The sequence below is a fragment of the Bubalus bubalis genome, chromosome 22, assembly GCF_019923935.1.
Source record: "Bubalus bubalis isolate 160015118507 breed Murrah chromosome 22, NDDB_SH_1, whole genome shotgun sequence".
Taxonomy (NCBI): Eukaryota; Metazoa; Chordata; class Mammalia; order Artiodactyla; family Bovidae; genus Bubalus; species Bubalus bubalis.
This window is the reverse complement of record NC_059178.1, coordinates 2,024,325-2,601,040: the sequence shown is the minus strand read 5'-3', so window position 1 is coordinate 2,601,040 and position 576,716 is coordinate 2,024,325. Positions and strand designations below refer to the sequence as shown.

At 42.9% G+C, this 576,716-nt stretch overlaps 1 protein-coding gene, 3 long non-coding RNA genes and 2 pseudogenes across 6 annotated transcripts; 3 read left to right on the top strand and 3 right to left on the bottom strand.

Annotated features, from left to right (window-relative positions):
- Positions 1–239,361: 239,361 nt before the first annotated feature.
- On the top strand, positions 239,362–242,907 carry LOC112581416 (annotated as a pseudogene).
- A 20,225-nt stretch (positions 242,908–263,132) lies between these two features.
- Positions 263,133–479,983, top strand: CDH20 (cadherin 20). The gene is made up of 12 exons (XM_025273737.3): positions 263,133–263,357; positions 423,384–423,777; positions 433,194–433,488; positions 434,233–434,352; positions 437,157–437,324; positions 440,650–440,837; positions 452,284–452,537; positions 460,096–460,232; positions 462,498–462,619; positions 467,951–468,068; positions 472,924–473,175; positions 478,379–479,983. The coding sequence occupies exons 2-12, from the start codon at positions 423,532–423,534 to the stop codon at positions 478,882–478,884; spliced, it is 2,406 nt and encodes an 801-aa protein (XP_025129522.1). The 5' UTR covers positions 263,133–263,357; positions 423,384–423,531; the 3' UTR covers positions 478,885–479,983.
- Positions 371,034–374,907, bottom strand: LOC123331270. The gene is made up of 2 exons (XR_006547827.2): positions 374,707–374,907; positions 371,034–372,118 (listed from the first exon to the last, which is right to left on the bottom strand). It is a non-coding gene; the product is annotated as an uncharacterized LOC123331270 (long non-coding RNA).
- On the top strand, positions 379,654–383,357 carry LOC112581459 (annotated as a pseudogene).
- LOC112581460 lies at positions 466,610–478,856 on the bottom strand. 3 transcript variants are annotated; one of them, XR_003106045.2, is made up of 4 exons: positions 478,723–478,856; positions 477,277–477,363; positions 476,520–476,667; positions 466,610–466,706 (listed from the first exon to the last, which is right to left on the bottom strand). It is a non-coding gene; the product is annotated as an uncharacterized LOC112581460 (long non-coding RNA). The 3 variants fall into 3 exon arrangements; XR_003106047.2 differs by lacking the exon at positions 466,610–466,706 and adding an exon at positions 476,048–476,167; XR_003106044.2 differs by lacking the exon at positions 466,610–466,706 and having other exon boundaries at positions 476,433–476,667.
- A 2,314-nt stretch (positions 479,984–482,297) lies between the features above and the next one.
- LOC123331269 lies at positions 482,298–527,833 on the bottom strand. The gene is made up of 3 exons (XR_006547826.2): positions 527,737–527,833; positions 483,248–483,337; positions 482,298–483,029 (listed from the first exon to the last, which is right to left on the bottom strand). It is a non-coding gene; the product is annotated as an uncharacterized LOC123331269 (long non-coding RNA).
- Positions 527,834–576,716: the final 48,883 nt, after the last annotated feature.

The following is a 576,716-nucleotide window of genomic DNA, read 5'->3' as shown; positions in this document are numbered from 1 at the left end:
ACTCATCTTATTTTTTCCAGTTGTAACACATACCAAAGTCAGCACGCTTACCCCATAAGTAAGCACCATAAAACAACTCTCCAAATTATTTGGAACTTTTTTTTTAAAGTTGGATGACAGTTAACGTAACTCCCAAGCCAAGCAGAAGACTTTCACAGATAGATAAATGTTCTCACACAAATCTTGGAATTAGGTTGGGCAAGCCACAAGCAATAGATTTCTCTTCCATTTACAAAGGCTTCTCCAATGTATTTAATGGTACAAAATACACTGTAGCCTGGTCAACCCTTGTGTGTGTGTGTGTGTGTGTGTGAGAGAGAGAGAGAGAGAGAGAGAGAGAGAGAGAGAGAGAGAGAATCAACATAGGCGTCTAAGGCCCTGGCAAAAATTCAGGGACACGATGAGTTATAAGAGAAAGGAGGTTTAGACAAAGAAAATTAGAGAGAAGACGGGAATAAGTGGTCAGTCAGGAAAATGCATTTAATCTTATGCACTATTGTTTTTCTTCTGTGTGCTAGAATCCTATGAGGCATAGGAAAAAGTAAATGAATAATTGGGAAATTTTAAAATATATATTCTACATACCTCAAAGTATATGTGTATATTTATTTATATATATACTTATACATATACATACATATATGTATATATATTGAAATAGCCACAGAAATTAATCATGTTAGGTGACTCTAAACCCCAGCAACTGTTGATAGATATTCTAGATAGATAGGTATGGTATCACATAAAATTTTCATGTCCATCTACAGGGAGAAGCTTTGCTGCTAATCTGGGGGTATTCACAAAACACCCCAAGTTGGATCCTTGGCAACTGCCTTTTTAGTTCCAGCTTTCAATAGCTCTGAGATGATTTATCTGTAGGGCCTTTTGTTGATAAATGCAGTTCATTCAGTGCATCCTCTAATTAATTAGTTTGCTTTCTGGGCTATTAATGGAAGCACATGTATGTCCATTCTCCCTCTGGGGGTTCGCTTGCATGCAGCCTTTAAAAAGGCATGTTTCATAGTCCTGTAAGGTGGTGACTCTTGGAAGTGCCGTTTGGACTTCAGTAGGGAGTGGGGGATCTTCCCAGGCAATCAGGTATTCCTCTTGCCACCAAAAAGAAGAATAAATATCTGCAGGACTGTGTGTCTCCTGAACTGATTATGGTTTCACTGCAGTTTCCATCTGAAGCCACATGCATTTTGTCAGGCTGAGGTTCAGCCATTAGGTTGCTAATTAAGTTAACAAGTGCTGTGTGCAGCTTAATTTGGCAACAAGCTAGCCTACAGATTGTTCAATAATGAAAGTAACATTTTGGGGATGATTCTGTTTTTAAGCTTGGAATTAAACACAACACTATAATGATCCCTATAAAGGGACATCTGATGTATGTGTTCAAAATGCAGAATAGGAGAATACAGTGTTCTGCATGTTGGAGACTCACTTCTTTTATTTACAGGTTTACTGCACAGTGTAGCTGAAACAAGGGTAATTACCTGTGTGCATTTTTAATTCATCATAATTCAAATAAAATGTATTTCTTTGCTCAGTGCATTTCTTCTTGCAGCTGTCATTCTGCCCAACTCCAAACTGACTTATAGTAATGAGTTTCCATTGCAGTGGGCTAATTGTGGGAGTGATTTATCCTTTTGTTCCCTCTGTTGATCAGCCTCTCCTCCAGTGTCTGAGGGCTAAAAAAAAAAAGAAATCTGATGGTTCATTTATTCAATAAATATTTACTGAGCATCTATTGTGTGATAGCGGAGAAATAATTGCACCCCACTCCAGTACTCTTGCCTGGTAGGCTGCGGTCCATGGGGTCGCTAGCAGTCGGACATGACTGAGCGACTTCACTTTCCCTTTTCACTTTCATGCATTGGAGAAGGAAATGGCAACCCACTCCAGTGTTCTTGCCTGGAGAATCCCAGGGACGGGGGAGCCTGGTGGGCTGCCGTCTCTGGGGTCACACAGGGTCGGACACGACTGAAGCGACTTAGCAGCAGCAGCATTGTGTGATAGACATTGCACTAGGCTCAAGGGCTCAGAGGAAACGGCGTGTCTAGTGGGATCTGATAGAGGTTCCAGAAGAATAATCACGCATTTGTTCAATCAAAGAAAAAATAGTTTGGAAAGGAATATACATGGAATAAGATCGTGGAGACCAACATTTAGGTATATGGTCTTTAAATATGCCTAAACTCAGTTGAGAAACAAGGAAAGAAAATGAAATAAGCAACTTGTCTAATATCCCCAGGCCTCATTTGTTCATTTATAAACTGGAGGGTTGTCTATCTGCTAAAATCCATTTCAGCCGTTCTTTTGGATAATCCAAATTCTTTCCTGATCTAACTTCAACCAAATATTATTGGGTGAATCAAAAAGTTCTTTTGGTTTTTCCATAATTGTTGGGGGCCAGAGTGAGGGACTCGGCCCGTGGCAAAGGTCATGAGGAAGGAGTCTCGATATACGCAAAGGTGGGATCGAGCCTCAGGAGTCCCCCTGGAAATCCTCGAGTATCTACCCCCATAACCAGAGCCTGCCTACTTTACTACTTTGTGCTCTCACCTACACCTCTGACTTTACGGGGGGCTGTCCCCCACCACCTCTTTTGGAGAAGGAGTTAACCTAGAGCTCCAGTTAATAAAAACTCCTGGGCGTGACAAGAGTGTTTCAACCTACAAACTCCTCTGAAGGTTCTCTAGCCTGCCTGACAGGCTTGTCATGTGATTGCTCACAGCCTCCCAACCGTGAGAGGCACGAGATGCTTTAAACCTTCTAAAAACAGGTTCCTTAGAAAAGTTAGAAAACCATTAGTATAAGTATAGTGGGCTGATTAGAAACTGTATTGGTGAAGGGTTTTTCATTTGTTGAGCCAATGTTTACTGCTAAGTCTCCACATCCCCTGCCCTTATACACATTAATGAATATATAGAAGAAATAAGTATCAACCTTTGATATAAATCACGTTAGACCTTAGGCTAAGTAAATTTTTTCCTTAACTAAAACCCACTACACCCTCACCCTATAGGAATGTAACTTTATCTGGTACCTTTGGAAGGTGGAGATTTTTTAAAGAATAATCACCCCTGGAGAAATAAGTGTCCTGGTTGACTGACCGCTGTCACAAGGAGAGGGTCATAAATTGTCAGCAGGCCCCCTGGCCAGAAGATGATGTAACACCCCTAAGACCTCTGTATACATTTGTATGAAGCACCTGACTTTGATAAAAGTCAGGACTGCTGACCCCGCGTGACTTTTGCATAACATCTCAGTGTATAAAAGTAGACCATGGAAAATAAAGAATTGGGATCAGTTCCTCGAAAGACTGGTTTCCACATGTCTCTCTCTCTCTCTCAAATTCTGGCTGAGTCTCCATCTGGAGCACGGAACCCGCCATGCTTACTAATTATGCCTGGGCTTCTAAGATCTGACCGGGGAGGCCTCAGTGTCTCCTCTCCTTCGGGAGAACAGAAGGACGCCTGCGGCCTACGTAAGTGGTGCAAACTTCTTGTCTTGAAGTTTTATTGGTCTCCCGCGTAAACCTAGCTACTCAGCCTCTTTTCTCCACTGAATTTTCCTACTGAGCTATCCTCCTTCTATTACTTTTTATATCTCTAATTAGTATCTAATTGAAGCTATGGTATCCTGATCCTCACTGACGCCGTCCCTGCTTCGAATACCCTGGATCAGCCAGGGCTGGACCCCGGCACATAATATCTTAAAGAAAAACCTGAATGAACTTTTTGGCCAATTCAATCCTCAACTAGAAGGCCTTTCGTCTTCCCTCCATTTCTGTAAATTAAAGACTACTCAGTAAAGAATATAGTCTACTTATGAAGTTGGATCAATTTCCTACTTTTCATTACTGTATTAGCTATATAAGATGGTACCATTGGATGAAGTTAGGCAATGAGTACATGGGATCTTTTCATGGTATTTTTTGCAGCTTCTTATGAGTAATTATTTCTTACAATGAGTAGTTTACTTCTTATAATGTAATTATTTTAAGACAAAATGTTTGTTTAAAAGACAATGACATTTACAACCTACCTCAAAAATGAAATCAAAAGTGATATTAATGCCTTTTCCCCTTCCCTCTGTTGTAATGTTCTGACTACATCACAATTAGTTACAAACCTCCCTGCTTCTTGATTTTAGACTCAGAGACATAACTGCACCATATTTATCTTTGTATCCTCCACAGACCTTAGAATATTTGCTTTTCTAACCCAGGTTCATTCAATTAAATTTAACAAACTGAGTTCAAAACACTGGTTAAAATATTTCCTTCATCTCTTATCTCATCAGGGAAGCTCTGCCTTGCTAGCTGCTTCCCCTCCTGTGGCATTCAGCAGAATCTGTATGCAGAACTTGTAGGGGCATATGGTTCACATACTCATTTTCTCAAGGTGCCTACCAGTAAAATGTGACCAGTAATAACACTCACCTGGACACCAAGGACAAAGAGAGTTGATTAACCGGTGATGGTAGAATATAGTACATTAATAATGGAGCATGAGAAAAATGAGGGTTATGCTATATAAACATTCAGGTCTGGCAATATTCTCTTTTGGATTTGGTTTTCAAATGGAAGAGAACTGAAATCAAGTACACTCCTATTTGGCTCTGAAGATGCTTTTGCTAGTTTTTTGAGATCTTGCAGCTCCACCTTTTGTTTTTATATATTCGTATATCATATGTATTCCTAGAAATCAATACAAGAAGGGGTGCTGAAAGTTTACTGCTACCCACCTAAAACTTGTATTTGTGAAAACTAATCATGAACTCCTTATTGCCAAATTCAGACTGAAATTGAAGAAAGTAGGGAAAACCACTAGACCATGCAGGTATGACCTAAATCAAATCCCTTATGATTATACAGTGGAAGTGAGAAATAGATTTAAGGGCCTAGATCTGATAGATAGAGTGCCTGATGAACTATAGAATGAGGTTCGTGACATTGTACAGGAGACAGAGATCAAGACCATCCCCATGGAAAAGAAATGCAAAAAATCAAAATGGCTGTCTGGAGATGCCTTACAAATAGCTGTGAAAAGAAGAGAAGCAAAAAGCAAGGGAGAGAAGGAAAGATATAGGTATCTGAATGCAGAGTTCCAAAGAATAGCAAGAAGAGATAAGAAAGCCTTCTTCAGTGATCATTGCAAAGAAATAGAGGAAAACAACAGAGTGGGAAAGACTAGAGATCTCTTCAAGAAAATTAGAGATACCAAGGCGACATTTCATGCAAAGATGGGCTCGATAAAGGACAGAAATGGTATGGACCTAACAGAAGCAGAAGATATTAAGAAGAGGTGGCAAGAATACACAGAAAAACTGTACAAAAAAGATCTTCACGACCCAGATAATCACGATGGTGTGATCACTGACCTAGAGCCAGACATCCTGGAATGTGAAGTCAAGTGGGCCTTAGAAAGCATCACTACGAACAAAGCTAGTGGAGGTGATGGAATTCCAGTTGAGCTATTCCAAATCCTGAAAGATGATGCTGTGAAAGTGCTGCACTCAATATGCCAGCAAATTTGGAACACTCAGCAGTGGCCACAGGACTGGAAAAGGTCAGTTTTCATTCCAATCCCTAAGAAAGGCAATGCCAAAGAATGCTCAAACTACTTCACAATTGCACTCATCTCCCATGCTAGTAAAGTAATGTTCAAAATTCTTCAAGCCAGGCTTCAGCAACATGTGAGCCATGAACTTCCTGATGCTCAAGCTGGTTTTAGAAAAGGCAGAGGAACCAGAGATCAAATTGCCAACATCTGCTGGATCATGGAAAAAGCAAGAGTTCCAGAAAAACATCTATTTCTGCTTTATTGACTATGCCAAAGCCTTTGACTGTGTGGATCACAATAAACTGTGGAAAATTCTTCAAGAGATGGGAATACCAGACCACCTGACCTGCCTCTTGAGAAATCTGTATGCAGGTCAGGAAGCAACAGTTAGAACTGGCCATGGAACAACAGACTGGTTCCAAATAGGAAAAGGAGTACGTCAAGGCTATATATTGTCACTCTGCTTATTTAACTTCTATGCAGAGTACATCATGAGAAAGCCTGGACTGGAAGAAACACAAGCTGGAATCAAGATTGCCGGGAGAAATATCAGTAACCTCAGATATGCAGATGACACCACCCTTATGGCAGAAAGTGAAGAGGAACTAAAAAGCCTCTTGATGAAAGTGAAAGTTGAGAGTGAAAAAATTGGCTTAAAGCTCAACATTCAGAAAACGAAGATCATGGCATCTGGTCCCATCACTTCATGGGAAATAGATGGGGAAACAGTGGAAACAGTGTCAGACTTTCTTTTTTGGGCTCCAAAATCACTGCAAATGGTGACTGCAGCCATGAAATTAAAAGACGCTTACTCCTTGGAAGGAAAGTTATGACCAACCTAGATAGCATACTGAAAAGCAGAGACATTACTTTGCCAACAAAGGTCCATCTAGTCGAGACTATGGTTTTTCCTGTGGTCATGTATGGATGTGAGAGTTGGACTGTGAAGAAGGCTGGGAGCCGAAGAATTGATGCTTTTGAACTGTGGTGTTGGAGAAGACTCCTGAGAGTCCCTTGGACTGCAAGGAGATCCAACCAGTCCATTCTGAAAGAGATCAGCCCTGGGATTTCTTTGGAAGGAATGATGCTGAAGCTGAAACTCCAGTACTTTGGCCACCTCATGCGAAGAGTTGACTCATTGGAAAAGACTCTGATGCTGGGAGGGATTGGGGGCAGGAGGAGAAGGGGACGACAGAGGATGAGATGGCTGGATGGCATAACGGACTCAATGGACGTGAGTCTGTGTGAACTCTGGGAGTTGGTGATGGACAAGGAGGCCTGGCGTGCTGCGATTCATGGGGTTGTGAAGAGTCGGACATGAGTGAGCGACTGAACTGAACTGAACTGAATGACAGTTGGGATCAGTCATCTTTAGCTGCTAAGATAAAAATTTCTATGTCTATATATTTACTTATTTCTTAAATATTGTTCATTGCAAATGATTAAAATGTAATTTCAGTAAAATTAAACTGAGACTAAATTAAAAAAATTGTCAGTGGCAACAACTATTTGAAAGCATAGGTAAGCTATTGAAAGAAAAATAAATAATAATGTCTGGGATAGAAAACTGCAAAAGCTAATAACCTTTGAGTGTTGTTTATACTGTATTGCTACTTGATTTTCCCTCCAGGAATAACTGGTGAATGTTTAGAAATATCCTTTGAGTGCGTGCTAGGTCACTTCAGTCATGTCCAACTCTTTGTGACCCCATGGACTGTAACCCACCAGGCTCCTCTGTCCATGGGATTCTCCAGGCAAGAATACTGGGGTGGGTTGCCATGCTCTCCTCCAGGAGATCTTCCCAACCCAGGGATCAAACCCATGCCTCCTGTGGTTTTTGCATTGCAGGTTGATTCTTTACCACTGAGCTACTGAGATATCCCAATCACGTATAAATAAAAAGAATGTAAATTTTAATTGTTATTTTCCCCAAATTAAGTATAACTATAATCAAATTTAATCAAAATTAATAAAAAATGTAAATAAAAACTATAAAAATATTCTGCTATTTATTTAATATACAAAAGGCAATTGCTTTCTAAATATAATAATGAACAATTGGGATTTGAAATTAAAACACAATGCCATTTAAATGAGTAGCATCCCTAATGTAAATCTTATAAAAGTGTTCATATATTACATTAACATTAAGGAAAATGTTAAAGGATAGAAGTCTTCTGTTCACCTCAAATAGAAGGTGAATTCATTTCACCGACCTCCTTATAATAAAATCGAAGGTAGAGTCCTGGTCCACACACAAATCCCAAGTTAAATGCCTGGTAAATAACCCTGGTTCCGTATAAGGGGACCCACAACCCTCTACTGTCAGTGCTCACAGCCATGTAGGGGCCACTCCAGTTTGGCAGACAGTTCACATTGCCCCATTCCAAGCAACCCACAAACCACGTTCAACTCTCTGATAACCTTTGCCTCTCCAATCACAGTGAGTCTCAGACATTGCTGGAGATGAAGGGCCAACAAGACACTAACATCTTCTGGGTATAAAGACTCGAAGGCCTCAGATCAGATCAGTCGCTCAGTCGTGTCCAACTCTTTGCGACCCCATGAATCACAGCATGCCAGGCCTCCCTGTCTATCACCAACTCCCGGAGTTCACTCAGACTCATGGCCATCGAGTCAGTGATGCCATCCAGCCATCTCATCCTCTGTCGTCCCCTTCTCCTCCTGCCCCCAATCCCTCCCAGCATCAGAGTCTTTTCCAATGAGTCAACTCTTCGCATGAGGTGGCCAAAGGACTGGAGTTTCAGCTTTAGCATCATTCCCTCCAAAGAAATCCCAGGGCTGATCTCCTTCAGAATGGACTGGTTGGATCTCCTTGCAGTCCAAGGGACTTTCAAGAGTCTTCTCCAACACCACAGTTCAAAAGCATCAATTCTTTGGCGCTCAGCCTTCTTCACAGTCCAACTCTCACATCCATACATGACCACAGGAAAAACCATAGCCTTGACTAGACAAACCTTTGTTGGCAAAGTAATGTCTCTGCTTTTGAATATGCTATCTAGGTTGGTCACAACTTTCCTTCCAAGGAGTAAGCGTCTTTTAACTTCATGGCTGCAGTCACCATCTGTAGTGATTTTGGAGCCCAGAAAAATAAAGTCTGACACTGTTTCCCCTGTTTCCCCATCTATTGCCCATGAAGTGGTAGGACCTACTCTATTTTGCTACCGTAATCGTAGCACACTTTCAGGCGCAAAAAGGAAGAGAGCTGGGTGATGTACAGAAAGGAGGAGCCAGGGCTCAGGTGACATGACTGAAGTCTCTGGATCAATCCGCGCCTGAAGCTCCTGACCTACCCAGGGACTATTCCGTAACCTGACCGAAGAAGTCCATTTTGTGTTTGTCAGTGTAAATTTGTTCTTATCTTACTTGCTGTACAAAATTCCTTAACTGGCAGCACCCTTCTATATAGTAAAAGAAATTTGTCAAGAAATTTCCATTCCAAGGGGAAAAAATAGGTACAAGCAAAAAAGCACTTGCTTGCACAACTAGTAAAAAAAAAAAAAAAAATTAAGACAAATGAACAGTCTGTATCCCAGTAAAGATGCCTTTTAATATTGGTTGTATGGCTTTAATGACCACATCTAGATCTTAGGCTCCTAAGACACACAGTCTCCTAAGTGGCATAGTCTCCTTGGTGGGTTGAAGCTTCATGAGAAGTGAGGGAATCTTGATGCTTCTAGTGGGTGACCCTGATGATTAATATAACGCTTTGAAACTCAGCTCTCTCAACTCTACCATGAGAATAACATCATTTCCGGGCAGGGTTTTTTAAAGAATTAAATGAGATAAGAAGTGCTTGACATAGAACAGGTGTTCAGTGTGTCACTGAACACACAGTATTCTTTTCATTATTAGAAGCAGTTGTGTGTTTTACCTCAAAAAGAACCACTGTGTGAGCTGAAATGGCCCATGGCTCTACTAGCCTGGGATATCTATGCTACAAGTTGGACTTAAGATATATATATTTTTATTTGTTTGGTACTCTTCTCTTTAAGCATTTCCTTCCTCTTTCAGAAGAGGCGGAGATCTAAAGAGTGTGCCTCAAGCCTGTCTTCCCCCTTTGCAGCGGTTGGCCGGGCTCTCTGCCTCCCACTGCCGAGACTGTGGCTCCAGCCCAAGTGCTCCTTCCCGGGCCCCCGCTTCTGCAGCCGCCGCCCGGCCACTGGCGCTGCCCCGAGGACCCCGCGGGAGCGGTGCTGGCAGTGGGCTGTCTGCTTCCTCTGGGTCGGCAGCGTCACCTCGGGATTTGTTCCGCTCACCTGTTGGGCCTCACGGCTCTTTGTGACCTTTGAGTCATTGTCCTTCCCGCTGCACCATCTCTGCCACTTCTCCTGTCTGTTTCCAGCTGCTGGCGCTGATTCCAGAGCCAGAGGCCCTGGTCTGCCCCCTTTCCCTACCTCCATGCTGATTAATTCTGCTCCATGCTGCTGCTGCTGCTGCTGCTGCTAAGTCGCTTCAGTCGTGTCTGACTCTGTGCGACCCCAGAGACGGCAGCCCACCAGGCTCCACCGTCCCTGGGATTTTCCAGGCAACAACACTGGAGTGGGTTGCCATTTCCTCCTCCAATGCATGAAAGTGAAAAGTGAAAGTGAAGTCGCTCAGTCGTGTCCGACTCTTTGCGACCCCATAGACTGCAGCCTGCCAGGCTCCTCCGTCCACGGGATTTTCCAGGCAAGAGTACTGGAGTGGGGTGCCATTGCCATAGGACTGGATAAAACCTGCGGCGCCGTTTTCTCTAAACCTACAGTCCGGGTTTCAATTCATGAAACAGCAGTATGCAATTTTGACAGAAGCAGCTTACCACAGTCTCAGTCACTAAAATAGCTCTAGGAAAGATTTCTCTATTTGTATATTTCCATTCTGTATTACAGCTTTCTCCTCTAGTATAATACGTGTCTATAAAGTAGTGTGTACAAATGTGGTCCAGTTTATTTTTTCATGCAATAAATATAAATTTAATGTTTTATTATAAGTTGCTGCTGGTGTAAAATTTTACCTCTTATAATAGCATACTTTATTATTTTTGAAGTTGCCAAGGTGATCTTTCTTTTTTTATTTTATATAGTCAATAACTTTATTTTGCAATTGACAGAAATAATTTCAAACTAGGATATAGTTTCTCCACAAAGTGAATAAATAATATTTTCATGTGAGTAAAGAGAAAGAATAGACCTCAGATAGAAGTGGAATAATAGAAATGAACATGTTTCAATTTTATATCTTTCTGTCCACGATACAACGTTTGACTTGTCACTTTTCTTTTATGTTCACCATCTGCATACTGCTACAGCTCAGGAAACGTGCGATGAGTCCAGCTCGTTTGGCTCTATAATATTAAGTACGAACATAACATCTCAATAGAATGAGTCTGGTCTGGGACAGTAGACTGGAAGTCATATAATTTCCATCTCCTAGTCACCATTCATTTGTTATGACCTTGAGCAAATCATTTAACCTTTCTATGCCTCAGACTTTTCTATGAAATAGGATAATACCTATTCCCATCACAAATGCCTGCAGAAAAAGAATCAAAATTAAAGCGGCCTGGCATTTTACATAAAAGGGCTTTAGAAAAAAAATAATTCCTGGGCAGTGATTTGCAAACAAGCCCTATCTACCTTGGCCACCATCGTTTTATATGCATATTCCTTGTTAATCTCAAGAGAGGGAGACAGATACAGAACTCTAGCTAAGAGCTCAGAATAATACATTAATAACAACATCTATCAAGCACTTCACTATGTGTCAGGCACTGCTTTAAGTGCTTTACCAATATTACCTTTGTTAATTCTCACACTAACTATATGAGGCTTGCACTCTTGTTAGTTCACTTGAGATAAGTTAGTCCGTTGAGAAAACCCAGGCATTAAGAGGTTAAATAAATTGCCCAAGGTTATACAGCTGTCTTAGAATGGAATTACCCCACATTTAATTCTGTGGTTAATCCAGAGCCTCAAAGCCCCAGGTCACCCCTTGGGGGCACAGCCATCCCCACTCTGTTTAACACTTTTCAGGACCACAATAGATCCTAGTCTTGCCTGGGGCTAGTACCTAAAAGGGCTCTGTTTGCCTAAAAAGCTAAAAACCGTCCAGAGGGAAGACACATCTCAAAGGAAGTGATGGCCAAAGAACACAGATTTGGATAAACTCTCAATTTGGGGAGAGACAGATGATTTTTTTCAGCATCATGATGCCTGTTATTTGGACTGTTCTTTACAGGCCAGCCACTCAGTTGCTCAAAGAATAATTACTAAGAACTGAGCACCTGCTGAGTTCCAGGTACTGTTGTTTTTGCCAATGAAGACATCAATGAACAAGAGGTACAGAGTCCCTGTCTTCAAAACAATTCTTCCTACTGGGGCTAGTGAGGAGAGAGTAACAAAGGATAAACAGGCAAACAAATCAATAGCGAGCATCATTTCAGATATTAAATATTGTTATGACAAAGACATGGAAAGGGCTTTTTTCTACAAAGGGCTTTTGTCCTACAAAGACAAGACAGTAAAATTAAAGGAACTGGTTTTTGGAAAGCCATCAAACACTTCTGGAAGCAGATTTTGTAATTTTTATAATAGTGGTAGAAATGGGAGGGTAACTTTTTTTACCTTAACTGCTATGGATATAGGGCAGCAGAAACAGTGGCTTAAGCCACAAGCTAGATCAACCTTCACATTTTCATCTCGACTGTAGAACTGACATTGTTCGTTATTCTAACAGGAAGATAGGTCAGCAACAGGAATAAGGAATTCACCAAAGAAATTAAACATAAAAAGTCACACTAACCCCTCTCCCCCAAAGAGGTGCTGGCGCTGAGCTCCACCTGAGTTGAAGAGCATACACACAGGGCATGGCTCTGAGGTAAATCAACCCTGGGGTCAAAGCAAGACGCCTGGACAGAGGGGGGAAAAGACCCAGAAGACTCAGTTCAGTTCAGTCACTCAGTCCTGTCCAACTCTTTGCAAATCCATTGTCCAACTCTTTCCACGCCAGGCCTCCCTGTCCATCACCAACTCCTGGAATGTACCCAAACTCATGTTCATTGAGTCGGTGACACCATCCAACCATCTCATCCTCTGTCGTCCCCTTCTTCTCTCGCCTTCAATCTTTCCCAGCATCAGGGTCTTTTCAAATGAGTCAGTTCTTTGGATCAGGTGGCCAAAGTATTGGAGTTTCAGCTTCAGCATCAGTCCTTCCAATGAACACCCAGGACTGATTTCCTTTAGGATGGACTGGTTGGATCTCCTTGCAGTCCAAGGGACTCTCAAGAGTCTTCTCCAAAACCACAGTTCAAAAGCATCAATTCTTCAGTGCTCAGCTTTCTTTATAGTCCAACTCTCACATGCATACATGACTATTGAAAAAACCATACCTTTGACTAGACAGACCTTTGTTGGCAAAGTAATGTCTCTGCTTTTTAATATGCTGTCTAGATTGGTCATGGCTTTTCCTTCAATCTTTAAATTTCATGTCTGCAGTCACCATCTGGAGCCTATAAAAATAAAGTCTATCACTGTTTCCATTGTTTCCACATATATTTGCAATGAAGTGATGGAACCAGATGCCATGATCTTTGTTTTCTGAATGTTGAGTTTTAAGCCAACTTTCTCACTCTCCTATTTCACTTTCATCAAGAGGCTCTTTAGTTCTTCTTCATTTTCTGGCATAAGGGTGGTGTTATCTGCATGTCTGAGGTTATTGATATTTCTCCCAGCAATCTTGATTCCAGCTTGTGCTTCATCCAGCCCAGCACTTTGCATGATGTACTCTGCATATAAGTTAAATAAGCAGGGTGACAATATACAGCCTTGACGTACTCCTTTCCTGATTTGGAACCTGTCTGTTGTTCTATGTCCAGTTGTAACTGTTGCTTCCTGACCTGCATACAGATTTCTCAAGAGGCAGAAATGGTCTGGTATTCCCATCTCTTTAAGAATTTTCCACAGTTTGCTGTGATCCACACAGTCAAAGGCTTTGGTATAGTCAATAAAACAGAAGTAGATGTTTTTCTGGAACGCTCTTGCTTTTCCAAGGATCCAACGGATGTTGGCAATTTGATATCTGGTTCCTCTGCCTTTTCTAAAACCAGCTTGAACATCTGGAAGTTCAAGGTTCACGTACTGTTGAAGCCTGGCTTGGAGAATTTTGAGCATTACTTATCCTGTGAGATGAGTGCAATGTTTGGTAGTTTGTGCATTCTTTGGCATTGCTTTTCTTTAGGATTGGAATGAAAACTGACCTTTTCCAGTCCTGTGCCCAAGACTGAGTTTTTAAAATTTGCTGGCATATTGAGTGCAGCACTTTCACAGCATCATCTTTTAGGATTTGAAATAGCTCAACTGGAACTCCATCACCTCCACTAGCTTTGTTCATAGTGATACTTTCTAAGGCCCACTTGACTTCACCTTCCAAGATGTCTGGCTCTAGGTCAGTGAACACACCATTGTGATTATCTGGGTTGTGAAGATCTTTTTTGTATAGGACTTCTGTGTATTCTTGCTATCTCTTCTTAATATCTTCTTCTTCTCTTAGGTCCATACCATTTCTTTTCTTTATCAAGCCCATCTTTGCATGAAATGTTCCTTTAGTATCTCTAAATTTCTTGAAGAGATCTCCAGTCTTTCCCATTCTGTTGTTTTCCTCTATTTCTTTGTTTTCTATTTCTTTAATTGCTGAGGAAGGCTTTCTTATCTCTCCTTGCTATTCTTTGGAACTCTGCATTCTTTCCTTTTCTCCTTTGTCTTTCACTTCTCTTCTTTTCATAGCTATTTGTAAGGTCTCCTCAAACAGCCATTTTGCTTTTTTGCATTTCTTTCTTGGGGATGGTCTTGATCACTGCCTCCTGTACAGTGTCATGAACCTCTGTCCATAGTTCTTCAGGCACTCTGTCTATCAGATCTAATCCATTGAATCTATTTGTCACTTCCACTGTATAGTCATAAGGGATTTGATTTAGGTCATACCTTAATGGTCTACTGGTTTTCCCTACTTTCTTCAATTTAAGTCTGAATTTGGCAATAAGGAGTTCATGATCTGAGCCACAGTCAGCTCCCAGTCTTGTTTTTGCTGACTGTATAGAGCTTTTCCATCTTTGGCTGCAAGGAATATAATCAATCTGATTTTGGTATGAACCATCTGATGATGTCCACATGTAGAGCCTTGTCTTGTATTGTTGGAAGAGTGTGTTTACTATGACCAGTGCATTCTCTTGGTAAAACTCTGTTAGGTTTTGCCCTGCTTCATTCTGTACTCCAAATATACCTTCTACTCCAGGTATCTCTTGACTTCCTACTTTTGCATTCCAGTCCCCTATAATGAAAAGGACATCTTTGAGGGGCATTAGTTCTAGACGGTCTTGTAGGTCTTCATAGAAACATTCAACTTCAGCTTCTTCAGCATTACTGGTTGGGGCATAGACTTGGATTACTGTGATATTGAATGGTTTGCCTTGGAAACAGAGATCATTCTGTCATTTTTGATATTGTACCCAAGTACTGCATTTTGGACTCTTTTGTTGACTATGAGGGCTACTCCATTTCTTCTAAGGAATTCCTGCACACAGTAGTAGATATAATGGTCATCTGAGTTAAATTCATCCATTCCAGTCCATTTTAGTTCACTAAATCTTAAAATGTCAATGTTCACTCTTGCCATCTCCTGCTTACCACTTCCAATTTGCCTTGATTCATGGACCTAACATTCCAGGTTCCTATGTAATATTGCTCTTTACAGCATTGGACTTTACATCCATCACCAGTCACATCCACAGCTGGGTGTTGTTCTTGCTTTGGCTCCATCTCTTCAGTCTTTCTGGAGTTACTTCTCCACTGATCTCCAGTAGCATATTGGGCACCTACCGAACTGGGGAGTTCATCTTTCAGCGTCATATCTTTTTGCCTTTTCATACTGTTCACGGGATTCTCAAGGCAAGACTACGGAAGTGGTTTGCCATTCCCTTCTCCAGTGGACCACATTTTGTCAGAACTCTCCACCATGATCCATCCATCTTGGGTGGCCCTACACGGCATGGCTCATAGTTTCACTGGGTTAGACAAGTCTGTGGTCCATGTGATCAGTTTGATTAGTTTTCTGTGACTGTAGTTTTCAGTCTGTCTGCCCTCTGATGAAGAAGGATAAGAGGCTTATGGAAACTTCCTGACTGAGGGGGAAACTGGGTCTTGTTCTGAGAGGCGGGGCCATGCTTTGTAAATCTTTAGTCCTATTTTCTGTTGATGGATGGGGCTGTGTTCCCTCCCTGTTGTTTGACCTGAGGCCAAACTAAGGTGGAGGTAAAAAAGATAATGGGGACCTCCTTCAAAAGGTCCCATGCAGGCACCGCTACACTCATGCCCCTGACCCTGCAGCAGGCCACCGCTGACCCACGCCTCCGCCAGAGACTCCTGGACACTCACAGGCAAGTAGTCTGGGTCAGTCTCTTGTGGGACCACTGCTCCTTTCTCCTGGGTCCCCATGAGAAAGTCCCAGAAGATTTCCCCCTTATAAATGACTTAAACAGTTATCTTAAAGTGTTCACAGGAGACAAAGTCTAGCTATTTACCCTGGTCATGTTGTTATTTCCATCTCTGAAGTATAAGGTATAAATACACTTGGAGGCTACTTGTAAATATCTAACCTGGAGCCACCTACCTCTGTCTCAGTGAGAAGCCACCATGGGGATTTAAGTAGACAAGTGATATGACCAGAAATAATGGTGAAAAATGCAACTAAGGCTCTGCCTTCAAAAAGCCAACATTCTAATAGGGGAAACAGATATTTTCAAATGTAATTGGGGGAAGTATAAAATATTTTTGGAATAGTTTGGTAATATCTCTAAATCTGAAATACATTTGCATCCAGCAACACTTCATAGAAATTCTTGCATATGTATAATGATGTTAATGTTATTGAAAATTTGAATAAGCCTAAATATCTATCAAAAGGATATCAAATTATACAACATAATAAAACCATAAAATGAAATATAATGCAATTATTATAAAAGAATAAGCTGAATCTAGATATAAGGATGTTTTTAAAATGGCAAAGTTTGGGGTTGTAGATATAATTAAATCTCTATTTTCTTAAACATATGTCAATAAATAAATGGTTGACCCTTGAACAACATGGGTTTGAACTATGCAGGTCCACGGATTTCTTTCAGTAGTAAATACTACGGTACTACATAATCTATGGTTGGTTGAATCTGCAGGCAGAACTGGGAATACTGAGGAACCCAGTTACTCACGGAGGAACTGAGGATAGGGAGGGCTAAGCTACATGTGGATTTTCAACTACATGGATCATCTGTGTCCCTAGCCAACCCTTCAGCCCTGACACTATGGGACAATGGTCTATGGTATGTATACCTGAGTACTTGGTAATTTAAACACTCCTATTTGTGCTAGATTTCATTTTAACGATTATTCACGCAAACGTAATATTTATCAGTGAGGATATCAAATGCATGCTAGATATATAGGAGATATTTTAAGGGGGTATGCATTTTTTACAATAAAATAATAGAAAAATATATTTTTCAAAACATAAGGGATGAGACAAAAAGTTACATGCTTACTATTTTTGGTCAGCACGTTTTTCCTCCATTAAAAATTAATGACACCCAGTGGACAAAGAGTAACCAATTCAAGTTTACATGGGTGAAGAACGCATTTTAACTTTTTATACAATTTGTTATTATTTATCTTATCAGTATTTATTCCAATATAGTATGAAATATTTGCAAGTTATATGTTTCTATTTGTTTTAGACCCTGTGGACCTGAGGGCAATGATTGGTTCATTGCCAGCATACAGTACATGATTGGTGAATCATAAGAGTCTCATAAAAGCTGACTTCTGATACTTTAAACTCAAGAAATCAGCCTAGAAAACTGAAAAATGCCTGAGGACATATGAGAAAGAGGCAATCCTGTGTCTGAGAATCCCAATTTGCCATCTAAAGAGGACATTCAAACTGACTGCTAACAAAACTGATCATGGCTGCAACCCAATCTGATCTCTGAAATAGCATTTCTCCAGACATCACAGAAGACTTTCTTTAAGAATAAAATCACAGCCAACTAAGATCTCATCAAGGAACTCTAATGCCCATTAGAATCATTTTAAATGCTCTCAACTGAAGCCAGCAAAGCATCATTTAATTATGCAGGGTTTCTGATTGCTTATCATCAGCTCTGTCCTCATTCCGCTCTTCACCCCATGTGCATCTCTTTGATGGAGAGTCCCCATCAGTCTGAAGAGCAGCTTTCGTAAAGGAAGACGTGAGCAGGCAAAAGAGGGGGAAGATCGGTTAGAATCTGACAAGAAAAACTGGACAGAGAGCAGGCCTTTTCTCTGAAATTCTTATAACGTTGCCTTAGTCACCAACCCGTTTATGTAACAGTCAACAATTTACAAAGTTTTAATCTCACGTCTTACCTTAACTGATACCAAACGTTACATTTCAGGTGAGTAATACATAAAATCGTTACATGTTTTGGGATTAAAAGGAAGTGTACCAAAAATTATTGATTAAACAGGAATTTAGAGACACTCTGAAAAACAGTTTTGTAGTCTTCTTTGCATAGACTAACATAGAAGTTATTTTGTCCAGTTTTCCTAGGAAATATGCCTTATATTTTGACATTGAAAGGTAATAACTCCACTGTAGAACAAAAGCATAACTTATTCTTTGGGGATAACCTTGAATTATGTGACTTAAGAGTTCTCTGTGCTTCCCAGGTGGAGCTAGTGGTAAAGAACCCACCTGCTAATGCAAGAAACATAATGAATCATGGGTTCGATCCCTGGGTTGGGATTTCTCTAATATTGACAAATGAAAGTTATTAAATTAATATTCACCCACTCTGACTTTAGTATTTCAGTATCTACAAGGATTCCAAATTTCAATATCCTCAGCATACTGAGATTAAATAACTTGGAAAGACATATATATATATATATATATATGTTCTTTAACTATATATATATGTTGTTCTTTAGATATATATTAGACTGAGAAAGGAGCAAAAGATGCATAGAAATCCTCATTTTTATTTTTTTTTAAATTTTTGTGACATGGTGTATATTTCTTCCCCACAAAACAACTTAGGATAACTAGGGACAAGTCAATTCAGGTAACTTTTGAAGGAAACACGGTAAGTCTGTTGTCAGTACAGCTCCGTTGGAGGTCACTGACGGCTGATGTTTGACAACCTGAAAGCACTTCCTGGTTTTGAGCAGGTGCGGGCTTCGATGGGCGTACTCCACGCACGAAACAGCAGAGCGCTCCTTGATGTGATTACACTTATTATTCTGTGATTGCTACTTCCTGATCAGAGACACATTCAGGCATACAAACGTGCGGTAGAATTACCACAGATTAGGTATGAAGCTGTTGGGGGGAGGGCAGGAGCACAGGAGAAGGCGCTTCAATATTTTCAGCTGACCTGGGGTGAATGACAGCTGCAGGCTGAACTGCGAGCGGAGGGTGATTAGTACATTGCGTTCACTTAAAAGGAAAGCGGGGCATGGGGTATAGAAGTGTATTTTTGAAGACATTGTTTGAGGGAAGGATAAATTGCTAAAAAATATACGGCCCTCGTTATTTGAATATGCATCGTTTGAAAGATAGAGGCTGAACGAAAGAAGTGCAGTGGGGGTGATACTCAGTTTTTCTGTGAACTCACAACTCTTCTAAAAAGTAAAGTCTGTTTTTAAAAAAACATAAAGGTGATACAAAAAGTCACATTATAAAACAAGCTGCATCTGATCCCACTGTAAATAAACACACATATACACATGATAAAGAAAACTGAGTTATAGACATCAAAATATAGAAGTGATAGGATTAGGAATAAATATTATTTTCTTCTTTTCCTAATTTTCTAGAACACTTTCATTAATTTTACAATAGGAAATTTATCAAATAAAAGTGCATTACCCCTGAAACTCTATAACAAATGCCCTCATCGGCGCTGACTCCTTAGAGCTGTGAACTATGCAATATATGGCTCTCTTTCCCTCTTTTCCCTGATTTCTGCTCCCCACTGCTTCTTTCATTTTATGAACAACCAATATTGTAAGCAATTAAACATTTATAGAGCCACCTAATATGTTCTTGTCTCCAGAACACAAAAGAAAAAACAGAAATTTCTAGCATTCTGGTGAGGAAGTTAAAAGTAGCAACTGAGTAAGTAAGGGGCAGTTCAGTCCATCCTCTTCACTGCAGTTGAGCAGCATTACCTGAAACAGCAATTTACTCTTGCATGAGCCCATTAGATCAATGTCATTGGTTTACAAGGGATGTCACCCAGTGGTTCGGAGAACGATACGGTTAGCCACAGGCCTGGAACAATGGTGGTCTGCATGATTCTCCTCTTCAAGCAGGGGCGTATTTATAACACCTTATAACAGCAAATGGCTGTTCTCCTTCTCATTTCTGAGCAGAGCACAAGCCAATATGTGTTATGGTCCTTCGAGGGCAACATACTAGGTATGTGTCCCTGAAGTTCCTCTATCTCTTTGGCAAATACTGAGAGATTTGAATACAGCTACTGTGCTGTCTAATGCATTGAGGGTCTTTGTTTCTGTTTCATTTTTATTTCATTTTTGATGTTGTACTAAGTAGTGCCGAGTTACCTGACTCGACAGCTGAATTTTTTCATATAGATTACTTTTTCCTCACATTTGCTGTTGTTCAGTTGCTCAGTCTCGTCGACTCTGTGAGCCCATGGATGCAGCACGCCAGGCCTCCCTGTCTGTCACCATCTCGCTCAAACTCATGTTCGTTGGGTCGGTGATGCCATCCAACCACTCGTCCTGCCTTCAATTTCCCCAGCAGCAGCGTCTTTTCTAGTGAGACAGCTCTTCACATCAGGTGGCCAAAGTATTGGAGCCTCAGCTTCAGCATCCAATGAATATTCAAGATTCATTTCCTCATATTTAGAGGTTCTCAATTGCCCATCACGGGAATGCTCGATTGGTAAATCCAGATCAAACTACTAATTATTTCCTCAAATTCTTGAGATTTCTACTATAGTCTTTAATCCCATGACCACCAATGAAAGTCCACATTCATCTTCTTGGTATTCAAATTGTTTTCTCCCTCCAGAGTTCTTTTCCACCCCAAATATCCCACAGCTCCACAATGAGGAATTTCTGTTTTTGAAAAGCCAGACTATCTACTCTGTTGTCAACATGACATCCACATCCCATCCTTTGCCTTTACTCACAGACAGGTCTCCTCTCTTGGCCATCTTTATACAGTGGAAGCTAAGCCTTGATCCTGACTCTCCATTAATAGATCTCACTTTGCATCCCTGAACAGAACACATTGCTGAGGTCAAAGACAAAGATTAGACTAGAGGCATTTTGGTCACTGAATTTTCACACTTTGAGAAATGCATGAAAATGAACAACACTAATATGAGCTCTTCAGGAATGAAGAGAACAAGGAATTCTAGATCATAAACCACTCTTCTTTCTCTGACATGCATAAATTTGGATATTTAACCCCCTAAATTGACCTTACAGTTTAAATGCATGCCATATTTTTTTTTCCAGAAAAAATTGTAGACCAAGAGATATTTTGTGGTATGTTTCAAGAGATATTTAATAGGACTATACAGTTATCTATTACTAGTAATTAATTCATAGCCAGGGGATAATATTCACACCTCTATTCAGAAGAAGGAATCCACTAAAAAAGGACAGTGGGTCTGTATCCTTCTCCATCAATCGAAAGAGAAATTAACTTATCTCCAATTAAGCCTTTTCTGGGCTTTCTACTGGGGTATCAATTGAATTAGACTTTGGGAATCTATATGAAATTAATGGTTGTAATATCAGAAGAGTAGACCCATTGCAGGTACTTATATTTAAATATAATTAAGTAGATTATACAACTAAGAGATTTGTCTAAAAAGTATTGGCGAAAAGCTACTTTTGATCTTTGAAGTGAACTGAAAGTGTACTTGCACATACACCCACAGCACAAAAATATATGGAGATATTTAGAATTAACATGCAGGTTTGGTGTTCAGTTCAGTTCAGTTTAGTCACTCAGTGGTGTCCGACTCTTTGCGACCCCATGAATCACAGCATGCCAGGCCTCCCTGTCCATCACCAACTCCCGGAGTTCACTGAGACTCACGTCCATCGAGTCAGTGATGCCATCCAGCCATCTCATCCTCTGTCGTCCCCTTCTCCTCCTGCCCCCAATCCCTCCCAGCATCAGAGTCTTTTCCAATGAGTCAACTCTTCGCATGAGGTGGCCAAAGGACTGGAGTTTCAGCTTTAGCATCATTCCTTCCAAAGAAATCCCAGGGCTGATCTCCTTCAAAATAGACTGGTTGGATCTCCTTGCAGTCCAAGGGACTCTCAAGATTCTTCTCCAACACCACAGTTCAAAAGCATCAATTCTTCGGCCCTCAGCCTTCTTCACAGTCCAATTCTCACATCCATACATGACCACAGGACAAACCATAGCCTTGACTAGACTGACCTTTGTTGGCAAAGTGATGTCTCTGCTTTTGAATATGCTATCTAGTTTGGTCATAACTTTCCTTCCAAGGAGTAAGCGTCTTTTAATTTCATGGCTGCAGTCACCATCTGCAGTGATTTTAGAGCCCCCCAAAATAAAGTCTGACACTGTTTCCACTGTTTCCCCATCTATTTCCCATGAAGTGATGGGACCAGATGCCATGATCTTCATTTTCTGAACGTTGAGCTTTAAGCCAACTTTTTCACTCTCCACTTTCACTTTCATCAAGAGGCTTTTGAGTTCCTCTTCACTTTCTGCCATAAGGGTGGTGTCATCTGCATGTCTGAGGTTGTTGAGATTTCTCCCGGCAATCTTGATTCCAGCTTGTGTTTCTTCCAGTCCAGTGTTTCTCATGATGTACTCTGCATATACGTTAAATAAGCAGGGTGATAATATACAGCCTTGATATACTCCTTTTCTTTTTTTGAACCAGTCTGTTGTTCCATGTCCAGTTCTAACTGTTGCTTCCTGACCTGCATACAAATTTCTCAAGAGGCAGATCAGGTGGTCTGCCTCCCATGTCTTTCAGAATTTTCCACAGTTTATTGTGACCCACACAGTCAAAGGCTTTGGTATAGTCAATAAAGCAGAAAGAGATGTTTTTGTGGAACTCTCTTGCTTTTTCCATGATCCATCGGATATTGGCAATTTGATCTCTGGTTCCTCTGCCTTTTCTAAAACCAGCTTGAACATCTGGAAGTTCATGGTTCACGTATTGCTGAAGCCTGGCTTGGAGACTTTTGAGCATTACTTTACTAGCATGTGAGATGAGTGCAATTGTGCGGTAGTTTGAGCATTCTTTGGCATTGCCTTTCTTTGGGATTGGAATGAAAACTGACCTTTTCCAGTCCTGTGGTCACTGCTGAGTTTTCCAAATTTGCTGGCATATTGCGTGCAGCACTTTCACAGCATCATCTTTCAGGATTTGAAATAGCTCCACTGGAATTCCAACACCTCCACTAGCTTTTTTCGTAGTGATGCTTTTTAAGGCCCACTTGACTTCACATTCCAGGATGTCTGGCTCTAGATGAGTGATCAAACCATCATGATTGTCTGGGTCATGAAGATCTTTTTTGTACGATTCTTCTGTGTATTCTTGCCATCTCTTCTTAATATCTTCTGCTTCTGTTAGCTGTAATCTAATTGATGCTTTTGAACTGTGGTGTTGGAGAAGACTCTTGAGAGTCCCTTGGACTGCAAGGAGATCCAACCAGTCCATTCTGAAGGAGATCAGCCCTGGGGTTTCTTTGGAGGGAATGATGCTAAAGCTGAAACTCCAGTACTTTGGCCACCTCATGTGAAGAGTTGACTCATTGGAAAAGACTCTGATGCTGGGAGGGATTGGGGGCAGGAGGAGAAGGGGACGACAGAGGATGAGATGGCTGGATGGCATCACTGACTCGATGGACATGAGTCTGAGTGAACTCTGGGAGTTGGTGATGGACAGGGAGGCCTGGCATGTTGCGATTCATGGGGTCACAAAGAGTCGGACACAACTGAGCGACTGAACTGAACTGAACTGATAATCTATCCTATCCTGCAATGCTTATAGCAAGGTGGAGTTGGGGTAGATTTCAGTCCAATGTTTCCCTATTCTAAACTATTACTATATACATATCAATCTCTTGCTATATGCCAAGCACTATTCTAAGCTTGGAATATTCTATATTTGTCTACTCGTTGAATTCTCATATCAATTCTCCATTTTATAATAAGGAAACTCATCATTCTTAGTAGCCCAGAAGCTCTTCAATGTGCTTTCATGCCCACAGAAAGTACATGGGGTCTCTCTTCGGCCTATAAGACAAGACACTGAAGTTTTTCCTTCCAGCTGTGTCACCTTGCTTGAGGGCAAAAATCCTGACCAGAATTTACTGCAACCTCTAACTTCACCCAGGAAAAGTCCATACAAGTCTATCTAGCCCATTCCACTCCATCCACATGACATATTAACTACTCAATAAATGTACTGAACAGATAAATTAACCGAATACATGTTAATACAGGGTAGGATTAACTTTTCTGAATCCAAACTCAGTTTTCTGTGGGTTCCAGCTCACAGAAAACTGAAAAGGGTAATACTAAGGTCATCACTGAGAAAGCAAATGCTTTAGAAGCAAATTTACCTATCCCTCACTTTTTTCCAGCATCACCTCACTTTTCTTTCCGGGGGCAGACTTTGGTAGAAACACTGGCAGGGGGTTGGCAGGAAGGAGTGTTTGTCAAGCAATTTCTATCGTGGACAGTTCAATCTCAAATGATTTATGAAGTTTTAGTTGTTTATTGTACACAATTGCTTTATTTGAAGGAAGTTTCAGTCCAGGTGGATTTATTAGAGCCCTCCTTAGATTAGTTTGCTGGCAAGAAGAGGTTTAATTTCCCTGAGAAATGTTTTGACTGTACTCCACCCCAGAAGTCCTATACAGTGTATAAAAATTGAGGGGCAGACCACTTAGGACTAGCATATAAATGTTAATTTTTGCTATCAACAAACAAGCAAAATAAAGACAACTAGTGATTACATAGGTAATTATGAAATCTATCCAAAGATTAGAGAGTAGTCTTCTGAGAAAACAGGTCAAATTACACCTGAACATATCCTCAAAATTATTCCACAAAGAAAGCTGTTTTGTAATATTTTTTGTGTGTCCCTCAAGAAAATGGTGAGCCTTCACCCATTTCTAAATTTTTCCATGACCATAATTTCACACTAACACTAACTCCTCATCATATGATTATAGAATTTTAGAATTGGCAAATTTACACACAAAGAAATGGTTCAGTGACAACCTCGACAGTACCCAGCTGAGAGCAGAAATCCACCCTCTCCTCACGTACTATTTTCTCTGAGAATAAGGTCATCCCAATTAAGACAGAAATGCTGAGACAGAAGGTCAGTTAAAAGCAAGCAAGCACACCTTGAGAGTGTATCCGTGAGTATATTATTCTAATTAAAATAGATCCTTTAGTTTATCTGCTCTTGTCATACTTTTTCTAAATCATTGCATTGTTCACAGCTCATTAATCAGTATCAATGTATTATTATCTAATAATAATGGAAGCAAATCTAAGCATTTTAATTTTCAAGGATCAGGCTAATCCAGCACTCACAGTTTCTGTAATTGCTTCACTGATACTAAGAAGAGTGGTTGTGAATGTTTTATGATTATAATCTACTTTAATTGAATTGATTCCTTAAACTAATTATGTGACAATGTTTATTGTTACTTAGTATGTCACTACACAGCTTTGCATAAGCAAATAAAAACCACTACGTTAGCAGAAAAGCCTTCTGATGTCACTTTTTAAATAAAACACAAAGTATGAACAAGCTGAAAAGAGTACTGCAAACATTGGAACTAGACTTGATTTCCCTTAGGGAAAAAAAGAGAAGTTATATAAGTCTGTATACAGTTAAGTAGCAAAATTTACTATTATCAAATACTGATATTAAATGTGCAACCCAGCAACTGTTCGATTCTTAAAATCTGGAAAGGCAAAATGAAAAGGTTGCTCCTTTTGTTTATCGGGCAGATATATAGGCAGATATATTTTACTTTTCAAAGAAAAATCAAATAAGCACACCAATGTCTATAGCAAAAATATAAATAAACATACCCATATTCTCTGCCCAAATGGTGTTCTGGGGGACTGGAATGAAAACATGAGCCCAGCAAACACACGGAATGTTTCTCATAGGCTGAATGTCTGTGCAGGCAAGTGGCGCAGCAAAACGGCATACCGCACCTCAGAAAATAACAGAAATGCATGTCAAGAACTAGGGTGACTTAAAAAGCAGTTATAACCCGAGTTGAGGAATTTAGCGCTTTTGCATGTGTGGAAAGATGCTGGAGTCTGGGCTCACAGCAATCATGCCTTCCATGTGCACCTCCGCTGTGGAGGCCCGTTTCCTGTGTTTTTCACATCCTGAGCTCCCCTGGGGCTCTCTGGAGGGAGAGGCTGCGGTCTGAGGACCGCTAGGTAACAGGCGTCCTCCTCCCTGAGCGCCCACAGCTCACAGTGCAGGGCCGCAGCGGCTGATGGCCGGGACCCCCCTGTTTACCGACATGGCAGGAAATATTCCATTTCTCAACTATAATGTAGCTACTGTCTGAAGATAACCATCTCACTTCTGGGAAATTTATATTAAGAAAGTAATTATACAAATCATACAAAATAAAGCTACATAAGAATGCCGATTGCAATGCTAACTACAATTTTGAAAGAAATTGAAACATTCTCCAGTAAATGAGCAGTTCAATCAATTTACCCTTTCTAATTATAATTATAAAGTCGATGTGAAAACAGAAAACTTTAATAATTAATATGAATTGAAAAATGCAGGATATATAAAAGGATTATAGTGATATTAATTTTTTTTACCTGGAAAAATTGTGAGAAGGATTCTACATAAACAGTACATTTGATTATGGCAGTAAGAGTAATGAGGACTTCGTTTATCCACAAAACACTCCTATATTATCAAAGAGTAAAGGAAAATAGTTGGAGTATAAATTCCAGAGTAAGGATACATTAATTCAAAACAAGAATTTCATAATTTAGAAAAGAAAAAGGTGTAACAAATACAAGTGATTTGCTTTTAGATTCAGTTCAATTATTTGGGGAACTATTTGTACAAATAGGAAAATGGGAAGATAGCCTTCTGCATAGGATCACCTGTTGAAGAGACTGCTCAGGGCATCACTATGTACTCCGAAAATAATACGTAGTACTATTGAACTTGGAACAGCATTTTTGCTATCAGTTCAGTTCAGTTCAGTCTCTCAGTCGTGTCCGGCTCTTTGCGACCCCATGAATTGCAGCACGCCAGGCCTCCCTGTCCATCACCAACTCCCGGAGTTCACTCAGACTCATGTCCATCAAGTCAGTGATGCCATCCGGCATCACTGTCGTCCTCTGTCGTTCCCTTCTCCTCCTGCCCCCAATCCCTCCCAGCATCAGAGTCTTTTCCAATGAGTCAACTCTTCGCATGAGGACTGGAGTTTCAGCTTTAGCATCATTCCTTCCAAAGAAGTCCCAGGGCTGATCTCCTTCAGAATGGACTGGTTGGCTCTCCTTGCAGTCCAAAGGACTCTCAAGAGTCTTCTCCAACACCACAGTTCAAAAGCATCAATTCATGCTAAATTGCCCATTCTTTATTGAAGTGTGGCATTGACTGTTTGATGTATCATTATCATTCACTCATCTGTTAATCTCCTTATACTTGCTTTATCAAATGTAACTATAAAATACCCTTCCATTTCTTGGCAAATGCCAAGCATGAATCATTACTTACACTAGTAAAAACCTAAAGGCCACTGTGAACTTACAGTTATAATAAAATGATGTATCTAATGCAAAATGTTAGTACTTTCTGGTGTCCCTCTAATACTGAAGTGCTAATTACACCCTTGGGCTGTTTTATGAGGTATTTGTTTACCTACACAGTAGATAAACTGAAAGAATGAAGGTTAGAAATTTCATCCTGTTGGTAGAATTGGGTTATAACTTAGGAAAAGTGCCACAAAGGACATGACATAATGCTTTGTATAAACACACTTTTCTGCACGTGCTCTCATTGTCCACTAAGTTAAAAATTACTGGAAAACTAATATTGCTTAAAAATACATGATAAAAAAATACAGGAAGAAAGTTCCAGTTGAAAAATGAACCCCAAGTGAATCGTAAAGAATGAACATATAATTCATTTGTAATTGAGGCACTATGCTGTGCTGAGTTGCTCAGTCGTGTCTGACTCTTTGCGATTGCATGGACTATAACCATCCAGGCTCCTTTGTCCATGGAATTTTCCAGGCAAGAATACTGGAGTGGGTTGACATGCCCTCCTCCAAGGGATCCTCCCAACCTAGTTCTCCTGCATTGCAGACAGATTCTTTACCATCTGAGCCACCAGGGAAGCCCAAGAATACTGAAGAGGGTAACCTATCCTTTCTCCAGGGGATCTTCCCGACCCAGGAATCGAACTGGGGTCTCCTGCATTGCATGCAGATTCTTTACCAGCTGAGCTACCAGGGAAGTCCTTGTAATTGATAGTGCCTGTCAAATTTAACACTGTTAACTGATGGATTTCCTTTCCTCTGTAGGTTTAATCCTGCCATTTTATAGTCCCTACTTAATCAATTACAAGAAATATGAAATCATCCTGAATGCTCCTTAGAATAAGCAGCAACTAGATTAACACTTGTATAAACCATATGCCAACGGTTTGATTCTGTAGTGTGGTTAGAATTTCACACAAATTGGCTCTTCACTAAACTTTCACTAAAATAAACTTCACTAAAATTCTCATCTGGAAGTTTCAGAAAGGAACAGCATGCCAAGGATAACACCAGTCATAATTAGTTTTTGAATTAACTTTGTATTTAAATTTATAGAAAAGTTGCACAGATAGTACTGAGAGCTCCCATACAGCCTTCCCCGGCTTCCTCTGTCATTAACATCTTAGCATCACACGTTTGTCAATACTGAGAAACCAACATCAGTGCCTCACTGTTAACTAGACTCCAGACTTTGGATTTCACCAGTTCTTCCACTAATGCTGTTCTTCTGTTTCAGAAACTGATCCATCTTACCACACTGCATTTAGTATAATTACTTTTAGTAAGAAAAAAGAAGAGGTGCATATAAATTATTTAATTACAAAGCAAAATTCTCACATCACTGATTTTCCTGCTTCATTTTGCCTCTTTCCAACTGAACATGTAGTAAACTCACACTATAAATTTCCAATGGCAAAATGAAAAATGTAACACTCAAATTGTACACAGATCATATTTTCAGAGCCCATTTGCACTGTCTAGAATACCAGGAAAAATTTTATTACTTTTTTTTCCCCCCAAATCAAAACTGCTAAGTTCCTACCTGCAGGACTAGCTGGTATATCATGCTATCAGGTATAAGCAGGTATAACCTGGTAATACCAGGCATTACCAGATATATAGCAGGAATAAGCAACTCTACCCTTTGAATGTTCCCCCAAAACACACTCCCAGCTGATGTCCAGTCCAATGAAGAAAAGAATTGGTTGGATTTTCATGGTCAAGAGACAGCTGGTAGATTAGACCTCAGTGCAAAAAAAAAGGAAGTCACTCTATGTCAGGAGCATCCAATGATGACTATTATTTTATGTGATTAGATAGGTTTCTAATTAATATGTGTGTGTGCATGCTAAGTCACTTTAGGAGTATCTGACTCTTTACGACTCTATGGACTGTAGCCCACCAGGCTCCCCTGCCCATGGGATTATCCAGGCAAGAATACTGGAATGGGTTGCCCTGCCCTCATCCAGGGAATCTTCCTGACCCAGGGATCTAGCCCCCGTCTCTTACATCTCCTGCACTGGCAGGCGGTTTCTCTACCACTAGCAGCACCCGGGAAGCCCCTAGTTAATATATTCAATGACAAATAAGAACCACAATCTGTTTACTGTATTTGTAGTTGGCATTTTAATAGTTTATTAAAATATAATTTACATACCATATAATTCACCCATTTTATTTTATTTATTATTATTAATATTATATTAATATTTTTCTTGGCCATGCTGCATGGCATGCAGAATCTTACCTCCCCAACCAGGGACGGAACCCATGCATTTGCATTTGAAAGCACAAAGTCTTAACCACTGGACCACCATGAAAGTTCCATAGTTCACTCATTTTATGCACAATTCAATAGTTTTCAGTATATTTACATAGTTTTATAACTCTCCCTGTAATAAAATATTAGAGCATTCTGTGCATCTCGGAAGAAGCCCCATACAAACGAGCCGTGGTCTTCTCTTCCTCCGCCGACATGCTGGCCCCAGAGGGCTTTCTCTCTACCAGTGAGAGCTTGCTGGCTGGCAGGAGGAAGCCCAGTGCTCTTGGTTATGCCCGGTTACAGTAGATTTCTACAACCCAGAGGCGAGGCGGTGGTAGGAGATGATGGATATCCATGGTCTGCCCTTCCTGGGGTTAAACACGGACCCAGATGGGAGCTGTGGGGCGAGACCATCTCCAGGATCGGAGCTGAGCGGCCAGAAGCTGAAGTGGAGGGCGGGGCGGAAAGGAAGAGGGCCTCTCAAATGCTGCAGACTCTCACTGTTCTAACGGGGGTTCACTCGTTTTCTTGAATACATATACTTCCATTTGCTGTATATCCTGTGACATTTTCCAGAAACTTTAAATGGTTTTTGTGCTTGTGGCCTTTGTTGCTGTTGTTTAGTTGTTTTCATGTTTGAATGTGTCCACTGAGATCCTTACACTGTCATTCTGGCATCCCTCGAATGCATTATCTCTATAGTCCATAATTGCAATATTCTTTTCCTCTTTGAGAAAATAGTTATATGAGAAAGAACTGTATGCTTTGTTTTGCTTTTTAACTTTCAAATGATTGGGGTTTTGCTGTTTTATCTTTGGATTTCTCATATTTCAATTTATACTGTTTTATTTTACTTTGATTTAAAATAACGTGGCCTTTAAAAAATTAACTTTAGGTCTCTTGCCATCTAGTAAATGATTATTTTTGGAGAGAGTCAGGGGCAGGGAGAAGAATGAAGTGAGAAACAAGCTGTCCAAGAAAGAAGAAGAAAAGAACACCCAAGTTGGAAGATATTCACTGAAAAATTGGTCTTCATGCTAAGAGCAGGTTTCATCATCACAAACTAAATTTAAGACACTTTTAACAAAGGCTTGCTTTGCTAACAAATCCTTACCAAGAAGCATGTCATCTAGGAATGACAGCATCAATTTCATAGAAAATTCATGACGTATTAAATAGTGAAAGATAATTTTCTTTCTAGCCTTTATTATTATCACGAAGAAGCACAAAACCATGAAAGAGGACGAGAAGGTAAAAGCTCTGCATTGACATGTAGCTTTTTCTACCGTTTGAATTATTCCAGCTGATAACATAAATGTATTTGCACAGTTACATATTATTATTGCTTTGTAATCTACAAAAGGATATTACTGTGCAATGTAAACTGGTATTAAACTACTCACTATATCAAGGAAGGCATTTATATACTATACTATGAAATGATAGATACGGCTAGTTATAATGGTGTTAATAAGCATATTATTATGTAAGTATAGCTTTTTGTTCAAAGAAAAAAAAAGGAAAAAGAAGGAATCATCGCACAAAGCACTCAAAAATTGTTTATCTCTTTTTAATGTTATGGGTTATGAAACAATATGGTCTTTCTTAGGCTTAGAATTATTTTACCTGTTAGAAGAACATGGCAGTAGAGACTAGCAGTATTTAGCCCTGTGTACCCAAAGTCCAGTGCTCCATGTTACTATCATTCAAAGCAAGAAGCTTCTTGGCCAAGTGGCCAAGGGAATAACTTCCTTTGAGAGTAGGAAGGAGGGTCACCTGCTAATTGACAGAGTCTCCCTGGGTGTAAAAGGGGAAATTATAATATGATCTTTTGTTGCTTTTCAAAGATACAGCACAAGAAAAATGACTGTCATATTTGTTTCACAGATCTCAAGATAAGAACGATGTAAGTTGAAGGAATTTCTAAATATTTATAGTAAATACCTTAAAATAAAAAATGGAAATAGGATTAGTATGTTCTAAACAGGCAGAATAACAGAGAAGCTCAGAAGATAGGCTCAGGGAATCCAAATCTCAGTTGGTATCCTGCCCTTATCCCATCACAGTGTGCTGAGGACAAAAAGTCACCCGTTTATACATTAGTTTTGTCACCTATAAAATGAGGCTATTAATAGGCTTGTTCTAACGGTTAAATAAGCCTACCCATGTAAATTTATTTGGACAGTTCTATGAAAATGTTAAGTATCAATGAATCATAATTGTCAGATCATCGTCATCACTACAATTCTTCATCAACAACCACTAAAATTCTTCCTTAATTAAATTTTTAAAACAAAAAGTTTAAAATATGAAGCAAATATCCCCTCATAGAGCTACACCTAGGAAGGCATTTCAGGCTCATATTAGAACAAAACAAATATTATATCTGTCCAGTATTCCCACAGAGTAATCATCTTGGAATCTATAACTCTAAATTTAAATACCTAGGCTCACAAAATGCCAATTATAAATGGCAATTAAATGTCTCTTAAAATTAAACACTCTGTGGTCTGTTTGACCTCTCTCAGGGGGCACCAATAGCAAAGAAAGAAACAAGGAGAGAGGAAGAGTCCTCATTCCTTGGTTGAGGTTTTTCTCTTTGAGAATAAAATACAGTAAGAACTAAGGTCTTAAACTATATTTTAAAATATTTTTATGCAATATTCTAGAGTCGCCTGCAGAAATATAAGCAAATACGTATATAAAAAGTCACATAGAAACACGTGTCTGTTTCTTTATTTTTAGTCTCTCAATCGTGTCGGACTCTTTGTGACCCCAAGGACTGCAGCCTGCCAGGCTCCTGTCCATTGAATTCTCCAGGCAAGAAGACTGGAATGAGTAGCCAGTTCCTTGTCCAGGGGATCTTCTCCACCCAAGGATTGAACCTGAGTCTTCTGTAATGCAGGCAGATTCTTTGCTATCTGAGCCACCAGGGAAGCCCCTTTCCTTAGAAATGAAGAGTGTATGTTCTATAAGATTTCCTTCTTTCCATCAATGCTTGTTCTGTCACCCTCCAATCCATTTAGACAAAACATGGTGATATATTATAAGTAAGTCACAAGTCATATGAGTATTACATGTTCCAGGATTCCTACAGAACTCCATCACTTGGTTTTTCTGTCCTGTGTGTTGCACACCCATACTCTTTATCATGTTTCCCTGAATTCCTAAATGCCTTTGCTGAGTCTAGCCTTTAAGACTCAAAGGTCATTTTCTTCCTGAAGAGGTTACTAATCCCTTCTCAATCTTCCCTAGATGAATCTACCCTCAGAATATGCTGTGCATTTTTCATTATGGCACTTAGCTCTTGAGCTATATTATTCATTTACATACTAGATTCCAACTAGACTCTGAACTGTTTGGAGACAGTAACTCTATTCATCTAAATGTCTATAGGACCAAGCAGAGTAAATGATACATACATTAAAAACTGTTTATTCAATGAACAAATTAGCAAATGACCTTTTTCTTCTTAAGGTATTTGAAAGATTCTGGAAAAGGAAATTTACATTCAGTACTGTTTCTCCTAACTGAATATTCTCTTTTAGCATTTTCCCATTTTCTAATTCTCTTGGTCATTGTGTTAGAATCAAGTATGAAGGTGAGAGCACTTGTGTGTCAGGAGACCATGGCAAACTATTGAGATATGAGGAGCCTTTAATAAAATCAATCACACAGGAAAGAAAGAGAATATTAAACTGAAGATGAATTTTTAACATCTAACTCACTCACACAGAAATAAACTCTAATAAGGTAACAGGCATGAAGTATGCTTTATTTCTTTGTTCATTGTGTGTACATCTGGAATACAATATCTATTTTTAACCATATCTGTATTCATCTTCAGAATTTTATATGAACTAGAGGATGAGTTGAGAGTTCCTGAAATAAGAATTATAGAGTAAATCTAAGCATCAATTATATACAAGAACAACTACTGTTAAAATTAAACACTCTGTGGTCTGTTTGACCTCTCTCAGGGGGCACCAATAGCAAAGAAAGAAACAAGGAGATATACAAGGAAATATACAACTGTATATTTCCGATGCTGTGCTTTGTCACTCAGTCGTGTTCGACTCTTCATGACCCCATAGACTGTAGCCCACTAGGCTCCTCTGTCCATGGAATTCTCCAGGCAAGAATACTGGAATGGGTTGCTATGCTTTCCTTCAGGGAATCTTCCCAATCCAGGAATTGAACCCAGGTCTCCCGCATTGCAGGCAGATTCTTTACCATCTGAGCCAAGAATATGGGAGTGGGTAGCCTATCCTTTCTCCAGGGGGTCATCCCAACCCAGAAATTGATCCGGGGTCTCCTGCACTGCATGCAGATTCTTTACCAGATGAGCTATCAGGGAAGCCCATATAGTTTCAATATCTATCTACAATTCTAGCTGAAGAGCAGGTTAATGACAGGAGGTAGGCATAGTCAAGAAATTATCAGTTCTGTTTGCTATGATCTGAATTGCTCTTATTTTAATCTTGTTGGTCCTTCATATCCTTTCTTATTTCACGTGGTTCTGTATAGGGATAATTGCTTCCTTATGTCAAGCTCTTTATTACAGAAAATCCTTGTTCTCTTTGCAATTGCCTGAAGTTAAGATTTTTTTAGTGCATGTTTTTCATTAATTTTATTTTAAAGAGTTTGTTTACAACACTGGCTAAGTACCTGCCATCATGTACTTTTAGCTCAGTGACGATGTCTTTTTCCATTTGCTTTGCCCTGGAACTTAACTTCTCATCTATTTGTTTCTTGTCATAAACTTTTTCATTCTTATGCAATAGAGACAAGAATTCACTTTCTTTTTGTCAGAAAAATTAAATTTCAGATTTTATCAGAAACGTGGATGCCACAATCGTTCTTGTAAAAAGTTGAGTAAATGAAAATATCATGCCCATTAGATATGCCAACTGCATCAGACCAAGAAGGTTTACTAATTTGATGTTTGCCTTTTGAGATTAACTGGTTGACTTCACTGGTCTGACACCATAATTTGAAAGTTTTAACCAGTAAAAAAGTATATATATATATATATATAATCCACTATAAAACAGGACACCAGCAACAGAATCTGGGGGGACATCACAGGACAAGAGCTACCTGTCTTAGGAGTCACATCGGGCGGGGATGTACAGACAAGAGCAAAACTGGGAAAGCCCTAAAGGTTAGCAGACCAGCGTTTGAAGGTCTGTAGCCAGAAAGGATGGTCACGCCATGGTGTCTGTGTTGATGGAATTTGCCTGGCTTCTGAACCTCTGTCTTTTAACACTCCTTGGAGACCACAGTTTACAGTGGCGTGTTGAGTTCCCATACTAGTCACACAGGATTCAAAAAGCCTAACCAAGCACAGTCCTCATTTTCTCTCTTGCCATGCTTCCATGATCTCGTTTTAGGCTTTTCTTTAGAAGACCGCACTCACAATAATTCCAAATCAGCAGGTAACCTACATGTAAAATAAAACTTCTAAATCTGAGATCTGAGATGATTTATTTTTTAAAAGGCAAAATGGAAAACTCCACAGTCCCGTCATTCCTCTATTAATGAGCGCTGGATTCACAGCTCCAGGTTCTGTAAACCTCATTTAGATGTGGCAGCGAGAGCCAGCGCCGTATTAAAGGTCTGAACAGGAACAATAATTAAGAAGGCTCAATGCCAATTCCTTTTCATCTTTAACTACTGCTATGGTTCATATACAACAAATACTAAAAGGTTATCAGAACTCATTTTATAATGACTGCATATTTATATTTTCATTTTTTTTCCTCTTTATAACAATGGTAGTGACAATAGGCTGAAAAAAATTGGATTTGGCCATGGGGAATACAGAACTTGGAGAAGGAAATGGCAACCCACTCCAGTATTCTTGCCTGGAAAAGTCCCATGGACAGAGGAACTGGACGGGTTACAGTCCTTGAGGTTGCAAGAGTCAGACACAACTTGCCAACTAAACCACCACCGCCGGCACAGAACTAACCCAGGACAGAAAAGTGAAAGCCCCAGAGCAGGCCACTCAGGGCCGCCTACTCTTTGAAAATCCCTTTACAGCCCTACAACAGGCAATTTATACATCATTTAGATGAAAAGCTCTTAACATCAGGAAATACTGCTTATATCTCCCTTGATGTGTTTCTAGCTTGGAAACTTGACAGAGGACTTATTGTCCTGGTGGCTCAGTGGTGAAGAATCCGTCTGCCCATGACGGAGATGCAGGAGACATGGTTGGATCCCTGGGTCGGGAAGATCCCCTGGAGAAGGAAATGCAACCCACTCCAGTATTCTTGCCTGGGAAACCCCAAGGATGGAGGAGCCTGGTGGGCTACGGTCCATGGCGATCCCAGAAGAGTCTGCCATGATTGAGCATGCACACACACATGCGTGATCTGAGAGTTCTGGTTTTCTCCTCTATAAAATGGGAAAACAACATCCAGTGATCTTTGCCATAGGATTTATCTCCTAGGATTGCTATGATGATCACATGAATTAACTCATGTTGAAGTGTTTTAAAGAGTTAGGCATGCACTAAAGGATAACATGTTATTATTTAACCCTTTTCAAATTTTCATTTTTTTTCTCTTAAAAAGATATCTATCCCATAGTAAGGGATATATTTGACATTTGTTATTTGGTGGAGAAGAGGACTTAGGCTGATTCATCCATGCCCCTCTTGTGATGAATGAAAAATGACTGAAATCATTAATACGAACAGAGTTATTAGTAACTAGTTACTAATACTGAGTTATTAGTACAGTTAGTACTAGCCACAAAAACAGAAAAGGTGCATTGCCATAACCACGTCACTGAAATTAATAAATAGGTGTATAGCTTTTGTGTATTTGGCAGTCAGAATAGTCTTCTCTGAACTGAGTCCATCCTCTTCCAACAGTTTCTCAGCTGGACTAGTTTCATCCTTGAGTTCGACATGGCATTCCCACTCAGCATCCAGAGGGCTGTTTCCAAGCCCCGCATCCCTGTGTCTCCCACTCCCAACCCTCCAGGAATGGCCAGATCCTCGTCCCCTGCAGTGTGCCTCCTCTTTCACTTGGCTTCATGCCCAGCGGCCTTGCTTTTCCTTTGATGCTCAGCCAGTGTCGACATAAGGGCCTTTGCACGTACTGTTCCTTCTTCCCGAAAGCCTCTTTCCTGAGCTCAGGGCAAGAGCCAGCTCCTCAGAATGATGTCCATCACTGCATCACTGTGTCTAAAGGAATGCTTTTCATGTACTGCTCCCTATCAATTCCCTGTGTATTCCCTTCCCAGAAACCATCAGATCAGCCAGAGCTGTATATATTTACATATTTTCTTTCTCGTACACTGGAAAGGCATCTTGCCCACATTATTCTCTACGGCCTAGAATATGAGCAGCATGTAACAGGAGTGTCGTGACTATTTGTCCAAAGAGTTCTAACATAAGAAGTGAGAAAATTTGCTTAATGTTTTAACGTCTATATCATTGTCAATGAGAAAATATATACTCCCCTCTACAAACTCTATCTGAGGAAAGATTAAAAGAGCTAAGTATTTTGAAGTCCTTAACGTATTTCTGTGTTTTATATATAGCTGTTGTTGTTCAGTTGTTAAGTCGTGTCTGACTCTCTGTGACCCCATGAACTACAGCATGCCAGGCTTACAGATGTCTGTATAAAGACACATAACTGAAGGCAAGTGGTTCCCAAGTTGAAGTGGGAGGAAGAGTCTAAGCCACACGAGCACATCCAGCACTATTGCTGCTATTACTAGAAAGAGCGCTCGAGCCCTGCAAGCACAAAGGGGGCTTCAGACCGGCATCACCGTCACCGTTAGCAGGACTTCTGCAAGTATTGCTGTTGCTGTTGTCGAAGCCATTGATTACAAGTTTCACAGAAAAACCCTCGGAAAACGGTGTTTTATGAAAAGAATGCCACAGACGTCCTTTGGTCAGTAAGTGACCGCGCCTAGACCCAGGCCTGCTTGGTATTCAAGAGCCCGCTTAACCAAGCTGAGAAATTCCCCGAGTGTGAAACAGCGCCCGCACTGTGCTGGGGAGCTGTCCTCGACCCTCTCACCAGGTGAAACAGAGACCTGGTTTAACTCTCTGCACCTATGTACAGTGTAGTGAATTATACACAGAAGTTCTCTCAGTATCTGTGAATAATGATTGCTGCACAGTGGTCCCTTTAGGTAAAGAAATGGTAGGCCACAAACAATATCATGCCCCATGCCTCCCAAGGACAATTTCAGTTGCCCAGATATAATGCTTCTAGGTTAAAAATAAGTTTCCATTTCATTTTGACAGCAAAAACAGTATTGAATGAAAAAATGCCTCCTAATAATGCTATTACTATAATTATTTTATTTTACGATGGAATTGTATATTTCCCCTGATACAGATGGGTATTTACTTACTTTGTAGTGAAAATCTTAACAAAACATAAAATTCTGGCTTCAAAGAAAGGTGGTAAGATTTCCCAAATGGCCCCTAAACTTGCCTTGTGGCTGTTTTATTTGGTCCTGGATACTTTCAGATTTTCTACTTTTTCTTCATTAACATGTACATGGGCTCCCTCCTGGTAAGAAGACCCTGAGCCTTTGAAAGGCAAGCATCTCCAGCATAATGAGGACTTGTGGTGCATTTTTAGTTAGAACCACGTCACCACTGAGATATTCTCACAGTCATTGGATTCACCACTGAAGTAGATCTTGATGGAGTTATTAAGTGATTTACAGAACCTAGATTTTTCAAAACTGTTTCATTGAAGTATAACAAACACATGGAAGAGGCATGCATGATAAATGTACTGCTTGATGGATATTTCATGAGGTGAACATACCTAAGTAAAATTAGCATTCAGATCAAGATGCAGAACTTTATCTGTACCCCCAGAAGCCACTCTTTTGTACCCTACCAACCTAGATAGCATATTCAAAAGCAGAGACATTACTTTGCCAACAAAGGTCCGTCTAGTCAAGGCTATGGTTTTTCCAGTAGTCATGTATGGATGTGAGAATTGGACTGTGAAGAAGGCTGAGCACCAAAGAATTGATGCTTTTGAACTGTGGTGTTGGAGAAGACCCTTGAGAGTCCCTTGGACTGCAAGGAGATCCAACCAGTCCATTCTAAAGGAGATCAGTCCTGGGTGTTCTTTGGAAGGAAGGATGCTAAAGCTGAAACTCTGGTACTTTGGCCACCTCCTGTGAAGAGTTGACTCGTTGGAAAAGACTCTGATGCTGGGAGGGACTGGGGGCAGGAGGAGAAGGGGATGACAGAGGATGAGATGGCTGCATGGCATCACCAACTCGATGGACATGAGTCTGAGTGAACTCCGGGAGTTGGTGATGGACAGGGAGGCCTGGTGTGCTGCAATTCATGGGGTCGCAAAGAGTCGGACACGGCTGAGCAACTGAACTGAACTGAACTGAGGGCTTCCTGGTGGCTCAGCTGGTAAAGAATCCACCTGCAATGCAGGAGACCTGGGTTGGGAAGGGAAAGGCTACCCACTCCAGTATCTGGCCTGGAGAATTCCATGGACTGGAGTAGTCCATTGCAGGTTGCAAAGGGTCAGACACGACTGAGCAACTTGCACTTTCACTTTCAGTCTTCCCTGACTTTTAAGAGTAACCACTTTTTCTAATGTCTAACATCTTGGGTTAGTTTTCTGCTGCTTTTGAACTTCATGTGTAATATACATTCTTTTGTATTGAGACCTCAGAATTGTGTCTGGGTGTGACATCCACACACTGTTGCATAGAGTTGCCATTCAAAGTCAGAGATTTGTAAGTGCTTTATATCGGACAACGAAAAATGAGGATTCTACAGATGACTCATTTCATTGTCGTAAACTCAGCTGATTATCTTTAGTCAAGAAAAATCTATACCACTTCGCCCATCTATTATAGATTAATGACATCTCCTGCCCTTGTTAACCTAAACATGTGTATTTTTTTTCAATGTATATTAACATTTTGACATTATGTCCCTTCAAATTTATGTTTTGCAATCCTAACCCCCAATGTGTTGGAATTAGGAGGTGGCCTTTGGTAGTGATTAGATCATGAGGGTGGAGCCCTTATGAATGAGATTAGTGATCTTACAAAAAAAAAAAAAAAAAACAAAACAACCCTTTTCGCTTCCCAGGTGGCTCAGTGGTAAAGAATCCACCTGCCAATGCAGGAGGAGACATGGCTTCTTTTATCCCTGGATTGAGAAGATACCCTGGAAAAGGAAACGGCAACCCATTCCAGTATTCTTGCCTGGGAGATCCCACAGATGGAGGAGCCTGGCAGGCTACAGTTCATGGGGTTGCAAAAAATCAGACACAACTGGGCAACTAAACTACAGCAAGAACAAAAGAAACTCTAGATCCCCTTGCCCTTTCTACCATGCTGGGATGCCTCATGAAGGTGGCCCTCTGCAAACCAGAGAGCCCGCTCTCATCAGAAGCTGACCATGCTGGCACCCTGATCTCAAATTTCCAGCCTCCAGAACAGTAAGAAGTAAATTTCTGTTGTTTATAAGCCAGCCAGTCTCTAGTATTGTTCGAGCAGCCCAAACTGACTAACACAATGGTAAAAGATGTATTGAGATCTATATTCTTATCTTTTGCTCTCCTAGCCGACAAGTGACAAGAAAAAACATAGGGAATTCCTTGGCAGTCCAGTGGTTAAGACTCCACACTTCCAATGCAGAGGACAAGACTTTGACCCCTCATCAGGAAACTAAGCGCCCACGTGCCTCATGGCGTGGCCATAAGAGAAAATAATAATAATAATTAATAGTTAAAATTTTTTTTAAAAATAGCCCAAATGTTGGCATTTACTAGAGATGTCACTTATGCTTCTCTATTTTCAAGGATTGCTAAAAATAAAAATGTGTGCAATTTTCCCTCAAATGTCAATAATCTTAATATTATTGAACTATTGTATTTTTCTGCCTAAGTCATTTGCTAATGCATAAATCTAGAGTCCTTTGAGGAGATCAGAAATGCACGCTCTGCCCCTCAGTGACCCATTTCTATACATGGATCTCTGAACTGAAATGAACCAGGGATCAGGGCAAGAGAAACACACTCAACAAGAGCATGCTGTGGTGATTTCACAGCTGCAGATGCTCAAGAGCACAAATTATTCCAGCTAAGGCTGGCATTAATCTAATCTCAAAATCCTTGCTTCGGTTCCACCTATTTGCAAAAGCACCACAATTCCAAGATTTGCTTTTAGCCAATTTGCCCCACTTGGTGAAAAACCATGTCCCCATTTGGGGGATCTGTTCCACCTGAAATTCAGAAGTCATGCTCATCTAAAGACCCTCATTTTGGAACATACTAAGTTTATCTGCAGCTTTGCAAATATATGCGGAGGATTTGGGCAGCTCTTTCAACTAGGTATAAGCTGTGTTTTGGAAATAAATATAGCAGCCTTCACAAATGTTCACTGTCCTTTGATACAAACAAGTGAAAAAAATGATTATTCTTTGAAGTCAAGTGATATTTTGATGTAGATTTTCACTCTGATTTGTGAGAAGCAGACAGACTTGGTAATACAAAAGAGGTTGCATTTACATACTACTTCCAGCAAATTCTTGAGAATGAAAAATCACCACTAGAATATAAAACATGCAGGCCATAGACTTACCATAAGCACTGCAATCAAATGGACTGTTCAGCAATCCATATAGAAGGACAATACGCATAATGCCTTTCAGAGAAAGATCTTTGGTCATGCTTCCAAACAGCCAAAGGAACCAAACTGCTTGACATTTTCCATACAAATTCCACTTTGACATCTTTTCTAAAGTTTCTTTCTTTAGGTAGATTTCCCTTCTGTAGGAGTCTATATCCTACCATAATCTAAGAATGACCTCATTCCACACAGTTTCTCTGAGTCTTACTAAATGATCACATTATTTAATAATCTTTTCAACAATTATAACAATAACTGCTAGGGTCTGAATGTTTTTGATCCCATAAAATCAACAAAGTCCCTCGGACAGCAAGGAGATCAAACCAGTCAGTCCTAAAGGAAATCAACCCTGAATAGTCATTGGAAGGACTGATGCTACAGATAAAGCTCTGATATTCTGGTGACCTGATGTAATGAGCCTACTCATTGGATAAGACTCTGACCTGGGAAAGATTAAAGGCCAAAGGAGAAGCGGGCAGGAGAGGATGAGATGGTTAGAGAGCATCACTGACTCAATGAACATGAATTTGAGCAAACTCTAGGAGATAGTGAGGGACAGGGGATTCTGACATGTTACAGTCCACAGGGTTGCAAAGAGATGGACACGACTTAGCGACTGAATGGCAACAATATTAATAGGTTGAAATCCTAATGCCCAGTGTGATGGTATTAGGAGGTGAGGGCCTCTGGGAATAGCTTGGGTCATGAGAGTAGAATCCTCATGAATGGGATCAGTGCTTTTATAAAAAAGACCTCACAGAGTACCCTAGAACCTACCGCCAGGTGAGGAGACAAGTAGTCTGAAACTCAGAGGTGAGTCCTCCCTTGACCACGCTGGCATCCTGATCTCAGACCCTCAGACTGTAGAACTAGAAATAGATTTTGGTTGCTTATAAGCTACCCCGCCTGTAGAATTTTGTTATAGCAACCCAGAGAAAGACAATAACTAAAAGAACAGCACTCACAATAGATGCCTCCACTTTTTTGAGCTTCTTGTATGTCTCAGAATTTTACGTGTTGTATATAGTAGTAGTTATATCCCCTGGGCTTCCCTGGTGGCTCAAACAGGAAAGAATCTGCCTGCAATGTGGGAGTCCTGGGTTTGATCCCTACTTCAGGAAGATCCCCTATAGAAGGGAATGGCTACCCGTTCCAGTATTCTTACCTGTAGAAGCCCATGGACAGAGGAGCCTGGTGGGCTACAGTTCATGACTATACATAGCTAATTTCTGAATAAAGATGTAAAGTTCCAAGCTGTTCCTGGAGAAGGCCCTTCTTAAGTTGGAAACATTGAGTAGACTTGCTCCCTTTAACCTCATTAAAGCTGTGCATTCTTTTTAAAAGGAAATATTGCAAACTATGCACACTATTACTGTGTTAACAAATAGTTTAACATTATAAGAATATCATATCAGTGGATGTCTCACATTGTCCACCAGTCCCTAATCTTGCAGGATACCATCTGATCAGCGTCTCGGTACTTCTGTATCTGTGGTCTCCTTCGGCTCCCCTCCTGCCGCTTTGTGTCACATGCTCGTGTGTGGATGTATGTGTGTGATTCTTTTCTTCAGTGGCCTAACAGCCAGTAATTTCTATTTTTATCTGACCTCTGATTTGCACCATGACATTTCTTTCAGGGCTCTGTTATTCCTGCTATCAGCCTCTCTTTACTGTGTTTTTATTTTTTCTCCTACGTATTTTCTTCTATTCTCATGTACATTTTCCTTTTTTTTCCCTTTCTCTAGGAGGAAGAAAGAGGCCCTTCTGCTGCTGCTTCCACCGCTCTTGATGCCTCCAGTGTGGCTTCACGCACTCCTTGCATCGTAAATTATTCGAGCTTGGCACTGGCTCAGCAGCAGCTGCTCATCACCAGGCTTCCTCCAGTGCCCTCCTTTCCCAGCCCTTTCTCAATCCATTAGTTGACTTGAAGGAGCCACAGTAAAAGCACTCCCTTGGAGTACGCAGTGGTTCTGAGTTCACTTTTTAACCAACTCTCAAAGCAATACAATTTTTCTACTCATTTTCTGACCAGAAATCAAGTTATTTTAGAGAGAAACAACTGGTTTTCTGGCAGAGGACTCCTTTGACAGTTCTTTCCAAAAATTAAACAAACCCAGATTCCAATTTGTGCCCTAATCTCCTTACCCTCAGGATCATTAGGCCCCCAGTGGTCCCCACACTCTCCTTGAAATGTGTTGGTGAGTCATTTCTGAGGATGTAGCAACTGGTCTTTAACTCGGCTATAGAATCATGTATTACAGAACATCATAAAAAAGACTGACTTGGTCAAGTTAGCCAAACTTTAGGTCAGACAAAGGTTTGTGTTTTTTTTTCCTGAATTGTTAGGACATTACAAAGATGCTGATCTAAATAACAACGGACTGAATATGCCCATTTTAAATACATGAACCATTAGCCATCAAGAAGCATAACCTAACTCAGTATGATATAAATAGTATTCTGAATGAAAAATTGCCTTGTATCTTCAGGAACTTAAAAAACAAAATTGTGATATGGTAATAAACAGAATTGAAGAGCAAACTCAATGAAAACAAAGAACAAGTTTGACTTCTAATTCAGGCAGTAGATTCCTCAAGTAGGTGCTGTTAGAATAAACCACACACAACAAGGTTAAAGGAGATAAGCGTAGATCTTATCATTTGGAACTTAGTTAAGTGCAGAGATTCAATTATTACAGACAGACTTCCACGTTTCAGACGACGAAAAACAATTTTGAGGCTCAATGAACAACGTGAATAACTTTACAAAAGAGAATATAATTTTGAATATAATAAAGGATTCAATGAATTCAATGATTTTGGACAAAACATCATTTTTGATAAATTACTGGAGCATGAACTATTCATGAAAGAAAAAAAATTTATCTAATTCATCCAAAATATCATGTTTCTTAGACATTTATTGCTTCTATCACTTTTAAGCAAAGAAAGTATTATTTGGAAAATCCTTGTGGTTAAAAATGGCCATTCAGCTTGTTAGAATGACCATTGTTATTATTGAGAAAACAACTTTCCTGAAAATAGATTCACACTGAGAACAAAATGATGCAGAATTTTGAAATGGGTTGCTTCTACTCCCGATACGTTAGCTGAGCAACTGTCTACAGTAACAGGATTTATTTTCCCCCATTTGAAAATTGTTAATTTTCTTGACAACGCTGCAGTTATCCACACTTTATTCTGTGCATAGCCACTTTTTAAGGTAGGGCTTTGTGTGGCTTGACTTTTCTCAACTGCATTGCTTTACACCTGAATCAATTGAACTGTGGCTGGGACAAAAGAAATCCATTTGTTTCCTCAATTAATTTTGCATGTGCATGGCTTCCTAAGGAAAACAAATGGTCCCCCAGCTTATCTAAATAAAGACCAGTCAACACTACATTGTACTCAGCACTGCATAGGAGGAAAATAGAGTTTGTGTGTCTTAACACATAAGAAAACCCTATCAAACAGATGTCTGATAGTTTCAATGGAATGTTTTTAAGATATTCACAAGCTTCATGATATATTCTAAGAAACCTGATGGACCTATTCATTGTGTCAACAGGACTGTGGGTCCCACCTCTGTTGCTGCAATGACGTGATCTACAAAGTTTTCATTTAAAACGATGGTTTTATATTTTATCAGTAAAACCCCAAAGGTGTAGGATAAATTTAAAATGAAAAAAAAAAAACAACAACAACTATATATTCACAAAACTGAGAGCGTCTCCATTTTCTAAACAAACATCAGCAGGATTTGCTAGAATAAGGCAACATTTTAAATACCTGAGAGGATGTAATTAATAACTTTAAATGTGATTAACCAAAATCTCTTGCATTTATAAACATCAGATGTCACTATGGAAATTAACTGCTCTCTAAAAGGAAAATTATTGCTATATGCATATCAAAGAGAAAAACTTTAAATAAATTTTCTCAGTGAAATGATTTGAATTTCAACCTCATTGTCATTGTACATTAAAAAAACAAAACTAGAATGTTATCAATGCTTAGATTCTCTTTACCAAAAGGTATTTGGCAATAAAAGAAAAATATTTTACAGTAATATAATTTACTGAAATAAATTATTCTCCTCCTTTAAAAAAAGCAATTCTATGCCATCTACATGTCTCATTAATTTTACAAAGTAAACAAGTAAGCCTAGAAATTGTTGGGGAAAAAAAGAGAAAGCTTAAGCTTATCAAAAATATCTCTTTTCCAAGAACAGATAACCATTAAGTTGACATATTCTCTTTGTAATATATTATGTATGTAACACCCTGTTCAGTTGGGTTTTATTTCAGTGTCCTTATCTTTATAATTACATAGTATCACTGAATGATTCTAGTGGTCTTTTCTAATATTCTCTTATCTTTGTAAAACTCTGAAAGATTTTCAAATACAGCAACTATATCTTATTGAAACTATAACAGTAAAATGTAGTTTGGTATAAACTAATATAGATTTTATCACCTTCCCTCTTGAAATCACAAATGAGAGAAATAGAAAACAATTATTCTTTTTCAGTGTCAAAGTTCACAAAACTGTTGTCTGAATTAAATGAAATGTTTTCAAGCACTTAGTAAAGCCGTAGAAAAACAGTAAATAGTCCAGATACCATAGTTTCTCTCGTTCTTCTTCTCTTTATAGGCAGAAATCAAGTCCCTTTTTATGACCCTACATTCATACTTCATACAGAGCATAATGCACAAAATGTCCTGAACAAATATCTGTCATTACCAAACTTCAACCACTATCCAAAATTCCAGGGATAGAGACAGGAAACAAAAGCCATGTCTGGTTTTAGTAAGCCTTGCTTCTTGCCTTAATTTGGGTGTGGATTCCATTCAGTGATGCCACAAATCTAAGAGGCAAAGTACTATCGGATCACATCAGAGTTAGAATGCAACCTCCATCACTTCCCTGGTGCCTTAGAGGGTAAAGCATCTGCCTGCAATGTAATAGACCCGGGTTCGATCCCTGGGTGGGGAAGATCCCCTGGAGAAGGAAATGGCAACCCACTCCAGTATTCTTGCCTGGAAAATCCCATGGACAGAGGAGACTAGGAGGCTACAGTCTATAGGGCTGCAAAGAGTCAGACACGACTGAGCGACTTCACTTTGGTATTCAGGTTTGTTTTTTTTTTAATGAACTAGAATAATACATACATAAGTTAATTTCAGTTTTATTAATCAATAAGACTGATTATGAGGAAACTGGGGAAAATATAACTACCTAAGGAAATAGTACAATTGTAGGTGGCCTTGACAAACTGCTTACAACCTTATTACAATTATTTAAAGTTATTGGTCAATATTGCATTGAAAATTATTGGTCAGTATTGCATTGAAACATCTTTGGAATTTTTCATACCACTCTAAAAAGACTTTATTCAAGTCAGAAATGCATCTTTAAGGTGTTCGATACTTGAATTCAAAATCTTGAAGTTCAAAAGGCACTGTTTTAGGTTTCCATGGAGGAAAAGAATGTGAGTGTGTGTGTGCAGAAGGAGATTGAGAGAAAGAGAGAGGGATTTATTGTAAGGAATTGGCTCATATGATTATGGAAGTTAAGACAATATCTATAGTCAGCAGTTGGATACCTAGTAGGGTCGAAGGTGTAGTTTCAGTACAAACACTGGCAAGATCAAGAATAAGATCAAGAATCAAGAAGAGCCGGCATTTCAATTCCAAGTTTGATGACAAGGAAAAAACACTGTCCCAGCTTGCTGGCAATGTGGCAGGAGGTACTCATGGAAGGGTCAACTTTTTGTTCTATTTAGGCCTTCAGTTAAGTGGATGAGGCCACCCATGTTAAGGAGGAGAATTTGCTTTACTCAGCTAGTTAAACAGATTTGTCTTATCTACTCAAGTTGGTACATAATATTAGTCATTGCAAGCAATCTCTTATTCTATTTCTCAAGTGCCATTCTTCAGCTTTTCCCTTACTCTCTCACTCTTAAGAAGAAATCAGCCTTTTAAATTTTTGAGGATGGAGGCTCCATAATTTCTATTTGTCTCTATCTGGGGTCTGAAGCTAGAAAAGATTTCAATGTGTCTAGTTGAATGCCTGGGGCATATTTGGGATGGACTTTTATGTCATTTCTAGTCTTTGAAATAATTTCATATGAAATGTATTAAAATAATTGTCATTAAATACCAAATACTGAACTAAAATATGATGATAACCTATTCATGAAGGCTTCCAGGTTTCAACACAAGAGTTTAATCAATGGGTGAGAAAAAGGTCAGACAAGTTCTCAAAGAAGTTCTGGGAGTTGAACATAATGGGGCCACCCAGCTCTAATTCAGTTCTATAGGACCTGGCCTACACACACATCAATGTTGAAGAGGTAAACTTCATAGCTGTTTATATTTCACATTGAATCAATGAAATTTAATCTACTCACTTGTCAGTAGCCAATCATATTCTTTCTTGAGAATTTTAACTAAGAAGGCTTCCCTGATAGCTCAGCTGGTAAAGAATACACCTTCAGTGTGGGAGACCTGGGTTCGATCCCTGGGTTGGGAAGAGCCACTGGAGAAGGGAAAAGCTACTCACTCCAGTATTCTGGCCTGGAGAATTCCGCGGACTGGATAGTCCATGGGGTTGCAAAGAGTCAGACACGACTGAACAACTTTCACTTTCACGTTTTCAAGAGTAGAAAGCTATGGGTCTTAAAAGATCTTGAAGACTAGGAACTAAGTGGTTTTTCATAATCAATAGCAAAGAAATGGCCATTTTCTTGCAGGGCTCTTTAAGTTCCAGTCTCCTGGATTATTCCTGGTAAGTCCAGACTAGTACTAGGACCTTGCTGTGTGCTTATGTAGCACATGTCCCCTATAAACATGTATAACCTCTTTAGTGAATTATTTAATGTTCTTATTTTTTCTTGTTTATGACAATCTTCATCTAGCACTAAACTGAAGGCAATAGTAATGGCATACAAATATGTGACAAATGGATGAGTGGCGGATAAATAACACATAACAGGCTGACTGATAGGCATGAAAAAAATCAGAAACAAGATACAGTGAGAACCCATAAGCATTGACCTTTAATTTATCATTGAATTTACTGGTTTCCTGGGCACTGGTTTCTAACAAGCCTGGTGCATTTCATCTGACTGACATGTTGTTCTATAGTCACATAGGGCTTCCCTGGTAGCTCAGATGGTAAAGAATCTACCTGCAGTGTAGGAGACCCAGGTTTGATCCCTGAGTTGGGACAATCTCGTGGAGGAGGGGATGGCTACCCACTGCAGTATTCTTGCTGGGAAATCCTGTGGACAGACGAGCCTGGCAGGCTAAGAGTCAGCCACGATTGAGCAACTAACGCTTTCACTTTCTATAGTCACTAAATTAAAAATAAGATTTGTCCACAATTTGGGTTTGTGTCTCTGCCTTAAACCAATATTCCATGGCCAAGATGGAAAGGTATCAGGGGACTGCTGCTGCTACTGCTGCTAAGTCGCTTCAGTTGTGTCCGACTCTGTGCAGCCCCAGAGACGGCAGCCCACCAGGCTCCCCCGTCCCTGGGATTCTCCAGGCAAGAACACTGGAGAGGGTTGCCATTTACTTCTCCAATGAAGGAAAGTGAAAAGCGAAAGTGAAGTCGCTCAGTCGTGTCCGACTCTCAGCGATCCCATGGACTGAAGCCCACCAGGCGCCTCTGTCCATGGGATTTTCCAGGCAAGAGCACTGGAGTGGGGTGCCATTGCCTTCTCCGATCAGGGGGCAGAATGGCCAATTATTACAGAATCCTCTTTTTCCCCTACAAGAAAAAATAAGCAGTTGGAAAGGACCAAAATTCAGCCTTTCCTTTAGGATAATCTGCCATGTGCTAAAGATAATTGATTTTTGTTCACTATCAAAGCAGGATACTATTTGGATAGTACATTTTATGCATATAAACAAAACAGAATTGAACCTCTGAACACTCACTGTCTTCTAGTTACATGGTTGCAAGGCAGCTGTGAAAGTCTTTCTCCATGAGAAGTCACAAGAATCAAGACACGGTGAAGAGTTATTTTAGAAAAGTTTATCCTAGAAATATTCTTTCTAGATGTAGATGTACCAAAAGTGGTCCTTTACACAGTTAAGCAGGGGTTTCCTAATGGCTCAAGGTCAGGAAGATCCCCTGGAGAAGGGCATGGCTACACACTCCAGTGTTCTTGCCTGGAGAATTCCACGGACAGAGGAGGCTGGCGGGCCACAGTCCATAGGGTCACAAAGGGTACACGGCTGAGCGACGAACACCAACACATACAGGTAGACTTTCCTTCTTCTATTATGCAGTACATGCTTGTGGAGTCAGAGTTCAGGAATATGAAAAAAGGCACACTGGCACAGGACCGGGACAACTGTGGATCTTCACAAATGTAAGAAAATGGGGCCAACATCAGAACAACGGGAAGAGGCAGCAAGGAAAAAACAACTCCGTACTCTGCTTCTACACATAGACCTCTAAAATGTGATGTAATAGAAGTGGAAATAGCTGACAATACAGCTTCCTGGAGGTGAATAAAAAATTTCCCAACACTACTTAGATTCAACAGAACCTAAGAAAAATCAGTATCCCATTGAGAAAATCAGCTTTAGTTCAATTTTTCAAGTAATTTTAATTAGTAGGATATTTTTTTTTACTATCAAAGAATGGCAAGTATATTTTCTGTTAACATATGTATATCCTTTTTTAAGCAATAAATTAATTTATTCTTAGAGATGTCTAGAGGACATAAACAATAAAAAGCTTATTCATAGAATATCTACTCTCACATTTAAGCAAGGATAACAATATTTTCAAAGATGAACTATATTTTTCCAGAGAATGACCCTGAGTATGCTACACAAATGTATCAATTATGCATGGTTTTGTGCCCTATTAGCCTGCATTATGTTGTCTTAAATACCTACACATCTGAAAAGCCCATTTTAGAAGTGTCTTAATGCAATACTAAATGCATGAAGCCCATTATTAACTATTTTCAAATTTAACTTATAACAACAAGCATATATGCATTGTAGATTATTTAGTTCGGCACCTCACATAGTTCCATTAAACTCAGTTACCAATAAAACATAGTATATTGAGTTTCAAAAGCTATTAGGAAAGCATTCATAGACCCTAGAGGCATTCGGGTATTTCTCTTCTTTAGCATTATCCTACGCACAGTTAAGATGAAGAGCTCTTAGAATTGTGACCCCACCACCACAGGGTATTAGGTTTAAGCATTACAGTGAAAGAGCTGAGGTCTAACATGTTCTGGGGAATTCATAAATCCTGCTCTAGCAGTAAGGTGGTACACGAGGGAACTACAAATGCATCATACGTGGAATATTCAAATGAGAAATATATCAAGCTTATCTAGGTCCATCCTTAAAAGAGGCTCAGCAGATATCAGAAGCATTTGGAGCCATATTCTCCCACTAGGCAAGATATTCACTGGGATGGCATTTAGTACACTACAGCATTAACATTGCAGGAGGGTACTCTAAAGTGGGCTTCTCAGGTAGCTCAGTGCGTAAAGAATCCACCTGCAATGGAGGAGACACGGGAGACCCGGGTTCTATCCCTGGGTCAGGAAAATCCCCTGGAAAAGGGCATGGCTACCCACTCCAGTATCCTTGCCTGGAGAATCACATGGACAGAGGAGCCTGGTGGGCTACAGTCTGTGGGGTCACAAAGAGTCAGCCACGACTGACTGATTAACTCTCTAAAGTACTGAAACAGTTAACGTACCTTTCAAGTGTATTTTTGTTGTTTCAGTTTATTTTTTTTTAAATAAAAAGATACTTTATAAACCAGGAGAATCTGATCAATATCTTTAAATAAATTTTATATTATCCAAAGCCTCTTCTAGAGTGGCAATAATAACTAAAATATTGATTTTCTTGTCTCATATTCTCCATGCAATTTAATTTAAATTCATTAATTTTTTTTTAAATTTTACTTTAACTTTATAATCATTTTCAGCCTATCATGGTGGATGTTCAGCTATTTAAATATGTAATCTCTATTTTTCTTTGTCTCTAAAGTTGATACTAAGACTAACAACACATTTTTAAAGCTGTATCATTACATATTATGCTCCTTGTACATGAATGTACACATTTCTTATTGCAAAATCATACTTAACAGAGTCAGTTCTGTAGAATGAGCACTTTCTTTAACATATGCGTAATTAACTTGCCTACAGTGATATGTGTGTGTGCTCAGTCACTTGAGTCGTGTCTGACTCTGTGCAACTCTATGGACGATAGCCCACCAGGCTCCTCTGTCTATGGGACTCTGCAGGCAAGGATACTGAAGTGGGTTGCCCTTTCTTCCTCCAGGGGATCTTCCCGACCCAGGGACTGAACCCATGTCTTTTACATCTCCTGCATTGGCAGGTGGGTTCTTTACCACTAGTACCACCCAATGGTACACACTAAAGTAAAATAAAAAAGCTAGGCTTAACCCACAAAATGACTGTAGATGAACCAGTCAAAGTTGATAAACTAATTTAACTAATGAAAATTATTAAATTACATAAAAGTTAATTTTTAGAAACATTATTCTTGATATTAATGTATTTATTTTACCCTTAAGAATTTGACCAAGAATTGTTTTTTACTTAAATTCAAAAATTTTTGAACATGGCTTTAGCCACATTTCAAAAGAGAACACAGTGCAAAACTATAGCCTTTCTACTATAATAATTTAATATGAATATGTAATCTCAGTAGTCCTAAACTTATTAATTGCCATATTGGATAATAGGTCAACTGAATTTTGCAATGGCTCTCTGTTACCATGTTCAAGCTTTTTCATTGAAACAACTGAAATTTTAAAAAAAGAAACTTTTTGTATAATTCATAACTAGATGAAAATTTCTAGAAAGAATATAGAAACAGACATAGGCAAAGAAAAAACCTATAAACCTAAATTTGATATTTGTAATAAATTTATCTCAGTTAATTATTGTTTCAATAGAAGATAGTGGAAAATTTGCTCTCTAATACCTAAAATGTATTTTAAATTATTTCAAAATTGCATGTTATGAAGTATGCTTTTTTCTGCAAAATAGCCCAAAACCTTTATTCAAAGCTTATTTTTCAGGAGTTAAAGAAGCAGATTTCATTTTTCCATTATACACCAAAAATAATATAGTTCACTTTTTTCAGTTCACTAAGGTATAGATGTCTATGCCAAATATAACATTCAGAAATGTATTATTTCTCTAATTTTCATAATTCCAGGAAACAGAAAATTTTACAAAGCTTGGTCTTAAGAAAGAGGAATGATAAAATAGATTTTATTTTCTTGGGCTCCAAAATCACTGTGGATGGTGACTGCAGCCATGAAATCAAAGGATGCTTGCTCCTTGGAAGAATAGCTATGACAAACCTAGACAGCATATTAAAAAGCAGAGACATCACTTGGCCAACAAAGGTCTGAATAGTCAAGCTGTGGTTTTTCCAGTAGTCATGTACAGAAATGAGAGTTGGACCATAAAAAAGGCTGAGCACTGAAGAACTGATGCTTTCAAACTGTGATGCTGGAAAAGACTCTTGAGAGTCCCTTGGACAGCAAGGAGATAAAAACAGTCAATCCTAAAGAAAATCAATCCTAAATATTCATTGGAAACACTGATTCTGAAGCTGAAGCTTCAATACTTTGGCCACCTGATGTGAAGAGACAACTCACTGGAAAAGACCCTGATGCTGGGAAAGATTGAAGGTGGAAGGAGAAGGGGACGGCAGAGGATGAGATGGTTGGATGGCCTCATCGACTCAATGGACATGAGTTTGAGCAAACTCTGGGAGATAGTGAAGGACAGGGAAGCATGGCGTGCTGCAGTCCATGGGGTCACAAAGAGTTGGACATGACTTAGTGACTGAACAACAAATAGTCTCAGCTCACATATTTTATATTAATTTTTTAAAGATGCTCAAGCACAGAAGGAATCTATATTTAATGAATGTCACATAAGTTGTGGCAGACCTAAGAATAAATAGATGTCAGGCGATTCACGCGTTTACTTGTCAAATATGACCATTAATGAATTAGACACAACTATAGATGTGTGAGATGAACCAGTGGACAAAATGGGCAAGGATACTGGCCTCTTGGAATGTACATTCTAACAAGGAGAGACAGAATACCAAGAAGAGACACAATAAATATACAAACTATATTATATATTAAATAGTCATCAGTACTGTGGAAGATAAAATATAATGTGAAACAAGTTGAAAGAGTAATGGAAAAAGAGGATGATGGCAATCGTAAATATGCTGTTCACATAAATATCATTGAAAAGTCAAGAGTAAGAATAGGAAGTGAGGGAGTTAACCTTGAGGATACACTGCTAAGTCACTTCAGTCATGTACGACTCTGTGCGACCCCATAGACGGCAGCCCACCAGGCTCCCCCATCCCCGGGATTCTCCAGGCAAGAACACTGGAGTGGGTTGCTATTTCCTTCTCTGATGCATGAAAGTGAAAAGTGAAAGGGAAGTCACGTCCGACTGTTAGCGACCCCATGGACTGCAGCCTACCAGACTCCTCCATCCACGGGATTTGCCAGGCAAGAGTACTGTAGTGGGGAGCCATTGCCTTCTCCGTGAGGATACACGGGAAGATATAATTCTGCAAAAGAAGCATCAGTTCAAATGATTCCAGGCTGGAGTATAAGCCTGGGTACTTGTGGGCTTGCCAGGAAGCCAGGGTAGGGGAGCAGAAGGACAGCGTGAAGAGCAGAAGCTGGTTGGTTCCAGACGATAAGATGCCCTGTGGCTCATGCCTGTCATATTATATCACAGCCTATGGCCGTTTACATTTCAATCCCAAAGAAAGGCAATGCCAAAGAATGCTCAAACTACCGCACAATTGTACTCATCTCACACACTAGTAAAGTAATGCTCAAAATTCTCCAAGCCAGGCTTCAGCAATATGTGAACCATGAACTTCCTGATGTTCAAGCTGGTTTTAGAAAAGGCACAGGAACCAGAGATCAAATTGCCAACATCTGCTGGATCATAGAAAAAGCAAGAGAGTTCCAGAAAAACATCTATTTCTGCTTTATATGCCAAAGCCTTTGACTGTGTGGATCACAATAAACTGTGGAAAATTCTTCAAGAGATGGGAATACCAGACCACCTGACCTGCCTCTTGAGAAATTTGTAATGCAGGTCAGGAAGCAACAGTTAGAACTGGACATGGAACAACAGACTGGTTCCAAATAGGAAAAGGAGTTCGTCAAGGCTGTATATTGTCAGCCTGCTTATTTAACTTATATGCAGAGTACATTATGAGAAACGCTGGACTGGAAGAAACACAAGCTGGAATCAAGATTGCCGGGAGAAATATCAGTAACCTCAGATATGCAGATGACATCACCCTTATGGCAGAAAGTGAAGAGAAACTAAAAAGCCTCTTGATGAAGGTGAAACTGGAGAGTGAAAAAGTTGGCTTAAAGCTCAACATTCAGAAAATGAAGATCATGGCATCTGGTCCCATCACTTCATGGGAAATAGATGGGGAAACAGTGGAAACAGTGTCAGACTTTATTTTTCTGGGCTCCAAAATCACTGCAGATGGTGACTGCAGCCATGAAATTAAAAGACGCTTACTCCTTGGAAGGAAAGTTATGACCAACCTAGATAGCATATTTAAAAGCAGAGACATTACTTTGCCAACAAAGGTTCGTCTAGTCAAGGCTATGGTTTTTCCTGTGGTCATGTATGGATGTGAGAGTTGGACTGTGAAGAAGGCTGATCGCTGAAGAATTGATGCTTTTGAACTGTGGTGTTGGAGAAGACCCTTGAGAGTCCCTTGGACTGCAAGGAGATCCAACCAGTCCATTCTGAAGGAGATCAGCCCTGGGATTTCTTTGGAAGGACTGATGCTAAAGCTGAAACTCCAGTCCTTTGGCCACCTCATGCGAAGAGTTGACTCATTGGAAAAGACTCTGATGCTGGGAGGGATTGGGGGCAGGAGGAGAAGGGGACGACAGAGGATGAGATGGCTGGATGGCATCACTGACTCGATGGACATGAGTCTGAGTGAACTCTGGGAGTTGGTGATGGACAGGAGGCATGACGTGCTGCGATTCATGGGGTCAAAGAGAGTCGGACACGACTGAGTGACTGATCTGATCTGATCTGATGGCGTGCTGCAGTCCAAGGGATCGCAAAGAGTCAGGCATGACTGAGCGACTGAGCTGGCGGCTCATGCATGATCTTACTCTGCGTGAGGCGAGAAACCTTTAGAAGGAACTGAGCAGGGAGCAACATGATAGGAGTTTCATTTGAACAGGATCCCTCTGGCTGGTCTGTTGAGAAAAGCTTAAAGAGAGGCAAGAAAAGAGGCAATAAAGCCAGCCAGGGGACCACGCCTACGGTCCAGGTCAAAGATGACCATGACTTGAACCAAGATGGTAGCCATGAGATAGTGAGAAGCGCTTGAATTATTTCTGAAATGAACGGAGCCAGTATAAAGGCAGAAGCTTAGAAACATGACTGGGGCATGTTCAGATGCCCCAGACCAGTTGAATATGCTGGTGTGCCTTAGGCTGTTGGCTATATTGAAATGTTGGTTAGAGATATAAACTTCAGAGTTGTTAGTGTAGGGATGGTATTTAAAACCAGGATGCTGGATAAGTTTCACCAAGCAGATGAACATATACAGAAATGAGAGCAAACCCAAGCTTCAATTCATTGGTTGATGGCATAGGCTGCCAGAACCATTCATCAAATATGAGAAATCTCTTAGAGAATACTTCTCAAAATTGCACATCTGATCCCTCTGAATAAAAAAAAAAAAAAAAAAAAAAAAAAAACACAGTTTCAAGGCAATGGACACAAAACAACTGTGTCAACAATAATAACTGTCTCATAACTAGTTCAACAAAGAATTCACCAAAGGATACAGTAAAATGTTTTCCTGAGTTTTTCTTAGGCCTCACCTGGATCAGGTTCAGTGGAGCGTTTAACGCTTCATGGGTATCAAGTGCACTGAGAAGCCTCCACAGACATGTGGCCATGGAAGAGTGTAACAGGTAAGAGAGCACCAAACGTGGGCAACGACGGAAAACACCCAGAATTACTTGGGGGCATGTGACTTCCTTGGTCCTTGTCCAGGTTTGTTTATACAGGAAGTTGGAAAGATATGGGGAAGAATAAGAAAAATTAAATGTATATATTAAAATACTGAAGATATTTCAAAACTATTCATCTGCAGAAGTTTGGTTAATTACATTATAGTTCATTTAAAAATAAAACAAAAGTTGCCAGAGAAAAAAACAATGCTTGTACAATGCTGTATAAAAAGAAAGAAAGAAAGACACTAACTCTAAAGTTTACACGAAGAGGCAAGACAGCCAGAGTAGACAACACAATACTGAAGAAAATCAAAGTTGGAGAATCGACACGACCCAATGTCAAGAATTACCGTAAAGCTAATAACCAAGACAGTGTGGCATTGGCGAAATGCTGGACAAATGGATCATGGGACAGAGCAGAGAACCAGAAACAGACCCATGTAATTAGAGCCGACTGATCTTTGATAAAGGAGCAAAGTCAGTAAACTGTAGAAAAGACAGTCTTTACAACAAATGATATTGGAACAACTGGACATCTGCATGCAAAAAGACTAACTTACACTCCTTACAAAATAACTCAAAATGAATAATAGACCTTGATGTAAAACACAAAACTATGAAGTCCCTAGAAGATAACATTGTTGTTCAGTAGCTCAGTCTGACTGTTTGTGACCCCATGGACTGCAGCATGCCAGGCTTTCCTGTACTTTACCATCTCCTTTCCTTTGCCATCTCCTTGCTCAGACTCATGTTCATTGAGTCGTGGTTCCATCCAAACATCTCATCCTGAGAATTGATAAACTGGACTTCATTAAAATTAAAAACATCTGCTCTGCAAAAAATGTGAAGAAAACTAAAAGATAAGCCACTAGGGGAAAATATTTGCAAAAGACACATCTTAGAAAAGACTATTTCCAAAATATATGAAGAATTCTGAAAAACAACACTAAGAAAATGAACCACCCAGTGAACAAACAGAACCAAGAACTTAATAGACATGTCACCAAAGAAGATATACAGATGGCAAATAAGCCTATGAAAAGATGCTCCAAATCATATGCCATCAGGGAAGTGAAATAAAAACATCAGAAATACCACTACACACCTATTAGAATGGCATTCCCTACCCACCCCCCAAAAGAAACAAAAACAACTGACAATAATAAATGCTAGCAAGGATGTAGAACAACAGGGATTCTCATATACTGTTGGTGGGAATGCAAAATGGTACAGCAACTTTGGAAATCAATTTAGTGGTCTCTCATGAAGTTAAACATATCTGGCCATACAATCCAGAAATCATATTCCACAGAATTGAAAATGCTTGTCACACAAAAACCTGCATGGATATTTATGGCAGTTTTATTCATAACTTCCAAAATGTTAAGATACATAAATGTCCTTTAGTAGGTAAATGGAAAAATAAACTATGGTATTTCCAGAAAATAGAATATCACTTAGCACCAAAAATGTGAGATATCAAGCCATGAAAATACACAGAAGAACTTTAAATGCATATTTCTATTTGCATTTGAAATTTGAAAAGACTACGTACTGTATGATTTCAACTACATCATGTAGTTGAAAAGGCAGAACTATGGAAACAGCAAGATCGGTGGTTGCAGGGAATATGGAGGAGGAATAAACAGGTAGAGCATCAAGAATTTTTTTAGGCAGTGAAAATACTCTGCATGATATTATAAACGTGAATATTATACATTCGTCCAAACCTACAGAAGGTACAACACTTAGAATGAATCCTAATGTAAACCATGGACTTTGGGCAATAATGATGTATCAACGTAGATTCATCACGTAAAACACATGTACCACTCTGGTGAGGATGCATGTAAGGACAGGGGGCTATGGGAAATCTCTGTACCTTTCTCTAAATTTTGCTGAAAAAACCTAAAACTGCTCTAAAAATTGTTCTTTACAAAAAAAAAAAGAAAAAATCAAATATATATGTTAATAAATTACTTATAAATGTATATATAAGTTATACATTGATATAAAATATCAGAAGGGAAGTATTACATTAAAATGAAAACACAATTAAATCTAAAGGATGTTAAATTCAAGTTTAATTCTTACTCACTGCTACTTTTTCATCACAGGTCAGCAGAGGTACTCTACTCTTCACAGAGACTAGAAATTACCAAACCAGAAAAATATTAAATTAGTCAATATTGTGGAGGGTGCAATTAGGCCAATATTCTCTTATGCTGTTGATGTAAATGTGGCTTGGGAAAAAGCAATTTGTCTCAGAGAAGCAAGGAAGAGACACCATCTGTTCCAGAAAGAAAGAGAGAGCCCTGGAGGATCACACATCAGCAATCAAATGCCCCAGCCCGGAAGCGACACCTAAGTTCCACTCAGCACTCTTTATTCTGGACCAGCCACATGGCCCCACCTAACCCACGGGGCCAGGAAGTATAATCCTACCTCGTTCTCAGCAAACTGAGAACAGATGACTGTCTCATATCTTTCACACTGATATATAAGAGCTTCCAAATTACTACTTTGATAAATAGAAAATATAAAGTTTTTTTTTTTAATCTAAGTAAACTCTCAGAGACCGAAGCATGAGACTCATCTGACAAAAACTTATCTTCCCCTGTCGTGCCCTCTCTGCTTTTCTCTCCTCCTCTCCTCACTTTCTTTCTCCCACCCTTCTCTTTCTACTATTTCTTCTTACAGGTAACCTATAGCCAGAAGATATTATGATCATATACAGAACAGAAGCTGTTGCCTTCTTCATTAATCGAAGTCCATGTTGACTGTATTTAGTGATTCTTCTCATTGTCGGCTGAAGCTGGCTCCAGTCATTCATCAGAAGAGAAAATGAGAAGTGAATGTCACTGCTGACAGCGGAATCACAGTCTCAAAGTGTAGTTCTCAGAGTTGCTGTGTGACATTTAAAGGAAAAAGGAATTTCAAAGATATATTACCAGATGTGACAAAGATGTCTCTACCTCCTGTATTTTGTCTCTATCTTTCATTCTACAAAGTACTGCAAAATTAATCTTCTAAAAGCACAGTCCTGATCATGTCATCACTGTACTGAAAATATTTCAACGTATCCACACCCCCTGCAGACTAAATTTGATTTCTCGGTTTGACATTTAGTGTTCACAGTGACTTGGCCGTAACTCAGTTGTTCAGTTCATCTTTCTACCGTTTTCCTGTTAACATTCCAAGTTCTTAATAACTGGCTGCCCCCACATATGGCTGGCATTTTCCTATCTCCGTGGCTTTATTTATGCAATTCTCCCGGATCATATCCCCCTGTCTCCAAACTCATACCAATTCTTGAAGACACAGCTAGAAGTTTGCCAATCCCATCAAATCTCCCAATGTCTCTAGGAAGAAAACATCCCCATCTCCCATAACTTTCACAAACCTTTATATTTACAACTATAATATAGGGGAAAACCAAATTTTAGAAATGTTTGTGAAAAATTTCTCATTCATATTAATCACAATTAGCTTCAGAAATTCTTGGTAATGGAGTTTTAGCAAAGCGATGAATAATGATTAGAGTTTTAGGAATACTCTTCAAGCTCAGTTTACAAGAGCACAAACATTTCATTTATTTGGGAAAACTTGGTAGGAAGATACTAAAGGGGGAAAAGACCAAAGTCACCCGAAATTCCTACTTGTGGCATCACTGCCTCTACAAGAACAAGGGAAAAAGGTTTTGCTTGACTTTCTTTTCAGTCCCTCAATGAAGTATTCTTTGAATACACACACATGATCATATCAAGAATTGCAGAAAAAACATTTGACAAAATGGAACTCATTCATGATAACCACTCTCATTAAACTAGAAATAGGAACTTTTTGAACTTGATAAAACCTATCTGAAAAGAATCTACAACTAACATCATATTTAATATTGGAGAACTCGAAGCGTTCCACTAAGATTAGTTACAAGGAAAGAAAATTCCCTGTCATGACTCCTTTCAACATCATACTTGCTAATGTAATAAGGCAAGGGGAGAAAAGAATGTAAACTGATTCACAAACTGTCCCCACCCCCCAACCCTGCCAAAGATGACATGATCATCCAAGTAGGAAATCTGAAAGAATTGACAAAAGCACTCCTGAAGCTAAGTGAGGGCAGCAAGGTTGCAGTATACAAGGTTAGTTTACATTTGCTCACCTATGTGCCAACAATGAACAAGAGAATTTGAAATGAAAAACACAATGCAATTTATGTTAAAAATCTCCCAAAATAAAACACTTAGATACAGATTTACAAAATGTGTAAAATAGCTATACGAATAAAACAACAAAACTCTGATGAGCAAAATCAAAGAATAAAATAAATGGAGAGATATTCCATGTTCATGGATAGGAGCACTCAGTATTATTCAGTGGTTAATTCTTCCCAACTTGGCTGACTGATTCAGTACAATCCAAATACAAACTCAGCAAATTATTTTATGTATATCATCAAACTGATTCTAAATTTTATATGGAGAAGCAAAAGATGCAAAGCAACCAACACAATATTGAAAGAAAAGAACTAAGTTGGTAGATAGATGCTACCCAAGTTCAAGACTTACTGTAAAGCTTGTTGTATATATATATAAAGTGTCCAGTAAGAGTCTGTGATAGAAAAGAAAAGCTCAACCTACCCTGGCAAAAAACAGAAACGTATAGGCTCACATTTTAGGAAACAAAATGAGTACAAGAACCAAGAAATCAAATCATGTCACTGTATCTGTCCTTATTTCTCAACATTTCTTGCCTCTCTGAGGACTTCATTCTTAAAAGAACCACCAGTTTACACTGTAACAGGGATGCCTACATGGCTATCAGCAATTCTGGATACATAATATCCTATTCTCTACATACTGCATTTGCAGTTCGCTTTCTATTCTGGCCTTGGGAAGTCCTAAACTGGCACGTCCTTTGGGTCAGAGCCCATACTCACACACTTGGCTAGGCCCCTGGGACCACATTCTGACTTTGGGCTGAGGGGGTGAGGCAAGGTGCCCATACGATCGGGGTGTGCTTGATAGGTGGCAGGAGTCAGACTCCTTGCTGACACATCTGGGATGAGGGGCCTCTGCCCCTGGGGCTTGCAGGTCTTTCTCATCCCGTCCTCCCCTGCTAGGCCTGCTAGAATTCCCGAGAGCTCACAAAACTGGTCATAGCAACAGAGCTTTGAGCCTGATTCTTCCATTCTCTAGGCACCTCTAACCCTGCTACTGCTGCTAAGTCGCTTCAGTCGTGTCCAACTCTGTGCGACCCCATAGACGGCAGCCCACCAGGCTCCCCCGTCCCTGGGATTCTCCAGGCAAGAACACTGGAGTGGGTTGCCATTTCCTTCTCCAATGCATGAAAGTGAAAAGTGAAAGTGAATTTCTTCAGTGGTGTCCGACTCTTCATGACCCCATGGACTGCAGCCTGCCAGGCTCCTCCATCCATGGGATTTTCCAGGCAAGAGTACTGGAGTGGGGTGCCATTGCCTTCTCTGACCTCTAACCCTAATGCTCAGCAAATCCCATCCTATCCTTCCCCTGCCTTTTATCAGGACCAACACTTATTCTTCCCACACACCCCCATAGCCCACTCTGCAGGCTCCACCTGCACCCTGACTCCCTTCCTGGGAAACCTCACATCCCACCTACCAGGAGCAGCCCCACAGGTGTCCCCCAGTGTGTGTGTTCAAGACAGGAGAACATTCCCTGGAGAATGTTCCCTGATGGAGGGGCTTGGGTGAGAGAGCGAGCTCCCCATCACAGGGTTGTGGAATTGGGCTGGGTCAGAAACAGAATGGGGGAAAAAAAAAACACCTCTAGATAAAATAAGATTTGTCCCCCCTGTTAATAGCTATACCAGACAAATTTCAGAGAAGAATTTGATTTGTCTAGCTTGTTCATGCAAAACAATAATTTTATTATGGAAGGGAGGACCCCAAGGAAGGTTTAGATTAACCAAGACTGGGTCAAGGGAATGGGAGATAGATAGGGACAGAAGGGATAACCATTAGGGAAAGGCATTTTGTTATCAGAAAAATGGGGAAATGATTTCAGGCAAACAAAAAATGACATTTGTACAAAATATCTGTATGTTAACGTGCACTACACATTAGTACACACATTTTATTATTTTTATCTGATGTGTATATGTGTGTGTGAAAGTGTGTTATGTATTTAACTTTCTTATTTTTCTAGTTGTTTGAGTGTTACATATTTGGCTTTAGGGAGTTAGTTATCCAGAGTTAACCCAAACCAGAAAGTCAAAGGAAACACGCCCACAAGCCTGCCTTTAGTCTGACACTAATTGCAAGCTTGCGGTGCTGGGCTTAGTCCCTAAGTCGTGTCTGACTCTTTGTGACCCCAGGGACTGTCTTCAATGTCCAGAGGTCTTGAGTACATACATTGAGTGGCTGACTGTTAGCCTCCAGTCTTCCCAGAGTTCAGCCTAACACCTTTAATCTTCTGTTGCTGCTGTTTAGTAGCTAAGTTGTGCCCCACTTTTTATGACGCCATGGACTATAGCCCGCCAGGCTCCTCTGTCCATGGGATTTTCCAGGCAAGAATACTGGAACAGGTTAGTTACCATTTTCTTCTCCAGGGGACCTTCCTGACCCAAGGATCAAATCCATAACTCCTGCATTGGCAAGTGGATTCTTTACCATTGAGCTACATGGGAAACCCCTAGAAAGTGAAAGTGAACCTTGCTGAGTCATGTCCGACTCTTTGCAACCCCATAGATAGTCCATGGAATTCTCCAGGCCAGAATACTGGAGTGGGTAGCCTTTTCATTTCTTCAGGGGATCTTCCCAACCCAGGGAGCGAACCCAGGTCTCCCGCATTGCAGGTGGATACTTTACCAGCTGAGCCACAAGGGAAGCCCAAGAATACTGAGGTGGGTAGCCTATCCCTTCTCCAGGGGATCTTCCAGACCCAGAAATGGAACTGGGGTCTCCTGCTTTGCAGGCGGATTCTTTATCAACTGAGCTATCAGGAAGCCCTTCGTCTCCTGACTAAATACCTAATTTCCAAAGAGAAGGATATGATGTGGCCCAAACCCCTCATTATGAACCATTGTCTGTCCTGTGACCAAAGCCTTAGGCCAAAAAAGATGCTCCTACATGCAGGCAATTCCTGGAAACCAGAGGTCACCTGAGTGAGCAGCCTAGGGCAAAGGCCAGAACTCTCTTTGGGTAAGGCGAATCCTATATAACACGGCAACATTTTAAGTGCCAAGTCCAGACAATGCCAATGGACTTTACTGAAGTAGCAATTTCATTTATTCTCTTAAATTATTAATGAAAAATTGTACTTTAAAAAGCTTCTCTACTCACATCTCTGGTTATTATACAATGAATATTTCTTGCTTTACTTCAATTTTTCTGGTGTGTAAAGAATTAATGAGGCACAGCTCACAGATTGATGTTCATATTTATTAGTTTTTGTTCTTTTGCTAAACACGTCCTGCGTAATCTTTGATAATCGCTCAAGTTATTGAAAAAGAGTTTGCACAGCCTTAATATTATTTTCTTATTAATCTGTGACAAACCATAAAATTTGATCTTCTCACCATGACTACCTCACGAAATTCGCTCACTTTGTCTCTGATTAAAGCAGCAGCACGCTACCAGTGCCAACAACTTTCAGAAGCGTTTCAGGGCGAGTTATGTGAATATCGCTTTTGTTTTCATTTGAGATATCCGAAAGACCTGAAAATGCTCTTCCACATCATAATCACACCCTTTGATCTGAGGATCTGTGTCTGTGCATATTCAATCCCATCCTGCTGAGATGAAACACAGTTGACACCTACCAGTAAGAATCTTTTTGAGATTAACATCTATGCTGGAGATCTAAACTGTCTCCAACAGATGCTGAAACTTCCCTTAAAATGAATACTTTAGCAAGCTTGAGTGTATAAACCCTCAATTTGATCAAGTCTGGCAGTACTTTGGCTACTCTGAATTTGATCAAATGAGACTGCAGTATACCCTGGATCCACAGAATGAATCATTCAAGTCTCAGTCAAATTCTCTTCTCCAGTCTACCTTGAATTATCTTCTATTTCCACAGTGCTCTCCTAGAAAACAACAGAAACTTTGTGTCTTAGAGTTCTTCTGGTTTTTAACCACTTTCGGGTCACAGACTCTTTAGACTATAGAACTAATTCTAGAACAATGAGGAAATAACAACTCAAGAGCAAAAACAACAAAATGTAATATAGTTCCAGGGGATTCACGGGGCATAGTTTAAACATCCTGCTATAGAATTTTTTGGCCATCAGCCATTGCTACATTAGTCTGAGATGACATACTTCTATCTAAGTACATTAGGGAGACAAATATGAACTTTCTAGTTATTGGGAAACCTTCTCCCCTCTTATGTTGTAGTTATTCCATTGCTATCCCCTTCTTTTGTCCTCCCATGTCCTCTATGCACCTTTTTAAGTTGAAACCCATTGCATTTCCCTTAACAAAAATCTGTGGTCACATTTGCAAAAGTTACTGTTATCTGTAGAAATATCACATTGCTCAGGAAGTAAAACCCAAAGGGAAAAGGAAAGAAAGTAAGGAGAAAAAATTCCAGCACACGCTATCTGAAGAAACCTGCTCCAACACCAGAACATTCAAGAACTGGTCAGAAGTAAGAACCACTATCACCTGTTCAGTTCAGTTCAGTCACTCAGGCATGTCCGACTCTTTGCGACCCCATGAACCGCAGCACACCAGGCCTCCCTGTCCATCACCAACTCCCGGAGTCCACCCAAACTCATGTCCATCGAGTCGGTGATGCCATCCAATCATCTCATCCTCTGTTGTCCCCTTCTCCTCCAGCCCTCAATCTTTCCCAGCATCAGAGTCTTTTCAAATGAGTTAGCTCTTCGCATCAGGTGGCCAAAGTATTGGAGTTTCAGCTTCAGCATCTGTCCTTCCACTATCACCTGAGTCTCCCTTATTTTGACCCACTTTAGTTTTTGCTCGTAATAGTAGCAGGTTTTCTTGTTTAAAATAATAAGAATCAAACAGATTAATATTTTGATCTGAATAACATACTTCAGTGAAAGTCTAATGCCCTCTGGATCTCTGTGTTTCAGTTTTGTTTTTAAAATCTTAGCCTGCATCCAGTCCATATTGAGAAAAATACATTGCAACTTTGTTACTTCCTTCATAGTGGAAAGTAACTGAGGTCTGGCAATAGTTATCACTGGGATCATTATTTAGAGCCCCAAACACTGAAGTTTGGTTCCCTTTATTCAGTCATTGTATCTAATATACAGTCAGGTCTTAAAACTTCACTTTAAGAATAACTTTTGCAACTTTGAAAGGAACTTCTAAGGGGAATGATATATCTATGTAAAAAATTCCCCAGTCCAGTTGCTCCACATACTCTAAAACTGAGAGATTATATTACTAGATCTTTATTGAATAGGAAAATGCATTTTTCCTTCTTTGTCTTCTTTTACTGAAAACAGGATTTCTCTAAGCAATGGTTATCATAATATGGGTGAACACATCTGTGCTTCACGGCATATGACACCCCAGGGTGTGTTTATCCCCACTCTGCTTTTATGGCTCACAGCACTCCAGGGTGCAGCAAGCGCCTAATGGCTCTAGAAAGCATTGCCAGTAATTTTTTACCACTTAAGACAGCTACTATCTTAGAAGATGATTACAAGTTGGATGGTATTCTGTTCTTCCCCTCCATGGCTTATCCTAGCTTGTTTAATCATTGTATGTAGTATCACAGTCCTGAGACATGTACTTTCTGACCAAAGATGGCAATTTTTATACACGTGAATATACCATATGTTCATGTTTCATATTCAAATTTCATAGTTCACTCAAGGTGAGTCAGATCCTGAGATCTAAAAACAAAAGGTAATGAAAAGAAATACTTCTCTCAAGATCTCAGCGGAAGTAACAATAATGCTTAAAGTGTAACAACAATAAAAAAAAAGCTTTCTTAGGCTAGAAAGGAAGCATCAGCTCAAATCAGTGTTCAGAAATGACAGCATGACAATGATTTCTTTTGTGTTTTAATATTATTGCATTATTCTATAGGGCAACTTTTATGGACCCCATGAGATTTATTAGATAAAATTATATATATATGCTATGTATATGGATATATATAGAGCTATTGGTATATTGTATGTTTATATGCTATATATGTAAGCAAGTGTAATTGCTATTTTTTAGGTGATATTTCTAACTTAATAGTAACAAAGCAATAGTAAATTATAATGGCATCTCATACAATTGAAAGAATTATTTAGGAATTGAATTAGGTTGTTTCAACCAAAATCTCCTCAGTCAAAATGGTGTGTCCTATGCCCTGAGGATAACGAACTACTTTCAGCCTTAAATTTCAGTGATTCAGGCTTTAAGGTATATTTTTTTTTTCAATTTATAATTTAAAAGAAAAGACGATGTCCAACTTTTCCAAAATCTCTATCTTCTCTTCTGCAGTAATTGAATTAACAGGTTCTTAAATTTAACATTATTTAAGCTAAATGTCCATTTTAGTAAATGCCCAGTCTGCATCTTCGCTGCCATGTATAAGTATACACTTAAAGTGAAAGTGTTAGTTGTTCAGTCGTGTCCAGCTGCTTGCAACCACATGGACTATATCCCACCAGGCTCCTCTGTCCACTGGATTCTTCAGGCAAGAACACTGGAGTGGGTTGCCATTCCCTTCTCCAAACGATCTTCCTGACGAGAGGGTAGAACCTGGTCTCCTGCACTGAAGCGGATTCTTTACCACTGAGCCACCATTGATGACCAATGAATGTAAATTAAATACTGAAGGGCATATTTCAGCCACTGAGCCCAAATGTTTAGTTTTTCAGTCATTTCTTAATCCTCATAGTGTACACTTTAGGGATGTGCATAGGGTCTGATTGTTTTGAATTTCTAGTATAACACTCAGGATTTACAGAGAACCAACTCTGTGGCTGGGTTAGAGTTAACTCTGGTACTATGCACATTAAAAACTAGAGCAGTGTTAGATTTTTCTGAATTTCATTACAACTCCTAGTATTGGACATGTATTAGTAGTAAAGATATATTTTTAATCTGATTGATTGAGGGATTAGTTGAATAATGGAAATTGACTGTGGTTGAGAAAAGCTGGCAAATAAATGAATACTAACAAATGAAGAGTGAATTTGACTGTTTCAAACATTATATTAGGATGGCTGAAAGGAAAAATGTCCTTGGAATCTATGATATCTCTAGTGGTTTGTAGACCGAAGAAGCAAAAAGAGAATAGCTAATGGCTAAAGAGAGACCATAGTTCATCAGGCACTCTATCTATCAGATGACATTGTACAGGAGACAGGGAGCAAGACCATCCCCATGGAAAAGAAATGCAAGAAAACAAAATGGCTGTCTGGGGAGGCTTTACAAATAGCTGTGAAAAGAAGAGAAGCGAAAAGCAAAGGAGAAAAGGAAAGATATAAATATCTGAATGCAGAGTTCCAAAGAATAGCAAGAAGAGATAAGAAAGCCTTCTTCAGCGATCAATGCAAAGAAATAGAGGAAAACAACAGAATGGGAAAGACTAGAGATCTCTTCAAGAAAATCAGAGAAACCAAAGGAACATTTCATGCAAAGATGGGCTCCATAAAGGACAGAAATGGTATGGACCTAACAGAAGCAGAAGATATTAAGAAGAGATGGCAAGAATACACAGAAGAACTGTACAAAAAAGATGTTCATGACCCAGATAATCACGATGGTGTGATCACTGACCTAGAGCCAGACATCCTGGAATGTGAAGTCAAGTGGGCCTTAGAAAGCATCACTACGAACAAAGCTAGTGGAGGTGATGGAATTCCAGTGGAGCTATTCCAAATCCTGAAAGATGATGCCGTGAAAGTGCTGCACTCAATATGCCAGCAAATTTGGAAAACTCAGCAGTGGCCACAGGACTGGAAAAGGTCAGTTTTCATTCCAATCCCAAAGAAAGGCAATGCCAAAGAATGCTCAAACTACCTCACAATTGCACTCATCTCACATGCTAGTAAAGTAATGCTCAAAATTCTCCAAGCCAGGCTTCAGCAATATGTGAACCGTGAACTTCCAGATGTTCAAGCTGGTTTTAGAAAAGGCAGAGGAACCAGAGATAAATTGCCAACATCCGCTGGATCATGGAAAAAGCAAGAGAGTTCCAGAAAAACATCTATTTCTGCTTTATTGACTATGCCAAAGCCTTTGACTGTGTGGATCACAATAAACTGTGGAAAATTCTTCAAGAGATGGGAACACCAGACCACCTGATCTGCCTCTTGAGAAATCTGTATGCAGGTCAGGAAGCAACAGTTAGAACTGGACATGGAACAACAGACTGGTTCCAAATAGGAAAAGGAGTTCGTCAAGGCTGTATATTGTCACTCTGTTTATTTAACTTATATGCAGAGTACATCATGAGAAACGCTGGGCTGGAAGAAACACAAGCTGGAATCAAGATTGCCAGGAGAAATATCAATAACCTCAGATATGCAGATGACATCACCCTTATGGCAGAAAGTGAAGAGGAACTCAAAAGCCTCTTGATGAAAGTGAAAGTGGAGAGTGAAAAAGTTGGCTTAAAGCTCAACATTCAGAAAACGAAGATCATGGCATCCAGTCCCACCACTTCATGGGAAATAGATGGGGAAACAGTGGAAACAGTGTCAGACTTTATTTTTCTGGGCTCCAAAATCACTGCAGATGGTGACTGCAGCCATGAAATTAAAAGACTCTTACTCCTTGGAAGAAAAGTTATGACCAACCTAGATAGCATATTCAAAAGCAGAGACATTACTTTGCCAACAAAGGTCCGGCTAGTCAAGGCTATGGTTTTTCCTGTGGTCATGTATGGATGCGAGAGTTGAACTGTGAAGAAGGCTGATCGCCGAAGATTTGATGCTTTTGAACTGTGGTGTTGGAGAAGACTCTTGAGAGTCCCTTGGACTGCAAGGAGATCCAACCAGTCCATTCTGAAGGAGATCAGCCCTGGGATTTCTTTGGAAGGACTGATGCTAAAGCTGAAACTCCAGTACTTTGGCCACCTCATGCGAAGACTTGACTCATTGGAAAAGACTCTGATACTGGGAGGGATTGGGGGCAAGAGGAGAAGGGGACGACAGAGGATGAGATGGCTGGATGGCATCACTGACTTGATGGACGTGAGTCTGAGTGAACTCTGGGAATTGGTGATGGACAGGGAGGCCTGGGGTGCTGGGATTCATGGGGTCGCAAAGAGTCGGACATGACTGAGTGACTGATCTGATCTGAAAGAGAGACCAAAGGACATTATTGCTCATGTTTGGAAACAATTTTGTGGAAGGATCCCAGAATAATAATATCCAACATCTTATTCACCAAAGTACATTCTTTATCTAATACAGGGATTAAATAAGATTTAAGAAAGTGGACATCTTCCCCAAAAGAAAAATGAGAAAAGTTTGCCTGCCTATCTCATGGTTGGCAGCCAACTAAAGGAGAACATTCTAGGCAACTTTCAGATATTTTAGAATTGGAAGCCATGCTGAGATGATCCAGTTAAATCCAGTATGTAGGTGCCCACTTGTCAGATTTAATTTATATATTGTTCTCGTTATCTATTTCCACGAGCTTTGACTCTCTTCCTCTTCTACCCTTTTTAATCTTCTTTCCTGACCATCAGTCTCAGTGGTGCTTTATTTGATAAGTATTAAGTTTCAAAAAACAGGAAGTCAGCAAGAAAAGCAGGAACAGGTGACCCCAGCCACTTACAACGCTGGAACTCACAGGCTGTTCCTACAATGAAAAGGTGAATAGTTGGTGCTAAAAAGAAAGCATTGAAAACTGTGTCAGACCATTGATAGGACTGTATCTCTTCCAGTTTGCTGACATACAACTTAGTGGTCATCGAGCTGACCTGCAGCTGCGGCCTGGTGAGGTCAAGCGTGTGCAGGTCCCACCCCCGGCATCACGTGGGCCCATGCACTACCACAGCGCCAGCCGACTGAGGCCGGAGCAGAGCGTCTCCTTTACTGGGGCTGTACCATCCCTGTGCAAACAGCCAGTGGCTCTCTGAAAGTGATATATAAGAATGGGTAAAGTGCTCATTTGGAGAAGGCAATGGCACCCCACTCCAGTACTCTTGCCTGGAACATCCCATGGATGGAGGAGCCTGGTAGGCTACAGTCCATGGGGTCGCTAAGAGTTGGACACGACTGAACGACTTCACTTTCACTTTTCAAATTCATGCATTGGAGAAGGAAATGGCAACCCACTCCAGTGTTCTTGCCTGGAGAATCCCAGGGACCAGGGAGCCTGGTGGGCTGCCGTCTCTGGGGTCGCACAGAGACGGACACGCCTGAAGTGACTTAGCAGCAGCAAAGTGCTCATTAAAGATTCTCCTGAACTGGTTCATCCCAAAAGAGCTCACAAGAGAGCTTGTCAATAGTTCTGAGCCCCGTGTGTGGTATGTATCAATTCACCCAAGTCGCTTAGTGGCTCTTTTGCTAGAGCACTTCCCCTTTATGATCAATACATTTCATAGAACTGGGTATTTTTACTTAGGGGACTTTTCCCAGTGAGGGAGATTCTATTCTTATCACCTCCTTTTATGTATGTACATAAAGAGAGATGTTTGTGAGTCTATAAAAAGTACCCTTGATCTTGTTTGATAGACTGTGTCCTCCTTGGAGTGTATAGGCTGTCAAGCGGTGACTTTGCATTTGCAAATGAATGGCAATATGTGTGCCAAATTCCCTCCCCAGCCACAAAAGTAACAGGAGGAGAATTTTATTTCTGGAAGAGAATTTCAAAACAGGTCAGTTCTCATTCACTCCTCAGTGGGTGCTGCTAAAAACTCAAAAAAGTAAGACACGGCCATTAAACACAGCAGACAAAACAATATGTACATCAATCAGTGCCTGGAAATAGACTTTGAAATGTTATTTATTACCCGTTTTCATCAAATATGCATTACTCTAATGATCAGCATATTATGAAGACAGGCATTTTAGAGACAAATTATAAGATGGACTAAAAAAGATTGCTATCATCTTGGCAAAGAAGGGCAGTTTAATTTTTAAAAATCATATAATTGTTATGGAAAAGAATCTGTATAAATCAAACATTTCAGAGAGAAAAGATTTTGATCAGTCATGGCCACTCTCTAGAAATTTCCACGCAAAACCATATAAAGATGCAAAATAAAGTTAAATTTTAGACTGTTACCATCAAGAGCATGCTTTATCACTGAAGTTCTGCTCTATTTATTTCGATGATATTGGTGTGAATAGATTAAAAGAACCAATATGAAAGAGACTCTCACCTCTTTGTTTTCAAAAATATATATAGGTTGGCACCTGGAGGCTTGCAGTAGTTCCTGAAAAGTCAATACCAAAGTCTAGCACAGGTTCTTCTGTTCTTTATTAGAGAAATTGACAGCTGAGAGAAGCCCTCTGGTTGTCTGACACCAGGACAAGCCATGTTAACAAACAGTTCTCGCTGAGGCAGCCACCAACCACCTAGCAGCAGCACAGCCTGAAATTCTCATCGCCACTTGCTGCACGGGGGCTGTGCCTCTGTCCGTTTCTGCCACCCATTAAACCTCACACCCTGTCCTCTGTCCTACATCCACTTTTGGGCTCAGCATCGTCTACACCAAATCTCATTCTTTTGCGCGGGCTAAGTATGTGATCCTGTTCAGAATCCTGCTGTTGATGTTCATTTTGTCCCATCTGCTGAGATTGAGAACTAACTGTTGAGAACAAACAGATATTGTGCCTTCAGTGTGGATCTTCACACTCCTGCTTAGTCATGGAGTTTCTGACCCCTGCATGGGCAGACAGTCTCAGCTGTAGGACAGGAAGATGCCTAAGACAGGGAGACAGTGGAACAGCTATCAAGAGTTCACGTGGGATAATTTTGCTGGAGGAGAGAAGCATCTGTTGGGGGAAATTTCAGGTCTGGACTAAAATAAAGAAAGGTGATAAAAAGAATTAGCACTGGAACATCCAGTGACCAAAGGACTGTGACAAAAGAAGCAGAGAAAGACAGGAGGAGAAAAAGAACAGCTAACGGGGTCATTCGGATGTTCCGCTTCAAAAATGCCATGATGTGCACACAGGAAGTAAAGAGGAGCGGAACTAGCAAAAATAAGGTCAGCACTTTTCCTTTCTTGCTATTATTATTTAGTAAACAGGTTTTAATTTCTAATTCAAGATATTTTGAGTGTCTGTATCTTCAAGGATCACTTGTTGGTGAATGATCTGTAGACTAGTCAAAACCCCATTTGCTTGTTCCTTCTGATGTCCTCTGTGTTATATTTTCATCATAATTTTCTTTTAATTAAACCTTCCATGAAGCCCAAAGTAAATTGGAAGGATTGCTGAAATTGAGTCATTAACGTAACTTCTAAGCAGAGGCAGTCTGCCAGATTTTTTTTTTTAATCTAAGATAAAAATAAAAAGGAGAAGAAAATTGATGCTAGGCTTTTGGGGGAAAAGAGAGTACACTTCCCCTAAGAGGTAAAAAAAAAAAAAAGACAACTAAGTGAGGAAAAGTAAAAGGTATCTAACTACTTAGAAGGCTGAGGGAGGATTAATATAAAATGAACCAAAGTAAATGAGTAAATAAATAATAAAGTGAACAGAACCTAGTCATAAATTAACCATGGAGCTCAGAGAATTCAAAGCAATTATAGTAAAATACATAGCCAGATTCTAAGCGCCCCTATGACACAGGATAATTGAGCATGAACACAGTTATATTTACAGTGAAGTAATTAATGAAAGACATATAAGGCAATTAGAGTAGTCAGGATGCTTTTGTACTCCCATTCCATAAAGTCAAAAGCAGAGGACAAACAGCAAGGATTAGTCCCCAAGGAAATGCCCCTGAAATCGAGGAAGTGTGCCTGAGGTTTGGACGGTAGACTAGTTGCATCTGGCAGACGTTTGGGTTGTACTAGCTGTGAAAAGAAGAGAAGCGAAAAGCAAAGGAGAAAAGGAAGGATACAAACATTTGAATGCAGAGTTCCAAAGAATAGCAAGGAGAGATAAGAAAGCCTTCCTCAGCGATCAATGCAAAGAAATAGAGGAAAACAACAGAATGGGAAAGACTAGAGATCTCTTCAAGAAAATCAGAGATACCAAGGGAACATTTCATGCAAAGATGGGCTCGATAAAGGGCAGAAATGGTATGGACCTAACAGAAGCAGAAGATATTAAGAAGAGGTGGCAAGAATACACAGAAGAACTGTACAAAAAAGATGTTCATGACCCAGATAATCACGATGGTGTGATCACTGACCTAGAGCCAGACATCCTGGAATGTGAAGTCAAGAGGGCCTTAGAAAGCATCACTACGAACAAAGCTAGTGGAGGTGATGGAATTCCAGTTGAGCTATTTCAAATCCTGAAACATGATGCTGTGAAAGGGCTGCACTCAATATGCCAGCAAGTTTGGAAAACTCAGCAGTGGCCACAGGACTGGAAAAGGTCAGTTTTCATTCCAATCTCAAAGAAAGGCAATGCCAAAGAATGCTCAAACTACCGCACAATTGCATTTGTCTCACACACTAGTAAAGTAATGCTCAAAATTCTCCAAGCCAGGCTTCAGCAATACGTGAACCATGAACTTCCAGATGTTCAAGCTGGTTTTAGAAAAGGCAGAGGAACCAGAGATCAAATTGCCAACATCCGCTGGATCATGAAAAAAGCAAGAGAGTTCCAGAAAAACATCTATTTCTGCTTTATTGACTATGCCAAAGCCTTTGACTGTGTGGATCACAGTAAACTGTGGAAAATTCTTCAAGAGATGGGAATACCAGACCACCTGACCTGCCTCTTGAGAAACCTGTATGCAGGTCAGGAAGCAACAGTTAGAACTGGACATGGAACAACAGACTGGTTCCAAATAGGAAAAGGAGTATGTCAAGGCTGTATATTGTCAGCCTGCTTATTTAACTTCTATGCAGAGTACATCATGAGAAATGCTGGGCTGGAAGAAGCACAAGCTGGAATCAAGATTGCTGGAAGAAACATCAATAACCTCAGATATGCAGATGACACCACCCTTATGGCAGAAAATGAAGAGGAACTAAAATGCCTCTTGATGAAAGTGAAAGAGGACAGTGAAAAAGTTGGCTTAAAGCTCAACATTCAGAAAACGAAGATCATGGCATCTGGTCCCATCACTTCACGGGAAATAGATGGGGAAACAGTGGAAACTGTGTCAGACTTTATTTTTCTGGGCTCCAAAATCACTGCAGATGGTGACTGCAGCCATGAAATTAAAAGAGGCTTACTCCTTGGAAGGAAAGTTATGACCAACCTAGATAGCATATTCGAAAGCAGAGACATTACTTTGCCAACAAAGGTCCGTCTAGTCAAGGCTATGGTTTTTCCTGTGGTCATGTATGGATGCGAGAGTTGGACTGTGAAGAACGCTGAGCGCCAAAGAATTGATGCTTTTGAACTGTGGTGTTGGAGAAGACTCTTGAGAGTCCCTTGGACTGCAAGGAGATCCAACCAGTCCATTTTGAAGGAGATCAGCCCTGGGATTTCTTTGGAAGGACTGATGCTAAAGCTGAAACTCCAGTACTTTGGCCACCTCATGCGAAGAGTTGACTCATTGGAAAAGACTCTGATACTGGGAGGGATTGGGGGCAGGGGGAGAAGGGGACGACAGACGATGAGATGGCTGGGTGGCATCAGTGACTCGATGGACGTGAGTCTGAGTGAGTCACCAACTCCGGGAGTTGGTGATGGACAGGGAGGCCTGGCGTGCTGCGATTCATGGGGTCGCAAAGAGTCGGACATGACTGAGCGACTGAACTGAACCGAACTGAACCACATGCCTTGGAAAGATTTAAGTAGTCAAAAGATGGGCTTTTTTAAAACCTACTGATAAGTTGCTCTAGAACCAAAAGAAGTGAAGGGTAAAGCATCTGCCTCACCACCCAGATATTGATTTGATCAGATGTTTCAGTGCCTCCTGATACAACGTGCATTCTCAGTCATGTCCAACTCTGCCCAACACAGGGGACTGTAACCCTCCAGGCTCCTCTGTCCATGGGATTCTCCAGGCAAGAATTCTGGTGTGGGTTGCTATCTCCTTCCCCAGGGGATTTTCCTCACCCAGGGATGGAACCTCTGTATCCATCATCTCCTACATTGGCAGGCAGATTCTTTACCACTGTACCACCTGGTAAGCCCCATGATACAATAAAACCACAAAATTTTTGTTAACAACAACAACAAAAAGAAATAAAAACAACAAATATTATCTCATTAAAAGGTAATAGAATTTTACTTCTGGAGATGACAGAGTAGCTAGTATTGCGTGAAAACTCGTGCAGATAAGATGATAAACACTGGATAAAATGAGAGAAAAGAAATGGTCAGAAGCAAGAAGAAACTGAAAGAGAGTCAACCTTTAGAACAGACGCGTTTGCGCGGCAGCTTCAGCTTTTATCAAACGTTTTGTGTGCGGAAGTCCTCACTGCACAGTGTGCGATGCTTGGACCTTGGGCAGAAAGCACGGGTCTTCCTGGCTGGGGTCCAGACTGTCACAGCGCCTAGACTCTATTAAAGGGAGCCCTGGAAAAGAGTCACCGTATGAGGAAGTCCAGGATTCTGCATGTAAAATCACCCAAACCCTTGGTTGACCTCTGCTCTATAAACAGCTCAGACACCTAAGTGTCTTACAAAACCGGACAAATTGTTAGAGATTTTAGCGGCTGCCAGCTGTAAGGGAACGAGCTCTTAGCATTGAGTCCAGACAAATTCACTCCTGATACAACAATTACAAACGTTCTCCAGGAGAAGATAACATAATTACTCTCTAGAATGTTTTATACACAATTTTATGTTTATAAAACAAAAATTCCTAGACAAGAAAAACAGAAAAATATGATTCACAATAGACATTGGCTATCAGATGCCAACTGAAATATACAGGGAGGTCAGAATATAAAGCAGATATTATAAATTTGTTTGAGGACTCCAGAAAATATAGAGCAAAAAACAGAATTTCACCAGAGAAGTAAAAACTGCAAACAATGGAGACCCAATAGTACAATATGAGAAATTTTAAAAATCAGAGGATGAAGACAGCCACATTCAGAAGAACAAAACTAGACCACTGTCTTACACCACACACAAACATTAACTCAAAATGCATTAAACACTTGAATGTAAGACCTGAAACCAAAAATCTCCTAAAAGAAAATATTGATAGTTAGCTCATTGACTTAAGGTCTTGGCAATCATTTTTTTTTTATTTGATACCAAAAGCAAAGGCAATGAAAGCAAAAATGAACACGTTAGACTACCAAAAACTAAAAAGCTTCTACACAGCAGAAGAAACCATCGACAAAGTGTAAAGGCAACTCACTGAATGGGAGAAAATTATTTGCAAACCATATTTATGATGAGATTAATATCTAAAATATAAAAAGAATTCATGCAACTCAATAGCAAAAACAAATAAACAATCCAATTAAAGCATGGGCAGTGTATCTAAATAGACATCTTTCCAAAGAAAATGTACAGATGGCCAACAGGAACATGAAAAGATGTTCAGTGTCACTAATTATCAGGGACATGCAAATCCAAATCACCATGAACTATCATCTCACACTTGTTAGGATGGCAGTAAATAACAGTTGTTGGCGAGGATGCAGCGGAAAGGGAACAGTTATGCACTACTGGGGAATGTAAATCGGTGCAGGCACTATGAAAACCAGAATGCAAGTAGCTCTAAACATTAGAAAATAGAACTGCCATGCTGCTGCTGCCGCTGCTAAGTCGCTTCAGTCGTGTCCGACTCTATGCGACCCCATGAACAGCAGCACCTGTCCATCACCCCGTCCATCACCAACTCCCAGAGTTTACTCAAGCTCGTGTCCATTGAGTCAGTGATGCCATCCAGTCCTCTCATCCTCTGCTGTTCCCTTCTCCTCCTGCCCAATCTTTCCCAGCATCAGTGTTTTATCGAATGAGTCAGCTCTTTGCATCACATGGCCAAAGTATTGGAGTTCCAGCTTCAGCATCAGTACTTCCATTGAACATTCAGGACCGATTTCCTCTAGGATGGACTCTAAGTTCAAAATCATCATTCTTTGGCACTCAACTATCTTTATAATCCAACTCTCACATCCATACATGACCACTGGAAAAACCATAGCCTTGACTAGCTGGACCTTTGTTGGCAAAGTAATGTTTTTGCTTTTTAATATACTGTCTGGGTTGGTCATAACTTTGCTTCCAAGGAGTAAGCATATTTTTATTTCATGGCTGCAGTTACCATCTGCAGTGACTTTGGAGCCCCCCAAAATAAAGTCTGACACTGTTTCCACTGTTTCCGTATCTATTTCCCATGAAGTGATTGGACCAGATGCCACTATCTTTGTTTTCTGAATGTTGAGCTTTAAGCCAACTTTTTCACTCTATTCTTTCACTTTCATCAATAGGCTCTTTAGTGCTTCTTCACTTTCTGCCATAAGGGTAGTGTCATCTGCATATCTGAGGTTATTGATGTTTCTCCCAGCAATCTTGATTCCAGCTTGTGGTTCTTCCAGCCCAGCGTTTCTCATGATGTACTCTGTATATAAGTTAAATAGGCAGGGTGACAATAGACAGCCTTGACGAACTCCTTTTCCTATTTGGAACCAGTCTGTTGTTCCATGTCCAGTCCTGACTGTTGCTTCCTGACCTGTATACAGATTTCTCAAGAGGCAGGTCAGGTGGTCTGGGATTCCCATGTCTTTCAGAATTGTCCACAGTTTATTGTGATCCATACAGTCAAAGGCTTTGGCATAGTCAATAAAGCAGAAATAGATGTTTTTCTGGAACTCTCTTGCTTTTTTGATGATCCAGCGGATGCTGGCAATTTGATCTCTGGTTCCTCTATACATACAATCTAAAAACCAAATGAACAAACAAAACAAATTTCCAAGGTACAGAACACAGACCAGTGATTTCCAGAAAGGAAGAGGGTAAGGGGTATAAGAAATGGGCAAAGGAGGTCAAGAGATACAACGTTCTAGTTATAAAATAAATAAGCCACGAGGATGTATGTAAGCATGGAAATTACAGTCAATGCTATAGTACTATTGCATATTTAAAAGTTGCTAAGAGAGTAAACCTTAAAAGTTCTCATCACAAGCCAAAAGAAAAAAAAGTAGCTTTGGTACAGTGACAGATGGTAACCAGACAGACCTACTGTGGTGGTTTCTTCGCAGTGTATTCAAATATTGAACGCTCACGCTGCACACCGGAAACTGATACTATGTTACGTGTCAATTTCACCTCACTCATTATGCAGTCAGTGGATGAGATTAGCAGAATGTTTGATACGGAAGACACAGGATCAGCGAACCTGGAGACAGATCAGTAGAAACCACCTAATCTGAAGAGGAGAAAAAAAGGATTTCTCCTCACTGGCAAGAGGAACAATATCAAGCAGCCTAACATATGAGTCATTAGAGTCGCAGAAGGAGAGAAAAGGGGACAGAAAAATACTTGAGGAAATAGTGGCAGAAAATTGCTCAAATTTGTTGAAAGGTAAACTTACAGTCTGATGAAGATCAGCAAAGCATAAACATGATGAATACAAAGAAAACCACACTCAAGCTTACAAACTGCAAGCAGTCAGGAAAAAAGGTTGGGGACCATGATATGAATGACAGTTTTATGTGCAAAAAGAGCAAGGGGTGTTGGTACATCGTCACAGCTCACTGAATTATACATGGAGATGTATGCAATTCATTCTGTGTGCATTAAACTCAAACACTAAGCAGACACTGAATTACAGTTTGTGGGCTTGCCTGTTTTTTCACAGTGGTATGAGTTAGAAATTTAAAACCTGTATTCCATATACTCTAGCTTGAACAAAAGTGTAACTATATTGAGCATAGTGAAAGCTAGGTTTCTCCTTGTTGGAGAAGGAGTTACAAACATGGAAAGATGGGTGAGCAGAATGCACCCTGTAGTGCTGGATTGGAACTAGAGATATCAGGATAAACCAATAAATGTATATATACACACACACACAGAAATACAAATCTTTATATGTGTAATATGTTTGCACACATGTACATGCGTGTGTATACAGATATGGATATCTATGTGTCTGATATGTCTGACATATGTGAGTGTGTGTGCAAACATACTCTTGTACATACCTATTTCCTAGGCTCTCTGATGAAGGGCCTAGAAGCAGTGGTCCATCAGCAGCACTGAATATACCCAGCCCCAAAATCTTGGTCTCTAAGGACCATTCTCTGCTGAAATAAAGCAGAGATACTTTTTTCAGAAAAGCCTGAAACCTCTTACTGCACCATAAAGTAAGGAAGAGCTGAAGGAATGCTGGAGGCGTACTGAAAGAGTACAGGCCAGTTTGAAAAAGATTCCACTGGACAAATTTCAGACATTTGAATGTTAAATATTGATTGAAATGGCGTATATCCCATTGAATAAAATAAAGATCCATACATTCATTTAGATATAAATAGAGTACATAAATAGATCTAGAAGTTCTTCCTTACAGTAGAACATATATATATATATATACACACACACACACAGGATGCTTAAACTAGTGTGTAAAAGTTTAATGAGAACCAGGATGTTTATACAGCTTCAAAGTATCTTCCTCTCCATCAATTGCTTATTCATTTCAAAGGGAAAATGGTAGAAAAACTTGGCAGACAGCACCTTAACCCAGAGCTAAACCACGGTGGCACACACCTCTGATACGGCACCCTGAGAAGGGTAGGGTATACTTCCGCGATAGCCCTACTAAAACGCATCATGCCAATTTCATTATGCAGACACCAAACAAGCCCTATGGAGGAACATTCTACAAAACAACTGTTTAAAAATATCAATGTCAAAAGGCACAAATACAAAGAAACTGTTCTACAGGAGGACAGAGCCATGGAAACGCAAGGAGACACATCATGCTGCCTGTGCTGAATTCCAGACCGGGCGAAACAGAAAATAGCTGCAAAGGACATAATGGAGGCAGCTGATGGAATTTGAATATGGAAAATAGACTGTATTTTATCACTATTAAATTTTCTGACTTTGATCCCTGTACTGGTTTTGTAAGAGAATTCCTCATTTATGCGTAGATAACTACGTCTCCAACTTACTCTCATATGGTTAAGAAAAAGACATAAACATATAAATATAAGGGTCAAACATAAATGCAGCTAATCCCCATTACTCACAGAATCCAATTCCGTGAATGTGCCTCTCACTATGTTTATTTGTAACAAAAAATCAGTGACCGTCGTACTTCAGCCACCAATCTGAGTCTCCTGCTTCGCCCGTTCCCAGAGGCGGCAGAACAAGCATACGGGTCGCCTTGCTTCAGCCCTCATGCTGTAAACACATGTCCTTTGCCGGGTCTATCGACTGCCACTTTTTGGGGGCATTTTTTTACTTTTCGTTGGTGATTTTGATGTTTAAAATGACCTCCAATCACAGTGCAGAGGTGGTGTTTAGTGTTCCCAAATTCAAGAAGGTTGCAATGTGCCTTGTAGAGAAAGTACGTGCCTAAGTGAGCTTCTTTCCGGCGTGAGTTATAGCGCCCTTGGTCAGAGGTTCAGTGTTAATGAATCGACATTGTTGATTATATTGATTATACGGTTAATAAATCAATAAATGTTTTAAATAAAAATATTTATATATCAAATAAGCTGTCTTTAAACAGTACACACATAATACAAAGTTATGTGTTGCTCACTTGATTAAAAATAGTTGTGACCAGAGACTCAGAGGAATATAATCCTGTATTTTTCTAAGATCAAATATTCCATAGTCACTAATTCAGTGCTCCTCCCAGAGTTATAAAATATAACTACTGCAAATAACAAGAATCCACTATGGACTGATATATGATACACACACACACAGATATAGATGCATGACTGACGATATAGATGTGTAAACACAGACCCAGCAAACAGAACAAAAAGGAAAAACTGCTGCTGAATCTGGGGAAAAGGTATACAGGAATTCCTCTTCCTAATCTTGCAACTTTTGTGCAAGTGAAAAATAGGACCAAAATAAAAAGCTGCCAAAATATATAATGGGTAATAAATTATCACAAGATGCTCTTGCTTACAAGAGACACAAACTGGTTTCTTTTCCTCAGAAATCAGAAATCCGATAGGAATGCAGCCATCCGTGTGGCGTCCTGTGGACAATTAGAGGGAGACATACTGCTTTAGTCAAGTCTAGACGCCAGGAGACACAGGCCTGTTCATGGAGTAACGATGAAGTAACGAAAAGACACAGAAGTAACGAAAATCACAGAAACCATGATTTTTCAAAGTAGCTACTGGAGCTCAGGAAATATGCAGCTGGGCCAAGACACAGTAAGCCGCATGGTAAAAGATGATATTAACCCTCAAGAAACTGTATTTTTGTTGGGGACCTACTAGAGAAAGGGAGATTCACTCACAGGAAGAAGGTCCACATTCTGGGAAGTGGGATTTCTTTCCAGTAAAGTTGCTTGGCCTGTTAAAGTCCACTGGCTTAGACTGGAGGAGTTCAGCTATGCTGAAAGGGCTCTCTTCACCTGTTCCTCCTCCTGTTCCTGGGTGGCAACCCTTAAAGGACTGATCTCAAATAGGCTGTGGATTTTACTTTTAATTAAAATATGTTCCTTATATTATGGAGACATTAGTTCCCGATATTAAATTCTACCACTCGTTTCTAATATTAATGGATCTGGGCTCTTAGCCCTTTCAGCTATAATTTTAACATTAAGGCCCATATTTTTAAATATGAAATACCTGTCCTTAAGAAAATGTAGTTTTATAGTTACACACACACACACATATATTAATATATACATATATATAGCTTCTATGATGTCAAATACCTGACTTAAAAAAAGAAACCTAATACTGATATTGTTTTCAATGTTTTTATTCATTGTTTTCATTTTTATTATTTTAATGGCTATAACTCAGATAATCACGTATTGATTTACCCATCAAATTTTTGGAGAAAAAATAACAAGGTAAAATACAAAAATTAATAAAGTCATTCAACTTATCTATTTAAATAAAAATTAATTTTATTGACCACAGTGTTAATAATATAACTGAAGGAAAGACGTAGACTTGGGACTGAATTCAATGTAACGAATGTTTACTGAGGTATATGTGTGCTGAAACGTTTCTATCTTCAAGGAGCTCACACAAATACACACATATACACACAGTCACACACAGTCGTGACCAGCTATATGGCACTTGACGGAGGTTGCAGTAAATATTGGAGAAGGAAATGGCAACCCATGCCAGTGTTCTTGCCTGAAGAATCCCAGGGACGGGGGAGCCTGGTGGGCTGCCGTCTATGGGGTCGCCCAGAGTCAGACACGACTGAAGCGACTTAGCAGCAGCAGCAGTAGTAAATATTGGGAAGACAACGAATATTTATTGATCACTGATAATATGCTTACCACTATGCTGGCTCATTCCATCTTTACAAAAACCTCCTGGGTCCATATTTTACAGAAATCTTTTGAGGCTAAGAGAAGTTATATCACCTGCTTATGGTTAGGTGGCAGAGCTAAGATTCAAACTCCTGTTTCCAATGACTGTTCAGATCTTTGTTTTAATATTTTAATATGCTATTATAAGAAAATAAAAGTACAAATGAAGGAGTAAATAATTCTACTTTAATGGCTTAAAGAAGGTTTTTGAAAAGTGAGACAGTCTTTAAAAATTATGGTTGAGACTTCCCTGGTGGTGCAGTGGTTATGACTTCACTCTTTCAATGCAGGGGGTGTGGTTTTGATCCCTAGTTGCGGAACTAAGATCCCACATGATGTGTGGCACGGCCAAAAAATAAAGAAATAAAATTTTAAAATAAAAAGAAAACAACAGGTATTGGTATCTGTTGCAAGACATTGGTAAGTTCAGTGGCTGTGGTGGTATTAGATATATATCCCCAAGGTAGGATCAACTTGCCAGTGTGGGTTTGGGCGACTATGGGTAATTCTGGGTGGATTCTAAGGTTTCTAGCTTCAGTGATATTATTTATTAAAGTAGGAACCACAAAAGTAAAACAGGTTTGTGGAGCAAGCTATCTCACTGAAATGACTACTTCACAACCAATTATTATATCAAGATATGATTTTTACCCGGCTTTAATGGTAAAGGAGAAGATAATTGGGCAAAGAGGAAAAGAAGAAAATTGAGCTTTTGTAGCCTGAAATATGTGTAAACCCTTGGGAATATTTGAAAACGCTATAATGAAACGCTTTCTACCTAAGGGTGAAAAAAAGTGTTTTTCAACAGCACAATTATTTAGCCAAAATTGTTTCATCTTTTGTTTGTTCATTTTCTCCCACTGCATGCTGGTAAAACTGTCAGCAATTAATTAATGTCTTTTGAAGTTTCAGTCTTTATAGTCTGCAAGAAAACGTAGTGGGAAACATTTTGAGCCAAATAGCATAATGATGTGCCCCTAGATTTCAGATTCATGATTGTGTAAAATGCTTGTAGTTGTCCCACTGGGGTGTTCAAATTTCTGTAGGTGCTCTCAAAACAATCCCTTCAGACCCTGAGTTAATTGTCAATCTTCTGAGGCTGGCTCTTGATCAAAAGCACTGGGGACATGGGAGCAGAGGCTCCCGCCTAGGGTCAATTCAACAGAGGCTGCTGAGCTGGGATCCAGCGCATCTGCAGGTGTCTGCCCACCTCCTGATGCCCTTGGAGCCACCCATTTGATTAGACTGTAAGCAAGGCTTCCCAGGCGTTGCTAGTTGTAAAGAACCTATCTGTCAATGCAGGAGACATAAGCGACGTGGCTTCAATCCCTGAGTTGGGAAGATCCCCTGGAGAAGGCATGGCAGGTACTCCAATATTCTTGCCTAGAGAACCCCATGGACAGAGGAGCCTGCGGCTACAGTCTATGGCGTCACAAAGAGTTGGACATGACTGAACCGACTTAACACACGCACAGACACACATGCACGGGGGAGAAAGTTTTAAAAAATGGAAAATAAAACTTACTAAGGCAAGAATGGTATAAGATTACTATGCTAAACCCATCTAATATTTTGTTTAAGCCATCATTCTTTAACCTATCAAGTAATATGTGCAGCAGGGGAGATATATTCTTTCCCTCCTCCCCAAAGAACAATCTTACCTGGTTAGGTCAGGTTTCTAGACACCTCTGGAGCTTCCTAAGGTGATAACTTCCCTGGATTTCCTGCCCACTGTGTAAAGCAGGGCTTTCTTGTCATTTTTTATAACTCACTCTTCTAGGTTTCAAGAGTCATCTCTTATATTTAATATTCCAGGAACTGTCAAAGCCTGAAATCACCTGACACTTGGACTTCAGTTATAGGATCATATGAACTTTCAACCTACATCTGTTCAGCATTGACTCTCAATTATTTTGCTTTTAAGAATGACTCTACCATTTACCAGGTATGTGACCTTGGGCTAGCTATAGTAATTTCTCTGTGTCTTAATTCCTTCATCTTTAAATACATTTTAATAGTATCTATCTCAGAGGGTTATCATAAAAAATTAAATTATTCAGTGTGTAGAAAGACTTTAGAGTACTGCCTGATTTCTCTGGTAAGCATTCAATAATTCTCTACTAATATTTTCATCATATACATGGACAATGTCTAGATTTTCACACACTGAACAGTGCTATATTTATAACACTTCACATTTACCAGGCACTGTTTGAAGAATTTCACATATATTAAAACTTTTGGTTCTAAAACTTTATAAGGAACATACTGCTGTTGTCGTTACCATTTTATATATGATGAAACAAGTCAAGGCAACTTACGTAAGTTGCCCAACATCACACAGATCACAGTGGCAGAGCTGGGATTCTCCTAGGGTTGAAGATAGATTGTACACCCTTAACTATCGTTATTTTGTATCTCATAATGATTGCTGGAAAAAGTTATTATTTAATTAGTCTTTTAAATGTTGCTGCTTCTGATGTTATTGACCTTCTTCAGTTTAGAAGAATCTAGCTCAGGAGAACGGCTGAGAGGAGGAAGCAAAGTGCGTCTTTCAACAGCCCCACTTGGCCTGAGAGGGCGGGAGCCAGGTCTCCTCACGCAGCATCACGGAAATCGGGAGGCCTGGATACGGACAGGATGTCAGTTTGGCTTTGATTTTGATTGAGTAGGCATTCACATGTTCAGTGGGAAAATAGTCACGAGCATCCTAATATTTCAGTAAACTCTCAACTCGCAGGTGAGACTGTAAGATGTGGGCGGAGGAGGGAATGCAAAGGATGACCAGATCAGGGCCACAGAGCAGTTGGATGGAAGTCATCAGTGAGAAATAACGGTGCTTTACGAACCCGAAAAATGTCTAAACTGTTTTAAGGTAGTGCCTGAGAAGTACCAAAGTTGGATAAGGAGATGGTATAGTGCAGGGGATGGCAAATTATGGCCTGTTAGCCAAATATAGCATGGCATCTATTTTGGTATAGCCCCAGGAGTCAAAAATGATCTTTACTTCTTTGATTTTTTTTTTAAACTATAAGAATACATTTGGGAACATATGAAAATTATATAAAATGCAAATTTGTTTCCATAAATAGCATTTTATTGGAGCACAACCAACCCATTTGGTGATGTATTGTCATGTCTGCTTTCTCACTACAACAGCAGAGATGAAGAATCCCCACAGACCAGATGCCCCACAAATTTGTCTCCTATCTGGCCCTTTGCAGAAGAAGTTGGGCAACCTCTGGCAAAGGACAATGAAAGTAACTTAGTTCCTGCCAAAAAAATATTGATTAGTGTCACAGGAATAAAAACCCCTGCTTTTCTGTTGCTTTAGATTGTCTCACCTGTAAGATGAGAGAGTTGGCATCGGTCACAGGGGTTGTTAAACTAACCCTCGGGAATGCTGGGGTTGGCTAGGAGGGGTCATCAAAGGGTGAACGACAGAATCGCACGGGGAGGACCTCTGTCCTTCCTGCAGCTCCCTTTTTCAATCAGCAACATGGCTCCTGCATCTGCTCTGTCTAAAGAACATTTCTGAAGAATGGACTACAGTTCCCAAAACAAAAACCAGATCTGAGCACCACTGAAAGGGCCTCTCAGACTGTGAGTGGGCCTTGCTCTGCCTTCCAGCTTTCCTAAAGTGAAAGTGTTAGCCACTCAGTCCTGTCTTACTTTTTGCAACCCTGAGGACTGTAGCCCGCCAGGCTCCTCTGTCCATGGGATCCTCCAGGCAAGGATAGTGTAGTGGGCTGCCATGCCCTTCTCCAGGGGATCTTCCCCACCCAGGGATCGAACCTGGGCCACTCACATTGCAGGCAGGCTCTTTACTGTCTGAACCACCAGGGAAGCCTGCTTTCCTATCTTGTCCCCAATTCCCACAGTAAGTGAAGCTCTCTGGATTTTCCTTTGTCAAGGCCTGTCCTAGATCAGAGCAGACAGGTTCACTTTCTCCATTGTAAAACCTGCATGTTCATCAGTGAAAAAATGCAAGCCCTATCATTCAAAACTGTGGGTCTCTACACTAACGGTAGAACCTTGTTCCTCGAAAATAAGCCCTTGTCTGGGTTACCCTTGGCTTGAAAATTTTTAAATGCATCAGTAAGAAACCATGGCCAGTTTCTTGAATAAAAGACTAAAAAACTGAATTAGCTGCTGAATTTCCATGTAAAATACACGCTGGTGGTTGGTGGTTTTGTAGCTAAGACGTGTCAGACTCTTGCAACCCCATGGACTGTAGCCCACCAAGATCCTCTGTCCTCTGTCCATGGGATTTCCTGGGCAAGAATAGTGGAGTAGTTTGTCATTTCCTCCTCCAATAAAATATATATGCTATCTCAAAAGTGAAAGATTTCATCAATAAAGTTGGTTGGGGAAGAGAAATATATGCATGATAATGGTTAGCAATTTCACCCTCCATTTTTTTTTTTTAACTTGACATTGATCTGATCGAACCATCAGGTGAATGGTTGTTTGCTTCAGTTCTATAATGATTATTAAAGAATGGAGTGTCCTTTGGTTCTTTGTGGGCTTCCCTTGTAGCTCAGTCAATAAAGAATCTGCCTGCAGTTCAGGAGACCTGGGTTTGATCCCTGGGTTAGGAAGATCCCATGGAGAAGGAAATGGCAACCCACTCCAGTACCCTTGCCTGGAAAAGCTCATGGATAGAGGAGCCTGGTGGGCTACAGTCCATGGAGTCACAAATTGTCAGGCATGACTGAGCTACTAAGACTTACTTACTTGGTTCTTTGTAGATGGGGATCATCTTCCAGGATAACAAAAGATTTTGCAAAACGCTTTTTCCCCCCTTTAGTGATTTTTGCACTTAGGAAATCTATGTTATTTGTACAGACTGGTTTCCACTTAGAGATGGCAAAAATACAACTTTATGGTTCAAAGAGAAGCGCTTAACATGGCTTATAAAAAATGTATAGAACTTCTCCAACATCAAATAACTCTTGGAATACTACAGCCTGGTAGGCTAATTGAAGATGAAATGGAAACACACTCAAAACATACCTGAATTTAAAAATTAAAAGAGAAAAAGACTCTAGGCAAAATGTACCTTGATCTTGATAAGCCCAACTTATTTAAAAAGTTATTAGAGACATTTTTCTAAACACACCATAAGTAGGATTTATCCCTTTGGAATTGTTCAGTGGGGGAAAAAAAGTCCGAATGTGGAGCTAATACACAATATTCTTGATGCCATGGTTTCAAATTGAAATAGCCTGCTCTGCTTTCTTTGTGATGCTCCCATGCGATCCTGCTCTAAGCGGTTAAACACTGGCCATGGCAGAAGCAGCTGCACTGCACTGGGCTGTGAAATCATCCTCAAGCGCATCTGGTGGAAGCGTTAAGTTTAGTCATCGTTGGCACAAAAGTAACTGCAAGACAGAGGAGCGACCGAATGGACCTGCTGTCACTCGGACAGAATAAGAATTCCTGGCTTCCCTGTTTTGTAAATATATATTCTGAAATGGTATTTAAAATAAAGCTTTCTATTAACATTTTTTATCAGAGATGTAGAGGGTGAAAAGAATTCAGGATACACATTCAGCTTCACCTCCTCTCTTACCCCATTTTGCATCTCTCATCTCTGAGAATAGATCATGATGCCCCCATCTCACAGGGCTATCTGGAGATGTCTTGTTTAAGCATCCTTAGGAGAATGACATCACGATCATTAGGACTGTGGCGTAATCTAAAAACAATTGAGGTCAATAGCACAGATATTAGTGGTTGTGAAACTACCACCACCATACTTCTACCAAGAGGCAGAGGCCGGCGGTCCACTGATGATCCACTGCGGGGTTGACCTGGAGGTCAACATGGAAACTGGAGCAATGGATTAGCCCCTTGAATGAAAAGTATCCCTGTCTACAAAGCGATACTATAGAGAAATAAGCTGATTTCTTTCCGAGAGCTGGGAGCCCTCTTTGTTCCTCTCACCGCTGATTTCCTCCTAATAGCATGCTTGAGAAGTACCAGTGGGAGGAAGCCAACACTGAGAGAAAGGCGCCTTGGTCCTGACCCCGTCTCAATTTCCTGAGTCTCTTTTCTCCCCTATGATAATTAGAACTGCCCTGGTCCTCTCGATTCCGAAGTCTTTAACCTGCTTTTATTTTGTGTTGCATTTTTCTCTTGACATCTTTATTTAAATGTATGTAAATATATGTAAAGTGACTATCCCAAAGCTCAGGGCAATGACTTTATGGACCTGACCCCCACCCCACCCCCCTGCACACACACACAAACAGAGTCAGAAACATTATTAGCACCGCTTTGAGGAAAAGAGGTCCTGCAAGGTTAAACAACGGCTTGAGAGGCTAGACCGGTATTGAAACCAGGTCTGCCTTCAAAGCCTACACAGGTTCTCCTAAAACAGAATCTGCTACACAAACTTGAGGCCATATCGAGAGGCTTCTCTATGATACTTCAAAATATTTTATTATAAAGGCACTGTAGAAAATTTGCGTTCTCCATACACATCTGATAAATGTATGCATGCTGTAATTTTGATGACTGTCTTTAAAGTTAATATGAGCACATTGGCACGTTGCATATCACGTGGATGAAAAAGCTAAAATGACGTGTTGTCATAGTTTTAAGGTCTACGTGTGTATTCCAGTCTTCCCCCTGTACAGCTCGCTCTCCATGGAGTGGACAGATTCTCTGCCAAGTAATGTCAGTTCCCTGAACAACACCTTCCGGTGGTTTCCTGTGCATTCCAAGTTGTGTCGGTCGTGTTTGACTCTTCGCGACCCCATGGACAGTAGCCCACCAGGCCCCTCTGTCCATGGGATTTCCAGACAAGAATACTGGAGTGGGTTGCCTTGCCCTTCTCCAGGGGATTTTCCTGAGCCAGGGATCAAACGTGGATCTCCTGCTTTGCAGGCAGATTAATTTTTAATGTCTGAGCCACTGTCATTCAGAGAAAATCCAAACTCTTTACCTCACTTTATGAGAACATGTGGTCTACTTCTTCAGTCCAGCCTTTTACCTCTCCCACCTCCCTGCCTGGGCCCCTATTCCTGGAGGTCTGGTTCCTCATCTGGAATTTTTTCTCTCATGTTTTTAACAGTGCTTTAAAAACAGAAAAAGAAAGAACAGGCACTCACAAAGTAAATACAAATACTTTTGAATAAGTGGATGCTTACTTTGGCACTGGATAATACTATTCTGGTTGAGAGATTGTGGAAAGAAAAAAAAAAAAAAACAGGCAGACCTAACACGTAAGAGAAATAATAATGAAGAAAAGGTCAAATCATAGCATGTTCCATTGGCTGAATGAATGTGTTTCCGGAGTTAAAATTAAAAAGGTGGAAAATGTGGGTGTTCACACAGATGCGCAGTGGTATTAGACATGCTGAAGAAGGATCCTGCCAGAGTCACAATGTAAAGATTGCTTTAATTTCCTCAAAATAGCATTATCAGCCATATTAAGGATGCTAATTTGAACTTTCTTGTATACTTTTGTTTGAGTTCAAGTTGAACTCAGATTATATCAAAATATGTTTTCATATTATTAGGTACATTTATGCTTATTTATAGAATTAAGTATGCAATTGCATATTTATTTTTAATATTATACATAAATATAAATTATACACTTATGAGCATAATGAACTTCCACTCAGCTTCTTTCAACATAAACTAGCATCATTCTGTGCCATGCTCAGTCACTCAGACGTGTCCGACTCTTTGCGACCCCATGGACTGTAGCCCACCAGCTCCTCTGTCCATGAAATTTTCCAAGCAAGAATACTGGAGTGGGTTGCCATTTCCTCCTCCAGATCTTCCCAAACAACTTAAATCAACTTAAATGGATCCATACCTTTCTTAAGTCTGGGAAATGCTGCCTTTTTCCATGCTGTCTCCTACTTCACACCTCTAAAATATCCTTTGAAGTTGATCAGTTTTTTAATTAAATATCAGGTGTGAGTTGTGCTTAAAATAAATCATATAAATCATTGAGAAGCACTACTGTGCGTCACAAGGACATAAGCATATTACCCTACGAGTCATTTGTGATAAACATCCCAGGAAGGAGAACGTTTATTACACAATGGATTAAATCAGTGGTTCTCAAAGTGGGGTCACAAGATTAGCATCAGTAACTCCTGGAACTTGCTAGAAATGCACTTTTTTCAGCTCCATCCCAGCTCTACTGCCCCCAGAAATGTAAGAGGGTCCTAACAAGCCTTCCGTCCCCAGTTGATCCCAGTGACCCTTAACTTTGAAGCCACCAGAGGAGATAATGGCTCAGGTAATACTAAGAATTTAGCTATATACTATAGTAATAACTTTCCTCCACAGGGCTTCCTTTACAGTGAGCTTTTTACTCTAATTTTAAAAAAAATGTGTTTCCCTTTAATGTGCATCATATCTTTCTAGATGTCTCTTTTTCTTGTCCTTTTCTTTAGGCACAAAGGCCAATGCCAGTCAAGCAGTTAAAATACATTTTGGGTAAACAGGCTGTGTTTACAGGATCCCAAATCAAGCAGTTAAGTCGATCATCTAATTCAATTAAACATGAACGTGAAAAGTGAAGTTATACGCCACCCCTGATTGCCTCTGCCTGCAGGGTAACGCCAGAATCAGCCTGACACAGAATTCAGCGTTGGGTAGTCCCACTCTGCAGAGCCATCTCTGCAATCAGGTCTAAGACGTGTCCCAGAAGCCACCGTGGGGATTCAGAATCTGCATGTGCATCTCACACCCTGGCCACCACACTGCCGTCATTGCTACTGGTCAGGCCCCCTAGAGCTCCAAAGTCTGTGAAAGCTCTCATGGAATAGGCATCATCAAAGCCAGGAAGCCTCCAGAGGGCATGAGCTGCATTCAACTTGCAGTCACTTATCTTGAATTAGTCTGTGGGAGAAATGGAAATGCAGCATCCTCAAGAAAGATCAGGAAAAGGCCAATTACATCCCTCTTAAAAATACCATTTAAAATAATAAATTGTTTCCCCACAAGCACACTTCCTCATTGGCCTCTGATTGAGCTCCCGTATTGTTTAAAACAACAACGGAGAGCCTCTTCTCCAAAGAAAGACACAATGTGACCCCACAAGCCCTCCAGGAGAACAAAATAACTCGGGCGTTCATCTCGGAGGCGGGGTCCCTCAGCAGCGGGGAGCTTGGCACTGGAGAAGGCACGTCACACCAGGTCCCCCGACAAAATTATCAGCTGGGAGAGAAAGTGGCTCCCGCGGAGCCCTGAGTCACAACACAGCTGGGAATCCGAAGCCATCTCTCCGAGGAGGCAGCTTGTGTTGGGAAGCCATTGCAGAAGTGGGAGGAAACCAAAGAGAAGAAAAGAAAATTAGATCTGAAGGAAAAAAATGTTCCCTCTCTCGGAGTAACACACTCATCTGTGTGACACGGGTCCCTTTGCTTGGAGGTAACCCGCTTCGCTATAAAAAGGCCCTGGGTCTTCTCATTCCAGGGAGAATTTATGAATACAAACACTGAAAAGCAGTCCCCTGGCTAATCTTTTCTAAGCTGGCAGCGGTTGGAAGAGTCAGTGCTTATTCCTTGGAGTGGTGGTTAATGGGTTTATCTGGGCTAGGATCACTCTTTTTCACTCTTCCCTTCTCTAGCTCTAGGACAAGTGATTCAAGAATCATAAATTCATTTCAGGATTCATGAATTCAAAACCTATTAGAAGTTCAAAAGGTTTTTCTTTAAACCAACATCTGTAAGAAGTTCAATAATGGTTAGGAAACCTATATTCTTTTCTAAGGAAGAAAGTGGTGGTAAACAGGGTAATTGTGGGCTGTGATTACAGGGGATAAGATACAGTCAAGGCTGCCATGTGACGAGTACAAACAACAAAGCCAATCGTGTCTTAAAGAGTAAAAATATTTGACAAAAATTTTCCAAGAAAGAAAAGTCTGGTGATTCTGCCTTTTTATGGTTTAACTCTAAACTCAGGAAAGAGTATTTTCTAAGAATCCTAAAAACTAAAAACCTGTTTGGGGCAGTTATTTTCAGGTGACCAACTCCAAGTCCTCCTCCAAAAGAGCAGCAGCAGCCACAGTACGATTCATAGGAAAGAGCGTGAGTCTGGGGGCAGTGAGTTCCAAACTCCAGTAATTGCTTCACTGTACATGTTTGGATAAGCCAATGATATGTCTCAAGCTCTATCTGACTGATTCAACTGATATTTATTTATTTGGTGCTTACTACGTGCCACTTTTAAGTTTCTTGGCTAACAGAAAAACGCAAGGATGCCCCCATGCTGGAGGTGGATGGGAGAGGGGAGACACAATCAGAGAGCGATGGCAGGGCCAGGGCACGCAGCAGCCTGAAGCCATGGTCTTCAGGTCTTAGCTTCCCTAAGAAAAGAGCCCTTGGAGGAATTCCATCAAAGGAGAGAGATGCTGTGCTGTACGTATCTGCAAGCCTGCTGTGCAGAGGGTCAGGGAAACCACTTAGAAGGCTGTTGCCATTGCTAACATGAGTGAGAATGTTGTCACGAACAAGGACAAGTGGTCACTGGATATACTTTGAAGATAGAGCCAGTATAATTCACTGATGATTCAATAGTGAGTATGAGAGGAAAAAAAGAAGGCAAAGATAATCCCAAGGTTTGGGGCCTACGTGAAAAAATAAGGTAGTCATTAACTGAGACTGTGGAAGGAGCAGGTTAAGGTCAGAAAACAAGTGAAATATGAAAAGCCCAGCGTTGACAGATTCAGATGTCTGTTAGATGTCCAAATGGATATGATACCTAAAAATAGATGAAACAGATGCCTAAGGACTGAATCTGGAGGCACTCCATCATTAGAGAGCAGGATAGCAAGAAAATAGAAAAAAAAAATAGACAGGGAAAGAACAGCTGAAGAAAATGGGAAAAATTAGGACAGTGTAATTTTTGAGAAGTCAAGTGAAAGGAAAAAGCACGGTGTTACCTGCTTCTGTGGTCAGGTCATGGAGAGTGAGAGTCTATCACTGGATCTAGCAACGTGAAGACCATCCACCAATGATCGGCAAGGGTCCACTTCTGATGAGGGATTTCAGGGAGGTGGTAGAATGATGGCCTGGTTGGAATATTTTCAAGAAAGAAGGGGTAGAGAGAAACTGGAATCAGCCAGTGCAGAAATCCCATTCAAGGAGTTTGGCCACAAAAGGAAAGAGTGACATGGCCATTGTGAAAGGGGTTCAGATGGTAAAGAAAGTTGGAGTGAGCAGCCCAGGGAGCTGGAGCTCAGAACCAAGGGGAGCCTAGAGAGCAGGGTGAGAAATGACCCCAGGCGCCTGGGCTTCCACAAAGGTGAACCGGCCATGATGAGATCAGTCCCTCTGACCCCAGCTCTTCCCTCTGCCTGTGGAGGATAGAAGTCCCAGGAAACACGGGAGAGCAGAGGGATACTGTGGAGAGCAGGACAGGTTATGGAGCCTGCCTGACTCCTAACGGGCATTTGATGTGCTACTCACAGACCGAGTTCCGTCACTGTCAGCACTTGAAAGTCATAAAACACCATAAAACTGTCCTAAAAATCAAACTTCCCTGTACTATGTGAATTATCATGAGTTGAGACTAACTAGATATGGAGAAGGAAATGGCAACCCACTCCAGTGCTCTTGCCTGGAGAATCCCAGGGACGGCAGAGCCCGGTGGGCTGCTGTCTATGGGGTCGCACAGAGTCGGACACGACTGAAGCGACGCAGCAGCAGCAGTTTAGATATACCACTTTCTCAAAAAGAATATTCCATGTATTACATAATCCTTTACCCCTATCTCTTACATTTGATAAATTTATGGCGTGGTTACAATCATCCACTCGATTGAGTGTGAGCGGTTTACTAAAGTGAGGTACAAGTGTATTCAGGAAAAGGAAGTGCTTCGTTGGCCAAAAGGATGCGGTTTCCTTTGGCTTCCTCACATCTCATCATTTCTGCTGCTCCCTCTCACTCACTCCCTGGCCCCCTAGCGTCCTGTGTACATATCCCGCTCACCCCTTGCTGTCTGTCCCTGCAGGTCCCTTCCTTCTGCCTGTCCAGTCCCCCAAACTCTCTTGCTCCCCCATAGAATCATCTCAGTTAGGTGTTAGGGGAAATTATTCACATTAAAGCCATGTAACTACACCTAAGCAATGACTGATTTTAAAAAATGGATACTTTTATGAAAAGAGACAAAGATTGCTTGTTAGCTCAAATGCATTTTTACTGGATAAAAATATGTGCCTTTAATTGAGGAGGCCCCAAGGAAGGGTTACCTACTAATGGCCTTCATCTCTTAACAGAACCATTCCCATTGTCATGACCCACCACAACACATCCATCACAGCCCACACCGTGCCGTACCAACACGAGTCACGACGTGCCAACACACACCCCGAATCAGTATGCCATATTTCCTTCTAAAATACTGTTTCCTGTACCAAAACAACCATCCACTGTTCATTTTTCTTTTTAACAGCTGCTTTTTATTAGTGAGAAAAACATTTTTATTTTTAAAAAAGAAAGTGCCATCAAACATTTGGCCGTATTAATCTCCCATCTGTAAAGCACACTTTACTTGGATTATCAGCACGGTATGTGCCTTCTCTGAATTTGTTTTCTGGGGAATGGGAATTTATTCAAGTAAATTAATTTGCAAACAGATACAGCTATTGCTGGATGAATGGATTTTTCTCTTGGCACTCTGAGGTGGAGCTCTGTGGGTATCTGGGCTCTTGGCACTGGTTGAAGTCCTCAGCTTGTCTGCCAGACCCATTCCTATAATGCTGCAAGAAAAATATACGTGACAGTTTTGCAGCTCGGAACACAACTTGGCCATCTAGCTTCCAACTCTAGAGTATTTAAATGGATTCTGTAAACTTGTCTTCTTAGACGCGACCATGCAGTTGCTTTTTTTTTTTTTTTTTTAACCTGTTAATATAATATTTTCACTATTTCCATTCTTCGCTTTAAATTTTCTGAGGGTTCTACCATATGAAAACAAAACCTTAGAGGTTCAGCAATATATAACAATCCGCTTAGAGGTGGCCAATTCTGCAGATTCTTGAAGCTGGAGGGATTCGGAAAATACTTGGCTATCAGAGCCTATTGTTTTGAACACAAATAAGCGAATGGCCAGCTGGGACCTTGATCTATCAGGGGAAAACATGAATATAAGGCTTAATGGCAGTAATTTGCTTGGTTTTTTAGTTTACTTTGAATTGTATCCTTAGTGCTTAATGTAGAAACAAAAATCAACCAGATAGACCTGAGGTATTATTAACAAATGCATATTCATCAATCTGGAGGGAGAAATTTGGTAGAATATGAGATGTCCCACAAGCCTCCCACAAGAATGTGTAAAATTCTCTTTCTGTAAAATTCTGTAAAAATCTTCTATGCGGTCCATAGTGTTATGATTCCTTGAGCATAGACCATCCCAAAACACTGATATGGCATCATCCATGATGAGTCTTTGTGGAGATGTGACCTTAAAGATCCAGCAAGACGAGTCCTCAGTTTACACAAGAAAGACTGAAAATAAGAAATATGGTACCTGTTTCCTGACGCTGCATCCCTTTTCTGTACTGAGGTTTAGGTCCTTACCTGCTCTCTATCTCAGTTTCACCTGTCTATAGAAGCAGAGGCTAGAAATAAATGAACCCAATGTTCTAATTTTATGGTTCAGAGCTCCTCTCTAATTTTTCGTTTTATTTTAACCCCTTGTGAGATATTCTCTTAAAAACCCTAAATTAAAATTTAAACATGAGGGCCAATCCACCAGTTGTTTCATTTTTCCCAAGTAAAGGCACATGTGTCTCAGCCGAATATCAAAGGGCTACAGAAAGTATATTTTAGCAGAAGGATGCTATTTCAGTGGGTCTTCCATAGTTCAGGAAGAGGTCACCTTTATGCAGAGCTCTGGAGGGGAAGAAAAGAGGCAGACACTCCTGAATAATCAGAATAAGTGGAAAGAACATGAGAGCCAAGTTGAATACAGAAAGGCCCATTCGCAGCAGAAGGCAAATTTGCTTTCCCCATTAGCTGAAAAATCTGTTAGAGATTTTTCAGGCAGGAGGGAAAAGAATTGGAGGGAAAGGAAATTGTTTTCCTTGGTTTTCCATCTGCCGGACTCGTGTTCATGGGGAAGAAAAAAATCATTATTGGGAGGAGAATGCCAGGCTCTAAATAGAAGTAGCATTGACTCTGCTCTTGACCTTTCCCTCCATGTAATTTTCCTGTACTCTTTAAGAATATATGTATTCTTGCCTCTTTTTATAGCTTAAAGAAAAAACTCCAGGGAACTTAGAACTGGGCTGCCAGTCTGCCCCTCACGAGGCCAAGCCTCAGGTGCCTATAAGACAGCTGAGTGGCAGCGATGACGATTCACTGTTCTCTTCTCGCTGGTTGGGTCCAAGATAATATATTTCAAATGGTCCCTCAAGGGGGAAAAGAAGGGAGGAGGGTGTAAATCCACATGAACAGCGACTTACAGTCAGAGTTCTACAATACTTAATGGCTCCATCCTCATGGAGATTGGCTATTCAGAGTTTTGTTAAATAAAAAGCTGTAATACTCTCCACAAAAATGGATGGATTAGTCAATAATTGGATGATTTGTCTGTGTTCATCCTGGTTATGTTATATCCCTTCCCCAATTACAAGTTATTCTTAGGATTCCACATGATTATTCTTTATTCATTTTAAAAAAAAAATAAAGATAAGATTTGTTAACCTGTAAAACCACATGTGGGATGTGTGCATGGGTTAATCTACTCACTTTTACTTTATTTAAAAAAAAATCCTCATCTGTGTTTTCTTGCCTTACTTCTTAACACACTTTGTCAAATGGCTGTTCCAGTTGACCCTGTATAATGTACACATACCCAGAAAGAAATGAACCTCAATTAAGATGTTTTATATATATATATATATATATATATATATATATATGTTTTGCCTTTTTTTCCCCATTTTGAGTAGCAAAATATTGACTCGAAGGGTCAGGTAAGCTCTATACGTATGCTATTCAATTCAGTAGCCACTAGTCAAATGAGACTGAAAGAGAAATGAAAGCGTTAGTCTCTCAGTCGTGTCTGACTCTTTTCAACCCCATGAACTGTGTAGCCTGCCAAGCTCCTCTCTCCATGGAGTTCTTCAGGCAAGAATACTGGAATGGGTAGCCATTCCTTCTCCAGGGCATCTTCCTGACCTAGGGTCAAACCTGAGTCTCCTGAATTGCAGGCAGATTCTTTACCGTCTGAGCTACCAGGGAAGGCTTATTTTGATTTAAACTAATAAAAATAAAATCAAATAAAAAATTGAGTTCTGCAGTTGCCCTAGGTGGCCACATGTGGGTAGTGGCTAGCATACTGCACAGCACAGATATAGAAAGTTTCCATCACTGCAGAAAGTTCTATTGGACAGTGCTGGTCTGCACAATTTGAGTTTCTATGTATAGCAATGCCTAGAGAGGTTTTTAACCAAGACTTCCAGAAAGTTATAAAACACTTTGAAGAAAGTTACTGTTTCTGCTCTCTGCAATATGATTAATATATGACTTATCTTAGAGGTAGTTTTCATTTTTGAGAAAAACCACAGTTGATACCTTATACAATGATAACTTTTAATTGCCTTTCATGGATTGAATTGTTTTATATGACTGCTTTCTAACGAGTATTCATTTAGCCTTCCTATTTGTCAACAATTTAGGTTACTGTCTCTCTCTTGACAGTGGTTTGAACAATAATTTAAATATTCTACCAACTTTTATTTCAATCGTTTGTTTAAAATAATGGGAAAATGAAAATGGTGATAATCATCTAAAGATGTGCATGTGTCATGGTTGCAACACGACTAGAACAACAAGGAAGTTACATGTACCTGACGTGATAAACCCTTAGATTAAATTGCGTGTTTTATTCAGGACAGAATGATGGAGTTACGTATGCACAAAGAGCGACTGTTCGGCTTCATGGGACGGTATACGAGCCCAGGAGGACAAGCTCGGGGCATAACACGGTAAAGGCTACCCTCGTGTCCTGGCTCTGTCTGACTCAGCTCCTTCCAGCTGGAGGGTGTCTTGGTTCACCTCCTTTTGAAACTCATTCCATTATCAAGGACTCAGTCCCCCGACCCCAAACTATGTGCAAGAACATTTGGGAATCTAGTTCTTGTCACTGCCGACAAAGAGGAATGTGCGTGAGGACGTCTCACACGGTTTCTCCCACAGCCTGCCCATACAGAAAATCCCCGGACGTTTTCATTTGATTTGCGGCTTAGAGAATTCACTCACCCCTTCCCCTAGGGGGGACGCCTCTAGTCACTGAATCCAGATTAGGAATCCAAGATCTTAGAACGTGTATATGAACTTCCGTAAGGTCTAGATGAGGCTCTTTCTGGACCTGGTAACAGTTCCGTTAAAAATGGGAGACTTAACCTCCCTACATATTCTATGCATAAAACATTGGGGAAAAGGACAGGATTCATCCAAAGCGGGAAAATGAGGAGACGAGAAGTCCTTGCAATTTTCAGATTGCGTTGGCAGAATTTGTGAAGCCTGTGCTCCCTAACCAGGGAACAGAGTAGGTTTCTAATACAGGCCCTGATTCTGCTTTCTCAGAAGAACGTCCTGGGCCACTGTTCTTTGTGACTTTCAGCTCAGACTCTGGGAGGCTCATCCTTACTCATTACCCTCCTTGGCAACAGCTGAAGAAGGGGAGATGGGGTGGGAGGGGACAGGCTCTACTCGAGGGCTGTTCTCAGGCTTTGAAGCCTGTCTCCTGTTCACAGAAGGCTGGAGGTCTAGCTTGTTTTACCTGCTGAACAGAGGTCTTATCGGTAAAAGTTCATGGATTCCACGTCAACATAAGTCTCTCAGTAACTTAGGAGGCATCTAACCCTTTTGCCTTCAGCTGACTGTGGGTGCTTGCGGCCTCAACCAAAACGCCTTCTGAACACACGTCTTCATGGGGTGTGACCGACCCTACGCTGTAGGAAACACGAGTGAGAAGGATGTACTTCTTTAATCAGATCGTCTTCCTCGATCACTTGATTCAGGTGAGAAGTTTTGCCACTCTAAATCTTTTTTTTTTTTTTTTAATATCTAGAAGTAGTACGTTTTTTCCAGAATTTAGCACTCTGGATCTTTGGACTCTTTTTGTGTCAGCTTGCAGACGATAGAATTATTTCCTGAATATACTCCCAGTTCAGCTAAGGCACAGCTGTACAATTTGTACATTGTTGTGAATACACACGACTACAGTTCTACAGTAGAGCCATAAGCTCTAGAAGGTGCAAAGTCTACTTTTCAATATACAGTAGATGACAAAGTGTCATTTAAATATTTTGCATAACATGTGCCACTATCTTTTCAGTCTCTGGTATCAGTTCTTTTACTGCTTATTGTCCAACTGCTAAGCGATTACTAAGTATTTCAGGTCATTGTTACAATAATACCTCATTTCCAGTATCAAATACTTTGTATCAGTCAGGATTTGGCCAAGTTCACAGAAACCATTGTAGGAATTTCAGGTGGAGAGAGTTTTGTTACCGGACTGGAAAGCGGGGGAAGTGAAGATCAGGGGCTCACCTTTAGAAAATCTTTAAGGAGCCTGAGAAGATGCTAACAATGATGAATATCATCTTGAGAGGCTTCAACTAGAGCCTAACCCCAGGACCCATGCTGCCCTGATTGTATGCTGCCTGCTCTACGGCAAGAGAGCCACCCCTGACACTGATGTCCACATAGATGGCTACAGATGGATTTTCGCCATCTCTCGTTAGTTTGGAAAGGACTACTTACTGCTACAGCTCTGCTAACCAGCTCTCTTGACTGCATTAACTGCAAGGTCAGTAGCGCCTCTGAACTGGGGGCTTCCCCTGGTCCCGAGAAGGGACACCCATGGGAGCAGATCAATGGAATGCCTTTCCGGCAGCAGCAGTCGGGGATATCACTGATGGTCAATATTCCACAGGTTATCATTTCAGAAGTGGGTAGAGAAGAGATGTGCCTTTACTGATGATACTAAAACAAAAAGTTGTCACTAAAACAAAACATTGTCACTTCAGCAAAATGAACTGTTTTCTTCAGATTCAAAATTCCTGCGACAGTAGCCACAGAATCTCTAGAAAGGCCAACACTGTGGCTGCGGCGGGATGGAGGGCTTGTTAATAGAGCAGAGAGGGAGCTAGTGATCCAGGCTCAGCCTCAGCCCTCTGTGCCTTTTACAGAGAATTGAGCCAGAGTAATACATAACCTGGGCTCGATCCCTGGGTCGGGAAGATCCCCTGGAGAAGGGAAAGGCTGCCCACTCCAGTACTGCAGCCTGGAGAATTCCATGGACTGGAAAGTCCATGGGTCGCAAAGAGTCGGACACGACTGAACGACTTTCACTTCACTTCACTTAATACTAAGAGTCTTATAAAAAATTATTTTTAATGCCACGATAGTGTGCCACCAAGCGACCTCATACAATCTTCTCTTCCCCTTGTCCTGGGGAAGTAACAAAATCTGCAGTCCTCTGTTCTACTGTCCTGGAGGCCCCATATGCTGTGGTTGAGATTCAGTTGTGTTTCAGTAAGTCTTCTTTTGCCCTTTTATTCTCTGTACAAAGCAAAAGACCTTTCTACTTGTTTATAAACAAACGAACAGAAAAAGAGCATCGTATTCAGTTTACAGGCTGCCAGAATTTTGCCATGGAAATAAAAGACATGGAACAAACAATGAAACATCACCGAAGACCCCTAATGGTGCTTGACAACTTGCCAGAAGACAGACGAGACATCGTCCGAGGCAGAATTAAAACCCCAAACAGGCATGCTGACCCACCACAATAACTGCTCAAGCCTCCCAGAAATAAATCGGAACTAACACACAATTGTTGGGTTTGGGATTAGCTTTTTACAGCAGTAAATATGGAAATGGCTTTTGTTACTACATCTCTACTTTTTTAAAACCACACTAATAATCAGCCCCCTCGAAATGCAAACCAACAAATTTTTAAGCATGAACATAAGGAAAGGAAAGAAACTCCATAAAGGATTCCAATGAAGGGCACAGTGAAAATGAATGAGTTGCCCCCTTTTACACTCTTCTCTAATATAAGAGCAGAGAGATACTCAATAAAATTAGCAGGCAGTAAATTTAGATCTAATAATAGGGAATACATCATTAGTTCCGTATATGGAATTCTCTGCAGCAAGAGGTCAGCAAGATGTCAGGAGGCGAACACAGTGGCTGGATTTTTAAAAGGACTGGAGGATCATTTTACGTCCATTAATAACTTCCTAAGCTTGGCAAGCAAAGATAATGAGAATGGTAATCTGGTCACGTGTATCAGGATACAAACCAGTTGCTTCAGTTTTGGATTTAGAAGGAACTGCTTCCCTCCTGGGGCTTCCCAGGTGGCATTAGTGGTAAAGAGTCTGCCTGCCAATGCAGGAGACACAAGAGATGCAGGTCCAGTCCCTGGGTCAGGAAGACCTCCTGGAGAAACACATGGCACCCCACTCCAGTGCTCTTGCCTGGAGAGTCCAATGGACAGAGGAGCCTGGTGGGCTACCGTCCACAGGGTCGCAAAGAGTCAGATATGACCGAAGCAACTTAGCATACACGTACACTTCTTTTGCTAGAGTACTGGAGTGGGTAGCCATTTCCTTTTCCAAGGGATCTTCCCGACCCGAGAATGTACCCAGGTCTCCTGCATTGCAGGCAGATTCTTTACTGACTGAGCTACGAGGGAAGCCCTTTTCGTATATTAGACACCATGCAGTTAAATGAGTGGGTCATGTTACATAACCCTATGTATCATCCTCTGAGTCACAAGATTTCAAGTCATTCTTGGAGAGAAGATTTTAGGCCCACTGAATCAATCTTCAAATGTTTAGCGTATGTTATAGTAGTCCACAAACCTAGGACTGATTCTTAAGTGATGCAAAACAGACGTTTATTAAATTGTCTACAGTCAGTGAGAGTCTTCTTCTCATTGTGAACAGAGAAATGGGGTCATAGCTGGAGGTTTCGTCCAAGGCACTAAGGCGAAACCTCAAAGAACAATTTCCTTTATGTGCATCAGCGTTACTATGAAGACGTGGGAGACAATAGCTGCCGCTGTTGAGAAGTTTGTATAAAGGGTCAGATGGGGCCTACGTGCTGGGCACTGTCTATGGACAGAAGAGCTGCAGTGAATGAGGCGGGATAAGCCCTGTCCTCGGGGAGCAAACAGCAGAAGACAGAAGGATGCTGATTCTCAGATGCCCCAAACACAGCGTTTCTTTGAATCTCAGAGAAAAGATGGACAATCCAGGCTGAGTGAGAGCCGCGTCCCCTTTGTGACGATGGCGTCCCTGTTCTATCAGCCTGCCTGGCTTGGAACCTGAGTTCATCGCGCTGAACATCAATGAATTATGACTTGAGAATAGTATGATCTTCTGGCTGAACAGGAAAGCATTTCACCTAGCAAGCTAGGTGCTTCCAAAATGCTTCCAAACGCAGAAAACACTTGTTACTTGTGTTGACAATTTCACACTATCTTGTCACACCACATCTGCAGAAGATAGAATAATCTGTGGGGCTATATCTCAAACCCATTCTTTTGTTTACTCATTAAACAAATACTTATAATGAAGTAGAGTAAGGACCAAGGCAGAAGATAAAGCCAGAAATGGAACCAGGGTTGCCAAAAGGTAGTAGGAAGGAACACATTGTTGAAGGTTTTATATGCCGGGCCACAGGGTTTAGAATTTATCCTACAGGTAACAGGTACCACTGAAAGTTTTGAGCTGGGTAATGCCATCATTAAATTTGAGTTCTCAAAATATCACTCTGGTGGGAGTATAGATCTATTCAAGAAGGGAGGCATAAAGTTTTCTTACAAAGCTATTTCAGTATCTAGGGGAAATGTGAAGGGTCTGAAAAATAGCGGTGTCAAAACAGGAATAAACAGAGGTGATGTCTTTAAGAGTCACTTGAGAAATGGACTCTTCAGAATGTTGAGACTAATTGAATATGGGGATGGGGCTGAAAAGAAATTATTAGAGTAACTCCAAAGGATCAGATGATCCCATGATGTGAGTCATAAATTCTAACCTATATACATCAGAATTATCCACGGCTTTTTATAAAAACACAGCCTGAGATATTACGAAAGAGCAGGATTGGAATGAAGCCAGGCGTCTGCATTTTTCACAGCTCTCACAGGTGGGGCTGACTTGGAGCCAGGATGGGAAAAGCATTGAGACAGGGACACAGGAAACCTGAGCTGGGCATGGAGAAGAAAGACAGCTTTCCTTTTGAACAGAATGCAGTATGGGCGCTTCTGGAAATGAACGATGCAGAGGGGAGCTGAGTCTCCTCTGTGTGTCCAGTCCCGTGCCTGGCATACAAGGGCATCCCATCGGTGTTTATTTAACAGAAGGCATGGATACCAGCGGGCAATCAACAACACGGGAGCAGGAGTTTATGTAGAGCATACACCGAGATGCATCGTGTCACAAGCAAAAGAGACGAGGCTTGGCCAGCAGGAGGTGCTCCCAAACTGCAGCTCTGCCGCTCACTGGCCGTGTGACTTGGAACAAGGTACTCAGCCTCTCTGAGACTCAGTGTCCTCAGCTATGAAGTGGAGAGTATAATGCTGCATGTCCAATGATTTGGAAAGAAGCAACTTAATATACATGAATATATGTATCACTACATATTGTAATTAGTATGTAAATCACCTAGGATTGATCCTGAACTCAACCCATGGTAATTATTGATATACTCCCTAAGCGTTACGCTTCCAAGGACTCAGAAGGGAGTGAGATCGTCCAGGAAAGATTCATTAGTTAACGAAGGACAGTGACGTAACCTTGAAGTATTGTACATGAACAATAAGAGGGCAAACAATAAAAATAAGAAGACGCAGCGGGAAGAGAGGATGCAGAAGAGAGAAGCAATTTCAGGCAGAGAGAATGCGGACAAGCAATTTCAGGAAGGAAAGAGTACCCAACAGTGCCAAGTGCAGTGGGGAAGCCAAGCGGGCATCAGCCTGACCAGTGGATCTGGCATCTCGGTGGTCCTGTGTGGCTTTAGTAATGACAGTTACACTGGGATTGATAAAGTGGGTTGAGAAGCCCACAGCAGTGGAACAAGTACAAACACCGGGCATGCCCTTCTCCTTCAACAAATTTAATGTTCAAGACAAATATGGGGAGTAGTAGGGACAGAGGGATCAGAGTTGAAGACGTATCGCTAGGTCTTGAGGACAAAAAAATGTGTCACTGGACATCTTTAAGGCTAGTCATCTACTCCGCCTCCAATACCAAGAACGGTACCTGCCACACCCTAGATCTGGTAACTCTAGTTCTTCTGTAGGTGAAGGAGTAAAGTATTTGGGTGAGAGAGAGGAGGACAGAGAGGAATTCTAGAGCAAGAAGCAGCTTAGCAGTGGAGGAGAGCCTGAGGCTTGGGAGAAGGCGGAGGGTTGGAGGCAGTTCTCATTCCATCTCTAACCACCGCACTGGGTTCCAGCAAGTTTACACGGAACCTTGGCCCCAGAATACACCCATAACCCCATGATATGGGTCCCTCTTTATGGATCAAGGGGAAAAAGGAGCACCATTTTCTTGCCTCATTTCAGTCCCTCTTTGCTAGTCTTCCCACCCTCCCCCTCCTGCCTGGTCCTTGCTAGATTCGTTCCCAGGTTTGGACCTACAGCCCCAGAGGGAAGGTCTTGACCTTGCAGTCTTCCTTGGGTTCACAGTTCTTAACACAACAGTTAGCGAGTAATCAAGACTAAAAGGAGAAACGCCATATCCCCGGTGCAGTCACCTCAGAAAAACGCCGTCAGGACTGTGGGTGACGCCAGCCAAGCATCGAGTCTCAGTAGCCTCCAGTCAGTTTCTAACCTGCAGACTTATCCATCCCCTGGTGACATGCAGACACTTTAAGCCTGTGTGCAGATGGATGGGCGATGCCTCCGACAGCACCTTTCTAATGTGAACTCGCACACATGCGCACACATACGCACTCACCCAACACTTCACCCCGTCAGTTCCTTGGCTGCAACGGAAGGCTCCTCCCACTGGCTTGTCCTGCACCCGCCTTCTCTAACGCTCACCTTGTCTGGAAACATCGGCTCCACTACAATTTGCCTTTTCTATTTCCCACTCATGTTCAGGGTCTCAACATACCTCATGCCATTGATAAATGAATCGATTTAGATTTGATCATGACTGCTACCAAGCGAAGTAACGGGTTCTTCCAGAGGACACATTTGATGTAAGTGAGGTTGCCAGTCACGGTGAGTCTTGGGAGAGTCCCATCGCTGGAACTGGAATCAGTGCTAGAGGTAAGAAGATGCTCAGAGCAGGAAGCCTTGGCATGTGACGAAGGCTCAGGCTGATGCAATCTGTCACTCTCGAGATATAAGTAAGCAAGAAGGAAACGGCAACCCACTCTAGTATTCTTGCCTGGGAATCCCATGAGGAGCCTGGTGGGCTACAGTCCATGGAGTTCCAAAAAGTCAGATACAACTGAATGACTAAGCAACAAGTAAATATGGAAAACACGTAGTTAGAGCAACACATGCCTTTTGCCATGAATTTAAGAAATCTAAGATAAAACTTTACCAGTTCCTACTAATCTGCAAAACGTTTTTCCTGAGAGGAAATAAAGACAGGATCGCTGTAGTGGGGCTTTATCAACTCCCTCACGCTTCCTGTTTGTATCAGTCTCCAGTGAGAGAGAAAAGAAAAGGCAAGGATTTGAAACGAGTAAACACTGAATATAAATCTGCAAAATATTGAGACATTTCTTCAGCATCTTTAATTTTCTCAGGCTCCTTTGGAAACCATTTGCCTTTTATTGAAAGATGTTTAAGGGAAAATGTATACAGAATTAAGACAGGCATCAGCGATGAACAGGTATCATCGAAACAAAGTCTTTAAATAAAAGAGAAAAGTGAAACCATGGGAGGCTTTGGAAGTTCACGCAAGCTGGGCCAAGCATGCCCACATATATCCTGGCCATTGTCAAACTAATTACGAAACGGTGTTTTGCATGGTGTCTAATGAAGTGCCCCTATAGTGTTAAAACATAAAAATGGACATTTTAAGAAGTTCATTTTAATACAATCAATGATCCATTTTCATGGGGCCTTCCCTGCCACTGGAGAGCTTTAAAAGTTTAGATGGCACATCGTGGAGCCAGCTAGCTAGAAAGGTCATCCTCTTGCCTTTCCAGCTCTTTTTAGTATTCACTGCTCTGGCTTTTATTTTATTTAGAAACATATATTTGACCAAAATTTTTATTCTTCAGAAATTTTACCCCAATGACTCTCAGAAATTAATTTCCCTGAACCCTCAGGGTTTCTACAAATAGACATATAGCACTTTCATAGCAACCGGTTAAAAAGTGAAAACGTTTCCACCTTTTTCTAAATGACGCAAAACAAGCAGTTTTACTCTAAGTAAACTAGGAGCAGCGCCTGCATTCAGGCGTAGGTCCCAAGGTCTCGGAAGCATACAGCTTGCTCTCTGCTGTATTCCTCATTGCTAGAACAAAGTTGGTCATGTTATTTTATTTCAATTGAAACTTAAATTTATCTTTTTGTATCATCTTAATAATCAGTAGTTCATTAAATCATTAAGCCATTCTAAAATCAAAAAGATTTTGGAGGTAAAAATATCTACTATTTTGAAAAATGAATGGCTTATAATTATTTTTAAAAGGCAGGTCTATATATTCAAGAAAAGCAGAATATTTACCAAAAAGCAAATGACTGCTCTCTTTCTCTCTGTATCTCTTTCTCTCATACACACACACACACACACACACCTGTGTGTTGCTTTTTCCAAATACAGAGAATAATTCTTTAGCTTTCCTTAGTTCTTACCAGTCTAACAAATGCTTAAGGGGGTCAGCGCAGACTTGAGCATGAGAAGTCTACTCAGGCCCTTCTCCTCCAAAAGAGTAGTTAAGATAATCAGAAAAGAAGAGATGGAGTCACCTCAGGGAACGCTACTGTAGATGGTCAGGGTCACTCACCTTCACAATTAAGTATGAAATGAGTTACGGACTTCCACAGGAAAGAAATGTCTGCATCCCAATTTGAGCTCCCTAAGCCACATAAACTTGAAACCCATCCTAGGTCAACCTTCAATGTGAGGTCATCAAAATAATTGCCCCCTGCCAGCTCATGGCACTTGCTGGGTCTTTTTTCAGCATTCAAGACCATGACTTCCTTGTTTTCTTCTCCCAGGTTGGTTTAAAGCTGGCTCTAATGAAGCCACCCTGCATGCTTCCACAGCAGGACTGCAGGGAGGAGGTCCAGGCACGGCAGAGCCTTGTCTTGTATCCAGGTCTGCCCAACAGAGGCTCTGTGGCCTTAGGCAAGTTGCTTGACTTCTGACTCATTTTTAAAATGGAAATAATAATAATGGGAACCCACTCCAGTATTCTTGCCTGGAGAATCCCATGGACAGAGGAGCCTGGCGGGCTATAGCCCATGGGGTCGCAACAGTGCTGGGTAAGATTTAGCAACTAAACAATAAATAATAATTGCACGGTTGTTTCAAGGATTGATTTTTCAATCTATGCATATGGTCTTTCCTGGTGACACTCAAATGGTAGCTATTATTATATAAATAGGCCACCCGTTTATTACCTGATGGGAGTTTATGCAGAGGTAGACTAATTTTAAAAACCAGGCTAAGTCAATGTTCCCATAAGTTCCAATAAGTAAAAAAAAACCTATATCTTCAGCCATTAAAAAGAATACATTTGAATCAGTTCTAATGAGGTGGTTGAAACTGGAGCCGATTATACGGAGTGAAGTAAGCCAGAAAGAAAAACACCAATACAGTATACTAACGCATATATATGGAATTTAGAAAGATGGTAACGATAACCCTGTATGCGAGACAGCAAAAGAGACAGATGTACAGAACAGTCTTTTAGACTCTGTGGGCGGGGGTGGGGTGGGGGGAAGATTTGGGAGAATGGCATTGAAACATGTATAATATCATATAAGAAATGAATCACCAGTTCAGGTTTGATGCAGGATACAGGATGCTTGGGGCTGGTGCACTGGGATGACCCAGAGGGATAGTATGCGGAGGGAGGTGGTAGGGGGGGTTCAGGACTGGGAACACGTGTACACCCGTGGGGGATTCATGTTGATGTATGGCAAAACCAATACAATATTGTAGAGTAATTTAGCCTCTAATTAAAATAAATAAATTATAAAAACAAACAAACAAAAACTATATCTTAATGTATAAAGATGTCTAATGGGCTTCCCAGGTGCCGCTAGTGATAAAGAACCTGCCTGCCAATGCAGGAGTTTCAAGAGAGATGGATTCATCCCTGGATCAGGAAGATCCCTGGAGAAGGGAATTGCAACCCGCTCCAGTATTCTTGCTGGGAAAATCCCATGGGCAGAGGAGCCTGGTGGGCTACAGTCCATGAGGTCGCAAAGAGTTGGACACGACTGAAGCACCCAAGTACACACATAAAGATCTCAAGAAGCAATTATCCTAAATATTCTTATTCCTTTCTAAATTGCCTTAAAAGGCAAAACACACAGTGACATGACTAAGCAGCACAGCTCAGAAGAGGGGTTTGCAGATTATGACGTACGGGCCAGGTCTCCCCTGTACTTGTTTTTCTGAACGACGGTTTATTGAAATGGTCACACCAGTCCATTCTTGTAGTGTCTGTGCTGCTTGGACGCTATGATGGCAAAGCTGAGTAGTTGCTGCAGAAATGTGTGGCCTATAAAAGCGTAAGATATTCCCTCTCTGGCCTCTTAATAGACAAGGTTTGCCAACCTCTGGTTTGGAACTTTAGATTAAAACACTTCTATTATTAGAGAAGAAGTTTCTATTCCCTGTTAGCCACATTTATAGCAACATTACAGCAAGCAGCAATACCCAATCACTTACTGGGTCTGATGCCCAGAGAGGCGTGTGGATGGACTGGAAACTGAAGGTGTCCAGAGGAGTCTGGGAAAGACAAAATATCTGGCAACAAAATGATAACGTGAAAGGAAGGGAGAGGAAAGATGCTTACTACAAATAGTAGAAACCAAGTTTTCTTCCTTTGGAAAATTCAACTGCTCCAAACAGGGCCAAGACCAGGCAGAGACTGAAATATTCAGGCACAGAATGCAAAGGGAGACCAAAATCCTGAGTCAAGATCAATAATATTTCATGTATTTTAAAAAGTCAATATTGATACAAATAAACCCAGGATTGACAACATACTGGAATTTTAACAAAAACAAGATCAGTACTACTGATTTTTTTTTTTTCGCCTCAACCTCCAACAGGTACCACGTGGCACTGGCCTAGCTTGGTCCGCGTGTGACTAAGCCACTCAACGTCTTCTGAAGCAGAGTTCTCACAGGATAAGGAGTAAGACAACCAGCGTGATTTTGACACAAGTCTTTAGGTATTGTAGGCAACACAATTCCTGATGCGACCAAGATAAAACTTTGTTTATCTCCTGCTGTCCTTACAAATTTTATTCAATGTGGGTAATATTCAGCTGCTGGAGGATATAAGTCTCATTCCCTGGTAGCTCAGACAGTAAAGAATCTGCCTGTAATGAAGGAGACCCGGGTTCAACCCTTGGGTCAGGAAGATACCTTGGAAAATGGAAATGGCAACCCACTCCAGGGTTCTTGCCTGGAGAATTCCATGGACAGAGGAACCTCATGGGCTATATGCAGTCCACGCGGTCGCAAAGAGTCAGACATGACTGAGCGACCGAACACACACACGCACAGATCCTGACCTTTCTGCTCAGTTCAGGCATTCGACAGCCCTAAAATCCACTGCAAACCCAACCTTATTCAAAAATTAGAATGACAAGCCTCCTGAAAACAAACTAATTTATAAATAAGCAAATAAACACACAAATATGAGGGCAACAAGCCCCCCTTGGGAATTTACCCCTCCTTCAGGTTAGAAGTCTGAGCAGTAAAGGAGTCCCTTCTGGGTGATCCCTCTGCCTCGTAGCTCTGTAATCACCTCTTCCCTCACCTCTCCCCGGTTTGCTAGTCTGTGTCTTATAACTAAGAGCAGGTGGAGGAAGGAGTAGGGAAAAGCTGGAAAGACCTATCGATAGCACTGAACACAAGCTCTGGGCAACCTCACCGAGTAGGTTGCATGGAGACACTGCGACCACAGCGCAGACTGTGGCCCCAGTGCCTGGCCTCACTTCCCTTCACCCGGCCAACGCTGAGAGCCGAGCTGTGACTCCTTCCTCCGCATCGCAGGTCCAGCATGGAGCCCCATATGCTGGTTGTTGGTGGGTCTCTGTTCCTTTAGCTGGTACTATTTTACAGAACCCAAGGCAAAGCCACCCATTTTCTCTTCACTCACATCTAGTCCATAACCAACACCTCTCCACTCTTGCCTTGACACCAGGAGAGCAGGGGAACCCAGGCAGCACCCTCTTTCCTGCAGCATAGACGAACGGTCCAACCCCGAACGTCTCCAAACCACAGGGAGCACACAGGTCCCGCGGGCATATATCCTCAGATAAGGAATGAGTCAGAGCCCTGACTCTGGGCAAAGAAATCCTTCCTTCTTTCCACTCTGGCCACTTTTTATATTCTGAACCTGGTTGAGGGATCCAAGAACCGTGGAAAGCACCCTCTATAATTTCATTTGTAAATCCTCCATATTGAAGGTGTCTCTGATGCCACTTCAGTATTGTATTTAAAATGTTCTTTAGTCACTAAGTCATGTCCCACCCTTTAGAGACTCCATGGACTGTAGACCTCCAGGCTCCTCTGTCCCTGGGATTTCCCAGGCAAGAATACTGAAGTGGGTAGCCATTTCCTCCTGCGGGGGATCTTCCTCTCCCATGGGGGATCTTCCTCTCCCATGGATTGAACCTGCATCTCCTGCATCAGCAGGCAGATTCTTTACCACTGAGCCACCAGGAAAGCCCATCAGTATTGCATTGGTACCATAGTAAAAAATCTGAGGCAGAAATAATTTCACTGTAACATCTTCCCATATCACAAGAAGTGCCAATCAATTTAGCTCATTGGCTAGGTTTGAGCACCTCAAGATCAAAAGTTTGAATTCACAAAGGAAGGAGATGATGTTTTCCTAAGACCCAAATAAATGTATTTGTCCATTAATCACATTTATTAATGTGAATCTACAAAAAAAAAAAAAAGAAATCTGTCCTGAAGCATTTAAGATATCTCTAGGGGTGTAGGGAGAGGAAAATATGCTTTAGTTGGCCAAAAAATTTCTTCGGATTTTTCCGTAAGATTTTGCAGAAAAACCTGAACAAACTTTTTGGCCAGCCCAATGGTTTGGTGATGGTCCACGAGACTAACTGCCTGGAGTACTGATGTAATAACACAGCGACAGCCGGCTGTGCTCAACACACTGCACATTCTGTCCTGCTGGGGAATCTGAAGCAGCAGCTTGTGCTCCTCTTTCAGCTTAAGGAATTAAATTTGTCCTCCATTGATAACATTAGCAATCAGAGGATTCTGCTGCAAAACTTTGGAATTTAATCTGCCCATATGGATCTTCTGGAGGTGCTTTTTTTGAGCACTTTAAATCTGAATTCCTAAATGCATCTTCAAATAACAGATGCTAAAATATGTCCAGTACAAATAAGTTCTCCCCTCCCTGAGCATTTCTAACAGTGCTACTCACGTGTGCTAATTCCACTCTCATGCCTTCCAGACCTACATTCTCCTTATATTGCCACTTGCTTTCCTCAACATTAGGCCTGCAGTCAAGCCCGTTAAGAAATGCTCCTCAAACTATAAGAAGGAATATAGGGAACTCTCACACTTCCTTCTAACTTGTTTTCCTAATGAAGCACTCTGGTTTGATGTGAGTTCCTTTCTTGGTCACAGGGAAGCTTTTGAGAAGTTTTTTTCTGTGGTGTTTTCAGGGTCCATATCATTCATTGCTTACCTTTTAATATAATCATTATATTAAAGAAAAAACATTCAGTCCTTTGGGGCAACGAAGCATTCAAGGAGAAAAAAATAATACCAGAAGAGCAAGAAATGCAGCTGGAGTTTTACTGGAGTTCCCTAGACTCAATCCCTTTACTCTGCCGTGTGTGTGTGTGTGTGTGTGTGTGTGCGTGCGCACGTGCATGTGCGCACTGAGTTGTATCCGACTCTTTGTGACCCCATGAACTGTAGACCACCAGGCTCCTTTGTCCCTGGAAGTTTCCAGGCGAGAATCCTGGAATGGGTTGCCATTTCCTCCTCCAGGGCACCTTCCCGTCGTAGGGACCAACCTTGTGTCCCTTCCGTCTCCTGCCCTGGCAGGTGGACTCTACCTCCTGCACCACTGGGAAGCCTCTCACTCTGTCCTATGTGCCAAACAAACCTTCGCCACCACTTTCTCTTCAGAAATGATGGCACAAGGCATAACGCCCGGTGCCCTCCGCCCGGCCTCGCGGCGCCTCCAACATCAAGTGCACACGGCAGGCTCCTCTAGGCAGCTGCTGTTCCGGCTCCGTCAGCCTGGCTGGTGCTCTGGAGATTCTGGGTGGAGTCTACACGGTCGAGTGCAGAGCCTGGCACAAAGCGCTTAGCAAGGCATCCAGGAACAATCCGGAAGTCCTGCTCATTTTGCAAAGATTCTCAAATGCAAAAGCTTTGCTGCTGTTACCTCTTGATCTTCATTTCCTTAGTCAGGCATGTCTTTGATGGGTCATTTTTGTCACTTGTCCCATCATTTTATTCCTATCATAAAGGAACCCAAGCTGAAAGGCAAGGACAGTGAAGAGTTTTGACCAAGAAAAATATTCCATTTCAATGCCTATGTGGCTTTGTTAAATCAGGAGCTCTTTTAGACAGCTGTGTGACTATTTTCAGTCCTTTCATGTCTAATTAGTCCACGAAACAAACATGACCTTTTAGTTAGTAAAAGAGAGTTCCATGAGCTAGCTCCTAAGGATCCCAGTAGCTAAGGAAAAATAGTATGCGATGTCTTCATAGTATGTCTACCTCATACCCTAAATTTAGTATCATTAATCTCTTTCCCTTAAGTTTGAAAGTACCGGAGGCTTTATCAGTATTTACCTCTTTCATCCTATACTGTCTATGAATTTGACTGTATGACTATATTCAGTCACCAAAAATATCTGGGGAAAGAAAAGAACTAAAACAATAACCAACATGCCCGAATATCCAGATATTTGATGCTATGCAGACAGAGCAACCAGAGGATTGCTGAATTCCTACCAGATGCTTTCAAACTCGGCATGCCCACCCCAAATCCCTGTTTTCAGGAGCTCAGGGACATAACTCTTTGAGAAAAGGAAATTCAAAGTCGTAGTTCTGACGTACTTTCTTCCTGTTAATCATTATTTCTTGGTTAACTAAAGCACACATGCAATGTTCTGAAAGTAATTTTCCCCTAAATTATTCTATCATTTCCAAAATATTTACAGTATAAAAATAGTAGTTTGATGGAGAGCGATAAAAGAGGAATAAATAAAGCTTTATTCTTTGGACTCCCCGTCTAGATTTCCAGCCTCACTTTTTCTGTGTTTGTCCTCTTGTATACCCCCAGACAAAGCAGGTCTGTGAGGATAAAGATGCTTGAGAGGATCTAGTCGTGGGCCACAGATTCCTTGGGCTTACTTGGCAGCCTCGTAGTTTGGGATGGCCTGTGTGATACAGGTGGAAAATTGCTGCATTATATCAAGCTGTTAACTCAGAGGCTTAGTGTTAATCCAGGACTCACTGAAATTTCTCATATAATCTCTAGGCACTAATCTTCTCGATATGGAATTGCTCCTTCTCCTCCGACTTTTAGGACCTGGATATATGCACAGAAGTTTCACCCACAACTCATGGACTCCTGCTGATGATTGCTTGTGTGTGTTAAGCCTGCTAAATTCTAATGCTATAATTCCATAGCCGTGCCCCCTACATTATTAGGTGATCAACCCAAATGCCAGCTGGCCAGGCTTTACCAAAGCAGTCATCTGAAATGATGCTTTGAGCAAAAAAAAAAAAAAAATGGCAGAGAGCATTGATCTCTCAAATGACTAAAGCCAACTGCCTAGCGTTGTTTCGGGTTCGTCTTCTCTTCATGGCTTCCATCATGTTTCGGCTGAAGATGAGAGCCGTGGAAAGCAGGACATTCTTCATTCCATGCCTTATGGTTTCACACAGATAGACTGTTCAGTTGCAGGAATGTAAACACAGTGATAAAGGCAACAATACCAAAAACAGGGACTGGGTTCTCTAGTAGGGGTGGGGGGAAGAAAAGGAAAAGAAAAGCTACTTTGATGATGTCAACCTAAGACTTTGAGCAGTAACAGATCTTCAAGGACCAGTGGGTGGCAGAGGAGCGAAAGCACTCTTGTGTGCTGGTCTTTATTTTCTGTTTGTTTCTGTTTGTTTCTAATGCAACAGAAATGCTCTGTTTACTTCTTACTTTTATGAATTCATATCAGTGACCTTTGGGCAGAAATATCGAAATTCATTGCTGAAGGGCAGCTTGAGACAGCAAGACTGATCGACACTCCTCAACCCACACTCTCCTTTCAGGTCACATCAGTGTGTGTCTTCCCTTTCTCAATGCCTTTAAATTTTGCTCAGTTTCATCACTGGTCTTATGGCTGAATGCCTTCATTTATTCACTTGACAATTTCTTCTTCTTCTTTTTAAAACATTTCAAACAGAGAAGCTTTGGGGCGTAACATGCCTAGAATACTCATTGGTAAATAATGTCCTGATTAACTCCAATTTACCATCTCTAATAAGTCCTGGAGGAGAGATTCGAATACAGCAATGTCTGTCTACAAACCACAAGCTTTTCAAACTCCCCTGACCAATGATCTCAAGATGTAATTTGTTCACTGATTGGAAGTTGTCAATATTAAAAAAAAAAAAAGAAGTGTGACTGTGGGTTTATTTTGCCATCAACAAAAATTAAAACAAAAAGAACACATCCACAATCCTGGCAACAGAATAAATCAAACTGTTTTCATTTTCCTGTATTACCTTGCAGGCTTGTTTGTGTTCAGATTTTTGACCCAACAGCTTAAAAACCACAAGGCTTTGGGTAAATTATTTAATTCCTTGATTCCTCAGTTTCCACATCTGTGAAAGTAATAAGAGTACCTTTCTCTTAGTATTTGTTTTGACCATTCAATTAGATAATGCATGTAAAGTGATCGGGAGGGTCCCTGGAATGCCAAGTAAATTCAGTCAGTGTTACAGAATTATTCCTTGTGATCATGGCAGAAATTCGCGGCAGTATACCTACCTCCTCTTACTCAGTTCAGTTCTACGACTGGTCTATTTTCCTGGGAGCCTACTGCAAATGAGGAGCAGGAAGAAAAATATAAACTCAAAACTTATGAGAAGTTCACGCCTAGTAAGTCAGCATCTTTTAGGTAAATACTCTGACTTTTAGATTCCTCTCACACACACCTCTGCTACGACTGCTGTTCCCCAATATGGCAGTTGGGTTACAGAGGCACCAATGGGCTCGTGAGTCTATGGAAGACTGCAGACTTGACATCCACGTGGTGCCTTATGGATCACTGTTGGTCTCTGCTGAAGGAAAGCTGACCTGGTTTATTCCTTGGGCCCCATATTAATTTCCTATTGCTACTGCAACAAATTGCCACAAACTTATGGGCTTCCCAGGTGGAGCTAGTGGTAAAGAACACACCTGCCAGTGCAGGAGACACGAGAGATGCAGGTTTGATCCCTCGGTTGGGAAGATCCCCTGGAGGAGGGCATGGTAACCCACTCCAGCATTCTTGCCTGGAGCATCCCATGGACAGAGGAGCCCGGAAGGCCACAGTCCACGGGGTCGCAAGAGTCGGGACACGACTTAGGGACTAAACCACCACCACCACCACCCAAGATTTCCACCTGAGCAGAGGTGGGGCAATGAGAGGACGATCTCGTCACTTTCTTCCCTTAACTGCGTCTCTGCCTGCAGCTCTCTGCTCTCACACGGCCAGAGGGGCAGGGCTGGGCTTCCTTCCCCTGTCCTCTGGGTCACTCCCTGTTCCTTACTGAGAAGGTGTTTGTCCTGCCCTGTATCCTAGAAATGGTGTGGGGAAAAACTACTGATAATGAGAAAACAGAAAACATTGTCTTTGTTACAGGGAGCATTTTAAATTCCATTTGTAATAATTGCTTTAATGCTTTATGTTGGCTAAATAATATTTATATTTATTGTCTGTAGTGACTACATAATATTCCTTCTCACAAAGAGACATTTTTAAGAACCAAAGTCATGTGAGGGATAGATAAACTGTGCATAGTTACCATTTTCTGTTTGAATTTTTTTCTTTAGGATAAATAACTTGGAATTAGTGAATCAAGAGGATAAAAATGTACAATTCTTGAACTATATTGTCAAATTGATTTCAAAAAAAAGGTTATTCGCATTCACACTGATGGCTGTCACGGAGGCATATGCACATTTCACGTCATGGCTTTCAGCTCAGAGTATTAGCATTTTAAAAGTGCTGGGAGAAGAATAACGAGTAAGCATACTAAGTCTTATTTGGAGCCACATGGTGTTTCAACAGTTGTCATGTCTAGCAAAGGCGGGCATAAAACTACATTATACGCTCACAGTACCCCCGTGTCATATTTTTACTTTATTTAACAGGCGAAAACCTGAGGCAGGGAGAGTAAGCAATTTTTCCAGGTTCACACAGCTAAAACATTAGGTAATTTCATAAATGCTTTAAATTTATTTGTAGCTTAGTTGGATATTTTTCTACATGCATTCTAACTCTTAAGCAAGTCTTGCCAGGGGTTTCACTGTTTTTTTGTTTGTTTGTTTTTCAACACAAAGATGTGAGCTTTTTATATAATATATGCTAAACTTTTGGCTGTTATTTTGTGATAGATATTTTCACAGTCTATTATTAATAACTTTTTATATGTTTAGTCTACCTGCTATGCTAAAAATATGACTCATATAACCTTTCCCTGGCGCTTTGTTTAAAAAAAGAAATATAAGGGGAAATCTCATAGACGAGTTTCTAAAAAAAAAAGAAAAATCCTACAGAGACTTCTTAATACCCAAAATTACATATAATATCTAAAAGGACATTTCATCACATATAACATTAACTTTAATTTATATCACCTAGCATGCAATGAGCCATATTTCTAGCAGTGGATAAGCTGTTGCCAGGTTCTAAATTAGTCCCCTTATGGAAGCTGCATTAACTCCTTCAAGACCCGAGCACTGCAGCAGTGAGTACAGACCCTGCCTTAGCAATGGCAGGGAGGCTGAGTTTGCTGGAGAGAGCAAGGCCTCAGGCATGGTCACTGGACGCCTGCCATCGGCTAGGTTGCGTGCCTCCTGGGCTAAACGCAGGGGTTGCTCTCGGTTCAGCCGTGACTGGCAGCGTGGCTGGCTGGCCAGGAGACTCATCAACACAATACATGTCTAAGAGCTAAATGGATGTAGGAAGCTTGACAAGGTCCTGATCTGTTCTTGGCAGAATGATAAAATGTGTAAACTTTGCTTATCCGACTACACAGCCTCTCTCACGGTTTCCTTTGCCCCCTCCTACACCATCAATTTTCCCACCTCTGCTGCCAAACTTCTGCTGCATCCACGCTCCTACCTCGCTCATCAAATCTCAGCTCCGGAACTGAGTTGAGCATCATTTATCCAATCAGAATATTTATTTTATACCTATTATGTGCTAGCAGTCGAAACTACAGTGATCAACAGTCATCGAGACACAGTCCCTGCCCTGACGCTTACACTTGACTTCTTAGTGTGAATTTGGTCTATGAGTATTCTCAAAAGTATTTGGATTTAAGCCTTATTTCTTGTAAATTTAATTTCATGTATCAGCAATTAGAAGTTGGTAATAGTTTAAGTGATAAAAGAGCCTTCCTGTTGCCTCTGAAATCCTCCCCCTCTCTCCCTCCTTCCCTCTCCCTACTGTCTCCCATCTTATACCCCTAGGCACGTTCTCAATACTTATATTGAGACTTCACAACTCCAGTGTTTTCTAATTTGCTCTGGAAGGAAGATTGAATTGAGTGTCAACTTCACCATACTACTTATCCAATGAAGAAATCAATAATAGAATGCTTTTCCAGTGTAAAATTTGTGTTGCATAAAAATGAGGAATATCTAAATGAAAGTAGAGACAGAACAGCATGATAGGAAATATATTCTGAAGCTACACACACACAGTGGATAACTGATGAGGGCGACAGACCGCTCTAACCTTTATCTTCAGAAGCGAGCGATCGCTCAGAGCCACGTGGTGCAGATGAATCATCATTACTCACTTGGGAAAGCGAACATGTAAATGTCACTGTGGGCACTAATACTCATGTAATATCACCCCTCTTTTAATAGAATATTTGTGCTGATACAGTTAGTAAATTTAAAAAGATGTTATTTCCATGCACTGAAGAACCTGTTCTATTACAAAGGAAAAGAAAAAGAAAGGAGAAATAAAAATATGAAAAACATGAACAAGGACAGTAGGGAAACAGACAGAAAGTAGGAAAGAAACAGATCATAAAATTCCACTGAATGGGTGGTAATTCTAGGTGTTTTTACATGAATTACCTCACTTCCTATGTATTTTTATACCATTGAAATACGTATTTTCATTCTCTGTGTTAGTCGGTCTTCTCCAGAGAAGCTAAAATAATATATATATATATATATATGTATGTATGTAGGTATGCATGTATGTATGTATATATAGGCAGAAAGAGGCAGAGAGGGAGGGAGACAGAGACAGAAAAAGAGAGACTTATTTTAAGGAATTGGCTTATGTGGGGATTGTCAAGTCTAAAATCTAAAGGGTACGCCAGCAAGCTGGAAAATCCGACAAGTTGATATTGTCTGAAGTCTTGAGTCTGAAGCCTGGAAACTCAGGTAAAATTCCTATGTTGCAGTTGGGAGGGAAAAGTTGTTCTTTTTCTGAGATGTCACTCTTTTCTCTTAAGGCTTTCAACACATTGAATGAGGCCCACCCATATTATGGAGAGTAATCTGCTTTACTCAGAGTGTACTGATTGAAATGTCAATTACAGCAACATCTAAACAGCTGGACATCGTGGGCTACACAAATTGACACATAAAATGAGCCCTCACACTACCGTAACTAGAAATGGGAAAATAAAATCAGAGATGTTAGCAAGTTAACCAGAGGAACACAGAAATTGTGGCTGCCTGGAAAGGAGCACAGTACAAACTCTGGAAAAATATCTACATATGCATCTCGGCTGCAACAATTACCAGCTGGGAAAACCTGGGGAATGAACACCTCTGTGCCTTAGACCTTCCACCTATAAAGGAGATTATTGGCATACTTTTTATGGTTGTTTTAACGGCTCAATGAGATAACGTGTTTGGAAAATATGCATGGAATATAAACAGGCCCCCAGTAAACATTCACTTCAGTTCAGTCGCTCAGTCGTGTCCCACTCTTTGCGACACCATGAATCACAGCATGCCAGGCCTTCCTGTCCATCACCAACTCCCTGAGCTCACTCAAACTCATGTCCATTGAGTTGGTGATACCATCCAGCCATCTCATCCTCTGTTGTCCCCTTCTCCTCCTGCCCCCAATCCCTCCCAGCATCAGGGTCTTTTCCAATGAGTCAGCTCTTTGCATCAGGTGGCCAAAGTTTCTTTAGCATCAGTCCTTCCAGTGAACACCCAGGACTGATCTCCTTTAGGATGGACTGGTTGGACCTCCTTACAGTCCAAGGGACTTTCAAGAGTCTTTTCCAACACCACAGTTCAAAAGCATCAGTTCTTCGGTTCTCAGCTTTCTTCATAGTCCAACTCTCACATCCATACATGACCACTGGAAAAAACAATAGCCTTGACTAGATGGATCTTTGTTGGCAAAGTAGTGTCTCTGCTTCTCAATATGCTGTCTAGGTTGGTTATGACTTTCCTTCCAAGGAGTAAGCATCTTTTAATTTCATGGCTGCAGTCACCATCTGCAGTGATTTTGGAGCCCCCAAAAATAAAGTCAGCCACTGTTTCCACTGTTTCCCCATCTATTTCCCATGAAGTGATGGGACCAGATGCCATGATCTTCATTTTCTCAATGTTGAGCTTTAAGCCAACTTTTTCACTCTTCTCTTTCACTTTTATCAAGAGGCTTTTTAGTTCCTCTTCACTTTCTGCCATAAGGGTGGTGTCATCTGCATATCTGAGGTTATCGATACTTCTCCCTGCAATCTTGATTCCAGCTTGTGCTTCCTCCAGCCCAGCGTTTCTCATGATGTACTCTGCATACAAGTTAATAAGCAGGGTGACAATATACAGGCTTGATGTACTTCTTTTCCTATTTGGAACCAGCCTGTTGTTCCCTGTCCAGTTCTAACTGTTGCTTCCTGACCTGCATATAGGTTTCTCAAGAGGCAGGTCAGGTGGTCTGGTATTCCCATTACCTTCTACTTTACTATCCCTCCCAGGTTAGAACCAGATTCAAATTCAAAGTTGGCTAGCTTCAAGCTAATCTACTAATTAATAAAACTCAGGTCCCAGTGTCAAGTATGCAAAACACTAATTTGTTTCACACAGATGTACCCCATGCTGTGTATTAATGCTGTTGCTTTGGTGAACACAAGAGTAAATCATTTTGGGGGTGTCTGAAGCCTTCCATCAGGTTCTGAGAAGAGAAGGGTAAAGGCCACAGCACATAGTGAAGCACAAAATCCGAATGCCAGTGCCGTTACCCTCAGAGGAGCCTGCAGCCTAATCTGGAAGACAGATGTGTGTGCGTCACGTCGAGTCCAGAACTCAGCAGCTTGAGGGGCGCACGGGGGCCCTGCTATTATGACACAGGCCACACGGAAATATCCGCTCATCAGAATGACACCAATAAAAAGAATAATGGGCTCATCCACATGTCTAATGCTTTTGTGAAAGCACAGTCTCTGAAGGGCCAAGAGAAAGATCTTGAGTAAGCTAAGGTGGACACGTTGTATTTGGCATATAAAACTGGTAGCCATTATATATGTGCATGATGCAACACCAATAAGCTGAAGAAATTGCAGTGGTTAATGACCAGGTCGCTGTAGCACGAGTGCCCATTTTTTACTTTGGGCTCTTAAACAACAAACAGTAAGATTGTCATAGTCTGTTCTGTTGGGATTATTATTTGGCAAAGCATGCTTTTTTGCTGTTTATGTAGTTAGGTACAAAGGTACACTTCTGCAATAAGCAATCTATCTTCTTCGTTTTTAGTTTAATATAATACATGAAGCAGAAATGCCTTTCTATTTATGTTTTGATCCATTGCATGCTCAGGGAAGAGTAAAAAGAAAATAAAATCAGCTAACTTTAAATTTACAAAGCTCCCTTTTAACAGTTCCCTCAAAAGGATCAACAGACTACTCTTCTGCACTGCGAGCAACTTCCTACATCTCAGAGTTGATCTGCACAAAATTAATAATCCATGGTGTTGGTATACGAAGCAGAAATTCATTCACTGAATGCTCATGTTCCCTCTGGGCCGGAAGCTGTAATGTATTGTAGGTAAATAACTGTCTCAACACAGTCTCCAGTGCCCCACTCTCACCCACTCCGTACCACCCACTGCTCCTCTAGTGAACCGGTATTTCAGGACATCATTCAATGATTTCCTCTCCTACAAAGACGCTTCTGTCAGCTCCCTCTGCACTGAACCAAGCGGTAGCAGCAGTTTCTCCCTCATGTGTACCCCTTGTGCAGTATGTGGTTTGTACAGACTTTTTAAGAGTAAGAATGCTGCTAAGTCACTTCAGTCGTGTCCGACTCTGTGCAACCCCATAGACGGTAGCCCACCAGGCTCCTCCGTCCATGGGATTTTCCAGGCAAGAACACTGGAGTGGGGTGCCATTGCCTTCTACGAAGAGTAAGAGTAGGGCTTTTTTCATCACAGGCTGACTGTTAGTAGAGGACATGTTTCTTGGGACTGGGCGTTGTATTTTATTCATCTTCTATTGCTTAGAGTATCCCTGGAATGAACTAAATATTGATAATTAATCGTTTTGATGAATAAATGAATGAGAGGGAACATCACAATTCCTCTCCCAAGTGCTTTGGCTGCTTCCAGCTAGTTGTTTTGTCTGGAGAATTTGTCATGTGAGTCTTGGAATCAGAACGTTAGAGACAGAAGAGACTTCAGGATCCATCAAAAGCCTCATTTCACACATAGGAAAGCCGTGGGCCACGAAGATGACCTTTGTAAGGCGATACAGACTGCATCAGTGCAGGGACCAGAATTTACATCACCCAGTGCTCTCCCAGGTATTCTTGACTGTCTAGTAGGCTGTCTCTCTTGAAAGCCATGTATACCTGTGGCGGATTCATTTTGATATTTGGCAAAACTAATACAATTATGTAAAATTTAAAAATAAAATAAAATTTAAAAGAAAAAAAAAAGAAAGCCAAGTATGTTTCCTTTCAGAGATCGTGTATACTGACATATCTACTCATGCGCAATGGCCTCCTCTCACTTACTTATAATCAATGAGCTTGTTATTACAGAATTAATTCTGCTTTTCTGAAAGATTGTTTGCTAGTTTCGTAAAAAGACCCCTGTGCCATAGCTTCTTAAAGAGACATAATCAGATTTTAGGCTGCCTGTTACTATCCACAAGTATTGAGTGGATACATGAAATACTTTTTCCTGGGTACATTTTCCAGGATACATTTTCCTGGGTAATGTGTAAACTCTGCATAAAATATATACATTTTGCCAATGTAGGGCTTTTGAAAAACAATAGCATGTAGCCTGCTGTGTTCACATAACACTGTACACTTAGGGGCACTCTTCGTTAACTCTCTGTGGGATTAGCCTGAATCATAACAATTCCAATGAAGTAAACTTATCTGCACAAGTAGAGACTTTCCCAAGTCTTGAAAATTGAGTCTTTTATGATTTAATGGCTAAGATAATCATCTATAGGTTTGGTAATTCCACTCAGGACTTTGATATCTGTTAGTGAAAGTAGCACCTCAGAAAGAAGAGTTAGAGATTACAAGATTGTAAATACTGGCATGTCAATGGGAAGATTTTTAATTTTAAAGTGTTTAATAAGCCACATTTTAAAGTCTGAATTATCAGTTTCAAAGGAGAAGACTTTAATGTTTATTTCATATTTACATTTTTACATTTGTTGAGGTTTAAAAGGTTGTATCAAGTCAGCTTTAAAATGACAGGGGATGGCAGGCCTGATAATGACAAATGAAGATGTGTGCTTGGAGTCGTTAGGATGTCAGTCATTTTGACTGACAGATTTCACCGCTGAAATAAGCTTTAAATTTTCTATGTGTTTGACTGCCTGTTGAAGTAGTTTACGCAGCCTCCAGTTCTCTGTAAGGATGCTGTTTTCAATAACGAGTCAAAAAAGATTGCGTAGTTGGTCAGGGCAGCACTTGCTTCTCTCCCATTTCCCTCTGGACCACTGTCCCCCACATGTCTTTTCATGAAGATGATTGACCATCCTTTCACTGACCCCGATGGTGTGTTTTAATTCTGAATACTGGCGCGCTAAGAAAAAACGAGCATAACATTGTGCAGCACAAAAGGTAGAGCACAAGGGAAACCACACAGCTTATCAGACAAGACCCAGGCAAATCACACGCGGACGTGGAACCAAAACCCGACAGCTTATCAGACAGAGAACCCAGCAATCACACGTGGACGCCGAACCGAAACCCGACAGCTTATCAGACAAGACCCCAGCAAATCACATGCGGACGCAGAACCAAAACCCGACAGCTTATCAGACAAGACCCCAGCAATCACACTCGGACACCAAACCAAAACCCGACAGCTTATCAGACAAGATCCCAGCAAATCACACGCGGATGCGGAAACGAAACCTGAGTGTCCTGACTTTTTCCTCCATGATCTCTACTTACATGTTCCCTTTTCACATTCATGCCCTCATATGCCAATTCTTTTCTTAAAAAAGTCTTAGGTGTAACCCTTCTTTAATAATTTAGAAGCATCTTTCTTACAGCATATGTGTATCCAAATAAGAATCCAGAGAAGTGATTCCATGCCATGTTTTATAAAAGATTTTTCTTGAAGCACACACCTAATATCAGTCTTGGACAGCAAAATAAGGATAGATTTCACTTTTTCAATACACTTGATGAAAAATATTTGTTTGTCCCTGAGTAGTGAGTGAGACTGCTGAAACGGCATGACCTTTGGAAGAACTAGAATGCAAGGTAGTGACCATGAAATGAATTGCTGTCAAAAATATATCTTGATGGTCTAAAAATTAATGTGATTATAGAGCAACTGGGAGATAGCCTGTAAGCATAAACAAGAGGAGGAAAGGTAAGAGTCGCCATCGAAGTCATTTACACTGTATTTTGAGTTTATGAAAATAAAAATTCTCAGTACAAATATGGAACTATATCTACATATATATAAAGTTATACTGTGCTAAGTCGCTCAGTTGTCTGACTCTTTGTGACCCCATGGACTACAGCCCACCAGGCTCCTCTGTCCATGGGATTCTCCAGGAAAGAATACTGGAGTGGGTTGCCATGCCATCCTCCAGGATATGTAAAGTTAACCTAAAGTTATTTCACTGGGGAAAGGGGAAATTCAAATAAAAGCTTTGCATAGATGATAAAAAAAAAAAAAGGAAAAAGTGCTCAAACTCACTAGCAATCAGGCAAAAAGAAAAATGAAAGACAATTTTTCACTCATCCTACTACAAAATTATACATGTTGACAATAATTATGTTGAATATTTTATAAGAAATTAGGTATGAACATTTGGACAGGGTGAACATATACATGGATAGAGCTTTTTGGAGAACAATTTAGCATCATCAATCTAAAGCTAAAACAGAAGCAAGTCAGAGAAGGAGATATCATATGACATCCCTTATATATAGAATCTGAAAAGAAATGATACAAATGAACTTAAAAAACAGAAAGAGACTCACAGACTTAGAAAATGAACTTATGGTTGCTGATGGGGGAGGGATAGTTAGGGACTTTGGGAAGGCCATGTACACACTGGTATATTTAAAATGGATTAACCAACAAAGACCTATTGTGTAGCATATGGAACTCAGCTTAATATTATGTGCCAGCCTGGTTGGGAGGAGAGTGTGGGGGCGAATGAACACATGCATGTGTACGTCTAGTCCCTTCACCGTCCACCTGAAACTGCTGCAACACGGTTAATCTGCTCTACCCCAGTACACAGTTAAAAGCTTAAAATTACAAAAAAAAGAAAAGAAAATGCACATACCTTCTGACTAAGCAATTACTTTCTAGGAGTCTTTTTCTTAGAAATAGTCATATATGTAGATATGGAAGAAGCACAAGCTAGAATCAAGATTGCCGGGAGAAATATCAATAACCTCAGATATGCAGATGACACCACCCTTATGGCAGAAAGTGAAGAGGAACTAAAAAGCCTCTTGATGAAAGTGAAAGAGGAGAGTGGAAAAGTTGGCTTAAAGCTCAACATTCAGAAAACGAAGATCATGACATCTGGTCCCATCACTTCATGGGAAATAGATGGGGAAAGAGTGGAAACAGTGTCAGACTTTATTTTTTTGGGCTCCAAAATCACTGCAGATGGTGACTGCAGCCATGAAATTAAAAAATGCTTACTCCTTGGTAGGAAAGTTATGACCAACCTAGATAGCATATTCAAAAGCAGAGACATTACTTTGCCAACGAAGGTCCGTCTAGCCAAGGCTATGATTTTTCCTGTGGTCATGTATGGGTGTGAGAGTTGGATTGTGAAGAAAGCTGAGCGCCAAAGAATTGATGCTTTTGAACTGTGGTGTTGGAGAAGACTCTTGAGAGTCCCTTGGACTGCAAGGAGATCCAACCAGTCCATTCTGAAGGAGATCAGCCCTGGGATTTCTTTGGAAGGAATGATGCTAAAGCTGAAACTCCTGTACTTTGGCCACCTCATGCGAAGAGTCAACTCATTGGAAAAGACTCTGATGCTGGGAGAGATTGGGGGCAGAAGGAGAAGGGGATGACAGAGGATGAGATGGCTGGATGGCATCACTGACTCGATGGACGTGAGTCTGAGTGAACTCCGGGAACTGGTGATGGACAGGGAGGCCTGGCGTGCTGCGATTCATGGTTCACAAAGAGTCGGACACGACTGAGCAACTGAACTGAACTGAACTGAACATGTGTGCATATTCTCACATATGCTGCTAAGTCACTTCAGTCGTGTCCAACTCCATGCGACCCTCTGGATGGCAGCCCACCAGGCTCCTCTGTCCATGATTCTCTAGGCAAGAATACTGGAGTGGGTTGCCATTTCCTTCTCCAGTGCATGCAAGTGAACAGTAAAAGTGAAGTCACTCAGTTGTGTCTGACTCTTAGCGACCCCATGGACTACAGCCCACCAGGCTCCTCTGTCCATGGGATTTTCCATGCAAGAGTACTGGAGTGGGGTGCCATTGCCTTCTCCTATTCTCACATATACAAAGCTATAATTTTAAGAATGGTAATTACAGCATTGTTAAAATAAAACTTTAAAAGCACTCCAAACGTTTACTGATAAATATATTATTATGCTTATGCATTGAATACTATGAAGCCGTTAAAAAGAATGAGGAGAACATACATTTGCAAAAGTGGAATGATCCAAAAGACATGTTAAACAAAAACAGCAAATCAAATAATGAAAGCCTACTCACATAGTTTTGAAAACTGCATCTAAATTATAGACGTGGCCAGCAGGGAACCGGCCCCGGCGCCATCAGCTTCAGGCTGAGGCCCCTTACAGCTGGCCCCCAGCTCCTAGTCCCGATGGTCCTCCAGCTCTACTGTCTCCCACCCGCTCCTTCCCCTAGGGAAGAGCTCTTCTAGCCTGCTCACTCAGGGACAACCCCGCTACGCCAGCTGTGGTATTATAGTACTATACTTTTCAAGGTTCTGTACTTTAAGACTAAAAATGTTTTCTTAAATAAATAAATTATAAATATGGCCATGTCTATCAACTACACAGTAGTTTTTCTATGAGTGTAAGTGTATAGAAAAGATCCTAGAAGTAGACACAACCATGTACTAACAGAAATTGGTTTCTGAGGAAGAAAATAGGAACAGAAAAAGGAAAAAAACATTTATTTTACTATCATGTAAAGGTAAATTGCTTCAATTTTTTACAGTACTGATTTGTAACTTTTGTAAATGTGTATATGTGTACACACACATTAAAACCATATGAAACAAGTGTTGATTTTATCAATTCATACTAGTTAAACTGGACATGGAACAACAGAATGGTTCCAAATAGGAAAAGGAGTACGTCAAGGCTGTATATTGTCACCCTGCTTATTTAACTTATATGCAGAGTACATCATGAGAAATGCTGGGCTGGAAGAAACACAAGCTGGAATCAAGATTGCCTGGAGAAATATCAATAACCTCAGACATGCAGATGACACCACCCTTATGGCAGAAAGTGAAGAGGAACTAAAAAGCCTCTTGATGAAAGTGAAAGAGGAGAGTGAAAAAGTTGGCTTAAAGCTCAACATTCAGAAAACAAAGATCATGGCATCTGGTCCCATCACTTCATGGGAAATAGATGGGGAAACAGTGGAAACAGTGTCAGCCTTTATTTTTTTTCATCTCCAAAGTCACTGCAGATGGTGACTGCAGCCATGAAATTAAAAGATGCTTACTCCTTGGAAGAAAAGTTATGACCAACCTAGATAGCATATTCAAAAGCAGAGACATTACTTTGCCAACAAAGGTCCATCTAGTCAAGGCTATGGTTTTTCCAGTGGTTATGTATGGATGTGAAAGTTGGACTGTGAAGAAGGCTGAGTGCCAAAGAATTGATGCTTTTGAACTGTGGTGTTGGAGAAGACTCTTGCAAGTCCCTTGGACTGCCAGGAGATCCAACCAGTCCATCCTAAAGGAGATCAGTCCTGGGTGTTCATTGGAAGGAATGATGCCAAAGCTGAAACTCCAATACTTTGGCCACCTCATGCAAAGAGTTGACTCTTTGGAAAAGACCCTGATGCTGGGAGGGATTGGGGGCAGGAGGAGAAGGGGACGACAGAGGATAAGATGGCTGGATGGCATCACTGACTCGATAGACGTGAGTCTGAGTGAACTCTGGGAGTTGGTGATGGACAGGGAGGCCTGGCGTGCTGCAGTTCATGGGGTCACAAAGAGTTGGACACGACTGAGCGACTGAACTGAACTGACTGATGGGTAATCAGCACACAAATCATTTAGGTGTAACAGGGAGTGTCAAATTGTCCAACGACGTTTAAAACAAGTTTTCTAATAAGTTTTTTAATGTATATACTCTCAATAAACTTGTTTATAAAATTTAAAGTCACAGTTTACAAAGAATTTGGGAAGTATAGTAGCTTCTGTTTAAATTCTATCATCATCACTAAATGTTTCAAATTACTAGAGCCAAGATTAATGGGACTTTACTAAAATGATGTCATTTGTATTTGTGGATATTGGTGAGACATAAGACTTCATCCTAGACAGTTTAAAATACTTAAGGCTATAAAGTTTCCTCTAATATGGCTTAAGTCACATTCTGTTTTTTTAAATTACTTGATTCTTTAAAAACAATTTTTAAAAATTTTCTAGATGAAGAAGTGGTCAAAATCTTCATAACTGACCTTTAATTATTAACCAAAATGACCAAAAACATTTAACCTAACAGTATATAAAAAGAACAATAATAATAAATCTAACTAAAATAACAGAGAAGACTTATAGTTCTGAAATCAAAATTAAGGATAGGGGATTAAAAGGCACAAACTATTATATATAAAATAAGTAAGCTATGAGCATATATTGTATAGCACAGAGAATATAGCCAATATTTTATAATAACTATAAGTGGAGTATAATCCCCCAAAGTGTGAATTACTATGTTGTACACCTGAAACTTTTTTATTAATAATATAAATCAAGTATACTTCAACTAAAACAAAAGCAAAAAAATAAAAGAATTAATGTAACTCTGTAATTCTAACCTATATTTCTATTTTGCAAGAAAAAAATTTAAAATTTGCTTTACTCATAACAAAATTGACTCTTATGAAGAAGTAAAAACAGGCATATAGTGAAGAAGTGATAAAGTATCAGATAAAATGAAAACACTGGCAATGAATGAAACAAAAGATAAGGAGCAATTTTGTGTGAAAATGAGGAAAAATAAATAACCTAATAGCTTCTAGTTGGGATTTTACCATGCTTTTGAGTCATGCAGGCCATCTTCATGCAGCTCAACACAATTATCCCTTCTCTCCCTGTTGTTTTACAAGTGCCCAGTTCTTTTATCTGCTTCCTCTTCTTGGGTCCTGAAACAAGTGGAGTATGCAACCCTGGGCAATGAATATCAACAGGCAATTTATAGAAGAAAATTGAAAGACACAAATTTAAGAGAACAAATATTATTTCTCACTCAACAACTTGGCAAAAATAAAGTCACTGACATCACCCAATATTGACTTAGTTGTGAGGAGCAGAAAACACTTTGTTATGTTCGTGTTATCTTTTTGGAGGACCTCTGGTGAGCAGTTATTTAAAAAAAAATTTAAATGTACATCACCTTTGACCCAGAGATCACACTTTTAGGTACATACCCACAGGAAACACCCAAATTCACACTGATGTTAATTGAAACATTTTTGATGCTAGTAGAAAGAAAAACAGAAGAAATAACTTTAATATCCTTCAAGAAGGATCTGGTTGGATAAGTTCTATTAAGTAAAATACTGAGTGCAATTCACTCATTAGGTAGACTCAAACAGATCTGTATTACTGTATGAAGAAAAGATAGTATAAAATAAACCTGGTATAATCTTACTCAAAAGAAACATAGCTAGACACCTCTACCACAAAATGGCAAGCGCCATGTGATCGGAGCACTGCAGAGCAGTCGGCTGGCCAACCACAGGACTTAATCCCGCAGGTCAAGTCAAGTTGCCGAATATGAACAAACACTAGACCAGACTAAGAAAAGACAGTTTCGTTTTGTTGTTTTTTTTTCAGTTGGGTCTATCAGGAAAAACAACTACTCCTCCAAGTATATTCCCATCATGCAAAAAAAGTGCTCTTTAAAAACTCCAACCCAGGGTGGACAAATAGCCAATAAACATATGAAAAGATGATTATTCCACTGGCCACGCAGGAAAAGAAAATAAAAACTGCCACGCAAGACCATTATGCACACAGAAGAAAGACTAAAATGAGAAAGCAAACATTTGAAAATGTGGGTGAGTTTGTTAAATAACCAGAATGCTCATAAACAATGGTAGAAAAAAAGTTGATTCGACCTTGGAAAACTGTTTCTACCAAAGCTGATCACTTCTATGTCCTCTGATTCAGCACATATCCAATCAAAATATATATTAGTTTCTCAATTGTGTCCGACTCTTCACGACCCCCATGGACTGTCGCCCACCAGGCTCCTCTGTCCATGGAATTTTCCTGGCAAGAATACTGGAGTGGGTTGCCATTTCCTTTTCCAGCGTATCTTCCTGACCCAGGGATCGAACGCAGGTTTCCTGCGTTGTGGGCAGATTCTCGGCCATCTGAGACACCAGGGAAGCCCTCTTCCAAAGACATTCTCCAGGATGTTGCTAGTAGCACGGCCACAGTGACCCCAAACGGGGAACTCGCCAAACGTCCACTTGTCGAAGGAGCAGCACAGAGTATCCAAAATGAAATCTGAAAAGAAACTGTAGATTTTACATGATGGATGATGATCGTCTCGTTGCAAAATTAAAAGGTTATGTGTTTAAGATGGATAACTAGCTAGGACCTATTGTATAGCACACGGAACTCGGCTCAGTGTGACCTGCCGGCCTGGATGGAGCGGGCTTGAGGGGAATAGAGACGTGTATACATACGGCTGAAACTATGCAGGTGAAACTTCGCTGTTCAGCTGACACTGCCACAACATTGTTAATCGGCTATACCCCAACTCAAAATAAAAAGTGTAACGTTTGGGGAAAAGAGAAAGGTCAAATATTTATTTAATCCTATGATCTGATTATAGAAAGATAGCAATTTGCAGATAGATACACTTTAAGGAATTTCAGAATCATATTAATAAATGATTGCTGCTGCTCCTAAGTTGCTTCAGTTGTGTCTGACTCTGTGCGACCCCATAGATGGCAGCCCACCAGGCTCCTCCATCCCTGGGATTCTCCAGGCAAGAACACTGGAGTGGGTTGCCATTTCCTCCTCCAATGCATGAAAGTGAAAAGTGAAAGGGAAGTCGCTCAGTCGTGTCTGACTCTTTGCGACCCCATGGACTGCAGCCCACCAGGCTCCTCCGTCCCTGGGATTCTCCAGGCAAGAACACTGGAATGGGGTGCTGTTTCCCTCTCCAATGCAGGCATGCATGCTAAGTCGCTTCAGTCGTGTCCGACTCTGTGTGACCCTCTGGACGGCAGCCCACCAGGCTCCTCTGTCCATGATTCTCTAAGAATACTGGAGTGGGGTGCCATTTCCTTCTCCACTGGGGAACTTTAGGAGGAAAGTAATATAAAAATCAGTTCCTTCACCCTTTTCCTTTCCATTCTTTCCACCTTTTAGCTATCTGTTCTACATACAAGATAGCAAAGAAATTCCAAGAACCATCTTGTCACTTAGCAGTGTCAGACACAGTTTTCCAACGTCTAAAGGAAATAATATATTGACGTAATCAGAGCAGCACTTAGCACATAGCAAATACTCGGGTTAAACATTAGCTTACTGTTAAACTTTCCTATGCTAAGATATGGCTGACACAGTGATTCCTGAATAGTTAGATTAGATTACATATTGTTATCTTGTCATCTAACTTAGTTTCATCAGCCACTGAAGGTGCACTCAGCAAGTTGCCTGATTTAGCCTCTGGAGATTCTGTCTCACTTTGTTTTTTCACAAAATGTAGTCTCCTCTGTCGACTTTCAGTAACGTGTAGGAAGTATCTTGGGTTTGTGTGATGTTTGCACTACTAGAGAACACTGGAGTACGGAGGGGGCCAGGAAACAGATTAGGGAAGTGGCTTCGCACGATCTATATGTTCTGCTTTGTAACTTGACTCTGAACAAAGCAACACATTTTCTCTTATGCTTCATAATGATAATAACCATCTTTATTTTATAATAAGAAACAGTATTGCATTAATTATTATTAATCATTTTAGAGTACTAGAAATGTTTCAATAAAAATTGCTAGGCTAATAAAAACATTTCCAGTTTCATTAAAACTATGAACTACCCCTCATGACTACAAAATGAGCAGCGGAGTTTGACAGCACAGCACAGTCAAGACTGCCTCTTGGATAAGGATGATTTTTCTCAAAATGTGTTATATGAATGCATTAAATATTTGATGCTTAATAAAAGTAAAATAACATCCCTTTCCACTAAGCTGCTTCAAATACCAATTACATGAGAAAGATTTGCTAAGCTAATGATTTTCTAAGTAGCCACAAATGCTTCTTTAATTCTCGATGAGTTCTTCTTGTTCCTCAGAGTGAATGTGAGATGTTATTTTCAATATTTGGTGGCATCACTTTTTCACAGCAAGGATTTACTTTACAAACCCTTTTATTCTGTCTTGAATTTCATAGTTATGCGTCTAACGATGAGTTACCAGGAAAACCTGCTGCAGACATGAAAACATAGACACAAAATCAGGACTTAGTTTGTCTCTCCTTCTAATCACGCGATCTCTGGGAAGGTGTATTGCAATCATATCCAAGGACGTAACAGTATTTGGAAAAGATACAGCTCCAAGTCTTTTGTTGACTGCAAATATGATCTAGCTTGTTCCTTTAATGGCTCACTTCTCCCTGTGCAATTCCGTTCCTCAATGATTCTAGAATTCACTCCATGACTTTATTTGGCCACGAGTACATCAGCAAGTGCAGTGCGAACAGAAACGGAGTACCGGCTCGTGCGTTAGGAGGAGGACTAAGGCACCTTGACGGACAGCCCCAGGCAACTGTCAGACACACGCCTCAAGCCAGGAAGAACAAGCCGGCCGCAGCCTGTCTGTAGGATGCACGTGAGTTCAGCCAACACAACGTCGGGCAGAAATGAAGCCGTCCCAGCTGGGCCTTGCCCGAAGCCCTGACCTGCAGAATTGGGAGCAAATAAATGGTTATCGTTTCAAGCCAGTAAAAATTCCTTGACTTCCTCTGTCTTTCCGTATTCCTGTGAACCATGATAAGGACATGGGCTGATGAGCAAGGCTCAGTTCAGTGAAAGAAGACAAGGCTTGAAGGAAACTTTCAGGACAGAAATAAGAAGTGTTTATCCGACCAGGACAGATCAAACTGGGTGACAGCCGTCTCACTTGGGACCGCTGTGGCTCAGTACTGACCAGTGGACTCAGGCAATCACCGAGCACTGTGTCGGTATATCACCCACCTGAAATTAAATCTAACTCGCTGGAGGTGACACCACATTGCTTTCATTATTTCTATCAGCTGGATCAGTTCTCAAAATATAAATCAGGAACAGAACGATAAAATCCTTTTTCTCTTACCTCCTCAGTTTATAGAATGATACTTGTACAACTACATGTGCTTATCAACGCCTGATTCCATAACTAAAAAAGTTATTGAAGGATATGCAATTCCTCCATCACACCAGTTGATTGCTTACTGACGTCATTGACTGACCTTAACAGAGCTCTATATTCTTTCTTCATTGATCCATGTATTTGGTGATTATTTATTGAGGGTGTTTAACATGCCCAGCACTAAACTAGGTATTGACAGAGAGATGAGCAAGGCTCTCGTGCAGCTTCCATCCCGGAGGAGAGAAAACATCACCCCCAAAGAACATTTTAAAAAAATGAGACAATTAAAAAATTGTGATAAGTGTTCTGAAGGAGTGAAACAAAGAGATTTTAAGAGAGAAAGTGCTTAGACAGAAAGAGGGCTTCTTTAGATAGAGTGGTCTCAACAAAGAACTGCCTGAGGATGGAATATTTGAGACCTAAAGAATGAGAAGGAGTCATGTAGCTATTCCAGAACACTGTAGGTCTAAAGTTTCTGCAATAATGACTACATATCAACTGTGGCCTCACTTTTACACACTGTCAGCCAACAAAGAACACGGCAGGGAACACAATATTCTCGTGCTATGATCATGCAACTGGGCATTTACTGAAGAATATTTGGTGTTAGTAGATGAAATGAACCCGTTGGGTTCCTTTTCTTTCACTTTTAAACTAGTAATGAAGTTTTATGAAAATACACTCTATCTTTATGTCACTATGTTACTTCCATTCAACTGTCTGTTTAAAAATTTAACAGGATAAAACCACTCAATCTCTCAACCACTTGCCTGCATGGATCCTTTAAATGAGTTTGAGTGGATAATATACATATATATATATATATATATATATATACACATAGATGTCTATTATACTATACCACTTAGCACGCTGAAAGTGATTTATGAGACGCCCATTCTGGAATGAGAACTGTTTTGAAGATAAAAGGAAGACTCTGGACCTCTTGGCTTCTAACATTTGGCTCCTTAACCTGAACCTTTCCCTCATGTTCTTCTTTAAAGTGTTTTAGCTTCACCCTAGAAAAAAATGTTATATTTATATTTTGGTCAAGAGAGGATTCTTATATAAATTTTTGGCTGAACTAGGTCCATAGAAAAGAAATATCCCAAGTGTTAAAAATAGAAGTTGGTGGTAGAAGCGAGCCGTTTGCAGTAATAGCTATTTCACACTTTCGGAAAGTTGATTCCAGCATGGTTTGCAATTACAGGAACAGAGAGACATAAGCTAATTAGTTATTGAGTCCCTATGTTCTTCTTTAAGGAAAGCCATTGATTTTTGCCCTCAGAAAGTTATTTTTATACAGTCATATGTGCAAGCTAGTGGGGACAGACCACCCATGGGGTCTTCTTTCAGCTTTGGTCCTTGAAATGAAAATAATCCTACTTTTATTTACAGGGAGCTTTGCTTCTTCCATATAGTCTGAAATATGGCTGTAGTCACCAAGTGAACCATATTTAATTGCCTGTGGCTAATTACTTGTGTAGCCCTCAAACATATTTAATATTGCTGTTTCGAAGCCATGTGGGAGATCTTTTAACTGTGCTCTTTTAAGTCTTTACAGCAATAGTCATGTGGCTAGAGTTACGTGTATTAAAAATGCTGAAGAGAGAAAAATCAGATTGGAAGGTTTAAGAAGAAACATATTTGGCCAATATCAGTTTGATAAGGTATTGTATTTGCTTTAAAATTAAAGATACTTTGTTCTAATACAGTTAATTGGGGGACCTTGGGTGTTTCTAGCCCAAGGGTATTTTCGTTATCTTGAAAATATGATAGACTGTAAAATTAGATAGCCAATGGGAATTTGCTGCATGATGCAGGGAGCTCAAGCCTAGTGCTCTGTTGCAACCTAGAGGGGTGGGATAGGGCGGGAGGTGGGAGGGAGGTTCAACAGGAAGGGGACGCATGTGGACCTCCGGCTGACTCATTGACGTGTGGCAGAAATCAGCACTGTAAAGTAATCATCCTCCACTTAAAAATAAATACTCTAAAAAAAGACAGATTAATATATTTATGCTTTCTGCAATCTGCAATTAAATGCAATTAAATGTCTTACACAGAATATGTTAATGCATTAGGTTTTTACTCCTTCATTCTATTACTGTACTAGAACATCTGACTAATAGTAAAGCTGTAATCACTGTTCATTGGGGTGTCCTTGGGAGCAGAGTTAGGCTGGGGATCTGACTGCTTACACCTAGTGATCTGATCCCCACACCTAGGATTGAACATGGGTCTGATTCCTTACCTTTGTATCTGGTAGTTAGAGAAGCATAGAGAGAAATTACCCCTAAGCTACAAGGAGCCAGGGCCCCTTTCCCTGGTGTTTTACTTTTGCTATATTAATATAATTCTATTATTTTAAAGTCTAGATGAAGAGATTTCATGTTTATGGTTGGTAATATGCCCATGAGAGATGATGATCATACATACGGAACATCTCCATTTGTATGCATGGAATTACGCACAATTCCTTGCCTGAAGGTGGCACCCTGTTAGGCTTTCCTGGAATCCAACATAGAACTGAAAGAAGACTCTGTTCTGGACCCTCCTCTCTCCTATGAACAGGATAAGCCACATTATAATACGATCCCTGTAAGTTCTAATCTTGGGCTCTTCTTTCAATACTGCTCCACCAGAACACAAAATCAGACCAATCCTGTCATCCCTATGTCCGTAACTCTTGCTCAAAGATGTTTTAATTAATTTCTTTTTTTATTGAAGGATAACTGCCGTACAGAATTTTGTTGTTTCTGTCAAGCCTCAGCATGAATCAGCCATAGGTATGCACATATCCCCTCCCTCTTGAACCTCCCTCCCTGCTCCCTCCCCATCCCACCCCTCTGGTTGATCCAGAGCCCCTGTTTGAGTTTCCTGAGCCACACAGCACATTCCCGCTGGCCGGCTGGCTTACACATGGTTGTGTAAGTGTCCATGTGACTCTCTCCACGCATCTCCCCTCTCCTCCGCTCTCCCATGGCCGCACATCTGTGCTCTACGTCTGTTTCTCCACTGCTGCCCTAGAAGTAAACTCTTCAGCACCATTTTTCTAGATTCCATACACATGCATTAGAGTACCATAGTTATCTTTCTGACTTACTTCACTCTGTATAATAGAATTCTAGGTTCATCCATCTCATTAGAACTGACTCAAAGGCATTCCTTTTTATGGCCGAGTAATCCTCCATTGTGTATAAGTACCACAGCTTCTTTATCCATTCATCTGTCCATGGACATCTAGGTTGCTTCCATGTTCTGCTATTGTAAACAGTGCTACATGAACAATGGGATACATGTGCCTTTTATACTTTTATATACTTATATACTTATACTTTCCTTTGCTGTGCAAATGCATTTAAGCTTAATCAGGTACAACGTGTTTACTTTTTTTTTTATTTCCATTACTCTAGGAGGTGGGTCATAGAGGATGTTGCTTTGATTTATGTCCTTGAGTGTTCTGCCTATGTCTTCCTCTATAGGGAAAACTATAAAGAGTTTTATAGTTTCTGGTCTTACATTTAGGTCTTTAATCCATTTTGAGTTTATCTTTGTTTATGGTGTTAGGCAGTGTTCCAATTTTATTCTTTTGCATGTAGCTGTCCAGTTTTCCCAGCACCATTTATTAAAGAGGCTGTCTTTGCTCCATTGTATATTCTTGCCTCCTTTGGCAAAAATAAGGTACCTATAGGTTCATGGGTTTATTTCTGGGCTTTATATCTTGTTCCATTGGTGTATATTTCTGTTTTTGTGCCAGTACCATACTGTCTTGATGACTGTAGCTTTGTAGCATGGTCTGAAGTCAGGAAGGTTGATTCCTCCAGCTCCATTCTTTTTTCTCAAGACTGCTTTGGCTTATTCAGGGTCTTTTGTGTTTTCATATAAATTGTGAAATTTTTTGTTCTAGTTCTGTGGGAAATGTCATTGGTAGTTTGATAGGGATCACATTGAATCTATAGATTGCATTTGGTAGTAAAGCAATTTTTTCACAATATTGATTCCTCCTACCCAGGAACTTGGAATATCTCTCCATCTGTTTATGTCATCTTTGATTTCTTTCATTAATATCTTATAATTTGCTGTGTACAGTTCTTTTGTCTCCTTAGTTAAGTTTATTCCTAGATATTTAATTCTTTTTGTTGCAATAGTGAATGAGATTAATTCCTTAATTTCTCTTTCTGATTTTTCATTGTTAGTATATAGAAATGCAAGTGATTTCTGTGTATTGATTTTGTATCCTGCCACTTTGCAAAATTCACTGATTAGCTCTAGTAATTTTCTGATACCATCTTTAGGGTTTTCTATGTACAGTATCATGTCATCTGCAACCAAAAGCTCAGAAATGTTTTTAACTTGCAATTTCTAATTACCAACATAAAGCCTCCCCTTTATGTCCACATGTGAGTGGAATCCCCTTCTACAGGTTTCAGAATTTAATGTTCCACTCTTGTTTCTGAGTCTGGCCCCAAAGGAACCATGAGAAATTGCATTATAATCCAACTGCTTTCCTCCCAAACTTCACTTTCCTCAGCTTCAGAACTCACTTGGATGTGAATGACTTCTTTGATATGGATGGTAACATAAACATTTCTAGTTTCTCTTTTCCAGATACGTCAGATCTGATCCTACTTCCTCTGTGGTCCCAGGTCGCTCAGATGTTACCCAGCCCCTACCACTGGGCCAACTTGAAACCATTCACCTTAGAGGGGATGAGCTCCACTTTCCCAGTCTTGAATATCTCCTGACTCTGCTTTCACTTTCCCAGTTTCTGTATTGATTTCAATAATCGTTGTTTTTTTTTTTTTAACACCACTTTTTAAAAACTGTATTTTTACTTATTTTGTTTTTGGCTGGGCTGGGTCTTCACTGCTTTGCAAGGGCTTCCTCCAGTTGTGGAGAGCAAGGGCTCCTCTTTGTTGGTGGTGTGCTGTGCTGGCATCTCTTGCTGCAGAGTATGGGCTCTAGGTGACTGCACGTCAGGAGCTGCAGCACGTGGGCCTTAGTGAGTGCAGCTCCATGGCCTGTGGGATCTTCCCGGATCAGGGATTAAACCTGTGTCTTCTGTATTGGCAAGCAGATTCTCATCCACTGTGCCACTTGGGACGTCCCAACAATCATTTTCTTCATTGATCCTGCTTATCCCTGAATTCCCAGAGATCTCATCTCAAAATCGAAGCAAAAATTTTTTTCTCCACATGCAAATGGACACACTCGTTGGTCAAAAAAACGTGTGCAGTTTCATGGCTCTAGGAACTGGGTTTGCTCAGCAGCATGGAATTACAAGCTTTGGTTCTGCTGAAGTCTACTTTGGACTGTGAATTGCAATAAATATTTTGGTGATAAATAAATCAAGAAAATCCCTTTTATAGTGAAAACCCCTTGTAGTTGACATTCTGGATTCCCAAACTTGGATTGCCATAATAAAAGCTGACAAACAGGCCCACCTCTTATCCCTGGCTAAAAGTCAGGAAAGCAAAAGACATAATCCTGGGTAGTGAAGTCATGCCAGTCAGCAAATCCAAATATATGCACCATGGAAGGCTGCTGGTTTTGGTGTGAACTCTCACTGGCCTTTAGCACAAATCTCCATCTCTTCCAAAATTAACATTTTTCCTCACTCCATGAGAGATGTTCCCCAACAAACATGCAGCTGCTCTTGCAGAGTCTGTCCTGGCAAGGAAAACGAATTCCCACCCTGCCAACATGTTTCTGCCTATGCCTTTTCCAGCACAGGAGCCATGTTCCTTTCATGTGGATCACTGTATATGAAATTTATAGCTGTTTCCACAGCTATAAATTGGGGTTCCCTGGAGACTCTGTTTCCCAAATTGCAGTCTTCTGTGCATGTATTTGCTTACGCTCCCAACGTACGGTGGTCACTAGAATTCCTGACTCTCCTACCAGCCAACCTTCCTACAAACTCTTATGGGGGCTGAGCAGAGGGAAAACAAGCATTTTTAACTTGTTTAGTGCCACTCATGATTTTGACAACCAGAAACAATATGTTTAGCAAGTTGAATTAGACAGTGAGTGAACCACAGGAACTTCTTAATCAAGTTTAAAGCATAAATAAGAAATAAGCCCAGTGGTCACTTTGATCCCTTCCCCCTCAGATTTCACTGGTGTTCCTAGCCTTCTGGATCACACTGTTCTGACCATGAGAAAGACACATGAATCAGTCAGTCAGTTCAGTCACTCAGTCGTGTCCAACTCCTTGAGACCCCATGAATCGCAGCACACCAGGCCTCCCTGTCCATCACCAACTCCCGGAGTTCACTCAAACTCATGTCCATCGAGTCAGTGATGCCATCCAGCCATCTCATCCTCTGTCGTCCCCTTCTCCTCCTGCCCCCAATCCCTCCCAGCATCAGAGTCTTTTCCAATGAGTCAACTCTTTGCATGAGGTGGCCAAAGTACTGGAGTTTCAGCTTTAGCATCATTCCTTCCAAAGAACACCCAGGACTGATCTCCTTCAGAATGGACTGGTTGGATCTCCTTGCTGTCCAAGGGACTCTCAAGAGTTTTCTGCAACACCACAGTTCAAAAGTATCAATTCTTTGGCACTCAGCTTTCTTCACAGTCCAACTCTCACATCCATACATGACTACTGAAAAAAACATAGCCTTGACTAGACGCACACTTGTTGGCAAAGTAATGTCTCTGCTTTTCAATATGCTATCTAGGTTGGTCATAACTTTCCTTCCAAGGAATAAGCATCTTTTAATTTCATGGCTGCAATCACCATCTGCAGTGACTTTGGAGCCCAAAAAAATAAAGTCTGACACTGTTTCCACTCTTTCCCCATCTATTTCCCATGAAGTGATGGGACCAGATGCCATGATCTTCGTTTTCTGAATGTTGAGCTTTAAGCCAACTTTTCCACTCTCCTCTTGCACCTTCATCAAGAGGCTTTTTAGTTCCTCTTCACTTTCTGCCATAAGGGTGGTGTCATCTGCATATCTGAGGTTATTGATATTTCTCCCGGCAATCTTGATTCCAGCTTGTGTTTCTTCCAGTCCAGCATTTCTCATGATGTACTCTGCATATAAGTTAAATAAGCAGGGTGACAATATACAGCCTTGACGTACTCCTTTTCCTATTTGGAACCAGTCTGTTGTTCCATGTCCAGTTCTAACTGTTGCTTCCTGACCTGCATATAGGTTTCTCAAGAGGCAGGTCAGGTGGTCTGGTATTCCCATCTCTTGAAGAATTTTCCACAGTTTATTGTGATCCACACAGTCAAAGGCTTTGGCATAGTCAATAAAGCAGAAATAGATGTTTTTCTGGAACTCTCTTGCTTTTTCGATGATCCAGCAGATGTTGGCAATTTATCTCTGGTTCCTCTGCTTTTTCTAAAACCAGCTTGAACATCTGGGAGTTCACAGTTCACGTATTGCTGAAGCCCGGCTTGGAGAATTTTGAGCATTACCTTACTAGCGTGTGAGATGAGTGCAATTGTGCAGTAGTTTGAGCATTCTTTGGCATTGCCTTTCTTTGGGATCGGAATGAAAACTGACCTTTTCCAGTCCTGTGGCCACTGCTGAGTTTTCCAAATTTGCTGGCATATTGAGTGTAGCACTTTCACAGCATCATCTTCCAGGATTTGAAAGAGCTCCACTGGATACAGTACTGTAAACAGTCATAGTATTTTTGTGACTTTCTCAAGCATCGTATATATGCCCTTCAACTACAAACCTGGAATGTTTTCCCTTTCCCTACATGGGTCTTGGTGATTCAAATCCCTAACATGTTGTGTAGTCATATTTATCATTTCTCTCCCTACTCCCAAGACTTGTGTGTTTATTAACATGTTTAATGGCATCTCTGTGTATATACTCCATTGCCCACACGAGAAACATCAAAATCTCAGTTTCATTCAAATGTTTACACATTGATCAGTCACTTTCTGAGCACTATGTTAGATGTGGAGATGTATAGATGAAAAGTAACCAAATATCCGCCTCCCAAAGCTACATGGTCAATTATTATAACAAACCAAGACAAGGCACAGTAGAAGCACAAAGGAAAAGTTGCTCAACTCTGCCAAGAAGGTCCAGAAACACTTCCCAGATGAGGCAAGACCTGAGGTGATTCCTGAATGGGGATTTCAGCCTACAGATAAAGGAATATCTGCCATTGTTGACAGAGGCAAGCATACAGCAAGTACTGCTACTGCTAAGTTGCTTCAGTCGTGTCCGACTCTGTGTGACCCCATGGACAACAGCCCACCAGGCTCCCTGTCCCTGGGATTCTCCAGGCAAGAACACTGGAGTGGGTTGCCATTTCCTTCTCCAATGCATGAAAGTGAAAAGTGAAAGTGAAGTCGCTCAGTTGTGTCCGACTCCTAGCGACCCCATGGACTGCAGCCTACCAGGCTTCTCCATCCATGGGATTTTCCAGGCAAGAGTACTGGAGTGGGGTGCCATTGCCTTCTCCAAGTACAGGGAAGCATAAAATAGCATGGGATGTTGGGGAACTTTAAGTACATCGGCTTGATTTTCCAATGAGTTACAGCAGTGAAAACATGAGAGATGAGGAAAAGGTCGGTGTCAGTGAGCAGCCCTGGGCCCCACGGTAGGGAATTGGAATTTGATCTGATGGGGATTTAACATTTTAAATGAAATATTTTAATGGTAAAATGATTGAAAAGATGTGCTTTATAAAAATTATTCTGGTGATTTTCGTATGGAAGGTAGAGTAAGCTGGTCAAGACTTGAGGCAGGGCCTGAATTAAAGCAGGGGGAGTGGGAAGCCATTGTGAACTGAGGGAAGTACCTTCCTAGGAGGACTGTCATAGTCCATGTGTGGTTAATTCTCCTCCTCGGTACTTCACCATCGAGTACTTCAAGGAAGAACCGGCACCCTGCCAGTGAGCAAAGCCTGGGAAGATCTGATGACCCGTGTTGCTGTAGAATTCCATCATAGGACTTCCCATCACACGTCTACGCAACCTTCCTTACTCTGTGGCTTCACTGTGATCTCCCTCCCACATTAGTGGAAGAACTGCCCCCCAGCCTCTCAGAAGAGAAACGTCCTGCAACTCGCACTGTCGGTCCTCCCACCTCTCACTACTCATGGGCGTCTCTTCCACAGGCATGTCTGCCCAGGTGCGCCCGCCATCTTTCCCCATCTACTACATCATGGTTTGCAGCCTCCAAACACGCCATAAAATAGCCTTTCTTAGAAATAGAGATAATTTTCCTTAAATCCCCTTCAGAGATGTCAATGCTCTACTTTTCTTCCCCCAAAGTCTTCTTTGCTATTGCTAATTCATCCCACGCATACTTCTTAGAACTATGAAATTGATCAATATGTAAGAAAATATTTGTCACCCATAGCTCTTCAACCCTTGAATCTCATCCTCCTACTTGCTTAAATGCATCAAATGTTCTAAAGCTTCCATGTTGTTATTTGTGTTGTTATGCCAGCATAAAATGTCTTTTCCAACTTTCTCTTCCTATGAAAACGTCATTAATCACTCAAAGTGTACTTTAGAAACCAACTAGTCCATAAAGTCTTTCTCGGTCTCATCAGTCAGAGTAATAATTTTCCTTTTCACTTATTGCCTTTAATTCTGTTATTATGCCCTGATCTATTCAGCCTGAAATTATAGTTTATAATTTCGAGGCTCAAGGTCATAGTCCATGTTTTATAATTAAAGGTCATTTGTCTGACACCCAAAATAAATTAAAAGCTTTGCAAAAAGAGGACACTTAATTTTCCCCACAGTAGAATTTAGCACTATGCCCAGCTTCTGACAAATGCTTGTTTACTTGAATGGTTGGTTAATTAATTAAGAGTGAATCAATAGACGGTTAAAAATAAATTATTTAAAATTCTATTTTTGCTCAGACTCTTAGATTTAACATTAGATATTTTATACTAAAATTGTTTTCTTCAAAATGGCCCTAGATATTCAATACTGTTAAAACACTAGGTCAAAATTTATCAAGCCCTTATTACCTAGGGTCCCATTGGCCAATACTAAGCATAAAAATAGAGGCTGGCTATGAAATTTTCTTCTATAGGGAAAAAGAGAGAAAGATTGATTGACTTCCAAAGAATCAACGGATTTCCCATCTCCATGTTGTTATGTTCATAGTTTTAAATCCAGTAAGACACTAATGTAGTAATTAATTTAGTCAATTTAAGAGTGGTACATTTAAACATAATAGTTATTTATCAAGATTGATTTTGCTTTATAAGTTTAAATGGTACTTAAATTAGTTCTGAATGCCTAACAAACCACCCCAAATCCTACTGGCTTTAAAAAGTCAATAATTTATTTAGCTTATAATTGGCAATTTGAGCTGGGCTCACCTGAGTGGTTCTGGTTTAGCCTGGGCTTAGTTTTTGCCTACAACTAGCAACCAGGTCAACTGAAGGCTTATTAGATTAGCATCATCTTACCTGGGAAGATTCCTTTTTGATCCTGTGAAGACTCCAGCAAACTAGCCTAGGTTTATTCAGAGGGAAACTGGATAAGGACTGAAGAAAGAAACTGAATTTTGCAAAGTCTCCTAAGACCTAGGGGCACAGCTGACATATCAGCTCTGCTATATTCTACTGATCAAAGTCACAGACCCAGCTCAGGTCAAGAAGAAAAGGAGTAGACTCTACCTGGAATAGGACTGGATGAAGCACAAGCTGGAATCAAGATTGCTGGGAGAAGTATCAGTAACCTCAGATATGCAGATAACACCACACTTATAGCAGAAAGTGAAGAAGAACTAAAGAGCCTCTTCACGAAAGTGAAAGAGAAGAGTGAAAAAGTTGGCCTAAAACTTAACATTCAGAGAGCTAAGATCATGGCATCCGGTCCCATCACTTCATGGCAAATAGATGGGGAAACAATGGAAACAGTGACAGACTTTATGTTTTTGGGCTCCAAAATCACTGCAGATGGTGACTGCAGCCATGACATTAAAAGACGCTTACTCCTTGGAAGGAAAGCTATGACCAACCTAGACAGCATATTAAAAAGCAGAGACATTACTTTGCCAACAAAGGTCCGTCTAGTCAAGGCTATGGTTTTTCCAGTAGTCACGTATGGATGTGAAAGTTGGACCATAAAGAAAGCTGAGCACTGAAGAATTGAAGCTTTTGAACTGTGGTGTTGAAGAAGACTCTTGAGAGTCCCTTGGACAGCAAGGAGATCCAACCAGTCCATCCTAAAGGAAATCAGTCCTGAATATTCATTGGAAGGAGTGATGCTTAAGCTGAAAGTCCAATACTTTGGCCACCTGATGCGAAGATCTGACTCATTGGAAAAGACCCTGATGCCAGGAAAGATTGAAGGTGGGAGGAGAAGGAGACAACAGAGGATGAGATGGTGGTTGGATAGCATCACCGACTCCTTGGACATGAGTTTGAGTAAACTCCAGGAGTTGGTGATGGACAGGGAAATCTGGCATGCTGCAGTCCATGGAGTTGCAAAGAGTTGGACACGACTATGTGACTGAACTGAACTGAAAGGCTTATGGTCATTGTAAATCAATCTACCACAAACAGTTAAAACTCCATGAATACCTACTGAACATTTAATACGAGACTGTCACTAACTTCAGGGAACTACAGTGTGAGAGGTAGCCAATTACCACGTAATAATGAGATAAGTGGTACCTGCTGCTTCTCTGCTTAGAACACTTTTTCTCCTTCCATTTTTGTAAGACTCCTTTAAGTTCTCAAATAAACATCATTTCCTCTGAAAATTCTATGACAGGGGACAATCTTCCCCTGCTGCTGCTGCTGCTGCTGAGTCGCTTCAGTCGTGTCCGACTCTGTGTGACCCCATAGACGGCAGCCCACCAGGGTCTCCCGTCCCTGGGATTCTCCAGGCAAGAACACTGGAGTGGGTTGCCATTTCCTTCTCCAATGCATGAAAGTGGAAAGTGAAAGTGAAGTTGCTCAGTTGTGTCCGACTCTTCGCGACCCCATGGACTGCAGCCCACCAGGCTCCTCCACCCATGGGATTTTCCAGGCAAGAGGACTGGAGTGGGGTGCCACTGCCTTCTCCCAATCTTGCCCTAGTAGTCCACATTGGCGATGTGACTATTTCCCATGTGACAAACTTTTTTCATCAGTGTCCATATTGAATTATCACTTAGAGGGCATGGAGTGTTGCAAGATAGGTCATTGTACCATCAGATATTAATTTTTAAGTGATAGAAAGAAAATGAAAGCATAAAATCATCTTCATTCTTTATGTCATATATTACATCATGAGAATTTTTGCATCTGTGCCACTTGTTAACATTTCTGTAAGGGAACAGGTGGAAGGCATGGAGGTTTTAAACAGCAGGGGCTGTTATTTAATCAGATTTGTACATTAGAAAGATCACCTGTCCTGGATTGTATGCAGGGATCTACTTAGAAGCAAATAATATAAGTTCAGTGGCAAAGTATGGGAATGTTCAAAGACAGAAAGAAAATGCACATTTTGAGTGCTATGTTCATACAGTGAACATGCTAAGCCCACACTGTGATTGCCTGACTGGAGGTTGGAACTGACTAGGTAAAAACCAGCAACAATGACTTCTGGTTTCTAGCTCAGGACACTGGGACCAGCTGGGCCTCTCAATGAGTGGGGATTTTAAAACATTTATAACTTGAGATAATAAAAAGAACTCTTTCAGGAAAAGTTAGCGTTTGGATCTGGGCACTGAAAATGGGCTACTGAACTTATGAGACATGCGGCTTACACTGCCACCTCAGTCCTTTACTGGTGATGAACGGGAGTCCCAAACCGTCTTTAGAGAATGTGATAAAAACTATGGACTTTGTCGCCAAAAATAAGTATCATGAAGTACATAACTTAAAAGCTTCACCAGCCCCTATACTCTGGTGAATTTTGAATCCTATGTCAGACTTCCCTGTTCAGGAAACAGATATGTTAACATTAATCCAAGCTAGATTCCCTCCCAAGGAAAGGGCACAAGTGACTGAAGTGTGAATGAATTAATCTATTCAGCCTAGCGGTTTTATCATCTAATAATATAATTTTAAAATATTAAAATTGCATTTTTGGAAGTCGAATGTCCATGTGTTGATGAGTGACACAGGAGAGAAGAAGGTACTACAAATCAGCTAATTATTCTCTTAACTGGAATAAGAATGTTAAGGTTAAAGTCTCTAGAATATAACTGTACAAAAATTCAATAACTTATTTAAGGTATTAAATCCCTTCAATTAATTATTTTGTAAATAAAATAATTACTTTTCACATTCAGGATTTGGATCCCCACCAAAGCACAGCATTTTAATAATTCCAAGTTTGTATACCAAGACCAAAACAGCCTTGGAAGCACTATAGCAAATAATTTTCTTTTTCATGCAAAATCAGCAAATACCTGGGTATGTTCAAGCAGAATTCACATGAAGCAGATACCGATAATCAGGTCATTACACAGGTAAGCTAGAGAATAAGAAGGCAGTTTCTATGGTGCCAAAGACACTGAAGGACAGTTCACCTCAGTATCTTCTAAACCAGCTCACAGATAAGAGCTTTAATGACTCAATCAATATGCTGGAAGGAGAACTTCCAGTTTTAAAATTATTGCTTTGTTCAACATATTTACAACGCTTTTCCTTTTCAGTATATAAACTAGCATGATGGCATATCACGATGATTAGTCAGGAACAAAGAACGTTCACATCCTTCCCTTGTGAACGTCTGTCTAAGAAATAATGAAAATACAGTCATTTCTGTTTGCATAGAGATTTCATATTCCGTTGAATGATCTATAAGGGAGTTACTATATTTATGCCTTTTTTCTTTTACCAAAGAAATCGCTCATCTGTAATCACAGTTATATAGTAAAGGATTTTTTCTTATTGAATTTTCTTTTTCGACAAAATTGATTTCTTTATTGACTCTAGAAGTGAAAACTAGTAAGTAGATCTGGCATAAAAGGAATAGCTGGCCGTATGCTTATATAATTCGCTATAATCTGAACTCGACTGGAATACTGATTGCTTTTGGCGTCTCATGCAGCTGTGAGGGCACAGTTCCCAATGGAAAAGTCAATGGCGATTCCAAACAAGTATATAAATCTATGGCAAGAGTCACTTGAATCTTTAACCGAAGAAATTATGCAAAGGAAAACCAAACGAGAGAGATGTGCTTGGCATGGTTAGCAACATTCTGACTTGAAGCGAGTTGGCATATAGTCCAAGGAAATGGATAACAGCAGCATCCCGGTCTGCGTTTGTCTTACGGCTCAGGGGTGAAGGCGATGAATGACTAGGGCTGGGACACCGGGAGAAAACAACCCAGGGATTCCAAGTACCTCTGTTCATTTCTGGACACAGAGCGACTGCCAAGAGTTCTAACAAATGTGTATACTTGGTCATAAGAAAGGCTGATGTGGGGACTGGGCCACCTCATTTATCTCTATGATCATGATGAGAAGAATAAAGGCTATTACCTGTGCACTATGGAATCTGGAGGGTCATTGTCATGTGCAAAGGATATATTCAACCAGCTGAAGCCGATTCCTCTCCTAGTTTGAAGCGAGTTTGGGATGCCTGTCTATCTGGCACTCTCTGCTGTTTCCTGAGATTGGTGATGATAAGCCTATTTGTAATCACGGGAATTCTTTCCTGCATCTTGACAGGCAAGCTTTGAGTTATTTGAGGTGATGAGGGTCATGATTTACCAGCGACATTTTACTGTCTGTTAAAGGAAGAAAATGGCGCCATTCGTACATGATGCAGGCATGGCAAAGGTGCAGCCGGCTGAAGACTGTGGCAGAAGAGGCCTCGCGCTCAAGTAGAAAGGAGGCCCCGATGCGGCGCATTCCGACTGCGTGGTACAAGCGTTAGTACTGTCATAACTATGAGACTTCTTTGTCTTTGAGCTGTAATAGGCTCTTGTGTAATTCTGAGGCACTTCAACCTGTAGCATCATATCTTTTTCTCATAATGATAGTTATTAGCAAATATTAAAAAGTTCATTCAGTGTTTTAACATGAAACTATAACATATGGATTTTGGTTCAAAAACTTTCCTCCTAGAAAAAAATAAAGTGGTTTTGGAGAAGGTATGCCACTGCTTCAATACAAAAGATTGTTCTTTAAAAAAAAAGAAAAGAAAGAAAAACTATAGAAAATTTCAGGGGAAGGGCAAGTTAAGTGAAAGAAAAATGGGAGGAAATATGTTTTACAGAACCAAATACCAAAACGTCTTTTGTGTTTGTTGGGTTATATCGAGGGACATTCTATATCCACTAGTAACTGTTCTTGTTCATTTAAATGGTGACTCTGAAAATGGGCAAGAATAAAACTCTGATTCTTTTTCGACTGAAAGCATGACGAAATATCAATAAATAGCAGTCTCAGGTAGGATCAGTAATCAGAGAATTCATGCACTCTAAAGCCTACTCAAACTCATGTCCATCAAGTTGGTGATGCCATCCAACCATCTCATCCTCTGTCATCCCCTTCAAGGCAGGAGGAGAAGGGGGTATCAACTATAAAGAAAGTTGAGCTCTGAAGAATTGATGCTTTACTGTGGTGTTGGAGATCAAACCAGTCCATCCTAAAGGAAATCAGTCCTAAATATTCATTGGAAGGACTGATGCTGAAGCTAAAACTCCAATATTTTGGCCACCTGATGCGAAGGACTGACTCACTGGAAAAGACCCTGATGCTGGGAAAAATTGAAGGCAGGAGAAGGGGATAACAGACGATGAGATGGTTGGATGGCATCACTGACTCGATGGACATGAGTTTGAGCAAGCTCTGGGAGTTGGTGATGGACAGGGAGGCCTGGCGTGCTGCAGTCCATGGGGTCACAAAGAGTCAGACACAACTGAGCAACCGAACTGAACTGAACAAAAAGCTAGGACAAATAACATTTGTCTCTCAGAACCTTAGAAACCATTGTGTCTACTTAAACTCCACTATATAGTTGAAGCAATGTCTGGGTACCACCCAGAGCAAGAAAATTAAACCCTACATTTTTTACCTTTATTTTTTTTTCAGTTAGTTCTTTCCATGATCTAGAATCTCAGAATACAAAAGGATCACAGAATGGAGCTTCCCATGTCTCCATGTCCATGTATGCTTTGATAGTTCAAGCCTTCCAATATTGTCAAAATATTAATGTTATCTTTTAAAGGGCCCACATTTTTCCAGGCTTATATATTAATGAATTTACAGTCACATGGAAAAGAAGTAGAAAAAATAGAAGTTAGTTTTTTAAAAATAAATTGTTGAGGCCATGAATGAAAGAACCAGCTAGAAGAATGTTTTGCAGTAGCAGGAGCACTTGCGGCTATTTTACCTTAAACAGGAAATATCAAATGACTAGCAAAGTAATTACAGATGCATAAGGTTCTTAGGTTTTTGCCCTTTCTATGTCTATACCAATTCATTTCAAATACTAAGTCTCCTTTGGCCTCTGTATTTTAGACTTATACCACTTTATTAATATTCCTTCATATTTGCTGTTAATCTAGGCCAAAAAAGGAAGTGAAAAGGAGGAAATAAAGAGGGAAAAAAATAGAAAAGGTTGTATCAATGGCATATATCCAGTTCTAAATGCTATCATTCCTTTCAGAGGGCTTTGGTCCAAACAAAGGAGACTATAAGAGACACCTGGTCTACCCAGACACCCAGCTGTTCTACTGATAACCCCCCAAACTGGCTCTAGACTCTGAAAAAAAATGGTTTAAAAAAAGCCTCGCTTGGATCCCTGTGTATTCCAGTCATGACTCTCATTTAATGATTTCCCAGGATGAAAAAGGCATAGATTTGGAGCCATGCAACTCTGTCCTAGAGATCAACCAAATGTTTTAGAAAAGAAAAATCACCACATTTGAAAAGTAACTACATTATCATAACTTAAGAATTTGGAAAACAGTTATTGGACAAAATCAGTTAGGTCTAAGTATTTTAGTATAGGTGTCTCCATTCTTGAACCAAATGTGGCAAACAGTATAATTTTATTTGAATGTTGAGCTTGCCAATTAAAAACTGTCCATTTATATCCCCAGATGTTGCACTTCTCAATTCGCAGTGAGCCCGCATTCTGCTTTTGCTTTGAGGTTTGCCAGGATGAACCTGTAAGGGTTCTTTTGGGAATCCTGCTGGCTCCATATGCCCTGAGGCTTAAACAAGCCAACTCTTAAGCTCAGTAAATGAGCAGACAGTAACATTTCATTGGCAGGAACAACAGTCAGGTTTCAGATATGGGAAAATGGTCCTGAATCTTCCCTTCACCTGGGGAAAGAAGCATGCAGAAAAGGATCCACAGAGAGTCTTCTATGGCTCAGATTGAAATCTCTAAATGAAAACCATCTGGATCCTCTATCTTTTCCCCTATTGAATTCCTCTGATGTGTACCACCCTCCATCAACTTAGAGGAGGAATGCAGTATGCAATAGCATATATATTGAGGCCGTGGAGAAATGAAGACCAGAATCCACAGTCCCATCAAACTTTTTAGTCAATTTTTAATTTAGTCTTCTGAACAGCAGAGCACTTTTCATCATTTTGGGATTTTCAGCATTGCCCTCCAACCTCCTTTCAGAGTATCTCTAGAGCTTTCTTGACTGCTTCTTCTATTTTTTAAACTCCAACAAAGTATTTCCCTTCCCTCTCAAGCAATAAAGTCATTTTTTCCCTTTCCATTGAAAAGCTTTTTCTCAGTCTTTATAATCACAATGAGAACACTTCCTCCAGTGCTTACTTTAATTCTATTTCTCCATCTTCTTATCATGACACAATAGCTGCACTAACCTTTAGAATAAAAACAGTTCAGAACAAGCCCATCTCTTTTGATAGGAAACTTTCTTTCAGGTCAATATGATCTAGAGGCCTTGAAGTAAGGACTAAGCACCTTGAAAATCAGGACTTTCATTTGCTCAGATGCAAAGCTCCTTGCCTGTTTAAGGTTTCTAATAATTGGTCTCAAATATCAGCTCTCAGAAATTATATAAGCAGTCAGCTCTGCAGATTCCCAGCGAGGCCACTTTCTCTCGTGGTTGAGTACCTAATTTAGGAATTTTATCCAGCCACAGTAGACATGGTGGAGAAAACATTCCCATCAAACAGGAGGAACATTTTAGAGCTACTTTTCACAAATAAGGTTAAGACACTACTGTTTTAATTTTCAAAAGCAGTCTTCTCCTTCTTACCACCCAAATATACATACATATATATCACTTGAGACAGTTATTCAATAGAGCAGTGAGGATTTGATGTCTTTTTTCCAGGTGATGGTTTCATGGATTAACTGCCTGTCCCAAATGTCTTGTTGAAAAGGTTAACATAACCTGCTCTATCATCATGTCCGCACATGGGGGTTTTGTACCTGTTTTGTTCCATATCTAAGAAAGAAATCACAGTATTTATTTCTATAATTCAATAACTACAAATATATAGGCTACTCTTTCTTCCTGCCAAGAGACAATTTTGAGCAATTGCTAAGATTTAGTCTCACACACTACATGACACTAAATGCCACTGCGTGTCTCAGTCAAGGGACAGTGAGCATCTGAAAATCTATACCATGAGATGTTACAGAAGTGGAGTCTACAATTAACTATAAACTCAAATGACTTCAGTGAATTTTGTGTTAGGATTTGTGATTTGATGACTGAAGAATCATTAAAAATGATATTGTAAATCAAGAATAAATTAAAGGAATTTTACTGTTGTAGTAGAAGTCATATTTCTTAAGCAAACACATTGAAGATTCATCAAAATATTTTTGTTTCATTTCATTGATTGCCCCTGGAAGTTAAGCAGAAATTAATGGTAATAACAAGAGATATACATGGTATATATTTTTTAATATTTTGGAAAATTGTACAGATTTAAGGTGTATAGTTGTGTGATAACTTGAGAAATGAATTTTTCAAAATAATCTTTGTATTTAATTTGTGCTGTGTAGTAAAAGTTTTATAATGAAAAACAGCAAATTCTTTCCCACCCATCTTCACTACCAATTCCCACTCTGCCAGGATCTTTTAGCTCTTTCTTCCATTATTTACCTCCATTTTTTTTTTAATGTGCAAATATTGCTATTTTTTAACTTCTCAATTTTAGGTGCTATTCATCAGCTTCCTTTTTATCTCTCATACATTACCATCATGCCATGTCCCACACACCCATCTACCATTACATTCTCAATTCATGAGTATTGTATGTGTGTGTTAATACAGTAATCAAAAGTCATATGTTAGTATTTAATATACAATTTAATATTTTGACATAAATGTTAACACATATTAAACAAAAGCTACTGTTTACATCATTATTTCTCAGTTCAGTTCAGTTCAGTCGCTCAGTCGTGTCCAACTCTTTGCAACCCCATGAATTGCAGCACGCCAGGCCTCCCTGTCCATCACCAACTCCAGGAGTTTACTCAAACTCATGTCCATTGAGTCAGTGATGCCATCCAGCCATCTCATCCTCTGTCATCCACTTCTCCTCCTGCCCCCAATTCCTCCCAGCATCAGGGTCTTTTCCAAAGAGTCAACTATTCGCATGAGGTGGCCAAAGTATTGGAGTTTCAGCTTCAGCATCAGTCCTTCCAATGAACACCCAGGACTGATCTCCTTTAGGATAGACTGGCTGGATCTCCTTGCAGTCTCAAGAAGACTCTCAAGAGTCTTCTCCAACACCACAGTTCAAAAGCATCAATTCTTCGGCGCTCAGCTTTCTTCACAGTCCAACTCTCACATCCATAAATGACCACTGCAAAAACCATAGCCTTGACTAGATGGACCTTTGTTGGCAAAGTAATATCTCCGCTTTTGCATATGCTATCTAGGTTGGTCATAACTTTCCTTCCAAGGAGTAAGCGTCTTTTAATTTCATGGCTGCAATCACCATCTGCAGTGATTTTGGAGCCCAAAAAAATAAAGTCTGACACTTTCCACTGTTTCCCCATCTATTTCCCATGAAGTGATGGGACCAGATGCCATGATCTTCGTTTTCTGAATGTTGAGCTTTCAGCCAACTTTTTCACTCTCCTCTTTCACTTTCATCAAGAGGCTTTTTAGTTCCTCCTCACTTTCTGCCATAAGGATGGTGTCATCTGCATATCTGAGGTTATCTAGATAACCACTATAAAAGCCATGAGTGATATCTATATCTATATATCGCTACATACACATGTATAGTCTCATGAACTGGCTTGCTCTCTCTCCTACTGTGGTTTTCCTCCCGGCGCCCCTTGAACACCGCTTCACGCTCGGCTCGCTCTTTGGCTCTGCTGCACTGTCGTGGTCACAGGATTTCCTTTCACTGATGTCCTTCGATGTCTCTTCATGCTCTCCCATGTTGGCTCCCTTTTTATTAATCCTATGTCTTTCAGTTTCTTAGGTTATTCTTCATTCTGCTTAAGTGTAATCCTGTGGAACTTTTTAAGAGAATAAATGCTAGGGACTTCCCTGCTGGTCCATTCGTTAAGACTCTGAGCTTCCAGAGCAGGGGCATCAGTTACATTCCTGGTCCGGGAACTAAGATCCCACATGGTGCGGCCAAAACATTTAAAAATATTTTTTAAAAGGAAGGAAAAGAAGTGCTTAGGCTATGGGTTTTGAGATCTTGCATGTTTCCAAACATCTTTCAATTATGCTTGATGGATAATTGAAAATCATTTTCACTATGAATACTGTAAAATTGTTGCATTGTTTCTTGCTTTCCATTTTAATGGTATGAAATCTTGTTTCATTCAGACCGTTTGTATGTTAGCTACATTTCCCCCTTCTATAAAGATCTTTTCTTTATCTCTAAGGGACTAAAGCTTCTTGATACTGTTGACTTTTTTTTTTCATTGTGCCCGGCTTGTCATTTGAAAATTTATTTCCTTCAGTTTGGAAATTTTTTCTTGTATATTTCTTTCACTTTGCTTTTATTGTTCTTTGTTTCTATAATCCAATTAGTAAGACTTTGAACATACTAAAATTCTATTCTGGTTTCAGTTACTTCTGTCTTTTCAGACTACCTTTTGAAATAATTATCATCCAACTGTCTGATTAATTTTCAAATTTTATCTGTTCTATTTTTTTAATTTCCAAAAGCTTTCTTTCATGTAAATGTATCTATTTTATATCATCCTCATTTTATTGGCCATATTATTAATAGTATGGTTCACTTATCCGACTTAAGACTATTCCTCAAAGATCTTTTTGGATGTTTTTCTCACTCTGTGAATTCTCTGCTTCTTACAAATTCATGATTTTTCTTTTCTAGGTAGAAATCTTTCCTCCAAACTCTTGTGATCGTTTGTCATCCATTCATTTCTAACCTGGAGCACCAAGCAGACACTGAGGGAGCTGGAAGGAAGGGCTTCACTATAGTGGCTGGAATACTTGTTTGTCCTCTAACAGGACATCCAAAGCACAGTACCTGGGGGTGTATACTCAGGGATATGTCCAGTCTCTGAGGATAAAAATCTCTATTTTTCTGCATGATGGTATATGTTTAGCTATAAATACTCTGCAAGTAGGTATACAACATCCCGTGCCATTTGCTCATTCTTAGGTTCCAAATTTCTGCAAAGGAAATCAGCTGAATTCTCTTTAGTACCTCCCTCTAAAATCCGTAGGATTGTTTCCTCAACTCTGCTAATGAGCAACTACTATTGCCATGTTTAAAAAGAGGAGAAAGACTGAGATCCCTCATCTGCTGTTAGCCTCCCTCTCATCCTACTGGTCCTATTGACCTTGAAACTTTTCATCTCTTTACTGTTATTTAATTAAATAAATGTGTATGATCAACTGATCAGACATATCCAGAAGCATTAGTATGATTTTAGTATGTTAAAATAATTTTAAGGTGTTCACAGTATTTAACACTTGTATCAGAAATTTCAAGATCTCAGGTTAAAAGGAGAAACAGAATGCATTTTACTTTAGAAAAAATTTAACAAGTGCAGTATAGGGACTGTTTTTACTTCTGTGCCCCCAGTGAAAAATTAAAATATCAAGAAAGTCCACTGAGTCAAAAGTATCTAATCCTGTGTCAGATAAAAATACAACAATCCTGAAGCATTTCAGCACTTTCCCAAGGAAGATGACATAATTAACTCTCACAGGATGCAAATGCAAGGCTGATCAGAACAGTGTGGTTATAGCCATAAACTTGTGGAAACAGAAATCCTGATAAGGCATTATGATGTATTCATAAGATACATGACTATGAAGCCGTTAAAGTATGATTGAGGTCAAATTTTTTAAATGTTGCTCTTCAATTACCATGTTAAGAAAATAAAAATGCAAGCTACAGAGTGACAGAAAATATTTTCAAAACATATGTATGATAAAAGGTGTGCCCACGAAATATAATAGCAACTACTACAACTCACGACTGAGCAACTGAACTGAACTGAACGACCACTCAATCAGAAAATAAGCAGCTGTATGAAAGGTGAGCAAAACTGTTTTGAGATACTTCTCCAAAGAAAGTATAGGAATGACAAGTAAGCACAAGTATAGATGTCCAACATGAGTAATTATTAGAAAATGCAAACTAAATCCTTAAAAATGTACCCTACTTCATACCTACTAACATGGACAGATTACAAAGGTTGACATCAGTGACAAGGACGTGAAGCAACTAGAACTCTTATAAACTGCTTGTGGAAATGCAAAATGATATAAACACTTTGGAACATAGTTTAGTAACTTCTTATAATATTAAACATATAATTATTATAAGACAATGAGCCTGCTCCAAACTATTTACCCCAAATAAATGAAAATACACGTCTACAAAAGGACTTGTACTCCAATGTTCAAAGAAGCTGCATTCATAATAGCAAACAACTGGAAACCACCCAAATGTCTCACAACTGGTGAATGAAATGCACTGTAGTCTACTTATACACTGGAACGTGCTCAGTCACTCAGTCGTGTCAGACTCTCTGCAACCCCATGGCCTATGGCCCACCAGGCTCCTCTGTCCATGGGGATTCTCCAGGCAAGAGTACTGAAGTGGGTTGCCATGCCCTCCTTCAGGGATCTTCCCAACCCAGGGATCAAACCCAAGTCTCCCACATTGCAGATGGATTCTTTACTGTCTGAGCCACCAGGGAAGCCCAAGAATGCTGGAGAGGGTAGCCTCTCCCTTCTCCAGAGGATCTTCTCAACCCAGGAATGGAACTGGGGTCTCCTGCACTGCAGGCAGATTCTTACCAGCTGAGCTATCAGGGAAGCCCCATACTGGAATACTACTCATCAGTTTAAAAGAATACTACTGATACATGCCACGCTTGGATTAGTTTCAAAATTATTATGCAAAATGAAAGGAGTCACACACAAAAGGCAGCATCTTGTATGATTTCTAAGATATAAGATCTTTTTTAAAAAAGGCAAAATTATGACAGAAAGCAGGTCAGTGGTTGCGAGAGGCTGGGGTGAGGACAGACAGTGGGTTGCAGAAGGGCACAGGAGAACTGGGGGAGTGAGGAAAGGTTTTACACCAGGAGTACAGGGCGGTTGCATGTTTGTTATCTATTTGTCAAAATGCATCAAACTGCGCAGTGGAAATTGGTGGCCGTCACTGTGTGTAAATTATTCTTCAATAAAGATGATTTTAAAATATGATGCAGGTCTTACAATTTGGGCCATGGAAGGGCATTCACAATATAGTAATAAAGTAAGTAGATTTATCAATGGACCATGAAGAAATGACTGCCTTTGTCAGACTGTTTAATAAAAGAATTTCATTTGGGGTAACTAATTTATTAAGGTGTGGGAAGAACTGAAAGGACAGCTGGGAAAAGATGAAACCAGATAAGAGCAACAGTTTAAAGTCACTGTCACACCTAAGGGTGGGAGAAATTTTTTAAAAAAGATAGTATTGTCAGATCTTAGAAGCAGGGCCATCCAGGAGAAGCTAGACTGGAAGAAGGGATTACCCTGTGAGACCAGCACGAGGAATGGGGCTCTCTGTAGGGGTCTAAGGAGCTTCCCAGGGCTCAGCAGTAAAGAATTCACCTGCCAATGCCAGAGACGAAGGTTTGGTAGCTGGCTCAGGAAGAGTCCTTGGAGAAGAAAATAGTAACCCACTCCAGTATTCTTGCCTGGAGAATCCCAGGCACAGAGAAGCCTGGCGGGCTACAGTCCATGGGGTCACAAAGAGTCAGACATGACTTAGCAACTAAACAACCACAAGAGACACTGACCTTTTGACGGGGAAGAATGTCAAGAAAGCCTCCTTCCACCCACCTGCTCACCAGAAGCCACTCACCAAGGGAATCAAAGAGTTTTTAGGGTCTGCCACCTGTGACCCAGAGTAGATCAGGGACAGGAAGGTTTAGATAAGCACGAAAAAGACACCACAAAAGGAAAGTCACAGCCGCAGCTATCCCTGGGAGAATTAAAGGTAGTTCTTAATTCTCTTCTTTTCTTTTATCTTTTTTTAAATACACACTTCTTTAACAATGAATGCAGTGACATAAATTAAATCAAGTAAATTTGAAGAATTCTCTATATTTTGTTGGAATCAAAAGGATTGTAATAAAGAGTCCAAAGTTCTCCATAAATTTTATTTTTTCCTCTTTAAAAATTCAGAGAGGATGAAGCTTCTGGGCTCAACAGACTTGACTCCAGCCAGGGAACGTGTTAAATCTTCAGCCATCCCTACTTAATTACGTTATGTGCAATGTTGTTTTAAAATGTTCCAGCAGAGTTTGGCAGGGTGCTGCTTTCCCAATCAGCCAGCTGGAAAGACCACCATTCCAGAACAGAGCCAGGAAAAGCTACAAGCATGAGCCATGGAATCACATGGGCAATTCACTGAGTAGTCAGACGGCTTCCACAGTTTAACCAAAGATGCTAGGAAAAGACAATGAATGGGAGCCAACCAGACCTCTTGAAATATATTTGGGTGATTATTGCATAGTTATAGGAAGACTATCTTGCCAATTTCATAAGCAATGATAATTGTTCTGAACATACTACATATGAAACGAAGTAACAGCATTATTTTAAACTCATAGTGTATCAGGCAAAATTCAACCACAAAAATAGAGTCAATAGAAGACACACACACAGAGATATGCATATATGGGGCTGGTTCGAAAGAGATTTATACAAGGAATTGATTTACAGGATCATAGAGGCTGGCTGAGCATTTCTGAGGCCTGGAGGCAAATAGTCAGGAAGGGAGGAGCCCCAGTTGAAACCCTGTGGACAGGCCTGAGCGTCTGTCACAGGCAGGCAGAAAGGTCAGATCCCACGAAGGAAGAGCAAGTGTAGACCCAGCTGTTCCTGGAAGTCTCTTTGGCCATGGCCCAATCCCTTGTAAGGACTTACCCAATTAGGTATGGCCCACCAGGATAATCTCTATAATTTGACGTCAACTCATTAAGGGACTTTCATTACATCTGCAATATCCCTTCACAGAAGCACCTAGATCAGTGTCTGATTGAATAACTGGAAGGTGTGTGTGTGATGCAAAGCAGCATTGCCCTATCTTTGGTGCCCACAGTTTAGCCTGGCTAAGATAACATGTTAAAAAACTATCACACTCAGAACTATATATTTAGGAACACATATATACATACATATTACCATCTGCCATTGTTTTAAGACTCAAAATATCTTCCTACTACCAGACAGTGTTCCTCCTCATTGTTAAGTCCCAGTGGTGACTGGTAGATGCCCAATAAATACAATTGAGTGAATGATATTTTCTACGAAAGAAATGATGGCATTAAAGAATGACATTCTGACAGCCAGGAAGAGTGTTTCAGGCTTTTCCTCCTCATCCCATTCCCTTTTCTTTTTCGCTGTTGTTTTTGGTTTTGGTCGTACCGCAGAGCATGTGGTATCTTAGTTTGCTAACCAGGGACTGAACTTGCGCCCCACAGTGAAAAAGCAGAGCCTTGCCCACCGGACTGCCAGGGAAGTCCCCCACTCGCTTCTCTTCCATCCCCTCAGCTCACCTGCGCTTCTTCCAGCAGAGCTGATGTAGGATGTGTACTTGTAGTCTGAAGTTTCACAATCAGATGAGTCTTAGTAGGCTTCTTTGGCTTTGTCTTCATTCCTTTTCACAGTAGGAAGTCTTTCCTTACACACGTTGTTAGATCGCTGGATGTATCTTTACTGTAACTTGGATCACGCTCCGTTGCAATCATTCATTTACTGGTGCATCTCCTCCTCTTCTGCTAACTCCTGGTCAGCAAGGGCAATTGTGTTCACATGAGAGCCCAAGCGCCAAGCTCCTGTAACATACTCCGAGGAGCTCACCAAATAAATGATACAATGAACAAAGAATGAACTGTGCTCTTGTCTTAAACTGAAGTGCCTTTGCTTCTTTAATGAGTACCTGAGTAAACTGTAAACCCTTTCTTTCTCACCTGAGTTCCATCAGTAATCCTAAAATACGGGACAAAAATAAAACTCAGTTGTCCATGGATGTCGTTGCTGACCAGTAATAGACCTGCTATTTTCTCAAGGGTTATGTATATACCTAGGAATTTTTTTTTTTTAATTTTTAAATTAAAAAGTTCTCATCTCAATGAGCTCTGCAGACTCAGTGTGGAAAAGCTCAGTATTGATTAATGCGGGCATTTAAGTCTGGGGGAACATGGTCAAATAAATAAACCCCAGGAAAGATTCAATGAGTGGCCTCATGTATCAAGGACAATCTCGTGAGAACACAAGTCAGGATTATGAGAGGTTTCATACTTGTCTTCCCTGTCATACACTCAATTTTCTCTCAGGAGAGCAATTGAAAAAAAAAAAAAAAAAAAAACAAAACCCTTCAGGGATAGAAAAAAACAACCTGTAATCTCTTTCAGGCTTCTCAGTGAAAGCAGGAGCTAGCACGCTTCATTCTTCTAACTAGTGCCAGTATGAAGCCGGGAAGCCGCCACCTTCAGCCCTCAAATTCATCCTGTTTTCCCCTGGAAATTTTCTGAGTCTAACCAGGTGAATATTTTATTAAACTTCCCAAATAGGATAACCTTTTATCCGTTTGTTGAGGACTTCCCTGGTGGCTCAGATGCTAAATCATCTGCCTACAATGCAGGAGACCCGGGTTCGATCCCTGGGTTGGGAGGAGCTCCTGGAGAAGGAAATGGCACCCCACTCCAGTATTCTTGCCTGGAAAATCCCACTGATGGAACAGCCTGGTAGGCTACAGTCCGTGGGGTTGCAAAGAGTCGGTCATGACTGAGCGACTTCACTTTCACTTCCACTTTACCAATTGGGAAACTAATTTATAGATCAGCTATATTGTGCTAAATACATTCCTCATTTCCTTGACTGTTTGGGGGTGTGCGTCACAGATGCATAAGTAGTGGAAGCTGCTAAGGTCACAGGAGAATATTTTAAGACATAGTCATTTTATTAGTTTCATAATTACAGGATCCAAATGCCCTCTTCTGCTAATGTGGACAGGGAGAAACGTGCCTTGCATCCAGTTTGGACAGCTGGGCTCCACCAGGCTCCTTTGCCCCGAAATGTGAAGCTCGTCTAGACTTCAGCCTCAGCCATTGGAGGCGGAGCCCTGAAAACACAAGACCAAAACTGACAAAAGAGGGTGGGGCTTCAGGTATAGTCTCCTGCTCTTTGGACAGTGGTGGAAAGGCCTGCACTGGCCCTTTTATCCTCCATCTAAAAACAGTCATTGTCAAGGGACTCAGTGGAGCAAGCAAGGAACCCAAAAGAGTAGAGCTCAATCCATTCACAACTTCGGAGTCCACTAGCTGGCTCTTTGTGGCTTTGTGATCAATTACCACAGCCACTTAGACCGTGTGTTTCCTTATGATCTATCAATACATCAATCTCATATCCTACATGAAGACTTCCCAGGCTTCCAGAAATTCAACATCATGTTAATATGTCATCTTGGATAATTTCTTGTTTTCCATGGATTTCTCATTTCCCAAAATTAATTTTAAACTCCTGGAGAATAGAGTACTTAGAAGCTAATCCTACTGTTTCTAGGCAAGATATGATCTTCCCACAGTAGAAGCTCCAGTACTTATACTCAGAAGTTCATTGAAAACTGATGATTCGTTTTTACTTAGAACCATGCTGAATTTATGAGAAAGGTTATTTTATAAAAGCAAAGGGATTTCGTAGAAAAATAAATGACCAACGAAAATGAGTTTGCATGGTAAAACAATGAGTTTGTTTTACCTGCAGTTTTCTCTAGGCAAGAATACTGGAGTGGATTACCATTCTTTCTCCAGATATTCCTGACCCAAGGATTGAACCTGGGTCTTCCACTTTGCAGGCAGATTCTTTACCATCTGAGCCACCAGGGAAGCCCAATTTATCAGTTTAAAAAATGTCAAATGTAGTACAACATTGGAGAAGGCAATGGCACCCCACTGAAGTACTCTTGCCTGGAAAATCCCATAGACGGAGGAGCCTGGTGGGCTGCCGTCTATGGGGTCGCACAGAGTCGGACACGACTGAGAGACTTAGCAGCAGCAGCAGCAGCACAACATGGTTCTAAGACCTCAAAACCAAAACAAAATGGTCTTCAGGGAATCATTCTCCTTTGGCATCTGGGGGAGAAATAATTTTGAGATTCAGTTTTTAGCTGTTAATTTGTTTTGTGATTTTGTATAAATCCTTCCACCCTTTAGTATTTATGTGTTCCATTATTGAAATTAAAAAGGCTGACCTGAATGATTTTACTCTCCTGGACAACTGTAAACTCTCAAGCAAGAATTCCTAACTTCACTCAAGTTTAGGAACTTGTACACTGTGGCACCTGAAGAGTTGTGGCTGTTCAGTCACTAAGTCATGTCTGACTCCTTGAAGCCCCATGGACTGCAGCACGCCAGGCTCCCCTGTCCTTCACTACCACCCAGAGCTTGCTCAGATTCATACCCATTGAGCTGGTGATGCCATCCAACATCTCATCCTCTGCCGCCCTCTTCTCCTTTGGCCTTCAGTCTTTTCCAGTGAGTTGGCTCTTTGCATCAGGTGGCCAAAGTACTGGAGCTTCAGTTCCAGCATCAGTCCTTCCAATGACTATTCAAGGTTGACTGGTAACTAGGGCATTTCATGGGACACAGGACTCAGAACTTTGGCCAGAGTTCTTCCCTATACTTCTCGTCTTGCTGGGCATTGTCACTCAAGCGATTGCCCAAGAGGCAATGAGATGCTCTTAATTAGCTTCCATAGTTGGTAAAGAATCTGCCTGCTCAATGCAGGAGACACAAGAGACCCAGGTTCAATCCCTGGGTCAGGAAGATCCCCTGGAGAAGGAAATAGCAACGCACTCCAGTGTTCTTGCCTAGAAAATCCCATGGACAGAGGAGCGTGGTGGGCTACAGTTCATGGGGTCACAGAGAGTCAGACATGACTGAGCATGCACGCATGCACCCTAAGAACTACACTGAAACTATGAAAGCTTTCCTTCTTTTTCAGTGGCCTGATTTGTCTTCCTCCTGTCCTAACTATGTCTGCAGAGGAAAAACTTTAATATTTAAATTGTGTCTTCCAGATAAAGCCTAAAACATACCTTTTCCTGAATTTAGAAGCACAAACAAATGATGAAAAAATGCCAGGAAATAATGACGCTCTCAAAAGCAATGGTGAACCATACAAAACAGAGGCATCATTTACTAGCCCCAGAAGATCAATTACTCCCTGTTTCAAATAATTTTCCAGAGAGATCCTATACCTTTGTTCTTTGCCTTTTTTCCAGTCTTGGGGAAGTTCATCTGATATTAGGTGGTGTTACAAGATGCCACGGGGCTTCCCTGGTGGCTCAGACATATGAGAATCCACCTGTAATGCAGGAGACCTAGATTTGATCCCTGGGTTGGGAAGATCCCCTGGAGAAGGAAACAGCAACCCATCCCAGTGTTCTTGCCTGGAGAATCCCACGGACAGAGGAGCCTGGCGGGTTACAGTCCATGAGGTTGCAGAATCGGACATGACTAAGTGACTTTCACTTCACTTTCACGGGATGCCACAATTGGGTGATAAATGCCTGTATCAAACAGAAAGCTCTTCAAGCATCACTTGGAACTGAGAACTTGGGACAGGGATACTCTTTACTTACAGATAACCAAGCAACTTTAGAGAAGACATGCTGTGCCGTCAATCCTTAAATTTGAAGTGAAACAGCAAGAAGTATTTTATTATGCCTGTTCACTTTTAAACCCCTGAAGGGAGATTAGCTGCAAAGAAAATACACATCAATAAAAAGAAAACTTTACTATCCAGCATGCAATTGTTATAGGGACAGGTTCTTAAAGTTTCCTTATGACATAAAGTGTCTTTGAAGCTGCCTCTGGTTGGCATCAGGTAGCGCTTGGCATGCAAAGCCAAGCAGGATTTGCAGGGCAGTCCTAGACCGGCCTGAAAGAAATGAGCACCTTCTGTTGGGGAAAACAAAGGTTTGGTAAGTAAGAATGTTGACTTCATACTGTTGACAGCCTGAAGCTGCATCTATTTATAAAAGAGAGGCTATTTCAGAGCAAGTCAGATAGGAGCCAGTTGCAAGGAAGTAGGGTAGAGATGGAAAGCCATCGTGACCCTGAGCATCTTTCGTGATTACACACAAAACCGTACTCCGGAGTCCAGTGGGATCTGCCTGGTACTTGGGACTGTTCAGTCCTGTCAACTACTGTCTGCAGTCACGGCCGCGTGTTGTACCTGTTTTTGCGATGCCTGTCACTGCAGACCTGGACAACCGAGGGCGGCATGAGCAGTCCAGTCAGCAGGTCAATTGAGAAGATGCATGTGACATGTGACTGTTTAACTCCGAGAAGGAGGCACGCATTCTCAGATGCTCACTTGTCCTTTTCCAGGAGGAGTCTGGCAGAGGGGGAGCTGGCTCACCCATCACAGCGCTGCCAATGTGCCCTGCCTGCCAACGATGCCGCCACAGGCCCATCACCCCAATCCAGTCCCACCGCCGTGACACTGAGCGCAGTCCCCCGCGGAGCCAGCTCATTTGGGGCTAAGCCGACCCCAGCATGGTTCCTGCAGGCTTGGCTGCCTTCTGCACAGCAAGGGCCTTTTGTAATTTATTGAGATTATTGACCCTATTTTTTCAGCCCTTATGGGTGAAAGTATGCTCTTCTGGAGGATTTGCGGGAGGGGGTGGGGGACACCCAGCACAGTGTCAAGCTCTGGTGTGGAACAGCTGGCCAGCTCGCTTCTCTCCATCTGAGCATTGCCATCGATGTTGGGACGGTATTTTCAATCCTTCAGTTTATATCAGACGTGAGCGATACAAAATGGAATATTTCAGTGTCATTTATCACCCTTTAGACACAAAAACCAAGTAATGATTTTATTCTTCTGAAAGCGTTTGCTAGCCAGGTTTTTCAAAACAACAAATGTCCCTGATTCCAAAATAATTCTCCAGAATCAGAAATCCACAGACATTTGCAATGAAACAACACAGTGATTCTTTTCTTAGACAAAGACACTCTTTGTAAGGATGCGTTTTGAATGGGTATCACCTCCCACTTGTAAACAGTCCTCCTTTAAGAATCGCAGCAGAGCCTGCCATTGTTATACTCGGTCTATCACCCTTTCTTAATCCATTGAAAAACAGGCAACAAAACAGCTTTTAAAAGGAGTTCTTTCCCTTATGATTTCCTATTCTTTCACTACATGATGCCACAGTGTATAGTCCTCAGGTAGGGTTGGAATCCAACCCCTTTCACCCTGTATTCTTACACATTCAAAGTGATAAGTATTTATATTTTAATGGCAATTATTTTAGTACATAGCAAATTTTCAATGTCTCTATTTTTATAACTCTTTTGGTCTAGGATATGAAAGAAAGACACATATCAAATTTATAGTTGATATTATAATAGGATGAATAGTTGCAATCCTATGAGTTTCAGTGATAATAAACTTGGAAGGGACCACTGAGTTTAGCTCCTACTCAATTCCTTCATTTCTCTCGTGAAACACACACACACACAAATTACATAAACTGGCCCAAAATCACACAGTCTTCTGAATTTGGAGCCTTTTGTCTGAACTTCTGCAAATATTTCCTTTCGTGTATACCGCTGTCACCTGAAACCCACCGTTCTAAAACTACCTATTATTGACATTTATTTTTTGGAAATATATCTTCTCCTCCCAAATATATTAAAGGAAGAATACATATACCTTTCTGGATCCCTATATCAACAAGCAAGCCCAGCACCTTGGGCTTTCTAGGTGATTAATAACCATCTGGGTTGATAAATATCAAGTATGGTGATTGTTATGTTAGAGCTGTGACCCCCCCAGAAAGAGATTTTGGAGTCCTCAATTCCAAGACCTCAAATGTGACCTTACTGGGAGGCAGAGTTGTTGCAAATGTAATTAGTTTAGGTGAGGTCATACAGAAATAGGGTGGACCCTTGATCCAATATGGTGGGTGCCCTTCTAAGAAGAGAGAGACACACGAGGTGAAGAACACCAGGGCCAGTGGAGGCAGACACCAGAGTGAGGCACCTGCAAGCCAAGGCACCCAAGGGTTGGCAGGAAACACCAGGAACTAGATGAGATGAGAAAAAGTCCTCCTCGTTATGGTTCAGAGGAAGCAGGACCCTTGATGTTGGATTTCTAGGTCTGTCTAGTCAAAGCGATGATTTTTCCAGTAGTCCCGTATGGATGTGAGAGTTGGACTACCAGAAAGCTGAGTGCCAAAGAAATGATGCTTTTGAACTGTGGTGTTGGAGAGGACTCTCAAGGGTCCCTTTGGCTGCCAGGAGATCCAACCAGTCCATCCTAAAGGAAATCAACCCTGAATATTCATTGGAAGGACTGATGCTAAAGCTGAAACTCCAATACTCTGGCCACCTGATGTGAAGAACTGACTCATTGGAAAAGATCCTGAACCTGGGAAAGATTGAAGGCAGGAAGAGAAGGGGACAAAAGAGGATGAGATGGTTGAATGGCATCACCGACTCAATGGACATGAATTTGAGTAAATTCCGGGAGTTGGTGATTGACAGGGAGGCCTGGCGCGTAGCGGGCCATGGGGGTCACAAAGAGTCAGACACAACTGAGCGACTGAAATGAATTGAGCCTCCAGAACCATGAGATGATAAAATTCTGTTGTTTTAAGCCGCCTGCTTTGTGGTACTGTGTAGGGCGGCCCTAGGAAATGAGTGCGTGATTAAAGGAGTCAGGCTATCTGAAGACAGTTTTAACTCTACCATTTAAGTATGTCAACTTTGGAAACTTAACAAACTTCTCTTGTGTCTCAGTTTTCTTATCCTTAAAATGAGGATAATATTACTTGTTTCATACGAATTTTGTAAGAGTTACATTTGAAGTGTGTATATTACAAATTTTACACAAAGCGTACCACTGAGTATATGCTCAAAATAATATCCTATTTGCCCATTACATTATTAAATGAGTCTTTTATTTACAGTAACGAGTGTAATCATTCAACAAGTATTTATTGAATATCTTCTCAGGTTAAGCACTACTTCAAGCATTTGAGATACAGAAGTAAACAAAAGAGAAAGACAATTCTTCACAGAGCTTTCCTATGGAAAATACGCCTATTTTTTCTCTTAATAAAAGGATGAATAAACTAAAACTGTCACTGCGTTTTGTCCTAAACTCTGCTTCAAGGAATTATTATGATAAGAAAGAAATGAGTCAATTTACCTACTAAACCACAGTGGATTCTTTTCAGCATATCAAAATACTTGGAGCTATTGTTATATAATAGTTTGCTCGTCATGGTATAAAGCAAAACTAATATTATCTTTCCATTTAAAATGTGAATGGAAGAAAAGCAATTTTTATTAATTTTCTTAACTGCAGCTCCACATTTTAATGAGATGCTACAAGAAACAAATTAAATGTAGCACATACAAAAATATTGAAAGTTTCGCCTGTTGTATGTAAAAATACTTTCAAGTAAATCTTCACCATTGGAAGGCAAGGAATGTTATCCTCAATGAGTTTTTCAACTGTAAAAAGAAAACCTGTCATGTGGTTATGATCAGTTTTATCATTTTCTAAAATTTATTTATTGGCACTAGGGTAAGGAGAAAATTTTAAGTATGTGCTGTTGAAAATGTAAAGCATTGTAAGGAACAAAACAACAGCAAAAAAAGTTCTTAAGCTTTAGGATACTGATAAAGAATGGAGACATCGATACACATTTTTATCTCAGACAAGGAAGAAATTACTTTATAGATACTTGATGTGGCCTCCCACCACAACCAAGAGTAGCCCCCTCTTGCCGCAACTAGAGAAAGCCCACGTGCCACAAGGAAAATGCAGTGCAACCAGAAATAAATAAAATAAAATAAATATAACTCGTCCAGACTGAGATTGCCACAAGGGTAAAATGCACACCACACTGTGAAGATTTAGTATGAAAGAAACCTACAACACTGCAATATTTAAGATGGGAAAGCAATGAGGACCTCCTGTCAACACAGGGAACTCTGCTCAGACTAGACGGGAGGGGGTTTGGGAGGAGATCAGATACGTATATGTCTGACTGAGTCCCTTCACTGTTCGCCTGCAACATCACAACACCGTTAATTAGGTCTCAGTTCAGTTCAGCTGCTCAGTCATGTCCCACTCTTTGTGACCCATTGGACTGCAGCATGCCGGGCTTCTCTGTCCACCACCAACTCCCAGAGCTTGCTCAAACTCATGTCCATTGAGTTGATAATGCCATCCAACCATCTTATCCTCTTTCATCCCCTTCTCCTCCTACCTTGAATCTTTCCCAGCATCAGGGTCTTTTCCAATGAGTTAGCTCTACTCCAGTGCAAAATAAAATGCAAAATAAAGATTTTTTAAAAAAGAAAGAAATGTAAAATATATCAATTTACATTTCATATTGATTACAATTTGTAATGATAATATTTTGGTTATATTGAGCTAAATAAAATATTTTGTAAAAATTAAATTTGCCTGTGTCTTTTTACCTGTTTTCATTCCAATCCCAAAGAAGAGCAATGCCAAAGAATGTTCAAACTACTGCACAATTGCATGCATTTCACACGCTATCAAAGTAATGCTCAAAATTCTCCAAGCCAGGCTTCAACTGTATGTGAACCGAGAACTCCCAGATGTTCAAGCTGGATTTAGAAAAGGCAGAGGAACCAGAGATCAAATTGGCAACACCCGCTGGATCAAAGAAAAAGCAAGAGAATTCCAGAAGAGCAACTACTTCTGTTTCTTTGACTACATTAAAGCCTTTGACTGTGTGCTCAACAACAAAGTGTGGAAAATCCTTCAAGAGATGGGAATACCAGACCACCTGATCTGCTTACTGAGAAACTTGTGTGTAGGTTAAGAAGGAACAGTTAGAACTGGACATGGGAAAATGGACTGTTCCAAATTAGGAAAGGAGTAGATCAAGGCTGTATATTGTCACCCTGCTTATTTAACTTATATGCAGAATATATCATGAGAAACTCTGGGTTGGATGAAGCACAAGCTGAATCAAGACTGCTAGAAGAAATATCAATAACCTCAGATATGCAGATGACACCACCCTTATGGCAGAAAGTGAAGAAGAATTAAAGAGCCTCTTGATAAAAGGGAAAGAGGAGAGTAAAAAAGCTGGCTTAAACCTCAGCATTCAGAAAACTAAGATCATGGCATCTGGTCCCATCACTTCATGGCAAATAGGTGGGGAAACATTTGAAACCATTGCAGACTTTATTATTTTTTTTTGGCTCCAAAATCACTGCAGATGGTGACTGCAGCCATGAAATTAAAAGACGTTTGCTCCTTGGAAGAAAAGCTATGACAAACCTAGACAGCATATTAAAAAGCAGAGACATTGCTTTGCTGACAAAGGCCTATGTAGTCAAAGCTACAGTTTGAGAGTCCCTTGGACAGCAAGTAGATCCAACCAGTCAATCCTAAAGGAAATCAGTCCTGAATATTCATTGGAAGGACTGATGCTGAAGCTGAAACTCCAATACTCTGGCCACCTGATGTGAAGAACTTACTCATTTGAAAAGACCCTCATGCTGGGAAAGATTGAAGGCAGGAGGAGAAGGGGACTACAGAGGAGATGGTTGGATGCCATCATCGACGTGAAGGACATGAGTTTGAGCAAGTTTCAGAAGATGGTGAAGGACAGGGAAGCCTGGAGTGCCACAGTGCATGGGGTTGCAAAGAGTCAGACACAACTGAGTGACTGAACAACAACTCGGAAATGTGAACCTCCATACGTGGTTTGTATCTGTAGCTGGTGTTCGATTTCTACTGGACAGTGATGCTCAGGTTATCGAGTCACAGTTGCTGGAACTGTTGGGAGGAGCAAGGACTTGTAGTGAAGATCAGAAATCAAGTGGTTACTTAATCTGTACCACTACTTGACTGATCTGTTCTTTCCTGTGTTATCAGCTTTATTCAGTCTATAAACCAGCTATGGACTGACTTCCTCCACACAGTAGGAAATGTAGCAACACGTTTTTATTTTGACATTTTGTTGAACCTTCCAGCACTGAGTAACTAACATGTCTTCACTAGCCCCACCTTCAGAAACTCAGGAAACAGCTCTGATTGGTCTGGGTTAAGACAGGTGCCAGCATATGACCAATCAACTGCAGCCAAGTGGGTGTAATCTGTCGGAAAATGCAGCTCCTGCACTAACTGCAGGTTTGGAGTGAGGGAGGGAAGTCCCCGGAGGAGGGATGGTATGCTCCGAGAGGAAGTAAAGGTAAAAGGCAAGTATTTAACGGAGGGTCGTTACAGTGTAAGTGTGCTACCAATATTGCAGAGAAACCATTTCAATGTGTTTCTGTTTATGAAAGGCACATTTTGGAGCTTTGACCCAATATCCCTTCCTTTGCAGAACAAAACTGCTCTATTTGGAATATTATCTTCGACCAAGCTGTTCTAGTGAGGATATCAGCCATGGTTAGCACCTCCCTCCCCACGCAGTGGACAACGGGAAAGTGCGTATGACCCATACCTAGTCAAGCAAAGTGCCACATTCCCTGGGAGCAGGTAGTGTTCCAACGGTGAGCACATGACTAAAGGAAGACCAAGCACATGTCTTCTAGAATTTAATCACAAAGCTAGAAGTTAAAAGTTGTCTCTTCCCATTGTGATTGATAAAGAACGTGAATCTGAGACTGTTAAGACATATCTTCACTGGGTGCACAAAGAAGGGACATCTTTAATCCGACAAAACAAACACAGAGAAGAAAGTGAGGTTGATAGGGAGAGAAAAGGAAAGAGAGAAAAAAAGAAAAGACACTGTGCATGCATCAGGGGCTGGCCATGCCTGAAATCTAAGCGACCTTGGCTTCCCGGTTCTGAAAACCAGTACATTCCCTACTTGGCGTCTAGATTAGATTGTTTGCATCAGAAAGAGTCTACTCTAATTATCTTAAAGGTGAAATCAATTAAACCTTTGACTTTCAATCTCAGTGTCTGTGCTAAGCTATTCTGAAAATGACAGAAAGCTTAAAATAAAGCAGGCGTCATGAAATACAGACAAATTCTACATACAGAAAGCAAACTTCAGTATATTACTTTCCTTGAGATAAGTTGCATGTAATTCAATGTGCCTCATTTATGGCATGCTCATGCATCTGTTACAGCATTGTAAAACCTGATGGCATTTATTTATTTACTTATCTGTCTCCACAACTGGACGTTCAGCCTCGTCAGGGCAGATTACTTTATCTTTATATGATGGTCGCCCGGCACAGTGCTGGGCAGTGGATGCTTAGAGGAGAGTAGAAAGGAATTAAAAGAGAGAGAGAAAAGGTATCACACAGCTTATGCAAAATTATTTGAAATATGCTTTCACAGATAGAAGACAAATTTTTTTTTAGTCTCTTGGTTTAACTACTGGTTTATACCATCATATACCAATGGAAGGATGGTCAGCTCCTAATGAAAGATAAGATAATGGCCATGACATAGCATCTATCATTTTCTGTGTGCTTTCTGTATCCCAAGTCTTCTGTTAATTGCTTGTATCTTTTCCACTTGGAATACAAGTAAGAAGATGAAAATACTTCAGAACACTTTATGCTATAGCACTTTATATAGTAACTTATATAGTAGTTAGCAGAATTTTTCCACATATATATATCTTCTTCTTTGCAATTCTTTGTTATCCAACGAGAAATATTATTTCTCATTGTATTTCCAATGGGAAAATATTAAAAATCTCACATTTCCTATGAAAAAAAGTCTCAAAAAGTCAAAACACTTTCTTAAGTAATGATACTAGTAAATTAGAAAAAGAATTCAGGTCTCATGACTCACTCCAGTGCTTGTTGCACTAGAGAAGCAGCAAGTGATATGATATCATTACAAATTAACATAGAAGAGTCAGACATTAAGGGAATCTGTGAATCATACAGGTAATGAGTTCATTGGGGTCCCTTACTTTTCATTTCATAGGCATTTTAAAGTTTAATTTTTGCATAAATGTTCTCCTCCTCCAACTCCCTCTTGTTACTCTTTTCTCTTAATAAATCCACTTACTGGAATGAAGCCAAGTGTCATAATTGTAAATACCAGAAGGCTTTGCTTGCAGATAGGAAGCGGCAGGCCTTTCCCTGAAAGTAATACCTTGTTGTTGTTGTTTAGGCGACAAGTCCCATCCCTCTCTTTCGACCCATGGACTGTAGCCACCAGGCTCCTCTGTCCATGGGATTCTCCAGGCAAGGACACTGGAGAGGGTTGCCATTTCCTTCTCCAGGGGATCTGCCCCACCCAGGGATAGAACCCGTGTCTCCTGCATTGGCAGGCAGGTTCTTTACCACTGAGCCATCAAGGAAGCCAAAAACCAATGCCTACTTCTTCTAAATAAAAGACAACAAACCATGACAGAGAAAGGTTCCTTCTCCACAATTCAAAGAAAACCTTTCCTGGATGTTTTTGCTAGGGTAGCTGGTTCTGATTGCAACAGACAATGCCCAGGCACATTCTGGCCTCAGTACAATGAGTAGGAGAAGCTGCAGTACTTTCATCTTATTCCTGCTCATAGAATTCCATAGAGTGGATACGTTTTTAGCTTCATGGTGGGTGCATCATAAAATCTCATACATTACATACACACCATACGCACACACACACACACACAGAATATGTACTTTGCATAGTTTTATGTTAAAACTGGAATTCCATAAAACAGTGGGTAAAGATCTCATTTTTTATGATTCTTTTCATTTTTTAATGATAATCTTTAGAGTCTTTATATAGCTGCAATGGCTTGCTAGTCTAAATATTTCTTTTAGGGAAAAGAAAGAGAGGTGGCATTTGAAAAGCACTACAATAATTTCATGAGAGTTATATTCATGTTTTTCCAAATGAGTGGGAATCCCATTTTAGCCTGCCAGGAAAAGAAAGCTTAAGAGTAAATTCTGGGAATAACTAATTTTTTGATGCTTCTATAAAGAACATTCAGGGTGTTGCTGCCTTCAGTCAAGAAATACTGATTGAGTCCTACCATGTGTCAGGCCCTCTGTCTGGGCCTACAGCAGTCCTGGTGCATAAACACATCTCCCTGACTCCTGGGGTACAAGTCAGCTATTAATTCAATGGATGTTACTGAGCATCTTGTATGTTCCAGGTGCTACATGCCAAAAAGCCGCTAAAATCCATGCGTTCATGGAACTGAGGGCCTCAGTGGAAAAGAGATAATGAATAAGTTTAAAATTTACGTTCAGAAACTGATAGGGATTTTGGAGAAGAAATTCTAAATGCTGTTGGAAGGGAATTCTATTTTAGATAAAGTAATCATCAAAAATCACTTAGTGGGAAATACTTGAGTGGAGCCTGAAACAATGAAGAACTGAGTTTTGTGCACATCTGGGAGAAGAAGATTGGAGGCAGAGTCCACTGGGTGTGGACTGTGTAGCAGGAGTGTGCTGAGCAACTTCCCTGGTGGCTCAGACGGCAAAGCATGAAACCCAGGTTCGGTCCCTGGATCGGGAAGGTCCCCTGGAGAAGGGAGTGGCAACCCACTCCAGTATTCTTGCCTGGAGAATCCCATGGACAGAGGAACCTGGCAGGCTACAGTTTATAAGGTCACAAAGAGTCAGACACGACTCAAGTGACTTAGCCTGCACACACGCACGCAAACACACCTAGGGTTCAAGCATGAGCTGACTGGACTGGGAATTCTGAAGCCTACAAACTGTAGATGGAATTTAAATGACACAGGATGGAATAAAATGAATCAAAACAATTTTAAGGGAAATGAAGAGAAACAACGAGTAATCCTTTGTGCATAGCCACATATAAAGGTTGGGGAAATGAAGATCTAGTGAAGGAGATAAAGAAGGAATGGCCATTGACTTGGAGAAAACTGAGGAAAATGCAGAGAAGGTGTATTCAAAAAGTGAGGGTATACAGGAACATGACCTCATATTTGGAAACGTACGGCATGCGCGCACGCTCAGTTGTGTCCGATTCTTTGCAAACCCATGGACTAGCCCGCCAGGCTCCACCATCCATGGAATTTTCCAGGCAAGAATACAGGAGTGAGTTGCTATTTCCTTCTTCCTGACCCAGGGATCAAAGCCTGGGTCTCTCACGTCTCCTGTAATCATTGGCAAATGGATTCTTTACCATTGCATCACCTGGGAAGCCCTTGGAAATGTATACTAAAATATTTAGAGAGAAACCAACACTGCATCTGCAGCTTTCAAATAGTTCAGCAAAAAGAAAAGAGATAAAACAGGTAGAGCAAAAGATGTTAAAATTATTGAATCTAGGTGCAAAGCGTATGGGGGGATTCTTTCAGGCTTTTGTATTGTTGACCTTTTTCATAATGAAATGTCAGGTGTGAGAAGAGTGGGTACTAATGACTGGTATCAAAAGGTTCCTAAGAAATTCAGAAGACGGGTGCAGATAGAAGACTTGGAATTTGAAGTCTGGACTTTGGATTTGGTAAAGGTAGGAGGAGAGAGAATGGGAGACATTCAAGGCTTTTTCTAAGAGAGCAAAGAACGTGCGCAAGGGCTAAAATGATATAACAGGGATCCTGACTGAGTGGAGGAAACCAGATCAAAGAGGAGGATTCAAGGCTTCAGAAGAAGCTAAATAAATTAAAAAAAAAAAAAAAGAAGAAGAAGCTGATGTCTGAGCCAAGTTTGTAAGGACGAGCAGGCTTTTACAGGGATCAGAAAAAGGGAGAGGAACCCCAGGCAAGGTGGACAGCACAGGAAAAGCATGCAGGGGCTAGAAAGGTGTGACTCTATATTTTGTCTGAATTTGTATAGTTTGGCTAGGACTGAAGCTGGAAGGATGAGTAAAGCTTACCTCACAAAGCAGCCAGAATTCTTCCAAGAAGGGTCTAAACTTCCCAAACTGAGAGTACCCTGCGGCACTGGTTAAAAATGTAGATTTACAGACTCTACTGAAGACATGTTTGAATCAGAATCCCTGGGGCTGAGGCTCCCTGCAAAATGAGGACATGTGTGTGAACAGTGTGTGTGTGTGTGTGTGTGTGTGTGACAGTGTGTGTATGTGTGTGTGTGTGTGTGACAGTGTGTGCGTGTGTGTGTCTTCTCCCAGCATCACATGGCCCTTCATCTCAGCCATCTCTATAAACAGCTTTTCTTTTCTGTATTTCTTTCCAAAATGCTCATCCATCCCCCCTCCCCTCTCACCCACTTCCTCATAGCTTCTGCTGCCCAGACTTCCCTTTGCTTGTGGCTCCATCTTATATGGCATGGTCTTCAACTAAGACCTTTTAGTACAAACATCCACAGACTAACATCCACATCCTGATATCTCTACATCTCTGAGTTCCTATTACAGAGATAGAAACAGATGAAGAAAGAATGAGGAAGTGGGGAGGAAAAGAGACTGAGAGTTGGCTAGTAAAACCACAAGTCCACTCTAGCTTCCATTCTCAGTGACCAGGGTCAAGCAAAGACATCACTTTGCCAACAAAGGTCTGTCTAGTCAAATATATGGTTTTTCTAGTCGTCAGGTACGAAAATGAGAGTTGGACCATAAAGAAGGCTGAACACTGAAGAACTGATGCTTTCAAACTGTGGTGCCAGAGGAGACTCTTGAGAGTCCCTTGGACTGCAAGGAGATCAAATCAGTCAATCCTAAAGGAAATCAGCCCTGAATATTCATTGGAAGGACTGGTGCTGAAGCTGAAGCTCAATAGGGTCGCAACCTGATGTGAAGAGCTGACTCATTGGAAAAGACCCTGATGCTGGGAAAGATTGAAGGTAGGAGAAGAAAGAGGCAACAGAGGATGAGATGGTTGGATGGCATCACCCACTCAATGGACATGAGTTTGAGCAAGCTCCAGGAGATGGTGAAGGACAGGGAAGCCTGGCGTGCTGCGGTCCATGGGGTCTCAAAGAGTCAGGCAGGACTTAGCGACTGAACAACACACAGAAGACAGACATCGTCCCCCAGCATCAGACCATATTTCTGAAGATAATGAGAAATTAACTTAAAGTTTATCTCAACACTGAAAATAATTCTGACTACCACCAAGTAGGGTATATTTTTATAAAGAAGGAAGAGTGAACCCTAGGAGCACTAGAGGTACACCCTTATAACTTATTTTATTCCTCTCCACCAGGCAGAGTAGCAAGAGTGACCTGGGAAACATAAAAGTCAGAGCACATTTTTTTAAGTCTCTTCAAGGCTATTAGGAGGTATAAAATATACACCGTGAGCAAAATAAATGTATGCACCTCAAGAAGGCAATAAATCACTTGTAGCTTTATTGTTGTCAGTCATTCGTTCTTGAAGGGCGAACTGTACTTGATTCTCGACTTGTGCTTGGCTTCACTGATCGGCAACTTTTCTTAGAAGTTACAAAGTCTTCACTACTGACAACTCTGGGATTTTTTTAAAGTCATCTAATTTTTAAAAAATATTATTTCATGACCATATTAGTGTGTAATTCAATTCTACAAACTTCAGCTGAATGCCTACTATGTGCTGGGGACTGCTTCCTCTGTGCTCTGCAAAGTGAGAGTGTTAGTCGCTCAGTCATGTCTGACTCTTTGCAACCCCATGGACTGCAGCCCGCCAGGCTCCTCTGTCCATGGGATTCTCCAAGCCAGAAGACTGGAATGCCTTGCCATTTCTTACCCCAGGGGCTCTTCCCGACCCAGGGAGTAAACTCACATCTCTGGCATCTCCTGCATTGTCAGAAAGATTGTTGACCACTGCGCCACTTGAGAAGCCCCAGTCCAAAGCTACAGGATCACAAAGGTTGTATAGGAGAGTGGTAGGTTCTGAAGTTGGGTTGACGATTGGGGCCACGTTATAAAAGGCTTTCAATGTGATACAGAGGAATTCAGAGCAAGGAAGAAATTGTACAAGATATGTGGCCTTGTAAAGCAGCCTCTGCAGTGGATTACAATATTTAAAACTTTTCATTATCTCCTACTCTTACAAGAGTTTTCTCTACACCATTACCTTTGGCCTCAGTCATGTGATTTGCTTTGGTTAATGGAGTAGAATGTGAGCAATCAAGCTCTATATTACCCTCTAGTGGAAAGAAACTTTTAGAAGCGCTGAAGGCGTCTGCCAGATTATTTGCTCCTGAACCTCTGCCATGGAGAGTCTTTAGCCTGAGCCTTTGAATGGAAAGAACAATGAAACAGAACTCAGCTCCTATAACCACAGGCTCGATAAGACCCACATTCACTGAATGGCAGTCCTTGACATAGGAAACCAAAAAACCAAATACCCCTTGTTTAGAACCACTGAGATTTCAAGATTTTTTGTTACACAGTATAATGTAGTGAATGGCGATTAACTCACACTTTTAAAATTATAATGCCAAGACATTTTTATTGGAAAAATACCAAAAATTTTAAAGAAAAATAAAATTACCTATAATCACAACCCCAGATATAATCACAGATGACATTTGACCATACTTGGCACTAAATATCAATCAATCCAGATGAGCCATAGGTTTAAACAGGAAAAGTAAAGCAGTGAAGCTTTTAGAAGCAAATATAGGAAAATATCTTCATGACCTTGGGGTAGGCAGAGATTCTTAAACAGGACTCAAAATGTGCCAAGTTAAAGACTGTGAAATTGAACTCCACTAAAACAAAAGACATCTATTCATACAAGACACTACCAAAGGACTGAAAAAGCAAGCCACAGACTGGAACCAGCATGTGCAAGCATGTGACTATGAATCCAATCAAGGGCTCATTTCAGGTTGTGTAAGGAAGAAGGCGAACACAGCCAAAGAAAAATGGTCAAAACACTTGAACTGGCTCTTCAACTAATAATACTTTATTTCCTGTTCTAGCCTGATTACACTGCTGTGTTAACTTTGTGAAAATTAATGGAACTATATGGTTACCACGGTGTGTGTGCTCTACTGCAATACAAATATACACTAAAAGTGAGAGTCTCAGAGCTTTCCTGGCAGCTCAGTAGTAAAGAGCCTGCCTGACAGTGCAGGAGACACAGGTTCCATCCCTGAGCCGTGAGGATCCCACGTGCCCCAGCGCAGCAAAGTCCACGTGCGCAGCGGCTGTACCCTGCACGCTGAGAGCCGGAGCTCAGCAGGAGAAGCCCTGCGTGAGAAGCCTGCTCCCCGCAGCTGGAGCAGAGCCCCAGAGCGCCACAACTAGAGAAAAGCCCGCACAAGACCCAGCACAGCCAGAAATAAAAATAAATAAGCAAAATTTAAAAAAAAAAAAAATGAGAGTTCCCAAATTCTTCTGTTTAGATATAATTTAGTCTTAACAAACAACTTCTCAGTTCGAAGGGGCAGGATCCTTTGAAAGTATCAATGGAAGTTTTTTCAAGAAGTTTCCATAGTGCAAAGCACCGGTAGTTGCAAAGTGTTATATATTTCTGCAAAACTTCATAACTGGCAACACAATACTGGTTGTCTAAGAGTCTTGATATCTTATCCAAATGATTTTAATGAATATAATTTTTAGATACATATCAAGTTTAAGAATGCTATTATATTATGACTGAGACCAACCCTGCACAATTCTCTAGTCAGATATTAACAAATATGAAAGATAAATTTCCTTTTCATTTTCCTCATTCTTCCATTAAGTACCATAGAAATCACATTTCAGTCAATACATCTGATCTTTTCAAATCAAATTATCATCTTTTAGAGAGCCAAATAAAAGATGTTTTGAATAGTTCGACCAATTTGGTTTATTTTTACATTATTGTAATAAATTCTATTTAAATTCAATTCCTTTACCAATTCAATTATGTTACTAGTTGTTGCTAGTTGTTATTCTCTTTTTAAAATCAAAACTAAACTTCAAAGAGATGTTCCAAGATTTTATGGCTTAATTCTTTAAAAAATAAAAACTTTTTCATAACATAACCAGTCTTTTTGATATATTCAGGCTGTTACAAATTAACTCTTATGATATTTCACTCATTCGAGACTATTTTGTTTTACATCAATAGGAGATACAATGCAGGTAATAAACATAGAATGATTTATTATTCAAAAAATATTTATGCAAAAAAAAATGTATATAGTACCCACTCTGTGCCAGCCTGGTTCTCAGAGTTACAGGTCTCGAGGTAAACAGAAAGATAGGTCCCTTGGCAAAGAGGCTACCTTTTATCCAGAGAAATAATTGAGAGACATGGAAGCAAAAAGAAAAAGTGGGTGTGAAAGAGAGGGCCAGAGAGAGGCTGACGTGGACGGCCTGGACAGGGGGCCTACTGAGGAGCTAGGATGGAATCACAGAAGCAGCGGTGTTTTCAATTTGCTAGGGCCGCCATAGCAAAGTCTCACGACCTGGATGGCTCACACAACAAAAATGAGTTGTCTCAGTTCTGTGCTGTGTTGCACTTAGTTGCTCAATTGTGTCTGACTCTTTGTGACCCTGTGGACTATGCCCACCAGGCTCCTCTGTCCATGGGGATTCTCCAGGCAAGAATACTGGAGTGGATTGCCATGCCCCCCTCCAGGGGATCTTCCCAACCCAGGGATAGAACCCATGTTTCCCACATTGCAGGCAGATTCTTTACTCTCTTAATTACCAGGGAAGCCCAGTCAATTTGCTAGGGCTATGATAGCAAAGTCTCACAAACTGGATGGCTTATGCAACAAGAATGAGTTGTCTCATAGTTCTAGAGGCTGCAAATCAGAGATCAAGGTATTGGCAGGGTTGGTACCTTCTGAGTGTTCTGAGGGGTAATATGTTCCATGTCTCTCCCCTGGCTTCTGGTGGTTTGTTGGCAACATTTGGCATTCCTCGACCTGTAGGGACTTCCCTCTTAGCTCAGCTGGTAAAGAATCCACCTGCAACGCGGGAGACCTGGGTTCCATCCATGGGTTGGGAAGATCTCCTGGAGAAGGGAACAGATACCTACCCATTCCAGTATTCTGGCCTGGAGAATTCCATAGACTATCCCATGGGGTCGCAAAGAGTCAGACATGATTGAATGACTTTCACTTTCACTTTTTTGCCTGTAAAAGCATCACTCTAATCTCTGCTTTCATCTTCACGGGCTTTTCTCCCTATGTGTATGTATGTGTGTGTATGTGTGTTTCCAAATTTTCCTTGCTAATGCTTGGATCTTGAACTTTCAGCTCCCAGGATGACGGAACCATAAGTTTCTGTTTTTTAAACCTCTCCATTTGATGGCAGGCTTCCCAGGTGGCACTAGCGGTAAACACCCGCCTGCCAGTTTCGGGAGACATGGGACAAAGGTTTGATCCCTGGGTCGGGAAGATCCCTGGAGGAGGGCATAACAACCCACTTCAGTATTCTTGCCTGGAGAATCCCTTGGACAGAGGAGCCTGGCGGCTACAGTCCACGGGGTCGTTGCTGAAGCAACTTAGCACACACACTCGTTTGATGGCATTTTGCGATGGCAGCTCAGGGAATTAATACACAGAGCAAAACCGATGGTATATAACACTTTATCTTTTTAATTCCTAGTTTAGGCATCTCTAAAGGAAATTTTAAATATATTATAATCTCAGAAATGTCTAAAAGTTACTATTTGAAGCAACTTCTCTGAAAAGCAAATACAAAATTCCTCTGTATTTTAGGTTCTTCAAGTCAATGAATACTTAATGTTTTGATGGTAAGATCATCTATATTCCTCTTAACTTTCATTCAGGTATTTTGGTATCAATGAAGATACATTCTGATTACATATTTTATCATTAGATGTTATTCTTTACCTAAGGCTTTCTATACTAAACTGACATACCCTATTAACCACATAAAAGCCATGGACCATCTTTAAGCCCCTGTTGCCAAAAAAGTAGTTTAAAAAAAGCCACCACAGGTCAATGAGAAAACCAAACTTTCTTTCTTTATCTCTGAATCTTTATCTCTGAAACCAGAAAGTTTTTATCTCTCCAGAAAGCTTGAGAATATGGTTGAATTAAGAGTTGATTGCATGCTGTTTTCCTTGGAGATGACCACAGCGGGAAGGCAAGGTAGCATCCCCCGTAGCCTGTAACGGGGAGATTGTGTATCTGATCCATTGATAATGAAGTGATTGTTCTTTCCAGCAAGTTAATGATGCTCTGAGTCAGCCAAGGCAGAGATTTCCCTCAGATATGGCCCCTTGGGCACTCCGGAGCCAGGGGGAAAACTGACAACAGCAAAAAAAAAAAAAAAAAATGCTCCCAAGAGTTTCCGTTTTAAAGTGCTGGATCAATATGTCTGTCATCTGACTTAACTAAAAGATGAGAGCTCATGAATCTTAGGTAGCATAATTACCCTTACACCATTCCACAGCCTTCAAGGGGCCACGGCTTAATTGCCTTTCGGTTGGAATATCAGTATCCGTGAATGAAAGGAGCTGATCTCCCTCTTAATTTCTGATGAAAATTCTTCTCTCTTTCCCTGCTCTCTGTGACGAAGGCTGCAAAGCTCTTCTGAGATGAGTAGCAGAAGACAGTGCAACAAAATTAATACGAATGAAGTCATTTCTGAATGACTCCATCTGCTTTAGAAATAAGGCTCGGACAATAATGTGGCCAAGATCCAGATAATTAGGCCTGACTCCAAATGAAGGCACACAGGTAACTTATAGCTTCATTAACTCTCTTCAGGAAGGCAGACATCCAAAAACTACCCTTAATAGAGGCAGCATATGATCCATTGACAATCTGTTTGATATTAAAAAATGAACTTTGTTTTTGCAGCGTTGCATGAACAGTGGGCAGATAACATGCAACTCAAAATACCATGGACCAAGACATGGTCTAGCATTCTAGAGGCCGGTCTTGAAATTCAGAAAACGAATAACTTAATTTTTGTTTACAGGATTTAATCAAAAGGCGTTAATAGTTTAGCAACTAAGAAAGGCACATAAGGTGTCTGCAAGTGTCTTTTCTCTGTAATCAACAGGAAGATTATTAGCTAATAACAAATGTTATTCATCTTCATAATGGCTAAATGACAGCCTGTTTAAAAATAACAAATGACTACTCCTCATTGACTGTTACAGGGTGAGCGTGACCTTCACGTATTTTAAGCAAACAAGTCCTCTTTTCAAAGACTTCGGGAGTCCTTTAATTGATAATGAGGAGATGTTTTATTTTTACCAAGGGACACTAACCCTTTTAAGATGCTATTTAAATTGAGATGATTTTATACAGCCCCCTGAGTTAGAAGAAACCCTGAAGGTCTGGCACTGATTTTTTTTTTCATAAACAAGATATTAATGAACTACAAATGTGATTAGTTACCTGTATACAGAGACTCTATATAGTAATGGTTTTTCTTTGTCCTTTCTAATTTTTCTATTGTGAAACAGTTGAGTTTCAATTCACAGGCCAAAAAAAAAAAAGATAGATTTTCAAAAATTATCTTTATTACCTTTCAAGTACAAGCATGATACTCCTCTAGTTATTGGAGATATCAGGGCTTCAGTTTAAAGCTCTCTATGGCTTCTAAATAGTCTTGACAATCACTCTGAGCACAACTTACAAATGCCTCTTTACAGAGCTTTAATTTTCGGATTTCCTGGACCCTAACCAACACTTTCAGTGACGTGCGTGATCGGTTGCTCCGATGGGACACAGCAGCTTTGACGCACAGAGCCCGTTTACGGAAACCCTTGAGGACGGCACGCTAGCCTTCCTGATAGAGAACCGAGTACACAGAGCAGCTGTTGCAACCGGGGCCATTGCTTCAATGCCACAGGCCGAGCATGACTGTAAACTGCCTGCTCTTTTGGGGCCCTACTGTGTAAGCAGAATAACGGTCCCCCAAAGATATCCACGTCCGAATAGGCTTGGCAGATAAGACTCAGGGTCCTGTGATGGGAGAACACGAGAATAACACACTTTGAAGACGGACGAAGGGTCACGGCCAGCAAACGCAGGCAGCCTCTAGAACTGAGGAAGGCAAGGAAACGCTCTCCCCGAAGCCTTCAGAAGGAAGGGAGCCTTGCTGACAGCTTAATGTAAGGCCGTTGAGACTGATTTCTGACTTTTGACCTCCAGAAATATATTTGTGCTGTTGTAGCTCAGCTGGTAAAGAATCTGCCTGCAATGCAGGAGACCCCAGTTTGATTCCTGGGTTGGGAAGATCCCCTGGAGAAGGGATAGGCTACCCACTCCAGTATTCTTGAGCTTCCCTGGTGGCTTAGCTGGTAAAGAAATTGAAAGTTGCTCAGTCATGTCCGACTCTTTGCAACCCCATGAACTAAACAGTCCATGGAATTCTCTAGGCCAGAATACTAGAGTGGGTAGCCTTTCCCTTCTCCAAGGGATCTTCCCAACCCAGGGATCAGACCCAGGTCTCCCACATTGCAGGCGGATTCTTTACTGTCTAAGCCACCAGGGAAGACCAAGAATACTGCAGTGGGTAGCCTATCCCTTCTCCAGTGGGTCTTCCTGACCCAGGAATGGAACCAGGGTCTCCTGCACTGCAGGCGGATTCTTAGCAACAGAGCTATCAGGGAAGCCCTCAGCTGGTAAAGAATCCACCTGCAATGCAGGAGACCTGGGTTCGATCCCTGCCAATGCAGGAGACATAAGAGACATGGGTTCAATCCCTGGATCAAGAAGATCTGCTGGAGAAAGAAATGGCGACCCACTCCAGTATTCTTGCCCAGAAAATCCCATGGACAGAGGAGCCTGGCAGGGTCACACAGGACTGAAGCAACTTAGTGCACACACATTTTACTTTTACTTTACAAGGAGGTAAGTTTTCCTTTGTGGTTTATTTGGTGATAATCATGTTTATTTCACCTTAGGTCCCATTTCCTCCAAAGGAAAATTTTTGCTGCATGTCAGCAAAGGCTATTTGTCATCCACCTCTCTTTACACAGGGACTGAGTATACACATTGATTTTGTAACATCATTATCAAATTATCTTCATAAATCAGCTAATAGACAAACAAAAAAATGTCACAAACAAAAGTAAAAGCTGTCTTGGTCTTCAAAGAAAGTGGAGAGCCTTTATTTCCAAAAAAAGGTATGTGATGTATGCTGATGCTGAAAGTGTTAGTCACTCAGTCGTGTCTAACAGTTTGCAACTCTATGGACTGTAACCTGCCAGGCTCCTCTGTCCATGGGATTCTCCAGGCAAGAATACTGGAGTGGGTTGCCATTACCTTTTCCAGTGGATCTTCCTGAACCAGAGATTAAAACTGGATCTCCTGCATTGCAGGCAGATTCTTTACCACTGAGCCACCTGGGAAGTCCATGTGGTCTATTCCAACCACTCTAACTAAAAGCATCTTTTGAAGTCCTTGTCCAGTTACTTGGAGCACAAATTGGGAGGCTGTCATCCTCGTCTCTGACTTTTCCAAATGAAGTTACCTGATGTAGCATGTCAGTAGGGAGATGGAGGAGTTGTTTCCTGATGAAGCTTCAGGCATGTAGTCTAAGTTAGTGGACATGGCATGAGCAGGCGGGTGATTTGATGTTCACACACTGTAATGGGCCAAAGGCTAATCACTATTCACTGTACAATGAACATAAAAGTAGCAATTATGCCTTCATCCTAGTGGACGTGATGTATTAAAAGCTATCAGCTTCACCTTCTGTAATAGCAGCTTTTGTCTGTTCGTACCAGGATGTGCAAAAATAAGATGGATATGGAAAGGGGGCCACGCGACAGTATTACAAGAACAAACGCTAGACTCTCACTGTCACTCCTTCTGTGCTCAAGACACAAAGGGCAGACGGAGCCTGGTGGCTCGGAAACCTCATTTGTCAATATGATGCTTTTCTTTGGCTGCAAATGCTGCCAGATTAACTGTCCATATAAAGGTTTCTCCTTCCAACTCTGCAAGTCACCTGTGAGCCACAGATAAACACTGAGTTCACGAAGGGAAAGTCTCAGCCACCAAGTTCAAACTGTCAGAGTTAGGAGCACACTTGAGAAGTGCTGGCGGGCTGAGTTGACTGTCCATCTTTGCCAACAGCCTCAACAAACAGGGTTAATCGACCTTCTCATTATCTCAGCAATGGAACCCGTGAAAACACATAGAACATATAGAAGAGAAAGATAAAGAGTAAGATTCAGAGATGGTGGTATTGTAGAATACTTCATCCTTGGTATTTGAATGAAAATCCTAAGTGTTCTGACAGAAGGAAAATCTCTCCTAACCAGAGGGGAGAGGATGGTGAAAATCTGAACATGAGCTGCACAGGGAATTCTTATTTCAAGCTCAGGGACATGAAAACCAACTTTGACCTTGCCTGTCAAGAGTATACCACTTGAAGACTTCACCCATTTAGTGAATTTCTAGCCAGACAGGAAAGGAGAATTCTGGGCAGCCTGGACACCACTCCCATGGTTCACTCTGTCTCTGCCTGTTCTGTGATTAACCCTCTTCTTCAGCTCTTCCCTGTGGCTCAGATGGTAAAGAGTCTACCTGCCAATGCAGGAGACCCAGGTTCAATCCCTGGGTCGGGAAGATCCTCCGGAGAAGGGAATGGCAAACCACTCCAGTATTCTTCCCAGGAGAATCCCATGGACAGAGGCACCTGGCAGGCCACATTCCATGGGGTCACAAAGAGTCAGACACGACTGAGCGACTGACATTACTACTTTAGAGCCAGAGCCTAGCATCAGCCTACAGAGAATCTCCTCTTTGAGGGACCCACCGGCTCTTTATCTCCAGCTTTGATCTCAGGCTTGAGAGCTGCCCCTTGAGCAGCCCTGGAAAGTATAGCCTGGTAGGTTCAGGACCTCCCCATGTGCCAGAGAGTTGGGTACTCAGCAGATATTAGAGAGTTACACATGGAATCCAATTCATTTCTGATGTGGGAAATATAACGTATTACCATGATATAATATTTCACCTAAGAACACAGTGTAGTACTTTTGATTTAGCCTAAGCTGGAATTCCCCAAACAGTGTGAAGATAATTTAACAGAAAGGGGGTCTTATATTTCATATTAAAGATGTTGGCCTAGATCAAGGACTTTACCCAGATCATTTCTGTCTTTGTTTAAGTCCAGTTGAAGTCTACTGAGGGAGATGCAGTTTAACATTTCTTACTCTCAAAAGCTTCCAGGATTTCAGAATAGTTTCTTAGACCTTGGGCTTGGCTTAAGGGGTCAGCTCTCACAGATAATAAGGGTAAAGCTCTGAGCAGGTTTTGATCTGTGCCAAGAAAATATAAGTGCCAATGATACCTGACCCATCTGGAATTTGTTTGGGATCTGCCCAGCGGTCTTCATCACTAAGAGGCGTCCCAAACCAAAATGCAGCTGCCGACGTGCCGGAGCCCCAGGCTTATCCTCAGGATGAATAAAGGTGGGAAATAAGACGACCCTAGAAGCTTCCAAAGATATACCTAAACTCCACCGTTTTCATTTCGTCAGATGTAAGACAAGTGGACAGGGTTGTGAATACATCTGCAGGGCAAATTATATCACAGTGTTCTATTGTGCTCTACTCTGCGGGCGTTTCAAACCAAAGCTGATTTTATTTAGAGCGAAAAGAATTATTTGATGACAAAATTTAAATTTATGCCACATGAAATGAATTTTCATTTCTTTATAAAAGCTTTATTTCCAGATATATTACAACTTCTCTGCAGCTACAGACTTCCTTAACTCCTTAATGGCAATGACCAAAATCTCAAATGTAGTTAATAACTTCTTCCCATTCTTCAATGGGCTTCCCTGGTAGTTCAGACTGTAAAGAATATGACTGTAATGCAGGAGACGCGGGCTTGATTCCTGGGTCGGGAAGATCCCCTGGAAAAGGGCATGACAACCCACTCCGGTATTCTGGCCTGGAGAATCCCATGGACAGAGGAGCCTGGCGGGCTATAGTCCATGGGGTCACAAAGAGTCAGACGTGACTGAGGGACTAACACTTTCACTTTTTTCCCATTCTTAAAACAATGACTTCCCTCATCAGGATAAAGTTAGAGACCACTCTGTGTTTCCTGACTTTCCTGGTCTAATTATGGCGTGCAATCTTTCTTTAATCTTGCTGCTTTGAAATTTGTCTAAAACAGGCTGTACTACCTTTGTGCTCTCATTACTCTTTGCTTGCATCCTGATTTTATGTACCCTTGTCTGCTCAAGGAGATTACTAAGGTTACTGATGTGTTTTTAATGTAAATATTCCCCCTTTGTCATGAAAAGGGAAAATTACAAAGATGTCAAGGAATATTGATTGTAAATAAGCTTTCTCACCTCAGCTAATGCTGAATTCTGTCATTTAGCAAATAAACTGGTATCACAGTAGGATTAATGTCAACAGTCCACTGAAGGTTGCTAGTTTGAGGCAAAACAATAAAGCAAACACTACAAAATACCAATGCGTCTTCTGGGTGTTGGTATTTTGTACTTTTCATGGGAGTCATAGATCTAAATTCTGTCTTTCTGATATTAATATAGTTGTGGACCATTAAGATACAAACACTGGAAACTTAAAGAAAAAAAAAAGAGTTATCTGGAAATTGGGCCAATGACCCAGGTATTAGCTGGAATGCTGAGCCTCATAATTTCAGTTTATGCTCAGAAATTCAAAGGCACTGAAGGACACACCATCTATTCTGGGGCAGCCTTCATTAGCGACAACAAGCTAGTGAGGGGCAGGCAGACATTAATGTGAAAATGCAGTTAGTCATAAGGAAAAGCAAGGGGAAGAACACCCCAAACCAGGAGTCAGCAAAGCCTCTGAGATGATTATATGTAGCCTGCAATGCCCCAAATATTTACCATCTGGCTCCTGCCTACCCCATTCCAAACTCTCAAGCCCAACCTTGGAAACCAGCTGATGAATTCGAAAGGGCTGTGGAGAACGAGGGCCGTTCTGCAGAGCCAAGCTTGCTTGCCTGGCTGGGCGCATGTGTCTTCATGAGGGAGCCCTTTCAAAAGCAGACACTGAGATGAGAGTTTGTGTACAAGTGGCTTTTTAAGGAATTCTCCCAGAGGAAAAAAAAAAAAAAAAGCAGTGGCAGGCAGCGGGAAACAGGAAAGGAAAGGGAAAGAAGCAAAGCAAATGCGAGATTTCAGGCCAAACCCCAGTCTCAGCTTGATTCTGTTGGGAGTTTGTTAACTGCTCAGTCGTGTCCAACTCTTTGCAACCCCATGGACTGTATCCCGCCAGGCTCCTCTGTCCATGGAATTCTCCAGACAAGGAAACTGGAGTGGGTTGCCATTTTCTTCTCCAAGGGATCTTCCTACCCAGGGATTGAACCTGGATTTCCTGCACTGTAGGCAGATTCTTTACCAGTTGAACCACCAGGAAGCTTAGGAGTAGAGATTACACCGCAGAGTTGGGCTCAACTCCAAGCAAAAGAAATGGGTTTCCAAATTCACGCACAACTCCTTGGTGGGGAGGGGTGGAGGTAGAAACTTCCAGGCACTCTCTGCTCTCGGGTGTGCAGGCAAAGCAAACTCATTATATCAAGGTCAGGGCTCCAAAGACAAGTCACAGATGTGAGGATGTGAGGCATTTGGAAGGGAACACGCAGGACCTGAAAGGTGGGTACCAATGTCCACAGAACCTGAACAGGAAGCTGCGAGGCGATGGAGCACAGCCCGTCCAACACCAGGTATCGGGCAGCAGTCTTGCTGGGGAAGTGACAGAGAGGAATCAAGGAGGAGAGGCAAGTGATTATCACAATGAGTGCGCTTACTAAACTCATCTAGGGCTTCTGCTCCACCGTGTCTTAGCAAAACACCTCCTCCCCAGCAAGAAGCCAAATGCAAAATGATAATAATAGCAATGATTAATAATATCGAGCACTATCAAAATGCTCTGAACTCTTTGCATATATCATTTTATCTGATCCTCAAAAAGCCTGCAGAATTGATACCATGTCCCTTTTTAGGGATGCGGAACATAGAGCTCAAAAGGTTAGCTAAATGACCCAAAGATACTCAGAAGGGAAGCAGGAGAAATTAAATTCGGCCCCAAGTCATCTCTAAAGCCCTTGGCTTTCCCATTCTCCTGCCTCTTGAGCTCCTAAAAAACGGAGAATATCCCATTCTTGAGAACGGCCAAAGAACAATCTCAACAAACAAGTACTCTTGTGACATAGTACCTTTGAAAATCTCCGCGGATAAAAGCATGAAGAGAAAAGGAAAGGAAAAGAGGAATAAGAGAGAAAGCTGGTTTAACCATCTCATTCTAGAGGGAGCCTGGGCCTGAAGGGTAGCTGGAATGGGATGACTCTATTGTGATTCAGGTTTTACAAACTCTTTTTAACAAACAAATTTATTTCTTAAATAATTCAGTTTGCAGATCTGTACCAGTTCCAGTGTGTTTTAGAGCAGGGGTTCTCATGCATTAATATGCTCCAGAATTACATGGGAAGCACTTTTGAATGCATGATATCAGACCTGCGCTTCCCTTGTGGCTCAGCTGGTAAAGAATCCACCTGCAATGTGGGAGACCGAGGCTCGATCCCTGGGTTGGGAAGATCCCCTGGAGAAGGGAAAGGTTACCCACTCCAGGATTCTGGCCCGGAGAACCCCATGGACTGTAGAGTTCGTGGGTTCACAAAGAGTTGGACACGACTGAGCAACTTTCACTCCCTCTCAGACCTAGATCTCCAAGATTCTGCTTCAGTGGGTCCAGGTAAGGCCCAGGAGTCTGAATTTCTTACAGGAACTGTGATGTAGATGGTCCATAGACTACATTATGAGAAACACTGTTTCAGAGGAATGGGAAAAAAATAACAAAAAGAACCATTTTAGCCAGGATTCTCTGTCTGACCTGCTATTTTGATAATTTCATAGATGATGAGAAAGATGGTAGAGAGATAGAGGTAGATAGAGAATCGATCCAGACTCAATGGACATGAGTTTGAGCAGACTCTGGAAGGTGGTGAAGGGCTGACGCCTGGCGCGCTGCAGTCCATGGGGCCACAAACAGTCAGACACGACCGAGCTACCGAACAACAGCAATAAATCCACGCTCACCAGCCAGGTATGGTGAGAGCGTCAGCTTAACAGACAAGTTAGCCATATGTGACATCTCTGAATGAAATCTAGTTAGTCATCTATAGTTGAAAATTAAAGTTGTTAATTTCTGATATCAAGTGCAATGGACTAAATCCAGATACATTTTTGAACATAAATATGTGCACCAATTGAGTATAATTTTTTTTCAGAAATTCCAAAATGAGTAGGAGGAAGAACAATTTGGTGTGCTGGCCAAGTTCTATTCTGGGGTAATTAAAACCTGCCTACTTAAAATTCTTTTTGTAAATTTCAGTAGCTGCTTGCTTCTTCCTCACTTCCTGTTCTCAAAGACGGTCCAGATGCAGTTGTTAGCTGACCGCTCTAGGTGACTCTCTTCTGCTGCAAACACGGGGCCGGCGGTGTGTAAATCCAAATGTGACTCGGATATGCCTCCAATACCAACATAAAATACAGAAATATATTCAGTTAACATGCCCAGGTTTAGCTGTGATTCCAGAGCCTTTGAAAAGTATATTTCTAATGTTACTCTATTTGGGTCTTGTAAGAATAGCTTGATACAGCCAAGTAAATTCATACTAAATTAATATACATGATTTATTGAGAGTGCATCTCATTAACTAGATAAATAGCAACTTGTCACAGAAAGGGCAATCTTAGGCTGTTTGTTTGTTTGTTTGTTTTTTTCTTTGAGATGGTTCCTGTGTGGCTTTAGAATGTTTATTTAGAAGAAGAGGCTAATGTCCCTTCTCTTTCTGCTGCTGCTAAGTCACTTCAGTCGTGTCTGACTCTTAGTGACCCCATGGACTGCAGCCCACCAGCCTCCTCCATCCGTGGGATTTTCCAGGCAACTTCTCTAAGGACTTTCAAATATTTTGCATAAAATAATGATTGACTCTGACAGTGCTGTTAAAAAAAAAACTGAAGTGGATGAGAGCAGTGGGCAAAACGAATGAAGGGAGACAGAGACAAGCTCTCACATGGTCCGTATCTGAAGAGGAAAGTGAAAACATGCCACCAGATGGCAAGTGGGCAACAGCCTTCGCAGCTATTAGCAGCAAAAGCATTCACTATAATTTCTGATACGATATTTCTGTCTAAATATGGCAATAAAGCCTCTTTTGACTGGCTTTAATTTTTGTGATGCAGTAAGAAAACCTGTTTGGCAGAGGTAGACCCTGGACAAGCAACAGAAGCCAAGCTCCCACGGGTACTACACGGGTCTGGCGAAACCCAGAAATCAGACAAAGGTGGTAGATTTAGACTGCTGGTTTTGAAACGCTACAGAGGACTACCTTGTCTTCTAGAATGGAAGTTCACTAAAGAGAGAAGCAACCTTTGCCTTCACTAGTTCAACTTCCTACACCTTTTGCTGTTGTTTAGCGACCCCGAGGACTACAGCCACTAGGCTCCTCTGTCCATGGGATTATCCAGGCCAGAATGCTAGAGTGCGTGGCCATTTCCTTCTCCAGGGGATCTTCCCGACCCACAGATAGAACCCATGTCTCCTGTACTGCAGGTGAATTCTTTCCCCTGAGCCACTGGGCAGCCCTGCTTCATCTTGTAGCACCAGGCTTATTTCATCCAACAGTAAGACAGCAGCCTATTGCTCCTCTGAACTCTTAAGTAAGCTTAAGCTTTTCAGATATCTGGCCAAGGCTATTTTTTAAGCAGCTTGATGTTTAAAAATACAAGTACACAAGGTCAAAATAGAGTTCTCTTATCTAGATGTTGATAAACATAAGACCAAAAGGGAAGTTTAGATACAAAACAAAAATAACATTAAAATATAAGACCAGGGACTTCCTGGTGGTCCAGTGGCTAGGACTCTGCACTTCCAATGCAGGGGGTGAGGGTTTGATCCCTGGTAGGGGAACTAAGATCCCACATTCTACATAGCATGGCAAAAAATAAAATAAAATAAGATAGTTAAAATATAAAAGGTCAGAAAACATCTTAAATATCTCTGTTTGTTCATATTTGCATTTTTTTGTATTTTAGGTAAATTAATATTTTTACAAGAAAGAATATCACCCAATTCTAGCAAATTGAAAGTGTTTAGAAAATAAAAAGGTTGAATAGAGGACTTTGGGTTGAGAAATATGCAGTTTTTATTTGAAAATGCTCAGTAATGTCTTGGTTGATTGAAATTGCTAATCAAGGTAAAAAGATGTACGATTCAAGCAATTACAGAGCAAATGTAGCTTCTTATTTTCAAGACACACAGTGGCTGCCTAAACAGCATTTTAATAAATGTTTTAAATACTTTGCGCCTTAGATATTTTCAGTTGCTCGCTATTGCTTCTTTTTTCCTTTTTTCCCTTTATCTCTATTACATGACTGGCTGGCTATCTAACATGTCCCAGGTTTTCTATTACTTTCTGGCACATATTAGGTAACCAAGAAGTCTTTGGTGCGTGAATAAATGGATGATGGATGAAGAGATAGTGGATGAAGGATAAATAACTAAACACAGGAACAAATAAGCAAACTAATGAGGCCGTCTTGCCAGGTCACCACGATCCAACGAATACAAAACAGGTAACACCATCACAATGCCCCTGATTTTGATAAAGTCTTCCCCATTTAAGTTGTATCTTTGCCAAAGTTGGCAAATTAGACAAAGCAGTTCTGTGCTACTGACTGAGGTCAGAGCCACACACCATAGACATAGACTCTTGAAAGAGTGAGACGGAAGTTCGTGAAGGGGCCCGGAGGAACCTCCCCCGGCCTCCCGTCTGTGTGGATGGACAGGGAAGTACCTCCAGGTAAGTCAGGACTTCTCCTAAGAAACGGTTCTACGTCCACTCTGCTTCTTGCCCAAACAATACGTCCTCAAACTTTGGAACGTGCTCAGGTCATTTTAGCCTGGCGAGGATCCTGCATCTTGCAGCCCCACATCACTGTGGCAGCGATGGTGAGCGCACAGACTAGAGTCAGATGATCCGCTGTCTCCCCACATCATGAGTTGCAGTTGAGGATTTGAACACATGGCTCTAAGTGTTCCCAGACTCTGAAGATTATGCACCACCGCAGAGAGCGAGCACCCTGACCGCACATCAGTCTCTCTCTGTTTCTAGTAACCAACCGGAAGCTGTGTCACGCCATCTTTAAACCATGCTTTGTATCCACTATCCTGTTCAGTAAACAAACGGGAGTGAAAATCCACCAGTGGCCTTGAATCTTCTTGTGTCCCTCTAACCCCTAGTTTCCAAAGGACACTCAGAAGCCACTAAAGGTTAGCAGTGAGAGACTGCATCTTCAGCTGCCAGAGGCTCCTCCTGCCTGAATCCCAGGTTTAGTTCACTTTCTACATATTATGCCACACAGTTGCCTTCGGGTTTCTGCAACATGAGACTGTGCCTCTCTATAAGCGGAAACAGTTGTTCTATGATGTGTCTTGCTAAAGAAGGTCGAACCCGGTTGTACCTCCCAAGGTAATCAACGCAATTAAAGGGAGAATGGAATCAAGAGAGTGGGGAGAAGAAAGATAAATTCCATGGATCCATGCATAGGTTAGTGCATATGTGTGTGCTCAGTCATGTCCAACTCTTTACAACCCCATGGACTGCAGCGTGCCAGGCTCCTCTGTCCATGGAATTTTCCAGGCAAGATTACTACAGTGGGTTGCTCTTTCTTCCTCCAGGGGATCTTCCCAACCTGGGAATCAAACCTGCATGTCCTCCATCTGCATTGGCAGGCAGATTCTTGGACCTTGAACCAACCACTGTGTTATACCTCTCCTACTCCTTAGAGACACCCCTATCGTTGGAAGTCTGTCCCAATACAAAAACCTTTCAACATCCGACAAAAAGAAATCTAGAATTCACTGGGCTTCCCAGGTGGCACTATTGATAAAGAACCTGCCACAGAATGCAGGAGACAGAAGAGATGCAAGTTCCCTGGGTCAGGAAGATCCCCTGGAGGAGGGTATGGCAACCCCCTCCAGTACTCTTGCCTGGAGACTCCCATGGACAGAGGAGCCTGGTGGGCTGCAGTCCATGGGGGTCGCGGAGAGTCGGACAGGAGTGAATGACGTAACACAGCACATCATTCACTGTTTGTGAGCAGATTAACTCATCCCAGATATGAGCCTGCATAAATTATACCTAAGTTCTCGTCAGAAATCTTTTTCACAGGGAAATAACATCTCATTATATATAACTTCGTGGAAAATGAGGGTACCTGAGGTTCCTCGGTGTGCAAAGGCCACCCTAGTTACCACCGTGAAGGGGTGATTTGTGCGTGGCACTTCTCCTTGCACGCCAGTCTCCTAATTACTGCAGGTTCTACCGGAGCCTGAACGACTTCAGCCCAGAGTTTTAATCCAAGAGTATGATGGTCTATTCGTCAACCTGTTACTACTGTTATGATATGTGGGAAAATATTACCCCCGTGTGGGTTCCATGTTCTTGTGTCCCCTACGTGATAAACTCAATGGCTAACTTCTCTGCTTTAAAGGTGATATTTGCTTTACATGACATTGCAGTGACATCACTGCCTGAATAAATAATGTCGTAATTAGTATCTTTTCATTTGCACCAAAATGAATTTCAATCCTGGAATTTTATGTAGAAGTTCATAAAATATTATGAGAGATTTACTCATAAATTTACTAAAAAGAATGAAAATAACAAAATGAATTTAACAAATACCAACAATTTTCCTTGAACTTTTCGTCTATTGGAAATGCTTTCTGCTTCTGTAAAATTAGCTATAACATTTAACATTCAAATAAAGATATATAACTCACAATAAAATTCTTCTGAAAATACAATTGGAATCCAATATCACCTCAAATAAGTTACTGAAGATTAATATTACCAGTGAGAACTCTAAAATAAATTACTGCAAAAAATCAAATTAGTGTAAATGTCTTTTATCCTAAAGATAGTCTAGCTAGCCACATAATTTTTTCCTGTTTTAAAATGCAATAACAATTAAATCTTAGTAGAGTTTCCCAGTTTCCAAAATGAATTCTTCAAAGAAGGCTGTAAAGGTTTAGTATTATTGGCAGTAGAGAGAACAACTGATGATATTATTTTATTAGTTCCTTTATCAATTAAGTCAACTATAAATGCTACAGTTTTACAAGTTTAATATATACATGGGCCAGCTGACTTCAAAATGCCTTTTCTGGCCAGAAGATGGTCCCTTATCACTTGTGCCTGACAGTCAAACAAGGTGAACAGTTGTCCAACTATTTTCTTAATTTAGAAGCACCCCACTGGTAAACAGTGGGACTGTATTGTGAAAGAATGATTGTAAACTCTTATTGTCAAGGATGGCGGTGTAATATTTCTCTACATAAAGTGCACAATGAACGATGGTGACAAGAGTGGATCGAGAAGCTGGGCCTGAATTGCTGTCTCATCACAGCCTCTGATAAGGTGTTACCTTAAAAATTATTTAAGCTCTCTTGAAGAATTCAATCAGTTACCACCTGTAATGTTCTTAGAACAGCAACTTGTGTTCCATAAATGTCAGCTATCGTACACACTCTTAAATTTTAAAATATATTTATTTCTACTTTAATGCACCTGACTCAAAAACTTAGATAGAAACTACTTCACATATAAAATCATTGACTCTGTTTTAAATGTATTCAACACTCTTGCCCAATGTTCAGTAGGAACCAAGCAAAAAGGACTCAATTCAAAATATACTTCCAGTAACCAGGATCCTGCCAGCACATTACATGTAAGATTCAGCCTTGTGCCCTGCTGTGGTCACCAAGTTTCTGTCTCATTCCTCCAACCTTGAGTTCTTGCCTTCAGTTACATCCAGAATGCCCTCTCATCTCCTCTCAGGCCTCCTGCAAGGAAAGGCTACCACTGATTAGTCCTAGCTCACTTTTAATTCCTTCCTCATACTCTCTGCCTATTTCTTCTGGCATGAATTCATGGTTTCAACCAACAGATAATTATTTAGCATTTACTATATTAAAGGGCCAATACTTTGGCCACCTGATGCAAACAGCTGGCAGCTTTGGATCCCATAGATTAAGCCACATTTTACTGACGAAGAAAGAGACACGTAGAAGTGTGCGGTTTGTCAAGGTCACACAGATCCTGAGTAGTAGAGCGGGGACTCTCCACTCCTAGGAAGAGCAAACCCACAGAGCTTACGTGGAGTCACGTTTTGTTTCAAGGATGAAGTAGTTGCTGAAGAAAGCCAGAGGGAGCTTTTACAGCTGCATTAAAAAAAAAAAAAAACAAAAAAAACACAACAGGAACTTATGAGCAACAGAGACATTCTAGAATCATTATCAGTGGCCACCTGAGCCTGCCAGTAATCATGACCCAAACTGGTCCTGTCTGACCAGTTCAGTTCTGTCCAGTTCAGTCGCTCAGTCATGTCTGACTCTTTGCGACCCCATGGACTGCAGCACGTCAGGCCTCCCTGTCCATTACCAACTCCTGGAGTTTACCCAAACTCGTGTCCATGGAGTCGGTGATGCCATCCAGCCATCTCATCCTCTGTCGTCCCCTTCTCCTCCTGCCTTCAGTCTTTCCCAGCATCAGGAGTCTGACCAGAAGGAGCACAGATAATAGGAGCTGGGTAACTCCCCGGTACCCCTCTGCTCCTCAGTGAATGCACACTTTCCTCTTCATCTCATGAACAACAGTGGCCTTTGATTCATGTTCCAAACTAGCACCTCTTCAACTTAATGTGTGCATTTATCAATTTAATAATCAGCAAATGTTTTAAGCTTCGTGAGAGGTTCTTGGGCTCCAGAGATGAAATGAACAAGACTAGGTTCCTACTAGGGCTTCCCTGGTGGCGCAGATGGTAAAGAATTTGCCTGCAATGCAGGAGACCCAGGTTTGATCCTAGGGTTGGGAAGTCCTCTTGGAGAAGGACATGGCAACCCACTCCAGTATTCTTGCCTGGGGAATCCCACAGACAGAGGAGCCTGGTGGGTGACAGTCCACGGGGTCGCAGAAAGTTGGACATGACTGAATGACTAAGCAGACACACACAGGTTCCTATTGACTGAATGTTGATGTCCCAGTGATGGGAACAACTTAGCTGAGCAGCTAAGTTCAGCATCAGCTGAAAGGTGTGAGCTGAGGGTTTAGGTGAGGTTAAAGGAGGAGGATGAGGGGCGAGTTTTGAGGGAGGTTTCACTGAGAAGATAACATCCAAGCCCAACGTGGAGGATGAGTGATGTGGATCATTCATTTAGGTCTTTTGACGAAGGTTACAATCCTGGCGATCAGAGAAAAATCCCTAGCAAAGTGGCAAAGTTTTCTTTATGAATGTTTATAATATACTTCTTATCTTGAGCCGAATGAAGTCACTAGTGTTTTTCTTCTGGCATTTTTCATGAGCGTTCAATCCATTTTTATCCCATACTCTGCAATATACTAACCAAACCCTGTAACTCCAGCTAAGGTAGCGTTTGGAACGTCAGCCTCCACAACCCACACAAATTTAATCTAGGCTCCTTCTTGGCACACGACTTCTTTATACTCTAGAGCATATTTATTCCCATAGAGTTTTCAACTTTTAAAAACAAAACCAAAAACAAAGCTAATTAGGACACTTGCATGTAGCAAAACTCAAGTGGAAAATGTCTTTCATCTTCCTTTGAAACTTAGAAACAGACTGGCAAATATTTCCTGGCTAGAAGATAAATATTCTAAGTGACAGGACAACAAATGCAAAGGCTTTAACACTAAAATCTATGTGATTAATGCTAAGAGTCCTTAAGAGGCTCTTGGTATAGCAGCTGCAGGGCATGTACTATCTGTAGGTCCTGGAGTTAGAAGCCAGGCTTCAGAGTTCTAAAGACTGGATGATAACATTTTCAAATCACCATGCGGCTTTCCTGGAAGGCAAGGTAAATTCTCCTTTGAAGAGAATACATGCAAATGTAGTTAGTCTCCAGATGGAAGGATGAGCAGCAGAGTCTTGTACCGTTTAGAGGTTATATTTGTCCAGTGGGAAGACTGGTTAAAGGAGAATTATTGTAGTTTAGGCTTGAAAAAAATTTTAAAAGAAAGCAATGAATCCGTGCTCTTAGATTTTGAGCAGGGCTTTTAGGCTTAATGCTACAGTACATTATTTTTCCCCCAGAGGAAAAGAAATATTTTAAATTATATTATTCTTGTGGTTCATAAATAAGAATATGGCGCTGAGTTATTTTAATCTGACACTGATGGTACCAGCAATTACAGTTTTTCATTGCAGCAGAAGCATGCTACTATAAGACATAAGAAAAAGCAGGCGCGAATGATATCAATTTATTTGTGTTTTGATTATTAAGTCTATTTTTAAAGTGAACTAATAAAAAAAATGAATCCAGTCAGTAAAGATCTTGAAATTCTGCATGATATTCTAGTTAAATATGACAATATTAATGCCGTTTGATGTGTATGTCATATGATGCATAATATTCTTATTACCAGATGAAAAGTGCCGTACCACCGGCACAGTCTTGACTCTCTTGCTGTTCAGTTTGTTTATTTATTTGTTGTTTTGTTTTTATTTCATAGCATTTGATTGGAAAGGAGCAAATACAAAAAGGAAAAAAAAAAAAAACTTTGTGGAGCAACAAAATTCAGAGTTAGCACCTGTGGGTTCCAACTTGACATTGTGGGAAAAGACTAAGCCAGAGATTTTCAAGTAAAGCCAAATCCAGTTTAGCTTCTCAAATTTTATGGGCTGTATATAGTAACATAGTAACATTTACAGCCCATAAAATTATAAAGTAATGAGCTAATTTTTAAATTCTTTTTGTAAATTATTTTTATTCTTTTATTTTTTGGTCACATTGTGGCACATGGGATCTTAGTTCCTGACCAGGGATCAAACCTGTGCCCCCTGCATTGAAAGTGTGCAGCCTTAACCACTGAGCCACCATGGAAGTCCCCAAACCAATTTTTATAGACACTGAAGATGCTGATGTGAACCAAACTGAAATTTTACCTGGAAATCATTTCTACCCAGATCAGGTGGTTCAGCTTTCAGGGTTTGTACAAAGTTAATGTCATCGGCTTTAAGTATGCTAACCAGCCTGCTCAAAATCTAGAAACTTCCACATCTAGACCACTCCATATGCCTTTGTGGATCATTTTTATCAGTTCCCTATGGAAATAAATGCTATCAGTTATCAGAAGGGTGAGTCATCCTCCGTAGTGTAGCTTTGACCAAGCTTTGAATCTATTTCAATAAATGGATATTATTTCCAGGAAGAGGGAAACTAGTGGAGGCTTGCGCCTACTCACTTCTCTCAAAGCACAGAGAGAAGGGAGGGGAGTAGGCAAAGCAGACCAGAAGGCCCACGTGCATGGTGACCATCGCTGACGCCGGCTATAGAGCAGTGCATCACTCAGAAGCAAAAGCGTCACCAAAAAGCACTGCCTTTGCCAAAACGGCCCCCTGGTCTAGTGCATGCATTGTGGCTGGAAGAAACCTCTTTAGACAAAGAACAATGTAAGAAATTCCAGTCTAAAAACATGGTTTGAAACCAAAATACCTACCCCTGGTCTCAAACGTACCATGCCCCTGTTCTATCTTGCTATGAATCCCCGGTGCTAGCCTGTGCTAGTAGACATAAAGTAAACATTTATGAATAAACGCGTGAACTACTGAAACAGTCCAAATGGGTCTAATTATCTGAAAGCAAACAAGAGTTATGTAATTAGAAAGCAACTTACAAAGGCCTAGAATGTTTTTATTTCCAGTTGTCTTCTCTTTATTCTATGGCCTTTCTTTTATGTTAGAACTGTTCTAGCCTGTAATTCTCCCTTTTGGAAAAATAGGGCAAGCCCATTGTATCAGAGAGGCCCCGTACAACAGCAATAACAACAACAAACCCAGAGCAAACGTGGCTGGATACTAAAATTGTAAAGCCCTAAAAGAATGTCATTAACAGAAAAAGCTTTTAGCTATGTTAATATATTTTGGAGAAGGAAATGGCAACCCACTCCAGTGTTCTTGCCTGGAGAATCCCAGGGATGGGGGAGCCTGGTGGGCTGCCGTCTATAGGGTCACACAGAGTCGGACACGACTGAAGTGACTTAGCAGCAGCAGCAGCAACAATATATTTAATACAGTCATTTTGCTTGCTGATCTGATTCGATTTCCCTGCGCCACCCCTGAGTCTGAGGCCCCAAAGGTCATGGCCAGTGACCCTGGAGATGCTGACGTCCCTGTGGGGTCACTTCTCACACATACTCTCCGATCTTTCCCCTTGAGGTCTTGACATTTTCTCATGACCGTAAGACAATCCAACCCTTAGGATTCAGAGATTCTTCCCACTTTAGAAAGCTATCCCCCTTCCTCTCGCACTCCCCTCCAAAGGATGTCCCTCTTTATGTTCCCTGTCTCAGACATGTGGCATCACTTCTTTGAAGAGCTCTGGCTTCTAAAAAAAAAATAAGCACCTCCCTTTGTTGCCATCAGTTCCTTCTTTCTTTAAACTTCTACTGACCAGCACCCACTTTAAACTTCCTCTGAAGGAAGGAATTACAAGGTCTGGATACCTGCTTGTAAAAATAGGAAAGAGAAATGTGGTGAGAAAATAATAAATAAACAGATACCTTAGTAACCGTCACAGCTTGTCTACTTCTATCACCTCACAACACCCCATTCACCAAAGCCTTCCTTCCGTTCATTCATTAACAAGAGTGCATTAAGTACTCCTGTGTACCCAGCACTGGGTACTGTTGACAAGTGCGTAAGGCCAGCTTGGTACCTGCTATCTAGACTTTACCATCTAGTGACAGACAGAGAGAAGGGAATAGGCCAAGGGAAGGCAGGGTAACAGAGCTGTGACGAGAAATACACAGGGGATTCTCAGAGCCCGAGAGAGGACTGTGACACCCAGGCATGGTGACTGGAGCCCAAGAAAGCTTCCCAAAAGAACAGACATCCAAGAGAACCCTCAAGGAAGAACAAGGGCCAGCCATGGACAGAAAGAAGAGAAGAGAGAGGAAAGGAGGGAGAGAAATGAAGAAAGAACGATTTGAGACCTTAAAAACAGCCTGTGCACAAGTTCGAAGTAAAGAAATAGGAGCCAAAGATTAAGAAATTAGTTTTGTATGTCCAGAGAAGAAAAACTAGGAGACAAGACTGGAGAGGAAGAAGATGTCAAATCAAGAGGGATCTTCGGCCAGGTTAAACAGTTTGGGCACTGTACTGAGGGCATGGGGGGAGGAGCCCCCCAGCTATGCTGTGAAGGGGGCCCTTGCATGGGGCAGGAGCAGAATCAGGGAGTCCAGCATGGAGGCAGCTACAGTCTCCAGGTGAGAAATGATGGGACCTAACCTACAGCAGCTCCGTTACTGAGGGTGGGAAGGAGCAGGAGGAGCGGGGTTTGAGACACACAGAAGAAGGAAGTGGCAGAGCACAGCCTGGAAGCTCGGGTAGACGGGAGAGAGGTGAGGATTAACCCATCCATTTGACAAACATTTACTGAGCACCTACTGTAAGCCAAATACTGTCCTTTGTGCCAAGAACACAAGGGTAACCAGAGGAGTCACACTTCCGCACTGAAGTGTAAGGACTGAGGCAGTCGCGTACTAACATCCATAACCACAAATAGATTTACAGCTAGACTCATGTCAAGAGCGCTGAGGGAAAAAAAGAATATAAGAGAGCATAATGGGGGACTGGTTTACACTAGGAGATTTAGGGACGACTTCTCTGAAGTCTTTTAGCCAAAGTTGAAAAATTAAGCCGAGGGACGAAAGGGAAGAAGAATAACCAAGGCAAAGCAAACGACGTGGAGAGAAGCGAGCATTGAGAGATATTCAAAAGGAGAACCTCTAAAGCTGGTGGTGGACTGGGTGTATGAACGATGATTGCTGTTCAGCGTCCGCAGCCCCACGAACTGCAGCAGGCCAGGCTTCCCCGTCCTGCACCAGCTCCCAGCATTTGCTCAAACTCACGTCCATTGATTAGATGATGCCATCCAACCATCTCATCCCCCTCTCCTCCTGCCTCCTACAGTCTTTCCCAGCATCAGGGTCTTTTCCAATGAGTCGGCTCTTCCCATCAGGTACGCAAAGTATTGGAGCGTCAGTTTCGGCATCAGGCCTTCCAGTGAATATTCAGGGTTGATTTGCCTTAGGATTGAGTGGTTTGATTAGATAACAATTAGCTCCAACCAACCTCTTTCCTCCTAACAGACTGCTCAAGTGCCAGTCACCAGGCTCTGCTTCTGCTTGAGACAGTTGCTGCCCTTGACGCAGCCCCTTGTCTGCAACAGGCTGACTGTTCTAAGAGTCAATGCAAAACAGGTATAGGACATTTTTGTCCTCACAATGGGATCTCACCCCTGTCCTTTCAGCTTTTCTCCTGAGTGTGACCACATCACCTTCCTTGAGTCTCTGAAATCATGAGGACCAACAAATTCAACCCAAATCTACACAGCCCAAAGCCCTACTGGGGAGTGATTCTGACTAATTAATTGGTAATGGTCAATAAGGTGTCAGCCCTTTCTGAGCAATGATTTACACTTCAGAGGGAACATTCCATCCCTTAACCCACTGATTCTCACACATTTAAACAGTAGAATTCTTTTATGAAACTTGCAAACTTATTCTTACAAAGAAGCTCAACCTAGAGAACAGATGAAAAGGGAGCTATTCTGGTGAAGCCTCGATGAAGGGTCCTGGGCCTCGTCCACCGGGCTCTCATCCCCTCCCGTCTCCAAAGTTATCCCTGGAACTTTGAGGTTTTGCCTCGATTCAAAGTTAAGTTGGGAAAACAGCAGGAAAGTCTGAGCCTGAGTAGGAAACAGACACTCTCAAATCCTAACATGAAAGTTAGAAAGGAATAAAAGATAAGAAAAGCTGTGATTTCCACGACCCTTTTCTCTTTTTGAATATAATATCTTAAATATATGCATTGTGCTTTGATGAGCTAAATGACAAACAAAGCGGTGTATCACCCAGGGTCCTGGCAAAAAACACGTGGCACTCGGATTAGGTACTCTAAGGAAAGTTTGATAAGTGTGTACAAGGGTGTGAGCAGCCACAGTGAGTAACAGGGAATCCGGTTAGAAGAGATCTGTTACCACCAGGGCTGTGAGGAGACACAGAACAGGCCCCGGGGTCTGTGGGCAGCATGGAGAGCCCCTCGGGGTGATGGCTGAGCTACAAGGCCCCACCCCCTCAGACTGCCCTCTGTGCTGCTGAAACCAGAGGCCAGAAGACAAGGAAGCCCAAGCAGACCCTCAGAGCTGGTGAGAACAGAGACGAAGCTGGTCTGAAACAGCTCACCAGAAATGCACAGGACATGACCTCGATCTGCAGGTAAGTGAATATTTTAATACAATGTTCAGACTTGGAACACAGGAAAAAAGAAGATCACTTAGCAGGTGACATAGTACACGACGGCCATTTACATGGTGCTAAGTTCAGAAAAAAGTGATGTAAGCACTTAAGTACTCAAAACAATACCACTGACATCGCAGACAACGATTTGAGTTTTTAAATATTTCTCTCCAGGGTGTCTAGGAAAAAATTTGTTTGACCTTTAGTTAAAGGCTGTCTCAAGCAGATGATTGATTGTATCTGCCCTGAAAGGTGATCCTAAAGATGGTTTCATGGTACAATTGCTACGATTTTTGTCAGATTTTTCTTCACATGATTTGGTGAAAATACTCAGGTAACAGCAACACGGCTAGATGCCTGCTAAATCCCCCTCCAGATGAGGGGCTTAGCACTTGAGCTGCCCCGTGAATGTCTTTCTATAGCCATTTCTTCAGCACAAAATCAGTGTGTATTTTTACATATGTACTGTTGAGCTTGAATGATTCGGGGACTGGGGGCACCCACCTTCCACACACTAGACAATCTGCCTACAAAATGCAGTTGTCCTTCCCCATATTCAGTTCCTCCATATCTGAGGATTCAACTTAGTTCTCATGAAGACAAAACCCCAAATCCCTACTTCTTTATTGAATTCATATGACATTGGTTGATAGAAATGCAGTTAAGTTGCTACTGTTGTTATTTAGTCGCTAAATTATGTCCAGCTCCTTTTGTAACCCTATGGACTGTAGCCCGCCAGGCTCCTCTGTCCAGGGAATTCTCCAGGCCAGAATATGGGAGTGAGCAGCCTTTCCTTTCTCCAGGGGATCTTCCCAACCCAGGGATTGAACCTGTGTCTCCTGCATTGGCAGGCGGATTCTTTACCACTGAGCCACCAGGGAAGTCTGCAGCTAAAGGACTGCAGTACCAAGAACACTGGCACAAACAAGCTTCGGGAAGAAACCACCAACTCCAGAAAAGATATAATTCACCCCAGGGAACAGAAGGACAGGGCTGAAGTAGAGTGGGGTTGGCGAACCACCTCTGGAAGGGCTACAGAGTAAATATTTCAGACTGTCTCAGCTACTCCATTCTGCCTTGTAGCACAAATGCGGCTGTAGGCTTTATGTAAAACAATGAGTGGCTGTGTTTCAACAAAACTTTATCCACAGAAACAAACAGCTAGCTCACAGACACGCGCTTGTCCGCGTCTGGACTGTAGCGGTTCTCAAGCTTTAGCATTAGAAGCAACTGGAACGTGACTCAACAGGCACCACAAGGCTCTTCACAAAGCCCTAGAATTGCTAATGAATTTTGCGTTTCTAACAAATCCCTAGATGATGCTGATGCTGTTGGTCCAAGGCCCACACCTTCGGAAAGCCCAGATTAGAGTTTAACTGCTTAGTTCCGGGTGTCAAGTGTGCTGAGCCATCGTCAACGTATTTCATGAAGGTGTTTCACCCCAGGTCCCCTTGAAAATGGAGCCCCAGGAAAAACGTATCACCTAATGCTTTGGGGAATAAAGAGGGGAAACCCAAAAATACGGGGGGGGGGTATTTTTAGTGGCTAAAACTTCCCCCTCCCAATGCAGGGAGGCCCCAGGTTCGATCCTCGGTCAGAGACCTAGATCCCAACTGTGGCAGCTAAGAGTTCACACGCCGCAACCCAGACCTGGGGCAGCCAAATAAATAAATACTTTTCTTTAAAAAAACAAAGTGAAAAAGCTGTAATAGAGGAAATGCGAGAGAGCAAAAGCATGGGGACGTGTTGCTGAGCTGGCCGCAGCGTCGGAGCAAACGCAGCTGGTGGCTCGATCCGCCCGTCGTCCCCACGAAGCCCATGAAACTACTTCTCGAAACTGTCCTTGATGAGGACGAAGGGCAAGAAATAGACTTGCCAGCTTCCTTCCTTCTCCCGCCCCCTTTTGGCCCAGCTCGCGTTCCTCGACCTTCGGGGCAGCTGCAGAGAGAGCTGGAGCGGCCCTGATCAGGAGCAGGGCTGTCTTTTCCCACCACCGCAGCCCAGACTTGAAAAGCTCGGCCTCCTCTCACTCATTAAACGTAGCGTTCCCCGAATGCTGCCTACACTCTGTGAGGTTCTTCCTTCAGCGATGCCGCCCATGCTCACGCCTTCAAGCAGCACCGCTCCGTGGCCTCTTCAAGCGGCGACCCGCAGCCCTGACAACTCTCCCGAGTGCGTTAGCCAAGCCTCAGCCTTGTGTCAGGCCGCGTCAGTTCCAAGGGAAACTGCCCTGGGAGTTGAGGAGGTTGCGTTTCATATCACAAGATCCTGCCACATCTTGTCACAGCCAAGGGGACAGAGGGCAGCCCCTGACCCAGAGCAATCAGTCTGCGGGCTGGCAGGGGCCTGGGCCTCGTCCTGATGGGAAAAGATCGGGTGACCAAGCAGACTCCCCCAGGGAATGGGGATATTAGCTGACCAGAAGTTGAGCAGTTGGCATCAGCTGTTGAAGCTGGAAGGATCCGAAGAGATAAAATCAAGATTACATCAAGCCGAAAAGCAAGCTAAAGTGATGGATGGGGGAGGGGGAGGGCGGGGGCAGGAAGATGAGCAAGAAGAAAAACTCCGGGCAGTGCAGAAAGGAGAGGAGAGCGGGAGCAGAGATGGGGAGAGCGGGAGCAGCAATGCGGAGAGGGCTCTGGAGCCCTCGGCCGGGAATGGGCCAGTCACACCCGAACCCCATGTGGCCCGTCGCCGTTAATTCCCCACGGCCGCAGTTTCTTTATTTACGCAAGTGGCTTTCATGACTTTCCCTCAGGACGCCTTCAATTAACATTTCCTAAATCTTAAGGAATTGTATTAAGGAATTATTTTATATATTAACTATATTCCTCCATACATCCTCAGTACAACCCATTCGATCAGAATGTTTATAAGGTAATGGGATTTGCAGTACTGTTCTTTAGCACTTTAAATGTATGATCTTACTGAGATCTTGTGATACAAGTACTATTTAATGAGGCGTTAAGGGTTTAAATAACTTGGACAAGCTATCACAGGGGCAGCGGGCTTTGAACCCAAGAAGCCAGGCACCAGCATCTACACTTGTAGCCACTATGCCATGATGCTAAGTAGCAACCTAGGATGCAATGAACAAATATTGTCTTAGTTCAGTTGAAGAGCCAAGCTGATGCTAGGGTGCGTTACTAAAAGAGAGAAGACCCACAAGCCAAAATCAGATGAAATCTTTCATATTTCAGCTGAAATGCCAATAACCTGGTGATACATGAATGATACAGAAAGCAGAGACTCTGATTAGAACAAGCCCTGAGTCATAACCCTCTGGGTTAGTACAAGAGGCCAGGGGAGCCCCACTGACCAGCTGCCCTAAGACCCAATTCTTTGGGGGCTAGAGCAGCAGGAAATGATGTTTGAGCAGAGGAGATAACTGCAAAGTGTTTACTTTTTTTTCTTGTCAGTAAGGATCAGCATATTATATCCAAATTTCCAACACCTTTTCATGTTTCCTTGGAAACAGTCCAGCCTGGGGAGGACTCAGGAGCCGCTGAGGACTGCAGAACACCTGGCACAGAGCTGTGTGCGCAGAAACCTCTCCCAGGACCCACCCCGAACCCGCTCCATCCTAGAGGGAACGGGATGGACGCCCACACAGCTGTGATCATGCCCCAAGCCCGCGCCACCCTAGAGGGACGGGATGGACGCCCACACGGCTGTGATCAAGCACCCGCCCCGATCCCACGCCACCCTAGAGGGACGGGATGGACGCCCACGCGGCTGTGATCATGAGCGCTTCCTTCATTTTCTCCAAGCGCCTTGGTGACAGCGCTGGATTCACCAACCCACGGGTCAGCATGGAGTCGGAGTTCTGGCCCTAGAGTTGTCATTCTTGGGGTCAGTCATAACTCTGTCCTTCACCAGCTCTTCAATCTCAACTTTATCTTCTTTGGCACTCAGTTTACACACTTGTAAAACAGGGATAATAATCATACCTCTTTCAGTTGTGGGGACTGGACTTAAACACTCGCTCAACAACACATTTTGTAGATCTCTTATATGGGATAGAAGAGGCTGACATGTGATAGCAATTTATTAAGTATCTAAAATGTTCTAGCTAATTCTGGGTTAAGTAAATTTGAGAAAAGTTGTTCAGCCTCTCAAACTTAGATTGTTTATGTGTAAAATAGACATGGCATTCACAGCTTAGGGTGTGAGGAAGGATTAAATGAAATCGCACAAGTAAACCATGTTAATTGTTATTTGGTAGGTACTAAATTAGTGTTGAAGGCAATGGCACTCCACTCCAGTACTCTTGCCTGGAAAATCCCATGGATGGAGGAGCCTGGTGGGCTGCAGTCAATGGGGTCGCGAAGAGTCAGACACGACTGAGTGACTTCCCTTTCACTTTTCACTTTCATGCATTGGAGGAGGAAATGGCAACCCACTCCAATGTTCTTGCCTGGAGAATCCCAGGGATGGAGGAGCCTGGTGGGCTGCCGTCTATGGGGTCGCACAGAGTCAGACATGACTGAAGCGACTTAGTAGCAGTACATTAGTGTTAACAGACCCTAAATTCTTCCATAGATTTGCTCACAGATAAGATCTCTGAGAAATCAGTCTATTCCTACCAATTCTCATGATCAAATCTCCAGTTTCATACAGAAAAAGTATTTTGCATGAGCTTTCCTATTCTTGAGATGCCTGCCAAAACAATGACTGCTATCTAAGCAATAGGCTGGTTATTAATAAAAAACCTACTGATCCCTGGTTTTTCACTAATGATTTGAGTCATAACTCAGTGTTACCAAAACTTTTTAAAATATCACTTGGTTAGATATTTACTTTTGTGTATTGATCTCAAACAAAGAATCTAGAACAAAGACTTTGAAACAAAGCAAACTCAGCAAACTGTTAACAACTGGTGACCCGAAGATGGAGGGGAGAAGACAGCGTTTGCTCACTAAGCGACACATTGTTCTGCACAAAACTGCAGTTTGTCCTCAGACTGTAAGGAGGCGAATTACCATCATGTTAGATGTTTAGATTTTGTTCATATTTAAACAAGCCCCGCAATGTCCATTGATCTGCATTTAGACAAGTTCTGAATTTAGACAAGGGCCAGCATCTGGCTGGAAATGAAGAATCATGGAATAGTAAATTATATTTCCAAATTGCATAACCTCTGTTTTGGGGGACTCCAAACTAATACAATGAGCAATTACACACCCATCAGATGCTCAAGATAATGGTAGATTAGCAAAAATCAGGGAGATAAGCTATTTTGTCAAGTAAGATCAGACTCAGAAATTTATAAAGAAGGATAAAGATCAAATCTTTGAAAAAATAAAAGAATACCATAAAAATCCTAAACCACTTAAAATATTTACTGTTTTTTAACTCTCTACAGAACACTTCAAGGTCATTTGAACAAAAACTAAAATAATAAAACTGCATCCTCAACGCAAGAGCTTTACAGCATAAACCAGGATTTAAACGCGGGAAAGCCGATACCAAGGCAGGAGGGTCATATTAAAACTCCACATAAAGGACAGCAGGGAAGTGATGAGGGGAGCAGGAGGTGTGGAGTGTGGGGATGAATCACTGTGCTTCTTCTCAGCCTCAAAGGCTCTGGACTCACAGTTAAATTAATTAGAAGATATAAAAATACCTTCTTTGTGTATGGAACACAGAGAGGCAAGATGAAAGCCTCTCGTGGGTCAGAAGCAAAATCACTACAAACTGCATTTCGGAGCCCTGGTGCCTCCCGCCCTCCCAGCACAAAACCTCCTGTCTCTGTCCACACCGCTGGACTCTTCTTTTAATATGCGCTTCAGGTGGACGGTTCACTTTTCCATCTTGGCCTCTGGGTGTGAGCAGGAACTTATTTCAAAACTCAAAGTCAACTACAATTTTTGCATTGGCACATATGCTGGAAGCCATTACTCTGCACGGATCAAAATGGCCTTGATGCGCCTCTTGGCTTGACTAAACCTCCGAAGGGCTTCTTCCTGAATTTCGGGCCCCTGACCTCCCTTTTCTTAGACCATTTACTTTAAAAAAAACTTGTACTGTAAATGCAAATTTTTTCTCTGCTCCTTTGAAATGTGGATAAATCTTCTCAGCCTCCTGCCTGTTTTATAACCCAGGGATTTCTTTTTCAAGGACCTGGGGGAAGGTATTCCTTTGAAATGTCATCTTTAAGAAAGACAGCACCTCCGTCTCCTAGTCTCTGTGGGAGAGGGGAAGCCTGATTTGAACAAGAGACAATTAGCCAACGCCGGTGGACTAATCCCACTGACCAAACTTCCCTCTGATGTCCTCCAGCACTTTTTCAGGAGTTCAACTCAGAGTTTAAAACACCCCCTCACTTCTTGTTTCAAGAGCTGAGTTCAATCTTTCTCCCCTCCTGCAATAGTCTAGAATAAAGTCTTCCTTGCCTGGTTAACTCCGGTGCAATTTTTCCTTGACATCATACCGAATTTCTAATGAATCCTTTTGAGGGCTTTTGTCCTATTAAAATTAATTCCACAATTAAGTAAAACAAAAAAATACTTAAATATATGTGCAATAATATATTTCATGCCAAAATTTTAAGAGACTATTACTTTAATAACTGTTGACCAAACTTACAATCACAGAGTAGCAGAAATGGTTAGTTGTCTTACCAGAGAACAGAAGATGTCCTGTCTGGAAAGCAAGGGAAAGAGAAATTTTAGAAAGACAGAATGGTCAACAGGAGTACATGTATAAACTGTCCAGTAAGATAACGGCAGAAAATGAGCGCTGGGTGATCTTTGCAAAAGCAGTTCCAGTTAAAATAGGGACACTGAATGCAAGGCAGAAGAGAAGGGTAAAAGAGGACTAAGCCAAGTTCCCAAGAAAACTACTGGATTAGAGATAAATCTAGTGCTTTTGTCCTTGGTCCCGAGCGATGCAAGGATAGTGCCCAGAATATAAGGCTCACGAGGGTAAGCATAGCACATATTTCCAAATATAGCATCTAATAATCAAAGTGCAATGCTTTGTATTCTGCCTTTCGAGAAAGTGTGCAAAGGACAGTGGTAACAAAGCAATTGGTAAAATAGAGGAAAGGGATGGATGGGACACCTCAAGAAGGGAAGAGTGGCTTGAGCCCACGGTGAAATTTTAACATATAACAAAGGGGAAAGAACTGCTCAACTTTGTTGCTTACAATTGCTCCACAAAAGAGATGGATCGTCAGAGAGACTAATCTTCAGAGTGATACCACGGAACAGACATTGGCAAGAGAGAAATGAAGCTTCCGATTTGGTAAAGAGTTTGGTAGAGAATACCCTGGAGTTAATATTCCTCTCCCCAGGGAGTGACCGCCAACAGGCACCCAGAGACTTTGTCATGGAGAGTACAAGTGAACATTCCTGAAAAGCCACTAAAAGGAAAGATCATGGAGAACATGAAGGTCTCATTTCAAAAAAAAAAAAAAAGAGCAGACTTCAAAACATCACTTCACAAAGGAGCTTTTAAGGACAAATGGATAAAGTTACTTTCACAGAGGAGAAACCCAGTGGACACCACCTGAACCAGATCAAATTAAAACCACCGACAATGGGACAAATGGACATCGCATGTCTCCTCATGTAATGCACTGAGCACCGCACATCCCCAGGTGGTATTTCTGCCCAAAATGTTTAACCAGAGTCTGATCATGAAGAAATGATCAGATGAATCCAAATTGAGAAACATTCCAAAAACAACGGGATTGAACTCTTCAAAAATGTTCAATGTCACAAAACGTGCAAAAGGCAGGGAAACCCCCAGATTAAAGAAGTCGAAAGAGGCACCAGAACTAAATGCAATATGTCAGCCTTATTTGGATCTTGCTCTGAAGAACATCACTGTGATGATGGGGAAAATTTGAATATGAATCACTTATTAGATAGCATGTTAATGATAAGTGTCGGGAGTGATAAACATATAATCATTGAAAAATGTTCTTTGTGATTCTTCCTCAAACGGTTGTGAAAAAATTATACAGATGCATATTATAGAGCATAATCTTAAGCAAGGTTCTATTTAAGATTAGTGAGAATTTAGACAAAGAAATTACGGTTACTAGAAGCCAGCTGCATGCTTCCTGAGTTAAGCTGGACTCGTTTTTGAGAGCTTAGAAGACAAGATATCTCAGTGAGATGTAGTAGGATTTAGCTTTTTTTCTTTTCAGAATCCAAAAGAGGGAATTAATGCCTATCTTGATATCATATAGGCATACTAAAGAAATGTGAATTGAATGGTCATATGGCAAAGTGAATTCAATCTTATCTGAATGGACATATTTCAGAGGGTTGACATCAGCCTGAAGGGATCTCTCCAGTATTAAGATAAAGGATTCTAGCCATCAACTGGAGAAGAGCATGAATGGCATGTTAACAAAATTTGTTAGTGACATTGGCAAATATTCTCAGTGACACAGACATGAATCCCAAATATAGACTAGATGAGTCAAAACCAGCAATATGATACTTAGTGAAAATGATTTGATGTCACTTTATTATCAACTAGTCAATACACATATTTTGAACATGTGCCAGGAACTGAGGGCTTCCCTGGTGCCGCTAGCGGTAAAGGACCTGCTTGCCAACGCAGGAGACGAAAGAGACGTGATTTTGATTCCTGGTCGGGAAGATCCCCTGGAGGAGGGCATGGCAAGCCACTCCAGTGTTCCTGCCTGGAGAATCCCACGGACAGAGGAGCCTGGTGGGCTGCAGTCCAGAGGGTCGCAAAGAGTCAGACAAGACTGAGTGACTTGGCACATCTACAGGAACTGAGAACAGAAAGGCAAACAAAAAGGTCAGAAATTCTTAATGTTGCGTGAAAATTATATATCTAAAACAATAATGAGTGAAATAAGTTCATGAAGGTGGAAGCACAGAGCCTTGAAAACATGTATTAGGGAGACCTAACAAACAGAAAATCAGGAAAGGCTGCCCACAGGAGGCACTGCACACGTGGGAAACTGTAAGGCGTGCTGCAAAGACAAATCAGATGGGAAGGCATCAGGGGACTGGAGCAAGAAAAGAAGACTGGACCAGCCCTGCAGAAGGTGCCCTTATAGAAAGGCCCTACTCAGGTTGGCCAGGACATAGCAACAGGCTGAGAGAAAGCCACTGTGGCTGGAGCAGAGAGAGCAAGTGGGACAGCCCCAGAGAAATTAGGACGGAGGAGACAATCCTAACAGATGCATGAGTCGGAAAGGGTGACAGATTTAACTGACTCTGCTTTCAACGTGATTCAGTAACGCAAGATCACTCCTCAAAGGATACAACATCCAAGACAAGAGTGGTGAAGTCCTCGGTCATTCGTTTCCAATCACATCCAACTTTAAACCTGTGTTTAGTTCAAATAAATTCAGAGCAATCTGTATGTTGAACCCAGTGGGAATCCTGAAAATGTGTCAAAGGAATTGAAAATAGGCACCTAAAGAGAAGAGAAGATTCCAGGAATCTTCCAGAATAACTGTATTCGAATATCTAAAGAGCCTTGATATAAAACAGATACAACAGCTGGTATATATTTACATGAGTTAACGCATGGGGATCATAACAATGCAGATTTAGTTCAGTCTTGGTTAGGCTTCCCTGGTGGCTCAAATAGTAAAGAACCTGCCTGCAATGCAGGAAACTCAGGTTCAATCCCTGGGTCAAGAAGATCCCCTAGAAAAGGAAATGGCAACCCACTCCAGTATTCTTGCTTGGAGAATCCCATGGACAGAGAAGCCTGAAGGGCTACAGTCCATGGGGCCACAAAGAGGTGGACACGACTGAGTGACTAATACTTTCACTTTTCACTTTAGTTAGACTTTACTGCTAGATCCTGGGTGGAGATGAAATGGATGTCTGGAGAAACGCTCAACCTCCCAGGCTAACTGATAAATAGGCAAAAACATCATAGAGAGAATTCAAGTCCTTGAACTAGATAATTAATAGGCCTTCTTCCAATCCTGATATTCCATAGTTCTATGACAGTACCATTTCCATTACACTGGCAACATATTAAGCAGCTATTCAGAACATTCTAGGAAGAAGAAGTTGAATAGGACCGAATTGATGAATCTATAAAAAATAAAGCTTATATCCAACATCTGTACACAGGGTTAAAGACTAAATTGCAAAAGTAACTTACAAAACGAAACTTCAAAATGTAAGATAAAGGGAAACCTTGTTTTTGAGATGAAGGCAGCCAAGCCACTAAGAACTCGAACTTTGGAGCAAATCTATGTGGCCTTGGGAAAGTTCGTCAGCCTTTCTGTTTCTTAGTCCCTTACTTGTGTAATAAAGATAATATTTTTTTAAATATCTGGTTTATAAGGATTGTTGTGAGAATTATTCAGTCAACAAATTTAAAGTGCTTGAAAAAGTATCTGGCACTTAGTAAACCCTATAGAAATGTTTGATATCTGTGATCGGTCCACCTTAATAGATAGTTGAGAGATGGTAGAAGGAAACAAACTTGGATTAAATCCGAGTTCCACTTAGGTGATTTTCCCCTCTCTATAAGATGGAGATGAAAGTATCTGCCAGTCATTGTTCAGTTTCAAATATCAGAGCCTTCGGGGCTGATGCCATCAGATGCAGGTTTAGTGCAGAGAACTAGGGGTCTACAAAAGCCAGGGAGGAGGGGCTTGAGGTGCGTGCTCTGGGCCACTAGGACAAGCCCACGCCACTGGTCCTCCACAAGAGCTGCTGTCTGGCACTATCCAGAAACAACAGAATCAGGAAGCTACTGTCCCAGTTGCTAATTGCATGCCACTTCAGCTAGGTTCTAAAAACCCAAAGCTGCTACCACAACCGAAGGCTTTGGAAACTCATCACCAGACAGTGGACGGTACACTCCACTCTCTACAGCCATCCTGCTATCACTGTTGCAGAACCACAGACGCTTCCCCTGCAGACCCTGCAGCAGCAGCAGCGTGTGGACTTCCGCTCTGGATTCCAAATAGTATGGAGGCACATCAGTTCACACATAAACCTGAGCTGTGAGGAAGTCTGAGAAATGTAGAATAACTTTTCAGCTCTAGCAGCAATATAACACTCTGAAAGGGAGAGAGAATGGAGATAAAAGAGCTAAACCATAATATTTATCATCCTGTTTCTTACCACTCGGATAAGAATTAAATTGGATATAATGCATATGCAGTAGTAAGCTCTGAGTTTGGCAGATAGTAATCACTCAGTAAATTACTAGCTGACTTCCATCATAAACTTGGCTGAGTAAGAATTACCTTTCCATTTCTCATCCTAAAAATCAAGGAAAAAAAAAAGCCAAAAACTTAAAACTCTACTTTCAGTAAGAATAAAAGAAATGCATAATCTATTGGCTCATAAACATACATAAAGCCTTCTAAAATTAGCAGAAATAAAACAAAAGCTACACAGGTTGTCAGGCAGAGGAAACGCTGACAGGCCCAATGATACAAATCTTATCAAGCATTGGGGAAAAAAAAGACTTCCTGAAAGTGAAGACATTGACTCATGAAGGCTACATATCTGGTGTTTGAAAATAGGTGCAGAAGTGGAGCTAAGAAAGTTGACAAAACGAAGTCTCCTAAGTGGGTTTTATTTCACTTTAAGAAACAAGGAGGAAGACCCCTCAGTGACCCACTTTCAGGAGCCACGGCTGTGGAAAGCATTCCCTCTCCATGGGCAGAGAAGAAAGGAGCCTTTGGAAGACCACCAGGCAACTACTCACTCCCACCCATCGCCAACCCCCCCCCCCAAGAAATCCTAAACAAAAAGACAGTTTAGGAAAATTCAACTCATTCGATGAGCACTATAAAAGAAATTCCCAAAGAATCAATATGAAAATACAATTAGTAAAAAAAAAAAAAAGGAAAAATAATGTTTTTACCATTAAAGAACAGCTAACCAGAAAACGTTGCCCAAAAAGTAGATAACTAATGTAACAAGAATTTTTTAAAAGTATTACAAATTAATCACCTATTATGGGCTGAATTGCATCACCCCACACTAAATTCATGCGTATGAGATCTAAGCCCCAGTCCCTCAGAATGTTACTATATCAGGAAACAAGAGTAAAAGCGGTAAAGGGTAAAAGCGGTAAAGCTAAATTAGGTCCCGGGGTGAGCCCTAGTCCAATATGAATGATGTCCTATAAGAAGATATAAGGACACAGAGGAAAGGCCATGTGAAGACAGAGGGGGAGGATCAGTTCAGTTCAGTCACTCAGTCGTGCCTGACTGTTTGCGACCCCATGCATCACAGCACACCAGGCCTCCCTGTCCATCACCATCTCCCGGAGTTCACCCAAACTCATGTCCATCGAGTCAGTGATGCCATCCAGCCACCTAGCCATCCATAAGCCAAGGAAGGAGGCTTCAAGAGAAGTCAACACATGTATCTCAGATTTCCAACCTCCAGAAGTATGAGGAAATGAATTTCCATTGTTTAAACCGCTCAGCCTGTGGAACATTGCTTATGACCACCCTCACAAACTAAAACATCGTCTCTGTGAAGAAAGATCTCACAATAGAAATGCAAAACTCGGGTAAGAGAGTTACTGCTTATTTTTAAACTTTACATAACTGTATTAGTTTTGCCAAATATCAAAATGAAATAAAAGAAAAAAAAAAAAGAAATCTGAACACACAGACCACTGGGGGTCTGGTTAAAAAAAAAAAAAAAAAGAAAAAGAGAGTTACTGCTTAGGTAACAGAAGAAATTGAAATGTGAGCTGAGAGAACTTGGGAAATAAGTAGAAGGGAGGGGAAGAGCCATCAGCGAAACAACCAAAAATCACTGAGCAAATAAACACCATGGAAAACACTGCTAGGAATTTGAGAAATAATAGAGTGAAAAAATACAGAGGAAATAAAAGTTTCACGGGGTTAGAGGGAAAACAGTTATGGAAAGTAGTCAAAGCAAATGCAAACTATGCATAATTGGAGATGCTAAAGAGTAATACTGAAACAATTCAAAAGAATAACTATTTGAGCAAACAATTCAAGAAGAGTTTCCTGAATCTCCACACCAAACGGCCCATCGTGTGCCTGTCAGGATAGTTAACAAGACACATCCTGGTAAAGTTATTGGAGTATAAAGGTAGAATCTTAGCGCATCCAGGCAATTTACAAAGGGAAAATACAAAGTGATCTCACATGTCTCGACCAGGAGCAGGGGAACATGAAAACACAGTCAAGAAAAGCAGGTGCAAATCAAGGATTAAGTATTCAACCACTCGTGGTAGCTTCGGACAAACTTTGAACATGCAGGTATGCAAGAACTCTGTCCGTCACCAGACAGAGGAGCCTGGCGGGCTGCAGCCCACAGGGTTGCGAAGAGTCGGACATGACTGAGCGACTGAACAGCAACAGAAGAGTGTGATACTCACAGGTTCTTCTCAAGCAAGCTGCTGGAAAAGCAACTTTAGCCAACCGACAAACACCAAGAAAGACAAAGGTGACAGGACTGGCCATAAGCTTTCAACACAACTAATTGTAAAACTAAGAATAGAACAAACATGAAGATAAAGGTAACAAGGGAAACCACAAATATTACATCTCCCCACAGAGCAGGCATCATACAGCTACATGTAGGCATGTAGGAATACACATGTAGGCATGTACACCATACATCATCATATTTGGAGAAGAAAGAGGTTAAAAGGAAGGATGTGCAGGAAGTGCTTTATTTCACCTGTACCGTTACTAGTCAAAGGATTTCATTCAATAACTCATTAAAATAAATAATAAAATACAAGCACCGGTTAGTGCTTCTCAGATGAAAATTAACCTCACAGTTAATGTACTTTTCCTGCTTCTAAAACTGTCTTAGATTTCCAGTCGTCAAAGTTAGAGAAAGCTTGCCCAATCTGAAGCAGTGGGCCGAGGGCCCGGGTTGGGGTGGCACCGGGGAGAAAGGGACTGAGCTGTCGTCCCCCGCTGCACATTCCTCCTTGAGCACGGCCTCGGCGGGAATCACCTTCCTCCCCTTTCCTTCAGCTCACGCATCGTCCATTTCCCCAAGTGATGCTTTCCATCTCACTGTTTTGCTTCCCTAGTTCTTCTTCATTTTAAAGCACTCGCAGTCTTGACTAAACATGATTGGTTCCCCACCCAGACTGTCCTAGGCTTAATGATGGAACCCATGTATAAATATGCCAATTCAATTATGAGCAGAGAATTAAAAGAGAAAATGGCTTTGGCCTAGAGGAGCAGACACAGATCCAGGAATTTTGCAAGGATGGTCTTTGTACAGATTTCAGAGCTATATTTATATGAACCTCGAAGTTATTTCCTAAATAGTTCTACAGATCATAACAAGCACTCCTTAAAAATGAAGTAGCTGTTTTTTCATAGCAGAGCCATAACTTCTCAATATGGCTCTGGCTTCAGCTATTTATGCATTGAGACTGGGCTCTCGATATATATTTGCTGAATGGTAAATGAATGGGTGAATGCTTACCATATTGATGAGACAGATTATGGTAGTTGGTTTTTTTATGGTAGTTGAAAGAGATAACAATGCCATTCTGAATTATTTAAGACTACATCACTGAAATTATGAATGGAGGAGTCTTGAAAACTGATATGTCAAAAGATTTTAAGGATGAATTGGGCCCACCGGGGTTAACTACTTCAGTGAGAACTTCTGCATTACCTCTGGGTGTGGCTGATGCTTAAACACCAGAAAAGTAAAGGGGTGGACATTTACTCCATCCTATGGAGTTTTCTTTTTATTATGTATTAATTGCATTCATGGTCCAAAGCCATGGGGTTTTGCTTAGGCCTCTGGCAGTGGTCTTCCCCAAGTCAGCCAGCCCTGGTGTGATTCTATGGTCAACAAGATATCCTCGTAATATAGTAAGAAAGCAACAACCCCACAGCACATGGGTCCAAATGTCACATCATTCTAAATATGACAACTGTAAGGAAAAGACATTTTAGCAAAAAATTAAGAATGGGCTCTAAAGCCTCAGAGTAACAGTATAAAGCTTCACTTTGGGGTGAAATATCTGTAGATGAAAAGTTTGTTTACAATAGACCCTGCCTTAGAAAATCTTAGTCTGCCAAAGATCTACCAAAGATCTTTTTTTTCTTTTTTCAAGTTAACATCCATCACCACACAGAGTTACAAAAATAACTTTTCTTGTAATAAGGACTTTCAAGATCTTGTGTGTGGGTGCTCATTTCAGTCGTGTCCGACTCTTTGAGATCCCATGGTCTGTAGCCCGCCAGGCTCTTCTGTCCATGGGATTCTCCAGGCAAGTATACTGGAGTGGGCTGCCAGGCCCTCCTGCTGGGGACCTTCTTGACCCAGGGATCAAGCCCACATCTCACGAGGTCTCCTGCATAGCAGGTGGGTTCTTTACTGCTGGTGCCACCAAGGAAGCCCAAGGCCTACTCTCTTGGCGAATTCCGCATGCGCAGCTCAGTATTTCTAACCAGAGTTGCCATGTGGTACATTACACCCCCAGGGCTTATTTCAGGAGAACTTTGTCCCTTTGGCTCCCCTCACCAATGCACACCAGGGGGCACAGTACGTAGCTCTGCACTGTTAACAGAGCACCTGACATGCCAACCTAGTAATAGGTTGTGCAGCAGGTAAGCATGCGAGTCTAGACCCAGAACCTGGGTTTGAATCTCAGTTCTACCACTTACGTGGTGAAGTTACTTAAGTCTCTATGCCTCGGGTTCTCCAGCCAAAAAGTGGAGATAATAACAGCACCTACTTAAAGAGCCTTGTGCTATGTACGTGACCTCATGCGCCTCCAGCACTCAGAACGGAGCGTGGCACTAACAAGGATGGGAATCCGATCCCGTTCAGCAAACTTTTCTTAAATATGTACTACACGGAAGGCTCTCTGTGTACGGAAATAGAAAGATAATAAAAAAGGCACAATGTCTATTCTCCAAAAGCTTGTACAGAGTCTAATGGCACCATAGGAGTCCATTCTCATGTATTAAAATATCTAATCACCTGGCAACATGTCACAAATGCTATGACTATTCTCTAGGACACTTCAACCACGAAAAAGATGAGCTGAGATACTGTTCACAGAACATCTTGAAAGCAAATGGGAAAATTGCAGTTATTATTTGGGGCCATCAATGAACTATATAATATTTCATTTAGACAAAAATGGTTTTCACCTGAATCGATCGGAGAATTTTTCTAAGTCCCTACTTCTGGAGCCATGTATGAACCAAGCTCAGGGATTTAAATGTCGCTTCTTCACACTGCTGCCAACTCTCATTATAACTAAACTTGTATAAAAACAGAATGTGATTGATATGTCAACCCAAAATATGTGCTGGTATTGAAAAAAAAAGGGATAAAATTTCATATAATCTAGCTTCAATGGGAAAAATCCCTAGATTCAGACACAGATCTGACTAATATAGTTATAGAAATAAAGCTGCTAAGTAAAAGTAGAAAAGATGACATGATTGAAACATCTGAATCCAGAACTTCCTTCCTTGAAGTTATAAAATCGTAATTATAAAAATGAAAATGACTCAAATCCATTTATCTTCAGGGATTGGTTTACACATTACTTCATAATAGGCATACCAAATGATTACAGCCACTGAAGTCAAGGCGAGGTAATATGAAATAGTCCTGCCACTTGAAATCTCCAAAGAAGCTATAAGAAATCTTGACCCTTTTCCATTTTTTTTCAAATGTAACAGTGTCCAAATTTGCTAAATGTTAGTATCTGAGAACCGGGTTAAAGAGAACACAAAATTTTGTTTCTCAGCTCTCCCTCCCTATCTGCGGAATAAACAAATTTGATATGAGATGTAAAAAAATCTCTTTCATGGAAACCGTCCTGTAGAAAGCACGTCCTTCTGCGGGACTGAGTCAGTGGGATGTTGTAACCGTGATACTGACCCCAGTTCCAACTTGTGGGAGCATTTCCTGTGAGAGTTCAGTCAGCAGTAGAAATAGCCTAAAGGAAGAGGGCGGTGGCCTCGGGAGTAGAGATGGAAGTGCACCTATGTCTCCAAAATAAAGGAGGTGGGATCAAAGGAGACACTCAGCGGCTGGGGTGAAGGAGGGAAGCCAGCCCGGCATGGCCAAGCGGGACACTCGCAGCATAACTGCCGCCAGCCAGCCCTCCCGGCTCCCACCGAAGCGGGACGCAGCGTCCGGTTTCCTGAGCACACCTGCACGGGCTCTCTGGAGCTTGGGCATATTTGAACATAGAGACACGCGGATCCCCTCATCTGGGAAATTCTGAAGGGTGGCAGCAACCCGTAACAACAAAACAGAAGCTGCCTGCCTGACATGCCGCAGTGAGCTGTGTACAAGTACACGTTACTCTCATTTTGTAGGTAGAAAGCTATTCAACAGAATAGAAAAAAAACGGATTTCTGATGAGAATAGAGCAGCAGGCTCCACATAGTGCGGCCAGGCTCCCCTGGGGAGCAGTGCATCCCTGGAAGGAGGAGGGCTAGGGGGCTTCGTGGCCTCCTCCAGCCATACCACTCATCTAGCCCTAGCGGGAGAAACCTAACATTTTTGGATACAAAACGGAAACCGCACTCAGGTCATTGCTTCCCTGGTGACTCAGCAGTAAAGCATCCACCTGCCAAGCAGAAGACTCAGGGTTGATCCCTGGGTCGGGAAGATCCCCTGAAGAGGGAAATGGCAACCCACTCCACTCTTCTTGCCTGGGAAATCTCATGGACAGAGGAGCCTGGTGGGCTACAGTTCATGGAGCTGCAAAAGAGCTGGCCATGATTTAGTACCTAAACTGCAGCACTCAGGTCATTAGGAATAATGGCAGCAGCGTACATTTTGAGTTAAACAAAACTAGCTCACGAGACAGGAGGGAGACAGGTGTCAGTCTAGACATCCTAGGACAAGCCGAGGGGACCACTATTCACAGGAGAAATATGGACGCAGTCTCTCCCGTGAGGAGCGCAAGGGATGGGAATCAGCCTGAAGATGACAAGACTTTAGTGAAAAGGGTCTGGCTGACTCACCAATAATGCTGGATGATGCCAGGACACAGCACTGAGACACGCCTGGTGTCTTGACCCACCAGTCCCTCCGGACTTTATTTCAGTATCAATTGGGGCTGGAGTAGTCTTGAGATAATCTTGAGATGATGGGCCTCCATCCAGCTGCTGAGATTTTAAGGGGTGCTCTTACGGGATATTATGTGTCTTCAGACCTATGGACGTTCTCTGGGGCAGCTGTAGTTGACACGGATGCATGCTCAGTGCTCTCACCCCAAGAGGAGATCAGGATAAGACCTATCCCAGGGTCCAGTCAGCAGGGACAGGAACTGTTCTGAGTAACACTCATATTCTCTCCACAGGAGCAGGGGTGAGTTCAGCGACACAAGAACAGATGGTGGAAACCTATCTCAACTCATGATTTTGAATAAAGGTGAGGTAACTGGCTTTGTCCCCAGCTGACTTGGAACACAGAAGGACCCAAATCATGGCCAGCTCTAAGGATTTCTATTTATGATAATATCTGATAAATGGGCAAAGGTCAGTCTGTTGGAAAGAAATAGAAAATAACTCGGTAGTTCTTACCGACTTCTTCTGTAATAAACCTAAATTGTACCATGACTATATTGCAATATGGTATAACACTGGCATTATCAGGAAGATTCAACTGTCTTATGTAAATAAAGTATTTTTGTTGTTTAGTCACTAAGTCATGTCTGACTCTTTGCGACCCCATGGACTGTAGCCCACCAGGCTCCCCGTCCGTGGGATTTCCCAGGCAAGAATACTATATAATTATCATATTGATGATCAAATATTTTGGAAGATGGAGTTAAATCCTCTTCAGAATGTAATACTGATTGAAAATGACTAGTCTGAGGAAGAACCGGATTTAGCTAAGCCTCAGCTGATTTCTTTGCTGACTAGTTTTGCACAAGTTTATTACGAGATTCAAGTAACCAAATTAGTACAAATATATGAAAATGTATGTCATGCCTACACAGGATGAATTGGTTGTTTCTTTAAGTGTATCCCAACCCACACTGGATCCTCCAAATGTTAGGTATATTTATGCTAACAACGATTGCTATATCTGTTACATAAATGCTACCTAAATATAGATGCTCAGAGAAATATGAGTAGTTTATGAACAGATCCTAGGTCAAGGCTATGGGTCTGAAATTTGTGGGAAAGAGGTAACTCAGCAGACCTGGGTTGCTCAAACCCTGCACATTCCTAAGAAATGCCTACTTCAGGATTGGCCCTTGGCCAGCTCCTAGGAGCTAAGTTCTGAGATCTTGCAATATTCTGCCTTACAAGAGTGCTCGTGGATGCCTGAAAGCTCGAGCAACTCAGTGCAGTTTGATCAGAGAGTTGTAGTAACAGCGTGCTCTGCAGTGAATGCCTGTTTTTGCTCTGGGAGGCTGGAGTCCAGGTAGTTAAGGTCAGTCGTGCCTGTGTACTAAACTTCAATCAAAACTCTGGACACCAAGGCTCAGGGGCACGTCTCTCGTGGGCACACCTTTCCTGTGTGGACACATCCACGGTCCCTGGGACAGGCTCCTGGAAGTGTGCCCTGGTTTCTTCTGGGTTTCTGTCATATGTGCTTTTTCCTTGGTTTATTTTAATCTGCCTCCTTTCCCTGTAGTAAGCTACAACTGTGAGTATAATCACTTATTCCTATCTCTGTAAGTCCTTCTAGTGAAGCATGAACCTCAAGAGTGGTCTTGGGGTCTCTCAAGTATGGAGTAAGTAGGAGATAAAGGCTATACAGAGGAGACAGAATATGAGCCAACCCTTGGGCTTCCCAGGTGGCGCTAGTGGTAAACAGCTCATCTGCCGGTCAAGGAGATATAAGAGATGGGGGTTTGAGCCCTGGGTCAGGAAGATCCCCTGGAGGAAGGCATGGCAACCCACTCTAGTATTCTTGCCTGGAGAATCCCATGGACAGAGGAGCCTGGTGAACTACAGTCCACGGGGTCACAAAGAGTCAGACACCACTGAAGTGACTTAGCACGCAGACATCCTAAAGAATAATAGATAATTCAAGACAAGAGGAAGTTGAACATGTAGAATGCCTTCTACTGCAATTAAGAATCTTGAAAGAAAATGAAGAAAGACTTTCATTTCATCTAGAAGTCTTTGGACTGCCTTATAGCTTCCTGGGGATCTCTTTAGAACTACTTTCTAACCCTGGCAGCAAATAATACAAAACTACATTTTTAATTTTCTAAATTCTGTACTATAAGTTTGGAAATTTATGGTGAACAATTCTCCAGTTCATTCGTCCTCCTTAAAACGGCACTGAAACTTGTTTCTATTTTGAATGTTGATAAGTTGTCGATTTCATCTTTCATGGAACCTTATTCTTTTATTTTTACAGATTAAGCCCCAAACACGGGCCTCTGTCGACTGTCACTTTCTTTTGAGAAAATTCACAAACTGCATCACACGATAGAGCATGTACTATAAAAAGTTATTCCACATCAGCTGTCACCAAATGCATCTGAATTCCTTTTGTTCAGCCAAGGCTTTTTGCCAAGCAGCTAAAAATGCTCTATTATGGACATTTGATTTCCTAATAAAGCTTCTAATTTGTATCTGTGAAAAAGTTGTGTAAATTATTTGCATTATCTGATCCAAATTTTCCTGATGCTCTAACCATACCAACTTCTGCACCACAAAAACATTCTCCCTTGAGTATTTCTCATCACCTCTGCTATTAGTCTTTTCTCTGCATGCCTCCAAGTTTGAAGAAATTCTTTATTGGCTCTCTTCCTCCCAAATCTAATACTTTGAGCTGTCAGAATGAAGACCTTCCAGAGATATTTCAGAAGGTTTTTTTTTTTTTTTTAGCTGAAACATCTGGCTCATTTCCCATAGATGTTTTTCTTCTGTATTATATATGGGAAAGTATAAAAAAGGAGTGAAGGGGGGAAGTGACTCTATGGTAGGTAATCAATAGAAGAGTACTTCTCTTGAGAGAGTGCTGATTCTGCTTTGCTTTCTATTGAAAATGTACCTTTCAAGGACTTAACAGTTCTCTCAAGTTTACACAAGTAACAAGACTTGGAGGAACATAAGCCAGCTGGCTGAACAACAGACTGGAAACTCCAGGGCTATTAGTTCTCAGTCTTGTATTCAAATATTATGATCTGGTTCAGGTCCAACAACCTCCTTCTGCTTTTGTTTCCCCAGGTGTGAGACGGCGCCAGGAGTACCAACCTATCTCATTGAGTTGCTTGAGAGATTATTGACAAGGGACATTTCAAAGTGTTCTCCCAGTGGAAAGCATTATACGAATGCTAAGTAAAAACACAGGAGTGGTTTTAAAATATCATGGTGAAAATGCGCTGTAACAGAGACTCTCACATTTTGTGTTTACTCCAGCAAGAATGATAATGTTGACACATAGTCTTTGTGAAAGGAACAACAGTCAGCCAAGGGCTTGTCTTCAATCTTCAAGCAAAGCAGGATGTCTTGGGTACTTCTGAAGCTGTCACTCCCAACTGCAATCCATCTCTAAGCCCAGCAGATAGATACATTAAATTTATGTATGAATTAGTTGAAATGGAGTTAATTTTACCTGAGATTTTGCCTAATTGTGTGATCTGCTCTGTTCACACACCTGGCACCTGACAGACTCTAATTTTAATTTTCTAAAATCATTAGTAAGATTGTGCTAAGCTTTCATTTTAAATGCCTTTAATCACATGGATAATCTGTTTCAACAATTTTTTTTCCATTTTTAATAATTTTTGACTCTAAGGAATGAGTGAGAAGTAGCTTCTTTGCCCAACATTTATCCAGGGTTTTTTTCATGAGATACACATGAACTTGAAATTAAGCAAGCAAAAAGCAACAACAGAAAACAGCAATCTGTCTCAAAAAAAAAAAAAAAAAACTACTGAAAATCTAAATCAGATAATTTCTGTACAAGTCATGCCTGTGTGCTCAGTTGCTAAGTCGTGTCTGACTCTCTGTGACCTCATGGACTGTAGCCCGCCAGGCTCCTCTGTCCGTGGGATTTACCAGGCAAGAGTACAGAGGAGTAGGTTGCCATTTCCTCCTCCAGGGAATCTTCCCAACCCAGGGATCGAGCCCTCATTTCCTGAGTCTCCTGTATTGGCAGGCAGATTCTTTACCACTGAGCCACCTGGGGAAGCCCCTGTACAAATCAAATTCTCCTTTAATATCTCCTTCACAGTTTCTGAAATTTATAAGTTTAGAAGGCATTTGATCCTGAGTTGTATCTGTACAGATCATACTTATTGGGAATGATGCTCTTTTCAATTGCATGAGAGTCCCCAAACTGACTCCATTCCATTCAACACTCAGGCTACACATTGCATCCCCAAGGAGCTCAGCCATGGTCGATGATCATGTTAACGCTGTGAATGTAAAATCAAAAAGGAGCGAAGTGCGTCTTCATTCTTCCTGCTGCCTCTGCAGCTCCCCTTCCTCCAGCAGAGGACCTGTTCTGTTCATTCATCATTTACAACTCACCGCCAAGATGCCACAAGGTCAACACACACTCCCAACCCCAAAGGGAAACAATTCCCTCCAATCTGCGCATGCGCGCGTGCGCGTGTGCGCGCACACACACACACACACACACACACACACAGTACAAACATATCTGTTTAAACATGAATATAAATAAAAGACTTCCCAGGTGGCGCTAATGGTAAAGAACCTGCCTGCCAATGCAGGGGCTGCAGGAAACACAGGTATGATCCCTGAGTCAGGAAGATCCTCTGGAGTAGGAAACGGCAACCCACTCCAGTCTTCTTGCCTGGAGAATCCCATGGACAGAGGAGCCTGGCGGGCTACAGTCCATGGAGTCACAAAGAATTGGACATGACTGAAGCAACTTAGCGCACACACATAAATAAACAAAAGAGAAACGGGAGTTTCAGTCCAGAGTTTAACTATTACATTTGCTGTTGAGGTCGAACTACAGGGAGGATCCCATAGGGCAGAGGAGAAGGATGGTAAAAAGGAGGCAATTAATGGGAGAGCTGTGAGTGCCTCACCCTGGGTACAGCGCATCTGCCCAGAAAAGCCCGATTCCACCTAAAAGCATGAGTCAGCTCTAATACAGAGTGCAACCCATTTGTGATATTTGGCTGCAGAGCTTTAAACTCCCCTAGTGCTTCTTCTGCTTCTGCTCTACACACAGTCAGGTAAGCTGGCAGGAAAGGCTGGGGGCTCCCTTTTAGGTGCCAACCAAACGTTCAAACATGCAAGCCCCAGCCCATGGGAGGGAACCTTCTTCCCAACCCCAGCCCCAGCACACAATTCCAAGCCAACCTCCTTCCCCTGTTCTCTCACCCCATTTTCGGACCTGCTCTCCCCAGAAGGCCCCGTGTGTGAGTCACAACCTCTCCATGCCCTCTGGGTGTAGGTGTGGCATCGTCAGTTTCAACACCCGAACCAAATTTGGGATGAAGGGAGGGTACAGCCCGCTCTGTGGGGCCGCAACAAGCACCATCTATGCTAAGAACAGCCGTGATTAGTTAGGTGAACTGTCTGTGGGGTGAACTGAGATTCAAGTCATTTCTACTTCCACTGTTCAGCCCAACATCTTATGTATCAGGGAAAAACTCATAACAAACGTTCCATAGCATCGCCTGTGTGAAACTGGTTGCAATCCTTTTTATCAAAACTGACTATGACAATAAGGGCCCTAATTTGTCTGTGGGGATAGAACAAGTCCTCCAGGTCAAGCCTCCCCTCAGATATCTACAGCTTACTGGGCAGTCCAGACTTTTGGTACCAACTCCCCATGCTGTAGATATAGTGGATAATCCAATCAATAAAAGATTGGGTTAAACAAAAGTTAAAACTAAGAAGCGTTTTATCATATCATCCCACATCATAATCTATCTTATAATATTTTCTGTACCAATTATTAAATTATTTCCAAAGAACTGAAAGACCTTGGGTAAATACAGAGATTATTTAGAGCTATTGAAAATTAAGGAAAATGAGCTTTTATGAAAATGTCAGTGGGTATAAAATCTAATAAAAGCAAAACAAACTGAAAAAGACCCAACAGGATACACTTGCAAGACACAGCGTAGTGCCTCCTGGACATCCAGCTAAGAGGGTTTACAGAGGAGAAGAAAAAGGCAGAGAGACTCAGAAGGGCCGACCCCAGTGCTGCTCCCTCCTGTGGAGGGCAGACTTGCAGAAGTTACTGCCTTTGTCAGAAACCTGAGGCGATGGTGGCATTGAGTACATAAATCAGGATAGTAACACACAGCTCTCAGAGTTACAAGCATCATACAACTCTGTGTACTGAAGTGCTTCCTAAACCTGAACACCGCATAATTAGAAGTTCATCGTGACTGTGTCCATGTTCCATGCATCCTTCATGAATCTCTTAAGAAATCATGATAATATAAAGGAAGTCTGACATGGCACAACTTCCTTTTACTATCTTTTCATTTGTTTTCTTGAATATTTTGAAAACCTATGCATGTTTGCAACAAGGAGATGTTGTATATTTGTTAAACAGAACTAAAAACAGTAAGTCCAAAGTTTAAGGGTGTTGATTTTGGCTAGCCATCAGAAAGGACTTTCTGATTAGTGATGCTCTACAAGAAAACGGGCTTACTCGACAAGGGACTGACCTTTCAATCCCTGGAAATGCTCAAGTAGAGGCATCTGCCATGGCATTATAAAAAGCATCTCCGCATTGGGAGAAGGATTAGAATACATGACTTTGTGAGGTCCCCTTCCGCTGCCATAATGTGATGACTGATCGATCATGTGAACAGAAAACACATGTTGTGAACTTGAAAACTCTTTTGCTCTCTTAAAAAAAAAAGTTTGAATCTCTATTTAAAATGATATTTCTAAGGAATGTGACGCTGATGGTCCCCTAGAGGAAAGGAAAGACAACTACCCAACCTTGAACTCTCCTCTCTAAAGCTTCATTTCCGATTAAGAGCTGGGGGTGGTGTTGGCGGCGGTGGGGGTGGGGTGGGGGGGCAGGCATGGAAGGATTGTGGGGAAAACAACACAGTCAATAAACCTGACTGCATGGCCAGCACCATCAGTCCACCGAGAGCCATACACTGAGCAGCTATTATTTTGCAGGCACTGCAGGAAATAAAAGATGTATCAATACAAGGTCCCTGGTTTCAATGTTCTAAAAATGTGTGGATAAATCAGACAGCAAAAAGTAAGTGATTATAAATAAATAAAGAGGTTGCAAACTAACTGCCCAACTGGATCCAGCCAGCCTGCCTCGTTTGGGCAACACACTGGTTTTAAAAGTTTTAACTCAGAATGCGATTAGGCAGGACATACACCTAACAATCACCTTGTCACCACTCTTCACCATATTACACAGGCCCAATTCACACATTTACCTAAAATTCCTGAACCCTACAGGCAGCTGCATTTTGACCTCCTAATCTACAACATAGACGATTAACAGCAGAAATAGCATAAGATGGTATTTGTATGGTTACTTTTAAGTAAATGACAAAAGTATGAAATACCAGAGGGCGTTTAGAAGAGGAAAGCAGGAAGAAGCCCTGAACGACAGGAGCAGAAATTCAAAGTGCAGAAGGGCGTTGAAAGCATGGAGAGTAGAAGGAAGAGGTGAGGAGTCAAGTGAGATTTGATCAAACTGTAGAAGGGTTTGAAAGACAGGTCACATTAATCAGAAATCTTGACTGAAAGTGATGGAAACCTGAACCAAAGTAGTTTTCTCAAAAAGAGAAATCTATTTTTAAAAAGCTAGAAATTCATTGACTTCCCCAATTGCTTAAGTAAAGGGCAGAGGTAAATTCAGATATGGCTGGATCCAAGCACTCAAATGAGATCAGCCCTTTTTCTCTCTTTCCTTCTCACCCTTGCAATCACTTCTAATGTCTTTTAGGTATTGGATTTTTTTTTTTTTTTTCTGTCTTGCTGTCGATGGGCTATGACCAGGAGGACAGGGAACCTGGTCTTTCAGGAAGCTCACCTTCTCCAGTTTCACAACCCAACAAAAAGGAAGAAATTTGATCTCTAAAAATGCACTTATACGTTCAAGGTGAGGACTCCAGGGAAATGGGCTCACGGGTCATGTACTGAGTATTGCAGTCAGAGGAAAGCAAGTCTGATTGCGTTAGTGATGCATGTGCGCTCAGCTCAGGTCCGTTCAGTCGCTCAGTCGTGTCCAGCTCTTTGCAACCCCATGGACTGCAGTGCGTTAGGCCTTCCCGTCCATCACCAACTCCCAGAGTATGAGCCGGACAGTCACAATGAAGGGAGGTACTGAAATGGGTCGCCAAGGTGCTTTCAGGCTAGAAAAACCTACTGGAGGTTTTAAACCTGAAAACCACATGACCAGAGTGAAAGTAAACCATTAGCCGCCCAGTGTTGTCCAACTCTTTGTGACTCGATGGACTGTAGCCCACCAGGCTCCTCTGTCCATGGAATTATCCAGGCAAGAGTACTGGAGTGGGGTACCATTCCCTTCTCCAGGGGATCTTCCCAACCCAGGTATCAAACCCCAGTCTCCCACATTGCAGGTAGATTGTTTACTGTCTGAGCCACCAGGGAAGCCCCTGACCAAAATATTCTTTTAAGAAGTTTACATGATGCATTGGAGGGAGAGAAAAAGGAATAGTGAGTTAGGAAGCTCATCCAGAAGCCTAGGACAGAGGACATAAAGTTCAACTGAAAGAGAAAGACAATAAAAAACAGACAGGGGCGAGAACAATTTAGGAATAAAAATCAATCAGATAGGAAACTGACTGGATAAGGGAGAGAGAGGTTTCAAAGACAAATAATTAATTCAGTAAACAGTTACGAGCGTCAGTTCTGTTTCAGGCACCGCGCCACACTGTGCACACTCCTCCGAGGAACATGGAGGCAAGACGTGGAAACCGAGCAGTCGCACAAGTTCAGTTCCTAATAAATGCTCCGAGGAAGGACACAAGTGTGAAGGTGACATAGAGCGCGGTGAGCGGAAGGTGCTACTTTAGACAAGGTAGTCTGAGCAGGTCGTTCAAGGAAGCAACACTTGAGCTGAGAACAGAATGGTGAGAAGGTAGCAGCCACATAAGGAGCTGGGAGAGAAGCGTCCAGAGAGAAGACGCCGAGACAGGAGTAAGTGGAGAGACCCCCGGACAGGAATAAGCTTGACACGGGAGAGAGCCAGAAAGAAGACTGGACGGGGAGAGCGGAAGGGGCGGAGATCAGCGTCAGACGGGGCCAGACTTGGCCAGACTTGGCAGGGCCTCCTGAGCTACTTCATCCTATTGCCATGGAAACTCGGCAGAGAATTTAGGGCAAGAGACATGATTTCATTTGGCTTTAGCACCCGGACCACCAGACGAGGCCATAGGCAACCAGGAAGCGGGAAGAAACCATCATCAAGCACGGCCCAGACAGGAGGACCCAGTAGCTCAGGCTGGGGTGCTGGCAGCGCAGACGGTGTCGGATGGTCAGGTGATTCAAAACGCTGTGCCTGAGTGGGATATAGCACTATTGTGAAAGGAAAACTAGAGATGGTTGAAGATATTTTTTACACTTAAATCTGAATACAACTAATACTCCAAAAAAAAAAAGTCACTCAGTCATGTCCTGCTCTTTGTGACCCCATGGACTGCAGCCAGGCTCCTCTGTCCATGGGATTTCCCAGGCAAGAATACTGGGTGGGTTGCCATTTCCTCCTCCAGGGGATCTTCTCGACCCAGGGATCAAACTCAGGTCTCCTGCCTTGCAGGCAGATTCTTTACCGTCTGAGCCACCAGGGAAGCCCAACTACTACTCAGGCGATGTCTAAACCATTGTGTGATATTCCCTGTTCAAGAGCAAAGGCCCGCAGGCGCTTCCTTCCATCTAGCCTGGCGGTGGGGGGTGGGGGGCACCAGCGGAGCATGTGAACTTGTGCCGAAGAATTGCTTTTTACTACAAGTTTTAACCGACCCTGGAAGACAATTGACAACAGCTCTTTCTGATGTGGGAAAAACCCTTAAGGTTGTCCCAAAGAAAAAGAAAGGATGAGAAAGGAATATAAAAAATAAATCAAAATGAAACTTTTAAAAGAAAAATTATTTCACTGAGGAATTCTTGAAAACTTCACAGAGAAAAATGAGCTCCTTTGGCACAATCCCCTTCCTCTTCTTTCTATTAAATTCTTGGTGGTTTTTCAGAACAAAAAATATTATAGAGACGTTTCTGTATATTGCTGTTTAAAGAGTAAATGAATGTCTACAGATTTTCTGGAGGGGATTTTTGGCAGAATGTTTAAAATAAAGCAGAGGATGAGATGGTTGGATGGAATCATGGAATGAATGGACATGAGTCTGGGCAAACTCTGGGAGATAGTGAAGGACAGGGAAACCTGGTGTGCTGCAGTCCATGGGGTCACAAAGAGTCAGACACGACTGAGTGACTGAACTGAAGTGATAAAATAAAGCATACTTATCTCCTTTATTCATTCTCCTAGTTAATTATAGGAATTTGTCCTATATTTATGTAAGCAGGTATTAGTTACATCTGTGTGCATCCTAAGTCACTTCAGTCATGCATGACTCTTTGCAACCTCATGGACTATAGCCCGCCAGGCTCCTCTGTCCATAGGATTCTCCAGGGAAGAATACTGGACTGGGTTGCCGTTTCCTCCTCCAGGGGCTCTTCCCAACCCAGGGATGGATTCTGTGTCTCTTATGTTTCCTGTATTGGCAGTTGGGGTCTTTACCACTAGCACCACCTGGGAGATTTATAATGAGATATTATATATATATTTGGTTGCTGCTGCCGCTGCTGCTGCTGCTAAGTCGCTTCAGTCGTGTCTGACTCTGTGCAACCCCATAGATGGCAGCCCACCAGGCTACCCCGTCCCTGGGATTCTCCAGGCAAGAACACTGGAGTGGGGTGCTATTTCCTTCTCCAACGCATGAAAGTGAAAAGTGAAAGTGAAGTCGCTCAGTCATCTCCGACTCTTAATGACCCCCATGGACTGCAGCCCACCACGCTCCTCTGTCCATGGGATTTTCCAGGCAAGAGTACTGGAGTGGGGTGCCATTGCCTTCTCTGATATATTTGGTTAAGAATCTGAAATAACCTAAATGAATAATGATAGGGGATTGACATCAATACTGTAGGTAAGTTTTCTGTATCCTTGTTGTGTTGAATTATAAACACATAGGGGCAGGAGAGGAATCTGGAGAAACGTAGGAGAAAGGCCCTAAAGGTGTCTCACTGGATTAGGCAAACCTTTCATCCGGTAGGTACCTAGTTTATGATCAAGGGTGGGATCACTAAAAAATGTGAAATTCTAGCTTTGTCAACAGAAATCCCTGGATTGTTCATTATTTCAGACCTCAAATTCTGAAAGTACTGAAAGGAAAACAGCCAATCAAAAAAAAAAAAAAAAAGGAAAGAACCAAAAAATAAAGTTAAAAATCCCGTGGAGCTAGAGGCTCGTCACTGTGGATGGAAGCCAGTGGATTGGCGCCTTGAGACTGGAGAAGCAGTGGCTCTGTTGCCAGGCTTGTGTCCACGTTGATTTTGGAATCCTCTGCATCTTGCAATGTTGCTTTCCTCAGGCCTTCTTCAGCCCTACCAGATATCTGTTGCTATCTTGTTCCTTGACATGACTAAAAAATCTTTAGTCTCAGTCTTTATTAAGTTTAAAGAAGGGACCCAAGAGGCCACAACAAAGAGAGCACAAAGAACCAGCTGTCACCGTCTACCTTGGATTGATATTGAAAAAGAGAGAGGCAGAGACAGAGAACAAAGCCATGCAAAAGTGAACAAGAGCATTCTGCGTCACGTTGACGGCTGGCTGCAACACCAACCCCCTATCTCCTTTGGGCCACCTCTGAATGGTTTTCACAGTTAATGGGAGAACTGAAGAAATAAATGGCAGAAAATTTAATTGCAGGTGCTAACCCTGAATACAGTACTTAAGGCAAAGAATTTAATCTGATGGCTTCGTGCACTGAACCAAAAAACAAAGAAAACACCATGTGTTTATATTTTAATGATTTTCATTTTTAATTAGTGGCTTCAAAGATTTTTAGCAAACCTGTCTGGCCTCTCAAATATCATATAACTTTAATTACTGTCCAAATTTCTTCAATGTTTTAAAGTTTATTCAGGGCTTGTTCCCTATGGAGTGGCAAACATCTTAGTACATGGTGACTAACTCCATTTGAAAATTTGTGGAAATGCAGAGGTGTCATAAATAAGACTTACATTTTGGTGACTCTGGTTTAAGATTTATTTAAAAGATAACCATGCTCCCTCAGTGATGGTGGCATTTGCCCCACACTCATTTGGCAAAATTCTCCACAATCAACAAAACACATCTGGTGTAATCAAAGCTGTATTTTAATGTCTTCGTTTTCAGTATTGTCTCATAACATTGACTTTGGACACTGAGAAAAAAGAAATAGTCCACATTTTTTTTTCCTGTTTCCTCTGACATTTAGTAGTTAGCCATGACTGCAAAATATGACTTTTCATTTCTTTATACATGATGTAGTAGGTCCTCGGCTGGAGACATTTTACATCAGCAAGCTTCCCACTCAAGAAAGAGTAAGAAGAAAGCCACACTGCTGTGGATGTAGGCTCTGGGTCCAGCTAGGTGTCTGAAGGGAAACTTCCATCCTGATGATAGAGAAATGTCTCCAGCTCTTATATTTGAAGGAAGACTGATGTGAAAGATCCCAGGTCAGTGGGAACAAAACCATCATTTAAGCTGTGTGGGCAATTCTCACTATGTGATTGGGACACCAATGACTTCACTGGTTGAATAAACAGTCACCCAAAGGTCACGTTGCCCCACAGAAACATGCAGTCAAAGCAATGAAAGCAACAGCCACGTGATAGCAGTGACCGTGGTTAAAGAACACAGGGTTTCCCAGGTGGCACTCGGTAAATCATCCACCTGCCAACGAAAGAGACACAGGAGATGCGGGTTCGATCCCTGGGTTGGGAATATCCCCTAGAGAAGGAAATGGCAATTCACTCCAGTCTTCTTGCCTGGGAAATCTCATGGACAGAGGAGCCTGGTGGGCTACTGTCCATCGGGTCTCAAAGAATCAGACACAACTTAGTGACTGAGAGCGCACACACAGAATGTGAGACTCTCTTGGCACGGCTGAGAGTATTTATCTTGGGAAGTACGGTGATGACTGACTGTGGCCATTAGCTTTTTCCTGTTGCGATCTTCCTTTTTTCATTCTGTGTGAGATTAATTTGTGACTGAGATTTATTAGCCTAAAGGAGGCTGGGGTTGATGAGATTTTGCTGATATACTGCGTAGCACGCACATCAAGTCAAAGAGAAAAGATGAAAGATTGAAATGATAAAGTTGCATTGCTAGCTTGTTGCTGAAGTAATTGAAGTGGCTTGCGTTGTGCTGTGCTGTTGATGGCTAGAAATAAAATATGTACAAATTTATCTAGATCATCCTTCTGAAGAAAGGAACTACAAAATATTTTCCCTCTCTATTTATGTGTTGAGGAAATCTCCCAATTCTTTTTTTGACAGTGATATTGAAGCAAAACGAAAATGAAACCCACTCAGCATAAGCTCCAGAAGTGAAGCCAGCTATTATCCATGGAAATAGGCATAAGGGTTAGCATAGATAATTGAAATATGAGCATAATGTAAAAACAGCCTTTTGTCTATTAGGTGAAACCACAACTCCATATAATTTCTTTTTAATAGAACTGAAATAGCAAAATGAATTCAATTTTTTTTAACCTACCCAACTTGTCCTCTGATGGAGATTCTAATTATCAGTGAAATGCCTAAAAAAATACATACAGAGCAGAATATTTTTAAAAAGGAATAAAGAAGCAAGGGCCATGAAGCATGAGGATTCAGCTCCACAGGTGCGGGGACCTTCAGTTCCTGGACCTGCCCAGCATGCCTGGGTGTGCTGGCCCCTGAAGGGGGCCCAGTGGGCCTTTTAATTCACCCGGGTGCCCGGGTGTGCTGAATTAACAGAGTGCACAACCTTCTGCTGCGGAGCACTGAGCAGTCAGGGCGGGTAAGAGCACAAATATTTCTCCACTGTTGCAAATCATTTGGCCATTAAATGTGCCCCATGGCAATCTGGGGCTTTAGAGGGTGTCCACAGGAACAGGACCCTGGATGGTGGACCACAGCGGAAGTCTAGTGGGTGCGGCTGTTCTGTGAAGGCAGTATGACTGGGGAAGAAGCAGTCCCCCACATCCACCGCCTCCAGAGGGGCAGAGACTTCCGAGCTGGGAGACCCTCTGCCTCTGAGGCCCATGATGGTCTTCTAGGACCACTCCACCACCTTGATCCTTTAGTTCTTTGGTTACTCAAAGACATAACACGGACCAGGTATTACAGGCCCTTCACATGCGTGCTCAGTCACTCAGTCGTGTCTGACTCTTTGCGACCCCATGGACTGCAGCCTGCCAGGCTCCTCTGTCCGTGGGATTCTCCAGGCAAGAATACTGGAGTGGGTTGCCGTGCCCTCCTCCAGGGGTCTTCCCCACCCAGGGATGGAACCAACATCTGTTATGCCTCCTGCACTGGAAGGCGGGTTCTTGACCACGAGCGCCACCTGGGAAGCCCAGGCCCTCACAGAACTGAGCACAGCAGAGTCCAGATGTCACTGTTTTCTCAGTCTTCTTTAACCTAGTATTCTTACGCATGAAAACCAAGGTGTAAATCACCCAGATGCCATAAAAGGCGGGGGGGAAGCACACTCACATACACACAAATTGAGGGAGATTTGTACAAGCTGACACGTTTCACTGTGGTGAGTGAAGGCTGTGGGAGCTGAGTGCATGTAGGCGCTCCGGCTTCTGGAAGAGGTGCGGGGAGGTCTTTCCTGTCCCAGCGGGAATCATTTCCTTCGCTTCAGCCTGCCCTCCTCAGAACCTTGACAGCAAACCAGTCGCCTCTGTCCCCAGAGTGTGTTCACTTTCAATGCCCCAGGGACAACCTTAATCCTGAGAAGAATCTACCACAGTTTTAGTTCTCTATTCCAGTTCTCCTCACAGCAGTCTGTGCTTCAAAGCACGCCCCAAACAAAACATACCACCCGTTTCCTGAACGAAGGCTCAGCCAGGCGGCATTATGGCCCCGCGCTCTCCTAGGACAGCCCCAGTTGACAACAGGGGATACCTGAGACCCTTCTCTGCATGGGTCTCTAGAAGGACCTCAAAGTCCCAAACCGCCCAAGACTAAAGAAGCTTCTCAATGGCTGGAGAGACCTGGTTCCCTTTCCTGCACTGTGTGACCTTGGGCTAGTCACCTGATTATCGTGAGGCTTATTCTGTTCATGTGGTCAGTTTAAGTACAACAGAAACCCCTGTGGAGGTTTCTGTGGTGATTAGCTGTGAGATACACGGCACAAGTAAAGTCCTGGTGCATGCTGCAACTTGGACCAGCCTTGAAAACGTCGTGCTGAGTGACAGACATCAGGTACAGAGACCACACACTCTGATGCCGTTCATATGAAGGTGCAGAGGAGAGAAATTGGTACCGACAGCGACTAGATTAGTGGCTGCTCGGGGCTGGAGGGAGAGGAGGGGCCCAGCGTTTCTTCTGCCGTGAGAAAAATGTCGTGAGGCTGACTGTGGCGGCGGCTGCACAGAGTTAAGAAACGAAAAACTGCGAACTGTACAGGTTAAATGGGCGAGTTTTAAATATATGAATTATATTTCAACAAAGCTGTCCTTAAAACAGTCCTTAGCACAATGCCAGCCACGTATTTAATATTTGAAGAATGTCAGCCATTATCATTTATTAATTCATTCAAAAGGTATTTGTTTAGTTTCTAATATAATTCTGGCACTTCTAATATAACTCAGTTCTCCTTGTTCTTCTTATCATTTGTGTATCATTTTTACATGTTTTGAAATTTTGCATGTCTGTGAAATATGCAAAGATGTTAATAATGCAGGAAAAGTAAAGTTTGACTAAATTGCCTCATTAAAAAGATAAAATTAATTTAGGTGAATACGTTGTTTTAGATGTAAAGTTTTTACCTGAGAAGTAGTCACTAAAACCTTGGAACCTTATAGGCATCTTAAGAATACCAACAAAATAAAGTCTTAATTTATTCAGAACTAGAGTTAATTTATTTATAGTCAACTTGGAAAGTTTTCTAAATGAGAAATACATAATTTAGTGACAGCAGAGCAATTCTGTTTCTGCAGATTCGAGCATTTCAGATTTAAGAAACACAGAAATGAAATGCTGCATTCACTGGTTTAAGCCCAACAACAAACAAACAAAATCTAAAAGCCATTTCTGAATCTCAGAAGACATAAGACAATTATTCTAAGTAGCTCTGTGAATGCCATCACCCCTACTATATTTTCCATGGCTTGCATAAAATAATCAAATTCTACTTCTTTTGGCCTTTCTCTCCACCTTCAATCACGCTCATGTCTTCCACCAAAGACTGCAGGTAGTGGATAAAATAATAGATTTGCAACCAAAAATGAAAGAAAAGAGAAGGAAAAAAAGGGCTGTAAAAATCTATCTCCAAATGAGAAATTCTTTCACAAAAAAGCATTTGCATGTACTTTGGCAAGTGCAGAGATTTAAATGGTGTTGGGCTATGCCAAGCTGGCATGCATGCTCGCTCAAAGCTGGTTGTTTTAACCATAATTGGGACCCTGAGCACAAAAGAGAACAAAGAAACAAACTAAAAAGACAAAGCAGCCAGCCGCCAGCTTGCCCCCAGTGAATCCTAACTCTATTTTTTATTTCAGATCAGATAGGCGGCTCACTAGAGAGCTCCCTCAACTTTCCAGTAAATTCTCGGAAACCAGGGCCAAATGCAAAGCATTTGAAGGCACCTGTAAAATCCAGTTTCTCCTAGAAATTCACTGACACCTTGGTTGCTGGGGCCAGAACCCAGATGAAAAAGTACATCTGTGCTGATAAAAGATTTTCATTCTAAAATAATGCTCTCCAAGTGTCCTCTCTTTATAAACACTCCGTGGGTCCCTTCACACTGTTTTCTAAACCACCAACAACCATTGAAAAAAAGGAGGAAAATTCCCCTAAAAATATGGTATCCCAGGAAATAATTTCTTCCTTATAGACATATTCAGAATTCCTTCCCAGGCAGATTCTGAAGCAAAACAAAGAAACCAAGCAGACAGAAGTGAGAATCAACTCAAGGTCAAGGGACAAACTGCTCCTGAGGATCACACTCATTTCTTTTCTCCTTGAACACATGGCCAACTTACTTAGCCTGCTATACTAACAACAGAGTAAACTCAAATCACTTATATTCTTTAATAATGATAATAATAATAGGAATCACAAGTGAGCTTTGGCTTCTAGTAAGACAAATATTTTTGATTAATTTTCCGTGTTACTGATACAACTATGTCCCTGTAAACAGTACTACGTTTATCCTAATACACTTGTCAGGAAGTCTTTTTTGAAGTATGTTGTTGTTGTTTAGTCCAACAATCACATTGTCCATGAGATTTCCCAGGCAAGAATTCTGGAGTTGGTTACCATTTCCTTCTCCAGCGGCTCTTCCCCACCCAGGGATCAAACCTGTGTTTCCTGAATTGCCATGAGGGTTTTGTTTTGTTTTGTTTTGTTTTTTACCACTAAGCCACCATGGAAGCCCCTTATTGAAGTGTTGCTATTGTGTCGCTTAGTCGTGTCTGACTCTTTGCAACTCCAAGGACTGTAGCCTGCCAGGCTCCTCTGTTCATGGGGTTCTCCCAGCAAGAATACTGAAGTGGGTTGCCATTTCCTTCTCCACTTATTGAAGTATAGTTGATGCATAATATACAGCTGTACATTATAATGATTTACGATTTTTTTTAGATTATATTCCATTTACAGTTACTAATAAATATTTGCTATATCCCCTGTGTTGTACAAGATTCTTGACAAGTGCCTTCTTCCTATGGTTTTAACTTTATGATAGCTTGCTAGCTCAACTCAACCTTAAGTTTCTTGAGAAAAGTGACTGCTTTTTGTTACTTATGTGTTTTCATTCCCGCTTCCCTCACACAGTGCTTGGCACATAGTGTGGCTTCAGAAATTGCTTCTGAAATATCTGAGTTACTGATATATAGTTGGTATAATTTTAAGGCAACTTCTCTCAAAAAATGTTACCTTAAAACCATTAAAAATTTCCATTGATTGATGCCCAAATTATAATTGATAAAGGCTCTTCACTGTGCTTCCCCCTCTCAGGAGGTTTTGAAAGCTGTTGGGAAAGACCTTGATGCTGGGAAAGATTGAAGGCAAAAGGAGAAGAGGGCAGCAAAGGATAAAATGGTTGGATGGCATCACCAACTCAATGGACATGAACTTGGGCAAACTCCAGGAGATAGTGAGGTACAGGCAGGCCTGGCATGCTGCAGTCCACGGGGTCGCAAAGAGTTGGACATGACTTAGAGGCTGAATAATAACAACAGGAAGAGGGAAAGTCATTCATGGTCATTTTATTCCATTTTGGCAAAACACTTCCTGTTACTTTGGGGACTGTAATGTGATGAGAATATCTAGCTGGTTGACTACCATCCCTTCAATTGCCCACTATTTCCGTTTTACTCCCAGATCCATTTTACTCCCAGAACCCTGCCATCAAGGGACCCCAGAATGGTGGATAAATATGCAGATACAGGCCTTTCCTCTTTGCTTGCAGTCCAAGGCGCTGACAGGGAGCCTGGCGTCAGGATGGAATGCATGCCCTGGGCTCCTGACAATTGCTGGATCCACGCTCTGTCTCTCTCTTTCACATGCTTCATTCTTTGCTTTCTGTTAAGGATATGTATTGACTTTGCGGAACACTGCAGTGAGCTGTAAATGATGCATTTAATGAAAAATCCTTGCCCAGCACTTTGAAAGAGAACACAACAATGTCGGGCGATCATTGCTGGGCAGTGATGGGTGTTGTAATATCCCATTCATCTGTTTCACCGGCAAAAGAGACACGCTGATTGGCAATATTTCAAGGGTATGTAGTAAGAAAACATCAACTGATATTTCAATCGTATTCATTATTTGCTGTTTCTCCTCTCCCTATCATGGTAATCTTTGATTCTTTAAAGATCGGGGACTTTTATTTCCGTCTTAGCTGCGCTGAAGTTGTGTGGGCAGTCTGATTCGATGCCAGCACCCGCTAAGAGATGATGATGCTGGGCACGGAAGGTGGGGAGGGGTTCGTGGCGAAAGTCCGGAGCTTGCCTTAGTCTTGCTCGGCAGACGAAGTGCAGCAGTTTTTCTTCGGACTGCAAAATTCAAAATGGGGCTCAAGGTATTCGTTTCATCTACACCAGAGAAGGCAGACCGAGTGGCAAGGCTTTTGTTGAACTCGAATCAGAGGATGAAGTCAAAGTGGCCCTGAAAAAAGACAGAGAAACTATGGGACCCTGATATATTGAAGTATTCAAGTCAAACAATGCTGACATGGATTGGGTGCTAGAGCATACTGGTCCAAATAGTCCTGACACGGCCAATGACGGCTTTGTACGGCTTAGTGGACTCCCCTTTGGATGCAGCAAGGAAGAAATGGTTCAGCTCTTCGCAGGGTTGGAAATCGTGCCAAATGGGATAACATTGCCAGTGGACTTCCAGGGGAGGAGTACCGGGGAGGCCTTCATGTGGTTTGCTTCACAGGAAATAGCTGAAATGGCTCTAAATAAACACAAGGAAAGAATAGGGCGCAGGTACATGGGAATCTTTAAGAGCAGTCGAGCTGAAGTTAGAAGTCACTGTGACCCACCACGAAAACCTATGGCCGTGGTGCGGCCAGGTCCCTATGACAGACCTGGGGCTGGCGGAGGGCATCACAGCACGGAAGACGAGCTGGCTTTGGAAGGACGAGGCGTGGTGCTTACGGTGGAGGTTATGGAGGCTATGATCATTATAATGGCTATAATGATGGCTACGGATTTGGGTCAGGTAGATTTGGAAGAGACCTCAATTACTGTTTTTCAGGAACGCCAGATCACAGACATGGGGATGGGGCACTGTGGAACAGGACACGACAGGACACTCTGCACACATGTGGGGACCACCTCACAGAGCTCCCGAGAATGGCACTTAGAAGTCTTTTTCACCACTCAACCCTGTGAGAGAACATACTGAAACTGGTCCTGATGGCAGAGTAACTGGTGAAGCAGATGTCGAGTTTGCAACCCATGAAGATGCTGTGGCAGCTACATCAAAAGACAAAGCAAATATGCAACCACATATGCAGAACTCTTGATTCTACAGCAGGAGCAAGCGGTGGTGCTTACGCAAACCAGTCCAGTTATGGCGGCCCGGCCAGCCAGCAGCTGAGCGGTGCTTATGGAGGCGGCTGTGGTGGCCAGAGCAGCATGAGTGAATATGACCAAGCTGTACAGGAAATCCAGTGATTTTCAATCAAACATTGGATAGGCACCTACTGCAGTAGTGGAAGCCGAGTGTCTGGAGGAGTGAACGGATGGGAGGGACGTCCAGCACGTCCAGTGTGAGTGGTGGATGGGGACTGTAACTGATCCTGATCACTGACCTTGGTCAACATCTTTAAAAGAAAAACTTATGGTTTAGCTGTTTTGTAATCAAGCTTGTGATTTATGCTTACTCTAAGTGGAAATCAGGATTGTTTTAAAGACTTCAGGTTCGGTATTTTTAAACACACATTCATCTAGGATGTAACAACCAGGTTGAGTAAGCTATTACTGTGAAACAATTTTCAGCTTTTCTCAAGTTAGTTCTGTTGTAGGGTGTACTTGAGCAGTAAGTGTATTTGGGTTAAAGCTGTTGAATTACGTTACACGTTGCTCTTACCTTATATTACATCGAAGCCTGTCTGGATGCATGTTGAAAGACATGCTTTTCTGTAGAACTCAACATAGGAGTTGTGTCTACTAAAAGTGAAACATTTGGCATGTTTGTTAATTCTAGTTAAATTTAATACCCTCTATGGCACGTAAGCTTAAGCTTTTTTTTTAAGTTATTGGGGGAAATTTGATATGCAATACCAATACTTTAGCGTTCTGGTTTTGGTGTTTGTATGAAATTCTGAGGCCTTGATTTAAATGTTTCACTGTATTGTGATTTTTCTTTTAGGTGAAACTTGTCAAATAAATCTTCTTTTAGAAAAAAAAAAAAAAGATCAGTGACTTTTGTCTGAATGTCCCAAATCCCATACTCTGAAAAGACACACTAAAGGATTTTGAGTGACTAACTCTTTTCGAGGAATTATATTAAAATTTTGATTTCCACGGAGCTCTGTCGTTATTGCTACCGTCCTTGCATTTCAAAATCAAACTTCAGGTTATTGAAAAGACTTATGTTTCTTCCAGTTTCTCTTTTTTTCTTTCTTTCTATTTCTCTCTTAAAACAGAAACAAAATAAACAGGACTTGCTTGAACAATTCCAGAAAGAACCATGTGAGTGACAAAGTCCAACTGAAATAGGCACCTGACGGCGCCGGAGAATCTGCCCGGCAGATCCAGCTCTGAAGGAGCCTGGAGACGCTCCGGCCCGGCTCCGGCCCGCTCTGCCCCCGGCCCCCGTGGTTCACAGCCGTTCACCCCAGCGCTGCTGCTGGACTTCCTATCGTGCGCGATGAGCACACACAGTGCCCTGCACACTGGGCACGCATTTCCCGCGGTAGCCCGACCGGCAGCCACCAGCTGGTGTGTTAAGAGAGGCCTCCCTTCCTGACCAGGCCTGGGACCAGAGCAACGGGCGCAGGAACAACCGCCGCAGGCCGCGCCTCTCGGTCCGCATCCTGGTGAGCCGAGCTCGGGGGCTTGGGGAGAAGCGCTGGTTCCGAGGCGACAGCCGGCGGGCGCACGAGCCTGCCCGCCCCGCCGGAGCAGGCTGCCCCCGCGCTCCCTGGAGCTCACCTCGTGCCCACCCAGCCTGAGGCTCACCGTCCTGGAGACGGCAGCGTCCTGTGCTGTTCAGCTTCCAACTGCTTCCTCTTCTCAACAGTCCGTCCAAACTGCAGCCCATTATCTGTTCTTAATTGATGTTACCGTTCACTCTATTAATTAAGGAACATGCTTTCTCATGGGCTTTTTTTTTGTTTTGTTTTTTACATAATCCAACCACTAGAGCGCGTTTCCAAGTGAAGACAAAAATATTCTCTACATGGTACGTAAAGATTTGGCCAATTTTGAAAGGGGAAAAAAATTAGTCAACTGTGGCCTGGGTGTCGCCGACATGAAATAAATGCTTGACAGGATTCTGTGTTGTTTGTTACCTTGGCTTGACATAGATGGAATATGAGCTACAGAAACGGTCACTCATTTTTTTATATTTATGTCTAACTTTGACAGGTTTCCTAGAGTCTCCTGAGTGGCACGCTGCATCTCCAGCCAGACTAGAGCATGGCTGGGTCTCCAGAGAAACCTAATTAAATTTGTGGTTAAAAATATCTTAGTTTTAAGTGTATATAACTGTAGAAATGTTATCATGTGGAGATCCATACAGGATGACTAGGATCCTATTGCATTCAAATGTTAGACATTTCCTCATGCTTATAAGGGTTTTTTTTTTTTTTTAATTTAAATGATTCCCTTTATTTCCTATCACTGGATAAATTATAAAATAATTCATCTATAACTTATAGATTTGTATTTTCCCAAGAACTGTAGGCTGCATCAGATTCTCACAAACTCAATACGCTTATGTTCCATGTTATTGAAGTCATCACTTGTTCTATCTATACTTTTCTATTTGCTTAATCCATCTTATTAGTACTCTCGGACTCTAATACATCACACATGGATACTCATTCCGTCGTGCCCGACATTTTGTGGCTCTATGAACTGTAGCCCGCCAGGCTCCTCTGGCCATGGAATTCTCTAGGCAAGATCCTGCGGTGGGTAGCCATTTCCTGCTCCAAAATTACACATAGTCTTCCACATTCAAGCTGTACTGGGCTAAAGAGGCCACCTCAGATCTTGTTTTCATGGACTTTCTCTCTAAACAGAGCCTTCTTTTGCTCACTTCTGCTTGCCTCCTCTCTCCCTGACAACTCGTCCTGCTTGACTTGAAAAATATGTTGCTGTGTGACGCTGGGGAGAAGGGATGTTGTCACTTCCTCCTGACACTTTTCCCGGGTGAATGGATCCCCTCAGGAGCATGAGCGTGGCTTCCGGTAGAAGCCTGCTGTGTGAAACACTGTCTACGGCTCCCACGCTTTGACCCCGCTCATCTATTTCCTCAAGCTTTTTAAGGACGATTTGAATGTGCTCACTCTAAATCCTTCAATTTCTATTTTGTAAGTTCAAACATTCTTTGACACATCTTTATGAAACGTTGCTGGCTTTCCCTGTAAGATGTTCAGCCTTTATCTCCCTGCTCCATTGTCTCCCTCGCCAAGTCCCTCGGGTTGCCCGTCTCTTCCAGCTTTCCAGAACATCTGTTCTTCTGCAGACATTCCTTTTTGCGGACAAGTAAAATAAAAGTGCACCCCACGGTTATCACATTCCACTCCCCGAACAGAGAATTGTACAGAATCCAGTAACATCTCACCACTAGTTAAAGCCTGCAGCAAAACAAGTCATTAATTTGCCCAGAGTTCCCACAGAGCTCAACAAAAAATTTTCAACTAATAAAACTAAATATGTGTTTTCTAATAATTGCTTATCAATGTCCAATATTTATTTTTTTCTACATCTTTATTTCCATTTCTCTTTGGCCTCTTGTATCACTCTAAACACGTTTTTCTGGAACTCTCTTGCTTTTTCCATGATCCAGTGGATATTGGCATTTTGATCTCTGGTTCCTCTGCCTTTTCTAAAACCAGCTTGAACATCAGGAAGTTCACGGTTCACGTATTGCTGAAGCCTGGCTTGGAGAATTTTGAGCATTACTTTACTAGCATGTGAGATGAGTACAATTGTGCAGTAGTTTGAGCATTCTTTGGCATTGCCTTTCTTTGGGATTGGAATGAAAACTGACCTTTTCCAGTCCTGTGGCCACTGCTGAGTTTTCCAAATTTGCTGGCATGTTGAGTGCAGCACTTTCACAGCATCATCTTTCAGGATCTGAAATAGCTCAACTGGAATTCCATCACCTCCACTAGCTTTGTTCATAGTGATGCTTTCTAAGGCCCACTTGACTTCACATTTCAGGATGTCTGGCTCTAGGTCAGTGATCACACCATCGTGATTATCTGAGTCGTGAACATCTTTTTTGTACAGTTCTTCTGTGTATTCTTGCCACCTCTTCTTAATATCTTCTGCTTCTGTTAGGTCCATACCATTTCTGTCCTTTATCGAGCCCATCTTTGCATGAAATGTCCCCTTGGTATCTCTAATTTTCTTGAAGAGATCTCTAGTCTTTCCCATTCTGTTGTTTTCCTCTATTTCTTTGCATTGATCGCTGAGGAAGGCTTTCTTATCTCTTCTTCCTATTCTTTGGAACTCTGCATTCAGATGCTTATATCTTTCCTTTTCTCCTTTGCTTTTCGCTTCTCTTCTTTTCACAGCTATTTGTAAGGCCTCCCCAGACAGCCATTTTGCTTTTTTGCATTTCTTTTCCATGGGGATGGTCTTGATCCATCTCCTGTACAATGTCACGAACCTCATTCCATAGTTCATCAGGCACTCTATCTATCAGATCTAGGCCCTTAAATCTATTTCTCACTTCCACTGTATAATCATAAGGGATTTGATTTAGGTCATACCTGAATGGTCTAGTGGTTTCCCCTACTTTCTTCAATTTAAGTCTGAATATGGCAATAAGGAGTTCATGATCTGAGCCACAGTCAGCTCCTGGTCTTGTTTTTGTTGACTGTATAGAGCTTCTCCATCTTTGGCTGCAAAGAATATAATCAATCTGATTTCGGTGTTGACCATCTGGTGATGTCCATGTCTAGAGTCTTCTCTTGTGTTGTTGGAAGAGGGTGTTTGTTATGACCAGTGCATTTTCTTGGCAAAACTCTATCAGTCTTTGCCCTGCTTCATTCCGTATTCCAAGGCCAAATTTACCTGTTACCCCAGGTGTTTCTTGACTTCCTACTTTTGCATTCCAGTCCCCTATAATGAAAAGGACATCTTTTTTGGGTGTTAGTTCTAAAAGGTCTTGTAGGTCTTCATAGAACCGTTCATCTTCAGCTTCTTCAGTGTTACTGGTTGGGGCACAGACTTGGATTACTGTGATATTGAATGTTTGCCTTGGAAACGAACAGAGATCATTCTGTCGTTTTTGAGATTGCATCCAAGTACTGCATTTCAGACTCTTTTGTTGACCATGATGGCTATTCCATCATGGGAAACATCCAGAAAAACATGTATTTCTGCTTTATTGACTATGCCAAAGCCTTTGACTGTGTGGATCACAATAAACTGTGGAAAATTCTGAAAGACATGGGAATACCAGACCACCTGACCTGCCTCTTGAGAAATCTGTGTGCAGGTCAGGAAGCAACAGTTAGAACTGGACATGGAACAACAGACTGGTTCCAAATAGGAAAAGGAGTACGTCAGGCTATATATTGTCACTCTGCTTATTTAACTTCTATGCAGAGTACATCATGAGAAACGCTGGACTGGAAGAAACACAAGCTGGAATCAAGATTGCCAGGAGAAATATCAATAACCTCAGATATGCAGATGACACCACCCTTATGGCAGAAAGTGAAGAGGAACTAAAAAGCCTCTTGATGAAAGTGAAAGTGGAGAGTGAAAAAATTGGCTTAAAGCTCAACATTCAGAAAATGAAGATCATGGCATCTGGTCCCATCACTTCATGGGAAATAGCTGGGGAAACAGTGGAAACAGTGTCAGACTTTATTTTTCTGGGCTCCAAAATCACTGCAGATGGTGATTGCAGCCATGAAATTAAAAGATGCTTACTCCTTGGAAGGAAAGTTATGACCAACCTAGATAGCATATTGAAAAGCAGAGACATTACTTTGCCAACAAAGGTTCATCTAGTCAAGGCTATGGTTTTTCCAGTGGTCATGTATGGATGTGAGAGTTGGACTGTGAAGAAAGCTGAGTGCCGAAGAATTGATGCTTTTGAACTGTGGTGTTGGAGAAGACTCTTGAGAGTCCCTTGGACTGCAAGGAGATCCAACCAGTCCATTCTGAAGGAGATCAGCCCTGGGATTTCTTTGGAAGAAATGATGCTAAAGCTGAAACTCCAGTACTTTGGCCACCTCATGCAAAGAGTTGACTCATTGGAAAAGACTCTGATGCTGGGAGGGATTGGGGGCAGGAGGAGAAGGGGAGGACAGAGGATGAGATGGCTGGATGGCATCACTGACTCGATGGACGTGAGTCTGGGTGAACTCCGGGAGTTGGTGATGGACAGGGAGGCCTGGAGTGCTGCAATTCATGGGGTTGCAAAGAGTCGGACACGACTGAGCGACTGAACTGAACTGAACTGATCGCTCTAAACTGCATGTCCAAACTCTTACTATCCTTGATCTTGTTGAATGAATTTTCAATACTTTCCATTTTCTTACAATTTTAGGATGTTTGCCTTTGTTTGAGGATCACATAGTCAGCATTTTTGGCATAATTCTTACATTTCATGTATTGACTCTTTTTTTCTTATTGCCAGTGGGACGTTGTCTGCATATGTTAATGTGGCATTTAGGTTACCCAATATTTCTTTTCCACCTTTAACGAGATAACTGGTTATCTCCCTGCTTTTTGCCTCTGAAAAAATATCTAAAATCCACAATATGGCAAGGGCTAAGACACACTTCTTACTCCTGTCATTTTTTCTCTCTCCACCATTGAGAGTAAAGATGGATGTCTTTCATTTCTGTGTAGACTCTTCATACATTACAGCAACTTGGCTGGCACACAGCTTTGAATCATCTTAAAGAAAAACTGTGCTTGCTAGATCCAAAAGTTGTTCTCAGTCTAAACCTAACAAAATCCCCTCCTTTGGCACCTTCCTTTCTTTTTGTTTTTTTTTCCCCTAAGACCAGCATCAGTCATCTGACTGCCACCATGTAAACGAGATCTGGAGAAGTGCTTAGAAACCTGTTTAACACTTGCTAGTACTGCCAAGCTTTCCAGCAGGCAGAATTCTCCCACAAATTCCATGTAATCAGCATTGGAAATATCAGTGAAATCACATTTTACTACCTGCCTTCTCCTCCTTCTCTCTACAGATCATCTCACTTCCCTCACCACGTGCCATGAAGAGCATTGAATATTTTGTTCACCTCAGCTTCCAAAATGCAGAAAGAAACCATCTAAGTTAGAAATGCTTGCTATGCCTAAGAACTTGATCGCATTGCTAACTTGGAGCTGAAAGTAAGTGATATTTCAAAAGATGCTATCAATGTTCTTTGCAGAACTGTCTCAGTGACAGGAAACTAACTGGCTTCCTTTGAAACACACACACACACACTTCACACACCCAGACCCTCTTAGTTCATTCTCCCTTGGTGATTATGCCTGTCCTCTCAGCCTGAGTATCTGAGTTTAACTTTTTAAAGTGAGCTGGGTTTACCCAGTGAAAATAGTCAGATGATCAGGAAAATCCCCAAGAGCAGCGCCTCTCAAGGAACCTGAGTTGGGACAACAAGGTCCAGCGGACGCTGCCCTCACGGAGACCCTACTTTGTCTCTACTCTCGGAGACCCAACACTTCTTTGCCACGAACTGCTTTACTTCTTTAGTCTTTCTTCCGTCATTTCTCCACCACCTTTCATCTCAAAGCGTAGCTCTTCATGCTCTAAAAACAGTTCTTAAAAGTACTCCATTGTTCACATTACTAACTCTTTCAGCCCCATTTAATCTATCTGTTTTCCTCTCCAGTCGAGCACCCCTTCCCTGCTTGCAAATCAGATGGAGCTGCCATTGCTCGACTTCTTTTCTTTATCAGCTTCATCCTGTATATAAATCTTCCTTTATTGCTCTTTGATTTGTTATTCATGCTCCAATTTCCTCATTGTTTTCCTATACAAATAAATTTCTTCTTTGAAAGCCTTTAATCTCATCCCCCATCTTGCAAACATTCTCTCTTGCTGAATGAAGACATTCCCACCCTTCCATGATTTTTTAAATAGAGTTTCAGCTTTTACATATTCTGAAGTGAACTTATTCCTCCACCACAGATATTAACTAAATTTTCCTGATTCTTCTAATTAACTTGACTTTTATCTTTAAAAGGACAATGCATTATTCATTCAGAGGTTAGGAAACTGTTTTCCAAAAAACATTTATTTACCATCTCTGTCTAGTAAACTCTGTACTAGATTTTTGAACTAGACAGATGATGGAGAGACCTGTCACATTTACTGTGGAGCTAGATGAGCCAAGAAACAACTGCCTCCCATGAAACATGTACCTCTAGGGAGGCTGGCCCAAGAGGTGTCCATTGATAAGAAGGGATCAGAGACTTCCCCAAATAAAAGGAAGTGAAATGTTGAAAATGGAGCTGAACTCTGCTCATTAGCAAACTGCAGAGAGAGCGGTAAAGTGGACAGGAGAGGGCAATCATTGGCTTAACTCTATTTCCAAATGTAATTCCAAATTCCAGCCCATTCCTGGCCAGACACTTAATCCTCTTGACAAGTGTTTTCAAACCACACGTCCGGTTTCTTACTCTGCAAGAACACCCACGGTTAACCTGCCCCATTCCACACCTCGCTTGGCACTGCCTCCAGCAGACAGCGTCACTGACTTCCCACCTTCCTGAGTTATTTGTCCTTCAGATGCTACAAAGGCACGGATGACTTTTCTTAGGTTCCCAGCTTCCTCCCCGCTCCTCCTGTTTCTCTCCTTTATTCTTACCTCAAGGATTGGGGTCCCATGTTCTGCAGATTAATCACCTTCACCTTGGGTCTCCCTGTTGATGACAGACAAAGGACTCTCCTCTCCTTTCTCCTCTGCAGACCCATGCTTTCTAGAGCAGTGGATTCTTAGCTCTTTTGTTCAGCAGGGTTTCTCCTACCGGCACTGCCCTGGGACAGCTCTTCTGGCTGCTCTCTGCAGTACTCGCTGCCCTTCCCCAATCTGGCTTCCCTCCCCGTCAACCCCTTGTTCCTTTCCCGTCTTCTCTGTGGCCCCTCATCCTATCTCGCCTTCCACCTCTAGGTGGCGTGGCTGCACCGGGAAGGGCAGCGGGCAGGCGCTCTAGTCCTTTAAGGTCTCATTCCAGAGGGTCCTCCCAGAGGGCCCTCCCAAACGGCCACAGACTCGCCCTTCTTCCTCACGCAGACTCTAAGCCTTCCATATAAAGAATCATCACTGGGTCCTTGTTTGCCACACCTGAAAGACTTCTGCTAACAGCATATTTACTGGGATAATTTCTTAAACTGTACCCGTAATCCATTTGTCTTTGGACTCCGGTAAAATTAGTTAAGCTCAGTAAATTTCACTGTCCTTGTCTATGGGGGTAGTAATAGTAGCTACCTTAAATTGTGATGATGCAATTTAAATATGTATACAAATGTTAGGTACCGTCTCAGTCCCATAGGAAACAAGCAAAAAATGCCAGACCAAGATATTATTAGATGTGGAAACAATGGAAACAGTGACAGACTTTATTTTGGGGGGCTCCAAAATCACTGCAGATGGTGACTGCAGCCATGAAATTAAAAGACGCTTACTCCTTGGAAGGAAAGCTATGACCAACCTAGACAGCATATTAAAAAGCAGAGACATTACTTTGCCAACAAAGGTCCGTCTAGTCAAGGCTATGCTTTTTCCAGTAGTCACGTATGGATGTGAACGTTGGACCATAAAGAAAGCTGAGCACCGAAGAATTGATGCTTTTGAACTGTGGTGTTGGAGAAGACTCTTGAGAGTCCCTTGGACTGCAAGGAGATCCAAGCAGTCCATCCTAATGAAAATCAGTCCTAAATATTCATTGGAAAGACTGACGTTGAAGCTGAAACTCCAATCCTTTGGCCACCTGATGTGAAGAGCTGACTCATTGGAAAAGACCCTGATGCTGGGAAAGATTGAAGGTGGGAGAAGTGGACGACAGAGGATGAGATGGCTGGATGGCATCACTGACTCAGTGGACATGAGTTTGAGTGAACTCTGGGAGTTGGTGATGGACAGGGAAGCCTGGCGTGCTTCAGTCCATGGGGTCGCAAAGAGTCAGACACGACTGAACTGAACTGAGCTGAGCTGAGATGGTATTATCATTGGTGTCATCATCAGCTCTGTCACACACCAACTATAGTCTTTCTTTGTTAAGTGAAAATTCCTGGAATGTCAGTCTAATTCCATCTTCCCTGAGTTTTGGTTCCCTGTCCCCAAATACTCTTTTTGTTTTCCAAAAATATCTCCATCCCCAAAGAAGCCCCAATTGCTCCTAGTGTTTTATTTCTGGAAAGAATGGTGAGAATTTTTAGTCCTAAACATGCTAAGTAAAATCACAACAAATTTCTCCTGAGTCCTGTCCCTTTTTCTCCTATAAGATCTCCAAAATAAATCTATTTTCTTTATTTATCTAAAGTTCACATTGAACTTCTTATGGGGAAAAATTTGGTTTATTGAAAAATATTTCCCTTGGATTGAGGGAATTGAGCTCATAGGGTACCTAGCCATATAACCTTTCTTTGGACAGCTGTTCCCACCCCTTGTTCAAAGAATTCTTGCAACAAATGTGCCTTTGATGCCATCTTTATGGTGCTCCCTTCCTCTTTCACAAACTGCCCAGATTTTCCTTATTTCTCTATTATATTCCTTTCTATCTATATGAGAAGCAAAATAGAGTAACCGTTAGGACTGCAATCATTCCCTTTTCCTCATCACCCTTCTTCACCCTCACCCAGCTTTTCAACTTTCTGCTGTCTCCTTCTCATCAAGCTCCCGCTGTAATGGACTCCAACCTGGCTACAATGTCATACCCAGAAGCGTATGTTCCAAAATAGGGCATTCACGCAGATAACTGAGCCCAGGAAGTTGTAAGAATCAGACCCACCCAGAGCTGTAACAGACTATGTCTACTTCTTGGGCCTCTTTTGCAATTTTAGTAATGTCTACAACCTCTTTCCGGGAGAACCCTCAGGTAAAACTGTTTTGAGCTCCTGACCACACTGGGAGATAGTTTTATCAGATGTTAGACTCATAGATGAGAAAGTGCAATCAAAAGAAATGAAGAACATGCCTAAGGTCTACTGAATGATAGAAAAAGCAATAAATTCATGATCCCACAACTTTTCCTATAAAAAAAAAAGGGAGCATTTTTCAAGTATTTTCAACAGGACAGCTCAGTGCACATCGGCCTCATGTGAAAAACAAATTTCATTCTTTTGTCTTCCTCCCCTCTGTTTTCCACAATGACAAAGCTTGCTCCTCCTTCCAAGAGCAAGAATCAGACTGATTGGTTCTGTAAAGTTGATTTGGTTCATGAATCCGCATGAAAAAGAGAAACGCCCGCTATGCACATCAACAGGAAAGATGGTGTGACTTTGGGCAGGTTCTTTAGATCCTCTGCGTGCCTCGGTGCTGAGCTGCCTCAGTCGTGTCCGATTATTTGTGACCCCATGGACTGTAGCCCACCAGGCTCCTCTGTCCATGGGATTCTCCAGGCAAGAAGACTGGAGTGGGTTGCCATTTCTTCCTCCAGGGATTCGACCCTCTACATCCAAGTTTTCTCAGTAACAAAATAAGAGTGCTGAGTTTGACTGTTTCTAAGACCCCTCATGTTGAAACATTCTGTGATATTATTATTTTAATAATGATTCAAATAATACTGAAGACAATATTTCAGTCTCCTTTCTTGACAAACATGATATTTAAAAAGCAGAGAAACATGTGTATAACTCACTTATTAATAATAATGGATCACCTTTAACATGCTTATCATGTGCCACTGCTAAATAATTTTTATGGATTATCTCCTTTAACCCTTGTAAGAATGCTATGTAGCTCTATTTATACCCATTTTACAGATGAGGAAATAAAGGCACAAGATTAAATAACTTGCTCAAGGTCACAGGCAAGTAGCTGAGCCAAGATTTAAACTCAGACAGTGAGACTTCAGGGGCAGCCACCACCACTTTCCACTGCTTTCACTGTCTTAATGCTCTTCAGTGAAAGAAAAATAATAATTAGCAGCTATTAATTTTTCAGATACAGCACTAATCCACTAAATCACGTACAACTTTGCCTTTACTAGGTTATCAATAAGCATTTCTAGAGCTGTTTCTGGCAATTATTTGTTGCATAAGAATTTCAGAATAATGTCAAGAATAACAAATAGTTTTTTACTTACAAAAGGGCTGGCAAATTGAGTTTCCTTCATCTGTAAACCTCTTCACATAAAATTAGTCATCCTATTCTATACCTTATTTTTAGGCTGCTTTATGTTCTCTTAACATTTGTGCAGTTGAATATCAAAAATCACAGCAATTTTATCTCTGAGGTGTTACCAGAAGTTCATGTTCAAATATTAATTGACAGTCCATGCTAATTTTAGGAATTAGTGCTTTTATAAATAACATGTACCTTGCCCAGTGTTTAAAGGATCTGTTATGAACAAGGAGTGATCATTATGCATGTGTATCATCCTGAGTGTCCATGTGAGTTGAACAGTGAATGTATTTTCAACATTTTTTCTGCCATTTACTCTCTTCTTTGAAAAAACATCAAAACTAAATGATAGGCCAAACCCATATGTCGTTAAAACACAGAAATTCCCACTCAGTTACTGACAACTTACATTTTTTTCTATTAAGATAAAACATTTAATATTATTATTACTCTCATTTTTGAATTATTAAGTCATTTCACATGACACTTGCAATATGAATAACAATAATGAAAGTGAAAAAAGAAATTAAAGTGTACTTCCCAATGATATACCACTTGGAAGTGAGCTGTAAAAATGAAAACTCTTGAATGATTGCTTTGTTTCAGCAAAGCACAATTTGGGTGTCTCAAACAAGGTTATAAATACACATTGTGATCTTTGTGCATTCATGCTGTTTCACAAGTACTCCTTACAGGAGCACTGTCGGAGGGACTGAATAGGAAGCTTAATTTAAAACCATCAGCCTCTTCACTGTACATGGAATGACATAATTAAAGGACATACGCTCTGCCTTCATACCACTAAAGCTGTCACGGTTATTATATCCAGGCCAAGACGGGGATTTGATAACAAAACAGACCTTTGTGGTTGAATCTAGGACACTACAAACCATAACTCATGTAGTCTGGGGTACCATGTAGCCTAATATTTAATAATAAACTATAATTACTACAAAATAATAATAAACAATAATCCATTAAATATTAAAATATTCAATATTTTATAATAATTAATATTTAGTGGATCAATAATAAATATTACTTTATAATAAATATAATACATAATAATTATTTGACAATAATATATTAATATAAATAATAATAAATTATCCTTCTGTATTGGTGTTTTATCACCATTATAACAAATAACACAAGTCAGGTGGTTTAAAACAGCCCCAGTTCATTATCTTGTGGCTCTGGAGATCAGAAGTCTCGCCCGTCACTGGGGTAAGAATCAAGGTGTCAGAAGAGCGCGTCTCCCCTGAAGGAGCTCCGGGAAGGCACTCGCGCCTTCCCGTTTCCCAGCCTGCTCGCACTCCTCGGCTCAGGGCCCCTTCCGCCGTCTTCAAAGCCAGGGGCGGCGGCAGAGTCCTCGCAGCGCGTATTCTGCCACCGCCTCCGTCTCCTTAAGGACACGCGACGGCACTGAGCCGGCTGGATAACACGGATAATCCCCCTTTTAGAATGTCAGCACCCTGCGTTCCTCTAGCCGTGAAACCTAACACAGCCGCAGTTTCTGGGGAGCAGCACTGAGGCATTTGGAGGGACCAAGATTATTATTCTGTGCCCCACACCTTCTAAGGAATTAAAAGGAACCTTGATAAACTGTCCTGAGTGCACATGAGAAGTTATTTTTCATACCTCAGAGATGAGATCTCTTCCAGCCATGGGGTTTTCCAACCGAGCCCATCATGAGCTTCAATGGATGCTTGCATCTGCTCAGAATCAGGAGTCATCTTCAGGCCCAGACACGCTCTTTTTTCCAATGCCAACTAATAAGGGACACGGGAGGATTTTTGTAGTTTGCCTACCCAAACCCAGCACTAGCCAGGATCAATATTTTGCAATTCCTCATTTTCTCTGATGTCCCACATCAATTGTTTTTTTTTTAATTCCATTCAGTAAACAGTTGTGTAGTGCCAACAAAATGCCTGGCATCACGCTAGGTGCTGAAACACAAAGAGAAAAAACTGCAACCCGTGTTCTTGAGGCGCTCGCTGTGTGTGTTACATATGTGCATGCATGTGCATGTGCGTCGGTGTTTGGTCGCTAAGTGCTAAGTGGTGTCTCACTCTCGCGACCCCATGGACTGTAACTCACCAGGCTCCTCTGTCCATGGGATGGCCCAGACAAGAATACTGGAGTAGTTTGCCATTTTGTTTTCCAGGGGATCTTCCTGACCCAGGGATCGAACCCATGTCTGCTGCATTGACAGGCAGACTCTTCACCGCTGAGCCACCAGGGAAGCCCATCCGTGTGTGTGTGTGCATGTGTGTGTGCATATTTGTGTCATGGGTATACGTGATGTGTGCTCGGGTGTGGGTGTGAGAGAGAGCATTGTTGAGACAGAGCATTGAGGACTGTCGACACACAGGCTATTCCTCTTTTCTTTCTGCTCCCCTTTCCCAGGCCTACAGCCACATGCCTGTCCCAGACCATTATCACATTTTGCTTCGGCTACCGTGAGTCTCCCAGCTGGTCCCCTTTCTCTCAGTCTCCCACTTCTGAGATGCTCCACACTCAAATAGAAACACAGCTGAGCTGTGTCACTTCCTGCCTCAAAAGCGACACCTCCATGGCCTATGGAAAAAGTAGAGGCTACTCCACATGCTCTCCAAAGCCTCTGGGGTCCTCCTACCTTCCTCATTTTATGCCCTTTTAATATCATGCATATTTGGGCTGACCGCAATCACAGAAGTCCCACAAAATTGTCCTGTGCTTTCCCAGGCCACTCGATCCTTTCACCAACATCCAAGTAATATCCATTCTTCAGAACACGGCAGGCTACAACCCATGGGGTGGCAAAGAGTTGGACACGACTGAGTGACTAAGCATGCATGCTTTCATAGCACAGACCAACCATCACTGCTTCCACGGAACAGTCTCCTGTCCCTTCTCCACTGAAAATAATCTGCCTCTACCTGGGGTCCTACACCGCTTCATATTTTATTCTTTAACAAGGACTATCCCTTTCTGCCTTAGATCTTTTCCTTTGCTAAATATCAAGGCCCCTCTCTCAGATTATAACCCCCTTGAGAGCAGCCACCAGTTTTCTTTCTCTTTGAAACATCTCCAGTAACTAGCACAGCACCCTGCCTGTAGCAAGGACACGGCACTCAAGTTTATCAGATTCCACTGAGTGGATCAGCAGTGGCATCTTCTAGAACATGTCACAAGCACTGAACGTTTCTCTGACTAGTTCTCCTTGGAGGTGATGGTCGGTGGGTACAATTTTCTCCATGATATTCACAAACTCAGTGAAACAGATAGGAACTGACAGACATCAACAGTGAGAGAACCAATTTCTTCTGAGAATGAAAGTCACTGATTAACCCACAAATTCAAAGACCAGAATGAATGCACACGTTACATAAAAGCAGAAGTGAAGTAACATAGAACCTCAAGTGGCCTCAGTACATCAGTCTAGAAGCACCACCTAACTTCTACATCACTGCTACAGAAAAATAAAGAACATAGTTATTAATGGGAATTCTCGATGTTGTGAATGTGCATGTGTATCCAAAACAACTGTTTTATAATGAATATTTATGGTAAGATGGGCTACGAAGCTGCAAAAGTGTTTTTAGTTGTCATTGTCATCAGTTCTACTAAATAATTATCATCTCAAGTCCAAAAATATCCTGAATGGGTAATACTGAATAATCTAGATCATGAAATTGCATTAGAAGAGTATTAGCTGACTCAGGAGACTAATTATAACGAGGTATTGAGCTGCTTATCGCTCATCTCAATTGTAAAACCATAAACCACACCGTGTGGGCAGTGGCTGCCAGTCAGGATCAGTGTGGAAGAGTGAAACAGCACTCTTCCTATCGAACAAGGATGGGGAGTCCCAGCTCTGTCATTAACGCGGTGACCTTGGGAGCTCTTCATAAAGATCATCCCCCAGGAGGAAAGCGGATTCCGGCCTTACAGAAATATGGCTATCCTAGCAGCTGACGCTGCTCACGCACAGAAAACACTCTTAATGCTGCAGAAAGGTTGCACACATCCACTCACCTTTCCCAGGCTAATATCGTCTTGCTTAATGGGCCAGTTTAGTACTACTATTAACTGGATGATTATAATATGAGCAAGTGTTATCCATCCATGTCCTAAATAACAGTAGCTGACAAAATTATCAAACTGCTTTCTCACCCATGGTGTTTATCAGCCAGCGGTTGAGGCTACAATTATTTATATTTATTCCTGAATCTACTTTTTAATAATAGTAAAAATAAAAATAATAATGCCATTCCAGAGTGTTTTTACTGATAAATTTCCAAAGCACCTGCCAGTTATTCCATTTAATCCTATTAGCCCAGTAAAGTCAATGGGACACATTTTGGAAAGCATGCAAAATTGGTGTCGGAGCGCTTTCTGAGCACCTTCAACTAAGCTGAATTTGAGGATAGGAAAATGATTAAGACAAGGTTCCTGGCTTCAGGTTGCTTTTGGTTAGCTGTGGAGACAAGACATTGTGTTCCAATTATTCCTTATGCATCTTAGAAGTCCTAAGGGAACACAAAGGAGAAGATTGTATTTCTACTGGGATAAAAGTGTGTGTGTGTGTGTGCACAGCGGTGCAGTGAGGGAAGTGTTGGACAGAGGGAGGCATTAAAGACAGCTTCACCGAGAAGGTGACTTTGTCACTGGATTGAAGTCCCCATTCTATTTGTTCCTAGGAGAAGCTCTGAGTGTTACTGAATCTGTGTGCTTGAGATTCCTCATTCATTAAATATAGATAACAATGCTGAATTCACAGGGCTACTGGGAGGATGGACAGATTGAGCATGGTTGTGGTGGTGGTTTAGTCACTAAGTCATGTTCAACTCTTGGGACCCCCACGGACTGTATCCCACCAGGTTCCTCTGTCCATGGGATTTTCCCAGTAAGAATACTGGAGTGGCTTGCCACTTCCTTCTCCAAGGGATATTCTTTAAGCAGGGATCGAACTCACGTCTCTTGTGTCTCCTGCATTGCAGGCAGATTCTTTACCATTGAGCCGCCAGGGAAGCCCGTGATATAGCATATGGGAGAGCAATTTGTACGTATCAAAGCACCCAGTATACATGGTACTACTATTTCCACCTTGAAGAGGCACCAGCTAGGTCCACTCCAAAGCTGAACGGCTGGTCCAAGACTGCCCCACCCCCTGTGTGTGTGTGCTTAGCCGCTCAGTTGTGCCCAGTGTGTTGTGACCCCATGGACCGCAGCCTGCCCAGCTCCTCTGTCCATGGGGTTCTCCAGGCAGGAACACTGGAGTGGGTGCCACGCCCTCCTCATCCCACCACCTTACCTGGCGCCAGTACCCCACCTGGGACTCCGGTGGTCCTCCCATGACAGTGTCCACTTCAAGTTCGGAGCACATATTGAAAGCACACATCCTAATACCATTTGATGGGCCCTAAAATCACATTCAAATATTCATATTAGTAAACATTCCAACATCTGAAGACTTCTCTGTGAAATTTTGCCTCTCACTCCTAAGAGGATACTCTCCGTAAAAGAAGGCTCCAACAGAGATCCTCGTAAGGGAGGAATTGCAATGAGGAAAAGCTTAAATGTTTAATACAGGGATAAAACTGTATATACTTTTTTTAAGACAAAGGGTTTTATTCAGAGAATAAAATATAGCAGATCCTCAACTGTTTTAAGTGATTCAACTGTGAACTTCAATAGAAAATATTTGAATAGAAATGTGACTTGCATTTAATAGATACTCAACAGCTGTTGAATTCAGAGATCTAATCTGATCATTTTTACCCCTAAAATTGGAATAATAAAAATTTCCCCTCAAATAACATCTATCAATATTGTTTTGAGTCAATCCATCATAGTCCACTACTTAGTTTCTCAAAGATAAAACTTTACTTAAATCTAATAAAAAGGCTGAAATTCGAAAAAGGAGTACATGAAGGCTGTATATTGCTGCCCTGGATATTTAACTTATGTGCAGAGTACATCATGAGAAATGCTGAACAGGATGAATCACAAGCTGGAATCAAGACTGCCAGGAGAAATATCAACAACCTCCGATATGCAGATGACACCACTCTAATGGCAGAAGAGGAACTAAAAAGCCTCTTGATGAAAGTGAAAGAGTAGAGTGGAATAACTGGCGTAAAACTCAACATTCAAAAAACAAAGATCATGGCATCAGGTCCTATCATTTCATGGCAAATAGATGGGGAAACAATGGAAACAGTGAGAGACTTTATTTTCTTGGGCTCCAAAATTACTTCAGATGGTGACTCTAGTCATGAAATTAAATTACGCTTGCTCCTTGGAAGAAAAGCTATGACAAACCTAGACAGCATATTAAAAAGCAGAGACATCACTTTGCCAACCAACATCCATATAGTCAAAGCTATGGTTTTTCCAGTAGTACAGATGTGAGAGTTGGACCATAAAGAAGGCTCAGCTCCAAATAACTGATGCTTTTGAATTTTGGTGCTGGAGAAGACTCTTGAGAGTCCCTTGGACTGCATGGAGATCAAACCAGGCAATTGTAAAGGAAATCAATCCTGTATATTCATTGGAAGGACTGATGCTGAAGTTGAAGCTCCAATACTTGGCCATCATATCAATGAAGAGCTGACTCAATGGAAAAGACCCTGATGCTGGAGAAGATTGATGCAGGAGAAGAAGGGGACGACAGAGGATGAGGTGTTTGGATGGCGTAACTGACTTGATGGACATGAGTTTGAGAAAACTCTGGGAGATGGTGAAGGACAGGGAAGCCTGGTGTGCTGCAGTCCATGGGGTCACAAAGAGTCGGCTACAACTGAGCAACTGAACAACAACAACAAATAAATCTCATCCATATATATAACTGTTCCTCCCTTGTTAATAAGAAATCTGGAAAATCTTAAGTAAAAAGTGTTTATTTACTGTATAATATGTATCAGGCAATGTGTTGAGAGATGGAAATATTTAGACATTCATGGGAATTTCACAAATAATTGTATTTGCTGAATATATCCATCTGTATCAGTCAGGATTCCCCAGAGACACATACCAACAAGCAATAGATAATAAGTAAACGACTCATGCAATTATGGAGGCTGGCAAGTCTAAAATCTGCAGAGATGATGTCCCAGCTACAAGTGGAAGAATTCTTTCTTCATCAAGTGGAAGAATTCTCTCTTACCCAGGCAAAGGTCAGGCATTTTGCTCTATTAAGGCCTTCAACTGATTGAATGAGGCCCACCCCCACTGAGGACAGGGGTCTGCTTTACTTAGTCTACCAATTCAAATGTTACTCTCGTCCAAGAACATCCTCACAGAAGCACCTAGTACGTTTGACCAGATCATCAAGCACCCTGTGGCCCAATCAAATTGACACATAAAAATAGCCATACAAAAAAAAAAAAAAACCTCTTTTCCCCTGACTCTAAATTTCAGTAAGAAACTAATCACCAAGGACAAGTCACCTCAACAAAACATCAAGAGACTGGCTCTATTTTTAGATAAGGGGGCAGTATGGTCTGCCAATGATCTGAGGGCTCAAACATATTAGACTGCTTGGGATCAGAGTTTGTTTCCACCACTTAAGACCTATGTGATGTGGACACACAATTTTGCTATCTGAGCCTCACCTTCCTCATCTATTAAAGTAGGAAAATAATAGTGTATATTGAATAGAGTAGCTGGAAATTTTAAGTGAGAGGACTTGTCTAATGCACATCACATACTAAGTAAGTTCTTGAGAAACCTTAGCTGCTCTAACATTAATAATTCCTCCTCTTTCAATGAGCTCCAACTCCAGGCCTTACTAAACCTATTAAAATATGCACAGCTGCCTTAGCCAGGTATTTTTCTCTATTCGCACACATGGGGATGGAATCTGTTACTTATACACATAGTGTTATCAGTTGTTGATACACATAGATCATTGACTAACAATTCAATCAAAATAGCTTTCTGTATTTAAAAACTCTGTGATGTGGGAGGAAACCCTAAAATACCTGAAGATTATAAAGAGAGATTCAGATAAAGTACTGGACAGAGATCCCTTCTCACCCACTGGCTAAACCCAAATTGTCACCAGTAACTGTGAAGGGCCTGGCATTCCGGGGTACGAGGAAGGATGAGACTGTCCCTCCTGTCCACCTTGTCTGTTTGGCCACCCAGATGGAGAAGCTCGGATTATTGGGAATTACCTTCTAGAGTGGCCCTGCCATAGTCACTGTGTGAGTTGAGAAGCTCTCTTCATCCCAAAGCAGTCTCAGCTTCCTCCTCTGAAACTTGAGACCTTTAGACCCCTCTGTTCCATCTCTCCTTCACCCAGATGCTTAAAACCCAATGGTTTTGCTATGAGGACAAAAGAAGACAATCTGAACGGTTGGAGAAACTCTTAAAAGTAGATGACTGAGGTCTTTCTCTCCGTCTGCCAAGCCTCCTCATTCCTCCTGCTAAAAACGATTAGCGTCCTCAGCATCCTCAAGGTCAACGTTGAATCCAGGCTGAGACTCATCTCCTTTCCCCTCCTGTCTGCCCGTCTTCTGCTGTTCTCACCAACTGCCTCTTCCAGAATTCACAATGTGGGCAGAGTAAGTGACTTCAAGTTCAGGGGGAGTCTAGGGGCAGAAGCGCCCCCCGCGCCTGTTTACCCGGTTTCTTTCCTCTCCCTCCTAACATTTCCTTACTCTGTCAGCCAGTGGAGGAGTAGAAGCATTTAAATGCGGCTCTAAACTGCGTTTAAAGAATTAACCCATTTTGCCCCTCACTGGTCTAAACCACAGGGTGCCAACCGGACGCTAATTGCTTTCTTCTGGTGGGGTTCCAGACGGCTCCCAAGAAGGCAGGAGCGCATATTCCTGGCACCAATTGGCTCATTCAATTTGCTCGCACTGCATTAGCCTCCGCCGGAATATTCATGAGCAGGGGAATGAGGACCCGCGCAGGCAGGCGACAGCCACTCGGGCTGGGGAAGGCGCGAGGGAGGGGACGCGGGCCGCGCGCCGCGCTCGGGGGCCGGTGACCGCGCCGGGGGCCTCTGCTCGCGGCCGGGCGCAGCGCCGGGCACCGCGGCGGGCGGGGCGGGGCCTCGGCGGGCTGGGCGCGCCGGGCATCGAGCGCAACTCCTGGCGCCCGCGCGGAGACTTTGCCAAAGAGCCGAAGGGCGAGACGCTGTGCCACTTCTGACGGAGGGGGCCGGGGGGTGGGGGGACGGGGGCAGCGCCTCCAGCCGGGGCGAAGGGACCAGCGGGACAGCGGCCGCCCGGGGCGCGGGGCCACCATGTGAGCCGGACGCCGGCCCCGAGGAGTCTGGACCGAGCGGCCCCGGAGAGGCGCCGGCCGTGCCAGGTAAGCGGGGAGCTCCTGGGGGAGGGGGTGGGGGTGCCGCGCGTTGTCCCGGGCTCGGGATGCGGGGCTGCTCGGGGCGCCGGAGTCCGCGCTCCCGGGAGCCCCTTAGGGCGCTGCGCGCGCTCCGGCCCCGCGCCGCGCTCTCCCCGCAACTCCCCGCCACCGCGGCCGGCCTGCCAGCCGGTCGGAGTTGCACTTGCTCGGACTTTGGGGGCAGGGGACGCGAGGGCGCTCCCTTCGCGCTGAGAAGCCGCTTTCTGCAAGCGGGAGGGCGGTGGGGCGGGCCGGGGGCTGCGCGCCCGGCCTTGGGGACCCGAGACCCTCGGGGACGCCGACCCTGGCTGCACCCTCGCTTGCCCCCGAGCGGCGGCGCCTCTCCCCGGCAGCCGCGGGCTGGAGAGGGCCGGCCGCGTTCCCGGCTCGAAGATGCGCGCCGGCGGGGGACCCGAGACCTGAGCTCCAGGGAGGCTGGCGCGGCCCCCGTCCGAGCCTGGCGCGGCACCCACGCCCGAGTCCGGCCGTGGGAGGAGACCGTGGCGGCGACTCGCTTCCCCGCCACCTGCCGGACACCGCCAGCTCGCCGGGCCCGGATGCTCCCGGGGACGCTCTGGATGGCGCGCGGGTTGTTTGGGCTTTGCTCCCTCTAGTTGCGGTGGATGGAGACCGGGGGTGGGGCGGCGGAGGACCAGATGGGGTGAAAGTTGCCGATGTGCAGAGGAAACGCTCTCGCGGAGTTCCAGCGTGCCCTTAGCAACACAGAGAGACTGTAGGCTGGACCTACGACGGAGCGTAACTCTGCCGGGCTATCCTCCTCGGGTTGGGCTGGAGGATGAAACCCAGAGGGCAGCCGGGAGGCAGCGCCGAGCTGTTTTTTGCGCACCCCTCCCAAGACAGGCTGAGAGTAACAGGGCTGGCATGAGACCACTGGGGTTGGTCTCAGCAGGTTCGGAGTTTCCTATGCCATCATTAGTACTGCTATTAATGCTGTTGTTATTGGCACGGATGCCAGAAAGGATTTTGTCTTCCAATTGTTATAAGTCGCTTGGAAACAGTCTGCCCCTCCCCGCTCCCAAATGTCCCTTGATCCCCTTAATCTCTTGATGCTCCTCCCCATCAAAGAAAATTATCCCTCAGATCTGTGGGGGTGTCAGGGACAAGCCCCCCCGCCCCCCCCCCCCCCCGGCCCCGGCCCCGCAAAGGAACTGGAGCTACATAAGAACACCAGAAACAGCAAAAAGTCGCAACTTCACAACGTGCTTGCACCAGCGCTCTAGATGAGGGTTATATTTCTATCCACTCTAGCGTCCTTTGGCTCCAGAACGGTGGAGGCATTGCCAATCTCTATCCCATACTGGACTCAGCTGTCTCTTTTGGTGTATTCCTACAATTTGGAAATATATTTTTCTCTTGTGACCCTCGCCATCCCACTGGGCACGTCACCTGGCCGCTGCAGGCTGCAGCTCCCAACGCCAGAGGCACACAAGGGCACCTGTGGCGGCCTCCGCAGGGCTTGCCCCTGGTCCGAGCTGCTCCTGGGTGCAGAGCTGGCCAGCTGATGACGCAGAAGACAGGGCAGGAGGGTGGGAGAACAGCGTGTGAGTCAAGCCAAGAACAGGAGATGAGGTCAAGCCTCCTCGCTGGCCACATCCCTTCCTGCCAGAGAAAAGAGAGAGACAAATGGAGAGCAAACGGGAAGTATTAGAAATTGGAACCAAGCTCTCAGAGTCTATTTAGGCTGTTGCCATTGACTTTGCTATGACCTTCCCTTGCCAGTGCTTCCGATTTTCCCTGTTTGCCAATGCACTAGTAGCCGTGCCTTTCTAATAGGACGGTCACGGTGAGATGATCTAATTTTGTATCCCCAAAATGCTGCAAGCGTCCTGGGAAAAGACAGTCTGTAAGATACGCAGTTTTCACATTTTTGTGGGGAAGTTTGCTACACTGCAGGTTACGGAGCGACATTTTTAGCATGTGTGCCTTGTGGCGGTGTAAAATTAAAATGGAAAGGGAAAGTGCAGACATAAAAATGACTTAGCATTCTTGACACTCTTGTAGAAAAATTATCTTTCATTTGGGGAGAGTTGCCTGGGAGTTTAATCAGTGTTTATACTACTGAAACGCCCCCTTCTACCTTTCTCCCCAGTAAAATTTTATGACCTAGTTCTCCCAGGAAAGGCAATGGGAATGCAGAAAGTGAGCATGGAAGGGTTGTTAGGGGAGCCATCGCATAGACTTTGGAGACTGGAACAGGAAGAAAGATGCCATCCTCCTTGCAGAGCAGGGAAATGTTCTTCTGGAAAAAACAGCTTAACAGTGTAGGGCAATCGACCCAGTCCTGGCTGTTGTCTATTCGCAGATTCAGGACCAGAACTCGATGCTCCAAAGAGGGCTAAGCAGGGGGCCTTGCTCGCCTCCCTTTGGTAAAGACACTGCCCTGCTCCGCTCTTGGGATTGCTGTTAACTTCTCCCTCCCTGCCTGCTCACTGCAGTCGTTTCCCTTGCCTTTGCAAAGCGATTCAGATGTACTCTGTCAGTCCCTTATATATTTGTAAATATCTCCCAAGTTCTGAAGCTTCTCAGAGACGTGCAGCTGTTGGCAAATTCAAGGAAATAGTTGGAAGTAATGAAGAGTGTCACTGAAAAGTGGGTATGTTTTTCCCTGGTGGAGAAGTTTTTGAATGCCTTTTGAGCTAGAAAATTAGCAGTTTAGAAAAGCAGAAGGGATTTCCTTGACTTCCCTCTACTCAGAAGCCAGGAGCTGTGTTTTTCTTTCCCTCATAGTAGTGAGCACTGTTTGCTTAAGCATTTTTTTACAATTTTGGACTTAAAATGGGCTTCGGCCTGATGGTGTTCTATGGAAAGAGGAAAAATGTAAAGAGATACGGAAGGAAGAGCTGCAGTAGCTGGGACATAAATCAGCCAGAATATATGGGGGGGTGATGAGAATAGGTCTTTTCACCCTAAAAAAAAGAGTGTCCACTCTGGAAGAAAAAGAAGTCTGATTATTGGCATCCAAGCCTGAAACCAAGGCAGCTGATGCTGAGAGGAGCCAAAGGGCAGTTCTTCTTAGTTTAGAAACAGCAAGACAGTCTCTGCCAAAGGTTGCTGTAAACACGGAATAAAGATTTCATTGTGGGCTGGTGTGACTAGAATAATTAGACGGCTAATTGTTCATTCTGATCTGGTGGTGGTGTAATCAGCAGTGCAGAGCAGTGAGAATAAGAGCAAGGGAGAAATAGAAAAGTAACACATCACTTTTATCTTCACTTGTTTTACTCTGAGGGTATTAGGAAAGTCCTGGTTAGCTTTTTTTTTCTCTTTTTAAAGTATATTCATCTCCCCAGAACCCTGAGAACACTGGCAGTCTGAAATCCTCTGCTGCCATTTTCCCCCTTCCAGGTTCCACTCTGGTTATGGACAAAATTTCTCACCTTCTAAAATCAGCATGGGAAACTGCAGTAGGAATGAATGCATTAGGTAACTCCAGTATTAATTAATAGGTTTGCTATGTGCAAGCCTTAGTATCAGCCCAATCAAAATACACACAAGTAGCACCACATTTTTGTGCTTCTCCAACAAATATTTCACAGATATATAAGGTTTAAGAAGTAAATATTCCATTTTTGACACTTAATTATATTTTCTGTTGTGAACCAAATTGCCTAGTGATTAATCTTTCACATTTAATTGAAGAAATGGCCTCTTCGTTATTTTCATACTAATTTAGGACAAAAAAAAGCAAACATAAGCAATAAAGGTGATTTTTAAGTGACTGAGCAGCTACAGTTCTTATCGGCAGTGGACTGTGACTTATTGTTATTTACTAAAAGATGGCACTGTCATAAATCCCTTCTGAAATGACTTCTGCAGTGAAGAAATGAGTAAAGGAACGGAGAGCATTATGTACTTAGCGTCTGGGGTGCAGGAAAGGAAGAACCATGTATTCGTTAGTTCAAACCCTCCTTGAATCTCAGTGTTGACATAGAATATGGAGCAAATTCTCATTATTTGAATTTTAAAAAGGAACATTCTTAAAGTGTCAATGTTCTGGGAATAAAAACACTGTGCTATAAAGAAAGCATAATAAATCACGTAAGGTCATAAAGTCTCATAAAGAGAAATACTTAGTTTCTCCAAGATACTCATTCTGTCTCAATTTGTTTAAGAGGTACAGAACTGTCCTTCCTAACCTTTAGTTTCTTTTATCCGTCCTGAATCAAAAAGGACTGCAAAGGAAGAATACGTACTGAAGTGTTAAAAAAGCAAAAGTGGTACAAAACTATTGAGCTTTCAGAAGGCAGAATTCTACTTTACAAAACGCACCGTCTACAGCAATTAAAAATAGAAAATCATATTTCCACATTAAATTATAGAAACAACCCATTTTAAAGAGAAATTTAGCCTTTTCTCATTGAATTGCTATTCATGGTTTGCTAAATAGTTTTTCAGAGTAATCTGCCAATCTGCTAACCAGGACTGTCTAGTTAAGAATATTCCTAATTGCATATGGATTACCTTAATTTTAGAACCCTAAGAATATTCAACTCAAAGCATTACTCAAGAGCAATGCAAAACAGAAATGATCCAATTTGCCTAAAGGTACATGTAATGTTTTTAAGTTTAAAGACTCATAAAAGAGTGAACATTTGGTATGGGAGTACATCAATGAATAACTACAATAAAAGAGTAAGGGAAGCTATAAACTGTTGGATCTTTTAAATATATGCAAAGTAAGGTTATAGCAATACAGCTCATTTCTCCTTCCAAAACAGGAAGGGCCAGCCATGCAAAATACAAATGTCAAAGACTTGTACAACACTGCCTGAAATGGAAGTATTTTTGCTATTTATAAGAATGTTTGACAATCTAATCAAAAGTTAAAAATGTATTCCAACAAATGCCATCATCATGTTAAGAGTAAAGAGGTATCTTGTATGGAAGAGATTTCTTTATAGTTCTATGCTCCTAACTGGAATCTTATACATAGTAGATTCTCAATAGATAGGTATTTATTTCATTTTTATAAGGAAAATAAAATTGAATTAATGGAATTTCCAAGATAGATGAGTTTATAAGTCAAAACCCTGAATGTTCTTTGTTACTTCAAATTCTTCCTCTAAACTGGCGAGATATGCTTGTGACCAATAGTCATAATTATAGGCAATACTCTGGTCTGGGTGCGAGGGAAGTTTAAAAAAGATAAAAAGAGGGAAAATGTCGAGGCTTTCCTTTCACTTTAGTTTTACCTGAGTGTCAGGTGTGTCTCCGTACACCCAGGCCGCTACAGCGCTCAGCATCTGTGCGTGATGAAGCCGCGTGCCTGCGCTCAGCCGCTCCGTGGTGCAGATGGCACTTCGCCAAATGGTCGTTACCCACGAGAAGTCCTCGCACAGAGCCCGTCTCTGAAGTACTGACGTACTGACCGACCATGACTCAAAGGCTGCGGTGGCAGCTAGTACAGGGTAATTCAGATGATAACTTCATTCCACGGCAGTGGCCTCCTTGGTTGTCACAGACGTTTGGTTGACACACAGCCCAACGTTCAGACCCAACCATGCAACTGCAGCCGGGTTCAGCACCAGACGGGAGGGCCGAAACCTGCAGTGAGGTCCCCTCTGCGCAGCCCACTCCCGCCACCTGCCCTGTCCCCGCCAATGACGAAATGAGCTCTGTTGACTGTCCACAGAACGAAAAACAGGGGCCGCAGGGAGCTGAAATGTCTGTACGTGTATCATCACGCTGCTTTTCGTTTGTTTTTCTTTGAGGTCTGACCTTCGTTCAATGAACAAGGTGGTCTCAGAGTTTTCCTGGAGAACAGTACATAGTGTAATGCGGTGACATAATTGGGAGCTAATAGTCAAGAGAAAACCAGGCCAGAATTAGCAAGAAGATTCAATTACCTCTTGTTCCCAGAGGCAGCCGTTTACCAAGACCCGTGCTAAAGTTGTGGTCAAAACAGGATGGGGAGATGGGCAGTGTGGCTTATTTGTTCTCTGGCTGATGTCTTCGGATGGAACCAAGCCTTGGTTTCCACTTTTCACCAGTAAATCAGAACAGAGTTTATTAGATGGCAGCTGATAGAAATTGTTGAATGCACACTTTAAGAGTAAGCTGAACATAAGTATTTTAGATGTGTTTATAAAAATTTGTGGTTAAAGATATTGTAACATACTATTTTTCTCTGATGGAATAATGTGCATTTCATATCATATTCATTATTCCTTTTTTTCATTTTATAAAGCTAGTGACTTTGAACCCTTATCAATTCCTAATGTGGGGTTAATGTGCACATATTATGAATAATCAATGAACTTACCATAATCTGTTTGTAAAAACCAACAAGAAGTAATTTTATTTAGCACATTTAATTAGAAAATAGCTGAAGGAGTTTCATTTAGATGTAATCTCTGAAGGAAACCAAATATGTGTTTTTTTTTAATTTGAAAGATTCTTAGCACTCAGTTTTTGCATATAAGATCCTTTTCCATGCAAATGTTTTGAGTAGACATGTAGAATGCACAGTATCACCTACTTAGTACCTTTTAACTTTGACGGGGGCGGCGGGGGCGGGGGGAGCCAGCTGAACATGCCAGCCATTTCTGTGCCCACCCTTACACAGACCCAAAGGTTTCCTTCATTTTGCTTGTATTGTTAAGAAACAAGGCAGGTTTCAATATCTTGTTTTCAAATTCCTTGATCCCTTACATCCAAGGCCTCATCGGAAGTATGAATTGCAAAGGCATCATCATTACACCATTGAGAGAAGAAGCCAGGCTGGAGAGCATGTGTCTTGTAAGCTTTTTTTGGATATTGAATAAGATTCTAAATCTGTGCCATACTTTTTGCACAAACTGGCAAGAACCCCCAAGGATGTTCATCTTATAAATAAATACGAAATAAGATTTATGCTATCATTAATCTCACTGCTTGGCTTCCCAGGTGGTGCCGTGATAAAGAATGCAGGAGATACAAGAAACACGGGGTCAATCCCTGCAACCCCTAGAGTAGGAAATGACAACTCGCCCCAGTATTCTTGTCTAGAAAATTCCATGGACAGAGGAGCCTGGTGGGCTACAGTCCATGGGGTTGAAAACAGTCAGACACGACTGAGAGACTGAGCACAATCTCACTACAAATTGTATTTCAAGCAAATGGTACCTAGCAGTCAAAGTACTTCTTCATTAATCTTATAGTTTGGAAGTATTATAATGGCATCTACCTTTATCCATAGCCTATGTTCTCCGCTCAATAATATTGGGAACATTTATTCAGTCCAAAAGTATGAGGCATACTCGTATTTGGAAATAAAATCCTTGAGTAGTCATTAAAAAATTAATCCATTTGGCAGTTCAGCACCTCAGTGGAATACTTCAGGCAGCTAAGCACAGAGGTGATCATCTGATTCATGGGGCTGGTGAGTACTTGAGGTCAAATTGCTGAGGCTTCTTTCTTTAAATACAGAAAAACAACAGATTTCTTCATGATATAGAAGTGCTGTCCATTTCTTTAGATACATCTATGCAGTGCGCCTGTGTCAATTAAAATGCATTCAGAGAGAACCTAGACAGGGCCATGAAAACAGCCACCATTGATTTAGTCCTTGCCTCTGTGCCAGACACTGTGCTAAGTTTGTAGCTCAGACGGTAAAGAATCTGCCTGCAATGCAGGAGACCTGGGGTTCAACCACTGGGTCAGGAAGATCCTCTGGAGACGGGAATGGCAGCCCACTCCAGTCTTCTTGCCCGGAAAAATCCCATGGACAGAGGAGCCTGGCGGGCTACAGCCCACGGGGTTGCAGAGACTTGGACACGACTGGGCGACTTCCCTTTCACATGGTGCGCTTGTGTCAATTACAATGCGCAGCATTGAGAGAGAACGCAGAAAGGGCCGTGAAAACAGCCACCATGACTTAGTCCTTGCCTCTGTGCCAGACACTGTGCTGAGTGCTTCAGATGCATGACCCCATTCATCCTCCTGGTGAAGCCTGTGTAGCTACCATCTTCTTTTTACAGATGCAGAATCCGAGACACAGGATTATGTGGTCTCCTAGGCAGATTTCAAACCCAGGTGTCTCCGGCTCCCAAGTTTGGGGTTCTAATCATGCAGTTACACTGTCTTCCCTACAGCAGGGTTTCTTATCCTTGGTACTAAGGACATGTTGAGCCAGATAATTCTTAATTCTTTATTTGTCGTTCAGCCGCTCAGTCGTATCTGACTCTCTGTGAGAGTCGGACAAGGCACGCCATGGACTGCGGCACACCAACCTTCCCTGTCTTTCACTATCTCCAAGAACTTGCTCAAATTCACGTCCATCAAGTCAGTGATGCCATCCAGCCATCTCATCCTCTGTCGTTCCCTTCTCCTCGGCCCTCAATCTTTCCCAGCATCAGGGTCTTTTCCAATGAGTCAGTTCTTCGCATCAGTATTGGAGTTTCAGCTTTAGCATCAGTCCTTCCAATGACCACCCAGGACTGATCTCCTTTAGGATGGACTGGTTGGATCTCTTTGCAAGGGACTCTCAAGAGTCTTCTTCAACACCACAGGTCAAAAGTAATTCTTTATTAGAGGAGTGAAAAGGAGCTGTCTGGTGCATTTTAGGACATTTAGCAACAACCCTGGTCTCTACTTGGGTTGGGAAGGTCCCCTGGAGGAGGCCATGGCAGCCCACTCCACTATTCTTGCCTGGAGAACCCCATGGACAGAGAAGCCTGCTGGGCTACAGGCCACGGGGTCGCACAGAGTGGACACGACTGAAGCCACTTAGCATGCACGCACACTGTATTTTCTCTAATTCACATATTCAGAGTCATTGTAGTAAACGGAATAGAATAAGCAGGAGAACTTTACCACATGCCACACAAAATAAGAATCACTTCCTGTGTGCCAAGCCTTCTGGAAAGCATATCACCAGCATTAAGCCATTGCTTTCTGACTTGAGCTTCGTGAAGCAGGAACTGGCATCATCACCACGTTGTAACTGGGGAAACCGAGTCACAGAGAAGGGGCATAACCCCTCCAGCCTCACACGGCTAGGAGTCCCAGCCTTACTACTCTGAACCTGAGTCCATCCCAAGTTACAAAATCTGTCCTGCTCCTCACCCTTTCAGCATATAGGAGTACACTATTAAGTTTGAAATGAGTTTTTCTAGTGTATAAGACGTGTGGTTATTTAAATGCAAATACCTAAAACACCTTTCAAGAACTAAAATACATCATTTTAAAAATTATTTGGTTATTTCTATTATCTATGATGTTGCTTCCTTCAAAGAGCATAAATTGCTCTGAGTCAACTTTAAGTAAATAGGGAAAACAGGGTTTTTAGGGTTTAAGCAATAAGTTTAGAAAGCAGATGCTAAACAGTGTTTTAAGTCTTCAGCTGATTGTTGTCTGGAAAGGTGGGCACAAAGAAGTACCACCTAAAAATGTCTTTGAGCAGCCGTTTTGTCAAAAGGAAGGAAGCTTCACTGGACCCTGTGGCTTCTGCCGTCTAGAAGAGGACGTCGGACGTCATCTGCTGATAACGAAAATGGTTTTTGTGCAGTGTGCTCACAGCCCACCAAGGCTCACGTCTAAAATAACAGCCTAGCTGAGCCTCTTACCATAACGTATTCTCACCAGGGTTTCATTCTCCCTTGTCAAATTGTGGCTTGCAGAACCTTTGTATGACTTTGTGAAGTGGAGTGGAGATTATCACACTGGTGTTTTATTCACAAGTACCCACCCCTGGGTTTTTACATTATTCCATAGGGGGACACTGATACAAAGAGTGTTCTCAATATTCTTCATGGTGGGAAGTATTGTCAATCAAGAAGCAAGACGTCTCCTCAATGACCACAAGTCATTGGAAGCATCTCTACAACCTGAAGCAGTATGGAACCATGAAACTGTGCTTCCCATCATGTGTGAGCCACCCAGAATGTAGGATCGGATAGGTTATTCAGGGGATTTGGACAGAACGAGTTAGGAATGAACCTGGGAAAGAGACATCCTACAAGCACTGAAGAATGTACCAAGCAAATGCTGCTACCAGAGCCTGACCCTGGACTTCAGGCTTCTTGGGTCAAAGTGTGTCAAAAGCCATATGGCTTTGATCTCTACCCTCATTCATAGTTCTGAGAAGTGTAGATGGCCTTAAGTCCTGTACCTTTATAAGTCACCGGCTAAGGGATATGAATAGCTGGGTTAGGATTAAATGATGTACAGAGGAGAAAACCAGTGACCACTAAGGCATGGCCTTATAGTATCAAAGACTAGAGAGGAAATGTCCATTAGGAGTGTGTTTTATTATAACATGCAGCCTTCAAGTTAGAGATGTTACCTTCTCTTTCCCATCCCAACCTCACCTCTACTAATGTTCTACAGGAGATACCAAAGATAGCTCTTGCATGTTTAAGATAAAAGGAAAACTTTCATACATTTGGTGCTAGGTAAAAGAAATACTTAAGCCAAATTGAAGACATCAAAAATAAGCAACTGCATTGAAAAGTCACAGCCATATTGAACAATAAACAATTTATGGAAGGAGCCCAGAAAAATTGTTTTTTAAAAAAATTGAAAAGCATAGCTTCTGACAAGTATTCCTTATTTATGAGTGTAAGTAGAGTTTTTTAAGAAATACAAAAATGCTAAAATAAAATGCAAGTTGGACATGTACATTCCTCTCTGAGGCTTGGCATAAGAGGGAAATCTAGGCACATATGAGGTTAATTGCAGAGTGTAATTCAATGATCATTATCTAACACTAATTGAGAGAACAGAAGGTCAGGATTACGTGAAATTGTAAATGATTCCAAATCATTTATGGTTGACTAGGGAAGAGCTTTTGGCCTTTGACTTGAGTATTGGTAAGCCTGGGGATCTAGCAACTCAGTGTTTAAAACGAAGGGACTCTCCTAAGTGATGTTTAGATGCCCAAGCGTAGACACTGCTCTCTTGTTTAATATTAGTTAGCTGCATCGGGACTTGTGGCACGCGGGATCTGCTGTGTGAGGCGGCCTCTTCTGTTGTGGGTGCGGACTCTCTGGTTGTGGTCCCAGGGCCTCAGCAGTTGTGGCACGCGGGCTTAGGTGCTCTGAGACCTGTGGGACCTCAATTCCCTGACCAGGAATCAAACCCCTGTTCCCTGTGTTGCAAGGTAGGTCCTTAACCAGTGGGCCCCCAGGGAAGCTCCTAGATACTTCTTGTGTTCCCCCTCCTTTCTTAGCTCAGCTCCCCTCTACTTGTCCTGGGGAGCTCGTGGGCTGCACTCAACAGACCAGGGCTGGGCTTACTTTCTGCTGAGGACGCCAGATAACTGGATGGTTCACTGGCTGTATTCCTGCTCTGGCTTCCTAGGCCCTTCAAGGACCCATGAGGGCAAGAAATCGGAGGAAGTGCTGAGAGTGTTCACCCAGAAGAGTCTGCCCCAGTGACACCACCCAGGGCTGACAGACCCCAGGCTGTTTACCGCTAGGAAAAATACAGAAACAAAAACACCGACTCTCTCAAATATTTCTCTGGTTCCAAGGCAAGCTGGAATACAAATTGTTTCGAAAGGATCCCGTGCATGCAAAGTGAATAGCTGTCAACAAAGCTATAATTAAGGAGATGAGATGCTGTCAATAAACTTGAAATAATGCTCTTCCTTGGAGCGGCCACTTTATGCCTTCTCTCTTCTCTACCCTCTCTTCACACAGCCTCCCTCCAGGATAAGCTGGAGTTTTCTCAACACCATTTAGGAGGGAAAACTCCCTGCGGAGGTTTTTAGAGACTTGGAGAAATAACACAGGCCGTGTTTTTTCTTCCTTTAGAAATGCTTGATGTTGTTGTTTAGACCCTAAGTTGTGCCCGACTCTTTGCGACCCCCTGGACTGTAGCCCACCAGGCTCCTCTGTCCATGGGATTCTCCAGGCTAGAACACCGGCGTGGGATGCCATTTCCTTCTCCAGGGGACCTTCCCCTCCCAGAGACTGAACCAAGTCTCCTGCACTGACAGACTCTTCACCACTGAGCTACCAGGGAAGCCTCTTTGAGATGGACATGTTGCTAATGTTTCCTTCAAATTCATGGTGTTTTCCTTTTTTAGCCAATTATCAGTATTTATCCTCCCTCCAGGGCATAGTTTCATTAGTTGATGACTATAGCAATAAGTTACCCTCCTTGGTAAAGAGAGTTTTGTCTCTGTGAGTTAATTTCACATGTGCTAATTCATGTTTTCGGCACCATCTGCCAACAACCCTTCTCTTGGCTACAACTGATTTCATATTCTTTCTTTCATCCACTGGAACATTTTAGGTCTCAGCAAATGTGTTCAAATGAAAGTCCAGGCTTTCCAAGCCAAAAGAGTCACTTTCCTTCCTCTTCCACTCTTGGGAACTGTTTCTGCTACGGCCTTGCTCATCACCCTCTCTTCTTGAAGAAACCACAATTCTTTGGACCTATGTCTGATCCTTTTCTGAGAAGATGACTCAGAACTTATCTTCCTGAATGAGACCACAATTTGCCATAGATTTTCTGCCTCACTGCAAGACTCTGTCATTGTCCCCTATGCTAAATTTCATTTCTGCAGCATATTTGATGCTGTTTTTGCCAACAATGGTGGCTGTCTCAGGTGATTATTTTCCCTCCTCCAAATGAGTCATAGCTCCTTCAAAGGACAGAAATGGTGTGTTTTCCTTTTCTGCAGCACAGGGTTCCCTGCTCCGAATGGCGGTGGCTCATCAGTGCCAATGCTGGCTGCTTTATGATAGCCCTAAAGCATTTTTTGAGGGTTCTTTCCTACCTTGAAACACTCTGTTGTGCCAGCTTGATGCTGTGAATGTTCTAAGTCCACACGCCCCTCAGCTCATTGGCTGGCATGGCCACAGAAAGATGGGAACCCCAGATTGTCATTGCTGTCTCAGGAAACGAGGAGCTGCAAAGGTCGATGGTGAGAGGCACAACAGAACAACCAGCGCTAGAGAAAGGGAACTCACGAAGGGCATTGGAAAGGAGCTGTAAAGCGGAATTGCATGGAGAAAGGAAATTTCTCAGCCTTTAAAAAATACATATGAATAATTACATTTATGTTTACACCTTGGAATCTAGGTATAGCTTTATGATGTGCTGGTGCAAGTGAATTTTCTCTTTAAACTGCATGGGGGCTGTGCCTTGAAGGTTGAAGACTGCAGAGGCTGAAACGTGTGCTCTTTAGGAGTGGCTGTGAGAAGCGTCGGAATTACCCAACAGCTAGCCGTGGTCTCCATTCCTAAATTCCAGGCACCAGAGGGCATTTTGGCAAATCTGTTCTCTGTGCCCTACCAGCTAAAAAATCTTCTGTTTGACTTCCACCATCTGCCTCCTCCTGGCAAACCCAACCCAAATCCAAAATAAGCAGGTGGATTTAAGTCCTGGAGATAGGCACTTTCAGAGGAAAACTGGAGAAATTTATTAACCATTAGCAGTTTGAAATACTCATTTACAAGTTAAACCTAAAGCACAGTCATTCTCTGAATATGTCTTCCCAGGATGAGATGCTTGAATCTGAGACCTCCAGGAAACAGGCTAATTTAGAAGAAATTTGAGTTCTTAATGAGCATTTCCTACAGATTCTATAATAACTCCATTCTATTTTTGCCGTGTAAAGAAGTATGCCCTTTTCATGGTTGTTAGCATGTGCTTTTAGAGACTCACTCCTATACAGTACAGTGACAATTAGTTTTACATGGTTATCTACAGATTCAGTACCTACAGGTTCTGTATCAAGAATTAGAATCTGTTCATTCAAGCCATCACTCTCCAAACCAAGACTAAAAACCAAATGCAGCCACATCCCAAATAAGACCAAAGTGCTAAACTCCTAAATAGCTACATGTGTGTAATAAAAGAAAATATCAAAATTGGATGTTTTCATCACTCTCACATTGTAGCTTGTGATGCTGTATTTTGGTTTATATCTTCACAAACAAACTGGAGCTGATGATTTAAACGGATTCCTAGAGAATAAGGGCCAAGGTCATGTATGAGAATGATCAGGCTGCCATATCAAAATAGCACAGGCTGGGTGGCAAAAATCTAAGTCCCAGCTCAGCAGAGTTGGAGTCTAATGAGGGCTTGCCTCCTTGGAATTCTCTTTGTGCATGTATGTAAGGACAGAGAGAAAGAAGGAGAGGTGGAGAGGGGAGGAGAGGAGAGAAGAGGAGAGGAGAGATCTAAGTCTCTTCTTATAAGGGCACTAATCCTGTGGGATTGGGGCCCCATCCTTACGATTTCATGTAACCTAATTACTTCTTTATTCCAAATATAGCCACACTGGGCAGTTAGGGTTTCAAGGTATGAATTTGAGGCAGACATATGCATTCTATCCATAAAAGCAGCATTTTAACTTTTAAAGCTTATTCATGTTTTGTCCCATTTAGATTGACTCAAGCATTAAGAAATCCCTGAATGTTGTTTGAACTCAGTGAGTTTAAGCGGCTTTCCCAGTGGTCACACAGTAGCTGACTAACCTGAGACTGGGTTCCAGGACCCCGTGCCATTGCTCCTGCCAGTGGAGGAGCCGTGCAGTGCTCCTCCACCCCCTCCCCAACCTCCCACCGCCCCAGCCAACGTGGCTCTGTACTGCTTGCCTGGTCTTTGAATTTTAAGTTACTTAGTAATGTCTACTGCTGTCAAGTCTGACAAAGTATCTAAAGAATCTAGGTTTTTCTCTCCATTCTACTGCTTTATGTTCCATCCCTTGTCATTTTTGTCTAAATTTCTAGCTTAAAATTGTTCTCCATGGTGTTGGTGTTCTCCATGCCTCCATTATCTTTGTAGCAGAGCACTGAAGTTTCTATCAAGACTGTACTCCCTTCAATAATCCCCTTGGTTATAGACCTGGACTCCTGGGGTCTCAAGTTGACATGTCAAGGTAGCTATGGAGATGATAAGTGAATGGCTGAAGCTTGCTGTGCTTTGGGAAAAGAAAGGGTGCACTGTGAGGGCTCAAGGCCATTGCTGTGAGCAGTATTCAGGGTAATATCTGCTAGCTGCTGTAACAAAAATGCCAGATGTCAGTGGTTTAACACGGTGATTGTCTATTTATTCCTCACATCACAGTTCAATTTCAAGTCAGGTGGACCTTCTGAGTGCTTTTTCTCCAAGCAGTGATTCAGAAAGTAAGGCTGCTTCCAGCTTGTGGCCACACCTTACCTAGGGATCAGAAATTTTTGCACAAAGTCAGTAGAGAAGCAAAGACAGAAAGCGGGGGGCAGATCTTTCAGAATGTTTTATAGTGAGTAATGAAAACGGTGAGGCCACTTTCAGCTGCCCTTTTTGGCCGGAACTCTGCCACATGATCCAAAGCTAACAGCAAGAGAGACTGGGAAATGCACTCTTTTTGAGTCTAGTAAGAGGAAATGGGACTCATTAGCCTCTGGTCAGTCTCTGACATAGCTCACAACCCTTTCTTTGGTGCTTGGCTGAGCTCCTTGATTCAGTGGCACTTGTTGTTCAGTCGCTCATTCATGTCCGACTCTTTGCAACCCCATGGGCTGCAGCATGCCCGGCTCCTCTGTCCTTCACTCTCTCCCGGAGCTTGCTCAAATTCATGTCCATTGAGTTAGAGATGCCATCAAACCATCTCATTCTCTGTCGTCCCCTTCTCCTCCTGCCCTCAATCTTTCCCAGCATCAGGGTCTTTTCAAATGAGTCAGCTGCTTACATCAGGTGGCCAAAGTATTGGAGCTTCAGCTTCAACATCAGTCCTTCCAATGAATATTCAGGATTGATTTCCTTTAGGATTGACTGGTTGGATCTCCTTGCTGTCCAAGGGACTCCCAAGAGTCTTCTCCAACACCACAGTTTAAAAGCATCAATTCTTCAGTGGCATGGGGAATGGGTAATAAGGGTGGGAGAGCAGGAAATGATTGTCTATAATTCTGCATTAGCTGCAACTTGAAATGCAAACTCCTTGGTGAATCTCAGAAGACAGAGCCTAACAGTGCTGTGTGGTTGTTAAGTGCACTGTCTCAGGAGTCACAGCTTCGGAACAACTGACAGTGCTGGTCCCAGGACCGTCTGCTGAGACCCGCAGAGCAGAGCACGGCCCACGCCCTGGACGCGCGTGTGCCTCTGCCCACCGCGCGGGAAGCGCCGCAGCATCAGCTGGGAGAGCAGCCAGTAGACAGAATCTCACTGTTCCTGACCCTCCCTGTGAGCACGTTTCTTAAATTCCTGGACAAGTTATTTCATCTCTCTGAGCAAGTTCACTCATTTGAAAACTGGGAGTAATAATGCCAATCTCAAAGCAATAATATTCAATTATATATATAAAGTATTTGCACCTTCCCTAATAACATAGGAAACAACATTAAATGCTAACTGCAAATATTATCAGAAGAAGGTAGGGAAATGTAGAGTCTTCTCTCTCTCTCTCTCTCTCTCTCTCTCTCTCTCCATTAGGATTTTCTGTGTATAGTATCATGTCATCTGCAAACAATGACAGTTTTATTTGTTTTCCAATTTGGATTCCTTTTATTTCCTTTTCTTCTCCTCTGCCGTGGCTAGGACTTCCAAAACTCTGTTGAACCGAAGTGGTGACAATGGACGTTCTTTGTCCTGTTCCTGATCTCAGAGGAAATGCTTTCAGCTTTTCACCATTGAGCATGATTCACCTATAGGTTTGTCTTATATGGCCTTGTTTATGTTGAGGTAGGTTTCCTCTATGCCCACTTTCTGGAGAGTCTTTTTGTCATAGATGGTGTTGAATTTTGTCAAAAGCTTTTTCTGTATCTATTGAAATAATCATATGGTTTCTATTTTTCAGTTTGTTGATATGGTGTATCACACTGATTGATTTGCAGATATTGAGAAATTCTTGCATCCCTTGGATAAATCCTACTTGACCATGGTAGAGGATACACTGTTGGATTTGGTTTGCTAGTATTTTGTTGAAAATTTTTGTGTCCATGTTCACTGGTGATATTGACCTTTAATTTTCTTTGTTTGTAGTATCTTTTTCTTTTTCTTTTGTCGCTACACTACACAATACGTACGATCTTAGTTCCCTGACCAGGGATAAAGCCCACACATCCTGAATTGGAAGCACGTAGTCCTAACCACCTGCCTCCTGAGAAACCTGTATGCAGGTCAAAAAGTAACAGTTAGAACTGGACATGGAACAACAGACTGGTTCCAAATCGGGAAAGGAGTACGTCAAAGCTGTATATTGTCACCCTGCCTATTTAACTTATATGCATAGTACATCATGAGAAACGCTGGGCTGGATGAGGCACAAGCTGGAATCAAGATTGCCAGGAGAAATATCAATAACCTCAGATATGCAGATGACACCACCCTTATGGCAGAAAGCAAAGAAAAACTAAAGAGCCTCTTGATGAAAGTGAAAGAGGAGAGTGAAAAAGTTGGCTTAAAACTCAACATTCAGAAAACTAAGATCATGGCATCCGGTTCCATCACTTCATGGCAAATACATGGGGAAACAGTGGAAACAGTGACAAAGACTATTTTGGGGGCTCCAAAATCACTGCAGATGGTGACTGCAGCCATGAAATTAAAAGACGCTTACTCCTTGGAAGGAAAGTTATGACCAACCTAGATAGCATATTCAAAAGCAGAGACATTACTTTGCCAACAAAGGTCCGTCTAGTCAAAGCTATGGTTTTTCCAGTAGTCATGTATGAATGTGAGAGTTGGACTAGAAAGAAAGCTAAGCATCGAAGAATTGATGCTTTTGAACTGTGGTGTTGGAGAAGACTCTTGAGAGTCCCTTGGACTGCAAGGAGATCCAACCAGTCCATCCTAAAGGAGATCAGTCCTGGGTATTCCCTGGAAGGACTGATGTTGAAGCTGAAACTCCAATACTTTGGCCACCTGATGAGAAGAGTTGACTCATTTGAAAAGACCCTGATGCTGGGCAAGATTGAGGGCAGGAGGAGAAGGGGAGGACAGAGGATGAGATGGTTGGATGGCATCACCAACTCAATGGACATGAGTTTGAGTAAACTCCGGGAGTTGGTGATGGACAGGGAGGCCTGGTGTGCTGCAGTTCGTGGGGTCACAAAGAGTCGGACAGGACTGAGCGACTGAACTGAACTGAGTCCTAACCACTGGACTGCCAGGGAAGTCCCTTTTCTCTGGTTTTGAAGGAGCATTATGGTCAAAATGACTATACTGCCTGAGGCAATCTACAGGTTTAATGCAATTCTTGTGAAATTACCAATGGCATTTTTCACAGAACTAGAACAACAACAACAAAAAATCTTAAAATTTGAATGGAGACACAGAAGACCCCAAGTAGCCATGACAATCTTGAGAAAGAGAATCGGGGCTGGAGGAAGCAGGCTCCCGAGTTACTACTTGACTCCAGGGCTGCAGTCATCAAAACAGTATGGTGCTGGCACAGAAACAGAAACAGAGCTCAGTGGAAGAGGATGGAAAACCTAGACATAAACCTGTGCACCTGTGATCAGTGATCTGTGAGGAAGGAGGCAAGGCTACACACCAAAGGAGAGGCGGTCTCTTCAGTAAACGGTGCTGGCCTTGTTTTATGTCCCTGAATACGCTCCAGTATCTCCTGGTATATAGTCTATGGGAACTTGAATAGTACTTTTATCCTGCTGTTGTGTGAAAATTGTATAAATCTTAATTACATTGAATTGGCTGATAGTGCTTTTCAGGTCTGCTATATCCTTCTACTTTTCTATTCATTCTATTAATTTTTGAGAGTTTGATATTGAAACAGCAATTAAAAATCTTAATTTATCTATTTTAAAAAATAACTGTAATATACAGTGGAACTACATGTAACTTTGTTCTGTATTTTCCAAGTCTCCTATAAATGTGTTATCATACTTTCAAAATTTAAAGGTAAATGCTGCTGGGAAAACTGGACAGTTACAAGTAAGAAAAATGAAATTAGAACATTCTTTGACATCATACACAAAGATAAAATCAAAATGGACAAAGATCTAAGTGTAAGACTGGATAATATAAAACAGAGGAAAACAAAAGCAGGACACTCTTTGACATAAATTGCGGCAATATTTGTTCTGAGCCATCTCCTAGAGTAACGGAAATAAAAACAAAAATAAACAAATGGGACCTAATTAAACTTAAAAGCTTTTGCACAGCAAAGAAAACTATAAACAAAAAAGCAACCCACAGGAGGGAAGAAAATATTTGCAAGTGATGCAGCTGACAAGGGATTGATCTCCAAAATTTACAAACAGTTCATGAAGCTCAATACCAAGAAAACAAAGAACCCAATCAAAAAATGGGCAGAAGACCTAAATAGACATTTCTCCAAAGACATACAGATGGCCGAGAGACACATAAAAAGATATTCAATGTTGCTAACTGGGATATCACCTCAAAACCTACAATGAGATATCACTTCATACCAGTTAGAATGGCCATCATTAAAAAAATCTACAAACAGTAAATTCTGGAGAGGGTGTGGAGAAAAGGATGCCCTCCTCCACGGTTGGTAGGAATGTAATTAGTACAGCCACTGTGGAGAACAGCATGGAGGTTCCTTAAGGAACTGCAAATAGAGCCACCCTGCGACCTAGCAACCCCACTACTGGGCGTATATCCATGGAAAGCATGGTTCAGAAGGAGACACGCTCCCAGTGTTCCCAGCAGCGCTGTTCACAGCAGCCAGGACGTGGAAGCCGCCTGCACATCCGACAGGCGTGCGGGCAGAAGAGGTGCGGTGCATACACACAGTGGAGTGTTACTTGGCCACTGAAAAGACAAGTGAAATAATGCTGTTTGCAGCAACACAGATGGACGTGGAGACTATCACACTAAGTGAAGTAAGTCAGGCAGAAAAAGACAAATTTTATATGATATTGCTTATACGCAGAATCTAAAAAATGATACAAATGAACTTATTTACACAACATAAACAGACTCACAGACTTAAAAGAATGAACTTATGGTTACCACAGGGGAAGGGCTGGGGCTGGAGATCGGAGTTTTAGGATCGACATGTACACATTTCTATATTTAAAATAATTACCAACAAGGACCTACTGTATAGCACAGGGAACACTACTCAATATTCTGTAATAACCTAAGTGGGAAAAGAATTTCCAGAGTAATAGCTACATGCACACGTATAATTGAATGACTTTGTTGTACACATGAAACTAACACAACATTGTTAACTATGCTCCAGATAAAATAATTTTTAAAAGAAACTGCAAATTGAATTTTTTTTAATGATTTTTTAGGTGGTATGGGGTAGTCTGAAAACGCAGCAGTTCTGGAATGCCTGAATCTGCGCACAAGTTGCGTGGCTTTGGCCAAGTAACTCGACGGCTTTCTTTACATTCCTATCACCTATGTCACTAGATTGAGGCAATAACCACCTGTGTCATGAGATAGCAAGTAGAAGCTTCTAGCCTAGTTCCTGTAACAAGGTTTGTGTTCAGTGTAGTTACCAAGTTTCTCTCGAAATGGTTCTAATGTTTCAAACCATGAGAGTGAGAAAAAGTCATCTGAAAAAGACACATTTTGAGAGAATTAAGTGGTTATAGTTTCAATCAGATGCTTATTAGGGTGATGTTTTCTATCTTTGACCTTCATCACATCCCCCCAGTCCCATCTGACAACAGCTTCTCAATGCTTTTATTCAAATGATAATCACTGTGCAAAAAAAGCAACGTCTCCTCATTCAGGAACTTACAGTACCCATCTTAATAAACCACAATGAACTGAAGACGTGAAGCATAACTGGATAAACAGGCCTCTCTCTCCAGCTGTCAAGTCTGTGACAGCAACTGGTGTTTCATTGTAAAGACGCTCATTTCAGTCCGAGCTGCGGCGGTGCTGAGAGGAGCACGAAAGGGATTCTTGATTCTCTGTATCAGGAACTGTGGTCCCTGGGGATACACGTGGAACCCTCAGATCACAGATGGCGAGAGTGCTATGATCAAATATGCATCCATGAAGCGTCACGATTATGATAATTAAGAAATGGATAGTTTTGCCCTCTATGTTAACTAATTGTGACTGGCATGTCCCTCTTTTTACTATTGTGGAGGCTTTATAAGTGATGCTTGTTGTACTCATCATGACACCATTCTGTACGTGGACCACCATTTCACTTCTGTAACTGTTCTGTCAAATTCCTGGGGCCTCATATAATACTGTTTTAATAATAATGATTTTCCCAATCTAAATTTAAGAAATAGTGATTACCTTAGCTGCTGGACCACATTAGCTGCCTCTCAGAGTTAAACAAACACTAATTATTATTTCAACTTAAATATCTTTGCTTACTAGCATTAGCCAGGCTACAGAGGAGCAGAGGGAGGTAGACGTTCTCAGAGACACATAGCGCTCTGTGAGGAGATGGGTAGGGGGTGAAATCAGGCTAAACACTGTCTTTTCTTGAGAAAGAGCCATTGTTTACTTTAAAATTATGTCCTTCCTATGGGGGAGGGACAGGAAGTGTTACGATGCCCTTTCTTGCCTTAAATAGTGATAACGTTAGATGATTGGGTAGAGGAAAATGTTTAATATTTTTATTTGGCAAAATTAACACTTAGCAGCTCTAACTCCTCCCTTAATCGGTTTTGACCAGCCCTTGAGATCGCAAATACGAAGTCAAATGAACTCTTCCCTGTAACATCCCAGCACACACTCTTTGGTGGCCAAAGGCTTACTCACCATTTTGCAAGTTATCTGTGACAGTCACAAAAAGCTCTCATTGTTAGAAATTTACTCATTTTATTGATCCAAAATCTGCCTTCACACACTGCAACCCTGGTTCAATCCTCTGACACTACCCAGAGTAGCTCTCACCACTTGGGTTACAAGAGCTCCATAAATATATAGACAGGTGTTCTCCCAGTTGGCCTCCGCAAAGGTAACCCTCATCTGTGCCCGTGGTCTTCACTCCATGGCTTTCTCACTTCAATCACCTCCACGATGGGGGCCTCAGACAAAAGAACGGCCTGATACATCCAACATCCAGTTGCCTAGAGAACAAAGCCCAGCGTGTTCAGAGCAGCTCCAGATTCTCTACCATCTGCTTCCAAACCAGCTCTTCTCCTACAGTACTCCTTCGTGTACAGCGCACGGGTACACACCCTCTCTCCCCTCTCACACTGCCCTGACCTGGCCTTTCCCACCCAAATGCTGAGCTCTGTCTCTCTGGCTCTTTTCAAAGCCCATCTCTTTCACAATGCCCATTCAGATCCGTAGCTTGGTATTCACTGCTCCATCCCTTGGGCTCCTTTAAAATGGACTTTGTCTTGCAACACCAGCACTAGTGAGCTCTTTCCTTGTGCTCCTGTTGGGTTCAGTAGGACATTACAAGATCTGCAATGGCACAGACAGCCTTACCTGCATTTCAGTAGGCACACAACGTCTCAAAACCCCTTTGGCCACTAGTCCCCGGTTTTCCAACCACGACGACCATTCAGACGCCTCTTGATCTTGATCTATCCTGACCAGTGCAGAAGCCACCGGCAACACGCGGCTCTTCAATTTTAAACTCGGATCAATGAAAGTTAGATAAAATTACATCTTCAGTTCCTCCGTCTCACTAGCCACAGTTCCAGCACTCGAGAGCCACATGTGGCTAGAAACTCCCGTGCCGGCCAGCACAGATTTGGAACGTCAGTGCAGACAGCTCCACTGGGGGATGCAGGTCTGGGCACCTTCCCTGCTGTGTGATCAGCCCCACCACACTGCTGGCAAGCAGCATGCCAGCCTCTAATTAAAACCCCAGATCCTTTTCTTTTAATGAACAGCTTTTAAGTTATGATTCCTTCATACTGTACTTAGACAATTACTTTTACAGACCTAAAGGCAATCCCCTTCCCCTCCTTGAACTCTAATACATTTTATCTCTTCTGTTTTTATCCCATCCATCTAGCTTATCAAGATACTCAGTTTTTTAATTCTGACATCTTTTGAGGTATCCTATCCTAGCTTTGAGTCACCTGCACATTTTTAAAGTACTTCCTGTTTCTTATTAATTGTTGATCAAAATGTTGTCTATAAATAGAGTAACTATATAATTTCTCCTCGAAACCAGGACACTTTTCAGAGTGAATGGAATGCTGTAAAAATTCTGCTGAGGCACCAGCATTAACTGGGACTCAAGTCTCACTCCGGAAAGAGAGAACTCTGCCCACAAGAGATCACATCCCAGACCCTTGCCCTGTCGCTGGAGAACATCCCTTGGATTGACTAGGCTGGTTTCAAAAATCTGTTAATATGTTGACTCAATTTTATGCCATTTCAGACTACATCATTTCATTGAATTCATGAGGCTGTCATGAAAGAAAGTGAAAGTGAAAGTCACTCAGTCATGTCCGACCCTTTGCAACCCCATGAACTATACAGTCCATGGAATCTTCCAGACCAGAATACTGGAGTGGGTAGCCATTCCCTTCTCCAGGGCATCTGCCCAACCCAGGGATCAAACCCAGGTCTCCCACATTGCAGGCAGATTCTTTACAAGCTGAGCCACAGGGGAAGCCCAAGAATACTGGAGTGGGTAGCCTTTCTCTTCTCCATAGAATCTTCCCAACCCAGGGATTGAACCAGGGTCTTCTGCATTGCAGGCGGATTCTTTACCAACTGAGCTATCGGGGAAACCTAAATAAGAAACAACCAATTATCTTACTTAAGTTCAAATCATCTTACTGCTTTTAGCAGTTCTTTTGCTTGTTTGTTTCAGAAAAAGAAGAAAACACAATACAAATGGAAATAAAATTTGTGTATACACTAGAAAAATATGAGCAGAATAAATGAGGTTACAAAATTTGGATATAGTATCTTCCTTATTGTTATAGAAGGACTCCAGTTGTTCACAAAAGTCTGCCTTGTACAGGAAAAGCTCACAGTGACCTGAAGCTCCATTTTAAGATTCCAGTAAGAGGAAAGACAATATGTAGCAATCTTACTTGGGAAAGTTTTTCAACATATGTCACTTTATTTGTGAAAGTGCTAATTTGGAGGAAACCTACAGCTCTAATGGTCATGAACTATTACTTGCCATTCACCTATGGCAACTGAGCCAACAAAATCCTTGTAATATGCTAAACCATAGAACACGAACCCTTATTTTTTAAGAAAGGAAAGACAAAAACAAGTGCAGGTGCTTAAAAATGAAGATGATGTAGCATTGCCAAACTCGCTTAAACGTAAAATAAAGCAAATACTTATTTGGAAGTCTGTTTTCATGGATTTTTATCTACAGAAATATGAATAAATCTGAACAAAAATTAGGCCAAAAGTCCCATAAATTAATGTAACTAAAAATCAGATAAGGCTCATGATGTAAGACTGAAAGAAAGAGATGAAAGAACACCACTAGACTGAAACCTGGAGAGAGGGACCCAGTCTATTCCGCCTCGAAGCATCCCTGGAACCTCGGCCCGGGGCTGCCTGATCCCTGCCCTCGTCTCTTCATCCATTCAGGAAGCGCTGTTTGTCCCCAGGGGTGACTCGGGCAGGAATAAGGAGTGAGCCGACCCCTCAAGGTTTACACAGACTTAAACCCAAGAGTTCTCCAGCTTTAAAATTGTGTGACGCTGGACATCGTTTAGGAGGAAATAGTTAAAGCTTCTCATATTCCCTGAAAATGTAGTAGCTATGGTCAAAATAAATTCTTTTTGAAATTGTCATTTATTTCTTACGATCTCTACAATGTTTAGCAAGTGTATACCATCTACTTTCCACTTTTAAGACATTTTAAACACTATACACTACTATTCTACTTATGTCTTCTGCTGATTTTTTTCACGTTTTTCTCATGTAGGTTATTTTTTCTGAACCTTGAAATCAGATATTTGTAATTAGGTATTTATAAGTGAAATGTTATTTCAACAAATCTTACTTCTATTGACCTTTGATAATAATATTAAAATGAGGAATATATTACTCTTCAGAAAATACTTATTCTCCTCTTCAGCCTATGAAAAACTTTCTAATCCATAATTTGTGGGATTAATATGTTATCATTTTATTTTGGTCCTTATCTTCATTCCTAAGCAATTCACAGGCAATTAAGAAACCCGATTTGATCAATTTTCTAAGTTCCTTGGTTTTCATTAGGGTGAACCTTAAGGCAGGTGGCCTTCCATTAGTTTGGCTGATAGCTCTGGCTAATGTTTTAATGATCCCTAGCAAAGGAAACCAAGAGAGAGAAAAAAGAAGTAGATTTACAATGGTGGGGATAAGCTAGATCAGGCAGGGAGACAGAGTACATAACCACTAATTAACTCTCGTCATTTAAACATCTGCAAGCTGAACAGACGCAAGTGTCCCGGCTCTGCTGACAAGTCCTTGGAGCACATGCTACAGAGAGGAGCCTCCAGGCCTATATTCCCAGACGTGCAGGAGGCTGTCAAATGCCCCTGCTAATACTACTATTATAGCAACTAATCGGGGGAGGTGGAACTATACCAAAATACTTGTCATAAAACAAATGGAAGAGGCAACATCATCTCTTACTACAGCCTTCTTTTTTTTTTTTTTTAATTTTTTTTTAAATTTTATTTTATTTTTAAACTTTACATAACTGTATTAGTTTTGCCAAATATCAAAATGAATCCACCAGATCAATGGAACAAAATAGAAAGCCCAGAGATAAATCCACGCACATATGGACACCTTATCTTTGACAAAGGAGGCAAGAATATACAATGGATTAAAGACAATCTCTTTAACAAGTGGTGCTGGGAAATCTAGTCAACCACTTGTAAAAGAATGAAACTAGCACACTTTCTAACACCATACACAAAAATAAACTCAAAATGGATTAAAGATCTAAACGTAAGACCAGAAACTATAAAACTCCTAGAGGAGAACATAGGCAAAACACTCTCCGACATACATCACAGCAGGATCCTCTATGACCCACCTCCCAGAATACTGGAAATAAAAGCAAAAATAAACAAATGGGACCTAATTAACCTTAAAAGCTTCTGCACATCAAAGGAAACTATTAGCAAGGTGAAAAGACAGACTTCAGAATGGGAGAAGATAATAGCAAATGAAGCAACTGACAAACAACTAATCTCGAGAATATACAAGCAACTCCTACAGCTCAACTCCAGAAAAATAAATGACCCAATCAAAAAATGGGCCAAAGAACTAAATACAGCCTTCTTTTTTAAAAAAAGAAGTATTTATTTATTCTTAGTTGCACCGGGTCTTCTCTGCACACAGAATTTCTCAAGTTACAGCAAGTGGGGGCGGCTCGCTGCTGCTGTGGGGGGGTCTTCTGACGCAGTGGCTTCTCTCCTTGCAGAGCATGGGCTCTAGAGCGCATGAGCTCCAGTAGCTTCAGTAGCTTTACGGCACACAGCTTTAGCTGCCCTGCAGCCTGTGGAACCTTCCTGGACCAGGGATGGAGCCCATGTCCCCTGCGTTGGCCGTGTCACCAGGGAAGGCCCCTTTTTACAGCCTGCTAACTGTGCCCTCTGCTTCCATCTTGCCTTGCTGCTATCTCATTTATACACAGCAGATAAAATACTCTCCAGGAATAAACTATAAATAAATTATATCACTCTTTTTCTTCAGGTCATTTCAGTTCAGTCTCTCAGTTGTGTCCAACTCTTTGCGACCCCGTGGACTGCAGCACGCCAGGCCTCCCTGTCCATCACCAACTCCCGGAGTTTACTCGAACTCATGTCCATCAAGTCGGTGATGCCATCCAATCATCTCATCCTCTGTCGTCCCCTTCTCCTCCTGCCTTCAATCCTTCCCAGCATCAGGGTCTTTTCCAATGAGTCAACTCTTTGCATCAGGTGGCCAAAGTATTGGAGTTTCAGCTTCACCATCAGTCCTTCCAGTGAATATTCAGGACTGATTTCCTTTACAATGGACTGGTTGGATCTCCTTGCAGTCCAAGGGACTCTCAAGAGTCTTCTCCAACACCACAGTGCAAAAGCATCAATTCTTCAGGCCTCAGCTTTCTATTTATAGTCCAACTCTCATATCCATACATGACTACTGGAAAAACCATAGCTTTGACTAGACGGACCTTTGTTGGCAAAGTAATGTCTCTGCTTTTGAATATGCTGTCTAGGTTGGTCATAACCTTCCTTCCAAGGAGTAAGCGTCTTTTAATTTCATGGCTGCTGTCACCATCTGCAGGGATTTTGAAGCCCAAGAAATAATCTGTCACTGTTTCCACTGTTTCCCCATCTATTTGCCATGAAGTAATAGGACCACATGCCATGATTTTCTTTTTCTGAATGTTGAGTTTTAAGCCAACTTTTTCACTCTCCTCTTTTACTTTCATTAAGAGACTCTTTAGTTCTTCACTTTCTGCCATAAGGGTGGTGTCATCTGCATATCTGAGGTTATTGATATTTCTCCTGGCAATCTTGATTCCAGCTTGTGTTTCTTCCAGTCCAGTGTTTCTCATGATGTACTCTGCATATAAGTTAAATAAGCAAGGTGACAATATACAGCCTTGACGTACTCCTTTTCCTATTTGGAACCAGTCTGTTGTTCCATGTCCAGTTCTAACTGTTGCTTCCTAACCTGCATACAGATTTCTCAGGAGGCAGGTCAGGTGGTCTGGTATTCCCATCTCTTGAAGAATTTTCCACAGTTTATTGTGATCCACACAGCCAAAGGCTTTGGCGTAGTCAATAAAACAGATGTTTTTCTGGAACTCTCTTGCTTTTTCCATGATCCAGCAGATGTTGGCAATTTGATCTCTGGCTCCTCTGCCTTTTCTAAAATCAGCTTGAACATCTGGAAGTTCACAGTTCATGTACTGTTGAAGCCTGGTTTGGAGAATTTTGAGCATTACTTTACTAGCGTGTGAGATGAGTGCAGTTGTGCGGTAGTTTGAGCATTCTTTGGCATTGCCTTTCCTTGGGATTGGAATGAAAACTGACCTTTTCCAGTCCTGTGGCCACTGCTGACTTTTCCAAATTTGGTGGCATATTGAGTGCAGTTTCACAGCACTTTCACAGCATCATCTTTCAGGATTTGAAATAGCTCCACTGGAATTCCATCACCTCCACTAGGTTGTTCATAGTGATGCTTCCTAGATTATATCACTCTTTTTCTTAAAACCTTCTAGAGGCTTCCTGGTGCAATGACTATAAAATGCAAAAGTATTTACTGTGGCAAATAAACCCAACATGTTCTGGCTCTGATCACTTACACTTTTAGCTACAGGAATTAGAATCCCAACTACAATGACTTAAACACTGTAACACCTAAACCAGCAAAAGTTGTAATAAGCACTTTACCCTTAACCAAGTAAGAGGTGTATATTTTTTTTCTGATGTAACAAAAAGTCTAGAGGTTGGCAGTGCAGGGCGGATAGAGCTGCTCAGCAGTCCTTGAGGAACCTGCTCTGCCATCTGGCTTCTCCCTCCACCGTCCTTAACATGCGACTTTGTCCTCATTGTTACAAAACGGCTGCTCCACCTCCAGGCATCGTGTCTGCATTGCAAGCAAGAAGGGAGAGAAACTGCAGAGAGTGAAAGTGCTGCATGCCAACAGAGTCAGTCACTTTTAATGAGGAAAAGAGTCATTTTTCCAGAACCCCCACCAGTAGTTATCATCTTGTTTAGGACAGTTTCACAAGGCTACTGCAGTACAAGAGAATCAGGTGGTTTAGGACTCTTTTTTCTTCATTTCCTTATCTCTTCACTCCAGTCTCCATGCTCCAGCCATCCTAGCCTCTGTTGCTAAAACACCTCATTCTTCGCATACAGATGGCTAATAAATACATGAAAAGAAGTTCAACATGGCTCGTCATTAGAGAAATGCAAATCAAAACTACAATGAGATATACCTCACACCAGTCAGAATGGCCATCAACAAAAAATCTACAAACAATAAATGCTGGAGAGGGTGTGGAGAAAAGGGAATCCTCTTGCACTGCTGGTGGGAATGTAAATTGATACAGCCACTATGGAAGATGCTATGGAGATTCCTTAAAAAGCTAGGAATAAAACCACCATATGACCCAGCAATCCTGAGGAAACCAAAATTGAAAAAAAAAACACATGTACCCCAGTGTCCATCACAGCACTAGTTACAATAGTTAGAACATGGAAGAAACCTAGATGTCCATCAGCAGATGAATGGATAAAGAAGCAGTGGTACATATATACAATGGAATATTACTCAGCCATAAAAAGAGTGCATTTGAGTCAGTTCTAACAAGGTGGATGAACCTAGAGCTTATTGTACAGAGTGAAGTAAGTCAGAAAAATAAATATCATATATTAACGCATATATATGGAATTTAGAAAGACGGTACTGATGAACCTGTTTGCAGGGCAGCAATGGACACACAGGCATAGAGAACAAATTTATTGACACCAGGCGGAGGGAGGGAGGAGAGGATGGGATGTATGCAGAGAGTAACATGGAAACATGCATTACCATAGGTGAAACAGAAAGCCAATGAGAATTTGCTGTCTGACTCCGGAAACTCAAACCAGGGCTCTGGAACAGCCTAGAGAGGTGGGAGCGGGAGGGAGCTGGGTGGAGGTTCAAGGTGGAGGGGACACAGGTACCCCTGTGGCTGATTCATGCTGATGTTTGGCAGAAGCCAACACAATATTGTAAAGCAATTATTCTTCAACTAAAATAAAATAGATTTAATTATAAATAAATAACTCAAATACCCCTTCCTCACTCCTTTCTTGATCCTAACACTTGAGGTTCCCTTTGCCCAAACTTCTCTCCAGATGACTGCGCGGGTCACACCTTCACGTCATTCAGACCTCTGCACTCAAGTCAACCCCTTCAGGCAGCTTTATCCAATCCCTCTAGCAAACAGTTTTTACCCCATTTCCGACTGCTCTCTTTCTTTTTAATTTTGTTTCTGTTGTTGGTATTATTTTCTTCATAGCATTTTTGTTATTTGAAATATTTTGTTGTTTTTGTGCTGGTTGTCTACCCCCATTAGCACATAACCTTATAATGGTGAGATTTTTGGTTCTGGTTTTGTTTTTCCTGTCTTCTCCCTGCTACATCCAGTGCCTTGAACATTGTCTCAAGCAGGGTAGATGCTGAGTTAATAGTCTGATTCTGAGTTAATGAATGGAACAATGGTTCTCCTATCTTGAATTTTCAACCCTTCTTTTCACTGCATTCCTAGAAATCCATCTGTAACTCTGAAATGAGTAATAGCATAATGCTGTTTGGCTCTATTCGAATTTTTAAATTACATTTTGTGTTTTCTTGAATTACTGTGTTGTTTAGTCAGCTTGGCTTTTGTAAGCATGATTTTCTTGGTCATAAAATGTATTTAAGAAAATTCTTTCCAACTGTTTTTTATGTGCATTGGAACTTTTTTTACTTTCCATCATTTATAAGTCTCTGCTTTAAATTATTCTAAGTATCTGTGCCATGAGCAATTCTTTCACATTTTCTGAGTGACTCTGTGTTGAAGGGACTACTATTCAGAACTGGTCCTTTTTCTGTTTTAAAGTCCAAGAAAATACGTTAAATAATATTTCACAAATATTTCTACATCTCTTATGAGGTAAACAATTAAAATATTCACTTTTTCACATCCTGCTGTCAGACACATCACTAACCCTTGGAATATAAATATTTTTGACTGTCTGGTTTTTGTCTCTGATTCAAATTTGGTAGATAGAGTAAGTGACTTTAATGTGAATTTTCTATTTTCCTTATTGCATTCCTGTAATACATTTTGCAGAGCATTATAGAAGGACTCTATTTTCCTTATCCCAAAGATTTAACATTTATTATGCTCAAAGCTTCTAAAGATTTGTGTGTGTGTGTGTAGATTTTTCCTTTATATTCACTTGTCCCACTGAGGGGACAAAAAGCTAGGAGAGCAGGAAGAAAAGAAAAAGAAAAAAGTTGCACCAAGCCTAGAAATCTTTTTCCCTTTTCCTCATAGGCATAAGTGAGAGCCTTTCATAACCAGTCTTCTAAGAACTCTTGCTCCTTTTCACTCTAACTTCACTGATCAAGGCTGGGGAGCGTGGATCATCAGTAAAGTAGAAGTAAAAACCAGGCTAAACTGACACAGGCGCTTCTTGACAATCCCAAGGCACGTCCTTTTTCACATTTTTTAATCATCGAATTGTCCTAACCCTGGGGTTTCTTTCTAAAGAGGCAAGAGTATTTGGATATACTGAGAAGGAGAATTAAACACGTGTGAAGACAAAAGCTGTTCCTTATAAATGAAGTGAAAGTCGCTCAGTCATGTCCAACTCTTTGCGACCCCATGGGCTATACAGTCCATGGCATTCTCCAGGCCAGAACACTGGAGTGAGTATCGTTCCCTTCTCCAGGGTATCTTCCCAACCCACGGATCGAACCCAGAGTCTCCCGCATTGCAGGTGGATTCTTTACCAGCAGAGCCACAAGGGAAGCCCAAGAATACTGGAGTGGATAGCCTTTCCCTTCTCCAGCGGATCTTCCCAACCCAGGAATTGAATCAGGGTCTCCCACATTGCAGGTAGATTCTTTACCAGCTGAGCCACAAGGGAAGCCCTTATAGGTGAACCAGAATTGACCTTTCTGGCCATGGGTTCCAGGCACTGGTCATCAGGCTGCCCGGTTGATGCTCTGAGTTTAGCATCAGGCCCTGGCTCCATCGCTATGCACAGAGGCCACGGACACAGGCAACTGTCCTCTGAGCAAGGCCCCCACTACCAGGGACAATGGGTCAATGCTTGCTAACAATATCCCAGAGAAAGGGGTGCCCATCAAAGTTTAGGGTGTGCAAGACCCCCTGAAGAGCTCGATGATGCATCATTTATCTTTTCTCTCTCTCACTGAATAAGCTGAGAAGCACAGAAGTGGAAGTGAAGATAACGCTAAACTAGCATTGGATATGGGCTTCCCAGGTGGCACAGTGGTAAAGAATCTGCCTGCCAGTGCAGAAGACGCGGGTTCAGCCCCTTGATCGGGAAGATCCCCTGGAGTAGGAAATGGCAACCCACTTTAGTATTCTTGCCTGGAAGATTCCATGAACAGAGGAGCCTGGTGGGCTACAGTCCATGGAGTCGCAAAGAGTCAGACATGACTGAGAATAGCACAGCACAAGATTGGTATTCGATAGGCCGGATGTGGAACTCGGTTCAACAAGCACGCCAGGTGGTTTTGCTGTAGATGTTCTGTAACTAACATTTTGAGAAAAAGTGCCCCAAACTATTTATTTATTTTTTTTTTTTAATTTTATTTTATTTTTAAACTTTACATAACTGTATTAGATTTGCCAAATATCAAAATGAATCCGCCACAGGTATACATGTGTTCCCCATCCTGAACCCTCCTCCCTCCTCCCTCCCCATTCCATCCCTCTGGGTCGTCCCAGTGCACCAGCCCCAAGCATCCAGTATCGTGCATCGAACCTGGACTGGCAACTCATTTCATACATGATATTTTACATGTTTCAATGCCATTCTCCCAAATCTTCCCACCCTCTCCCTCTCCCACAGAGTCCATAAGTGGGGGGAAAGGGTGACATGGCTCATGCACTGAAAATCAAACTCGTTCTCCAATTTTTATATTAGCTTGCTGAACGGGGAGTATGAATAAAAGAATGAATGAAATGTTTTATTCAGGAACATTTATGAAGGGAGTACAAAACGAAAGAAACAATCCTTGCCACAGAAGCTCTCAGTCTCTTGAAAGATGCACAAGCAGTCCCCACTCACTCGGTAAGCATACAACAGACACATGCAGAGCACGTCTCTATTGAGACGGGGTGGGGCGGGGAGGCTGAGGTTTATTGGGCTGCTAGGCATCGTGGAGACGGGTGCCCTCCATGCTCCGCCTGGTGGAATGGAGCCAGGCCTTGGAAGAGAGATGACATTTGAGGAATGAATAAGGATTTCCCTGGTGGTTAAGGTGAAAACATACCAAGGAGAAGGATCAAAGAGTACCAATGGACAGCCAGGCCAAAAAAAATAATAATAATAATAATCCAACATATTTCCAACTCTGCTTGCCCCAGGGCTGGGCACAGGCAGAGAAATGGTGGGAGACTATTTCCTTAAGCTGCCATCAAAACCATGAATGCTTTAATACACCAAAACTCTCCCTTACCTGTCACAGGGCTGACACAGTTGTGATTCGCAGAATCACTCCGTATTTGCCACACTCGTGTCTGCAGTGGAGAAGCTACCATGATTCGTGTCTCAGTTTTCAAGTGTACATAAGCCTCAGTCAGGTGCTTGGCACTAGGTCATGAAGCTGGACAAGTCATCTGATTTGTCATTCAGACTCTTCGTCAGAATGTCTCTCACAAGCCCTGTAGAGTGGCTGCAAGCATTTCCATTCGTTTGCGAAGGCTAATTCCACTCACTTTTCCCCACTGATTTGTCGTTACCTTTCTCCTTGGCTGGAAGGAAGCGCAAGAGTAACAGAAGCCTGGAGAAGATGCTAAGGAGAAGAGGGTAAATGTGTGTGCTTAAGGACATTCCCCAGGCACAAGTAAAAGGATCCAGCATTGTGGGTGCTGTGCATGTGAATGAAAATTTAACCCTAAGGAGCAAATTTTCTTTTAAGATTTTACATGTTTTGTTTTATTTTGTTTTCCAATCCATACTGTTTTCTTCTCTTTTTTCTGTTGTTCAATTTACTTGACCTTTTTTTTTAATGAATTTTATCATCAAAATAATTAGCCTCTTGAATATATATATGCATAAAGGAAAATCTAACAACCATTGAACCAGGAACAGAAAACATTATTATATAAAATACACTTCTCTGATCATATTCGTTGGTCACAGTAATAAAACTGGAGACTCCTTAAAGGCCACCTACATAGCCACCAGCAATGGCCCATGATCACCTACGCATAGAAACTAGGAGTGTTTATAAACATTTATAGCAGTTTGAGAAATATTTTCTCTTTTAGTTCTAAAAACAAATTTAAATTGGGACTTGTATTTTTTTTTAATTTTTTTTCCATTGCGTTTTTCTAGCCAAGTCTCTTTGTATTATATAAAAAACATCAGAACGTAATAGATTAGAAAATAAAAGTGACTGATCCATCACAGATAATTCGAGATGCCCTGATCTAAGATAACCCTCAGACCTATAACAATAGTAATTACAACATTTTTACAGCTGACGAAGCTTCATGTTTTGCAAATGTTCCCTTGGTCTTGAGTGCAACCTTTCTAATTGTGAATCTCCATTTTACAGAAGAAGAAATCCATCTCCAGAGAGGTTAAGTGAATCATTCAAAGGTCAGATAGCAATTTTGAGGCAGACCTAGTACCAAGACCTATGGCCCCTGACTCTGCGAAAGGTTTTCTTCTCTCCTACCGAAACTCAGAACCATCTCTTTAAAAAAAAAAAAAATGAAGTTTCAGAAAGTTTAAGAAAATACCAACATGAAGAAGGAATGTTTTCTAAAAAAGCTTCCGAGTGTGATTGAGTTGTAGTGTTTAAAAATACTTTTCTGTTTATGCCTGACTTTCATGCCAGCAGAGATATCAGGGATCCATAATGCACATACCTCTCTTCCCATTATACAGATGGGAAAAACAGAGACCTAAAAACAGGTATCCCCAGCTTCTTGAAAGTTCTTTTTAAGCCATTTCATGTTTATGAAAGACCTACATCAGTATCAGTTTTCACTAACCCCAAAAGAATCTAACGAGTTTCGCTTTTAGGAAGAGAGGTGAAACAAAAAATGGCAGTCTGCATGCGTTTCGCAGCCAGCCCCTGGAGGCATCTTGCAGCCTCGACTGTAAGAACGGCGCCACCAAGCCCCTGCCCGGAACTAGGAGCTACCCTCAGCCGCTCAGCAACCGGCCCTGCAGCTTTCTACCACAGGGGCCTCTGTACTTTGTCCCTCCTTAAGCATCGGTGGGCAAGATGAATCTTAAGGTAATTGTTCCTCTGCTTTCCTGCTCCCCTAACATGCCCAGATCTGTGGTGGAATTGTGGCGAAAATGAAAAGAAGATGGTTGCCCCTGTCTTTGGGGAGTTTATAGTCCAGCTGGGGTGATCATAAAGAATGTACTTAAAACAGTCCCAGAGTCCTTTGGGATGAAGGTAAAGCAGTAGTGGCTGAAAGACGGAGCAAGGCTGCCAGGCACGTCGGAAGGTTTTCACCAGAGCCCTAGGTGGGAAGCTCATTAAGTGGTGTACTTTCCATGGGCTTCCCAGGTGGAGCTAGTGGTAAAGAACCAGCCTGCCAATGCAGAAGACATAAGAGACCTGGGTTTGATCCCTGGGTTGGGAAGATCCCCCGGAGGAGGGCATGGTAACCCACTCCAGTACTCTTGCCTGGAGAATCCCACGGACAGAGGAGCCTGGCAGGCTACGGTCCCCAGCATTGCAAGGAGTCGGACATGACTGAAGTGACTTAGCATGCACACACACGTACTTTCTATGATCCCCAAATCCTCCAACTAAGGAATTCTACCCTCCATCAAATAACAGTGTAACAAGGAGGCTGTGGTATCATTCTTTCCGCTGTAGCTAATAAATAGGGGGCAGAACAAAAAAGCATTTTTCAAGGTTAAGAATTTAGATTAGGAAAAAATGAGTCGTCAGTAAAATAAAAACATAGCATCCCTTTAATGTACTGGGTTTGCCTTAGAAATGAACAGAGATCATTCTGTCCTTTTTGAGATTGCATCCAAGTACTGCATTTCGGACTCGTGTTGAGTACATCATGCAAAATGCCAGGCTGGATGAAGCACAAGCTGGAATCAAGATTGCTGGGAGAAATATCAACAACCTCAGATATGCAGATGATACCACCCTTATGGCAGAGAGTGAAGAGGAACTAAAAAGCCTCTTGATGAAAGTGAAAGAGGAGAGTGAAAAAGTTGGCTTAAAGCTCAACATTCAGAAAACTAAAATCATGGCATCTGGTCCCATCACTTCATGGCAAATAGATGGGGAAACAGTAGAAACAGTGACAGACTTTATTTTTTTGAGCTCCAAAGTCACTGCACATGATGACTGCAGCCATGAAATTAAAAGACGCTTACTCCTTGGAAGGAAAGTAATGACCAACCTAGATAGCATATTCAAATGCAGAGACATTACTTTGCCAACAAAGGTCCATCTAGTCAAGGCTATGGTTTTTCCAGTGGTCATGTATGGATGTGAGAGTTGGACTGTGAAGAAAGCTGAGCACCAAAGAATTCATACTTTTGAACTGTGGTGTTGGAGAAGAGTCTTGAGAGTCCCTTGGATGGCAAGGAGATCCAACCAGTCCATCCTAAATGAGACCAGTCCTAGGTGTTCATTGGAAGGACTGATGCTGAGGCTGAAACTCCAGTACTATGTCCACCTCATGCGAAGAGTTGACTCATTGGAAAAGACTCTGATGCTGGGAAGGATTGGGGGCAAGAGGAGAAGGGGACGACAGAGGATGAGATGGATGGATTGCATCACCGACTTGATGGACGTGAGTCTGAGTGAACTCTGGGAGTTGGTGATGGACAGGGAGGCCTGGTGTGCTGCAATTCATGGGGTGGCAAAGAATCGGACACAACTGAGTGACTGAACTGAACTGAACTGAACTGAATGTACTGGGTATTATTTTAATTAACAAATGAAAAGGCATGCTTCAATACCTTTCAACTACTTTTGTTCTTTCAGCTGAAAGGGTGTAAATCTTGAATATTCGTGTGACTCAAGGTGATGCTTATTTTCTGGGCTTTCGCTACATGTTAGAGAGAATAACGACTTATTGTGGATTTATGAAGAACGTCTATAAAATTTTATTTTATCTTACTTAAATCAAGAGTCAGGGAATTTGTCCCACTGGATGGTGGTAACAGCCTTTTATCACATCAGAGTTGGTGCAGCTTACAGAGGAGAGATTGGCCTTCAGTGGTGTGTGACTTCGTGACCTAAATAAAGTGAGATGGATATCCCTCCTCTGGGTAATCCTTTATGTTGTTGTTGTTGTTTTAAAGATAGAAAGAAGGAAAAGAAAGTACCGGTCAAACTCATCTTCATTCAGTGCGGTGTTACTGAGATTATTCAGTGCAGTGCCGAAGTGGGATTACCTTAGAATCGCTAAGAACTGCATTTTGAGTCCAACTCACAAGGGCTATCTCTATAATCACTTTAAATTAATGAAAATTCTGTATATTGGTAACTTAACCATTAGGCAAAAAAAAGGAAAAGAAAAAACATGATAAAGCTGGGACTACAGGAACGTTTGGGGAATGAGTCATTCTGAATAGCTGAGGCAGAGCTTAGATTTTTACATCTTTAAGCATCTAAACTATCTTTATTATTTTAGAGAAAGAAAAAAGAGAAAGGGAAGTCCTTCAGTCATGTCCAACTCTGTGGGACCCCATGGACTGTAGCTTAGCAGGCTCCTCCGACCATGGAATTTTCCAGGCAAGAGTACTGCAGTGGGTTGCCATTTCCTTCTCCAGGGGATCTTCCCGACCCAAGGATCAAACCCAGGCCTCCCGCATTGCAGGCAGACACTTTGCCATCTGAGCCACCAGTGATTTGGACAGAAATCCCATTTTCTTACTAGGGGAAGCCTCTGCCTCCAGGCTTTGTCTCCTCCCTTAGGGCATATAACCTCCCATCTAGAAATTTCCGCATGTGCCTGCCACCCGAGGACGTTGTCCCTACCTCAGCTCCTCGGGCGCAGCCAGCGTGGTCTGATCCAGCTTTGCCTCGCCCGGAGGAGGTGACCGGTAACCTTTGTGGGATGAATCGCGCTGCCCTTACCGTGACTGCTCCGGGGCCTTCACAGAGGTTCTCTCAGCGAGGAGTCAGACGTCATTATGAACATCCGTTGTTGAAGTGGACGGCACGACAGAGATCCCCCGGCTTCTACTCAGGGTTGCAGGACTCTGGCCCCTATTAGATGGTCCCAGATGCTGTGGGTTTTTAGATTCCTATATCAAGTATTGGAGTTTTTGTTATTTTTATCTGCAGATAAAGGAGACCACTGCACTCTTTTCAGATGCTCTGGCACACTGGTAGATTTCTAGTGATAAGTCCTGTGAGTAAAAAGGGCCCAGTGAGTAAAACGTGAACCTTAATGAAAGAATCTTGTAAACTCTCTCCTGCTGGCTCAGAAGCACACACCTCCACCTCTTTTCTAAGCTTTTTTTTTTTTTTTTGATTCTCAAATATGCATAAGAGAAAGGAGGCTATTGATTACGTAGTTGGGAGGTCACATTTTCCAAACCTAAATGCTCTTGTAGTTATAGTGAGTTTACAGATTCCTAGAAATCGAGTCTCTTAGTGCCAATGTTCTCTTGGAACTCATGGATTCTATAAATCTGTAAGCTACGAACGTAGTAAAAGTCATACTTCAGCCTTTAATATCACGAATCTTTTTAAAATTAATTGAAGGAAAATTACAATATTTTGGTGGTTTCTGCTGTACATCAACATGAATCGACCACAGGTATACCTGTGTCCCTGCCATTCTGAACCCCTCTCCAACCTCCCTCCTCACAAACAAATTTTCAACTCCTTACAAATGGAATTGACCTTGGAGGATTTATGTGTTTAATATTTATAAAGTATTTTAAACTCCTTAGGTAAAAACTTTCTGGTAGAGATACTGGAGTTTCACTTTCACATTTATAGCTTTTAGGAGGACAGCGCTGCTCAGAACACTGCACATGTTAAACCTCTTACAGCTTTCATGCCCATGGTCTAATTTGATCACCATGATGGTCATTCATAAATACAAATGATTGTGAGATCTATATCCATGAATCTGTAATACTACATTCTCAAACCTCACTTGGTTCTAAAAAACTGGCCTCCTGAATTTTCCTGTCCGAGATATTATTCATTTCTTGTGTAAATGTCAGACACCAGAGAAAAACAAACTCCCATCCTGCCACTTGGTGTGAAGCAAGGAATCTAAACCAACATCATTAGTGTGCTCGGTATGGGTGGTAAGCACTTCAAATACTGAGCATGTTTTTTTAAAGCTAGAAGGAAAGGGCTTCTGCTTCCTTTACAGCCTTCTTTTGACCATTTTAAGTTTCCTTGGACTTTATAATAGTACATCAGCTATGTCATTAACAACGTTTAATGTTTTACATATGAATGAGGCATGCATTATAAGATATATGTGAAAGAACTGGACATGCCTATAAATTCTTGTGCTTTTTAATAACAAATATTTGATATTTTTAAAGAATAGCAAACGTCACTGCTGGGGGCCTAGGTTCAATCACTGGTTGGAGAACTAAGATCCTGTAAGCTGCATGATGTAACCAAAAAAAAATTTTTTTTAATAGCAACTGGTATAGGTTACAACAATAATGGGAGTTGTATTTCTTAATTTTTAATGTGAAATTAGTCTATAATGAGTAGTTAGCATCTCTGATTTAGGCATGCCTTAATTATAATTTTAAAGCTTTTGTTATACAGCTTTGTCTAGAAAAATCTGAATACTATTTTGAAATTTATAATGCTGCTGCACACACACACACACACACACACAACTTTCCATAATTTGTTTCTAATTTCATTTCCAGTAGTGAAACAAAGCAGGAAAACTGCAAAAAAAAAAATCTCTTGTTGCATGGTTGTATTTTACCTAAAGATTATCTAGTAATTGTTACTTTACACAATGCTAAATTATTGTGAAAAAACTGGAATTACTGAAGATGCTTGTGAGAAAACAGGATGAATATATTAGGACTCAAAAAGGCAAAAATCAGTTCCTAATTCTTTGTATACTAAGGGCCATCTGGGGCATAATGTAAGAGGTACCTCCAGGATTGTAAAGTAATTTCAGAGAAGAAGAGAGGAATAAGAAAATGGGCCTATTGTGTGTCTTAGTATAAAGGGCTTCTCTAGCCTTTTTAGAAAACGTGCACATTTAAAAAAATGTTTTCCTGTTATGCAGAGCAAGGAAACACCCTAAAGGAGTCTGCAGTCCGTGAGAAGGTGAGAAGAGGACTGAGGGGGCCTTTAACAGTGTCTCACCTGCTCTCAGACAGCAGACCGGGAAGAACAAGCAAGTGCCCCAAAGCTCTGAACCCAGAGAGGCAAAGCCGGGACGAAAGGAGGCCAAGCAGGGTCCTATGGCAATCAGATTTTACACGTGCAAGAAAGTACACCTACCTGCTGTGTAAGATTTCTATGGCTGCTGTAACTAACTGCTACTTAGTAGCTTAAAAGAGTGCACATTTATTATCTCACAGGTCTGTAGTTCAGACTTCTGAATGGGTCTCACGCACCCGAAATAAAGGTGCCAGCAGAGCTGCCTTTTTGGTCTTTCTCTGGTGGCCCAGACGGTAAAGCATCTGCCCACAGCAGAGGATAATCCAGGATGGCAGTGTTATTTTAAGGCCAGTGGATGAACCACCTTAACGGGTCTGCTTCCTCAACTCCTCCTATGCTGTGTAACATGACATATTCTGGGGATAAGGATGTGGACATCTTTGGCTGGGGGGTCAGTGGGGAATTAGTCTATCGATCAACTCACTTTCTCTTTCTTATTTAATAACATGTGTTTGTTAGGAAATCCGATCTATTTTCCACATGTTGATACTGCAGGTATTTTAGATGACTGACAAATGGGGACTATTAGAACTGCTGTTTCAGTAAGGAGCGAAGCAACCAGTAACTATAAACAGAGCCACATACACTTTTAGGGTTAAATAAGTAATTCTAGAAATTATAAAGACAGATTCAATAGATAATATTTTTAAAACAAATTTTATATGTGGATATAGAAAAAGTCCTAGACCACTACTCTGTTGGGTTAATACCATCACATCTAAAAACCAGATGATGTTAAAAAAAATAATTAGGCTAATATTACATATCACATCTATTAATAACACATTAGTAACCAATTACATTTAAAGTATAAGTACACTATTTAATAATCTTCCAAAAACCTTCTTGTGGGGAAGAAGGCAAACATTTTTTAAATGTCAACAAGGAAGCAAAATTTATAACCAAGACACAGAGTTCACACAAAGCCATCCTGAAAGAGTAAAACAGGGACCAGTTCTTTTCCAGAAGGCAAACAAGTTCCAGATTAGCTAGGAATTCTGTATGTTTTCACATTCTATTAGCTCCATAGAAAAGCTGCCCCTAGCATTTAATAATTTATAAGCCTAATTTATAATAAGTAATAATTTTACTGAAAACAAGTTCTAAAATACAGATAGTTCTTAGGACCTGAAAATGTTCTATAGAAACTATAATTTGTGGGTTGAATTCAAAACAAAGGAGCAAGAGGAAAAAGTCAAGCAGCGCCGCTTGTTGAGGAGGCCTGCTGCGCGTGAGATGGGGCCTGTATTTCAAACAGCAGTGCTACAGGACTGGGTAGCATTTAAATTCCACGTTAAAAGTGTGGAAACTGAGGCTCAAAGGAGTTGCATGATTTATCTAAGTTCCAGTAACCTGCAGGGACAGAACTAGAATCTGAACGCAGATTTGCTGACTGCAAAGTCCATGCTCAACTCCAGGCTGCTTCCCTGAATCAGAAGAAAATATGCTCTATGGATTTCTAATCTCTTTAGTTATAGATATCTCTTTAACTATAATAAACTTCTAATGTGAGTACATGACTCTTTGCATAATATATAGTCAAATTAAGTATTCTCTTTCAAATGTACAGCTTAGATGTTAGTGGTTATAAGCTAAGTCTAGTAGTTTTAGGTAATATATTTTAAAACGGATATATGTCCTACGTTTAAATTTTCATTTCCAAGAATTGTCTCTTAATTGTGAATTTGTACAACTAAGAATTTCTTACCAACTGTGGTGCCGGAGAGGACTCTTGAGAGTCCCTTGGACAGCAAGGAGATCAAACCAATCTGAAAGGATATCAGTCCTGAATATTCATTGAAAGGACTGATGCTGAAGCTGAAGCTCCAACACTTGGCCAACTAAGGAGAAGAGCCGACTCCTTGGAAAAAATCCTCATGCTGGGAAACACTGAGGGCAAGAGGAGAAGGGGGCGATAGAGGATGAGATGGTCGGATGGCATCACCGACTCAGTGGACATGAGTTTGAGCAAACTCTAGGAGACAGTGAAGGACAGGGAAGCCTGGCGTGCTGCGGTCCACGGGGCCACAAAGAGTCAGACACGAGTTAGCGACTGAACAACAATAACAAAGAATGTCTGCTCTCGTCAGGACAGTTAAGACTTAACAAGTGCTTGCTCTGCTGTTTTGATATATGAAGTCCTTTGTGCTGGAGAAATAAAACGCAAAGGTTCTCATCTTGAGTGCAGTGCTTCTTCTCTAAGGATGCCCTGAGATTGATGGGAAGCTTGCTTCCTGGCATGTCTCTCCACAAGGCATTTGGAGTGTTATTGATTTAGTAATTTAGGTTGTTTTAAAATGAACACATCTATACTCGAGGTCCAGTTAAGTCTAATGCCCTCTGAGTGTAGGACAGTTTTTATAACTGATATTATATGATCACCATATTAATTTTTTATTCACAGTATTATCTGCTCCAATAGTTCATCACCATCAAAAGTGTCTTCTTTAAAAAGTACAACTATTCAGTGACAGATCAGTTTTTAACTTGAAAACCGTCATCAGGACATTCTTTTAAAATAACAGTGGCATCTTCTCCAACTAGAAAAGTATTAGGCAAGACAGGTAGCTTCAGCAGTAATCATTGATGGGTGAAAAGATCCACTGAACAACAAAAGGGCCCTTTTTAATACAATTTGTTATTGATAAGACTATAATTTCATGTCGAATCTTGTGGATTAAGAATGAATTTTAAGAACAAGAAATATTCATCAAAAAGAGCTTCCCTTGAGTTTGACCTTTCTGGGTTTGGGGAAAATGGGAGTCCGTCACCTGCAGTCAACCTGCTGTGTGTGCCCTCGTCAGTCAGCGCACCTTCCATTGTAACTGAAGGGACGGAGCAGGGGCCAGCATTTCTTCATTAGTGCTGGCCGGCTTGCTTCAGGTTTTTGTTTCCTATTGGAAAAAAATTAACTGCTGATAATGAAATGGTTTCTGTCTTGTTATGGGGGTTGCCTTCTTTGGGATTGCCACCCATATTATTGGGGCATGGCATGTACTGAACCGAGGAGCCTAGATGCAAGGAAATGAGGGCACGCAGAGTTTGCAATCCATTTGTATGCATGGATATAAAATATACATTTCCTTGCATACGAGGAGAAAAAAATCTTTTTAATAGAACTAAAAAGAAAAATGAGGTATTTTCTACCCCCAAATACCCATGCCCTGTGTGTCATTACACGAAAGTGACTGACAGCTGCCCAGAGGGCTCAGTTTCAGGAAAGACTAATAAATGGCCAAATGCAAAGAGCTCATTAGGGGCTAGAAAGCAATGGCTGTATGTAACCTACAGCTAACCTTGTGGCAAATAAGACTGTTGGCCTTACGTTTTCCAAATGGTCTCCCTTCTTTCATTACGGGATAGGAATACACACGCTACAAGTCAGCATGTCTAATAGAGGGTTCCAGCAGACAAAGGCCACCTGTGAACAGCTGGGTGATTCAGAAACGCACTGACTTCAAGAACGATACTTCAGTTGCAGTCATTCCCTCCTGATGCTTGAAGGTCATGTATTTAACAATCCCTGTGGAAATAAAATTGCAAGTTGAGAAACTCTCTCTGTAGAAAACAGGAGTTGGAGGTCAGAGTCAGGAACAAACCTGTAAGAGTTCTTGTGCTTTTCACTCACTGGGTATTTGTGTGTGTGTAAATGTGTGTGTGTGTGTAAATAGTGCACGCTAGATATAGTTAACAAAGAAGTTTCATTTGTTTTAAAATTTGAAACAATGAGCTTTATACTATTAATTTTCACTTGTCCTTCCTAGTTCTCTTTTCCCCATAATTTCAAAGTCCTAGATTTTGTTTTACTTAACTATACATGCTAAAACATTGTGTCCTCTGATCCATTAAAATGTTCAACTCATTTCTAATTTGATAATCCTTTATTAGTAAAAAGGAAAATATTTTATAATAAAATGTATTTCAATGTGTAAATGTTCAGGGAAGACTTCACTAGAAGACCAAAAATGTCTCCTAAAACTTCCCCAATGGAATGGGTGCCCCCAACAGGTCCCTCTGATTTAGATCTGAGGCCGCTGCTTGTTGTCATATGCATAAAATTGATTTTTGCATTGGGGTAGTGATTGGGGTAGAAAAAATTCAGTTATGTTCTCTGACATTAAAAATTGTATGAAACCCAAATGTCAGTGTCCATAAATAAAGTTTTATTGGAACACAGCTACACTCCCCTGGAGTAGGAAATGGCAACCCACTCCAATATTCTTGCCTGAGAATCCCATGGACAGAGGAGCCTGGCAGGCTACAGTCCATGGGGTCACAAAGAGTTGGACATCACTGAGCTACTTACACAGAAACATTAGGTTAGTTGAGAGTGACTGAAGCCCTAGTGTGGAATAAATATTGTATAATTTACTAACAAATATTTATGTGCATGCATGTGTCAAGTTGCATCCCTGTGGACTGTAGCCTATGGACTGTGACCCTATGGACCCTATGGACTCCTCTGTCTGTGGGATTCTCCAGGCAAAAATATCAGAGTCGGAGGCCATGCTCTCCTCCAGGGGATCTTCCCGACTCAAGGATCGAACCCATGTCTCTTATATCTCCTGCACTGGCAGACAGGTTTTTTACCACTAATGCCACCTGGGAAGCCCATAAATATTTATATATATAAATTGGTCATAAACTAACAAATACTTTCTCTAACTCTATAGTCCCTTTTTCCAATGGGGAAGCAGTCTGGCCTCAAATCAGACCCAGAGGAAGTAAAAAGGAGTTACCTATTGGCTTAAGAAAAGTGCTGAAATTATGAGTCATTTGATAATAAGGAGTCATGTAATCCTTATAAACATATTTTATTTGTTGACCTGAATATCATATGTCATCCATTTTAGAATGTTCTTAATATAATAAACTTCTGGGATGCAGTTCTAACTTGCAAATATTTTAAAAAGAAGCTTCAGAATAGCACATTGGCGTGTGCCCTCCATCCCTAAAATAGAGTAGGGCCACCAAGCTTGTAGGCCAATCATGAGGTGGGAAATCGACTCACTTCCGCGTCTATTCCAGCAGATCCTGTCCACACGTCAAATGAACGCATCGATCTATACATAGCAGTTTGTTCCTTATCCTGATTTTACTGTCAAATGTATAAAAGATATTAGTACAAGACAGCACTACTCAACTCTCTAAAGGCAGCATTTGTAGAAACCAACCAGTCCCTTTCCAAAGAAAAAGAATCGAGGTTGTATACCATGATGAATTTTCACATATACACGTTCATGAGTTTTCGTTTACATTTGAATATAAAATATTGTCATCTATCTATTATTTTTTCCCTCAGAAAGTCCCTTTCTTCAAACTGCCAGTAGTATTTTTGTATTATCTAAGAGATAGTTTTCTAGTATTAAATATGAAACACAAATGGATAGCTTCTTAGGTGTTGATTCTCTTGAAAACTGAGGATTTCTAATCTGATCTTTCCCTTAAGAAGAGTTGTCTCTTATTGTATGTGTTATTAGCGGTTCTAATTAATCCTTTATTATTAAAATACATAGTGTGTGTGTGTGTTTGAGAGACAGAGGGAGAAAGGCAGAGACAGAGACAAAATGGGAGACAGAGACAAAGAAGAAGAAGACAAAATAATGCTAAAAGCTTTGAACTTTACTGGTAAGAAAAGTTATTCTGCTGACAGTTTCCCTATGGCAAAAAAAAAAAAAATACAAATCTCACATATCTCTTTGAAGGTTTAACTTTAACTTATTCACATGTTTCTTTAAATTACATGTGAGTTATTTCAGGATATGACATCCCCCAATCAGAAAGATAATGGTTAGGAATAGTTGTGTGTATGCATGGAGCTGCTTATTTACAGAGAAGAGGCATCAGAGGGGACAATGGAATAAACTAAGAGATTCTGCTAGGGTACCATTAAAAAGCACTGTTAGTTGTATTAGCTGTTCTGGATAAAGACTAAGCTGATACAACAACCATAAAAACACAGAATAGAAGTTTATTTCTCTTTTATAACAATTATAAACTGAAGCAGGCCTGCTCTGTGTGGTCATTCAGAGACATGCTTGTTCTTTGCAACTTGGAACCCTCAGAATATATACATGGTTGAGTTCACCCCCTCATCATCTTACCAGTCTACAGTTCTCATCGGCCAAGTAGGAAAAGGAAATCTGCAACCAGCTGTTTCACTTTAGGCAGTTACTTGCAGAAGTCACACTTGGTCCTTGATTTATGTTTCTTTATATTTATATATTTACATATATATATACATATATTTATGACTGCAGAAAACTGAGTCTCAGGACCACATCCAGCTGCAAAGGAGTCTGAGAAATGTGGTACCAGGACAGTCACTTACCTGGATGAACCCTATTACAAGGCTAAGGAGTCTGGGAAACGTGGTACTGGGGCAGTCACATACCCAGATGAACCCTAGTACAAGGCAACAGGGAAATAGTGCTAGGAGAAACCAGCAGGTGCTTATTTGAGCACCTCCTTATGCTGCTGCTGCTAAGTCACTTCAGTCGTGTCCGACTCTGTGCGACTCCATAGACGGCAGCCCACCAGGCTCCCCCGTCCCTGGGATTCTCCAGGCAAGAACACTGGAGTGGGCTGCCATTTCCATCTCCAATGCATGAAAGTGAAAAGTGAAAGTGAAGTCACTCAGTCGTGTCTGACCCTCAGCGACCCCATGGACTGCAGCCTTCCAGGCTGCTCCGTCCATGGGTTTATGGGTTCCCTGGTAATGCCATTTGTCTGTGCTTTTGCTTAACTGAAGTGTAGCTGGCTGCCATCATTATGTCAGTTTCAGGTGTACAACATAGTGATTTGATCTGTTATAGATGATACTCCTGGAGGAGGGCATGGCAACCCACTCCAGTACTCTTGCCTGGAGAATTCCAAGGACAGAGGAGCCTGGCAGATCGCAGTCCATAAGATCTCAAAGAGTTGGACACGACTGCTCGGCTAACGCTACTGCACTTCTACTGCATATTATACTCCACTTAGAGTTATTGTAAACTATTAGCTATATTCCCTGTGCTGTGCCTTATATCCTTGTATCTTATTTTATACCTAGTAGTTTGTACCTCTTAATTCCCTTCCCCTATCGTGCCCTTCCCCCTGTCCTTCTTTATCTGCTTTTACACGGTGACTCAAAATTCCTTCCTTGAGGGAAGAAACTGCTTTGGCTCTATGTTACTCTTCACCCCAGAGACCTGCACATATTAGACCACTAACTATCTTTGCATTACATTGAGTCTAAGTCCCAACAAATAATCGGTTATTTAGTTCACATTTTTTGAAATGTGAGGTATCCCTTTAAGGAAAGGTCTGCCCGGGAAGGAGAAATTTGTATCTTTGCCCAACAGTACACGTCTGTGGGGAGTCTAGTCTTCTATTCCACTGATGCCCTTGCCTTCATTGTAGATTATCAAGTCAGGAGAGCTCTGCTCACTTCAGGAATGACTAAAATGCTAAATGGAAGATTGCTCACCACAGGTTCATTCTACCAGGATCAGATTAAATACTAAGTATTCAAAATTAAAACTTAACCCAGTAGAATTATGGCATAACTTCACTGTCAAAATTATGTTGACTTTGGTTAGCTGATGTATTAGTCAGGGTTCTCCAGAGAAACAAAACAAATAAGAAGTGTGTGTGTGTGTGTGGGGGGGGGTGGGTGGGTGTGTACATACATATACAGGCAAGCAAAAACCAATGTCCCAGCTCAAAGACCAATGTCGAAGCTCAAAGGCAGAAAGAAAACTCCCTCTCACTCAGCCTTTTGTTCTATTCAGGCCTTCAAAAGAGTGGCTGCCAATGCACACTGGGGATGGCAAGCTACTTTATTCAGTCCCTGATTCAAATGTTAGTTCATCCAGACACATCCCCATAGACCCACCCAGAATAATGTCTAACCAGTATGTGGGCACCTTTTTAAGTTAGCACATAAAATTAACCAGCACTGCTGATGACTATCTTTATTCTCTTTAGTAAAAGCTCTGAATTTGATCAAATATGACAAAACTACCAGGTAGACAGTGAGGAAAACAGTTTTGCTTTCCTTTCTTTCTTTTTTTTTTTTTATTTGGCACATCAGCTTAGGTGTGACTTGGAATATATTTTAAGGAAACAGCCACACTCCAAAGCACAATTAATGTGAGACACTCAGGGCTACGTACCAGGAATAGCATATATACCTCGAATAGCCAGTCTGAGAGAACATGTAGCGATTACAGACAATCTTGTGATAAATTTGGATAGTGGCCCTTTTCTCTCCCTTTCAGCAGTTTTCTCATAATATAAAAGACTTTCTGAAACACCTAGATAAATATGATATAAAATAAAAATTCAAGAGTAACATCCACAGTTAGGTTTTTCTCCCTTATGAAAATCTAATTTGAGAGCTTTTAGGCTGTCTGTATCTCTTGAAATGATGTATAAAAATGATAATGACACAGATTAACACAGACAATCATTTCGGATAATTATGGCACAAGAGTGGACTTTTTTTTTATTCCAATTGGCTATTTTAATTGATCAGATAAGCCTAATAACCAAGAAATTTCTACTGCATTTGTATTAGGCACATATAATTTCAGCAGCCTAGAAGCATCATTATGCTCCTTAAAAAAAAAAAATTGTTAAGGCTCTTATGGAAACTGTAATATCAAAATTTTAATGACTTTATTGAGGGCACCAAATCTTAAAGCATTAATAGAAAAATCCCTTCATAGTATTGCATTGGTTTCCTTGGTCTGAAGACATAGAACAAACTTAGCAACCTTTCTCTTTCTATTCTTTAGGCTCATAGTATTGCTTAATAAGAGGAAAAAACTACATATGTATACCTATGGCTGAATCATGTTGAGGTTTGACAGAAAACAGCAAAATTCTGTAAAGCAATTATCCTTCAATAAAAAAAATAAATTAATTAAAAAAAACTACAAAATATCTTTTAGGACCAAAGAGACAGACTGTCTATTATTGGCTAATAGTTTTTCGTACTGTAAGATAGTTCCCAGTATGAATCCCAAGGATATCAAAGTTTTGGTGTTCATTAAGTAGCTAAGAAAACATGAGAGGGGAGGCCTAGCCTGAAAACTGTGGCCTTGAGATTCATAATCGTCTCCGTTCCATCATCCAGTCTTTGGACATAAAATGGTTCTTTGGGGTATGTTCTAATGTGAGTGATCAAGTGCTTAAAAAAGATAACTGCTACTAGGAAGAAGGTTGCCAAGATGGAGAAAGCAGGTAGGTTTACTTTCACTGATTTCATTTAAATTTCAGTTTCATGTTAACCTCATGAACCAGTTGCAATCAGACTCCAGGCTTTGTATCTGCTCTCCATCTGCTGCTGGACCAAGGCAAAGAGCAAAGAACTTCCAAGGACTATTGGCTCGCAGTTGTTACAAGCAAAGCATCCTTGTTAGGATCAGTAACGCGGGAAGACAAGTGGATGTTTATTTTAGATCATTCGTTCTGACAAGACTGTCGATTTGAAGTTGCTGCAACTCTGGGTAGGGGAAGTATTAAAAGTGGCTGCGGCCAGGAACATCCCCTTAAGGGGGCTTCTGGAGAGGAGGGTCAATATCCTGATGAAAAGTCTTCTTAGATTTATCCACAGTTAGCTTTGAGTTTGCAAAATCTAAAGTGAAATCAAAGTGTATTTCCAGGACCTGCTGCAATAAAGAAGTAACCATGGCAATTGGCTGAGCTGCATGGAGACTGAAGAAGGAAGTGTGATCTCGAACTTTATGTACATTAGAAATACCACAGAAAATTAAGTGGGAAAAGCCTTGGAAAACGTGAAGTATGTGAAGAAGAGATGACAAGATATTCTTAGCTGCTTTTTTTTTTTTTTTGGTTCACACAAGTAGAAACTCAAGTTAATTCATTTTTCACTGTTTGGATTTCTGTAATTTCTGTTGTAAGAATTAACAAGAAAAAAGTCAGCACCAAAGTATTTCTTGGTCAGTTAGGGGCACGTATTGCTGAAGTAAGATAAATGGATTCTGATTGTGAAAAACAATTATTCTGCAGAAAGGATACAGCCGTCCCTCCCCTCAGTGTGATGAACAATGTGTTTACTATAAAATGCTAATTAGCCCTTAAAGTTATTAATGTAATTATTGTTCATCTAAGGACATAAATCTGGCAGCCCCTGAAGACAGGGGCATTGCTCATTTTGAAGAAGCTGGCTTAAAGCTGTTTTTGCTTACCTATTTGCTTATTTCAAACTAAATCGCTCTTCAAAATGAGATGAAAATAAAATATCATCAAATTGCCAGTCATTCGATGAGGACAAAGCTGCTTGGAGCTGAAATTAGAGGTTATGAGACATACTGACATTTGTGTTCACAAGTAAGGCATTATTTTTTAGGTCTAATAAAAACAGATCATGGATTTAAAACTATGTGCCGTGACTGCCTCATTTAATCGCTGATGGGGCACCTTACTTTGAGTGCGGTCTGGAAGAATCATTTGGGCAGGGACGAAAATGAAAAACAGTACTGCTCTATCCACTAAATACAGACAGTTTTGAACAGAGTCTGTTTGTTTATTTTTCTGACAGAACTTCAGCTCCGAGTCTCCAGGGTAGCATTGTCAGCTTGTCCTCACTGCCTTCTTCAAATAGAGACGTGTCACTCTACTTGCCTGGAGTAAATAAAATTTCCTCGGCACAGGGCTAAAAAAGCATATCAGAAATTCACCAATCATGTTTAACGCTATTTAGCTGAAAATGAGGTTTGGCCTCCTCATTAGGATGGAAAGGAGTGGGCAACCTCATTTCCAAATTCCCAACCCTTTTATTGTAAAAATTCTTCATGTTGCACGTAACATCCAGTCTAAAATGGCTTAAGCAAAACAGAACATCCAGTCTAAAATGACTAAAGCAAAGATAGAGAATAATGTGTCTCTTATAACTGGACATGCTGAGATTAACTGGCTTCGGGGACAGTTTGATCCAGCAGTTAACTATGTCAAGTCTCCTGCTGTTTCTAACTGTTCTCACAGTGGCGCCTGCTCTCTGTGCTGTCTTTGTCCTCAGGGCACTCCCCTTAGCAGCAGTACTGGCTGGGGCAGTTTCAGAAATCAGAGCTACATGTTCAGTTCAGTTCAGTTCCGTCGCTCAGTCGTGTCTGACTCTTTGCCACCCCATGAATTGCAGCACGCCAGGCCTCCCTGTCCATCACCAACTCTCGGAGTTCACTGAGACTCACGTCCATCGAGTCAGTGATGCCATCCAGCCATCTCATCCTCTGTCCTCCCCTTCTCCTCCTGCCCCCAATCTCTCCCAGCATCAGAGTCTTTTCCAGTGACTCAACTCTTCGCATGAGGTGGCCAAACTATTTGAGTTTCAGCTTTAGCATCATTCCTTCCAAAGAAATCCCAGGACTGATCTCCTTTAGAATGGACTGGTTGGATCTCCTTGCAGTCCAAGGGACTTGCAAGAGTCTTCTCCAACACCACAGTTCAAAAGCATCAATTCTTCGGCGCTCAGCTTTCTTCACAGTCCAACTCTCGCATCCATACATGACCACTGGAAAAACCATAGCCTTGACTAGACGGACCTTTGTTGGCAAAGTAATGTCTCTGATTTTGAACATGCTATCTAGGTTGGTCATTACTTTCCTTCCAAGGAGTAAGCATCTTTTAATTTCATGGCTGCAGTCACCATCTGCAGTGATTTTGGAGCCCCCAAAAATAAAGTCTGTCACTGTTTCCACTGTTTCCCATCTATTTGCCATGAAGTGATGGGACCAGATGCCATGATCTTCATTTTCTGAATGTTGAGCTTTAAGCCAACTTTTTCACTCTCCTCTTGCACTTTCATCAAGAGGCTTTTTAGTTCCTCTTCACTTTCTGCCATAAGGGTGGTGTCATCTGCATATCTGAGGTTATTGATATTTCTCCAGGCAATCTTGATTCCAGCTTGTGCTTCTTCCAGCCCAGCATTTCTCATGATGTACTCTCATGAAGGTAAATAAGCAGGGTGACAATAGACAGCCTTGACGTACTCCTTTTCCTATTTGGAACCAGTCTGTTGTTCCATGTCCAGTTCTAACTGTTGCTTCCTGACCTGCATATAGATTTCTCAAGAGGCAGGTCAGGTGGTCTAGTATTCCCATCTCTTTCAGAATTTTCCACAGTTTACTGTGATCCACACAAAGGCTTTGGCATAATCAATAAAGCAGAAATAGATCTTTGTCTGGAACTCTCTTCCTTTTTTTGATGATCCAGCCAATGTTGGCAATTTGATCTCTGGTTCCTCTGCCTTTCCTAAACCAGCTTGAACATCTGGAAGTTCATGGTTCACATACTGTTGAAGCCTGGCTTGAAGAATTTTGAGCATTACTTTGCTAGCGTGTGAGATGAGTGCAATTGTGCAGTAGTTTGAGCATTCTTTGGCATTGCCTCTCTTTGGGATTGGAATGAAAGCTGACCTTTTCCTGTCCTGTGGCCACTGCTGAGTTTTCCAAATTTGCTGGCATATTGAGTGCAGCACTTTCACAGCATCATGTTTCAGGATTTGAAATAGCTCAACTGGAATTCCATCACCTCCACTAGCTTTGTTCGTAGTGATGCTTTCTAAGGCCCACTTGACTTCACATTCCAGGATGTCTGGCTCTAGGTCAGTGATCACACCATCGTGATTATCTGGGTCGTGAAGATATTTTTTGTACAGTTCTTCTGTGTATTCTTGCCACCTCTTCTTAATATCTTCTGCTTCTGTTAGGTCCATACCATTTCTGTCCTTTATCGAGCCCATCTTTGCATGAAATGTCCCCTTGGTATCTCTAATTTTCTTGAAGAGATCTCTAGTCTTTCCCATTCTGTTGTTTTCCTCTATTTCTTTGCATTGATCGCTGAGGAAGGCTTTCTTATCTCTTCTTGCTATTCTTTGGAACTCTGCATTCAGATGCTTATATCTTTCCTTTTCTCCTTTGCTTTTCGTGTCTCTTCTTTTCACAGCTATTTGTAGGGCCTCCCCAGACAGCCATTTTGCTTTTTTGCATTTCTTTTCCACGGGGATGGTCTTGATCCCTGTCTCTTGTACAATGTCACGAACCTCCGTCCATAGTTCATCAGGCACTCTGTCTATCAGATCTAGTCCCTTAAATCTATTTCTCACTTCCACTGTATAGTCATAAGGGATTTGACCACATGTTATGTGGTCCAAAAAAAAAAAGAATGCTTCTAGGTCCCTTGGTAGAGCAAGGAGGTGGCATGTAAGGAGGAATCCCCTGGAAAGGTCGACTTCTCTTGTTCAGCGCATGCCCAGTGCAACAGACTCTTGACGCGGCCTATCCAGTGGCTATTACCACCTTCCCCCTTGGCAACAGAAGCTTGACTTTGTTTAAGAATGGAACAGCAGTATGCTCGGGAAAGTGGGCCACCTCTTCAGTCCTAAGAGACTCACCATGACTGGATGAAGTCAATCACTGAACTGAGAAGGAATACTGTTACTTTTTCCAGGGACTAGCTTAGGGCATGAATAGTTCTGGTCAACAGAACTTTTAGAGAAGTCTACTGAAAGTCTCTGGAAAAGATCTTCCCCTCTAATAATAGAGACGTATTGAGGGGGACATCTCTAATCGCTACCCTTCTCTGTGTGTTATTATGGAAAGAAGTAATAGCTGGAGCTGTGGCAGTCATCTTTCGACTATGAAGATTCTTACTGGAGGCTGATTGAGAAACTGACTTTGTTAAGTCATGGAAAAAAGCCTGGAGTCACCTTCTTCTAGAAATCTCTCTGTGGTGAGGGACAATAACCTCCTGTTTCTTATGACACTCTTAATTAGATACTCTGTTACTTGCTATCCACAGCATCCTAACTGGTAAAATCAACCCTGAGACGTCAGGAGATGGATGTGATGATGAGCTTACATCCTCAAGGTTTACCAACCAAGCCCTACTTCCTGACTCTGTGAAGATGAGGAGTATAGTTCCCACTTTAGGAGCTGGTGGGGGTTAGAAATGAAGTAACAGAGGTTAATACTTAATGCAGACTGACAGTAGATACTCAACAAACGACTGTAATTGTTGTTCTTACTACTAAGCACTTATAAAATATTGGATTTTCTTCCTTATCCAAAACCAAGACTATAATACACATTTTTTTTAATCCACAGATACACGTACATAAACAAGCATTCTAGATTCCTACTCAGTGACAATGAACAATTCTAATAAGCATTTTTCATCCCAATTTCCCAAGCCCAAATCTGATGAACAGAAAGGCAGACAGAGTGAAAATGGAGAGAACTGGTAGACGACAGCAGGGAAGTTTGAGAAAATGCGTTAACATACAGATGCAGGAACTTAGAACGTGCAACAGCAGGGCAAGGGGGCTTCACAGCCCCGGAGGGAGCCACCACGAGAGGCAGGGAACTAGAGCATTGTGCTCTCCGGTGGTTGAGACCACAGGCTCTGGACTCTGCTGCATGGGTCTGAACCCCAGCTCCAATGTGAGCCAGCTTATGAACTCAAGTTTATCAACCTCTCTGTGAAGTGGAGATAATCCTTGTACCAATGCCAGAGGGTTGCAAGTAAATGCAGAAGTAACTAACTTACTGCTCCAGGGTACTTACCACGGTGCCAGACCCATAACAAGTGACCACAGGAACATTCGCTGTTATCATCATAATGTGACACCATCAACAGAGCTTATTGGAAAGACTGAACCGTCACATATTACTCCTGTACCCTCCGTGTTTAAAAACAAGTGGCAATACCCTTGAGAATTCACGCAATCAAAAATGTTACATTCTTAAATAGACACAGTGGGAAATGTAGGTGTCTGAAATATTTATGTTATCTGCAATTCCACTAAGAGTAACATAAAAATGAGATACTACATTTAGATTTAGAATGTTGAAGTGAATGCTATTTTCAGTATATTAGAAGAAGCCTTTTCTTTCCTTATGCCTTCAGAATTGAAAACAGAGACAGGGAGAGAGACAGGGTCTTCTGAAAGGAGTTCTGGGCATGGCCATGGAACAGCTCAGCCTCAGTGGACGTTCCCGTTTGGGGCAGACTTAGACTCAGTCAGATGTCTCTCAGGGGAAAGACCCAGCCTGCAGTCTGTGGGACCACCAGATCTCTCGTGGAATAAGCCTTCCCTACCTTGCACAGAAATCCATCACAGATGTATTTCTTCTCTTTTCTGAAAAGAAATCATGAAACAAATCTACTCATTCTTATTCCTTTCATTGGGCAGACAGTGATTCTTGAATTTTTATAAAGAATGAGTTAAAAACTGCTTACTAAAATTTTGTCAGTATATTGTCTCAGGCTAGTGGGTATCTCTGCTTTAGAGACTATTTTAAATAGTAAATCACCCAGAAAATGCTGTGCTCAAATTTCAGTCTAAAAGAAGAGATGAAAACCATTTATCATCATCATTTATAACTTTCTCATTGTACCTCATCAGGAGAAAGAAAATAAGAGTTGTACTGATTAATGGTCCTAATTCAGTCTAATTGTGGCAATAAGTTAATACAGTCTTCAACATTTCAATCTTTGTGATCCATCTTCTGAAGGTGGAAAGGATGCCAGCCTGTGCCAAGGAGACTTCCGTGCCCTCTCACAGTGCAGCCCCTTATCTCACTTAATCACTCCCCACGACTCTTAGAGCATCTAAACACAAGGGCTGCTGAGACTTTGTGGTGAAGAAGATCGTCTGGCATGAACCTTTAACTGCAGTTGCGGGCACTGGAGAAATATCTGGTAGATAGATCAATGAGATATTTGCTTTCTTACAGGATTCTCTTAGCATTTAGGGCTTAACTCCAAATAATAACCCACTGTTTATTGGTAGCTGCCAGCTGAAGGATGATTAAAAACTCCACGTCAATATTTACTCTTGAAAAAATAATGAGAAGCAAATCAAATTTTAGGGTTAGGGTTAGGGTTAGGGTTATAAAGGTTAGGTTAGGGTTAGGTTAGAACATATAAAGACAATGTCCTACTGCGATCAAGTACTTTATCTCATCAATATAAGAATCTGTTAGTAGGTGAGATAAATCCAATATGGTTTGTTCAATAGATACTAAAAAGAAATTTCATAAAATTTCTACCTTTTCCTAAAAATGGTAAATATTGATTGAACACCTCTTATGTTCCAGGCCCTCTGCTAGAATCATAATTTCTTTTAACTATCTCATCAACCCCATCCAGAAGATGTCATCACAGAATTTAATTTAAAAAATCAAGGCTTAGAGACACTGAAGAATTTGTCTAACACCTTATTTCCAAACCTGGGGTTTAATTTATTATAATATAATACTTATACTCTTTCTTTAAAAAGATTATAAAGCAACAGTCTTAATCTGATAAACTCTATTTGCTCTAAACCAACAATCAATAACATATTAATGGCAAACAAAAATTCAGTGCTCAAGAACATTGATTGCACGTGAAAGACATTAATGATTTATACAGAAAATCTAAGTAGATAAATAGATATATATGTAGGAAAATTATCAGCCTTACTAGCACTTGAAAGAGTATAATTTTTTTTAAGTGAGATACCCTTATATTTGGAGAAGGCAATGGCACCCCGCTCCAGTACTCTTGCCTGGAAAATCCCATGGACGGAGGAGCCTGGTGGGCTGTAGTCCATGGGGTCGCTAAGAGTCGGACACGACTGAGCGACTTCCCTTTCACTTTTCACTTTCATGCATTGGAGAAGGAAATGGCAACCCACTCCAGTGTTCTTGCCTGGAGAGTCCCAGGGACGGGGGAGCCTGGTGGGCTGCCGTCTATGGGGTCGCACAGAGTTGGACACGACTGAAGTGACTTAGCAGCAGCAGTAGTACCCTTATATTTAAATTTATTTACAAAATTTAATGCTCAAAATAGCAAACATTTCAAATATAATTTTTTAAGGCCACACTGGAATAATTACTTGTAGAAGGGCAAATATCTCAACTTCTCTATACAGAAATTTACAATAAATACAGAATCTTAGACATTTCAAAACCTTTGTTCAAATAATTTAAAACATTGTTCAAAACATTATATATTTTCCCTAAGGAAATAATTAAAAATTTGAACAACTTATATAAAAAGCTGGGGCTTCCCAGGTGGTGCAGTGGTAAAGAATCCATCTGCCAATGCAGGAGATGTGGGTTTGATCCCTGGATCAGGAAGATCCCCTGGAGAAGGAAATGCAACCCTCTCCAGTATTCTTGCCTCAGAAATTCCATGGACAGAGGAGCCTGGTGGGCTACAGTTCATGGGGTCGCAAAGAGTCGGACACGACTCAGCAACTAAACGGCAGCAGCATATAAAAAGCTATCCTTTGAAATGTTATACCTAACTTTGAAAAAATTGGAACCAGACTAACTATTGAACAAGAGTAGTAATGATTATATTAATTTTAGTTCATCTTTATGACAGAAATTAAGCTAGCTTCTAAAATGTTTGAATATTTGCACAGCTTAAAAATGATTTATATCAAAATATAAATAGCTAAATCTAAATTTAAAAATTTAGAAAAAAGAAAAGCCTTTTAGAAAAAAGGCTAGCATAGTTATATATATAGCATATATATATATATAATGCAATCTTAATCACTTATGTATACATTAATAGAAAATGATTGAATGCAAATACATCAAAATATTGATAAGATCAGATCAGATCAGTCGCTCAGTTGTGTCCGACTCTTTGTGACCCCATGAATCGCAGCACGCCAGGCCTCCCTGTCCAACACCAACTCCCGGAGTTCACTCAGACTCACGCCCATCGAGTCAGTGATGCCATCCAGCCATCTCATCCTCTGTCGTCCCCTTCTCCTCTTGCCCCAATCCCTCCCAGCATCAGAGTCTTTTCCAATGAGTCAACTCTTCGCATGAGGTACTAGTTATCAACGTGTGATAGGTATATGATTGATTTTGATTTACATCTTCATATGTTTCTGCATTGTCTGAAGTCCCAACTGGAAACCCATATAAGTATTACAGTCAAAATATATTATAAAAGACAAAGTAATCTCCAATAATGATATCCTACAAGTAAAACTTTCAAGACTGTCTCAGTTTTTATCCGTAAGGAGCTCCCCTATTAGTGCCCTGTTTCGCTCCTTGCGTTTATTCGACTTTCGCAGATTAAACAGCTCCTACCGCATGGCTGACGTTCATTCACTAGTGTGAACAAATGCAAGATCACCAGTGAGGCCCCACAGCAAGCACCCCTCTGCTGCTGTCCTGGCCTGAACTTCTTGACCATGGCACAAACTGTCGGTCCTGCCAAGGGAGGTAGGGAACAGAGGCGTGGGAAGCCTGAGGCTGCGCTCAAAGTGTAAGCTGCCCTTTCTTCTGTGTAACAGCGATCCTGTCACTGAGTCCCGGTTCCCAGCCCCGGTCACCCTCGGGCCACTAACCGTGAGAACCCACAGGGGTAGACTCCTCCTCGCTAGGATACGTGTCCATTTATTCAAGGCAAAGAAGAAGCAATTCCCACCTGACAAAGAGGTGGGAATTCAGTAGACTCTGCTAAATTTCTTGATGAGATTTCCAGAGTCGAGTAACTTTATGCAATACTTTCTAGGCAAGCTTGTCCATACTTTGAGCAAATCCCCTCTTTGTTCTAAATTTCCCTAGAATAATACATGTATGTGTAGACACATACATAAATATGTGTGTGCCACTTTTCACTTTCATGCATTGGGGAAGACAATGGCAACCCACGCCAGTGTTCTTGCCTGGAGAATCCCAGGGACGGGGGAGCCTGGTGGGCTTCCGTCTCTGGGGTCGCACAGAGTCAGACACGACTGAAGTGACTTAGCAGCAGCAGAGAAATGGACTTCTCGTCTTGTATCACCTTCCAGCATCTAAAATGCCTACCCAACTAAATTCAACATTTATATGTCCATGGGAGAGGGGACACTGGAATGAATTATTTCAGATTCTAAACACTGATAATATGTATTAGGGCAACGGATTGATGAAATGATTCTTTTTCATTAACTTTTGGTAACTTTTCCAAATTTTGTCTCATGGAGTATATATTACTTTTACTGATATAATAGAGGGGAAAAAAACTTTAAAGTGTTTAGTATCTTCTGTTCTTGGGGAAATTAAAATCTGGCAAGGAAGACAGAGAGTTTTCAGACTAGGTGCGTGACAATATAAAGAGTACCTTCCTCACGGTACAAGCTTCGACAGAGCCTCAAAGAGAGAAAAGATTGATTCTGCCTCAGAGAGGAGAGGAGCCGTGAGGCTGAGGGGCTTCACAGGGGAAGCAGCTTCTGAACAAGACTTGAAGGATGAGTGATATTTGTATCTGATGGAGAAAAACATTCCAGGGGAGAAGGCAGCATGGAAGACTCAGACCTGAAAGCCCACAGCCGGCGAGGGGAAGGGCAGGGAACTGGGGTCACAGCCCTTATTGACGTGGCCACCCCAACTGTCACCTGGCCCAACCCAGTGTTCCACCTCGATTAATTTTTAATTCTGCAGTGTACTCTTGGGTTGATTTCTTATTTTAACGTTTCACACCAAATACGTCTGTATGTGTCATCAGTACCAATGTTAATATTATTTCAAAAATGAAACTGATTTCAAAATTAAACAGATTTAAGTGTTCAGTCAACTCATTTGATTTGCATTTTAGATGCTTCTCTTGAGAAATTATAATGGTTTCCCACAGCTCATTATTTCTTATCAATTTGATTAAAGGTTCTGTAACGTAGGTAACAGGTATAGAATGACATTTAGAAAAGCATATTTAAGTGGTTTTATGACATGTGTGAGGATGTGAACTGTAATATAAGTATGCAGTAATAGTTTCTGGCAGAAATCTGTTCAGATACTTTAACCAGAGACTCCTATTAAATCAACATAAAGCCAGTTAGAGGAAATCATTTCATAGGGACGAAAGAACTGTCCAAAGGACAGAAGACGGGAGCTCTGATCCTCGTTCCTCTGTTCATCAGCCATGAGATTATGGCAAGTTTCAAAATCTGAACTCAGCTTTCTCATTTGTGAAAAACATAGCAATAAATAGTATGTATTCCTCACTTCACAAGACTGTTAAAGTTACAACCAAATGCACATGTCAAAGTAGAGAACCGAGAGGACCCGCTATCCAGGGAGCGCTGCTCAGCATTCTGTAACAATCTCAATGGGAAAAGAATCTGAAAAGGAATACATACATCTGTATGTATAAAAATAAATAGACATTATGTTTTTTTAAAATGTGCATGTTATCAGTTATGCAGTTGTCAAAGACCTTGCAGATAATCTTATTTGGCTTCTAAGTTTTATTCCAAGAGCCCCATTCAGGGGCCCTACCAAGATGTAGGAAGGATGGAGACAGGATGAAGGAAATCGCTGCTGAGTGGATAGGGTCCCCTCTGTCACACCCCATTTTCAGATAATGAGTCCTAGATTCAAAAAATCTAGGACTCATTTCTCAGCTGATGAGTCCTTTGCATTTTGGGCTGCAGAAAAGGTTCCATCTGAAGAAAACACCCAATGGTTTCAAAGGACTGAAAACCACTGATTCGTTCAATTGTTCACATAACAATGAAAAAGTAAAACACAGAGAAGCTAAGTAACCAGCCCCCCTCCCAGCTTTAAGTAACTTTAAATAAATTGGCTGAGCAAATGATAAAATCCAAGCCTTCAGTTTCCAAGCTCAGTGCTTTTCGGACATATCCCACGGAAGGGTTAAATAAATATGTGTACTGATACCAAAGTACTAAGAATTCGTACAAGTGTATATAGCAGATATGATATCACCTGTACAGTATGAAAATTCTGTTCAGCAATATAGAACTGTAGTTCATTCATTAATTTGTATATTTATCCAATAAATATCTAAGCATCAGGTAAGTGCCAGACATTGTTCTAAGTACTTGTTTCAATACTATATACAATTCAATTTCAAAGAGGTTATAACATCCAACAGAGAAGGCAATGGCACCCCCACTCCGGTACTCCTGCCTGGAAAATCTCATGGGCAGAGGAGCCTGGTGGGCTGCAGTCCATGGGGTCACGAAGAGTCGGACACGACTGAGTGACTTCCCTTTCACTTTTCACTTTCATGCATTGGAGAAGGAAATGGCAACCCACTCCAGTGTTCTTGCCTGGAGAATCCCAGGGATGGGGGAGCCTGGTGGGCTGCCGTCTATGGGGTCGCACAGAGTCGGACACAACTGAAGCGACTTAGCAGCAGCAGCAGCATGACATCCAAGCTTAACTCTGAAATACAGCATTCCATTTTTTATGGAATTGATGAATAGTGGGCAGAGTATTATAAATTTATTTACTGCCCATGCAAAAGCACCTCTTTAATTACTTAAAAAGCACCACTTTAAGTAGTGAAATAAACACTAAATTACTTGTATCTGGGTATACCTCACTGAATTTCCTCTTATTAATTTGTTCCTTCTATCAAAAGCTGACACTCCACTTGTGAAATACTTTTCACCTACTCTCACCTTCCAGGAGTTGGAACCTTCAGCCACCTCCTTACTCTTCTGTATATTTGTTTTTCTCTTTTTCTGCTGATCATTCTACAGCATGTAAATATGCTCTAGTGTCTCCCATACCGAAAACAAAACGGAAGCCTTCTTTGCTCCCATGACCAACAACCACCCAATTTACTTTGTTCCTTTCAAAGTAAATATTTTTGGAAAGAGTTACCTAAAGCCACTGTGTTTTCCCCATTCTTAACCCCGCCAGCCTCTGCGGTAGAAGTCAAGCTCCATTGTCTCTTCTCTCTAGTGTGTGAAAGGAGGGATCCTGTTTGTTCACCAGCCCCGGCACTTGGAACAGCATGTACCATATGCCTAACTCAGTGAATATTTATAAAAATAAGTCATTGAGAACCATTCAGTGATTTAGTGAATTATATAGCTTGTGAATTTTTCATACATTTCTGAAGGATGGGTCACAAAATCCTAAATCTTACTTGATTCCAAATGAAATTCCTTCAACCACTGTTTGAAAAAAACTGCACAATGACCCATAACACTAAAGTTAATCTATAAATGCAATTTAATTCCTACCAAAAGTACTACAAGGATAGTTTTTGCATAGCTTGGCAAAATAATTCTAGAATCCATTTTAAAGAACAAATATTTTTAAATAACTAGAATGATTCGATGAAGAAGAAGAATGTAGGTAAAACTGCAGTACGAGATACAAGGACTGTGTTATAAAATTACAGAAAAAAAACAGCGTGAATGTGGTACAGGATGAGAGCCCAGAAACAGATTACAGAGTTCAGAACTGAACGCAAGTATATTTGAGAATTTTGTAAATATAAAAGATAGAACTTCAAATCAAGGAGGGACATAGTGGTTATTCAATAAAAGGTCTGGGGACAACTGCTTATGTACTTGCAAAATAAATAAGTAACCCTTTCTTACTCCTCGCATCAAACTCTAAATAAATTCATAGTAGAAAATAAAGTATTGAAAAATAATTTTACATGCTTGGAGTGCAGAAGGCCTTTAGAATATATCAACAAAACTAAAAGCATAAAGGAAAACACTGACAAAAGACAAACTCAATGACTGAAAAGTGAAAAAATATATATGGTAAAAACAATAGCAAAAAAAAAAATCTGTCAATAAGATTACAAGGCAGCAAAAAACTGGCAAACATTTTTGCATCATATATATAAAAGATTACAAGAGAGTGATGTTAAATCAACTGGGAAAAGAACATTCCAATAGACAAATGGGCAAAGGAAGTAGGCAGCTGACTGAAGAATAAATAGAAGTGGCCCAGCAAGCATGCAGAAAGAGGGCCAGCCCCAGTAGCAATCGAAAGAATGAGAGTGAAATAGAAATGTCCTTGTTATCTTAGCCAGCTAAATTTAAAAGTATTGGCAATGCACTGGGTTGGCAAGAGAATGGAAAACAAAATTCTTGTGCATCTATGAGAGAACAAGCAGATACAAAGTTCCTGGGAGTTAGTCTGGCATCAAATATAAAATATACATTAAGGGAATAAGCAGACAATTAATATATAAAGGGTATTCTTTGCAGAATCATTATTAATTGAATAAAAGTCCATCAGTTGGAGGTTATTGAATATGTCATTATTGATCCATATGTGAAACTACTGTGAAGACCTAATTACATGGACTTACGTTTTTGAAATATAGAAAGATATCCATAATATGTCAAGTGGAAAAAAAGATTACAGAACTATTCTGCCTCCTAAATATTTCTGAATCAGTCCCCTTTTTCCATCTCCGTCACAACTCTGCTGCAGGCTTCTCTTTCCTGCACCCACTGCACTCCACCCTCAGTTTCCTCTTGGGCCTTCCTCCTGTGGTTTAGCTTTCTACAAAATTAAATATACTCCTATCATACAATCTGGCAATTGCCTTCCTTGGCATTTACTCCCAGAAGTTGAAAATGCAGGTCCACACAAAAACCTACACAGAGATTTTTATAATAGCTCTATTCATAATAGGCAAAACTTGGAAACAACCACAATATCCTCCAGTAACAGAAGGCTTAAACAGTTGTTCCATCCAGACAATGGAATATTATTCTGTGTTCAAAAGAAATGAGCTGTCAAGTCATGACTAGACATGAAGGAAGCATAAATGTATGAATAAAAAATGCATATAAAATGTAAATGCGTATATATATAAGCCAATATAAAAAGAGTACATATTGTATGATTCCAAACATATGAACCCTGGAAAAGGAAAAACTATGGAGACAGTAAAGAGATGAGTGCTTATCAAGAGCTGGGAGGAGAAAGGGATGAACAGGCAGAGCACAGAGCACTCAGCGTGGTTCAGCCACTCTGTGAAACTGTAACTGTGGAGACGTCATAATACACATGCCTGTACAGCAAGCAAGGCAAAGAGTAAAGCGTAACATAAATCAACGTGGACGTTGGAGGGTAGTGATGTGTCCGTGTAGGCTCATTAATTATAACAAATTCATCACTCTGGTGGGGAATGCTGATAAGTGGGGAAGGTGTGCAGTGTGGGGGCAGGGTATATGGGAGATCTCTAGACCTTTTGCTGCAAACTTAAAACTGCCATAAAATACAGTCCCTTAAAAAAAATGTAGTGAAGCATTTTTTTTTCCTACTGTTTATTCTTCTCAAATCAGAGGATCAATGATGCGATGTCTGGTCATACTGTTCCCCACGGCCACAAACAAAACAGAAAATCCATCTCCTGTAGCAGGACCACTGTTTGGGTCAAGTTTACAGGACCTCAGGAATTCTGATGCCAAGAACCACACTCTTCTCCAACCCAGAGCTCTGAATTCCTAAATACTGTCAATAACAAAGCCAGTTCTATTTTCCATCTGCATATAGTAAAACAAAAAAATTCTACATTGAATGGCTGATTCCAGCTGTCTACTCAATCCATCTTGCCATGGCCCTAAAATAGTTCCACTTTCTTTCCAATTTCACTATAAACCAAAAAGAGAAAGGCTCACTTCCTCTTCATCCTCTCTTTTCCTGGGCTTTCCACACGGCACACCACAAAGCCCGTCAAATCCACCCCTAACCAGCTGTGGCGCTCAGGGCAGACATTTTGCTCCCCATGATTATCACGTTTCATTCCACGGATCCCAGCTCAACATTCGATCTGTTAAATGTGAAGTTGTGTTGACCAATAATCAATGTTTATCTGTCAACTCAGTGAGGAATCCAAGCCTATCTGTAGAGCCCAGCCCATTTCTCCAAATCAGGTTTTTCTGGTCTCACTTGGGAAAAGGGAATGACATTAAGGAGAACGCTATAGTGGTTCAAGGTGGCTAACGATTTTATTTTTAAAGAATTCAAGAGATTTACTGTGTATTTTGGCATCAAATACATATTATATAAATTGTGTGTAACTGTAGGCAGATTGGCACCTGTGGATAGTGGGTGGTTGAAAATTTATAGTCAATATTTAGTCAACAGCTCAGTCATTTTGTACTGGATATAAGTGTATGCGACTTCTTTTATATATTATTTTCCACTGTGCTCGCAAGTTCATGTAATCTTTTTCTTGACCAGCTATATAACTTTTAAAATAATACATTTCAAAGACATTTGACATAGCAGAAAATGTCTTGAAGCCAGGGACTTAGTTTCATTTATCTGTATATTCCCTCCTCTAACTTGTTACATTACCAAAAAAAAAAAAATTTCTCTGATCACAGCTTCAAATCTGTTCTGCTTACTTGTGCCAATACTCTCATTTTAAAAATGCTACCCCCGCCCATGGCCTCCGAGCCATAGATGCCCCTCTGGGTCCTCACCCACCTTCCCCTGTCTCCATCTGCCTCCAGCATCCTTCTTCTCCATGCCGGTGCTCAACCAAGTCAACAATGCTAGACCAACTTACAAAGTCATAGAAACTGGTACAGTGGGGTTAACACCTTTAAATGTTTTCCTCCCCTCCATTAGTTATCCATGTAACAGGAAGGTTGTTCTTTTAAAACATGTTGCTAGGCAGGACTCTGTTAACTTTCACATGACTGGGTGTGTAACTGGTCATCTCTGGCTGCTGGATCCCAGTCCGGCCCCTAGTCATGGTCATATATCCCCAGGATTTATGTCTGTTTCAAGAGGCAAATGGGTACCTTCCAAGACTTAACCTCCACTCTCAGGTTTTCTTTCCTGAAACCCCACACATTCTCTGAACACTGTTTTTGTCTTCATTGCCAGATGTGGGATCTATTTATGGGGATACTCTATGACAATTTCTTTTTAGAAAAGCAAATCAAAAAGATGTAAAGAAGAATGTGTATTTTCCCAATAATCCTAGAAGGCATGCCCCTCTGAGTCCACACACCAGCTGTGTAGTGAAGTCTGGTTCCCCACTCTCTGCCCATACGTGCCATCTCCACTCCTGTGTGTGTGTTTGTGTATATGTAGAAGGATGTGTCACTGGAAAGTTAGGAGCAAGCATCGTTGAAGGGATATTCAATTCACTTTTAACTTTGATAGCCATTCTTAGACTAAAGAAAAGTATGCTCACTGTCGTTGCTGGTACTGCAAATTGCCCTTTCTTTTCCTGAAATAGTAACTATTAGTTCATTTAGAAAAATCACAGTCCAAATTAGAAGCTATGAAAATCGTATGGAGAAACAGACATATGGATCAGTGCAACAGAATAGAGCACTCAGAAATAAACTCGCACACCTATGGTCAATTAATCTTTGACAAAGGAAGCAAGAATACACAATAGGGGAAAAGACAGTCTTTCAGCAAGTGGTGCTGGGAAAGCTGAACAGACACATGTCAGTCAGTGAAGTTACAAAACACCTTCACGCCACACACAAAAATTAACTCAAAATGGCTTGCAGTCTTAGCTATAAGACATGACATCATAAAACTCCTAGAAAAAAACATAGGCAAAACATTCTCTGACACAAACTGTACCAATATTTTCTTAGGTCAGTCTCCCAAGGGAAGAGAAATATGGGCAAAAATAGAGAAATAGGACCCCAATCAAACTTAAGCTTTTGCACAGCAAAGAAAACCAAACACAGAACCCGAAGTCAACCTACTAATAGGAAGAAAATATTTGCAAGTAATGCAACTGACAAGGGCTTAATTTCCAAAATATACAAACAGTTCATACAATTCAACAACAACAACAAAAAAGCCCACTAAAAAAATAGGCAGAAATCCTAAATAGACATTTCTCCAAAGAAGACGTACAGATGGCCAATAGGCATATGAAAAGATGCTAATCATCGCTAATTATTAGAGAAATGCAAATCAAAACTATAATGAGGTGCTACCTCCCACCAGTCAGAATGGCCATTATTAAAAGCCTACAAATAACAAATGCTTGAGAGGATGTAGAGAAAAGGGAACCCTCCTACACTGTTGATAGGAATGTAAATTGGTGCAGGCTCTGCGGAAAACAGTATGGAGGTTCCTCAAAACCAGATTTAGAGTTGCCATGTGACCCTGTGCACAAACCCAGGAAAAACTGCAGTTTGAAAAGATACATGCAGCCTAATGCCCATAGCAGCAGTGCTTACAACAGCCAAGATGTGGAAACAAACTGAACGTCCATCGACAGGTGAGTGGATGCAGATGTGATACACACCACACACACACACACACACACACACACAGAGCCAAGATGTGGAAACAGACTGAACGTCCATCGACAGGTGAGTGGATGCAGATGTGATACACACCACACACACACACACACACACACAGAGCCAGGAATACTACTCAGACACTTAGAAAAGAATGAAATAATACCACTGCAGGAAGATGAACAGACTTTATCCTTCCAAGTGAAGTAAGCCAGAAAGAGAAAGACAGATACCACATGACATCACTTGTATGTTGAATCTAAAATATAACACAAAGGAACTGAGACAGAAACACTCACAGATGCAGAAACGAGACTTGTGTTTGCAAAGAAGGCTGGGGATGGGGGTGGATTGGGAGTTTGGCATTAGCAGATGCAAACTATTACATTGAGAATATATATGTACATGTATTATAGGGAGAATATTATATAGAGAAAGGGTAAATAACAAGGTCCTGCTGTAAGGCACAGGGAACTATACTCAATATCCTGTAATAAACCATATGAAAAAGAATATATATTCATATATACATATAACTGAGTATACATAATTTACAGAAATTAACACAACATTGTAAATCAACTATATTTCAATAAAATAAATTTTAAAAAATCATAGTCAGAACTCACCATTTCTAGGTATTCTTCTAAAAGTCAGTAATTTAATTAATGAAAACTTTAAAATAAATTTTTAAAGAAAGACCTCTAAGGATACATTCACCTACTCATTCTTTCTCCTAAAAACCATGTTTTATTCCTTCCCTGAAAGTTTAAAAAATCACTTTTGTATTTTTTCAAACTCAGCCTCATCACAGTCCACTGACATTTCCAAAATCAACAGTGACTTCTGAGAGTCAACCTCATTTCTGGTTGTCAGTTCTCCCACAGTTTACACAAATTACCTCCAAATGACCTGGCTTTAATTCTAGGATTTGTGCAAACTCTGAGAGTGAAAGTGTTAGTCACTAAGTCATGTTCGACTCTCTGTGACCCCACGGACTGTAGCCCACCAGGCTCCTCTGTCCATGGGATTTCCCAGGCAAGAATACTGGAGTGGGTAGCCATTCCCTTCTCCAGAGGATCTTCCCAACCCAGTGATCAAACCCCAGTCTCCTGCATTGCACAATGATTCTTTACCACTGAGCCACCAGGGAAGCCCTTGTACAAACTAGAGTTTGTAATAAAATCCATGCTGTGAATATTTGCCAAACCCAGAAGGTGCCTCCCCATGAAGCAAGTAGGAGCCTCACTGCACAAATTCATGCAGCTTTAGTGTTCCTTTATCCCACTTCCTTTCTGAGTCTCCATTCTGTGGAGGTAGTGGGCAGTTAATTCCCGGCAGTCAGCAATTCCACTGTTCCCGGGGCTGGCCTAGCTTTCTGAGGACAGGGAGAGCTTTCATAGTAGAAAGACACTGCTAAGAGCATTTGCCATTCATCTACATGAAGTCTCCCCAAGACATTCCTTTATGGCTCTGCACAAGCCCTTCAAAACTGGCCGTTCTCTCGGCAGTTTACATTCCTGGGATCCAGAATGCGCTCGGGCCTTGGTGCCAGACTGGGGCACCAGAATCTCTGTGAAGCGATCCATGAGCCCATTTGCCTCATATGCTGCCGGCTGTTGCTGCTTCCGTGGGCATCTACCCACGATGCAGGGACCAGATCGCCCCTGATCTCAGCCTCTTCGAGTTTCTGGGTGGTTGGCTCTGCCCCTAAGACCTTTCCTGGGACCCGCCTACACTCTGCCCTCCCCCATACACTTTCCCTCCCCCTGCAAACTCCTCATATTCCAGGAAATCCTTCTCTCCCCGAGGTCCACAGAATTCTTCAGGCAGGAGAATTCCTAGGTGAAAATCTGGTCCACATAAGCATGCCCAAGTACTTGTCCTTCAAGGAGGGCAGGATGTCCCCTATGACTCTCTGACAAGAAGAAATATTCCTCTTTTCCCAGATTCAAGCTATTATCAGCTCTTGAGGAGAACAGAGCAGTTAAAAGTGCTTTAATCTGTTGGTTTACATAGCAGGACTGAAATTTAGTCAAGCATGAGGAATATAAAACTTTTATCGCAACTAGCTGACTAGAGACATCAGATGGAGGTATGCTGCAGCGGCCTCCCTGTCAGCTCCGGACCCCGTCCTGATTCGGGGTTCACTGCTAACTCAGGTCAAGGCCTCAGCCGCATTCAGAGGGCTCTGGCGCTGAACCCACCCTACTGAGTAGAGCATCTGAGAAGTTTTCTCTGATTAAAGTGCCTAACAGCGACATGTTCTATATTCCACCACTAATACACGATGTACTCAACAGTCTAACACTTCACCTCTCTTCTGCTTTCTTTGGGTCCCATGTCCCAGTTTTTAAATCTCTATGGCTTTATGGCCATATATAGCAATGCTATCTCTCTGTTACACTCGATTTTGTGCCAATACCATGATTCATTTCATATAGGCAGTTCAATCTACCATTTCCTCTCCTGTCTAAAATCTCATCGTGTTTTGTTCGGCTCACTGAATCAAATATATACTGCCTATCATTTTCTCCACTGGAAAACATACTTACTATCATTGTATTTTTTTCTTTGAAATCAGGCTTTGTCCTTTGCACATTGCTCCTCGTCTCCCCCACCAATGCCTCTCTCCCGCCTCCCCCTGCCTAAAATTCTTCATCATTCCAATAAATTTATATATTGGAATGGGAAAAATTTAGTTTCCGTCTCAGGGATCAATTTATAATGATCTTAAATAAGCCTCTTTTTAATTGATGAGCCTACTGCAAATTGCATACTTCAGTTTACTCTGTAAGGAATACAATTAAACCAAGGCGAAGCTGGTTATGACTCATGTATAATAAAGTGAAAACAGTATCATCATTAAACACCAAATAAAGCCATTGATTCCGTGTATTATTCTGTCAGTTTTAATTGAATTGCATTTTCCCCCTTTCAGTTCTTAATTATGCAGCTCATGCTGAATCTTTATTTTTGCGCACAGAATGGGATAATGTTCTCCTCCTCCTTACCTTAGTGTCTAAAAATATAAGCCTATTGAGAACAGAAAAGTCTTTGTTGGTCTTAATTAAAGCAAAACACCTGCCTTTATCCCAGGAGCCGAATGTGCTGCTGTTCTGAGACTGTTACCAGGTGAGGGGACAATAGGGCCGCTTCCTATTGCACGTCCTTCTCCCCGACCTGCGGCTCCAGCTCTCTACAAAGCCTATCGGAGGAGAACCTGATGTCACACCTCCCAGCCGCAAAGATCCAGGAGAACTGTCCAGCCTGCTAATGAGTGTAAACAGTCTAGACTGTACAAAGTCAAGTAGATACTATTTAACATGGGGGTAGACTTGGGCGCATTCCTGCCTGCTCAGTCGCTCAGTCATGTCTGACTCTTTGCAACCCCATGGACTGTAGCCTGCCAGGCTCCTCTGTCCACGGGATTCTCCAGGCAAGAACACTGGAGTAGGTTGCCATGCCCTCCTCCAGGGGATCTTCCTGACCCAGGGATCAAACCCACATCTCTTATGTCTCCTGCCTGGGCAGGTGGGTTCTTTACCACTAGCACCACCTGGGAAGACCAGACTTGGTTAGTGAGGGAATAATCTAAAAACTCATTCTTTTCTTCAGTTACCTTGTGAAAGATTCAAAGGCAAAAGCCAGACTCTCTTCTCTGATTTGTGCCATACAACTGAGATTATATGCAAATGAGAACAACAAAGGGAGATGGACTAAGAGTATAAACCCAGACTTGAAGGAAAGCCCGTGACTAACAATGAAATTCCTTTAATTCAAAAGAGGTGAAGAGAACACACCTCTACTCTTCTCTCGTCCCATAACGGTATTGTCTATTTCTAAAATGCTTCTGCCAGATTCAAGTACACGCATCGCTCTATTACCAAGACAATTTTATTTCTAAGACTCAGTTCACAGGGGCCAGATGTTCTTGTGTAGAGATAGCAAGTAATGGGCAAGTTATTTACTTTGGAGCTTATGATAAAGGCAAAATTATGTATCTGCCGGTATGACACTGTCCCAACAGAAACCTAGCTTGGTGAATCAATCTCAGCACTGAGAATCAAGGGAGGACTTGGAGTCAGTCTTTGATGCCCCAGTGAACTAAGGAAATAAAGACTGAAAGATGATTATCACCGTTTAGAAGCCCAGATGACCCAGGCCTGAGTCAAGCAAAGGGCAAGTGGCTGCCATTTGGACATACGCTGAGAGCTGAGGAATTGGCTCTCTGGGACTGAGGATATCTGATGGTCGCTGAGGAGCTGGGTCTCCCTGGACTTTCTCCTGGCTCTGGCTTATCAGGTTCTGCCAGTCATGCAGCTGTGCCATCAGTAGCCATGCTACAGGGGAGAACTATCTTGGAAGGAGAAAAGGCACCAATCATTCTCACACTTGTTTTACCCATGTTGGAACTTGCCTGCCAAAAGTTCCTCGTATCGTGTACGGCAAATCAGTCTAATGAGTTTGTTCCAATTCCATCTTTTTTATTCTCAATTGGCCCTTTCATGGAAGAGAGGGGAGAAAGAAGAATGCCCTGTAAATGAATAGGGGCTGCAGGATGCAGAGCCCACATGTGCTGAGTTCCTTCTGCGTTATAGGTACTATCTGTTTTTTAACATCAGTGACTGGTTTTGTCCATCTGAGGTTTTGTTTTGTTTTGTTTTACATCAATGATCAGCTTTCTAAAAATATCAATTAGGATTAAAAGAGAAACAAGGTAATGTCGTATTTGTCTTAGATACTAGACAAATAAGGGTTAAATGTAAATTCAAAGTCATGGGTCTACATAGTTTATAGCATTCTTGACTCTGATCCTATAGTAATAGGCAGCTGGCAAGTCTATAAATAATGTTGATTTTTTCATATTCATTGTTCCTAAGGTTACAAAGTAATGCTTACACCACATCTATTTCAAATCAATTTCCTGCAAATGCCCTTCACAACTATATTGTTTTTATTAACAAATTAAAATACAGCATATTTGGGTGGTGTATTTTTTTGTTCCACACAAATTTGCAGGGATCAGAAGAGATTATAAAGGAGATAAAATTGTCATATGCAGAAACTCTCCTTCAGAAGGGCTTTTGAAATTATTCTTTCACTATTCAAAATGGGAAATCATAAAACAAGGAGATTATTACAAATCCTTGGCATAAATTCACATGAAGACTGCCTGCCAACATTTTAATTAAGGACAATAGCTTGGCTTAAGCAAATATAATTGAAAGAATATTGACCACAGGTCAGTCTGTCTAAGGGGCAGTCGCGGGAACAATGTTGTACACACAGCCTATGTCACGTTTCTCTTTGACATCATTTGACAAGGAGCTCCCTCCTTCCCCTTGCCTGCCCAGAACTGGAACTGCCGAAACACTCAGCTGGATCTGACAGGCAGGCTCTGTGGAAGTATAAAACCCAGTGCTGCAGGAATTTCTGAAGGCAGCAACCCTGTGCCTCTGGGATCAAGCAGGATTCCCAACATGGAAGAGGGCTGATGCTTCCTCCTGGCTATGACTTGGTCCTCAACAAATGTTCTGATAAGATTTGCTGAACTACTTCTGAATGCAGAATGACACAGATTTACCCTGCCAGCATGCAGGAATAACTTCCCGAGATTAAATATATATATATATATTTTCAAGAAAAAAATGGAAATCAGCTGACAAAAATACCCATGAAATGCATCCCTTGATTCCTAATGTCGTCTTCTTCATGAGTCACATTTTCTTATGGCCTAAGTGGCTCCCTGATTGTAAATTAAACGTCGTATGAATAACTTGCTGGACGGTATTCTAGCGATCTGAGGTCAATGTCCAGCTATTAACAGGAAATAAGATTTCGGGTTCTATGGCCTGAGAAGAGTACCACTGGGGTACCACGTAGCTCATTTGGTTTAAGTCATATAATAAAGAAGGAACATTAAGCACTAGAAGAATGTGAGCCAATGAAGAAATTGATGTGAAAAGAATCTGTCCCCTGGGCTGGGGTACTTTATGTTTCAATATTGAAACTTGAACATTTTTTTGCATCAGAAAAGTTATTCTTAGTTGTTGGCAGAGTAAATCCATGTTATCCTCCATTCTGAAGCAGTTCAGCTGAATCTAATTAGAACATCTGCAGATTTATGCAGCTTTCTGTATATTAAAGTCCCTACCCTTGTGAAATAAATATTTCTCCTCAATCCTTTATTTTTACCCATCTCAGTGTTAATCAGACTAATATGGTATAAATTTTAACAACCACTTTTATGATCCTAGATGAATGGTCCCATACAAATCTAAAACATCAAGACCCTATAAATAGCATCAGTGTGCACTAGATTTCAATGCCTTCCAACTGGCCATCAATTTTGGCATAGAGAAAGGGAAACAATTATAAACTCAGTCATTTGCTTCTTGTAACTAGTTTTTCAGAGATTTTTCAAGGTGATCCATGCATTCTTTGGATATTAAGGAGAACCTCTCAGTCTTGGTGTCTCTTGATAGAGAATTCATTGACTCATGTAGAAAATTACACAAAAAAAATCAATTTGCTTTTGCCACTTAAATAAATTATGCAGATTCATATAAAAAATGAGATTTTTCCAGAGTTAACTTTAAAATATTCCAACTCCCTTGGGAGTCTAATCCACTGCCTTTCTTGGGTAATCAGGTACCTAGATGCTATACTTCACACTAGGACTTTTTAAAAATCTTAAACAGCCTCTGTGTCAGAAAAGGTTAATGTCAAGGTCACGCACGAGTAATTTCTCCCTTAGTTTTATAACTCTTCAAGGTGTTTCCCATTAGTCTTAGATTAAAATTAATTTGAGGGAATCCCCTGGTGGTCCAGTGATCAGGACTCAGCACTTCCACTTGGGGTTCGATCCCTGGTCAGGAGGGAAAAATCTATTTTGGGGGCGATTTCCCTGGCTGTCCAGTGGTTAAGAACTTCCATTGCAAGGGGTTGGGTTTGATCCTTGGTTGGGGAACTAAGATCCCACAAAGCAGTACACAGTGCAACCAAAAAATAAATTTGAAAAAGTTAATTTGAATTTTCTCAAGCTGAGAAGCAGCACAGTGAAAAGAGGCCCAGTCCTGGAGTCAGAGAGCCCTGCTGCATTCCAGCTGTGTCACTGACCAGGGTAAGCCGCTGGGCCGTCTACCTGGAAGCTGCCTTGTATCAGGCTACCTTGAAGCTCAAAGGTTTCTTCAGTAAAATGGAGATAATAACATTTACCTTTATATGGTGGTGCTAGTGGTAGAGAACCCGCCTGCCAATGCAGGAGAGGTAAGAGATGCAGGTTCAATCCCTGGGTCAGGAAGATCCCCTGGAGGAGGGCACAGCAACCCACCTGGAGAATCCCACAGACAGAGGAGCCTAGCGGGCTACGGTCCATAGCGTCACAAAGAGGCAGACATAACTGAAGCGACTTAGCATGCACGCCTGAAGATTCAGTGAAGCAATGTGCGTACCTGATATGAGCTCAATAAGTAAGGATGGAAACAGAGACGGGGACCTGAGAAGGGGAACAGGCAAAAAAGAAAGCACTCCTTGGCAACTTAAAAAAAAAAAAAACTGTAACATCTGTTTAATTTTAAAAAGAAAGCATTGTCAACTTCCCGCAGATTGTTTTAAATAAATTCCATCAGCATACTCTAGCCATGCTACAGTTTAAAGCAATGATTCTCCAAGTGCCAGCTGAGGGCAGCAATAGCAGCATCTCTTGGAAAAGTCTTAGAAATGCAAATTCTTGGGTCCCACCCCTGCCTGCCAACTCAGAAACTTTGAAGATGAGGCCAAGCAACCTGTGTTAGCAAGCCCTCCAAAGCACACTCAACGTTGAGCAGCACTGTCTTCAGCCTTCCTTCAAATGCCAGCATAACCCCGAAGCTTCCTCTATGAGAATATGAAGATTCCTGGTAGATTTGCTAAGTGATCTGAATCCTCACTTCCTCCCTCTTGGCATTAGTCTCCTGTCTTTTATTCAGGAGGAATTGATGTTCACACTTGCCAATTAGTCAATGTTACAATTCAAATGGCCACAGCTGTATCCAGAATTAACATGAAAAGTTTCCTGAAATATTTGAGTGGGTTTTTAAAAATGCATTGTGGATTTCCTGTTTGAAAAACAAGCGTTTGGACCTATTTTTATTCAAGGATGAAGGTATATTCATATATTGTATTCATTGCTTCCCCTGAAGGACTTTCCTGGTGGCTCAGATGTTAAAGGATCTGCCTGTGATGCAAGGGTTCAATCCCCAGGTTGGGAAGATCCCCTGGAAAAGGGAATGGCTTGTTGCTTCCTCTATATAATTATTTTATAAGTTCATTCAATACAAACTGCTAAAAACTAGTTTGTCAAGACTTCTACAAATTGAGATTATATCTGAGCTCAGTCCTAAAGATCGGAAGGAATCCCTTAAAGAGGTGGAGGAAGGTGGAGAGTTTCTGGTGGAGGTTAGTTATTGCAAGCAACAGCTGGGTGTTTTTCAAAATGTGAATGTAAGTCAATAGAAAAGTGCTAGGAAAATATAATTAAAAATAAATTTTTTCTCCCAATCCAGTAAACCTCTCGTCAAATGTAGAAGAGAAAGAAAACAATTTTATTACTGAATTAGCCTTAAGTCAGAATGTGACACTCATTACAGGCAGTCCACTAAGAGTTTATAAAAATGGGAAGACAGCCCCCCTTTCACAGAATCCAGCAGATCCACCCTTTCCGTACATGTTCTCAAGAGAAACAACAGGTAGGCAAGTAAGAGGACTTGACGGCACCATTTGTCACACATAGTTCTTCCCAAATTTACTCAGTAGTTGGGGTGACCATCTGTGTTACCTAATTGGCTTTATCCAAAGGAAAAATTAACTTCTCTGTATGACAACAGGTAGTTTTGGAACTGGGAGCGAGGCACCACTGAAGTTAGGCTCCTTCCCTCCCACAGAAACTAGGCGAGGGGGCCCTCTCTTCCTGGACAATGACATTTCAAAGAGACAGCAGAAATAATTTAACAATTACAAGTGCTCTAAAATAAATGCTCTAAGAATAGAGAGTAGGAGGAAGTCTCTTCCCTTATTTTCAACAGGGAGAATCAAGCCTGTTATTTTTCATTTGTATTTGTCCTTGCAAGAGGCATGAATTAAAGTCCGCAGGAGACTAGAATTTGCAGGGACTTAGGCTCTCAGAGAAATGGAAACCCACGGAAGGTCTGTGACATGGTTTGATTTATCTCTTTAACGAGACATTCAGCCCCCTTGGTATGATATAATATTGGGAAGGGCACAACATCACTCTCTGTCATGATTTTCTTGCCAAAAATGTCCAGCCTAAATCTCGTTGTAGAAAACAGACAAATCCAAAATTGAGAGGCATTCTACAAAAGATCTGACCAGTACTTTTCAAAAAGTCAAAGTCATGAAAGACGAAGAAAGGCTGAGGACTAAGGAGACACGACAAATAACCATCATGTGAGACCCTGGATTGGATCCTAGACTAGAAAAGGTTAGTAGGAAGCCTGCTGAAAGTTGCATAAGGTCTGTTACCTTAGTAATAATGTTGCGTCGATGTTAATTTCCTTGTTTCCGTAATTGGTTATGTAAGACATTAACATTGTCTTATAAATCCAGGATCTCACCTGATGGTTAGTTGTGTCTCCTTAGTCCTCAGCCTTTCTTTGTCTTTCATGACCTTGACTTTTTGAAAGTACTGGTCAGATCTTTTGTAGAATGCCTCTCAATTTTGGATTTGTCTGTTTTCTACAACTATAAAGAAAGCTGAGTGCTGAAGAATTGATGCTTTTGAACTGTGGTGTTGGAGAAGACTCTTGAGAGTCCCCTGGACTGCAAGGAGATCCAACCAGTCCATCCTAAAGGAAATCAGTCCTGAATATTCATTGGAAGGACTGATGCTGAAGCTGAAACTCCAATACTTTGGCCACCTGATGCAAAGAACTGACTCATTGGAAAAGACCCTGATGCTGGGAAAGATTGAAGGCAAGAGAAGGAGATAACAGAGGATGAGCTGGTTGGATGCCATCACCGACTCAATGGATGTGAGTTTGAGTAAACTCTGGGAGTTGGTGATGGACAAGGAGGCCTGGTGTGCTGCAGTCCATGGGGTCGCAAAGAGTCGGACACAACTGAGCAACTGAACTGAACTGAGCTGAACTGAACTGAACTGAAGACACTAACATTATCAGGAGCTGGGTGAAGGATATATGAGAACTGTTATACTATTTTTGGAACTTTCTAGAGGCCTAAAATGTATTTCCAATTAAAAATTTTTATTGTAATATTTTAAAAATACCATTTAGGCTACTGATATTTTGACTGGGGTAGAAGTAAAACAGTAGCAGCAAAGATGCAGAAAATTTTTCAGTGTGTGAAGACATGTTGACTGTGAGAAGTGAAAGTCAGGGATCATTTCTAGGAGTTTAGCGTCAGTAACGGTTGAGGTATGCTATCTCTTCAGACAGAGAGAACTAAGGGAGACACAGGATTATGGACAAGATGATCAGTAGTTCCAACCTCGCCTCTAAAATGTCATCTCATGAATCCAACTCCCAGCAAATAAGCAGAGGACACTGATCAATGTTAAAATGATCAATCTGTGATTCTAATATTATTCCTCCTAGCAGTGGCTGCAGACGCTTCAAACCGCAGCTTAGACCTGTGTATGAACCGCAGCTTAGACCTGTGTATGAACCGCAGCTTAGACCTGTGTATGAACCGCAGTTTAGACCTGTGTATGAAGTGCAACCCACATGTGGTAAGACTTGTTTGTTACCAGTATTTAGCTTTGGATTCATTTTCATTCTTTCTACTACCCCCGAATTACCCCTAAACCTTAGACAGTAAACTAGTAAGAAATAAAGAGATAAGTAGAACCCTTCTTGCCTGGAGAATCCCAGGAACGGCGGAGCCTGGTGGGCTGTCGTCTATGGGGTCGCACAGAGTCGGACATGACTGAAGCGACTTAACAGCAGCAGCAGCAGAACCCTAGCTGAACTTTTGGTCCTCTTGATCATGGAAACCAAAAGAAAATCACCATCTGTCTAATATTTAAAGAGTCATATCGCAGCAGCTGGATGTGCCTAGCTTTCATGAAACTTTACAAAATTGACAAAGGCAGATAAAAGATAATACCGATAAGGTAAATGACGGAACTGACGTGTTTAACTCCACTCTCAGTTTTAACCATGTTAAAACTTAAAAGTAAGCACAACTAAGTTGGATAAAGCAGTAACTTACTGTTCTGCATTAAAATAATAATAAGTAATAACAACCTACAGATTGTAGCCCACCAGGCTCCTCTGTCCATGGGATTCTCCAGGCAAGAATACTGGAGTGGTTGCCATTTTCTTCTCCAGGGGATCTTGCTGACCTAGGAATCAAACCCAGGTCTCCTACATTACAGACAGATTATTTACCCACTGAGATATGCTGTTACTGAAACGTACAGATTCCTAATAGGAGCACATCAAACTGAAAATATTTTTAAAGAATTATGAAACTGAATAGCTGTATGGGAAATGAGTTCAGCCTTACTAGTAATCAAATATATGCATAATAGTTTATCAGATACTGTTCGTCTATCAAGTTGGTGATTTAAAATACATATAATCTATGAACTGGTATGGCGTTTCTTGAGCCCTGAAACCATACAAAAATCTGACCAAATAATTTCACTTGAGGAAGTAGGTAATGGTTTTTTCTTCCTTCCAGAATCAAAACACATTCAGTTCAGTTCAGTTCAGTCACTCAGTCATGTCCAACTCTTCGAGACCCCATGAATCGCAGCACGCCAGGCCTCCCTGTCCATCAACAACTCCCGGAGTTCACCCAGACTCACGTCCATCGAGTCAGTGATGCCATCCAGCCATCTCATCCTCTGTCGTCCCCTTCTCCTCCTGCCCCCAATCCCTCCCAGCATCAGAGTCTTTTCCAATGAGTCAACTCTTCGCATCAGGTGGCCAAAGTACTGGAATTTCAGCTTTAGCATCATTCCTTCCAAAGAACACCCAGGGCTGATCCCCTTCAGAATGGACTGGTTGGATCTCCTTACAGTCCAAGGGACTCTCAAGAGTCTTCTCCAACACCACAGTTCAAAAGCATCAATTCTTTGGCGCTCAGCCTTCTTCACAGTCCAACTCTCATATCCATACATGACCACAGGAAAAACCATAGCCTTGGCTAGACGGACCTTTGTTGGCAAAGTAATGTCTCTGCTTTTGAATATGCTATCTAGGTTGGTCATAACTTTCCTTCCAAGGAGTAAGCGTCTTTTAATTTCATGGCTGCAGTCACCATCTGCAGTGATTTTGGAGCCTCAAAAAACAAAGTCTGCCACTGTTTCCACTGTTTCCCCATCTATTTCCCATGAAGTGGTGGGACCGGATGCCATGATCTTCATTTTCTGAATGTTGAGCTTTAAGCCAACTTTTTCACTCTCCACTTTCACTTTCATCAAGAGGCTTTTGAGTTCCTCTTCACTTTCTGCCATGAGGGTGGTGTCATCTGCATATCTGAGGTTATTGATATTTCTCCTGGCAATTTTGATTCCAGCTTGTGCTTCTTCCAGTCCAGCATTTCTCATGATGTACTCTGCATAGAATTTAAATAAGCAGGGTGACAATATACAGCCTTGACATACTCCTTTTCCTGTTTGGAGCCAGTCTGTTGTTCCACGTCCAGTTCTAAGTGTTGCTTCCTGACCTGCATACAAATTTCTCAAGAGGCAGGTCAGGTGGTCTGGTATTCCCATCTCTTTCAGAATTTTCCACGGTTTATAGTGATCCACACAGTCAACGGCTTTGGCATAGTCAATAAAGCAGAAATAGATGTTTTTCTGCAACTCTCTTGCTTTTTCCATAATCCAGCGGATGTTGGCAATTTGATCTCTCGTTCCTCTGCCTTTTCTAAAACCAGCTTGAACATCAGGAAGTTCACGGTTCACATATTGCTGAAGCCTGGCTTGGAGAATTTTGCGCATTACTTTACTAGCGTGTGAGATGAGTGCAATTGTACGGTAGTTTGAGCATTCTTTGGCATTGCCTTTCTTTGGGATTGGAATGAAAACTGACCTTTTCCAGTCCTGTGGCCACTGCTGAGTTTTCCAAATTTGCTGGTGTATTGAGTGCAGCACTTTCACAGCATCATCTTTCAGGATTTGAAATAGCTCAACTGGAGTTTTAAAAATTAAAGCAGTGTATTATTTGAATAAGAAACAGAATAGGGAAATTGAAACAGATTTGACTGTTTAGCATCTTAAGTTGGTACTTAAAGGAGCGGCAAAAGATGGAATAAAATAGAAGTGATTTGGAGACAATAGGGTATTCCTTGAAAAAGAAAGTTAGACCTCCTTTCTCATACCATTAAGCCAAAACTAATTTCAAATGGATTAAATATCTACACGGGAAAGCCCTAGAAGAAAACACAGAAAACTATTCCATAAATTTTTAGAAGAGAAGGCCTTTCTTAGCCAAGGCATAAAACCTAGAACTCATCAAACAAAGGACTAAAATTTAAACTGGAATTGTAAATGTTTGTATCGAAAAATAAAATACCACAAGTGAAATTAAAAGTTAAATGATTGATTTAAAGAGCATATTTACCAGGTGTACAAAAAACAAAAGGTTAAAAGTTTCTATGAATCAACAAAAGAGATATAGTTTAGTAGAAAATACACAAATGTTTCCAAGAGAAAATATCTACTGAAATGGAAATACAGTATACAGTAAACATTGAAAAGTGCTTAATTTGTTTAATTATTAAGGCAGTGAAAAATTAAGTTATATGTGAGTTTTTGCCTATAACATTGGTAAAATTTTATTATTTATTATGTTGAAGGGGGCTTCCCTGGTGGCTCAGATTGTAAAGAGTCTGCCTGCAGTGCAGGAGACCCAGGTTCAATTCCTGTGTTGGGAATATCCCCTGGAGAAGGAAATGGAAACCCACTCCAGTATTCTTGCCTGGAGAATCCCGTGGACGGAGGACCGTCTCAGGCTACAGTCCATGGGGTCACAAAGAGTCAGACACGACTGAGCAACTAACACTTTCATTTTCATAATGTTCAAGCAGGTGTGGAAAAAATGGAATCCACACTGTTTGGGGGGAGGGTAGAAACTGATACAACTTTTTGAATGACAATTTGACAATATCCGTTAAAATGTAAAAGGCCACACACACTGTTACTCAGATATTTCTCTTCCAGGAAGCATCTCACATAAATACCCAACATGTGTGCAAGGATGTGTGCCCACAGGGATCGTGGCAGTTTCGTTTATAATATGGAAATAAACAGGAATAACTCAACAGTGATCAACTGGGGAACATGAATGGGGCAGAGACACAGTGATTCAGCTGAAAGGGGGTGTAGAATGCAAAAATGTAACAGCAATAAACAAAAAGTTAAAATAAGTGTTATAACCATGCAACCACTTTAAAACCTATGGTTCATCTATAATGAAATACTTTCATTAAAAATGATGCTTTAGAATATTTACTTAAATAGGAAAAGGTCCGTGGTTTAGAATGAGGTTACAATTTTCACATGTTTAGTATGACCTATTTTTGCAACATATATCCTCCAAAAAAGACACACAAACACATTAATAATGATGTCTCTGAGTGGAGTAGGAAAGGGTGTTCCAAGGTAGTTTAATTTTTTTCCTTTTATTTGTATTTCCCAACTTCTTCAATAATCACAACTGACTTTCATAAGTAGGGAAATAAAATTTTAACAGGAACAAGATGAAGCATTGGGAGAAGAGGAAGAATTGCTGGAATGAAGGCAAAGTGCTTTATTTTCTCCTTAAGCTTTTCTTTCTTCTCCTTAAGCCCCAACCACCTAAAGTGAAATGCTCTATGCTTATTCAGTACATCTAAATGCAAAATGTTTTAATTTCATCCCCAAAGCATCAATAACACCATCCACACTCATGTCTGCTTATCAGTTACATTAGGGGTTTTAGAATTTGTACTGTGGGATCTATGAAGTCTACATTTTGCTGTCAATCAACACCAGGGATGTTGGAAAGTAGCATGAATGAAATGTGCTAACCCTACCCTTGGGATACAATCATTCTATAAAACATGTTTATTTTTTTAAGCAAAGAATGAACACTACATTTCAGCTGCTATATATAAAAATATTCACTTTTCAATTTGAAAGTGCAGCGGCAATAGGAAGAGAATATAATGAACTGTAAGAGAAATTTAAAGTTATAAGCTTGTGTGGCCATGCATAAAAACTCTGAAAAACTGAGACCATCCAAGGGCCCCTCTCTGAATGGATCTTTTATTCCAGTGAGTTGGCACAGTGAAAGATGCCCTGCATTGTTCTGACATCACACCAGGGTGAAAACCCACAGTTCTGTTGACATCAATACAATGCCCTACAATATATTTTTTATATCCTCTGTAGGTGTTCTGAAAGGACTCCATTGGTAGAAATGTTTTTTGGTTTTTTTTTTTTAATTTGCAGGAAAATCCCTGCAATGAATAGAGCACAAAAACATTTCAATTTCCTAGGAAAAACTGGAGTCTACTTAAAAATGTGACAGTAACATTAAGCATACAAATAGAAAGAAATTTCAAAGGGAACATATAAAACACTTTTCCTGTGTCACAGTTCATTATGCAAACTCTCCACATCTTAGCATAATGCAGTATACTTAAAGAAAGTAGTTTATCAGGAAACTTGTGTATAATAAACCTTAGAAGATCAAGAGAAACTTAATTTTAAAGTAGACATGGTTTTATCTCTCCCTTAGCTCTTTTGTTATCATGCTTCCTGGTCTTAATCGAAATTATCTTTGTTTGAACTCTTATAAATGAGTTTTTTGGAGGACTTCATGACTCCTCTATCAAATTCCAGAAGCCAAAATATAAAATATTACCAGATGTAGGTGTGAATGGCCATGTGGATAATATGGGATGAAATTAAACCAGTGGGAAACCAGACAAGTAAGAAACAGATGCAAAGTCTGGGCTCCAGAGGTCTTGGATACTGAGTACTCAAGTGTAAGAAGAGCTCAGAATCTTTTTATATGCAACTTGACTCAGAAGCTGAAGAAGCACAAAAGAAACCACTCACCAAAATCAGTTATCTCAGCCATGCACGTGGATTCGTTTCCTTGACCCTCACATTGTGCAAAACAATAGTCCCAAAAAAAGGACAGGAATTAAGGTACATCATTGGGGTGTGAGTTTAATTAGAAGTTAATGTACAAAGACATAGATAGATATTAAATGAAAATAGTATAATATATTGTGCTTACATTGATATGGGCTCTACTGTATATGTGTCAAAATGAAATGATTTAAAACTCTATCATACATACTGTATCTGCTCTCCTATATCAGTATATTCATACAGTACAATACCCACTTAATAGTAATTCTGTCCAAAAACACATAGAACACTCAAGATAAAGGCATTAGTAAAAATGGAAGCAGTCATTAATTAAAACATTCTATTGGAAACAATTTGAGTTTTCATATGCCAGAGGAAGTAAGAATTTTTTTTAATTTTTTTACATTGTGGGAAAATATAAGTAAATATAAAATTGATGATTTTAGTCATCTATAACCAAATGTAAGTTCAGCAACATTAAGTACATTTACATCACTGGGCTATCACCACCATTCAGGTCCAGAATTTTTCATCTTCCCAAATTGAAATCCATACTTATTAAATAATAACTACTCATAATAAAAAAAAATTTAATAGAGGAAGAATATCAATCAATGTAAAACAACATCATTTAAAATGATGTCAAAGTCAGAATGAAGAAAATAGATTTTGATGATAGATGTTTCTCAACCTATAAATGTTAAACCTAATTTAACTTTGGATTCACTCTGTAATTTTGAACTGGTTTCCTTGTTTTTTGTTTCCTCTATTTTTTTTCTAAAACAAAAAATGCTATTTATTAACTAGCACTTTATTAACTTCATGTTTATTATCTGATTAGCTAGCTATTTCCACTTACCCCTAAGAACCCAGGGAAAAACACTCATCATTGTTTATTCTCTAAGTCCAATGGGCCCTTTTTACTTTTTTATATGTTAGATCATTTTACAAATAAATTACAGAAGAATAAAGATAAAAATTTTTAACTGTTTAAAATTTCATAAGAATTTAAACATAATAAACCTCATTTGAGCAAGTAAATTTGATGTACAAGCAACATAAAAGATGAAATAATGCTGTCATACATGCTTGTGAGTCTTGCCACAAAATATAGGCATACTGAAGTCTTTCTTGGTTGAATGACAAACTGGATGCTGCTGCTAAGTTGCTTCAGTCGTGTCCCACTCTGTGCGACCCTGTAGATGGCAGCCCACCAGGGTCCCCCGTCCCTGGGATTCTCCAGGCAAGAACACTGGAGTGGGTTGCCATTTCCTCCTCCAATGCATGAAAGTGAAAAGTGAAAGTGAAGTCACTCAGACATGTCCGACTCTTTACGACCCCATGGACTGCAGCCTACCAGGCTCCTCCGTCCATGGGATTTTCCAGGCAAGAGTACTGGAGCGGGGTGCCATTGCCTTCTCCAGACAAACTGGATAAGAATGCCCTATTTTTTTGTGTGTCCTTAGAAATAAACTGTTCACTCAGTGATTTTTAAATTTGGGGAAATTCATGCTAGATAGCTCCATCTGAAAACTAATAATCTCAAATTTTGCTTATATGAACAATTTATGATCTGCCTCTTCGGATTTATCCTTTGATTCCTCCTATAATTTTGAACCAGTTTCTTCTATTCCTTCCCCTTGCCATTTTGAGCAGAAATGTAAAATTCAGAATTCTCAACCTTTTCAATGAAAACTAAAAGCAGACCACAAGGATGATGTCTTCAGTCTTAATACGATTCTTAAAATATGATACAATACTCTCAGCAACATAATAAGACAGTTGAAGAATGATTCATTATTATGTCATTTTCAGTTCAGTTCAGTCACTCAGTTGTGTCCGATTCCTTGCAACCCCATGAATCGCAGCACGCCAGGCCTCCCTGTCCATCACCAACTCCCGAAGTTCACTCAGACTCATGTCCATCGAGTCAGTGATGCCATCCAGCCATCTCATCCTCTGTCATCCCCTTCTCCTCCTGCCCCCAATCCCTCCCAGCATCAGAGTCTTTTCCAATGAGTCAACTCTTCGCATGAGGTGGCCAAAGTACTGGAGTTTCAGCTTTAGCATCATTCTTTCCAAAGAAATCCCAGGGCTGATCTCCTTCAGAATGGACTAGTTGGATCTCCTTGCAGTCCAAGGGACTCTCAAGAGTCTGCTCCAACACCACAGTTCAAAAGCATCAATTCTTCGGTGCTCAGCTTTCTTCACAGTTGCTCACATCCATACATGACTACAGGAAAAACCATAGCCTTGACTAGACGGACCTTTATTGGCCAAGTAATGTCTCTGATTTTGAACATGCTATCTAGGTTGGTCATTACTTTCCTTCCAAGGAGTAAGAGTCTTTTAATTCATGGCTGCAATCACCATCTGCAGTGATTTTGGAGCCCAAGAAAATAAAGTCTGCCACTGTTTCCACTGTTTCCCCATCTATTTCCCTTGAAGTGATGGGACCGGATGCCATGATCTTCGTTTTCTGAATGTTGAGCTTTAAGCCAACTTTTTCACTCTCCTCTTGCACTTTCATCAAGAGGCTTTTGAGTTCCTCTTCACTTTCTGCCATAAGGGTGGTGTCATCTGCATAGCTGAGGTTATTGATATTTCTCCTGGCAATCTTGATTCCAGCTTGTGCTTCTTCCAGCCCAGCACTTTGCATGATGTACTCTGCATAGAAGTTAAATAAGCGGGGTGACGATATACAGCCTTGACGTACTCCTTTTCCTATTTAGAGCCAGTCTGTTGTTCCATGTCCAGTTCTGTTGCTTCCTGACCTGCATATAGATTTCTCAAGAGGCAAGTCAGGTGGTCTGGTATTCCCATCTCTGGTATTCCCATGTCATTTTCAGAGGGCTTCAAATTTAGTGGATTCTATTGTTCTCATGCTTTCTTATCATTTCAGTCTTTTTTGGTCTCATTGTTAATAATTGGTGAGTAATGATTAAATAATTCCTAAGATGATAAACTAGTATGATGTTCCAAGATATAAAAAGTAATGATAAGAATAAGATCACTAAGATCTCATATTTTATATTTACAAAATATTTAATGGACCTAATTACAAGATTAAATGAGCTTTTTCCTATTTAATAGATATGGAAAATTTTCTCCTTGTTCTTTGGAAGGTTTTGAAGAAAGAATAAAAGTCATAAAGTACCAGTCCTTATCTTTTCATGCTGTTCATGTGATTCTCAAGGCAAGAATGCGGAAGTGGTTTGCCATTCCCTTCTCCAGTGGGCCACGTTCTCTCAGAACTCTCCACCGTGACCCGTCCATCTCGGGTGGTCCTGCGGGGCATGGCTCATAGTTCCATTGAGTTACACAAGGCGGGGACCCATGTGATCATTTTGGTTAGATTTCCATGATTGCGGTTTTCGTTCTGGAGGCCATGGGACTGCAGTTTTTGCCTCTTCTGTCTGCCCTCTGACGGAGTGTCCTGAGGGGAGGGGCTGGCTGTGCAGTCCATGGGGTTGCAAAGAGTCAGACACGGCCTAGTGACTGAACAACAAACCGGTCCTTACAAATAGTTAAACTTGTTCAAAAAATAAACTCCAAAACTAAAATTGAATCCAATGGATCCCAATGAAATAAATTTATTATAGAAGTAAACTTTGTATCACTAATATAATTAGAAAACCAATAATACTTTGTGTATCTGTTAGGATGGTGTTCCTTTATATACCCACTTAAACTAACAGCCACTTGAATGGATAAATGTCTCATAAAAAAGCCGTCAGGGGTTGGCTGTGGCTGTGCACTGGTTACTAGGGATCGGCATCCGTCTTAGTTTTCCGCATTGCCTTTCTCAGCGTGCGTCATTTGTTCTCAGGATGTTTCCCGGTCTGATTCAATCACTGTTGCTCTAGCCATCTCATCCATATAAGCAGCAGAAAGGAAGAACAGAGCTGCGACCGAGAAGGACACACCTCTCAGATGAATCAGCGCTCCTTAAGCACCCTTCCTAGATGTCACACTTGGCATTTCTGCTCATCTCACTAGCGAGAACCAGGACACACGATCACACCCAGTTGTAAGGAAGGTTAGACTGGATGTATTGCCGCCAATTAACAAAGAGCCTCCTTTAGTAAAGAAGAAGAGAAAATGAATTTAGAGTAGGTCACCAATATTTTGTGCCACAAGTACCAAAAACCAGAAGGTAATTACAACACATACAAGAAAACATAACATTATAGATAGATATATATTATTGATAACTGAAGTTCAAAGCCTAAGAGCTTTTCTCAGTTGGTTAAAAAGGGAAAATATCAAGTACTAGAAAAATGTTAGCAATTTTCTCCTTGACTTTATTCATAAGTACTATAAAGGACAATAACAATTTCCCCCAATGATTTGATTTAGTTATTCAATATTATTAATGGCATGTTTATGTAGCACATAAAATCACCTCCTGAATGACCAGTGGTATGCCTCGAGGTCAAGGAATTCTAAATTAGAATTTTGGAATTTATAGCTAAACAGGTACTTAGACATTATCTACCCATAGAATCATAAATTCATAAAATTTAAAATTATTTCAGAAGGAATCTTTCTCATTAAACAGGGTGATTATTTTTAAAAACACCTTAGGAGGCAAGTTATCTAAACTCTGTTTTAACTCATGGAAGTGTTGAACCATTGGAATGAAGATGGAGTCTATTATTAGTAACCAATTTCATTTTAAAACCTTTCTAATCCTAGAAAATGCTTCCTTATACAAAATTTAAATATGCATTCTAATACAACTTACCCTATTTCACCTCTGTAACTATACAGAAAAAGAAATTTAATCGCTTTTTCACATATAAATCCTCTAAAATTTTATCTACTTTTATTCATTTATAACTTCTACTTATCCATTATTTAAAAGATATCTTAAAATATTTTACATAAAAAATAAAATTTATACAAATAAAAAGCCCCTTGACCTTCCCTGAATCCTACAGAGGGAACCACTATGATAAGCTTGTTATCAATTATTCCAGGTCTTTATCTCTTTATGCACACAAGGAAATACACTGTTTTGTGGAGCTTTCCCATAAATTATAATACATACATACTATATACAACATGTTTTTTTCACTTAATAGACCTTGATGATATTTTGCATTAAAGTTTATGGATCTGAGTCTTTAATTTTAACTGCTGCATGATGCTGTATCAAGGATACAACCTATGATAAACCCTTAGGATATTTCCAATTTGTGGCAATTAACAAAATAGCTTTATAAATTTATTTGTATATGTACCTTTGTGCATATGTACTTGTGTACAAAATTTCTCTAAATCACCTACAAATGTGCATTTTTTTAAATGGTATATTTTAAAATATTCAAGTACTAGATACTATTGGGCTTCTCAGGTGGCACTAACGGTAAAGAACTCGCCTGCCCATGCAGGAGACGCAGGAGACATGGGTTTGATCCCTAGGTTGGGAAGATCCTCTGGAAAAGGAAATGGCCCCACTCCAGTAATTCTTGCCTGAAAAATTCCATGGGCAGAGGAGCCTGGCGGGCTACAGTGCATGGGGTCGCAAAGAGCTGGCCACGATTGAGCGAGTGAGCACAGCACACTAGATGCTATCAGTATTTTTGCCTTTTCCTAATCCAAAACAAATATTTTTAAGTCATTTGCAAGGTCTCTAAAATCTTTTCTTTCCAAGCCTAGCCTCCAGTTGCTTCAGTCCTACCGTTACAGGTCGTGCTTTTTACACCCTTCACTATCCCAGCGTGCCTCCCGGAGCTGTCTGTTCCTCCCTGTAGCTCTCCACATGTATTTCCAAGAACGGATTATAACGGTACAACTGTACTTTGACCTGACCTGTGTACAAAAAAGGACTGTTACCTATCTTCTTCTAAGCTAGTAGATCTAAGTATTTTGTGAGTCTCTGTTCTCATTAAGAATCTAATAAAAGGTATAAATCCTTTCTCCTAAAAACCAAAATACACATACATGCACTATGCATACAATGTCAGAGGTTTCATAAACTGCAGATCCGAAGTTAAGCATTTATTAATGCAACCCCAAATCACATTTATATTTTAGTAGCCCTATCACATTATTGTTGATTCATAATTGAGTTTTCAATAAACAATATCTCAAGTCTAATTTACATTATAGAACTACTGGAGGGTTATATCTTTGTCAGCCTGCATTGTTTTTACACTTTTTGAAGCTAAGCAGTATCCTTTTAATAGTTCATCTTCTCACTTTCAAGCTATCCCATCAGCCCACTAAGCTCTTTGTGAACTGTGTTAGGTCTGCTAACTTACAAATGTGTTCAGTCATATCAATGAAAAAAATTTTAAGTAGGAGGAGCACAGTATGCCATACTGCTTCTCTCAGGAGCTTTCATTTTTTTTTCCACAAGTATTTTTTAAGTGACTACTGTGGGCCAGACTAACTAAGCTGTGATCTAACACCTACTTGTCTCACCACAAAAGATTCTAGTAAAAATCAGTCAAGGTCATGCTGAAATCCAGGTATATTTTATGCATAGTATCATGCATTCTATCAAATGAGTAACCTGAATATCAAAACAGGAATCGATACTAGTTTGCATTGCCCCGATACGTTCATGTATCCTTTCAAGAGATTCTCTGAGCCTATGCCAGGTGAGAGGCGCTCTCCGGGGCTGGAGCCGCAGTGGTGCAGGCGACACAATGGTGCCTCTCCTGCAGAGCTTTTGTCTGATGAGGGAGAGCTCCGCTCCTACTGGCTCCAAGTCGTCACCACACCCCTTGCTGAGTGCTCCAAAACTTTTATTCAATAATCCATTCTAAAAGTCTGCCCACTATGAAGATTTGGGAGAATGGCATTGAAACATGTAAAATATCATGTATGAAACAAGTTGCCAGTCCAGGTTCGATGCACGATACTGGATGCTTGGGGCTGGTGCACTGGGACGACCCAGAGGGATGGTATGGGGAGGGAGGGGGGAGGAGGGTTCAGGATGGGGAACACATGTATACCTTTGGCGGATTCATTTTGATGTTTGGCAAAACTAATACAATTATGTAAAGTTTAAAAATAAAATAAAATAAAATAAAAATAAAAAAAAAATAAAAGTATGCCCACTATGGAAAAAAAAAAAAAAAGAAAGAAAGAAAGGGTCAGGAAATTACTTCATCTTTCCAAAATTTAATAGCTAACTAGTTTGGCATTATCTGATCAATACTAAGAATGGTGAGTTACCAAAATGCCTAAAAAGCATACGAGAACTTTTTTATAAGTAAATGAAGTCGAAAAGGACAATAGGGGATAGCAAGAAGATTACAGCAAATTCAGAACACGCAAGAGCAGTGTAATACAATCCATTGAACATGAAGATAAATTTCACTTAATTAAATTCATAATATTCTCTCTTATTATCTTTAAAATTCACTACTATGACCAGAGGCATATCCCCTACTTGCAGGTTCCAAAAGGGAAGTCCAGTCAGACTAAGTCTGCGTCCCTGGCAATCAGGCTTCAAGATTTCACTGTGTCATCGTGTAGTTCATAACTAGGACAAAGCTCAGCTCTGTTGCCAGATTTGTTGGTCTCTCAAAATACAAACCATCCTAAGTATCGCTTCTTCAGAGGTGCACATGGTAACATGGAATTAACAATTCCACAGGAAAGAGTGAATTTGGTTTGTTTAGTATCAGAGAATTTTTTTAAACAGTGGTTTTCATCTGAATAGTTATAAATTCCACTTTCAGTAAAGTCCATATCATAAAACGAGCTCACTTTCTAAGCCACTTTTTAAAAATCTATATATAATAGCATGCTTACTGTGCTTAATTTCTAAGACAACAAAAGAAGCATATTGATTTGGGATTAATATGGTTTTAAGACCATCCCGTCATGACCTGAATCTGGATGTAACATAAAGAAAAAAAAGATTCATGAAGTGCAATGTTAAATTAACATCAGTAGTTCTAGAGCTCCATGGAACAGAAGAGTGATTTCCTACATAAGCTTCAAGCCATAATTAAACATATTTCATTTCTCTTTCAAGAATATTCTTTTGAGCACATCTGATAATAGCTGCAGGGTAAGCCACTGGCAATTTCCAGCCAAAAGGAAAACTACTGGTTCTTTATAAGCTACTTTATGGCTTTTCAAATTCTGTTTTTATCTCTCCACCTCATTTTCCACTGCCTGATACTATTTGTTAAATTAGAAATTAGTGTTTTACTAGAAAAAATAATGTCACTACAAGTGAAAAAAAATTAAATAGGCAAATTAATGAGACTTTCTCTAATTACTTTCTAGTTACCCAGGCATTTCTGTTGACCTTTGCTCTGTGTCTTTGAGAAAAGCTGCTATTAGAAGAAAACTACATGGTTAGAACTGCAAATTACATTTAAAAAAAAAACCAAACTATTTCTACATCTCAGAGAAATATTACTACTCAGCATGGGAGCTAGGATTCTGAAAAAGATCATCACACTGCGAGCTTTTGATTACAAGAGACTTAATAGGAATTATGCATAGAATACATTATAATTATGAATAAAAATTCATATTTGCTAAATGTGATATGTCAATGAAATATAATAAATATATAAATGCATGCATATTTATAAACACATGTCAAATATATGCATATATTTCTAAATATGTTTTTATAAATAGCCATATTTCATAGATATAACAAGTAACTGTAAAAGGGCCTATAATTCATAAATAAAACTGTCCATGACTCATCTATTTAACACACACTCTGTAAAATACTAGAGGAAATATACTCCAACTATATTTTGGTTTTGACTGTTCTTTTGCACAGATAGAGATGTGTCTTTCTACTATTTTCATTTGTTTATTGTCCTCAGTCTATAAACATTAACAATCAGCAAAGGAGGAAATATTTTCTATGAATTTAAACATTTGCAACTTTTCTTCCCCTTCTTCTAGGCAAGTTAACTTTCTCTAAAGCAGCTGGAAAGAAGAGAGGAAAAAATTAAGCTGCCGATTTTGTAGCTAAGGATAAGGCTTGTGAATAAGCGATTGGTTTACCTACAAACTAAAATCACGACTTTATAATTACCATTCAGTTTTATTGCTTCCTGCTCTTCCCTTTTGTCCAGCGTCACAATCAGTACCAGTTACTACACATAATGGTGACCCACAGCATCCACCCTAAGCAAAATTATGGAACTGACATGATGCTTTACTTCGAAAACATGTGCGTGAGCCAAAGCTTAGTAAGCTAGTGGGTTTTTAAAACTAAATCATGGAGTGTGGAGGGCACACAGTGGCTCTGTCCAGTCAGAGAAGTAGGAACAAGCGCTAGCCTTGAGCAGGTCAAGAATCAGCTGCGGAGTGGGCCACGAAAGATGCAGCCAGCAGACTCAGGTCCACGCCGAGGAAGCAGGGTGAGAACTCAGGCTACCCTTTGGAGGGGGCTCCAGCCCCCTGGTGCCCCCTTGTCAGCCCTGCCAGGGCAGGGTGCACGAGAACACTCAGTGTTGCCGTGGCACAGCCTGGACCTTCTTCCGTCTTGAGCTGCTCTCGGCGCGTCCGAGGCCTCATTCCTTGGTGTGGAGCATTCACTGCTCTGTGAAGCACACTCTGACCGTACAATCCCAGTAATCTGTGTGTCAGTGATCTCTGCTCCGTCCACCACGGCCACTGCCCTGTCTCCTCTCTACCCAGACTTCCCTGAAAATGACGTAGCTCGCGATTGAGGGTCCACATGGGCATGCTGAGTCTCTCCGGAATTTGTTTTCTTTTTTTCCTTTAACTTAATAAATCTATGCTGCATTATAACACCTAGCCAGCAAAAGCTACTGTTTCATCGTGATAGGTTTCAGCCTCCCCAGCCCCCACTCCTCCCTACCTCTCTCCCCGTAAAAGTTACTAAATTCAAGGCTCTGTGAGCTGTTTCTATCAATCTGATGTTCTGTAAAATTCTCTTACTTATTACACGCTACCTAAATTTCACTTGTAAATGCTAAGCAATAGTTGGTCTACGTTTCACTTTCAACGGCTAGATTGAATTCTTTCAACACGACAGTGGTTTATTGTTTCCTAAAGTACCCAAATTAATTAAAGGGTGCTACATAGATTAAGAGATGACAACTCCCTTTCAAAGATTTTAATCATTTTTTTCCAATTTTCTTTCTCCTATTATCTGTTAAGTATGCCCTTTTCAGCCTAGTTTTCCTATATTCCAAAAAACAGCATGTGAGACAACCTTGAGAACTGCACCCGATGCAAAGTCGTACCAGTGTCTCAACTCATGCTTACAAGCACTGTACTGTGGATGCTGAAAACTCACCGTGCATCCTGTACAATTTTACTAAATGGGAGGTCAACTGAAACCAAAAAATCGTGTTTCGCCGGGGGCACTGGGCAGCATGACCGTATTAGCACTGATTATTACTTGTGTCTAAATTAGACTGAATTTGCTTTAGCACAGAGAATCCGCCCTTCCCAATCAATACAGTATCTGTCACACTATGGGAGCTTACAGAATAAACAGTGTTACTAAGATGTCATCCATCTAGACTTCTGTACATACTCATTTTCTTTAATGTCAAATAGCATTGATTTAAAATTAGTCAATGTAGTTTTGAAAAAACATTTCCCAGAATGCATTTTTGACATCTGCTTTGAGGTAGATTTTTTTTTTTAGTATCATTGGAATAATATTGGAGTCCAATCTAAGAGCCCACTTAAAAAAAAAAGGACAAGAATTCACTCTCTGCTTATAGAATTTTAAATCATATAGTTTTTCTTCCTCCTTTAATATTTTTGCTTTCCTACCGTAAAAAGAAATGGTGTGAGAATCTGACCCTCGGCCACAAATCATTTGGGGGAATTCCTCAATAGTCTTACTCCAGTTTTTTAAACAAGCAATGAACAAGGTAATCAATGACAGGCTTAATCATGAGATTCCAGAACTTCTCAAATACCTCCCATTACTCAGCAGTCCCTTTCTCTTTCTTTCCCTCCTTCTCTCCTTCCCTCCTGAAAATGTCTTACTGAAAATGCAAGGAAAAAAAATGGGAATTATGTTTCTGAGAGGAAAGCCAAAATCCTTGAGATGCTTCCGTCAGACTGGAGGGTCTGTATTTACAGTTTCCTCACCTTTTTTATTCAGACTCAGGCAGAGACAGATGAACAGGAAGTGGTGGAAAGACCCCAGGAAGACCCTGTCATTGCCTGTCGAGTAGAAAGTGTTCACAGAAGAGAAGCTCAGAAGGAAGGAGACGGGAGGATGGAGGAGAAAGGGACACAGCACAGCTGAGGGCAGCAGGAGGAGGGCTCTCGGGCCCCGGCTCCCTCAGGCGGGGCTGAGCACGTGAGCCCAGCAAGGCCTGTCCGGCCTGCAGCGTGTTCACCCGGCCACTCCAGGCCCCGAGCTGCGCCCCAGCTTAAAACGGGAGTAAAGAGAAACTGCTCCCCAGGGTGCTTGTGAGGACCAAATGGGTTAACTGAGAAAGCTCTCAGAGAAGGGCCCGGCACACAATAAGCCCTCCCTAATAGTTCTGTAAAACACAGCATGGCGTACCAGAAGTCTGAGGACATAAAATGTAGGAGGGGCTTGAAAAGGGTTTTTCAAAGCCTAGGGGAAAGAGAGGAATTATATGAGGAAAATGGCATTCTTCATCTTCTCAAAATACAGAATTTTTTAAAAATAGGTCTAGAAAATAGGCAAGGGAGCAGTTTTTGTTCACTTGCTGATTTGGTTTTGTCTTGTTTGACCAAATATAAGACTCTCTAACTCCAGTCTCATAGTAACTCACAGGCAGAGTGTGAGGAGAATTAAAACATCACCGTTCCCTCCGTGACAGGTCAGCATTGCTTGGCCCACAAGGACTGGCTTAATGGCCGGCATCAGCCGCATGCTGTGTGATTCATTTTCTTCGCAGGAAAGTCGGGCATCATTTTCATAAACATTTGCAGTCGCTGCCCATCTTTGCTGCAGGTGTTCCTGGGACATGTCCGCGCTGTTCTGTTAAGCTGTTATGTGTGTGCTCTGTCAGGAGTTTGGCCAGCCCTGCTAATCTCTGGGATGACTCCGACAGGGAAATAAAAGCCCCGAACATGGGAGAGCAGTGATTCGGTCTGTGGTCAGTCAGGCAGAGACTGGACGGAACCACAACAATGAAACATGTTTAAGAATAAACAGTGTCCAAGGGGCACAGAGCAAACCAGTGGTGAGAGCAGAGAGGAGAGCATCGAGAACTGAGAGAACAGTGGGCTTCCCTGTGGCCCAGTGGTTAGGACTCCCCCCACCAACGCAGGCGACGTGGGCTCGATCCCTGGTCCAGGGAGATCCCACTAAGCCCATGCATCACAACTGCTGAGCCCATGTGTCACAGAGAAGCCACCACAGTGAGGAGCCCACGTGCCACAGCTGGAGAGAGCCCCTCTTTCCCACAACTACAGAAAGCCCGTGGGCAGCAACAGAACCCCAGTGCAGCCATAAATGAATGAATAGAACAGTATTGCTCCAGGTAGGGGGAGACCTGGGCAAGAGGGGTCTGCTGAGACGCGAGGAAGTCCACATCTCTCTTTGAGTCGCCATGTAACCTTGAGCAACTCTCTCTACTTCTCTGAGTCTACTTTTCATCTGTAAACATAATAATAAGTGTATGATGTTTACTATGTGGCTGGCCTCATTTTAACTGCTTTATACGTGTCAACTCATTCCATCATCACAACAACCTGATGAGGTAGGTACTAAAAGTCTCGTCATCATCATAACCCATTTTATAGAAGAGGAAACTGGAGGAGCAAAGATGAAGTAATTTAATCTTTGCTTAAAATTATTTAATCTTTAAGGTCTCCTACCTGGAAAGCAGAGGGCCAGAATTCCCAAATGGGCCCATGTGTTCAACCACTATGTTCTCCCTGAAGAGGAAGAGAACTGTATCACAAATGTCTGTCTCAAACTTTTCTTTGAAATGGACAAAAAGACAGACTATTTTATTTCTTTCATTTCCAGCCCTTCATACACCAGAACTATTGTGATACTATTACAAATATGAAGTATTAGAAAAATGAGCACAGAGTTGGATGTTCCATGATGTCAAATTACTATAAAAGTTTCTAGATGCTTTCCATGTCCACATTTTTATCACAGACCAATAACAAATGGTTCCCAGACCAGCCCCTGTCCATCAACCATGCTACATGTGGCAATGAACTGACGATCTCTAAATTCCAGCTCTGTGGTTGTAAAGGACAAATTTGAAAACCTGCCCATGAGTCCTCCTTCTCTACAAAACCTCAGTCCCAACAGAGGCTAAAGTCAAAGCTAAATAAGCACCTAAAATAGCATTTGCCACAGGTTAGAGCCTTCCCTTCACTGACAGCATTTGCTGAGCATCTGCTTTGTTTTCAGCGTTCTATCCGGTGTCATAGACAGAGAGACCAGGACACAGCCCCTTCCACAAATTCTGACTCTAGTTGTTCAATTGCTTTGTCGTGTCCAACTCTTGGCGACCCCATGGACTGCAGAACGCCAGGCTTCCCTGTCCCCTTCACCATCTCCCGGAGTTTGCTCAAACTCATGTCCATTGACTCAGTGATGCCATCCAGCCATCTCATCCTCTGTCATCCGCTTCTCCTCCTGCCCTCAATTGTTCCTATCATCAGGGTCTTTTCCAGTGAGTCGGTTCTTCGCATTAGGTAGCCAAAGTATTGGACCTTCAGCATCAGTCCTTTCAGTGAATATTCAGGATTGATTTCCTTTAGGATTGACTAGTTCCATTTCTTTGTAATCCAAGGGACTTTCAAGAGTCTTCTCCACCACCACAGTTCAAAAGCATCAATTCTTCAGTGTTCAGCTTTCTTTATGGCCCAACTCTCACATCCATACATGACTACTAGAAAAACCATAGCCTTGACTAGACGGACCTTTGTTGGCAAAGTAATGTCTCTGCTTTTTAAAACACTTTCTAGGTTTGTCATAGCTTTTCTTCCGGAAGCAAGCGTCTTTTAATGTCACGGCTGCAGTCACCATCTGCAGTGATTTTGGAGCTCTAGAAGAGAGGACAAAAGCTACACTGGGTGCTATTAATGCAGGATTGCCCCCACTGCTGACCACATTCAAAGCTGTAAGAGCAGAAAGAAAAGATGTTCTTTCCTCTCTCCCTTCAACCCCTTTCAAGAAACAGAAGGCATTTAAATTGTATAAATCTTAATTATGGTGAATTGACTCATAATACTCTTCAGATATACTGTATTCTTCTTCTCTGTTCATTCATTCAATTAATTTCTGAGAGTTTGATATTGAAATTCCAACTAAAAATCTTAATTTATCTACTTAAACAATTGTAATATATAGTGAAACTACAAGTAACTTTGTTCTGTATTTTCCAAGTGTCCTGCAAATGTGTTATCATATTTTCATAATTTAAAAAATAAAAGAGAAAGAAAAAAGAAATGGAATGAAACCTGTGATTTCTAAGTCATCCTTTCTACCAGCTGAGTGTAGGGTGGGGAGCTGGCAGGGCAGCATAAAAATGCCGCTAAGCACTGGATATCGAGTCTGGAAGTTTTAGAGGATACCTCAGTGCTGTGCTTAGCCGCTCAGTCATGTCCAACTCTTTGCAACCCCACAGACTGTAGCCCTCCAGGCTCTTCTGTCCATGGGACTCTCCAGGCAAGAATACTGGAGTGAGTAGCCATGCCCTCCTCCAGGGGATTTCCCCAACCCCAGGATTGAGCCCAGGTCTCCTGCATTGCAGGCAGATTCTTTGCCATCTGAGCCACCAGGGGAGACAGGATACCTCCTGCTGCTACTGCTGCTAAGTCCCTTCAGTCGTGTCCGACTCTGTGCGATCCCATAGACGGCAGCCCACCAGGTTCCCCCGTCCCTGGGATTCTCCAGGCAAGAACACTGGAGTGGGTTGCCATTTCCTTCTCCAATGCATGAAAGTGAAAAGTGAAAGTGAAGTTGCTCAGTCATGTCCGACTCTTAGCGACCCCATGGACTGCAGCCTACCAGGCTCCTCCATCCACGGGATTTTCCAGGCAAGAGTACTGGAGTGGGGTGCCATTGCCTTCTCCAAGGATACCTCCTACAACTTGGTTATATTTCCTCTCTCAGTTGTCCTAACTTATATAAAACTTGACTTTTGGATACGATACATTTTCTGTGGCTTTTGCCCTTTCAGCTGTTTATAACCTCCAAATAATCACCTTTATTATGCTTGTTGTTCAAATAAACAGCAAGCCAACTCCAGTGACTTCTGCTCTAAAAGGAAATCCTGGTTTTCAAACACAGCCACAACTTAATTTTTTTTTTAGCTTTTCCCCCCTAAATCTGACTTACTTCCCCAAACCACCTGGAAGAAGTACAGAGCTCTCTTCCTCCTCTCCTCTCCAGCCCACCTGGGCGGCCTCTCCTCTGTTGATTCTCTGTAGCACAGAAGAGGTAAACCACCACTGGCTTTCTTTCAGAGTCTTAGCAGGGTGCCTATCAAATCAAGAGCAGAGAGAAGCTCTGGGGAGTTCATTTTGAGAAGTGATTCTTTGCTAATCCCTTCTCAAATAAACAGTGATGGTTTACAATTATTATTCCTTGCTTCAAATTATAGTTACCCTTCTCTCACTGACTTCAGACTTGTGTTCCTTTGTAGCTGATACTTTGAAGAAAAAGACTATAGAATCACTCAAGTTCAGCCCCTATGTCTTATGTGTAGCTGTGAGGAAGCTGTAACTTCATTGGTGACCCACCTTGGCATCTGGACAGCACAAGGCAGCTGGAGGGGCTCAGTAAAGACAGTAGAATAATTGCCCCCTTATCCTAGGTATTCCCCCTTTTATTTCGGGGAAATACCTGAGTTGTTTTTCCAGGTTGGTCAGACTTATTAAGGGCTTCCCAGGTGGTACTAGTGGTAAAGAATCCACCTGCCAATGCAAGAGACATGGGTCGATCCCTGGGTTGGGGAAGATCCCCTGGAGGAGGAAATGGCAACCCACTGCAGTACTCTTGCCTGGAAAATTCCCTGGACAGAGGAATCCCGGGGGGCTCTAGTCCAAGGGGCCGCAGAGAGTCTGACGTGACCGAGAGACAAAGCACACATACTCACAAGCATAGATGTCACAGTATCTAGACTGTGAACTCTCTGAGAATAGCAGTATATCTTTTTTTTAGGTGTAAAATGAGGTCTCAACAACTACCAGCCAGTTGATTTCGGAGGTAAATCATGAACAATTAATTCTCTTGGAAAATGTCAAGAAAACATGTCTGATGAAGAACTGAATTTGTTGCATATGCCCATCAAATACTTTGCATCCCCCACTACCATCAGCTGCAGGTCCCCAGGCAAGCTTTGACCAGAAAAGTTGCCTCTCCTGGCAGAAATGAAGGAAGCTGAATCTGCGTCTACAGGCTGCCTCCCAGGTCTACTGCACTCTCCCTGCTGGAGTATCTGCTTCTACTTTTCTTGTCTTTGTCCCCCTTGACTGGAAAGTGAAAGTGAAGGTTTTAGTCGCTCAGTTGTATCTGCATCTTTGCGACCCCATGGACTGTAGCCTGCCGGGCTCCTCTGTCAATGGGATTCTCCAGGCAAGAATACTGGAGTGGATAGTCATGCTATTCTCCAGGGCATCTTCCTGACCCAGGGATCAAACCCAGGTCTCTGTACCGCAGGCAGATTCTTAACCAAATGAGCCATGACTGGACTATCCGACCCTTTGACCAGTTGATACTTTTAAGGCTCTTGACACATTTTACTTAACTGCTTTCCACAAAAGAAGTGTACCAACGCTGCCACCAGCAGCGCAGGAGTGCCAGTCTTCCCGCATTCTCACCAAATCTGAGTTTATGCAAGTGGATGGCAGGGGTGGGAGTTGGAATGAGAGGTTACAGATAAGTGAAGTGCGACATCAGACTGAATCGTGCAGTACTGGACAACAATCAGAGGGAAAGGGATAACTCATATTTAGCTTAATATGGACACAGTGGATATATAGAGAGATATAATTACAGATATATTTATATACATGAATTAACTTGTTCACATATATTTCCTATGTCTGTTCCTTGAGAAGGCCAGAAGTAACAACACCCCAGGAGCATAGAGCACAGCTAGGGCCCATGCCTTGGTTTTTAATATCATTTTCTAACATTCTTCAGGGGTCCTTGAAAAAAATGGCTGATTTTTTAAGGGGTTTAATTAAGGGGTTGGGAAGAAAACACAAACCTGGAGCACCTTCTAGTGCCAGCAAGATAAAAAGTGCTGAGAAAACAAATGACGGGGGCATGTCAGAGACCCACAGGAGCCAACACGAGAGAGTGCCCAGTGGTGAGAGCAGGGACACTCTGAGCAATAAAATAAATAGCATAGTATTAAACTATAATCCAAAGTATAAGATAAATATCCATGAGTCCCCACTGATAAAAATTAATGATTAAATAAATCATTGAAAGGGAGAAGAGGGAAGTCTCCAGGCAGGAGAATTCCAAATAATTAATGTGCATATGCCACCATCAACGAAGTGGAGCCTAACTCCGCACGCCTTAAATGTGCATTGCATAGTGACTTCCTTTCAAAGAGTACAGTCAGCTTCTTGTTTAGTTTTTATTGGGGAATAGTTGATTTACAACGGTTGTGTTAGCTTCAGGTGTAGAGCAAAGTGAGTCAGTTACACATACACATACATCCACTCTTTTTTAGATCCTTTCCCATAGAGGCCATTACAGCGTATCGAGTAGAGTTCCCTGTGCTGCAGTGTAGGTCCTTATTGGTTATCTATTTTATATACAGCAGTGTGTAAACGGTCATCCCAATCTTCCAGTTTAGCTGGCCCCTCACTCGCCCCCCAACCACAAGGTTATTTCCACATCTGTGGCTATTGCAGTATCGTAAGTAAGCTCATTTGTCCCCTTTGCTTTAGAGCCCACGTGTGATATCTGTCTTTCTCTGTCTGACTTAGTTCACTCAGTGTGACAAAGAGCTCAGCAGGGAAAGGGGAGAAGCACCCTTTACAGTGGAGAAGCCTGACGTCCTGTCTCAGCCAGGTGGCCGGGCGCCAGCAGTGACAGGCTGTGTCGACGGTGCGCACCCCGAATGTGACGAGGAGAACGACACTTCACCTCCGCGGGCTTCTCCCCTCCCAACCCGCGGGCCCCGACTAACCGCGAGGAAAGCATCAGGCAAACCCAACTGAGGGGCATTCTATAAATACCTGGCCAGTGCTTCTCAAAACTGCCACGGTCATCAGGACAATGAAGTCTGAGAAACTATGGAGACGTGATGATTAAAGGTAGTGTCATGGCCTGGACAGAACAGTAGGACAGGAAAAGACATCAGGTGAAAACCCAAATAAAATACGGACTTTAGTTAATAAAAATGCATCAGATCAGATCAGATCAGTCGCTCAGTCGTGTCCTACTCCTTGCGACCCCATGAATTGCAGCACGCCAGGCCTCCCTGTCCATCACCAACTCCTGGACTTCACTCACACTCACGTCCATCGAGTCAGTGATGCCATCCAGCCATCTCATCCTCTGTCATCCCCTTCTCCTCCTGCCCCCAATCTCTCCCAGCATCAGAGTCTTTTCCAATGAGTCAACTCTTCACATAAGGTGGCCAAAGTACTGGAGTTTCCGCTTTAGCATCATTCCTTCCAAAGAAATCCCAGGGCTGATCTCCTTCAGAACGGACTGGTTGGATTTCCTTGCTGTCCAAGGGACTCTCAAGAGTCTTCTCCAACACCACAGTTCAAAAGCATCAATTCTTCGGCACTCAGCCTTCTTCACAGTCCAACTCTCACATCCATACATGACCACAGGAAAAACCATAGCCTTGACTAGACGAACCTTTGTTGGCAAAGTAATGTCTCTGCTTTTCAATATGCTATCTGGGTTGGTCATAACCTTCCTTCCAAGGAGTAAGCGTCTTTTAATTTCATGGCTACAGTCACCATCTGTAGTGATTTTGGAGCCCAGAAAAATAAAGTCTGACACTGTTTCCACTGTTTCCCCATCTATTTCCCATAAAGTGGTGGGACCCGATGCCATGATCTTCGTTTTCTGAATGTTGAGCTTTAAGCCAACTTTTTTACTCTCCTCTTTCACTTTCATCAAGAGGCTTTTGAGTTCCTCTTCAATTTCTGCCATAAGGGTGGTGTCATCTGCATATCTGAGGTTATTGATATTTCTCCCGGCAATCTTGATTCCAGCTTGTGTTTCTTCCAGTCCAGCGTTTCTCATGATGTACTCTGCATATAAGTTAAATAAACAGGGTGACAATAGACAGCCTTGATTAACTCCTTTTCCTATTTGGAACCAGTCTGTTGTTCCATGTCCAGTTCTAACTGTTGCTTCCTGACCTGCATACAAATTTCTCAAGAGGCAGATCAGGTGGTCTGGTATTCCCATTTCTTTCAGAATTTTCCACAGTTTATTGTGATCCACACAATCAACGGCTTTGGCATAGTCAATAAAGCAGAAATAGATGTTTTTCTGGAACTCTCTTGCTTTTTCGATGATCCAGCAGATGTTGCCAATTTGATCTCTGGTTCCTCTGCCTTTTCTAAAACCAGTTTGAACATCAGGAAGTTCAGGGCTCACATATTGCTGAAGCCTGGCTTGGAGAATTTTGAGCATTACTTTACTAGCGTGTGAGATGAGTACAATTGTGCGGTAGTTTGAGCATTCTTTGGCATTGCCTTTCTTTGGGATTGGAATGAAAACTGACCTTTTCCAGTCCTGTGGCCGCATCACTATTAATTAATTAGTTGTGACAAATGTACCATCGTAATATAGTAAGATACTGGATACAGGGTATATGGTAACTCTCTGTAATATTCTTGTGATTTTTCTGTTAATGCAAAACTATTGTAAAATTAAAAGTTTATTAAATGTTCTTTCCAAAAAGGCCTAGAACTTACCCAGTATATATAGGCATTCAACAAGTGGCAGATTTACTGTTTTTTAAATGATTTTTTTGTCATTTTGAAAAGTAAAGGAAATATTTTTTTGGTTTAATTTGAACTTCTTTGATTACTTATGAGGCTGGACTTTTTTTTTTTTTAGGTTTCTGTTTGCTTCTTACATTCATGCCCTATATCTTGTTCTATTGCTTCTTGGTTAGGTTGTGGATCAGGCTTCTCTAGGATGATCAAACTTCCCAGTTTATCAGTGACCGTCTTCATATATATCTGTCATCCCAGTTAATGATTATACAATCCACTTTCATTTAGAAAGATACAGCATATGGTCACCCTGCCATGTCCCGCTGCTGGCCTCCTGTATCCTGTGTCTCCCACAAAACTGGCCCACCCATCAAGCTGCTAATCCTTCCTCTGTCCCTGCCTGGTGCCCACAACATGCCCTGATGATGAAACAGGGCAAACTTTTTGTTGGCTAATAGTCTTCTGCTAAAAATACTCAAAGCATTCTGTTAGATAACTGCATTTTGTAAAAGATATGGTCTTCAGTATCAATTACAACCCAGTTCAGTATTGTGATGCTCAATTTTCCGTAGCTGGAAAGAGCACAGTGGTCTAAATATGTGAAGTCCCTTCCCCAAATCCTGTGTTCTGCAGGACATTTCCGGCTGCTCCCGTCCTGAGCTGGACTGCATCAAGGTCGCCCCCAGAGGCAGGCAGGAGGGTACAGAGCTGTATGCAGCATCTCACAGCCTCCTCGAGAAGACAGCCTTCTTTCGCTCCCTCCCTCCTCCTCCTTCCTTCCTTTTCTTATCGGTCTTTTACTTCTCCCTCTTCCTTCCTTTCTCCCTTCACCTCCTTCTGCCTTGATATGAAGGCTGCTTATGGTTCAATTTACCTCCTGACTTCATTTATTATGCAGATAAACTCATTGAAGAAAACTAAAAATAGATAGGCCAAAAGAAAAAAAAAATCCACACCCACAGAGAACAATTACTGACAGTTTTGTGTGTCTCTCTGTATCTGTTAGGGGAAGTGTATCCGGTTCTCACACATACTGGCTGTGTGACCCTGAACAAGCTGCTTAACCTTTACAAGTCTCAGTTTTCATATGTGTAAAATCGGGATAAATTTTATATATATATATATATATGGTCAAATTATACCATATATATATATACATATATGGTTAAAGTATACCATATCATTATTTATGTCAGGATTAAACAAGATAATATATGTAAATCACTTTTAGGACAGTGCCAAGAACAGAACAGATGTGCAATAAATGGTCAGCATTACTAAGAATATCTGTTTAATCAAACATGAGATCATACCAACATTCCAGATTTGGTACCTGGTGCTTTGTTCAATGAAATACAAAACTCTTTGTGATTAAATATAGATCTGTATTGTCACTTTTTATATTTATTTCTTTGTTTTGCATTTTTATTTCAAAATATAATGATGGAAAGCATATGTTAAGAAATAATTACTGAACATAATATATTACCGCTACTTTAGATCTCCCAGAGGATTAAAATCTTTCTCTGAGTTACCACCATTCTCACACATGAAAACAGGGCCACTAAAAAGTAACATCTGGACTAATGATGTGTCTGGTAGCCCCTTGCTCTCATAAACCCCAGATCCTCAAACCTAGATGTATCATCAGAGCCTGGGACTAAGCAAGAGGCTTAATAAGCTCCAAAAACAACCCAAGCTAAGTATAAATAGTATGGCTCAACAAAGTATGGATTTTAGGTAGCGTTTTCATCATTTTATTCGAGCAGTCTCCTCTTTGGGGACTTACTGTTCGATTGGGGGATTGTTGTTTGTCCTTGTTGTTTGTGTTGTTCAAGAACAAGGATTCAACTTGTATTGGATTTCATAATTGAAAAATAAGAAAAGAGAAAACAGTATAGAAAACATAATTTCTGTTTACTCTTAGAAAACAGAACCTTAGAAACAACTTTGGGAGTAGAATCACAACACAGAGAATGAGTACTGAGTTCTTCAGTATCTGACTAGATCGTCCCCATAGAAAAGAAATCTGGGGGCTCATCTGGGGGGACACACAGGCACGTGTCCTCTTTGAGGGCTCCAGCATAATAGCAGGAATATCACAGTCCCGCTGTGACATCTGATGTGTCTATATGTTCCTGAAATACATCTTCATAGAGCATTCTGTAAAAATCAAACACAATGCTTATGAGTCAATTAAAGGAGACTTGATATTATAGAAATCTTCCTGTCAGTTAGTAAGTCCATTCTATCTACTATAAGAAGTCCCTGACAGGGACTTCCCTGGCCGTCCAGGGGTTAAGACTCTGAGCTTCCAGTGCAGGGGGCACAAGTTCAATCCCTGGTCTGGGAACTAAGATCCCACATGCTGTGTGGCCCCCAAAAACAAGCAAACAAAATAAAACAAAAGCTCAGTAACTAAATATTTCCTGCACTATTAAAAAAGAAACATAACACAAAAATCCGTGATGAATAAAATATCAAAGTTTAAAAACAGAAGAAGTCTCTGACAGGGACAATTAGCACAGTCCCTGACATTTCAGGCAGTGATAAATAACCTGTTGAACTGACTTGGAGGTAAACTGCTGTAACATGAGGTATGGAACTCTGAATTTGGTTTAATGGTTATGTGGAGAACGTGTCTTCAAAGTGTCCTCCAGCTTAAAGCACACTTATTAAGGGCTTACCAAGCACAAGATGTTGTAACAGTTTTACTTGCCTGCCTCACTTTTCCCCTCCAACGCCTGCAAGGGAACTGTTAGCATGACTTGACTCTTACAGACACGGAAACTGCGGCCCAGAGAGCTCAGTCACCTACTAAGGGTGCACACACGGCTAACAGGCGGCAGAGCGAGGCTGACCCGGGCCGCTCCTGACCGCATCTCTCCCGCGTGGCGCGTCCTGGAGCCGTCTGTGACGCCAGGACCAAGTCCAGCCCCGCGGCAGACCCTCGAAAAGAATTGCTGCTAAGTCGCTTCAGTCGTGTCCGACTCTGTGCGACCCCATAGACAGCAGCCCACCAGGCTCCCCCATCCCTGGGATTCTCCAGGCAAGAACACTGGAGTGGGCTGCCATTTCCTTCTCCAATGCATGCAAGTGAAAAGTGAACGTGAAGTCACTCAGTCGTGTCCGACTCTTCGAGACCCCATGGACTGCAGCCTACCAGGCTCCTCCATCCATGGGATTTCCCAGGCAAGAGTACTGGAGTGGGGTGCCACTGCCTTCTCCGATGAAAAGAATTAACAGAACACAAATGAAGGTCATGTAGTATGTAAGCATTTTGCTCCATAAAGTGATTAGTAATTGAACTTATTCCGATTTTTGTACAGTTCACAGTTCTTTCAGAGAACTTTCTCTCAGTTCTTTCAGAATACTTTTTCTCGGGCGTCTGAGATAAGGAAGGACTGAGAGAGAAAACGCGGTAAAGTTTCTCCATTTAGCCCCTGAATGTGATAGCGTCTGAGGACAGGAGTCAATGTCAAAATAAAAATATAAAAACAAAGCATTTTTCATCATATTACAGTCTTTACATGCATTCTCATCATATCTTCACAAATCCTAGAAGTAAGTATTCCTGTCCTTCTACAGATCAGGAGATTGAGAACCTCGCAGGACAGATATTCAGCCGCTCAGCTGAGTTCACAGCCTGATTGCATCACGTCCTGTCTCTGCGACCTCTCGCGAAGCTGGCACTCTGCCCGTTACATTAGACTGCCCCTCGAGGTGCCGCTGGAGGCGCACAGGGCAGCCTCGGGCAGAGCCGTGGCGGGGGCAGGGCGCCCTCCGTGCCTCCCGCTGTCCCTTAACCCCACTCTTTACCCGCCCTTCAGTGCATCCATTTCTCCCAGGTTCCCAAGAGTCTCATCCTGTCCAGGTTCTGCCTAGCAGAGAGGAAAACGCTCTTGTCTGCTTGAGGATACTCTGCATCGTAAAATGAACCTCACACAGGCCAGGCACGATGCTAGGTGCAGGGAGACCAAGATAAATAGGAAGCTGACCACTGCAAAGAGCACACAGCTCAGCCAGGGGGAGGAGGGGAGCTGCTACCCTGGAAAATGGGTGGAACATGCTGTTTTTCTTTTTTAATAAATATAACAGCTGATAGATGTAATTTGCAAGTCATATAATTCACCCATTTAAAATAGTCCAATGGTTTTAACATATTCAGAGTCATGCAACCATCAACACAAGCGATTTCAGAACATTTTAAACGTCCCCCAAAGAAATCCTGCATACATTAGCCTCTCCATTTCCACCTATACCTCCTACACCAGCCCTAAGCAGCTACTAATCTACCTTCCGTGTTTATAGATTCGCCTATTCTGGAGATTTAATATAAGTGGAATTTTATAACATATGGTCTTTTGCAGCACAGTGTTTTCAAGACTCATTCATCTTGTAGTAAATATCAGTACTTCCTTCTAACTGTTAAATAACATTCCATTGTATAGATATACCGCATTTTGTTTTTCCAATCATCCGTTGGCCAACATTTGGGTGTTTCCACCATCTGACTACTATGAATAATTCTGCTATGAACATTCAAGTAAAAGCTTTTATGAGGACATATGTTTTAAATTCTATTGAGACTAAACCCAGTGGTGGAATTGCTGGGTTTACTCTTGTGAGGACGTGACAAGCTCTTTCTAAAGAAGCAGTACCATTCTCCGTCCCCACCAGCAATGGATGAGGGCTCCGAGTTCTCCATATTCTCAGCAGCACTTGTTATTGCCTGTCTTTTTTTTTCCCTAGGCATCTTAAAGAATGTGAAGTGCAATCTATTTCATTGTGGTTTTGACTTGCATTTCCCAATAACTAATGAAGTTCAGTTTTAGACACCTCGAATTTGAGATGCCTGTGAAACATGTAGAAAGCTTCTAAAAATCCAGCTTTAAATTTAATGGAAATTCTGAACTTAGGGCAGATGCTGCCAGTGTAGCACTCTGAAGGAAAGCACTTCCATTTGTGGAGTTTAGGCACTACAGCATCAAGTATAAATGATTTGGGACATGGGATTCTCCTAAGAATTACAAAATTACACCACACTCTATTCACTCTATTCACACTATTCACCCTACTCACTCTGTTCACATCCAAGACTAGCCTTGGCTAAACTATCATCAGGTCTTTCCCGTTTTGTGTTATGTCCAGCGACTTGCTGAATTAGACACCCTGCCTGTGGGTTTAATTCCTGACTTACACACTTCATGCTGCTTGACTCGGGGCACTTTACTCACCTTCTCTAAGTTTGTTTCCTCTGCTGTAAATGGGGAATAAGCATGTATATCCCCATCCTAAGGTTACTGTGAGGAATGTAAAAGAAATAGAAAAGGGCTTGGTACTCAATTCATGAAGGTTGAACAACCGACGGAATCAATTCATTAATTAATAGAAATAATTGATGGAAAAGGATCTAGCACAGTGTCCTGCTGAAGTGGTCGACAGTTACCATCCCTCCTCAATGTACGCCAGCCGGAAAGACTCAGTAAGTGGTCGCCAGTCACTATCCCTCCTCGATGCACGCAAGCCGGAAAGACTCAGTAAGTGGTCGCCAGTCACTATCCCTCCTCGATGCACGCAAGCCGGAAAGACTCAGTAAGTGGTCGCCAGTCACTATCCCTCCTCAATGCACGCAAGCCGGAAAGACTCAGTAAGTGGTCGCCAGTCACTATCCGTCCTCGATGTGTGCCAGCCGGAAAGACGAATGTACCACGAGGGCGAACAGTCCACTGCGGCCACCATCCTTTGGCCAGAACAGAATGTAAATGGCAGATGTCTTCACTTGTTCTGCCCCGTTGGCAGGCGGCTCCCGTGGGCCTGTGAGACAGCAAGAATTCACGTCCTCAGTCACTCATCTCTTTCAGCCGAGGAAACGCGATTTGTGAGCCGCCGTGCTCACCATCCTCTTCCATCAGGCCATTTATGGCCCTTACAATTCCCTTCTTGATGAGAATACATAAAATATTATTGGTCCTGTGTGCCTACTGTATAATACATGGAACTTACAATAGACATTCTTAAATATTGTTAAATGAAGGGCTGAGCAGGTGCACTAATGCGACAGCGTGTAGAAAAGACTCATTAACCCCACTGATGCCAGAACGGGCTACATTTCCTGATTTCTCCTTGCACAAAAATCATTGTAAAATGGTTCAAAGAGGGCAGGCAGAAAGGAAGTTCTGGCTTAAGAGTGCTGCCCTCAGGGTCAGAAGTCTGGGTTGATATTGTCTCTGGCTTTCACATTACCTTGAGCAAGTCACTATACTTCCCTGAACATTGGTTTCACCTATAACATGAGAGTTTGGACAGTATCGTGTCTAGGTTCTTTCCCAACTTTGGCATTCTTTGAATCCATAAAAATACTCCATGTAGAATTTATTTCCACCACTCGTTTTTCCCCTCAGTGAATTCTCTATTCATTTTATCTGCACTGTGTTTTCAGGCTGGGTTGGATGAAACATTAAACACAAATAATCTCAAGGCAGAACTGCATAAATTGCTTTTATTTGGCACAGATACCTCAATCAAGTGCAGAGGACTTGGGTCGTAGAGTGAACTGATGTGGATGACCAAGAATAAATGTTTTGGAGCTAGAAAGTGGGCCCAGTGGTATCACAATGGGTCCACTTCTGCTCAGCTGATGGGTCACCAGTATTTCCACATTCAAAACCACTTATGTTGCCGTTTCCACCTACTTCCTGTGCACTGGTCTCCACACGTTAGCTCTCCACCCTTTACTGCATTTCTGCCTGGTTCTCTTGCTTTCTTTCCCTTCAACTCCTTCTCCACTGATTGCTCCCAAGGGACATAACAGATTTCTTCCCTGACATCATATGCGCTCAAGTGCGTGGAGCATGACAGGAAAAAGAGAGGGATTGATTCAGAGAAGACAGGGAGGTGGAGAAGGGCTCTGGAGAGGACCCCAACTCTCTGCCAAGGACACGTGCTCCTGTCACAGGCTTCTGCCACAGGCAGACAGACAGAACAGATAGATCCTTTGGGCAACCCGCCAAAAACACACAGAATACTTCAATATTTTCAATATGTTATTTCAAATAATTTTTCTGATAAATAGTTATAGACACTGGGCACTAGCATATATTTATTTTTAACAAAGAAAAATGATTACTGACTGTCATACTTCCTACATAATAAGGTGGCAGTGTTCAAGGGAAGACCTACCAATGCAAGAAGCAATGTTAACAGTCAACCACAAAAAAAGTAATGTCTAGATTCTGCAACTCTCAGAGGGGAGTGCAATGTGCCACATGTAATAGGGTGTTCAGAGCACTTTTCTGTGTGTATGCAAGATAGAATCCTGCATTTCTATAGTGTCATAAACTCATCCTCATTTCATTGTTTCAATTCATTTTACAGTTCAAACTAAAAGGCATTTTAATAATTATAATGCATATTAGCCTGAACTCACATATATGACTTTTTTGCTGCCTTCAAGACTTCTTAGAGCAGAAGAAAGATATCTTCCTATTTTCACAACACTGTAAACCCAAAAGAAACCTAGAAGGGGAGTAGACCAAATTATAAAACCAAGAGAAGGAGAATTGGCACATAACCCCAAACTGTACTTAACTTATATAAAGAGACACTAATAGGTGAGTTTACCAAGAAAAATGAAAATATGTTTGGCATATTCCTATTCCAGATAATTTATGTTTCCAAAAAATATATAATTATATATTCATGCTAGTATATGAACCACCACCTGTCTTCAATAGGCTATTTTAGCTTTTTCTGGGGCAACCAATTTTGCATTAATGAGTTTCATCAAGTATTTAAGCAAACAGTTTCCCGACTATGGCTTCTGAATAATTCTCCCCATGGTGAATTTATTCCTAATTCTTCATTTCTTTCCTGTGATGAGATTAGATAGCATTTCCTTTGTCACATGGCTTCACAGAGCCCAGCAGTACCAGTAAACTAGAATGCCACATTGCTTTTCAGCTTAGCCACGTGACTTCCTCTACCCAGGAGAATGTTAGTGGGCGTGATGCAAACAAAGCCTTTAAGTTTGTTTGCACAATTTGGCTTGACTCTTGTGCTTCTGTCATCTGTCATGAGAAAATCATGTCCTGGTAGCCCCTAATTCCAGAATGAGAGATACACTGAAGAGTCCTAAACCCTGCCATCAGCCTGAAGCTGATATGAAGGAAATTAAAAAAAAAAAAAAATACGTCTTGTAAACCACTAAGATTTGGGAGTCGCTTGTCATACGGCTTTATCACAGCCAACGCTGATCGACACACTTACCAAGTGCCACAGTGACGCGGGCTAACAAAGCAACAACAACAACAACAACAAATATGACTTAACAACTACTCATTGTTACTAATAACAAGAAAATCAGCGGGACAGCTCTGACCTCAGCGGGGTTCAGCGAAACTCACTCACGCGTCTGTAGTCAGCTTCAAGCCAGATAGGAACATTTTCTGATCTTGGCTAGACTCCACAGCATAGCTGGGAACTTGGCTGAGCCAGATGGGCTTACTCAGCTCTGCCTCACAAGGTCTCACCCTCCAGCAGACAACGCTCGTGCTGAGTACACAGGTACCCTAAGGCCGAGGCTTTGAACTGCAGCTCGAGGCCGCTGTCACTTCTGCTGCATGCTACTGACCACAGCAGGTCACAGGGCCACCAGATTCAAAGGAGAGGAAGCCAGCTCCACCTCTTAAAGAAAGAGCTGCAGGCACAGTGCAGAGGGCGCAGATACAGGGAAGGCAGAACTTCGGAACGAGCCACATTAAAGGCTGGAGCTCATCCGGGAACTGTCTGTTCTTTTTATCAGGTGAAGCAAACACGCCGTGAATACAAACGCTGCACTCAGAGGCACTCAGTGTAGGGCACGGAGGAGGGCGGGGCACAGAAGCACTTAGCGGGGCTTCCCTGCTGGCCCCGGTGCCGAGAGCCTGCCTTGCGTGCAGGGGACACCAGTGTAATCCCTGCTCCAGGAAGACCCCACATGCCCCGGGCAACTGGGCCCGCAGGTCACAACTATGGAGCCCGGGTCCTGGAACCCACGCACCTCAACAGGAGACCCATCCGCAGTGAGAAGCCCACAGCAGCAACGGAGAGTAGCCCTGCTCTCCACAGCTAGAGAAAACTCCAGCAGCAACAAAGACCCGGTGCAGTCATAAATAAACACACATTTAAAAAAAAGAACACTGAGAGACCTTTGTGCCCAAAACATAGTCACGCTGCCAGCAGGGCACTGGGTGCCTTTGGCAAAGCCTCATTTAAACATTTAATAGTGTCCACCTTGGACTCCTTATTTATTTTGCGTCCCTTCAACATTCCCAAATTCTGTTTATTCTGTAGAATATTTTTCATTTAATAGGAATGCTTTAGTATTCATTTATATTCTTCTATTCCCACAAGTGTATGATCTAGATTGATTATAATGTGCTTTGTAAGTCTCTTATGTGCCCCTCCAATTGCGGTCCCCGTTTTGTGGAATTTACAGACTGTAGTGTCTTTGTGCTTTCCCATCCACCAAGACATGCTTAAAATTCTAAGCTCAGTTGGTTTTAGACTGAGAGACACGTGGCTTCTGCATTCAGTTTTCCTGTCTTTCCTCTCACTTTAGGGACCATTCATCTTGTAACATTTTGTATCATATAAATAAAAACCAAGAAAATGCAAATAAGGAAGCACCAAGCAAAGTACCGGTCATAGGGATTTGCCCGGTGGAGCATCTATCTTAGACCATCACCGTGGTTTTCTAGAACTTTACCCACATCTGGTTAAAGTACTCCTGCCTGGAAAATCCCATGAACTCAGGAGCCTTGTAGGCTACAGTCCATGGGGTCGCAAAGAGTCAGACACGACTGAGCGACGTCACTTCCACTTCACCCAAAGTCCAGTGGTATGTAGCACACTTACCTGTATAATCTTCTATTTTAATTAGTATACCTCACAAGGCACAGGAAAATATACTCAAGGCTTTAAACTGAGAAAAAAGAGCATCAAGAAATCTGACTAAAACTAGAGACTATTGTGTGCTTTCAGAGACGTCAGATCAAACACCATTTTGTAAAATTTGTAAGGATTAGAGGGAGCAGTGAAACGAGAATCTTTGTAACAAGATCGTTGAGCCATTAGAAAACCAAAAGGCACTTTCTAAAGCAGTCCTTTGATAAAGCCTCCTCTCTCGGGAAGGTCTGCAGTCAGTCATCTCTGAGCGGTCAGCAGTGGGATGCAGGGCTGGTCCTCCGAGGCAGCCTCTTACCCCGCACAGATTGGCCCTCAGGTCTACGGATCTAATGGCTCCCCGGATTCTTGGGAAAACGCTGCTTGACGGATTGGAAATGTGACTTTGCTGTGCATGAATGAACACATGCGTATCACCTTTTCCTTCCCAGTCTCATTGCTGAGCAGGCTCAGGGCAATAAATTCTGAGTAATTTTATGATGGAGAGGGTATGAGAGAAGACTCCATGAGTGGATGGAAGAATAAAAGAAGTAAGAGGAGAGGCATTCTTTTTATTTTTTTAGTTTTTGAATGCTTATATTTTGGATTACCACTTTGAGCAATAGGTAGCCTGTTACATCGTCATTTACATTCTCGAGCATCCATAAACCTGTTTTTATTTTTTTTAATTGGAGGGTAATTGCTTTACGATGTTGTGCTGGCTTCTCCCACGCATCAACACGTATCAGTCATAGGTGTACACAGGGCTCCTCCCTCTTGCCCTCCCTCCCACCCCTCTAGGTTGAAACAGCACAGGCTGAGCTTCCTGCGTCACAGGGCACGTTCCCACTAGCTATCCACTTTACATATGGTGACATATATGCTTCCAGCTCCTCTCCCAGGCTGTCCCTCCCTCGAGGAGAGGCACTCTCAATCACACTGCAGCCCAGATCTTCTCCCTCCCTGGACTGAGCTCCCATCACCTTTGTTCACTGACCTGCCCCCACCACAGGATTCTTAGAGGTTAGGAAACCAAACGCCTCTAGGGGACAGTAGGCAACATTTTCCAGTCCTCTTGCCTGGAAAATTCCATGGATGGAGGAGCCTGGTGGGTTGCAGTCCATGGGGTCGCGAAGAGTTGGACACGATTGAGCGCCTTCACTTGCCCTTTTCACTTTCATGCATTGGAGAAGGAAATGGCAACCCACTCCAGTGTTCTTGCCTGGAGAATCCCAGGGACGGGGGAGCCTGGTGGGCTGCCGTCTATGGGGTTGCACAGAGTCGGACACAACTGAAGCGACTTAGCAGCAGCAGTAGCAGGCAACATAAAGAAACAAAGGAGGTCAAAGGGGCCTGCTGGGCTCCTTGAAGGTCCATGCCCTATCTAAAAGAGAGAGTCATCTCTGACTCTTGCCATGTAGGAATGTGGAATCCCAAGACATCCAGTGATGAAGGGACACAAAAGAAAGGTATGATTAAGAGGTTTTGGGAAACTGGAGACTTTATGTGAAATCTTTCCATTTCAGAATGTTGAAAACAGCGGCAGGCCAAAGAAACTATATCTGCAGGCTGGATGCAGCAATTTGGATCCTCAATTTGCAATGTACATTTTAGAACGGTGCTTCTCAAAGTGTGGCCTACAGATCAGCACCTTTCCACACACTCTTTGCTCCAATCTGTGGCAAGATTCGAAGCCAACACTGAACGCTGTTGAGTTCAGCTGGCATCTTTCCCATGGGGAGATTGTTCCTTATAGAAGACACACAGCACTGATTTACATTCTGGCACAAGCTCCTGACCTCATTGTGGGTGAAATTTGGGGGAGCACTACTCCAGAAAGGATCATTCAGGGACCCTTCTCATGGTACCGACTCAGAGCACTGAGAACCAGTATCTTGGCTCCTTGAAGCCCAGTACTCTGTGAAGGATGGGGAAGGGAAAAGGAGAGAGAACTCCAATATGATCCAGAAAGTTGCTCACAGGAGGCCCTGGACTAACTCAGGGCGGTAGGACCTGCCTGGGATCCAGTGGTTCTGAGTGTTCAATATGGGCAGCCAGGGGTCAGCCACCCACAACAATTCCTCTTCTCCTTCTCCCAACCTACCCAACACCTGTACTCTCAGGCACCCGAGAGTTGGGTCTCATAGTTGGCCCAGATATATTGCATGTCATGGATGTTCTTTAGCAGAACTTATTCATTTGTTTATTGCTCATTTGCTCACCAGAACCACCCCATCCCCAGTCCCACCATAGATTACAAGCTCCAGAAGCACGGCTGTCTAGGGCATAGTTAATACTCAGCCAATATCAGATGAACGAATGGTGTTATAGCAAAGTTACATAAGACAGGAGCACACATCATGCTATTTAGACTGATAAAACATTTTTTTTTAAAGAATGTTTCCAGAAACTGACATGTACCTTTCTCAGGAACTGTTGAGTAAAGCCTGTTTGCATTTCGGTCAAACAGGTCAAAAAAGAAATTCAATGGTCATGGAATATGGTACAGGATATGCTTGAAAGCCAAGGTCTTTGTAAAAAAAGACTGAAGTTGGTAGATATGAGAATTCAGAATGAGGGTTCCCAGAAACTGAGCTATTAAGTTATTGATTGATATTCTTTTAAGAATAGATTCATTTGTCTGCGGAAGTTTAAGACTCAGCCCAAAGGTGGAAGACCAGGGAATGACCTCAAGTTCTGTGCAAGCCTATGTGTATGGCTGATGTTAGAGCAGAGAATGGAGCTATGACCATGAGTGCTGAATGACTGAGAGGCTGAAATCTCCTTGTTCACTAAAATTCCTGAAACCAATGCTGCTTATCAATCATACCACTTTTCTTACAGTCTCTTGGTCTCCCTTGTTCTCTCATAATTTCAGATCCATTATGTTGGAGTTTTGTGGCCTCTTCTAATATTAAGAAACTCATTATTTTTCCAATCTCCTTAACCTATTTCCTCCTATTCTCAGTACTGGTAGAAGAAGAGGGTCACTCTAAATGCTTTTTGTAAGTCTTCATTCTATGCTCATCATTCAAAAGGTTCTTCTTTTGAAACATATCAATTATTAATATCATCCTTCCCAAAACTTCATCACCATCTTCTACTAGAATCTTCCTCCAACTGCCTCAAAGGGTTCGATGCTTGGCTCAGAATTTTCTAGTTTGCCCTACTCCTGCCAGTAGCCGTATTAATTTCAGGGCTATAACAGTCATTATTATGTTAATCATTATGATGCCTTCTTGCCTTCTATTTATTGAGTGCCTACCATGCGTTCGTCACTATGTTTTTTTCTTTCTTTTTAAAAATTATTTCATGTTGTTCCTGGCCCAGCTGGGTCTTCACTCTGCTGCACCCGGGCTTTCTGTAGCTGCAGAGAGCAGGGACCACCCTTTGCAGTGGCACGTGGCCTTCTCTTTGCGGCAGCTTCACTCGTTGCAGAGCACAGGCTCTGGGTGCACGCGTTTCAGTGGTGGCGGCTCGTAGGCTCTAGTGCGCAGGCTAGCTGCGGTGCACGGGTCTAGCTGCCCCACGGCTTGTGCAGTCTTCCCAGACCAGGAATCAAGCCCATATCCCTGGCATGGGCAGGCGGATTCTTAGCCTCTGAACTACCAGGGAAGTCCTACTACGTGGTTTCTAATCTATCCTCCAGACACTAGGTCTAATCTCCAACAACCCTACAAGGTAGGTTTCATCCTCCATTTATACAAGAAGGGTGCATGATTCCGAGAAGTTACATACCTTGCCCAAAGTCACAATTTAATTAGCAACAGAACCAGAAGGTAAACATAAATATTATTTCTGCCAAAGCTCAAGCTCCTTCCAAGCTTCCCTAATAATAAATAACAAGGATGCTACCATTTTCTGAATGACCACTACATAACAGCCATTGGCTTTATACCAATTATTTCTAAATCACACAAAAACCTCCACAGTCTAAATCATTCCCACTTTAAGGACAGGAAAAGTGAGGCTCAGTAACATTACGTAACCTATTCCAAGTCACACTAATGGTCAAAGATTTAAATTCAGGTCACTCAAAGTGAAACATCTCAGTTGACTGCCTTGCTAAAACTCTACTCCAGTTTTCTGTCACTGCATATAAACCACCCAGATTTAATGGTTTAAACCAGTAATAATCACATATGTTCCTCTCAGATGTTCAAGTTGGGCAGGGCTTAGCAGGGAAAGCTCCTCTCTGCTCCATGTGACATCAGCTGGGGTAGTGCAACAAGGTTTGAAGATCTTCTTCCCAATGGTTCACCTTGAGGACTGCCCAGTTGGTGCTGGATTTTGGCTGGTTCTTCAGCCTGGGCTGAGGGTCACAAGCCTGGCTACCTCTCCATGTAGATCTCTCCACATGGCCTATGCTTCCTTAAAACACAGGAGCTGAGTTACAAAGACAAGCATCCCATGAGAGAGCTAGATAGAAGTTGTATACCTTTGATGACCTAGTCCCAGAAGCCACACAGCTTCATTTCATTGCATTTTATGTTAGAAGTCAATCACAAGTCTGGCTCATATTTAAGGGGAAGTGAATTAGACACATAAAAAGGAATATCAAATACTCTGTAGAAATGTTAAAACCTACCACACACACTTCTCCCACAATTTCTCACTGATTTCATCTCCACTCTGCTAACCTACCCATGAAAATAAGAACACTTCAACTTACTCAGTATCACTGAAGACAATGTCGAACACACGATTTTGCCTCTGATTCCCACCTTCTTTAACTGTTTTCTGCTCTCACCTCTCTCACTACCTTGCTCCTGAACTTGACCTTCTCCATCAAGCACTCTAATCCCTTTCTCCATATTTTCGAGTCCTTCATCTCTCAGTTTCAGTTCCATGGTCATGAATTTCACTGTTGCCTTTTCTAGCACCTTCACACTCTCTTCATTATCTATTCTCTCTTTATCACTTGTAGTCTGTCTTCCACACAATTCCTCTCAAATTATTTACTCAGAAATTACCAGTTACCTCCTAATCATTACCTATGCTCATTTCTCACTCTCATTCCTATGTAATTAGACACAGCTGCCTATTCTGACTTCCTTCAAATCCCTTCCTGGGATATGTTTGTTCACCTCTCGGTTCACTTTACCTTAAGACAGTAGCCTGAAACAAACCAACATGAAGGCTGGTCCTAAAAGCAGAACAGAGCTGAAGCAAGTGTTGAACGACAGCAGAGCAAAGCAGGTTGCCAAATACGCAGACCAAATAATTACAGTATTCTCACAAGGAGCAAGGGATTATGGTGAGAAACCTTGCAATGGCCAGCGTTTCTTGCCTGCACACAAGAACCTGCCCGAACCCCTGGGATTGGGATTCACAGGAAAAGCACTGTTGCTTAGGAAGAATGCACACGAGTTCTGAACTTTTTTTGGCCATGGAACTTTTAGAGCATATGATGAAAGCTCTAGACCCTCCCTTTAAAATAAAATGTTTTATTCCAAAAACACAAATGTTTGAATATGGGGGCTAAGTTGCGTCATATTAGACTTGTTGCATTTGAGGTGTCCACAGGATTCCAAAACAGAGTTTGCTAGAAGACAGTGGAACATACAGCTATGATGCTCAGAAGAGAAATTTAGAATCAACTAGAGGCTGGGGAGGCAATAGTTATAGGATGGTGAATACCACTAGATGGACCTTAGAGCCTCAGCAGTGTAAGTATAGTCGATTTCCATGTATGTTAAGGGTAGATTCTTGAGAAACCCTGGAAAGTCACGGAGAAAGTAAAGTACATAAACAGACTGAAGAGGAGCAGCCAGTGAATTGGGAGGAAAACCTGCATGTAGATGTCAGAGAATTTCAAGAGGAAAAGGGTTTGTGACATTCAATAAATACTCATTAATCACTTTTGTATTACGGGTTGAGGATACAGCAGTTGAAAAAGTGAGCAAAATCGGCCGGAAGGCGTTGCCTCCCACGCCCGGGGCACCGCGAGCCTCTCCCTAGGCTGCAGGCTAACGGGTGCAATGCCGAAGCCTGGGCGGCCTGCGTGCGCGCGTGCGTCGGGCAGCGTGGAAGCGGCGCGCCGCCGTTGCCCCGCCCTCCCTCCGCGCGCTGGCGTCCGGGCATTTGAATTGCGCTTCCGCCGTCTTTCCAGCCCTCAGTCGGAGGAGCGCAGAGAGGCTTCTGCAAGTAACATGGCAATGGCTGCCCAAGGAGAACCCCAAGTTCAGCTCAAACTTGTACTGGTTGGTGATGGTGGTACTGGAAAAACTACATTCGTGAAGCGTCATCTGACTGGAGAATTTGAGAAGAAGTATGTAGCTACCTTGGGTGTTGAGGTCCATGCTCTTGTGTTCCATACCAACCGAGGACAGATTAAGTTCAATGTGTGGGATACAGCTGGTCAGGAGAAATTTGGTGGACTGAGAGACGGCTATTACATACAAGCTCAGTGTGCCTTTATAATGTTTATGTAACATCCAGAGTTACTTACAAGAAGGTACCTAACTGGCATAGAGATCTGGTACGAGTGTGTGAGAACATCCCGATTGTGTTGTGTGGCAACAAAGTGGATATTAAGGACAGAAAGGTTAAGGCAAAGTCAATTGCCTTCCACCAAAAGAAGAATCTTCAGTACTATGACATTTCTGCTAAAAGTAACTATAACTTTGAAAAGCCCTTCCTCTGGCTTGCTAGAAAACTGATTGGAGACCCTAACTTGGAGTTTGTCGCCACGCCTGCTCTGGCCCCGCCAGAGGTGGTCATGGACCCAGCCTCGCAGCACAGTCTGAGCACGATTTAGAGGTTGCTCAGACAACTGCTGTCCCGGATGAAGATGATGACCTGTGAGACAGTGAGGCGGGGGCCCAGCGTCAGAAGTCTAGTTTTGTAGGCAACTGTCCTGTGATGTCAGCGGTGCCGTTTTTGCCACTTTATTATATAGCTAAGCAGAACATGCGTTTACTCTTTGGATACTGAAGGAAACGGATGGGCTTTGGAGTGAATGTGGCCGTTTAAAAAAACTTCAGTTTTTGGACCTGCACATTTAGGTGTTTTGGAACACAGTTGTTTCCTCCTTGAGTTTCAAATATAAGACCGCTATAGTCACATAACAATATTGAGAGGTGCAATCTTGTTTGTTACTGTCATTCCCATTCCTTTTCATTTAGAATCAGAGTAAAGTTGTATTTCAAATATCTTAAAAAAAAAAAAAAGCAAAATCCGTGATCTATGGGGTGAAGAGACATTTAATTAGTCATTATGAGTGTGACAAGTTAAATCAAAAATTCTCTTTGGGAAGAGAAGTTTAGATCTAAGTTCACAACATGACTTCAGTTTACTGTTCTCTGCTCTCCTAGGCAGTCAGTCTGAGGCCATTTTATTGACTCAGGTACATGCTTTTTCAGTCCCTATGTGTTCAGCCTAATAACATTATACCACTTGTGCTTATGGGCTTCCTAGTGGCTCAGTCCCTTAGACTGCAAGGAGATCAAATCAATAAATCCTAAAGGAAAACAGTCCTGAATATTCATTGGAAGAGCTGAAGCTGAAACTCCAATACTTTGGCAACCTGATGCAAAGAAACTGACTCACTAGGAAAGACCCTGATGCTGGGAAAGATTGAAGGCAGGAGGAGAAAGGGATGAGAGAGAATGAGCTGGTTGGATGCCATCACCAATTCAATGGACATGAGTTTGAGCAAGCTCTGGGAGTTAGTGATGGACAGGGAAGCCTGGCGTGCTGCAGTCCATGGGGTCCCAAAGAGTCGGACACGACTGAGCGACTGAACTGAACTGAACTGAGTGGCTCACTGGTAAAGAATCCATCTACCAATGCATGAGACTCATGTTCAATCCTTGGGTTGGGAAGGTCCCCTGGAGAAGGAAATGGCAACCCACTCCAGTATGCTTGGCTGGAAAATCACATGGACAGAGGAGTCTGGTGGGCTATGTCCATGGAGTCACAAAAGAGTTGGACAGGACTTAGTAACTAAAGAACGACGACGACCTCCACTTAGATTTCACCCCTGTCGCAGCAGCATGTGCCCTGAGCAGCTGATTTCTGCTCTTCTGGGCTGTCCTCTGCTATGCTGTACTGGACAAGGGCTCAAAGCTGGTTTAAATCCAAGCGCCACCACTTAAAGAGCTACATGCACACTAATGCAGGCTAAGTTGCTTCGACTGAAGCAACAGTTGTCCGACTCTTTGCAATCCTATGGACCTTAGCCAGCCAGTCTCCTCTGCCCATGGCATTCTCCAGGCAAGATTACTGGAGTAGGTTGGCATGCTCTCCTCCAGGGGATCTTCCTGACCCAGGGATTGAACCCATGTCTCCTGCATCTCTTGCTTTAGTAGGCAGGTTCTTTACCACTAGCTTCACCTGGGAAGCCCCAAGAAGCTACATAACTCCAGTCAAGTAGCTCACCACTATGAACTTCCATCTTCTTTTCTGTCAAATGAAGGTGATGCTGATGTGCATGCTTGTGCTCAGTCGTGTCTGACTCTTTAATGCTACCTCCCTTCTATTGAAATTTGGGGGCATTAAATCAGATAACATTTGTAAAGCAACACAGTGCTTGCCTTAATGCTAGTTAAATATCAAAAGCAAAAAGAAAAGAAGATTAGGACCAATCAACCTCCCTTGTTTTAGCAAGGAAGTTTTAGAAAGACCAGCCCTCACCCCATCACACTATTTAACAGAATAATGGGAAACTGTGTATTCCAGAATACTTGTAAGAACCTTCCTCCTCTCTCAAATACAGCAGAGAGGTCAAATAACAGAAGCCTGTGAAGTGTCCGTACACTGGGAAAGAACACCTTGGGTGAGTTTCAAAAACCATTTCAATTGACTAGAGAAGCAAAAGTCAGCAATCACTAGGTTGCAGGGTGAATGGGAAGTGAGAAAGTAAAAAGGCTATCAAGTTCCCTTTCAGGAGGTGTGGGTCTAGCAGGAAGGAGAGCGAGGCACTATTTAATTATAATTAGCTTGTGCTCCTCGACAATCACCTGAACTTGCCCCGAATAGAGCTGAATTGGTCTTCTTGGCCTTATTTGAACAAAACCTCATTTATTTTCTCTCAGATATAGAACGCGTTAAGGTTGTTTTAAATATTCATCCTGTTCTAATCACCAGCTTTCTCTCTTTCCTGCCAATTTGATGACATTTATGTATTGAGAGGAGTGGCCAAATCTCTTTCTGGGGGTGTTTAAGAAATGGAGAGACATGATTCTTGAAAAGATTCAACTTTGATTTAAACTAGATGACCTCTGAAGTTCCTTTCTCAATATCAGAAGTTAATGCTCTCCGAGCTCCTCTATCTAAAATCAATTATAAGTGGCCATATCCATCTCTCCACTGAGAAAGGACCCATCTATTCTTGCATACATCCCCTATCTGATATCACATGTATACTCTGACTCCAGGTACTTAGGAAGGCTACTGATAGCTTTCAACTATATGGCCCCATTTAAACTCTGCTTTTGCTGCCAAAAAAGTCAAGAGGACCATATTCACATAGCACTTTTCTCATTAAAGCCAAACATGAGCCTGAACCCCGCCACAGACACATCTTTAGCACTCAAACCAATAATGACCTCATTTAATTCCAGCACAGAACAATGTCTTTCACTTAAAATTAATGTCTTGTCCACATAAAATTGAAATACAGAATGCAGCCTTCCTGATGATAAGTAGAAAGCATAAAGGTGACTTTTAAGGAGATAAATTTATTCTGTCAGGGAAGGAATAAAAACCTTTTGCTATTCACCTGTGACTCGAACACTCCTAGGCAATGAGTTCTTCCCTTATTTGTAGCTAAATATGATGTGTCACTCAGCTTCCCTTGCTGTCATGTGTTAAATTAAAATACATCATTAATATATACATCGCTTCTGATCCGCACATGGTTAATGGCTCGGTACTGAAGGACTAGGCTGTGTGTTGGCATCCGATAGGCATGCACACAGAATAATATATATACAAATGGATGGGCAGCAGGGAACATGGCACTTTAAATTATTTAAAATAGCATAATTGCATCGCCTCCATTTACAGAGAATATCAAGTGAGGCAGTACAAATTGTTTTGAGTTAATGGAATAATAAAGAATTATGATGATCCAATAGAGATTTCTCAAAATAAAATTATATAGAAATATTTGTGCTGTTAAATATGACAGTCCAGATTTTGAAATAGTATATTGGATAATTGAACAAAGAAAGGGTATTTTATTCAATAAGTCAAAATTCAAAGTTTGCATTCAACCTCCTGTTATCTAATTTCTAGATGTGACATGGGATAAATAAATTACATTGGATATTCTCTTGAAGAAATCTTACTCAGGCTGTGTTTTAATGTAGATGCAACTAGCATTTGGTCTAAATATTAAGTATTTAACAAATCTTCCAGGTGTGTTTTAGCATCATTGTTATCACCATCAACCCATTTGCAGATAATGAAAATAATCAGAATTTGTTCAATGACAGGCATGAAGTTTAATTCTTTTAACACAATGATTCTATGAGATAGGTACAACTATTACCACCATTTCCATTGTTACCAACACTCCCCAAGTAGAGACACTAAACAACAGAACATTTAAGTCATTGACTCAAAGTCACCAAAGAATAAAGAATGCAGTCCATCCTGCCACTTAGAACAGTGAGGCTCAGAGCAGACAGTTATCTCAATCAAGGTCACAGAGCTAAAGTGAAGTGAAACTGAAATTCAAACCTCTTTTTTTAACTTTACTATTTATTATGGGGTTTTTCAAATAGATACTCAACTAGAGAAAATGGTACTGTGAACTCCAAACAAGACTTTTAGTCCAAAATTTAAAGTCCTTTCTCTAGAACATGACTCATCTACAATGGACATGTTTACCACAATAATTTTTAATGGAAAGAGTTTCAGTGTTATTTTTAAGAGGTAATACATGTTCATTATAAAAGCATTTATTCAGAAGAGAAAAGCTTGCCTCATTAATAGCTTGTGCAAATCCTTCCTGACTTTGTCTACACACATCTGTCCACGTATAGTAGTAGTAATAGTGTTAGTTGCTCGGTCATGTCTGACTGCGACCCCACAGACTGTAGCCCACCAGGCTTCTCTTCCATGGGATTCTCCAGGCAAGAATATTGGAGCGGGTTGCCACTTTCTTCTGCAGGAGATCTTCCTGACCCAGGGATCGAACCCAAGCCTCATGCATTGCAGGCAGATTCTTTACTATATAAGCTACAGGGAAGTCCCTATATGTGCATGTATAGAGATATAACTATTCTTTACAAAAGGGAATCATACCATATGCACTTTTAAAGCTTGCTGATTTTTGCTTTTAAATGCACCATGGACATATTTCCATTACAATGAACATTGATCTATAGCTTCATTCTTAATGGTTACAATCATATCAATGAACCATCATTTACTTAACCAATCCCTTATTGATGAACATTTATATTTTATTAATGCTTCGTTACTATAAAATATTGAGGCAACTCTCCTATCTTATAGGTCTTTATATGCTTGTAAAATTAATTCTTAGAAGCTCCTGCAACATAATAGGTGCTCAATAAATATGAGGAATTAACAGATGAAGGAAAAGTGGAGTGGTTTGATCAAAGAAATGGTAAATCTTATATTTTGATATATATTGCTAAATTGCCCACCAGAGAAGTAATTAATCCATTTTCTGATTTTTCATCTTACTTTTTAACTTTCTTTACAGTCTAAATATTTTAGAAAGTTTCCAATATTTTACTTTGTGGTCCTGTCTTCAAAACAGTCATCTGTAGGGTTAAGAGCTCAGCAACTTATGCAAGCCAATTGTCAGATTTTCAGGAATTTTGAGGATCAATCATAAAATGTAGCAATTATTTAAAAATTACATAAACATGATTAAATTATATTTAAAACAAAGTCAATAAATACTAGTTACTTTACTAAATGCTCCTATTATCTATACTTTTGAAATTAGTTATGAAGGCAATGGCACCCACTCCAGTCCTCTTGCCTGGAGAATCCCATGGACGGAGGAGCCTGGTGGGCTGCAGTCCATGGGGTCTCTGAGAGTCGGACATGACTGAGCAACTTCACTTTCACTTTTCACTTTCATGCATTGGAGAAGGAAATGGCAACCCACTCCAGTGTTCTTGTCTGGAGAATCCCAGGGATGGCGGAGCCTAGTGGGCTGCCGTCTGTGGGGTCGCACAGAGTTGGACACGACTGAAGTGACTTAGCAGCATGACTACCATATGCAGATAATGGATATCGTAGTGTGCTATTCCACATCTTTTCCCAACTCCACATTCAGTGACGTCATTGGTAGCTTAAAATTGGTCGTGAAGGGAGTATTTACACCATGGAAATCAGCTAGTGCTACAAATCAGGGCTTGATTTAGTTCTGAAACTGAGTTTTTAGTTAATTAATGAGAAGGGGATGAAAAGAAGTTTAACAAGCCACATATCAGATTTAATAATATATTTATTGGGAAAAGAGTTAGCAGACTGAGATGCAACTCCATGTGTCAAAAAATCATGGCTGAATATTGACTGTAAGTTCAAAGTTAGAAAAAAATCAAAAAAAGCAGTCTGAAAAATTACATTACAAAAAATTGATTACATTAATAACATTTATTGACAATAAAGAGTATTGTGTACTTTTATTTTTAAATTGTATGCTAGGTATCCTCTATTTTAGTAAAAAATTGTATAATATTTATGTACATATGGAAGGAATGATGCTAAAGCTGAAACTCCAGTACTTTGGCCACCTCATGCGAAGAGTTGACTCATTGGAAAAGGCTCTGATGCTGGGAGGGATTGGGGGCAGGAGGAGAAGGGGATGACAGAGGATGAGATGGCTGGATGGCATCACTGACTCAATGGACGTTAGTCTGAGTGAACTCCGGGAGTTGGTGATGGACAGGGAGGCCTGGCGTGCTGCAGTTCGTGGGGTGGCAAAGAGTCGGACACGACTGGACTGAACTGATATATTTGCATACAGTTTTTTTCAGGGACCTGGTTGTAAAGCATTTAATGGCACCTTACTGTTTAGGTTTTATATTTTGAGGAACATTCTCTTTATAGAAATTGAAATACATGTATTGTTTTGTATTCTAAGTTCCTCTGTGCAGTTGGCTATTTCTGAAATTTGTGTTCTGTTTCATTGATCTTTTTGTCCTCAGTCCTTAGGACCTTAGTACCTTATGTCCTTAGTACCATAACGATTGAATTATTATAGTTTTAAAACACATTTAATATCTAGAAGGGCAAATAGCACTCCTCTTCTCCCACACCACCCAGCTATTCCAGATAAACTTAAAATAATTTTTCAAACTCCCACCCAATAGTATTCCAGTGATACATCCTCCTTTCATTCAGCTCTTTTATATTCATTGTTAGAATCTTATCATTTTCTTCATATTTGCCCTATACATTCTTAGTCTTCATAACTCTATATATGTTATGTCATTGTTTTTATGTACTTTCTATATGGGATTTTTTTATATCTCTTTAAAAAATTATTTACCACAGATATTTTACCACCACTTAGAATTATCCCAAAACTCTTCCACCAGAAACCAAGCTAAAAAGAATAATTGCAAACCATTTCCAACAAGAATGATGGCTAGATCATTTTGTTCAATATCGCAAAAGACTAAGAAGGCTGTGGAAAATGACACAGACTGAAGGAGACTGAAGAGACATGACAAGTAAAGGCAGTGTGGGATCTTGGATAGAATCCTAGAATAGAAAATGGACATTAATGAAAAAATTGGAGAAATCTAAATAAAGTCTGCAGTTTAGTTAATTAAAAAGTATGATTGATGGGTAAAAGTTTTAATAGGACAGTTTGTAAGATAAAGATTCTGGAGCCATTAATGAAATTATTTTTTGGAAAGGAGGTCAACTCTACTTTTTAAATGTGAATGTGCATAATTAAATCATCTTAATATGACATAGTTTTTGAGTAATTTATTCCATATTTTGGATTTCTTCAATATGGCTAATTATAAAACCACTGTAAGTTCATATTATTCCCTTAATAATATTTTTACAACATTTTATTTCTTCCAAGAGATTCCACAAGTATACAATTATTTGCCAAATGTGGGAATGTGAAGATATTATGAGAACATGAGTTAGACAAGCAAACAAAAAACCATAGGTTACTGTGAAAAACAAATGCTATACACTTCTGTGCTAAAGGACATTGAAAAAAATGATCCTTTAATTTTATCTCAAGTTAATATTAGTTATATAAATTGTAACATAATCTCCATGATAAGCCTCTGTTTTAGAAAGAATTTTTAATAAGTTACTGAAAATGTTTTAAGAGAGGCATCTAAGTTTAAATTCTGCACCCAGCTTCACTAGAAATTTCCCCTGAAAGTGACTCTTTGTGACCCCATGGACTGTCGCCTGCCAGGCTCCTCTGTCCATGGAATTCTCCAGGCAAGAATATTGGAGTGGGTAGCCATTCCCTTCTCCTGGAGATCTTCCCAACCCAGGGATCAAACCCAGCTCATCTGCATTTCAGGAGACCTTTCCTGTCCAAGCCAAATGGTCTCCTATGACACTATCACTCTGTAAGTTTACAGATCAGAGTGGTCCCATTCTACAGTCAGTTACCAGCCTCAGTCCTCTAGGCTATACTTTGAGTAGCCCATTCCTCTTATTTGCTCCTAGGTAGTAATGGGATCCAAGAGGTTGCCAGATAATAAATTTTAGCACAGTTGATGGTAAGTAACAGGCGCAAAATCTTTCTTTCCTTCTTTCAGGTCACCAAATACAAACCATGACCTGGCCTAGGTATTCTGTGATCTCCATGTGGCTTGGTAGACACATGACAAGACCTAGCTGTTTGTGTGGGGATTATGTGCATTCTGGAGTCAGACACTGTGAAAACACAGGAAGCTGATTCTCCAGCCTCTCGCCCCTCCCTGTTTCTTGTCCAGTCAGGCCCGGAGCCTCCATGGCCATGCCGTCCACCTGCATTTCCTGGTCAGCCTGACGTTGCTGTTACCCCTCTTCTGTACGATATATCTCACTGTCAAATGCAGATTCTCCAGTGGACAGCCTGGATCCTGAATTGACTCCTTTTACAAGCAAGAAAACACACACAGAGCTCATCACAAGCGTTTAAACATGGCAATATGTCTTTCTGCTCTGCTGTTTCCTCTGTCTCTGCATCTTCTCATCGTCTCTCCGTGACTATTTCTCCTCCCTTCTGTCTGCCTTATTCTCGGTATGAGACCCTCTCCATCTGTGCTTTCTCTCCTCTATAACCTTCATGGGCCTCCATCCTTTTAGTTTACTGTCAATGTTTACGATATTGAACCAATATTCACTCTTAGAATAGGATTTTCCTTGGTTAAGGAGAATAGTGGCACATTTGGTAAAGAATCCACTGGCCAATGCAGGAGACACAAGTCCCATCCCTGGGTCAAGAAGATTCCCTGCAGAAGGAAATGGCAACTCATTCCAATACTCTTGCCTGGGAAATCCCATTGACAGAAGAGCCTGGTGGTCCATGGGTTCACAAGAGTCATGACTTAGCAACTAAACAACACAACTAAATACCCATTTCCAAAAAAAAAAAGATACCATAGTATCTGAAATTGTTCGTGGTTTATATAGCCCTGAATCACAATTTATTTGCCCCATTCCTGTAATATTTGGGAAGGGGAGTCAGGAAGATAGCCTGTCCAAGAGACATCTCAGAAAGCATCTCTTCTCATATGAGGCCCATCATATCCCTCTCCTTTCCAGAGCCAGGCAGCTGGGTCTGAGCTCTGCCAGACCATAGGTAAGAAATTGTTCTCTGCAAACCTCTTTGATTTTGCGTACACCAATAGAGCCTCCCTCAGGGTTAGAGAATCAGGCTGAAAGGCTTGTAATGTGTGTACTCTGTGATTCCTCCAGGATCTGAACAGAAGCTAAAGAGCCCGGATGCAGGAACTTAACTTGAAGGTAGGCTGTGCTTAAGCAGCTGAGAGCAGAATCAGCAATGCCGTGTGAATTAATGAAGGCAAATGAGCCTGGGATTTGTGTTTGTTGTGTGGGAAGGTGATGACAGAGTAAATCTTCCAAATTTAAGTATATTTTATGTTAATTGCCTAAAGTAGCAGAGATTTGCTGTTTAAATCTCATCCATGGGAAACCAGAATTGGGCTTGTTGATTTCTTGTATTATCCACTAAAATGACTGCAGTCCTTGTTTGTATTTACTTGAGAAGCACAGATCTATTTCTAAATAGCTTTACAACTTTAACTGTTTTAAGAAACTTTTTAATGCCATCCAGTTAATTGTACCATGACAGCTCCTAAGTGGAACATTACATCTACCAGTCTTAAGTGCCGCTGGGGATATAATAGCTTGGGTCACATTATTACAATCTCTTTTATTTAGAGCACTTGGAAAGCTAAAAATTAAATATGCTTCAATCTGCTATCATTCTGACTATTACTTACGTTAATGCTAAGTAAAGACTAAAGAAACTATCACCTCTGGTAAAATTAAATTCTGAATTCTTTGATGATGGAATATAGGTTCGATCAATGTAGATACAAATCTTTCCTTGTTTTCCCTCTACTCAGTTAAAAATGGTTTCTCTGTAATAGCAAGCTACTGTGTGCACAGATTTTTGAACTCTCAGAGTCCTTAGTGGGGAAAGAACAGGAATATAGAAAAAGGGAAATGGTGAGATTACTTCCATGTGTGGGAGACATTGTACTTGTACTAAGTCACATCAGTTGTTTCTGACTCTTTGCGACCCTATGGACTGTAGCCCGCCACGCTCCTCTGTCCATGGGATTCTCCAGGCAAGAACACTGAACTGGGTTGCTGCCATGCGCTCCTCCAGGGAAAGTTCCCAGTCCAGGGATCGAACCCATGTCTCTAATGTCTCCTGCATTGGCAGGCAAATTCTTGACCATTAGCACCACCTGCTTTATTGACTATGCTAAAGCCTTTGACTGTGCGGATCACAACAAACTGTGGAAAATTTTTCAAGAGATGGGGATACCAGACCACCTGACCTGCCTCCTAAGAAATCTGTATGCAGGTCAAGAAGCAACAGTTAGAACTGAACATGGGACAACAGACTGGTCCCAAATCAGGAAAGGAGTACATCAAGGCTGTATATTGTCACCCTGCTTATTTAACTTATATGCAGAGTACATCATGAGAAATGCTTGACTGGATGAAGCACAAACTGGAATCAAAATTGCCAGGAGACATATCAATAACTTCAGATATGCAGATGACACCACCCTTATGGCAGAAAGCCAAAAAGAACTAAAGAGCCTCTTGATGAAAGTGAAAGACGAGAGTGGAAAAGATGGCTTAAAATTCAACATTCAGAAAGCTAAGATCATGGCATCTGGTCCCATCACTCCATGGCAAATAGATAGGGAAACAGTGGAAACGGAGAGAGACTTTATTTTGGGGGGCTCCAAAATCATTGCAGATGGTGATTGCAGCCATGAAATTATAAGATGCTTGCTCCTTGGAAGAAAAGTTATGACCAACCTAGACAGCATATTAAAAAGCAGAGACACTACTTTGCCAAAGGACAAAGGTCCTTCCAGTCAAGGCTATGGTTTTTCCAGTGGTCATGTATGGATGTGAGAGTTGGACTATAAAGAAAGCTGAGCACCAAAGAATTGATGCTTTTGAACTGCGGTGTTTGAGAAGACTCTTGAGAGTCCCTTGGACTGCAAGGAAATCCAACCAGTCCATCCTAAAGGAAATCAGTCCTGAATATTCATTGGAAGTTCTGATGCTGAAGCTGAAACTCCAATACTTTGGCCACCTCATGCGAAGAGCTGACTCATTAGAAAAGACCCTTATGCTGGGAAAGATTGAAGGTGGGAGGAGAAGGGGACGACAGAGGATGAGCTGGTTGGATGGCATCACCGACTCAATGGACATGAGTTTGAGTGAGCTCTGGGAGCTGGTGACAGACAGGGAGGCCTGGCGTGCTGCGGTCCATGGAGTCACAGAGTCAGGCACGACTGAGCAACCGAACTGAACTGATCTGAGCGCGCCACCTGGAAAGCCCTACAATGAGTGTAAATCCTATATGCCCTCAACATATCAAGCCCAGAAATAGCCAGGTGACAAGAGAGAGACTAAGCCAAGAAGTGAACCTGAAGCTGGGTACTCCCAAAGTGGGCCATGCAGTGCCCTCTAGATGTCTTTTACAAACCAGCAGCTCTTATACCACCTAGGAGTGTTTTAGAAATGCAAAAGCTCAAGCCCCACCCCAGGCTGATCTAATAAATCTGCACGTTAACAAGACCCTCAGAGGATTCCTATGCACTTTCAAGTCGAAGAAGCCCTGTCTGTACTTCGCCCAGGGCCTCCACTGGGAAGATGGGAAATCTGCCTTGATTAACCTCAGGAACTGGCATACTCTAATTGTTCCCCTCAGCAGAGAATGGTACTATACAGATGATGGAAACTAAAAGGCTGTAAAGTGAAAGTGAAACTTGCTTGGTTGTGTCTGACTCTTTGCAACCCCATGGACTGTATAGTCTATGGAATTCTCCAGGCCAGTCTACTGGAGTGGGTAGCCTTTCCCTTCTCCAGGGAATCTTCCCAAACCAGGGATTGAATCCAGGTCTCCCGCATTGTGGGCAGATTCTTTACCAGCTGAGCCACAAGGGAAAATGAAAGTAAAGTCACTCAGGACTGTAGCCTACCAGGCTCCTCTGTCCATGGGATTTTCCAGGCAATAGTACTGGAGTGGATTGCCATTTCCTTCTCCAGGGGATCTTCCCAACCCAGGGATCAAACCCAGGTCTCCCACATTGTAGACAGACGCTTTACCATCTGAGCCACCAGGGAAGTCCAAGCCACAAGGGAAGCCCAAGAATACTGGCGTGCATAGCCCATTCCTTCTCCAGGATATCTTACTGACCCAGGAATCGAACTGCATTGCAGGCAGATTCTTTACCAACTGAGCTATCAGGGAAGCCTTTAAAAATTCAAATCAACCATTGAGATCTGGCTGTAGGAGAGGCAGAGATAGGGAAGAGAGAGTGTCACACACTTCATTGCAACTATTGAAACAAGAAGCTCTTGTTGGAAATATTTTACCCTCTTCTCTTGTGATGTTATTGGATTTGATTTCCTTTCTTCTAAAGAAGGACACATTGGGGGGGAAATGACCTAAATTCAGTATTCCATCCAGATGCTTTCAATTTGGCAGGCGGGAAGCAAGTTTTGCATAAGACTGAGCTCACTGGAAGGAGTTAGAATTTTGAGCTGGAAATTCCAAAGGCATTTTAAAGTCAAGAACTGTTTAGGAAAAAAATAAATACAAGTGACCTTGAGGATATTCTGCAATGACAGTCACATCTCAGAGACATCTCTGAGGTTCCTCTGGGTACATTTGTAACCACTCTTCCTGGCACTGAGTTCAAAACAACAGACTTTAGGCAAATGAGAAAAATGGGGAGGGGTAGTAGGATCTAATTTAAGTGGAGGAGCCAGTCACAGAAACCTCACACAGTACAGGGGAAGCCACAACACAAGTGATTGGCCAGCACCGCAGAGGCCACACGTACCCAGCTCAGGGCGTCTCAGAATAGGATCGTGTGCGCACTTTAGTGCATTCCTGGACTTCCCGCTCAGGAACGCCGTCCAGGGAAGGGACCGGCAACTCGACCTTCCTTTCTCAAAGGTAATTTTCAGGATCAGGCTGATTTTGGTCTCAAAATAAATCTGAGATTTTTGACATCCCTTGACCATATGGTGTATCTATTACATAAGCTGTTTTGAAGTTTCCTTTTTCCTTAGCCAATTGTGTTTTCCTTATGTTTTTGCTACTTTTTTTCCCCAATGTTAGATATCCTAGACATCAGTAGCTACTAATGTCAAACACTGTTTGAATGCTTTTTTTCCATTTAATTTTTAATAATTTACCAATTTAGGATTAAACATATCTTTCAGGATTTTTGAATCAGAATCTTATTTAGGAGTCAGTGCTCAGGGCTTCTCAGGCTGCTTAGTGGGTAAGGAATCTCCTGCAATGCAGGAGACGCAGGAAGATGGGGCTTGACCCCCGGGTCAGGAGATCCCCTGGAGAAGGAAATGGCAACACAGGAGACGCAGGAAGACGGGGGTGACCCCCGGGTCAGGAGGATCCCCTGGAGAAGGGAATGGCAATGCAAGAGACGCAGGAAGACGGGGCCTGACCCCCGGGTAAGGAGGGTCCCCTGGAGAAGGGAATGGCAATGCAGGAGACGCAGGAAGACGGGGGTTTGACCCCCGGGTCAGGAGATCCCCTGGAGAAGGGAATGGCAACCAACTTCAATATTCTTGCCTGAGAAATCCCATGGAGCCTGGCGGGCGACAGTCCATGGGGTCACAAAGAGTCAAACACTGGCTGAAGCAACTGGGCACGCACATGTGCATGCGCACACACACACACACACAAAGTACTGATGAGCTGAATGGCATTTTTATTTGTATTTTTTACTAAAATAACATAAAAGCAATGTTGGAATTTTATGAAAGATAAATTTGAGCCACTGTATATCTAGATTATATAAAAACTATACCTGCAGCCTATTCAAGTAGAGGATTCAAATTTAGTATTAATGCAGAAAATGTTTGAGTTTCTTTAATGAGTATTCCATCTCAAACAGGAGTATACAAAACTAATGAATTCAAAATTGGATCAAAATGATGACTGACTATAGAAAAATAGCCAAGCCTGGTATATTAGTTTCCTAGGTTTCCATTACAAAGTACCATAAACCAGGTAGCTTTGAACAACAGAAACTGTCTCGCAGTTCTGGAAGCTGTAAGTCCAGGGTCGGAGTCTCGGCAGGCCGTGATCCCTCCAAGCCACTAGGGGAGGCTCCTTCCTTGCCTTTCAGCTTTGGATGGCCCCGGGGGTTCCCCGACTTTGACGCAGCATCACTCTACCTCCATCTTCTCGTGACCACCCTCCCTCTGGGTGTCTGTCTTCCATCTTCTGAGGAGGACATCAGTCACGATGGATCAGGGCCCACCCTCATGGCCTGATCGTAACTCCATTATACCTGCAAAGGCTCTATTTCCAAATAAGGCCACATTCACAGATACCAGAGGCTAGGTATTCAACATATCTTTTAGGAGTGTATACAATTCAACCCCTAACACATATCTAGCATTTTATCAGCACCGGAATATAACCTGTAACTTTACCAAAATGACAGTATTATTCTCTCTCTGATCCAGAGATTATAATTTCTTTTTACTTGCCTCCCTCACAAAACAAAGGAAGTTAGAGATCAAGCAACTGTTACTAATGTAATGTGTCCAACAAGTATTTGATAAAGCTTCTCTTGGAACAGAGTAGAGGGCATCTCAGGCATGTCAATGACAGCTGCTAATAACAGGAACTAATAACTCAAGATCCTTGAGACTTTCAAGTAACCCATCTTGAGTGGCTTATGCTTCAAGAAAACAAAATTACAAGTTCAAAAGATTCATCCAAGGGAAGAGATGGAAGCCTGCCTAATGCACTTCATAAATATCATAAGTAATGTAGCATGACAATTCTTTGATACCAGCTGAATGTTTAGAAAACACAGTTCACACCAAGTCATGTACCATTCATGATTTAATGTAATTGTAGGGTGTGCTCAGTCGCATCAGACTCTCTGCAGCCCCATGGACTGTAGCCCACCAGACTCCTCTGTCCATGGGAATTCCCAGGCAAGGATACTGGGTTGCCATTTCCTTCTCCAGGGATCTTCCTGACCTGGAGATGGAACCCATGTCTTCCTGTGTCTCCTGCACTGGCGAGCAGATTCTTTACCACTAGCTCCACCTGGGAAGCCCCAACATATTGTAGTAAACTCATTTTTCACTGCAATTCTGAGCCTGTGTTTAACTACATCCTACTCTTCCCAGACTTAGAGCTTTCCCACCTCCCCCAGAGGACCCCTTCCATGCCCTTTCCTCTCTTCCCCACTCCTGTCTGGGATCCTTTCCTGGCCCTCATGGGCACTCAGAGGCACCTTCACGGGCATCCTCAGCACCACTCTCCTGTCCTTGCCTTCCTCTGAACTCAGTCCGGGCTCCCGGCTCCTCTCCTCGGGGCCTCAGTTTACACCCACGCTCCTCAAACTTGAGGGAGAGAGCTTGTTAAAACGCAGGTTCTGACTCAGTGCATTGGGGGTAGGCTCTGCAATCCTGCATTCCCAACAAGCCTCTGTGTGATGCCCATGTGCTGTCCATGGACCACACTGTGAGACCACGCACCTGAGCACACGCCAAGGCCTTCTCTGTAACCCCCCAGACCCCCCAGGCTCCCAAGGTCTCCTACTTCAAAACGATCTCTTATGCTACCGCCTGCCCCTCTTCTCTCATCAGCCCCTGCCGCCTTAAGCACAGCTCAGGTAAACAAATGAACAAAATAACCCCACTGAGGAATAAATGGCTGATACACTGAGCTTACCCACCTACCCCATGCCCCCAGAGGTTTTCCTGGAGCAGTTTGTGTGAATCTCTAAATCAAGCAGTCTTCGCTTCCAGTGTAAATATCGGTATATTTTTCTGGGGAGCAGAGTCTAGATTGTTATGACGTTCAAAGAATCCCCTCACCCCAAAACGCTGAAAAGGCACAGTCTCCAGAGAGCAGTGCCGGGGCTGTTGACGCATGTGTTCTGCAGGGCGAGGGAAGGGGAGGGCGGAGGGGCCGCAGCTCGAAGCCCAGGGCTCGCCTCTGGCTTGCCCTGTGTGACTGCCTGGGGGACGGGGCAGCGGGGCTGAGGGCTGCCCTGGTTTGCCCACGCATGTTCCCTCACACTCAAACGAGGGGCTGCTCCAGGTTCTGCTTCCTTGAATTCAAACAGAATTCTGATCTGGAGGCTGGAGCACAGGCTGCCAGGTGAGCTCCCAGCCCTTCGTGAGACGTGAAGGGTAAGGTCGGTCAGATGTCAGGGGACAGCTGTGTTCTCACTGGGTCTGAATGTGGCCACGCTTCCAGCACCCAGGATACCCAAACTCTGGAACCCTCTGGAGAGAGGGCAATGGTCCTGAAACCATCATGAAAACACGCACCCCTGCCCAAGGAAAGAGAATCCAGAGCAGTAACTGCCTCCTCCGCCCCACGGGGACCTGGGAAGGCCTTGTTGCACTCTGCACTAAATGAGACGATATATGTAGCACTCCCAGCATGGAGCCCAGCAGATAGGAGGAGTTCAATAAATATTAGTTCCCTTCCCCATTAAAAGTAACACCAGTAACACCATCCTGTCTCTGTGACTCGCTTGCGGTTATTATCATACAGCACAGCAAGAAGTGTGCCTGTAATTAAATATGTACCACTATGGTAATTCTGTTTTTAAATTTTATTGATAATATCATTATACCCTTTATGTAAGTTCAGAGTTTTTCTGCTTATGCAGCATGGTCATTGGTTCCTAACCTTCAAAAAAATGCAAGAAAACATCTGAGGAAAGAACAGTTTAATGGTTTAACAAGGCATTAAAAAAAAAAAAAAAAAAACCCTCTAGCATCCTCTGCAGCATGAGCCATTGCTTTCCTCACTGTTCTTCCTGTCCTGACAGCGCTCAACTCTGAGGCTCCCCACCAACCTCCCCCCTCTGCCCTCCACACAACACTCCCTCCCATCGCCCTCTTTATACTGCTAGCAAAAACCAGGCAACCTCCAGGAATATCCCCTCCATCTGTTTTTTTGGAGGCTTTGAACTGGCACGCCGTTCAACCCTAGCAGCCTGGGTACTCCAGCCAGGTCAAGGAGTGGCACATGAGCTGACAGATGCCTGTCAAATCTACCCTCACCAGATAGAATCCCTGAGCCAAACACGAGCTGGGCGTGAATGTGGGTGGTGACTTGATGCCACAGGGGAGCTGAAAGCAACCACATTCCATCGATAAATATCTGGGACTAGGAGGAAACATTGGCATCAGAGGGAAGCATACCAGCCCTCTCCAAGCTGAAAGCAGAGACCAGTGACCCAAGCATGGAGGTGAAGCTGAAGCGGAGGTTGTGGGGAAACCAGCTGGAGTCCTCCACCATGTTCCAGACATGAATTATTCTTCGTGAAAAAAAAAGCCATGGAGCCATCGAACATATGTGGGAAATCCTCAGTGGTATTGATCACCGTATGACAACATCCTTGATTCATCCCTAGACTCAGGAAAAGACAATGTCCACACGTGGAACGAATCATCTCCAAATAAGCCTCGTGATAGCAAGCAACCTCAGCTCCTGCATAAGTCCTGGAGAGCGCTTCAAACGGGATCAGCCCAGAGCTCATTAGAAAAACCCTGGTTGGCCTGGTTTTCCAAGAATATCTCCAGATGTTTTTTTAATTGAAATTGAATATAGGGTCACTGTCTGCGGGCACTGGCACTCTTTACTTCCCACCTGTGTGCTCCTGCAGCTGCTGAAAAGCGGGGTGTGCAGAGGGCAGCACCGCACCTGTTAACTCGAGTCATCCTCGGGCTCCTGGCCTCGGGCATCCTCGGGCTCCTGGCCTCGGGCATCCTCGGGCTCCTGGCCTCTGGCATCCTCGTGCTCCTGGCCTCGGGCATCCTCGGGCTCCTGGCCTCTGTCGACCGTAACGTCACATCCGAAAGTTACAACTGTCGTTTCGTACAAAGAAATGGTCCCATTTCCATCGTCTGACTGTGTGGACCTTTTGCTGGTAAGCATATTTCCAATCACATTGAGAAAAATAAAACAGAACTGGCAGTAAGAATCCTGAAGTTGGTTAGAATCACCAGGTTTGCAAAAATAAATTGACATTTATTAAACTGTCATTTAATAAATTGACATTTGATTTCCATACCATTTTAAAACTTTCATATTTTGGAAATAAAATGATTCTTAATTTCCAGGAAGAATTAATGGCTTGGAATTTTGTTATCAAGCCAGGTGAATTTTAATGACTCATTTTAACAATTAACACTGAAATGAAACAAGAAGGTTGTACACTATAGCAGACCAAAGCATCTAGAAAATGGAAGTGGAGATTTGCGAGGGCAAAGTCAAGAAGAACTTTCCTCATTCTAATTCTACAGAAAACGTCAGGGACAAACTCAGATTCAGGGATCTGCCCTGGGAAGCAGGTGTCCTTGCCACCTAAACAGTATAAAGCCACAGGAAGGCGTATCCCTGAGGAAGCAGCTTCTTTTCCCTGTTTGAACAGCAGTCCATCACTTTGGGAAATAAATATTATAGATGCAAGATTTACAATAGACATGTGATTCTGAGAGTGATTCTCTACCACCTTACAAAACAAGAAAGAATTCTACCTTAGTTATCTACAAATGTTCAAGTTTATTTTCAAAAGTTTATAACATAAACTTCCTATTTCATTTAAATGCTGTTATCACAGGGAACTTCTTTAGCAAACAGTATTCATAAATCTTCCCATGACATGATATTCGGGTCACGGAAAGTTACAAAATTTGCAGCTCATGACGTCACTGCCATTTCGCCCAAGGCCATTCGTGTTAGGACTCTACTTTCTTCAATTCACCTTATTATTAATAATAAAGTTACCTGAAACAATCTAGGGGCCAGGAGAGAGGAACAAGTCCGAGAAAAATCTAAACACTGTTTACCCCTGGATCTACAGCTTGAAGCCAGTCTTCCAAGGCTTAGACATGACTCCTGCTGGTAGAGTTTTGCTCTGAGGGAACCAAAACTCCCTCAAGCTAGTTTTGAGAGAGACAGAGAAATCCGTGCAGTTTCAGTGGTATCTCATGGAATCCCAGGCAGGAAGCTCAGCTCAGCTTCCCAAGGAACGAGGGACAGGAACGGGGAGGAAGGCTCTCTCGTCCCTGCGCTCTTCCTGTGTCTCAGCTCCCGACTTCCTCTGTGCTGCCTCTGCAGGACAGGGCACCCCAGGCCTCCCTGCCCATCTAGAGTCCACGTTTTCAGAAGACAGGGCCTGCTCGGCCCAGTCCGCCTCAGGTGGCCCCACCTCTATTACACACAGTTTGGGCTTAAGGGAGGGGCAGAGTCCTCCTTTACAAATAAGGCTGTGGTGAAGAATAGATACACTTTGGACAGCAAGGAGATCAAACCAGTCAATCCTAAGGGGAATCAACCCTGAATACTCATTGGAAGGAATGATCTGAAACTGAAGCTCCAATATTTTGGCCACCTGATGCGAAGAGCTGACTCATTAGAAAAGACCCTGATGCTGGGAAAGATTGAAGGCAGGAGAAGGGGACGCCAGAGGATGAGATGGCTGGATGGCATCACCGACTCAACGGACATGAGTTTGAGTAAACTCCGGGAGTTGGTGATGGACAGGGTGCTGTGCTGCAGTCCATGGGGTCACAAAAAGTCGGACACGGCTGAGCGACTGAACTGAACTGATGTTTTGTATTTCTTTCTATATTTGAGGATACTTATGCAGCATAATTTTGCTTCCCCTCCTCTTGAGAATCTGCCACTCTCCACATAATCAGAATAAAGAAGCATGTTTGCAGGTTTCCAGTCTGTTTATTCCCCCAGATATGTCAAGAATAGTGTCCTTTTGACAAGCCAGGAGGAACCTTACATCTTTTTACTAACAATCTTCCATTTCCCACCAAACACAGGGTTTGCAACTTCAACATCTTAAGGGAAATCACCAGTGTTGGAAAACAGTTTATGTGAAATACATGTTACACAGATTCATTCCCCCTCAAAAATGAAGGAAAAGGTCCAAATGATCCTAAGAAAAGGGTAACAGTATAGTAATAGCTTTCACCATGGGTGTGCTGTCTCCTCTCTGGGAAGAATCAAGCTTGGAAAGAGCACTTATGTATTATGCTCACCACATCATACTTTGCACATTGTATACCTAAAATGATTTCATCCTTGGAGCAAGCCTGAAACTCCGTGGACTAGAAAAAACTCCCAGGGCCTCAGAAGGAGTAAATAATTTGCCACCCCCCTAAGAATGGCGCTAGTGGTAAAGAACACGCCTGACAATGCAGTAAATATGAGACACGGGATCTTCCCTGGGTTGGGAAGACCCCCTGGAGGAGGGCATGGCAACCCACTCCAGTGCTCTTGCCTGGAGAATCCCATGGACGGGGGAGCCCGGCAGGTTACAGTGCGTGGGCTCACAAAGAGTCGGACACAACTTAGAGACTAAATAACAACAACCCCAAGGGAAAGAAGAGAAGCAGAACCTGAAACTGACCCTGCCTGACCCCGAGACCCATGCACTCCTCTCACTGCTGCTCAGGCTCCGTCATCAGCCGGAGTGCCCCTCTGAGACCCCACGGACTGCAGCCCACCAGGCCCCTCTGTCCATGGGATTCTCCAGGCAAGAACGCTGGAGTGGGTAGCCATTCCCTTCTGCAGGGAATCTTCCTGACCCAGGGATCAAATCTGGGTCTCGTGCACTGAAGGCGGATTCCTTACCACTGAGCCCCTAGTTAGTATTTATGGAACACCAACAGGGGGCTGAGGTTCCCAGTACTTCACATACACTGACTCTGTAATAAATGTACGAACAAGCTACCATCAGCTGCATTTCCCAGATGTAAGAGAGAAGCTCAAAGAAGTCAAGTGTAAACCTATCAACAGTGGAGCTAGGTTTAGGACCCAGGCAGTCCAGCTACATAGCAGGTCAAGTCGTCTCCTTCGAATCTGCAGACACACGGGGCCTCCTTGGTGACACTCCCATGTTGACTCAAAGTGCCTCAACTGCGTCTTTGCGACCAGCCATGACTCCAGAACAAGTTCAAAGTCCAGTCCAGTTACAATTGCACAGCTCATCTCCTCACTGCATGGGTGGAGAAAGGAAATGACAGTCTTGGTAGCCAGGATTCTCAAATCCTTATTTCACCCTAAAACAGCTCTTCTTCTCTACATCCCCTGAAGCCTTAAGGCATCAAGATATGCTGAGGATGCAGTGGTGAGGGAAAGCTCTCCATCTCCACGGTCTGAGTGTGTCTGGGTAGAGGGAGGGCTCCGTATGAAAGAATGCTGGTCGCTCTCTTCTAAGAATGTTCTTTCCCTACCTCTCCGTTCAAGCACAAGCATATTTAGTCTCTGCAAGGAGAACTGTAATGGTCTGCATTCCTCTAGAATCCTTTTCCTCCCCGCTGCTTGCTCCATTAAAAGTCTCCCAATTTCAGGCCACGGCAGCACGACTGGCTTCCATAATGTACCATCATCTGTCCCGCACACATCGTGTCCAGGGACTCACCTTACAGTAAACGTCACTTCAATTGCACTGAGCTGGCCACAGGCCGTGACCTATGAGGGCCCTTGTGGCCATTTATTGTAAACTATAGCTCGTGCGATGCTAATGAAGTTCTTCAAGAAGCTCTGTTTGCATGACTTCATAGTTTGCTGTGTCTCCTTTAAAACCGCTAACAAGAGACAAACGTGGTCTTGATTAAGAATCTGTTCCCCCATTCTCTTCATCCTTTTCTGTTCAGAGAAACCATTTCCATTCCTCCCACTACAACATATCCCTTCATGTCCACCAACACCCAAACACCTCCCCGCTGACAAACTGCAAAAAACTAATGTGGCAACTGCCTCCAAATCTGGAGCTTTATATGCAAACTGTTTATGACATTCACAAAACTGGAAAAGAACTGCAGTGGTGCTGTGCTTCTGAAAAGATGAAGCCAATTTCAGAATCCAATTTTCAAAAGGAAATGCCATGTTTGTTTCATGTCAGCCTCTGCTTCAAATCAGAAAAAAAAGAAAAGCCAAACAAAGCAGAAGCCGTTGGTCTGGCTGGTTATTTCCCAGCAAAGCAAAGGGCAGATGGAAGGGCGTTCAGCTGGCCATAGCACCCTATCTCATCTACCTCCAACTGCTTTGGAAACAGCTGAGCAAGGCTTAACCCCTATTGAATGAGGACCCCCCCGCCCCCCCCCCCCCCCCCCACACACACACACTTTCAAATGTTGGATTTAAGTAATATTATTTTAAACACACAGGCTGGGCTGTCGCACGGCCGGGTGGTCTGCCCGCCCCGGAGGTTCTGAGAACACGCCAGGCAGATGCGCGGTTGCCGAGCCCCGCCTCTCAATCACGCCGCGCTGACACCGCAGCACACGCCGCGGCTGGAAGTGACACCGAGCAGGCTCTCACTAGAGGGGGGATTTCTGGAAGTGAGCCTGTGGCATTTGTGGAGATTCAGAGTTAACCTGTGGAGTGTGAACATATGTAAACAAAGAGAAACTTACCTCTACCGTTGCATCAATTTGCCTTCATGTGTGTCGATTACAGCTTCCAGCTACCATCATGCATGTGGAACTAACAGCTGAATAAAACCCGTGGTCACACAGACACAGACAGGGGTCTAGAAGCACTGCCAGTGAAATATAGGAAAGGTGTCAAATCACTCATCGAGATTCTGTCAAAAACAAGCATGCAGGGAAACATATAATTGATTTTTAAATGGCTTTCTTCCCCCTGTATCCAGCTTTCCTCTCGAAGCCCATTCTGTCTCATTGTTGGCTGGTGAGAGCACCTGAACGCTGCTTCTGCCGGCCAACACCAGGCGAAAAAGGACACAGTGCTGGCCAGCCGCGGCTGCGTGGCCTCCCGCTACCGGCTGCTTGCGTATAAGCTCCACTAACCCCGCTGCCAACTGCTGGATATGCAGACAGGGTACACTGGACCCCCAGCTTGTGGAGGAAATAAGGCTCAGGAGCCCAGTGATGCCAGTGCTGTGGTTCAGTCACAAAGTCACGTCTGACTCTTTGCGGCCCCGTGGACTGCAGCACGCCAGGCTTCCCTGTCCATCACCAACTCCCAGAGCTTACTCAAACTCATGTCCACTGAGTCGGTGATGCCATCCAACCATCTCAGCCTCTGTCGCCCCCTTCTCCTCCTGCCTTCAATCTTTCCCAGCATCAGGGTCTTTTCCAATGAGTCAGTTCTTCACATCAGGTGGCCAAAATATTGGAGCTTCAGCTGCAGCATCAGTCCTTCCAATGAACACTCAGGGCTGAGCTCCTGTGGGATTGACAGGTGATCGAGGGGACGCACCTTCTTATCCCTGTACAAGAACACCCCGTGATTGCTCTCTGCAACACCACTGGGCACTGCTGTGTCCAATCTATTTCTATGCTATATCGTCATTGGTCAAAAAGGGCCATGTTCTCCCATTCCCTCCATTTCCCAACTGAAAAAGGAAAGGAACCAATAAGCCTGAGTTCAATTTGTTCTGGCAATTATCGCAAAGTTCCTACTCCGAGGGAGGCCCTGCCCATCGGCGCGGAATGACACTCAGCCATCCAGGGTCCAGACAAAGGAGACCCTGCTTTTCTCCGAGTGTATTCAGCCATGTAGAGACATATTGGCCGAGATGCCTGCCCATTCACATCTTAATGGGAAAAAGAGAGAGAAGAACCCAATTTTTTTTTTAAGAGAGAATGAAAGATTATCAAGTGACACCAGACAACAAAACGTGAACTTGGGTAAGAGGGAAGAAAGGAAACTATTTTGACTGCCAGACAGTAAATCACTGATATCATGTAGATACATATATTTTACTGCTATCCAGCTAAATTATGCTTTTACTGCAGATAAAGGTTACTATAATGATACTGAAATATGGAGCTGAAGGAAGTCATGCTCGGAGGTTGGATTATACAAGCTTCTCTCATCTCTCTTCTACTTCCTCTGTTCCCTTCTCTCTCTCTCTCTCTCTCTCTCTCTCTTTTCCCTTCACTCAGGTGCAGCTGCACTTTAATTCAACCAAATGAAACTGTTCAGATAAAATACCAACAAGATGCAGTCTAAAGTGTAATTTTTCTGAAACAAGTAGTTACTTTATTAAAAAAAACCAAAGTACAAGTCAAAAGGTGAAAAAAATATATTACACTATGATGAAAAAGAAGTCATTTAAGAAAAGACTGAATAGAACTTTTTCTTGAAATGGCATATGGAGGCTTTTACAACACTGAAAGAAGTGACTATTTCTTAATATTTGTCCTTATTCTCTGCTCATGAATGGAAGGAAACTGTTTGAAGATAAGGTCACTTTAAATTCTGGGCCACGGCACGTGTTCTCTGGGGCCAACTATCCCCATCTCCCCCTTTTCAACTGGATTTACCGATGATTGTTCTGCTGTCCAACACTCCTGTCCACTAGGGAAACACCTGACAAGCAGTCATGGCAGAGCTTCACCCATAACAGACCAGAAATCATTTCTCCAGCCTGTCCCTCATTTCAAAGAATAAGTAATGAATAGGGGGAAACTAAGTTAATTTTAAAATCTGTTATTAGTTGCTTCTCTTTAGTCATAATGGAAAATGGGGGGGGGGGGCGGAATTACAAATTCAATAACAACGGGCACTTCTTCCATTACAGAGAATGGTTAATTCAATGGATGAATCGTTAGCGAATGATCCCTCTGGCCTTTTGCAACTCCAGACACAGAAACACAAAGGAAAAGTTTAAGATACAAAATACACCATGAAAGTGCTGGAAAAGTGAACTACAGTCCCCAGTGAAATTACCTCTTATGGCAATTAAGAGCACGTTTGTTGGAGCATTAACAGCCTCAGGCAAACTCCACAAACCCATCCCTGGCTGCCGGTAATGACAGATTTCTTAGGGAGTATTATTTAATTAACAATAATTTGAGAGAGCTGCTCAGTGGAGATTCTGCATTTACTTACTGGAAACGCTAAGCAATGGTAAGTGGGAAAGACGTGCAATTTGTTAGCCTTCCCATTATCTTCTGTTTCTGAAATGCCTAAGTAGCTGATAGGTATTTGCCACCAGATACTTTCAGCTGTCTGCTAGGCCAACATGTCTAAAGAACTTCAGCTCTTACTGCCCAAGCCTGCTAACAGTCTTTTACCATTTGCTTCTGTTTAGAAATCCCCCAGGGCCTCACATGCTCAGGGACAGCCTTCTTTGTCCTTCCACCATCTAGACAAGGGCGACCGCCAGCCCCCTGCCTTGTGTGTGTGGCTCCCTCCCACCCCCACCATCATTTGCCGCTCATCACCGCACACCAGCGAGGCCTTTGTTCTCACTCCCTGCCCAAGTGGCTTCGGGTTGCATCAGCAGTTTGATGACTGGCTGGTCTCATCTCCCCCCAGAGAAGCACTCAACCCCGTGGCAGTGGCAGAGGAGATGAAAAACCCTAGCTGTGAGTAGCCTTCTCCCCTCCAGGGGACTGGACTAAATTCCCCACATCCAACGGCCTCCTTCAGAGCTGATGGTCGTTTAGAGACCAGTTTCAAACTGGCAGAGGGAGGAGCACTTTTGAGTTGCCCTGACATTCGGTGGGGGCTGCAGCATGACGTGAGCTCCACCTCCAAAGGGACAAGCTCAGAAAAACGCAAAACTAGTACACTCCGTGGAAGAAGGGGAAAGTAAGTTAGAAAACGTTTCATGTGGTCTGTTACTTCTGACATGTCTTCCAGAGATTTGGTTTAAAATCGGTCAGTGGCATAGAAAGATTGTCTTGGGAAATGAGTGTGTTGGTTTAGTTGCGGTGGGAGCCAAACAGAGCTCAAAGCTGGCTAAGACAGCAATTTTAAATTACTATTGGGGGGCTGTTAAGAGTAGTCACTTGTGTCCATTAAAATTCCTGCCAACAGAAAATCTTTACTTTGACTTGATTGCTGATAAGCTTAGAAATGAACAGTAAGTGGAACATGGTGATTAAGCAAAACCAATTTCTGTTCATGACTTCTGAAAAGACAAATCTGAAATCACAGCCACTTAGCTCACGCTTGCTTGTGGGAGTAGGCTGGGATGGGGTGTGTGTGGAGCACAAGCGTCCACAGTGGATGAAGATTGATTGCAGGAGCTAAAGACTTTTCTCTTTGAGTCTTTTGAATCCAAAGTAGCTTTCACTCAAATAATATCAAAGGCATCTGATTAAACACATTTCCCAGCAGGATTTTATCGCGGGGCCTGCTTTACTATGTACAGTATAATCAGACTCATATAATATGGCATCAGCCAGTGAATGTCTTGTTTTGAAACAACTTGTGGAAACAGATTTTATCCCTTTCTTTAACCCTAATTTGATGCTATTAACCAATTCCATTATTTAAATTGACTATTAAGATTGGAATCAGCTTGATTTATCAGAATGCGTTTCCCATTAATAAGGCTTTCATGTTAGTCTCTTTCTTTAGCCTTCATTTACTTTTAGTACTTTGAAGAAAAACATTTGTAAAATCTTTTTCCTTAACATAGATGAAAGCATGTGGATTGTTTCCTGTTAAAATATTCTTAGCCTTACAGTGTAGAAACAAAAGCTTGTAGGGTTTATATGGGTTTCTTTTAAAGACTCTTTACTGTACAGAAAAGACGAAAGGGGTTACAGGAGAAAGAAAAAATAAATTAAATTTTGCAAAAAGATACATAAGAGCATTTTCCATTCCAAAGAAATCCAATCCCTTTACCAACATAGAAAAAGAATATACAGGGATTTTAACTGCTAATGCGGTTTCCACTAGAACATCTTTGTGACACCCCTATATGGTATTTAAATATCCGAAAGAGGGAAAGTGTCAGCATAAAAGCGCGAGAGGCATATGGTTTTTCCAGACAGAAAGGCTAACAATCCTATCTCACCACAAATGTTATCTGAGATCAATCAGCAGGCCATTTTTAAAAATTCCTTCCTTTACTGATATTTTACAGCAAGTCAAAATAGAAATAGCTAGAATCAAGCATCATCTTCAATGGACTGCTCTCTAGAGAAGGACCCACTCCAGTGTTCTTGCCTGGAGAACCCCAGGGACGGGGGAGCCTGGTGGGCTGCCATCTATGGGATCGCACTGAGTCGGACGCAACAGAAGTGACTTAGCAGCAGAGAAGGACGACTAATTCTTTTCCTGTGTGTGTGTGTGTGGTCAGTCACAGTTGTGTCTGACTCTTTGCGACCCCGTGGACTGCAGCCCACCAGACTCCTCTGTCCATGCGATTCTCCAGGCAAGGATACTGGAGTGGGTGGCCATTTCCTCCTCCAGGGGATCTTCCCAACCTAGGGTTAGAACTCAAGTCTCCTACACTGGCACGTGGGTTCTTGACCACTGTGCCACCAGGGTGCTTTTAAGTTCAACATTTCTCTCAGGCAAAAATGAGTTAAATGCTCTTAATATGATGTAAAGTCAGCATTTGAAAATATCACCAACATAAATGATTTGTAAAAGACTTTCTGGCCCTTGGATTCCACCCCCAGCTTTTGGCAGACCCAAAGTTCAGTCCGTGGGAAACTTCTTGCCTGCAATCTTGTGCCCCATCTTCTCCCCACTGCCCCCAAAAAAGGCAGGTTCCATAATCTCCAGAAATGCTGCCCCAGTTTATAAACTTCACTGCCAGGAGACCCATCTTTGTTTAAATCTCTTTGGCTACTAAGGCCATGTTCCCTGTTCCAGATTCCTAGGACATGTCCATCTTCAGTAATGAATTTTTAAAATGTGGATGTCACTATTGAGCTGAACTGTGGCTTTCCTCCTCCAGCCTTAGAGATTTCTTTCCTCGGACACTGCAGGTTTCATCTTTAAGGCCTTGATGACTCCTCTGTATCTGCTCCAAGCTCCTACCTTACTCCTCAATCCTCTCAGAAACTGGCAAAGCTCTGGTGAGGATCACAGTCCCACCTGGAGGCTCCTTGGGATCCTACCCTTAATTCTACTTTGAACATCGCCTTCCAGGTGCCAAGATGCTTTCTGAATGAGAATGTTACATTGCTGAATTGTTGTTCACATTTTATTAAATTGAGTTCTATTTCACGTATTAGTTTATTCCTGTTTGATGCCAACACTGTGCTAATTCTGAAGATACAGAGGTGACAGTCACTAACTTCCGAGAATCCGCAGGGCTGGGGGGCAGGCTGGTGGAATGGACAGAGTGGCATGAGGGCAGAGAAGGCAGGCCTAATGCTTAGTCAGTGCTCCCCGGGAGGGAGGCTGCCAAGCAAAGAAGGGCCTGGGGAGGCACTCACGTCTGAGCAAAAGCGTGAGGGTGTTGAAATGCAGAGTCTAGTTTATTTTGATGGACAAGAAGGCGAGGGGAGCAGGGGCAGGAGATGAGTCTAGGATGGTAGGTAGGTATCCGGTCATGCAGGTCCTTTAAGTGCCTTGTCAAGGAGTTCAGGTTGTATCAGCTAAGAAATGAGACGCTATTAGAGGCCTCGTAGCAGGTGAGCGCCCTGATAAGATCCCTTTGGCTGATTAGAGACGAGATTAGCGCAGGCCACCAGCTCTGAGGCGCTGCGGTGGTGAAGATACAAAGTTTAGAGCATGAAAACTGTGCCAACGGCAGGGCTGGAGGGGGACACGGGGTTGGAGAAGGACTTGGAAGGCGGAACCGGCGGAATCCGGCAGTCCAAGAAGCCAGATACGGGGCAATGGAAGGAATCTGACTTCTGGATTTCACTTGGATAGCTAGACGTGCCCATCATGCTCCAGGTTAGAAAAAATAAAATAGAGCAAGAGACCCAACAGAGAAAAAAGTTAGGAGTCAAACTGGGAGGCAATGATATCCACCAAGACTCATCAATCTTATGTTTGTTAATGAGCTCTCATTTCGAGTTGTTACTAGATTTTATCATGTTCATCACCGCTCTGTTTATATTCTAATACCTCTCCAAAGAGCCATGTGTCGAGGGCTAAGCCGCAAGCTTTATCACCATCATTTTCACTGGCTTCTGCTTTGGTAAAATCTCAGTGCTTAGTGACCATGACTTTAGATATCCTTAAAATTATGAATGAATATTAAACACTTGATGCAGAACCTGCTCCTCTAAGTGTACTTGTCATTGCACTAAAGCTCAGAATGGTCCACTGATGACAATTCTCCAGTCAGCACTGAGCAGTCAGAACCGCACCTTCTCATCGGTGGCGCCTGAGGAGGGCATAATCAACGTTCCGTGCGTTCTGCTCACACGGAGCGCCCTCCTTTACAGGCACCCATCTCCGCACAGCCTGTTCCATTCCTAAATGCAGACTAGGTCGTTTGGACAGGATGTGGCCTATGTAAGTTTTTTAAAGCAAAGAATAACCATCGCCCCACCCCTGCTGCATCAATCCCTTTTAAATACGAAAACCTTCCTCTGCTATTTGAGATTACCAACGTTCCTCAGCGGCCCTGAACGGCTTGATTGACAATCCAGGTGTGGCAGACTGCATTTCCTAAAAATGGCCACAGTACCATCTCCCGCCACACAGGCTCGTCTGGCGCTCTGCAGCTCCCCTGTTTTAGGTGGCACCGACTCCCCTCCCCTTGTGTGTGTGGACTTCCCAGCGGCTTGTAACCAACGGAAGTGGTGCTGAGAGGGTTCTGAGGCTGGGTCATACAAGGCGACGGGGCCTCTGCTGTGAGACAGGAGCAGCAGCGTCCACACGGGAGCCCTGGCCGTGCCCGCGGCCAGCGGCCCTCACGAGCCGCCACGCTGCAAGGAAGCCCGCGTTAGTCCCGCTGGAAACGGCACGTGAAGGACCAGGTGAAACCCCGAGGCCCCAGGAGCCCCCGTGGGCCCAGTCCAGCCCCATGCGCTGCAGAGGCCTGAGAAACCCCATCAGAACTCCCGGCCCACACACACCCAAACTCCTGCCCACGGGGACCACAAGAACTAATGAAATGCTGTTTTCAGCCACTACATTTTGAGGTGATTTGTTTCATAGCAACAGCTAGCCAGAAATCAGGAATTAGCGCCAAAATAACCCAGTACAAGGTCTAATGATGGAAGACCTGAGGATCCCACCCCTTTCCCTCATTCCATGAGACGTGGGTGCCTCTCGATCCAGGCCTGAGCCTCGCTGGTGCCCTTGATGCCGAAACTATATGGGATTCTGATGAGCAGGGAAGGACTGAGAAGGCCCTAAATTCAGAGCAGTTCTCACTCCTGAGGTCACTTCCTGAGGATCCCACTCTGCTTGGAAGACCTAGTTTGAGGCCAGTTTGCTTCGGGCCATTTGGGAATTTCCTTTTTTATACATCACCTGTTAACACGGTAGAACTCCTCCAAAAAAGAATACAAACTTAAGTATCAACTCAACAATTCTAACAGAGGGCTAACAGGACTGAACTTCTGGGGAGCAGAGGCACTCTGTTTAGAGTCCAAATGAGGACCACCTCGCACTCTTGCTTGAAAGAGGGTGCCAGGTGCTGAGCTAGAGAACATGCGGGGACACTAGAGAGCCCAGAAAGATGGGAGCAGTCAGCCAGTCTCTGCCCCACAACGGTGTCACTATGACATAATGAGAAGCAGGTTGCTGCTGCAACCTACAGATCCAAGAACCGCTCTCACCATGTGATATGGCTGGGCATGGTCTGTTGCGGCGATCCAAGATACGAGTGGTATCAAAGTGGACAAGAGAATACTGAATCTTAGGCTTAAAGACAATGCTTTCTACAACTACCTTCTCAAAAGGTCATTGAGATCTATGGATAATGGACAACATCAGCTTAGGATCAGCCAGTTCTAATATAACGACTTTATCAGTTCATTTGAGATATTTCTAGAGTATAGTACTTGCTTTCTGCTAAAACTGTGAAATGGCCAAATTTTGTTTCTCCAATTGAAGGTTGTATGGCAAACATGTGTTAAGAAGTTGATAACAAATGGTGTTTTTCAGAACAGCTTTTAAACCAATTCTTGATCTTCTTTCAAAGGCAGAGTTGCATAGCATCCCTTTGCATGGGTATATCATAATTTTTAAAATCATCTACTGTTGGAAATCTATTTTAGGCCATGTAATGTTTCAAATCCCAATCGCCTTGTAAGGTTTCCAAGCATCTCAAAAAAAGATTCTTTAGATTACAAGTGATGCCTAAGCCTAGAGCGCTTCTGACAGGCAAAGGTTCGTTACATTCGGTATCCTGTTTCCTTGATTTTTGTTGCTGGGAGGGATTGGGGCAGGAGAAAAAGGGGACGACAGAGGATGAGATGGCTGGATGGCATCACCGACTCGATGGACGTGGGTTTGGGTGAACTCTGGGAGTTGGTGATGGACAGGGAGGCCTGGCGTGTTGCAATTCATGGGGTCGCAAAGAGTCGGACACGACTGAGCGACTGAACTGAACTGAACTATACTATTTACACACCACTTAATACTTTGCTGGTAAGAATAGATGGAAAAGGGAATGGCAACCCACTCCTGTGTTCTTGCCTGGGAAACCCCATGGACAGAGGAGCCTGGCGGGCCTCAGTCTATGGGGTTGCAAAGAATTGGACATGACTGAGCGACTACCATATTCACTCAAGAATAGATACTAAAATCAGTATGGAAAAATGTTAATTAACTCAAAATAAAAGTTTGAAGGCCTAGAATAATAATATCGTGCTGTTAAGTACTTTTTATAGCTTAAAAATACACTAGCAGTAGCCACCCAGTTAATATTTATTAAGCACCTGGCATTTACCGGATGCTACACTAGGTATCAAGGATACACGGGTAAAAGATACTATCTTCAAGGAGCTTACAGAATGGGGAAAAGAGAGACAAGTAAACAGTTACAACACTGAACAGCAAAAAGCCAAGACAGCAAATGCACAGGGTGCTTTGAAAAAAAGACAAAAAGGGAAACACAAAGAAAGTAAAATAAATAAATAAAACCAGAATTTAATCTGTAGTATTAGGCATGATAATCTAGGCGTGATGATCCTTTAAAGACGATTATCATCCTCACGTCTGAGACTCAGAAAGGCTAAGGAGACACCCAGTGTATCACACATCGAAAAGCAGAGAGGGAAAAAGTCTCACCAAGCTGTTCCCAGCCCCACTGCGCATCACTCCTTCAAAGAAAGGAAAGCACTTTGAAAGTACATAGTAGGAGACAAGCTTCTTTTTTCCTTTAACAGGATAGATAATAAATATCAATGAGATTTTTGCTTTGTTTTGTTTTCCAGGGGGGTTTCTTTTCCTTGAACAGATTATCCAGTTGTCTTTGTGTTCATTCTTTACACATTAGAACTATGAAAGATAAAACACCCACAATCCCAACGCAAGAGTCAGTATTGTGTGAAAAGAACAATATGTGGGGACTGGTGGGTCAAAACCGTCCCCAGCTAAGGTGAAGTTCAAGGCAGCCACAGGAAGTCACTGACCAGTAGGCCCAGCCCCAGGTCTCTAGCCTGGATTCAGTGTGCACGTCCGGAGATGCTAAGGATTGCTCCAAGGGAGAGGAGGGAGTTCACATTCTTTATGCCCAAAGCTGCTTTGAAGTTTTGGACTAAAAAGAGAAGGAAGGTTCTTGCCTCTTTAAATAATCAGGCATTGAAGAATCAATTTTTTATCCTTAAGTCTAAAATCAAATTTATCACCTTGCCTCTAACTAGTACCTCCTCTCAACTTCCTGCCCTAACCCAAGCATGCACCTTCTTCATACCCTTTGAGAGCGGGGTCTGCTTGCAAGTGTTGGAGACCCTATCTCCTCAGTACTGAAGAGGTCTCACCACCTGCTCCGCCCTGACCCCTGGTCGAGGGCTCCTCACCAGCTTTCCCTGGACTCTCACTGACCCCCGGCCCTCCCCACTCCCCTCTAGAAACACTGACACATGGAGATCGAACAAGTATACGTCTGCATGCTTAAAGGCCTTTACCTGCTCACTATGGACAATTAAATATATTCCAAACACTCCAGTCGAGCAACATTCAAAGCCCCTAAGCTACTGGGCTTTGCCTACATGTCCTGTCTTATCTCTCATTGCCCTCCTGAATAGACCTCATTCTCCAGGCAAATTAAATTCTTCCTCTCCCCCAGACAGGCCCTTTGCATCCTGCACCCGTGCCTCTGCCCACACACTTCGGTCCACGTCGACGCCTTCCTTCCTTCTGTCCTGCAAGGTCTGGTTCCGATGGTACCGTAAACATGTCCTCCCTGCTAGAAATCATTTCTCCCCCTTCTGAGTGGTGTGCAGTGATGTGTCCTCAGTGGCTAAGTCATATCCGACTCTCTGAGACCCCATGGACTGTAGCCTGCCAGGCTCCTCTGTCCACTGGATTTCCCAGGCAAGAACACTGGAGTGGGTTGCCATTTCTTCCTCCAGGGGATCTTCCCCATCCAGGGATCAAACCTGCATCTCCTGAATTGGCAGACAGATTCTTTACCACTGCGCCACCTGAGAAGCCCCTCCAACCTGGTGTAGCATTTTGTTTCTACCCATCTTGGGGCTCTTATCACACAGACTGTGCTACAGTCAGTCATGAGCTGCTGAAGAAGTTCACCCCAGGACTCGCTATGTGGCATCTGGCAATGGCTGTGGTGGAAATATTCACACCATGGTTGATCTGGGTGTTGGGAAGAGACATGCAAGTCAGCTTCCATGATCGTCGGGAGGAGCCAACCGGAGCACACCACTGTTCCTCTGTTTCTTTGCAGAATGGGAAAAGAATACCTTTCCGTGGAATTCTTGCAAAGATTAAATAATGAAGAGAATGCACATTACTCAACACAACCTGCCATGGAGTAAATAATCCATGCTAGTACTTCCGCTGAGACTGCTCCATAACTCCTAGGGTGGCTCGGACCCTATCGTCACCACTGCTAGGAATGGTGTCAGGCCCGCACCGACTCCTGCTACTATTCCCACTGCTCAGAGTAATGGTAGTATCGGCCCCACTAAGGGCACCCCAGGTGGAGCTCGTGGTAAAGAACCCGCCTGCCAACAGGCAGGGGACAAAAGAGATGCGGGTTCCATCCTGGGTGGGGAAGATCCCCTGGAGGAGGAAGTGGCAACCCACTCCAGTCTTCTTGCCTGGAGAATCCCACGGACAGAGGAGCCTGGGCGCTATGGTCCATGGGGTCTCAAAGAATCGGACATGACTGAAGCGACTTAGCGCACACACACACACACACACACACACACACACGCTGCTCCACCAAACTGCAAACATCTTGAAGTAGGGAAGCGCCTACTATTTTTCAAGTGCAAGGCTTTTCCAAACACCAAGCTCTGAGCTTCATACTTACTTTCTCCCTTAATTCTGACAGTCACCCCATGATAGTCTATAATTATCTCCAGTTTCTAGACAGCCAACTGAGACTGAAAAAGTTGAAGTCACACAGGCTTCCTGGGAGCTCAGCTGGCAAAGAATCTGCCTGCAATGCAGGAGACCCTGGTTCAATTCCTGGGTCAGAAAGATCTCCTGAAAAAAGGATAGGCTACCCGCCCCAGTATTCATGGGCTTCCCTGATGGATCAGATGGTAAAGAATCCACCTGCAATATGGGAGACTTGGGTTCAATCCCTGGGTTGGGAAGATCCCCTGGAGGAGGGCATCCCGAGTGCCCCTCCCTGACGTGTAGAGTCTCAACCACTGGACGGCCACAGAAGTCCCTACAAACCATTCTTTGATTAAACCCATTTGATGTTCAAGTATTTATCAAATTAATAAACTGTCTTAATTTTAGACAGCAGACTTACTTTTCCCCCCAAACTCTTCCTCCTATGGATTAATCTTTATGGTCCAGGGAAGACTTATCAGAATTATCCTACTGCCTAAACTTCTCTACGAAATCAAAGCTATAAAGAAAAACCTGAGTTGTGATTATCTGTAACTTCTTATCAAAGAAGAACTTGAGCCAAAGAATTACATTTGAAACACATGCTTTTTTTGAATGAACAGGCACAAATGCAATTATAAATGGCACATAAGACTAGAAATTAGTGAGCATGTGAGACGACCTTGAAAAAAATCAAGACTGATCATTCTTGTCTAACTGCAGTCAAAGCAAGTGCCCATGGACCGAACTGTAGTTTCATTAGCTTGATTAAAAGTGAAAACCAGAGGAAGGGTAACGTAGGTCAAAGACTCCCTGAGTCCTTTAGGATTGAAACATTTACTGGACGCCAAGCATGTGTGGAAGCATCAGGAAGAATCCATTTGCCGTTCTTGGAAGATGGGGACAGTCAGGACACCCTCAACAGGAAAAGTCGATTACAGGAGAATGAAAAACAAAGAACTGGGCCTGAACTCCAGCAAAAGGATTTTGAAAGCAAAATGCCTTTATTCATGACCGAAGCTAGGGAATTTATAGCCGGAGGGGCAACCTCTACACGGGATATACAAAACAGGTTTTATTATGGGACTGATCAGGTTTTTCAAAGCCAGCTCTTAATTACATAATTCAAGCTTTCTACCATTTTTTCCTTCTGTTCCTCTCGCCCACATGGGGAGACACACATGCACACACTCAAACTCACACACCCCTTGTCTTACATAAAACCATATATTGTTCCTAAAACCTTCAACTAAGCCACCCTGTACCTCCCCCTCTGCCACAGCAACCCCACAGCTCCATTTCTGAACATCTTAAAACAGCACTCCCTCGTCCAAACTAATCTGGTTGTGGGAAGGAGAGGAGAGCAAGGAGAGCAAGTGGGGAGGAAGGGAAGATTTCTGGGGCTGATCACGCTTGAGTGAGAACTGTAAGAGCCGGGCCTTCAGGCTCACGTTTTCCATAGGTTTTGAGGGACTTGGAGGAGCAGGAATTCAAAGGAAAATAAATAAGAGTGATGACTACCTTTTCTAAGAACTCTCTATGGAAATTAAGAATTCCGTTCGATTTTATAAAAAGGTAAAAGCATAATTCTTCAGTTCTAGACACACCATCAATTTATTAACAGCTTCTTTGAAAGATGGGAGAGGAAATAGGACCACATTAAGCCTACGTACTGATTTTAAGATATATCCCATTTCAGACACGTTAACTGAGGAGTTGGGGCAGTGTCATTCATTAGGCAGGTAAGGGTGGAGTAGGGGACTGGAAGCGAGCACACAGCCCAGATCCAGAAACCCTCATACCTGGACCACCTCTTCTGGTTCTGCTGTTCTGCTGAGACTCGGTCACCTCCACAGACGGGTAGATCTGGGGAGGCTGGTGAGTCGGTGGCCACAGAGGATCCGAGCCTCTACTCACTTAGTGACGGCCCAGTTGAAAATCAAAACGGAACATCTGTAGGAAAAGAAAAAGGCTTCAGGTCAGGGAACTATGTCATCTTCCAGCATGCAAACCTACACTATACACCACTTCCATTTCGTCAGTAGCACAGACATGCACACACAGACCCAGGGATGTTGAAAGCTCGTTTACAGAAGCACTGAAAATATTTTCTTTATGGGCTTCCCCAGTGGGAGTCTTATTGTTTGTGAACTGCACATATTCACAGACACCATCTTCATATGAATTTTTCACTCCAGTTTACACCCGGGACCACCTGTCCTCCACACAGAGGGACTGACTTTTCAGTGAAACGTCTGTGTTTCTCAGAAGAGACTCTTGACTGGGAGGTGAGGTGACTCTGCGCGGAGATGCGTCTGGTTTCATGCTGACGCTCCTCGTGACGCACCACCATACTTCACTCTAATATCCAGGATCCTCGCAAAGTTCTGCCTTTCTTTTGAAGTACATTATTGAGGCTCTTATTATAAGTAAAAGTGATGGCTTAAGAAGTTTAGCTGTCGGAAACCATAGCAACACAGCCTCCATTTACCGCTATAAAGCATGAAGTCAGAACAGAAAATTAAAACAACCCCACCCCCATCCTTAGAGGAAGTCAGCAACAGAGGTGACTGACTCTCCTGCTTCCGTCGAGATGTCACTTGAGCTTACTGAGTAGTATTTCCATTAACCACGAAAAGCTTGGGAAAACTGGAATAATGAAGACAGAAATCAGAGGGAGACCATAAAAGCCCAGTTCATTTCAAGGAGAAAGCAGTAACCATTCCTTTCCCTTACATTTTAAATATCACAGCAAATTTAAGTAACGAAATAAACAATTCACTGAGAGCACACTTTTATGTACAACTTTAATTTCTTCCTACTGGGTTCATTACCAAGCTGTTTACTTTCTTCAGGCAGGATGGGAAGGGAAAAAAAAAACTTTCAAAAGACTCATTTAACACAGAAGTCAATTTCCACTAATGTTGTCTTCATGTAGCATACATGGTCTTTCAAAACAGACCTATATATACATATAGTAGTCTCTCCCTTTATAAGAACAACAGCAATTAGCCCAGCATTAGACACATCATTGCTATTCTTACCCTGGAGGAAAAAAACATGAATATGAGAACCATCTTATTTATAATAATTGCAGACTGGTTAGTATTTCTGACAGAACCAATTTTCTCCTCACCTGCATAAACAACTCTAATTGTGAAAAGAATAACTCTTCTTTAACTATTGGATAACCCAGATATTGCTTTCTGAAAAGTTAGGCAGGGAGTATTTTTCATGCATTCCATCCTAAGAAAGCAGGAAGAAAGTGCTTGCCAATCAGCTGTAGCCATCGAGTTATTTAACACAAAAAGAGTTCCCAGGCACTGTGGGCTTTGGAATTTCAGGTGTATCACAGGGGACACGAGTGGGACATGTGGACCACCAGCCCTTTCACGGGGTCACCAAGGGCTCCACAGGCCCCAAACATCCAGAAGCCACTTCTGTGCGTTGCTCGTGAAAGGGAAGAACGCGAGGGCTTTGCACTGGTGTGTAGGAGGCCAAAGTGGGCAGGAAAGAGAGATGAAAGCAGAAGCAACTGAACAGCCCACAAAATATTCATCACAAAGATTCCACAGAACGCCTCCTTTTTTCCCTGAGCTCTTCAGATCACACTTATAGGTAAAGATAGGAGGTTTTAATTGGCAAGAATGCATATCCAGCTTGTTAGAGATGGGAGAATAGAACGGACAGTCTTAAAATTCCTCAAAATCTACCTAAAATTCCCTAAAATTCCTCTCGAAATTTCCTCAAAACTCATTCCATTCAGAACATTTAGTAGTGGGAGCAGGAGAGGGGACATTTGCATGGCCCAGCCCCTCACTCAACGTACACGCACCTGCTCACTTAGAGCCCAAAGCGACATGATTAAAGTAGCTAGAGAAAGTCATCAAAGCCACTGAAAGTAATGCTTAGACAAAGGCACACGTATGAGACACAGGCGTTCAAGGAAATGCATTAATACACATTTTGAGCTCTATCTTTGATAAGTGTGACCCCAAAAGTAAATTCTCTCTACAAAGTTTTCAAACAGTTCTTCAATGTTTCCTCATATCAAAAAGAAAAAAAAAAGTTTGGCTATTACAGAATTGGTCTGGGCCAGAATTTACTCCCCAGTAATACTTATCACAGACGCAGAGATCTGTAAAATAATATATGTAATATATATATTATATATAATATATATATAGGGCCCTTTCAGATATATATATATATATATATATATATATATATATATATATATTTTGGCCCCAAAAGTGCCCAAGAGATATGTTTCAGGCTCAGCTTCATCACTTCTACACATGACTCAGTAATTTTTCCTTGTGTGGCTGTTCAATTGTCAGCTGGCACCTTAGTCATTTACAGAACATATTCACATACATTGTCCCAACAAATCCTCATGGGTATCCTGTGAAGTAGGTGGGAGAACTATTAATAGCATTCACTGCTTAATAGAGGAATAAAAATTCATAGACATCAACCAGTCAGAGGTAATGAAAGCAGAACCAGGGGTCAAACTGTCTGACCCTTAGTCTAGCAAACATGTGCAAAATTACAGATAGGTCTGTGTTTCACAAGGTACGCAATATTCCCACTGTGGCTACCGATCCCAGGATTCATTCTAGCAATAGCCTTTTTTTTTTTTGGTAATACCCTTTATTGCATCTTCTAGCTCCCTACAACAGCATAGCTAATTCTCACCAATCTTTTTCACTAATTCATTTCTGGGGTTAAGGTTCCTTCTCCCAGAAGGTCTCCCCTTAGACAAGGATCAGTGAGCTGGGTTTCCGTGGATCAGTCTAAAGAGAAAAGAAACAAGTAATACTTGGTGACCCCCTTTCCAGCACACCATTGTTCTTAATATTAACCAACATGTCACTCAAAAGAAGACATAGCTAGCTAGCCTTCACTTGACAATCAATCTGCCTCTAGAGCTAGAACCGATAAGAGGCACAGCCTCCCATTCTGTTATAGAAATTCGATAGTCTCCCCCACCCTATTCCTCGTTATCAGCTCTCGTTCAAATGATTTCTTCTACAGAAGTGAAATGGCATATTGCATGGGATTATTACAGGATATCTTTTTAATTCTCTTGTTCATTTCAATAGCGAGTATTTGAGAGGAAGCTAGCACGAGTTCTGATGATGGCAGGGGAGTGGTAACTGAGCTAGCATCAGTGCGTGGATTTCGCCGCTTGTTGAAACGGAGCACTACCTAGTTGCCTGGGTCTGAAATGGCCGAATAAACACATTTGCTCTAAGAAGACGACAGCAGTTCTCCACGTAACAGTGAAAATATTAAGCCCACAGAAGACATTCTAACAGTTCTGACAGAATGGCTTGAGTGCTAGGCCAGCTCATTACATCCAGCCCAAGTAAAGGAAGAAAAGGTTGATGAGGTCATAGCTCAGGAGTGAGGTCACCAGCCAATCTGACCTCATAGCAACAAAAGAAGTGTGACTGATGAAAAGGAGTCCCCAGGGTAGAAGTCAACATCCCTTTGCCTAAATGAGTCTTTCAGCTCAGGGGAAAAATAATGTTGGCAAGAACTCTCTCCTGTGCCCAGGGAAGCATGTGACTGATAGCACTTTAAAGTCTACTGTGAATGATACGATGATTAACTGACCTTTCGGATCCTAGAAAGGTTACATTAGCAGTCCCTATCAGTGCTTCAGAGCTGAAGCAGTAGAGTGTGAAACTCAAATTCCACCATGAGCTCAGAGAATGATTAAAGTCAGAAGTGATCCATGGCTGTTTATAAATGAAGTCTGACTCTTAATATTATCAATAACGTGGAGTAAGCAAAATATAATTGTGGGTGGCAAAAAAAGATGGTTAGATTTTGCTTTTGGTTTTCTAAGGAACCAAGAAAAGCAGTTGGGCTAATGAAAATATGAATATTAGTTGCCAATTTTGGAAATGAATGCTATTTTTAAGAATGTAGGAGGTTGTCTTATCATAAATATTTCAAAAAGCCAATCAATAATACAGCATATCCCTCTAGTTACCAATGTGAAGGAATTTATTCACTAGTTTTATTTCTGCTGAAATCCATTTTTGAAGGTTTGGGATTGATTATATCAAGATAAGTTGTCTTATTTTTATCAAAATATTATTTACTACTTAAACACTTCTAAAGCAGTAACATGTCATGACTCCTTCATTTGTTGACTAGAAAAGCCGAATATTTACTGACATTTCTTGAAAACTTGCTATAAGCCCACAGGAAAGAATCTGACGTCATCACACTGTGTTTTCCTTCACTTGACAGGAAGCGGACTTCAAGCAGACGGGCTTGGATCAGGACCTCACTGGGAGCATAAGTGTTCAATAAACTGCATTATTTTTTTATCTGGAAAATACTGAAGTGCAGTGGCTTTGTCATCCTGGACTTTACTTTCTGGAAACCTGGCCATCCCATGTGGACTTCTGGTAGAATGAGCAATGCAAAGAGCTGGCTTGGACTTGGCGTGTCCTTGTACTTCTGGGGACTGATGGACCTTACAACCCCTGTTCTCTCGGGCACTCCGACACTGCCAGGCAGACTAGAAGCATTCCTGTCAGACAAGCCACAGCCACACCCGCGGACAAAGAGGAGCTGGGTGTGGAACCAGTTTTTTGTTCTGGAGGAATACACTGGAACTGACCCTCTGTATGTCGGCAAGGTAAGAACTGCCAAAGAGACCGATAAGTTATCCGAATACCGGATATTGAAATTGAATAGGAATATGAACTATGAAAGCTCGCACAGTCTGAGGCCTGAGAACAATTTTAAACTAGAGGTATGTTAACTGACAGCTAGTTGAGATCTAGTTTTCGCTTTGTCAGATACGGGTCAGAAAGGAAAGGCTTCTCTCTTTGTTCTTGCCTCTGTCCTGAGTGGGAAAGGCTAGGAACTGGGTTTCTGGAGGAAAAGACTTGGGTCCTGCAAGAACTGTTCAAGTCCTCATACAGGCGGCAGCAGCCTCAGGAGTAACAGGATAAGGAAGAAGTAAACTGAGAAACACAGAGGGAGGAGCTTGGGGTTTGTTTTTTTTTTCAAAGCATTTCCACAGGTATTGCCTGAGGCCAAAATTTAATGAAAAAAAAGAAAAAAGAATAAAACATTCTTCATTTCAGAAGATCCTAGCTTGTGCTTTAGGATTGCTGGAGATGATCAATGAATATATTTATAGACTTCACACTCGAAATCCCTTGATTTATCTAGCATCGTTTCATTTTTAATCGTGGCTTTCTCCTGTGTTTACTTTATTTGGATGTTAATCAGAGGCCATTTTGCAAAAGCAACTAAGTGAGAGAACATGGGAAACAAGGAACTAATTAGAAAATAAATAATTCATTCAAATAACTTAAATACTTGCTTAGCACACAGGCTAAGAGTGCAGGTTTCAGAGTCAAAGACATGTGGGTGCAAAACCCAGCTCCGCCAATTGCTTCCAGAGTGACTCTCGGCGGGTCACTAAGTCCTCTTAACCTGGTTCCTCAAATGTTGAAGAAGGCTAATAAGAGAACTACAGCTTCTCAAGAGTTGTCTACCTAAGCTCTTTCCTCAACTTCCACCCACTTCTCAACCCAGGTGGGCTTCCCTGGTAGCTCAGTCGGTAAAGAATCTGCCTGCAGTGCAGGAGACCCGGGTTCGATCCCTGGGTCGGGAAGATCCCCTGGAGAAGGGAATGTCCACCCACTCCAGCATTCTTGCCTGGAGAACACTACGGAGAGAGGAGCCTGGTGGGCTACAGCCCACAGGGTCACAAGGGTTGGACACAACTTAGTGGCTAAACCACTGAGCCTAGGTAGCTGCCCTCCGCCCTGTCTCTGCACAGATGCCATGTTTTCGGGGCTCCTCGGGACCTCCCCACCGCGAGAGCTGAGGGTCCAGTTTACGGAGCCGCCCCACGGGGGCCCTGGACGCCGCTGCCCAGCCCCTCCATCCTGACTCACGTTCTTCCCTCAGCTTCACGGCGTTCACAGCCCTGTTCTTCCTCCTCCCTTCTCAGCCTCTCGTCGGTCCTCCCTGCCCACCTGTGGCGTCTTCCCCATCACACCCACCCCTGGGGGCTGGTTTTAAACTCACCTCTATGGCTTCAAACCCCTAAAGCAGTGAATTCAAAGCCTCCGTCTCTGGCTCAGACCACTCGTCCGAGCTTCAGAAGGAAAACCCTCCTGCTCCGCATTTAGAACTCCTTGGCCTCCATCCACTGAAGCGTCCCCAGTCTCCCTCCCGAACCCAGTCTGCCCTCGGTCGTCCCCGTGGCGGCACTGCCACCTCCCAGCTCCTAAGCCCGGGCCCTGCTGGTCAGGCGGCCCCTCCCCTCGGTCCCTGCGCCTGCAGATCGCGTTAGTCCGGAGCCAAGCAAACCCTCCTCCGTCTCACCCCCGCGCCCACCGTCATCTCAACCTGCGCAAACACCTGTCCCCCCAGCAGCATCCTTACTTCTGCCCGCACTTCCTTCGAGGCCCCTCTCCATACACGATCTTTTGAAATGTGAGTGAGACCGTAAAGACTCTGCCTGCGATTCAGGAGACCCAGGTTCGATCCCCTGGTCGGGAAGATCCCCTGGAGGAGGGCATGGCACCCCACTCCAGGGTTCTGGCCTGGAGAATCCCACAGACAGAGGAGCCCGAGGGGCTACAGTCCACGGGGCCGCAGAGGCGGACACGGCCGACACAGACCGCATCACCCTGCTGCTGGCCGTCAGGGCCTTCCCGCTGCGCTCTGAGCCACCCAGACCCGCCCTCCTCTCTCGGGGCCTCTCCTCCCACAGCCGCCCCGCCGGCCCCTGCCACGTGTCTCGCCCCCCGCCATCCCCGCCCCGTGTCTCGCCCCCCTGCTGGCCCCCGCCACAAGGCACACCTACCGCCGGCCCCTGCCACGTGTCTCGCCCCCCACCCCCCAGCGGCCCCGGCCACGTGGCACGACCCCCCCCCCCCCCCCCGGCCCCCGCCACGTGCCTCGCCCACCCCCAGCCCCCGCCACGTGGCACAACCTCCCTCCCCCCCACGCCGGCCCCCGCCACGTGGCACGTTGCCCTTCCCGCCCTCTCAGCCAGGGTTCTGACTGCCGCCCTCTCTCCACCCAGACCTGGGGAGGCGGCCTCCGGCAGCTCCCAGTCTAGCCGGCTCTGCCTTCCTCCCCGCATCGTGAGACGCGCTCGTCGTGGCTCCCCTCGGGGTCGGCTCCTCTTCATCTTCGAGGGTTCATTTCTCACCTAGCTTTGCCTTGACCGTCCTCTAAGGCACACCCCTGTTGGACTCTCTCACTACCATTAGGCTTTCCCCATTCTAATCAAAACCTACAATATCTAAGTTGTTCATTTGTCTATATCTGTATTGCTGGGGTCATGTGTGTGCGCGCGCGCGTGCTCTCAGTCGCATCCGACTCTTTGCAGCCTCATAGGCTGTACCCCGCCAGGCTCCTCTGTCCATGGGACTTTTCAGACAGGAATACTGGAGCGGGTTGCCATATGCTCCGCCAGGGGATCTTCCTGACCCAGGGATCGAACCTGAGTCTCCTGTGTCTTCTGCATTGACAGGCAGAGTCTTTACCACTGGAGCCACCTGGGAAGCCTTAGACCAGACTATAAGCTCTGTGAGGACAAGGGTGCCGCTTGCATTTCCCCCACAAGACCTAACACAGTGCCTGTCACACAGACACGACTGCCTCCTAGAGTGATAAGGATTAAGTGAACTGACTACAACAGGGAAAGTGCTTTAGCAGAGTGCCGGGTCCAGAGTAAGATCTTAGTGATGGTTGCCCTGTAGTAGAAGTCAGATGACGACTAGTGACCGTGGTAGCAGCAGCAGCCTAGTGCGTTCCTTACGGAGCTGAGCAGCTCAGTAGCGCACACCTCATGTACCCGCAAACCCCGAGCCTCAGAACCTGTGGGTTCTCTTTGACTTCCTCTCCTTCTCTTCCTTCATGCACCTGTCACATCCTGCCAGCATCCCCTTGCCACTTTCTCTGAGTCACTCATCCTCTCCAGATCTGTCCTCCCTGTGGTCCTCCGGGTCTTCATGATTAGATTAACTGAGCGGGCTTAGTAAGGGAGGATCTCCTGGGCCCTCCCCCCGGGACTCGGGCCTTTTATCTCCTTGAAGCGCCCTTCCCATCACGTCACTCGTCTGATTAAGGAAGCGCTGTCGCTCTGCAGTGCTCATCAGAGCTCTCAGCATACAGGGCAAGCACTGCCAGAAAATGAGCCCCCCTGCTGGGATAGCTGCAGTCTCACCCTGATCTCCGTCAGGCTGGGTCTCCTTACCAGCCCGACACAACACACCCTGTCGGTCCCTGCCCCAGAGGTGTGTGCATGCCGCTGTCGTGCCCGGCACACACCGTCCCCTCCTCTCCGCTCAGCCATGTTCAAGTTTCTCAGGGTCCCAGCTTAAAAGCATTTTCCATCATGAATACATCTTCCATTCAGAGTTCCAAAGATTTCTAGCAACTCGGTATTTACAAAACATTTCTCCCAACTAGACACACATCAGTTCAGTTCAGTTCAGTTCAGTCGCTCAGTCGTGTCTGACTCTTTGAGACCCCGTGAATCGCACGCAGCACGCCAGGCCTCCCTGTCCATCATCAACTCCCGGAGTTCACTGAGACTCACATCCATCGAGTCAGTGATGCCATCCAGCCATCTCATCCTCTGTCATCCCCTTCTCCTCCTGCCCCCAATCCCTCCCAGCATCAGAGTCTTTTCTAATGAGTCAACTCTTCACATGAGGTGGCCAAAGTACTGGAGTTTCAGCTTTAGCATCATTCCCTCCAAAGAAATCCCAGGGCTGATCTCCTTCAGAATGGACTGGTTGGATCTCCTTGCAGTCCAAGGGCCTCTCAAGAGTCTTCTCCAACACCACAGTTCAAAAGCATCAATTCTTCTGCGCTCAGCTTTCTTCACAGTCCAACTCTCACATCCATATATGACCACAGGAAAAACCATAGCCTTGACTAGACGGACCTTTGTTGGCAAAGTAATGTCTCTGCTTTTGAATATGCTATCTAGGTTGGTCATAACTTTCCTTCCAAGGAGTACATAGCTCCTGCTAAAATAAGTTTTGGAAAACACTTTTGTATTCAGTAATTGCTCTGTGTGGTTGTACAATTTCGAGCCCTCCTTCCTTCTCCCAAGGGCACAAACTGAGACCTCGTCCTGGCCTTGCCTACATTTCCCTGACACCACACACCTAGCATGGAAAATTCAGAAAGACTAGGGGGCCTGACGCTTTCCTGGGGTGCCACAGCGCTGCATGTCAGTCCCACGCGCATAAGGCAGACGGTTCAGTCATCGTAACAGTGCTAGGAAATAAGTATTAAGTCACCTCTCCTGGATAATTTAAATAAGGGAAGGTTCGGAGAGGTTACGGTCCTTGCCCAAAGTTACACAGAAGGTTAATAGGAAATCTGACACCGAAGCCATGGGCTTTCTTTTTCTTTGGCCTGTATGTGGCCGTGACTTTAGACCTCGCCCTGAGAGACACACGGAAGAGCGCACGGTGTCAGTGAGACCAGAAATGTAACCAAGCCTGTTCCCTGAAGGTGGGAGGTGTGTGCTCACTCACCCAGGCACTTTTCCCCCTTACTTTCTTCTGAAAGAGAACCCATCTCTCTCTCCCAGGGCATTTCAGCTCGTCACCATGAGCTCTGGAAGATGTCTGTTTAGAAAGCCTGCCTGAGTATTTGCTTTTTTCAGAAAGGAGTACAGCAACAATTATCAGCTGTAATTGGTATGGCCTTACAAAATCCACACTGGGCTTCCCAGGGACAAGGCAGTGTAGTGTCAAAGCGAAATTATATTGACATATGCAAAGAGGTGGATGCAGCGAGCTTGTGCTCGTGCACGAATCTGTGGTCCCGAGTCATGCTGAGGTCAACAAGGGCGTGGAAGCTGTCTAACCACAAATTGTGAGCACTCACTGCCTTCCTGGAACCATACGCGGCACCGTGAAAGACGGAGAAAAGGAGCGCCATCACCCCCGTGTTGACCTTCATGTACTTCCCGTCACTCGCTACTCCTCTGGCTCAAGATCTTAGAGACGAAAGCAAGGTTAGGCTAAGTAGGATACCCAGCTGTCTTATTCTGTCTAGGGTAACAAAGCTGTTTTCCCAGGATGGGGGTAACTGTGTGGTACCAACTCCATTCCCGAAGCTCCGCGCCTTCCTCCAGAGCGCTGCTGCCCAGTCAGTGTGAGCTGAGCTACATATGGGTACATATGAAGCACACTTTTATTCCAGTTTGCTGAGTGACTGAGAGAAAAGCTGTTAATATTTCTTCTTTGCAAGTTTTGCAACCAAATGTACATTCTGTGGCTGGAGAACCTAATGTTCAGTTCACTTCACTGTGCTGGCTACTAGGCTAGTCTCTCTCAGCTCTGTATTCTCCTTCCCATACTCTACGGGCCGGGGACTCTGCACATCACAGCTCCTCCGTTTCCAAGCAGCTCCCAGGTCCTGAGAGTGGAATGTTCTAGGGGGAGAACCAGAGGCGGGAGGAGAGGGACTCGCTCCTTTTATCTGTGGGAGCTGCTTCTGGTTTCTGGAACCATTTCCACACCCCAGCCTCACACATCCACTGGAGGGCGCCCCCTTCTCCGAGGTCAGAGTCTCAGCTCCATAGGGGGTGGGTGCTGGAGGGGGGGGCACCTCTAAACTCCTGGAGCCCAGCCCAAGGGAATAACACTCCCTTCTCAGAGGGCTCCAGCCCAGCCTCCTCCAAACGTCTAGATTCCAAGAGCTCCCAACTCCTGCCCTCTGCTCCCCCAGCCAGAGGGGCACAAGCTGTTTCCTCGAGTTACTGGTTATCATCTCCAATGATACCTCAACATTTTTCCTTTTCAATCCTTCATGTTAAATTCTCTCTGCTAGAATGACTGGTGTGGGTTTGTTCCCTGACTAGATCCCGAACCGACACGATTTTCGTTGACCCTTGAGTCACGTGGGGTTAGGGGACCAACCCCGACACAGTGGGAAAATCCAAGCGTAACTCTAGAGCTGGCCTGCAGTCCATATCCACAGTTCCTCTGTGTTCACAGTTCTCTGAATCCGCGGTTCTGCTCCACAGATGCATGCGTAGGACTCTTTGCAGCATTTAGAATTGAAAACGAAAAATCCACATATATGTGCACCCTCAAAGTTCACATCCACGTAGTTCAAGGGTCAAATGTATATTCCCTAGAAATGAGTTATATGTAAGTAGACCCAGGCACTTTTCACAGCTGGTACTTTTCCTATTGGGCTTCCCGGGTGGCTCAGAGGTAAAGAATCCTCCTGCCATTGGAGACATGGGTTCAATCCCTGTGTCGGGAAAATCCCCTGGAGAAGGAAATGACAACCCACTCCAGTATTCTTGCCTGGAGAATCCTATGGCCAGAGGAGTCTGGTGGGCTACAGTCCGTGGGGTCGAGAAGAGTTGGACAGGACTGAACGGCTGAACAGCAACAGCAGGGCTTCCTGTTCCTAGGAGGTGGCCCTGCTTCTCTGTGAGGCTCTCCCCGCTTTCCTGTGCACAAAGATGCACAGACGCTGCCTGGGCGATGCTTGCCAGCTCCTTTAAGACAAAGACAACCTGCTTTCACTAAAAGCTTTAACTCCAGCACTACACCCTGTACCACTTGTTCACACAACCTTACCGAGCATCTGCTACACATGAGACTCACACTAAGATGAAAACCACACGGCTCCTGACTTCGAGGAACTCAGTCTAGAAAGTGCCTCAAATTCTTCTCTCAATACAGACAAAACTCAAGATCACAGATCCAGTTTCAGCCCGGACACCATTGACGTCAGCCAGCCGAGTGACTCCCGAGGAGCCAGGACCATCTCTTGAGCAGCAAAGCTCTCTAGCCTCCTGTTACTTACTAAGCACTCTCCATAGGCAGAGAACTTGAACTTGGCCAATGATAATCACAATGACGCTTCACCTTCTTAAGTTTCGCAGGACAAACTTTTTAGATGACAGCTAGTATATCTCCAAACAACCCTGGATATTTTCTCTAATGTCAGCTTCAATTCTTTCTTTCTCCCCTGGATAATCTGCCATGCCCTACTTCACTCTAAGTGAAAGTCCTAAGTGAAAGCCTTAAAATTACACATATTTATATTTAAATTTACATATGTATATACATATGTATGTAAACATGCAGAAATATATAAGGATTTTTTTTTAAATCCTTAGATCTTTGTCCTCCTCCTCCCAATTCCATTCCTCTGCCTGGGAACACAGTTCCAGATGGAATGGATTTTCATTTCTTTGTGGCCAGGTCCAAATAAAATGACTTTGCATTCTACACAATAAGAGCTAGGCACCTTGCTTGTCTTAAATGAAATAAATAGAAGATGTAGAATGTGAAAAATAATAATAATAATGTATAAGGAATGAGGAAATGTGAGGACTTTATATTCTGAATAGAATTCTTTAAGTAGAAAAAAATCCACAGCTATTTTTCCAGTCAGTTTTGTTCTTTTATTTCCCTTCTCTGATAAGACACAGCTGAACTCCTCTAGGCAGCAAAATCACTGCTTGTGTGCTTTGGCCGTGAGTCCGTCTGAGATCAGCTCAAAGCCGGCCACAGCCTCCCAGCCCATCCTTGTCTCAAGATGCTGTGAATACACTTTCTGGTGTTTTCTTGGTGTCCGTGCCATTTAACACTCAGACTAATGCTGTCCCAGCAGCGCTTCAGGCAGCTTTCCCCAGCTTTACCATGGGCTGTGCGTAACAGAACCGCCAACAGGCTGCTTTTGTCGTCTCTGCTGCAATCCTGGAGGTTCGAAGGGAGTACGGGAGAGCTGGGCATGTTAACACCCTTCTCTCTCTGCATGTACACCATCCTCATAATTGGCCCCATTTATAGCTTTCCTATTATGGGAACTCTAGGCGCTTTACATACATTAATTTTTAATGATCCCAACAAACCTTCAAAGGAAGAATTAACACTGTTCTCTACATTTATAATACGAGGAACTTGAGAATTATAAACATTAAATAATTTGTCAAGGGCACTCAATTTATAACTGATACAGATAGTCTTCAGGCCAGATATATTTGCCTCTTTGGCCTAAACTGGTCTATTTTATTAACTGAATCTCATGGACTTTATCACTGAACTGTGCAAGCCCAGAAACAAGAGTTAGTGGCGACTGACTACGTGTAACTAATTTTTCATTGCCCTCTTAGAGAAGGACTGTTATAAGATAGCACAAAACTCTAGGGTTCTTGCCACTTATACACATTGTCTATAATTAGAGCTGCAAGAGTTTATTTCTGGGCTTAAAATGAGCACTGTGCCCCTGGGCTCATTTTGAGAGTCGTCACAGAGTAATTTGGGAGGAAATATAGTTGGATGGGCAGATAAAAGCATGTGCCTACCACAACCTTCTACATACAGAGTGAGTCAATTACAAGGCCAGAAACGGGTCCCAACAAAATGATAGATACCCTGACACAGAGAATAATAACCAGCTGTAAAACTCCATTTTGATACCTGCAACAGAAGCAAGCAAAGTCCTACTGAGGGAAGCTGTGGAATTGAGAGAATTTCAAGGGCCCCCAGAAGTCATTCGGTATCTACAGCACAGTGGCCACAGACTGTTTTTATTCGCTGCTTCATCAGCTTCTCAGCCAACTTGGACGGTCCTAAAGTTTTTGAAATTCCAAAATAATTTACATCAACACTTTTACATTTTTAAATGTTTACACTCATCCTTTAAAAAAGATTAAATGGAAAAGCTGGATTCCTCCTTATTAGACTTGCTCCTATTGTACATGGGACAATACAATAGGGGATGCAACACAATACAATACGGGTCCTACACGTTCCAGAACGCCTGTTTTCTGTACTTCTCAGGGAGAGGAACTTTAAAAATAGTACTAAGGACACGGAATGTGAAGTGGAGAAATTTTGCTTGTTCATCAACTTATATTTGCTCTTTGATACAGCCGTGTTCAAAGCAGGTTAGTTCTTTGTAGACATTTAAAACATTTGAGTGGGAAAAAGTCTTCCTGTTTGAAAGGAAATCATACACTTGTACCATACTGAAAATCTGTGTATTTTCGACACCTGTTGAGAGGTCGGTGCTTTTCCCCCTCAGCTTCATTCAGACATGGACCGGGGAGACGGCTCCATCAAATACATCCTCTCGGGAGAAGGCGCAGGCGTCGTGTTCACCATCGACGACACCACTGGCGACATCCATGCCATTCAGAGGCTCGACCGGGAGGAGAGGGCCCAGTATACGCTCAGGGCTCAGGCCCTGGACAGGCGCACGGGCAGGCCGATGGAGCCGGAGTCCGAGTTCATCATCAAAATCCAAGACATCAACGACAACGAGCCCAAGTTCCTGGACGGGCCTTACGTCGCCACGGTGCCGGAAATGTCACCAGTGGGTAAGGCGGGCATGCACTGATCCTCACCAACAGCAGTCCCCCTCTAGAAGGCCCTCCCACCTCAAGGTGGAGAAGGAGAGAAAGCGCAGAACAGCCCCCAAAACACAAAGCTGCACCGAGCCACTCAGACGTGAAATCAGCCACAGTGCAGACAGCGGCAACACTAAGCCTGGCACTGTCACTCAGCTCTGGGTCTCCTGAATCGATTTTTACTCACCTATTTATCTGACTGCACTGGGTCTTAGTTGTGGCACCTGGGATCTGGGATCTTCCATCTTTGTTGCGCCATGGGAGATCTTTAGTTGCAGCATGTGGGATCTAGTTCCCCAACCAGGGACTGAACCGGAGTCCCCTGCGCTGGGAGCATGGAGTCTTAGCCACTGGACTACCAGGCAATCCCCAGTTCTGGTTCTTAAAAAGCAAAACAAAAGATAGGTGATAGATGGGCAGGCAGATAATGTCTGATTCATAAGGGAGAAGCGTTTTGGTATTACCGAGAGAGGAATGCGGGGCCCAAAGCCTGCGCTGGCCTTACAAGTCATTAAGAATTTAAGACACAAATAACTCCCATCCCCACTAAAGAGGTACTTTTGTGCTAAGCAGTTATAGAAGCTTGACCTAGAAACAGACCCTCCCAAGGAAGCAGACATAACATTTGCAAATGCTTTAAAACTGCCCATTCAGGCTTGCATCCAGTCTTGAGCAACTCAGCTTGAACAGGTGTCCACCACCTCTCTTCCTCAGGGACTTCTGTCATCCAGGTGACGGCCACCGACGCTGACGACCCGACCTACGGCAACAGCGCCCGGGTGGTGTACAGCATCCTGCAGGGCCAGCCGTATTTCTCTGTGGACTCCAAAACAGGTACGTGCCGGGGCAGTCGAGTCAGAGGTATTTGTTTTATTCTCTACTAATTTGTAACTGCGATTTAGGACAGACACAACTCTCCTTTTCAAGAACTCTGCAGACAGTGCACCAGCTCGGAAGATGGTTATAAGCGTCGGGATGAAGAGAGCAAACCAGCGCTGCCCATGGGGTCAGAGCAGCGCGGTGTACAGACAGTGTGCTGGTCTGCTGGGAGACGCCCGAAGAACTGCCTCTGCAAAAGGACCTCCTCACCAGCCTTCAAAAAAATAATAATATCAATAATGCTATGGCTGTATTCACTCCCCAGGAGTAAGGTCTTTCATAACTTCAAGAAGACCCAAGAGGACTGGCATAGTAACCTGGGCTCACTATAGAACCAGGATAATTGGTTTTGAAACTAGAAAGAGCCTTAGGCTAATCTTCCAGTCCATCGCCACTCACTTAGTGGATAAGGAAATCGTGACTGGAGACCTAACAAAGCGCTCCCGGTTGTAGATGTGTCCCCCGACCTGCGGTCCAGCGTTCTTCCCACCAGTCCACCCCGTACTAAGCCGAGAGCAAGGCTGGAATGAAGGGAGCTCAGAGCATGGGGTGTGGGCCCCGACAAAGGAGGTGCTCAGTGGGACGCTCCGACAGGGGGACCACCTAGGAGCTGGGCAGGCATGGGCCACGTCTAGAAAAGGACAAGGCAACAGCCAACAAGTCAGTTTGCTTTGGGTGTTCTGTTTTGTTTTCAGTTTTACTCAGGAACTTAGACAACAGAATGTATAGTTTATCTATGAAGAATTCCCTTTAACCATTTTGAATTGGGCAGAGCAACTCAGATATCATTGCTATTAATATATAATAATATATTATTCCATATTGTTATCTTGCACTTGTGCCAGACTTTCTCCCTTTTAAAATACATTCATAGATCTCATCATATTTGAGTGTCCCAACAATCTTGTAAACTTGTGAAATATATGGAAGCATTATTACTTCATTTTACATATGGGAAAATTAACATACGGACCTAAGAGTAATTAACAAAAAAAATGGAGTAAAGAAACTTACAACCACAGAGACAAAGTCAAGGCCAAACACTCAAAGTCATCTCTTTACATGAAATAGAAAAAAACACATTTTATTAGCAACCTGATATAATTTTTTCCAGAACTCCTCGGGGAACCAGGCATTCAGAAAATTATGTCATAAAAGTAGAGAGTATAAATTAGGAGGAGGAAAGAAAAAAAGGTTCCAGTTGGGGATTTCTATAAAATAGTAATTTTAACCATTCTACAAATGGAGGGAGGGACCATGAGGGGGTGCCCACAGGGAGGAAAAATACAGGCAGGAAGAGGGTAATATGTCCTTTACATCGTTAAGAGGAAACTTACATTATTTTGACAGCTCCCAAGGGGCATCTATAGTGTTAAGGTCAAAAATACATAAAAAGATAGTTACTGCCATGCCCAGGGAGCATTTATAAAAAGAAAACACTGCATATTTCACTTTAGACTGTTGCTGCTGTAATGCGACATATACATTATGGGAGTAAAGCGAGGACAGTTTGCAGTTCCCCATTTCTCCCCGTGGTATGCAAAAGGTCTACTGAGCCAAGGGTCATGTTGTAAACGTGCAGTAAACAAGCCTTTAATCTTTGCCTAGAGAGTACAGAAGTCAACTTTTCTAAGTGGAAGCGTTAAAAGGAAGATCAAACATGCCCACACATCCTTGGCAGGATCAAAACAACACATTTCACAGGGTTCTGACTTAGACCCCTCTCCCTAAATGGAAGCACATTATCATACCCTGATGTTACACACCGTCTGGGCAAGCTCATCTCGTACGGATGTTAACAGTAAACATCTCAGAGCATCTTTTATGCTGTCTTAACTCACAGCATACAGTGAAGCACGGAGGTAGGAAGAACCTAATAAAACAGATTGAACATACAACGACAAAGAAGAGCAAATCTGAATTCCACCCCTGCTTCCAGGCCCTGGGGAGGCAGGAGCAAGCAGCCTGGGAATGAGGTTGCTGGAAGAAGAGTCCCTCACACTAGTAGGGCTCTAGCGACTGGAGAGAGAGCTAAAGGAGAAGGATCTAAAATCGCAGACTTGCTGACTGAGGCTTTGTTTCCCCACCTGAAGCCCAGTTTTGTTTGGTGAGACAGAGCCGCCCTGAAGTCGCTGCAGACCAACAGGTCCCGGGTCTGTTCGAGGGCCACTGCTGCCACCTGCTGGTCTTTCTCGGGAATGCGCCGTAGAAACCAGCCCGCCAAGCCCGACTCCATGGAGAGGGGTCTGAGGGCGCTCCGGGAGTTGGTGGTGGACAGGGAGGCCTGGCGTGCTGTGGTCCACGGGGCCGTGAAGAATCGGACACGACAGAGCGACTGAGCTGAACTGAACTGGCCCTTCCAGCTGTAACAATCTTTACTCATTCACCCTCTGTTTAAGTACAGCATTTTTTTTTTTTAAGCTGGGGATTCCCTGATGGCTCAGTGATAAAGAATCTGCCTGAAATGTAGGAGGCGCGGGTTCAATCTCTGGGTTGGGAAGATCCCTTAAGAGGGAAATGGCAGCCCACTCCAGTATTCTTGCCTGGGAAATCCCATGGACACAGGAAACTGGCGGGGTACAGACCATGGGGTCACAGAAAGTTGAACACGACTGAGCTAAAAGGACATTCTGACCGCAAGTATAATAAAACAGGTGCCTTGCGTCTCTGACAAGGCACAGGGAGAAGCCTAGAACCCAGTCTTTAAAATGGGACTGGTGGTTTTGCTTTTAAAAACAAAGCTCGTTTCTATCCTGCAGGGGTAATTAGGACTGCGCTCATGAACATGGACCGAGAGGCCAAAGAGTACTATGAAGTGATCATCCAAGCCAAGGACATGGGAGGGCAGCTCGGAGGGCTGGCGGGGACCACGACGGTCAACATTACCCTCTCAGATGTCAACGATAACCCACCCCGCTTCCCCCAGAGTGAGTACCCAACCGGCGAGAGTGCAGCTCTCAAGTCAGAGGGACGCAGCTGTGACGGAGGCGAAAGAGAAAGGCCGGTCTGAGTCCCTCTTTGAGTTCAATTATTCCTGGGTTCCTTTCTGACATTTATCATGCAATTCTCACATCACCATTTCCCTCCTAGATCCAACTTCCCAGACCACTAAACCAGTGTTTCTCTATTTTTCACTATCACCTCCCTCCAGAGCCCTTTTAGACCCTTTTTTCCCTTGAGTGTCATGCCCTGACTACTCCCCTCATACAATTAAATATTAAGCAAGAAGATTTTGTTGGGTAGGGATGAACCTTAGATTTGTAACATCTAAGTTTTTTTCACCTCTCTCCAACAAGAATCGATTTTTTGTACCTGTTGAGAATGCATGCAGGGAGACTCAACCAAAGCTTGAGGTGAGCCTAGTGACCCACCAGATCACTTAACCCCCTGATTCACAGCAGGCACTGAGTGCTTGCTTTGTAAGGGCCCTGGGCATCAGGGGCACAAGATTCCTGAAGCAAAATCCCTGACCTTGTGAAGCTTAAAGTCCACTTGGGAGAACATATACTTGGTACTCATCAAAGTTGAAGCAGGAAGCAGCATCTGCTGTGCCACCTGGTTAGTGCAGAATGACGCCTTCATGATAAACCAAGATGAGTGAAAGACTTAGTAAAAGGATGAGAGTTCAACCAGGTACTGAAGAATTAACACAGTCAAACAGGAGGAAAAAGAAAACATTCCAGAAGGGGGAAGCTGTCCATTCACTTAAAAAAACTTTGTTTCGAGCAACATTCTAGATATAGGATATAAAGCCCTAGAAATAAAGCTGCAAATGTAATTTTATGTTCCAAGATGCCGAAAATGAAGACCTGCTCTTTTATTGATTCAAATGTTCCATTTCTAATGGAAGTCACTGCAAAATTTTTGAGCAAGTGAGAGTCATAAAGAAAGGCTAAGCTGATAGCCACGCAGAGCACTGGTTGGCAGGAATGGAGACTAGAAGCAGGAGTCTGGTAGAAGGCTTTTAGCATGGGCCAGATTTGAACTGATAAGAACGTAAGGAAACAGAAGAAGTAGTGCAACGGGACAAATCAGAAAACTTGGATTTCTATCTCTGATTTCTTGGCTAAGGGAAGGTGGAGTCAAAGATAACAATGATGTTGTAGGTCTGGGCGACAGGGAAAAAGATTGTACTAATGGATGAAACAGAGGATCCCAGCGGGACAAGCGGCAAGCAGGCAGGGAGGAAGACAGATGCTGCCTCGAACATGAAGCGGCAGCAGGACACTCAGGCGGGATTAAGGAGGGTGGAGTGCAGAGCTATGGCTATGGAAAGGAGACCAGGAATGGAGGTGTGAATTTGAGAAGCAGATTCTAAAAGGGAGCAACTGGAGAAGTGAGAGCGGCAGAGCCAATCCCAGGTGAAAGACTCAACCAGGGAAACCAGGATCAATAACCACTAAAGGAAAACAGAGCCAAACCAGACCATCTGCTGAAAAGCCACATTGTGGGTAAACCATTTATCTATGTAAAAACAGGAGTAAAATTCAGATATTTACATACAACTGGTATCCATAAAGTCCCCATGAGATGAAACCGAAAGACAAGATCCCAGATGAGTGTTTTACAAGTGATATGAACAAGGAGGTTACTAAGTTGATTGGTTCTACAGTTCAGAAGACTAGAGCATCATGAAACAGTTTATGAAATGACATATGGATTGGCTTCTTACGTGCTCTGCTGACCCATCTTTATCATTTCATGAATGGCTCACACTGTGCACACTAGATTCTTGAACATCCTTGAACTGTCCTCTGGCTTTGTAATCAGACTAGACAGTATCTCCGAGAAGGCAGAAAGGGAAGAAGAGCAGTTATTACACAGTTCATATAGATTTGGACCTATTGTAGGGAAGTTAGATTGAATCCTGCTTTCCTTCCTTTTCACAAACATTATCATAACCGATTAGGGGCTGTTGACACAATGACACACCCCCTATTTTATACTGAAGAAGCTCCGTCACCTTTAACCAAATATAATGGAATATCAAGACCTCAGGCTGCTTATTTCTAATATAATGCATTATGTGTAGAAATTGTACGGACAAGATGTTTGTTTTGACACAGAACGCCTGACTTCCCTGGAGAAAATTGTTTTTCCCAAACATGTTCTGCAGTAGCAAAGTCTGCTCCATCAACAACTTTGGAAGAGAATGCAAAGAGATCATGAAATCCAAGCGCCTGCAGTTTAGCACAGACATTAGCCACTTCCTGGCTCACGTTGGCGAAGAACAGGCATCGTTTCTCCTCCCGTGCGAGGGAGGCTGCTGAGCGCTGGCTGGGTGCCGTCAGCCCCCAGGTCAATGTGAGAAGGCAGCGCTCACACCCCGACTTCCCAGGGTCACACCCCACAGCCCGCAATGCGCAGGAGAACCAGAGGCGCCGTGTACCTACCGAGGTACCGAGAAGGTGGTTGGTTGCTTGAGTCTGTGGTCATCCACACCATGACTGACAGGAGAGTGAGGAGCGTCAAAGGGCTGAGCCCCAGAGAAGCAAGTTAATGAAAATGCTCCTCCGCGGAGATGAACATGAACTGAACGAGGGGATTCGGGCTATCAGGCTGAAAAGAACATCACCGGCTGTGAGCTCCCCACACAGGTGAGAACTCTGCGGGTATCGTCCTCCAGAAAAGAGAACTAGAAGCACCGAGATGAGTCCGTGAAGAAGCCGCCAGGGCGCAGGCCCCAGTGCAGACACTCCGAGGGACGGCCAGCGCAGAAGCCGGCAGAGCGCGGCTCCGGGGCCGGGCCTGCTCTGCAGGGCGCTGGTCAGCACCGCACGTGGACAGCTGGACACAGACGGGTGCTCGGCGTGCCGGCCGGGCCACAGAGGAAAACGCGTGCGCCTCAAACACAAACGGAATACACGCGCACTTTGTGACCACAACAGAATTAACACTGGGGGACCAGTGCATCAGGAAGCACTGAGAGACTGGAAAACAAGGCACTCCCTACCACCCTGGAGGTACATTCACTGAGGTAAGCAATATTTTTGCTTTTGTCCTGTCCTACTCCTGGGATTGTGATGACGTATCTTGGCCCCTCCTCATCCGACATCCAGTGCAGGCGATGACCCAGTAACGTCTGCTTAGCCCTTTGGATCTCAGTTTTTTCATTGGTAGAACTCAAGTTTTAACTTTGGATGATGAAAAAGATGTTTTGCACAGCGTGGCGGATGTGATGTGATACGGGAGGAGGCGTTTTTCTTGTGTAGTGACAGGTTATGAAAACTGCATGTTCTGACTTCTTCACAGAACATTACCAGATGAGTGTGTTGGAATCAGCTCCGGTTAGCTCGACTGTGGGGAGGGTGTTTGCCAAGGACCTGGACGAAGGAATCAACGCGGAGATGAAGTACAGGATCGTGGATGGGGACGGGGCAGACGCATTCGACATCAACACGGATCCCAACTTCCAAGTGGGCATCATAACCGTGAAGAAGGTAACCGAGCTCCTTCTTCCAAGTCATTTCAGGGGAGGCTTTGAGCGTGTGTGCAATATTAGTAAGGACTGTTATATTATTAATAGCATTGCTTTAAATCCTCTGATAAACACTTTCCTATCATTAAGAAAAAAAAAACCTCTTGGACTTTCCTGGCAGTCCAATGGTTAAGACTCCAACTTACAAGGCAAGGGCATGTGCCGGCTGAGTTGCTCAGTTGTGCCCAACTCTTTGCGACCCCCGCAGACTGTAACCCCCCAGGCTCCTCTGTCCATGGGATTAGCCCAGCAAGAACACTTGCCTGGGATGCCATTTCCTTCTCCAGGGGATCTTCCCAACTCAGGGATCGATCCACCCGCATCTCCTGTGTCTCCTGCATTGGCAGGCGGGTTCTTTACCACTAGCACCACCCAGGAAACCCCAGGGCAAGGTGTGCGGGTTCAATCCCTGTTCAGGGAACTCAGATCCTGTGTGCTGTACATCAAGGCCAAAAACACAGACAAAACAACAACAGAGAAAACCCCTTACTACTGTTGTTCACATGTAAACACTGGCTATGACATCATTTTACAGGAAGGGTACCCTTCAGTTCAGTTCAGTCGTTCAGTCATGTCCGGCTGTTTGTGACCCCATGGACTGCAGCACGCCAGGCCTCCCTGTCCTTCACCAACTCCCGGAGTTTACCCAAACTGATGTCCATTGAGTTGGTGATACCATCCAACCATCTCATCCTCCGTCGTCCCCTTTTCCTCCTGCCCTCAATCTTTCCCAGCATCAGGGTCTTTTCAAATGAGTCAGTGTTTTATCAGGTGGCCAAAATATTGGAGTTTCAGCTTCTGCATCAGTCCTTCCAGTGAATATTCAGGACTGATCTCCTTTAGGATAGACTGGTTGGATCCCCTTGCAGTCCAAGGGACTCTCAAGAGTCTTCTCCAACACCACAGTTCAAAGGCATCAATTCTTCGGCACTCAGCTTTCTTTATAGTCCAACTCTCACATCCATACAGGAGTACTGGAAAAGCCATAGGTTTGACTAGACAGACCTTTGTTGGCAAAGTAATGTCTCTGTTTTTTAATATGCTGTCTAGGTTGTCATAGCTTTTCTTCCCAGGAGCAAGCTTCTTTCATGGCTGCAGTCACCATCTGCAGTGATTTTGGAGCCCATGAGCCCAAGACAAAATGTGGTCCATTGGAAAAGGGAATGGCAAACCACTTCAGTATTCTTGCCCTGAGAACCCCATGAACAGCATGAAAAAGCTCACTACTTAGCCACTTTAAAAAAACAAAAAACAAACAAACAAAAAAAACCTGTTGTAGCTTAATTCCCTAATAATGTTAATGACTTAACCAATATCTGCATTCGAATAACCTCATTTTGACCACAGTAAACTATCAGATCAGATCAAGCAAACTATCCTATTATTATCAATCAATAAATAACAGGCAGGGGTTTTTTAATTGCTACGTAAAGACCCACAGATGCTTACTAGACTTGGAAAGGCTTTATCAAGCATAGCTGCTGAGTGATGTCACCACTTCAAACTCTCTGCTTCATAGTAAGTTAATACATTTCCTGAATGTAAGCTATCAATTCTGTGGCATAAAGCACATATGTATATACTCAGCTGAAAGACAGAACCTAATAAAATTAAAGTTTTAACATCCTAATAAATATATCAGGATGTTAAAACTTTAATTCAAAAAAGTATTGGTTTAATCTTCCTTTTCTTCTATTTCAAATACATTTAAAACCCAAGATATCTTAAATTATTTCTTCAATAAACATTTGTTGAGTGCCTACATATGTGCCAGGCACTGCATTTAATGTAGAAAGTAAATAAAATGACCAAAAACCTCTGCCTTATTGTAATTTACATTCTATAAGGGGAAGAAGACTATCAAAAAAGCAAGTAAGTCAATAAACTAGTATATTGGAAAGTAGTAAGTGCTGGGCAGGAGGGAGTGAGATCAGACGAGTCAACATGACTTCAAATTTAATTTCATCAAATCAAAATTAATAATGCTTGGGATTGGCCTCATATAGAAGTGACATTTATGCAAAGACTTAAAGTGGGCAGAGTTGGGACATCCCTGGTTGTCCAGTGGCTGAGATTCCGTGTTCCCAACGCAGAGATCCCTGGTCAGGGAAGTAGATCCCACGTACTGCAACCAAAGATCCCGTAGGCCACAACCAGGACCAGGTGCAGCCAAATGACTAAATATATCTGTAAAAAAGAAAAAGTAGGCAGAGTGGCAGCATAGAGTTGGGCAGATTGACGATGCACAATCCTAGGAGGAGCCCCACAAATGACTCTCGGTGAGAGCCATGAATGGCAGCCCTGTGGATGAGGGAACGCGTAGTTAAAGAGTTCCAGACAAAGGGCCAGCCAGAGCACTGACCCTGAGATGGCACTAGGCCTGGCTTATTTCAACAACAGAAAGGGGCTTTCTAAGGTTCGAGAAGGACACTAGCAGGAGATGAGGTCAGAAAAGGCACAAGGGGGCCGGGCTGTCTTAGGACCGTGTATGCAGATAGAAGGATGCTGACTGAAGTGGAGAACCAGAGGGTTTTCACAGACGTGTGACATCGTTGGACTTCTGCTGTGAAATAATTACTGTGTGATCTGTGCTGGGAAAAGACCATAAGGGGGCAAGAATGGAAATGGGGAGACCAGCTGGGGTGCTATTGATAATCCAGCTAAGAGAGGATGATGGCTTGGTCTAGGGTATTGGGAATGGAGGCAGTGAGAAGTGGTCAGAATCTGAATATATTTTGAAAGTAGGACTAACAGTCCTCCTCTTTTTCTTTCACATCCTCATTCAATCTGTTAAGAAGAAAAAGAGGAGTCAGTTGAGCAACAAAGCGAATAGAGCTGGTGCTAAGTGAGACGGGGAAATATTTGGATTCAGTTCTGGGCACGTTGCATTTGCAATGCCCATTAGACACCGAAGTGGAGATATATAGTTGCTGTTGGTTATAGGAGTCTGGAATTTGGAGAAGAGTTGAGTGAGAAATATAAATTTGAGAGTCATAAATGGTACTTAAAACAAGTAAAAGAAAATAATAATATGCCAAGGGATTGAGCATCACTAGAGAAGAGAGCAGTGAAGTCAGCCCTGTGGCACCCCAACGTGGTGAGGTCAGGGAGGGCAAAGACAAGCAAGGATACTGAGGGGGGGAGACCAGGCAAGCAGAGGAAAATTAGGAGACTGCGGTGTCCTGGAAGGCAGGGAGACACTTTCCAAGAGAATAAAGTGACTGCCTGTGATAAATGCCATTAAAGGACATTGAAGTACACTGAAAACCATCACAGACTTTAGGAACATGGAGATCACTGATGACCCTGACAAAAGCAATGAAATCATAACAGACTGTGGCATGAGCTAATGTGTTTAATAATAACCTTATTCTATACTGTTCCATAGAGCTAATGATGCTTTAGAAGGAACGAAGGGAAGAGTTCATGTTTGTCCTGTATTTATTGAAAGTGTAATCAAGTACAGCAAAAGAACAGATATATCCAGCATTCCTCCAACCAGAAATCTTTGTAACTGGCACACAATGACCTCAAAACTGTGCAAAATGCTGACATTAATTTTGGGATCATCATATAAATTTGGATGTAATTTAAATGTTGCAGTTTATTTTATTCATATTATTTGAGGATTAATAAAAATTATAAAAGGTCATTAGAAATAATAATACAAAGTCACTGTATGATAAGATTAAGAATGTCCCCCTATTATGTCAGTCAGTTCAGTCGCTCAGTCATGTCCGACTCTTCGTGACCCCATGGACTGCAGCCCACCAGACCTCCCTGTCCTTTACCATCTCCCAGAGTTTGCTCAAACTTATGTTCATCGAGTCGGTGATGCCATCCAACCATCTCATCCTCTGTTGTCCCTTTCTCTTCCTGCCTTCAATCTTTCCCAGCATCAGAGTCTTTTCAAATGAGTCAGCTCTTCATCGGGTGGCCAAAATATTGGAGTTTCAGCTTAAATATCAGTCCTTCCAACGAATATTCAGGACTGATTTCCTTATGATGGACTGGTTGGATCTCCTTGCAGTCCAAGGGACTCTCAAGAGTCTTTTCTGACACCATAGTTCAAAGGCATCAATTCTTTGGCACTCAGCTTTCTTTATAGTCCAACTCTCACATCCATACAGGAGTACTGGAAAAGCAATAGGTTTGACTAGATGGATCTTTGTTGGCAAAGTAATGTCTGTTTTTTAATATGCTGTCTAGGTTTGTCATAGCTTTTCTTCCAAGGAGCAAGTGGCTAATTTCATGGCTTCAGTCACCATCTGACTGCAGTGATTTTGAAGCCCCCCAAAAATAGTCTCTCACTGTTTCCATTGTTTCCCCATCTATTTGCCATGAAGTGATGGGACTGGATGCCATGATCTTAGTTTTTGAATGTTGAGTTTTAAGCCAGCTTTTTCACTCTCCTCTTTCACTTTCATCAAGAGGCTCTTTAATTCTTCTTCACTTTCTGCCATAAGGATAGTGTTATCTGTGTATCTGAGGTTATTGATATTTCTCCTGGCAATCTTGATTCCAGCTTGGGCTTCATCCAGCCCAGCATTTCGCATAGAAGTTAAATAAGCAGGGTGACAATATGCAGCCTTGACGTAATCCTTTCCCAATTTAGAAACAGTCTTTTGTTCCATGTTCAGTTCTAACTGTTGCTTCTTGACCTGCATACAGATTTCTCAGGAGGCAGGTGAGGTGGTCTGGTATTCCTATCTCTTGAAGAATTTTACACAGTTTGTTGTGATCTACACGGTCAAAGGCTTTGGCATAATCAATAAAGCAGAAGTAGATGTTTTTCTGGAATTCTCTCGCTTTTGCAATGATCCAATGGATGTTGACAGTGTGATCCCTGGTTCCCCCTATGTGGCATGCCTCAAGTTATAAATTAATAATATATTGCTCACCATGACTGGTAACTATCAACAAGGTAAAAGTTCAAAGTTTTGGATAATTACTGTCTCTTTAAAGGCAAAAATTATCTTTAAAAAGTTAAGCAATCAAATAAAGAATTTTTGAGGTTTCAGTATATTTTAAATTTTATTTTGTATCTTAAAATAATATTTAGTTCAACTCTTTGCAATCCCGTGGACTGTAGCCCAGCAGGTTCCTCTGTGCATGGATTTCCCAGGCAAGAATATTAGAGTGGGTTGCATTTTCCTACTCCAGGGCATCCTCCTGACTGAGGGAGAGAAGCCGGGGCTCCTGCACTGCAGACACATTCTTTACCATCTTCTGCATTACAGGCGGAGCCGCCAGGGAAGCGCCCTTAATAGCAACACAATACCATTAATATTTATCAAAATATTAGACTATATCTTAGACCTTACTGTAAGCCATTAATTTAAAAAATATTAACTATTACAATTTTATATATATTGAGATTGATCCCAGTGGTATGGCTGTATCTGAAAGGAATCTCAAAATGTTGCTTCTCCAGCTCCTTTACCTGGAGAAAAGATTAAATTTTGCATGACAGAACACTGTCTTTCAATGTCATTGCTAAACCTAGATCCATGTTTAATCAAAATATTTATCAGTTTTGCCAAGGTCACTTGGATTTCTCTTCTGAACTTATGAGGTGTCAGAAACTGGAATTAAAAAAGAGGTCAATAAGTTGAGTAGATGGACAAGTCAAATATAATAAATACTTTAGGCTATTGACCAATCAGTCTACACTTTGGGAACAACAGTCACTCAGATGCTCAACCTACACCCATCTTCCTACCTTATCATTAATAACGTCATGTAAAATGGAAACAGAAGTTCTGCTTTTGATTTATTTCTCTCAGGACTATTATTTGTCTAAAACAGCACATACTTTTTCAAAAAGAGAAATTAAGTTGAATTGATAGAACTGGATCTTCATAAAACCACACTGATTACTACTCAGTACCTTGGGTCTTTTTGGCTTTCAAGTAATCAGTCAATTGACTTTCAGTCTCTTAATTTAAATGCTTCAAAGATAACTTGAAATATATAATTTTCAGAATATTCTTTATTCTGTGTATGAGCTTGATCTGTGTCTTCAGTGTGTCTGCCATCTTCCAGCATTCAATAAACAATTGTTTCCAGTCCACTCCCCTCTGTGGCCACAAAGCAGAAAACTTTTGTATTTTATCCAACCTAAGGTGCCATGAATTCTCATCTTTGTTTTAGATATCACACACAAAACAGAACTCTGCCAATTTTACTGGTGCAGTGCCTCCCTGTTCCTCGGTCTGTAGTCACTGGAGAAGCTCTTGCAAACACAGACGCATTCGCCTCACTAATACCAGTGCTGTTCCTTCCATGTCATTTTTCCTACACGGCAACTTTTGTCTCAACGTTGAATCATAATACAATCTTTTTAAAGACATTTTAGAAGGCAGCAAAATTCAACACATGTACTACCAACACACGCAGAGCTCAAATGCAGTGCAGCATTGATGACTTTGGCCAGGTTTGGCCAGCTAGACACTGACCGCTGCATCCCGCCCCCCACAGAAGGTACACGGTGCCATCAATTGCAGAAGCAACTCTATACCCAAAATGTCAAAATACGAATACGTTTCTATTGTTCAATCACTGAAATATAGCAATAAAACATCTGTATATATTGCCACTCAACTAGTACATGTTAATATGTTGACAAACTTTTGCACTACACAATGTAACAACATTTTGGGGTTTTAAGCCCTCCCTAGGCACTGGGGATGGAGAAGGCAATGGCACCCCACTCCAGTGCTCTTGCCTGGGAAATCCCATGGATGGAGGAGCCTGGTGGGCTGCAGTCCAAGGGGTCGCTAAGAGTCGGACGCAACTGAGCGACTTCACTTTCACTTTTCACTTTCATGCACTGAGAAGGAAATGGCAACCTACTCCAGTGTTCTTGCCTGGAGAATCCCAGGGACGGGGGAACCTGGTGGGCTTCCATCTATGGGGTCGCACAGAGTCGGACATGACTGATGTGACTTAGCAGCAGCAGCAGGCACTGGGGAATAAAAATCTGACTAAATCATAGTCTTTGCCCTTTAGTATCATGAAGGCAACTAACACAGAAAGAAAGTGAGACAAAGTGCTGTGGCAGAAGAGGGAATGATTCATTCTGCTGAGGGGAACTGCATTACTATTTTCTGACATAATTTTCATTACTCAGTTTTCAAGGATACAATGACTTCATTTTTATGTGCTCCGACTCTAGGAAATTTCCTGAATTTAACTAGGTGTCTCAGACATTTCTACTCTTTTATTTATTATTTAAATATGTAAAAACAAGTACAAAAACTTTTCAAGAGAGAAATGTCAAACTCATACATCAATTATGGCAATTTAAAGTTTAAGGTATTAAGGCAACATTTTCTTTAAATCTTAAGCAATAAAATTACTTAAGGGATACAATAACATTAAATAATATAAAAATGACTAAGTAACTTATTTCGGAAACAGTGGAAAAGGTGTCAGACTTTATTTTTGGGGGCTCCAAAATCACTGCAGATGGTGATTGCAGCCATGAAATTAAAAGACACTCCTTGGAAGGAAAGTTATGTCCAACTTAGACAGCATATTCGAAAGCAGAGACATTACTTTGCCAACAAAGGTCCAGCTAGTCAAGGCTATGGTTTTTCCTGTGGTCATGTATGGATGTGAGAGTTGGACTGTGAAGAAGGCTGAGTGCCGAAGAATTGATGCTTTTGAACTGTGGTGTTGGAGAAGACTCTTGAGAGTCCCTTGGACTGCAAGGAGATCCAACCAGTCCATTCTGAAGGAGATCAGCCCTGGGATTTCTTTGGAGGGAATGATGCTAAAGCTGAAACTCCAGTACTTTGGCCACCTCATGCGAAGAGTTGACTCATTGGAAAAGACTCATGCTGGGAGGGATTGGGGGCAGGAAGAGAAGGGGACGACAGAGGATGAGATGGCTGGATGGCATCACTGACTCGATGGACGTGAGTCTGAGTGAACTCCAGGAGTTGGTGATGGACAGGGAGGCCTGGCGTGCTGCGATTTATGGGGTCGCAAAGAGTCGGACACGACTGAGCAACCGAACTAAAGTGAACTTATTTGGGCTTCCCTTGTGGCATAGCTGGTAAAGAATCTGCCTGCAATGGGGAACACCTGGGTTCAATCCTTAGGATGGGAAGATCCCCTGGAGAAGGGAAAAGCTACCCACTTCAGTATTCTGTCCTGGAGAATTCCACGGACTATATAGTCCATGGGGTCACAAAGAGTTGGACAGGATTGAGCAACTTTCACTTCACTTCACTTCAAGTAAGTTATTTAAAAAGAAATTTTAACAATAATTAAAAACTCACTGTAGTCTTTCAACAGACAGTACTAGAAAAATTGGACGTCTTATCAAAAAAAAATAAAAGAGAACCTTGATTCATACCTATAAAAATAAATGTAGGTGATCTACCTAAATATAAAAAACTAAAACTATAAAATTTCTAGAAGAAAATATAGGAGAAAACTTTGTGACCCTGGTTAGGTGATTTCTTAGATATGACACCAAAACCGCAATCTACAAAATAAAAAGTGATAAATGAGATTTTATCAAAATTAAGAGTTTCTTCTCATCACTGATAAGAGTGAAAAAACAAATCACAGATTGAGAAAAAGTATTTGCAAATCCCTGTCTGATAAAGGACTGTAATATAAAATACACAAAGAACTCTTCAGGAAGACATAAAGGTGCTCAACATCATTAGGCGTTAGGGAAATGCAAATCAAAACCACCGTGAGCTACCGCCTCACACCCACTAGGACGCCAACGTCAGAAAAACTGGCAAAACCAAACGACGGCAAGGACGTGGAGCAACTGGAACTCTCATACACTCCTGGCGGGAATGCAAAACGGTACAACCACTTTGAAAACTGGTTTGGAATTTCTTATAAAGTTAGAAATATACTTACCATATACTCCTACAATCCCACTCAAAGGTATTTTCCCAAGTGAAGTGAAAACCTGTGCTTCCACAAAAACCTGTCTACAAATGTTTATAGTGGCTTCATGCATAGCTCTCAGAAATTGGGAACAACATGGAGGATGGATAAACTGTGGTATATCCATATAACGGATCTTCCCAACCCAGGGATCAAACCCAGGTCTCTTATGTCTCCTACATTGGTAGGTGGGTTCTTTACCACTAGCTCCCCCTGGGAAACCCATATAATGGAATACTACTTGGCAATAAAAGGGGACAAACTCTACATTCACAAAGACATGGATGAATCTCAAATGCATATGTTAGGTGAAAGAAACCAGACTCAGAAGACTACATGCTGAATGACTGCATATATATGACAATCTTGTAATGGGGACACAAAATAAATCAGTAGGTGCCAGGGGTGGGATTTGACCACAAAGAAGCATTGGTCAGGAGGTAACAGGGTGATGGAACTGTTCTGTATATTAATTATCATAGGAAACACATACATGACTGTATGCATTTCTCAAAACTTGCAAAACTTTACACTAAAAAAGATGAATTTTAAGGTATATAAATTACATCTTAATTTTTATGAAATTCATGCCAAATTAGAAAAATGACTTAAAATTACAGAAGCAACATAGTTTACCTAGCTCAAACCTAACATAAACAATCAGTATCCACTTTGGGTCACTTCTACATAGGGATAGAATTCTGAAAGAATTCAATGTATTAATCAATTACCAGGAAATACAGATGTTTAGACTTAAAAGAGTAGCATAAATAAAATAAATTGGTAAATCTATTCTGTCAGATTTATTGAAACCTGAGTGGCAGACTTTCCTGTTTATGAAAACCCTGTCTTTTGACTAGGAGTTTTGGAGCCAAGGAGGCTGGTAGGAATGGCTCCTTGGTTCAGATGAGAATGGTGGACTCTAAGAAACAAAGAGTACAATCTATGGTGCTAAATACGGAACAAGTGGTAAATGAACAACAGCAACAAAATAAACAAAAACCTTGGTTAGAACTTGAAAATAATGAATTTAGTTAAAGCAATTTCTCCTGCTGTTTGTTTCTCAAAAGCAAACTAGTTGCTTAAATAGACACTTGCCTCTTTCTAACATGAAATGTGCTGATATGCAGCATATTTTCGGAGAAGGCAATGGCACCCCACTCCAGTACTCTTGCCTGGAAAATTCCATGGATGGAGGAGCCTGGTGGGCTGCAGTCCATGGGGTCACTAAGAGTCGGGCAGGACTCAGCAACTTCCCTTTCACTTTTCACTTTCCTGCATTGGAGAAGGAAATGACAACCCACTCCAGTGTTCTTGCCTGGAGAATCCCAGGGACAGGGGAGCCTCGTGGGCTGCCGTCTATGGGGTCGCACAGAGTCGGACACGACTGAAGCAACTTAGCAGCAGCAGCAGCAGCATATTTTATGAAAAAAAAAAAAAAAAAAAAAAAAAGGCTAAGTCACCACTTAAGCTGGCATGTGACTTTTAAGCTTTAGGAACTGCTTTCCTATCCTCTGCAATTATTATATAGAATTGAGTTCCCCTGATTCTTAAAATTATTAATGATATTTTGAAGTGTTGCTTAAAACGTTTATACGTTTTTGTCAGTGTAAAAAAAAAAACATAAATGGATTATTCTTAAAGAGATAGCATTCAAGTCTACTTTCTGCCTTGAAGTGCTGTATTTAACATAAAATATTCTGAAAGGAGAGAGAGAGATTCAAAAAAGGAAGCGCCAAAAAATTTATATGTCATGATGGGATTTTATTAGACAAAGTTAAACTTTTGTGGATGAGCCCTGAATGAGGAATCTAAAAGTCTTAAGCAGCCTTTCCACCCTGACACGGACAACCACATCAGCTTTCACCAGTCTTCTAGCTCTCTGAGTCTGTTTCTTTAACTGTAAAATGAGGCACTGGATCAGGTTTTTAAAAGAGATTGTCTATGATAAACTAAACACACAAATATTGATCTGACACAATGCACTAAGAACCTTCGTGAGGTGTTTACTGATAGTTCTTAGAAAAGATCACTATTGTCTCTGTACTTAAGATTTTTTTTTTAAGGGAAAAAACAAAAAAGCCTAGGCCTCAGTTGCTTGGATATACTGAAACAGAACTCAAACTCACTCTTAATTATCATGACACCTTTTCAAATGAACAAGCCTTTCTAACGATGACCATGCAGATTACACAGTAGACAGGTCAAAGTCAGCCTTCCCCAGGGTGCAGTGGCTTTCTTCATCAGCAGGCTGGCTTGCTTTACTATCTCTGAAGCATCTACCATCCTCTTTGCTTTCTTTACCCAAATTGTTGAACCTGCAAGAGCCATGGAACAAAAGAAAAATTTCCACTTATTTTTCCTCTTGCCTCTTTCCCACCATTTTAATGCATTTGGGAAACTACCCGCCAGCCATCAGTATCATCCATCCTTTAGAACCTTGACATATATGCACCTAACTAAGCAATCTTCCTGTCCTTACTTTTCAGCCCCTGAGTTTTGAAAGAAAGAAAAGCTACACCTTAAAAGTGGAGGGAGCCAACCCTCACCTCGAGATGCGGTTTCTGAACCTGGGCCCATTTCAAGATACAACCACGGTGCACATCAGTGTGGAAGATGTGGATGAGCCCCCTGTGTTCGACCCTGGCTTTTATTTTGTGGAGGTACCTGAAGATGTGGCGATTGGGACAACCATACAGATCATTTCTGCCAAGGACCCGGATGTGACCAACAACTCAATCAGGTTTTTCCACACATTTCACCTTTGCCTTATATCCGAGAATCTGCCCTTGAATCTAATTTTCTAGCACTTTTTCTTTTTGCTTCTTCCATCTCTGGAGACTTTTTCTCTAAATGCCTTTTTTTTTTTTTCTTTTCATATTATTTAGAAGTGAAGTATCATTATGACTACAACTCCCTGTCAACTGGTTCAGCAACACACATACACACACCCATCAGTGCTCAGTCGTGGCCTTATTGACATTTAGGGGCAGATAATTTTTTGTTGAGTAGGGTATCATATACATTTTACAATGTTTAGCAGCGTCTCTGGCCTCTACCTGCTAAAAAAAACCGTAGCATCCCCTGAGTTGTAATAATCTATAAAGTCTGACTCTTTGCACAGCCCATAGACTGTAGCCTGCCAGGCTCCTCTGTCCATGGGATTCTCCAGGCAAGTATACTGGAGTGGACTGCCATTCCCTTAGGCTCCAGGGAATCTTCCCAACTTCGGGATCAAAGCTACATCTCCTGTGTCTCCTGTACTGCAAGCGGATTCTTTACCCACTGAGCCATCAGGGAGGCCCCCAAAAAAGACCCCAGATGTTGCCAAACAGACACATGAATATCAAAGCATTAAAAATTGTTGAATCTTAGTGGTGAATATAACAGCGATTATCGTACACTCAGTTTTTCTGAACCTTTGACATTTTTTTAAAAATGGAAAAAAATAACATATATAAACACATATTTCCATATACTATAGAAAGAACAGACATAGAAAACTCCCACTGTTGTCAACAGCTTTGATGCCACGTAGACTGACTCTCTATGGTCAGCCTACAGATCAGCCTCTCCAAGGTATGTTTTGAGCATCAAGATTCCAAGCCAGGTGCTTCCCCCTCAAGAGCAGGCGGAGAGCAGCGCTTATAGCCACGGCCACTTCCCATCGACCCTGGAACCAAAGAGCACACAGCTGGTGGGCAGGTTGACGCTTGAACCTTCCAGAGCAACTGCCAAGCCTCTGAAGCTTGACACAAAAGATCAGGGTTCCAAGGCTGTTTGAGGCCATCTGTCACGTTAATTGTTGAAAGCCACACAAATGGATCTCAGGCGCTGGCACAGAGTGCACAGTTTAAACACACCTCAATTTGTCAGAGGCCTTTCTGTCAGCTGCTACTTCCCTCACCAGGTGCCATTTTGAAGGAAAATGTACTTTTGCCATTTAATAAAGACGGTTTTCTCCTGAGATTAACCTTAGTGGGGGAAATCTGCTTCCTCTAACCAAGTAGCAAACATTTTACATTTTCAGGCATTAAAATAGCTAAAATTATCTTGTTTCAATTCTGATACTTGATTTTTAGTAGGCAACGAATCTTTATAAGTTATGACAATTTTATACAAGTGACAGTTCAATCTTAAGCTTTTTAAGTGTATAAGATGGGAAGAAATTAGCTAAATCATGAGTTCAGTTCACTCAGTCGTGTCCGGCTCTTTGCGACCCCATGAATCGCAGCACGCCAGGCCTCCCTGTCCATCACCAACTCCCAGAGTTCACTCACGCCCATCGAGTCAGTGATGCCATCCAGCCATCTCATCCTCTGTCGTCCCCTTCTCCTCCTGCCCCCAATCCCTCCCAGCATGAGTCTTTTCCAATGAGTCAACTCTTCACATGAGGTGGCCAAAATACTGGAGTTTCAGCTTCAGCATCATTCCCTCAAAAGAAATTGTCCCCCAAAAAACAACATAAGGAAATGAAACCAATTCTATTATAAATTTATATTTATAATACTAACATTACTTTTATATCAAAAGCCAAGAATACCTATCTATCTTCTGATTGATCTACTCATATCAGAGAACTGTGGGGAAAACTTTAGAGAATAAAACTTTATGGAGGGAAAGTGTTTGAATAAAACAAGAACAGTTGAAAAACTCAGATCCTATTTTTGAAAGAGTCAATGAGAATATTCAGTGGATAATTCCACATCTTTTTTCTAGATTCTGACTCTATAGACTCCTGAGTGGTAAGCACTGGAAATTTGATTTTGTCAGGAGTCACTCTACTAAATGACAAGCAAGAGACAGAAAGCAGTCAGGAACGAAGGAAATTCACACACACACACACACACACACACACCTAGCATGAACATGCATTATTCAGGACTAAGGTCGTTATCTCAACACATATCTAGGAAGCAGAGAGGAATACCAGCAGGCCTAGATCCACTGCAGGCATGGAGCAAAGGGAGGTGCGCAGCATGAGGGACCCTGTCGGGAGGTGCGCAGCATGAGGGACCCTGTCTGCCAATAGAAAGTGCTGCTTCAGGTGATGAGCTGTTGGAAACCATTAGTTGGCCAGCAAGCTGGGGCAGCTGGCATCGGGTAATCTGCAGTGGGGCACCCGTCTAGTCCAATAGATCCCGGTCAGGAGGAATCCAGGAGTGAACAGGCGGGAGGCCCGGAGCAGGGACCAGGGGGCTTATTCTAGGGCAAGGCTCTAGGGCTTTATTCTTTTGGGCCGCACCATGTGGCCTGCGGGAGCCTTAGCTTCCCTGACCAGGGATCAAACCTGTGCTTCCTGTGTGGGAGTGTTAACACTGGATTGTCAAGTAAGTCCTGACTTTAGGCCTTGAGAGAGAGACTGGCACGAGCGAGGCAACAGCCACAGGTCTGCTGAAGACTAACATCCCAGGACAGAGGTAAAACAGAATTCCACTTATCAGAACTGGAGATAATCGTCTCTCTGCATTTTGGTTGGAAAGAAGGATCAGAACGCACACAGCCAGATAGAGTTTCTGGCTCTGTACTGTCCCACAGGAACAAAGTATGGTCCCTGGGGCCAAGCAGAACACTGGGGATCCTGGATTCTCAGAGAGAAGGCACCTAGAAGTCAGATCTCTGGCTGTCACTTAATAAACCCATCTGCAAATTACTTTCCTGTTATCTTTCCTCAAATTGCTCATTATCTCTTTTCCTATAAAATTTATTTTATTTTAAAATACTTTGAATGTGTTATATGCTGCTTGGCTATCAAATTTATCTTCTAAATTTTAATTACCAAAAATGAGGTTCATATTCCTAAGAATAAAATACATATTAAATCATCCAAAAATTAACACATCACCCAGATTAAAAATGCTATGGCTAAAAGGTCACGGAACTTTTTTAAAAGATTATCAGGACTTTTTTAAAATTTATTTTTAATTGAAGGATAATTGCTTTACAGAATTTTGTTGGTTTCTGCCACAATTCAACATTAATCAGCCATAGGCATACACGTGACATTATCAGGACTTTTATAATCTCATTTCTAGAAAGGTTATGGTGTGTTCAGGCATATAAGCTGGTCATCATTTACTAATAAAACCCAAAATCAAGTCTCCAGATTTAGTTATATATACGTGAAAGATATGTCTGGATCACCTAAATTTTTAATAAATGCTTGAGGAATCTCTAGCAAGCAGGAACCATTCAGCAACTGAAACAGGCTCTGCCGGTATGGAAACAGCCGGCCCTCTGTGCTTTCCTGGAGTGTGTGTGTGGATTTTGGGATCCTGTCCATGAAACTCTCCTTTCAAACCGCTCCTAAATCCAGAGAATGTCCTCAGCCAAGTAAACGAGCAGGGAGCCCGATGAACACCAGCATCGTTCGCCCAAGGCAGTGTTGTGTGGCTGACACGCCTGTTGGGCCCACAGCAGGTGGGAGCGTTCTAGCTGGGGAAAGGAAGGCGCCCACGTAAGTCACCAGTGCCTCCCGATTTCCTCATTTTCCATCTGTGTCTACACCTTTACATTTGTTCTCCTGGCTCCTGAAAATTGGCCCAGTGCCCCGCTCAGAGTAAAGCATGCTCTCACTGCCTCAGGCCCTCTCGGCCTGCGCGGCCTCTCGGGGCAGCGCCGCGGCTCCGCGCAGCGTCGGCAGGCGGCCGCCAGGCGTCCTGTCGGTTGGTTGGTTCCATCACTCCGTCTCCCCCGCCTCTGTGACCCTCGCTGCGTGTCCCCCGCCTCTGTGACCCTCGCTGCGTGTCCCCCGCCTCTGTGACCCTCGCTGCGTGTCCCCCGCCTCTGTGACCCTCGCTGCGTGTCCCCCGCCTCTGTGACCCTCGCTGCAGCATCGTAGGTGTGCGTGCGGAGAGCGGGTTCCTTGCAGGCCGCCTCCCGCCTCGCTGGTCCGCCGGCCGCTGGGCGAGCTGCCACCAGGGCTCCGGCTCTGTGGGCTGAATGGCTGGCTTTTCTCATGTTGGGGGGGGCTGAAAGAAAAGATTGTCAGGAGCCAACCAATGCTTTTTTTTTCTAAGATAAATTCAAATCTTCAAAGAGCCAGGAGACTTTAAATCACTAATTACACCCAGAAAAAGAAAAAAAAAAAAAAAAAAGCTCCAATTAATTTTAAATGAACTTGGTAGGCATGTTTATTCTTTATTAAATAGTCAATTGTTGGCCATCATGGCTCCATCTATCTTCAAAAAGAGGGAAGGCTTTGTTTCCCTAAGCCATCCCCCAGCTTTCATACGCCTAGGTTTGATTCTCAGCCGTGCAACCTTGGGCAAACATCTTAATCTTTCCATCCTTCGGCCTCTCACTTGTGAAACGGGGATAATAATACCTACCTCACAAGGTTTTTGAGGAGATTACATGAGACAATATATGTAAGATGCTTAGAGCAGGGCCAGGCTACAGTAACAGGGTCAGAGGCAAAGAAAAGCATCATGTATTTAAATTTCCCAATACTTGGAGAGTTTCAACTGAAATGATTCCAACTTCTCCAGCCTTTAGTGGTCACCTTACCTTTTAATTCCCAGTTCTCTGAACAGTCATCTTGAATCTCAACAGGAAAAAATGCACACTTAAAACAAAATGCTTTACCAAATAATATACATAGGCACGCGCATGCTAAGTCACTTCAGTCGTGTCCAGCTATTTCTGACCCCATGGACTATACCACGCCAGGCTCCTCTGTCCATGGGATTCTCCAGGCAAGAATACTGGAGTGGGTTGCCATGCCCTCCTCCAGGGATCTTCCTGACCCAGGGGTCAACTCATGTCTCTTACGTCTCCTGCACTGGCAGGCAGATTCTTTACCATGAGTGCCACCTGGGAAGCCCCATATATACAGGGATAAACTATATGTATGTATTTATATATACTGAAACAAACATTTTACCATCAATATTTACCCTTACTGTAAGTAATAGTCTGGCATACCTATATCCACTTCATTTTCTTTCTACAGTAATCATAACCCACCATATTGATTTCAGTTTGAAAAACAAGGCACTAAAGAAATGCTTACTGCCATCAAAAAGGTAGTATTTCCCAGTTTCAACTTTAAGATACAGATTGCAATTGCTGGCAACTTTTTTGGGGGGCTGTGCACTTGGCTTGTGATTGAACTCAGAGCCTGCAGTCCTTAACCAACCACTGGACTGCCAGGGAATTCTGCTGGCAACTTTTTTAAATTAATTTTTATTGGATTATAGTTGATCCACAATGTTGTATTACTTTCTGCGGCACAGCAAACTGAATCAGCTATACATATATTCAGTCTCTTAGATTCTGTTCTCATACGGGCCATTGCAGAATACTGAGCAGAGTTCCCTGTGCTACACACAGGTCCTTATTAGTTACCTATTTTATATGTAGCAATGTGCACGTCAATCTCAGCCTCCCAATTTATCCCTCCCCACCTTCCCCCTTGGTAACCACAGTTTGTTTTCTACATTTGTGACTACCTCTGTTTTGTAAATAGGTTCGTTTGCACCCGCTGGCAACTTTAAATGGAATTTTGAACCCAATATATTACAATAGCTTATATATCTATATATGTGTGTTGTGTAGTGTTAAGCCGCTCAGTCGTGTCCGACTCTTTGCGGCCCCATGGACTACAGCCCACCAAGCTCCTCTGTCCATGGAATTCTCCAAGCAAGAATATTGGAGTGGGTTGCCATTCCCTTCTCCAGTGTTTATATATAATTTACAGTCTATAATATATATAATAGTTTATATATAAACATGTATATTTCAGATCTTACTATTACCTGAAAATTATTAGCTGTGTAACTGTATGAAAGTGACAGCTTCTCTTAGTCTTTGTTTTCTTTTCTCTTGGTTGATATATTTATATATAAATTTATATATACATATATCTTAGAGATGCTGTAGAATTTAAACAGCAGCTATAAAATGCCTGGTATTCAACAGATGGCAGCAATCATAACTACTGCCCATTACCAAGGACTACATAAGATTCTCAAGAATGGTTCTCAATCATGGCTACACATCAAAATCCCTTAGAAGGCTTTTAAACATAGATGCCTAAGCTTCCCTCCACACCTAGTGAATCTCCCAAGATGGGTACCAGGTAAGACAACTTAGGTAAGAAAACACAAAGGGTCAGGTATCCAACTCAGATTCAACAGGAATTACGGATCTTACCCAGTGTCAAGGTGAATAAGGACTCAAAGGATATAAACAACAGCAAAACATGAGCTAAGCACTCTTTCCTCAGGCTTCCCTGGTGTCTCAGTGGTAAACAATCTGCTTGCGAGGATAGAATCAGGTTCTATCCCTGGGTCAGGAAGATGCCCTGGAGGAGGAAACAGCAACCCACTCCAATATTCTTGCCTGGGAAATCCCATGGACAGAGGAGCCTGGTGGGCTACAGTCCATGGGGTCGCAAAAAATCGGACACGACCATCACTAACACTTTCAGTTCTTCTCTTTCCTTAGCGGGGCCTAGGACCATTAGGTGTAGGTGCCTGCAAATATCCTTCTATTTTCTGTATAAGGATGCGTGTTGGTCCACACAGAATATGAAAGGTGTAAGCAGTGAATGAAGGGCATTGCCTGAAAGCTGTTTTAGTTATGTAACATCTGCTTTTTATACTCCATTAACTACACTACTCACATGACGTTTTCAAGCAAGCTGTGCCCCATAAATTCCAGGCTATTTACAATAAACAACCTAGACAGACCCCGGTCCATCTTGCTAAAACATTCCCTAGATAAGGACACCCATCTAGCAAATAACATAACTGTATCTGTCAACAAGTCAGTCATTAGTAAGTTTACAAAGGACCTGATTCAAAATTTTCCTTCTCAATAGGTGATACTACTTACAGGAACCGGAACCGCACAACTCGATCTTTTCCAGTTCCAATTCAGCATTTCTGGACTTATTTGAATAAAAGTTCTTTTGAACAAAGACGTGCAGGGGTTGATGGTCAGAATGTCCCTAAAGTCTTAGAACAGTTTTAAGCTTTAAAAATAGCTGAGACTGATCTTTAGAAAGCATAAAACTGCCCTAAGGCTTTGACACACCATTTTATTTCATTTTCTGAATGAGGAAATTGAAGCAGTAACAATTTTTTGTTGTTGTATTGTGTTTGGGGATTTTTTTTTTAGGGGGCAGGCAGTGGTTTTGGACATGATAAAACAGGAATGCAGTCTTCCAAGGGCCTATAATCCAGAACTAGTCCTGTTTCTCATAGTATGCACTCAGTTCTCTCATGTAATATGCTATAAGTATGAATAAATATGCTTATCCAATAAGACAACGCATTTAATCTCCATTTCTACAGATATTCCATTGACAGAAGCAGTGATCCTGGAAGATTCTTCTATGTGGACATTACAACAGGTGCCCTAATGACTGCAAGACCTCTTGACCGCGAAGAGTTTTCTTGGCATAATATCACTGTCCTTGCTATGGAAATGAGTAAGTAAAACAGTACACTGGTCTCCATATAGTGACAAAACATAAGCATTGTAGAAAGCGGAAGTTTCCAGAGCCTGTTGGAACAAAAACTGTATTCTTTATGAAAAAAAATGGAAATCCTGGTTTATGCAATTGAATGAATGTATTTAGTTCAAATACTTATTGAGGATCTCTATATACCTAGTCCTGTGCTAGAGATAAAAACACAAGTATCATGCAAAAGCAGCACAAAAAACAGCATCCTTAAACTGAAGAGCTACTTCTGTATGAAGAAAAGGGACAATTCTTGAGACATCTAAGAGGCTTTCAATCTTTAATAAGATTAGGAATGCAAGTAGTATATTATTACTGGTTGAAAGAAGGCATTTATAACATATCATGCTTATCATGCACACATACATACACATGCAATAAGAATTTGAAACATCTTACAACAGATTATTAACATAAATCTCAAATAAAGTTGAAAATTAATAAACTAAATTAACATTATAATCTCAGTACAAATTATATACTACTACATTCCATTTTTTTCTTTCACAACACCCATGGGTTTGGGTGGACTCCAGGAGTTGGTGATGGACAGGGAGGCCTGGCGTGCTGCGGTTCATGGGGTCACAAAGAGTCAGACACGACTGAGCGACTAAACTGAAGTTATGAGAAATATTAAGGGAAATGGTAAATCCAAACATATTGGCAGAAGTATGTACAGTCATTCATGAGGGAAATTTGGTAAGAAATCTTTTGTATTCAGATTCTCCAATACATTCATCCTCTTTTTCTCAAGAATTCTACTCCTAATAATTATCTTATGGAAATAGTCATAATATTAACAAAGATTTATGTATCAAAATGTCCAATGCATTGTTATTTTAAAAGAGGAGAAATACCTAAATGTCTAATAACAGGAGTTTGACTAAATAAATTATGGTGCAGTCATACAATAAAATGAGAATATCCTGTTTACATTAATACCAATTAATGTACCAATTAATTAATTTCAAAGTACATTTCAATGACTTTCAGGAAAATCTTTCCCTAAAATATTAAAGTTCTAAATCAAACTTTTTTTTCTTAATTTCAGTGTGTGTGTGTGAGAGAGAGAGAGAATTTGGACACATGTAACATTATACATAATATATAATGGATATCTCTGGTGGTAGGACTATGGATCACATTTATTCTTATTTTTCTGAAATTTTTATCACTGCCTATATAAACAAGTACCAGCACAAGTTACAATGGAAAAATTTAAACATGTCAGCACTCTTGCTAAACAAGCAATATAAATATTTAGGGGAAAAACAAGGTATAAATATTCTTGAGGGAAAAAAAATGAACCAAAAGAACAGGGCATTTCAATAAAATTATTTCCTAAGCATACTTTCTATGTCTTATAATTTCTATTTTGTCTTCCTGGGATGGTGGCCAAAACAGAAAAGGACAGGAGGGTCAGCAGTGGGGTTGTGAAATCACCTTTGTGTGGCAGTGTCAAGCAGAAGACAGACCAAAAGGGTATTTCCCCCTATGAACGACTGTGAGTCGCTTCAGTCTCAGCCAAAAATGTGGATTTGGCGTGTGTGTGATCCTGTAACATCTCCTGAGTCCAAAAGCAGAAATAAATGTACGGTGTTACCTGTAATCCCATGAATAACTTAAAATCTTCTGAAAGCGTAATTCAAAGAACTGATTACAGGTTTCCCCACCATCTGAAAGTACAGGGCTCCTATGAAACCTTCTGTAGCCCAAACGGTGTAAAGTGAAGAAGCAATTACATTAGGACACACCTTGCTAGCAGATGCACAAAAAAAGCACAGATGCTCACGTAATTCAAGGATGTGGCAGCCTGACGCTGAGACGCCGGATGCTGTTTCCCAGGGAAAGAGCTTGTTGCTTCCACTCTCACTGCTGCAACCTGCCTTCAACTCTAGAACCTGAAGTCTAAGCCAAGTGAGAAACTCAAAACCTCTTTTTAAGATTCATTTGTAACATCTGCTAACCCGGGAGTCTCACCCCGCCCCTCATCCTCCTGATGTCACACACGCGGTCCAGCACACACCTTGTCCTGCCCACACTCATGTTACAGCCACACTCTAAACAGGCAACCCCTGCAACCTGGCATTGAGTTCCATGGTCTTTATGCATTCCTTCAAAGACCAGAATGAGGAGACAAATACCTGCTCCAACAAAGAGCTGCTTTCCTGCGTTTCTGAACCCTCCTCACCTTTGGTTTTTGTCTGTCTGTGTTGTGTGTGCTTCCTTTAGACAATCCGTCCCAGGTTGGAAGTGTTCCTGTCACAATCAAAGTCTTAGATGTCAACGACAATGCTCCGGAGTTCCCCAGATTCTATGAAGCTTTTGTCTGTGAGAACGCCAAGGCAGGGCAGGTAAGCAGCCTGAGCACTGTGGTTAACCTCCCAAAATGTGGAAACGAGTTACAGAAAACCAGATTGGCCATCAAAGAAATTTAGACTCCAGAAGCTAACAGTTTGTAAAAGAGTCCCCGACTTCTGTTTATCATGTTGCAACCGCTTATTTGCTAAGACAACTGTTCGGAACCTCTGTTACATTTTATGATCGAAACAAGGCTGTGAAGCAAGGTAGTTACCCGCCTTATAACTGAACCGCACAGAACCAATTGTAGTAACATGTGCCTTGGGTCCTGGAAACGAGGGACCGTGAGGATCAAGGGGAAAAAAAAAAGTCTTTTTCTCCACTTTGCACTAATCCTTGAAAACATCTGCAGTAAGGAAGGTTCATTTTTTGTATCTTCCTACCTCCCTTTCTTCTGACAGCAAGCATCCTCCTGAGGGGCCATCTGCCCTATTCCTCCCTACTCCCCTCTCCCTCAGCTGAAACGCCCGTGTTCTCAGTGCTCTCACATCACATTACGTTCTGAGAGGAAAGGCATCTTAAGGAACAAATGTCTACTTACTTGAAACAGCTTTAGCCCCATCATCTTCATATACATTTGCCTATTTTTTTTTTTTTAAGTCTGCTTAAAACCTAAGTGAATGTTTTTTACTAAATCCCAGTGGTGCAACTGAAAAACATCTGAACAGTGCCTGGAATGGCCGTGTGATTAACGCATGTGTTAGGCTGGTGCCCACAACATACCCAACCTGCCACACCTCAGATCACGTGCCCGCTCTCTTCTGTCCTACTTTTGTAAGACTCTGTCCTCTCTACCTTTGTCCCAACAGACTCCCTAACAATCCTCCCTTACTTCCCCCGAGCTTATTTTGTGACCCTGAGGATTCTGGTCCAAGGGCTGGGTGCAGATGGCAAGCACTCGTGGTTTGGTAATGCAGGCTTTTTGACTGTAAAGCAGTTTCTGCTTCCATTGCTCTCTCCTGCAGCATCTCGCTGAACAGACTGTCTATACAACCAGAAATTACACTAGCTTCCTGAACTCAGCAAAGATTACCTCAATGCATCTTTACCGTTCTTTCCACCCAAAGAAAAAGTGACTCCTGTGTCCCGGGTGGGGAGTGGGGAGATGTGTCCTGTAGTCGTTCTCATCTGTTATCGCATCCATTCGTTCTGAAGCCCAGTGCAGTGGTCTATAGCATGCCTACACTTTTTTCAACAAGTCTAGGATAAATCTACTTCCATATCTATTGCATTTCTAGTCTACAGAAACTTGAATTATGATGCAGCTAATAAAAGTTACAATTAACACTTTCCAGCATAAGGAATGACCCATGTTATTATGTGTGTAAAGAAAGCAAGCACAGAGGCTACAGGCGCAGGCCTGAAGGCATACCAAGCTGTACCTGCATGTGAACAGAAACCGGGGGCAGGAGAGAAAACAGCAACAGCCACCATCAGAAATACAACACAAAAATTTTTGTTTTATACAGGGTTATTACTATGACAAACATACTTAATATTCAGTATGAGGAGAAGCCATTTTTACTCTGTAACACAGAGAGTAACAGGAACACAGTGCATGGAACCCCCTCAGGCCCCCACTGAAGCGTCTCCACCCGCTGGGATGAACGGCAGGACAGCAGCGCGTGGCCGCCGCTCCCGCCTCTGCAGCTCATGGACGCCTCTCCACGTCTGCGTTTCCGCGTCCATCTTCTCCCGGTCTATCACACAGCCCTTTGAGGCACATGAGCTTTTACGTGCAACTTCAGGTTCAGGTTGAGAGCCACAGGTCTACCGCAGGCTGTCATATTCCTTATCTTTAGCCCAAGAGATGTAAACCCAACCCTTTGATTTTGGCTCTGGGACGTGTTTTGAAGATTTTCAAAAGCACACAGCTCAGTAGGTACGTCTGGCTTATGAAGACTCAGGCCTCCTTGTGTGAGATTTGTCGGACACTGTCGTCAGCTCTGCATCTGCGAGTGGGACGTGTGCTTTCCTCAGCGAAGCAAGCCCAGAGGGAAACCTGAGGACGTCTGAGGTGCAGGCTGAGGGTGGCATGAGGCCTGCCGAGCAGACTCTGGAATGGCGAGTGAGGCCAGGGATGGACTCGGACCTGCCAGGAGAGGGGAGGCCTGGGAGAGCAGGCCCAGGAAAGGGGAGGCCCGGGAGAGGGGAGGCCCAGGAGAGGGGAGGCCAGGGAGAGAGAAGACCTGGGAAAGGGGAGGCCAGGCAGAGCAGGCCTGGGAGAGGGAAGGCCCAGGAGAGCAGGCCCAAGAGAGGGGAGGCCCAGGAGAGGGGAGGCCCCACAGAGCAGGCCCAGGAGACAGGAGGCCTGGCAGAGCAGGCCCAGGAGAGGGGAGGCCCGGGAGAGCAGGCCCAAGAGAGGGGAGGCACGGGAGAGCAGGCCCAAGAGAGGGGAGGCACGGGAGAGCAGGCGCAGGAGAGGGAAGGCCAGGGACAGAGGAGACCCGGGAGAGGGGAGGCCCGGCAGAGCAGGACTGGGAGAGGGGAGGCCCAGGAGAGCAAGCCCAAGAGAGGGGAGGCCCAGCAGAGCAGGCCAGGGAGAGGGGAGGCTCAGGAGAGCAGGCCCAAGAGAGGGGAGACCCGGGAGAGGGGAGGCCCGGCAGAGCAGAACCGGGAGAGGGGAGGCCCAGGAGAGCAGGCCCGAGAGGGGAGGCCCAGGAGAGGGGAGGCCCAGCAGAGCAGGCCCAGGAGAGGGGAGGCCCGAGAGAGGGGAGGCCCAGGAGAAGGGAGGCCCAGCAGAGCAGGCCAGGGAGAGGGGAGGCTCAGGAGAGCAGGCCCAAGAGAGGGGAGACCCGGGAGAGGGGAGGCCCGGCAGAGCAGAACCGGGAGAGGGGAGGCCCAGGAGAGCAGGCCCGAGAGGGGAGGCCCAGGAGAGGGGAGGCCCAGCAGAGCAGGCCCAGGAGAGGGGAGGCCCGAGAGAGGGGAGGCCCAGGAGTGAGGAGGCCCAGCAGAGCAGGCCCGGGAGAGGGGAGGCCCAGCAGAGCAGGCCCAAGAGAGGGGAGGCCTGGGAGAGAGGAGGCCCAGGAGAGGGGAAGCCCAGCAGAGCAGGCCCAGGAGAGGTGAGGCCTGGCAGAGCAAGCCCAGGAGAGCAGGCCCAGGTGCTCCGAAGCTGTGTCTTCACTCACGTTCCTGAGAACCCTGTAACCAACCAGTCAGATGACCCAGGTCTCCACCAGTCAGATGACCCAGGTCTCCACCATATGTATATACGACTTCACAGATCAGATGCTCTGAAACGACTATTTGCCAAGTCACACATACTCACCTGTTTATAAAATTCATGAAGAAACGTGTCTTCACGTGTCTGACAAGATGGAGGTTATAGGATCTGTCTGGGAGGGGATAGGGCACTGGGGTGACCCTTGAGTGGGAGCAGCAGGGACCCCAGGCTGGGCAGCCTGGGCCACAGTCCTCTTCAGGGCTCTCCTGATCCCTCTCCAGTACTCAGTTCCATCCTCCCAACCTTTAGACTGACAGGCCCTGTGCCCGTTTGGGCTCAGCAGGGGGCATGAGCTGAGCTGGAGTTCTGGTCTAGGATGTTTAGTAATGAGTCAGGAATGCCCTTGGGACCAACTCCTGTGCAAGGAAAGAGCTTCTGCAGGGCTGGACAAGAGACGTCCAGCGGCGGTGCAGACCACAGAGAGCCGTGGGTGAGTCCACCGACGCCGAGAGCCAGGGCTCTCCTGAGCGAGATGGGACGGCCAGGCCTTTCTACCACTGCATCAGTCGCTGGACACGGACTGTTCTGGAAGGATGCGGACACTGTGGGGAGGTGGGTCTCACCAACCGAGGCCATCCCCAGGGAGACTGGCAGGTGAAGGCATCAAGTCCTCCCCTGAAGGGGGTCTGGGCAACACTGTTTACAGCGAGCCCCTTGCTGGAAGCTTCCCCTTGGGTTACTCACTCTTTGGGACGCTGTGAGGGTACATTTACAGATGAAGAGAAACTAAGCAAGCCCACCTCAGCCCCCGCTGACCTCTCATGTTCCATCTTCTATATTGTTAACAGCCAGCTTCTGACAGCAGGAGTGTGCGTCTGGAGCCAGGCCCGAGAGGGGTGGGCGGTCTGTGCTGCCGGCTGGTGGGAGCGCGAACACACGGGGGAGACCTCCCCTCAGCACCGTGTCTCCACCCCCGCCTGCGGCCCGCGTCTCAGCTGTGTACTGCACACTGCTTTCTTACCGACTTTTCCATCCTGGTCATCAAACCTGTCATAGCAACCCAGCACTTTGAAGAGCGGGTGGGAAAGGCACAATTTTGGCCAGAGAGCTCAAGAAGCCGCCTCCCCACCTCCTGCTCTCCTCGGCCTGCTTCCGGTTCCTGTCTGTTCTGTAACCCTACTCTGGGGGGCCTTGTGTCTACACTCTAGCTCCCCTTCCTGCCAACAGTGACTGCTCTGGGACCCATTCTCTCACATCTGTTTTCCATTAACTTGAAATAATCAATGAAATGTCTGTTTACTGCCCACTAGGTACTGGTCATTTTTAAATAGAGGCCTCTCAAAGCTTTCCTGGTGGCTCAGATGGTAAAGAATCCACCTGCCAATGCAGGAGACCCAGGTTCAATCCCTGAGTTGGTAAGATCTCCTGGAGAAGGGAACGGCTACCCACTCCAGCATTCTTGCCTGGAGAATTCCATGGACAGAGGAGCCTAGCAAGTTATACAGTCCATGGGGTTGCAAAGAATCGGACATGACTGAGCAACCAACACTTTCACTTTCACTCTCAAAGACAGCAATCTGACCGTGAACTAGGAACCCAAAGGTGAGGCTAAGAAGGTGAGGTGCGAGGACAGAACACCAGGAAACAAGCAGGACCCTGTGGCACCCCCGAGGCCTTTCATTCAGCCTTCTGTTCTGACTGCCTAAGACGGGCCAGAGGAGGAGTGAGAATAGTGTTATTCTGACATCTAACGTCCATTTAGGTGACATCTACCCTGGGCCTGTTGACACGTGTGCGTGCTCAGTAGCTCAGTCGTGTCTGACTCTGCAACTTCACGGACTGTAGCCTGCTGGGCTCCTCCGTCCATGGGATTTCTCAGGCAGGAATACTGGAGTGGGTTGCTGTTTCCTTCTCCAGGGGATCTTCCTGACCCAGGGATCAAAACCTGCCTCTCCTGAGTCATCCCTGTTGGCAGGAGCATCATTTACCACTGAGCCACCTGGGAAACCCCAACAATAAACCAAACTTCAGTCTGGGCTGTGAGATGGCACAGAGCCTGGGAGGGGAGCTTCAGGATGTCCTCATTAGGTAACGCAACCTGGGGTCTCATCTTCCCTGGAAGCTTTTGACTGACTCACCTTGTTTCACGTCCCTCCCTCAGCTGATCCAGACCGTGAGCGCCGTGGACCAAGACGACCCACGCAATGGCCAGCACTTCTACTACAGCCTGGCTCCTGAGGCTGCCAACAACCCCAATTTCACCGTAAGGGACAACCAAGGTAATCCGCTGGCTGCTGGCGCATCTCCACAGCGTGGGCTGGACACCGTGGGTTGCTATACCATGCACGCTGTCGGAGGTCACCGGCTCCTTAATGTTAATAGCATGGAAGGCACGAATGCGCATCTGCATGATCCATTTAAAGTTTTGTTTCAGAACATCAAAGACAAAAAACGTCCTCTGCTAATTCTGAAACTTTTACTCAGTTAGTTCACACTCATTTGCGCTCTGGCTCTGGGCCAGGCACGATGGAGGCTCACAGGCTAAGGGCCTCCTTCATCCCCACAGAGCAGCCCTGTTTGTGCGCTCTTTACCCATGAGAAGGATTTGAGTGAGGAGACAGAAGCAGCCTAGACAGAAAAACCTGAGGGGGCGCTTCTGAGCAAGGATCAAAGGGGGAGACAGAGAAAAGGTCCCGGAACAAAAGGGAGACGGACGCTGAGGGACAGAACAAAGGGCAGGTGCAGAAGCACAGTGAGCAGCCCTGGCACCGAAACCTCTTGATTACTTTGGAGTGATTCAGAAAGAACAGTCAGGTGGGGTTCCCGACTGCAGCAAGTGCTTCCCACTACAGCTCTGCTGGACTAGCATTCTACACCCCTCTGCTCCAAAAAGCATTCAGATCAGCTACGGAGTTGACAGACCAAGCACACTCTTCACTGGGCACAGATGGGAAAAGGAGCGGCTTTTGTACTCTGGCCAGAGGATTTTCAGGGAAAGGTCAGAGCAAGTGAAAAAATAACTTAAATCTGTCGAGTGAAGCCCTTCTGTTGCTAGGTCTGCTACCAACTAGTCTGACCTTGGAGAGGAAGGGCAACACTTCTCTGGGCTGCATGGCTCATTTTTATTCCAATCTAAGTGAAGTGAAGTCGCTCAGTCGTGTCCAACTCTTTGCGACCCCATGGACTGTAGCCTATCAGGATCCTCCGTCCATGGGATTTTCCAGGCAAGAGTGCTGGAGTGGATTGCCATTTCCTTCTCCAGGGGATCTTCCCAACCCAGGAATCGAACCTGGGTCTCCCACATTGCAGGCAGATGCTTTACCGTGTCTGCGCCACCAGGGAAGCCTTTAGATTCCAATCTAAAGCGCTGTCAATTCTAACAATCTAAACAAAGGGTAACAAAAGACCATGATTTAGGCATACCTAGTCTTGGCCTCAACGGTCAAAGTATTAATTCCATCCCACACGACGTTCTGCTATTAAAACCTGAGGATATCAAACCTGTTTTATTCTAAATGGAAAGCACTTTTCCAAGTCATCCTTTTAAACTTCTACATAAAAAAAATTATCAAAACATTGTGATAATTCTGAAAGCAATAGTAGTATAAATTACAACAACAGAAATACTATAATTAAATGTCCTGATATTTTTGCTGGGTCAAATTTTGAATCATTCATTTATCTACTTCTTTTGTGTTAGTTGCTCAGTTGTGTCCGACTCTTTGTGACCCCAGGAGCCCACCAGGCTCCTCTGTCATGGGACTTCCCAGGCAAGAATACTGGAGTGAGTGGGTTGCCAGGTCCTTCTCCAGAAGAATCTTCCTGACCCAGGGATCGAACCCGTCTCCTACAATGCAGGCAGACTCTTTACCATCTGAGCCACTAGAGAAACTTATTTCCTTTGGAAACCCTTAAAAGGTCATTAGCCCCTTCAGAGTAGGATTTATAGTAGAAACCCTGGGCAGGACAACAGCACATGATGCTGTTCCTTCATTTTTCTAAGTATCGCTGCTGCTTCGCTGGTATCTGTAAGATCAGCACACGGACAATAGACAGCAACTGCAAAATGCTGCACTTTTCTTAACTATGACTTTGGACACCAACCCATGGAGTCAAAAGCATAAAAAGATGGGCCACTAGAACATGGTGACTATAAAAACAAGGGAGTCATCTCTTGGAAGGTTTTCCACAACGGAAATCTGCATCTTCAGCAGAGAGAATGAACTCTTAATCTCCTCATGACAATTTATCCCTCGAGTATCCTTTACTGAGGCTCATTACAAAATTGACAGATATCTGATATGGTGGATGTACTGGCAAGCCCTGCAACTCCCGTGCCTGAAACATTATTTTCACTTAACAACACAACACTACACTATCTCAAGTCAAGTCTTTCTTACTTTTTTAAATTCCCAAAGCATTGTGAAAAGGATTGAGTGTATACTTCATATTTTACTTACATTTTCCCATACTTTGCTTTATTTGCTATTCACAATAATCCTGTAAGGTCTTAAGGAAGTTACTAACACCTCTGACTGGCATGTCTCATCTGATAGATGAGGGAAGAAAGTAAACAGCCCAAGATCAGAGTGAGTAACATTAAGATGAGGACTGGCAGTTGGCACCTCCTGTTTTAGACACACACACACACACACACAGAGTTTTGCGTTACTGTGGAAACAAATAATATTTCCAAATGGGTTATTCAAGTTCCAATTATAATATTCAACAAAAAATCTGCTACTATATGCCAGCCCCTTTCTAGGACCAGTCTCAGCAATGTGATACTGATCTTTTTTTCTTTCATCTTAAATAATTCTGAGATCAACAAATATATGATGCATGGGAGGCATGATGTAATACTGATAAGAAATTCGGCTCTTCTCCACCTTTCTAAAAATCTGATGAGCTGTCCTTGATGAAAAAGATTTCTGTTTGAGAAAAACCTGATTTCTGAAAATAAAATTAAAACTGTGAAGCAAAATTAATAGTTCTTAGCTATTAAATTTACAAAACAGAAAAGATTAGGTAGATTGCGTGGCAGGTGGAAATACAAATATAATCTTCAGGCTGGCAACCAACTGCTATCTTTTTCCACTGAGAAGGAAATGAAAGAAAGAAGGCCTGTAAAAAGCAGATAGAGATTTCAATTAGCTGAATAATTTTCAACACTGTTACAAAACTAAGTGGTTACATAACTCAATGGAAGAAGTATGTATTTGGAGTCAGAGACCAGAGTTCAAATCACAGCTCTGTTAGTAAACCAGTGACTTGGACCCCATTACATGATCTCTCCAGCCCTTAACTCTCAGTGTGACAGGGTGAGATCATCATTATTTCCCCAAGTGGTGCTAAAGAGGAAACGAGCTGCTGCATGCAAAGTCTAAATACCGTGCATATAAGCACTCAAGAATCAACCACTCTCATGAAAACACGGCGGGAGGAAGAGGTGGAAAATTAAGGAAGAACATGTTAGAATAGGCTGGCTAGGCTGTGGAAACAAAAGGCACCAAAGTCTCAGTGGCTTAACTCAACTAAAGTTAACTTCTTGCTCACACAAGCCGACTGCGGGTCCGGCGATGCAGGACGGCCGTCCATGTGCAGGCGGCCCAGGCTGCCTGGCTCTGCACCTAGCACGCTCTCACACACTACACCGAGGGAAGAGGCCGCCAGAATCACACCGGCTGGTACACACTGCTGCCCAGAAGGGACGCGGAACACCTTGCTCATTCCCATCATCAAAAGCGAATCATATACAAATATCCAAAGTCAAGAGCATAGAAAAGTATAATCCTTTATTATGTAAGAAATACTGATACTGATATTAGTAACGTTTCCTTTGATTAGGCTCTCAGAATTTTTTGTGAAGTTCTAGACTCCTGCCTGTAAAATGTGAAATGCATCCAGAGAACCTTCCATATTGCTGATGCTGGCTTTGAGAGTCACTGCTTATATGTCCTTCCACATCTCAAACTTTTCCTCTGCTGAAAAAGACACCAGCTTTGCAAAAACCCACTCAAGAAAACTTGAGAACACAGATTAAAAAATAAAAGATCCTAAAACATTACATTGCTGCTGCTAAGTCACTTCAGTCTGTGCGACCCCAGAGACGGCAGCCCACCAGGCTCCCCCGTCCCTGGGAATCTCCAAGCAAGAACACTGGAGTGGGTTGCCATTTCCTTCTCCAATGCATGAGAGTGAAAAGAGAAAGTGAAGTCGCTCAGTCATGTCCGACTCTTAGCGACCCCATGGACTGCAGCCTACGAGGCTCCTCCATCCATGGGATTTTCCAGGCAAGAGTACTGGAGTGGGGTGCCATTGCCTTCTCCGAAAACATTACATTAAGCAAATGAAAACATACACACACATACCAGCTTTGTAAAAACATACCAAACAAGCTGGCTAATCCTCTTTAAAACGGGGGGGGGAAAACCAGTATTGAATTTTCACCAAATTCATATGAATTGCTTAAACTCAGACCACCAAGTAGTGGGAAATAACAGGGTATGTTATATGATTAGGGGATTTCAAATAAGCTTCTGCTAAATGATCAAGTTCATCAGAAAGCACAGGAACTGGTGACTGCATTTCAAAGGCATAAAAGAAAATAGCCAAAGACAGGAATTCCAGCCGTAGTGGCAAAAAGCAGCAGTCTGCCAGAGCCACGCGGGCTCCTCCGCAGTCTCTTCCTGGAGGCACAAAGGCAGCAGCGGGGGCCCTTCAAAGCCGCTGAGTGAGAAGAAACGGGGGCCACCAGTCACCGGTGACTGTTCACTTCTGTCGAGCTTTCCCAGGGACATCTCAGTTAGATCTGGAGCCTGACAGTTCGCCCTGGGCACTTTATGTCACAAAGGCAGAGACAGGCTCTCAAAAAGGGTTTCTCTCCTAGGCCTCAGGGTTTTGCTTAGAAGCAAGCAAAAATCTTGGTTTCTGAACCCAACTGCTGATCCTGAATGTGAGCGGCCGCAGCGGACCCCCTCCAGGGAATGCTGTCCCTTCTCCTGTCTTCCCCACCGGGTTCCTGCCCCTTGCTTTCCCCAATCCCCGAAATTAACTCTCTCCGTGGTTCTTCCTTTCCACTCCCTTCCCTTTTTCCCTTTTCCCTTTCCGATCCGGAATCCTTGTCTGCTCCAGATAACACCGCCCGGATTCTGACCAGGAGGTCCGGCTTCCGGCAGCAGGAGCAGAGTGTCTTCTACCTGCCCATCCTGATCGCGGACAGCGGGCAGCCGGTGCTCAGCAGCACGGGCACGCTGACCATCCAGGTGTGCGGCTGTGACGACGAGGGCCACGTGCTGTCCTGCAGCCCCGAGGCCTACATGCTCCCGGTGAGCCTCAGCCGAGGAGCGCTCATCGCCATCCTGGCCTGCGTCTTCGTCCTCCTGGGTGAGTGAGCGGCTTCTCCCCATGCTGGGGGGCCCTCCTGGGTGAGTGAGCAGCTCCTCCCCATGCTGGAGGGACCTGCACGTGCTGCCCTAGACAGCATCCCATCAGCGTTCTAACTCAGCCAGCCAGGACTGGTTTTCCACACCGGGCTGATTTCAAGGGTGGAGGAGCAAGGCTGGGTAAAAGGAAAGAGAGGGAAGACTATCCCTTCCTTCAAGGCCAGATCAAAGCACACATTTTTATCAAGCACTTATTAGAGCCAGGCTGCCATTCTAGATGCTGGGATCAGTAAGGCAGAAATGTCCCAGCCTTCACAGAGCTTCCTTCGAAACAAAGCAAGTCATTCTGACATCACAGAACCTACGCTGTAAGTTTTGGACAGGAAGTGGTGATCACCTCTCCCAACGCCCTCCCCTCTGATATGGAACAGCTACTACAAATCACAGACAGGCAGTGACAGGCCCAAGCCGAATCTCAGGGGCAGAGCCAGGAGCGACAGGCAGGCAGGCCCCACACTGCACATCCCTGCATCTGAGCAGTGCAACCCTTCTCCCGAATGCTCACCCCCAGCTCCCGGAGGTGGTAAGTGTTACAGAGAAGGAGGGAGGGACATGGAGTCCTGAGAGCAGAGGAGACAGAGCTGGGTGTCATTTTAAGTGGGCAGGCAGGGAAGACCTCACTGGTAAGAGCAGCTTCGAGCAGAGAGCTGAATGAAGTGACAGACTGAAGCACACGGATAGCTGGCAGGGTGAGCTGCTTGGGGGCCTTAGCACGCGACCCAGGCGCGGGCCTCCTGCCAGGGCCGGTGCGCCTCTGCTGGCGAAGCAGAGACGCGATGACAGGCCAGTGGGCGGGCACCGCTGGGGCAGGGGTCTTCCTCGTCTAGAGTCACACTGCCTGCAAGGTGGCCACCCAGCGCCCTTGTACCTAAGGCCACCCGTGCTGCCATTCTCAACATGCACACTCAAAAGCAAACAGTAAAACGCCTAAACCAACTCCTGAAACCAAGAAAATATCTGCACTCAGCTCCCACCTCTTCTGATTAATTCATAGCATACATATTGTGCTTAGAGAAAAGCAGCCTTAGTAAGCACTATTATTATTCAATTCAGAAGAAATCCTAGAATTCTATAAGGGAAAAGAGTAAAGCACTGGGGATTTAAATTAGAATTTAAGCCCTGATCTTAAGTTTACCTTCACACCAAGAGACTGAGTCAGACCAAAGAAAGGTCTGACTGTAAAATGGCAGCGTCTGACTGCATTTCTAGGAGGTCTGCTGAACATGCTTCTCAAAAACATTTTAAAGTACAACACGTGGCTCACTTTTGTTGTCTCAGCTCAGTGCTACGGGAAGGGAGATAACAGTATAAAGAAGTTGCCTTTCTGAGTCCTTGAATCCCTGGATCAGAGAGAACTTAGGTTTCTGGTCCCTTTGTACGTTGATAAATAAATCCCTCCTGCAATTCCCTGAGTGTCCAGAAGGTGGCATTGGGGGTCCTTGAGTGCATAATAGGATAACCTGCAAGAGGCCTTTGAAGAAACCTGCTCCTAGGAGAAATTTCCAGTCTGGCTGTCCTTACTTCTGTCCTTGGGAAATGTCTACATGATAAATTCACTCTATCCCACAAACAGTAGAAGGAACCACCATTACAGAGAGACTGACTTAGAGACTGGCACAAAGAGGCGCCCAGGCCAGAAGTGGTATGCAAGGGGCGATTTATCCGGTGGCTCCCAAACCCACTATGGCTTGTCTTTGAACTTTATGTAAAAAACAGAGAGTTTTCAGTACCTAAACGGAGCAAGGCTGTCCTAAAATCCTCATACTCTTAGGCACTTTTTTCTAAAACTGCACATTTCACATTAAATATAGTTCATAAAACTGAGTAAGACTGAATTAGTTGATTTGTCAAAAAATACATTTTGTGGACAAGTATATAAGCATATTAATTTTGACTATATTTTTTTCATGTCTCAAATATGTATCTAGCTCCTAGAAAATCTCATAGGCCCTATCTCATAGGCATTGAGCCTATAGATCCTAAATAATAAACATCCCTAGAACCAATTCTCTTCTGTTAGGGGAGCCTTTCAGCTGAATAGGGTCATTTTCCCCAAAATTTGATTTTTAGGGTGTTATATAATACTTATTTGGAGAAGGCAATGGCACCCCACTCCAGTACTCTTGCCTGGAAAATCCCATGGATGGAGGAGCCTGGTGGGCTACAGTCCATGGGGTCGCTAAGAGTCGGACACGACTGAGCGACTTCACTTTCACTTTTCACTCTCATGCATTGGAGAAGGAAATGGCAACCCACTCCAGTGTTCTTGCCTGGAGAATCCCAGGGACGGGGGAGCCTGGTGGGCTGCTGTCTATGGGGTTGCACAGAGTCAGACACGACTGAAGCAACTTAGCAGCAGCAGCAGCAGCATACTTATTCCTTAAATCAGTGACAGTGTTAGTCACTCAGTCCTGTCCGACTTTCTGTGACCTCATGGCATGTAGCCTGCCAAGCTTCTCTGTCCAAGGGATTCTCCAGGCAAGAATTCTGGAGTGGGCTGCCATTCCCGACTCCAGGGGATCTTCCTGACCCAGGGATCGAACCCGGGTCTCCTGCATTACACGTGCATTCTCTACCTTCTGAGCCACTTAAATCAGATTACCTAAAAAATAAGGCATGCAGCAATCTTTATTTTTTTAAGAGCTCTATAAAGTCCCTAATTCTCTACTGGAAATTTCTACTGGCAAAAATTCTGGCAATACCAGAATTCTTCCCAGTAGAAACTTAAGAGATTTTTTGCTTCCCAGCATTTCCTGAAATCCCACACCTATCACTCCAGTGTCACTGGTGTGAAGGTTTTCCCAGTGCGCCAGGAAGAATGAACTGGTCCTGCTTCTGCGTTCTCTGTGAAACTCTTGTAGCTCTATGATAGTCCTTATCACTGCCTGATTGATATTAATCATTAACGTCTATCATCTCCTTAGATTGCCAGCCTATAAAAAAAGAAATCATGTCATATTCAACTTTGCTTCAGATAATTCCCCCAAATACTGCGGTTTAGTAACTGTTCACTGAATCCCACAAACACAGCAAGTTCACTTACAGTCCCATTTTGCCAACCTGCATCCAGCCATCCAAAGCACACCCCAACCACCACAGCCCGCTTCAAGCCACCACTGCCTTAAAGTCCTATGAGCCCATTTCTCCAAAATCCCACAGTTCTGTAGGCTGGGTTACAGCACAGAGATAACACACAAGAGCTTTTAACTGTTTCCTGTGCATGCATTTTGTCACCCAAGCTACACAGGGAAACATCATGTATTAATGTAATTAATTGCAACTCACATTCCACATTCAGGTTTTAAAAACTATTACTGTGATTTCCTTAAGTTAGTCCATAATCTTAACGGGCATATGACTGTACTCCATTTCCCTCCCTTAGATAAACCGGGGTCTTATTGTGCAGTGTTGTCAAGCTGTCACTGTTCACCAGCTGTAACAAAGCACACCAGAAAAAAAAAAATCAATAGCGGTTCTACAGCCAAAACCTCAAGACACTTCCTGGAAAACATTTTCAGTCACAGAGATAAACAGTTCAATGGGCTTATCTCTATCTCTCCTTTAAACCCCACTGAACACATACTCTGGGGGAAAAAAAAAAATTTGTTGGGATAAAATTTTATCCACACCTGCAAGGGCACATCTAACAGTGTGGTGCTTCTTTGATAACATGATGAATTATATAAAATGTCACTGCTCACTCCCTCTCTCCCATGAACATCCTTAGATCCGGAAAGTCACAACCATCTCTCTAAAGAAGGCTTTTCTGAGGAATCTGAGTTAACTGGACAATGCCAGTCATTTATGCGCTCTTATTTTTTGGAGAAAAACATGAAAAGACAAAGACTTTGGCTCATATTTAGCATATGTATCTATATGCATTTGCATCACTACACGATCGCAGCTGACCCCTGGACAATGGTGGGGTGGCCTGAGGGGTGCAGCCCTGCCCTGTAGCAGTGTATAGTTTAACAGCTGGCCCACAGTATCCACCTTTCAGCATCTGTGGCAACCAAGCCCAACTACTGTACCGTGTACTTACCCGGCAAAAAAGAATCCACAATGAAGTGGACTCCAGTAGTCCAAATCCATGTTGCTCAAGGGTCAACAGTATATTTAGAGTAGAATCCTATAGAGACGCCAATGTAAAAAAAGGCAGGATTTCACCTACAGAGTAAGGTTTTCACATTGCAATAAGAGAAATACTTATGCGTCCTTACCTAGTCAGAAGACATCACCTAATCCTTAAGCATATACTCCATGGCAGGCCACTGGGCTTCGTGCCTGGTTAGAGACGTTACACTTGGGTGGCGGGGTGTAGACACCCACACGCATTTCACTGCGATAAAGTAAGGCAGAGACCAGGGGGTGCTGGTGGTAAAGAACCCACCTGCCAATGCAGGAGACTCAGGTTCAATCCCTGGGTTCGGAAGATCCCAGGGAATAGCACCCCACTCCAGTATCCTTGGCCTGGAGAATCCCATGGACAAAGGGGCCTGAGGGGCTACAGTCCATGGGGTCTCAAGAGTCGCACATGACTGAGAGCGACTACCACTTTCACGTCTACTTGAACCACCTGGAATTTCATATCAGTAAGGTTCAGCAAGTGCTCCGCTTAGGCGGCAGGCAGAGTGAGACCGGGGTGCCCGTGAGGTGACGCCCAAACCCCGCCTCGCCCCCCCACGAGCCTCCCCACCCCACCCCGAGCCTCCCCACACACACACCCTGCCCCAAGCCTCCCACCCTGCCCCAAGCTTCCCCAACCCCCTCACCACCCCCCACGAGCCTCCCCACCCCACCCCAAGCCTCCCCACCTCGCCCCCAGCCTCCCACCCACCACGAGCCTCCCCAACCCCCCCCAGCCTCCCCACTACCCCCCACGCCCCGAGCGTCCCCACACACCACCCCCCAGCCTCCCCAACCCCCTAACCCCCCAGCCTCCCCCCACCCAGGGCTCGCCCGGCCCTCCCTCCCCCTCCCCCTCCCCCTCCCCCTCCCCCCGAGGGCTCGCCCGGCCCTCCCTCCCCGCCTCCCCCTCCCCCCGAGGGCTCGCCCGGCCCTCCCTCCCCCTCCCCCTCCCCCTCCCCCTCCCCCCGAGGGCTCGCCCGGCCCTCCCGCCCACACCGGCCCCTCTGTGCCCGCAGTGCTGGTGCTGCTCATCCTGTCCCTGCGGAGGCACCGGAAGCAGCCCTACATCCTCGACGACGAGGAGAACATTCACGAGAACATCGTGCGCTACGACGACGAGGGCGGCGGCGAGGAGGACACCGAGGCCTTCGACATCGCGGCCATGTGGAACCCCCGCGAGGCGCAGGCGGCCGGCGCGCCCAAGACGCGGCAGGACATGCTGCCCGAGATCGAGAGCCTCTCGCGCTACGTGCCCCAGACGTGCGCCGTCAGCAGCACCGTGCACAGCTACGTGCTGGCCAAGCTCTACGAGGCCGACATGGACCTGTGGGCCCCGCCCTTCGACTCCCTGCAGACCTACATGTTCGAGGGCGACGGCTCGGTCGCCGGCTCGCTCAGCTCCCTGCAGTCGGCCACGTCGGACTCGGAGCAGAGCTTCGACTTCCTCACGGACTGGGGGCCCCGCTTCCGGAAGCTGGCGGAGCTCTATGGGGCGTCGGAGGCGCCCGCGCCCCTGTGGTGACGGAAGCCGGGAGGCGGGCGCGCGGCCAAAATCGGCCGTTCTGGGCGGCGGCTTCGCGGAAGAGGCACCCCGTCCACGGGAGCGAAGGCGTGCGGACGAGCGCGGCCGGGGGCGCGCGGAGCTCTCTCTGGATCAGCTTTACTCGGTGAGATTAAGCTACATCCTCAAAAGGAAACACAGGAAGAGAGGGGCAGAACCGCCAACGACCTTTATTTTATTTTATTTTATTTTATTTTTAAATTTTTGTGATCCTGTATCCCAAGGTGTAGAGTCTGAGGTTACGTATGGCGGGCTTGGCTTGTCTCCGCCACTCACGAAGGCTTTTGTCTTCGTTGCCACATCAGAGAGGCTGAGTTTTTCAGTGCAGAGGTGGCCGTTGAAAACTGTTCTAATCTCCTGTCTGTTTGGGGGCTTTTTTTTAAAGTTATGTTCTATTCTCTCCATGTATGGATTTGGCGGGCACATCACACTGCACAAACCAACCCACACAAAAGAACACTGAAAGTGATTCCTCCGTGAGATGAACCTCACTTGTTCTGGGCTGGATGGAATCTCTTTCCATCCTTTTAAGACCAGGTTACGGCCTAATTGGCATTGCATGGGGGGATGGGGGGTGGGCGAAGGAAGAGGCATTGACTTTAAGCTCAAGTTGAATGGCTGAACCAAGAGCGGTTGGCGTCACAGCCAATCCACCTCCATCGAGTGAGAGCGCTCTTGTTCCCTCAGCTCTTTAACTGTGCCCCTGCAAAAACTGTTGGGAAGGAAACCAGAAAATCTGCCTCTTTTGCACTGTAGATGTCTCTTCCATGTGCCAAATGTGACGATTAGATGCTACGAAATGAAAGCCAAATAAAAAGAAGTATCTGATAAAAGCATGGGTTAGCGGGCTTTCCTAATCTGTGTGAGGTCAATCCAAGGGATGTTTACATACTGTAGATAACCTACTTGAACACAAATCAGTATTATAGAGAGTAAATGGATGTAAGAAAATTACATGTATAAGTTTTGTATATTTGTTAATAATTTTGGTAATAAATATGATGTACTGTATCTCAGTACCTTTAGCACTTCTTTTAATAAAAGTTAAATAGAAGGGAAAGTCTGTTGCACATTTAATTGCTGAGCAGATAAGAGATGGTTTTGTGATCCTGACCTAGTCTGAGGTTCTTGAAGCTGGAGCTGATTAATAAGGTAAAGGCCAAAGCACCAAAGTATGAGGCTGTGTGTTGTTTTAGTCACTGATCAAATGAATGTATGCTTTAAACTGTGACCCTGTTAAGATTTTCATGAATTGTCTTCATTTCCCCATCTCTTAGAAGACCAAAGGATGGTTTGATAACAGCAACAACACAGTACTGAGTTTAGCCCATATTTTTTCATCTCCTGAGAGGGTGTTGCAGACCTGCTATTTTCATCTGTTTTGTTGGCAAATCAAATAGCTACCAAAAATACATAACACATATGTGCATCTTGTTGATACTAGATGGGATCAAAGAAGGCTGCAGCCATATTTATATATGTTTCCTAACAAGGGGTACATAGTAAGTGCTTAATGGGTACATGATGAAAGGGATCTCTTTTCTTTGACATCCTGTCATTCAAGGATATTTTACACAATTATCCTCACCACTGGGAACAAATTGTGAATGAAAATAGTTTTCTTAGTGTCTTAGGTCTACTTCTCAACTTTTGACATGTGTCAGGGTCATTTGGAACATAATCACTTGTTACACTGTAGCTTGTTGGGTCTTTGCCCACAGAGTTTCTCATTCAGTAGATCTGGGGAAATCTGCATTTTTTAAGCTATCTGTTTGGGGCCACATGGCATGCGGGATCTTAGTTCCCCTACCAGGGATTGAACTGGTGTCCCCTGCAATAGAAGCACTGAGTCTTAACCACTGGACTGCCAGGGAAGTCCCGTGATTTGCATTTGTCATAAGCTCCTCAAGTCACACTGGTGCTGCTGGTCCAGGCAGGGACCCCACTTTGAGAGCATCTGGTGCACGGTTTCTCTTTCTCAAATATATGGTGAAGATCAGCTTGTCAGTCCACTTGTACTGGGGCCCACACCATCGGTAGAGCCATGTGGTCCAGGCTGTGCTTCATTCTTTGCTATGTGGTGCGCTAAGACAGTGTTAGCATCACCGACTCGGTAGACGTGAGTCTGAGCAAACTCTGGGGGCTGGTGGCAGACAGAGGATCCTGAGATGCTACAGTCCACGGGGCCACAAAGAGTTGGACCTGCCTTAGCGCCTGCACACCACCACTAAGGCAAATTCTCATGCCAGCCTTCAGCATATTGGCCCTTTCCTGCATGAAAGGCAGGTCTTATACATCCTCTCTGAGGGTAAAGTGTGATGTAAAAATAAATCAACTTAGCAAAGAAAAAGCAAGAGCTTGAGTCCAAACGAGGCTTTGCAACATACCAGTTACGTGAATATGGGCAAATTAACCCCTATAACATTCTTTTCTATTGCTAGCCCTGAGGGTAATTTTTTTACCGTCTCACAAGTGTTTTAAAAACTGAGAACAGCTGTCTGACCACAGGGGGTTATCATGCCTCACATCCTGCAAATGTGGTCCACCGTGATACTGGGCACGAAGTGGTTCAGCAGAAGCTCCTGGAGCTTCTGGTTCCTGGGAGGATGTTTAATGGTGTGATATAGAAAGTGTCTCGGAGAAGGCAATGGCACCCCACTCCAGTACTCTTGCCTGAAGAATCCCATGGACGGAGGAGCCTGGTAGGCTGCAGTCCATGGGGTCGCTAGGAGTCGGACACGACTGAGCAACTTCACTTTCACTTTTCACTTTCATGCACTGGAGAAGGAAATGGCAACCCACTCCAGTGTTCTTGCCTGGAGAATCCCAGGGACGGGGGAGCCTGGTGGGCTGCCGTCTATGGGGTCGCGCAGAGTCGGACACGACTGAAGCAACTCAGCAGCGTATGTAATGCAGAGTCCCTTTGCTGTCCACGTGAAACTCACAACATTGTTTGTCAGCTGTGCCCCGATACAAAATAGAAAGTCAGAACAGAAAAAGCGGAATATCCCAACATGGCAGATAGCAGAGACAAAGAAGGGAATAGTTTACACAAGAAAGAATCTATAAATCCTGAAAACAAAATTCAGACAAGCCAAAATCAGAATAGGCACATTGACTAAATTGTTACTAGTTTACTGGAGATCCAGGACTAAATCTTGATGTCAGAATCTTCAGCATTTCCCTTCTAGTGCCTGAACTACATGAGCCTTGGATACGCTGTGCAAGCAGTTCTTTTTGCAGATGGACTCATTCTCAAATCCATTTGTCATCTTCATAACAGTTAAGGAACTCTCAAGATACTTTTACGTGTAAATACCTCAATTTGGGAGACTTCTGCTTGACCCTAAGGGTCAATGTTCTGGTATAGGGAGTAGACAAAATTGAATCAAGAAATCTTTGTAAAATGATGTACTAATGAGATGTATCCATCTCTTGTGCCTGTTGTGCAAAAATTGTAAGTACTAATTTATAGTACAACATCAACTAAAACCACAATTTTTCTTAAATCTTTCCTCCTGGGAACGGAAGCTTGCAAACCCTACCCCATGAGTTTGGTCCATACTCTCTATTTTTAAGGACTGCCAGATAGCTGATGATGAGGCTGTTTCTTACACTCAGGCTTTTCATTGCTGTGGTCACCTTCCTGGTACCTATGATGATAAGGGCTACTTTCCATCCCAAAAACTTTAGGGCACTTTACTGAAAGGACCCACTTTCAAAACTAGTGAAACCACCTCTGAGTCTTAACTTACTTCTCAGGAGGATTGGATACTAGCTTTCATTATTTCCACTTCTCTTTCTTCATGTCAACTGTTGTGCTACCATTGCTGCATGAAAAGACACTAAGTGGTATAAAACAGCAATTACTGTGCTCGCAGATTCTGTGGATCAGTCGGGAATTCTGGAAGGGTATGTTAGTGACACCTCTTCTCCACATCAGGACCTTAGCTGAGGTGACTCCATAGCTAGGACTCAACTCATCCAAACGCTCACTGCCCTCCATGTCTGGTGGTTGGAGTGGCTATCAGTGAAGACTTCAGATGGAGCTGTCAGCAAGACTTCCTTCAAGCTGCTTGGGCGTCCTCACATCATGGGGGCAGGTTCTAAGAGTGAGCATCACAAGAAAACTAGGCAGAAGCTGAATCCCCTTGTATAATTTCAGAAGTCACATAACACCACTTCTAGAGTGGTCGCAAGCTTCTGCATAATGGAGAAGAGGGAACATAGACTCCACCCCTCAATGGTAAAAGTATCAAGATACATTGTAAGAAAAAGTAATGTGCCCATTAACTGGAAAATGCAGTCAGTCATACTGTCTTACCCTTTTTTCCACTTTGCCTCTTGCCTCTATTCCAAGAATCACTTTGGATTTCATTCACCATTTCTTTTCTCTCTTCCATCCCTCTCCTCTCTATAAAAAAACATTTTTTTATATAGGTATAACATTCTCCAAAGTCCAGTTTTATCCCTACCATACAATACTGTCAGAAATAAGTATTTCATGAAAATGCTTAGCAAAACATCCAATATATAGCAGGCATGCAGTATATTTTTATTGAGGTATAATTAATATACAGTCAACTACAGGTAAAGTATACAATTTAACAAGTTTTAACATATGTACATACCCATGAAGCCATCACCTTGATCATGATAGTAAGTATATGTTACCCTCGAAAGATTCCTCATACCCAATTGTAATGCCTCTTTCCCATCCCTGCCACCCAGCCCTCCCCAAATGCAAGCCAACACTGATATGCTTTGTATCACCATGGATTTGTTTATATTTTCTAGAGTTTTATATAAATGGAATCATACAGTGTGTGCTCCTTTTTTGCGTAGAAGATGGGGGCAGGGGGGCAGGCTTCTTTCACTCAGTATTATTATTTTGAGGTTCATTTATGTTACTGTGTGCAACAATAGTTCATTGCTTTTTGATGACAAGCAGTATACCATTGTGTAGATACAACACGATTTGTTCATTCATGTGTTAGTCTCCTCATGCTGCCAAAATACAAGGCCATAAGTTGGGTGGTAATAATAACATTCCAGAAATGTTATTTCTGGAAGTTTGTCCAAAACCAAGGTGCCAGCATGGTCAGATTCCAGTGAGGACTCTTCCTGGCTCTCAAATGCCCACCTTCCAGTTGGGCGCTCACATGGTGGCAGGGGCAAGTGCCTCTGGTGTCTCTTCCTATAAGTGCACTAATCCTATCAGATTAGGGCCCCAGCCATGTATCCTCATTTAACCTTATTTACTTCCTTCCTCCACGTAGAGTCACATTAGAGTTTAGGGCCTCAATGTATGAATTGGGGCACAGAAAGTGAAAGTGTTAGCCATTCCATTGTGTCCCAACTCTGTGACCCCATGAACTGTAGCCCACCAGGCTCCTCTGTCCATGGAATTCTCCAGGCAAGGATACTGGAGTGGGTTGCCATTCCCTTCTCCAGGGGGTCTTCCCAACCCAGGTCTCCCACATTGCAGGCAGATTCTTTACTGTCTGAGCCACCAGGGAAGCCCCCATGGAGGGGGACGCAATTTAGTCCATAATGATTCATATGTTGATGGGCATTTTGGTTATTTGCAGTTTTTGGTTGTTACAAGTTAAAAGCTGCTAAGAACATTTGCATGTGAATCTTTGTATAGACATTTATTTTTATTTTCTCTTGAGTGAATGATTAGGAGTGGAATGGCTGGAATCGTATGGTAAGTATTATGTTTTCAATTCTAGTTTTGCTTTTTCTAAACTGCTGAACTATTTTGCAAAGTCTTTTTACCATTCCCCATTCCCACCAGCAGTATGTGAGGGTCCATTTCTGCCTCATCTTCATCCGCACTTGGTGTGGTCAGTTTCTCATTTTAGTCATTATAATAGGAAGGTTGTGTAATAGTATCTCACTGTGGTTTTAGTTTGCGATACCCTAGTGACTAATAATGTTGAGCATCTTTTCATGTGCTTGTTTGCTATCCACTTGTCTTCTTTGGTGGAGAAGGCAATGGCACCCCACTCCAGTACTCTTGCCTGGAAAATCCCATGGATGGAGGAGCCTGGTAGGCTGCGGTCCATGGGGTCGCTAAGAGTCGGATACAACTGAGCGACTTCACTTTCACTTTTCACTTTCATGGATTGGAGAAGGAAATGGCAACCCACTCCAGTGTTCTTGCCTGGAGAATCCCAGGGACAGGGGAGCCTGGTGGGCTATCGTCTATGGGGTCGCACAGAGTCGGACACGACTGAAGTGACTTAGCAGCAGCAGTGTCTTTGGTGGAGTACCCAGAGGTATTTTCCCCATTTTAACTGAGTTATTTGTCCCCATGTTGTTGACTTGAGATTTCTTTTTATTTCCTGGATATGAGTCCTTTATCAGGTATACACTTTGCAAAGATTTTTCTCCCAGTCTGTGACCTGTCTTTTTATTCCCTTAACAATGCCTTCTGAAGGGTAGGAGTTTTTTGTTTTTGTTTTTTTTCCCCCATTAAATCCAATTCATCAATTCATTCTCTTACAGATTGTGCTTTTGGTATCATTTCTAAAAAAAATCTTTTGTCTTCCCAAGGTCACAGATATTTTCTCTAATTTTTTTTTCTGGAAATTTTGTGGTTTTAGGTTTTATACTAGGTCTATAATTCATCTGGTTTTTATCTTTGTAGATCCTAGATATGAATTGACACTCTCTTTTTTTCTTTTTTGGCATGTGGATATCCAGTTGTTCTAGTACCATTTATTGAAAAGGCTATCCGTTTTTTACTACATCATCTTTTTGTTTGTTTATCTGGCTGTGTCGGGGCTTAGCTGCAGCATTCAGGGTCTTTGTTGCACCACAGGAGATCTTCACTGTGACTGGAGGGCTCAGGAGTTGCACCGCGTGGGCTTAGCTGCTCCAGGGCATGTGGGATTGAAGTTCTCCGACCACGTATCACATCTGTGTCCTCTGCATTGCAAGGCAGAGTCTCACCGCTGGACCACCAGGGAAGTCCCACTGCATCGTCTTTGTTGTGAGTTGAATTGTGTCTGCCACAGAGATGTTCAGGTCCTAACCCCCAGTCCCTGTGAATGTGGCCTATTTTGGAAATAGAGTCTTTGTTTACAGATATCAAGTGGAGATGAGGTCACGCAGGATTAGGGTGAATCCTAATCCAAGGGTTGGTGTCTTTATAAGAAGAGAGAAATCTGGACACAGAAACAGCACAGAGAGGAAAACAGCACATCATCTACCCTGTGATGGTAGAGACAGACGATGTAAGAGATGCATCTACAAGCCACAGAGTGTTAAGCATTGCCAGCGACCAACAAAAGTTAGGAGAGAGGCACGGGACAAATCTCCCTCCAGAGGGAACCAAGCCAGCCCACACCCTCATTTCAGACTTGTAGCCTCCAGAGCCATGGAAGAATACATTTCTGTTGTTTTAAACCACCCATTTTGTGATCATTTGTTTTGGCTGCCCTAGGAAGCCAATACAGACCTTATATAAATACATTTTTAAATTACCTTATTATTTTTGTTTTACTTATTTTTTGGCCGTGGTGCAGCATACGGCATCTTAGTTCCTTGAACAGAAATGGAACTCATGCCCCCTGCCTTGGAGGCACAGTCTTAACCGCTGGACCACCAGGGACGACTCTTATGTTTTTTTAAAGATTTATTTTAACATAAAAAATAACTCAGCATGACCCCTTTACATGTCCCTGTCACTTTGGCTGGAAACACATCCACACACAGGTAATGTATTAACGAGTAAGTGTGCTCTTTTTGTGGGATTTGTTTTTCATATCCACTCAGCCTTTGCACATGGCTCGAGCATGTGGAGCGGGCTCTGGAGACGCCCCGCTGTCTGGCAGGTCGCAGGCGGCAGCAGGCGCCCCCGCCGACTTGGCGGCCTTCCGGCAGCACTCAGGGTTCCAGGCATGGGGGGAGGAACCACCAGATGGTTGAGAAGAGCCTCCTCCATTCAGGTGACCCCACGCATGTGGACGGTGCAGAGAGATTCCAGACAAAGGGGAGAGGCTGGGGCTGCTGACAACGGCACTTGGTGCCCCTTGGCCCTCGGGCAGCGTGGGCCAAAAGCCAGCGTCCAAAGAGGTGCCCCACACGCGGCTGCAGTGTGGAGCACACGGGCCATGCCAGCGAACCCCCCCTTGGCGTGGCCGCAGGTGAAGAGCTGCACTGCACAGTGAGAGAATTAACCTTCAAAGAGCAGGCTGCGTGGTGCCCTTCTGTCTCCCCTGCTTGACACCCCCTGCTGCCCCAGGAAATGGCTGCAGTCCTCGGAGGTTCCCCGCCAGGCCCATATGCGGTGACATTCACTCATCCTAAGCGCCAGTCTTCACCAGCCTCCTGGGGGGCAGTGTCTGTCTGGCCCAGGGCTTACCTCCAGGACTGGCCTCATCAGCCTCAAATTTTTACATTTTCCCATGACTTTGGGACTTCAGCTATTGGACTATATGATGGTTGGTGTGAGATGAGATTCTTAAGTGCAGGGCATTACCTGAGGGCGAATATTAATTACACCCAAGACGCAGGGCCTCCTCAGCATGCTCCCAGGGACGCCAGTGCTTCTGAGCCAAAGCAAAGGGAGGGGGAAGGAAACGGCCAATTATCGAGCACCTACCATATGCAGGCACAGTGCCTGGTGCTTTCTTGCAAATTATCACATTGAAAACGTAAGCAAAGCAGAGATCTAAAGCCAGAGAAGGACACAGAGCCATGTGTAAAACTTTTACCCCACAGGTTGATGCCATTGGCCCCCTTGGGAGCTATGACATGTGAGGAGCTCTGCACACCACGTGTCCTTCACCGTTGACTGTTCATATCCCGTCTACCTGAAGCCCTGGAGAACTGAAGGCTGGCCTTCAGGTGGGCAGTAAAACCAGCTGAGGACAGCTGACGAGCCACCTGAGAAACGGAGTCGTCCTGCTTTTACATTCAGTCCTACGTTCTTTCCTGGAAGTCTGAGTGCTGTTAAGTCAGAGTTGTGTCTGACTCTTGCGACCCTGTAGACTGTAGCCTGTCAGGCTCCTCTGTCCATGGGGTTTCCCAGGCAAGAATACTGGAGTGGGTTTCCATTTCCTCCTCCGGGGGATCTTTCCAATCTAGAGATCGAACCCAAGTCTCCCACTTGGCAGGTGGATTCCTTACCACTGAGCCACCTGGGAAGCACCAATAGTACGTATATTTCACTATGATATGAAGATTTTTGTAAATGAATGTCCCTGGCTAGGACTTCATTATCAGAGATGTCCCTGGCTAGGACTTCATTATCAGAGATCTTGCACAGCTCAGTTAACTCCTCTCAAAGGAGCAGGAGGCTGTTTCCGAAGGACACGGACCCTGCCATGCTTGCAATGTGGCCCTTCCCTACAAAGCGGGCACAGATTCTCTGTAAACTCCAAGCCACTTACCGCACCTACGCTCCCACCCGGATCTAAGCATATGCCATGACACCTCAGGCACGATGGGCAAACAGATTATTTATGGGATTTGGCAGAGATGTCTTGATCAGGGTTTTTAGTCACCGCCTCTGTGACGGCACCCACTGTGCCAGTGAGCAGGTGAAGTGAATAATAATACATCCAACTTGGGAGGTCAGCTCCCGCTCCTGTTTCTCATTATTCCATATGTGATTAGCCAGAGCCTCTCCGCAGCTTAGCTCCCCACTGTGAAGGTGGGCTGCTCATGACTCAGACCGGTTCTTTTGTCGCAGGGATAGGAGAGCAAGAGTGGAAATTGCTCCTGTGCAATCTTTTTATTTTGAATACAAAAGGCACCATTTTTTGACTCATTGAAATGGAAGACTAGAGCCTGTTTTTCCTCTTTTCCATTTCAGTGCCATCCTCACTGTTTGAGTTCATCGGTAAACCCTGAGGCTCCATTAAAATATAACTTGATTAGGGATCAAGCTTTAGCATCATTCTAATTGATTTGTTTCCCTCCCAACCTAACCCCTTCCTCTGAAGGAAAGGGAAATGGTGGAACCCTCCTGTTTTACCTCAAAGAAAAAAAGCAAAAAGACACCAGAAGCTGCAGAAATAGGAATTTATAGCATAGACAGAAGTCTCTTCTATAGTGTCTCTCTAGCCAAAGTTAGAACTAGACTCAAAAATGCCAACATGGGAGAAATGGGATCATCTAAATGACGTTCATGTTAACTGTGTTATTCGGCCACCCTTGGCCAAGTTTTCTAATAAAGCCTCCGTAGATGAACTAGATAAATAGCAAGCTTATGTAAACAGATGAGTTTATAAACTCTGTATTAACTAGCACACTTGGGAGTCTAAATTATTGAATACTGATCGTAAGACTATTCAAAGCATGGCCACACATCCTTTATCTTTCTGTTCTAAGTCTTTGTCTATAAACAGCATTATCCTATAATATATAGGTCATATATATAGATTATATATTATAGAATAATAAATATATAATATATAACATTATAGAATAATCAATTACAAATAGTCATGTTCTGACAATTTGCTCAGCATTGTATTCAGTGGTTTGGCCAAAGTTCCACCCTGCAGAGGAGAACTCTCCTTCTCCCAAACTGAGAAGGACAGTAATACCAGTGGGTAATAACTGAGGCTGAAGAAATCCACATCTCAGTGTGGTCGACATTGGGGCAGATGACAAATATTCCAGTTACCCTCCATCCAGGTACCCGGGCCTGAACTTCTCCCCCAGGTTACGGTTCTTTCTGGCCAGGTGACTGCACTGAGCTAAGGAAACATGAACGGGAGTCCAACAGCCAAGGTTTTGCTGGTTCCCCAGTCTCCTGCTGCAGTTACCTCTAAACTCTGTGCTGCAATGGCGCCTGCGTCTGCCTCGGTCTGAGTGACCGTATTCAGTCATGTCCTCCCACTGGCCCGTAGCTGAGATGAAGTGAGGGCTGTCACAGGACAGACACACGGAATTTCACAGCGTCGAGTCGCTGAGATTTTGGAGTTACTTATTGTTGTTTAGTCGCTCAGTCGTGTCAGACTCTTTGTGACCCCATGGACTGTAGGCCAGCAGGCTCCTCTGTCCGTGGGATCTCCCAGGCAAGAACACTGGAGTGGGTTGCCATTCCTCCACCAGGGGACCTTCCTGATCCATGGATGGAACCTGTGACAGCTGCATTGCAGGCAGACGCTTCACCACTGAGTCTCCAGGGAAGCCCTATAATTTTGCCCACAGTAATACAAGAATGACAAAAACTGCTAGCTTCCCATAGGAAGAGGAGCTAACCCTCTGGTATGACTGACCTTCATGATGACTCCTGATGCTTCATCCAAAATTCATGCACCCCAGTTTTTTTCCCATGAGTAAGAATGGATCTTGTTGATCAGTTCATCTTTTTCCATTTCTCCTCAAAATTAACAGCACACATTTTTGAGATTAAAGACTAAAATAGCACTGTGCCCAGAGATGGACACGCACAGAGGGAGCGTAGACGTGTGCCCATGGAGGCAGAGATTAGAGTCATGCAGCTGCAGGCCCGGGCATGCCAAGGGATGTAGGCAACCCCTGGGAGCTGGGAGAGGAACAGGAGCGGGTCCAGCCTCCAGACCCCAAGAACAAGCCTCTTGCCGACGCCGTGATTTGGGACTTCCGGCCTCCAGGGCTACAAAAGATGGAGAGCCTGATGTTTTCTACCACCCAGCTTTTGGTACTTTGTGACAGCAACATTAGGAAACGCATACAGTGACTTTTAGCTATACTTTCTACCACTCCTCAACCTGCCTGGCATTTTTATGATGAGTCTTTACACAACGACCTGCACATTCCTGCATTTTTAAGCCTCATTTTCCAAGCCTCTTTTGAGTTGAATAAAATAGGTACAGGGCCTAAACTCTCCTTTAGCCAAATAAACCCCAGCAGGATCAGAAGCCACGTCTTGTTCATTTCTCCCTCTCTTTTCCTCTCGTTATATTCATTCATTTATTTATTTTTTAGATTCCACATGTAAGTGAAAACATACGGTATTTGTCCTCTGATTTACTTCACCTAAGCGTAATACCCTCCAGGCCGATTCAGGTTGTTTCAAATGGCAAAATTTCATTATTCATTTTTATGGCTGAGTAAATTCCATTGTGTGTCTATATACATATCTCTGTGTGTGTGTATATATATGTATCAGTTCAGTTCAGTCGCTCAGTTGTGTCCGACTCTGCAACCCCAAGGAATGCAGTATGCCAGGCCTCCCTGTCCATCACCAACTCCTGGAATTTACTCAAACTCACGTCCATCGAGTCGGTGATGCCATGCAACCATTTCATCCTCTGCCATCCCCTTCTCCTCCCGCCTTCAATCTTTCCCAGCATCAGGATCTTTTCAAATGAGTCAGTTCTTCCCATCAGTTGGCCAAAGTATTGGAGTTTCAGCTTCAGCATCAGTCCTTTCAATGAATATTCAGGACTGATTTCCTTTAGGATGGACTGGTTGAATCTCTTTGCAGTCCAAGGGATTCTCAAGAGTCTCCTCCAACACCACAGTTCAAAAGCATCAATTCTTTGGTGCTCAGCTTTCTTTATTATCCAACTCTCACATCCATACATTATGACTGAAAAAACCATAGCTTTGACTGGAAGGACCTTTGTTAGCAAAGTAATGTCTCTGCTTTTTAATAAGCTGTCTAGGTTGGTCATAACTTTTCTTCCAAGAAGCAAGCATCTGTTAATTTCATGGCTGCAGTCACCATCTGCAATGATTTTGGAACCCAAAAAAATAAAGTCTGTCACTGTTTCCACTGTTTCCCCATCTTATTTGCCATGAAGTGATGGGACCAGATGCCATGATCTTAGTTTTCTGAATGTTGAGTTTTAAGCCAACTTTTTCACTCTCCTCTTTCACTTTCATCAAGAGGCTCTTTGGAGGTCTTTGAAGCTTCATCAAGAAGTTCTTCTTCTCTTTCTCCCGTAAGTGTGGTGTCATCTGCATATCTGAGGTTATTGATATTTCTCCCAGCAATCTTGATTCCAGCTTGTGCTTCATCCAGCCCAGCATTTCCCATAATGTACTCTACATATAAGTCAAATAAGCAGAGTGACAATATACAGCCTTGACGTACTCATTTCCCAATTTGGAACCAGTCTGTTGTTCTATGTCTGGTTCTACCTGTTGCTTCCTGACCTGCATACAGATTTATAAAGACGCAGGCTAGGTGGTCTGGTATCCCCATCTCTTTCAGAATTTTCCACAGTTGGTTGTGATCCACACAGTCAAAGGCTTTGGCATAGTCAACAAAGCAGAACTAGATATTTTTCTGGAACTCTCTCGCTTTTTCGATGATCCAATGGATGTTGGCAATTTGATCTCTGATTCCTCTGCCTTTTCTAAATCCAACTTGAACATCTGGAAGTTCATGGTTCACATACTGTTGAAGCCTGATTTGGAAAATTTTGAGCTTTACTTTGCTAGCGTGTGAGATGAGTGCAATTGTGCGGTAGTTTGAGCATTCTTTGGTATTGCCTTTCTTTGGGATTGGAATGAAAACTGACCTTTTCCAGTCTTGTGGCCACTGCTGAGTTTTCCAAATTTGCTGGCATATTGAGTCCAGCACTTTCATAGCATTATCTTTTAGGATTTGAAAGCGCTCTACTGGAATTCCATCAAATCCACTAGCTGTGTTCATAGTGATGCTTCCTAAGGCCCACTTGACTTCATATTCCAGGATGTCTGGCTCTAGGTAAGTGATCACACCATCATGATTATCTGGGCCATGAAGATCTTTTTTGTATAGTTATTCTGTGTATTCTTGCCACCTCTTCTTAATACCTTCTGCTTCTGTTAGGTCCCTACCATTTCTGTCCTTTATTGTGCCCATCTTTGCATGAAAATTTACCTTGGTATCTCTAATTTTCTTGAAGTGACCTCTAGTCTTTCCCATTCTGTTGTTTTCCTCTATTTCTTTGCACTGATCACTGAGGAAGGCTTTCTTATCTCTCTTTGCTATTCTTTAGAACTCTGCATTTAAATGGGTGTATCTTTCTTTTTCTCCTTTGTCTTTTACTTCTCTTCTTTTCATAGCTGTCTGTAAAGCCTCCTCAGATAACCATTTTGGCTTTTTGCATATCTTCTTCTTAGGGATGGCCTTGATCACTGCCTCCATAATGTCATGAACCTCCATCCATAGTTCTTCAGGCACTCTATCAGATCTAACATATATATGTATTCCACATCTTCTTTATCCATTCATCTGTTGATAGACACTTAGGTTGCTTCCAAGTCCATCCATACATCGGCACCTACTATGTCACAGTCCATCAATGCCATTGCCATCAACGATGACATCTGAGCAACCAAAGGAACAGTCAATGAATGACTACAGACTTGGGACATTTGAAGTAACTAACCATCATTAATCAATGAGGACAAAACAAGAAACCTAAGACTTAAGAGGCAGAATTAAAAGTTAATCTGCAAGCGTGAGACTCCATGTGCGCACGGCCGCATCAGTGACCGCGGACACGTGCCACGTCCCTCGACAGGATTTCTGTTTATTCATTCATTTTTCATGAGTTAGCTCCCAGGTAAGGTGTCTGCTGGCTTTCACACATACTGATGCTTTTGAACTGTGGTGTTGGAGAAGACTCTTGAGTGTCCCTTGGACTGCAAGGATATCCAACCAGTCCATCCTAAAGGAGATCAGTCCTAGGTGTTCATTGGAAGGACTGATGTTGAAGCTGAAACTCCAATACTTTGGCCACCTGATGCAAACAGCTGACTCATTGGAAAAAACCCTGATGCTGGGAAAGATTGAGGGCAGGAGAAGGGGACAACAGAGGACGAGATGGTTGGATGACATCACCGACTCGGTGGACATGGGTTTGGGTGGACTCCGGGAGTTGGTGATGGACAGGGAGGCCTGGTGTGCTGTGGTTCATGGGGTCGCAAAGTCGGACACGACTGAGCAACTGAACTGAACTGACACATAGTCAATTTTCTTTCTAGGCACACAACACAGCCAATTTACTCATTTTGGCTGGGAAAGAATCCTATTTACCTAAGAATGAGCACATTTCAATCTCATGAGGACTTAAGTTTCACTGTATTAAGATGCAACCAAAACACAGATTTCTGTCTCACACACAGAGAAAACCAGTTGAAGGTCTTCTCCCAAAAGGCCTGAGAGTTTCACCAGTCAGCTTTATCATTTGAAATCAAACCCCTTACAGGCAAACAAATTAATCTTTCAGCATTCATCTTCCCAGTTTGCAGTGTTTGGAGGATGTTGTAATTAGCTCAGCTGCTTTATCCCTTCTTTAAGTGTCTGAAAGTATCTGTTAGCTTCCTACAGGTTTCAGTAATGGCCCCTTCCCTAGAGATGGCTGGGAAGTGTGTGTGTGTGTGTGCACTCAGTGTGTCCAACTCTTTGTGACCCCATGGACTCTACTAGAGTGGGTTGCCATTCCCTTCTCCAAGGAAGTCTATATTTGGTTTCAAAGTTGTGTGGCTTTCTGAAACTAACATTCTGTCTGTTACTTCCAACACTAACCACTGAATGTTGAAAGCTTTAGCTAATTCTGCATGCCTCAATCCACAATAAACCTGAAACCAGTGAAATCAACTGAAAAGTACCCTGTGGTCATTCCTGTCCCTGGAACAGGTCACAAAGGTAGAGAGTTGACGGTCTACACTGGCTTCCAGAAAGGGTCTCTAAACTTCTCAGCATTTCCCCTACAGGTCCCTTCTAAAAATGCAAATAACCTGAAGGATTATGAAGATTTGTTTCCCATAGCAGCATTGATCAGGGCACAGAAGTGATGGAAATTTTTGTACAGCCAGGAAGAAAGGGCTCTGATGGTGCCTGGGTCATGTAAGCTCAGAATATGGAGCAGGGAGAATCCAAGGAGGGCAGCGGCAAGACCCCTCGATCTCTGATCAGACATAACATTGTGGTCCCCACTGCAAAAACAATAAGACAACCGAGCCCTTAGAAGTGAGAGCAGTACCCCACTGACCAGCAAGAGAGCCCTAGATGTTTGAGAAGCTTCATGAGAAGAGGACAGAGCAAACAGGGCAGCGGGGTCAGTTCTGCCTGGAACCATCTCCGCTCTGTGACGTGTGGGCCACCTGTGAAGGTGACACTCTGCGTCTCCCCCAGTTGTGACCCTGAAGACCGAGGACGTGAAATAGAGGGGTCTGCACGAGGGAGGAGAGGTCTGGCCCAGAGGCGTCTAGTCGAGCACGAGCAGCGTAGGGGGCGTGGGGGGCTCTGAATACCTGTCTGAGAAAGAGCTGAGGCAGGGACAAAGCCCACCTGCTCACTCTGGAAGCTGGCTCTCGCCCTGATTTTACTCCCACATTCAGGATACAGCACTTGGTAGGGAGGTAGGGGAGAGAACGGTCAGAAGAGAGTCAAGGCAGGGTAGAAAGCGGGCAAAACCGAAGATTATCATGTAAAACCCAGTGTTCCAAAGCCTCCACGGTAACGTCTCAGAGAGCCACGAATAGAACTGGGCCTGGCCCGCATCATGGTGGACGCGGCCACGTGTCCACGAGGAGTCCCTCAGTGTAACAGCAGGACGCTTAATACGGTGGCCTAAGGGAAGATTTCTTTTTCTCACAAGCAAGAACTCCCGCGTTGCCTCAGGGACTCAGTGGTGCCAAGGCCAGCATCGCTACAATTCTCAGGTGGCAAGATGGCAGCAGGGCTCCGACGAGCAAATCTGGCTCTCCTTCAGGGCGGGGCGCGGAGGCCAGGCTAGGACAGGCTCCCTTCCAGACCTTCCTCTTAGCAGGGAGGAAAACTCTTTCCTGGGAGGGCCCCGCGGACTTCTTCCAGTCTTCCTTCCCTTAGACTACATGCCTTCCCTTAGACGAAGGACCGTGTCCAGATTCCCTACAGTTCATAGAGGCCCATCTGATGCGTAGGCTCCCCCCTATGGGCATGGCAGACGGGGCAGTGCCTTAAGGGCTTTAAGTTCTGTTGCTGATGAGGTCCGAGGGCAGACCAAGAGCGGCTGGATCAGAGCAGAGCTGAGCCCTCAAGAGCAGCAGAAGCAGGAGACTGCCAGGCCAACCCGCAGAGAGAAAAGCATCCAGCCCACATAGGCATGCTTCCTAAATTTAGAAGCAAGAGCCAGCCTTCCCAGAGGCTCCTTTGAAACTGTTAAGAAATCATCAGTAGACTCTGTGCCTCTGCTAAGCGTTTCATCCCAGGAGCTCAGGGCACCTCCCTGCACGGTCTCATTAATCTCCACACCAACCGAGGCGGCTGGCATCTATTGTCATCTTCATTTTCAGGATGAAGGAGCTGAGATGTAGATACAGGTTAATGACTTGCCCGATGTCATATGCTCAGTGGGTCACCAGCCAGCCGCAGATGGGACGGAAATTGATGGGGAAAGGTAGCTACGCCAGATCACTGAGGACCTCGGGCAAGAACGTGGCGCTCATTTACCTACCCAGATAGCAGGAGCCCTGCAAGGGGGCTGATGGAAGAGTGGGCTCTGGACCAAGGGGCAGGAGGAGCGAATCTGAGCGGGGACGCACGGTCCAGGAACCTGGGGCAAGTCGCCCGCACTTCGTGAACATTTTTCTTATTTAAAAGTAAGGAGCTACCCCATCTAATTCACTCAGCTATTTCGAAGACAAAAGGAATGTTTCACATGAAACCACGTGAGCAGGTTTGAAACCATCGTGTCAAGTCTAAGTCCACCGAGGGAGCTGGTAGAACCAGCATTTAAAATCAGCCTGTGCTCTTGGCTCACCGTGACGATCCCAGCTGGCAATCAGACGACGATCCAGGGCTCTTCCCTGATGACGACGGAAGGCCTTTCTGCCTTTTCAACGTGCTGCGAGCCTGCTTTCTGCACATCCTGCCGGGAACGTGCCGTGCCCCACGCAGGTACACCCGGGGCGTGACCTGTGTCCTCTAGGAAATCCAGGCTGGCGGAGGAGGCGGACAAGCGAACCACTTACTCCCTGAGACGCAAATGAAATAAGACTGAGAACAGACAAGGAGGGGTGGTCTCCAGAGAAGGTTTGAGCCAGCCAGTGGGCTGGGAGAATGCAGAGTGGGCAGACGGGCCAGTGGACAAAAGCTGAAACAGGAAAGACCCTTAGCTTTTACGTTCCCGCCTCAGCGCCCGTCATCGTCCCCGCTGAGAAACAGCGAGTCAAGGCGGGCGGGCAGCGGAGGCCGAAGCTTGGGTTCACCGCGTTTACATCTGCAGGAAAGGGAATTGGGAGAGAAAACGCTTTCCTGGACGCGCCTCTCTGCGCGCAGTCTTGCTTTCGGCCACCGGGGGGCGCTTCCCGCCTCCGCTGGTCCCTTGGCCGCGGCCCCGCCGCCCGCCTCCCAGCGGCAGCCCCGAAGCCCTGCGCCAGCAGCGGGGCCCGGAAGGCGGGGTCCCAGCACGCCCAGCCTCCAGCATTTTATCTCTTGGAAATCGAGATGTCGGAAAACAGTGTCTCCCATCCACAGCGTATGCTAACAGGGCAATAATCCCTAGAAAATTCTCAGGAAATGTTTTCGGAAGATTGTCTATGAAAGAACAGGGGATCAGTTTCATTCGGAGGTGGAATCAGTGTCTCTGGTGCTAAATGGGAAATCCTCTCCCATTTCCAGGCTTATAACGGGGTGATAGGGTGGTCCAGCCGTCAGGGCTCCGGGCTTTCGCTACAGCGGGCCAGGGTCCACTCCCTGGTGGAGCACTGCCGTAGCAGAACCTTGTCCCTTCCCAGGGAGACATCCCGTGCGTGCTGAGCTGGCCCAATAAAGGAGAGGAAAGGGGCTTCCGGGTCTGATACACGACCAAAGCGGGGGAGCATTCGCTTTTCATTTATTTTTGTTCTGACGACTAATTGTTAAAATACCTGAAGGAAGGAAACTATTGGGGCTGGCTCTGCACAGCAAGAATTCCTAAACTGCACGCACTTGGCTGCTCCCCAAACTCCCTTGGTTCCCCCCACACCCTCGAGTAAACATACCCGCCCACCACCACCCTATAGTATTTGTCTCCAGAGAATTAGCCATAAAGTTCTAAAATAAGGCCGCATGAAATACTGACGGCCAGCCAGGAGCCTTTCACGCAAACCTCCCCAGCAGAATTTTGGAAGACTGGTGCTTTTTTGTTGGTTTTGTTGCTATTTGTTTTCACCCCCTAAATCTACTAACTCACTCCATCATTTCCTGTTAAGCCCCTGGATTGGAATGACTCTTTGGTTAGAAGCAAAGTTCCTAAACTTTTTATGAACAAGAGCTATCACAGCATGTAAAAACAAGAATTACCAGCCTGCTAAAATTATCTCAGAAAGGAAGAGATGTCTCTGAGTATTTAAAAAGATTTTTTTAAAACAGTCTAATAACTATACAGTAACACCCAAAATATATCTTGAATAATCTGAGAGACACCTGGGCTAAAATCCCATAACTTGCTACAGAACGTTTGTCTAGCCACATGCCCCAAAGCACTGTACACAGTCACAGGTGCTGGCAATGGAGTGGATCACCATCGCGACCGTCATCACCAACATCGTTACCTACAGAGGAGCGCTTTATCAGCCGGAGGCTGGCTTGGACGGAACACAGAGTTAAAGGTTTCCGATCCAAATTGTTTTTCCTTTGTTTTGCTGAGCCTGGGTCCTGATACTTGGCACACTTGCTAGGTCATGGCTTTCATTACCGTTACTGTAGACATGAAGGAAAACCTCTTCATTCCCCACCACACAGCGGAACTCTACAGGAGAAATCTGAATCTGAGTGTGTGTAAGTGGGGCAGCATTTTCATCTGCAATATTGGGCAGTGTCCGTCTATTTGGGCGGATATATTTACGGATGGTGTGGATGAAAAACAATGATTCGTGTACTTTCTATACTTGGCCACACCTCTGCTGTAAGGCTTGGTGTCTGAAATCATACCAACATCACTCACTCCAAGGAGATTTGAAGCTGGAAACACTGAGGAGAACAAGATTGGAGAATAGGATTATGTAATAGTTAATTTTATGTATCAATTTTGCTAAGCTATGGTATCCTGGAGTTCGGTCAAACGCTAGTCTGGATGCTGCTGTGAAGGTATTTTGTAAACATAATTAAAATTACAATCCATTGACTTTGAGTAAAGGGAATTACCCTCAATAACGTGAGTGAGCCTCATCCAGTCCGTTGATGGTCTAAAGAACAAATACTGGAGTTTATTGTTGAAAGAATTCCGTCTCAAATCAAAAGTTACCAACCTCTCCCTGTGTTTCCAGCATGCTGGTTGGCCCTAGGGATTTCAGTCTTGCCAGGCTTCTCAGTGGAGCCAAATTCTTCAACTTGTATGTGTGTGGTATACGTGTTTATACACACTTTTGCTTTTGTTTCTCTGGAGAACACTAATATTCAGATTTCAAGTGAGTTTTATTATTATTTTTGAGTGCTATCTATAAATTAAAGCAATGAAGAGACACTCATAATGCCAATTTACATCACATTATGCACAACTTGCTTCCCTGGAGGCTTGGTCGGTAAAGAATCTGCCTGCAATGCAGGAGGCCCTGGTTGAATCCCGGGGTTGAGAAGATCCCCTGGAGAAGGAAATGGCAACCCACTCCAGTGTGCTTGCCTGGAAAATCCCATGGCATTCCGCCCGGAGCTTGGCGGGCTACAGTCCATGGGGTCACAAGAGTCGGACACGACTGAGCGACTAAACCACCACCACCACCATGCACAACTTGGACTCCTGATTCTGTTTGGGCGCCCAGCTCCCCTAAAAGCCCATACACCTCACTGGAAGCTGATCTGACTTTTAAAAAAATAAGGATAGTAACATGGGGTGGTCCTGACTGGTCTGAGGGTGAGCGGTCCCCTTGCCAATGTGTGTTCAGGTGGGGTCATGTGACTTAGTAAGGGTCAGTGAGATATGAGAAGAGATTTGTTGTGGGCTTTCAGTAAGGATTGTTCTCATTCTTCTGAGAAGCTTTGCAGGAGGAGCCTTCTCTCTGCTGTTGGAGGAGAATGAAACTCTAGCCCTGGGTGGGTACTGGCAATGACCCTTTGTGGGAAATAACCTCGGTCCCTGATGGGGTCTTGAACCAGCCAGCCCTAGAGCCGACACTGACTCTGCGCTTCCTTTTGAGTGAAGCAATACATTTTCTTGGAGAAGGAAATGGCAACCCACTCCAGTATTCTTGCCTGAGAATGCCATGGACAGAGGAGTCTGGAGGGCCCATGGGATCGCAAGGAGCCAGACACAACTGAGCGACTAACACAGTACATTTTCTATTATGCAAGCCAGTTTGAGCCTTCTCAAAGCTTCTTGTTAGTTACAGCCAAAGGACCAAATTTTCTTACCCTTAATTTTTACCTATAAACTGGGAGAGTAGAACTAGATAATCTAAGATCTCCTTAATCACTCAGGATTTGTGAATTGCACATTGGAGCATTAGCACTAACTGTATCAAATACTGTCTGGAGAATCTGAATGTTACTGCAGGTTTCTAAATACCTCTTCATTTTTAGAAATATGTATGTTGCCAGATACTTCTTTAGGGACTTCCCTGGCAGTTCAGTGGTTAAGACTCCTTGCTTACGCAACAGGGGGCATGAGTTCGATCCCTGGCTGGGGAACTAAGATCCCACATGACAGCCAGATGTGGCCAAAAATAAATACATAATTTTTAAAGAAAAAAAAAAAAGAAAGAAATACTTCATTTTAGAAACAGCAAAATGACATGACTTTTAAATTCTTAAAATATAGTTTGACAATTTTTTTCCAACAGCCTTAACCCTAGTCGACTACAGCAATAATAACTTTTACTAACTTTTTTAATATATAAAAACTCTAACAAATGAACAGTAACTAGAAAAAAGCCTAGTAAAGAAAGAAGGAGAGGATAAGAGTAGACAGTTCTCAGCCAAAGAAGTGCAAAGAATCTTAAATTGATGAAGAGATATTCAACCTCCCCTATATAGAAACGCAAATTAAAATGACAGTGAGATTTTTCATTTCACCTAAAAAAGTGGCAAGTTATAAAAAGTTTAACAACACACTACTGGAGAAGCCATAATAAAATTACAACCTTTATACCAATATTGTGAATTATCATTGAACATCAGCAATTACAGGTAAGGGGGGCAACAAAATGACTTTCAAAAAAGGCAATTTGGCATTATCTGTCAAAATTACAAATCCTTATACTCTTTGACATAAGCATTTCCCTTCTAGAACTTTATCCTGCATTTATATTTGCCCATATATAAAATGATATTATTTGTAATTGCAATAGTTAGAGACAACTTAAATACACATGACTAGAAAGAAGGCAATGGCACCCCACTTCAGTATTCTTGCCTGGAAAATCCCACGGACGGAGGAGCTTGGTGGGCTGCAGTCCATGGGGTCACTAGGAGTTGGACGCGACTGAGTGACTTCCCTTTCACTTTTCACTTTCATTCATTGGAGAAGGAAATGGCAACCCACTCCAGTGTTCTTGCCTGGAGAATCCCAGGGACAGGGGAGCCTGGTGGGCTGCCGTCTATGGGGTCACACCGAGTCGGACACGACTGAAGCTACTTAGCAGCACCAGCAGCAGCAGCAGAGAAAAGATTAAACTATCGTAGAGGCAGAATAACTTCCAGAATATACAACAGAATAACTTCCAGCTGTTAAAGAAATGAGGTATGCAATAAAAGTATGCAGCAAAATCTCTAAATTTTATTGTAAATAAAAAGAGCAAGATGAAGAACAATGAGAATGATATGCTGCCATTTGTATATATTTTAGTTTATTTCTATATATTTTTTGCCATGCTGCACAATTTATGGGATCTTAGTTTTCTGACCAGGAATCAAACCCATGCTTCCTGCAATGGAAGCATGAATTCTTAACCACTAGCCCACCAGAGCACTCCCTATACTTTTTGATAAGAATTAGCTAAACATGTTTTGGTGTAGGAATGAACTAGGAGACTACATGAGAAACTTGGCATCGTGGTTGTATCTAGGGACTACAGCGTGGGAATTAGAGCATGAGAGTGAAAGAGAAGTTGGTTCTACCCTGGATATCTTTTTAAAATGGTTTAACCTATGAATGTATATCAGTTATTTTTAAATTAATGAAGTTGGGGGGAAGTAAAGTTATTATAAATACATTTCCTGATTTGCTATTATGACAGTCATTCTGAAGCTAAATTACACTGCTTATGTTTTGGATAAATGATAATTAATGATCGGATATGAAACAATGATGTGGTACATTTGTTCTCATTTCCCTTTCTGTCTAAATAAGAGCAGTAAGGGGAAAAAAAGGATCTTGAATTAAGAAGAGGAAATTAATCTTATCTATATTATTTTTAAAACTGTGTTGCTAGGCATTTACTTTCCATGCATTCTACCCCTAAATCACCTTACCTAGATTTCTCCCAAGCCTGTGTCCTATTGTTCAATTATGTCCACTCATTTGACAAATATTTACTAATATTGGTGTGCCAGTCACGGGGGCCTCAGATGAGAATCAGACAGACAACTGCTATCCTTAGGAACTCAGTCTTTTCACTATTGTCATCCTTCCAGACAGGCAGAAGTGCCATGGTGTAATCATAAGACTGAAAGCTGCAGATCCTAAAATGTGGGGAACCCACAAGCAAGTAAAACCACCAACTGGGAAAGAAGACAGTGAGGATTCTATCAGGACACTATCAATCCATAGAAAACCATTCCAGAACGAACATTTCCACTGTGGGCTTTCAATGCCCCAGTAAATGCTTATTTTAGGAAGAAGAATAAGAAGGAAGGGAGGATGGGAATGACAAAGAGAAGAACAGGGCCTAGTTGACAAAATAATTCAGGAGAAATAACCTCCAAACCTGGGATTAATACCTTCATTAATTCATCCACTTTCTATAAATGTTTAATGTGAGCCTACCCTGTGACCTAAGACTCAGAGAGGAACCCAAAGCACTCCCACCTTGGGAGCTAACATGCAAGAAAGAGAGAGAGAGAAGAAATCACTAAATATGGGACTTTCCTGGTGGTCCAGTGGTTAAGACTCTGCCTTCCAATGCAGGGGGTGGGGTGGATCCCTCGTCAGGGAACTCAACTTGGTGGGTGGGTGGTGAGGGACGTTTTCTGTGAGGAGATGCTCCTTGAGCGGAGAATTGAAGGAAGTCAGGAGCCATGTAGGGGCCTGGGAGAAGCATTTTCTAGGCAGAGAGAGGAAAGCGCCCTGGCACGGAAATGCAGTAAGGAAGTGGGAAACTCAAGAGGCAAGACAAGGGAAGGTCCTCACGGAGTTTAGAAAAGCACAGCTGAGGAACAATGTCGGTGTTTCTTCCAGAAAGCACACCCAGCGGTTACGTAACTCCGCACAGGCAGCCCTGCACCCGTAGAGATAAACAATCTCATTTAGAGACGGGGTACGAATCTGCTCGCATGGGCGGGGATGGCCTGACGGAAAAATCCTGCCCCTCACGCTCACAGACCCTTGGCTTCCTTCTCAAAGAAGCGGGACACCAGACTCCATATCTTGAGGTGAGCTTCAAAGTGCAGAGTGCCTTAGAGAATGCTCAGATTTGAATTCATACCAAAGTCAAAATAACGTTCTCTCATACTTCTGTGAGCAGTATGGGCTTTCTGAATTCAGGGGAAGACAGGGCCTTGAAAAAATTAAACACATACAACAGGAAAGCTGGAAGCCCTCAAATCAGGCTTCAGCTGCTGTGCTCTTTTCTCTCAGACAATCACTGAACAGAAATATTCTTTCTCCCTAGAGAGAGAGAAAAAAAAAAAAAAGTATTTCTGTTAAGCTTCCATAGCTTTTTAGAAATATCCCTTAGGGACACACAACTCCCTTTGGAGTCTAATTAAATATTCACCCAGTGGTGTTCCGACCTGAATTTAGCTACCTGGGAAATACCTGGGAAGAGAATGCCATCTGCAGACAGTTGCACTAAGGAACGCCACATAATGAATTAATAAATGTATTCTGTTTTATACAATTCCGAGTCGGGTCGATTTTGCGGATATGATAGAGCCAAAGCCCCAAATCTGAAACAACCTCAGAAATAGATGGAAGGGTCCCTGAATTCAAAGCATCACTGTGAACCCCTTGGTTAGACTTCGTTGTGCTGAAACCTTCCCAGAGCTGATAACTCAGGGGTTTCATTTCCTGGTTATAGACCACAGAAGGAAGCCTCCGTTTATGCCACAAGAGGTGCAGATAAGTGGGCACTCTGCGCCAGGCGTCGGACAAGGAAGAGGAGGACCTGCCTCCTCCCAGCTGAGACCACACACATCCAGCTGCAGAGTGTGGCCAAGGCTGATTCATGCTCGCATGGAAGGTCCTCTACTGGCTTGGTGTTATTTTCACAAAGAAACTGTCAGTTAGGGGTTACTGGTCAATTCTGAACTCTGAAGCATCAGAGCTGACCTCTGTGTTCTCTATCGGGAGTGTCCCTCAGTGACTTCAATTTCAAGCTGGAACCACCTCTTCTCTTAGCACAAGGAGTACCGGGCAACCTAGGAGGAAAAACATGGACACCTCTCCCCTTTCTTGTGAAGATTTGAACTGGTGTTTTGCTCTCAGAGTTCTCCAGCTGAGACCAGATGCCAGACAGGAAGAATAAGGTTCAGGAAGAGAAACTCTGCAAAAGAAGGAAAGAAGACAGCTCTGGATATGTGGACGGGATCCAAATATCCAGGCCGAGATGTTTATATCAGGAGGCAGGATCTGAATGTGTCTGGTTGGTACCGATAGCCATGCTGACCCACCTGATGTTCCTGTAAAGTCATGACTTAGTACCCACTCAGAGAAGGCAATGGCACCCCACTCCAGTACTCTTGCCTGGAAAATCCCACGGACGGAGGAGCCTGGTGGGCTGCAGTCCATGGGGTCGCTAAGAGTCGGACACGACTGAGCGACTTCACTTTCACTTTTCAATTTCATGCATTGGAGAAGGAAATGGCAACCCACTCCAGTGTTCTTGCCTGGAGAATCCCAGGGACGGGGGAGCCTGGTGGGCTGCCGTCTATGGGGTCGCACAGAGTCGGACACGATTGAAGTGACTTAGCAGCAGCAGTAGTACCCACTGAGTGAGCAACAAATGGAGAGAACAGGAATCCAAAAGGAGCTCTCCACTAGGAACCATGGGCCCTCAGGACCCCAACAAGGCAGAACATGGAATGTTCCCATGAAAGGGGCCCAGAGTCACCCCTGCAAGAATGGCAGCCGTGTGTAAACAGCGGCATTCAGCCTCGTTCCCCTGCCGCGCTCCTAATGCAGACGCTTGCCACTCCCGGTGCCCGGCTTCGCTCACTGACAGTCCTCACACTAGCATAGCTCAGGCCACAGCAATTAGCTCAGAGTGACCTCAGGGTTGTTGGAAGGAGGTCAGGTAGCAAGCAGACTTCACCAAATGATTGAAGCTTGGGATTCAGACAATAGGCCGGAACCCTGCCGAGCTCCAGGCCAAGGTGTCATGGACTCCAAGCCCCGGAGGGCGTTGTTTCTCAGCTGCCGGCATCTTCCTGTCACCCAGAGACTCAGACCCAGGCTCGGAGGGTCAGCCTGGCAGAGCCGAAGGCCTGGTCCTCAAGCTGACTGTCCAGGGACAGAGGGAGTGTTCCCCAAGCTCAGGGTCTTGGAAAGAAAAGGACATTGCTTCCCTCTCCTTGCGCCCCATCTCCCATCCCGCAACACACAACGTGGGAGGAGACCCCAGGGGTAAGAAGTGGGTATGGTTTGGGGCAGCTGAAAAATGACAGCTGGGTGACAGCCGACGTTGGACATCAGAGAGGCAACAAAGAGCAAGAAGCAGACTGGGCCAACAGCTCCTCTCACAACCCACACAATTCACAGTCCGTCTTGAAATATGTAAGGACGCTGCAAAGAAAAGAACAACCCTGCGGACGTCCCTGGTGGCCCAGGGGTGAAGAATCCTCCTGCCAGTGCGGGAGACACAGGTTCCATCCCTGGCTCAAGAAGTTCCCACGCGCTGCAGGGCAGCTGAGCATGTTAGCTGCAACGATTGCCCACTTGCCCAGAGCCCGCGCTCCGCAGCAAGGGAAGTCAGCGCGGCGGGAAGCCCACACCTTCACGAAAACCCAGCGCAGCCCAAAATAGAGTGACCCTGAGATTAATCCCTTCTTGGTTAACTGTAAGGAGGTATTTCTATAGAAGAAACAAGCAAAGACAAACAAAAATGACATTTCTACCTGCCCTAGACAGTATTATTGAAAGATTCTGAGAAATAAGCTATCCAAAGTACACCTCAAAATTCTAAGTCAAACAAATTTAATGATAATTATATATTTAATTCCCTACTGGGCTTATCAGGTGGCACTAGTGGTAAAAAGCCTGCCTGCCAAAGCAGGAGATGCAAGAGACTCAGGTTCTAGCCCGTTGGGAGGATCCCTTGAAGAAGGGCATGGCAACCCACTCCAGGCTTCTTGCCTGGAGAATCCCATGGATGGAGGAGCCTGGCGGGCCACAGTCCATAGAGTTGCAAAGAGTTGGACACAACCAAAGTGACTTAGCATGCAAGCACTCATATATTTCTTACGGCTAGAAATTAGAAATGAGTCCAATTTATGATATAGTGAAGCTATATTTTTAATATAACATAGGTATATTCTATAATACATTAGTGCCTATTTAACAACCAATATTCACAGTGCATTTATGTCTATTTTATGACTTCAAACATAATTTTACTATTTATATGATTATAAAGGTTTATTGATGTTGTGGTTTTACATGTATTACATATTCTTGGTCTGGTCCATAATTCTTTGAAAGGAGAATGTAACATCCAAAGCATTTAAGATTGACCTTGCCTTTTGCAATAATCTGCTTTATAGCATAGTTTCCAGGGACACAGCAAAAACTAAGACCTGACCATTTGCTGTATTTTGTATAAAATTTGATTTATTGCTATAATAAAATAGTTACGCTTTTTGGCTGGGTTTTCCTTGAACCTATAACTTTACAAAATCACACACATCTATAAATGCTTTTCAGAGTTTTTTCATTTTCCAAAATAATATCTTCCATTAGTGTCTGGAGACTATGATGAACATTTCTACTGCCAGCAGAAAGGAAGAGGCTGAAGAATGCGCACAGAGAGGAAAGGCGGATGGAGAGCGCGCCTGAGGCTCCACTGTTCACCTGGGTTACTAGCTTGCACCAAGGCGGGTGGAGGATTTGGTGACTGGTCTTTTCCCAACACTGCTCACCCGTTGGACCGCCCCTGATCCCTTCCTCCGAAGTGTTCTCTACAAGCCCGATGCTCTGCTCAGCCCATGCCGTGCCTTTGGCGTGAGTTGGTTGATAAATGCAAGTTGAGGATAGAACTTATTGTGAAATATACATCAGATTCATTGATGAAAAACATGACTTGCATTTGCCTGATTGCAACAATCTAAAAATCTACATCCTGCTGTTATGGACTGAATGATGTCCACCCAAAATTCATATGTTGAAGACCTAAGGCCCTCAGAAGTAGATTGTGTTTGGAGACAGGATGCTGGTTTGGGCGGGGTGGGTTTGGCTTCGCTGGGTCTTCATTGCTGCCTGTGGGCCTTCTCTAGCTGCAGTCAGCAGGGAGCTGATCTCTAGCTGTGCTGCACGGGCTGCTGGTTGTGGTGGTTTCTCTTGTGGCGGAGCACAGGCTCTAGGCACACAGGTTTTGCTTAGTTGCCCCCTGACATCTGGGATCTTAGTTCCTGGACCAGGCATCAAACCTGTGTCCCTTGCATCAGCAGGCAGATTCTTAACCACTGGACCACTAGGAAAGTTCCGAGATAGAGTGTTTAAAGGAAAACAGTCTTGAGACGTGACTTTGCCTACAAAGGTCCATCTAGTCAAAGCTATGGTCTTTCCAGTAGTCATGTATGGATATGAGAGTTGGACTACAAAGAAAGCTAAGCACCAAAAAATTGATGCTTTTGAACTGTAGTATTAGAGAAGACTCTTGAGAGTCCCTTGAACTACAAGGAGATCAAACCAGTCAGTCCTAAAGGAAATCCTTTAGGATTTTAGTCCTGAATATTCATTGGAAAGACTGATGCTGAAGCTCCAAAACTTTGGCCACCTGATGTGAAGAACTGATTCCTTGGAAAAGAGCCTGATGCTGGGAAAGATTGAAGGCGGGAAGAGAAGGGGACAACAGAGGATGAGATGATTGTATGGCATTACTGACTTTATGCCATGAATTTGAGTAAGCTCCGGGAGTTGGCGATGGACAGGGAGGCCTGGTGTGCTGCAGTCCATGGGGTCGCAAAAAGTTGGACACAACTGAGTGACTGAACTGAACTGAGTCTTGTAGGACTGAACACTTAATCTGTGTGATCTGATGCTATCTCCAAGTCCACATTGTCAGAAGTGAGTCAAGTTGTAGGATGCCCAACTAGTATCAGAGCATTGCTTCATGGATGTGAGGAATTGTACACATACATTGGAATTGGGTGTCATAAGCCCAACACCAGCTCAATCAGAGCCCCAGCCAATCTTATGGAGACCTCTGGAGCTAATTATCTCATTAGAGTTATTCTAACTTGGGCCAAGGTAGCCAGGCCTTATAATTCCTCATGAATCAGGCTGGTCATTGACTGTTGGCCACCCAGATAAAAGGCATGATCTTGGGTTTTCTTGGATGTGTAACAAATTACCACAAACTTGTCAGCTTAAAACACCACAAATTTATCACCCCACAGTTTCCATAAGTCAGGAGTCCAGGAACAGCCCGACTGGATCCTCTGCTTATGGTCTCACCAAGCTAATATCAAGGGGCTTCCCAGGTGGTGCTGGTGGTAAAGAATCTACCTGCCAATGCCGTAGACACAGGTTCGATCCCTGGGTTGGGAAGATCCCCTGGAGTAGGCAATGGGAACCCACTCCTGTATTCTTGCCTGGAAAATTCCATGGACAGAGAAGCCAGGAAGGCTATGGCCCATGGGGTAGCAAAAGAGTCGCAACTTAGCAGTTGAGCACAGCAAGCTGATATCAGGGTTTTAGGCAAGGCTGCAGTTCTCATCGGGGCTTGGGGTCTTCCAAGCTCAGTCGAGTTAATGGCAGCAGTCACCCCTTCCAGGTGCATGAGTGCGATCTCTGGCTACTTGCTGGCTGTCAGCCAAGGACTGAGTTCTGTTCCTGGAGGCCCCTCCCGTTTCCTTGCCGTGTGGCCCCCACGTTCAGTTCACAGGGTGGATTTGTTTGTTTTCTTCCCCACCAACCAGGGCGTGTCTCTACGACTTCCCCCTGTGACTCCCGATTCCCCTCCAGACAGCTGCAGCAGGGGTCACCATCTACCCCATAGTGGACCCCGATAGGATAATCAAGGGAGAGACAGCCCATCGTATCCGCAGGCTCTACCCTCCCCGGGGAAGCAGCCTTCTTGAGGGGCATCTTGGAGTTCTGCCCACTGCCCAGGGCAAGGTGGCTCTCGGCCGCTGTGAGGGTCTCTGGAGGGGCTGACAGCTGAAGTCTGGCTACACAGTGCTGAGAGCATAGTTAATGCCACTGACTTGTACGTTTTAAAATGGCTAAAATGACAAGTTATTCTTTTGTTTTACCACAATTTTTCATAAAAATACACGGTTGTGTGGAAGAGTATAGGAAAAAGGAAGAGGTTTCTTGATGATCTCTATTTTTAAACATCAAAAATCTAATTAAAAATCAGCTTGGGGGCATCCCTGGCAGTCCAGGGGTTAAGATTCTGCGAATCCACTGCAGGGAGCACAGGTTTGATTCCTGGTGGGGAAACTAAGATCCCACAAGCCGCCAGTCAGGGAAAAAAAAAAAAGTCAACTTGGTCTCTGTCTATAGCCCAAAGTTTTTATTTTCTACACTTAAAGGGGAAGAATTGAGCAAAAGCATCAGAAATTCATTGGTCAGGAGAATCTACAGGCCAGTTCTGGTGAAATATTGCCCTCTAGTCAGTGGATTAGCCATTTGTGGTAAAAGAAAAACTCAGTGTGCTTCAACTATGACTTTCTTTTAAATATTCTATTAGGCAGTAGTCCATTAAATTAGATTTAACTGAAGTTGGATTTGACTGATAGACTCAGATCTCAGTCTTTCCAAAGGCCACTCAGTTTTGTGTCATTGATCAAAAACAACAACCCTCACCTTTTGGCAACCTTGTGGCAAAATGATTTATTTCCTTGGTAAAACCAAGCAATATTATTGATCTCAGGAAACCTCACTTCAGCCATTCCCATGTAGTGGAGGCTCCTAACTTATTAAATCAGCCGTTCACTGGCTGTCACAGCGCAAACTGAAACCGCACACACAAATCACACAGCTGAACGTGAAAAGCCAAACTTCTTTTTATTGCACTGTGGAAACTAGAAATGAGATTTCATTCTGCAGAGGTTATCACATGGAAATAAAAAAAATGCAAAACATCCCTCCTTTTAAAAATAATAAATGGCATAAATCATCTCGACAGCTGACCATTACACTGTAACATTCCAGTGAGTTTTGCATTAATAGGAAGCTGAATTAGATTAATAACTATGCATTCTACTAAACATGTCAAGGAAATTAATTTAGGTCTTCACATGTCTGACCAAAATGCTTTGGAAATATTAACTACCCGATTCTTATCACCAAAAACATTTCCTTTACACCTATTTGCACATGGGGCTTTACTAAGCACTTTTAAGCAACTCAAACTGATGGATTATATAATCTAAAACTGCAGTTTTTCTATTAGTAAGACAACCTGGAACTTGTTTATTTAAGTACCAGCAGCACTTTTTTTAAGTTGGATTATTTCTGGTTGTAAAATGTGGGGAGGTCTTATTTCATACAAAAGCTACATCTCACAAGACCTTGTATAATTCAAACTTGCATAATTCAAGGATGATTTTCTCAAGGGAATAAGTATAAAACAAGACAGATGCGTTCTCAGAGCACATTTACAAGTTGTAACATATTTTTGCTTGAAAGCCGCTTTTCCTGTTCCCGGTGTTATATCTAATATTTCACAGAGGCTGTCTCCCATATTAACTGCACTGTGTTTCATTGTGGCTGTTTGCCCTTATTCTTGGTGTCTTACCACTATAACTTCCTTTCAAAAGCTATTGATTTGGGGGCGCATTTTTCAGGATGAGCAGTTACATCGTTATTTTATGAATATTTGAACGACATTGTTATAGGTCATAAAAATAGTTTACATGATAATAGTGAATGCTAAAATAATAGCATAATAGAAGAAAAAAAAGAATCACTTGCAGGAATTGCATTGCATGTAGACAACAGCAGGCCTTAGAGGCTCCTGCAAAACCAGGGTAATGCTTCTGATAACCAGCTAAAGTGGCAAACCAAGTTATAAAACTGTAAACAGGTTTACGATATTCCTCCTTCGGAAATTTACTTTTCTCTTCCTTTTTTTTTTTTTTTTTTTTGGCTTTATTGGGTGTTAGTTGCTGCACACAGGCTTTGTTGCTCTGCAGCGTGTGGAATCTTAGTTGGCCAACCAGGGATCGAACCTGTGTATCCTGCATTGCAAGGCGGATTCACTGAACCATCAGGAAAGTCCCAAAGAATGTACATTTTAAATCACCAGTGTATATACAGTCAAGATTCATTGAATTATACCCTTTAAACAGAAGCAATTTTACTACACAAATTATATCTAAAATCAATTAAGAAAAAAACTCAATGATTAAAGCTATAGTTACTTATTATAGTGTCCGTGGTTGAGGACGGTTAGTCGCTTTAGGCTGCACTCATCTAATGTCAGCTAGGTTCACTCATTACCTGTCTGCAAGTTACCTGTCTACAGGTAAGCTGGGGATCTGTTTTTGTCTGGCTTGGCTGAGACCTCTTGGCTGGGAAGCTCTGCTCTAAGTCTCTCATCCTCCTCTGGGGACCAGAGGACTAACCTGGCCTAGTACTTCTCATGACAGGGGCAAAGCACGAGACAAAAGTGGAAATGCACACCCACTCTTGAACAGTAGGCTTGGAGCTTACACACAATGAATTTGGCTTCATTCATCTGGCAAAGCAAGTGACATGGCTAAGCCCAGACTCAGCAGGGGTAGAGGGAAGAGTAGACCTTGCCTCTTAAGTGACAGAAAATGTAAGGTCACATGGCAAACGGTGTGGATATTAATGCAATCAACCCCAGGATCCATATGGAGATATCAGATGGGCATTTGGAAATACTCAGTTCAGTTTAGTTCAGTCTCTCAGTCGTGTCTCTTTGCAACCGCATGGACTGCAGCATGCCAGGCCTCCCTGTCCATCACCAGCTCCCAGAGTTTACTCAGACTAATGTCCATTGAGTCAGTGATGCCATCCAACCATCTCATCCTCTGTCGTCACCTTCTCCCGCCTTCAATCTTTCCCAGCATCAGAGTCTTTTCCAAGGAAAAGACTGACTTTTCACATCAGCTGGTCAAAGTATTGGAGTTTCAGCTTCAGCATCAGTCTTTCCAATGAATATTCAGGACTGCTTTCCTTTAAGATGGACTGGTTGGATCTCCTTGCAGTCCAAGGGAAGTCCAAGAGTCTTCTCCAACACCACAGTTCAAAAGAATCAATTTTCGGCGCTCAGCTTTCTTTATAGTCCAACTTTCATATCCATACATGACCACTGGAAAAACCATAGCTTTGACTGGAAGGACCTTTGTTAGCAAAGTAATGTCTCTGCTTTTTAATAAGCTGTCTAGGTTGGTCATAACTTTTTTTCCAAGGAGCAACCATCTTTTAATTTCATGGCTGCAGTCACCATCTACAGTGATTTTGGAGCCCAAGAAAATAAAGTTTCTCACTCTTTCCATTGTTTCCCATCTATTTGCCATGAAATGATGGGAGCAGATGCTATGATTTTAGGTTTTCTGAATGATGAGTTTTAAGCCAGCTTTTTCATTCTCCTCTCTCACTGTCATCAAGAGGCTCTTTAGTTCCTCTTCACTTTCTGCCATAAGGGTGATGCCATCTGCATATCTGAGGTTATTGATATTTCTCCAAGCAATCTTGATTCCAGCTTGTGCTTCATCCAGCCCAGCATTTCGCTTGATGTACTCTGCATATAAGTTAAACAAGCAGGATGACAGTATACAGCCTTGATGTACTCCTTTTCCAATTTGGAACCAGTCTGTTGTTCCATGTCTGGTTCTAACTGTTGCTTCTAGACCTGCATACAGATTTCTCAGAAGGTAGGTCAGGTGGTCTGGTATTCCCATCTTTTTCAGAATTTTCCAGTTTCTTGTGATCCACAGAGTCAAAGGCTTTGGCGTTGTCAATGAAGCAGAAGTAGATGTTTTTCTGGAACTCTCTTGCTTTTTCAATGATCCAATGGATGTTGGCAATTTGAACTCTGGTTCTTCTGCCTTTTCTAAATCCAGCTTGAACATCTGGAAATTCACAGTTCACATACTGTTGAAGCCTGCCTTGGAGAATTTTGAGCCTTACTTTGCTAGCTAGTGAGATGAGTGCAATTGTGTGGTAGTTTGAGCATTCTTTGGCATTGCCTTTCTTTGGGATTAGAATGAAAACTGACCTTTTCCAGTCCTGTGGCCACTGCTGAGATTTCCAAATTTGCTGGCATATTGAGTGCAGCACTTTCACGGCATCATCTTTTAGGATTTGAAATAGTTCAACTGGAATTCCGTCAGCTCCACTAGCTTTGTTCATAGTGATTCTTCCAAAGGCCCACTTGACTTCACATTCCAGGATGTCTGGAAATGTTGGGGGATTTTTCCTGGTGGTCCAGCGATTAAGAATCTGCCTAGCAGTGCAGGGGACCTGGGTTCGATCCCTGGTCCGGGAGGATCCCACATGCTGTGAGGCAACTAAGCCTGCACACCACTGCTGCCACAGCCCGCATGCACGAGAGCCCAGGGGCTGCAGCGCGAGACGCCTCCCCAGCGAGACGCCTCCCCAGCGAGACGCCTCCCCAGCGAGACGCCTCCCCTGCGAGACGCCCGGGCACCACAGCTAGGGAGCAGCGCCCACGGCCGGAACTGGAGAACGCCGCGTGTAGCGACAAAGACCCATTGCGGTCATAAATAATACATTTTAACAAAATATTGTGTTGGCCAAAAAGTTTTCAGTGTTTTCCATAAGATGGCTCTGACAGCACTCAGCTATCTTTAATTTCATTCAAAACAAGTTCGCTGGATGTTATTACGACAGCTGTCTTAGTGTGCACTTAAAAAAAGCTTATCAAAATTGTTGAATTTTTGTGTAGACATTTTTATATTGAAGATGGTAGGAAAAGAGCAACATTTTTTGGCTTATTATGTTTTATTATTTCAAGAAAGGTGAAAACATAACTGAAACTTTTTGGCCAACCCAATACATGTCAGAATTCAAAGGTCTGGGCTGAATATATAAAATTGAGAGTGTTTGGAATAGGAAAGTGTTTGGTGTTATATGACTAGATAAATAACCTGGAAATGAATGTTGATAAAGATGAGCAGAGAGTCAAGATTTTGGAGAGATGAAGAAAGCCAGCAGAGGTTACTGAGGTAGGTAAAGAGAGACTAGTGTTCCAGAAGACAAGCTCAGAGCGTGTTTTAATAGGAAGGAATGATGTGTGTCAGTCACTGCTCCGTGAGATAAAGAAAACATCTTTTACCTGCTGCCAGGTAGGTAAAGAGTCATGTCACAGTTGGGTATATTACTGCTAAGCTAGGGTGCAGTTTGCCTGCTAAGTCGCTTCAGTCGTGTCCGACTCTGTGCGACCCCATAGACGGCAGCCCACCAGGCTCCCCCGTCCCTGGGATTCTCCAAGCAAGAACACTGGAGTGGGTTGCCATTTCCTTCTCCAAGGGTGCAATTAGCATCTAACAAAAAGTGTCCTGCCACACCCACTCCACCTGCAGACCTGTAAACAAACCAGTAAGGTCAGCTAAGCCCAGCCTGGGCTGCCAGGAGGCCCTGGGGTAAAGAATCTGCCTGCCAATGCAGGAGACACAGCTTTGATTGCTGGGTCAGGAAGATCTCCCGGAGAAGGAAATGGTAACCCACTCCAGTGCTCTTGCCTGGCAAATCCCATAGACAGAGGATCCTGGTGGGCTACAGTCCACGGAGTCACAAAAGAGTCAGACATGACTTAGCAACTACACAACAAAGCCCAGACTAAGCCAGATCTTTTGCTGCACATGCTCACTGATCGTTGCCAGGATGATTTCCAACATTCCATCAAGCTCTGCAGCCCGACTGTTTATGGAACAAACATTTATTGGGGGGCTCGTTTTGTCACACACTGCTCCAAGCAATCAGGCTACAATGGAAAGTAAGATAAGTAGGGTTCCAGCTGTCACAGAGCTCACATTTCAGTGGAGGAAATAAGAAACATAGATGGGTAAACGTATGAATTAGCAAGTAATTTCAGATAGTGGTGAGTGTTTTGATGATGGTAAAGCAGAACGATGACTAAAGGGTGACTGAGGAAATTACTTTTAATCCTATGGTCAGGTAAGGTTTCTCTGGGGAGGTGATGGTTGGCAGAAACCTGAGTTATTCAGATTAGACAACTTCTCAATGAGTTTCACCATAACTCTTTGACCTTCCACTACACCTGAGCTGCTGCACAGGAAGGAGAACTCCAGCATCATCTTCTGTTCTCCGTCTTGCCTCCTCCATGACTCCTGAGCACTGAGAATGAAAGAGGAGAACGAGGATGCAGGGGGAGGCATGTGTGTGCTCAGTGGTGTTGGACTCAGCGACCCCATGGACTGTAGCTTACCGGGTTCCTCTGTCCTCGGGATTCTCCAGGTAGGAATGTTGCAGCGGGTTGCCATTTCCTCCTCCAGAAGATCAAACTCCACGTCTCTTGCATCTCCTGCATTGGCAGGTGGGTTCTTTATCACTGCACCACCAGGAAGCCCCTAGAGGAGGAATATCAGATGTCTGCTGAACCATGTGACCACAAACCCAGTCTCCTCCGGCCAAAGAAGATTCTCTTTGTGTGTGTTTGTTGGCTGTGCTGGGTCTTTGTTGCTGCGCATGGGCTTTCTCCAGCTGCAGAGCTGGGTCTTTATTGCTGCGCATGCGCTTTCTCTAGCTGCAGAGCGGGGGCTATGCTCCAGTTGCAGCGCACAGGCTTGGCAGTTGGGACGCCTGGCTCAGTAGTTGCGGCGTACAGGCTTAGCCACTGTGTGGCATGTGAAACCTTCCCAGACCAGGGATCAAACCTGTGTTCCCTGCATTGGCAGGTGGATTCTTTACCACTGGACCACCAGGGAAGTCCAAAGAGGATTCTGTTTAAGGAGTTGGGCTGAATTAAAACCTTTCAAAAAGCAGAAAGGTCTCATTTGATTCAGCCACTGTGTTTTCTTTGTGGCAGGAAAAGAAGAAGGCATTACGTCTGCAAAAGAGAAAGTTATGATTGACCTAAAGTCCCCTTGACTGCCATATCTCTCCAGCATTCTGCTCTCAGAGAAGTAGAAGGTGCTGGATGATATATGTGTCACGTCTCCCTGAGACCCATCAGCAAACTCAGATGGTAGGAATCATTATCGGAATGAAGACACTGGCTCAGAGGGACTAAAGAACTTACCCAAGGTCATCCAGTTAATAGGAAAGAAAAAAAAACACAGAAGATAAACCAAGGGCTGGCTGCTTCTAAAGCCCATGTTCTTTCAACTAAATGACCCTGCCCGGCTGCCAAACCAGACATCAGAAAATATAAACCCTTACAAGACACAGGGCAGAACCAATCCATTTGTTAAATTCTTCTAAGAGGGAAAAAAAGGGAGACGGTGAGATCAATAATGCCATGTTGCATTTTTAGTGATGGGCAGTGAGTCTCTAGAAAAGGAGAGGAATTTGTATTCCCTGGGGCTGGAAAGTTGCTGGACATTAAGAGCAAGAAAATTGTTAGGAAGCTGACAAGAGGTAGAGGAAACGTCCTTGGTTTCTCCCCTGCAAAAACCTCACTGTAGGAAAGTGGGGAAGAACACAGGGTTGGAAATCGAAGCTGATTTGGCACAGAAACACACACACACACACAGAGGAGGGAAATACGAGAACGTTTGAAAGAAAACACTACGAAGTGACAGAACTCCAGAGTGAAAAGGAGAATAAGCATAGCTCTTGCTGAAGAGCAGGATGGTTAATTAACAAGGGGGATAAAAATGGCCTGCAGATAGGATTTACCATCCTTCCCACTTTTCCCATGGCTTTATTTGTGCCCATCTGTCAGCTCAATCTTTTCCAAGTGTCTGCTGCCACATACGCGAGCCATTAATTCATTGAAAATATTACTGAAATTAGATGGCTTCTGGCCTTCCCATTGTTTCATTTTTAACTTTTTTAAAAATTGTGTTTATCTGTTTGCCTGTTTTGTTTTTTCACTTGGCAAGTGGAGGTTTTACCCAGGCTCAGAAGCATGACCTTCCCAATTCATCACAAGAAAAAATACAGGAAACTTCCCCGTGTTCAGAAGCACACCCATCGAAATGTGCAAGACACGTTTGCCCAACGTCCCTGTGCACACACTCCCTTCCCCTGGGGTGAGAAGTCTAAACCTGCACATTCTGGCCAAAAAAAAAGCAAGGACAATATTGCATTGATTTGCTTTAGCAAAAAACATACGTAAATGAGTAGTTCTTATTAGGAGCACATCCAGTTTATGTCTAAGGAAAAAAATCCATTGGACTGAGAAACAGGTAGTGGTACATTTAGATTATACTCATTTTTATTTCAAAAACAGGGACAAAAGCCTTCCTGTTGACTGTGTCACGGGTTGATATTGAAGCCACACCCCAGTTGAAGCCATTATCCAAGGGAGGTAATTGTGACATTTTTAATGTTATATAATCATATTTTTTAATCAGCGTTGGAGTGTGTATTACAGGAGTTGTGATTCTTCACAGCAGCTCTGCAAGGGTCTTGACTTGATTCCTTCAGCTTCCCGAGGCTGCCCCAGAGGGCAGACAGGCCCCCAGATCTCCAGTGAGTCAGAGCGGCCTGGATCTAGGATGGGTTTCTGAGCGCTTCCCTTCAAAGCATGCCACCCAGGCTGGCTGGCTGCAAATGTGAACTGCCTGTTATTTCTCCTTGATTTCCCAGGAAGTCTGGATGCGAGAGCCACAGGCCTCCCGGGGGTGCCGCGCCCTGCCTTGTCACATGCCCCTCTCACGCTGAGCGAGTTTTTCACTGGAGAATCACAGCTGTTTCCACCCCCGGTTCACTGGCTGGCTGGCTGCTGTGCGTGATGGAAGGGGAGAGATGGAAGAACCAAGCCGCTTCTGGAGGTTTTGTAGGGAAGGGAAAAAAAAAATTTTTTTTTTCTCTCTACCCATCTTAGGTTCTCTGGTTGGCGCCAAATTGATAAAAGACGAATTGGAAATTCCCTGGTGGTTCAGTGGTTAGGACTTTATACTTTCACTGCTGAGGGCGTGGGTTCAATCCCTACTCTGGGAACTAAGATCCCACAAGCCATGCAGTGCAGCCAAATAAAAATAATAATAGTAAAATAAAAGACTGATTAACAAGAGGGGAAAATACACACACACACACACACACACATTTAATGATGTGTATGTGAATGCAAGTTCGTGTACCCAACACACAGTGAGGCCAAGCAAACTGAAACACTGGAATTTAGAGCAGAGAAAGGTTTACTGCAAGGTCAGGCAAGGAGACGGGTGAGATCAAGCCCTGAAGAGCCTCCAGCTCCCCCGAAGGATTCTGGCAAAGCGTTTTTAAAAGCCAGGTGTGGGCAGGAGAGTCACAGCACACTTCTGACTGTGATCAGATCGTGCACAGCTCTCTGATTAGCTAATGATGAGGTAGCTGGGTGGCGTCACAGGGGTTAACTTTATCAGTCCTTAGGTTCCAGGAGTCCTGGGACTATGTGTTCGGGCTCATCAAGTAGCTGTTGTTCAGCCCCTAAGTGGTGTCCACCCCTTAGAGACCTCACAGATTGCAGCACACCAGGCTCCCCTGTCCTTCACTGTCTCCTGGAGTCTGCTCCCCTGTCCTCCACTGTCTCCTGGAGTCTGCTCAAACCCATGTCCACTGAGTCAGTGATGCCCTCCAACCATCTCATCCTCTGTCACCCCCTTCTCCTGCCCTCAATCTTCCCCAGCATCAGGGTCTTTTCCAGTGAGTCAATTCTTCGCATTAGGTGGCCAAAGTATTGGAGCTTCAGCTTCAGCATCTGCCCTTCCAATGAATAGTCAGGGTTGATTTCCTTTAGGATGGACTGGTTGGATCTCCTTGCAGTCCAAGGGACTCTCAAGAATCTTCTCCAACACCACAGTTCAAAAGCAAGAAGTAAACATCTTCTGTTTGATGGGAGGGAGGGGGGCTTTCACATCTACAAAACAACTCAGGAAATGTGCATCAAATACTATTATCCAGGTACTTCAGAGAGGAGCTAGAGCAGAGGATGTGGGGGAAGGCCTGTCCCCATCTCCCTAAACCCCTTGGAATCCTGCTTGGTTACAAGCATACGTTTCCATGAGATTTCACAAAGAAAGAGGACAGCCAGATGATTAAAGTATATACACTATTCTAGGCAAAACAAAGGAAAAGGGATTTGGGACTTCTGGGTGGTGTGGGCCTGTTATGGAAAGATGACAAGGAAAAGTAGAGTAAATGAAAGGTCATTATTTAATAGGACGTATTACACAGGCCTACGTAGGTACCTTCTCCATTGGAGAGATGTTGAAAGTCCTTCTCTCCTGGTGCAGGCTGGGGAGATACTTTTACAAATGGAAATTTTCTTTATAAATGTACATTTCCTTTGTAAACAGATAACTAACGTATGCCTGTTTTTAGAGCTTTCCTTGCATCCACTGGTTCTTAACAGCCTTTAACTCAAAATAGTCCATATGTCAAAGAGAGCTATTTGGGGTGCTATACTCCCGAGGGAAGAAAAAATGTTTTAAAGACTAGAGGACTGAAGTATGTACTTCAGTTACAAAAGTTAAAAGAAAAAAAAAAATGAAGTGGCAGAAAGTACTGCAAGGGAGAAAAAACAATTTTCCCTCTATCCTTTTAGGTTCTTGGCTGAGATGGCAATAAACAAGAAAAGATTAACAGAAGACAAACAAACATGCCTGAATACCAGGAAAAGCGAGTGTGGCCCTGAAATGGCCCAGGCCAGAAACTTAAATAGCATCCTTAGCAGATGACAGAGAAAGATGTCGGGAGGTGGAGAAAGGCTTGTTAATGGGAGGTGACCAGGAAGAGCCTGGTAACAAGCAACAAGGTCATGGCTATTATGCAGATCAAAGTCTTTGCTTTCTCCTTTGATGAGCTGCTAGGGATTAAGTCATCTTTCTCTTTTTGATGTAGAAAGACACCCTTACAAATGCAGATTCCCTAATAAATGTAAATGTTGTTGTTGTTTAGTTGTTAAGTCCTGTCTGACATTTTTGCAACCCATGGACTGTGCCCAACAGGCTCCTCTGTCCATTGGGCTCTCCGGGCAAGACTCCTGGAGTGGGTTGCCATTTCCTTCTCCAGGGGATATTCTCAACTAAGGGAATGAACCCCAGTGTCCTGCGTTGGCAGGTGGATTATTTACTACTGAGTCACCAGGAAAGCCCAGACAAATGTGAATTTCTTTCACAAAAGGATAATTTATAACTGGGATCGAATCTGGCATTGCAGGCAGATTCTTTGCTATCTGAGCCATCAGGGAAGTGGTCTGGGGATTGGTTAACTGAACATACTGGGCATCTGGTCCAGCGGAACACTTACAAGCACACGAAAGCTACCTACGTTTCCATCTGTTGGTGCGGCACTCCAGGCAGGGGCAGCTTCACCATGGGCCTAGAAATGTATCCCAGAGGTAGAAGGGAAAAAGAAATTGCCCTCTCCGTGGTGTTGGAGAAGACTCTTGAGAGTCCCTTGGACTTCAAGGAGATCCAACCAGTCCATTCTAAAAGAGATCAGTCCTGGGTGTTCTTTGGAAGGACTGATGCTAAAGCTGAAACTCCAATACTTTGGCCACCTCATGCGAAGAGTTGATTCATTGGAAAAGACTCTGATGCTGGGAGGGATTGGGAGCAGGAGGAAAAAGGGACAACAGAGGATGAGATGGCTAGGTGGCATCACCGACTCAATGGACATGAGTTTGGGTGAACTCCGGGAGTTGGTGATGCACAGAGAGGCCTGGCGTGCTGCAATTCACGGGGTCGTGAAGAGTCAGACACGACCGAGCTGAACTGAACTGAACTGATAGACCTAAAGAAAATAAAAATTAATTTCTAAGGCGTGATGTTTCTCCAGGCTCAGTTTTTTCACTGTCTTTATGGAGAAAATCCCCCAGATGGCTTCAGCACATCAAAAGCCTGCAGTTCATGACAGTTACTGCCTGACTCCTGCCCTGAAGAGGCTTTAGGAATTGACCAGAGGCCACCAGAGACTGCGGTCTGCAGGGAAGCCTGGAATCAGCCACAGGTCTGAATTTCAATTTCTGGTGGACTTAGCTAGAGGAAGAATTTTGATTTAAGACAGGAAAGGCATTCATTCAACAGGGAGACCAGGGGGGCTTTCTCAACATCTGGCACCAAGCCTTTTTTTCTAGTGGAATCCAGGTCTCAACCTGGCTGGACATCAGGATACCCTAGGAGCCTCCCTGGTGGCTCAGTGGCAAAGAAGAACCCGTCTGCCAGTGCAGGGGACTTGGGCTTGACCCCTGTGTTGGGTGTTACAGCCAAACGCTCCAGGAATCAAACTCACTCAGAAGGACAGCGTGGGTGGTGGAGGGCAGTTTATTGCACCAGCGGGTCCGAGGCAGAGTCTCCTCTTTAGCCAGGACCCCCGACCGACTTTTGTGAAAATCTTATATACCTTAACTGTACTGCTCAAGCCCACATCCCCAGATTCCTTAAACCTAGACTGGAAAGTGTTAAAGGGCAATACAGTCAGGTTACAGCCATGATTCATAATCGGAAGGGTCAGCTGGTTATACATTGTAGCCTACACCAATGGGGGCCATAAAGATTACAGAGGTGACTGACTACATAGGGGGGTTATTGCATTCTTTTTGGCAACGGGAGATCTTGGTATGGGATCTGGTGCTTATCAGTCTGGGAGGCCAGTTCGGCTGTAGGAATGTTACCAGGTTACATGGCTACCAGGCACGTAGTCCAAAGCTCACTGAAAGTGCGAGATGGAGTTTTCTTCTTTTTCAAGATGGAGCCAGCTTGGCCTGTTCCTTTCCTCCCTCGAGGAAGATTCTCCTGGAGGAAATGGCACCCCACTCCTGTATTCTTGCCTGGAGAATTCCATGGACAGAGGAGCCTGGCGGGCTCCAGTCCACAGGGTCGCAGAGAGTGAGACCTGACTTAGCACACACACATGTATGCGGGGAACTTTTATAATCTGTTGACAACCCACCCAACAAACCAAAACTAATTTGAATATGTTGGGGAAGAGCCCTGGCATGACAATCTTTTTTAACTCCCTGGGTGATCCTAACACAGAGCCAGCCATAGGAGAGCCCTGTGACATCTAGATCGGGTGTCCCCAAACTCCAGGATCTAATGCCTGATGGTCTGAGGTGGGACCAATGTCATAATAATAGAAATAGAGAGCAAATTCAACATAATGTGCTTGAATCATCCTGAAACCAACCCCCACCCTCCCCAGCCTCCCCTGTCTGTGGAAAAATGGCTTTCCGGAAAGCCAGTCCTGGTGCGAAAAGGGTGGGGATGGCTGAGCTAGCTGGCCCCGGGAGGAGGATGGGGCCCCTCATCCGAGCTTGAAGCACTCTCCCTCCCTCGGGCTGTTACAGAGTGCAGACAGGAGGCGGGGAGCTCCCAGTCTGTGGGTACACTGAAAGCCCGAGGATTCAGTGCGACGAGGGTAAGGTGACGAAGCGCCCTCTTTAATGAAACGGAAGTAGGCAGCTGCCTCCCCAGCCTCCCTTTCAGGATATTTCCTTGGAAAGATAACAGCTCCAGTAATAGGCCTGACCTTCTGATTTTACAGTGCAAGGTCGTGGGCCCTCTGACCCTTGAACCTGCAAACACGTCCCTCTGAATCGAGCTCAGCAGTCTCTCCTGAGGAGGACCAGAGACTAACACAAGGCCCATTCACGTGTCTCTGGAGGAGGTTAGAGAAGCATTGCTTGTCCTTTCTTCTACTCTACTGCATCAACGTGCGTGAAATTCCGTGCAGACCCAGCCAGCTCTCACAGATTGCCTGCCTGCGTGTGATCTGAGATGCACACTCGGGAATAAATTATGTTCTCTCTCTTCTGTACTGGTATAGAGGGATGTTTTGGTTGGCAGAATTTTGCTATTTCCCAAAGCTCAGGACAGGAGAAGCAGGTAAAGGAGGGGAGAATCAGGTTACCATGGAAGCAAAGGATGAATGAGGGTCATAGTCCATGGCTTAGGCCAAGTCCAAAAGCACAGAAAGAAAGCTGAGTGCCGAGGAATTGACACTTTGAACTGTGGTGTCGGAAAAGACTCTTGACAGCCCCTTGGACTGCAAGGAGATCCAACCAGTCCATTCTAAAGGAGATCAGTCTTGAATCTCCATTGGAAGGACTAATGCTGAAGCTGAAGCTCCAATACTTTGGCCACTTGACTCGAAGAGCTGACTCATTTGAAAAGACCCTGATGCTGGGAAAGATTGAAGGCAGGAGGAGAAGGGGGCGACAGAGGATGAGATGGTTAGATGGCATCACTGACTCAATGGACACGAGTTTGAGTAAGCTCTGAGAGTTGGTGATGGACAGGGAGGCCTGGTGTGCTGTGGTCCATGGGGTCGCAAAGAGTCAGACATGACTGAGCAACTGAACTGCACTGAACTGAAAGCATAGACTTAGGAGGAAAGGGCCTGGGACCAGGGCCAGCTGTGCTCTCCCATCCTTCGCTTTCGTCCCTCCCCTGAGCCTTCCTGTTCTCTGATGCTGGGCACACTGCTGCCTCTATCCTGCCCCTGGTCTCTGGAGACAGGTGGCTCCCTGAGCAAGGTGTTAACATGAGTCACTGTGCCCGATGCACAATGAGGCCAAACAAACTGAAGCATCCGAGTGTGGAGCAGAGAAGGTTTATCGCAAGACCATGAAAGGCCGTGAGGCAGCTCATGCGCCGCAGAGCTTCGAGCTCCTGGAAGGGCTTCAGCAAAGCATTTTTAAAGGGCAGGTTGGGGCAGGGAGGGCTTCCCAGGTAGCTCAGTGATAAAGAATCTGCCTGCCAATGCAAGATCCCCAGGGTTCAATCCCTGGGATGGGAAGATCCCCTGGAGGAGGGCATGGCAACCCACTTCAGTTTTCTTGCTGGGATAATCCCATGGACAGAGGAGCCTGGTGGGCTACAGTCCATGGGGTCGCAAAGAGCCAGGCACCACTAACACGCATACAGCACCTGGGGCGGGGAGGTCACAGGGCACGTGATCAGCTGGTGCACAGTTCTCTGATTGGCTGATGGCAAGGCTGCAGGGTGTTGTCATGGGGTTAACATCATCCACCCTTGTGCTCAGGGTCCTCAAGTAGTCAATGTCCTCCATTTGGTGGGGGTTTTTCACATCTGTGAAATAACTCAGGAAATGCGCATCAAATACTCTTATCTAGGTACTTCGGGGTCTCTAAGAGTCATACGGGACTGAGCGACTTCACTTTCACTTTTCACTTTCATTCATTTGAGAAGGAAATGGCAACCCACTCCAGTGTTCTTGCCTGGAGAATCCCAGGGACGGGGGAGCCTGGTGGGCTGCCGTCTATGGAGTCGCACAGAGTCGGACACGACTGAAGCGACTTAGCAGCAGCAGCAGGTACTTCAGAGAGGAGCTGGAGCAGAGGACGTGAGGAAGGCCTGTCCTGGGAAGACCCTACAGGATCCTGCCGGTGCCAAAGGGCCCGGCAACTCCCCTGCTCTCTTAGGGCTCTCGAGGGAAGCTGCAGTGTTTGCTGAGGCCCAGTTCAAGAGGTGAACACGGAAGAGTCGAGAGTGAGAAATGGGGCAGGAGCTGGCGCCTGGGGTCCAGATGAAGAAGCAGACTGCAGACAGGAATGAGAAGGAGCGTGAGACGCGAGAAAGCAGCAGCAGGACTTGGCGACTGGTTGGTGGCGGGCAGCAGAAAGACTCCAAACAAGGCTCTAAGGTTTCTGGTGGATAACTAGCCCAGGAGGACCCCTGAGCCTGGGACAGATGAGGAAGTCAAGGGAATGAGAAGCGTGCCGGGGCTGGGTGAGAAATTAGCATCAGAAATTAGTTTCGTTTCAGTTCAGTGGAGTTAGGAGAGCAGAGCAGGGGCAGGAGGGCGGAGCCATTGCCTTCAGGATGCCTGTGAGCCCAGAGCGATGCCGACGGCAATTCAGGGGCTGCTGGGAACCCTTCTGGCGCATCAGTGACACCTCGGCAGGTTCACCTCTTCGATTAATGTCGGAAGTGCTATGTTTTGTGAAGTTCATGGAGAGGAGTGCCAGGACCTCTCCTAAGAGAACTGTGAATTTTCAGATTTTTGGAAAGGAGTCTCCCAAATTTCCAAGTTAAAAAAAAAGCAGCAGCAGCAGCAGAAGCCAGAGGAGCCCCTAGGGGTCCAGGAGGGACTTGCTGCTGTCACTGCTGAGGCCTGGGCGCAGCCCCTGGTTAGAGAATTGAGATCCCACAAGCAGCTCGGCATGATGAACAATAATAATAAAAATTAATAAGGAAAATGTCATTAACATTTTTTGAAGAAAAAGAAGCAGAAAACAGAACTTCCAGCTTCCTTCCCTTTTGGTCTCTATTTGTAACTTCCCGCTTTATAGGTTTGTGCAGAGGAGTCAAGACTTAATATCTTAGATATTAAGATATTGTAATATCTTAGTGCTGACCCATATTAGCACTGATTAGATGTTAGCTATTACCATTATTAGAATCACTTTCTCTGATCATCCTGCATTAGTTAAGTAATGACCTTCTCCTCTTTAAAAGAACCTTCGGGATTGTTAGAAAATCAAAAAGGCTATGAGACTGACACCCTGCTTACTGCACTAAGGAGGCAGCCAGAAAATGAAAAAAAAAAAAAGCACAGAGGTCTAACTGGGCTTTGCTGTTCTTGGGAATCTCTTCCTGCTTCAAGTACAAACTTTTACATATGCATCTGCATTAAATTAGATTTTTTCCCCTTCTTCTCTCATCTACTCAAAAACAAATGAAATACATCTGTTGCCCTGCCAGAAATACCTAGGTTGACCTTGGACATTCAATTTGTCCAAGCAACATGCCTTCTCCACAGGTAGATTCGAAGGACAGATTCCAGGTACAGAGATAAATATGATGGAGATCTGTATTCACCCAAAATGTCTAGAGGGAAAGTTTAAGAAAGAATGTCCTCCTCTTGGAACTTCTCTGGTGGTACAGCGGATAAGACTTCGAACTCCCAGTGCAGGGACCCAGGTCCAACCCCCAGTCAGGGAACCAGATCCCACATGCTGAACTAAGAGTCCCCATGCCACAACTGTAGATATCAAATGCTGCAATTAAGACTGAAGATCCCAAGTGCCAGCACAGCCAAATACATAAATAAATACTAAAGAAAAGTAAAAGAATGCCCCTTTCTTGCCACGTCCAAGATCAAGAGTCACTGGGAGGAGTGAAACCCCAGTGGCCGGCCTCACACCTTGGCCCTGACCACACACCTGATCACTCTTGCCCATCTCTGCAGCCCGCCCTCCCTTCCTCCTTGCCCTCGTCATCTCAGGATCTTTCTTCCCTCCAGCACTCCTTTCCACAGGAACCCTATCCTTCCCACCTGTGCCTCCACAGCAAGCTTCTCTCAACTGTGCCCCTTTTCCTCCAAGTGGAAGGAGCCTTGGAAAAAAGAAACCCAACTAAATAGAGCTGCCAACTTGGGTCTCATTTTTGAAAACTGTACATGCATTTGTACACAGAACATCAAAGCAGGGGATAGAGCCACTAAGAATGATCTTCAGTGTAAATTGCAGCATCTTCTAGGCCTCGAACCAAAGAAATACATGAACTTGTCTTTTCATCCCTTCATCGTTCCTCGCCTGGGTGTCTAACATCCAACAAATGTCTACTGTGGAATTTTAATGTACACAGACCCCTTCATGTTATTAAAGGACTTCAAGTTTACACGCAAAAGCCAGAGTTTCAGCAGTTTTGCAGCCTTATTTAGTGCCAGTGTCTAAGCCTCCTTTCCCTCTGAGGCTCACAGAAAGACCAGCACTCCATCCTGGAAATGTAATGTCAGCTCACAATCTATCAAGCATCCAATGCTGTACTTCTGGAACACGCCAATGGGAGCAATTACTTGTGTTTCTAAGAAACCAGATTTGTCTTAGAAATCTTCTCATCTATTTTCTCACCTAAACATAATGGAAATAAATCTTGAGTGGAGAAGCAACCATTAGCTTCCAGTCTGCATCATCCACTTCATATTGCTACGTACTTACTCAGGCATGACTGTCACGAGGGCTGTTTCCAGTTTTATAGGAAGCAGTGTTATTTGTTAGCCATAACTTTAATGGGGAAAAATTAATTCTTATAGAAGTCACAGGAAAAAATCCATCAGTGATCTGGCCAGCTCATTACTTCAAGACAGAGCTTTATATAAAACTTACTCCACAACTTGCCAATGTAAAGTGCTTACAGTATTTGGTGCCCACTAAGATATTAGAAGACTACCTGGTTTGAATTAGTGCTTCCCTGCCCTAGAGCCTAAGTCTCTCTTCTGAGTATATTAGTTATTTATCAGTAATAGAGTAAGCTGAGTAAGCTTTCCTTAAGTCTAATTTAAATAAAGCAAAAGACAAATGAACTATGTCCTTGGATTTCATGCGATGTTGAATAAATAACCACATGCAAACCTTTGGGAATACAGTTAAAAATAAGGATGAATATGCATTCCCCCAAAAGATGCATGGTTGTCCTTGACAATCATCTCGAAAGATTAAGAGCACACAGAAAATCCCAAGACTCACCTGTCTGTAATAATTCAACTCGGCAAACCTTTATCAATCATTTACCTTGTACAAGTGCCTGGGCTTGTCATCCCAGCAGCAGAAAGATGACTAAGACATGCCACTTGCACTGGAAGGACTTATTCATTCCTTATCCACTGAGGTCTGGACACCTTCTCAGTACCCAGCTTTATTTTTTGTTCCCAGCAAGACTCACATTAGACAGAATCAAAGCAAGTCCTGTCCCATGTGGCATGAGTTTAATTTACAGTCAAAACACCAATGCTAAAATAAAGGAGGAGAAAAACAAACGTGTTTTTTTTTTCCACTCCCTGGAAAATCCATTTGTGTTGACTGGAATCTCTTTTTTTCAGAATAGTTTCAGCTCAAAAAATTCTTAGATGAATTCTCCAATGTTTGTTCTCACTACAGTTTTGCTTCTGTTGCTCTGAGATCCACAGGGAAAATCCTTCACTTTTCTTTAGTGTAGCTCCCTTCTCTTTAGCAGAACACGAAACCAGTGAGAAAGGCTGTTGAAGAAGAAGCTTCAGGTCTGTGTTATTTGGAGTGTTCCTCTTTAAGCCAAAATTTTGATCACAGATGAGACGCTGAATGGGTAATGCCCAGAGGCAATCAGTTTGTGTTTTTTTTTTTAACTTTTTATTGTCTTTTGGGGCATAGCCGATTAACAGTATTGTGATAATTTCAGGTGGACAGAAAAAAGACTCAGCCATACGTATACATGTATCCATTCTCCCCAGACTCCCCTCCCATCCAGGCTGCCGCATGACGCTGAGCAGAGTTCCATGTGTGACACAGTAGGTCCTTGTTGGTGATCCATTTTAAATATAGCAGTGTGCACATGTCCATCCCAAACTCCCTGATTATCTATCCCTTCCCCCAAACCTTCCTCCTACCCCCGGAAACCATAATTTCCTTCTCTAAGTCTGTGACAGAGACAACCAATTCCAATAAGCTCTAAGGAGATGTTGTGTTTGAACTCACCTCAGTGGTGTGAGATAAAGACAACGCTGCCCCTGGCGGGGACCTGGGTCCAGCTGACATCCCTGCAGTCCAGACTCAGGTCAGAGCGCTTTTCTCAAACGAGGACACGTTAGGCTGACCAGTTGCCCGGGGAAAGGACTTTAGGTTATCAAAGACATGATGTCAAAATGAGGACAACGATGAGAAACAGTCCCGTCACAAGAGAAGCTCCTCCCCTCCATAGGTTAGTCATTATACCTGGAGCTAACGTGAGTGCCGTGCTGAGCTCAGTCGCTCAGTCCTGTCTGACTCTTTGCGACCCCATCGATTCTCCAGGCAAGAACACTGGCGTACGTGTATGTATGGTAAATTATTTAATGGCCACCAGTCCTTTCCAGCCCAATGTGCTCACCACTTTGCAATGTAGCATTGCCAATCCTCCTATCCGGCAGGCAGAATTATGTCAGATTATTTATTTATCTATTTTTTGCTGTGCCATGCAGATGGAACCCATGCCCCCTGCAGTGGAAGCACAAGTCTTAACCTCTGGACTGGCAGAGAGGTTTCTTTTTTGATTATTTCCTGATCAACTAAATGTTATGGAGCTGATAACGTATGAATTCTGGAGTGTAGGCTCTAGGAGACCCTCTTCGAGCTGCCATATTTTAAAAAAGAAAGAAAGACTTTTCTATGTACTCTTAAACTGCTGAAAAGAAAGAGTCCAATTTTATTGATATTTGTGGAGTATTTCCTCCATGCCCAACCCCAGTCCATGGCACTGTGCAGAGTCCATCATAACACAGGAGGAATTCAATTAATGAGGACTAAACTGAATGAAGGGCTTCCCAGGTGGTGCTAGTGGTCAAGAACCTGCTTGCCAATGCAGGAGACGTAAGTGACTTAGGTTTGATCGCTGGGTCAGGAAAATGCCCTGGAGGAGAAAATGCAACCCCCTCTAGTATTCTTGCCTGGAGAATCCCACAGGCAGAGGAGCGTGGAGGGCTACAGTCCATGGGGTCGCAAAGAGCTGGACACGACTGAATCGACTTAGCTTGCGTGCGTGTGCAGAGTGAAGCACTACCAGGAAAGCAGGTCCCACTTGAGACCAGATCAGATCAGGTCCCACTTGAGATCAGATCAGATCAGGTCCCACTTGAGACAGCCTAGATAAAAATACTCCCCCAAGAGAGCACTGTAAGGTTTAATCCTTTCACTGAGGCTCTGAAATTCAGTTCTCTGGGATGGAGCCTGCTAAATGCATCTCCTTTCGATTTCAGACAAGGACCAGACCACTCTGCCTCAGTTCCAGGCCTGGCCCTGTGCCCACAGTGGTCAGAGACTCACCTCACACTCACGTGTCTCCTGCCAGGGCGGAGCTTCTGCTCTTTCCTTTCTGTTGCTCTTTTGTTTGGGAATTTAACTTGACTGGGGAAGTCAAACTTCACAGATACAAACTATGAAGGCTTGGAAGGGCTTAGGGAGCGCCGACTTTGTGGCCTACTGTTTTCCCCAAGTTTACATAGTAGTCTGGCCAGCATGGCTTGAAACATCCTCAGTCTTACAGAGAGGAGGGACCCTGCCCTAAATGCCCTTCCTTTCGATCTTCAAGCATTTCTTCTGCTGCTTTCTTCACTGGGTATCCTCTTCACCCCAGCTCTCCCCTTCTGCTGGACAGGATAGTAAAAAAACAGAGGATTTGAAGATGGTTTCTAGCCACGCCCCCTCGGGTTCTGTACGTACAGGGCAACTGGTTGCCAAATCTGATCCTTCCACCTCACTCTCTTCACAGGGCTTGGAAAGGGGCAGAGTCATCCACAGTCACAGAAAAAGCATGATAGACACCATCCTCCCATTATCAAGTCCAAGCTCGCTCTGCTCGCTATACGACAGGCCAATTAACCCAGAGCCAAGGGGTTGAGGCAAAGAATACGACTTTATTTGGAAAGCCAGCCAACCAAGAAAATGGCAGCTGAATGTCTCAGAACAGCCATCTTATGGGGTCTGGATGCCACTTTTTTATATAGAACAGAGAGGGAGAGGAGGTAAGAAAGTAAAAGGCTGTTTATCTTTTGTAATGGGGGGGATGTGTTAATTTCTTCTATTCTGCAGCCATTCACAGGTGGCCAGGCTCAGATGATCCCCCTGTGAACTGAACACAGGCACGTTAGTCTAACAGGCAGAGGGCTCCCCGAGGCAGGCCACTACAATAACACAGGCCAAGGTAAAGTCAGGTCCAACATGGAGTCAGAATTGGCTCTTCCATGTAGCGCTCTTTTATTTTTTCTTTTTGTCTCTCTCTAGGCATCCCGGCCATAGAGCGAACTCAGAGAAGTAAAAATATTACACGGGTCAGGAATTCAGGGGGTCCCTTTGTGTGGGTGCTCTGCTTAGGAGCTGACATTGACGAGAATAGGACTCGATGGAAAAACAGGACTGGGAGCATAAAACAGGCCCAGCAGCCCCCCAACCTTTTAACTCACAACTCCAGTGGGCGCCATTCCCACTGACCCCCAGAGTTAAGCAAGGGAGACAGAGCGTGCTTCCATGGAGAACTGCACAGTGTCTAGGTTCTAGAGGACTCCTCTCTGGGGGACACAATGTCATGAGGACTGTATATGACTGATGGCAATGCAAAATAATTCTTGGTGATAGACATGTAAATTCTGTCCTATCCCCAGAGGTTTCATGGCAGATCATGAGGTGGTTGGATGGCATCATAAACTCAATGGACATGAGTCTGAGCCAACTCAGGGAGAAAGGGAAGGACAGGGAAGCCTGGAGTGATGCAGTTCATGGGGTCACAGGGAGTCAGACACGAGTAAGTGACTGAACAGCCACAACAGCAGAGGTGTCATGGACTTCCTTCTCCTGAAGTCAGGGATTGGCTGGGGTTGCTTTTACTTACTGATTTCAACATTCCTGCATTCACAGGATGGTACTTTCTCTACTTTTCCAATGAACTGGTTTTAGCACCTCTCCAATTTGAATTAAATAAAATCTTTAGCATGTGTTCAGTTTGAAAAGCAGTGTACGAGTTGAAATTTTTACCTCTTGTTTTTTGAAAATGATTCTTTAAGAATCCATCATGGAATCCAGTCCCATCACTTCATGGGAAATAGATGGGGAAACAGTGGAAACAGTGTCAGACTTTATATTTTTGGGCTCCAAAATCACTGCAGATGGTGACTGCAGCCATGAAATTAAAAGACGCTTACTCCTTGGAAGAAAAGTTATGTCCAACCTAGATAGCATATTCAAAAGCAGAGACATTACTTTGCCAACAAAGGTCTGGCTAGTCAAGGCTATGGTTTTTCCAGTGGTCATGTATGGATGTGAGATTTGGACTGTGAAGAAGGCTGAGCACCGAAGAATTGATGCTTTTGAACTGTGGTGTTGGAGAAGACTCTTGAGAGTCCCTTGGACTGCAAGGAGATCCAACCAGTCCATTCTGAAGGAGATCAGCCCTGGGATTTCTTTGGAAGAAATGATGCTAAAGCTGAAACTCCAGTACTTTGGCCACCTCATGAGAAGAGTTGACTCATTGGAAAAGACTCTGATGTTGGGAGGGACTGGGGGCAAGAGGAGAAGGGGACGACAGAGGATGAGACGGCTGGATGGCATCACTGACTCGATGGACGTGAGTCTGAGTGAACTCCGGGAGTTGGTGATGGACAGGGAGGCCTGGCGTGCTGCGATTCAAGGGGTCGCAAAGAGTCAGACACGACTGAGCAACTGAACTGAACTGAACTGGGTTCTTGCCTGTGATACAGCCACAAACATCCAAAACTTGATAGAAAGGAGGTTATAGCTGAGAACCAAGTGTTCACACCTGCTCAGAGCCCATTAGCATAGCAATGGATGCTTCACTCAGGAGGTCCAGGCTGGTTTCCCGTCTTTCTCAGGACTCCCCAGGGTGAAACCCTATTACCCCAGGGATGGTGTTTTAATTCACTTCTAAGTGACTGGACCACAAGCTGGGTTTGCATCTTCAACCCATTGGATTCATTTGCAAGTAAATAAAATTTAACTCTCTTTTTCTAACAACCCTTATGGTCAGTAACCACAAGGAGCTACTATGAAATTTTCATAACTAAAGGGCAAGATTTGGCTTTGAATGCTAAGTAAGTCTCTTCAAAGATAAAAATCAAAACCCAGGCAGCTTCCCATAAAAACAGTCCCCCAGCTCTTCATCTTCCTGGCCTGCCCACCCTCTTTGGGAGGCACAGTATTCTTTGTATAGTCATCAAAATTATGTAGTATCCAAACACTCCAAAGCTCTGTCAGGAATCTTAAACTGTTGGAGCTACCTGGGGGTTCCTGGGTCTCTTATTTTGCTGAAACTCAGCGACTCAGAGAAGATACAAATGGTAAGTGAAGAACCAGACTCTAAAATTAGTGGTTCCAAATTCATTGTTTTTTTCCCTATTACATCCTGACAGCAGGACAGTGATCTCCAAAGGAAAGTGTCGAAAGCAATTATTCAAATTGCTTCAAGTTATTTTCCTTTATTTTTACTGAAAAATTATTTTATTTAATTTATTTTTAAACATTTTATATGTTTTACAATATAATCCAGTAGAACTATAGTATACGTTTAGGGTTTCTAAATGAATGAATCAATAAATGGCAGAGGTGTATACTCAAAAAATTGTGATGAGGACAACCAATCAAAATAATTTAGAGGCCTTTTCTTCAGTACCAATGTTGAACTTTAACCCTGTGTTTCTTACCACCATTTTGTATTCCCAGAAAACACGGGGAACAACAAAGATAAGATAACGGTGAAAGATGAGAGTGAAAAAGCTGGCTTAAAACTCAACATTCAAAAAACCAAGACCATGGGGTCTGGTCCCATCACTTCATGGCAAATAATGGGGAAACAATGGAAACAATGACAGACTTTATTTTTTGGGGCTCCAAAATCATTGCAGATGGTGACTGCAGCCATGAAATTAAAGATATTTTCTCCTTAGATGAAAAGCTATGACAAACCTAGACAGTGTATTAAAAAAGCAGAGACATTACTTTGCCAACAAAGGTCTGTATAGTCAAAGCTAAGGTTTTTCCAATAGTCGTATATGGATGTGAGAATTGGACCATAAAGAAGGCTGAGTGCCAAGAATTGATGCCTTCAAATTGTGATGGAGAAGACTCTTGAGAGTCCCTTTTACAGCAAGGAGATTAAACCAGTCAACTCTAAAGGAAATCAACCTTGAACATTTATTGGAAGGACACATACTAAAGCTGAACCTCCAATACTTTGGCTACCTGATGCAAAGAACTGAGTCATCAGGAAACACCCTGATGCTGGGAAAGATTGAAGGTGGGAGGAGAAGGGGACGACAGAGGATGAGATGGTTGGATGGCATTACCGACTCAATGCACATGAGTTTGAGTAAACTCCAGGAGTTGGTGATGGACAGGGAGGCCTGGCGTGCTGCGATTCATGGGGTCACAAAGAGTCATCACGACTGAATGACTGAACAACAAACTAAGGTAAGATCTACCTCTGCTATTCTCAGGAACAAGTAGAAAGAATTTGGAAAATAAGAACAAGCAAATGTTGGTTCTGAGATGATCAGACCTGGTTGACTCTTTGAATTGTGTTGTTTGTTGTTGTTGTTGATGGAACTGTTTCTCCCTAAATTTACACATTAAAGCCCTAATCCCTCAGTGGGAGTATATTAGGAGATACGGACCTCAGGGAGGTAACTAAGATAATAGAAGGTTGAAGAGGTGGGGCCGCAGTCCTATAGGACTGGAGACTCCATGAGAAGAAGAGACTCCAGAGATCTCTCTTCTTCCCCCACCTCAGGTACAAACACAGAGGAAAGGCCACGTAACCACAGTGAGGAGGTAGCCATCTGCCAGACAGGAAGAGAAGTCTCACCGGAAACTAACCCTGAGGGCACCTTTATCTTAGACTTGTAGCCTCCAGAACTAGGAAATGCTAAATTTCTACTGTTTCAGTGGCCCAGTCTACAGAAGTTTGTTATAGAAGCCCAAATGCACTAAGACTGCCCAATGCTTCATACATATGCATGCTGTAGGAATTAAGAGAGAGGTCAAGGAAGATGATGAAGTGGGATCTGAAGTATAGATGTGGAGGGGAGATGGCTGGAGACAGTGACAAACGCTGGCTTGGCTGGAAAATCCACCACTGAAGCTCCAGCATCGTCATGGTCTGCTTCCCAGTTCACAGCCAGTGTCTCCTCCCTGGGTCCCCACCTGGTGAGAGGCCCAGGGACTTTCTGGAGCTTCTTTAATAAGGGCACTAATGCCATACGTGATGAGTCCATCCTCATGACTTAAGCACCTCCCAAAGGCCCCCACCTCCTAGAGCCAACATGTTTGAAGGTCAGAATATTAACAAGCACATTTTGAGAAGATGCAAAGCCTTTCCATTGGCTTCATGGTTCCAAATAGAATCCTTGTAGACTGAGGAAAGGGTGTCCACAAAGACCCAGAGACGTGTGCTTGGGCAAATGACTGTACTGCCCTGAGTTTGGGCAAGAACAGGGCTTCTGGGTGATGAGAACTGTGAGGAGCCAGAGGTAGAGGATAAAGGGAGTAACTCCCAGACACGACCAGCTCATCTCCAGATCTAGTCCGCCTCCCCCAAGAACCTCGCTTTCGAGGACGGTGTGGAGTTCATTTTAGCAGCACTCAGTGTATTCACCTGGGCCTCCTTTCTTATATCCCATTCCTTCCTAAATTTAATCCTTTGGATTAAATTTTTCTTTATTCCATAAAGAAGTTTTCTATCACCAGTATAAAATACTAGGCTGGAGGCAAGGGCCCATACAGGCTGAGGACTTGTAGCTCTAGAAAGATGGTGACAGAAGGGACTAAAATCTTAAATGAGAGTCAAGTGCCTCACCCAGGACCCCTCTTAGGGGGAGTGAAAGTCACTCAGTCGTGTCCGACTCTTTGCGACCCCATGGACTATACAGTCCATGGAATTCTCCAGGCCAGAATACTGCAGTGGGGAGCCTTTCCCTCCTCCAGGGGATCTTCCCAACCCAGGGATCGAACCCAGGTCCCCTGCATTGCAGGCGGATTCTTTACCAGCTGAGCCAACTGAAACCCTCTTGGCGGTAATCACACCCAGTCACATGACCATACTGTACCTCGATCTTCTTTTTTTAATATTTACCTTATTTATTCACTGGGCTGTGTCAGGTCTCAGTTGTGGGTGCAGGATCTTGTCGCATCCAGTGGGCTGTCTTGCTGCCTCGCACAGACTCTCTGCTGTGCTGTGCGGGCTCAGCCAGTGCAGCACGTGGGCTCCGAGGCCCTCGGCTCCAATACTGTCAGCACTTGGGCTTAGCTGCTCCACAGCACGTGGGATCTTTGTTGTCTGACCAGGGATCGAACCCATGTCCCCTCCATTGCAAGGCAGATTCTTCACCACTGGACTACCAGGGAAGTCCCGCCTCAATCATCTTCTCCTTTGTCCTTGGACACGGGTAGCTTTTGTTGGTAGGTTCTAGCATCCTCCTGTCGATGGCTGTTCAACAGCTAGTTGCGATTTTGGTGCTTTCACAGGAGAAGATGAGTGTATGTCCTCTCACCTCCCCAGTCTTCTTATCCTTAAGAAAAGCACATTAGCTCTTGGACAGGAAGGGATTTTATAAGGCTTGGGTTAATGTTTTCATATGTTTTCCAGGGTCCTGGCTTTTCATAGCCATTGTTAACTGACAGAAAATATTACCTTGAAGGACCTACGTGTTTTACATTGAATTTTGAGCTTCCAAAGTGAAAGTTGGTGAACTGATGTTGAAATACTGCCCAAGATACTCAAGAATTTCCACTCCCAGTCTGCAAGAGACGTGGAGTACAGAACCTCCAGCTGGTTTATTCTGTCTCCCCTCACCCCCCTCCTTGGAGACAGGTTGCCAAATAGCCTTTGCAGAAGCCAGGCTGCCACGTGATGCCACTGCTGCGATGGCCATGACCTTAATTGCTATCGCCTATTATTCAAAAACACTAATTGAGTCATGGTCCCTCTGCAAATGTGACTTAACTTGCTGTTTTACTGCTTGCTGAGGAACTGCAAATAAAAAATAATGGCAGTTGTAATTAACTCAGAACCAGCTGGATAACCTGTCCCTCCATCCGTGACGGGTAAAAGTTCAATTAAAAAGTAAAGTTATTAACAGAGTAAGGTTTGGTCACACATCTGTCATATAGAGTGTGACAGGACACAAAAATTGCCCCATGCCACAGAGAGGGACTCACTAGGGCCCTGTGGTAACTTTATTTTCTGGCGTTCAGAGATAAATAGCTCCATATATAAAGCAATTAAATTACTCCATATATAGAGTCATATGACAAGTCACCTGTTTAAAATGTCTAAATAGAATTGTTTATCTTAGAGTCATAAAAGGTATCAGGGCAGTAAACTACAAAACTACAAGGAAAAGAAGAGTCAGGAAGCAATGCCAAGAAGCATGTAAGAGATGCACAGAAACATATGCAAACTACCCAAAAGGTTCGTTACTAGAAACCTTCAATAAGATATTTGACAAAGGACTTCCCTGGTTGCCCAGTGCTTAAGAATCCACCCTGCAATGCAGGGGACAGGGGTTCGACTTCCGGTCTGAGAACTAAGGCCCCACATGCTGCGGGGCCACTAGGCCTGTCAGCTGCACAGAAAGACCACACGTGACGCGGCGGAGATCCTTAGTGCCGCAGCTAGGACCCCATGCAGCCAAACACATAAACATTTTAGAAAATGAGCTCTGTGTTTTCAAAAAAGATATTTGACAACATGAAATACTGCTCGTGTCTACTAGTTAGCTATAATCCAAAAGCAGAACAATAACAAGTATTGACAAGGACATAGAAATTAGAAAACCTCACATTGACCACAGGACTGGAAAAGATCAGTTTTCATTCCAATCCCAAAGAAAGGCAATGCCAAAGAATGCTCAAACTACCGCACAATTGCACTCATCTCACACACTAGCAAAGTAATGCTCAAAATTCTCCAAGCCAGGCTTCAACAGTACATGAACCATGAACTTCCAGATGTTCAAGCTGGTTTTAGAAGAGGTAGAGGAACCAGAGATCAAATTGCCAACATCTGATGATCATTGAAAAAGCAAGAGAGTTTCAGAAAAACATCTATTTCTGCTTTTTTGACTATGCCAAAACCTTTGACTGTGTGGATCACAACAAACTTGAAAATTCTTTAGGAGATGGGAATACCAGACTACCTGACCTGCCTCATGAAAAATCTTTATGCAGGTCAAGAAGCAACAGTTTGAACTGGACATGGAACACCAGACTTATTCCAAATCAGGAAAGGAGTACGTCAAGGCTGTATATTGTCACTCTGCTTATTTAACTTATATGCAGAGTACATCATGAGAAATGCTGGGCTGGATGAAGCACAAGCTAGAATGAAGATTGCTGAGAGAAATATCAATAACCTCAGATACACAGATGACACCACCCTGATGGCAGAAAGCGAAGGAGAAATAAAGAGCCTCTTGATGAAAGTGAAAGAGGAGAGTGAAAAAGATGGCTTAAAACTCAACATTCAGAAAACTAAGATCATGGCATCTGGTCCCATCACTTCATGGCAAATAGATGGAGAAACAATGGAAACAGTGAGAGACTTTATTTTCTTGGGCTCTAAAATCATTGCAGATGGTGACTGCAGCCTTGAAATTAAAAGACACTTGCTCCTCGGAAGAAAAGTTATGACCAACCTAGACAGCATATTAAAATGCAGAGACATTACTTTGCCAACAAAGGTCTGTCTAGTCAAAGCTATGGTTTTTCCAGTAGTCATGCATGAACGTTAGAACTGGACCATAAAGAAAGCTGAGTGCTGAAGAATTGATGGTTTTGAACTGTGGCATTGGAGAAGACTCTTGAGAGTCCCTTGGACTACAATGAGATCCAACCAGTCAATCCTAAAGGAAATCAGTCCTGAATATTCATTGGAAGGACTGATGCTGAAGCTGAAACTCTAATACCTTGGCCACCTGATGTGAAGAACTAACTCGTTTGAAAAGACCCCGATGCTGGGAAAGATTGAAGGCAGGAGGAGAAGGGGACGACAGAGGATGAGATGGTTGGATGGCATCACTGACTCAATGGATATTAGTCTGAGTAAATTCTGGGAGCTGGTAATGGACAGAGAGGCCTGGCATACTGCAGTCCATGGGGTCAAAAAGAGTCGGACATGACTGAGCAACTGAACTGAACCGAACTGAACTGCTAGTAGAAAAGTAAAATTAAATAGCCATTTGGAAAAACAGTCTGGTGGTTCCTGAGAAGTTAAACATACAGTATCCAAATTATATAGTGTTTCCACTTCTAGGTATTACTCAACAGAATTAAACCAGGTCCACGTAAAAACTTGTACATGAATGTTCACAGCAGCATTATTCATAATAGCCAAAAAGTGCAAACGCCCTGAAAGCCCACTGATTGACAGATGGGATAAACACAAGGTGGTGGATCCGTGCGATGGAATGTTATGCAGCTACAGAAAGGAGCGACGCTCTGACATGTGCTGTGACGTGTATGAATCTTGTAAACGCTATGCAAAGTGCAAGGAACCAGACGCAGAAGGTCACACGTATGATTCCATTTAGATGAAAAGATGAAAAGAAGCCAAAGTGTAGAGACAGAAAGTAGATTAATGGGCTTCAGGGACTGGGAAATGGGGATGTAGAGAGGAAAAAGCTTTTCCATTGGCTAAGCCCACAAATAATATTTATAAAAGATGGGTCAACAAAGGAAAAAGTTAAATATGTATGTATATACAGGAGTTTCACAAAGAAATGAGACTCAAGGAGACAACCAGATGATTGCGCTTGTATTCTATGTTAGGTAAAATAAAAGATAAATTTATTTTTAGCCAGCTAAGACTCATTTGAAAAGACCCTGATGCTGGGGGAAAATTGAGGGCAGGAGGAGAAGGGGATGACAGAGGATAAGATGGCTGGATGGCATCACCGACTCAATGGTCATGGGTTTGGGTGGACTCCGGGAGTTGGTGATGGTCAGGGAAGCCTGACGTGCTGGGGTTCATGGGGTCGCAAAGAGTCGGACAGGACTGAGAGACTGAACTGAACTGAACTGAACTGAAGAGTGGGCAGTAGAGAGCCTTTCCTACTAGCTCTCAGTTGTCTTTAGCTCAAAATAATCTTTATGCCGAACATCTCTGTCACAAATTGGCCAATTCTTCTGTCAATCAAATGGCCCCTTATCATACTGACTCTCTTTAGTGTAGACAGCTACTGTCTTCAGGGAGTGGTGGATGCTTGAAAAGCAAGCAATTGAGACAATAAAGACAAAGCACAGAGTGAAAACTGAAGAACCAATATGGGATTGGTCCTTGATGTTGAAGGGCTTCAGAACAAGCCCCCTCCAAATATGTCACTTTTGCATGAGGATTATTTTTTAATTTTTATTTATTTTTTAAAAAGTTTTAGTTAAGTTTGTTTCAATATATGCTTCCGTTTTGTGTTGGGTGTTTTTTTTTTTTTTTTTTTTTTTGGTTTTTTGGGCAGAAGGCAAGTGGGATCTTAGCTTCCCAACCAGGGATTGAAATTGCACCCCGTACATTGGAAGGTGAAGTCTAAACCACTGGGCCACGAGGGCAGTCTCAACAGTCCTCATTTAAGCATTTAAAATTCAAGTTGGGTAAGGCAGATGCAGTCCTGTCCTGTGTGTGTGCATCAGAGCTAAGACGAAGACCTGCAGTAACTCATTGTCCAGAAACATGATCAAGATGTCCTCTCTCAGGGAAATCCTCGGTCAGCAGTGCATGGCTTCCGCGTGCCAGCCAGGCTACCCTGTCAGAAACGCTGCTCCTACTGGCATGCTCCTTGGCCGGCACTGTCCAATCAGTGGCCTTCCAGCTCCATCCGCAGCTCTCCCTGTACCCCAGGTCTTCAGTCCCCAGCCCTGAGGACGACTGTGGGACTGAGTTCCTGCATCCACGATACACACGGGAGCAGTGTTGGCACTTGGGCTTTCCGGTGATGGGGCTTTAAAATTGAGCCCAGAAAAGAAAGGGAAATGAAAATAATGGAAGGCAAGGAAGGAGGGAGGAAAGAAAAGAAGAAGGAAGGAAAGAAGGAAAAGAAGTGTGGCGTGAGAAGGACTCAACACAAATTGTAATGTTTTGGCTCAGATTCTGGATGGGGTGTCCCTGGGGGCTCAGTGATAAAGAATCTGCCTGCCAATAAAGGAGACTCGGGTTCGATCCCTGCGTCAGGAAGATCCCCTGGAGGAGAAAATGGCAACCCACTCCAGTCTTCTTGCCTGAGAAATCCCATGAACAGAGGAGCCTGGGGGTCGCAGAGAGTCAGATATAACTGAGTGACTGAGCAAGCACGCACACCAAGTTCTTGACATGAGGCAAAGCCTGGGATGAATCCACCCACGTGCATAGCGGGGAAGAAGGTCTGATGTGGGAGAAAGAGTGGGAGACCCCCTAAGGCTGGAGCCCACCTAGGAGGGTGAGCTGAGTGCCCCCCGCCACGGGAAGGCTCTTCACGCTCAGGCACGCAGGGCCCAGAGCAGCTCTGCCAACACCCTGTCTGCCTTTTCGCTGGGCCCAGGATGTGGCTTGCATTCCTCTCTGGCTGGAAGCAGTCTCAGCCACTACAGCCTGACAGGTTTCCTCTTTTCTGAGCCAACTGCAGAGTGAGCCTCGTGTCCCAGCTACCACACCCAACCCAGCCCACAGCAAGCCCACAGTCCATTTTCTTTCTAAAACATTTATTACCAGGAAACAGATAAGAGGCAACAAAAATAAGCAGAGAGAGAATTACCAAGATAAAGGCGGTCCTGCACAGCCCCTGCAGCCAACTTCTAGTTATTCTCCTTTCACACGGAGATTAAATGAAAGGCTCTGCTTTTCCCAGGCAGAGAGCTCAGGGGACTACAGGTGAGGGTTTCCCAGGACGGACAGAGTCCAGGGACGGGAGAACGCCAGTGCTAAAGCTGGGAGGAGGTGGCAGTTCAGTCACCAAATCATGCCCAACTCTTTCGACCCCGTGGACTGCAGCCCGCTAGGTTCCTCTGTCCGTGGGATCCTCCAGGCAGGAATACTGGAGTGGGTTGCCATTCCTTCTCCAGGGGATCTTTCCAATCAAAGGATGGTAACCGCGTCTCCTGCATTGGCAGGTGGGTTCTTTACCGCTGAGCCACCACAGAAGCCATAAAACTGGGAGAGTCCTGGACAGATCAGAGGAGTTGGTGCTCAAAAGTGCCCTCTCTTGGCCTCCAGGTGGAGCTTCCTGACTCAAACCCATGGGCCTGAACAGGCCTGAATCAGGCCTGAACATCAGGAGGCAGGTAGGGTTCCTCCAGGTGCCATTAGTCTCAAGCGCATGGCTTACATTTCTCAAGACCGTTACTGAGCTGTCATTCCTGATTCCAACTCCTAGGACCCCGCACATCATGTTTTCTCCTGTTCAGCTTCCCAGGCTCTTTCTGGGAGCTTCCCTGGGCATATTTTAGGGACTGCTTGGCTTCCCTGGTGGCTCAGCTGGTGAAGAAACTGCCTGCAATGCAGGAGACCTGGGTTTGATTCCTGGGTTGAGAAGATCCTCTGTAGAAGGGAAGAGCTACCCACTCCAGTATTCTGGCCTGGAGAATTCCGTGGACTGTATAATCCATGGGATATATTATGGGCTTCCCTTGTGGCTCAGCCGGTTAAGAATCTGCCTGCGACGCGGGAGACCTGGGTTCAATTCCTGGGTTGGGAAGATCCTCTGGAGAAGGGAAGGGCTACCAATCCAGTATTCTGGCCTGGAGAGTCCCATGGACTGTATAGTCCATAAGCTCGCAAAGAGTCAGACACGACTGAGTAACTTTCACTTTCACGTTACCATTTCAAACCCAGGAAATCCTCCCGTCTCTGACCCCCCTCAACAACATTTTTCAAACTGCTATTTCCTGGAAGACTAATTTACAAACCACCTCAAAGTGAAACCTGTTCCATTTCTGTGGGACTTCCAACATGGTAACATGCTGTAAGGTGGGAAATTTTCCTTCTCTCCTTCTAGATTCTTTGGCTGGTCTAGTAATTCAGTTGACACATGACAGATTAACCAGAGAAAAACAAAATTTTTATTTTGTACATAAGTGCATGTGCGCTAAATCAATTCAGTCGTGTCCGACTCTTTGCAACCCTGTGGACTGTACCCCACGAGGCTCCTCTGTCCATGGGATTTCCAAAGCAAGAACACTGGAGTGGGCTGCCGTTTCCTTCTCCAGGAGATTTTCCTGACCTGGAGATAGAACATGCATCTCTTGCATCTCCTGCACTGGCAGGAAATTTCTTTACCATTAGCACCACCTGGGAAGCCCCATTTTGTACATAAGTATCCCCATAATATTAGGAGACCCAAAGACAGCCAGGCAACGGAGGCTCATGTGCCATCCTGAGCTACAGGAGGGGACAGGCCTGGGGCTTCTGGGAGGAAGATAACTCCCAGGGCCATCAGAAGAACAGATTTTGATAATAGACACTTGGCCTGCCATACCGATAGGTCAGTCAGATAAAAAGTTATTTCTGGGTCAAGTCCCCTCTCTACACTGTTTGAGATTGGTGTGTGTGTGCACATGTGCACACGAATGATCACAGAGTTATCAGGTCTTCTTGAGTCAGCTGGCCACCTTGATGGACTTCAGCTCAAATAATCCACAAGCCAGTTCAGTTGCTCAGTCGTGTCCGACTCTTTGTGACCCCATGGACTGCAGCACTCCAGGCCTCCCTGTCCATCACCAAGTCCCAGAGTTTACTCAAACTCATGTCCGTGGAGTCAGTGATGCCATCCAACCATCTTATCCTCTGTTGTCCCCTTCTCCTCCCGCCTTCAATCTTTCCCAGCATCAGGGTCTTTTCAAATGAGTCAGTTCTTCACATCAGGTGGCCAAAGTATTGGAGTTTCAGCTTCAGCATCAGTCCTTCCAGTGACTATTCGGGACTGATTTCCTTTAGGATGGACTGGTTGGATCTCCTTGCAGTCCAAGGGACTCTTGAGTCTTCTCCAACACCACAGTTCAAAAGCATCAGTTCTTTGGTGCTCAGCTTTCTTTATAGTCAAACTCTCGCATCCATACATGACCACTGGAAAAACCATAGCTTTGACTAGACAGACCTTTGTTGGCAAAGTAGTGTCTCAGCTTTTTAATATGCTGTCTAGGTTGGTCATAGCTTCTCTTCCAAGGAGCAAGCATCTTTTGATTTCAAGGCTGCAGTCACCATCTGCAGTGATTTTGGAGCCCAAGAAAATCATCTGTCAAAGTTTCCATTGTTTCTCCATCTATTTGCCAGGAAGTGATGGAACCGGATGCCATGATCTTAGCTTTCTGAATGTTGAATTTTAAGCCAACTTTTCACTCTCCTCTTTCACTTTCATCAAGAGGCTCTTCAGTTCTTTGCTTTCTGCCATAAGAGTGGCATCATCTGCATATCTGAGGTTATTGATATCTCTCTCAGCAATCTTGATTCCAGCTTGTGCTTCATCCAGCCCAGCATTTTTCATGATGTACTGTGCATATAAGTTAAATAAGCAGGGTGACAATATACAGCCTTGACGTACTCCTTTTCCTATTTGGAACCAGTCTGTTGTTCCAGGTCCAGTTTTAACTGTTGCTTCTTGACCTGCATACAGATTTCTCAGGAGGCAGGTCAGGTGAGTTTCACTCTTTGTATTATCCCATGTCACTGGAATTCTCCAGGTAAGGATAATGGAGTGGCTAGCCATTTCCTTCTCCAGAGCATCTTCCTGATCCAGGTATCAAACCCAGGTATCCTGCATTTCAGGTAGGTTCTTTACAATCTGAGCCACCAGGGAAGCCCATTCACAAACCAGAATGGCACATATTGGGAATGACATGTCCTGCTCCCCTTCAATGCCAGGAAACATTTCTTAGAGGGATGCAAAGGATGCAGCCCCTCCCAAATTATTAAACCACAGATTTTCCTCTCTCCTCTGTGAGGAGTTACTTTCACAGCCGCCAGAACCCGTGTTCTGAGGAGCACGTGCCCCTAGCATCTTTGATTTCACTAAGCAGCTCTGGGCCTTCTCTTGGTGATATCCATTGCTGTTTTCATGGAAAAATCATGTGGAGTGCTGGTGGGCTGTCACTGAGGTGGACCCAGCCCCAGACCAGCCATGCCAAATAAGGTACAAGGTGTGCATGTGTTCAAAGTCTGCCCAACTCAGTTCTTTGCACCTCAAGCCAGGTTGTAAATGCCATCTCTGTTGGCTCGGTGGGGCAGCAGGGCATGAGGAGGGGGAGAGTGTTGAAAATCTCTCCAAAGGCCACTGTGCCTGCATAATTTCTTGTACTTCCTAAAAATTATGAGGTTCAACAGGTGCAAATTCCAGCCAGTGTAAGTCTTGGGTCATCCCTTCATGTGGCAGCGTAGGTAGGATTCACCATAAACAAACGGTCATTTGGTTATTTTTTTGCTTATATGTACTATTATAATACATATGCATGTGTTAGGTTTTCTAGTAGCGTAAAGACTGTTGAACCGAGATTGCTGTGCTGTGCTGTGCTTAGTTGCTCAGTTGTGTCTGACTCTTTGTGACCCCATGGACTGTAGCCTGCCAGGCACCTTTGTCCATGGGGATTCTCCAGGCAAGAATACTGGAGTGGGTTGCCATGCCCTCCTCCAGGGGAATCTTCCCAACCCAGGGATCGAACCCAGGTCTCCCACATTGCAGGCGGATTCTTTACCGTCCGAGCCACCAGGGAAGCCCGTTGAACACACATGTCTTCATTCTTTCTTCCAATGATGCATTTTTAAATTTTCTTCCTACATTCTGTTTTTTGAAATTTTCGAAATGGCAATAAAATCAACCAGTGCTGATTCATAAACTGAAAACAGGCCCTCTGAAATTAACTGGGGAATGGAGTTTGAATCCCTGAATTTATTTATTTTCCCCTGAAGCTAGTGTGGCTTGTTTATTTTTCTGGGTCTGAGTGCTGATTCGAAGAAAGAAGAAGGTGTGACGTCCCGCTCCCAAGGGGAATTTATCACCTGTCATTTTCTAGGAGAAGCCCTGGAAAATCCCTGAATTCGTTTCCTCTGGCACAAATTGACTCTCTCTGAGGTGAGTCTGGAGCTGAGTCATTTGCAGGTTCAGAGGGGAAGCCTGAAAGCCAGGAGGATGAGCCCACCGCCCTGTGGGTCCCACGGGAGGGGCGCGGTCTTCTGAGCCCACCGCCCAGTGCTGGCTCTGTGGGCGGTCATCACTTCAAACACAATCCGAGTTGTTTAATTAAAAGATGTGCAGCTCCTTATTCTTTAGTGGAACAGCATGGTGAGTGGCCTTCGGTACAGTGAATAAAGGAAAGCGTCTCCTCTCGCGCATCCTGGTGAAGGGAATTGCTCTTGGACAAGCTGTCAGCTTCTCCAAGGCAGCACTGTGGGCTGAGACTCACACATACGCGCTATTAAAGCTGATTTCTGCCAACTGCCATTCATGATGATTTATTCAAAGGAAGCCAAGTATTTAAATGGACTTAAAGCAAACAGGTTTCTCTGCTCTCCCCAACCACGACCTTTGGTTCAACCTTCTCTGAGTTTTTTAAAAAACTGACGACACCCTTTAATAAATCCCTTCTTCTGTACCAGCTGGTCTCAGCTGGCATTGGAAATGCTGAAATGCCAAAGAACACCACTGAAGCTGCCTCAGTGGCAGCTTTCAGAGAAAAATTAACTTCCTTTAATTTCCTCCCTGGGTTTTAGACCAACCGAGATCACCTGTTTAAGAACAGCTTGTCTCCTCTTTCCGCTTGCAAAGGAGGGTGGTGCCTGCCCGTGGCTCAGGAGACAGACTGGCAGCTGGGCCAGGGGTTCCGCTGGCCTGGGGGCAGGAATGGAGTCCAGAGGGCACAGGAACTATCACATGTAGAGTGGGCAACAGCAAGGTCCTATTGCATGGCCCAGAGAACTATAGTCAGTACTCTGTGATAGACCATAATGGAAGAGCCTGTGCGCATATGTATAACTGAGTCACTTTGCTATACAGCAGAAATTAACCCAGCACTGTAAGCGAGCTATGTGTGTGTGCTAAGGTGCTCCAGTCGTGTCTGACTCTGTGCAACCTCATGTAGCCCGTAGCCCGCCTGACTCCTCTGTCCGTGGGATTCACCGGGCAAAAATACTGGAGTGGGTTGCCCTTTCCTTCTCCAGGGGATCTTCCTGACCCAGGGATCGAACCTGTGTCTCCTGCACTACTGGCAGATTCTTTACTCTCTGAGCCAGGATTCCCAGGTGTGTATATATATATATGTGTGTGTGTATATATATATATATATATATATATATATATATACACTATCCTTCAATTAAAAAAGAAAGAAAGGAAAAGAAAATGAGGGCACAGAGAGTGTGTGTTGGAGAATGGGACAGCCAGAAGGGACACTGGAGAGAAGGAATTCCTGCCCTGACCCAAAGAGGAGGCAGAGGCCTAAGCCCACAGAGCAGCCGGCTGAGTGGAAAGGAAGCAAGGGGCTGCTTGCTCCTGGGGACCCGTTTCGACCATCCAGAGGACCCACTCCTTCTCTGCCCCAAGCCTGGATTTCCTCGTTGCAGGGAAGGAGGCCAGAAGGCTCAAGAGGACAGCCCAGCTTCCAGACGATCGATCACCAGCTCTGCCGGGTGAGACCAGGGGGACCAGAAAGGACTGCAAGCTGAAAATGGGTCTTCCCTGCCTCCTGCTGTCTTTCCTTTTTATTTTGGACTTAATGTTTACAGATTTGAGTAGTTATTCTCTTCAGTTCATAGCACATTATCATCTTTGTCCTTTCAATGACTTTTATTTATTCTCTTTATCTCCAAATCCCATTCATTTCCCCTCATTGGCAACCATTCTCAACTGTTTAATCTATATCTTTTTATTTATATGTGTCTAGAAAAGTGGTATTATTGTGTGGTATGTATGGATACATGGACGGATAGATAGATCTCTATTTGTGATATATATGAGATTTTTTATTTTGAACAAATTAAAGACACAAGAAGTTCATTTTTTTTTTTTTAAGGTACACAGGCACATGTTCATCTTTGTTACTCACTAGAGAAATATAAATCAAAATCACAGTGAGGTGCAGCTTCATTTGCATTAGGATGATTATTGTTAAAAAAACAGAAAACCAGAAAATAGCAACTGTTGGTAAGGATATGGACAAACTGGAGACCGCCCACATTGCTGGTAGGGTCATAAAACTGTGCAGCCGCACCAGAGGACAGCTCCGTGGTTCAGCGAAAAGTTAAACATAGAATTGCGTGGAATCGAACAGCTTCCCTCCTAGGGCTGAACCCAGAAGATTTGAAAGCAGAAGGGTGCAGGACTTGTACATATGAACGAATGTTCATAGCAGCGTACGTGCAACGGCCAAGCGGCCGAGACAGTCCCCGTGCATATAAGTAGATGGAAATGGATTTTTTTAAGTGTGTCATATGCCCTTGTGCGTGTGTGCTCAGTCAGTCGTGTCCGACTCTTTGCAGACCCATGGACTGTAGACTGCCAGGCTCCTCAGTCCATGGCATTTTCCCAGCAAGAGTACTGGAGTGGGTTGCCGTTTCCTTCAGGGGTTCTTCCCAGTCCAGGGATCTAACCCCGTGTCTCCTGCATTGGCAGGCGGGTTCTTTAACACTGTGCCACCTGGGAAGCCCACTGTATGCCCACAGTGAAATATTATTGGACCAAAAACAGGAAAGGAAATTTGACCCACACCACAGCAGATGAACCTTGGAGAAATTATATGAAGTGTCAGTCGCTCAGTCAGGTCTGACCCCTGTGACCCCGTGGACTGCAGCCCACCAGGCTCCTCTGTCCATGGCATTTTCTAGGCAAGAATACTGGGGTGGGTAGCCATATTCTTTTCCAGGGGATCTTCCCAAGCCAGGGACTGGACGTGCATCTCCTGTGACGTCTGCATTGCAGACAGATTGTTTACCTGCTGGGCCATCATGGAAGTAAGCCAAATACAAAAGGATAAATAACGTGTGGCTCTATCTCTGTGGTGGGCCTTCCCTGGTGGCTCAGATGGTAAAGAATCTGTCTGCCATGTAGGAGACCCAGGTTCGATTCCTGGGTCAGGAACATCTAGAGAAGGGAATAGCTACCTACTCTACTATTTTTGCCTGGAGAATCCCATGGACAGAGGAGCCTGGAGGGCTACAATCCACGGAGTTGCAAAGAGTTGGATACGACTGAGCAGCTAACACTACTTATATGAGTTACGTAAAATAGTCAAATCCACAGAGACAGCAAGTAGAATAGTGGGTAGCAGGCAGCAGAGGGAGTGGGTAAGGAAGAGCGGTTCTTTCGTGGGTACAGAGTTTCAGTCTGGAGGGGGACGGGGGGATAGTTGCACAACAGTGTGAATGATCTTGACGCCACTGAACTGGACACTTAGAAATGGTTAAAACGGTACAGTTTATCACACACACAAAAAGATGTGTAAACTCTTCCCTGCCACCAAAAATAAGAGTATAGTACATCCCTCTGCTCTGTTCCCATGATGCCACTGTGTGAGAAAGTCTCCGGGGTATATTCCTAGAAGACAAATAGCTGGGATGTTTTTCATTTAACCAAGTTAAATGAAAGCAGCTCGCACCTCCACTCCCTCCCACCAGCAGAGCACAAGTGTTTCTCTGTCCTCACTTTCCCGCCAACGCTTGGCATTACCAGCTTTCTAATTTTTGCAAGTCTAATACAAGAAGAGTGCTATTTTGATTGGCATTTCTCTAATCACAAATGGTTTCACCCATCTCTCCATAAACTGATTAGTTTTTTTTTAATTTTATCCTCTCTATAATGGGTTAAACATGTCCCACAAAGATATATTGAGGTCCTAATCCCCAGTGCCTCAGGATGTGACCTTATTTGGAAATAGGGTTTTTGCCGATGCAATCAGGTTAAAATGAGGTCATTGGAATGAGTTTGAATCTAATATGACTGGTGCCCTTTCTGAGAAGAGGAAATTTACACACGGAAACAGATGTGCACACAGGCAGGCCAGTGGAGAGATACAGAGGGACCAGTGGAGAGATACAGAGGGACCAGTGGAGAGATACAGAGGGACCAGTGGAGAGATACAGAGGGACCAGTGGAGAGATACAGAGGGACCAGTGGAGAGATACAGAGGGACCAGTGGAGAGATACAGAGGGACCAGTGGAGAGATACAGAGGGACCAGTGGAGAGATACAGAGGGACCACGTGACGACTGGGGAGGCACTGCCACAACCAGAGGGACATGCGGCTCTGCCAGAAGCCAGCGGATTCCAGAAAGCATCCTTCTTCTCTAGGCCTCTGAGAGAGAGAGAGCCCGTCCCTGCAAGAGGAGGGTGAAGAAGCTGGCTTAAAACTCAACATTCAGAAAACTAAGATCATGGCATCCAGTCCCATCACTTCATGGCAAATAGAAGGGGAAAAAGTAGAAACCGTGACAGCCTTTATTTTGGGGGCTCCAAAATCACTGCAGATGGTGACTGCAGCCATGGAATTAAAAGACACTTTCTCCTTGGAAGGAAAGTGAAGACAAACCTAAACATCGTATTAAAAAGCAGAGACATCACTTTTCCGACAAAGGTCCGTATAGCCAAAGCTAGGATTTTTTCCAGGAGTCATGTATGGATGTGAGCGTTGGACCATAAAGAAGGCTGAGTGCCAAAGAATTGATGCTTTTGAACTGTGGTGTTGGAGAAGATTCTTGAGAGTTCCTTGGACAGCAAGGAGATCTAACCAGTCGATCTGAAAGGAAATCAACCCTGAATACTCATTGGAAGGACTGATGCTGAAGTTGAAGTTCCAAAACTTTGGCCACAATGTGAAGAGCTGACTCATTGGAAAAGAGAAGGCAGGAGAAGGGGACAACAGAGGATGAGATGGTTGGATGGCATCACTGACTCAATGGACATGAATTTGAGCAAACTCCAGGAGATGGTGAAGGACAAGGAAGCCTGGCGTGCTGCAGTCCATGGGGTCACAAAGAGTCGGACATGACTGAGTGACTGAACAATTTATTTTAAAACGTTTTATTTTGTACTGGAGTATAGTCAATTACCAATGTTGTGATGGTTTCAGGTGAACAGCAAAGGGACTCAGCCATACATGTACATGTAACCATTCTCCCCCAAACTCCCCTCCCATCCAGATTGCTACATAACATTGAGCAGAGTTCCCTGTGCTATATACTAGGTTCTTGTGGGTTATCCATTTTAATTATAGCAGCATGTATATTCGATCCCAAACTCCCTAGCTATCCCTTCCTCCCAGACACCTTGATTTTAGACTTCTAGCTTCCTGCTCTTTGAAAGAATAACTTTCTGTTATTCTAGGCCACCAGTTTGGAGTGTCCTGTTATGGCGACTGTAGGAAACTAACACTCTCTGAACTGCCCGTCTGTATTTTTCAGTGCGGATCCTGCATCTTCCTGTAAAGCCCAGAAGTTCCTTGTTGGCTCCAGATTCACCTTCATTTCTCGCTGTTCTTTCTCACTCCTGCTTGACCCCCTGGGGCCACTTTGAAAGCAGAACTTCAGGTGGAAGGGAAGGGCGACTCAGACATCCTTCTCAGAGATGAGAAGGAAAGAGGGAGCGGGAGTATTTTTAGGCAGAAGAGCCTTTGTGCTCCCCCTAAAGTGGGAAGGCAGGTTAGATTGGAGGATCCACCTGAAGACATGGAAGAATTTCTGGTTCTCTAACTGCCTGAACCCTTTATCCCCAAAGCCTTTGGTGCCCACCTATGGCTAAGGTCAGCGAGTGAGTCTCGGGTAGACCCCCAGGCCGTTTTGGGACTAGGCTTACAGTGCCCGGGGCCACCAGCACCCACCTTCAGCGAAGCCAGCAGCTTGCCTCGCACCCAGGCCGGTGAGAGCTGGTGCAGAAATCACGCACTGACATGTTAGCCTCCGGCGACGGCCCTCTGATGTGGTTTCTCTGAGCCCTGCAGAGCATCCAGGGAGGATGCCCACGACACATTTAAAAGGTCTCTGCTTTAGAAAGACGCTTGGCAGTCGGGAAAGCCAGTTGACGGGCGTGAGAAGGCTGAGCCGCTGGAGGAAGGCGGCTTGCTCAGGCGCAGGCAGCGCGCGGCGGCAGAGCTGGGTCTGAGAGTGCTTCAGACCAGGGTGAGGCTTGGAAATCGAGCCAGTTTCATCCGTCATTACTTTTTACTTCCTTGGACAATGGCATCTCTTGCTCTCTCACAGTATCTTTCCTGAGAGGCCTCTTCGGCTCTCACACGAGTCCCCAGACACATCCATCTGGAATTTCCGTCGAAGCTTGAGGGTACTGTCTAGAAATGCCCTGCCCTCGGTGCGGGGACTAGACGCGGAGTCCTGCAACAGGAAGCCCGACATCGCCTCGCACACGCAAAGCCAGAGGCTCCGTCTGTATGCCCTTTGTACAACAGGACTTTAAGACAACTTTTTGTCAAGTTTTCATGTGAAAACGATCAAATGACATGACTGAGAAGACTCACAGAGCTATTGCACGCCTGGAGAACTCAATCTATCGTAAATGTTTTGGTAAGCAAACCTCCTTTTAAAGGATGTCATTTAACAATTTGACAAATATGCATGGCCTGTTCATTCAAGGCCTACCATGGCTATATGTTTTTAGATAAAATTTTTCCACCTGAACCAAACTGAATCATCCTTATATATGAGAAGTCTAAGGTTCTGTGTTTGAGTTTATCTTCTCGGGGTGGGGAGGGTGCCTTCACAAACGAGACATGAAATTCAGAAGCCACAAGGGAAAATGTGCATATGTGCACATAGAATGATAATTTTTTAAAAGGTGTCTGCCTGGCAATGACAAAAATGAGGCAAAAATCAAATTAAAAGAAACCAAAGGTAGACTGGGCTTGTTACACTGGACTGGGTTGCCATTTCCTTCTCCAATGCATGAAAGTGAAAAGTGAAAATGAAGTCGCTCAGTCATGTCCAACTCTCAGCGACCCCATGGACTGCAGCCCACCAGGCTCTTCCGTCCATGGGATTTTCCAGGCAAGAGTACTGGAGTGGGGTGCCATTGCCTTCTCCGATAAGATAGTAGATCAGGAGCCATACTACTTAAAGACTTTGCACAAACTTAAGAAAATATCAAAGAAAACACAGGGAAAAAAGATGAGGGGGTAGGTACAGGGAATTCAAGAGAAAATACAAATGGTAAAAGAACATGAGAGAAGATATTCTATCCACTAAAGAAAGAAAAGTCTAAACCGTAACACCTTTTTTTTTTCATGCTGTTAAACAAAAGCTTAAGTGGGGGCAGGGGCACTAGAATTTGTACATACTGTTAGTAGACAGATACTACTGACAAAAACACTGATTCAGAATTTTTTTGGAAGGCATTTTTGCATGTGTCCGCTTAGTTTATGCATACCCAGTAACCCAATAAATCCAGTCTAGAAACTTATTCTACGATAAAGCTTGCATATGTATACCATTATGTATACAAGAAGAACAATCAATTAAATTATGGTGCATCTATTTAACAACACCATGTACTCATTCAAAAGAATGGAGAGTTGTTATGAACACTAACCTGAAAAACGTCTGTGACACATTGTTAAGGGAGAGAATCAAGTTGTAGAATAAGATATACATATGTAATAATTCTATTTATGTAAAAATTATAAAGACAGACAAACAGGTGGTAGTTTAGTAGAATAGAATGATACACACCAACCGATTAAGTGGTGAGATTATCAGCTTTCCTGTACTTCTCTGTGGTAAGCGTGTGTGCGTTCAGTTGCTTAGTCGTGTCCGACTCTGTGCCCCATGAACTATAGCCTGCTGGGCTCCTCTATCCATGGGCTTTTCCAGGCAAGAATACTGGAATGGGTTGCCATTTCCTCCTGTAGGGGCTATTTCAGACCCAGGGATCAAACCTGCATCTCCTTCATTGGAAGGCAGATTCTTTACCACTGCGCCACCTGGGAAGCCCCATTTTATGGTATAGAACTTTGCATAAAGTAACTTGTCTTTTGATCATCACTTTAAGTCACAGATCATGGGGCAAGCTCTTCAAAGTCATGATCTGGGACCTTCCCCTCTGTATTCCCCAGATGTAGCTCAGTGGCAGACACCACAGGAAGTCCAATGGCCATTTGTTGATTTTATAGGGCTTCGCCTTCTCCCACCACAGGCAGCTGCAGAGGTTAATGTGGCTTTATCCTGATTCAAGGTCAGCTTGAGTCTACTCTCAAAGCCAACTACAAGGGAGTTTGGTGAAAGCAAAAACCTAAGGGCACAGGAACTGCCACCCAAGCCTGGTCTGGCTTGTCTTCACTGGTGCTGCAGCCAGTGGCCAGCCACCATCCCAATCTGAAGGCTTTTAAATCAGTTGACAAGGAAAAGCTCAGTCTGCAAGGAAAGACACAGTGGGATGAAGGGCTATCTGGTAAGGTGACTAGAGGGCAATAGAGGGGTCGGAGAAGCGAGAGAGAGGAAACGGAGGGAAGGCAGGCAAAGGGAGTCAAGTGACACCACGAGAAAGTCACAGACAGCAATCAAGACAAAAAAGCACCAGATTGTGTATTCTCAAAAAGGCCAGATGACCTGAGTTTGTCTTTTAACTGCTCCTAACTCTAGTCTTCAAGTCCTCTTTGAAGATGACCACAAATAGAAGAATCTTGCCTAAGCGAGAGAGTCAAACATTAATAAAATCAACTCCTTGAAATAAATCTCCAAGCTGGATTTGCAAGCTTCAGCTCCCAAGAATGTACCAGTCTCTGAGCTGGCCCTTCACACAGGTGTCGGACATCCCAATGACTTGTCTTTCTCTTTGGTCTGGTGTCATATTATCAAAAGCTAATATTTGTCAAGGTCTTACGAAATGCTGTGATTCTAAGCTCTACATGTTTATTGGCTCTTTTCCTCTTCCCAACAGCCCTTTAAAGTACAAATAAAGTAGAAACCCCACCTCGCAGTTGACATATCTGTGTGGCTAAGTCATTTGCCCAAGGTCACTAGGTTAGTATATATGGGATCCTTACATTTTAATGTGGATCTGAGTCAACCAAACAGCTTATTAAAATGAGTCAGAGGCTGGGGTGAGGCCTGAACTTCTGCATTTCTAATAAGCTCCAAGGAATGCCAGTGTTGCTGATCCCACAAGCCACATTTTGAGTAGCAGGACTCTAGAACTCAGGTCACGCTGGTTACACTTTCAGAGCTGAGCTACAGTACCAGCTGTGGGCTCCAAGGGAGTAGATTAACCTCTCTGTTTAAAAGAAGAGGTGGCGGAGGATGGTCTCTGGATGCTGTAAAACTCTACAGCTTAAAACTATTGCAAAATCCTCGTAGGAAAAAAAGTTACCACTGCCTTCCTAGGCCACCCTCAGGGCCCAGGCCCCACATCCTATACTCTACTGTAGAGAAAGAATGAGACTCACCATGGACAAGTCTTTCCATAGGAAATGACATCAAAATACATCATCCCAAAATATGCCCCTTTGGCATTTGGATTATTTTGAGCTAAAGGCAACTGAGAACCAGCAGATGCAGGAAAAGCTCTTCACCTTCCGCAGCTGCCTAAAAATAAGGTATAAATTTCCCCTTTTGAACAGGAAGTTCACATTTATCATGTAATTTTCCATTTGGAAAGATGTCTGTACCAGGAAGAGAGCTACTCAAGAAACAACTCTTACGTGCATAACAAGAAGATCCTTTTTCACCCTGAATTTCCTCTCCCCCTATGTTGCTTCCCAGCCCAGAAGCCCCAAACCCCTTCTCCTTTGTTTTTCTCTAATCTGTTTTCAGTGTGATTCCCAGGCCCTAGACAGGAACCTAGGAGGGTGGAGAAAAGTAGCTTTTTCCTCCCGTTACGTCTAAGCTGAGACATCATGGGCACCTAGGAGCTCACCTAGTGAAAGCAGATGGGGAAGAGAGGCAGGTGGAAGAGAGAGCACAAGAGAAGACGCAGTGGGCTGGGGTTTGATCCCTGGTCGGGGGACTGAGACCCCACGTGAAGCACGGCACTCACAATGTGTCTCAAAGACCCAGCTTTTTTAACATGACCAGTGAGCAGGGGCTGATGCAAAGCCTCTGAGGAGTTTTAAACAGAAAATGGATAAATGGATTGGGATTTTAGTTTAAGGAGCTCTAGTGTGTAGAGCACCACGGGAGGAGGAATGTGTGCGCCTATCTGTGCTAGTCTCCCAACCGGGTCCGACTCTTTGCGACTCCATAGAGTATGGCCCCCCAGGCTGCTCCGTCCGTGAGACTCTCCAGGCGAGAACACTGGATTGGGCTGCCATGTCCTTCTCCAGGGGTCTTCCCACGCCAGGGACTGGACCTAGGTCTCCTGCACTGAAGGAGATTATTTACCGTCTGAGCCCCAAGGAAGCCCTGGGGGCAGGACCCAAGGTTGGAGACAAGTGTCAGCTAGGACGCGGTTCCAGTGATCACCGTGAAAAATGACCGTGAGGGTCTCAGGGGAAGAGACACACCCGAGAGATATTTGGAAAGAGGACAGAGGGAAGAAAGTGAAGGATAAGAAGGAGGCGAGTGAGAAGCCGATGTTAGAAGATACATTTTTTTAAAAAAAGGTAAAATCATGACTCATAAGGACATAAAACAAACACAAGCCTAAGATTTTATTCCACTCATAAAGAAGGAGCCAGATGTTATAAGTGGTTCAGGGCAGAAGTTGAAAAGCAGACACATTTACGGAGGAGGGACATGGGAGTGAGTGTGCAGATGGAGGCAGAGGGGAGGGGCCCTGCGCGTCCATGAGACAGGACAGGCTGGGCTCGCCCAGGACTCAGAGCTACGCTGCATTCCCGGCATCTAGCCATTCCCTTCTCCAGGGGATCTTCTCAACCTAGGGATCCAACCTTGGTCTCCTGCACAGCAGACAGATTCTCTTACTACCTGAGCCACCAGGGAAGTCCTGTTCAAAGGAAAAGAGGGATTTCGGCTAGAAAAGCCAACCATCTAAGGCCAGTGGCCCTGACTTGGGCAAGGTGGCTCTGTTTTGGTTTCAAGGAAAAGTACCTCCAAGGCTCAGTGGCTCCAGTCTGGGGGGAGGCATTTGACATGGCTTGAACACCATTTCACCAAAGGTTCCGTGTATCTTGAGACCGTGTATTCCAAATAGATCTTACCTGGAAGGAACTTCCAGTGTGGCTATTTTAGTCTGGAATTCAGTTTTCATCACAGAAGCAGCTCACCCACGTGGCCACTTTGCCATCATAACAACACTCTTTCTAAGACTCCCTAAAACAGGAACTGGTTTCCAAACCTGCAAGTGGAAAATGGGCAAAGGATTGTCTTCAATTTGTCAATTTATAGGAAAGGACACATGAAAATTATTTTAAAAAATCAAGTTGGTTTTATGTCTTCTGTGTATAATGTTTTCAATACATGGAAGCCATAAAACCAACTTCAGCTGAGGCTTGGGGCTGCCTGGGACATTCCGGATCATTTTGGTCAGTGGGTACAGGGAATAGTTTTAATAGTCTGTATTGGATTTCTGGGTTTTTACTAAGCAAAGCAATATGGGGTACTGCTGCTGCTAAGTCGCTTCAGTCGTGTCCGACTCTGTGCGACCCCATAGACGGCAGCCCACCAGGCTCCCCCGTCCCTGGGATTCTCCAGGCAAGAACACTGGAGTGGGCTGCCATTTCCTTCTCCAATGCATGAAAGTGAAAAGTGAAAAGTGAAAGTGAAGTCAGTCGTGTCCGACTCTTAGCAACCCCATGGCCTGTAGCCCACCAGGCTCCTCCGTCCATGGGATTTTCCAGCAAGAGTACTGGAGTGGGGTGCCATTGCCTTCTCCAATATGGGGTACTAGTACTAATTAAAAACAACTAGAAAATAGGAAGATGAGATGAGTAGATATTGTGCAGATTCTAGAAGGAATCCTGCTATTTCCCAGCCTCTGAAACTCTCTCTTTCTCCAAGCAAAGTGGTCTGTGACCCTTACCTCCAGGTCCAGCTCCACCTCCAGTCTGGGAAGCCCTTAAATAGAGATATTTGGGTCCTTTTAAGTGGCCTTGACAGGTTCTGTGCTGCGGCCACAGAGACCCGAAATTTGGAGGGACAGGAATTCCAGGTCCGCAAAGCAGACCCGCCGTGCCCTGAGCCTCAGCCGGAGGGGAGGGTCTGCGCCCGTGCACCATCCCTGTGGGCAGCCCGCCTGGCTGCACTTGGAGGCCCGCTCTGCCGCGCTCCCGCCTGCTGTCAAATGTCCAGCTCGCGGGGGGTCAGGCCACCCACTCACCCGACACCCGCGCTCAGGACTCGGCGCTCACTGTCCTTCAGACGTGCTGCCCGCTACCCCACCCCCGGACCCCGCACAAACCTCAGCTCGGGTCCAGGAGGCACTCCCTCCAAATGGCCAAGCTGCTACAATGACCGTATCAGCTCTGGCCTGCTACCCTGCCCGCATCCACCAGGCCACGGCCACCTCCACGCAGAAAATCCAGTTACTGCTGGGTTGCAGCGCTATCTAAATTTACATCAGAACTGAAATCTGTCTTTTAAAGCAGATTCACGTGGTATGGGAGCATCATGGGACACTAAGGGCCTCTGGTTCAAGTTCGCTGATTCCCTGCTGACAAATTGAAGTTTTCATCTCCAGATACTGTCCTACGAGGCCCACCACCCTCTCTCCTGCTTCCATCCGAAATCCCTGCTCTTGTCTGCAGCAGCAAAACTGTTACTGAGCTATACCACTTGTATAGAAGATGTATGGTTTAGTTTGTTAAATATAATTATATATATTCACCCTTCTTCTCCCCAACATTAAAAATCACTATGTCCCTTGCACAGATGTGTATGTTTGTGAATATGTATGTGGGTGTTAGTTGCTCAGTTGTGTCCAACTCTGCCACCTCACGACTGCAGCCCTCCAGGCTCCTCTGTCCGTGGGATTTCCCAGGCAAGAATACTGGAGAGGGTTGCCATTTTCTACTCCAGGGGATCTTCCTGACCCAGGGATAGAACGGGCATCTCCTGTGGCTTTTGCATTAGCAGGCAGGCTCTTTACTGCTTGAGCCACCTGGGAAGCCCATCATTTATCCCAGGAAGCGTGTCCTGAGGGCTCACAATGTACCAGGACTGTGCTAAGGGCTGTGTGTGCACCCTCGTTCCATCTTCCTAACAGTGCTCCGACTAGCCCTAAGTATTGAATGAAAAGCGCAGGCGGCTGTGACGGGCACGCTAAGCACAGCCGAGAGGAGCCACCCCACGTCCGAGATCAGGGGCAGAAGCCGGGAGGACCCCATGCCCCAAGGGCGGCGGCCAAGAGGAGTTACCCCACGTCCAAGGTCAGGGGCGGTGGCCGCGAGGAGATACCCCACGCCCCAAGCCCGAGGCCAGGGGTGGGGAGCGGGAGGAGCTACCCCATGCCCAAGGCCAGGGACGGTGGCTGGGAGGACCAACCCCACGTCCAAGGAGCCGTGGCTGCGTGGGGGCAGGAGGGCCTAGAGGAGCTATCCCACGTTGAAGGTCAGGAAGGGTGGCGGTGAGGAGATACCCCTCGTCCAAGGTAAGGAGCAATGGCTGCTCTTTGCTGGAGCAGCCGTGAAGAGATACCCCATGCCCAAGGTAAGAGAAACCCAAGTAAGACGGTAGGTGTTGCAAGAGGGCATCAGAGGGCAAACACACTGAAACCATACTCACAGAAAACTACTAAATCTAATCACACTAGGACCACAGCCTTGTCTAACTCAATGAAACTAAGCCATGCCCGTGGGGCAACCCAAGATGGGCGGGTCATGGTGGAGAGATCTGACAGAATGTGGTCCACTGGAGAAGGGAATGGCAAACCACTTCAGTATTCTTGCCTTGAGAACCCCATGAACAGTATGAAAAGGCAAAATGATACGATACTGAAAGAGAAACTCCCCAGGTCAGTAGGTGCCCAATATGCTACTGGAGATCAGTGGAGAAATAACTCCAGAAAGAATGAAGGGATGGAGCCAAAGCAAAAAGAATACCCAGCTGTGGATGCGACTGGTGATAGAGGCAAGGTCCGATACTGTAAAGAGCAATATTGCATAGGAACCTGGAATGTCAGGTCCATGAATCAAGGCAAATTGGAAGTGGTCAAACAAGAGATGGCAAGAGTGAATGTCGACATTCTAGGAATCAGCCAACTAAAATGGACGGGATTGGGTGAATTTAACTCAGATGACCATTATATCTACTACTGTGGGCAGGAATCCCTCAGAAGAAATGGAGTGGCCATCATGGTCAACAAAAGAGTTTGAAATGCAGTACTTGGATGCAATCTCAAAAACGACAGAATGATCTCTGTTCGTTTCCAAGGCAAACCATTCAATATCACAGTAATCCAAGTCTATGCCCCAACCGGTAACGCTGAACAAGCTGAACGGTTCTATGAAGACCTACAAGACCTTTTAGAACTAACACCCAAAAAAGATGTCCTTTTCATTATAGGGGACTGGAATGCAAAAGTAGGAAGTCAAGAAACACCTGGAGTAACAGGCAAATTTGGCCTTGGAATACGGAATGAAGCCGGGCAAAGACTAATAGAGTTTTGCCAAGAAAATGCACTGGTCATAACAAACACCCTCTTCCAACAACACAAGAGAAGACTCTATACATGGACATCACTAGATGGTCAACACTGAAATCAGATTGATTATATTCTTTGCAGCCAAAGATGGAGAAGCTCTATACAGTCAGCAAAAACAAGACCAGGAGCTGACTGTGGCTCAGACCATGAACTCCTTATTGCCAAATTCAGACTTAAATTGAAGAAAGTAGGGAAACCCACTAGACCATTCAGGTATGACCTAAATCAAATCCCTTATGATTATACAGTGGAAGTGAGAAATAGATTTAAGGGCCTAGATCTGATAGATAGAATGCCTGATGAACTATGGAATGAGGTTCCTGACATTGTACAGGAGAAAGGGATCAAGACCATCCCCATGGAAAAGAAATGCAAAAAAGCAAAATGGCTGTCTGGGGAGGCCTTACAAATAGCTGTGAAAAGAAGAGACGCAAAAAGCAAAGGAGAAAAGGAAAGACATAAACATCTGAATGTAGAGTTCCAAAGAATAGCAAGAAGAGATAAGAAAGCCTTCTTCAACGATCAAAGCAAAGAAATAGAGGAAAACAACAGAATGGGAAAGACTAGGGATCTCTTCAAGAAAATCAGAGATACCAAAGAACATTTCATGCAAAGATGGGCTCGATAAAGGACAGAAATGGTATGGACCTAACAGAAGCAGAAGATATTAAGAAGAGATGGCAAGAATACACAGAAGAACTGTACAAAAAAGATCTTCACGACCCAGATAATCGCAATGGTGTGATCACTGACCTAGAGCCAGACATCCTGGAATGTGAAGTCAAGTGGGCCTTAGAAAGCATCACTACGAACAAAGCTAGTGGAGGTGATGGAATTCCAGTTGAGCTATTCCAAATCCTGAAAGACGATGCTGTGAAAGTGCTGCACTCAATATGCCAGCAAATTTGGAAAACTCAGCAGTGGCCACAGGACTGGAAAAGGTTAGTTTTCATTCCAATCCCAAAGAAAGGCAATGCCAAAGAATGCTCAAACTACTGCACAATTGCACTCATCTCACACGCTAGTAAAGTAATGCTCAAAATTTTCCAAGCCAGGCTTCAGCAATATGTGAACTGTGAACTTCCAGATGTTCAAGCTGGTTTTAGAAAAGGCAGAGGAACCAGAGATCAAATTGCCAACATCCGCTGGATCATGGAAAAAGCAAGAGAGTTCCAGAAAAGCATCTATTTCTGCTTTATTGACTATGCCAAAGCCTTTGACTATGTGGATCACAATAAACTGTTGAAAATTCTGAAAGAGATGGGAATACCAGACCACCTGACCTGCCTCTTGAGAAATTTGTATGCAGGTCAGGAACAGACTGGTTCCAAATAGGAAAAGGAGTTTGTCAAGGCTGTATACTGTCACCCTGTTTATTTAACTTTTATGCAGAGTACATCATGAGAAAAGCTGGACTGGAAGAAACACAAGCTGGAATCAAGATTGCCGGGAGAAATATCAATAACCTCAGATATGCAGATGACACCACCTTTATGGCAGAAAGTGAAGAGGAACTCAAAAGCCTCTTGATGAAAGTGAAAATGGAGAGTGAAAAAGTTGGCTTAAAGCTCAACATTCAGAAAACGAAGATCATGGTATCTGATCTCATCACTTCATGGGAAATAGATGGGGAAACAGTGGAAACAGTGTCAGACTTTATTTTTCTCGGCTCCAAAATCACTGCAGATGGTGACTGCAGCCATGAAATTAAAAGAGGTTTACTCCTTGGAAGAAAAGTTATGACCAACCTAGATAGCATATTCAAAAGCAGAGACATTACTTTGCCAACAAAGGTTCGTCTAGTCAAGGCTATGGTTTTTCCTGTGGTCATGTATGGATGTGAGAGTTGGACTGTGAAGAAGGCTGAGCGTCAAAGAATTGATGCTTTTGAACTGTGGTATTGGAGAAGACTCTTGAGAGTCTCTTGGACTGCAAGGAGATCCAACCAGTCCATTCTGAAGGAGATCAGCCCTGGGATTTCTTTGGAAGGAATGATGCTAAAGCTGAAACTCCAGTACTTTGGCCACCTCATGTGAAGAGTTGACTCATTGGAAAAGACTCTGATGCTGGGAGGGATTGGGGGCAAGAGGAGAAAGGGACGACAGAGGATGAGACGGCTGGATGGCATCACTGACTCGATGGACGTGAGTCTGAGTGAACTCCAGGAGTTGGTGATGGACAGAGAGGCCTGGCGTGCTGCGATTCATGGGGTCACAAAGAGTTGGACACGACTGAGCGACTGATCTGATCTGATCTGATTACATGAAAAATCTGAAGCTCAGAGAGATAAAGTAATTTGCCTAGATTCACAATTAGAGTGGGGCAGAGCAAGATTTGAACCCAAATTTAGATGATCCTGGATGTTCTAAATCTCAGCATTATCTTTGCATCCCAGTCCCTGACATGGCGCTGGGCACATAGAGGGCCTTCAATACGTATTTTTCATTTTTAAAAAAATTAAAAAAAATTTTTATTGGAGTATAGTTGGTTTATAATGTGTTATTTTCTACTGTACAGCAAAGTGAAACAGCTATATATATACAGAAACCAACACATTGTAAAGCAATTATCCTCCAATTAAAAAAAATAAAATGGAAAAAGGAGGGGATATATGTATTCAATACAGGTTTGTTGAGTAAATGAACACTTAACCTCTTTTTACTTACATTAAGATAGATTAATTAAGATAATCAATTATCATAGATTAAGTACCTACTTTGTACCAGCCACTGTGCTTTGAAATGAAGAAGCAATTACTGGTTTATCTAAGATAATGTCCATAATTAGGAATGAGAGAGACTTCCTTGGTGGTCCGGTGGTTAAGGCTCCATGCTTCCAACGCAGGAGGCTCAAGTCTGCTCCTGGCTGGGAAACTAAGAGCCCACATTCTGAGAGGCGCAGCTGAAAAATATAAAGCGCACCAAGCAAAACAGTGTTTTTGATCAGTAATATGGCAGAACCAAGTCTAGAACAGACTTGTTTTCTTTATAAAACTGCTTCACCGACTCTTACTTTTTATTATCGTTATTATTTTCTTTGACTCTTATCAGTTATGATCACTCAGTTATCCATTTCAGCTTGGAGAGGGAATGATTAAGACAAAGTGAGGAAGAAAAGGATTTCTTTTCTGATATAACTGAGGAAGACTACAAAGGAAAAAAAAATCAAAGAGGATGTGTAGTAATACACAGGATGTCAGACCTGGAAGAGACTAAATTCAACTGGGGTGCCAGGGAGGAAGTCACCGCTTCCTCTTTAGGTGGCTTAAAATGCCCCTCCACTTGGCAAAGCACACGGCGATCACAGATCACAGAGAGAATGGCCGCCACGGAAAACCTCAGCCGGAGGACTCAGGCTACAGGGAGCCTCCCTCAGCCCCAACCCCGAGGCAACAGCCACGAGCTAGGGTTTTATAAAAAAAAAAAAAGAACAAAGTAAAGCCATTTTGCAGCACCATGGATGCAACTAGAGACTATCACACTAAGTGAAGGAAGGTAGAAAGACAAACACCATATAATATCACTTAAATGTGGAATCTAAACTATGACGCAAATGAACCTACCTGTGAAACAGAATGGAGAAGGCAATGGCACCCCACTCCAGTACTCTTGCCTGGAAAATCCTATGGACGGAGGAGCCTGGTAGGCTGCAGTCCATGGGGTTGCTGAGGGTCGGACACGACTGAGCGCCTTGACTTTCACTTTTCACTTTCACGCATTGGAGAAGGAAATGGCAACCCACTCCAGTGTTCTTGCCTGGAGAATCCCAGGGACAGGGGAGCCTGGTGGGCTACCGTCTATGGGGTCGCACAGAGTTGGACATGACTGAAGCGACTTAGCAGCAGCATGAAACAGAAACTAAATAAGGGATTTAGAGCACAGACTGGGGCTGCTGGGGGGCTGGGAAGTGGGCGAGCATAGGAATGGGAGTTTGGGATTGGAGACGCAAACTGGTGTATATAGAATGGATGAACATCAAGGGTCTAATGCAGAGCACAGGGCACATGGTCAATAACCCTCAATAAACCCCGTGGAAAAGAATATGGAAAAGAGTGTATACATATGTGTGAGTCGCTTTGCTATACAGTAGTAATCAACACAGCATTGTAATTCAACTATATTTCAAAAAGACGAACAAACAAAAAGAGTTAGGGCTTTGAAACCAGCTCCGTCTGGGTTCAGACTCTGTCTCCACTACTAAACAACCTCATGACTTTAGATGAAAGAAGCTGAGTCCCCATAAACTGTTTCTTGGCATTTGCTACGTAGTACCTATTATATTTGTTATTAATTGTGATTTGTTACTAATAAAATAATTACAATGAAATCTTAAAAGAATTTTGAAGAGAAACAAAGCCTCCTGTGAAGGTCAGTTGACAAACACCCATTATTCAAAGTGCACTTGACATTCTTTGCCCAAGCAAAGAGAGAAGAATCATTCCTACAAGGCCAAAAAACCAGGAAATGAATATTCCTCCCCCAGATGTCCTGGGGCAAGACAATATGGTACCTCCAACCAAACAGACAAAAATATCTCCAGACCTGGAGGAGAAACAAGTTCCAAGCCAGAATACTTTGCTTGTTGATACTAATAAAGAGTTCAAGCCAATTCTTTCATGAAGAGGAATTGCTATTTATAACCAAACTCATTTTATATTTCTAAGAGTTCATGAAGCATAATATAAAACCTGTAACTAATCACTGTTACAGAGTGTGGCTCCAGCCGCTTCCAAATTATTTTATTGTTTTTATAAGATCTTGAATTAAAGGAAAAAATAATCTTCAGGTAATTATTCTGCCAAAGAAACCTCCTGTGGAGTTGACCTGCCTCTCCCAGTCAAGGTCCCAGAGGGAAACAACTAGCTCAGCTCATTCCTGCCTGGGAGTAAGACAAGCTACACAGCCAGAGGAGAAAGGCCAACTAAAGTGAAATTAACTCAGCCGTCAGGGCACAAATCAGAGGAAGAACGAGTCATTTCAATACTTCCCTCCTTGAGATTCCCGTCCAGTCCATCAGCAGGTTCCATCAATTCTCCCATCAAGACAGAACTTGAATCCCTCCCCCTCCCTCTCTGTCACTCCATGTTTGCGGCCAACACCTTTTCCTCAAATCGATCCACATGCTGGACGGAGCCTTTTCAGCCTGACCACATCCCACTGCACTGCAAAGCTTTAACTGTTCAGTTATGGAACCTCCAGAGTCCTCGCATGGCCGCGGGACCCCTGCTTCCTCTTATCAGTCACCCTGGACTTTCTCAGGTTCTCACGTGACACAGAGGGCATCAGCAAGGACATGCTGAACATTTGAACAAATTAATGTGCACGGTTGACTTGAAAAGGAGAAAAGAAGAGGCAGGGATGAGCCGTTCTGAGCCTTAACCACCAAGATAATGATTTTCCTGGGAGAGGAGACAATATTTTAACAAGTTGTAAACAGGTGCAGGAAAATGCAAAGCTAAGTGTTTTTATTTAAAATAGAAATTCTGCTGACTAACTGGTATACTACTCACAGGGCTTCCCAGGTGGCGCTAGTGGTAAAGAACCCGCCTGCCAATGCAGGAGACATAAGAGATCAGGGTTTGAATCCTGGGTCGGGAAGATAGCCTGGAGGAGGGCATGGCAACCCACTCCAGTATCTTGCCTGGAGAATCCCTTGGACAGAGGAGCCTGGTGGGCTACATCCACGGGGTCGCAAAGAGTGGACACGACTGAAGTGACTTAGCACACATACCACTCACAATAGAGATTTAATGGAGGAATGCTGGGACTTCAGTGGTGATCCAGTGGTTAAAATTCCATTTTTCTGATGCAGGGCGAGCAGGTTCGATCCCTGATTGGGGAACTAAGGTCCAGCATGCTTCAGGGTATGGCCAAAAAAGAAGAAAGAAAAAAAAAATGTTGTTTTTAAAAAAGTGGAGGAATGTCATCACAATTCACAGGTAAAAATCCTTTTTGTGCAGATTCTTCCTGTTTGTAAACGCAAAATAGCAGGTGATTTGCAGACAGGGAGAAGGAAATGGCTATTGCGACGTAGCTACGTGGTCGCTTTGTGTGTTTTCTGGGCTTTCTCAGGAACAATAGGCTGTTTTTGCTTGAGCTTGTGAGTGCTGGCCAAGCACCTTAGATCTCACTTCTGTTAACGGTTGACTTTGTTGCTCGTTCGCTTTTCACCTCTTTAAACGCTGGGCTTGGACCGCAGCAGTGGTAACATCAGGCAATGTTTAGGAGGCAGGTCTCAGATCCACTAATGAGTTAACAAAGAGTCTCTTCCAAGAAGAACCTTAGAAAAGCGAGATTGCTTTCCAACATCCTGGCTCAATTGTTCTATATTCCAGAAGCTATTAATTTTCTCTGCTCCCACCACAGGAAAATGTTTGGTCTCAGGGGAAGCAAGCCAATTAAGCGGTTGCTTAAGGGGCAAACCAAAATAAGGTAGGAAATTTGAATGGAGCCATTAACTATTCTTCCTGAAATCTAACGAGGACGACATTCAGATGGCAATCCAGCGGACAGATTGCATCGATGTCATGCAATGCAGTGACTGCCGTTGAATGTAATTATTCAGCTGTCCCAGACAAGGGAGGAGGCAGGCCTTTGATGATGCTTTGGGGGACAGAAGGTTGAAGGTGTCTTCAGCTGCAGAGGGCATGGTAGGTAAACTCTGAGCATCTGGGCTGTTGGAATCCAATAATCCAAACCCACCCTCCGCCGTCTCCTTTTTGTAATGGGGTGTCACAAGGCAGGAGTCTTTGGCCCACTTTTCCCTGGAACATTCTCTACCTATGGTACTTCCCATTACCTTTACTGGTTCCCTCAAAGTCCAGCCTTGCCCAGGCTCTGCAGGGGTGAGCATCGAAGTGGGAGGATATGTTCAGAATTTGATGCAGTAAAAAGCAGTGCAACTTTCTAAAATGTTCCAATGAAGTGGAAAAGAAAATTAAAAATTTAAGCCTCTTAAAATGTAAATGGTGCCAGTGCGCTGTGAGATTTGGACTCTCGCCCGTTAAAAAAGGAAAAAAAGAAAGAAGAAAGCCAGAAAGCTGGGGGCTTATGAGATGAAGTACTAAGAACAGTAGGAGGGCGGTAGCTCAGCCGTGACCCGGGCCTCCCTGTCCTCTCTGGGTTTTACGTCGCCCACCCGATCTTTCCCACACGGTTGCTCATGCTGATGACCCTAACCGTTTGTGAAAAGTAAGAAGTACTTCTGTGAGTGCCTGATATCATTAATCAATCTGCTGTCTATCGAAAATGGAAGGTGAGGAAAGAGTCATTTTTGTCGGAGGACAGTGTTTCAGGATGCTTCCACCGGCCTGCTCACAAAAGGCACACGTTAGCGTCTCTCTGATGGGTGAGAAGGAAAACGCCTATGCTGGTGGCTGTCCACGGAGGGCGGCGTGTCTCGCCAGCCTCGATTCAGCTTTCTCGAAATAACCGATCTCGGAGACGCCTCTGGTGACATGCTCTCATCCCAACGGAGCAGGTGCCCTCCCCCACCAGGGCACCCCCAGAAGTCTTTAAAGGCAGAACCCAGGTGTCTTCACTTTCACGCAGCCCAGTCAGAATGAAATGTCTCCCCTATCGCAGCCCCACAGCCTGGGTCCGAGCACCTCCTTAGCATGTCATTTGTCCGGCCTTGTGCATTCAAGTCCTGCTAGGCTGGGTGGCCCGGGCCGCCAGCGCGAAGTCTTCTTTGACTTGGTTGCCCTCCAGTGGACCAGCCCAGCGCCCACCACATGGCTGGGCCTTAATCACATTTCCCCCTGACCGAACATTAATTGTCTCTTTCTCTCTCTGTTTTGTTTTTTTTTTTTTTTTACATACCTCTTTTGAGTTCTAGTCATAACAGCTAAAGACAATATTTTGCAACTGCACAACCGGAAAACTGGGAATTTGCCATGGAGGTGGGCAGACATTTCCACAGGGTTATTTTTCTTTCTCAACATACAGAAAGCATTTCCTGACAAATACTGTTCTCCTGGGTGATGAAAGAATCAGAGACGCAGAGCAGGACTGTGTGGGGGTGCACACTTGTTACTATGACTTTACACAAATCACAGAACTTTTTCAGCCTCTCTAAACCAAGTGGCTTTCAACTGCTCACGTGTTAAATTAAATGCTTCTACAACCAGAAATGTTGTCATTGTGTTGTTTAGCTTTTCCACATTCATTCAAGAATTATGTAATTTCCAAAATCTTCATTGACTTCAGAGTAAAAAAAAAAAAATGGTTGATGAAAATCTTAAGTAAAAATGAAATTGTAGGCTATGTGTAACATAATCAGTTTATTGTTGTTTAGGAGTAGAAAAGGTTTGGAAATACAGATTCTCAGACAGGTATCAATTAGGTGGAAAGACAATAAGATTATGTGTACATTTTACTTTCTGATTATTTGCATGTTTTTGCTGCTTAATAATATTAAAAACTAAAGTAATCAAGGATTTAATATGCACTACATACTGGTCCAAGCTTTTGCATGTGTTGATTCTATGTTAGGTTTTTTATTATCCCCATTTTATAAATAAGGGACTGAGGGACAGAGGGTGGGAACTTGCCCAAAGTCATACGGTTGTAAACGCAGGGCCATACCCTGACCCTGTACTCCAGTCCCTGATCCAGACTCTTTTATTTATTTGTTTTATTTACTTATTATTTTGGCTGTGCTGGGTGCTGGCTGCTGCCCGGGGGCTTTCTCTGGTTGCTGCGAGTGGGCGCTGCTCTCTTGTCCCAGGCACAGGCTTCTCACTGCCAGCTTCCGTGTCGCGGAGCGTGGGCTGCTATGGTGGAGGCACGGGCTGACCTGCTCTGCGGCGTGTGGGGTCATTCTGACCAAGGGTGGAACCCTCTTCCTCTGCCCTGGCAGGCAGATTCTTAACCACTGGACCACCCGGGAAGTCCCCAGAATCCCAACTCTTAACCACTATGTGAGACTGCTTCTGTACTGATGATTAAAGGCTATGAAGAATTACTGAGTTGTAACAATTTAAATATTTTGGCTAAGCCATATGACTTGGATTGAGTCATTTAACTTCTCAGGATAATGGAAGATAGAATTTAACCTTGCTTAAAGAGCTCTGGACTTCAGCCTTGGCTTCTAAGAGGTAATTCCTAATAGCAGTGTTTTTGTTTAAAGTGATGACTGGCCAGAAAGACCATTGATGTCGTTTAGGGTGGGGTCTCTGGGTCATGCCTGGAGGGATCTGGAGATAAGAAACTGAGGTCCACCACATGGGCTGTCAATCAATCATACCTGGGAAATGGCTCCCCCAAACCCTCCAAACCCCAAGACTTGGATGAGCGTCCCTGGTTGGGGAGGGATACGCCTTGTGTATCATCCCCCATCGGTACCAGGAGACTGAAGGTCAGCTCTGTGGGAAGAGAAGAGCAGACACTTTGCCTTTGTAACCCTCCTGGGCTCTGCCCCGAGTCTCTTCCTTTGACTATTGTATCCTATCTGTATCCTTTCTCCATAGTCAGCTATAACCATGAGAAAAATAGCTTTCAGTGAGTTCAGTGAGTCTTTGTAGCAGATGATCAAATCTGAGGGTGACTGCGAACCCCTTGAATTTGCAATTGGAGTCAGAAGCACAAGGTGGTCTTGGATGGTGACTGCCTCCTATAATCTAAATCCTCAGAGTTCTTCAGCCTTCTCCTCAGTTAAATGATGATATTGAAAGAAATGATCTTTTAAGTCTCCCGTAGCCCAATAGTGTTATTCTGTCGAGGGCATTTGCAGTTGAGCAAGGCTTCTCTGGAGGCTGGGAGACTTAACCTGAAGGAGCCCATAGTGAGGGGCTGGGGAGACGGGTGAGAATGGGGGGCTGACGCTTCTTTGCATAAAGCACGCCACGCGAGCCACTTACAGGTAAAGGGAGCTCATGGCGATGATGGCGGTAGTGGCAGGGGGCGTGGGGCCGGTCCTCTCAGTTCTGAGTCAGTGTCTGTATCTAAATGAACTAGCCAGTCAGTGCTGTTCTGCAGGCTGTCTGGCTCAATGGAGCCCATGCACTCAGAATCTGTATCTGCTCCAGCTACAGAAGTGAGAGACTCTGTGCTAGCAGGCTTCCAACATTCTGAGAGCTAAAGCTGCAAGTCTGGGCATTATTGAAGGCCTCGTGGTGTCCTTTGATTTTTCCTGCATTCAACTGTTCCCAACCTTTGGGGGACCTCCAGGAAGGGGTCTCTCTCAGCTTAAATGCTTCACTCAGCTTTTCATAAAATCTTCGGAATGCTTTCAGGCACAGGAGGAAAATGGCCTTGGTAGAGCTGTAAAGCCTTTTGTTTCCTCGGTTTTGCCATTTTGTTCCCCAATCTGCCAGAACTCCAGAACTAAAAGATAATAAACTAGTGTTGTTTGAGACACTAAGTTTCAGTAACTTGTTGAAGCAGAGAAGAAACGACGCACAGAGCTGTCGCCAGCCAGTTGTTGAGCGGGGATCTGAGCCTAAGTGGTCTGCGTCAAAGACCAGCCCTGCCCTCAGCGTTCCCGCCCCGTCAGTATTCCCCCAAGTCGTCAGCCCCATGGGATCTGGAACCCCTACGGCTGATCATTTTCAGCATCCAGCGGTCACAGCTCCACTTCGCTACAGGTTACAGGGAGACACAGACATGAGGAGTCCTGCAGCCAACACAGAGGCCAAGAGCTCGGCGGCGTAAGACGGGCCAGCGCTAAGGCTTCCTGAACCTCAGCTCCCTAACCTGTACTTTGGCCCCCTGATGCGAAGAGCCGACTCCTTGGAAAAGACCCTGATGTGGGGAAAGATTGGGGAACAGGAAAAGAAGGGGACGACAGAGGATGAGCTGATTGGATGGCATCACCAACTCAATGGAATGAGTTTGAGCTAGCTCTGGGAGATGGTGATGGACGGGGAGGCCTGGCGTGCTGCGGTCCATGGGGTTGCAGAGGTAGACACGACCTGCTGCGATTCATGGGATTGCAGAGGTGGACACAACCAAGTGGCTGAACAACAACCACAGAGAGTGTGGACCGTGGCGGCACAGGCTTTCCAGGGATTTTAAAAGGGTTCAATGAAATAGTCCAAGTAAATCACTGACTGCAATGCTGGGCACAGAAAACCACACTAAAAATATATCATTCTCTTAAAACTTTATTGAGTGCTTAATATTACCTTCTAGACTTTTGCTACGGAGTTTTAACTTCAGAATTGCAGCTTTGCAATGGACCATCACAAGCTTTCTTAAATAGAAAAAAATGATCTCCTCATTTTTATATAAAACTTACAATTTAGTATCTAGCTATTAGCTGTTATTTTAGAATAAATGATCTAGTGAGTTGAATAGTGTTGCTCCAAAATTCAAGTCCACCCAAAACCTCAGATAGCAACCTCATTCAGAAACAGAGCTTTTGTTCATAGAGAACAGACTTAAGGACACAGCAGGGGTAGGAGAGGGTGATGAGAACTGAGAGAGTATACTGAAATATATACAATACCATATGTAAAATATTATAGACAGCTAATGGGAGGTTACTGGGTAACACAGGGAGCTCAGCCTGGTGCTCCGTGACAGCCTAGAAGGGTGGGGGTGGGGGGCAGGTGGGAAGGAGGGAACATGCGTGCAGAAAACCACGTGGTGACTCGTGTTTGATGCGTGGCAGCGGCCAACACAACAGTGCGAAGCAATGGTCCTACAATTAGAAATAAATCAATTTCTAAGAAAAGAATGAGGGTCTTTGCAGATGTATTCAAGGTAGGGATTGACTTAAAATCATCCTGGATTTGAGTGGGCCCTACGTTCAATGATGGCATTGTTATAAGAGACAGAAGAGTCCCCATAGAGACAGCGAGGAAGCAGAGCCTGGAGTGATGCAGCCACAAACCAGCGGATCCAAGGGTCGTGGGCAGCCACCAGAACCTGGGCAGAGGCAGGGAGGATTCTCCCCTAGAACTTCCAGAGGCTTTGATTTCAGAGTTCTGGCTTCCTGAACGGTGAGACTAGATCTCCTGCCGTTTTAGGCCACCAGCTTTGTGGTAACTTGCTAGGGCAGCCCTAGGAATCTCACAACAGTGGTAATTCGGGGACCCCTCCAGTCACCCCACGGCGGGAGGAGCCCCTTCATCTACTTCTCCAGGCTCTCCCTCTCCCCAAAAGGAAGAAATAGTTCACGCAAGAGAATGGTTCTTCTCTGTCTCCACTTTGCAGCAGGAAAGCCAAGTTGAGTCAACAAGTGTTACTCTTGGTATAGAGCGCGCCACTGGGCGTAAGAGCAGACGCGGAGACTTCCCTGGTGGCCCAGTGGTTGAGAATCTGCCTTCCAGTGCAGGAGACGAGGATTCGGTCTCTGGTCAGGGAACTAAGACCAAACACACCTTGGACCAGCTAAGCCCGCGTGCTCCAGCCGCTGAGCCCGTGTGCTACAACCAAAGATACCACGTGACACAGCGCGGATCCCTCGTGCTGCAGCTAGCCCCCGGTGCAGCCAAATATTAACAAAATAAAGAAGCAAAAAAATTTTTAAAGAATGGCAGGAGTATTTTTGTGCTGCTAGTTAACTGCATGATCTTGAGGGGCAGACGTGACCCTCTGAGACATCCATCTCCTCCAAGTGAACTGGGGGCACAAAATACCCTCAAGATCTCGAGCGTAGAATTCTTTAGCAAATAATGGTCTTTAGGTCGAAGGGAAGAGAAAAGTGGAAAATATGAAGAACCCTTGGCAACTTGGGTACCTCCTCCCCAAGACGAAATAGCTCACATAAATGCCTAGACCCCTGTGTTACCTAGGGCTTCAGTCATACTGTGATTTTGCCCCTACAGTGCCCTACTATGAAATACATGGGTTGACAGCAGATTGTCTTTTTAACTGTAGATGTACCTGGGGCTTCCCAGATGTGCCAGCGGTAAAGACCCTGCCTGCCAATGCTGGAGGTGTAAGAGACGCGGCTTTGATCTGGGGTTGGGAAGATCCCCTGGAGAAGGAAACAGCAACCCACTCCAGTATTCTTGTCAGGAGACTCCCATGGACAGAAGAGCCTGGTGGGCTACAGTTCACAGGGCTGCAAAGAGTTGGACAAGACTGAAGCGACTAAACATGCACGAATGCTCCTGTTCACCTAGCAGATTGAAATTGCCCTTAGGGCTACTTACATCAACATCGGCATCTCAGGAAAAAAAAATGCTCTTGATGTGTTTCACTCTCTGCCTCTGCTAACCTATATATTTATTTATTTATAACTTCTTATTTTGTATTGAGGCATAGCTGATTTATATGTGATCGTTTCAGATGATCAGTGGAGAGACTCAGCCACCCACATACATGGATCCATTCTCGCCCACACTCCCCTCCCCGACAGGCACTGCTCATTTATACAAACAGGTAGCCGCTGTTTCAGTAACTCCTGGTGCTAACCATGACCACAGAGGTCTTCCCTCGGCAGGACGTGGCCTCTCCCAGTCTCTCTGGGAAGCTACCTCACCCAGCAGGTTGGATCTTGCCTACTCACCTTGCAAGCATGCGATACAAGGTTAGAGGAAATTTAATTAGACAGAAAAGATCATCTTTCAGTCTTTAGATTGCATATCGAGGATCAAAGTCTGCAAAACCTCTCACTGGCCGCTTGCACTTTTGCCTAAACTCACTGATAACAGGGGGGCAACCAAGGTTAGGAAGAGTTAATTTAGGTTCTAGGCCACATTAAAGTTTCTCTCCTGCCTCGTCCATGACCTTCAGCCCCTGTTTACTTCCTGCATTGCCACGACATTACCCTCCCCTTTACCCTAAATCCTTCCATCCACAGCAACCGTGAGGTGTGAATTTTTTGTGTTCTTTTAGGGCTTAACTATTTCATGTCCATTCACATGTCCTACTTAAAGTATCAAAGTCACCAGCATATTACTTTCTTGTAGATCTTTTTAAAGTTTTCCACCATAATTTTCTTTTTAAGGAAAATAACCAATAATGTGCCTGCTTACATGGAAGAAAAAGTGAGGGTATTGATACTGATAAATTGCTCCAGGTGAACTCGTATGAAAACCTGAAGACTCCGGAAAATCAGAAAAAGGAAGACCTTTGGAAAAGGGTGCTGTGTGCTGTGCTTAGTTGCTCAGTGCTGTGCTTAGTCGTTCAGTCATATCCGACTCTTTTCGACCCCATGGACTGTAGCCTGCCAGGCTCCTCTATCCATGGGATTCTCCAGGCAAGAATACTGGAGTGGGTTGCCATTCCTTTGTCCAGGGGATCTTCCCAACCCAGGGATCGAACCCAGGTCTCTCACATTGCAGGCAGATTCTTTACCATCTGAGCCACCAGGGAAGCCGTAGAAAAGGGATTCAATTGTTATTACTAATTCCTTGAATCTTTAACATTTTATTTATTCATTTTTGGTTGCGCTGGGGCTTCGTTGCTGCGGGCAGGCTTTCTCAGTCCTGTGAGCGGGGGCTCTTCCTGGCTGCAGAGCGCGGGTGTCTCACTGCGGTGGCTTCTCTTGCTGCAGCGCACAGGCTCTCGGGGCTCGAGCTTCAGCAGCGGCCTCCGGCAGGCTCAGCAGCTGTGGCTTGGGGCTCAGCTGCTCCACAGCACGTGGGGTCTTCCTGGACCAGGGATAGAACACACGTCCCCTGCATCAGCAGGCAGATCCACTGCACTGTCGGGGAAGTCCTAATTCCTGGAAGATTTGAACCCACAAGACAGCACTGAAAACAGTTTCATGTAAAAGAAAAATAGAAAAATAAATGGTCTAACAAAACCACTTCAGAAGAAAAGTATAGAATGAGTAACGATGGGACAACTCCTTCTAAGGGATGATGGGGGTGGGGAGGTGGGAAGCTTGGGGTCGAAGATGTCAACTCTAGAAAGGGCAGAGGATGTCTTCGAAGTCAGGATCGCTTGCCCATCCCCCTTTAAGTGTGAGTGACTAAACAGGGGTAACTGCAAAAGAGCCTCTCTGGGAAAAGCAAGAGCTTCGCTGATGGCGAGGTCCCACCCAGCTCTCTCTTGCCTCTCGAGATGTCCCTCTCAGCAAGATTTCAGAACCAGCGTGTTCTCCGTGCAGCCCAGGACCCACTGAAGCTCAGAAGTAAGCCCAGGTCACACTAAGACCCCCACGGTTCTCAGGTCTAGGTGCCAAAGCAGGTCATCCAGCAGCCAGCTGTGCCCAGGGACTCATCTATCAGCACTCAGAGGATTATTCTTGAAGGTATAAATGAATGTCACTCTTTGAGCCCCAGGAACACAGCTCCCCAAATATGAATCATTGTGCTAATCCAGCTCGGTACCCTGTACGGCGTGGGTCGTATTGTTTGCTCCGAGCCCGAGGGAGAAAGCCATGATATATTTAAGGCAGGGTGTTTTCAGAGAGAGCATTATTAGCACAGTGAATAACAGGGAGAACGCAAATGAAAGAGCGGTGAAAGTGACCTTGAGTTTTGCAGTTCAAACTAGTTCCCTGTTAGCTAATAGCCAAGCTGATTGAGAACCTCAGGAGCAGAGGTTACAGATGTTCTGTTTATTAAACAGAAAACATTAACAACTTGGTTGTACCTTGAAACACACCAAGACATGAAAATAAGCAGAGGGCAAAGGGGAAAAGTTCAGTGAATTTTTCCTGACCGTTTCTTTTCTTTTTTTTAGTGCCATCTCAGCCCTGGCATTTTTTTTTCCCAAATATATGTCAGGAAGAAAATAATAAAATAAATTAAAAAAATATATATATATGTTTTGACAAAGCTGTTTTTGGTTCTACAAAGTTGACAATTTCAGCTCAGTCCACTCAAGAAACCTCCTGTTGAAATACAGAGCTGTAGGTTACATCTGAAGTAAGATTGTAGTACATTTCCTTTGGGGCTTCCCAGGTGGTCCTATTGGTAAGGAACCCGCCTGCCAATGCAGGAGACATAAGAGATGCAGGTTCAATCCCTGGGTCAGGAAGATCTCCTGGAGAAGAGCGTGACTACCTGCTCCAGTGTTCTTGCCTGGAGAGTCCCCTGGACAGAGGAGCCCGGAGGACTATTGTCCATGGGCTTGCAAAGAGTCGGACAGGACAGAAGGGGCTGAGCATGCACACACGTCCTCTGGGCTGGCAGTGATGCAGTGGGGAGTATCAGCTCCCCAAGGGGTGTTTCCATCTTACAGGACAGGAAGTGGAGAACCGAGAAATACAAACGACTTGTCTGAGACAGTGGGGGAGATGAATCTTAGACTCCTGTCCGCACACAGGCCACATGCCTTAAAGCCACACGCCGTCACTCATCACCCTTATAAGTCTTGGGCTAGAGGCAGAGCCAGCGGAGGAACACCCCTGCAGAGTCACCTCTGAGGGCCTGAAAGCACGTGCCGCTAACAAAATCCCGACAGACGTGGTCTGCAAAATCCACACTTCGTGCTGGACTGACAAAGCTCCCCGTGCCCCCTGAGACGCCCACCGCTGCAGGCTGAACTTGCTCCTCCCGCTCCTTCACCCCGACCATAAAGTCCATCTATGAAGTTTGCTTCAGAAGGGCTCAGTGAGGTGCCCTCAGTGAGGTGCCCTCAGTGAGGAGCCAGG

Bases quoted from the DNA above. Each gene is read 5' to 3' on its own strand.
- CDH20 (XM_025273737.3), top strand. From the start codon at position 423,532: ATGTGGACTTCTGGTAGAATGAGCAATGCAAAGAGCTGGCTTGGACTT. The intron at 433,489-434,232 runs GTAAGGCGGGCA...TCTCTTCCTCAG, and splicing joins GCCGGAAATGTCACCAGTGG to GGACTTCTGTCATCCAGGTG. The intron at 440,838-452,283 runs GTAACCGAGCTC...CTTACTTTTCAG, and splicing joins GCATCATAACCGTGAAGAAG to CCCCTGAGTTTTGAAAGAAA.